Here is a 504,096-nt window from a genome sequence, read left to right on the forward strand (position 1 = left end):
AAATATGAAGAAAAAAACACTGTTCCTCAACAAGAGGGACAAGGGCTGTAAACAATCATTGAATCGATAAATCTTAAAAAAAAATCATTGAATCTCAAAATGTCAGTTTTACTCCTATACACTACATTTTAGGTACTCTGTTATCACAGATCAAGGAAAACATACAGTATTTGTCTTTTTGGGACTGACTTATTTCACTAAGTATAATGGTTTCCATTTGCATCCATTTTGTTGTAAAAGACATGATTTCATTTTTTTAAACGACTGAGTAGTATTCCATAATGTATGTATACCATAATTTATCTAGTCCTCAGATGATGGGACATCTGGGTTGCTTCCATATCTTAGCTATTGTGAATTGAGCTGCAATAAACATGGGGGTACAGATGACTCTTTCATTTGGTGATTTCATTTGAGTAAATTCCTGGGAGTGGGATAGCTGTATCATACAGTAGGTCTATAGTCAGATTTTTGAGGTATTTCTTTACTGTCATCTACAGTGGCTTCACCAGTTAAAATTGCCACCAACAATGGATTAGGGTACCTCCCGTCCTTGTCAGCATTTATTGTTTGTTGATTTCTATATGAGAACCATAATAACTGGGGTGAGGTGAAACCTCATTGCGGTTTTGATTTGCATTTCCCTGATGGCTAGTGATCCTGAGCATTTTTTCATGTGTCTTTTTGCCATTTGGATTTCCTCTTTTTTTTTTTTTTGACAAGCAGAGAGGACAGTGAGAGAGACAGAGAGAAAGGTCTTCCTTTACCACTGGTTCATCCTCCAATGGCCGCTGCAGCCCGCACACTGCACTGATCTGAAGCCAGGAGCCAGGTGCTTCTCCTGGTCTCCCATATGGGTGCAGGGCCCAAGCACTTGGGCCATCCTCCACTGCACTCCCGGGACAGAGCAGAGAGCTGGACTGGAAGAGGGGCAACCGGGACAGAATCTGGCACCCCTAGTGGGACTAGAACCCAGTATGCTGGCGCCATAGGCGGAGGATTAGCCTATTGAGCCACGGCACCAGATGAATTTCCTCTTTTGAGAAAAGCCTGTTCAAGTCCTTTACCCATTTTGAAACTGGATTCTTTTGTTGAATTTCTTGAGCTCTTTGTACACTATGGATATTAATCCTATATCAGTTGCATAGTTTACAAATAATTTCTCCCATTTTGTCGGTTGCCTCTTCCCTCTCCTGAGTGCTTCTTTTACAGTGCAGAAGCTTCTCAATTTGATGTAATCCCATTTTTCAATTTTGGCTTTGATTGACTATGCTTCTGGGGTCTTTTCTAAGAACTCTTTGCCAATACCGATGTCTTGCAGGGTTTCCTCAATGTTCTCTATGATTTGATAGTATTGGGTCAGTTGTAAATTTAGGTCTTTGATCCATTTTGAGTGGATTTTTGTGTAAGGTGTAAGGTAGGGGTCTTGCTTCATACTTCTGCATGCAGAGATCAAGTTTTCACAGTGCCATTTTTTGAAGAAACTGTCCTTGCTTCAGGGATTGATTCTAACTCCTTTGTCAAAGATAAGTTGGTTGTTGATGCATGCGTTGATTTCTGGAGTTTCTATTCTGTTCCATTGATCTATCTATGTGGTATTGTACCAGTACCAGGCTGTTTTGATTATAAATGACCTGCAGTATGTCTTGAAATCTGGTGTTATGATGCCTGATGATGTTTTTGTTGTATAAGATTGTTTTAGCTATTCAGTGTCTCCTGCATTTCCATATGAATTTCAGCATCATTTTTCTATATCTGAGAAGAATGCCTTTGGTATTTTGATAGCTATCACATTGAATTTGTAAATTGCTTTTGGTAGTATGGATATTTTGATTATATTGATTCTTCCAATCCATGAACATGGAAGATTTTTCCATTTTTTTGTATCTTCCATTTCTTTAATGTTTTCTAATTCTCCTTGTAGAAATCATTGACATCTTTGGTTAAATTTATTTCAAGGTATTTGATTTTTTTTTGTAGTGTTGTAAGTGTCGTTGATCTTAGAAGTTCATTCTCAGGCACAGCATTGCCTGAGTATACAAAGGCTGTTGATTTTTTTGTGTTAATTTTATATCCTGTCACTTTACCAAACTCTTCCATGAGTTCAGTAATCTCCCAGTGGTTTCTTTTGGATGCCCTATGTATAGAATCATGTTATATGCAAATAGGGATAGTTTGACTTCCTCATTCCCAATTTGCATTGCTTTTTCTTGCCTAATGACTCTGCTGAAACTTCCAGGACTATAATGAATATCAGTGGTAAGAGGGGGCATTCTTGTCTGGTTTCAGTTCTCAGTGGAAATGCTTTGAACTTTTCCCCTTCAATAGGATGCTGGCTGTAGGTTTGCCATAAATTGCCTTGATTGTTTTGAGGAATGTTCCTTCTTTATGCAATTTGCTTAGAGTTTTCAAAATGAAATGCGTTGTATTTTATCAAATGCTTTCTCTGCATCTATTGAGATAATCATATGGTTTTGTTCTTCAATTTGTTAATGTGATATATCACTTTGATTTGCTAATGTTGAACCTTCCCTGCTTAACAGGGATGAATCCCACTTGGTCCAGGTGACTAATCTTGCTGATGTGTTGTTGGATATGTTTGGCTAGTATTTTGTTGAAGATTTTTGTGTCTATGTTCATCAGGGAACTTGGTCTGTAGTTCTTTCTCTTTTGTTTCTGTTTTAGGTTTAGGAATTAAGGTGATGCAGGCTTTATAGAAGAAGTTTCAATTGTTTTGAACAGCTTGAGAAGAATTGTAGTTATTTTTTTTGAACTTGTATTTTTGAAGTTTATATTAATTAAATAAAACTTTTGGATTATAGTGTATTTTACCCCCATAAACACTCTCCCACCCACAAACCATCCCATCTCCTATTCCCTCTCCCATCCCATTCTTCATTAAGATTCATTTTTAATTATATACAGAAGATCAATTTAGTATATACTAAAGATTTCAAGTTTGTACCCACACAGATACACAAAGTATAAAGTACTGTTTGAATACTAGTTTTACCATTAATTTGCATAGTACAACACATTAAGGACAGAGATGCTATATGGGGAGTAAGTGCACAATGACTCCTGTTGTTGATTTAACAATTGACACTCTTATTTATGATGTCAGTAATCACCCGAGTCTCTTGTCCTGAGCTTCCAAGGCTATGGAAGCCTCTTGAGTCCACAAACTCTGATATTATTTACACAAGGCCATAATCAAAGTGGAAGTTCTCTCCACCCTTCAGAGAAAGGTACCACCTTCTTTGATGGCTGGTTCTTTCCACTGGGATCTCACTCACAGAGATCTTTCATTTCGGTCACTTTTTTGCCACAGTGTCTTGGCTTTCCATGCCTGGGAAACTCTCATAGGCTTTTAAACCAGATATGAATGCCTAAGGGCTGATTCTGAGGCCAGAGTGCTGTTTAGGGCATCTGCCATTCTATGAGTCTGCTGTGTGTCCCACTTCCCGTCTTGGATCGTTCTCTCCTTTTTATTTCTATCAGTTAGTATTAGCAGACACTGGTCTTGTTTATGTGATCCCTTTGACACTTAATCCTGTCTTTATGATCTATTATGAACTTAAACTGATCACTTTAACTAGTAAGATGGTATTGATACATGCCACCTTAATGGGATTTGGAATCCCATGGTACGTTTCTAGTTCTACCATAAGGGGTAAGTCCGAGGGAGTGTGTGCCGAACTGTACATCTCCTCCCTCTCTTATTCCCACTCTTATTTTTAACAGGGATCAATTTTCATTTAAATTTAAACACATAAGAATAATTGTGTGTTAAAGAGTTCAACCAATGGTATTATGTAAAACAAGAAAATACTAAAAAGAATAAAATAGTAAGCTGTTCCTCAATAGGACAAGCACTGATAAAGTCATTGTTTCTCATAGCGTCAGTTTCACTTCTACAGGTTTCCTATTAGTAGTTCTTTAAATGTTTGGTAGAATTCAACAGTGAAGCCATCCAGTCCTGGGTTTTTCCTTGTTGGGAGGATCTTTATGACTAATTCAATTTCTATCTTGGTTAATGGTCTGTTTAGGTTTTGTATGTCTTTATGGCTCAATTTAGGTAGGTTGTATGTGTACAGGAATCTATCCATCTCTTCTAGGTTTCCTGGTTTGTTGGCATACAGCTCTTTGTAGTAATTTCTGGTGATTCTTTTTGTCATGTCTGTTGTTACATTTCCTTGTTCATATTTAATTTTATTGATTTGGGTCTTCTCTCATTTTTTGGTTAGTTGGGCCAATCTGTGTCAATTTTAGTTTTTCAAACTCCAGCTCTTTGTTTTGCTGGTATTTTATATTGTTTTTGTGGTTTCAATTTTGTTTATTCTTTAATTTTGTTTTCTCCAACTAATTTTGGGTTTGGTTTGTTGTTTTTCTAGGTCCTTGAGATGCATTGATAATTCATTTATTTGGTGCCAAATCTGTCTTCTAGATTGGATATTCTTTGCTTTGCCTCACTAAGTCTGTTAAGACTTCCCATCATATTTCTGACACACTAAAGTCTTCATTTTTAGTGTTTCATTTTTATTTCTCTTAATAATCAATTTCATGAGAGAATTTTTCATTTATGTCTCATGGATTTCTTTAATTCATAAATTTGCTTCTCATTGTTTATGAGTAATCCTATGATTATTCTTTTGAATTCCATTTCAGGCATTTTGTTAATCACTATCATTTTTACATTCTTATAATGAAGTATAATGTGTTCCTTTGGTGGGGTAGTCATGTTATCTTATTGTTTCTTGAAATTCTGCATTTATTTTTAGGCATTTGTGGAGATACTTGTCAGTTTTTCCCTCTGATGGTTTTTATCCTCAAACTATGCATCTGTGGCTTAGTGTGGTGTCTGCTCTTTCAGTGAATACTCAGAGGCGTGTTCTGGGTGTGGCCAGGGAGCTCTTGTCAGTTATCTATGGTGGGATAGTTCTCTTTGTCGGTAGAAAAGAGAGCATAATTACCTCTGTTGGTGTAATCACATGCTGGTTCCTCTCTTCCAAGGTGATCAATGCCTGGGTGTTATCCCACAGTGGGTCTAATACTCAGCAGTGCTGGCTTAGAACCACACAAAGGATCTGTGCAGTTCTGAGTGTGAGCACGGATCCCACTGCAAATGACCCAGTTCAGGCAATCAGGGAGCTTTGAGCTCGTGAAGCCATGCAGATTGATTGCTTGAAGCCCCATTTATACCCTGCACCCTCTCTTGCAGTCACAGAATTCCTACTGTCTCCACACGCAAGGCTCTCACAGTCATGGGGTACACAGGATGCACTCCATCCCACTAGTATGTCCTGACCGCAGAGAGGCAGAGGTATTCCCAGAGCAAGATGCCTGTGGGTGCTCTGCCTAGGCAATTTGAGACCTGGAGCCTGTGCTATGTTGAGAGGCTGGGGGCACCTCACAGTCTTACGTGGGTCTCTGCCCCTGTCATTCCTCCCAGACTGAAAGTCAGTAGGGAACATGGATTTTTCCTTGTGCTACAATCTCTGGATTACACACATGCACAAGAGCTGCCGGCCAAATGAGGCCTTCTTCCTGCCGGTTGCTGAATATGTGCACCTGTACTGCTGCCGCCAGTACTGCTGATGGCGTCTTGTCCCAGCCAGTTGTGGGCACATGCATGAGATTCCACAGCTGCTGCTTATGCCAAAAATGGTACCTGCTCTCTGTCTGTTGCTGATTGCCTTCGTTGGAGAGGAGATGGGGAGACAGAAATGTGCCCTCCCCCCCTTTTTCACTGGGTCAGCTGGAACCCTATCCCACTTAGGGCTCCTTAGGCCATGCCAGTGGCACAGGGTACTGCAGTCTGATCTCACCCCACTCTCCAGAGATGGTGCTTTCTCCAGCTCTTGGCTGCTGGGCTCATGTGTTGTCTGTGTTTTTGCCTTACATCCACACCTCCCTCACCAATCCATGGCATTCCTCTTCCTTCCATAGAAATTCCACTGTTTTTTTTTTTAGTGGTTCTTTTTCTTTTTTTTAAGGTTGATATATTTATTTGAAAGAGTTACAGAGAGAGAAGAGGCAGAGAGAGAGAGAGAGAGAGAGAGAGAGAGAGAGGTCTTCCATCCAATGGTTCACTCCCCAATTGGCTGCAATGGCCGGAGTTGTTCAAATCTGAAGCCAGGAACCAGGAGCTTCTTCCGGGTCTCCCACATGGGTGCAGAGGCCCAAGGACTTGGACCATCTTCTACTGCCTTCCCAGGCCATAGCAGAGAGCTGGATGCGAAGTGGAGCAGCTGGGTCTTGAACTGGCACCCATATGGGATGCCAGTGCTTCAGTCCAGGGCATTAACCTGCTGCGCCACAGCTCCGGCCCCTCCACTGTAGTTTTCTAACTCTCTCGAGAATGTACTTCCTACACTTTTACACATTATTTCTTTCAATATTTACCCCTAGCCTAGAGCAGAATGCTCTTCTCTGTTCTGCCATTTTGGAATATCCCCCTCGTCAGTCTCAAGATGGATTAATGCTGTCTGATGGGAGTGGGTCCTGTGAGAATGGGTTGTTGTGAGTGTGGCACACATCCTCTCTCTCCCTCTTGCAAATGCACCACTTGCTATTGTGATGTATATTGAAGTTCTCACCAAAAATGTACAGATGCTCCATACTTTTGAACCTCCAGAACTGTGAGTTAAGTAAACCTCTTTTATTTATAATATATAATACATAATTATGACTAATGAATAATTATGCCAGGAGCTGTGACACATAATCAAATAATTGCAATGACATCATCTTTGACCAAAGTGCTTTTATTTGCACTGGAGTGACATAATAAAACAAAAGAAAAATCAGATAATGAAACATGTCTCTCAGTTCTATAATTCATAAGAAAATTAAAAAAATAAAATTTCAAAGAATAGTTAACTGTTTTACAAACCTGATATATATATATATGTATGACAATGAGCTCCATGAATACAGTAAGCAATATTGAAACTACCACTTACAAATAGATTATGTAAAACTAGCACTTTCCAAATGGTGGGAACAATCAATTATACATTTAATTATGTGAAATAGTTTACAGAAACAAACACTTGAGAAATTGCAAAGAAAATTGGCCAATAAATCCACTCCATTAAAGACAATTGATAAATACTGAATTAGATCAACCATATATTTCTACTAGCACAATTTCCAGATTCTGAGATATTTTAAGAAGTTGATGAAGTGACAACTCAAGCACTCTCCAAGAGAGAAGCATATAAATAGTTAGTTAGAATTTGGCATGTTAATCAAGGGCAAATGATTTTTGATTTATTTCTAGTCAGTGCTTCCATGGCAGTATCATATGACTTTCACCCCAGATGTCAGGTTGGTAAAGAACTATGGAAATCACTTCCCAGTCTGAGCACATAAATTCCCTGGCATAGTTTGGGGTAATTGACTTCTATCTAGTGGAAGAGTATGAATACAAGTACTACTACCAAGTTTAATGACTGATTTAATTATTTATGGGTCCTTTATATTTTCAAGCTAATAATATAAGTGTATATATAAAAGTATATATAATAATAGTGTAACTATTCTTAAACATCATTAATAAAAGCTGATTCATTTGTAACCTGAAATGAGCTCTGTACAAATTTCTCATTTAGAAAGTTGACCTCTGATTTTATTAATGTTGAGCTATAATGGTTTGTTTAAAGTACAAAAATCTGTTTAAAAATAAACTAACACATGTGAAAATTTTACTAGCGATACATAAAATCACTCCAAATATGAAAATTACTTTAAAATATTTTCTGGTAGCCCTGGAAAGAATAAAAAAAAAATCTCAAAAACACATAGCACTGGCAAACTAGTATTCTTGTTGACAAATGGATGATGACTGTATGTGATATATTTTTAAGAAACATAGCTTGTCTTTTTTTTCAAATAGTAAAATATTTTTCACTTGTATTCTTACTCTTTCTTAGTGAATGTGTGATCTTGAACATTACAGTTATAGTACATATGGCTCAGTAAAAATTGATTCAAACTGGCTAAGTGTAAACTACCTGTGAATAAATGACATGCTTAAATGCTCTTTAATCAATCAACTGGAGGAAGCATCGCGTATTTGATCTGGTATCAGCAAGAAGATGATGACTGATAAATGGCAATTCATTCGAACATTCTGCTTGTCAGCCTTTGCACCTTGCTGTGCACTCCAAGTTTCCTATGAATAACTGCAGAGAACAAATGAAGAAAACCTGCTACCAGGTTTTTAGTTTCTTTTTCAGATTTATTTGAATGTCTTTGGCTTAAATTTGTATATGAAAAACAACATTCCTTGGAGAGCACCCAGTTACTTCATCATAAGGGGACCTGAAGAGAATAGTTGAGAGTTGAGTCATTACCCGGTCTCAATAGACACATAAGTCCCCTGGCATGTTTTGACGTAATTAACTTCTGTTAAGAAAATGTGCTTATGTATTTAACTATTTATTGCCTATTTTCTTATCACTAGTGATTTAAGAGCTTATATTTTTAAGAAAAGTTAAGTGTGATATTTATTATCTCAGGGACTTCTGCAATAATGAATCTCAAATATTTTTAGTGAGGCCATCACTTTGGGAGGACAAAAGTCACAAAGGACTTGCTTCTTTTTGATCTTTGTTTGTGCTTATAATTCTTATCTACAATCATTAGATGAGATTCGTTATGAGCTGCCAAGGAGATGGGTAAAAATTTTATTGCAAGGTGAGCAATGATTCATGTTGCAGGCAAAATCATAACTACCATGGATCCTCAACTAGAGGAATTCTAGGTTCACTGGACACCTGTGGGACTTCTCTCTTGCGTGAGAGCACTCTGGGGGCACTGCTGTGGTTGAGACCTAACACAATGGAACTGACAGGTGGCGCTTCAGCCACAAGAAGTGGTGAAGAGCAGACAGAGCATGAATGACTGCCCCCTAGAATTCCCTGATTGAAGGTCAAATCCTTTATTGCTGAGATAGGCGACAAGCTCATTATGCATGATGAACATAGAGGAATCAAGGCCTCAAAGCATTATATCCACATGGCATTCTGAATAAAACTAGTCCATTGCATTTAACATTGAATATATTGAATTATTCTAAATAGTTTGAGGTCCAATAGAAAATACATACCCTTTAAAAATAAAGTCACAAAATATGCCATAATGCAATCTGAATTTAAATACATTAATACACTGAAAAATCATTATACTTTAAATAAGTCAGCAAAATAAAATGGTATAAAATAGCTAGAATCTTGACACTCATAATCTTATTATGGTTCAGCAACACACTTTAATCTTAAATCTTATTTAACTACTCCCTCAGTTTAGTGGAAACCTCCCATTAGTATTTACTTTTGACAAATTCATGAATTAAGTAGCTAACTCCTTCAGTTGTACCGTGAATCACTCAGTATTGAATCTGAGCTTGAAATTTTCTTCTAGTTCAATTTTTTTTGTAGACTTAGTTTTGGTGTTATAAGCCTGTCTGAGCTTTCAGGTAAATTTTTACTGTGCTGGGTCTAGTTGTCTGAATGACTTTTTTATGTCTTTATCTAGTGCTTCACTCAATTTAAGCAAACTGATCACTTACTCTGGCTACACCACAGAATATAGAAATGAACACAACTGTTTGTTCTGTTTCCTGAGAGTCCTAGTAGTTAAATAAATTTAATCAATGCAACTTCTATCAGCCAAGTAATAAACAAACACAATTCAATGGGAAAAGTCACTTTGAAGTACATAGGCATGAAAATACAAATTGAATTCTTTCCTGCATTTTCTCCCCTTTGGAGCATAATCTTTATGAGTAGAGAAAATCCAAAGGGGGAGTGCATGCCTCAATGCTATTTAATACCCTAAAGTATTGAATAACAACACTGGGACACCATGAAAGTAAACACTTGTGTCTTAACAAGGTGGCTACAAACAAGTGAAAAAAAAAAACTTAAGGAAAAAAAGCAATGAACAAATCTGCGAAAACTATTCTGAAGATTCATTAAAAGAACCTCAGTATAAGACTTAATGTAGAATTCTCAGTTTCAGGATACTATTGTTCCTGTTAGTAAAATGATATTTTGAAAAACTGTTCCCAATCTTTAGTTTGTAAGTACATATTTCTAGAAAAATACACAATCACACAAATCTAACTGTAAAATTTGAAGTACCTTGAACCATGTGGAATTTGGTGTATAATTTTATAAATTGTCACATCTTGTGATAAGCTAAACTCTCTTTTCCTCATCTGTCAAAAGAGTATATCATGTCTAAAAGGTAGAATGATTACTCAGGTTTCACCAAAATAGGAGGGTGTTATACAGTTACAAGTAGTATATGCATACATTAACTAGGTAATAAATTATGTGTCTACTGAAGAGAAAAAAATGAAACTGTCATTCGAAGGCTATTGTGCCTGCTTCAAATATACTTAAAGTTAGGAAGAAAACACCATAAACTAATAAAAACTTATAAAAGTAAAAGTGCAAGGGCCTGATTGAGCTGTCCACTAAACTGTTCCTATGTTTGTATTTCTGCCATTCTGTTCAGTTTCCAAACAAAATTGTTTTAGACACCATCTTGTGGACAAAAGGAGGTATATCATAGGTTCCCAACAGATGAGACTGCAGAAAAGCTACACCTTATTTAATGCCTAAAACATTCAAAAATTACCTTAAATCAAACAATAATTTTTATAGACAATATCTTAATATAAATTCTGTAATTGACCAAAATTTTAAGGTTTCAACAATGTCATGAAATACAGAAATAAACATGAGATTATTCTGAGGTTATTAATTAACTTATGTTAATCACAAGGTGAAAATATTCAAAAGGTTAAGACTGGCTATGTTTCCTTTATGTTTGGAGTAGTGGTTAAAGTCTTCATTTAGAAAAAAAAAAAATGAGGGCCGACGCCGCGGCTCACTAGGCTAATCCTCCGCCTTGCGGCGCCGGCACACCGGGTTCTAGTCCCGGTCGGGGCGCCGGATTCTGTCCCGGTTGCCCCTCTTCCAGGCCAGCTCTCTGCTGTGGCCAGGGAGTGCAGTGGAGGATGGCCCAGGTGCTTGGGCCCTGCACCCCATGGGAGACCAGGAAAAGCACCTGGCTCCTGGCTCCTGCCATCGGATCAGCGCGGTGCGCCGGCCGCAGCGCGCCGGCCGCGGCGGCCATTGGAGGGTGAACCAACGGCAAAGGAAGACCTTTCTCTCTGTCTCTCTCTCTCACTGTCCACTCTGCCTGTCAAAAAATAAAAAAAAAAAAGAGCAAAAAAAAAAAAATAAAAAAATAAAAAAGAAAAAAAAAAAAGAAAAGAAAAAAAAAATGAGAAAACTGAAAAAACTCCCTTTTTCTTTAGATTCCAAAGGCCATAAACACTAATTGAAGCCATACTTTTTTCTTTGCATAGAAAAACTTCTATCTGAAAGTGTTAATTGATCTTGGCACAAAACATGAGGCTGGAATTTAAACTACTTTTACATGAACAAGTTTTTATATAAATTGTCGTCATGGCCATGATTTTGTATTTAAACACATGTTGTCTGTAGTACAAATGAGGTACTTTGGGAAATTTGATAGTTATTCTCCCCTGGTGTGGACATCACTGATATCTATGTGGAAGTAAACAACTGTTTTGGAATGGAACACAACGGTACAAGAGATTTGGCAACCACTAAGTTATCTGGAAGAAAATTTCCCACCCTACTTAGGGACCCAGATTATCCCCCTCTCTATTAAAGGAACTGGACAACTGCCAAATCTCCACTTCATTTGATGCTTTATCGTTTGGACCCAGTGTTTCTTGCTGCTCTTTGTTGCATATCATGTGTAGAAAACTCGGGCAGAAAATAGTGGAAGGTAAATAATACAGTAGGGTGAGAGAAGCTTGTTCCATACACACATAGCCCTATTTCTCTCGTTATTTCAGATTTATGTATATGTTCCAATTATAAAAAGAGCTTAAATCATTGTAATAGTCCTTTGTAATATGTGTCACACAACCTAATGTTCCTGCTTTCCTCCTTAGCTCACCTGAATAAGCCAGTCAAGCATTTGTGGAATTAAAAAAGAATTCTAAATATACAATTTGTAAGAAAGGGTGGATGACATAATCTGTAAAAAATGTACAGAATTTATAAAACAAAATGTTATGTATGTGCACCAACTCAAAAAATACATTGATCACTGTCAGAAAAACAGTTCAAGAAAATATTAAAATGGTAAGATATTTTTGAATCAGCAGAGTTAAAATGATAAACAATCTATGAAAAAATAACCTTTGAAAACATAATGTTTATATGATAAATTCAAGTAAATAAGAGTAGCAAATTCTAAGCTTTCAGAAAATTTGGCAAATTATAAGCTCAAGATATACATATAGCACCAAATTTTAGATCTATGTACATTTTTTAGGGATAAATTATTTTTACTAAGAAAACATGTATATTCCAATTGTGTAATTTTAAAATACAGCACCATTGTAGGTATTGCACAGGAAAGAAAATGAATAAAATCAATTTAAAACACTTAAATAAAATAACCGTGGAAAATAAATAAACTCAGAATTGAAATATACAACAAAATTCAATATGAAATAACCAAAAGGTTGTTTGTACACACAACCATGTAGACAGTACCTGACCAGCAGTTAGTTCATTTATCTATAATGAAAACCAGTTCAGAGCATGGGTGCATTTGAATAAACCCTTTCTTCATTTAGGCATGCTCCCTTAGACACAAATTTGTGTTCATAGTTATGTCCACTTTCAGTGGGCTTGCTTTTTTGAACTCACTCTTTAATTAACAGACCAAAGTGAAGATCCTACCCTGCACTTGGCAAATTGGAATCTGCACTGCTCCTTGGAGAGCTGTGAACCGATTTCTACAACAGGATGGCTCCGTTGTCTTGCTCTCAACGTGGCAGGAACCCACAGCTGGATTTTAACAACATTCTCATTTGTTTTCAGCCAACACTTTACCTAAATAACGTACAGACAGGCAATGAACATTCCCTTTAGTAATTTGGTTGATGACTTTGCATTTTTGCTTCCTTGGAAGATGTAGTTTTAAAATGAGTGTTAACTCTTTGGTCTGTGTGCAGGCTGCAGGTTCAGTCCTATGGTTTTCCTTTGTCGTGCTCCTGCTGCAGCCTTGCAAGAAAGACCATTTCTCCTTGAGAGCTTTTGGGTTTCACCTTGTCAGTGCATGTTTGCTAACATCACCCTTTCATCTTCTAGGGATTGTAAATCCCATTCTTGGTTTTGATGGTCGTTTCTTGTTTTAGAGTCCGAGGGTGATGAGGTCAGAAGGAGGCTGGATAAGAGGTGTCCAAAGTTCCTGCCAGGCCAGTTAAGCTTCAAGAGTACCAAAGACAGCCTGGTGCCTTCACTATCCAACACTGCTTAGGGGAAATAGTTTCCTGTTTTTACCAAATGGGAAACACAGTGATGGGACCACAGGACGTTAAGTTTTGCTTGTGGAACTTCTATACAATCGGAATTTGTTTCTTTTCATGCAGTATGTGTTTAGGTCAGTGCCAATAGCTTTGAATACAGCTCATGATAAAGAATTAAATCATTTCAGTAGTTTGTTATCGTGTTTTTGGAGGCTTCCTGATAAAATAGTCTCCTGTATTTTTTCCAAAGAATGAAGTTCTTATTGCCTATCTACTTTTTGGCTGAAGTAGGATGGTATAAGAATTCTCAAGTTGTAAAAAACAGAAAACATTTAACAGGAGCAATGCACTATAGCAAAAAGGGTAACAAAATTTTTAGCAATGATAATAAATTTAAACACAAGAGTCTGAAACTTTAAAATTCGGAAATCAAAGGCCAAACACATGTTGATGAGTCTATGAAATGTACATCATTGTAAGTCTACCAAATCATAAGACGGAACTTCTTTCTGAAGAAGAGCTGATAAGATTTGTTTGTGTATTTCATATAATACTTTGAACAAAAATCACAGTAATGGTGAAGCAAAACCTATGGAATGAATTTGGAAAAAACCTAAAAATGCTCATCTGAAATTAGTATAGGATTTAAACTGCTGTTTTTAATGTCTGGCCTACACCAAAAAGAAAAAATGAAAAAAAAAAGCAACCCACATATCATGAGTGAAGGTTTGCCAGTATCAAGATAGCTTCAATAGCAAGAAGGTGTCACTAGGAGCCAAATCTTCCACAGGTGTTTGTTCATTTCCCACCTGTCTGCTGATGGGCAGGAGACACAGGATATAGGCAATCTTCTGGGTTGCATCTTCCACTGGGTCCTGGGGGGCCTTGGGGTCCTGGGACACCTGGTGATCCTGGCAAACCCAGAGCTAACAAAATAAAAGACTCCATTAGAATGCAGACCACACATGGATTACCCACTTTGACATAGAAATCCCATAGGGTAGAAGCCATGATTCCCATTCTTAGAGGCTTGGGCTGTGAAGATATGAGCCTTGTTACCTGCAGTTCCAGGAAGCCCCGGACTCCCTGGTAGCCCAATTCCAGGTTCACCTCTTTCTCCCTTCTGTCCTCGGTAGCCTAAGAGAAACATTAAAAAAGGATACAAAAAGTAAGTGTTCTACAGAAAATACACACATACAAGAACCATTTTCTGACTGATGTTTATGTGATTCATTCACTTAAATAGTATACTAGCTATTGTTTTGATGTTAAACATATACGTTAAACAGGATAGGTACACTAAAGAAATCGAAGATTTTAAAAATACGTAACTACTATAAGAAGTTCCAGGTAGCCACACTCTTGAGGGTGAAATTTTTGGCACTGAAAATGATGTCTGTATAAATCAATCCTTCAGGTCTACATTCGCTTGGTTGTGACAAGGTGCATGAGGAGTCCTCTTCAGTAGGAATTCTGACTGGAAGCTAGGCGCAGACTAAAATATACTAAAAAGGGTTCTGCTTCCCATAAGGACAAGATAATATGACAAGAATCGACACTGTAGTCCAAGAGTTAGAGAATGAAGGCAAAAATTCATGATTTTGATCAAGCAAGAATATAAATGTATGTGAGTCAATTCACCCCACGTCAAATCTTTATTTAAATTACTGATTGTAATAGCATGATATCCTTTTTAAGAAAAAACTGCAGTCCCATGGCTTAACACATCACTTTGTAAGTCTGATGGGCTGGGGGCTTCCATAATGCCAAAAAATAAGAGGAAATTGTGGGGTCCTCCCACATATATTTCAGCAACTTAGGTTTTTAACAAAAATGAATTGGTTTTGAGACCTGTGTAGACATTAAGATAAATCACTGATTCTTGAATATGGTTGTCGTTGCATGGGCTAGGATAATAGAGAAATTGGTGCCTCTAGGAGCCCTTAGCTTTGCCTTAAAAAGAAGCATAAAGCACATTGTTCTGTGCTTCACATACTGGCATTCACGTCATACTTTGAAGAAAAGGTTCTGTGTTCTAAGAGATTCAGGGATGGGAAGCAGAGTTTTAATTTCCACCTTTTTCATACTTACAACAGTGGCTTAAAAATTTCTCCTAGACCCAAATGTACAAAGTAATCAAGTAGAATCTGCAAGGATGTTAAGGAGGAGAGCTTCCCAGCAGGAAATAGTGGTCTCAACTCAGTTGTACCTTTTCATAAAAGTGTTATTACAGCAGAACATGGCATGAGGGAGAAATACAATGCTCCCTAGAAGGAGTACCTATGTTAAGCTATTTGCCTTTATTGCCGAGAATTAGACATCAATTTTGGGATCAATCTCAGTTTTGACAATATCTAAATAATAATATTAGTATTACCTGAATAACATTAGCAATGTAATTACCCCACAGTTAGTTATTTCCTTTGGAGATGTGACCTAAACATGAATATGGAAGTAGTGGGAAAAGAAGTATGGTAAGGAAATGTCTGGCTTATCAAAAGTAATTTATTTGTGTATGTATTTTTATTTGGAAGGGAGAGAGCAAGTGAGGGAGCGTGCTCATCCACTGATTTACTCGCCAAATTCCTACAATAGTTGAGGCTGGGCCAGGCTGGGTCAGGCTGAAGCCAGGAGCATAGAACTCCATTTGTGTCTTCCATGTGGGTTGCAGGGACTCAGGTACTTGAGTAATCACCTGCTGCTTCCAGGATATGCATTAGCAGGAACCTGGAGCGGAAGCACAGTAGCCTGAACTTAAACCAGGCACTGTGATGGGGGATGCAGGTGTCTCAAGCAGTGGTTTAACCCATGGTACCCATAATACCTACCCCAGTAAGGAAGTATTTGAAGTATATTAAGGAAATACATGAAAGACTTCACACATATACACTGGAAAATACGTTAAGTGGATACACATTCAGATTTAAAATATTTCCAGGATTTCTTTGTTGTAAGTGTCCTTCATTTAACATAAGTGAACAATAAGGAAAAGTGTACTGGAATCATTTGAAAGCATGTTCCAAACTGATTATTTAAACATTTCTAGAATAAAGTAGCATTATCTCAAGTTTGATAATCTACCCAGAATTCACTTACATACAGATTGTAAAAGCTGACTGTTAGGATATCTCAGTAAGTTAAGATCACAGACTAAAAAAACGAGGAATCAATATACATTAATTTATTATTAACAAGATTGTAATACAATTACAAATGAATACACCTGCTAAAACTATCCAGTTTAAATTTAGTTCTTATTTTGATGCAAAAATATATTATTTCACATTAATTTCAGCATATAAAATCACAAAACAATGATCATTTGTATATATTTGTATAAGGCAATATTTACCTTTTTCCTGTCAAATATATTAATTTCTGTGAACAAATTTAGTTTCTGTGTTCAGTAGTTTAATAATATCCTGTTATTAACAGATAAAGCAATTGAATTACACAAATACAGGAAATACTTCCACCCTTGAATTTTCTAATAAGGTCTTAAACTCATTCATTATGAAGGCTGCCATGAAGCACTGGGGTCTTGTTTTATAATTGCTTTATAACACAGCTTCAGTTAGGAATGCTAACACAGTAACAGTTTTACCTTTTTCTAAAATTAAATGATTCATTTCTTCAGGGCAGATCTCTTTTGAAATTGAGAAGAGACTGACCTATTTGCAAACAAATGTATTTCCACAGACTTTAAGTGTACAGGTACAGAATGTTATCACTGTGCTGATGTAGGACAAGAAATCAAACAGCAGCAATGAACTCATCTGAAGCACACATGGGTACTAGTCATTGAGCAAGTCAGTGCTTGATGATAGACCGTATTTAACTCTAGCAGGGAGATTTTAGATTTGATGGCAGGGATTTATTTCTAAGGCAGGCAAGTCCGTGGCCCACAAAGAGGTTCTGTTGGCCTTTGGGGAGGAATGTTTTCATCTGTGGTGCCCACTGTCTCATGACTTACAAATTGTTAGGCCTCCCTAGCTCCACTCCACTAATTGACAGGTGCACCCTTCAGTATTCTGATGCACTCCCACATCTGCCCATTACCAAAGGCCGCTACTGCTGACTCATTTGAAAGGTTGAATCTATACCCTTCACATAAACTACCCTGTGGGTCACCAGTTTACAAATAACAAAAAGTTTTTCATTGTTCATAAACCATCAAAGGATAAACTTTAGAAGTTTAAAAATTAGAACAACTACTCTCAATATCACTCTTTTAATAAAACTGACGGTGGGCACATGGAGTGCTTGCATCTGTGTTTTATTTATTTATTTATTTATTTTTTAATTTTTTTGACAGGCAGAGTGGACAGTGAGAGAAAGAGACAGAGAGAAAGGTCTTCCTTTGCTGTTGGTTCACCCTCCAATGGCCGCCGCAGCCGGCGCACCACACTGATCCGATGGCAGGAGCCACGAGCCAGGTGCTTTTCCTGGTCTCCCATGGGGTGCAGGGCCCAAGCACCTGGGCCATCCTCCACTGCACTCCCTGGCCACAGCAGAGAGCTGGCCTGGAAGAGGGGCAACCGGGATAGAATCCGGCGCCGCGACCGGGACTAGAACCTGGTGTGCCGGCGCCGCTAGGCGGAGGATTAGCCTAGTGAGCCGCAGCACCGGCCTGCATCTGTGTTTTCTAATAATTCCACTTGTGGGGCTCTTTCTGAAATTACCAAGGCTTTCAAATTAGGTGTCTATTCTTCAGTGTCCCCCCCCATCAATTGAGTTTATTTTTAAATTTTTCATTAACATGGAATATCTGTATAATTTTATGGGGTATAATATTTCAATAGGTATGCACAGCACAAACCAATCTGATTAAGCAATTAGCTCTTCTGTTTCCTTCATTGTGAGCTGTTGTTACCCTACGCTTTGGCACCAGATGCATTATCTTCTTGTGACTGCATTTTGGTTTTCATTTTAAAGGTAAAAATGTTCTTGGAGCATTCATCCAAGAAAATAGGATGCTGGGAAAATTCATCTCGCAGTTTATACAGGACAACTCAGAGGATCATGCATCACAGGACTTTTTTCTTTTTAAAAGTTTCACTCTTAATTGATACACAATAATTATGTATGAAGCACAGAGTGGTATTTTGCTTCTTGTACACTTTATGTAATAATGATGTTTAGCAAGTCCATCACCTCAAACATCAATTTCATTGTGCTGAGAATGTTCAAAATTCTAATTTTGGTTGTTCTGAAATACATAGCAGAATTTTGTTAAGTCTAGTAACTGTACTGCACAATATCACACCAGAATTTATTTTTCCTAATGAACTATACTTTTTTACCCACGGCCATACTTTCTGAATTCCCCCTCCCCCCCACTGACAGGCAGAGTTAGACAGTAAGAGAGAGAGACAGAGAGAAAAGTCTTCCTTCCATTGGCTTACCCCACAAATGGCCACTACGGCCCCGCACGCTACGGCCAATCCAAAGCCAGGAGCCAGGCGCTTCCTCCTGGTCTCCCATGCGGGTGCAGGGTCTAAGCACTTGGGCCATCCTCCACTGCACTCCCGGGCCGCAGAAGAGAGCTGGACTGGAAGAGGAGCAACCAGGACAGAATCCAGCGCCGCAACTGGGACTAGAACCCAGGGTGCCAGCGCCGCAGGCGGAGGATTAGCCTAGTGAGCAGCGGCGCTGGCCCAAATTCCCCCCATTTTTAACCTCCCCAACTTCTATAAACCATAAGGGTGATATATACACATACACTTATCTATGTATATGTTAGAAAAAATTACATATAAGAAGGAAGACACTAGGATCCTCACAAAGATTCCCGACAAGGGCTGCATTAAATACTAATATCTATAGATGATGTCTCTATATAGGTATATACATCTCCTTATCCACAGCAGAGCTCTTCTCTGCAGTCTTGGGCTTCTCTGGTCCCAGTGTGGCACATTCTTGCTCACCCCCATTCCCTAGGCACCTTAGCAATCAGGTCCTATGCTGCAGACCTGAGAAAAGAATGAAGAACACCCAGGAAAGCTCTCTGCTCAAAGCCTAGTGGGCAATAAAATTAGAACTCTACAGGATGGTTATAACTTTCTTGAAATGCTTTTGAATGAAATTATGTATCTATCAGGGTTGGCACTTGCAGTTAAAATGTCTTTAGGGAAACCTGCATCCAGCAGGCCTGGGTTTGAGTCTGAATTTACTCCTGATTCGAGTTTTCTACTCATGCAGACTCAGGAGGTAGCAGGTAGAAGCTCAAGTACTTGGGTCCCTGCCACTCATGTGGGAGACATGAATTGAGTTCCCAGCTCCTTTCTGGCTTTGGTTTGGCCCAAAGGAGTGAACCAGTGAATGGGCACTTTCTCTGTCTCTCTGCCTCTGAAATGAATTTATTTAAAAAGATATCAACTTGTATGTATGTCTGTATGTGAATTTAGGAAAAATGCAAACAAGACAACTCAGAACCATAATGGTATCTATTCTTTTTTAAATTTACTTATTTATTTGACGTAGAGTTACAGAGAGAGGGAGAAACAGAAAAGTCTTCCATCTGCTGGTTCATTCTCCAACTGGCCACAATGACTGGAGCTGGGCCTATCTGGAGCCAGGAGCCAGAAGCTTCCTCGGTCTCTCATGTGGCTGCGGGGCCCCAAGCACCTGGGCAATCTTTTACTGCTGTCCCAGACCATAGCAGAGAGCTGAACTGAAAGAGGAACAACATGTGGGATGCCGGCACCACAGGCAGAGGCTTAGCCCACTACACTACAGCGCCACGCCCAACAGTCTTCAAAAAAAAAAAATCAGTGTGCTCAAAGAGTATCCACAGAGGCCAGCATTAGGCACAGTGGGTAAAGCCACTGTCTCTGATGACAGCATCCTATATGGGAGCCAGTCACTGTCCTGGCTGCTCCACTTCTGATCCAGCTCCCTGCTAATGGCCTGGGTAAAGCACCCTACCACCACATGGGAGACCCAGATTCAGCTCCTGGCTTCAGTCTGGACCAGTGTTGGCCATTGCAACCATCTGGGGAATGAACCGGCAGATGGACAATATCTCTGTCTCTTCCTCTTTCTCTGTAACTCTAACTTCCAAATAAATAAATCTTAAACAAGCAAAACAAACAAACAAACAAACAAAAAAAAACACAAAGAGCATCCCCACCTCCCTTTTCCAACTTGAATCAGGTTCTTCTAGAGGTCTCATGTCAATTTCCTCATGGCAGTCTATATGTCTCCTGCCTCAGAGTAGGTACTTCATGAGACCTCTTCATGTTTTGTCCTTCTCTAATGATAAGAAGGTATTACAGGACTCATTCCATAGTGTGCATTTCAAAACAAAAAACCAAATTTTACTTGAAATGGATTTCTTTCCTGGTAAACATTGAAAATAAAAAAACATGTCTCTGTCAGGAATTGCAGAAGAGCCACTGTCAAACAACATTCATGACTGGGCAGAACATCTGGCAGCTGCATCTCCTTCCCCTTTGTGTGCTGCACTTCTCAAACTCTCAGGTCAGCCCTTCTCAGACTCTTCCTGCCACGTGGGGACTGCCTCAGTCAACGGCCTTTGAGGTTTGCATAGTCGCCAAGACAGCAGGTTTATATACGTTTCTCTTTCCTTTTCAAGAAAACATTTCCATCGAGCAGAGAAAAGCTTTGAAGTAACTTTATCTTCTGAGCACTTCACACTATTTATCCATCAGAGAAAAACCCTTCATCCATTATGCACTCCTGGAAGAGGCACTGAAATAGCAGGGTTTTTTTTTTTTTTTTTTTTTTTTTTTGTAAACTTTCATTCAATGAGGTTTCTCTGTGTCATTAGAATTACCAGCACAGTACAACCATAGACAAGGATTCCTTAAAAAAATGCAGCCTACTTTTTGCAGATTTTATGCTATGTTGCTGAAAAAAATTTAACAAATACTTAGAAGACTGAGGAGGCGAATATTTAGAGTGAAGATATGTCTAATGTCAAAAATCCTATGGTGGGGCAAAACAAAAGTTTGTCAATTTTAGTAAACTTTGATTTAAAAACATCAGAAAATCATATGGGGAAATCTTTCAAATTCAGGCGCTGCATCCAGAAGCTGTATCAGGATATCTACAATGTCTTCTTGGCAGAGCAGCAGATAAAACCCATAGAAATCCTTTTGAAAAGGAAAGGCAAGTCAAGTGGTGAAAGATGTCTCTTTTTCCAAAAGTTTCACTCATACCAATAACTCGGAATTGCCTCTGACCAAAAGTTTCCCAACTGTGCCCTCCCAACACTGATGAGGGTGCCGGTGAGAGCTGTTCGGATGGAACAGGTGACTCCAGTTCCAAAGCCATTTTCCCTGAACATCCCAACTTTGCACTATTCTTACTTTCTCAGAGTGCCACATTTTGAAGAATCTCTAATTTTTCTCCTGTTGGCGTTACCAATTTATTTTTCATGTGATCTGAGGCATCATACATCTTCATATGGGCTTTTGAAATCTTTGTTCCAGGCTTACATTCTCTGACTTCAGACAAACCAAACTAGTGAAAGACAGTCATCACCCATTCTTGACCCAGGAGTATACACACAGAAGGCTCCATAGACTCTACACTTCCCTCTTTCCTGCAAACTAGCTGCCAAACTTACTTATATTCTAAGAGAAGGGTAGAAAATATGTTTAGTTTTAAAAAAAATCAGAGTTACTTTTAATATTGTGCTACCTAAACCAAACAACTTGTCAGTCATGACTGTAAGTTAGGAACCTAACAGAAGCTGTTATTGTTGACTGAAGACCCATTTTTCTTTTAGATGAGAGAGGACATATTAACCACCTTGGGACACTATCTACAGCAAACAATGCTTAATATAACAGACAAGCAGTAGAAAGGAATGAACCAATGAAAGAAAAATAATTCACTGCACATACAGATTTGGACTATATTCCTATGTGATTTTTGTGTTAACTTCCTTTTTTTTTCTCCTTCATACAATTTACTTTTGGTTATTTCAAGCAAAATACTTGAGTTCTTCCATGGTAACACGTGATCTTATCTTCTATGATACACACTCCCTGGTTTTAATATTTCATTGTCAGATAGCAAATCTTCTAAACTAGGCTTATTTGGCCACTTTGATGATTGTTTCTTAACTATATTTCTTCGAAATAGAAATAACTTGGAGTCAAGTTATATGTAAGATCATCTCTCTTATCAAGTTGTCATAAGTGAAACAAAATGTTTTGCCAGTCTAAGTGAAGTTTGGCTTTAAAAACTTTAGAAATCAAATTAAGAATTCTTTAAAGCTCAAAAGTTATCATCTCCAAGTTTTGTTGGAGTGATTCTAAAAATTCCTAAAAACATATTTTGGGGGCCTTGATGTGGTGTAGCGGGTAAGGCCGCCGCCTGCAGTTCTGGCATCCCATATGGGCACTGGTTTGAGACCCAGCCGCTCCACTTCTGATCCAATTCTCTGCTATAACCTGGGAAATCAGTAGAAGATGGCCCAAGTCTTTGGGCCCCTGCATCCATGTGGGAGATCTGGAAGAGGCTCCTGGCTTTGGATTGGCCCAGCTCTGGCAGCTGTAGACATCTGGGGAGTGAACCAGCAGTAACAGTAACAGCCATAATGTTATTCATATATTGTTATTATCTAGGAATTTTAGAGTTGTTTGTGCTTCACTTTTGGTGTTAGACAATATGATTCACCATCTTAGTGTCTTAAACTGAGGAAAGACCCTTATAAGACTATACTAGTCACTTGTCCAAAACATGTTTTTATTTAAAAAAAAAAATCTTTTATTTATTTGAAAGGGAAAGTTACAGAGAGCCAGAGAGAGAGAGAGAGAGGTCTTCCACCTGCTGGTTCAGCTACCAACACCGGCATCCTTGATTGAGGAAGAATTCCACAGTCCCCACTGGCTTTGACTCTAATTTGGAGAGGTGGCAGGGGCCTCGGTGACTACTCTCCTCCATCAAGGGAGGCCACGTTGCTTCCTTTCCTCCCCCCCCCCCCCCAAAATCTCAGGCTGTGATGGAGCTACAGCCAAACCTGTCCTGAATTGGGGACAGCAGGTAGTCCTGCTGCTGCTGGAGGTGGTTGGGTCTAAGGATGGGGAAGCTTGCAGAGTGGAGAGTGAACCCTGTGACTGGGAATTCTGAGCATAGGCACAGAGCTGAGAGGGTTGTGGTTTGCAGCTGAGTACCCATGCACCTGCATGGTTGGACAGTGGAGATTCAGAGTTCCCTGCATGCTGGAGATGGATCTCACAGAAGGGTGGGGGACACATTGTGGGGTGGGTTGGTGCTGTGGATGGTGCATGTACCTGGGTGGGTGAGGTGTACTTGGCACTGTGAGCTCACTCCATGCTGTGAATCAGCTGGGTCACCCTGGAACAGTCAGGACGAAGGCTATTTAAGCCACTGTTTCTAAAAGTGTCAACTCTTGAAATCTGTACTTAACATAGAGTTGGTTCTCTGTATATAAAATTAAACTAAAAATGAACCACAATGAAAAAGGGGATTGGAGAGGGAGCAGGAGGTGGGGCGGGAGTCTGGGTGGGAGGGTGGTTATGGGGGAAAGAACCACTATATTCCTGAAGTTGTACCTATGAAAAATGCATTCATTAAATAAAAGCTTTAAAAAATAAAAACACAAAAACATCCTCCAGAATAGATGGTAACAAGAGATTCCCTAGATGCAGAAAAATCAATGTAGAAACAGAAGAAACATAAACAAGGAATTCATTTCGACTCCCCAAAAGGAACACAATAATACATTACTTCTTTGCAAGAAGAGGAGACTAACAAAATGCCAGCCAAAATAATTCAAGGGAATGATTGTAAAGTTATACAAAAACAAAGAAAAACAGTTAAATGAAATAAGGAAATATGTACATGACATGGATGAGAAATTCTGCAGAGAGGGTATCCAATCTACAGCCAACTTATATTTGATCAAGGATCTAAAACCAATTCCTGGAGCAAGGACAGTCTATTCTACAGAATATTTCATCCCACAGCTACAGAATACACACTGTTTTCAACAGTGCATGGAACATTCTCTAGGATAGATCATATACTAGCCCTTAAAACAAATCTCAAAAAACTTTCTAAAAATGGTATCATAGACCACAATTGAATAAGGTTGGAAATTAATAACAAAAGAAATTCTAGAAAAGATACAAATCCATAGAGCCTGAACAACACACTCCAGAATGAACAGTGGTTCATAGAAGAAATCAAAAGGGAAATAAGAAAATTCCTAGATATGAATGAAAATGAAAACTCAACATATCAAAACTTATGGGATTCAGCATAAGCAGTATGAAGAGTAAAGTTTATGGTAAAAATTACCTACATCAAAAATTTGCAAAGTTCAAATAAATGATCTACCAATGCATCTCACAGATCTAGAAAAAGAACAAGGCGAGGGAGTCCGGGGGCGGAGCCAAGATGGCGGAATAGTGAGGGCGCGCACCGATAGTCTGGGAAAATTTAGTTTAATAAAAGGGGAGTTACGGTAGCCGCAGAAAAAAGAACCAGGAAAATATTGCAGGGGAAACCCTTCTGGATGGAGTAGCCGTGAATCGGAGGACCTACTGGCAGAACAAGGTCGCCCACCGCACGGAAGCCAAGTCACGGGACCGAGCCGTGGAAGCCCCAGGGTCTGCGCGCCAGTGCTCAAAGGGGAGTGCATGCCACACAGACAACAGTGGGGAGACTTGCGACGTCCAGGGCTCCGAGTCCACACATCAGCGCTGGAAGGGGAGGTGAGCTCAATAACCCGAGACATTGGTGGGGAAACGGGGGTCAGAATCTAGAGGGGGGCCGGAAAGTGCAGCAAACTCACTACCGGAAAGAAGGGAAAAAAAAAAGCTTCGGGGTTTCTCTTCCCCCTAACCTTGCAAAGGCTTGAAGAATTCCCAAGAGACAAAGAGCAGGCCTCCTCTCTGGATTTACATATCAATGGGGGAGAGCTAAGGAACTGAGTCACTACAATTCAGTAGCCTAGGCAACCCAGTGGGAGTCCAGAGGAGCCAAAGACTGGAAGCGAAATACCATCAATTCTGCACAGCCATGCCCTGCGGTGTTACTTACCCCCTGAATAAATAAAATAAATAAATAAATAAAAAGAGAGAGATTTACCACACATAACCTGAGGGTGTCACCTTTGCACACCCTTAACCAGGAAGAACCAGGCAGAGCTCTCAGGCCGCACCCATCTCAAGCCTCCAAGGCTCCTCCAACAGCAGGCAGTCCACTTAACACGGACACAGTATAAAACAAACAAACAAACAAACAAACAAACAAAAAAAACGCACAGTGACGCAAGAAGAATTAACTATGCCGAGTAACAAACACAGAAATAGAGGGAGCAAGGTCAAGGATGACAGTATGATGCCTCCAAATAAGCAAAACACCCCAAGCCAAGAGTATGAAGATGATGAGATAGAAGAAATGCAAGATACGGATTTCAAAAAATTTATGATAAGAACATTTAGAAGTTTTCAAAAGCAAATCCTTGAACTACAGAAATCCTTAATGGACAAGATTGAAAATCTCTCTCGTGAAAATGAAATTTTAAGGAAGAGTCAAAATGAAACTCAGAAACTAGTAGAACAGGAAAGTGTTATAGTGAAGAGAAATCAAAATGAAATGAAGAGCTCAATAGATCAAATGACAAACACATTAGAAAGCCTTAAAAACAGAATGGGTGAAGCAGAAGAGAGAATATCAGACTTAGAAGATAGAGCACAGGAAAACATACAGTCAAACCAAAGAAAAGAAGAGGAAATTAGAAATCTAAAAAATATTGTTGGAAATCTACAGGATACTATTAAAAAAACCAACATTCGAGTTCTAGGAGTTCCTGAAGGCATGGAGAGAGAGAAAGGAATGGAAGGCCTTTTTAGTGAGATACTAGCAGAGAACTTTCCAGGTTTGGAGAAGGACAGAGATATCCTAGTACAGGAAGCTCATAGAACCCCCAATAAACATGACCAAAAGAGATCCTCACCACGACACGTGGTAATTAAACTTACCACAATGAAACATAAAGAAAAGATCCTAAAATGTGCAAGAGAGAAACGTCAGATTACTCTCAGAGGATCTCCAATCAGACTCACAGCAGACTTCTCATCAGAAACACTACAGGCTAGGAGGGAATGGCGAGACATAGCACAGGTGCTAAGAGAGACAAATTGCCAGCCCAGAATATTATATCCTGCCAAGCTCTCATTTGTGAATGAAGGTGAAATAAAGACCTTTCATAGCAAACAGAAATTGAAAGACTTTGTGGCCACTCGTCCGGCCCTGCAAAAGATACTTAAAGATGTGCTACACTCAGAAACACAGAAACACGGCCATCAATATGAAAGAAGGGAAAGGAAGAACACCTACTAGTAAAAGAGCATGGGAAGCTCAAAGCATATACTAGAAAATATCTCCGGGAAAATGGCAGGGCAAAGTCACTGCGTATCAATAGTCACATTGAACATTAATGGTCTGAATTCTTCAGTTAAAAGACACCGTTTGGCTGACTGGCTCACAGAACACAACCCAACTATTTGTTGCCTACAAGAAACACATCTCTCTAACAAAGAGGCATGCAGACTGAAAGTGAAAGGTTGGAAAAAGATATTCCATGCCAACAGAAACCAAAAAAAAGCAGGTGTAGCCATATTAATATCAGACAAAATAAACTTTAATACAAAAACTGTTAAGAGAGACAAAGAGGGACACTATATAATGATTAAGGGTTCAATTCAACAGGAAGATGTAACTATTATAAATGTATATGCACCTAATTACAGGGCACCGGTCTATTTAAAAGATATGTTAAGGGACTTAAAGGGAGATTTAGATTCCAATACAATAGTACTGGGGGACTTCAATACTCCACTCTCAGAAATAGACAGATCATCCGGACAGAAGATCAACAAGGAAACAGCAGATTTAATTGACACTATTGCCCAAATGGATCTAACAGATATCTACAGAACTTTCAACCCTACATCTACAGACTTCACATTCTTCTCAGCAGTGCATGGAACCTTCTCTAGGATTGATCACATACTAGGCCATAAAGCAAGTCTCAGCAAATTTAAAAGAATTAGAATCATACCATGCAGCTTCTCAGACCACAGTGGAATGAAGCTGGAAATTAGCAACTCAGGAAACCCCAGAAAGTATGCAAACACATGGAGACTGAACAACATGCTCCTGAATGAACACTGGGTCATTCAAGAAATCAAAAGAGAAATCAAAAACTTTCTGGAAGTAAATGAAGACAACAACACAACAAATCAAAACTTATGGGATACAGCAAAAGCAGTATTGAGAGGCAAATTTATAGCAATAGGTGCCTATATCAAGAAATTGGAAAGGTACCAAATAAATGAGCTTTCAGCGCACCTCAAGGACCTAGAAAAACTGCAGCAAACCAAACCCAAATCTAGTAGGAGAAGAGAAATAATTAAAACCAGAGAAGAAATTAACAGGATTGAATCCAAAAAAACATTACAAAAAATCAGTCAAGTGAGAAGCTGGTTTTTTGAAAAAATAAACAAAATTGACACCCCATTGGCCCAACTAACTAAAAAAAGAAAAGACCCAAATCAATAAAATCAGAGATGAAAAAGGAAACGTAACAACAGACACCACAGAAATAAAAAGAATCATCAGAAATTACTACAAGGACCTGTATGCCAGCAAACAGGAAAATCTATCAGAAATGGATAGATTCCTGGACACATGCAATCTACCAAAATTGAACCATGAAGACATAGAAAACCTAAATAGACCCATAACTGAAACAGAAATTGAAACAGTAATAAAGGCCCTCCCAACAAAGAAAAGCCAGGACCAGATGGATTCACTGCTGAATTCTACCAGACATTTAAAGAAGAACTAATCCCATTTCTTCTCAAACTATTCAGAACAATCGAAAAAGAGGGAATCCTCCCCAATTCTTTCTATGAAGCCAGCATCACCTTAATCCCTAAGCCAGAGAAAGATGCAGCACTGAAAGAAAATTACAGACCAATATCCCTGATGAACATAGATGCAAAAATCCTCAATAAAATTCTGGCCAATAGAGTACAACAACACATCAGGAAAATCATCCACCCAGACCAAGTGGGATTCATCCCTGGTATGCAGGGATGGTTCAACATTTGCAAATCAATCAATGTGATTCACCACATTAACAGACTGCAGAAGAAAAACCATATGATTATCTCAATTGATGCAGAGAAAGCATTTGATAAAATTCAACACCCTTTCATGATGAAAACTCTAAGCAAATTGGGTATAGAAGGAACATTCCTCAATATAATCAAAGCAATTTATAAAAAACCCACAGCCAGCATCCTATTGAATGGGGAAAAGTTGGAAGCATTTCCACTGAAATCTGGCACCAGGCAGGGATGCCCACTCTCACCACTGCTATTTAACATAGTTCTGGAAGTTTTAGCCAGAGCCATCAGACAAGAAAAAGAAATCAAAGGAATACAAATCAAGAAGGAAGAAGTCAAACTATCCCTCTTTGCAGACGATATGATTCTGTACTTAGAGGATCCAAAGAACTCTACTAAGAGACTATTGGAACTCAATAGAGGAGTTTGGCAAAGTGGCAGGATATAAAATCAATGCACAAAAATCAACAGCCTTTGTATACACAAGCAATGCCATGACTGAGAAAGAGCTGCTAAGATCAATCCCATTCACAATAGCTACAAAAACAATCAAATACCTTGGAATAAACTTAACCAAGGACGTTAAAGATCTCTACGATGAGAATTACAAAACCTTAAAGAAAGAAATAGAAGAGGATACCAAAAAATGGAAAAATCTTCCATGCTCATGGATTGGAAGAATCAACATCATCAAAATGTCCATTCTCCCAAAAGCAATTTATAGATTCAATGCAATCCCAATCAAGATACCAAAGACATTCTTCGCAGATCTAGAAAAAATGATGCTGAAATTCATATGGAGGCACAAGAGACCTCGAATAGCTAAAGCAATCTTGTACAACCAAAACAAAGCCGGAGGCATCACAATACCAGATTTCAGGACATACTACAGGGCAGTTATAATCAAAACAACCTGGTACTGGTACAGAAACAGATGGATAGACCAATGGAACAGAATAGAAACACCAGAAATCAATCCAAACATCTACAGCCAACTTATATTTGATCAAGGATCTAAAACCAATTCCTGGAGCAAGGACAGTCTATTCAATATTAATGGTGCTGGGAAAATTGGATTTCCACGTGCAGAAGCATGAAGCAAGACCCCTACCTTACACCTTACACAAAAATCCACTCAACGTGGATTAAAGACCTAAATCTATGTCCTGACACCATTAAGTTATTAGAGAACATTGGAGAAACCCTTCAAGATATTGGCACAGGCAAAGAATTTCTGGAAAAGACCCGGGAGGCACAGACAGTCAAAGCCAAAATCAACTATTGGGATTGCATCAAATTGAGAAGTTTCTGTACTGCAAAAGAAACAGTCAGGAGAGTGAAGAGACAACCGACAGAATGGGAAAAAATATTTGCAAACTATGCAACAGATAAAGGGTTAATAACCAGAATCTACAAAGAGATCAAGAAACTCCACAAAAACAAAACCAACAACCCACTTAAGAGATGGGCCAAGGACTTCAATAGACATTTTTCAAAAGAGGAAATCCAAATGGCCAACAGGCACATGAAAAAATGTTCAAGGTCAGTAGCAATCAGGGAAATGCAAATCAAAACCACAATGAGGTTTCACCTCACCCCTGTTAGAATGGCTCACATACAGAAATCTACCAACAACAGATGCTGGCGAGGATGTGGGGAAAAAGGGACACTAACCCACTGTTGGTGGGATTGCAAATTGGTCAAGCCACTATGGAAATCAGTCTGGAGATTCCTCAGAAACCTGAATATAACCCTACCGTTCGACCCAGCCATCCCACTCCTTGGAATTTACCCAAAGGAGTTTAAATTGACAAACAAAAAAGCGGTCTGCACCATAATGTTTATTGCAGCTCAATTCACAATAGCCAAGACCTGGAACCAACCTAAATGCCCATCAACGGTAGACTGGATAAAGAAATTATGGGATATGTACTCTTTAGAATACTATACCACAGTAAGAAACAACGAAATCCAGTCATTTGCAACAAAATGGAGGAATCTGGAACACATCATGCTGAGTGAAGTAAGCCAGTCCCAAAGGGACACATACCATATGTTCTCCCTGATCGGTGACAACTGACTGAACACCAAAAAGGAAACCTCCTGAAGTGAAATGGACACTATGAGAAATGGTGACTTGATCAGCATAGCCCTGACTGCTAATGGACAACTTAATACATTATCCCTCTTAGTATTTTTATTTGTCTGTTCTACTTAATATGACTGGTTTAATTCTGTAATTATCACACAGTTATTCTTAAGTGTTGAAAATTAACTGAAATGTGATCCCTGTTAAACATAAGAGTGGGAATAAGAGAGGGAAGAGATGTATAATTTGGGGCATGCTCGGGCTGACTTGCCCCAATTGGTAGAGTTGGAAACATACCAGGGGATTCCAGTTCAATCCCATCAAGGTGGCATGTGCCAATGCCATCTCACTAGTCCAAGTGATCAATTTCAGTTCACAATTGATCATAATGAAAGGACTAAGAGTCAAAGGGAGCACATAAACAAGTCTAGTACCTGCTAACACTAACCGATAGAATAAATAAAGGGGAGAGTGATCCAACATGGGAAGTGAGATACTCAGCAGACTCATAGAATGGCAGATGTCCTAAATAGCACTCTGGCCTCAGAATCAGCCCTAAAGGCATTCAGATCTGGCTGAAAAGCCCATGAGAGTATTTCAGGCATGGAAAGCCAAGACACTCTGGCAAAAGATCTCTGTGAGTGAGATCCCAGTGGAAAGAACAGGTCTTCAAAGAGGGAGGTGCCTTTCTCTGAAGGGAGGAGAGAACCTCCACTTTGACTATGACCTTGTCTAAACAAGATAAGAGTCGGAGAACTCAGAGGGCTTCCATAGCCTTGGAAACTCATGACTGGTGCATAGGGAGATTACTGATGCCATAAACAGGAGTGTCAATTTGTAAAGTCAACAACAGGAGTCACTGTGCACTTGCTCCTCATGTAGAATCTCTGTCCTTAATGTGCTGTACATTGAGGCTTAATGCTATAACGAGTACTCAAACAGTATATTTCACTTTGTGTTTCTATGGGGGTGCAAACAATTGAAATCTTTACTTAATGTACACTAAACTGATCTTCTGTAAAAAAAAAAAAAAGAAGAAGAAGAAATTGTCAATTCCCAACTTGACTCTCACTGGGATTAAACATGACAATAGGTCTGATCTGATTTCATCATCATTTAAAAAAAATCATCTATTATTTTTCACTTTATGTTTCTGTGTGGGAGCAAACTGTTGAAATCCTTACTTAAGGTATACTAAGCTGATCTTCTGTATATTAAGATAATCGAAAATGAATCTTGATGTGAATGGAAGGGGAGAGGGAGTGGGAAAGGGGAGGGTTGTGGGTGGGAGGGACGGTATGGGGGGGAAGCCATTGTAACCCATGAGTCGTACTTTGGAAATTTATATTCATTAAATAAAAGATAAAAAAAAAAGAAAGAAAAAAGAAAAAGAACAAGGCTTGCACCGTGGCTCAATAGGCTAATCCTCCGCCTAGCAGCACTGGCACACCAGGTTCTAGCCCTGGTCGGGGCGCCGGTTGCCCCTCTTCCAGGCCAGCTCTCTGCTGTGGCCAGGGAGTGCAGTGGAGGATGGCCCAGGTCCTTGGGCCCTGCACCCCATGGGAGACCAGGAGAAGCACCTGCCTCCTGGCTTCGGATCAGTGCGATGTGCTGGCTGCAGCGCGCCAGCTGTGGCGGCCATTGGAGGGTGAACCAACGGCAAAGGAAGACCTTTCTCTCTGTCTCTCTCTCTCACTGTCCACTCTGCCTATCAAAAAAAAAATAAATAAATAAAATAAAATAAAGAACAAACCAAACCCCAAAACTGTTGGCAGGAAATAAAGAATAAAAATCAGAGAGGAAATAAACAAAATAGAAATAAAAAAAAAACTACACAGAAGCTCAGTGAAATAAAGAGCTAGCTTTTTGAAAAAATAAGCAAAATTGATAAGCCATTGGTGCAACTAATCAAAAAAAATGACCTAAATTAGTAAAATCCGAGATGAAAAAGGAAATTTTACAACTGAAACCACAGAAATACCAAGTAGTAGAAATTCAAATAGCTATAGGCCAATAATTTGGAAAGTCTAGAAGAAATGGATAAATTTCTGGATACTTATAATTTCCAAAATTGAAGTACAAAGACATATAAAACCTGAATAAACCAATGACAAGAACTGAGATTGAGTCAGTAATAGAGTCAACAAAGAAAAGCCCAGGACCAGATGGCTTCACTGCTGGATTCTATTAGACTTTTAAAGAAGAACTAATACCAATTCTCCTTAACCTATTCAAAACAATTAAAAGAGAGGGACCCCTTTCAAACTTAATCTCTGAATCTGGCATTACTTTAACTCTAAAACCTGAGAAAGATACAACAATAAAACAATAGACCAATATCTTTGATGAACATAGTGTGGGGAGCAACTCGGACTAGACTGAGTTACTGGAATTAAGACTTATTCTATGCATCTGCTCTCCCACAATATGGCGCTGAGAAGGGAGAAACAGCTTCTACACAGCTGCCTCCAGTTCAACCAATAAACTATAGGACCTGCTCCTGATTGGAGGAGAGAAGCGTACTCGGCGTGTGGGTAGCAGAGTTGGGATTGGTGGAAGAGGACTATAAAGGAGGAGAGAGACAACATGCACCAGGAACATCTATCTGAAGGAACATCTAAGGGGAACATCTAAGAGGAACACCTGTGCAGCCCCCGAGAGAGCCGGCCGGCGGTGTGCCGCTCCCCCGCGGAAGTGGGGAATGTGGCAGGGGGAACCGCCCTTCCACGGAGGTGGAAGGGACGGTAGCCAACCCGGGAAGGACCAGTAGCCAACCCAGGAAGAACCAGCAGCAAACCCGGGAAGGGCCGAGCAGACGAAAGAACAGCGCAGGGTCCTGTGTCGTTCCTCCATGAAGACGGGGAGCGACACATAGATGCAAAAATCCTCAACAAAATACTAGAAAATAGAATACAGCAACACATAAAAAAAGATCATCCACCAAGACCAAGTGGGATTTATCCCAAGGATGCAGGGATGGTACAATATATGCAACTCAATAAGCATGATAAATCACAACAAAATGAAGTATTAAAACACATGATTATCACATTAGATGCAGAGAAAGCATTTGATAAGATACACAATCTTTTCTTGATAAAAGCCATAAGCAAATTGGGTATAGAAGGAACATACCTCAACATAGTTAAGAGAATGTCTGACAAACACTCAGCCAGCATCATATTGAATGGCAAAAAGCTGGAAGCATTTCCACTAGGATCTGAAACCAGACAGGGATGCCTACTCTTACCACTATTATTCAATGTAGTTCTGTATATAGGGGAACCAAAAAACTCCACTAAGACGATACTAGAACTCATGACAATTTGGCAAAGGTGTAGGATATAAGATCAGCACACAAAAATCAATAGTACTCTTACATGCCAACAACACTGTGGTTGAGAAAGCATTTATAAGATCAGTCCCATTCACAGCACCTACAAAAATTTTAAACATCTTGTGATAAATTAAACGAAGGATGTTAAAAATCTCTACAATGAAAATTACAAAACATTAGTGGAAGACATAGAAGACACAAAGAAGTGGAAAAACCTTCCATGTTCATGGATTAGAAGAACTAATGTCATCAAAATATTTACATTATCCAAAGTAGTTTTCAGATTCAATGCAATTTCAATCTAAGTACCAAGGACATTCTTCACAAATCTAGGAAAAGTAATCCTAAAATTAATACTGAAAAACAAAAGACCCCATATGCCAAAGAATCTTAAATAATAAAAACAAAGCTGGGGGCATCATAATACTAGATTTCAAGAAATCCTGCAAGGCTGCTATAATCAAAACAGCCTGGTACTAACAGAAAAATTGATATGCAGATCAATGGAACAGAATAGAAACCGAGAAAGTAACCCATGTATCTACAACCAACTATCTTTGAAAAATGAGCCAAAATTATTCCCTGAAGAAAGGATAGTATCTTCAATAGCTGGTGTTGGGAAAATTGGATTTCTACATGCAGAAGTTTGGAACAAGACTTGTACTCTACACCCTATACAGAAACCAACTCGATTTAAACCTAAGACCTGAAGCCATCAAATTACTAGAAGAAAACATAGGTAAAATGGTGTAAGCCATTGTCCTTAGCAAAGACTTCTTAAATAAGACCCCAGAAGCACAGGCAATAAACACAAAATAGACAAATGGGATCACATCAATCTAAGAAGCTTCTGCACAGTAAAGAAAGTTATTAAAGTGTAGAGACAACAGAAGGAATGGGAGAAAATATTTGCAAATTACATATCCAATAAAGGATTAATATCCAGAAAATATAAGGAGCTCAAAAAGTCAACAACAGCAAACCAAACAATGCAATTAAGAAATGACTAAAGGCCATATGAAGGAGTGCTCAGGATCATTAACTATCAGGGAAATACAAGTAAAAAGCACAAATGAAGTATTACCTCATCCCCCTTAGAATGACTACCATCCAAAAATAAAAAAACAAAAATGAAAACAAAACAAACAAACAAACAAAAAAACAAATTGCTGCCCAGAATGTAGAGAAAAAAGTACCCTAATACACTGTTAGGGGGAATGCAAATTCATATAATCATTGTGGAAAATACTATGGCAAGTTCTCAGAAAACTAAAAGTTTACCTGTCATATGACCCAGCTAGCCCACTCCTGGGAATATATCCAGAGGAAATGAAATTGGCATAGGAAAGAGATGTCTGCACTCCTATGTTTATACTAGTTCAATTCACAACAGCTAAGATACGGAATCAACCTAGATGCTCACCAACTGATGATTGGATAAAGTAAATGTGGTGTATATATACACAAAGGAATGTTAGTCAAAAATGAAGGAAATCCTGACTTATGCAACAAAATGAATGTAACTGGACATCACTATGCTATGTGAAATAAACCAGACCAAAAAGGACAAATATCACATATTTTTATTATTTGTGGTAGTTAATATATACAGAGCATAAAAATTGTGTGGATACCATATCATTTGGTATGCAGTTATTAATACTGCTTCACTGAATCATACCATATACTCTTTTGCACGTTAGAAAGAAAGAAATGGTAAGGGGGAGAATAGTGAGGACTCTTTGGGTACTAGTAAAGTTTTGGTCTTAATTTTGGTGTTGCTTATAAGTGTGATCAGAGGACAAAAAGATTCATTTATCTGTATATTTATGTTAATTTCTTGGTATGTATACTGTATTTCAATTAAATGCTCCAAAAATAAGACATTTTATATGAATTCCTTTTATGCATTTTACATATATTTATGTATCTATGATTAATACTGAGGGTTAAAATATTGGCAAACAAATAATATACTTGAAGACTTACCTTGCGGGCCAGGATCTCCTGGTGGCCCAGGTAACCCATCCTTCCCTGGTGGGCCAGGTCTCCCGTGGGCTTGAGCAGCTAGCATTGCAGCAGGCAACTTGAGCTGAGATAGGAACACAGCCATCCTCTCTTCATTTATGAAAGAAAAAAATAATATATCACATTAGAAATATTGCTATGTCAAAAATTTTTCAAAAATGATTTGATGTAGTTAAAAAATTCAGTGTTTAATGTATGCACATTCGTTTATCAACTTGTTTGCTGAGTTGTTACAATGAAATACATAAAATTGACTGCACAAAGTTGTTTGACTATAGATGCAGACTTGCTTGTTTCTCACAGGATCTGAGAATTTTCAGTGGTTCTGAGAGGAGTGAACTTGCAACTGACTATTCAGTTCCAGTTGAGCCTTCAGATGATTGCAGCCCTGACCTACATCCTGGGTGCAACTTCATTATGGAGCCTGAGCTAGAATCACACCACCAAACAACCCTTCAAGTCCTTGGCCTATAGAAACTGTAAGCTAAAAAATTTTTGTTGTTTTAAGGCACTAAAGTTTACAGATATCGTTGCTATGTGGCAGTAGATAATTCATATAGCACATAACAGTTGCTATTCTTTAACAGCATTTCTTTATTAATAAAAAGATTATTTATTGAAAGGATTATCGCCGGCGCCGTGGCTCAATAGGCTAATCCTCCACCTTGCGGCGCCGGCACACCGGGTTCTAGTCCCGGTTGGGGCGCCGGATTCTGTCCCGGTTGCCCCTCTTCCAGGCCAGCTCTCTGCTATGGCCAGGGAGTGCAGTGGAGGATGGCCCAGGTGCTTGGGCCCTGCACCCCATGGGAGACCAGGAAAAGCACCTGGCTCCTGGCTCCTGCCAGGATCAGCGCGGTGCGCCGGCTGCAGCGGCGGCCATTGGAGGGTGAACCAACGGCAAAAGGAAGACCTTTCTCTCTCTGTCTCTCTCTCTCACTGTCCACTCTGCCTGTCAAAAAAAAAAAAAAAAAAAAAAAAAAAGAAAGGATTATCATTGGTTCCATATTTTACATGATTTTGCTGTTTAATCACTACAGTGGGCAAATATTTTGCTTTATCAATAGCTAATTTTTACTTTTTGAAGACAACATATCATAAGCCCTCATTGTTATTCATGTTTTTCTTGCTGGATTTCCAATTACTGAGTCTGTTATTCAGTCAAGATTTCCAATAGAAAGGATGTCTAATTTGACCAAAGGAAAAAAAAATCAGCACTGGTACAGATGAACATCTTCTCTGAACTGCAATTTTAGAAACCATGAAAACAACAAAAATCCTTCTACAAATTTATGTGAACCTGCAGAAAACATCGAAACTAAGAACACACCAATAATGAGGAACTGACAAATTAACCAGCACATTTACAATTCAATAAATACTACAAAATCTTCTGTAAGCTTTGAGTGGTGTAATATTTATGAACTTAATATTTCCTAAATAAACAATGATGTTTTCTCAAGGAATATATCATTGTCATTTGCCCCTTTTTGTTCCTCTAGAGCCTGAAATATTTCATTTGGGTTCTGAAGAAAATGCCCAGGAGTTAAGAAAGCATTAATTAAAGGTAGTTAAGGTCAGCTCCATCTTTGGGTCATGAGTAGTTGACATAGTGGCATGCAACTAACAATACTTAGAGAGTTATTACTAAGTCACAATGCTTTTATATGAAAGTGATATACATCTTAAAATAAACTCAAATGAGATATTAATTAAACATTCTTTGTGAGCAGAACTTTGAATTAGGGATTTTGTAGTTTCTGTGTTAAATGCTCTTATTTAGGAATCATGGAGAGACTTGCATTTAAATAAGAATTATTATCTATATTTGATATGTCCCATATACTATAAGGATTATCTGATAAGGTTTAGCAGTCCAGTAACAGTATGATATAACAGACTTCAAATCTATCATATAATTACAAAATACTACTTCTCAGAAGTACTTTTTTGACTAATCACTGTACAATTATACTTATTATTAAATTCTTGGCTTTTAAACCCATATAGGACATTGTTCAGTTATATTTTACCTCAAAAGCATAGCATATCCAATATTTCACTACTACATGGAATTAATGTTTGTTTAAATCATTGAGTCATTGAAGTTTCATTATAAATGCAATCTATTATTTGATTCTTTATTTAAATTTTCTTTGTTTATATTTTATAAACACTACATTTAAAAATCTAACATATGGATAGCTAGGTTTAAAACAGAAAATCACAGCAGGTTGTATACTTGACACTGAAAACTAGTTACACTGTTTTCGTTTCACATAACTTCTTCAAAAAGCAAATTCTCTTAGAAATTCAAATTATTTCATTTGCAAAACTTAGACATAATTCTTCAAGTGTACATGTTAGGTTTTACAAGAATCTTTCACGTAAAAAAATCCGTTCTGGGATTGTACAAATCTTCCAGAAAAGTTTCTTATTGATATATGTGGTGTTTATTTTGTAGTTGAAGACCAAATGACAGCAACATACTAGAGATGACAGGTGTTAGTTAAAACAAAAAAGGCCAAATCATATAGACTTCTAAAGAGGCACTTTGATTTTTTTCAGTCTTTTCACTCAGTTCAGTTCATTTAGTTGAACTGCAAAGCCTATTTCACTTAAATAGACTTATATTTCTTATAACTTTTTTGATAAACAGTAAATTACTTGTGAGTAAAACCGGTTTTCCTATGGGGTTTCAATTTTTAAAAATCACTTAAAAACAATATAGACCCTTCTGAAGAGAGTAAAACATACTTTTTTTGACACAGAATTATGAAGGGAAGAACATTAGCTGTAGTTACCCTAAGAGTAGTCACCCCACACTGCCACTCTAAAGTCACAAACTCAGTGGAACAGAAATATTACATTTATAATACATATAATAATATAATACATATAATACATTTATAATAAACATAAAAGTGAGTGATCAATTTGAAGCTTTTCATGTTGACTGTCTTTCACTTAAAAGATAATATATTTCACTAAAATTTTCTTAATTTGAGACATAACTCTTGGAAGTCATTCAATGTCAAAACAGAAATTCACAGTGCTAATTTTTTCTCTTTAGGGTATGACTTGGATTTACAAGTGCTTTCCTTCATGTTATTTGTAGCATTTTTAGCAAAAAAGAAAACTATTTTAAATAATTACTTCTAGCTGTAAGTGATCTAGCTTTAAGATGCTTTCAGAAGTACTCGTTTAGCATAAAGGTAATTACCTCTTCCAAACCCTAACCTAATGTTCTATAATTTAAAATAATATGCTTTTGAGCATTTAAATGAACTATAAAGGCTCATATTCTTAACTGCTTTTCCTCTGTTTTCAGGAATCTTTAGTCAATTAAACTGTTTTTGGCTATGCTTTCTAATGAGGCAAGAAATTAAAGAATTTAGATAGAAGCAGCTGTAAAACAAATATACATATCCATCTGCCAAGGCAAACCACAGCAGTCATTCTACATGAAACCAATGGCTTAGCTTCCTTGGAGAATGGGTTCATTCATATAACAGACATTAATATTAATGTGATGATAAATTGTATTATACTAAGGAGGAAGAGATATTAGTATGTCACCAGGCCCATGTCTACTTTCTGTTTAATGGATAGAATTTTAAAATATTTTCAAAGAGAGAAATTCATCTTTTTCTCCTATTGTCCATTCAAATGTTTAATTGCCTATTTTCTTGATGCAACTTCAACTTATTTTCCTTTGTTACCCCATTATGGAAACAGTATTCAATGAGTATTTCCCTTGTGAAGTCATTCATATATTTGAAGATATTGTTATCTGTTAGTCTTCAGATTAAATAGCTTTTACTTATAGACTGGTAATATATTTTCTTAATCACTTTTTGGTTCCATCATTACAGTACTTTTGCATATGTCTCTTAAATGTGGAAACCAAAATTAGATATGGTTTTACCTCAAGGAGTAAAAAAATCAGAAGAGTAATTTCTTGTGTTGCCTTAATTTTATTTTTTAGTCTCATTTAACTGTTTACTAAACAGGATCACTTGGCAGATTCATATTTATTTTGTGGTTTGTCATGACCCAAAAGTTATTAATAATGTATTTATCTCTGGCCCAATTCTTTGCCATCTTTGTAAGCATGGTACTTTGAAAATGATGGAATGGGTGAAGATGGTGGATTGAAATATATCTTCTTTAACTACCTCCTGAATCCCTACAAAAAATAGTGAGATATTTTTAAAGGTATAAAACCACAAGAATATGGAGGATATGAAAGGAGACAATAGAAACAGAATTTTGAAAGATGAATTTGATTGAGTACTAGGTTATAATTAAATAGGATTAAGAAGTTCTGGAGTTCTATCATGTAGTATGGTAACAACAATAAGGTTAATATACTATACATTTCTCTCTTTAAAAAATATTTATTTGAAAGAATTACAGAGTGAAAGACACACAGAGAGAAACATAGAGAGAAAGGCGAGAGAGAGAGATTGAGAGAGATTGAGATCTTCCACTCACTTCCCAATCGGCCATAATGGCAAGGGCTGGCACAGGCCAAAGCCAAGAGCCAGGAACTTCTTCCAGGTTTCCTACATGGGTGCAAGGGGCCCAAGCTCTTGGTTCATATTCTACTGCTTTCTTAGGCACATTAGCAGGGAGCTGGAGCAGAAGTTGAGCATCTGAGACACAAATATTGCCCATATGGGATGGCAGCCTTGCAGGCAGCAACTTCAACTGCTATGCCACAACACCAGCCCCAGAATATTTCTTTATCAAAAAACCAGAAGATAGGATTTTGGATGTCTTTACCTTAAAGAAATTAGAAATGCTTGAAGAGATAAAGATATTTGTCTTGATTGGACATTGTCAAGTATATGAATGTAATGGGTGCATAGGGCCCCATAAGTTTGTACAATTTTTTATTTATTAAAATTTTGAACATAAAAACATTTTAAATTTAAAAATATAACAAATAATCTTAGAAATCCTGTTCTCTGAACAGTGTCCCCTCCCCAACCCTAGCACAAGGCTTAAGGTTTGTAATCTGGACAGGATAGGAAAATAGATTGTACGGGAAACTCAGACTCCCTTGAGACTTGGGCTTCGATGCTGAAAAAAGGACAACAAATGAATACTTTCGTGCTCAGTGCTGAGCTGGGAGCCAGGCAGGAGACACTGAGGCATCTGATCAGATGAAGAGGAGAGACTTAATGGCACTGAAATGGAGAATCCCTAACTTACAAAACCCAGCTAGTAACCCTGCAGTGAAGCTCGTGGCTGGCAAGCCCCACCATCCACTAACAACTTACAATCAAATTTTGGAACCTGCTCTTGTGATGACCAAACAAACAAGGATTACTGGACAATGCTGAAATCCTAGAAATTTTTTATTTATTTATTTTTTTTTTATTTATTTATTTTTTTTGACAGGCAGAGTGGACAGTGAGAGAGAGACAGAGAGAAAGGTCTTCCTTTGCCGTTGGTTCACCCTCCAATGGCCGCCGCGGCCGGCGCGCTGCGGCCGGCGCACCGCGCTGATCCGATGGCAGGAGCCAGGAGCCAGGTGCTTTTCCTGGTCTCCCATGGGGTGCAGGGCCCAAGCACCTGGGCCATCCTCCACTGCACTCCCTGGCCACAGCAGAGGGCTGGCCTGGAAGAGGGGCAACCGGGACAGAATCCGGTGCCCCGACCGGGACTAGAACCCGGTGTGCCGGCGCCGCTAGGCGGAGGATTAGCCTAGTGAGCCGCGGCGCCGGCCCTGAAATCCTAGAAATTTAACAAAAGAATATCAAACACAGAAACAGGAAGAAACAAACTATGTTGGGGAAAATATTTCTAAAAGCTATGCTTCTCCAATGATGCCTATCTATCAGATGATGTGCACACACGTGGATATGTGTATATATACATATAAAATTTAGCCTTAAATATAGGGAGGCAAGAGAAAGTGCTACAACCTTAAAACAAGAGAAGAAAGGAGATCATGGATATTCATGCATTCATATGTACTCATGTGTATAATATGGCATCAATCCTTGCTCTATGCAGTTACCTTCCTTGAAAAGGACTTGGTCGATTGGTAAATGAAACTGTGAATTTAATGTAACTTTGGAATGCATGTATGCCTGTGCGTTGTGATTCTCCTGGAACCCAATCTTGAGACTGCTAGAGAGACACCTGCCCCCACGGAATGCTGAAGGAGGGCTTAGTGGCCTAAGGAACGGCTCAAAGTGTGAACTCTGTGGGGTGTTGTGTCAGTGGGGTCACTTGAGAAGCCTCAAGACTGCTCAAGTTTTGGGTCTTGGTCTTTGGTTTCATTGGGTCCTCTGAACACCTGGCACGATGCAGGGGGTTGACAGCAGGATCTCCTGACGACTCCCTTGAGCTGCCACTGACAGTCTGACATGCTGAGCAGAGAGAACGGCGCCTGTGGCTGTAGAAGCGCAGGGGTGCGTGGAGGCAAGGTAAGCCTTAGCTTCCATTGACAGAGTTTCTTCTCAAACTGCTAAGGGACAAGGGAGGCGGATGGGTGCTATTTTCCACATGACAAAGTTAATCTTTGCTTTTAGAGAGAAAGCTTTCTGAAAAGGGGAACTGTGACCTTGGAGCCCTGTGATTTGTGTAAATGGAATCTTTCTTTTTTTTCTTTCTTGCTAATGGTGTTCAGAAGCCATGGAAAAGGTGACTTCTAAGTGGAAAATTAAATTGCCTGAATTGAAATGATCTTGGGACAAATTAACTTAAGTGCTAAATAACTAAATTCTGGGTTTCAGGTACAATTTTGTTTGGAGGGAAGACAGTTTCGGTTGCCTGGTGTCAACAGAGATAAAAGGAGAGGGATATCACATGGGGAGTCTTGGAGTCTAGAAGCTTCAGGAAAACAATTTCCTTTCGGGTTATGTTAGAACCTTGCCTTGAGGCTCAAACATCCGGGAGGGAGGGAGGTACCGGGGAGAGTGGTGTCCAGCCACTCACCTGGATCTAGCCAGGCTGGAAGAGAGACAGGGGGAAGGACAGAAGCCCGGGAAAGACTGCACCTGTCAGAGGGTGACTCTGAGGAAACAGGTGGCGCAGAACACAGCAGGGGAGGATGCAGACTTAGAAGAGGAGCTGCTCAGAAAGTGCAAGCCAGGTGAGCCTGGCCCAGGACAGGTAGAGAGTGGCCCCACCCCCTGGCCTCCCTCCTGAGGAGACGGGCAGCTTTCATGGCAGGAGCCACAGAACGGTCTGGGAGTAGCCACGTAGAGCCTTCCTCAGTGGGCAGCAGTGGTGTCTCCTCTGTTGAATATACAGGACAGATTGCCAGGGGCCAAACCTTCATCCAGTGTCCCTGGGACTTGGAGAGTGAACATCTTGCTTAACACCTCATTTTTCCTCTGACAATGCTTAATCAGACATTTTCTGATTCTTTTATTTTCTGACATTCTCAATCAGCTTTCAAAAATTTGGACTGATGAAATCCTGAACTGTTAAATCTACACTTTCATCTAAAACTTTTTAAGAAATTGAAGCCGGCGCCGCAGCTCACTAGGCTCATCCTCCACCTAGTGGCGCCGGCACACCGGGTTCTAGTCCAGGTCGGGGCGCCGGATTCTGTCCCGGTTGCCCCTCTTCCAGGCCAGCTCTCTGCTGTGGCCAGGGAGTGCATTGGAGGATGGCCCAAGTCCTTGGGCCCTGCACCCCATGGGAGACCAAGATAAGTACCTGGCTCCTGCCATTGGATTAGCGTGGTGCGCCGGCCGCAGCGCTCCAGCAGTGGCGGCCATTGGAGGGTGAACCAACGGCAAAAAGGAAGACCTTTCTCTCTTTCTCTCTCTCTCACTATCCACTCTGCCTGTCAAAAAAAAAAAAAAAAAAAAAAAAAAAAAAAGAAAGAAATTGAAATTCATCATTAAAGCTGGCCTAGACAAAAGCCAACTAATGACACCAGAGCCCATGGAAATTAAGAGTTAAGGAGAACTTTAGATTTCAATTCCAAAACATGCATTTTCTGGTGTTTCCCCTCTCATGCCCGGGTCTACTAAAGGCATGGGTGCTATGTGAGATCCTGGGGGTCCTGTGCCCAGAACTATCTTCAAGGACATGCTACCTGTGCTGTCCCACAGGGCCCCATGCCCAGATGGGTCTCGTGCTGGGTTTAATGCCCTACTCTTCTATTTTAAAACTCTTAATCATTTTTAGACAAGGGCATTTGCTTTTTCCTTTCACACTGAGCCCTACTACAAAATTTGCAGCCACCTTGCTATTCTTCAGTGTTTCCCTGGAGAGTTTGAAACATCTTTTTCTCTCAGTTGATGCTGAGAGATCCATGTTGAGAGGGAATAAATGTTTGCATTGCAAAGATTAGAGCCTATCCTATGAAGCTTGATTTAAAGGTCGAAAAAAAAAAAAAAAGAAAAATTAGAGGAGATTTCTAGATTTAAGGGTAATATTAAAATTGCAAAGAGAAAAACTGAGCTTAAGGAAAAAAGCAGACAACTACATTAATAAATTATCATTCAGAACAAAGTAGATATTTGGTAGATATCAAGGTAAATTGAAATCAGTAGCATGGATTCAAGATCTTTAAAAAATTTCTTTGTTCTCACTGAAACAGCCGAAAGTCCTTGTGTTACTCTGCTGCATTTCCAGTGCTCATGTGAAATAGGATGATGATCACCCAATCACGGAGATTTTGGCCTCTACTAGTTATTATTTTAAATGATCAGAATGCATTCCTTACTGAGTGTGGAGTATTGGACTCCCAAAGACCCAAGATGGACTTTAGGCATCTTGTAATCTTATTAAAAAAATTAACAACCTATTTTTGGCTTATGGGTGCTTAGCAGTAGAGGTAGGTGCTTAGTAATGGAGGTAGGAACAATGACAGCCAAAGTGGATTTATTTGCTAAACACAAAAAGTTCCCATTTTATTAATCTTAGAATTGAGGGAGTGACATTGATTTTAGAAAATCACTTGACAGAATCAAGTGATATCTTTGTGAACAGCAAAAAATATATGGTAGATTTTAGGATAGCTATATAGATTCAGAGTTTACTAAACAATAGATTAATAGATGATTCGCAAGTGGGCTGAAGGGCTTCTCTTCTTCTTTGCCCTGGCCTCTTGCCAGGAGTGGGGCTTTCTGTAGCCCTGTGCCTCCAGGGTGCATGGCCTTCGGGCCACCAGCCCTAGGCTTCCTGGCCTACATGTTCCTCCACGTGGCTGGTTTCTGGTGTTCGGTATGAACCCAGATTTCCCTCTCTCTTTTAGATAAAGCTCTCACTCTCCTATGCATCTTTTGCACTAAATAAAAGCCTAAAATGTACCATGCTGCTGGTATTTAGAATTCTCTAAATATAAGGCAAGAAACCTCTCGGGCTTATTACTATCGGGGATTTATTAATAAGCATATGGTGATATTGTATGGCACCCCAAATTCCAATAACGTATGTGGCACCCCAGATGGCACTTCTGGGGAACTTTAAGGGGTCACATTTTCATATAATTTTTAGGGATCGATTTTCTGATATCATATGGCAACCACAAAGGGACATAAAAATGTGAAATTTTTACGAAGGGATTTAAAATTTTTACAAAGGGATTTATAACATGTAAAATTTAAGAAGGGACTTCTAAAGTGGATTTTTAAGAAATTTTAAAACTAGGCAGCATGGTGGGAGCGGGCTTCCTGTGGCTTCTGACCCTATCTCTCTGCCTGCACCCTCTCTCTCCTCCATTTGGGTTGGTGCTTTCCCTGTGTGCCTGTCCATAGGAACGCAGCGCTCCAAAGCACCCGTCCTGGTGGGTTGCACTCATGGACTTCACTGGGGAAGGGTGTGTCTTTTTCTTCAGCCCTGGTGATGGCTGCAAGGCAGGGATAGAATGGTCAGACTTGTGGTACGAAGTGGCCCCAGATCTGGGCACCACCGGTGCCTTGGATCTGGCCTCCCAGTTTTGGGTCCACTTTTAGGGTGACTCACAGGGAGGCGCACTTCCACCTGTGGCTTGAGCTAGCCCCCACTGGCTTGGAGTGTTAAGGTGACAACTATAACACGTTCAAAATGGGCTGAGATCAGTGCAGGAAGAGGATCCTAGTGGACCACATGTAGTGAGGCCAGAGCCGCCCTGCCCTGGGGCAGAAGAGCAGCCCGCTCAGGCTAAAGACAAGGGAGATTTTTTTCTTTTTTTCTCTTTCGTTTTGCTGGTAGTTTTCAAAAGGAAGGCATTGATTGGCTTTCTTTCGTGGTTTCTGGCTTTAAGGACTTTGGTGTTGCTGCTAGTGAAATATAATAAAAGAGATGAAACAGATTTCCACGGAGGAAAAACTCCTAAGGATTCTAGATTGGCTGTAGCGTGTTTCAAAGACAATTTACATGCTTTTCTAAGGTTAAGTTTTTAACTAGTATCAGCAGCTAAAAAAGTTCTAAAACATTTCTCCTTGTCTCTGGGCCTTATCATATAAACTTTCAATTGCTAATTTCGAGTTGCTGAACCAGTCTGGTTGCTTAGAAACGTGTTAGTGTCAGGGAGGAGGAGCTTTAAACATGGAGGACCCCCTACTTCTGTTGTGGAGGGTGGAACTTCCGCCCCACAGGAAGATGGGCAACAGACTCCGCCCCAAAATGATGGCCCCCATGGCCCACCACATGCTACATGCCTGAGAAGCAATATATATTAAATCATGTTTTTATCATTTTAATTGGTTTATTTTCATGTCTGTGCAGGATTTTAACAGTCTGGAATGGTATTTTTCAGTTTGGGTGGCTTATTTTCACATCTGAAGTGGGATTTTAACAGTCTGGAATGGTGTTTCTCAGATTGGTTTCTATTTCCTTGGTATGATATATATATATACATTAAGCTCTATAATAGGCATAGTAGCTCCAGGATTTTAGATTACCGGTTAGGGTAGATGATCAGAGGTATAACTGGGCCAAAGCTTAGCCCTATTTACCTCCTATCTCACCAGGTTACAAGGTTTCACCTGCTCCTTTGGAGACTCCCTGAAAGATCTACACTTAATAATTGGGAGACCCTTAAACTAGATGAGATTAAGAAATTATAGCTAATACAACGTATCCATGTAAAATGCTTAAGAATAATTAATCTCGTGAAGAGCTGCATCTGTTTTTATTTTCTCAGGTCCTACAGAGAGACTGTAAAGCTATATAGCTCTACGTGCATTCTTACGGACTTACTTCTAAGGGTACAGTTTAAAATTTGCTATGGGATCACAAATCCCCTTGGCCTAGATGGTAATGGTGACATCTTAAGTTTTAAAGTGATCATAAAGGCATTCTGGTCTGGCTAGAAAGCCCACAAGAGCATTTCAGGCGTGGGAAGTCAGGACACTTGTGGAGAAAGTGTCCCCAGGTGGAGAACCTCTGTGGGTGAGACCTCAGTGGAGAAGAGTGGCCATCAAAGAAAGACGTGAGAACTTCCACTTTGCGTATGGCCTTGTCTAAATACTGATGGAATTTGTGGAACTCAAAAGGTTTTCATGGCCTAGGCAGCTCATGTCAAATGCCTCGGGTGATAACTGACGTCACACGAGTCACTGTGTACTAACTTCCCATGTGGGATCTCTATTCTCAAAAGAGCAACAGTATTAACACTGATGGTAAAATTTAATTCCAAAGATTTACTTCGTTCTATTTTTGTGTGATACTATGCATAAGTTCTAGTTATGTCTAGATGTCAAACTCCATTGCCTGTGTTTTTAGGTATTTATTTAAGGTTTAGAAAGTGCCTCAAACGTAAAATCTTGGATACATGTCTCTCTGTGAAATTCCTATCTCATATGTTTTAACATAGGGTCAGATATTTAAAGGCAGCTGATGAGATTTCTGAGAATGGCAAAATTCTGTGGACTTTGGTCCAAAATTTGGATTGCAAGCTTTTGTGTATAGCTTTAAAGACACCCTGATACAGACCCCATACTGAAAAGGGTAGCAGTAAAAGTTGTTCGAGAACTGAGGAGCTTCTAAATAAAAGCTCCGGTATTGGGAATTGCTGATGATAGGATTCTATGGAATTTGAATTCCAAAATTCGGATTCTAAGCTTTTGTATATAGCTTTAAAGAGGCCCTGATGCCTCTTTACTGAAAAGGGTAGCTACAAAAGTTGTTATGGATTCCAGGATTTGGATTCTAAGCCTTGTGTTTGCTTAAAAGCCTCTGAAACAGACACTGTGCTGGGCAGGGGAGCTGCAAAGGTGTTCCAAGGAATCAAGGAGTTTTTAACAAAAACTCCAACATTAGGAATTCCTGAGCAAGCCATTCGTAAGAAGATCCTCTTCAGATCAGCTTCAGCGTAAATGAAAGGGGCCTTACCAGGTGCTATTGAGCACGGCTACTTCTGTGAAATTAGCATTAAACTTCTACCTCTTAAGTCTTCACAGGTGAATGAGAAAGACAAGCCTGACTGTTCCTATAAGCCAATCAGAAACCTTAAGTACTTCAAAGCAAAAAGGATAAGTAAAGCTTTTGCCTTTGTCTCCTTAACGCAAACATGCTGTACCTGCCTTTCTTAATTATCTCTGGGAACTGTTATTGATGATAAAGCTACCTAATGATTTCTTCTATTATTCTCTATACTCGAGCTAAATGGGTTTATAATCTTCATAAGGGTGGCCTATCACTACCCACTATCTGGGAATCTCTAAGATATTTTGTTTCATCTAAAGGGGCATCCCACCTAAAATTGGTTTTGTTCCAGTTTTACTTATACTCATTAACAAACTTTTATATAAGTTTCAGAACTTCTGGGAGTAACTGACCATACAGGGGACACAGACATTGGTAATGATCAAGACTGCTCCAGCTCACAAAGCAAATTTGTTAGATAGGATAAACAGAGATTTCCAGACCCTGGATAGGCAGGGCCTGCACTACGCCCCTCATATACAGGAAGCAGTTACAGAAGAGATGATTCAACGTCCATCAGCTCCCCTTAGGATTAAGGGATGGAGTTTCTGAGGGGGGAATGAAGTGGGCAGGCATACAGGTTAAAATCGATTAGGTTTGTGAGCTGGAAGACCATGCCTTCACCAAGCCCCTGTGTGACCTCAAGCCCTACCTGATACCTTCACCAAGCCCATGTGTGACCTCATGCCTCTACCTGGCCACACCTGAGTGCCCACCGGCCAATCAGGTTAATTAACCATTCCCCTTTGGAAGTGGTTTAAAAGCCTGGCCTTCTCTTCTTTACCCTGGCCTCTTGCCAGGAGGGGGGCTTGCTGTAGCCATGTGCCTCCAGGGCACATGGCCTTCAGGCCACCCGCCCTAGGCTTCCTGGCCTAGATGCTCCTCCACATGGCTGGTTTCTGGTGCTCGGTATGAACCCAGATTTCCCTCTCTCTCTTAGATAAAGCTCTCACTCTCCTATGATTTCTCTCATTGAATAAAATCCTAAAATGTAAAAAAAAAAAAAAAAAAAAGGGCTGAAGGAATCCAATGTCATTTAGAAAGGCAGAGTCCTGACTCTTGACTTTTTAATTCAACATTTCTATCAAAAACTAGAATGATGACATGCTTAGAAAATTTGGACATGACACAAAGTTAGGAGGGCCAGCAAACCTGCTCTCCCAGAGACAGTATTAGAAAACATGTTTCCAAACTGAAACAATGCATGGACACAGATCAGTTGACATTTAATAAGAATATAAGACACACGCTTAGATTTTAAAAATAAACACACTGTCCACACATAATGAGAAACAATTTTAAAAAACAGGTGTAAAGAATATCAGGGTGGCTAGTTATTTGAAAATTTGAAATTAATTAACAGTATGATATGGTTACTTAAAAAAAAGCAATGCTATCTTAACTTGAATTATTGAAGTGCCTAGGGCAGAGGTCAGAAAACTTTTTTCTGTAAAGGGCCAGATGATAAATATTTCAATCTTCATGGGCTATTGTGGCCTCTGTTCCAGTTACTGAATTCTGCTCCTGTAGCATGAAAGCAGCCAAAGAAAATACATAAAGGAACAGGCTGGTTGTGCTCCAGTAATACTTTATTTACGAAGACACATTTGAATTTCAGATCATCTTCACACAACATGAAATATTTTTCTTTTGATTTTTAAAAATCATTTGAAAGTGTGAAGCCTTCCCCCTGCCATAAAAATGTCAAAACCACTCTCAGCCAGAAATAAATAAATAAATGGCAGGAATATTTGGCTGACAGGTCTAGATCAAAAGATGTTGTAATTACCCTTGATATAAATATGTCTGGGTGAATGAGGGTCATGTATAAATTAATCATTTCCCAAGGGTGGCAATGGTGGAGGAGCTAGACATGTTGACTCCACAGAGCAGGGAAATAAGGAGTAGTATAATGGATATTAAAAAATACTCAAAGGGCTATCATGTGCATAGAGGGTACATTGCTCATATTGTTTTCCATTTCAGGAATGATGACAGGAAGTTACAAGGAGGCAGATTTAACAGTGCAAGGAAGAGCTTTCTATTGAACACTGCATTCCCATCATAAAATGGATTGCCTCTCAATGCTGTTGTTGCCTAGCCCCCTTTCGAGAGTGCAATTGAAGGGATTCCCCACAGTGGCCAGGCAATGGGAACTACTGAGAAATTCAGAAATGTTATTAAGCAAACCTAACCTTCAAAAATTCTTAGGACCTCTTGATTAATATACTTCTTTATTTCTTCAAATGAAACTGCATCAGCCTAAAGAAGGGAAAAATATTCCATTAAAATAAAGTATAGCACAAATGAATAAAGAATAGAAACAGACTTCTATAGACACATTAAGCAACAAGCATTTGGAAGTTGACTATATAGGGCAATAAATATCTTGTTTTGATTAAATTCTGTGAATAAGTTGAAGTGCATTATTGCTTTATAAGTTGTGGACTGGCATTATAACCAGACATCTACATATTTACTATTACATGGAGAGACATGGATTCACATTTCCTGTCACATAATTTTACTGAGTTAAAGAACTTGAACCAAAGTATCATGATGTTAGTATCTCAGCTACAATTTAATTTTTAACCAATCATTGAACATTGGCAAAATCAATACCTAACTGATATTACATATCTTCAAAGGAAGTGAACCTAGCAGATAACTTCAAGTATGTTGGATTGTTCCTTAAAATGTTTTTAACTAAGGTTTGCCCATTTCAGGGTACATTTTATTCTGTAATTTACACTTTCCAAGTATACATGTAGTAAGCAATTTTATTTTCTTAAGAGAAAATGTTCAAGAGACCAGGTAAAAAGTAGGTAAATGAAGTCAGTTGAATTTTTAACCCCTTAATAAACAAATCTGCATGTATTTCACAATCTAACATTTATAATAGTAATTCTCTACTCTTGTATTTTCACATTTTTCAAAAGGGAGCTGTTATTTCTCATGATGCTCAGGATTCCAAGCTATTTTGTTACTGTTCCTTGCATCTGATGGTTATTATCTGGAGGTATATGTTTGGTAATAACAAGAATGCAATGAAGATTAGAGGTTATTACAAAGGGAATTGCCCCCATTACAAACATCCCCTTTGAGATGTATACATGAACAAAGACTATAATGAGATATGGTTAGATATGAGACTCTGAAAGTCTACAGAAAATCACATCGCATGTGATTGGAATGTGACCTGAACTCTTTTCTATAATTAGATGGTGCAACTTCATCTATAAAAGTTTCTGTCTTGGTACACTGCCCATCATTCTTCACTGCAAATTCCTCTATCCCCATTCTGGGCCTTCGTACGTAATAATAACATTGTGTGTTTTCAGAACACAAGGGTGCTAATTCGGTTTTAACAATAAACTCATTTGGAACTCAAACAAAACAAAACAGAACAAAACAAAAACAAATTGGATCATGTGAAAGGATCATAAAGTGACAATTTCGTTTGGACAGAGCAGTTTCAAGAATGCTCTATTTCATTATCTCATTTTCACCATAGAAGGGACAATGAACTTGAATGAATGCACCTACTATCAATTACTCACACAGCACAGAGTGCAAGGTACACAGTTTGATTCAAGTAGAGTTTAGGGAGAGTGGATAAAAATAAAGGAGTGTGAAAATTGTAGGAATGCTCAGGTTTGCTTCGGATCTAGTATAGGCCTATTATGTGAGGAAAGTATGGTTTTAACGCCCCCAGTTCATTCCAGGACACTTCTTTCTTCCTGACATGGATATTTTAATATTAAATCTCTGTTGAATGGACACTCATTATTCCTTCATGAAGACGTTAATACATATATGGGTTTCCTTAACTAAACAATGTTTCTTGCCCTGAAACCTGAATGGTTTCCATTTCAAAGCGCTGCTTGGGCCTGATTTGTTTTTCTGACATTCAGTAAAATAAGAGTCCTAATACAAAACAGACAAATGTGATTCCTGCATAGTATCAGGAGACATTATAGATAGCATTTTAAAAGCATGAATCGGGAGCAGTCATTTGGCCTAGCACTTAAGCTATTGGCCGTGATGCCCACATCCCATATCAGAGTGCCTGGGTTTGCATTCAGCTCTGCTCTGATTCTAGTTTCCTGTTAATGCCCATCTTGGGAGGCAGCAGTGATGGTTCAAGTAATTGGAGCTTGCCACCCATGTGGTCAGTCTGGATTGAGTTCCCAGCTATAAGCTTCAATCCAGCTTATTCTTGGCTTCTGTGGGTATGAGAACAAACCAATAGACAGGACCTCTCCTTGTCTCTCAATCTCTTTGTTTTCATCTCAAATAATAAATGAGTAAGTAAGTAAATATATTTTAAAATAGCTGAATTTTTTTAAAAAGCCATGGTTTTGAAGTCGGCCACATCTGAGTCTGACCCACATAACAACTCTGTGACCTTGGGCAAGTCAATTCTCAGGTTTCTGAGTTTGTAAAAGTGGAATGGGAAGAACACCTTTCTTTCCAGTTTGATTGTGAGGAGCAAATAAGGTAATGCGTACTAAATGGTTAGCAGAGGATCTGGCAAACACTTGACAGCTATCTCCACCCTCAGAGACTAGTTTAGGTTTGTCTTATGTATTTAAAACATTATCATTGCTTTTTAAAATGTAAAATTTAAAACTTCTTATCATTGCTTTCAAAATGTAAAATGGTCTTTACTACACAACCCCTGAAGTTCCCAGAACCACTTACCGGAGTGCCAGGTACACCTGGTGAGCCTGGAGGGCCTTGTTGGCCAGGGGAGCCCATGGAACCCTTGCTTCCAGGTGGTCCCACAGGACCTACGGCCCCCTTCATGCCTGTAAGGCCTGGTTTCCCCCGTTCACCTTGTGGGCCTCTGTCTCCTGGAATTCCCTGATCACCCTATTGAGGGGAAAAATGATCTTTACTAGAATGACACCAGTTGTGGTTAAGAGCAAAGGTTCCATATTTATACTAGATTTATTAGCTGTGGCTTCTTGGATAAGGGACTTAAACTATCTGTGGCCTAGTTTCCTTAGCTATGAAATAGGTATATTAATAGTACCTACTAAGCAGGGTGTTGTTGAGAAATAAATGACTTAAGCCTAGTAAAGTGCTTGAACAACATCTAGCACCTTGGGAGCATTCAACATATAAATGTTAGTGACAATGCTAGTTGTACTCTGTCTATGATGGTGGCCCTTTTGAAAGTTGACACCAGCTGTTACTTCAGGTCTGGATCTCTTTGTAGTAATAAAGGAAGATTGCCAAGAGGATCTCACCACAGAGTTTTCACTTAGAAAAACTCAAGGACACTCAGAACCTCTCCTCTAAATCATGTGCTTCCCTCCTCTTCTTTCTACTGTTTGTATGGTCTTTAGTAGACTCTTTTGGTTTGTGCTTATGTTTATGTGTGTGCTCACGTTGTACATGTGTGTGAGGTATTTGCTCACTGTATCTTAAATTTAAGCAACTTATGATGGTGAGAAAGGAGAGTCTTTGAAAAGTTCAAAGTAGGTAGCTAAGGAGGAGGGTTCCCACTCAACAGCAGAGGTGATGTATAAGAATTTGTTGAATAAGATGTCATAACAAAATAGGAATAAGACTATATTAGCTATGTCTAAATCTGGTATGTGGTTTCTTTGTGTTATCTTTTATCCTTCCATGTATCTCATACTGTATGTTTGTGCAAGAAATGATGGGGAGGGGAGAAAGAAATAGAGGATGGGGGTGGTGCCGTGGTGCAGGTTAATCCTCCACCTGCTTTGCTGGCATCCCATATGGGTGCTGGTTCTAGTCCCGGCTACTCCTCTTCCGATCCAGCTCTCTGCTCTGGCCTGGGAAAGCAGTGGAAGCTGGCCCAAGGGCTTGGGCCCCTGCACCCGCATGAGAGACCCGGAAGAAGCTCCTGGCTCCTGGCTTCGGATCGGCACAGCTCTGGCCGTTGAGGCCATATGGGGAGTGAACCAGCGGAAGGAAGACCTTTCTCTCTGTCTCTCCCTCTCACTGTCTGTAACTATGCCTCTCAAATAAATAAATAAAAGCTTTAAAAAAAATAGAGGACAGGCCTTGCATGGTAGGTGTTTCAGACAGATTTTCAAACATTCAGTTACAGAACCCAGGAGGTGATGCTCACATCAAATACAATAGAATTGTGCTTAAGGCTGCCCTACATTTCACTATTATTCTTTCACTTGTGACTGTTCTGAAAAAAAAAAAAAAAAAAGAAACAAAAATCAAATTCTTTTTCTCTTGCTTTAGAAAATAATGAAAATAAGTGAACAACTGCCGAAATCTATGTGATCATGGAGTGCAAAGATATATAGAAAGAAGCCATGTAGAAAGAAAAAAAAAAAGTAGATGAATCTAACATTAACACTACTCTCTTAGCTACAAAAATGCATCTGCACACAGGCCTATCAACCAAGTGCACATTTGGAGAGATTTCTGAGAGAACTGAAAAAAAAAAAAATAGTAGGACACTTTAGTCAGTGATTGATACTCTGCAATCTCTAACATGTTAAAATTCTTTCATAAGTTAGGTACAGAGATGTTAACTTTTATGATGCTTATTAATATGGAAATTGGGAGAAGATTAATGTCTCAGAAAAAGGGGGCTAGGTAAGTGAAATAAGGCATATCCCTAGAGCACAATAACATGTAGCCATTAAAAAGCAGATGAAGATCTGTATCTACTGACAAAGGAAAGGTAGTTATTATGTTTTGTTAGGGGAAACTCACTTACATAGCAGTGTGAATCCATTTTTTTAGAACAGCATATATATTTACTTACATTGATACATATAAGTAGAGGTGTATAACATGTACAAGAGTAAGAGAGGTGGAAATGTGTCTGATATCAATGGTGTTTATGTAAGGGGACAAAGTAAATTTTTTCTTTCTTTTATATTATTTGTATTTCCTTTAGCTATCATGGATCACTTGTATAGTAACAAATAAAAACTAGTAAGCTAGATACCAGTATGCAAATGTACATGTGCCTACCATCACACACAACAGCAACCCTAAATAGAATTATAGTAAGCATTGATGCTTGAGTAACCTTTGCTATGGAGTGACATTAGTTCTACTAGAAAAAAGATATTAAAGCAAACAGGAAGTAACAATATCAGCAACCCAATTTACATAAAAGTATACCACCTAATTGGCATTACTAGTAACTTCACTGCATATGATGGAATTTTGTAAACCAGATCAGCAGGGTAGACTTAGCTGTGTGCAAATGCAACCATGTAGGTGTACCTGCCAGAAGATCTGCTTCTGCATTCTTTAATTGTCACATTTTCTGCCTAGTAAGAGATCTTGGGTCACATACAAGCTAGTCTTCTTTTTACATATTGAGAAATTTTCAGGAACCTACATACATAATTGTATAGCCCAAATGAAGAGACAGATGTAATAGACAGACTTGAATAGCAATCATAATAGTAATATACATACACGTTCTCCTTTGGGGCCTCTATCTCCAGGCTTACCCATGATGCCCTGAAAAACAGATGTCATGCTAAAAATCACTGTCTGCCAAAGATTTTTCATCAATCTGGTTGATATAAATGTTGGTAGGTATTCTGGATGCAATACAATTTTTATTTTAAATGGTATTTTCCATACCTGAGCACCTGGTAATCCATCTTTTCCATTTATTCCCTATAAAGATAAAAATTGATTAATATTTCTAAATCTGCATTAACTGATACAATTAAACACAATGAAAGAATAAGGTTTCAAGGACAGTCCCTTAGTCATACTTTTAAAAACTAGATTTACTTATTTATTTGAAAGTCAGAATGATGGGTGGTGGTGGTGGGTAGGGAGAGAGCTTCCATCTATTGGTTTACTTTCCAAGTGGCTGCAGCAGCTAAGGCTGGGTCAGGTTGAAGCCAGGAGCTAGGACCTCCATCTGGGTCTCTCACATGAATGGCAGAGACTCAAGTACTTGGTCCATCATCTTTGCTTCCCAGGTGCATTAGCTAGGAACTGGATTGGAAACTGACTAGTTGGAACTTAAAAACCGGCACTCCAATATGAGATGTGGGTATTCCAAGTGGCAGCTTAACCTACTATGTCACAACACCTGCCCCTCCTTAATCAAATTTCTATTGAGATCTTGGTGAGATAATTTGGTAATAGACAACACAATCAGTAGAATCAGCACTGAATTCAAATTCTGACTCTGGGGGCACAGTGGTTCAGATGCTGCTTGGAATGCCTGCATCCTATATCAGAGTGCCAAGGTTCAAGTCTAGGCTGTGCTCCCGATTCCAGCTTCCTGCTAATGTGTCTCCTGAGAGGCAGCAGGGAGGGCTCAAGTAGTTGCATCCCTGTTACCCATGCAGGAGATCTGTATTGAGTTCATGGCTCCTGGATTTTATCTGGTCTTGCCCTGGCTGAACCAATGGATGAGAGATCTCCTTGTCTGTCTCTGGTTTAAAAAAAAAAAAAAAAAAAACTTCTGTCATTTAGTGGCTTCATTAACTTGCTTGGGCAATTTCCTTAACCACTATTAATATCAACTTAAGGTAAGGATTAAATAAAATAACATGGAAAACATACAGCACATTTTGAATAGGCAACAAAATTTATTTTATTTACTTATTTTCCTCTTAGGTATATCCCAAGGAAATAGAAGGTATCCCACGACACTAGCTTGCTGGGGTATGAAATTTTTGTTACCTTCTAATAAGAAATTTTCCAGCACAAAAAGTCATTCTCAGTAAATGATCTCAGTTATAGCTGGGAAAATTTGATAACATGGCCAGAGCATGAACCTACTATGAAATAAACTGTCAGCTGGAGAACAATTGTTATATTTTGGTTGAAAACAGGAAAGGAAAGCAAGAAATCTGTAATCATGGCTTTTGAGAGTATTAAATAGGGAGTTTTTATTAAAAAACTAGAAGCTTCTTGAACTTTAAAAGGCAGTTATGGAATTGGTAATAAAGCTGAGTCCTGTCTGGAGATTTATAAGACGGGGAGAACTACTGGCTAGAAGATATAAGAAGGAAAAGGACTTGGGGTCAAACAAATACCTAGGGCCCAAAGCAGATGTGTTTTTGAGATGTGATTTGAAGAGGGAGATCAAGGTGAGGAATATGATTTCTTAGCTAGCAGGCAATTGCATGGACTTGCTCCTCTGAAAAGCCGCCGAGAGTTTTATTGTGCTGGAATGGATTCTGTGAGAATGGAACTGCAGACAACTGCATGTTTTCATTGCTGTAAATTACAGTGAAACCTGTCACAACTGATAACCCAACCTTAGTCCCCCAACCTCTCTGGAGCATCCTGGGAATTATTTAGAATACTTTAAGAACGTGTGATCTGAAGTGTACAGTTCAATGTATTTATTACATCCAGGAACACAAGCAACAGAGACAAAGCTGATTAAGGACAGGATGTGAAAGAAGCAACTGTGTTCCTGGAATAAAAAATCAGTCCAGTATAAAAATGTAATTCACATTTTTAGAAACAATGTAAGGAAAGGAATAACCCTATAATCCATTTTTTTTCTTTTTGTTCTCTAGTAATATATCAAAGACTTTTATGAGTGTCTGTATATGAGGGAATTACTTCCTACCCAGGTGGGAGGAGTTTTGCTTTCTAAAATTTTTTAATTTTAAAAAAGGTTTTATCTTATTTATTTGAAAGGCAGAGTGACAGACAAAGGAGGGGGAGAGAGACAAGGAAGAGGGAGAGGGAGGGATAGGGAGAAGGAGAGGGGGAAGGAGAGACAGAGGGAGGGAGGGGGGAGAGAGGGAGAGAGATCTTTCATCTGATGATTCATTCCCCAATTGGCTGAAATGTATCATTAAAAGGTCATCCTACCGTATTTCCTCAATTGATTGTTTTTTCTTCTCTCTAAAAGTATACTTTCACACCTTTCCCTGTCTTCAGACATACAGTATCACCTTCCTGCTCTCCATGCTTAGCTGACCTCGATTCTTCTTTAACTGATAAAATAAACAGGAGGCAACCCCTACTGTCCCTTCAGCAGATTTAATGACCTACGTGTGTTGGTACCCCAACTTACACACCCCCTTGCATTTAAGAAGAATGACTTGCTCCTATTCTTCTTGAGAACCAATTTCCACTGATGAATAGAATACCAGTCCTCATCATCTGCTTAATCTTCATTTCCTTGTATCACCAAATTTTCCTTTTGCAATGGGGTTATTCTAATCAGGAAACTACAGTGTTATAATTTTTGCCATGAATAACCTCCATAGTGTAAATACAGTGGAGAATTACCAGTTCATGCTACTCATGTGTGGTTGATCCCTCCTTTCTCTTAAACTCTTAGTTCACTTGTTGTCTAGGAAATCTCACCTACCTGGTTTTCTTCAATTATCTCATTAGCTGTAGTTTCTAGTCTTCTCTGCTAGATCCTCTTCCTAACATGTGAAGTAGTCTCCTCCCTTTCTCTCATACTGACTTCATTTCATCCAGATTCAGGTTTAAATACCAAATTCAATCTCTCTAAATCTGGCCTCTCTATTAATCCTGGGCAAGTATACCCACCACATACTTTGTACTTCCACTCGGATGGCTACTAGTGCTTCAATCTCATAGAGAACTCTTGGGTTTCCCTCCCAAGCCCACCTATATTCAGTCTTCACCATTCCATCCGGCAGCACCTCTCTCTTGTGCTTGCTCAGACTCCAAGCCACAACTGTGAGTTGCCTCTTTGGCTGATACTTCCATCTAGCCTATCCACACGTCTTCTTGGTGCTTGCTTCAATGTCCATGCTAAATCACCATCCTTGTGACCTCCATATTCTCACCACTGTTCTCATGGAGTTTATGGCAATGCTTCCTCACTGTTCCACCTGCTTCTATCCTGCTTCTTAAAGCCAACTCGCTACTAAATAGTCAAAGGGAACCTTAAAATGTAGTCTGATAATTTTTATTCCCTGCCACAAAAGCTCTAGTTTCTATTATATTTCAAATGAAGCCCAAACTCCATTCCCTTAGGAGCTCCTTGTGGTCCAGACTCTGCCTGCTTCTCCCTTAGTGTCTTCCCTTCTGTTCTTTTGCTTAGTTCATTCTTGATTTCATTCCTTTTTCTGCTCCTTGATCACACTGCGCTCATTGCTGTACTTGCTATTTCTTTTTCCAGATATTGTATTCTCCTCAACCTTCCCATGGCTTGATGTTTTTACTTCATAGAGATTTCTGCTCAAGTATCGGGTATTCTCTGACCATCTAGATTAGATGATACTGTACTTAGACCTACCTAGATCTTCTACCTGAAATTGTGTGTGTATCTATTTGTTTGGCATCTGTGTTCCTATATGACAATACAAACCTCATGAATTGTTAGCAACTAGAATAGTGCTTAGCATTTATTAGGTACTCAGGAAAGGTTTGTTGAGTGAACAAATTGGTTTTTGCACAATCCCCTGGGCACTCAACAGCAAACTTCTACAAAATGGCTTATAGGGGTTGGATGGGAAGTTGGTAAGGGGAGCCGAAAAGGGGATAGGGAATGAAACTACTATTTATTAAGTAATCCCCATGACCAGGCAATGGAAATGTTTTCTGTATGTCACGTCAGTTGAATGACTTATAAAAGCCTCTGCATCCTAGTGCAGACCTAGATCTCCCTGACTCTAAGGTGCATATACCTTCAGTTTTTTCCCCATGTTGCCTTCTCTGAGGAGATGGTGGCCCAAGAATGCACCAGCCCTGAAGGCTCACAATGCATTGAGGCATCTCATGAGCTCTGTGCTGCTTGTTCATCTTCAGTCTTTGCCTCTCCCTAAACATTCCACAGCAAATAAATAAGTAAAGGGAGCAGTCGCCTTCCTGAAAAAATAAATCTGAGTGTGGACAATGTCTTATTCATCTTCATACCCCCTTCCCCAAGGGCCCAGAATGTCCTCAGCCAGCAGCAGAGACTGCATGAATAAATGTGGAATTGAATTAGGGGTGATAGTTACAATGTCACATCAATACTATATATCAGTAGCCAAGAGTTCCTTTAGGACACAAGGGAATGATACAGGCAGTAGCGGTGAGTTATGAACATGTAAGAACAAGGCCCATTTATAAAGGGGGGGAGTTTGAGCAAATAGCTTTTACTTCAGCTTAACATATAGGTATTATATCTGTAAGCTTTGGTTTCTTTTATATTTTAGGATATGACCAGTCATGTAATGTCTTAACTCTGCTGAGAACATTAGACATAGGCAAAGTGATCAGTTTCAGTTCACAATTGATCATAATGATAGGATTAAGAGTCAAAGGGATCACATAAACAAGACTAGTGTCTGCTAATACTGATAGAATTAAAAAGGAGAGAACGATCCAACATGAGAAGCAGGATACATAGCAGACTCATAGAATGGCAGATGTCTCAAACAGCACTCTGGCCTCAGCCCTTAAAGCATTCAGATCTGGCTGAAGAGCCCATGAGAGTATTTTAGGCATGGAAAGCCAAGACATTCTGGCAAAACAAAACAAAACAAATAACCTAAATGAAAGATCTCTGCGAGCGAGATCCCAATGGAAAGAACAGGCCAAAGAAGGAGGTACCTTTCTCTGAAGGGAGGAGAGAACTTCTACTTTGACTATGACTTTGTCTAAATAAGATCAGAGTTGGTGAACTCAAAAGGCTTCCATACCTTGGCAACTCATGACAAGAGCCTAGCGTGATTACTGATACCATAAACAAGAGTGTCAATTGTTAAGTCAACAACAGGAGTCACTGTGCATTTACTCCCATGTATGACCTCTGTCCTTAATGTATTGTACAATGTGAATTAATGCTATAACTAGTACTCAAACAGTATTTTACACTTTGTGTTTCTGTGTGGGTGCAAACTGTTGAAATCTTTACTTAATATATTCTAAATTGATCTTCTGTATATAAAGATAGTTGAAAATGAATCTTGATGTGAATGGAATGGGAGAGGGACCGGGAGAGGGGAGGGTTGCGGGTGGAAGTTATGGGGGGGGGGGAAATTCACTGTAATCCACAAGCTGTACTTTGGAAATTTATATTTATTAAATAAAAGTTTAAAAAAAGAACATTAGACATAGGAGTTTTCTAGCCCTTGAAACAAAAATCTCATCTTCTTCACCATTGTTTAAGATATAAAGATACTGCGGAGATCTGGGAAACATGGAGAGAACACCCCCTACCTACATCCCCAATTGTATTTCTGAACCCTGCTCTTACTTCCCTGAAGCCGCTGATTCAAATCAGACTTTGAATAAGGGTGAAGAGGGTAATGCTCAGACCATTTCTCAAAGTGGCAAATTTTAAATAGTAAATGGTTCTTACTGGCTTTCCTGAGGGTCCTTCTGGTCCAGGGAAACCTATATCTCCAACAGGTCCTCTTTCACCCTATAAACAAATTCATAGGAAAAAAAATTCCATGAAATTCTTTAAAACTGTAGCCAAATAAATCACATGTGCAACTGTTATAAAAGAAAGTAGCCACTCACCGGTTCCCCTGGAACTCCTGGAGGCCCTGGGACACCAGGTTTTCCCTGTGGGTCAAGCAGAAATGTTAGGAACCCAATTCCTGAATGATGGCATTTGTATGCCTTGACACATACCTAACTCTGCAGGTGGTAAGGTACAGATGGAGTGCAAGTTAGTGTGGATAATGGAAGGGTGGGAGGGGAGAATATTTTTGAAAGTATTAAACCAACAGATCTTCATTTTGGGGACCCACTTTTTCTCTTTTTATTTTAGCAGGAGGAAGAACATACAGGGTAAAAGAAGTCTTTCTTAGGCTTTGAGTTGTACAAGAGGGGTAGGATGGCATGAAGAAAAACACCTCTGACTTGAGATGCTGAGTTCTGTTGAAAGGGAGAGGAGAAGACGGGTTTGTTCCAACACTCCAAGGCCTGGTGTTGAGAGCCCACAGGAAGGCTGGTGGGGATGATCCAGCAGAGGTCTGAAGGGGTCCAGACTGAGTGAACAGCTTAGCTTTGGAGAAGGAGCCACCTGCTCGCATTCAAGAAGGACACACTACAATGTGTGGACGTAGGAGTGGGGCTGACTCCAGAGAATTGCCAGTAGGTTTTGGGAGAATATGAAAATGAACAGCTATTTCCCTACTTGCTGTTTGGAATTTTGGGAGGACTCCCTCTGGCGGGAACAGCTATGGCTCAGTGGTGCAGCTGGGTAGACACAGGATCTGAAAGGGCAACCCTGGGTCTCCACGGTCAGTGTGGACAAGAAGGAGCCTCTGTGGGTCTGAGTGGAAGGTTATGCTGGCTCTGAGATAGCCAACACCCTCAAGATTCCTGGGGTGTAACAGGGGTAATGAAGTACCTGGCCTTGTGGCCTGAGAGAAGGCCCCAGGATGCCGATGGAAGCATCAGATGGGACCAGCAGAGAGCTCAGAGAACAGAAGGGAGAACATGCTGACTGAAGGCCCTACCCACTGCCAACACTTTGAGATACTTCTCCTTTATGCCCACACATGACCTGAGATAAAAGCAGCTCCAGAGAAATCCCTGGTAGCTCTGTACCTACTCCCAGAGGTCAGACAGGTCTGTTCCAGGAAGGGCATGATTGGGTCCCCCTGGTACTCAATCAAGTGACCATAATGTATCTGCATGAGCAGGCCCTGCCCACCTTCAAGTAGAAGAATAATCTTAACACTTTTTTACTGTGGTAAAATATCCATAACCTTTGTACTGTTTAACCATCTCTAAGGATGCAATTCAGTAGCACTAATCACATTTATACTTGTCATGTAACCATCAGCACTATATGTCATTTCTGAGCCAGAGGAAGTAACAGGACTAAAAAGTGAGGGTGTATTTTTAAGTGCGCAGTTGCATGGTTGCAGTATGTAAAACGTTTACCCATTCTTATTTCTGTAATGGTCAGTTATGTGGAAACTGCTTTTTGAGTGAATGTCAGGAAGTGGCAGGCTAGCCCCTTATTTCAATTATGTTGCATCCTTTAGAGATATCTGTGGAATTCCTCTTTGGATTGCCTTTCTTGAGTCTGGTGCATATCGTTAAAAGACTTTCAATGGGGACCAATATTTTTTCTTTGAAGAAAACTTTATTTAGTGTAAAAAGCAAAAAGTAATTTGTAGTCACAGTTGGGGGAAATTAAACTTCTATTATATGACATAGAAACAAGAACTGGATGTGCAAATAAGTGGGACATTCTGAAGGCAATTCCAGAAACAAAGTTCCATACAGGTGCTAGGACTGGTGGATGGTAGATGGAGTGGGGAGAAAATGGGATTCAGGGTGTGGTGAAACTTCATGTAATAAAAAAATAATTATGGAGTGATTTCTAAGGAAAATATATCCATGTTAGTTTTTAAATTGTTTTTTATTTTGACAGAGTTATAGACAGTGAGAGAGAGAGAGAGAGAGAGACAGAGAGAAAGGTCCTCCTTCCATTGGTTCAGTCCCCAAATGCCAGGAACCAGGTGCTTCTTCCTGGTCTCCCATGCGGGTGCAGGAGCCCAAGCACTTGGGCCATCCTCCACTGCCCTCCTGGGCCATAGCAGAGAGCTGGACTGGAAGAGAAGCAACCGGGACTAGAACCTGGCACCCATATGGGAAGCCAGAGCCACAGGCGGAGGATTTACCAAGTGAGCCACAGCGCCGGCCCCCATGTTACTTTTTTTTAAAAAGATTTATTTATGTATTTGAAAGGCAGAGTTACAGAGCGAGAGCAAGAGAGTGAGTAAATGAGAGAGAGAGATATCCTTCATCTGGTGGTTCACTCCCCAGACAGCCACTGCTGGAGCTGGGCTGATCTGAAACTAGGAGCCAGAGTCCTCCTCTGGGTCTCCCATGTGGGTGCAGGGGCCCAAACACTTGGGCCATCCTCTGCCGCCTCCCCAGATCCATTAGCAGGGAGTCGGATCAAAAGTGGAGCAGCCGGGACTCAAACTGGCACCCATATGTATGCCAGCACCAGAGGCGAAGGCTTAACCTACTTACTGTGCCACAGTGCTGCCCCCCCCATGTTTCTTTTATGATCATACAAATATTTAACTTGACTATAATAGCCAAATAAGGGAATGTTGTCTAAAAATTACAGATTATGGATGGTGTTTAATTTTTTGTTCAGACTTAGCAGTGAAATGGAGTAAGGCACTTTAAGGGATGGGGTAATGGCTGGGGCTTTGGGTGTATTGTGTGGCCCTGGGTGGGTAGGGTTCCAATAAGTGTCAATGGTTGGTGGGTGGTGATTACAATGCCCTTTCCTATCTTTCTCAGTTCCTATGATTCAAGCACATGGTTTCCATTGACTTTCTTATAATGTTTCCTGGACCTGTCCTGCAGAGGCACCTAGCAAGAGGATAAATGGCCCCTTATTCATAAAGCGTGACCACAAAATTTTAATTAGAGCATCATGAATGAAGACCAGAATGATCCCTGGGGCTCAGAGAAATGATTTCAACCTTTCCTGGAGCACTTGCTATTCATTTGAAAAGACCTTGATGAAATTAAAACATTTGACACCAGAGAGCAACAAAAATGATTGAGAGGATTGAAGGGCTAGTTTACGAGGAAACATTAGTGGCAATAAAGCTCCGCTAATAACAGCAGGCTAAGGGATAACTCAGGCAGGCTGCAGCTTCATCTAAGAAACGTGAAGTAGTTGCCTGAGGAGAACTTTTCTTTTTTCACAACTGAAGAATGTTGAAATATGACAAGAACTAAGAAACATAAAAGCTCTTCAAAGCTGTGGTCATACATTAATGCACAGTCACAGGTAGTAGGGGTTCCCCTTATCCCCATGAAAGTGACTTGGGAAGAAAAAAGTTAAATAATGGAAATAAGCCAATCCCCAAAAGAGAAATATCATGTTTTTACTGATTTGTGCTAATATAGAGTGCAAAAAAATTTAATGCATGTTAGAAAAATTGACATTTTGAGATTTAATTATTGTTTACAGCCCTAGTCTATACTCTTGAAGAACAGTGGTTTTTCTTTTTTTAAATTTTTTAATAAATGTGAATTTACAAAGTGCAACTTTTGTATTGTTGTGGCTCCTCCCTCCCCCAACCTCCCTCCCTCCCTCGGCCCTCCCCTCTCCCACTCCCTCTCCCATCCCACCCTTTGTCGAGTTTCATTTTCAGTTACCTTCATATACAGAAGATCAACTTAGTATATACTAAGCAAGGGTTTCAACAGGCTTCCCTCACACAACCGCACAAGGTATAGGGTATTGTTTGACTAGTAGTGTTGTTTTTAAGTTTCATAGTAAACCACATTAAGGACAGAAGTCCTACATGGGGAGCCTGTACCCAGTGACTGCCGTTGTAGATTTAACAATTGGCACTCTTATTTATGGCGTCAGCAATCACCCGAGGCTCTTGCCATGAGCTGTCTAGGCTATGGAAGCCCCTTGAGTTCACCAACTCTGAACTTGTTTAGTTAAGGCTGTATCACAGTGGAGGTTCCTTCCTCCCTTCGGAGAAAGGCGCCTCCCTCCTTGATGGCCTGTTCCTTCTGCTGGGGTCTTGTTCACCAGGATCTTTCATTTAGATTGGAACAGTGGTTTTTCTATTTCCTACTTGTTGAATTTTTTATTTAGTGGAAGGTTAAACTTTGGTTATCTTATTAGAACTGTACCTATGAAATAAATGAAATCTATTCTCTTTATATTAATACACAATTTTTAAAAAGACTAAAAATAAAAAATATGCCATTGTAAAAATTAGGAGAAAAAAGGAAAGAAGAATGGAGAGAGGGAGGGAAGAAGAATAGGATGGGAAGTATCATTAAACTCTTAAAACTGCATATATGAAATAGATGAAATTTGTTTCCTCTATAAGTAAGAAAAAAATTTAAAGAGAAAAATAAAAAACAAAATGAAATCTGTTAAAATATTTGAAAAAGAGGACTGGCATTGTGGCATAGCAGGTAAAGCTGCCACCTACAATGCTGACATCCCATATGGGCACTGGTTGAAGACTCAGCTGCCTCATTTCCAATCCAGCTCCATGGTGGTGTGCCCTGGGAAGGCAGTGGAAGACGGCCCAAGTACTTGAGCACCTGCACCCACGTCAGTGTCCGAAAGAAGCTCCTGGCTTCAGACTGGCCCAGCACAGGCCATGGTGATTATTTGGAAAATGAACCAGCAGATGAAAGATCTGTCTCTCCCTGTCTCTTTCTCTTTCTGTAATTCTGCCTTTCAAATAAATAAATAAATTTTTAAATAAAATAAAATGTAAATAAGAAATTAAAAAATGGAATACTCTTGAGGTAGGAGACAGGCAGCTTTATTTTTTAAATTGGGGATTTTAGGAATATGCTGCCCTAGAAATTATGATGCACTCCCAGTCATTCTTATTACTTGGACATAGGTTGATGGACTTAGGAATGTTATCTGTGATGGGCCAAGGACCAAAATAGATGTTTTTCAAAAGATGAAATCCAAATGGCCAACAGACACATGAAAAAATGTTCAGGATCACTACCCATCAGGGAAATGCAAATCAAAACCACAATGAGGTTTCACCTCACCCCAGTTAGAATGGCTTTCATAAAGAAATCGACAAACAACAGATGCTGGAGAAGATGTGGGGAAAAAGGGACACTAACCCACTGTTGGTGGGAATGCAAACTGGTAAAGCCACTATGGAAGTCAGTTTGGAGATTCCTCAGAAACCTGAACATAACCCTACCACATGACCCAGCCATCCCATTCCTCGGAATTTATACAAGGGAAATAAAATTGGCAAATAAAAGAGCTATCTGCACCTCAATGTTTATTGCAGCTCAATTCACAATAGCTAAGACTTGGAATCAACCCAAATGCCCATCAATGGAAGACTGATAAAGAAATTATGGGATATGTACTCTGGAATACTACGCAGCAGTAAAAAAATGAAATCCAGTCATTCATAACAAAATAGAGGAATCTGGAAAACATCATGCTGAGTGAAATAAGCCAGTCCCAAAAGGACAAGTATCACATGTTCTCCCTGATCAGTGACAACTGAGCACCTAAAAGGAAACCTGTAGAAGTGAAACTGACACTATGAGAAGCAATGACTTGATCAGCCCTTGTCCTGACTGTTGAGGAACAGCTTACCATTTGATTTTTAGTATTTTCTTTTTCTATTTAATACCATTGGTTGAAACCCTTACTTAACACATAATTATTCTTAGGTGTTTAAATCCAATTGAAAATTGATCCCTGTTAAAAATAAGAGTGGGAATAAGAGAGGGAGAAGAATTACAGTTCGGCATACATTCCCTCAGATTTACCCTTAAGGGTAAAGCTAAAAACTTGCCATGGGACTCCAAATCCCATTAAGTTGGCAGGTACCAATGCCACCTTACTAGTTAAAGTGATCAGTTTAAGCTCATAACTGATCATAAAGGTAGGATTTAGTGTCAAAGGGATCACATAAATAAGACCAAGTGTCTGCTAATAATAATTGATAGAATTAAAAAGGAGAGAAAAATTCAACATGGGAAGCAGGACACACAGCAGACTCATAGAATGACAAGTGACCTAAATAGCATTCTGGCCTCAGAATCAGCCCTTAAGGCATTCAGATCTGGCTAAAAAGCCCATGAGAGCATTTCAGGCATGGAAAACCAAGACACTGGGGGCAAAAAATAACCTACATGAAAGATCTTTGTGAGTGAGATTCTGGTGGAAAGAAGGGGCCATCAAAGAAGGAGGTACCTTTCTCTGAAGGGAAGAAAGGACTTCCAATTTGATTATGGCCTTGTCTAAATAATATCGGAGTTTGTGGACTCAAGAGGCTTCCATAGCCTTGGCAGCTCATGACAAGGGCCTTGGGTGATCACTGATGTCATAAATAAGAGTGTCAATTGTTAAATCAACAACAGGAGTCACTGGGCACTTGCTCCCCATGTAGGACCTCTGTCCTTAATGTGTTGTGTTATGAGAATTAATGGTAAAACTAGTTTTCAAACAGTACTTTATACTTCGTGTATCTATGTGGGTGCAAACTGTTGAAATCTTTACTTAGTACAGAGTTGATCTTCTGTATATAAAGATAATTAAAAGTGAATCTTAATGAAAATGGGATGTTAGAGGGAGTAGGAGGTAGGATGGCTTGGGGTTGGGAGGGTGGGTATGGGGGGAAAACCACTATAATCCAAAAATTGTACTTATGAAATTTATATTTATTAAATAAAAGCTTTCTATAAAAAAAGTAATGTTATCTGTGAGAATAATAAAAGGTAATCTGAACTCACCGATATACCAGCTATTCCTGGGGGACCTGCAGGGCCTCTATCTCCCTGTGGGGATTAAAAATAAATTATTACATTTAATATTTCTAAAACATTTATGATATAAAATTAATGCTCAAATATAATTTTGATTTTATAACTGTTAATCAATATTAGCTGACGTAAAGCTAGAGAGTAGATGGGAAAACAACAAGATGAATAACCAATTGAACCTGTTAACAACTTTCATTTTCACAAAACCAATATTAATAAAGTATTAAAACAAGAATTCATATAACTTTACAATATTTTTTTAAAAATATTAATTTGAAAAGAAAGAGCTAAAAAGAGAAAGACAGAGAGACAGAGAACCCACTGGTTCACTTCCCAAATGCCAGGAATGTCAGAGGCTGGGCTTAGGCCAAAGCTGGGAGCTAGGAACTTAATTCAGGTCTCCCACGTGGGTGGCAGGAAGCCAATTACTTGGTTCATCATTGCTGCCTCTCAGGGTCTGCCTCAGCAGGAAACTGGAGTCAGGAGCCAGAGCTGGGAATTGAACCTAGGTACTCTGATGTGGGACATGTGGATCATAACCACTAGGCTAAAAGCCTGTTTGATAATGGTATTCCATATATACTTATAGCTAAAATTAATATTTTTCCCAACACATTGAGTATCTTCTGATGAGCTTTTCCTATACTTGACTCAATGTATATAAGATTAGAATAAAAAGGTAGAGAACTAAGAATCTGTAGTTCTTGTCATTTGACCCATCAAAAAATCTTTTGAATTTCTCTGAACAACACAGTGAATTCTTTCTCAAGAGGCAGTGTGGTGTTTTAGATAAAACTGATAGTGCTGAAAATAGTAGTGATTATATATGGGGTAATAAAATGGCAATTTGTTGGGCAGAACCTATATTAAAAAAACATCATAACTTCGCTTGGGGATATAAAAGAAGACTTGATTAAAAGAAGAGATATACTTTGTTCTTGGTGGGCAAGACAATGTTGTAAAGGTGTCATTGTTGCCCACACTGATTTATAAATTTAATGCAATTTGTACAAAATTGTAGTTTGATCAAATGATATTAAAGTTCACCTGGAATAATAAATGAATGAGATAAGAGAAAAAAGAATAATAAAGAGATACCAGCACCATCAATATTTAAACATGTAATAAAGCTGTGATAATTGGAGTAATGGCATAAAATTAGCAGTGTAACAATAAAAAATAATGTATCAGATATAGATAAGAAATCATAATAGGACTTTAGTAAAGTTTGCATTATTCAACAAATAGTGCAAATAAATAATTACCTTGCAAAAAGTTTGATTCCTCTCTTTATATTAAATCCCACATAAATTTCATATAGATTAACATAAAAAATAATGTGACCATAAAATAGTAAGAAGACTACACTAGCTGATCTTTGTTGAAATGAATGTAAGTCATTTTGTTCATAAAAACAAGAAATCATAAAGAAAATTTGTGTTAGATATGACTATGTTAAAGTTACATTTTTAATAATATTAAACAGAAATGAAAGGCAAAGGCCAACTAGAATAAAAAATCCAACATCCAAAATGGAAGTAATATCTTTTGGGACCAGCATTGTGGCATAGGGGGTAAAGTTGCCATCCCTAAGGGAGCTTGTTTAAGTCCTGGCTGCTCCACTTCTGATCCAGTTTCCTACTAGTTGCCTAGGAAAAGCAGTGGAAGATGGAACAAGTGCCTGGGGCCCTGCACCCATGTGCGAGACCCTGAGGAAGTTTCTGGCTCCTGGCTTTTGCCTGGCCCACCCCTGGCCATTGCAGCTATCAGGGAGTGAACCAGTGAATGGAAGATCTCTCCCCATCTCTCTCTCTTTCTCTAACTCTTTCAAATAAATAAATCTTAAAAAATTAGTTATCTTTCACATATGAAGCATAGACACTGTCAAAAAGAAAAATGTAATGGAAAATTTGGCAAAGAATGTAACAGGTAATTTTCATCAGTTTCACTTTATTCCTTTTTAAATAATTTTTTTTCACTCTTGAAATGAATATACTAGAGCTTTCTATTTAATATTTGCATACCTGATAGATTAATATTGACTATTTTTTATTTATTTTTATTTTTTATTTTTTTGACAGGCAGAGTGGACAGTGAGAGAGAGAGACAGAGAGAAAGGTCTTCCTTCTCCGTTGGTTCACCCTCCCATGGCTGCTGTGGCTGGCGCACTGCGGCTGGCACGCTGATCCGAAGCCAGGAGCCAGGTGCTTCTCCTGGTCTCCCATGTGAGTGCAGGGCCCAAGCATTTGGGCCATCCTCCACTGCATTCCCGGGCCACAGCAGAGAGCTGGACTAGAAGAGGGGCAACCGGGACAGAATCCGGCGACCAGGACTAGAACCCGGTGTGCCGGCGCCACAGGTGGAGGATTAGCCTAGTGAGCCTCGGTGCTGGCCAATATTGACTACTTTCAACATTCAAGTCTCTCATTTCCTAATCATTCACCTATAATGATTTTGATTCTTATTCTCATAGTTACACCTGAAACCTTATCAACAAAAATATACACCCCTTCCCTAATCTTAATTTTATGCATTTCAACTTTGGACCACAACTTCCCATCATTCTAACTCACTCCTTTTATTTCCTTGAATCCCAAGACCTTTAATCTATTTATGGCACAATGTTCTTATTATTCCTCACTCCCTGGATGGCTGTCTCCCTTCTTTGCCAACTTTAAAGTCCATGGTGGTTGTTACAATTGCTCCTTTGTGCATACCACTAACCCTGTCACCACATACTTGCACTTAGCACATCACTTGTCAAAAACAGAACATTGTTTAAATCCAACACCCCTCCTGTTCTGAGCCTTTACTTGAATGTTTATAGATGACACAAGTATCTCACCAGCTGGTCTCCCTTCAGTTCATGATTGTAAACTGGAAGGGACCCTTAAGGCTACTAAACCATCATGTTTCTGAAGTCCCTGAGCTAACAAACCCTTCCTGCCAGAAGATTTTCCCCTGACATCCCCAACCTCTTCTCCTTACCTCACTGTCATGTGATTACTTGGCTTTCTCCATCTCAGAAAAAACTTAAGTGATCAGAAAGAAAAAGCTGTTATAAGTTCCAACAATACATCTTTCTCCATATCAGTACCTGTCCCCCATCCTCGCTTTCCAACTGTTACTCTAGGTAAGATATCCCTGTTCTTCTCGGAAATCAACCCCCACATTCATTCACTAGGCTCCTTTCTCTTGTAGCTGTTTAAAGATATTATTCTAGCCGTTCTCTCTTCTCTTTCTCCCTGCCCCCATATCACCACACCAATTCTCTTTTCTACTGGATCATTCTTCAGCACATAAGCATTCTGGAATTTGTATGGTCTTAAAGAATTCATCTTATAAAATCATGACTCTACTTCCTCCAGCAGCCTCTGGATCATCTTTGCTTTTCTTTGCAAGAAAACTCATTGAGCATTATTTGTACTGTACCTGCTGTCTCTAATCAGAGTTTCTCATTATTTCTTAAATACATTCAAGTCCAGAAGTTGCTCTTGTCAATACAGTCAAATGCTAATAATATCTCTGGTCAAGGTCACCCATGATTTCTGTTGTTAAATAAATTGTCAATATTTGGATGTTCTACTTGACCCCATCCCCATGCTACTTTGACCTATTTGCAGTATTTGGGACAGGTGATCAATCCCTTTTCCTGAACTATCTTCACTTGACTTCCAGGGAACCAAAATTTCCTCCTACCTCCCTGGTCATATCTCCATCTCCTTTCAAAATTTCATTTTCTTTCTAATCTCTTAATGTTGGAGGTTCTCAGGACTCGGTCTTTGAAACTCTTCTCTCTTTAAAAAAAAATACATTGTCGTTCCCTTGATCATTTTTTCTAGTCTCCTTGCTTTAAGAGAGCATGCATATGCTTAGGACAGCCCACTTTCTATCTCCACTTAGATTTCTTTCCAAAAGAAATCTGCCAACTCAATACATCTACTTTGCTGTCCAGCAGGTATCTCCCAATTTGGCCTCATGTCCAAAATTAAACTCTTGATCATCCTTGCCCCTAACAATGGGCTCTGTGCACAGCACTCCTTATTTCAGATGATGACAGGTTTATCAGTTGCTCATGCCCTAAAATTTGAAGACATCTTCTCCTCTTTATGCTCTCATATCTACATATAATCAATCAGAAAATCCTACCGGGTCCATCTTCAAAATATATCCAGGACCCAGCCACTTTTCACTACCTCCAATGTTTTCACTCTGATCTGAGACCATCTCCACTTCCACTCAGATTACTACATAGTTTTTCTAACTGGTTTTCCTGCTTCTGTTATTGCTTCCAATAGCGGGTTGTATCATTTTTTTTCAGAAACCACCAATGGCTCTGCATTTCACTAAGAGCAAAAGATAAAGTCATTACAATGTCTGATAATCTTCTTTATTAGTACTTCTCAAACCACCTGGGGTAAAGGAACAGTTTCTTAGTAATTTTCCAATATTCACAAACTAAAGTAAGTCTACTGATTACATGTTTGTGAGGCAATTTGAGACAAATTACTGGGCATACTTTTAGATGCTTATTCTCAACTACTGTACTGACCTTGGTGTAGAACCTACAACAAAGTTTGCAGACTGGCAATGGTCCTCTGCTGGTCACACTTTGAGCAACATGGCTCCTCTGATGGGGCCACTCCTTCCCTCACCTCTCTGACCACTCCTACAACTCTCTCCTCCCTCACTCAGCTCGCCTTCTTGGATGTAACAGAACACCCCATGTCCCAGAGTCTTTAGACCTATTGTTTCCTCTTCTGGGAATATACTTCATTCAGACGAGAAGGGACTTGGCTGCCTCCTGTAACCTCCTTCAAGTCTTGGTTCAGATCTTGCCTTTGGAGAGCACCCTATTTAAAAACACAACCCTTCTCTCCACCCCAGTACTCTAATTCCCCTCAATGTGTTCTATAATTTCTTTCTTTCTATAGCATTTACCAACAATATTATTTACATTTTATTATGTGTATCCTTTTAGTTTAGGTACTTTTGTTAGAATATATGTTCCCTGACCATGGAGAGTTTTGTCTGTTTTGTTCCTTTATGTATGCCCCCTATCTAAAACAGGTACACAGTAAATATTTTTAAAAGAGATTTTGCATCTGCTTTCTAAAAATCATTTTTATTATTGTTCATTTTATTGGAAAGGCAGAGAAACATAGAAAGACTGAGATAGAGAGACAGAGAGAGATCTTCCATCTACCTGCAACATCTGGGGTTCAAACAGGCTTTAACTATAGAGCCTAGAACTTTATCTAGGTATCCCATGTGGGTAGCAGGAACTCAAGTCCTTGAGCCATTGTCTGCTGCTCCTCAGGATTCCCATCAGCGGGAAGTTGAATGAGAAGTGGAAAGGCCAGACTAGAACCAGGCATCTTAACATGAGTTATGGGTGTCCCAGGCAGCATCTTAACCACTATGCCAAATGCCCACCTCAGTAACCATTTTTAATGCTTAATGAATCAGCAGTTTTCTAACCCCTGTGCTTACCTTCACGCCTGGAAATCCTTCTAGTCCCGGCAATCCCATTGCACCAGGCTCTCCCTATTAGATATGAACATAAATGCAAGAGCAATGATCAAACAGCTATTAAGTATAGGTTTCAAAAGCAAAGATGTTTTGGTCTATATTTTTTACCCCAAACATGGCTTTGTAATTTAGTAAGTAAATTATACACTCTATTTTCAAGCAATGCATTATTGTATTTGATGTTCAAAAATAGTTTGAGAATGCAACCTATTCTCCAGAGAGGTATATTTTCTAATTAATCATTTTTATTCTGATTAAGAATCTAATTAGAATGAATCCCTCTAGTCAGTGATAACTCCAATTTCAATAAGAATTAGAAAGAAAAGCTGAGCTTTAATAAAATTTGCTAATTTGTGAGATATCTGGGCCTGCTAGTTCATCAGAGAATAGGATTAAACTCTGTAAGAGTATATGAACAGGAGGATCTCAAAGCATAGTTTGTCATCTTTAAGTACTCTCTGTAGCTGGACATGAGTTGCAAACACTTAAGAGGATAAACCCAGAGAAGCATCTTCAGGGATTCCTTAAGTCATTGCTCAAGCTGATAGGTCACTGAAATGGGACAGGGAAGTGTTTTCCATTAAAAAACAAACAAAAATCCTTTTACAGGTTCCCGGGCTGACTGGACCCTATAGTCCTCATGAACACATATAGAAAATTGATGGTGAAAAAGGCTGCTAACTCTGAACAAAACAACATTAGGGTTTTATTGTTATCTTATTATATTTATGTTTTTGTATTTAATAATTGTTAACATTTTGCCATAGTCACTTCATATGCAGATATTTTATACACACACATACTGTTTTACTTGAAAGCAGGGATATTACTATCACATAATGTGGGTTTCAAGACAGTGATCATAAAATGACAAAGTGTATATTATTATGTTGATGATACGATTCGGTGATGACAACATTTGCAAATATCTATATATCAAATGATATGACATCCACATATTTTTACACAGTGTTTTTTAAATCAGGAAGGATTGAAAGTGGGTAGTTGTTTGATACTTTATTGTTAATGAATAACTGTTGACTATAAACATTTCCTTAGGACTTTGGATATTTTAAACATAATCACATAGAAAAGACAGCTTCCAAACTTTATTCTCTGTAAATGTATTTTTACACATTTTACATAATTTCAGTCTGCTTAAAAATATTATCCATGTTCTAACTTCTAATATCATTTATTATATTGCCCTTACTACAAAATACTTAGTGAATAGGCATATGACTTGATACTTTTTTATGTTCCAGAAATCTTTTTAAATGACCACTAATATGCAACCAGTCCATGAGAAAAAAAAAAAAAGAGTTTCAGATTCTATGCTGCACACAGCTCTGTAAAAGGGACCCTGGCTTATCAACAAAGGAAATCCATTCTTTGATTCTCTGTTTACATTTTCAACAGTCCTTAGCACAAAGCAGGTACTCAATCAATATTTGAAAGTTGTTACTAATTAAATATTTAATTGAAAATTACTTACAAATTGAATACCAAATGAATGAAATGGTTTGTCTTAGAAGATAATAAATTCAATTAAAGGTAATTTTCCTCTATGGGAGTTTACTGAATAGATTAGAAAATGTGGTATAGATCTCTCATCACTGGGATTTGAAGGGTACTGAAAGAGGAAACGTCCCCCTACCTGCCACAAAAAACCTTTCAGTCTTCTTCTCTGCGACTCCCAGTCTACCATTCCTGGCTTATTTCTACAGCAGGAGGTATTGTTTTACATACAGGGCAACACAGTGGATGGTGAGGGTTGCCCATGGTGTTGATGCAAACCACCAAAGAGTAATTCTACAGTTTTGTTCTAGAATAATCATGAATATTTATACAATCTTTATTCAATTTCCATTTTTGTGCTTCACTCACTCAACCTCACGTCTCTAAAAGCAGGGAACATCCTACATTAACTTTTTATTTTTTATTCTTGGTTGCCACTAAGAAATCTGAAGCCCCATCATTTCCAGTTCTACCAAAACATGTCTATATTTTTGTTTCCAGTCACTTTCCAATGTGGGTGAATTATAATTTAAAATTTATTTTGAAACTTTAAAAAAAACTCTCATCTAAATCTAAATTACTAATGTAAGAACTTGACTTGGGCCCTGCACCTGCATGGGAGACCAGGAGGAAGCACCTGGCTCCTGGCTTCGGATCGGCACAGAGCGCCAGCCGTCGCGGCCATCTGGGGGGTGAACCAACGGAAGGAAGACCTTTCTCTCTGTCTAACTCTGCCTGTCAAAAAAAAAAAAAAAAAAAAAGAACTTGGAAAAATATTGCAGAAAAGTCAATGAGAAGTCTAGCTTTATCTAGATGATTCAGATGGGTTGTTTTGTGTGTATGTGAGTAGGAGAGGAAAAGATCAGCAGAAAATTTCACCAAAAAGATGAATGAAAATTAAAATTAGAGTGAAGGATATAGTTGATGAAAACATGAAATGTCCTAAATAAAGAAAGGGTGGCGGGAAGAGCAAAACAAAGGAAACTTAAATTACATATTTGGGGTTCAGAATATGACAGTGAGTAGCTGAAATACTACCTTCCAGGGAAAACAAATTGACTTCTAATGTATATTGCCCAGCCACAACAACAAGCTCTTTATTACATCTCCTTTGGAAATACACTTAGATGTAAAAAGATTACTTTTTATTGGCTTGTTTCTTCTCTGGTTTAAAACGTATTCATTGAGCTTTATCAACCTGTGCTATCATGAAGGAGCTTTACATTCTTTAACATGGCTATGGCAAATGGTTTGAAAGTTCATTTCAGTTTTAGATATATTTGAGTTTCAAGCATATATCCAAAGGCTACAACATGGGTGCAACTGGAAACCATTATGCTTAGTGAAATAAGCCAGTCTCAAAAAGAGAAATATTATATGTTTTCTCTGATATGTAGCCTGTGATTATAGAGTAGATTAAAATTATGTCTTTGCAAAAATTAAAGAAAAATGAATGAAAAAGGAGAGGGATTGAGTGAGGAAGAAAAGGAGGGAAGAAAGTATGGTTATCTTCTTAGAACTGTATCTATGAAGCATATGAAATCTGTTCTGTTTATATTAATAAGTTTTTTCAAAAAAGATACTCATATGGAACACAAAGGGAGGGGCAAATGCTTGAAAGGGACATGACAGGAAAAAATGCCAAGCAGTCAAAGGAATCTAATTGAATTTGGCAGAACTTTTACAGTGAGGCTCTGTGCTGAGAAAGATGCTGAGGACAATTATCATCCTTTGAGAAGCTGGAGGACACACTCTCCTTCCGTGCAGAGTGCTAACCTCCTGATACATTCCTTCTAATAGCAGGTTTATGACAGCACACATCTCCTGCAGAATAAATTCCTCAGACAGTCAAAGCAAATCAACAGCCCCTTCCTTCTTCTGTTGGGGAAGATGTGAAACATGGTAAGGAATTCCTTTCTAGTAAGTATTTTTCTTCTACAATCTACTTAAAACCCAATCAATCATCAGAAGAGGGCTATTAGAAGAAAGTGTCCCATTTATCAGGAGTTTTATATGTGCCTTCCTCCATCACAGGATGATTTTAAAACAAACTGATGGAAGTAGATGAACCTTAGGGCAGTGACAACATCAGGACTAATGCATTTCAAAAATAAAGAACACACTCCTGGCCTATTTGTTGCCTCCAAAACATTAATTGATGAACGCCTAAGACGGCAGACATCTTTGCCCGATGCTCTGCTTTCAAACGTTAACAGAGACCCTTTGCTAAATGACAGAAGATGTGGAAACAGACATACCGCTGGCCCAGGATCTCCTTTAGGGCCCTATATTAAAAAACAAGCAAACAAAAATCAAGTTACTTTTAAAATAATGACCAAAGCAAGATTACAGAATACATAACATTTTTGTCCAATTTTCTTTAATACACATAAGAATATTTGCAAGTTCTGTTTTTGTTCCAGTTTGGGCATGAAGAATCAAGTTAAAAAACATAACTTATGGGATTCCCAGGAAAGCGGTTTCTTGGGCATTATTTCAGTTCTTGGATTTGCAATTAAAATGGTGACAGGATTATGGAAGATGCTTTATTAACTTCCTTGGGTCCATTTTCTCCATTGTATTAGAATTTTATCTTGTAAAATTTGGTTATAGTTGTAGCATGCATTTTTCAGGGACTAGGGTTTTTTTTTTTTTTTTTTTTTTTTTTTTTTTTTTTTTTTTATACTGTGGCTGTTGAACTCGAGTGTGCTTGAAGAAGAGCAAGTATACTCACAGGGGGACCAGGTGGCCCTGGGTAACTGGGCACATTCACACCTCCCTTGAAAGGAAAAGCAAACAAGAAAGGAAAAGATGAGAAGAATTTGTAACAACCTCTATCTGCAAAACAATTTTGCACTCTTATAACTGTGCATACCTGGATTTTATATAAACTGCTCATGCCGTTTCCTTCATTGAATGGTACACCCTTAGGAAACAAATGAGATACAGAATTATCCTTTCAAGTTAATTCTTTACCTTTCATCATTTTACCAAAAGATAGTGCACCTATGCTACTTTTTAATTTTGCAATTTTTGAAGTGTTTCCTGTCTCATTTTAGACAGTGACTTTAATAAAGTAAAATAATACAAAGTTTTCATTTTTAGCTTTTTCATAGAAAATATAGGGAAGGACATGACAAGACAGTGAGCTACACCTGGAGCTCACACACTCTCTGTTGGGGTTTGATTAATGCTCAGGTTTGACAGAAGAGACGCTAATGTATTTGCAGGAAAATATTATTTGCTCATTAAAATTCAGTTTCTGAATTGCCAATTTACGCTAACTGTTCACAGCCTGCTGACCTGCCGGGTATAATGTGGTTGCGCTGATGAAGATGTGAATAGGGAACAATCTGCTCCTGAAAAGTAATTTTTTTCCCACAGTCTCTTCATAGAAAACAGAAAATGAAGGCAAATGGGATGATGCCATTACCTAAAGCCTGTGTGGATGTTTTTATAAAAAATGTATTCTTTAGAACAAAGCAGAACAAGAAGTTCCTATAAAAAGTTGACATTGGAGTTGGTGCTGGGACATATAGGTGAAGCCACCGCTTGCAGTGCCAGCATCTCTTATCGGTGCCAGTTTGAGTCCCAGCTGCTCCACTTCCAATCCAGCTCTCAGGTATGGCCTGGGAAAGCAGTGGAAGATGGCCCAAGTCTTTGGGCCCCTGCACCCGTGTGGGAGACCTGGAGGAAGCGCCTGGCTCCTCGCTTTAGATGGACACAGCTCTGGCATTTGCAGCCAACTGGGGAGTGAGCCAGTGGATCGAAGACTCTCTCTCTCTCTGCCTCTCTGTAACTCTGCCTTTCAAATAAATAAATAAATCTCTTCTTAAAAGAAGTTGACATATAAAGTCACTGTGTAACCAACACTTATGAAGAACTTGGAGCCAGTATTGTGGTATGGCAGGTTAAGTCACCGCCTGCAGCGCCTGACATCCCCCGTGGGTGCTGGTTAGGCCCGGCTACTCCACTTCTGATCCAGCTCTCTGCTGATACACTTGGGAATGCAGCAGGGGCGAGGGGTGGTAGAGATAAAGGCCCAGGTTTTGGGGCCTCTGAACCCATATAGGAGACCCAGAGAAGGCTCCTGACTCCTGGCTTTGAACTGGCTCAGCTCCAGCTATTGGCATCATCTGGGGAGTGAACCAATGGATAAGACTTTTTCATGTGATTTTTTTTTTATTTTTTATTTTTTGACAGGCAGAGTGGACAGTGAGAGATAGAGACAAAGAGAAAGGTCTTCCTTTGCTGTTGGCTCACCCTCCAATGGCCGCCGCGGCCGGCGCGCTGCGGTCGGTGCACCGCACTGATCCGATGGCAGGAGCCAGGTACTTCTCCTGGTCTCCCATGGGGTGCAGGGCCCAAGTACTTGGGCCATCCTCCACTGCACTGCCTGGCCACAGCAGAGAGCTGGCCTGGAAGAGGGGCAACCAGGACAGAATCCGGTGTCCCCTGACCGGGACTAGAACCTGGTATGCCGGTGCTGCAAAGTGGAGGATTAGCCTAGTGAGCCGCGGCGCCGGCCAGAAGACTTTTTCTGTCTCTCTTTCTTTCAGTAATTCTGACTTTCAAATAAATAAATCTTTGAAAAAGAGAAATTGTTCCATAGTTTGAAGAAATCATATTCTACTATTTCATAAAAAATGCACATGAAAATTTTAGTTAGAATCTTTTAGCTTTAAGTTTCCATAGAATCGACAATCTGAGTTGCATTTTCCTTTTTGCAATTCTTTTCACATTTCAGTTGCAAAACTGAACAAGCCATTAATTCATTGTTTTTAGATAATGGTAGCCAGTGCTATGGGAACACAATTCACATGCATCATCAAAATACTAGTTATGGAAGAAAAATGCTTCTTCTATCCACTCTTTTATTAGTTCACTCGTTCACTTGACAGTTACTGAATGCATACTATATTTGTGTGTGTTATGTGCAGAGAGAGTCAATGGATACGTCTATATGATATTTCTAGAAGGAGTTTCCTGAGAATATATTTTGTCTGTGTCTTGAAGGATGAGTGGTTTTGGAGATTCAGAGGGAAGGGGGAGATTTCTTCAGTGCATTTTAAAACCAGAGGCTCCTTTCACGAGCTCATGCTGTATTTGCTATTCCGTCCACTGCGGAGGGAGTACACTTTAAGAATCACTATGTTCCTAAAGTTGTACCTCCAGTGTCTCCAAAGTCCCAGATGAATTCTATACTTTCTCTTTTGAGTTTGGCTTCTTAAACCGTCCTGTGAGGTGGGATGGAAAAGACAGCTTGTCTTGCATCTCAGCTCTGTTGCGATGTGAGCATGGCCCCACATGAGGGCAGACTTGCCACAGACAGAGGCACCTCTCCAATTCATAGCCTCCCTGACAGAGAGCGCATCTATCTCAATCACCAGCATAAAAATCATCCATGGCTCTTGTATATTTTGTTCACTAGGTGCTATAAAAATAGAATTTCCTTGCGTCTCAGACATCATGGATGGGAATGAACACATTTAAGATATGACTAAATTTTCTCCTAGCTTGAATTGCCAGAAGGGCTCTCTCCTTACAGCCCCTCTCTCCCATGAATGAGGTTCATTGAGGTTCAATCACTTTCCCAGGGTCCCCAGGGCATGAAATGTGGAGCCAGGAAGCACACAACCAGCTCTCCTGAGTCTGGGGAGTCTACAGTCTGCAATTTTGCAGGACTGAGCTAAAGGGGGAAGAAACTCAGTCTCCCCAAACATGCACTGGCCATCATTTATATTTAAACAGTAAAACTCAGGATGCTTTTATCTTGAAGAATATCTGTTTTTTAAAAAAGATTTACTTATTTATTTGAAAGTCAGAGTTAGAGAGAGAGAAAAGGAGGGACAGACAGGGATCTTCTATCTGCCGGCCCACTTCCCAAATGGCTACAGCGATTGGACAGGGCCAAGCCAAAATCAGGAGTCAGAGGCTTCTTCTGGGTCTCCCATGTGGGTGTCGTGGCCCAGGCACTTGGGCCATCCTCCGCTGCTTTCTCAGGCCATTAACAGGGAGCTGGATCAGAAGTGGAGCAGCTGGGACTCAAACTAGTACCCATATAGGCTGCCGGTGCTGTAGGCTGTGGCTTTATTTGCTACACCACAACATCGGCCCCTTGGATAATATCTGATATGATCTCTGAGTTATAATCATGTTAAGTAAATACATGAATGTTCAATTTCAAACTTGAAACAACTCACAGGTGGTCCAGGTGGTCCGGGTTTCCCAGGGGGGCCTTCACTGCCCTACGAAGGACAGAGAGACCAAAATCAATGGTTTAGACATCTCTAGCCCAGAGTTATAAACAAGACTGTGCTTGTTCAGAGAGCTAGCTTCTGAAATCAATTTTGTTTCAGCCCTGCCAAGTCTTATTCAGCTTGGTTTTTTCCTTGACCCAGGAAAGTGCATTTCTAGACCACAGGAGAAGCAAATGACTTCTCCCAGATCACACAGACTCTCATTGTGGGAGCTCCAGGCTTACTTTAAATGGAGGCAGACAACCCAGGTGATCACGTCCTGGACTTGAAACGCTGTCAGGAGATCTTTCCCAACATCAGGGTGCAGAGTGGAGTTCCCACAAGATGGGGCTGGGCTCTGGGACAGAAGCCCTTGGGGTCAGCCATCACTTTTAGTCTTACCTCCACCACCTTCATCTTTTGGGAACCTCAAAGGCCACGCACATAATTTGACCAAAGTAGAAAACCACAGCCTGTGTTGTGTTTGAAGGAGGAGAAACTTTTTCCATTTCCCAGGTTAATATCAGACTTTATATCTAACTCAGATATGTCCCACTGAACAGAAGTGGCTGTGGTGTAACACTGGTTAAGGGAAATGGTCTATAAATTTAAACAGCCTTGGAAACTCTGCTTATAGGAGCAGCAGATGGAAAATGGAATTTAAGAAAAATGAATTCAAGTTGGAACTTGAAAAAATACACTTGTTTTACTTTTACAAAACGTGGAAAACTTTTCAGTCCACAATAAGCAGAGTTATTGTCGTCCCTCTGGTATCTTTCATTCTTCCTATAATTGTGCTCTTCTTTTAAAATAACACCCTCATAAATCTTTTAAGTTCCTATATATTAGGAGAAATGGCAACACATGAGTCCAGGGAGAGCAAAATTCCTACTCCCAGTGCCCAAGAACTTTGAGGAATTTCAGTTCCTTTTCATAAATATGATGGAGGATTTCATTCTAATATCTCTCCATTTCTAATAACAAAATACAGGTCAGACATTTTTTATTTGCATGTTTATCAATAAACTGTAAAGTTTTGTTTGCAATGTATTTGCCTGAAAATGTGTGACAAAAAATGAGTTCATTCTATCTTTCCCCACACTGCTTTGATGGTGGCTATCTCTCTAAGACACATCATTTTCTGCTGGCTACTGTCAGAATCCTTCAGAGAATTAAGTTCTCTGGAGTCAACAGACAAGGAAAAACATATGCCTATTGAGCAGACATTTTTCCCCCTGGCACAATTAAAAGTCATCCTTTTCCCTCTGATTTGTGCCCCCAAGCTCATCTCAGTGTGGAATTCCCATTAACTTCAAAGGCAAGGCTATGACTGAAGAATTTCCATAAAGAACAGAGAAAAAAGGCTGGTGGGGTTGGGCAAGCTCTTTAGGATATTGCCAGAAAAAAAAAATGAGCTGAGATGATCTGGAATAAGCATATTGTTTCCTTTAAAATTTCCTGGGATTCTTTTGCTCCTGATGCTATTATGCACCATTTTGGTCAGGGATCTTGAACCCTGACGAGAGGTAAAAGTTACTTGAGTGGCTCATATACACATGTGATTCTTATTTCCTTAATCTGAATAGCTAGGCTTATTTCATTCATCTGTTCTCTTTTGCCTGGACTCACACTTTGGGACCAGTTTAAACCCCACATGGGGTAACCCCTTGAAGCCCTGTGGTCTTCCTGAGACTTTTCTATTGCTGGTCCTCCTCATGCCCACAACAACCCATATGTCTGACAACTGTTCTTCTTAGAGAGTAAGTTGTCCTGGTTCCTTAGTGAATTTCCTCCATAACCATCAATGGACAAAACTTGTAGATTACCTCAGCAAGCCCTTTGTTATTGGGATCCTGGTCCTAATAGCCAGCATGCTATCTGGAGCCTTGGCACCTGCTATGTTCTAAATGTTTGTGTCCCTTGCAAATTCATACAATGAATCCTAAACCTCTTGGTGATATTAGGAGGTGGAATTTTGGTGAGGTGATTAGGTAATGAGGTGGAAGCTTCATGAATGGGATTAGTATCCTCATAAGAGAGACTTGTGGAGCTTGGTTGTCCTTCCACTATGTGGGGACATAACTTAGCAGATGCTACCTAGAATAAGACAGCAAGTCCCAGATCATTAAATTTGCCAGCATCTAGATTTTGGAGTTCCCAGCCTCTAGAACTGTAAGAAATAAGTGTTTGTTTATAACCACCCAGACTAAGACAGCACCTGTGGCTGGCACTGCCTGATGCTAACCACTTGACCTGCACTCCCTCGGGAGGCTTCCCTCACCCCACTCTACATACAGACAGATGCCCAGGACCCTGAGTCCAGTTTGCATCTTTGCTATGTGGCACCAGTATTCTCCTCATCCTTTCCCCTAGGGATAATATCTGTTTTCAGGCAAACTTTGGCATCCATGTCATTCTTAGTCCACCACAACGTGAACTACTCCCTGCCATCATCTGTATTTTCAGACTTTGCTCGATTCCATGGATCTCTTTGTAACAGGTCTCACACTGCCCCTCCTCTACCCCAATCCCAGATTCAGATAGTGGGTGAGGCTTTTCTTCTTACCTTGTCACCCTTTGCTCCCATTGGACCAGGGTGTCCAGTTCTTCCCAATAAGCCCTGCAAAACACAAAGCCAAGTTTGTTACAGAAACAACACTAAATGGCCGAAGGGTCTGGGAAGTTGGTTGCTAAAACTTACACATTCTGAAGGTCATTCAATCCTAATTAAATCAGTCTTATAAGCTCAGTTTTCTTTAGGCTGATATAGCAGCTGTATCCTGCTGATAAGCGCTCAGAAGGGTAAAATTTGTATTTTTGGTCACTTTTTCACCTTGACCAACCACATTTAATGACCTTAATTGGAACCTTTTGATACATTTAAGAATGTAGCTTTGCTGTTTAAATGGCAATTTACATAACATTATGCCTTTCTAAATGAGCTATAATTTTGGAGTGATCAACATTTTAGATACACCAAGACAGCAAAATTAACAATGTGCATATTGACTAAGGTGATCTGCATTTTATGAATCAGAAGTAAAATTTAATTTTAATTCTTCTTTAGGAAGAGAGTTAGATATAATTTTCAGGATTCCTTTCACAACGTTTTTCATAACTTTTAAATTCAGTGTGCAATTTAAAGTCACCTTTGTTCTACATACAATTGCGAAAGCATAAATGATAGAACTTTTATTATTATCACAAATTCATGATTTAAAATATTAAGTAATTAAGGCTCATTTCTACTTGTGTAGTAAAGACTCTATAGAAATTTCAAGAAGGGAAGAGATGGAGAAGTTGATATGTGAATTGAGATGCTAGATTTAACAAATAAAAATATAATATGCTGGATAAACTTTTACTAAGAACTTATTTATTTGAGATTAAAATTTAGTTGTGTGTCCTGTATTTTATTTGGTGACTCTAGAATGAATTCTGCCTGGAAAAGAGATTGTGCTTTGGAGGTGGGAAAGGAAAAGAGAGTCTATCCTTGGAAAACAGAATGGCTGTTTTCCACAAAGTCGCAGTGGCTATGGTGGTGTGTTTGAGGGGCAGTGCAAGCTTTCAGTAAAACTGAAGGTATTTCAGTTCACATGTAGGAATAAAAATGAATTAAATCTGATCATTCTTGGCCCATTTTTTTCCCTTCTAGAAACTAAATTCTCAGTTTATAGTGCTATCTGAATATCTCATTCAAAGATTGGAGCTAAAAAAATATAATCAACAAATTGAATGCTCTTTTATATCCAATTCCTATTTCAAATAGAATAGCTTAAATCACAGATTTCTTTCTGGCCTAGTGAAATTCTGATTACAAGTCTCCAGGATGATGAGAAGCCTTAAGTAATCCTAAATGGAAATCTGAGTTGCTGGATAAGGCTTGTTTTCTAGGCAATAGCTGAACCATCTATATAGAGGCACAGCCAACTCAAAACAATGAGAAATATTAATTCATCTTGGGTCATCCCAGTAAATATGAGCTGTGAGCACAATCATTTCAACAAATACTTACAGGGGGTCCACTTGGGCCTGGAGCACCTGGAAGGCCTGGAATTCCTTGAAGACCCTAGAACAGATAGTTGCTATCATAAAATCTGTTATATCATTGGAAATAAGATATTTATTTTAGTTAACCATATATCTTGATCATTGAAAATTGGCATGTATTCTAATTGAGAATCATGATTTATGGCATATACCTATAACCATTTTCAAAGTGTAAGGATGGAACACCAAATGCCATTTCATGGGCTCTATCACAAACATGACTTAATCTGCATGATGATTCATGGAGCATTTCTGTTCCTATAGAGCCCCCCGCCCCATCAGCAGCAGCACCACTGAGAACCCCATATGGCTGAAGCATGGAGATACACATGTCAGACTGGCAGAAGGCCATTGCAGAAATATACAGTTATACTGCAGCTTCACTCAGGTAGTGGAAAAATGGAAAATGCTTTACAATATAATATTTAGCTTAGTTGTTCAGGCTCATTCATGAATTTAAATTTAGAACCCTTTAGTGGCTTGACCATAAAAACAGATTTCCTCTACCTTCCTCCTCTTAGATTTACCGAATAATGCTAATTTTATGGGATAGGATTTAAGAAGTTGATATGTTTATATGTCAAGGAAGAACTGGCAAGATTAACTAGTAACTGGTGTAATTAATTTTTTCCCTTTACCAAGTGTACCAAGAATATAGTATTAAATAGATTACATAAAACTCAAAACATGAAACATTTTTCAAGTATTAAAATAATGTTTTAGGAAACTATTGGGTAGCATGGACAAATAAATGTCAAATATTATATAATGTAGGGTTTAAATTTTAAACAATTATAAATATATTTCCTAAAAGACAGGAATGGCAGATTTTTATTATTTTATTATGACAAACAGATAAATGTTTTATTTGGAAACTTTAGTGTCATGGGTGTTTCAGCATTCTGGATTTTTTTTAAACAAAGGTAACACATTCTGTAACACTCCTGGTGGTGCCTGAGGCAGCACCTTCCAACAAGCACACAAATATTTCGGTAGCAGAACATGATATTCTGATAGAGTGGAATAAATAAGCCAGCTCTACATGAGGTAGGGTAATATTTTACTGCCAAATGAATTTGCTGCAAATGGGAATATTTCCAGTGTTTTAGGGCTTTTGGATTTTGGAATTGTGGATAAGAGATTATGAATCAGAATATTAACATTCTCAACAGTCTTTCCAGGGCAGTGGGAATAAGGATAGCTTTGATCTTTTTCGTACTTTTGTGTGATTCCCAATTTTTCTATGATGAGCTTCTATCACTTCAGTAATCAGAAAAAAGTATTATAAAATACCCTTTTGTTATTTCAGATAACCATGTTATACACAAAGTTCTAGATTGAATAGCTTCATTCTTTCAGAATTTAATTCTCTGTATAAAGTATTTCTGATATTGCCAAACCATTTGCTCTTACAACAAAATTCCTTTCCTCTTTACTTTCTTGAGTTGTGAGTTTATTATATATTAAAATATTAGAAGAAGTGATTATATTAAAATTCTGTGTATCTATGAGAGGTCTGTAGAACCAAGAGCTGGATCATGGTTTTTCGCATCAATGGGCTCAAGAACCACACTCTGCCAGGCCCGTACATCCAATGCCAAACAGGATTACCTATGACTTCAGGTTTTTTCATGTTATATAATATGAATAAACACTGAAAAGAATTATCTTGCACATGGTGGAACACTTCATGTAATGTTTTGGGCAAAATCTTGTGGTAAAGAATGTGGGCATATTTTTTATTCAAGATTCTCTGAATCTCATTGGTGATGCTGTGTGTACAGGCTTGAGTACTCATTGCGAACTATATACCTCAGCAAGTTATCCTGGTTCTTGTTAATCTCCTACCATTAACTTGTTTGTAACTTTATAAATGGAAAGGAAAAACATTTCCTTTGAGGATGGAAATTTTAAATGGCTGGACATTACACGTTATACCATAAATCACTTTATTTCAAAATATATACATTTCCATAAAATTACCTCTATATGTATATGTATAAGAAATATATACATATATATTCCCTTTTTTTTGCTACGTTAGGTCTCAACTCTGAATTAGGCTAGAGATGCTGAGTTGTAGGTAGTCAAATTTATAAGCTTGGGACTCATTAACCTTTGATGACCACATTACACTTTAAAATAAACCTCAGTCTATAAATTAAAAAAACCTTCTCAGCAGTCTTTCTATGAATAAGCTGAAATTTTGTAGTAAGGGTAAAAGTTACTACGGGTGCATAAAGGGCAATAAGATAATTTCCGACGACAAGATGGTCATTAAAGAAGACAAATATATATTAAACTGGACAGTCAATTTAGCATAGAATGCCAAACTAAAATGCAAATGAAAACTTATTGCATACTTATTCAGGGGTCACTAGAGCCAAGTTTTTCTCTGCTCTGATATTTTAAGTTCTAACTAAGTTGCTACTAAGAATATTTACATTCCTGTTGCTATAATTTATGGCTAGTAACATTTTGCATATCCTATTTATCATCTATTATTCTGAAGTATTGCAGGAAGATCTGTTCTCCAATTCACTCTTTCTATGAGAAGTGAGTTTGTGATCTAGCAGCATCTTACGAGTTGCTATCTTGAATTGTGTAACAAAATTTGGGAAAAATACCCTGTGGAGGATGTCACTTTTCTATGAGCAACAAACAGGGACTTCCTCTCTCTCATTATCAAACCAATTCAACTGAAGACTTAACAATTAGAAGCCTTCAAAGAGATGGGCTGTCCTTCTGTATCTTTCCAGCAAGAGCAGAATAGATATTTGAGAGTTTGTTAAGATTAGCTGCTACACAGATACATTAAAAAGAAATTTATTGGGTAGTTGGAAATGCATATATTCTTGGTGAAAACTTTGTTCATTTAAACAAATCACTAAATTTTTTTTTTTTATTTTATCTTTGACAGGCAGAGTGGACAGTGAGAGAGAGAGACAGAGAGAAAGGTCTTCCTTTTGCTGTCGGTTCACCCTCCAATGGCCACCGCGGCCGGCGCATTGAGCTGATCCAAAGGCAGGAGCCAGGTGCTTCTCCTGGTCTCCCATGGGGTACAGGGCCTAAGTACTTGGACCATCCTCCACTGCCTTCCCGGGCCACAGCAGAGAGCTGGCCTGGAAGAGGGGCAACCGGGACAGAATCCGGCACCCCGACCGGGACTAGAACCCCGTGTGCCGGCGCTGCAAGGTGGAGGATTAGCCTATTGAGCCACGGCGCCGGCAACAAATCACTAAATTTTTATTTCAGGTAGTATCTGAGTCCAAGTGGAAAACAGATTATATTTACAATTTTTTAATTTATCTGAGAGATGAAAGATACAATACCCTATTCCTCTCAAAAAGCATAAGTGAGTCAAGCCATTACTTCAGGATTATTCATATTACTCATGCGATGTGAAGACGTAACAGAAACAATCTCTTGAACATGTTAGAATATTCTCATGTAATAAGTTCTGAGAAAAATTTTGTCTAGTCGCTGTCAAAGAATCCATCAGGTGTACCTAAGAGTGAACACACTAAAACAGTGGGGAGTGTTAATGGATTTCAGTTCCCCAAGAGAGCAAAGTACCAGCAAAAATCAATAGAAATTAACTTCTAGTGAATTTAACTTCAAGTCATTTATAAAAAAACCCTGAATTCCAATTATTTCCTGGTCTTTCTGTTATTACTTTCTCAACTGCCTCTAAAACCTGCATCTTGAATCTAGGCAGTTAAAAGCTGTTGCACTATGAAAATCACTTATTGTGCTGGTACTTTAGTGAAACCTGTGGAACTTGAGAAAGCAATAGCTCATTAATTCTTACTTATTTTGAAAATAAAGTGCCTTTACTGTTTTATTTATGGATGCAATGAAATGTTACTTTTCTTTGTAAAAGAAATGGAATGAAATCTCAGAGTTTTCCAGAACAGAATTAATATTAACTAGAAACAATAATATGTGATGATCATTTGTAAGGTGAAATTTAACTCCCACTAGAGAAATATATTTTATATCATCATGCTTTTCTGCATTACATGAAGGTTAATATAGGCCAGATGGCTTACTTAACTTTCATTAAGAACTGTTAGGATCAAAGCTGTTTAAACTAACAACAATTCATCATTCTAATTGGTTTTTCTAAAAGTTAATGTGAATTATGCAGGAAAAGAATGATATCCTGAACATCACATGGCTTTAAGTCAGAAAATTATACCATTAGTTCAAAAGCACATTTGACTCAGGGCCCTAATCTTGGGTGTTAGTAGCTAATCTAAACTAGTTCAATTAGATTCTTCTGATTGTTTATTTCTCCCAAGAGTTTGGAAGTTGAGCAGAGATGCAGACAAACCAAGGTCACTGGATTTGAACCATGTTAGAGCATCGTCCCAGACAAGACCTGCTGACTTCTGGAGCTGCCTCACTCCTGGGCTGGTTGTTCAACTACTCCATCAATTCTTTTTGTCTCCCTGGAATTGATTTCAGCAAATTTCCCCTTCCTGCTTCCCCTTACTTTTTTATCTTGATATAATAAATTCGTGCCTTTTTTGTCTCAAAAATCTGGACCACTAGTAATAGATATGAATATATATATTATTATTATTATTAAAAGTGTACTAATGTTTAAAAAGGCCTATCTCATTTTTTCAAAAAAAATTATTGGTCTTAGTATTAAGTGTGAGCTATTGGAAAACTGTCTTTGCCTTATGGAGTCAAGTAAAGAGAACCAATAATAATAGGGATGTATCATCAGAGAAGAACCTTACCTCATCACCTTTCTCCCCAGGTATTCCAGGGTAGCCCCGCTCTCCTTTGCTTCCCTAAAAACATAATAAATTCAGCCAGTACACTCAGTCATGTTGTTACCCTTTAGAACAATGAAAATAAAATCTTGGACATTTGGGATATTTAATTTGGACAGGGTCAGGGAACAAATTAATGACAACGTGTAGTTATCCCTTACTCCCGTATACAAATATATGCAAATATTTTAGAAAGTACATTTTAAGATGAGTTTTTCCTTTTTTCCCCTCCATGAGGGTCTCACATAGGAGAGGAGGACAGACTGCCCTTACCTTTGGTCCCTCTCTGCCTGGGATTCCTGGAGGACCCCGGGGTCCTATATCACCCTGGAGGACAGGGGAGTAAGAGAATTGAGAGATCGCACTGTGTGAACTATGGAGTCTGCACACATGCAACTAAGCTTCTTACCTTCCGGGTCACGGAATCGTACTTTCCAGGTTCACCAGCTCCTCCATCCTCCCCTTTGTTACTTTTCAGCCCAGGGACATTGGCTTGGCAGTTGCCACAGAAGTTCTGAGGAATGAAAGAAAAAAGTTATTGACAGATTTATAAAAGCATCTGTAGAAGTGAGGTTGGATCTGGTTTAAAGCTGTGCTTGAGCCTTTGCCAGAGAAGAGTTATATAGCAATTGTCAATTTACTGTTTCCAGGGATGAATGCAATTTGAAAAGATTAGTTTTTGTGAAGTTAAAAATTATTTACAAAACTAACCAACAACATCTGCCTATGATAAGGGTGAGCTTTATTTGAAAAAGTCTGATGATACTTAAATGAAAATTACAAATATACACGTAGGTATACAGATTTAATTGCTTAGCCACATATTTAAAATGGGAGAAAGGAATAAAATGTGGAATAGCTAGCAAGATTAAAGAACTCATACAACCAATAGTGTAAGTTATGAAAAGACAAAGAAAGGAAAAACAAATATAAATAAAAGATTTCTCCTTTTGGGAGCAAAAAATCAGCAAGGTAACTATCACACAATTCACTAACATTTTACGAGTCAGTGTAAGAAATAATTACATGAGTGACTTGGACTTCACTCCTCTGCCTAGTCTAAGTGGAGACAGGATATCTAAGTGGAATTTCAGTTCCCTAGCTTTCTCTATAATGTTTATCTAATTTAGAATGACTTGAATTGAAGTGAGCTCATAAGATAAACATGTCTTATCACTGAGCTAAAGAAAAGTATCTGTTAAAAGCTCTATAAAGGATCTTTTTAATTTTTTTTAAAGATTCTATTTATTTGAGAAGCAGAGTTACAGACAGAGGGAAAGACAAAGAGAAAAGTCTTCCATCTACTGGTTCACTCCCCATATGGCTGTAACTGCCAATCTGAAGTGATGAACCAGGAGCTTCTTCCAGATTTCCCATGTGGGTGCAGGGTCCCAAGCACTTGGGCTGTCTTCCAGCTTTCCCAGGCCATAAGCACAGAACTGGATCAAAATTGAGCAGCTGGTACATGAGTTGGTGACCATATGGGATGCCAGTGCTGCAGGTGGAGGCTTAGCCTATGCCACAGCTCCTGCCCCATAAAGGTTCATTTTTTTAAAGATTTATTTATTTATTTGAAAGTCAGAGAGAGAGAGAGGAGAGAAGCAGAGAGAGAGGTCTTCCATCCAAGGGATCACTCCCCATTGGCTGCAATAGCTGGAGCTGCACCAATCTGAAGCCAAGAGCCAGGAGCTTTTTCCGGGTCTCCCGCATGGGTGCAGGGGCCCAAGGATTTGGGCCATCTTCTACTACTTTCCCAGGCCACAGCAGAGAGCTGGATGGGAAGTGTAGCAGCCAAGTCTTGAACCTGCACCCATATGGTATGCTGGCACCTCAGGCCAGGGCGTTAACCCACCGCACCACAATACCAGCCCCTAAAGTTTAATTTTTTAAAAAGTTTTTTTTTTTAAATTTATTTGCAAGGCAGAGTTACAGAGGGAGAGGAGGAGAGAGAGTCAGGGGGTAGGAAGAGACAGAAAGAGAGAAGATCTTCCATTTTCTAGTTCACTTCCCAAATGGCCACAATAGTAAGGGCTGGGCCAGGTGGAAGCCTGGAGCCAGGAACTTCATCTGGTTCTCCCACGTGGGTGCAGAGGCCCAAGCACTTGGGCCATCTTCTGCTGCTTTCCCAGATACATCAGCAGGGAGTTGGATAGGAAGTGGAATAGCTGGGACTCAACTCAGTACCCATATGGGATGCCAACTTTGAAGGCAGTGGCTTAATCCATTATGTCACAATGCAGGACCCTAAAGGTTCATTTTAAAATATATTGTTGAAATAAAGATATGACCAGGGGCCAGCGCTGTGACTTAGTGGGTAAAGCTACTGCCTGCAGTGCCGGCATCCTATATGGGCACTGGTTCTAGTCCCAGCTGCTCCTATTCCATTCCAGCTCTCTGTTATGGCCTGGGAAAGCAGTAGAGGATGGCTCAAGTGCTTGGGCCCCTGCATCCACATGGGAGATCCAGAAGAAGCTTCTGGCTCATGGCTCCTGGCTTTGGATAGACCCAGCTCCAGTCATTGCAGTCATCTGGGGAGTGAACCAATGGATGGAAGACCTCTCCTTCTCTCTACATCTGCCTCTGCCCCTGGCCCTCTAACTTGGCCTTTCAAATAAATAAATCTTTAAAAAAATATGACCAGAAAGTCACAGAATAAGGACCACAGATGGGGGAGATATTTTAACCACTGAAGAGAGCAAGAAAATAGAAGCCTCTATCTTTCATCCTTTTCAACAGAAAGATGTTTAAACATGAAAAGGGAACCCCTGTAGATGCCTATGAAGAGAAGTTGGCCAGAAAGTCCATGGGTATTCAATAGTGAATATACATGCAAGTCTGATTTCTAAAAATACGCTTCTTGGAAGACAATTTTTTGTATTGAAAAGGTTCTGAAACCAGTTGTCTCAAAAATGCTGGTTTAAACAGTTCTCTTCATGGTGACCTTACTTAGAGCCGGAATACATAAAATGGAACTGGATGACAAGTGCTATTTCCCAAACTAACCTTACCACCTGGAACATTTTGCAGGGCTAATGTGTTGGTAGGGGAGTTAAAATGCATATATAATTTTATAACCATCACTGATAATATCTGAAAAACTATGAATTCAGAGAAGTGTCTGAAAACTTAACACAATTAACAGGATTTCCAGGATCCAGTGCTGTGGTGTAGCAGGTAAAGCCACTGCCTTTAGTGCTGGCATCCCATATGGATGCCGATGTGAGTCCTGGCTGTTCCACTTCCAATCCAGCTCTCTGTTTGTGGCCTGGGACAGCAGTAGAAGCCAGCCCAAGTTCTTGGTCCCTACACCCATGTGGGAGATCTGGAAGAAGCTCTTGGCTCCTGGCTTCAGATTGGCCCTGCGTGGGAAGTTAGTGCATAGTGAATCTTATTTATTTAACAATTAACACTCTTATGTATGACATCAGTGATGACCCAAGACTCTTGACATGAGCTGCTTAGGCTGTGGAAGCCTTTTGGATCCACTAATTTGATAAGGCCACAAGCAAAGTAGAAGTTCTCTTCTCCTTTCAGAGAAAAGTATATCCTTCTGTGATGGCCACTTCTTTCCACTGGGGTCTCACTTACAGAGTTCCTTCACGTAGAACATTTTTGCCAGTGTCTTGGCTTTCCATGCCTGAAATGCTCCCCTGGGCTTTTCCACCAGATCATTATGCCTTAAGGGCTGATTCTGAGGTCAGAGTGCTACTTAAAGCGATTGTCATTCTATGAGTCTGCTGTATGGATAGCTTCCCACGTTGGAGCATTCACTCCTTTTTAACTCTTCCCATTATTATTACCAAACACTTAGTCCTATTTATATGATCACTTTAACACTTGATCCTATCCATATGGTCACTTTACCACTTAATCCTATCCATATGATCTCTATAATACTTAAGCTGCTATCTTTACCAGCCAGCTTAAGGAAATTTGGGGTCTCGTGGCAAATTTTTTTTGACAGGCAGAGTTAGACAGAGAGAAAGACAGAGAGAAAGGTCCTCCTTTTCCATTGGTTCACCCTCCAAATGGCCGCTATGGCCGGCACACTGCACCAATCCAAAGCCAGGAGCCAGGTGCTTCCTCCTGGTCTCCCACACGGGTGTAGGGCCCAAGCACTTGGGCCATCCTCCACTGCCTTCCCTGGCCACAGCAGAGAGCTTGACTGGAAGAGAAGCAACCAGGACAGAATCCGATGCCCCAACTGGGACTAGAACCCGGAGTGCTGGCACCACAGGTGGAGGATTAGCCAAGTGAGCCGCAGCGCCAGCCATGGCAAATTTTTAAACTGTACCCTTAGAAGTAAGTCTATAGGAACGTATGCAAAACTATACTGCTTTGAAGTTGAAAACTTCATACATTTCATGGTTACAACTTTAGAATCTTCCACCGTACTCACCCTGCCACCCACACTCCCACCTCCCTTCCTCTTCCCTTTCTTATTCTCACTCTTATTTTTTACTAAGATCTATTTTCAATTAACTTTATACACATATGGTTAACTGTAACACATTCCTTTTTCTATTTTAAAGATATTCTGCCATTCAAATATCAAGCTGTAGTTCAACTAAAGCAATGAACTCAATTTCTGGTAAAGATTTTCTTTATTATTTTTGTCCTGGAAATTAACACATAATTTCTTACAGACAACAAAGTACCTTGAGCAAGGCACCGATGTCTCCCAAGAGAGGAAGTGCAATCTGCAGTTAAGGAGAAAAAAAACCACACAAATGTATGGATTTATACATATAGATGCATATAAAACAATACAATGAAAACTTACAGTAGGATGTTGATATTTTTCCTGAAAATGCCATGCCATTGAAATTTGGTGCAAGGTGCTTCTAAGGTCTGACTGTCAGAATCATTGTTATATCAAAATCAATACATGACACTGTCAGAATTCAGAATTGCTTTCTAGAAATACTCAGTATTCTTCTGAATTAGTTCATATATTCATATTCTTCTGTGAATATGTAAATGCACACAGACCTTTGGATTCTGCACCTTTCTATTTTCATGGCAATCTTTATTCCATCCCTAGTATATTATTGGATTTAAATAATAAAGATCAAACATTTACTGAAAAGAAACCACTCTTTGGCCAAGAACATTATCAGACTGTTGAAGAATATGAAACGTACAGGGGTAAGTTTACCTTAAGGTTATTTATCTCGGAAATTCAGAAGAGGTTAAAGCTAGCTTAAGTGATGGAGACAACACAGACACTGAGACAACCTGTGCCATTTTGTCCAAGTGTCTTAAAAAATTGTCCCTTCAGAGAAACAGTCTATAAACCCAAGTACCATTTTATGAGATTCCCAGATGATACACACATGATTCATTCAGTGAGGGAGTGACGGTAAGGCCAAAATATGCTTCTGTATGCAGCTTATAAAGACACATAAGGCCCAAACAGTGGAGCAGTAGAATGGATTTGTGAGGCTTAGAACCGAGAGGCGATTTGGCTTTTATTTTACAAAACTCTTAATACAATGTCATGTACCATATGTTCTCTGAAACTATAATCGCCAAGTCTGAAGCTATGTAAATGGACTTCAGTGTTGCTCAAAGCAAGGTTTAACTTAAAATAAAACTTTGGAGCATGGATTAATGCCTAAATGCATTTTTAAAAAGCCCACTTGAGCCAGCTTCCATAATTTAATCATCCCAGCATTTTAAAGATGCAGAATCAATTAATATGTGCCATATTGTAGGTAACTTACCTGTAGACTTCCATTTTAAAAAATGAAATTCCTTTAGTCACCAGCATTAGACAGAATGGAAATTGTGGCAATATATTTTAGCTCAATTTTCCATGGGATTGAGACATTATATGCTAAGGCTCAGTTTGGGGCAGAATTGTACAGTTGAATTATACCCTTAGGAAATAAGTATTCATCACACGCACAAAAATGCTGACCCAGCTTGAGTTTTTTCCTCTACAAAATACTAGGGATAAACAAAACCACCAAGCAGTCACTGAGCATTCTAATTAGTTTGGACAGCAAAACCTGCTTGGTAGGCTGTTTGGCTCATGGGTGCATTAAAGCTATATAAATCAGAAAAAGTCTGTTTACGTACTGGGTCACCTGGGGGGCCTGGCAGGCCTGGCTTTCCATCCCTCCCTGGAGCTCCCTGAAAACAGAGGCATCAGGTTCAAATTTTTGCAAACTGATACAGGTGCAGATTAAATGGGAGTGGGGACAGGAGTAGGTAAACAAGGTCCTTACATCATTCCCTGGGGTCCCTGGCAGCCCGGGGAGACCTCGAGGACCCTAGAAAATGAGGAAAATAAAAAGAGCTATTTATAGGACAGTCTTTCAGTATATAATTTCCCTCAAGTCAGCAAGCTAAATTTGCTGCACTAGGTAACTTAATTCAGTAGCTTACCTGGATACCCGGTTCTCCAGCTGGTCCTTGGGAGCCCTGAGTAAAATGAGATTCAATAATCAGAATTCCACCACAAATGCCCATAAGTTATTCAAACAAAATAAAAAACTAAGTATTGTAATTTACTTAGAAGCAAAACAGGGTTTGCCGCCATACATACTCTCTGCAAAGTCAGCCAAGACTTTTGAGTGGTAGATAAGAATTCACCTATTGCTGGAAACATTAAGGTAATTTTGATCAGATACCTGGAACATCTCTCTCATTACCATCATCTGATGCTGCATAGTCACATGTGCACAAAGAGTGCACTCAGATGCTACCTGTTCAGAAACTCAATGACCACATAGCTACCTAGCTGGCTGAGGGCTTCCTCTCTTTTCTTCTGTCCAGTTCGAGTCATTTCTCTCTTTGAAGAAATAAGCAGAACCAGTATTCAGTAACAGGAAGAGGAATTAAAACTTCAATAAGTTGTTATTTTCTACTTTGAGAAAATAGGAATTTGGGGTAATTAAAATGAAGCTAGGAGATGAACTTTCTCTATTATACAACCATGAGCCCCTGAAAGAGGAATTTACAACCTAACCAAGCGAAGATCTAATTTCTTAGCAGTTGACATAAGTAGTTTTTATGTTATTATCAGGTTTTTTTTTGCTCCCTTTGTATTTATGTTGTGTCATTAAGTGATACTTTCCCATTCAACCTTATCATCTCCTTATTAAAGATTTTATTTATTAATTTGAGAGGTAGAATTACAGAGAGAGGGAGAGACAGAGAGAAAGGTCTTGCATCTGCTGATTCACACCCCAAATAGCCCCAGTAGCCAGAGATGGGTCAGGCTGAAGCCTGGAGCTTCTTCCCGGTCCCCCACATGGGTGCAGGGGCCCAAGTACTTGAGCCATCTTCCACTACTTAGCAGAGAGCTGGATTGGAAGAGAAGAGCTGGGACAGGAACTGGCACCCATATGGGATGCCGGCACTGCAGGTGAAGGCTTAGCCTGCTGTGCCACAGTGCCGGACCCACTGATATAGTTTTTTTTTTTTTTAATATGAAAGACAGAGTTATAGAGAGAGGTAGAGACAGAGAGAAAGGTCTTCCATCCACTGATTCACTCCCCAGATGGCCACAATGGCCGGAGCCGCGCCTATCCGAAGCTAGGAGCCAGGAGCTTCCTCTGGGTCCCCGACATGGGTGCAGGGGCCCAAGGACTTGGGCCATCTTGTACTGCTATCCCAGGCCATAGCAGAGAACTGAATCAGAAGAGGAACAGCCGGGACTAGAACCAGTGCCTATATGGGATGCGGGCGCTCCAGGCCAGGGCTTTAACCCGCTGTGCCACAGCACTGGCCCAGCTGATATAGTTTTCAAAACTTGGTTTAATCATCCATCTCAGCAGCCTTTTATGCTGATATGGTTTGGATGTTCATGTATTGGAAACTTAATTCCCAAAGCCATATGTTTATGGTATTTGGAAGTGTGGGCCCATGGAAGGTAATCAGGATTACCTGAGGTCAGGAGTGAAGGGTTGGTGCTCAGGATGCAATTAGTGACTTTATCTGAAGAGGAAGGGAGACCCCCTTGGGCACACTTTCTCTCTCACCATGAGATGCCATCCCCCATGAGATGGTGCAGCAGGAGGGTCCTCACCAGGTGCCAGAGCCCTGCTCATGGACTTCCCAAGCTCTAGAACTATGAGCTCAATAAATGTTTATTCCTTATAAATTACCCAGCAACAGCAACAGACTCACATCCTTGCCCTGGACAAGCAAACACCAGTCCTATACAACATCACCATTTGCTATTTATACTTGCTTTAAATTTTCCTGACAATTTCAATCCAAGGCTGTAGTACTGTGATATAAAAAGACACACACAAGCACACTTGGCCTCTGCCCCGGTACCTGGCACAGAGCTCCTAAAACTCATGCAATTTCCTTAGCAATAAGAGTATTGGGAGAAACTTCTGTTCTAATATTTGGTTTTTGACCCTGGCTCCTGACACAGAATTCCTAATATCTTGAAGTTTCCTATGATAGGAGTGTCTTTTGTTCTAATGAGGTGACCCTTGGTGGGTTCTTGGGTGCGGGCCACTTACCAGCAAGATCAATACATATTAGAAGCCTGAAACTTTTGGTCTCTCTATTTCTCTAAAGACAGGAATAGAGCTGAAAATGGAGTTAATAATTGACAATACCTACATAAATGAAGCCTCCATAAGAATCACAAAAATGTACGAGGTTCAAGGAGCTTTTAGGTTAGTGAGCTCATCCGTATGCTGGGAAAGGGGTGCACCCCAATTCCCGGGAGACTCAAGCTCTGGTGCTGGAGACCCTTCCAGATCTCAGCCCCTCTACCTCTTCTAACCATTTGTCTGTGATCCTTTATTGTATATTCTCCTATTAATGACAAACTAGTCAATAAAAGACAGCACCTTCCTGAGTTCTAAGAGCAAATGAACAGAGCATGAAGCAGTTGTGACAGAAACCCGCAATCTAAGCCTGTTGGTCAGAATTCTGGAGGCCTGGAGTTGTGACTCACATCTGAGATAGGGTTAAGTCTCTGGGACTGAGTCCTTCATCTGGGAGGCCTGACACTACCTCCAGGTGGACAGGGTCAGAACTGAATTGACACCTAGTTGGTATCTGCTAGAGAACTGATGTGTGGAGAAAACGGGAGTCGCACATTTGGTGTCAGAAGTGAAGTTTTGTGAGGAGAGAAAAATCATTGGTTTGTTTTTCCAGTACCACAGGCTAATTTCCTAAATTAATGTCATTAGAATCACTTTATTTTTCCATTGCTCTTGTTTCAAAATCTGTTGTTTTTTCACAGGAAAAAGGTTCATCTCTTATCATCATTTAATCAATGAGCATGTATGCACTACATTATCATCAGAAACTTTTTAGACTATGTCCTTGTAGTTAAAATATATTAAAAAGCTGTCTTATTTGCTTCAATTATTAAAAATACTTGTTCTTCATAGATGCAAAAATACTCAACAAAATTCTGGCAAACCGAATCCAACTGCACATCAGAAAGATCATTCACCCAGACCAAGTGGGATTTATCCCTGGTATGCAGGGATGGTTCAATATTCGAAAGTCAATCAATGTAATACATCACATTAATAAATTGAGAAACAAAAATCATATGATTATCTCAATAGATGCAGAGAAAGCATTTGACAAAATACAACACGCTTTCATGATGAAAACCCTAAGCAAATTGGGGTTAGAAGGAACATTCCGCAACACAATTAAGGCAGTCTATGATAAACCAATGGCCAGCATCATATTGAATGGGGAAAAGTTGGAGGCATTTCCATTGAATACTGGCACCAGACAGGGATGCCCAGTCTCACCACTGCTATTCAATATAGTCCTAGAAGTGTTATCCAGGGCCATCAGGCAAGAAAAAGAAATTACAGGGATACAAATGGGAAAGGAGGAAGTTAAACTATCCCTATTTGCAGATGTCATGATACTATATATAGGGGACCCGATAAACTCCTATAAGAGACTATTGGAACTCATAGAAGAGTTTGGTAAAGTAGCAGGATACAAAGTCAATGCTCAGAAATCAACAACCTTTGTATACACAGATAATGCCACGGCTGAGGAAGAACTTCTAAGATCAGTTCCATTCACGATAGCCACAAAAACAATAAAGTACCTTGGAATAAATTTAACCAAGGAGGTCAAAGACCTCTATGATGAAAATTAGAAAACACTAAAGAAAGAAATAGAAGACGACACACACAAAAAATGGAAAAAACCTGCCATGCTCATGGATTGGAAGAATCAATATTATCAAAATGTCCATTTTCCCAAAAGCAATTTACAAGTTCAATGCAATACCAATCAAAATACCAAATTCATTCTTCAAAGACCTAGAAAAAACGATGCTGAAATTCATATGGGGAAACAGAAGACCAAGAATAGCTAAAGCAATCCTTTACAATAAAAACAAGGCCGGAGGCATCACAATTCCAGACTTCAAGGCATACTACAGGGCAGTTATAATCAAAACAGCCTGGTACTGGTACAAAAACAGATGGATAGACCAATGGAACAGAATAGAAACACCAGAGATCAATCCAAACATCTATAACCAACTCATATTCGACAAAGGACCTAAAACCAACCCCTGGAACAAGGACAGCCTCTTCAACAAATGGTGCTGGGAAAACTGGATGTCCACATGTCAAAGTATGAAGCAAGACCCCTACCTTACACCTTATACAAAAATCCACTCAACATGGATCAAAGAATTAGAGATGCGCCACGACACCGTGAAACTAATTGAGAGCATAGGGGAAACCCTTCAAGATATTGGAACAGGCGAAGAATTCCTGGAGAAGACCCCACAGGCACGGGTAATCAAAGATAAAATAAACAAATGGGATTACCTCAAATTGAAGAGTTTCTTTACAGCAAAGGAAACAGGAAAGTGAAGAGGCAACCAACAGAATGGGAGACGTTATTCGCAAACTACACAACAGATAAAGGATTAACAACTAGAATCTATAAAATGATCAAAAAACACCACAGAATCAAAACAAACAACCCAATAAAAAAATGGGCCAAGGAACTTAACAGACATTTTTCAAAAGAGGAAATCCAAATGGCCAACAGACACATAAAAAAATGCTCAGGATCCCTAGCCATCAGGGAAATGCAGATCAAAACCACAATGAGGTTTCACCTCACTCCAGTTAGACTGGCTTACATACAGAAATCAACCAACAACAGATGCTGGCGAGGATGTGGGGAAAAAGGGACACTAACCCACTGTTGGTGGGAATGCAAACTGGTAAAGCCACTATGGAAGAGAGTTTGGAGAGTCCTCAGAAACCTGAATATAGCACTACCACAGGACCCAGCCATCCCACTCCTTGGAATTTACCCAAAAGGAATTAAAGGGGAGAAAAAAGAACCATTTGCACCTCAATATTTGTTGCAGCTCAATTCACAATAGCTAAGACATGGAATCAACCTAAATGTCCATCAATGGATGACTGGATAAAGAAACTATGGGATATGTACTCTATGGAACACTATACAGCAATAAAAAACAATGAAATCCGGGCATTTACAACAAAATGGAGGAATCTGGAAAACATCATGCTGAGTGAAATAAGCCAGTCCCAAAGGGACAAATATCATATATTCTCCCTGATCGATGGCAACTAAACGAGCATCTAAAATGATACCCATTGAAGTGAAATGGACACTATGAGAGACAATGACATGATCAGCCCTTGTCTAGCCTGTTGAGGAACAACTTACTATTTTATTCCTTTTAGTATTTTTGTTGTTGTTGTTGCTCTGTTTGTTCTACATAAGACCACTGGTTGAACTCTGTAATCAATGCACAATCATTCTTAGGCATTTCAAAATTAACAGAAAAGTGATCTCTGTTAAACATAGGAGTGGGGATAAGAGAGGGAGGAAATATATAGGTTGGCACATGCTACTCGGACTTGCCTCCAATGGTGGAACTAGAAATGTGCCAGGGGATTTCGACTCAATCTTACCAAGGAGGCAGGTACCAATGCCAGCGCACTTGGTAAAGTGATAAGTATAAATATACAACCGATCAAAAAGATAGGGTATGTGTCGATGAGATTTCACAAATAAGACCAGTGTAAGCAAGTAATGAAGGATAGAATTAAAAGGGAGAGAATGATCCTGCAGGGAAAACAGGACACACAGCAGACTCATAGAATGGCAGCACTCCTGCCTCAGAATCAACCCTTGGGACATTCGGATCTGGCTAAAAGGTCCATGAGAGTCTCACAGGCATGGAAAGCCATGACACGGTGGCAAAAAACAATCTAAATGAAAGATCCTGGCGAACAAGACCCCAGCAGAAGGAACAGGCCATCAAGGAGAGAGGCGCCTTTCTCTGAAGGGAGGAAGGAACCTCCACTGTGATATGGCCTTGACTAAACAAGTTCAGAGTTGGTGAACTCAAGGGGCTTCCATAGCCTAGACAGCTCATAGCAAGAGTCTCGGGTGATTGCCGACGTCATAAATAAGAGTGCCAATTATTAATCAACAAAGGGAGTCACTGGGTACATGCTCCCCACGTAGGATCTCTGTCCTTGATGTGTTTTACTATGAAACTTAAAAACAACACTACTAGTCGAACAATACCCTATACTTTGTGCGGTTGTGTGAGTGCAGCCTGTTGAAATCCTTGCTTAGTATATACTAAGTTGATCTTCAGTATATGAAGGTAACTGAAAATGAAACTCGATGAAGGGCAGGATGGGAGAGGGAGTAGGAGAGGGGAGGGCCACGGGAGGGAGGGAGGTTTGGGGAGGGGGGAGCCACAACAATACACAAGTTGCACTTTGTAAATTCACATTTATTAAATAAAAAAAATAACTACATAACAAACAAACAAAAAGAACGTAATACTTTACCCCTTTGGTATTTTTTATGTTCTACTTAAAACTATTGGTTGAACTCTGTAATTAATACACAATTACTCTTAGGTGTTTAATTAATGCTATAACTAGTACTCAAATAGAATTTTACACTTTGTGTTTCTGTGTGGGTGTAAACTGTGGAAATCTTTACTTAATATATGCTAAATTGATCTTCTGTATATAAAGATAATTGTAAATTAATCTTGATGTGAATGGAAGGGGAGAGGGAGTGGGAGAGGGGAGTGTTGTGGGTGGGAGGGAAGTTATGGGGGGGGGAAAGCTATTATAACCCATAAGCTGTTCTTTGGAAATTTATGTTCATTAAATAAAATAAAATATATATAAAAAAATACCTGTTCTTCCAAAAGATACGATATACAGGTTTTTGGCATCATTTCATTTATACATACTCCAACCACTTTATTTTTTAAATATTTGTTTTGAAATTATTCATATTTATGGGGTACAGTGTGATACTACAATAAATGTATATTATATATACTGATCCAATCAATGTAATCAGTTTTCTCATCTACTTATCTTTATATTTGGGGATAGCCACTTTAAAAATTATTTTTTTACTTTCTTTTCATTAAAAATAAGCAGTAATATATAACTACCTGATATTATAATTAGGTATTCTTATCATCTTGCAAACATGCACTCATAGTTATCAATATATAGACCTGGAAGGATTAAATTGATTGCTTTTAATCTAAAATGAGTGCATCTGTGATCAGCCCATGTAAGTCAAACAAGAGTACTCTCTCTGTGCTTAGCTGTGTAATCGCAACGCTGATCAATCCTCTCTGGATAGGGTTGATTTATACATCTTCCTCTGACCTTTCTTTTCTTTTCTTCCTATTAAAATTTGCCACAGGATTTTGTCTCATAATATTAAAGTCAACAAGGTTACAAGAACTCAACTGAATTTCACTTACAGCTCGGCCAGGAATTCCTATTCCTGGTGGGCCTATGTCTCCTGGGGAGCCATGGACACCTGGCAGTCCCCTTTCACCCTGTGAAATGAGATGTTTCAATTAGGGCAAGGTTCACGTGAGAAGAATATTTCTGCTGTGTTTAATTAATTATTAGTTCTTTTTAAATTAAGTATGATATTTTTCTACCTTTGGCCCTCGTGGACCGGGTGCTCCAGGATTTCCATCTAAACCCTAAAGGAAACAGAAAAGGAGGTAAATGAATTTCTTTTTCTAAAAAGGTTAAAAACATCTGAGAAGTCATTACTGAAAAATATTTTATTCCTTTATCTTACTTGAATAAAAGCTTTTTTATAATAGGAAAAGGAACCAGGAACACATTTAAATAGGGTTTACATTCTGTATAGTTACTTTAAATAGAAGAGGTGCTTTTTCCTATAAAACAAGGCATCCAATATTGAGAACTATTATTATAATTTATTAATGCAAAGAATTTAAAGAGGATGAGGCAAAAAGACAATACATAGAAGAACACTGGTTATTTAAACTTTCCCAGCAATGCAGTTTTCTATATCTTGGGAATAGTCTGGATTACAAAGTCATTCTCTGCAAATGACAACCTACGGTGCTATGTGCAAAGCTTTTTTTTTTTTTTATAAAGATTTACTTATTTATTTGAAAGGCAGAGTTATAGAGAGACAAGGAGAAATTCAGAGAGAGAGAGAGATGGATACAGACAGACAGACAGACCGATCTTCGCTCTCTTGGTTCACTCCCCAAATGGCTCCAACAGCAGAGACTAGGACAAGCTAAAGCCAGGAGCCTGGCCCCTGTCTAGTCTCCCATGTCAGTAGCAGAGGTCCAAGCACTTGGACCATCTTCCCCTGATTTTCCAGGCACATTAGCAGGGAGCTGCATCAGAAATGGAGCAGCCAAGACTCGAATCAGCACCCACATAGGATGCTGGTGCTACAGGTGACAGCTTAATCCACTGAGCCACCATAGTGATCCAAGTTCTTCTGTTTTAAGATAGTGTTCTAGGAAGAGTTACGGTTTAAAATTAGGGCTCATTCAACAGAGTTCAAGGGACCTATGCATTTTCCAAAGTCATATGCAAAATGTGTGCATATGTATTTTCTTGAGAGACCTTGCAACAAACTTTCAAAACGGCTATATCTCTGATCTAAAGAACAAAATGGACAATTCTTTTTTTGTAGCCCTAAACTTATTTCTATACCTGTGCTTTAAAACTAGGGGCTCATAAGTGTAATTAATAAGTTAAAGTTACAGTAAAAGTCTGGTACTTACTGGCTCCCCTGGCAGGCTTTCCCCTGGAGGACCAGCCTCACCTTTTGGACCTGGAAGTCCAGGAGGGCCTATAATCCCACCAGGATCTCCCTGAAAAACAAAAGCAAAACAAAAAAACAATGTGAGATTCTTACTTCTTTGCTCAGGTTTACAATGGGAATTAGTTTCCATCATTTTAAGCTCTCATCATAGCTAAAGTTCATTCATTAATTTTTTCCTTCATCAATTATATTTACTGAGTGTTCAATCATGTTAGACACTGTTTTATTAAAAATTATTTATTTAACTGGGGGGAGAGAGAGTGGGACAGAGAACACACGAGCACAAGCCAGCTTTCATCTGCTGGTTTGTCCCCCAAATGCCCGCAATGGCCAGGCCAAAGTGGGGAGCAAAGGAACTCAATCCAGGCCCCCCATGTGAGTGTTAGGAACCCAACTGCTTGAGTTTTTATTATTTCCTCACAGTGTTAGCATTAGCAGGAAGCTGGAGCCACGAGCCAGAGCAGAGCCAGGTACTCCAATGTGGATATTAGATATGGGCATCCTAACAAACATCCTAACCACTAATGGTTAGGATGCCTGCTCCTAGGCATTATTATAACTTTCATAAATTAATTATTTTAGTGAGTTATATTATAGTAAGTCTAGCAGTATCACAAAATATTCATGTATATAAGTATATGCACAAAAGACATTTCTATTCATAAAGTTGTTTCAGTGATCTGTATGGGCCTCTTTTTTATTCTCCAATTATTCAGCAATGTTATTTTAATGTAGATATCAAGAAATAGGTTATGAAAGATTAAGGTATTTCTTCAGTCTGTCGTAAATTGAGAGTTGAGCCTACAACAGACTCTCTGAGTCAGTTCATTTTTTCATTTAGTGATTCATTGTCAGAATTAGTGCTGTGTTGTTACAGTGCACAATTCCAGGGGACGCTGTTCACATCATAGGTGACTATCTATCTTCTGTACAACCCCTGAAGCCCTGTGCTAGCCTTTCACTTCCCCAATGCCATTATGATCTTCTCTTTCTCCTAATTACTTAGTATACAAAATGAGTAAAATACAAACAATACCTTTTCTCCTTTAATTCCTTGTTTTCCTGGGATACCATGTTCTCCTGGCAAGCCCTGGAAAAATTCAAAATAAAGACAAAGAGTAGTTATAACATCTCTTTTTATAACATTTCTATCTATGAATATTTATTAAGAAAACAGAATCTCAACATATAATCTTTAAGGGGATGGATTGATATTGGCCTGTTAGGTAGAGAGAAACACTGGTGAAAATATGTTGCTTCTCGTTTCAGGTGAAGTCATTTGGATGTAAAGGGCAAGGAACTAAATAAAGGAGAATTGAACCAAATGTCCCACCCACAGCATTGCAAGGAGTGGAAGGATGATGGTTGGTAGCACCATATCATGATTCAGGACAAAGGAGTAAATAGGAGAATATGGTTCTATTATATTTTGTCAACAACGTCTTTGTCCCTTTTGATCTCATTCTCCTTTTAGCTCCAGCCCTTACCACTTAATCTCAATTCATGGGAGTCTTGAGGTTCTGCCAATGCCATCAGCATTTTCTCTTTCCATAAGATCTCTCCACTAGGTATACAAGTAGTAGTAGTCTATTAATTGGTTTGAGAGTGCAATAAAATGCTTTGCTCTGTGAACTTTTTGTTCAAACTACCAAGAAGAATATATATGCTGACCAATAGATCCCTGGAGGCTCAGGTAGTGATCAGTCTCTAAGAAGTTACAGTCCTAAATAGCACTCTGGCCTCAGAATCAGCCCTAAAGGCATTCGGAGCTGGCTGAAAAGCCCATGAGAGTATTTCAGGCATGGAAAGCCAAGACACTCTGGCAAAAGATCTCTGTGAGTGAGATCCCAGTGGAAAGAACAGGTCTTCAAAGAAGGAGGTACCTTTATCTGAAGGGAGGAGAGAACCTCCACTTTGACTATGACCTTGTCTAAACAAGATAAGAGTCGGAGAACTCAGAGGGCTTCCATAGCCTTGGAAACTCATGACTGGAGCATAGGGAGATTACTGATGCCATAGACAGGAGTGTCAATTGGTAAAGTCAACAACAGGAGTCACTGTGCACTTACTCCTCATGTAGGATCTCTGTCCTTAACGTGCTGTACACTGAGGCTTAATGCTATAACGAGTACTCAAACAGTATATTTCACTTTGTGTTTCTATGGGGGTGCAAACGACTGAAATCTTTACTTAATGTACACTAAACTGATCTTCTGTAAAAAAAAAAAAAAAAAGAAAGAAAGAAATTATCAATTCCCAACTTGACTCTCACTGGGATTAAACATGACAATAGGTCTGACCTGATTTCATCATCATTTAAAAAAAATCATCTATTATTTTTCACTTTATGTTTCTGTGTGGGAGCAAACTGTTGAAATCCTTACTTAATGTATACTAAGCTGATCTTCTGTATATTAAGATAATCGAAAATGAATCTTGATGTGAATGGAAGGGGAGAGGGAGTGGGAAAGGGGAGGGTTGTGGGTGGGAGGGACGGTATTGGGGGGAAGCCATTGTAATCCATTTTATATTCATTAAGTAAAAGTTAAAGAAAAGAAGTTACAGTCAAGTATTTTTCTTATTTTTGCTAACATGTGGATGATGGTGAGCTCCTAGCACCCAGTTTTCAGGAATGTAGGAAGGTTGTATGCAGGACAGAAAACTGCTCTGGAAGCATGGGTGGAAAAGCACATTTAAAGAGTGTGTGTACGTTGGGGGTGGGTGGTGGGTGTGAGTCCACTAAAGCTAGGTTATAATGCAACCTGAAGCTCTTCCTCCAACTGTACTATAGAAATACTCTCAACCAAGATCTGCTTTTTGGGATGGTGCTTACTAGAAGACAACAGACACTCTCAAAGTGTCTTCCCTAGATGAAGACTTGAACAAAAAGTCATGCATATTGGAAATTGTTGCTTTTTTCTCTAGTTTTCTTTAATTTCTTTTGATTTTTCCAGTCTCCTCTACTGCTGGTGCACCACTGACAAGCATGTCCAGGATGATAACTTAGTTCACTTGAGTTCCAAAGACAAATGTATTAGAACAATGATACTCAAAAGGACTTCACATGAATACATGAAGGGACTATTCTTCCCGATAGCTCTGACATTCGATGTGATCAGTTTATGTGGTGGAAATGAGCCATGCCTTTGGGAAGTGGTGCATAACTGAGTCACAATGAGCAGATGCTGACATTGTTTAAAACAAATCTTAGTTTCCATTTCATTTCAAAACATCAAAGACACTATACATACAACATCTCCAGGTGGTCCTCTGGGCCCCATGATGCCTGCAGGTCCTTGCTGACCCTAAGATAGAAAGTGATATGAACCGTTACTTTGTTATTAAAAAAAGACACTATGCCCGACTGTGTGTAAAACATGATGTGGCCTTTATCAATAGAAAGTGAACTTCCCAGCTTTCCACCTACTCTGTATAGTGCTGAAATGTAAATATACTTTGGCTTACCAAGATAGTTTCTAGATGTTATCATTTAATGGGTCTGTGTTCACCAGCAGGTGATGATAACTGAATAACTTGCCTTACCCACGGGCTGGGAGCACACCACATTAATCTCTGCTGCATCTCTCCAAAGCTGCTCTCTTTCTTGGGTCACTCCCAAAGAATCCCACAAGGGAAACCCAGTATCCAGGACTGCATAATTTTGGCTTAGAAATTGAATACTGAGCTCTATCCCTTTTAGGAGTACAGTTCAGTGACATCGATTTAACTCACATTGTTTACTCTTAAAGCTTTTAGGGATGCTATTGTGAATATGCTCTGAAAGAGAGTTTAAAAATAGTATTGTGAGCAAAAATGGCAAGTCAGTATGTGTATAATAAATGTAGCAAAAGGGGGGTGGAATCACTATGGAAACGGGAAAAAAGCTCTGAGCGCACTTGTGAAGCAAATGAGAGGCACATCAAAGTATCTTGTTTTACACAGAATGGCTATGATTCCCAAATTATTTCTGATGTATCTTAGTTGTGTCTTCCGTACCTTTAGTCCTGGGCTGCCTATTAAACCTGGCGGACCAGGATCTCCAGGTTCTCCCTAAACATATAGGTGGGAAGGAAAGTTAAATGTCACTGTAATTTTCCCAACCTCATGAAGGTTAGAGATAAAAGTGAAGAATACCAGGACATTACCTTTACTCCTTGTAAACCTACTGTCCCAGGTTCTCCCTGTAAATCAAATGAACACCATTTGTGTACTCCTTAAATTCAGATGGAGATTAATATTTTTGATACTTTAATTGAATTTCTACTAATTAACATACAATAAAGGGGGTAATTCTATAGGACATGATGAAATCAAGAGAGGGTCCATTCTAAAACATGATTCATTGCTGATAAATAACACTACTTCCCTTTTTAAAAATAATATTTTCTTCTCCCAAAGCCACTTTGACACCATGTTTCATTAGTAACCACTGAATTTTCTACTTAACTGACAATGTTATGATTTTTTTTTTAAAGATTTACTTATTTATTTGAAAGTCAGAGTTACACAGAGGAGAGGTGGAGAGAGAGAGAGAGGTCTTCCATCCACTGGTTCACTCCACAACTGACTGCAATGGCCGAAGCTGCACCGATCTGATGCCAGGAGCTAGGAGCTTCTTCCAGGTCTCCCACGCGGATGCAGGGGCCCAAGGACTTGGGCCATCTTCTTCTGCTTTCCCAGGCCATAGCAGAGAGCAGGATTGGAAGTGGAACAGCTGGGACTTGAACTGGCACCTATATGGAATGCCGGTACTGCAGGTGGCAGCTTTACTCCCTACACCACAGCACCAGCCCCTGTGATTATCTACCAGTTATTTTCATATCCCGGAGAATTAAAACTAGAGGGCAGTTGAAGGGCCAACATTGTGGTGCAGTGAGTGAAGTTGCTGCCTGTGATACCTGCATCCCATATGGGCACCGGTTCATGTCCCCATTGCTCCACTTCCAATCCAGCTCTCTGCCAATGCACCTGAGAAAGCAGTGGGAGATGGTCCAAGTGCTTGGGACCCTGAACCCAGATGAAGTTCCAGGCTCCTAGTTTCTATCAGGCCTAACCTTGGTCATTGCAGCCGTTTGGAGAATGAACCATTGGACAGAAGATCTCTTTCTCCCTCTCTGTAACTGCCTTTCAAATAAATAAATGGTCTAAAAAATCTATCAGTTGAAGGGTGAGGGGTAGTAGAATATAAGGGGATATGTGTTATTGATTCTACTATCAGGTATATTTACTTAATGAAAAAAGAAAGATAACTAAGACTATACAGAAGACAATATTAGATATCATGATATCCTTTTCTATGACTTATTTGTGTTTGATAAATCAAATTTGGGTCATTCATAGAATTCTTGAGAAAAGCTGTATCTTCTATTTTAGTTTTTTATTTCAGCTATCCCAGGTAAATGTCTTTTATGACTTTTATTCCCAATCATCAATAGAAGCGAGTTAAAGAAAACAAATGTTAAAATATCATCACATGATAGCATTTAACAAGGTTTAACATTTCTCATGTATCAAAAGAGTCAAAAGTCCCCAAAGACAAAGTAAAATGCTCAGGCAGCTTATTTTATCAAATCTATTAGATCTAAAGTAAACATAACAGAGATCGGGGGAAAGAAATCAATGAAGTAGAAAATCCAAGATAGTGAGAAAATATCTACTTACTCTGTCTCCTTTTTCACCTTTTGTAAAAGGTTCCCCCTAGGAAAATGGGGAGAAAATAGAATCAATTATGAACACTTTTAGGAAAGAAGTCTCCAAAGCTAGAAATGGATAAATCCTGCTGGCCAAACTCAGGCCTCCATTATAAATGATTCAGAGTTGTCACAGAATCTTGCAGCTTAAAAGGAGCTCAAGAGAACTAATTTACAAATTATTCAAATTATTTCATATTCCCAAAGAATCAATGAAAAAATCATCCTAATACCAACTAGAGAATACTGAGAGGCTGACACACTGGAATGATTCCCAGGGCCAAAGCTTCCTATGGCCTTGTTCTAGAAGATGTCACACACATCCATTTGGAGGCAGAACAGGAGTGATGGCATCAAAGGGTTGAATGGAAAAGCATTCATCTCAATTCTTCTAGTTGAATCATTTTAATAAGTAAAATTAATTTTAAAATTAGTTTTCTAATTTTCATTTTTAGTTTAATGAAAATTACTTAAAAAGGTTAATTACTGGGTGAATAAGAGTTCAAATGTGTGAAACTGATAATGGTTCTTGTTGGGTTTATGAAGCTCCAAGGGGATAACTATTATTAACCAACACTCTCCCCGTCACTGATCTACTATCACCCCAAGGTAGCCTCAACATATAGCCACATACATACATACACAAGCCAGCCTTCTCTTACTACCTTCTGTTCTTGAAGTTATATGTACATGGTCCCAACATCACAGCAATACTGTCTAAAACACAGTATTGTTACTTTAAGAATGAAGGAAGAGAATCAGGTTGTCACTCTTGTCATAATTCCCTCTACTTCTCTAAAACAGCATTCATCACATGTCATGCTTCCTTTTTCCACTTGGCTGTACACTCCGTGAGTCTTGGTTGTAATTCACCCTGTCTGTCATGGCATCTCTAGTGTGTCACACACACCTTCACACTGTTGGTGTCAAAGGTTCATTAGATAATTTATAGTCATGCAAATACAAAAATAATAGCTAGCATTTATTAAATTCTTACAATGTACTAACCACTGTTCTAATCACTTTATATCTAAACATAGTGAATCCTTACGTGTCAGTGGGGTAGGTGCTGTCAGCCTACCCATTTACAGGTGAGGACACTAAGGCACATGGAAGCAAGATAATTTTTCCAACATCACAACACCAGTAAGAGGTGATCCAGGATTTAAATTCAGGCAGTCTTATTTCCTTTCTAGTTCCAGCTGGTTTAGTCTGTTTGATTTGATTTTATAATTTGATTTATTATTTGCATTGAGTTGTAAAATGGAAACTATAAATTAAAAAAATTCATACAAAAGTCAAGAGAAAATGTAAAAATCATTACGGTAGATTTTGCAACCATGGGTTTTCTTAGGGACTGCTATAGTCAAATACAGCACTCATGACAGATCAGTGAGCACTAAGTGGGCCTCTGCTTTCACCACATGTCACATGTGTTAGGGACCATAGGGCTCACTTTCTTCTCTCCCCTTAGTCCTAGTTGCCATGCAGTTCCACAGGGCCATGCAGCTGGTTCTGACAACGGAATGTGAACAGAGGTGACCAAGGCAATGAGAAACCCCCTCCAAATCATCCAGTCACTTTCCAGTCATTTTCCTGTGGTGGTCGCTAAGAGGGTTGTGTGTACCTGAGAGCATAATTACATGACGGTCATCAGTGGGCCATGTGTAGTGTGGAGAAACTGCCCACCTCTCTCAACTGAACCACACCAGACATATAATCTGTGTAAGAGATAACCTTTCTTAAGCTATGCCATGGAAATTTCAGGGTTCATTTGTTACTTAATATAAGCTGACTATTATACTCCATGACTGTTCAACATGATCAAATCTTTGATCATTGGTTAATTTCTACACATTAGATTGGGATTTTATTTATATTCTTGCTTTTCAGGATTCATTACAAAAACTGTTTATTTTTCAAGATAGGAAATGGTATCAATTAGATATAAGCCTCTTTTGCTTATATTACATTGCTCATATCATTGCTTCCTTAGAGTTGCTGTCAAACTCAAAAGCCAAATTGACGAAAGTAAATGGTTGTAAAAGAAAACAAACATAAAACAAAACCAGGGGCCTGGATATCTAGACATGTGACATTCAGACATTGAAACTTGGTGCCAATGGCTACTCTGCAGACCAAGTCACTTAAACCTTTTATAGTCTCCTTTTCCTAATCTATAAAATCAAGGAGTTCAACCAGATGATTTCCTGAGAATATTTCAACTCTCATGTATTACACATCTAGCCATATTTTAAATGTCCAGTAGTTGGGGACAAAGTGCCTCCTGAAGAGTTGCCACTCAGGACTGGAGATTCAGGATCAATTTTGGATGAAGATTTCCCATCGTTTGGGCCTCTGGTTACTATGCAAAATCAAGTTTAGATTGTGTTCCGGAATAGGGAGGTTGAGAACACAAAGAGTTAAACCACTCTGTATGATAATGTAATTTTTTATGTGGGGTAGGGGAAGAAAGTAGGCAATGATGTATGGAGAAGTTGGAATAATTTAGGATTAGGAGGGAGCTGGCAAAGAGAAGAGTTAGTAGGAAAGGCAGCCTGTTTGTCTTGAACAAAGAATACAGTGCTAAAGGCAGTCTCAGTGGGATGGGGGCTGACCTTGAATGCTGATAGTAAGAAAGCTAGAGGGGATCTCTTAAGGGGAGAAAAGACCTATCACACCTGGCAACTGTGAAATCCTCCAACCCTTGCTACTCAAAGTGTTGGTTCCCAGTCCAATAGCACCAGCATCATCTGGGAGCCGGCAAGCCTCAGGCCCCATCCTAGATCTACAAAATTAGAATCAGCAGGATTCAAGTGGATGCTTGTATTTAAGAAGCACTGTTATAACTCAATGAAAGTTTCTCTTTTCTGCTCTGTAATTTCCTGATTTTCCAGCAGAAGCTTAGTAAAGCTTACTGTCAGGTCCTCCAAGTATTACATGGAAATTAGAAAAGGTGGGTGTCAGAGCTCAGGCTTGGCAGGGAGACAGTGAAGACCAAAAGGAGCCCCTACAGCCTGCTGGTAAGAACCCCCAAATGGGGGACATCAGGAGGGAGTGGGCAGGTGGCAGGGGCAACTGGAGGCTGAATTGGTGAGAAAGATAAGATTTCCCAGACCTTGGAAATCCTCAGTTGGGGAATCCTGTTAAAGACTGTTACTGTCTACAGTTGCACAGAGGCTTGGATTAGATACTAAGGGCAGGTACCAGTCCTCAAGGTACCCAGGTTATGGTGCTGATGGTAAAGCTGCCTGAGAAAACTGTCCTGACTAAAGATGCTTACTTTCAAAAGCTGAAGCAAGAAGGAAAATTTGGCTTTGCAACATTAAGTACTTATTGTTCCTGTTTGTTATGCTGGCATTTTAGTGACCACTCCCTTCTATATTTCCCGGTAAACCAATATTCCTTATTCACTCCGGCAAGGAAAGATAAAAGAGATTTAAAAATACATATTAAATTTAAAAACCTCACAAAGATAAAACATTTGTTAAGCCTGATTCTTGCTGATTCTTGGGGGCTACTTTTTGGGGCCAGTATTTTTCTGGTAACTAGGATCATTATTATCTCTTTAGGTGGTCCTATTTTACTATAAATCATATTATAGTTTTTTTCTTTTTTATGCTACCCAAAGAACTAAATTTTAAAAGAAACTAGCCATAGTAATATTAGAAGGTGACTTCGGGGGGTTGGAGCATGAGGTTAATCCTCCGCCTGTGGCGCCGGCATCCCATATGGGCGCCAGGTTCTAGTCCCGGTTGCTCCTCTTCCAGTCCAGCTCTCTGCTGTGGCCCGAGAGGGCAGTGGAGGATGACCCAAGTGCTTGGGCCCCTGCACCCACATGGGAGACCAGGAAGAAACACCTGGCTCCTGGCTTCGGATCGGCGCAGCTCCGGCCTTTGCAGCCATTTGGAGAGTGAACCAACGGAAGGAAGACCTTTCTCTCTGTCTCTTTCTCTCACTGTCTGTAACTCTACCTGTCAAATAAATAAATAAAATCTTAAAAAAAAAGTGACTTGGGAATCCACTTTTATCTTAGGAAAACCAAGAAAGAAAAATAACTTCAGAAGATATGCTGAGAACAGTTGCCTGATCAAATGGATAAATGCTCCTGATTTTTTGATACATTGTTATTTATTATTCATGTTGCTATAATGTTTGACTGTAACAGGACAGCAGGGTGATTTTAAACCCTAGGTTCTAGAATCAGTCCACCAAGATGTGACTCATGGCTCCAATATGTATTAGCTGTGTGACCTGGGGATGTTGCTATCTTCTATGCTTCACTTTCCGCATCAGAAGAATGGAGGTGCTAAACTCTACCTCAGGACATTTTTAAGCAGATTGAGTGAGTTAATACATGTGTGGACATAGTACCTGCTAAAGCATATACCTGCTTCTGGATCTTATCTATTTTTCATTCACCATGACAGAGAAAACCAAGGTATATGGAATTGGGAATGCTTTGGAAAAATATTTTTCATTATATTATATATATGAAATATATATATTTTATTTCATTCACTTCATTATTTCATATATACTTTGTTTTAATAATTATGCACCTATAATGTTAAATATATATTTAAATATTTTATTTTATAAATTATATTTAATATATTCATGTGTATTTAATATAATTATACATTAAAATTTTAAATTAGTTCATTATTTCATATACATATTTCATTCTCTCTATATTATATATTTCTATATATTATAAAATTATATATATATATATACATATATATATATCCTTCATTCGCGCTTAACACTTTATGACTTACAGGTTCTCCTTTTTGCCCTTTAGGGCCAACAGATCCTGGAAATCCTGGTAGTCCAGTTTCACCCTTTCAGGACAAAGCAGAGGAGAGATTTTGCATGAAGTTAGATGAACAACGCTGCTTCAACTGACAGATCCAACCACAGACTTTATCGAACAGTGAACAAGAGACATGGAAGTTCTGAATCTTGGGCTATTTGCTTAATAATGTGTTTGTCAACACCTTACATTGCCTTTAGGACTTTTAGAAATTCACAATATTTCATTATGGTATTTGAAATTAATGTGAAACAGAAGTTAAGTGTTTTCAAGGCCAGAACACCTACAGGAGAAAAAGTTACAAATTTGATCTAGTGTACTACAAAAATTATGGATTTTTGTGATCTCAAACAAGTGAGATTGTCTAGCTGACAATTTCAGACATTCTTTCTTTTTTTTTTTTTAGGTGGGAGGAGTTGGTAGTTATAGGCAGAAAAAATTCTCTCTCAGCTGTTCCCAGCCTTTGTGTTACTGCTTAGATCCTGTGGACAAAGAAAGCGTTCTTGTCAATGTGGTGACAGCAGCCGCTTCGAAATGTCAATGGCGCTCTGGTCAAGAATCTTGAAGAGGGATTCCTACATGACATAGAAGCTGTTCTCAGAAGACACAATCTGAGAGATAATACTCGTAGGAGGGAACTATAACACTAATCATGTATCAGAGGAGTCCAGCATTGAGTTTCCTTTTAGCATTTACCAAAATCCCTGAGTAACCACATCTTAGACAGCCACTAGGACATGAAGAATGCTGATTTTTCCGACATCCAAAGCACTTTTGCAAAATAATATTCACATTACATTTCTGCACATACATCTTTCTTGTTTATTTTTTAAATCTGACAAAAATACAGAAAACACAAAGTAGGATACATGAAATCTTGATGTATCAGGCACTTGAAATGAAATAAAAAAAATTCTCATCAAAGAAGAAACCTCATATGTCTCCCACTTGACTGTCATCCTTGAGGGAGCCACACTCATGATACTCATGGGATACTCAGGGAGCCACAGATACTCATGATCTGAGTATCTTTTCAGTCTATAGTTTTGTACCTTTACTGCCTATGTGGTATTTTAACATTATTTTGAATCTTTTAAAAAATTCATAAATAGCTTTATCTTGCATATAATACTTGGGTGGCTTTTTCAATGTTGTTTTTAATATCCATCTGCACTGATGTATGTAATCTAGCTCCTTCATTGTGTCTGCTGGATAGCACTCAAATATGCTAATGTATGAAGGCATATCTCAACCCCAGACAGGCACTTGTGTTGTCTCTAGTTTTATTTGCTATAAACAAAGTTGCAGTGAACACCCTAATTCTGATCCTTTGTGTGGACAAGCCTGTTTACAGTGTAGCCTTAAGCAAGAATCTAAAAGTTCTTCAAGTACAGATTCATTATAGTCCTAAAATCTTTGGCTTATTTCCACATTTCTATCCTAATGTATATTTTGTGATTTTGTGTAATAGACATGATTTTTTTAAAGATTTTATTTATTTGTTTGAGAGTTAGAGTTACAGACAGTGAGAGGGAGAGACAAAGAGAAAGGTCTTCCATCCGCTGGTTCACTCCCCAATGGGCCGCAATGGCTGGAGCTGCACCCATCCGAAGCCAGGAGCTTCTTTTGGGTCTCCCGTGATGGTGCAGGGGCCAAGCACTTGGGCCACCTTCCACTGTCATCTAAGGCTATGGCAGAGAGCTGGATAGGATGAGGAGCAACAGAGACTAGAGCCAGCGCCCATATGGGATGTCGGTGCTGCAGGCAGAGGATTAAACTACTGTGCCATAGTGCCAGCCCCAGCATGATATTTTTTATCAATTTGTCTCGAATTACATATTTGTATATGTTAGGAAAATGGCACAGTTTTATCTATGGCACGATCTACACCCTGATTTACATCCTAGGCTCTAGTCCCCGCTGCCATTGCTGAAAGCCAGGTAGTCACATGGCCTGACCACCAGTGTCAGCCCCACCCCCCTCCTAATGGGATTCACTGCTCTTGCTTCCCTGCCCACCCTCCAGCAAAGTTTTCAAAGGACTTGTTCCTTAACCCGTGGCTCTCTAGCCTCCTCCTCGCCTCTCTCCTCTTTCTCTCTTACTCTCCTTTTCCCTCTTCGCCCTTTCCCTCTGGTCTGCTGGGTTTTCCCCAATAAACCCTTTCCCTTACTCTGGTGTTTGGTGTGTTTTGTGATGGCCTAACAGTATGTGTAATCTTGATTTTATTATTCTTTTAGATCTCAGTATTAACTTTTCTTCCTATCAAGCTTTTAGCAGGTAATATTGAAACTGTGAAAGGCAAGGAAGCACATGGATAAGAAAGCAAAACTTCTCTCTGCTGTGGCCCGGGAAGGCAGTGGAGGATGGTCCAAGTGCGTGGGCCCTGCACCGGCATGGGAGACCAGGAGGGGGCACCTGGCTCCTGGCTTCGGATCAGTGCAGCTCCGTCTGTAGCGGCCATTTGGGGAGTGAACCATCAGAAGGAAGACCTTTCTCTCTGTCTCCCTCTCTCTGTCTATGACTCTACATGTCAAAACAAACAAACAAGAACAAGACAAAAAAAAACTTCTGGGGTCCACACTGTGGCTTAGCAGGTTAAACTGCCACCCATAGTGCCTCTATCCTATATGGGTGCTGGTTCAAGTCCCAGCTGCTCACTTTGGATCCAGCTCCCTGCTAATGTGCCTGGGAAAGCAGCAGTCAAGATGGCAAAAGTTCTTGGGCCCCTGCACCCATGTGGGAGACCTGGAAGAAGCTCCTGGCTCCTGGTTTTGGATTGGCCCAGCTCTGGCCATTGCGGCCATTTGGGGATGATCTCTCTCTCTCTTTCTCCCCTTGTAACTCTGCCTTTCATGTAAATAAAGAAATCTTTAAAATAAAGCAAAACAGCAGACTTAATATGCATATTCGAGGTCCGTGTTTCCTGAAGTCCTGTAATCTGCATACCAACTCCAGATTTTTGCTATGCTCACAAGCCACCTATATATTTTCAACTTCTTTTTTCTCTAAATTAACTCACATTTTAAATGTAAATACACCCTACATTCTTTGACATAATAACCAGGAAATTTATAGTATGCTGAATATACATTTTTTGTCCTAAAGCAAAGCAAAATACAAAACTATTTTTCCCTCTAACATCTAAACCCCTAGTGTATCATCTGTCTTATACTTATCACACTGTAGGAGAAGCCTTTTTCCCCAGACGTAACACATTGTATCCAATGTCAGAAGAAGGAGAAGCTGGGAAACACTTTAAGGGACCAGTAGTTGTTTGTCCCCAACAGGAAATAAACAAGTTGCTGGTATAAGTGCACTAGGGCACATAGCATGACCTCCGTGTTACTTGTCTGGTAGAGCTAAAATACATTGTGTGAAGGTGTGAAGGAAAAATGTACCTACTAATTGCACTTGCCTAATAAAATAAAAGTATAAAGTGAGGAAAGGGTCTAGAAATTACTTATAACAATGACATCTGCAGTATATCAAAGGGAGAAGGTCAGAGAATATATATGGATGAATATGAGTAATTACCTCCATAGCTACTAAATATTTGGACTGATAGAAATGCGAGATGGGACTTCAGCGCACTAAACAGGAAGGACCCAAAGGACACTGGTACATCTCTCCTTGTGCTCCTTGGGTGAGGCTGGGCTTGGAGGAAATATTTTTTTAAGATTTATTTATTTGAAAGTCAGAGTCATACAGAGAGAGGAGAGCCAGAGAGAGAGAGAGAGAGAGGGAGAGAGCTTCCATCTGATGGTTCACTCTCCAATTGGCTGCAACGGCTGGAGCTGTGCCGATCCGAAGCCAGGAGCCAGGAGCTTCCTCTGGGTCTCCCACGTAGGTGCAAGGGCCCAAGCACTTGGGCCATCCTCTACTGCTTTCCCAGGCCAAAGCAGAGAGCTAGATCGGAAGTGGAGCAGCTGGGTCTCGAACCAGCGTCCATATGGCCAAGGTGTTAACCCGCTGCGACACAGCACAGGCCCCAAGGAGGAAATATTCAGGCCTTGTTACTTCATTTAAAATTCTGCAGCAAAAGCATCTTTTACCTGAATCTTGGGCGTATATAGGATCTTTTTTTTTTTTTAAGATTTATTTATTTATATGAAAGAGCCACACAGAGAGAGAAGGAGAGGTAGAGAGAGGTCTTCCCTCCCCATCTGCTGGTTCACCCCCCAGCTGGCCACAATGGCTGGAGTTGCGCTGATCCGATGCCAGGAGCTTCTTCTGGGTCTCTCGCGTGGACACAGGGTCCCAAAGACTTGGGCCATCTTCTACTGCTTTCCCAGGCCATAGCAGAGAGCTGTATCAGAAGCGGAGCAGCCGGGTCTCGAACCGGCGCCCATAGGGATGCCAGCACTGCAGGCGACAGCCTAACCTGCTACGTCACAGCACCAGCCCTGGGATCATTTTTAAAACATGTTTAAGATGGATGGATGCTCAGTGATTTATCACTGTGGCTGTGAGCTGAAAGACAAGGGCTGAATTTGCCCACCATTATTTAGTCACTTCTGATGTTATTTGAAAGGTCTGATGTTGAGACCATCTTTCTCCCCTGAAAGTCTGCCCTAAAATATATCTGTTATTTTCTCAGGAATCCATAGAACCTCTGCCACCTTATCCCACCGTCTCTACAAGGCCAGCAGTTCTCCTCGAGCATCTTGCGAATTCACTATCCTTTCATCACAACCTGTCAGTCCCAGCCACACTGCAGAAGAGCAATCAGTATTTCAATACTGATTAGCTGGTCACGCAGGACGTGGGAGCTCCACTCTCATTTACCATTAATAACAGCTGTGTTCCATAGTGGTTCTCACTGTATCTCAGTGTTCTTGAAGCAGGATGTGGTTGCTAACCCAGGAACAATCTGTGTATATCCCAGGGCTTGTTCCCATGCTTCATTGTAATGCTGGGTTCCAAACAGCAGGCTGATTTGGTTATTCTCTTTTGCTGGTCTGTGCACTGCACTGAGAAGTGGCATTTACATAGCAATGATGGGTCACTTATTGTTGAGGAGATGAACTTGGGAAGGTGAAGTTACAGTTCCCACACCTTTTGTCCCTTTATCACTTTGTATGGTAACTGGTGTCATGGCAACCGACTGCTGTGCTGGCTGCCCACAAGTCTGTTATGTAAGAGTTTGGCTCTGAGCCACATTTGTCTGTAAAACCATACAAGCAGTTGGGGGACATGGCTAGACACGGCAGGTGCTTGTGGATGGATATGGACACATATATGCAGCTATTGTATGTATGTAAGTGGCTGTGTGGCTGTGATTGTAGATGTCTGTGTGTGTTCAAATCCCACCACGGACACAAAGGCAGGGGCAAGTTGCCATTCCTTGCACATCTCTCACCAGCACTCTGAGTATAGGAGAGAGAAATCCACACTCTGAGTGACTCTGAGTTCTCTGACCCATCAGAATCTGAATCTGCTTGTCGTGGGTCCGAGGCCCCTGGCATACACTTATGTGTTTAAATTCTGCATCAAGTTAAATATTTTATTTACAACAGAAATTGGGCTCCTGCTCTGTTGAAATTATGGCAAGAGATGCCAAGAGGGACAAAGCCAGGTGCTAAGGATGGTAATGATGATGAATTCCAAAAAGAGCTAAATGAAACCTCACAAAAATAGACAAGAACAAACTTTTCCTAAAGACTGAATATGTGTCAGGTGTTGTGCTTTCGGATAAGTTGATCTTATCTGATTTTAATCCTCTCATCAACTCTGTGTGTATATGAATATGCCCATTTTACAAATGAAGAGACTGATACTTAGGGAAATGAATGGGATTCCCGAGGGGACCCAGCTGTTAATGCCACATCAACTTCTGATCACAAAGCTAATGCTCTTGGTGCCACACCGTGGTTCTCACTCCTGGCTGCGTATTAGAATCATTAGAATTACAGTTAAATAATGATCTAGGGGCTGGTGCTCTGGCATAGTGGGTTAAGCCTCTGCCTGCAGTGTTGGTATCCCATATGGGTGCCAGCTCAAGTCCCAGCTGCTCCACTTCTGATCCAGCTCCCTGCTAATGTACCAGTGAAAGCAGTGGAACATGGCCCAAGTCCTTGAACCCCTGTCATCCAAGTGGGAGACCCAGATGAAGCTTCTGGCTCCTGGCTTTGGCCTGGCACATTTGGTGAATGAATCAGTGGATAGAAGCGCCCCCCCCCCCCCCTCCACATCTCTGCCTTTCAAATCAATCAATCAATCTTTTAAAAAGTAATGGAGCTGAGCACTCCATCCTGGATCAGTCTGTGTAGTTTAGGGCCTAGCACAGGTATTGTCTCCAAGCTGTCCCCGTAATTCTAACGTGAAGCCAGAGTTGAGCACCACTGGGGTCCACTACAGGCATGATCAAGACCTGTGAGAACAGCTTGAAGGAACTTTAAATCTTCACTATGGTAACTCACACACAACATTATAAATTTGAAAATGAATACTTTGACTCACAATAGATACCAGGTGGATGTGTATAGTTAGGGTTGTTTTCATTCTCCTAGTAACAACTTTCATTCTTTTATGCATTATTTATTAGCAGAATCTTTCCCCTGTTAACTATAATCATAAAAATCATTTTATATGTACATTTATATCAGGTACTGCATCAGATTCCCTGTGGACTCTTCCAGGTTATTTATTTGTGTGGGAAGACACCACAGTTATGCCACTGGCTTCTTCTAATCCCATTTAAGATTCTGAAGCAATTAGAGAGGATTTTGAGCAATAGAAAAGGTCCTTAGAGTTTCAAATACACCTGTTTTACAGAATCAAATTTCTCATCAGCGAGGTCTTAAGAATTCCTAAGCAACATATGTTTTCTAATGAACATAGCAAAACCGAAGCCAGCTGTTTTGTCTCAAGAAATGAATCATCATTTAAATACTTTGAAAGTGTCACAACTCTCTTCGTTGCTCAGCTGTCCTGTGTGACAAGCTTTGGGGCTTTCATTTGCTTCCCTTCCCCCAGCCTCATGTGTCCAGTAGTTGTTTAAAATGTAATGCGTTTGTTATGGTGGGACATGGTTTCTGTAAGTGATTGGCTTACAGGAAATGATACTAATGTGTTAGCAGTAAAATCCAAGACACATAAATGGCTTATCATTGCTGGATAATCAATTATTTTTGGATGTCTTTTTCAGAATGTCAAGGTTTTATTTCTTTAGTTATTTTGCAGAAAATTTAATTTTCAATGGTCAATAGCTCCTAGTTTCTGTAGGGACTATATTTTAGCAGTATTTTCTGATCTTTTGAATAGGTGTGTTGCATTGATTTATAAGGCACAGAAGTCCTATCTTCTTGGTCTGATGTTGAAAAACCCTGCCCTCAATCAAGGGAATTTTTACTGGATGAATGAATCGAGGTAGCATTCACAGGCCACGTTCCCTCAAGAGTATTTTCCATCCTACACACCTCTGTCTGTAGATTTAATGTGTACTTTTTTTTTTTTTTCTGACAATGGCTCATTCACACTGAATCCAAGGTCATCACAATTTCAGAATCAAATAGGAGTGACACCTCTTTTGGAGTGGGCAAGTGAATCTGTCATCTTCACAGTTACCATACACAGCTAATATAATTAAACCAGTGAAAGATGACGATGAGAAAGCAATGGAAATTCATCAGTGTTTTAATTTTAAACTGTTTTGAAATAATTATTTGCTTAAACTGCAGCTGCACATTATAAAACACCTCCAGAAAACCCTCCCATAATGTCTTCTGTTTGGCTACTTAAAAAGACACAAAGCAGTGAGTTTGAGACTGAGGCGCTTTTGCCAAAGGGGTCTTCAGATAACTTTTGCCACCAACATGGATTTAGGAAACATCTCATTTGAACCAAACTTGGGACTGAATTTCTTTTATGTTAACAGCTATTTCCCCTTGGTGCGTTCCCTCCCTTGTAGCCAATTGCCACTCATCAGTTCTCACCAAGAAGCCCCCTCTGCCGCAGATGGCAGTCCTGCACGTGGAGGCTGCTGCCTGCTGCAGGCTGCACAGCCTCTCAGGGACTGAACCTACTGCTGCAGCTGCTCTACCTCTGACCTGTGAATGTGCAAGTTGCTATTCAACACGTGACCTTTTCCTTCACCTTGAAAATCGTATTACCTTTTCTCCTTTGGGGTTGCCAACTCCATGTTCACCATTTCCCTAGGTAAAAATACAACAAATTAAAGCACCACTCAAAAAAGTCCACTTATTTTTACTGCATCCAGTCTTTACTTTAAAAACATATGTAGTCAGACGATTGAAGTGTAATCACTTTTTTTTTTTTTAAGAATACTGTGACTTTTGCAGACATTTTTGTCTCTCACCATTTGCTGAATATTCCTGTGAAATAAAGTCTGTGAAATAACTCCAACTTTTAGGACCCCATCTGTCTTCTCTGTGACTTCCCAGGGAGACGCTTCTGGAGAAGTAGTGCACCCCTGGGGACAAATCGTCCAGACTCTAAATTCACACCTTGCAACCTCAGTGGGCAACCCTATGGCTGAGCTTCTTTGGCCTCCTGTTTGCACCATTGTCAGATCTTTACTATCTTCAGACCACTAGCTGGGGGTCCACTTTCCCTGGGCAGATGAGCTTACCATACTGAGAAAATGCAATTTCTCAGGGACCACTTGAAATTCCTGCCCCTAGATCTACAAACCAATGTGCATGCAACATTTGGCTCCAGCTGTCCCTCCTCTGACCAGTGGCCATTTCTTCCATAAATTCTCTGAATCCCATGCTCTCTGCCTTCTTAGGAGATTTTTCTTATTAATGTTACCCATACCATTCAGTGAAATTGGCCAATTTGGTAAAACTAAGTAAAATATAGCTGAAATTGGCCAATTTCTTTCTCATTTCTCTTTCTGTCTGCCTACCTATTTTGCCTTCTTTCAACTTAACCCAAACAAAACACACAGTTCCCTGGGCACTCATTTCATTTGAGCTCCTCTCCTCTTCCATTCGTGGACAATTTTCTCAAAAGGGCAGCTAATGCTTCTGTGTTCACTGACCAAGGTGGCCTTAATGTTCCCCTCAGCTGGAGTCAACTTCTGAAAGGCTTCTTACTGATCCAGTCTCTGCCCTTCCTTTTCTTAGAGCATTTACTTTAGGAAACCACTACTTGTGAATTCCTTCTGCTTCCCTTTGAAATGTAAATCTTTTAAACAGCCTTGTGTTAGTTTTCCAATCCAGGAAAGTCTTTCTCAAGAACCCTGGAGCCCTCCCTTTGAAAGGGAATCACTAGGCTAATCCTCCGCCTTGGGGTGCCAGCACACCAGGTTCTAGTCCCGGTTGCCCCTCTTCCAGTCCAGCTCTCTGCTGTGGCCAGGGAGTGCAGTGGAGGATGGCCCAAGTACTTGGGCCCTGCACCCTATGGGAGACCAGGAGAAGCACCTGGCTCCTGCCATCGGATCAGCGTGGTGCGCTGGCCGCAGCGCACTGGCCGCGGCGGCCATTGGAGGGTGAACCAACGGCAAAGGAAGACCTTTCTCTCTGTCTCTCTCACTGTCCACTCTGCCTGTCAAAAAAAAAAAAAAAAAAAAAAGAAAAGAAAGAAAGAAAGGGAATCATCAAGGAAGATAGAGCCCCTATCTCTGAACCTTTGTGGGAGCATGAGTATAGGAGCCTAACTTAAGCCTTGCTCCAAGTTCTACACCTTCTTTGGTTTACAGAGATGTGAGAACATTTGCTTTTCTGTTGAGTAAAACCAATTAAAAAATACAAATAGTCATTCCTTGGTATCCATGGGGGACTGGTTCCAGGGATCCCTCATGGACACCAAAATCTGTGCACTCTCAAGTCCCTTATATAAAATGGTATAGTATTTGCACATAACTCACTCACATCCTTCCATATATTTTTAAGTTCTAAGATGACCTATATAAAGGTCCTCAAAAAGGTTGTGGAAAATTTGAATACAGGGATACGTTTATTTTGGTGCAAAAAATGAAATCCATGTATAGTTTCTTTCTTTCTTTTTTTTTTTATAATTTTTTCTCTTTTCTTTTTTTTTTCTTTTCTTTTTTTTGACAGGCAGAGTGGACAGTGAGAGAGAGAGACAGAGAGAAAGGTCTTCCTTTTGCTGTTGGTTCACCCTCCAATGGCCGCCGCGGCCGGCGTGTTTTTTTTTTTTTTTTTTTTTTTTGACAGGCAGAGTGGACAGTGAGAGAGAGAGACAGAGAGAAAGGTCTTCCTTTTGCTGTTGGTTCACCCTCCAATGGCTGCCGCGGCCGGCGTGTTGCGGCTGGCGCACCGCACTGATCCGATGGCAGAGCCAGGTGCTTTTCCTGGTCTCCCATGGGGTGCAGGACCCAAGCACTTGGGCCATCCTCCACTGCACTCCCGGGCCACAGCAGAGAGCTGGCCTGGAAGAGGGGCAACAGGGACAGAATCCGGTGCCCCGACTGGGACTAGAACCCGGTGTGCCGGTGCCACAAGGCGGAGGATTAGCCTTGTGAGCCGCGGTGCCGGCCAGAAGACTTTTTCTGTCTCTCTTTCTTTCTGTATAGTTTCTTTTACAATATTCATTTTTTATGAACTTTGAAGACCCTTTGTTATATCCTAATACAATGTTATATAGAGTTGTCAAACTGTATTATTTAAGGAATAATGGCAAGAAAAAAGTGTGCACGTTCAGTACAGACACATGTTTTAGAAAAAATATTTTTGATCCATGGTTGGTTGAATCCATGGACACAAGAGCCTACTCTATCTTGTGGCCTCTTTCTCACTTCAGCACTTAAAAATCCTCCAGCTTTCATTTCATTGGAGTTGCGTTTAGAGTCTGGCTTCTCTCCCTTATTGCAATGGTCTTGAATAACCTCCTCCTTGACTGTTTAACTTCCTGAGGTACAATTTTTGCTTCCACATCACTTTTTCATTTCCCATTTACTCCTGTGCTCAGAGCAATTTGGCTTTTGCCCCAACCACTCTACTTCAATGGCTCTCTAATGTTATTAATGATCTCTTTGTTGCACATCTAATAGATTCTTCATTAATTGACCTCTTGGCTGCACTTGCCTCTCTTGGCTTATATGATATCTCTCTCTACAGTTTTCTTCCTATCTCAATGGCCACTATTATTCCTCCTTCATCTATCAAATTTTGGGCTTCCTCAGAATCTCTGTCTAGGTTCTCCTCTCTTGTGACTCGATGCTTTTTCCCAGCACTCTTATCTTATTCCCATGGCTTAGGCATCATTTAGACAAAAGCAAATTTGTTTACTCAGTGAATACTTCACTTCTGAGTTTTAAACCCATATGTATAATTTTCTGCTTGATGTATTCAGTTGTTAACTTCTAGAATCAATTCATATTCAACAAGTTCAAATCTAAACCTAGAATATACAACATACTCATGTATGAGAGAAAAAGAGAATCACATCACACTATTAACATTGGCTCGTCTAGAAGCAGAGGAATGATAATAACTTCTTAACATATCTGTGCTATTTATCATATTAGGATGATCAGTAATTTTACTTTACAATTGAAAAAAAAATCAAGGAAAGAAAAAATCTGGACTCATCCTCTCCCTTACATAGAGCTCTTTTCCTTTACTCTGGGTGTCATTCTTAACACCTTCATCTTTGTTTCTTCGTGCAGAATCAAGGTTGACTCTGTCTCCTCAAATCTCTTCCATTTCTATGACTTGCCTTCAACGCCTGACAGGCTACCATTCTTCCTTCAAAACCTTAAAGGCATGACCTTGGCTCCTTTTCCCATTCTATCAATATACCTTATTGTTAATTTTCTGGTGGCTTTCATACCCAGAGTCTTCTGGGCCACCGTGCTTTGACAGATATTCCAGCATTAACAATCTTCTGTCTGATCCTCAAATGGGCCAATATCCTTCCTGTCTTTGTCATTAGATTACCACTTGTGGTCCCCACCTTTTAGTCTGGCCAGCAACTAGTCACCCTCCAGGCCACATGTATAAACAGTCACTCATGGGAGCTTCTTCTGGGTCTCCCGTATAGGTTTCCCTGTCGCATCTTCTCGTTACACATTGCATTTTTCCCTTCTTTATTCCTAGAGTTTTCTTTTTTTTTTTTTGTGATTGTTTCCATGTTTTTCATCTCTTGCACTAGAATTTTAGCTCCATAATAACCTGGAATTGAATTTCCCATGCCTAGCACAGTACCTAACATATAGGAAGCATTCAGTAAATATTTGTTGAGTAAATAAGCCAATAATTATAATGCATATGGTTTTATTCACTAAAGTTTGTTCAGATTAAAAATACACATTAGTAGAAATCTTTAAAGTACAGAGATTTTTAAACAACCAAAATACATAGAACACATTCTGATCACCATTGCCATAGTTTGATATTTTAAGTGTTATCATGTTATCTGTGTTACTCAAATAAAAACAAGTAATTGATAATTGACATTATTATTGATGTTGTGACAAATAGTATCATGTCTCCTTCTTTGTTTTGAGATCTCTAAATTGAAGATAAAAATTTCAAAATCCTAAGTTATAAATTATCACCACACATTTAAATCTCTAACAGACATACACACATACATAAACAGTCATCAGTTGCTTGAATGCAAACTCCACAGAAACAAAAATTTTAGACATTTCCTGAAAATACCAGTCATTCGGTCATGGTATCAGTCAATAAGCACAAAACATCAACATCTCTCCTCAGCTGTATTCATGTTAGGGCATTTTTGCAGAAACTTGAACATACCTTTGTCTAAGATATGAACTGCACAGAGATGGTCTTTGGCTTGGAAGGCCCCTACCAGTTCATTGCACAGCAGAAAAGTATGCAAAATGCTTCCAGTAAGTGCATACCCCAGTGCAGCCCACCTTACCCCCAACCACCTAGAGGGCATCAGAGATGTTGCAGTTAGGATGAAGAAATGCCTCTGCAACACTGAACCATACTTTTCTATCAATGTACCTAATTGTTGATTTTCTGGTAGCTCTCACACCCAGAAAAGCAACAGGGCCCTATACTGCCTATTAGAACACCTGTGTTTGCTTCACTTGCTGGTTCTGCCAGGAAATCTATCTAATTAAGGCCCTCAGGGGCCTCTGGTGATGTCTGCACTCCTGAGTTATCAATACTTGAGGCAGATTCAAAGTTGAACTTTAGTAGCATTTGTTCACTGACACATGAGATTCCCTCCTCCAGTTTCCCCAAGCTAATGGCACTAGATAACTACTGGCTTTGCAGAAATAATAAGAGACATAGTATGCGATTCTGGAATTATGACTTCGCTTCAGATGCTTTTCTATTTGTACTTGTTTAATTTATATCCTGTTGCCATGTTAAGAATTCTTGTAATTCTTCTAAATAAATAAATTGTACAGTTTTGATTAAAAATTATTGTGGTGAAGTGGTGAGGGTCATGGCATGTATGTTTCGGGGAGGGGGCACTAATCTTCCCGCTCATCTTAAGCAGTCTGGGATGTCAGCATTTTTCTTTTGTTTCTTCTGGGAAATGCTGAATGGAAGTTTGGAACCTGTGGTCAGGCTAGTGGGAAGACTCAGGCTACTCTAACTGTCTAAATATGTGTGCGTTCAACTCTAAGAGATGGCCATTTCTGGAACCCTCCCACCCCACGAGTGAAATATCAGCAATCTCCTATGGCTTAATGAATAAAAGAAAACCAAGAACTTGAACTCCTTCCCAGGATGTGAGGTCAATGAAAACCCTCCAGTTCAGCCCTTGGAGAACTTGCCATGATATTCAAGGTATGGGGGAACATAAAGTTAAAACAACCTAGGTATGGGTTGAACTCTGTCTTCCCCAACCCTTAATGTTGAAGTCTAACTGCTAGTACTTCGGAATGTAGACTTACTCGGGAATAGAATCATTGCATATATAATGAATTAAGATGAGACCATAGAGGAAGTAGGGTAGGCTCCTAATCCAAATGCACAAAAGGATAACGCCCTGTGTTCATGACCAGGGAACTCCCAGCAGCTAGAAGAGAGGCTGGAATCCATCCCTCTCTAGAACTTTCAGAGAGACCATGGTCCTGCTGTCTTCCAACCTTCAGAATTATGAGACAACAGATACTTGTTTTTAGGCCACTCAGTGTGTGATATTTTGTTCTGGTAGCCCTAGAAAGTTAAAACGTGTTATATGGCTGAGAAGGCTGTGCTCAGTTGAAAAAAGATCCAAGGCTGATTCAAAGTCCAACCTCACAGTTGCCAGCAGAACATTTTATAACTCCCAAGTATGGTGGGTCATAAAAGGGAGGAGGGCATAGATGAATGTTGGAGCTCTCAATAATCAAAGCAGGACCCAAAGTTCTTGTGTCTGTGCCTAATTCCACAATGTTTCCCCCAAACCAGTAGATCCTGGGCACGGGGAGAGAGAGGGAAAGAGAGAGGGGGAGGGGGGGAGAGGGGTGGAAAGGGAGAGAGATGGGGATGTGGGAAGAAAGATATTGGGAGAGAGAGAAGGGGAGAGAGAAAGAGAGTATTGAAAGAGAGAATTGAGGAGACAGTGGCGGGGGGAGAGGGAGAAAGGGAGAGAGGGAGAGAGAGACAGACAGCAAGTTAAGACCTAAGGTGTATTTCTAAATCTTCTGGGTCTGGAAGAGTTGCCTATGGTGTCGGCAAGGAAGGCCTCTTAGCTGCTTTATATACTGTCTTTGGGCTTAACTCACTGCTTGCAAAGACATTGATTATTTGATTGGGATAAAGATTTTGTCCTTTCTAGTCTGTGGATATTAAAATGAAGTTATGATTTGACACACGAGAGAAAAAATAGATTATTTTGCTAGCAAATTGGGTTTCTTGGATCAACAATTTGGAGAAGTGAACACTAGAATTGGTTGCTGGCAGGCACAGCATCAATCACCAGCTGAGACCTTGTGGTGATGTAAGATAACACAACTATGCATTTTCAATGTAAATCTTTAACACAATATCAAATGTAAAATCTACCAGTACTTGGCCTCCACAGATAACACTGTTCTTGCCACATGGGGTGTTGTAAGGACCTCTGGAGCTAATGGCTTTAGTTGACAGACCCTATCAAATTTTTATTAAAATCCCTAGGGCTGAAGACAATGAATACCAGTTGGCTGGATCACGGGCTGATTTTTCTTATGAGAAAGAATCTGCTCAGCACTGTTGCTTCTTTGCAAACAATTTTGCAGAATGGGAGCAGCTGTTTTGCACGCTGTGCTGTGGTGGAGAGAGAAATCTTCCACCTTTATTCCTTGCAGCCCTAAGTGGCCATGCAAAGCACACATAAACATATTTATGCACGTGTAATCTTCCCAACCTCTCTCCTTGGTCTGTCTCTCCATATCTCACTTCCTTTTTGGCTTTCCTTTTCCCTTTTTCATGTGTGCTAGGAGGGAAGGGGGTGTCTTATGTCGAATTCCATCCCAATGGCACAGGAACATTGTAGGGGAAAAGATCAACAGGCAATTGAGGATTCTGGGGATGAGACATTGAACTACAGCTCTTTTAGCTTTAGAACGGGAAGCGGCTGCATGAGTGTCGTGCTGCTCACCCTCTCCTGGGAAGCTGCTGCAGCAGAATCTGGGCTGTGACCGCTGGAGCTGCTGCCAGCTGAGGCGCTGAGGCCCCGGGGCTCCAGTGCAGATATTACATAAATCAATGCCAATTTAAAAGGGAAGATTATTTTAACCTTGGAGTGTCACTTTATAGGTCTCAATACATGGTTGGTTATTTAACCTCCAGGAAAGTTTCACCCACTGCTCCCTCCTCCACCCACTCCTTCCAATCTCTGTGTTCGCTTGCTACAGCCAGCTGAATAGGCTTGCAATAAGTTGCAAAATGAAACAACATAGAAATCCAAAAACAGAAGGGTAGTGGGGACACTGCCAAGTGACAGCATGCATTGTGCTCATCTTGGCAAATTTAGGGCCCTCTGTGAAGTTGAGGGTGAGAGGAGGTGGTCTAAGTTCTTTAGATGCCAATGGTTCTAGTGCATTGCTTATAAAAAAATCTATAGTTTCTCTTCTTATCCAGTTATGCTTCATCTCTTAAGTCACCGTGGGGGGTACATGTGTACTAAATAGTGTGAACTTCAATTCTGTAATGGCAATAATGGTATTGGGAGCTATTTTTTGGTAAGTTAGTAGCTAGGTTCAAAGTACTGGTTTGTTAGTACCAAGACTCTCCACTTGGCTGCTCCAGTCAGCTTTCATTTTTGCTAAATGCTAAAGTTTAAGAATGTACATTCTCGGCTGGCGCCGTGGCTCAACAGGCTAATCCTCCGCCTTGCGGCGCCGGCACACCGGGTTCTAGTCCCAGTCGGGGCACCGGATTCTGTCCCGGTTGCCCCTCTTCCAGGCCAGCTCTCTGCTGTGGCCAGGGAGTGCAGTGGAGGATGGCCCAAGTGCTTGGGTCCTGCACCCCATGGGAGACCAGGAGAAGCACCTGGCTCTTGGCTTCGGATCAGCACGACGTGCCAGCCGCGGCGGCCATTGGAGGGTGAACCAACGGCAAAAAGGAAGACTTTTCTCTCTGTCTCTCTCTGTCAAAAAAAAAAAAAAAAAAAAGAATGTACATTCTCACTTCAGACTCTAAAATATAAATGCTCCGTACATTTTCATTTAAGGGAAAACTGACTCATCGGTAAAATAAACTATACACAGAAGTGCCTTGTGAGACCTGTAAAGATATGAGCTTTAAAAGTTTTGCTAGGGATAGCAAATATTTAAGTAGCTGAGTAGCAACTTAGTAAATTTTATACCAAGGGTGATAGTAATATAGTGTTCTTTAAGTTTTTCTAGCTGACACTGTGGCATTAGAGCCAACTTATTCTCATTATTTTAAAGCATTTATGATAAATCCTATTTTCTGACAGTAAATGTTATCATATTGATTAAATTTAGACATGCTTCAGTGTTCTTTTTACTTGTGCCAAGTCCCAAGTTTCTAAAAGCTGATGTAGAGCTATTAAATTGTTTAATAAAGAATTAGAAAAATATACATTCTTCATAGTATAATATTCCATGGAAGATCTAAATAAGGGAGAAAATTTAAGATAGGATTGCTATTTTAAATTAAAAAGTATAACACTTCATCTATAAATTTTATTTTGATTTATCAATGACTAGTTATTTAGGTATTTATGTCAACCTTAATCTGATGAAGAAAGGATTGGGATTTTGAATTAGTTAGCTCATCATTTAACAAACTTTTTTTTTTTTTGACAGGCAGAGTGGACAGTGAGAGAGAGAGACAGAGAGAAAGGTCTTCCTTTGCCGTTGGTTCACCCTCCAATGGCCGCCGCTGCAGCCGGCGCACCGCGCTGATCCGATGGCAGGAACCAGGATCCAGGTGCTTTTCCTGGTCTCCCATGGGGTGCAGGGCCCAAGCACCTGGGCCATCCTCCACTGCACTCCCTGGCCATAGCAGAGAGCTGGCCTGGAAGAGGGGCAACCGGGACAGAATCCGGCGCCCCAACCGGGACTAGAACCCGGTGTGCCGGCGCCGCAAGGTGGAGGATTAGCCTATTGAGCCATGGCGCCGGCCTTCCCCAAAAATATTATCACATAAAATCTCTAGTATATAAGTTTTTTTTTTTTATAAGCCATACCTTGTTATAATGTTCATCAAAAGCCTGTTGTATTCCTTGCAATCCTGGAGGTCCCTGTATGAGAAACAAACCAAACATGTAAGTATTTATCAAAATAATAGGTATTTAAATAATATATCTTACAACTCCTTGGTCAAATATCTTAATTAAGCTAGAGTTACAAGTGCATGGACATTAACTTATCATCAGGTTCCTAAAGGTGTTTCTAGGTTAAGTCCTGCATGAATGCAGAGAACTCCTAAGTGGGACAAGTAATGGTGTATCAGAAGGTCAACCATCATCGTGTTCTTTATTAACAGCAATTGCACCCCTAGGACTCTCTCAGGGAAGATGTTATAGCTTTGGTTTATTTTTGGCACTTCTCACACAGCTTCATTAATGTATTATAGAAATGTGTGCCTCCACATGTTATTAACTTGGGAAATATTTTTTCTATTGCCTTCCTCTTTTGAATTGTATGAAAATGGGCTGCACATGGGTTTTGGGATCAGAAAAAGATGTTTGCTATAAAACCTCAGACTTAAGACATTTAAGTAGATAGACATGTAAGTAGATTTTTTTTTTTAGTTAGGCTGGAACTATTCAATAAACACTGTGCCGAGCATGGGGTAGTTAGAAGACATGTTTGTCTCTAAAGATTCTATGAAGAGAGGAAGAAAAGAGTTTTTCAACTTTTTTAGGGATTAAATTTTGGGAAGAGAGCCATGGACAAATATGAAGCTTAGCATTATTTTAGATCAAGTAGTTCAGGCCAAAATGGATTCAGCTATCTCATAAAAGAGATCACGTATTTCATTCAGACCTTGAAAGCTAGGAGGAGAGAAAATATTAGAGTGGCAACGTCCTTAACCTTTCCCCTGGGAAGACAAGACACAGGAAGAAGAAAACTGAGCAGATCAAACTGCGCCATTATACAAAGATTATTTTTTAAAAACAGAATGAAAGCTTTGAACAGTGAACAAAATTTGAATGAAAAATTTCTGGCTGCATTCACTAATACAGGTAAAACCTTGGACATACAGAAAAAAATTAACATTGGTTAACATTTGTGCTGGGTGTTTGTTATGAACAGCTTGCAACTAAAGCTTTCTTTTAACAGGAAATCTTTGCATTGTGCTACTGAACATAAAGGACACAAGGATATGGTGATGGATGCTTGGAAGCAGGTTGGTATAGCTCTTGAAGATAACGAGCCTCACGAGTAATGGAGCTGACTATGATTGGAAAGACAAACGAGGCTGTTACCTTGTTGAAATCAAAAGAGAGGTAAAGTCAGAAAAGAATTCTAGCGGCATCATATATTTTTCATGTTATTGTTCCATCAGCCAGCTTTGTGTAAAGTATTCTAGGTCAGTTAGATGAATCAATGAGCAAATTAATCACTGATTTGGGGACTGTTGTAAAAAGTTTCTTGCCAAGAAGATGCAAGTTAAGATCTCATTCATAAAACTCAGGAGACATGAGGTTCCATACATACTGATACTTCTGCAAACAAATCATGAGGAATTTTGGATACCATACGAAGTAGCATCATCAGGAATGCATATGGATATATGCACATATATGAATGATAAGGCCAATTGTATCTAAGAGTAATGATGAGGTGGGGAAATTTACCTTCACACACTCATTTTAGTTAATAAAGTATTAATTATTAGGGATCACAAATTAATAACACAGTGTCTATAATAAAGCAGAGGAATCAAATAATAGCAGCAAACATTTATACAGTGTTTACTGTTTGCCATGCAATCTAACAGGGGTTTTATATGAATTAAATCATTTAATCCCTACAACACCGTGAGGAAAGCAGAATCATCACTTCTATTTCAAAGAGAAAGAGTTTGAAATGTTAACGGGTTCAAGATGTACCACTGGTATGTGGCAAGGCCAATATTTAAGATCAGCATTGAGCCCAAAATAGGTTCTCATCTACTGCTTAATTTGATCATGAATGTTTATGAGAAAATTTTCTTTCTTACTGTTTTAGTAACTGGGATACTTTGAGTACATAAATTTTGAGCTTAATGTAACAGATTTACAATCTACCCTGTAAACAAAACTTTACACAAGTTCGTGCAGCAGACTGAAGGAACCTTGTAGAGGCTGAAAGGAGTTATTAGATTAGAGTCTTTGGAAAGTCTACTGCTATACTGATGGCAATCAGTGTAGCAATGACCCACTTTGTGGGTTTTTTTTTAAGGTTTTTATTTAATGAATATAAATTTCATATGCACAGCTTTTGCTTTTAGGAGTATAGTGACTCTTCTCCCCATTCCTGCCCTCCCACCCTGACTCCCATCCCACCTCCTACTCCCTCTCCCATCCCATTCTTCATTAAGGTTCGTTTTTAATTGACCTTATGTACAGAAGATCAACTCTATACTAAGTAAAGATTTCAGCAGTTTGTACCCATAGAGACACACAAAGTATAAAGTACGGTTTGAAGACACGTTTTATAGAACTGTCAGAGAGAAACAACCTCCATCAACACAGGAACCAGTGGCCATAGAGAAACTGCATATAAATGCCAAGAGAAACTCTTTGTTTACAGTTAGAAAAACAATGCAGATCTGGGATTTGGAATTGGTGGCTCTATGACAGTCACAGTATCAAGAAATTTGCTATTTTTCTATCTTCTGTTCTGATATGTAACATAGCTGTAGAAGATCTAAGGAGTCATTTATTTCCAAGTTTAGTAAGAGCCATCAGTCTTGAGGGCTGTCAATTAACTCTGAGGAACTTAAGCACTTGTGGAGAGTGACAGGTCTCCAGACATCACAATATGTTAGTAGATGTTCTGGGGCACTTGAGAGGTTACTTTCCCTAAGGTTTCTGCTTATAAGGACCTATCAAGGAGACATTTAGATCACCCAAGTCTAGTGAATAAAAAACAAACAACAAAAAAAGTTTAGCTACAGAGGCCATTTCAGTCTTGGCTTATGCTCTTAGGAGCTTTATTAGGAAAACCAGTTAAAGGTTTACAGAAAGGAAAATTGTCCAAATACCTTGCTCAGAACAATGACTCACAACATAACTACAGAAATCATGGCTACACAATGCCTATCTTTTATGGCACTCTTTTTCACTCCACTTAGATTGGAAGACACAGGATATTCAGGTTAATGTGATGAGTACACAATTATAGAACTGCTTTAAAATGATAATGAACTCCAGGGAGACACACCTGTTCAGAACCCAACTGCACTGATGTAAAATACTCTAAGAGGTCTATAAACCTAGCCTGTAGAGCTCCTGATGATGTTTCCTATTCCAAGAAAACATTCTTGCTTTGGTGAATGAATAAAGTGATTTTCAAGTTGGGAAGTACATACTTTCATAAATAGTTCCAGTAGCATTTAAGAAATTTTTGGTTAAAATCTTGCTATGGGGGAGAGAACAGAGAAATACCATGATGTCTGCCACCTTAGTTATGAGACGTATAGTGCAAAAATGTTGAGTGTTTGCATTATCATTTCCTGAATAGATTTGGGTTTTGGCTGCATATTCCCAAGTCTAAAACACAGAAAGAGTTCTTCCTATTAAACAACCGAGCTTCCTTTGTGCTGATCTTAGCTGCACTCTCACTTTTCAGTCAATTCACCTTGCTCAAAGAAACATTTTTGCACAATCCCATTGTTTACCATTGTTTATCATAAACTCTATGTGCAAATCATGGCTTGAGCCTTCTGTTTGAGGTTTAACAAACCCTAGGCACTGTGAGTTGAGCTCTCCATGGCTGCTCAGTCAACTCCTTTGCACACTCTCTCATCCTCACTCCTGGACTTTTTTTTTTTCTTCATTCTACCCTTTTCTCTAAAAGCACCTTTAGATTTTTGTAACTCCGCTGGCAGAGCCTCCTTGAGCCATCTGGATGCCACTTATCTCCATGAACCACAGCACTTCAGTCCCCTCCCAGGATTCTCAAACACATATTTTCAGGTTACACACAACTGCCTTTGGCCCTGTGGGTTTCTAATTAACTTCAGTAACAACCTTTGAAATATCAAAAACCTCTGTGAAAGAAGCTTTACTAATCAACTCCCTCCAAATCATGCAAAAAAAAAAAAAAAAAAAAAAAGAGAGAGAGAGAGCTTTGTTTAAGAATAGACAGACAATTTGTTTCTGGAAAGTCATTTGGATTAATTTTCAGGGAACATTTCCAATATGCTAATGGCTAGTAGAAAAGGCAGATATCAGTCATTATTTTTTCTTTGGTGTTTTAAATAAAGCACTAGGAAGTCTAAACTCAGACATTGGAATTAAGAGATGAAGCAATGATAATGGTTGGAAAAACTAATGTTGAAATGAGATTTTTCTCTCATACATGTTTTCATTTATAACATATCATACATATCTTCAGAAAAGCACATTTATACTGGTTATAGTGGCTTGTATTAGGATCTATATTCTCAGTTAGAATGAAAACTCCTTGAGGCCAAGAAGGTTCAATCCTTTCAAATTCATCTTTACATAGATCTTGGTACAAGGCAGTTTCCCAATTTATGCCCTACCCTCTCTGCCCCGCCCCCCCTTCCCCCCAGGCCCTGCCAGGCTCCACCAAACGTTTGCTGAATGCAATGGACTCATTGCTTCTACAAGAAAAATTCCCTGGGGAAAGCCAATTTCTTGCTTGCTGTTTTTGGTTTCAGTTATAAATAATAGCAAACAGAGCAAAGGGCTTGCTGCTTCCAAATACACAGAGGACAGGGCCAACAGGTTTAGATTAATCTAAGAATTTGACTTCTTAATTGAATGCAAAGCTGTAGGGAGCTCCAGATCAGTAGGAAAGAGTTCATGGATGGATTCTGGACCAGAATTATAGTACATAAACTTGTACTGTAACTCAGAAAAAAGAATCAATAATGTTCTTTAGACAGAAAATATTTGAGAAATCATTTTATTTCCTTAAAAAAAACCACAGATACTTTATTTGTCTTAATATTTGACATAAATGAATTTTTAGTGTCTCTGGGATTTAATTATATAAGTTAAACAGCCATAATTTTATAACATTATTTTTCTTGGAACCATTCTGCTATAACATTTTAGTGTCTGAGGAGATGCCAATACTTCCTCTTCCCAGTTCAAATTCCTAGAAACTCTAAAAACTGTAAAACATGTGTCTGGAATCCAGGAGATGATTCAGTGAGTGTCTACATTACTTTCGAATTTCAATACAGAAACCTCAAGCTCTCATGTTTGGGATTACAAGCTACCAGAACAGTGAACATGGGCCAGATAGTACATACCGAGTGAAATTTTAGCTTCCTGGAAGGAGCTCATTTTCCTCAAAAATATCTCTCACAGGCTCTATTTTATGTCCAAAACTTTTTAAAGAAAGACTTATTTATTTATTTGATGGCTTTTTTTTTTTAACTAGGCCAAATGCACACTCTCTTGAAAGATGTAATATGAATGCTTCATATTTACACAGTTCAAGAAATTCTAGAATTATTTTCAGAGACGGCAGGGTAATGTGATTGCAAAACACATTATCTTATTTGAATGAGATGGGTACTATTAAAGTTTTCACCTGATAGATGCAAATAACCAAGAGATTTGCCCCAAAATCATATAATGAACAATGTGTAGAACCAAGTCCCAAAGTCATTCCTATCTAATGTATTAGATTGTTCATCCATAATTTCCTGAGAAGTTGAATGGGACAGAAAAAGAGAGTAAAAGAAGTGGCACGTTGGAAGTAGCGATGGGAGAAGACAGCCCCAAAACAGGAGAAGGGTTCAGGAAATGGGATAGAAGACTCCAAACCTTCTCTCCCTACATCACCATCAGGGTAAGGGTGCTTGCTTTTCTGGCATGAGGCTCTGAGAAATGCAGTTACTTCTTTTTAGTCAAGCCTTAAAGTTAACTTCAATTTTAAGAGGTGGGGACTAAAATGGAAAAATGCTCATGGAGAACTCAGGTCTCCATGCTAATTAGAAGACACAGTCATAAAATCTGAAGTACTGTCATTTTTTTTTTTTTTAAGATTTATTTACTTAAAAAGGGAGAGTTAGAGAGAAGGGTGAGGGAGGGAGAGAAAGAGAGAGAGAGAGAGAAATTGAGAGAGAGATCTCTTCCATTTGCTGGTTTACTCCCCAAATGGCCACAATGGCTGGGGCTGGGCCAGGCTGAAGTCAGGAGCCTGGAACTCCATCTGGATTTCCCACACCAGAGGCAGGAACCCAGACACTTGTGTTACCTTCCGCTGCCATCTTAGGCACATTATCAGGCAGCTGGATCAGAAATGGAGCAGCTGTGATTTGAAACAGTACTGATATGGGATGCCAATGTTGTAGGCAAGCAGCTCAATCCGCTACACCACAATGCCAGCCCCAATGTTCTTAAACAGTTATTTTTTATTTTATTTATTTATTTGACAGATAGAGTTAGACAGTGAGAGAGAGAGACAGAGAGAAAGCTCTTCCCTCCATTGGTTCACTCCACCAAATGGCTGCTAAGGTAGGAACTAGGCTGAGCTGAAGCCAGGAGCCAGGTGCTTCCTTTTGGTCTCCCATGTGGGTACAGGGGCCCAAGCACTTGGGCCATCCTCCACTGCCTTCCCGGGCCACAGCAGAGAGCTGGACTGGAAGAGGAGCAATCAGGACTAGAACCAGGGGTGCCGGCGCCACAGGCGGAGGATTAGCCAAGTGAGCCTAGGCGCCGGCCCCTAAACAAATATTTTCATTTACATTGACTATTGAGTCTGATGAGTTTTTCTGAGTGATTATAGCATCAATGTGGATGTTTAAAGGCCACCATTCTTAGATGGCTGACATTTCTTTATAAAGACTTGACTAGAGGAAAATAGAAAGGAGGGGAGAAAAGCAGATAGAAGAAGTTACATGCACATGATAATGAAAGAATTAAGAAAAGTTTGAACACTTTTGCCTTGGAAATGGTAATCCCTGGGCTAAATATTTGGAAAGACATACAAAGCAATGAGAAGATGGCAAGGAATGCTAAAATGTAGTAATAATAATATTAATAACAATAATTACCTTTTGAAAGTAACCATTGGGTGGCAAATTGTTTTAGTCCATTCATGCTGCTATAACTGCACACCCCAGTCTGGGTAATTTATTACAAAAGTAGAAACTTATTTTGTCATTCATCTCACTGTCTGGGAGGTCCAAGATCAAGATTCTGGCATTTGTTTTGGTTAGGATCTGCTTGCTGTGTCTTCACATGGCAGATGGCAGAAGAGCAAGCTAGAAAGTTAGCTAAACTTTGGGAAGCCCCTTTTATAAGGGCATTAATTCCTTTATTACAGGAGCAGCCCTTGTGGCTTAATAACCTCTTAATACTGTTAATACTCTCGCCTTGGCAGTACCTGAATTTTAGGAACAGAAATATACTTGAACCATGGCACAGGTATAAATATTGGTGCGCTTACCTCTTATAACAATCCAGCAAAGAGCAGTTTTCCTTATTTTACATATAACAAAACACAAAATATCTTACTCAAGGTCATACACCTAGTAGACAAGAGGTAGGTTTCAACCAGGCCTACCAGACTCCGTGGCCTTGATCTTTTAATTCTGCTTTCAACAGTCTCACAGTGAGAGAGATGACAGTAAAATAAAATATCAGTCATCTTAACGTTATTTAAAATAATCAGGAAGAGCATACTGTGGTAAAAGATCACAGGATCCCTTAATGAAGTACACAATCAATATAGGCCATGAGAGGGAACTCGGAGACATTGTGCAGGTGTGTACTTTCAAAGACTCGGGTGATACGAAAGATCAAGAGCCAAGTGACCAGAATGGGAGGATGGTGAGCATCAGGAAAGGAACTACTGGAGATGCAGAGAAATAATAAAATCACAGGGACTTGGATTAGAGAGAAAAGGAGAGAAACAAGTGAACAGACTGAGAAGGAAAAGGAAGTCAGCAAACTCAATTAGCATCTTCAGTAACTGTTGAGGATCCAGTAACACCAAATAAATGAGGGATAAAGAAAAACAAAAGGAAAAATAAAAATGCTCAAGGAAGGAGAATAAAAGAGTAGCTAACCTAGAGAATATTGCCCGTAAGCGATAAATGATTTTGGTGAGCTGCAACTCCTATGAGCACGCAATCGCAGTGAACAGTTGTGAGAAAGTGGTCACACACAAAGGAATTGAAGTATCCTAATAAAACCAGAACAGCGCCATTGTACTCCGTTGTGAAGAAGAGATGTGTATATCAGCTTTGTGGGAATCTGAAGGATGCAAGTGGCACAACAATATGCTGGCTTACACAGTCAGCAAGGACACCTTTTGGGAACTTCCCTTCAAAAGCAAATAGAAATTTGGTTGGAAGCCAGCAGCCATGTGCTCCTTCTGGGGGAATCATCGGAAATTCCGAGCAGCACTGTGATCCATGATCTTCTCTTGTCTTAGCCAGTTTCTTCCCCATAGCCATACTTAAAAAGATCTATAGCTCCTAGGTGTCTCAGTCTAGGCGATCACCAGCATTCCTGGTTCAGAAGTTCAGAAGCAGTGTGATTAACAGGTGAAGGATTGCAGTGAAGGCAGATTCCGGATCTTGAATGAGAATTTTTCACATCTGCCACTTTGGACATTTTTCAAACTCATTCCTCTGTGTATTCCAGGAAAGTGCTCGCTTGCGCTGGGTTTGTCTGCTTCTGGCCTGCATACTGAGCTGTGTAATTGAGGGAACTCAAGCACAGGCAGTTTATGGTTGTATGAATAAGCAAAATACTCAATATGTGACCCGATTGTTTTCCAAAATTGCACAGTCCCTGGTTTCACTTGTCATTTTGCAACAAGAGTAGGAGGACAAGACTGTGACAGTGCATGCATTCAATGGGTATAATTAACCCATTTCATAAAAACAGATTTTCTAAATTATGCTATGAAGCTCATTGGTTTTTTAACACTTTATTTTCCAAGCAGAGAAACATCATTTTTCAAGATTCTTATTTCCTCAGATAAAAATCCACTGCATTATTGAAAGAGTGGGACTCTGATTTCCATGGCATGATGGTTAGAAAAAATATCACTCCCTCCTAATGCTGCCCTTCTGCTTATCCATCCATGAAATGTTTCATACTCGTCTCTCCCCAGTATGTCTGCTAAAGGAAAAATATTATTTGTCAGCTTCCTGCAGTATAAGGAACAGCAGGAATCTTTAGAGTGCCTCGCCACCCACAGAAGCAACATCAATGACCCAGCGCAAGGTGATAAAAGCCACAGGGGCACAAAAACTAGGAAGGATGAGGATGTGTGAAACAAGTTATTTGTATCCAGGGGTGTCCTCAAAAGATCACCACCAAGAAAAACCATACCCTGGGAACAGCTTTGCCTCCACCTCCTTGTCTGACCTTAGGATTCTCCGCATGTACTACCCAAACCAGGAGGAAAGTCAGCTTATGCACACCTCAGAGGCGCACAGGCAGCCAGCACCTAGCAATGCTTTGAGACTCCCTTTACTGTAATTAAGAGATCATGTTCACTGTCTTTAAAAGTGCAGGGGAAAATGTGCTTTCTAAGGCACACGGCTGGGACTTAAGATAAATGGGCTGATGTCACTGGCTTATATGATAACAAGTTACATACAAGCTAAGAGCATGTACAAAATTTGAGTAGGTGGGGAGATTCTGTATGTTTTATTTCAGGGTGATGGTTGTCTCTACTTTCAACTTGAATGTGTGGTTTCAATGCTTCTCTCTGTTCTGTAGGCCATTCTAGTGAGCAATTCTTTACTCAACTGAACCTCATGTTTACTAGAAGTAAACTCAGGGAAATTCTAGGAAAAAATACTTAATAAGTTTAGTTCTAAAACACATAACCCCATTATAAAAGGAATTTCAGGCAGAGGAAAAAACACTGGTGATCATGGCCAGGAAAGAAGTCATCATTGACATTAACCTCTACTAATCCCATAGGATGCTCTTCTTGTTTCTTAAAGTTAATTTGAACTATTTCAAGTATGCTATAGAAGAATATGGTAAATTCCCATGAATCCACAATGCGCCATTGTTGAATATTAACTATTTTCAACATTTGCCTCAAATTATTTTACTATTTAACAAAATCATTCCAGATATTCCTGAAGCCTTGCTGGATCTTACTTTCTACTAGATTTCTTTGTTTTTAAAAACTTGCTGCATCTCTAGTCAATAACTTCTTTCAGTCTTTCCCTTTATTCTAGATATCACTGGGCAAACAAAAATGACCATAAGGATTTAGTTGAATTTCTATATGCCAGGCCCCAGAGCTTTCTTACTGTTAAAACGAAGACAATCTTTTTTGCCTACCTCACAAAGTTATACAACAGTAAAATTAAATATTGTGTCAAGATCCTTTTAGATATCATCATATGCAAACTATAGGATTATTTAGGAAACAAGTCTGCCTTTCTAAATATTAAAGTTCTAATACATCTGATCAGTCTTTGATTTCTCAAACCTTAATGTTTACCTCATATGAGGAAATGAGGATGAATCTGCACATGGGCCCAACCATTATAAGTTTGGTGACCACAAATTAAAGATTTAAAATATTATGTCTCATCATAGCCATAAATAATAAATCAGTCTAGAAGTCTCAGTAGTTGGTTTCAAGAATATGATCCTAGATGGATAAAGTAGTCAGTGTCCAAAGACAAAATCCTTTTCCAAGACAATGTAACCAAAATTAGTAAAAAGATTTAGGCACCCAGAAAGTGACTAATTATATTCCATTACTACTATTCATAACGAGAGAAAAAGAATTAGGAAATCAAATCCAAGGGCTAGTTTTTGGAATCTCAACCTGATACCCTCAGCTGCTTCAAATGCACGTCTATGTATTTTGTGGTCACATAAGGTGACACTAGAATTTTAGCAATGTTGGCAACAGCTGCTTTGTCTGGGACTACAACCCTAGTGGGGGACAAGTGGTAATAAAAATGATTAACAAGCCACATCTCCACTTTGTACATCTTTTGTCTCTACATTTTTAAATCTAGGAATGTCATCTTGTCTTTATTAAAAATGAAATTACTATTCCCATTGACTCAAATAAATGGTTTGGCTTATTTCACCTAAAGATACTATCATTACAGAACATGGCCTTTAGTCATTAATAGATGAGACTGAGGTTCTTCACTGAAAGGAAAACCTAGAAACATGACAAAGTCCTGATTAACTGAAGGCTTCTAGAAGGGATAGTGAGACTATGAATTGGTTTTCCGTTGAGATACGGTGTGCCTTCAACTGAGTATAGTCACTTGCAGGGTGTTTTAAGAAATCCATGGTTTCAATCAGATATTTTTTGTCATCTGCTTTATTCAGCAGCCCAAAATGTGTTCGGGGATACCAACTTGTTTGAGAGGCAGACCTTACTATATGCAGGAAAATTGACTTTGCATCTTAGGGTCTCAGGGCACAACATAAAGTTGGAGATGGGAGCTAGGCAAGCTCAGGATGGTACAAGTGCAAGAAGGCATTAGTTCTATGGTATTTTGAGGGCACATATTTTCATTGCTGTAACTGTTCACCTGATTCAATGTGTAGCTGGCCTCTCAGTAGATTCAGTCAAGACCAATTTAGGCAACAATTATAACTACCAGTTTTCTTTCAGCAAGCAAGTCTACTGAAGCACCAAGAATGTGGGCTAGACATTTTAGAACAATTTAGTTGAATTAATAGAAATAATAATTCATCAAAAAATAATCTAACTGCCTCAAATGAAAACACACACACTCTAAGAGGAAGATGTGACAGCTGATTGCTTTCATGGCCACTTTTACTCCTATTTCCACTCTTGGATGACGCTATGTGAGAAAGCCACTAGCTCTCCACTAGCTCTTCCTGGCACTATTCGTCTCCTAGCTCCTTTAGATTTATTGAGTATATCAAGTTTCTTCTCATCACTTGCCCTTTGTGTGTCTTGATTTTGCTGATTGGAATGTTTCTGCTCTGTCTCTCCCATGGCCAGCTTCTTCTCAAGACAGATCATCTTTCCAGGGACACCTGCTTGGACCACCTTAACCAGAGTAACACCTCTTGTTCTAAATCATTATCACATGACCTCATTTTTCCCCTACAGCAACTTATACTAAACTGTTTTGTCTATTTATTTAATAGCTTATTAGCCATTGCTAACTCCTCATATTATAGTGTAGGTTATTAAAGGTAGGGACCTTGTCTGTAGTTTGTTGTTTTGTCACTGTATATCCTATGCTTGTAATTCTGATTTAAATATAGATGATGAATAAATATTTGTTAATTATAGTAATTTCCCCCCTATTTGTGGGGGATATCTTTTAAGACTCCCAGTGGATGCCTGAAACCAGAGAGAGTGCTGAGTCCTTTAATTCAATGCCTTCTCCACTTAATTAAGCAGTTACCATGCATCATGGTTGTAACTTTCACAGTTTCAGGTGAGACAGCAAAACCTGTTAGAATTATTTTTTCACAAATGGAGGATTTGGTTTTACCATAGACCTTAGGTACTTCAACATATGATTTCTTTTTTCATTAAGTTGAGAAGTTCAATCTTTTAGCTTTAAGGGAAGCACTTTACGGTTTCTGTTTAGCATGTGCTTTGGAGCTATTATTATGTAAAATAAGGGTTACTTAAATGTAAGCCCTAGTGCTATCCTGGGACAGTAGCACAGAGTACAGATATGCTGTATAAAGAGATGACTCATGTCCAGGTGGGATGCTGGGGGATGGTGTGAGAGTTCATTGTGCCACTCAGGATGGTGTGCAATTTTAAGCTTCACAAATTGCTTATCTGGACTTTTCCATTCTGTATTTTTGAACCTCAGTTGACCACAGGTAACAGAAACAGAAGAAAGCAAGAATCTGCAAATGTGGAGTGGGACAGGGACTACTGTAAAGGCACTTAATTTTATACCTTTAATCTTTTAAAGGTATAAATGGCTATACAATTATAACTTTTAGGACTGTACAATGATTGACATGTTAAAGGTAAAAGAAATTCTGCTATAATGAAAATAACATTACATAGTAAAAACCATGATATTATGTATTTTAGATCCGATTGCTGTTTCAGAAAAGAAGCACAAATTTTATTGGAGTAAGCTCCTATGAAATTAATGCTTTAGCTTCTATTAGTATTTTATAATATATGGGTATTTTAAAATATACTTTTAAAATTGTATTTATTGGAGAGGGAAGGAGGGAGGGAGGGAGGGAGTGTGAGAGAAAGAGAGAGACAGAGGTAGGGAGGGGAAGAGAGAGGAGAGGGAGGGAGAGGGAGAGAGAGGGAGGGAGAGGGAGGGAGAGGGAGGGAGAGGGAGGGAGAGGGAGAGAGAGGGAGAGAGACGGAGAGAGGGAGGGGGGAAGGGAAGCTCCCACCCATTGGTTTATTTGCCAGATGCCCATGATGGTCAGGGTGGCATGGGCCCAATTCCTTGAACCATCATCAATACCTTCCCAGGATCTTTAATAGCAAGAATCTGGCATCAGGAACCAAGAATCTGGCATCATGGATGCAGCTCCAGGGACTATGATATGGGACACAAGTGACTAACCAGTGTCTTAACCACCAGGCCAAACACCCACCCTAAATGGGTATTTTATTTTGAAGATTTATTTATTTGAAAAGTAGAGTTATGGGGGATGTGTGTATGGGGGGAGATCTTCCATCCACTGGTTCATTTCTCAAATGGCTGCAATGGCCAGGGGTGGGCCAGGCTGAAGTTAAGAGCCAGGAGCTTCATCTGGTTTCCCAGATGGATGCAGAAGCCCAAGGATTTGGGTCATCCTCCACTGCTTTCCCAGGTGCATTAGCAGGGAGCTTGATTGGAAGTGGAACAGCTGGCACTCGAATTGGTGCCCATATGAGATACAGGCATCGCAGGTAGCAGCTTAATCTGCTACCTCAAAACACAGGCCCCCTAAATAGGTATTTTAGAGATCTACAGGCTAAGTAAGAACTTTCATAAAGTTGACACTGAAAACAACTGTTGCTGAAATAGTATTTGTATTTAAACTACAAGATAAACAGAAAATGCAACAAAATTAAAAAATAAATTTTATTATCATTTTGATACGCAATTAAGTCTCAAACACTGGACAATTGCCATGCCTACAACTTCTAAGAGGGCAGTTATTCTTTGCATGAAGCTTTTCCAGCAGTAACAGTAGAGGGAGCTGCTGCTCCATGCTACGAATTCATTGAATTTCTGTTTTCAACATAAATTGCTATGCACTGAAATGTGACACAGTTAAACCCACTGCTCACTTCTCATACTGCAATAACAATGCACAAAAACAATACGAGAAAAAAATGAAAGAAAACCAAAAGCCCTGCCTGTGAAAGACATAATACACTTTAAAATTAATGTGGTTTTAATAAACACTTTTTACGGTAATGATGAATGAGAAGTAAAGTTAATGTCAAATGGGTGGGCTAATACACGCTTCCTTTAATGGCTCATTAGTTAAATTCTCCTGCTTTCCTTCTGCTCTGCCTCATTTACAGCTGCTTTCCTCTTTTCTAAAGAAACTACAACACAGAATACTCTGAAATAAACTAAGGCATTCCAAGTCTTGAGGCTTTCCAGGTCTCATTATATAAAACACAAGGCCACCATTTTCCATTGCTTATGCTACTCAGATAACCGGAAGGCTTTTTTGAACAAAGAAATTTTATTAGCGTGTGAGGGATAGTAGTTGAGACTTAGAACATCACAACTAATAAAATGCAATAGCACAGATCATGGATGAACAAGCCCCTGATCCTTAACAAGGAAGAAAGAGGGGAAAAAAAATCCTTAGACCCAGTCATTTTTATTACCTAATTGGGACTCATTTTTATATCTCTTCAAGAGTGGATATACACATCTAGAAGAAGTATTCCATCTATACAGTGATCTTTCAACAATTCATTGATTGACATTCAAATTTTGATTAACTGAGTTTTAGGAAATTTATAGAGAGTACTAAAATATGTTGGTTTGATTATAGATTCAAGATCATCTTTTCTATCTGCCATGTGAATGGAAGGTTGAAAGAGTAATAATGGATCTAAATTACATTAGAAAAAGCTTTATATTTAGAATAAAATTCATTCGCATACTAGGCAAGTGACCTTTCCAATGAAATGGATGGAGAAGGTGTTATCATTTACAATTACAGAGAAGGAAATAGAGAAGCAGAAATGCCAGTGACTTGTCCCAGGCTGGGCTACTGAGGAAGTGGCTTAGTTGCCTCACTGTTATCCTACACTATCCCAGTGTCCTGAGGCAGAACAGTGATATGCATTATCATGGAAAAATCTAATAATGTTTTGTGTAGGATGTTTAAGTATGGCTGATCCAAGCCAAACTGTAAACTAGAAGCTCGTCTTTCATACTCGTAGTCTCAGTTCCTGCGATTCAATTCTAGCACCCTTTCTCGTCGGATTTTAGCAAGTTACTTGATGCTTCTAAACGTCACTGACCCAGTTATAAAATAATTAAAAAAATATTTTTATTTGAATGCAGATTGATAGACAGATCTTACATACAGTGGTTCACTCCTCCAAAAGCCTGCAATAGCCAGGCTGAAACCAGGAGACTAGAACTCCACCCAAGTCTTCCTCATGGGTGGCAGGGACCCAAGTAATAACCCATCATTTGCTGCCTCCAAGGATGCATAGTAGCAGGAACCTGCATTGGAAATGGAGTAGTTGGTACCCAGGCACTCTGATAAGGCATGCAGGTGCACCACGCACTCAGTTGGCCACTGAGCCAAACACGCACTCCAGAATAATTTCTCATTCTCAAGACAGCTGTGAGGATCTCAGGAGACACTGTAAGCATAGTATTAAATAGAAAGCTACTACAGTGACAAACTCCCCCAGGGCGGTGCACTTCTGTCTCTTCTGAACCTGTTTCCTCGGGGGCTAGTATTATTTCCTCCCACAAGAATTTGCCTAATGCTCCCATGCTTCATCTTCCTGAAAAAGTCTCAATCAGAATCTCTGTGTATTTGAAGGTATCAATCCTGCCATCCGCATGTGATGTTTTTCCATCTGCTACGGCTTGAATATGGCTCCCAAATATCATGTATTGGAAACTTAATCCCCAAAGTCATATATGAATTGTATTCGGGACTGGGGATTGTAGGAGGTAATCAGGAATTGATGAGGTCCTGCAAGTGAGGCTCCCATGACACAACGGTGGGTTTATAAGAAGAGGAAGAGAAACCCAAGCCAGAAAGCTTGTTCTGTCTCACTGTGTGATGCCCTCAGCCAGATGCCTGTCTTATACTGTGCACCTTCCAGAATCAAGAGGTAAATTACCCAGCCTCTGGTATTCACTTACAGCAACAAAATGGATTAAGACACCTTTTAGTAAAGAGTACTCATTTGAGAAAAGATGGCAGAAATTCTTTGGAAGAATTCGGAGATTTTTCTTCTTCATAGTTAAGATTAGTTTTACCCTTTCACAGAAAAATGAGCAAACACTTTATAAATAATATGTTCAAGCAAGGGGTTATAATACACACACACACACACACACACACACACAATTAGCTAAATAGAAAGTTGTGGGGGGCCAGCGCTTTGGTGCAGTGGGTTAATGCCCTGGCCCAAAGTGCCAGCATCCCATATGGGCACCGGTTTGAGACCTGGCTGCTCCACTTCTTGTCCAGCTCTCTGATATGGCCTGAGAAAGCAGTAGAAGATGGCCCAAGGGCTTGGGCCCCTGCACCCACATGGGAGACCAGGAAGAAGCTCCTGGCTTTGGGTCAGCTCAGCTCCGCTCCTGCTGTTGCGGCCATCTGGGGAGTGAACCAGGATGGAGGACCTTCCTCCCTCCCTCCCTCCCTCCCTCTCTCCCTTCCTCTCTCCCTCCCTCTCTCCCTCCCTTTCCCTCTCCCTCTGTAACTCTTTCACATAAATAAATAAATAAATCTTAAAAAAAAGAAAGCTGCGGGGGATTAGTTTTGATAAACTACTTGTGTTTCTCATACAAACATTTTTAAATTGTGCAAAAGGGGCCAGCATCGTGGCATAGTTGGTTAAGCTGCCGCCTGTGATATCAGCATCCCAAAGGGGCACTGGTCTGAGTCCTGGCTGTTCTACTTCTGATTTTGCTCCCTGCTTATGTGCCTGGGAAGATAATCTAAGTCTGTGGGCCTCTGCACTCATGTGGGAGACCCGGAGGAAGTTCCTGGCTCTTGGCTGAAGCCTGGCCCAGCCCTGGCTGTTGTGGCCATTTGGGGAGTAAACCAGCAGATGGAAGATTTGCCCCCTCCTCTCTGTCTGTCTCCCCTTTGCTCTACTTGTAACTCTGCATTTCAAATAAATAAAAATAAATCTTTAAAAATAAATAAGTAAACTGTAAAAATAACCCACACATTTGACTTCAGAATTAAGAGTCTTGGGCAGAAGAATTGACTAAAATGTTTTAATTATTTGAGAAGCTTCAGATCATTTCTTTTAATCTTCATAGACACTCCCCTAACAAATAACACTAGCTTTGACTTTGGGAACACCTCTAAATCCCCAAAGGGCAGAGCATTTTCTTGAGGAAACTGAACAAAGAATGCTGCTATCAAAGCATTCTTTTATTCTTTTCAGAGAATGACACTGACTAGAATAAAATTTTTCTTCCATAGATTTTGTGAAAATGAATTGTATCCTATATGGGCACTGGTTCAAGTCCTGGCTGTTCCTTTTCCAATCCAGCTCTCTGCTGTGGTCTGGGAAAACAGTAGCAGATGGCCCAAGTGCTTGGGCCCCTTACACCCAAGTGGGAGACCCGGAAGAAGCTCCTGACTCCTGGCTTTGGATCGGCTCAGCTCCAGCCATTGTGGCCATTTAGGGAGTGAACCAGTGGAAAGAAGACCTTTCTGTCTGTCTCTCTCTCTCTGTGTCTGTAACTCTACCTCTCAAATAACTAAGATATTTTTAAAATGTTGTAAAATACTCATTTGAGGGATAGTGCATATTATGTAATTACTATTTGGTAAGAGAGATAAAATTAAAAATTAAAAAAAATATTTCATGTTATAAGAAATTCTAACACATGCTTTATGAAGCTCACATGCTGGCCACTAGGGTGAGTCACACACTATCTCCAATCCCAATTAGTAGAATTTTAGCTGCTCCAAACCCTTTTCTTGCTCTCTTAATTGTATTCCCTCCTGAGGTGAAGTACATGAAGTCACATAGGGTACAATAAATGAAAACAAAATAAATGAAAAACAACAACACTTTGATCTAAAAATATCCACAAATAAACTTGGATGTCTCTTAAGCTAAATAGTAACAAAAAACAAACAGACCCATGGTACAGTTCACAGAGATAACAAATACTCTTCAGATAAACTTAAAAAAATTTGTAGAAAAATAGAATAATAAGGTGTTTATTTTGGTACAAAAACTTTTGAAATCCATGCATACTTTTTCCCATGAACTTTTTGAAGATCCCTCATATGCATGGATTTCAAAGATTTTGCATCAAATAAACATCTTTTCATGCCATTGTCAATGAACTTTTACCTTTATACTATGATAGCTACAATGAATCTTGCTTATTATATCCATAATCTAGCTTTAATCTAACACTTGAGTGACCTCCCAGTGAAATCTGGTCATGAGACTCCAGCTTAGAACTCTACCTGCATTCTCATAGCTTCCATAGCTTATGAGCCCTCACACAAATTCTGCCAGGATTCCTCTCCGGCTTGATTTCATCGCCGCTGGCTGAGTGCTGTATATCTCACCTGCCTGAGGCTGCCTACCTGTCCTGTCTCCAATCTCCAGAGATTCCATACTCTATATTTTTGCGGCGACTGATTCATTCCACCAGCAATACCTGGCTCATTTACCCCTTCTTTTCCATCTGCTTCTCTGGAGAAACTTCTTCAATTCGCTATGTTTCTGCTCTAAGTTCCTGAGGGAAACCACCTTTAACCATTCTCCTCCTCCATTCACACTTCTGCAAATTAGATTTGAATCTCCCAGAAGACAAGGATCATATCATATTCAGTTTTTGCAAGCCAGCTCCTAACAGAGTGTTAGGCACATAGTAGGACCCTAAATAAATATTTGTGAAAATCTTGAACAATGTGAATTAGAAACACTTAGACTTTTTTATGAGTTTCTTAAAATGTTCATTATTATGACCTTGAAAAGACTGCTTTTGCAAAAGCTCTCTTTGCTTCTAATCATTTGGGAAATAACAGTTCTCTTTTGAAAGTACATTATGTTTAGAAAAATTAAACATGAAGGTGGCACAGAGAAATGTAGGGAGCCAATTATTTCCCCTTTCTTTTCAATGCTGTCCTCAACTAAGCTTTGTAAGTACGGATAGGTGCTCCATAGGATTTTTTGCAGCAAACTCAAATGCACATCATCTATTTAACCTATGATGTGAACAACTTCAAAAAACAGAATGGCTGATGAACATTGTACCCCAAGGTGAAGTTTTGATGATACTTATAGAAAAGATATTTCAATCAATTAGAGGAGTCCCAGAGTCAGAAAGATAGTTTTCAGAAACTATAATTCCTAAATAGAAAATGAGCTGATGATTAGCCCAATACTTTCATTTTACAAAAGAGCTGATCCATGTATAAATGATTTTCTTTTCTTTTCTTTTTTTTGACAGGCAGAGTTAGACAGTGAGAGAGAGAGAGACAGAGGGAAAGGTCTTCCTTTTTCCATTGGTTCACCCCCCAAGTGGCCGCTATGGCAGGCGTGTTGCGGTCCGTGGGCTGTGCCGATCTGAAGCCAGGAACCAGGTACTTCCTCCTGGACTCCATGAGGGCGCAGGGTCCAAGCACTTGGGCCTTCCTCCACTGCACTCCCGGGCCACAGCAGAGAACTGGACCCGAAAACGAGCAACTTGGACAGAATCTGGTAAATGATTTTATTTTCAATATAGATTGTCCCTCATTTCTTCAGTCTAATGAATTGGGTATTTTACTATGTTAAAATGTTAGTAGGAGCTGGTGTTGTAACACTGCCATTCCATATGGAATTCTGGCTCCTCCATTTCTGATACAACTCTCTGCTAATGACTGGGAACGCATCAGAGGATGGTCCAAGTGCTTGGGACCCTGCACCCATATGAGAGACCTAGATGAAGCTCCTGGCTCCCTGTTTTGGCCTGGCTCAGCTCTGGTCATTGCTGCCATTTGAGGAGTGAACCAGTAGATGAAAAGTCTCTCTCTCTCTCTGTCACTCCTTCTCTCTATGTATGTAATTCAGCCTTTCAAATATTTATAAATATTTAAAATATATATAATTTATAATATAAATTATTTATATGTTTAAATTATATATTTACATATAAATATATTTAAATGTAAATATATATAATTTATAATATAAGTATTTATAAATATTTTATAAAAGTTAATAAACCACTTTTCTCTCAAATACTATATACTCAGGATTTAATTAAGGACTATGGATCAAACCCATAGCTGATTTTACCACTGAAATTTAAACTTTGAAATAAGTAAACACTTCTCACTTTTAAATACTCTGGCAATAAACTAAAACTTGTGGAATTGAATGTTACAGATCCTTTCAGATAGTTATGTTTTTCTTAAGATTCTAAATCCTTTAGTAAACTCATTTGATCAATAGTTGAGAACTTATTTCAGAATTCAGTGTAATTCTCTTATTTTTTTCAGTGTAATTCTTTCCTAGACATCTGGAAAATTTGTCATAAAGACTTTCTATATTCAAATTCATCCTGTGAGACAACAATCACCCAGGTTTAAAAGCAGCATCATTTTTCTAGAAAACTACATGAAGGTCTAATCTTGCCTGTTAGCATTCACCAGCTTTCTTCCTTAAAGCATAAAATAATTGTTGAAAAAAAATTTTTTTTTTTGACAGGCAGAGTGGATAGTGAGAGAGAGAGACAGAAAGGTCTTCCTTTTGCCGTTGGTTCACCCTCCAATGGCCGCCGCGGCCGGCACGCTGTGGCCGGCGCACGGCACTGATCCTAAGGCAGGAGCCAGGTGCTTCTCCTGGTCTCCCATGGGGTGCAGGGCCCAAGCACCTGGGCCATCCTCCACTGCACTCCCGGGCCACAGCAGAGAGCTGGCCTGGAAGAGGGGCAACTGGGAAAGAATCCGGCGCCCCGACCAGGACTAGAACCCGGTGTGCCGGCGCTGCTAGGTGGAGGATTAGCCTATTGAGCTGTGGCGCCGGCCTTGTTGAAAATCTTACAATATGTTTTCTGTTTTGCAAAAAAGGGAATAAACATCAACAAAGCTGATTTTTTTAAAGACTAGATGCCAAGATACCCAATTTCATCTCCCTTCCCTCTTGATTTTATACTCAATGTTAATTAACACCAATGACTTGTCAATAGGCAATCTACTTGAATGGCTAAAGTGAAATGAAATCAATGACACGGACAGTAATCTTGCTCATTTTTAGCATATGACCACATTCTAAGAAACTCCCAAGGTATTGGGTCCAGAGCTCTTCAGTGGTAGTGCAGGATTCTGTTCTTTAAAATGTCACTTATTTGGTCTTCATTTTCTTATCTATAAGCTATATTCATTTGCTTACTCACTTGTTAAACATTCAATAACCACATGCCACAGTCCAGAAATCATGCAAGGGAAGGGCAGGGAAGATTATGTTACAGATTACAAAATAAAGAAGGCCACAGAGGAGAACAGGCAAAGGCAGAAAAGGCAAACCATGAAGAGCCTAGAATGGCATATGGCATCCATCTTTCTTGAGGCTCTAGATATAAAGCCTTAAGTTACATGGTCAGAGTTATGCTTTTAGGTATTATTCCACTTGGAGAAGATATAGGAAGGAGAACAACTTTTAGATGGCTTTAAACATATAGACATAACTTCACTAAGGCACTGGTGAGAAGGATGGAGAGGAAGAGAGGGATTCATGAGCTGTTTGGATGTAACATTGACATATTCTAGGTTGATAAGGAGGATGAAGGAGAGAAAAAATATCTAGTGTTATTTTTAGAACTTAGTTTTGGGCCTGCTAATTTTTTAGTACATAGGAGACCTCCAAGTAGAGACTGACAAGAAATGGGATGTATAACCCAGCAGGAATGAAAAAGACTGGGATTCTTCAGTCCATCCAAAATACAAATGCAGATGGACGGGAAGTTGTTGATGAAGGGGATAAAAAGAATGCTCCTAGAGTTAGGAAAAAAATCCATGTCAGAATACTAAGAACACAGAGAATTTCAAGGTGAGACCATTCAATTGTGCAAATTTCTGTGTTGTAGTAAAGTAAGATGAAACCTGGAAAGTGCCTAGGGAATTTGGTGATTAAGACACTATTGGTGACATAGAGAGTGTAGTGTCAGTGCAGTAGCTTGAATGCAAACAAGATTCTGGTGGGTTAAGGATTTAACAGAAGCACAAACAAATGGAATTTTTTTTTTCTAGAAACTTGGAATAATGTAGTAAGATAACTGGTTAGAAGATCTTGTCAACAACATAGTGTGAAATTCTACTAACAAAACCATTTGAATCAAGAAAGTAAATGCGCATCTCCAGATATCTGTCTTACTACTAGCCTTCATGTTAAGAAATCAAGGAAATGTTGTGGCATAGCAGGTTAAGCTGTCACCTGTGATGTCAGCATCCCATATAGGCACCAGTTAAAGACCCAGCTGCTCCACTTCCAGTCCAGCTCCCTGTTAATGTGCCTGGTAAAGCAGCAGAAGATGGCCCAAGTGCTTGGGCCCCTGCACTCATGTGGGAGGATCAGAAGCAGATCTGGGCCCCTGGCTTCAGCCTGGCACAACCCTGGCCATTGCAGCCATTTGGGGAGTAAACAAGCAGGAGAGAGATCTATTTCTGTAACTCTGCCTTTCAAATAAATAAAAAATCAATCTTAAAAAAAAAGTAATCAGGAAATGGAGGTCATATAGATTCAAAACAGGACTCATCTATTTGGACACCTGGTTTAGGGATATCCAGGGAGGCAGTGCACTTATTCCTAACCATGTAATAAAGAAGTGGGTAAACTGTATGGACAGCTACTGGCCTCCCTTCTCACTTGGTTTGCAGTAGTGAGGGTATGGTTTATGAAAAACAAATTACTCACCCAGGTACTGAAATCCTCATTTAAACAGTAGAAAGAATAAAGTGATTATTCACAGGGGAGTAAAGTAAACCTTGAGTAAACACATAGAAATAAAGAGGGTCACTCCAAAGGGACAGTCATCCTATGGTTTACTCACAGGAGGTCCTGGGGGTCCCGGTTTTCCTGGAGGTCCTGGTTTTCCTCGTCTTCCCTTCAAACAAAAGAAAAAATGCATAAAAGCTGTGATTCTATTTTAATATAACATTAAGTGGCAACATCAAAGATAGTAAAAATGAACAAAATACTAAAAACATTTCCAAGTCCACATTATTTTTAAGCATTAATGAATTCTTTTTTTTTTAACTTTTATTTAATGAATATAAATCTCCAAAGTACAGCTTATGGATTACAATGGCTTCCCCCCCATAACGAACCTCCCACCTGCAACCCTCCCCTTTCCCACTCCCTCTCCCCTTCCATTCACATCAAGATTCATTTTCGTTTCTCTTTATATACAGAAGATCAATTTAGCATACATTAAGTAAAGATTTCAACAGTTTGCTCCCACACAGAAACATAAAGTGAAAAATACTGTTTGAGTGCTAGTTATAGCATTAAATCTCAATGTACAGCACACTAAGGACAAAGATCCAACATGAGGAGTAAGTGCACAGTGACTCCTGTTGTTGACTTAACAAATTGACACTCTTGTTTATGGCATCAGTAATCAACCTAGGCTCTTGTCATGAGCTGCCAAGGCTATGGAAGTCCCCTGAGTTCACTGACTCTGATAATTTTTAGACAAGGCCATGGTCTAAGTGGAAGTTCTTTCCTCCCTTCAGAGAAAGGTACCTCCTTCTTTGATGACCCGTTCTTTCCACTGGGATCTCACTCGCGGAGATCTTTCATTTAGGGTTTGTTTTTTTTTTTTTTTTTTTTTTTTTTTTTTTTTTTTTTTTTTGCCAGAGTGTCTTGGCTTTCCATGCCTGAAATACTCTCATGGGCTTTTCAGCTGGATCCGCATGCCTTAAGGGCTGATTCTGAGGCCAGAGTGCTGTTTAGGACATTTGCCATTCTATGGGTCTGCTGTGTATCTCACTTCCCATGTTGGATCATTCTCTCCCTTTTTTATTCTATCAGCTAGTATTTGTAGACACTATTCTTGTTTATGTGATCCCTTTGGTTCTTAGTCCTATCATTATGATCAATTGTGAACAGAAATTGATCACAGCTCTTGTCCTGACGGTTGATGCACAATGTAATACTTTATCCATTTTAGTATTTTTTTTGTTCTAATACCATTGGTTGAACTCTGCAATTAACACACAATTATTCTTAGGTGTTTATATTTTAACTGAAAAGTGATCCCTGTTGGAAAACATTATGTTGAGTGAAATAAGCCCATCCCAAAGGGACAAATACCACTTGTTCTCCTTGATAGGTGACAACTAACTGAGCACCAAAAAGGAAACCTGTTAAAGTGAAATGAACACTATGAGAAACGGTGACTTGATCAGCCCTCACCCTGACTGTTGATGAGCAACTTGATATGTTACCCTCTTAGTATTTTGTTTGTTTGTTCTACTTAATACTTTTGGTTGAATACTGTAATCAATACAGAATTCTTTTTAAGTGCTGAAACTTAGCTGAAAAGTGATCGCTGTTAAATATGAGACTGGGAATAAGAGAGGGAAGAGATGTGCAATTCGGGACACGCTCAAGCTGACTTACCTCAAACGGTAGAGTTAGAAACATACCAGGGGATTCCAATTCAATCCCATCAAGGTGGCATGTACCAATGCCATCTCACTAAGCATTAATGAATTCTAAAAGTTGTGCACCAATTGCTAATGAGCACAATGTAGACATGGTACCTGAAAAAATAAATCTTAACTTTTATCAGTAGACCTTCAAGAGCTATCTACTTATTTTGATACTCTAGCAAAGCAATAAAATGTATCTGAAAGATGATCTAAGATTGGCATTTTATCTGATGATTCTGTGGTTTCAGATACAATTATAAAGGCATCTGTTATCTTGAGTTGATGTTTATCAAAGAGGGTTTACACTGATGATGGGATTGGGTTTTAACTTGAATATTTTTGCACATCCTTTTAGACTTAACAGTTTAGAATCTCTGGGGATGGGAGTCTTGATCTGAACTTTTAAAACCACTCCAGTTAATTATTATGCTTGCTAAAATTTGAAAAGCACTTCCCTAAGTCTTATTCTTAGTATATATTTTATATGAGCACATGTATGCACTAGTTCTTTTCTTGCCTTTGGATGGTTAAGTTGCTTTGTAGGTGAACTAATGTGTAATTCTTTCACATAAATCCTCATTATTGCAACCAAATAGGAACTCCCAAGTTTACAAATAGCTAAATTTCAGTGGCGGGAGTGAGAAAGATAGTTTTGTGCTAACATCTCTAAGTAACTGGGTGGTGAATATCATTTAAAAGCATTTATCTATTTATTACAAAATTATTTTCTTAAACTTTTTTCCAAAAAAGGACAGCACAAGTACTGAAAACATTCATTTTGAATGATAAGTATTTCTAAGCATATATTTTTCAATTTCATCATTACTAACAATTATTTGATCACTATATGGATAGAATATTAACACAAGTACATATTAAAGTTTATTGATATTTGAAAACTAAAAGTATTAGGTTGATCTTTTCAATGATTATTTTTTTGAGAAGTGTAAGCTTAAACATACAAAGGGCCCTTTCATTCACTAATTTTCTTAGTCTGAAAGTGTCAGGCAAAGTTACTCAATCTCTGTTTTTCACCTAGGCTTGGAGTAGAGTAGAAGTCTAAGGCCAGGGTAATTTTTGGGAGGTAAGCAAAAAATATGGTAAGAATGGGTGAGAAATATATCCACAGTTTCTGAAGGCAAACTAAGGTAATACCACAAAGGGCTTCATATAAACAGAGCAGCCTTTTCCATAAATAACCCTAGTTAACATCTACAAAATAGATTTGTAAAAAATTTACTAAGAACAGAATTATTTTTAGTGTATTTATTTACTGTCTGTCTTAGAGACCTAAACCTTGAAGTTCTTTTATGGAACTGTAAGATGGGAATGAATACATAATTTAATATTCTGTGTACTTAATACATATATACCATTTTTTAGTGTTGAGTTTACATTTTCTGGAAATCAATGTATTCCATCTTTTAGTAAATATACATCAATTAGCCTGTCAGGAGTAATCAATGATACAGTGATTACTTAGACAAAGCACTGTCATTTATTAATTCACAGGTGCACAATAAAACTGAATCAATGGTATCTAAGCAATTGGCTCTTTCTTTCAGCATGCCATAGGTTGAGGTAAGTTAAACCACAGGACCAACTTTGCTTATGTTCCCTTTTCTCCAAAGGGATCATATAAATTGATTTGGGCAGTAAGTGGGGAAATTGAGACCGGTTATTGATCAAACTCTGTCAGAGTGCATGTTTAAGAGTAACCAGGTGAGATATAAGAACATAATACTGACAGTGTAAAATGAGGAGTCAAAAGCTTCCAACATTGGGTATTGTAAGGGCATGCATCTAAATTCTTGTATCTGCATCTCTGCCAATTTCCATGATCATATGAGTCAGTTGCCTCTCAGAGTCTTCTGAATGTGTACAGCAGAGGAGTGTAGAGAGGAAGCTGATTTTGTATATGTGTCCTTGCCCGGGTGTGCATATGCAGGTAAAATACTTTTGAAGGTCATTTAGTTAATGAGACACATTGTATGCAGATCACTTGAACTAGCACAAATTTTCAGCTTAAGCCTGGTTTTTAGACTTGAATTTCTAGTAATACCCTGAAGCCTATTTGAACAGTTTTAAAAGATGTCCTTCACAAAGCAACACAGTCACATTTTTCTTAGCCTGACACCAAGTATATTCTCAGAAAAGGGTTTACTTTAAAGTCCACTAAGTGCTAAGTCTCAGTGACCTGTAGAGGGGGCCCTGACAGGACAGTAGAGGGAAGGATGGATGAGAAATAAAAGTGGGAACTGCAGGGGTATGAGAGGGCTGTTGAGGACTGCAATTTCTATCAATATAAAGCTCCTAGCCTACTCTCAGACACCATTTTTCTTCTGCTCTGGAATTAACCCACTTGTCCATTTCCCTCCTTCGAGGGCCCCAAATGCTCAGAACATTTGCCCAGTGGCACCACCTCCTATTCCCCTCTAAAGATTTTTTCTCTTTTCACTTATAAAAAGGCTTAAGGATAGGCAAACATGTATTTAAGAGTTATGGTAGATTTTTGGTAGTTTGACTCTTTTATTATTTAATCTAAGACAATCTTTTTGTCTTATTATTAGTAATTATGTCAGGACATGAGGCACAAACTATTATCCTTGGACTAAAATCAGATTCCTTAACTTTCAAGGGAAAGTGTAATCTGCGAATCTTTGCTCTTTTCCACTCGGGGCTCTGGGGAACTGGACGAGGACACCTCGGGTCAGGGCCTGGGTTTAGGAGCTGCTGATGGCAGGCCTGTGGAGAGCATTGCAGTGCTCATTTGAGGAATGGCTATTGTGCATTTGTTTCCATTTCTGCCCCCTGCTATTTCAATCCTTATATTACAAGGCTCACTTTAGAGCCATTCTAAAATGAGGCAAAAAATGAGGACTCGGATGTGACTGGAGATGAAAATCCTGGCAGATAATTCAGAAAACTGTTAAACTGGGAGAAGTCCTTTTGGTTAGGGTGGCTGGTTTTTCTACTTTTTACTAGTTGAATGCTGTGGTTAGTGGTGAATTAAACCTGATTATAGAGTAGATTAAAATTATCTCTGCAAAAAAATAAAAAGCAACTGTGACAAATTAGAGTCTGGGTAAATCTCCAAATGTAGTGAAATCTATTGTTCGAGCATTAGTACAATCAGGCTAATCTTACACTTGCCTGACAATTGGGTAATAAGGCACAACATACAGATTTACTCTATCAGGTTGCCCTGGAAACATCAAGGGGCTCAACATGTCAACTTCCTAATTGGCAACAAAGATTATTGGACAATAACTTAGATGCCTGCCTACTGATCTATACTCAATAGTATTCTGACCAGGCTATGCATGAGTATCACCGTAGGGGCTGGTTTAGCAGACTGTTAAAAAGTGCTGAGTTTTTGGATTGTGGGGCTTGGGTGAAATCTGAGAACTTGTATGTCTATCAAGCTCGTGGGCTGGGGACCACATTTTGAGAATCACTGCTCTAAAGCTAATTTATTTAATATATATAAAGTCAAGCAATTATATTGAGCCCCTTATAGCCTGTAAAAAATTGTAGCTCAGAACAAAAAGAACTTTGTGAAATTTTGAGAATAAAGTGTTTATTGTAAAGATCAGAAGAACCTGGACTCCATGGAATTCCTGCCTACCATAAAATTTTACTTCTACTTTGCAACAGGATTGTGGAGGATTACAAAGGAGATCAGGATGGGTGTTTGGCCTGTTGGTTAGGATGGTTGGAATACCTGCATCCTTTATTGGAGTGCCTGAGTTTACTTCCCAGTTCTCCTTCTGATTCTAGTTTCCTGGTAATGCAGGCTCTGTGAGACAGCCGGTGATGAGTATCTGTGACCCCCCCACCCATGTGGGAGACCTGCAATGACCTTCAGCTCCTAACTCTGGCCTGGCCCAGCCTCAGCTGATACAGGCATTTAGAGGTGAACCAGCAGGTAGGGAGCTCCCTTGTTGGTTCTCATGTCTTCATCTGTCTCTTTGGCTCTAAGTAAAATTAACTTTTAAAAAAGGAAATTCATAAAATTTCTACTGCATATACCCATGAGTATGGCTACTACAAAGATTTAGAAAATAAGTATTGGGAAGGATTCGGAAAGGCTGGAATACTTGTGCATGTTAGCGGGACTGTGTAAAAATGAAGCCACTATTGAAAACAGCATGGAGTTAGAATTAGAAATTAGAATTAGAGATAGAATTACCCTGATTCAGAAATTCCACTTCTGGGTACAGACCCAGAAGAATTGAAAGCAGGACCAGGAAGAGACATTTGGGTTGGTATGTCCATAATAGCACAGCACTATTCTCAACAGCCAAGAAGTAGAACAAATGGACGAATGCATAAACAAAAAATGGGGTAAAATATACAATGGAATTTTTATTCAGTATTAAAAAAAGGAAGGAAATCCTGTCACATGCTACAAAATAGAGGAGACTTGAGGACATTATACTAAGTGAAAGAAAACAGCCATGATAGGAAAAATACTGTGTGATTTATATAAGAGACCAAAAATAGTCAAATTCACAGTGACAGAAAGTAGAAAGGTGGTTCTGAGGCACTGAAGGAAGGGGGAAAACAAAGTTATTTTAAAGGAATTGTTTCAATGTTTTAAGAGGAAAAAGTTCTGGAGACCTTTTCAAAACATGTGGATAGACAATATTACTGGACTTATATATTGGTAATGTTGTTAAATTTGATGCTAATCTATCTTTTACTACAATTGCAAAAAAATTCCTACCACAAAGTCTGGTAATATGGTGGTAATAATACTAATAAATGTTAGAACCTTTCCTCCATGCCCGTCTATAATCTTCTATCCAATTTTTTAATTTCTTCATATAAAATGTTTGATAATATTTCAAGGAAATCTTCTAAAATATATAGTTTACAGCTTTTAAAAAGGTGTGGTCAACACTTAACTGTGGATATACATTTTTAAAAAATTAACTTATTTATTTATGAGAGAGATGGAGAGGCAAAAGTAAGGGAGACAGGCAGACTGATTCCCATTTGCAGGAATGCCCAAATGCCCACAATGGCAGAGGCTAGCTTGAACCAGGCCAAAGCTGGGATCTAGGAGTTCAATTTAGGTCTCACATGTGGGTGTTGGTGACCCAATTACTTGATCCATCACTGCTGCTTTTTAAGGTCTGCATTAGTAAGAAGCTAAGAACCACAAGAACCACAACCAGATATGAACCCAGATATTAACTCAGATGTGGTAGAGTTTACTAACTGGCACCCCAACTAGATGAGGGCAAACATCAGCCCCAATGCATTTGGATTCAAAAAGAAATTTAAAATAACAATCATGATGGCCATTAAAAGTAGAAATAAAAATAACAAATTATACTTTACTCATATAATGAAATAGTATAACAGCAATGGAAATGAATACAAGTGTTTGATGTATAACAATATAGATGTTTCCTATGAACATGATGTTGATCAATTTGTATGCAGAACAAAACCAAACTGATCTATGCTGTTAGAAGTTGTAACGAGTTACCCACATTGGTGTGGGGAGTAACAGAAAGAAAGAATAAAAGAGGGTATGGAAGATGGTCGGTGATGTTCTGTTTCTTGAACTGTGTGCTACTTAAATGAGTGTATTTATTTTGTGAAAAAGTTTCAAATTGTATCTTTATTATATATAATTTTTTCTGAATGCATGCCACATTTCAATAAAAATTTAAAAAATGATAAGGGGTTTCCATGACAACACAATTTTATTTGAATGATATAATGACTTCATGTATGGTGTACAAGGCCACTATTGTCAGAAAAAAAGTGACTTAAATAGATAACATCTACAAATTTTCAACAGTAAAGGTAATGTTCCCAGGATAACTTGCAGTATGAGAGCACATGTATCTTAAATTAGACACTTGACTTATACACACTTGGCCCCTTCAGGGGCTTTAAGAAGAGAAGAATGCAAATTATGGCCTATTGCTACTTATCTGACAGATGGTTTTTGCTGTTGACAATGTTGATGATGAAGACGAAGTTACAGTGAAAACAGACTTAAATAAAGGACAGTATGCAGACCTCAAACCCACAAGACGAAACACATGTCTAAGTAGTCTTTATAAGTTGCCAGGTATTGCTAACACACAGCTGGCTCCTCCCAAATAGTTCCCTGTTTCCATGTGTATAGTTCACACACTCTCAGGCATCAGCTCAGCCTGAACAAGGCTCAAGGAAATGTCAAGGAAGAGGAGACAGAGCCTTGACTGGCACACACAACTGTGAATGAGGTGTTAATTACACAGGAAAACATTACAGACTATCTGGGAAGCTTGGTTTTCTTTTTTTATATTATGAACGGAAATAAGATTTATGACTGATGTTGTAAAGAATCACCACATTTAGAAATCAATGATATGTGCAAAAATGGGAATGGGATACTTATGTGAGGAATGCATAATAACCCAAGTGCACTTTATTTCTTAATAGATATTTAAAAATACATCTATGACAGCAACAATGCTAGTCATAAAGGTCTCATTACTTCAGGGATCAGACAAGTGGCTCTTGTAAGGACAGGGGAAGAGGCTGTAATTCAGTATCAACAAACAATTTAAAACAATTTTAGAGCTAAAGAAAGATGAATCCGTGCTATTGCTTTGCTCAGCAAGATTGGGCTCAGGGCACAGTTTCCACATCTCTCTGCCCCTTTCTTTCCATATCCTTGGATGGAACCTACCAGGAATTGCTGTGACTTTCTAAAACAAGTTAGAAATTGTTGTGACATTATTGTCTAATCCCCCCTGAGCCACAATGGAATAAATAGTAATTTGAATAAATGATTACATTTCACTAAAATGGGTATCCTGATTATTCACAATTTAGGTTATTTTGATGCTATAATTCTTGACATTTGACATTCTCTTGTTTTCTTATAATCAAGGCATACTTTTAAGTGTCACATTTGCTTAGAATTTGGACTTTTAAAAAATCTGCCACTCGGCCTGATTTCTGCTTGCCCTCACCTCACACCCTCCCATGACTCTGTAGGCCAAATGAAACTTCGCATTAGATCTGCCTGGACCCTGAACCATCTCGCCAAGCCACCATGTCTCAGTCCTGATTTCTGGATCTGTTTCCTAGGCTTGTCATCGCTAGTCTTTGCCAAAGCACACGATTCATCTTGGTATCACTGGTTGGGCAGCAGTAGGGTATGGCTAAACAATTTCTTGAACATGTCACAGTATGTTTTAACATCTCTGTGTGCCACATTAAGAGGATCAAAGCTGGACTAGTGAAAGTGTTCTTTCTTCCACATTTGGAAGTTCACAGGAGGCATGCTTCCAGACTGCAGAAGGGGAACCCCACGATATACACTGCTTTCCTGTTGACAGTCATGACACTGGGCTTCCTCGTCTCCAAACTCAAGCACTTTCAAAATGTGTCTTGAGTGTAGATGTTTAGTTCTAACATTTTTACATTTAGGGTAGATATACAATGGTAGTGTCTTATTTACTAGAAATATTAAAAAGAAAACAGGTTCATCTCAGACAAGTCAGAATCTAGGCCAGGTAAAAGGACAAAGCTCAGTATTACCAGCCAGCATTTTAATAAACAAACTGTTAATGACTTCTTATGTCAATATTTCAACTAATGTGAGGACACAGAGCATATTTTCAGGATTTGAGCTGCACACTTTAGAAGATATATTCTCACAGGATATATTGTATTTTCATTGTGAAGGATTGAATGGACAAGTGCCAAATAAATCCATAAACATATTTTGCAGTTATTCAATAACTTCCTGAAACATGAAGAGAATTCCAGAGGATCCATAAAATTAACTATAAAGGCCAGTTAATCTTGAAATTGAAAAAATTTCATCATGTAACTCTCAATTACTTGAAGTGAATTTAATGAGTTAAATTCATTTGGATATTTAAATGCCAGAAAGAAACCATGTCAAAAAGATATGAGTACATTTTATTCAGCAAAAATTTACTGTCACTGTTTTACATACTATGCTAGAGGAAAATGTATTAAGATAACTGAGAGAGCTGGATCTTGTCTTCATGGCACAGATTTCTGGATAGATTTATTCAAATGGTTATAGGTGAGCTTAGGAAATCCAGGGAGAGGAAGTTAGAATTAATTTCCTTCCCAAAAGTGCCAGCTTTAATAACTCTTTTTGGGCATCCCTTCAGGGAGGAGGAATCACAATGATGGGCAGGAAATATGGACAGAAAAAGTCCATACATTCGCATCAACAAGATAGGACTCTCTATCATAAAACAGCCCCGCCCTCCAAAACAGGGATGGCTTTCAATGGACACTTCTGCACTAACATGTTTTAGACACGTGTGTCCTCTTTGATCCTTTTGAGCCTTGGATAATCCTCATTAGCCTTTAGATTAAATGTGTTCAGAAAGCATTTTTCAGCCTACTAATGCTTTTCATTGCACAATTGATTGAAATATTGGGAAAATGTCTTGATGATCTTCAAAAATGGAACAGTTAAGGATATACTGCTAAGTAAACACTGGTAATATTTTTTCTTCATTTCCTTAAACTTAATAGCCAATGTCACTTGAAATAGTAATTGAATAAAAGTAATTTGAACTCTTTTCTTATCAGTCTACCTTCCCTTAGCTCCCATCAGTGTCAACATTTCCCACAATAAAGTTAGGGTTTCCTGGGAAAGGTACTGCATTTAGTCCAGCAAGCCCTGACTGTGGCTCTCTTGCCAATTCTCTTTGTTTTCTTCTTTTTCTCTATTCCCTTCTAGAGAAGAACCTCTTGGGCAGAAACTCCAAATGCTTATTGTTCCTGGCACCTTTAAATATCTACTACATAAATATATACATACATAAAGCTCTAGTAACCAACTGAGCTTTCTCAATCATAGAGAACTCATGCTATGACTTAATTTGTAGCTTTTCATTTGTTCAGTTGCCAACTTTCCATTGTATTTTACACTTGATCTTAGCCAAAAGGCTCAGAAGAAATTCCACTGTATTTTTATAGGACATTCACTCCCAATTTTGGCAGGCAGGTAGACAGAATCATTCATTAATTAAGAAACATTTGTCATCGTGAAGCTTATATTTCAGTATGAACAATACCAATAGATAACACAAGGCTCTTACTATAGGCCAGAAATCATTCAAAGCAATTTATACATATTTCTTCACTTAATCTTCAAAATATCTTTGAAGTAGTCCTATTTTCAGGTGAGACAAATGAGTGAGAATTAGTAATTTAATCTAGGCAGCTTGGTTGTACCTCCTCTTATCATCTTCATTCTGTTATCCTCATTACATATCTCATAAGTAAATGCATGACCTATGAATAGTGATTGGAATTATGAAACATAAAGAAGTACAAGGAGATAATATAGAAAGGTGTACAGTTTTAGACAGAAATATCAGGAGAAGCCTCAGCACAAACCTGAACCAAGTGAGTCCATGGGCCACACAAAATCTGAGGAAGAACTTTCTGCAGAGGGGAGAGCAATAACAAAGCTGAATAGGGTTTGCTGAGGGAAGAGTAAGAAATCCAGATGCTGACAAAAGAGCAAGTAAGTTTGTTGATTGGTAGGCAGGCCAAAACGTGCTTGGCCTTGTAGATTATAGTGAGAGTGCTGAGTTTAATTATTTTGACTATCATGAAAATCTGTGGGGAGTTTTGCCTTAAAGAAGTCATATAATGTAGGTTATATATGCCCCTTCCTACATAGTTAATAGCCTAGAAAACGAAACTGCTACAGATTCATATTTCAATACAGAGGCTCAGTAAAAATAATTTTAGGTTACCTGATTTAGATTGCTTATAACAATTTTTCATTATGTTTGTGCAGATAATCTGGAGTGAATTATATGTACAACATTTCCACTTGTGTAAAATATGTATGTCTTTATGTTACTGAATATAGTATCAACTTGTTTCTGATATTTATCTAGCTATTTTTTACTAAAAATATGGTACATAAAGAAGTGAGCTTTATTTCACTCTTCACTATAAACTATGGTTTTTAAAAGAGAGAAAGATGCAATGTGTAAGTAATCCTATAAGACTTATACAAGGATATTAATGAACTCACACTCAAGGGGAAAAATGTTCTTGAAACATGTCAGGATGAATTTTCAAGGGATAGACCTAATTAGCAGTGTCTGAAGCATACGCCATCACATTAGAAAACAAGAACTAGTCTCTGTGGACAGAATAGTAAGTTGGATTTTAAAACATTAACTACTCCAGTTAATATGTATGATTAATGAGCAATATGTCAGTTGGCTGGCCTAACTCAAGCAAAAGACCTTGCAAGGAAAAGGAAACAAAAGGATGTTTAATCTCACGCACAGAAACATGCTAATATAATTTATAATCCCATTTATATTATTATCAACCAATAACAGAATCCTTTGAGAAATAATCGCATAGTTTAGACATCTTTCAAGATATAAAATCAAAGATATAAAGATGCCTTAAACTATTAGATGACAGAAAGTGCCAATGATTTTGCACTCAGAGGCGCTAATGAAAGAAAAATCCCTCAATCATGGCTCATGACTGAGAAACCAACAACTAAAAGGAAACTATAAATTTGACTATTTTTATTTTTCTCCATATGTCAAAGTGCTTTTACTAGATGATTATTTGGAGAAGTCATATTGAAGATTTCTTTTGATCCAGTCACAGTGAAAACACATGCAGGTGAAATCTATTTGAAGTCAAGCTCTCCGGAGGCATGAGAAAAATTCAATCACTTGCGTATGAAACTCTAAACATGCAATAACCTGGTAATATTCACATCTATTTTGGGTATCTTGGTTCCTGAAGAGGGAACTTTAAATTGAATCTTTGAGAATCATTAATAACTAAGAGTACAGGAGCCAACATTGGAAACATTCAAAAAGATAGATTTGGTTACTGCTTTAATGAGTTATCACCTGCCAATGATGAACATAAATAAGTGGGGAAAAAAGAAAACAGATATCTTGTTTCGATCATAAGCATTTATTCACTTATTAAGACATTATTATTTCCTAGATCTTGCCAATTAAAGAGAAAATTAAATACAGATCCTGCACTTGAGGGACTTATAGTCAGGTATCAAAATATTTCTCATTTTCCCACTGCATCAGTTTTGTTACCCACAAAAATCAACATTATTTAAAGAGACCCACAAAAACAGCAGAGTAGTTAACAATTACTCCCAAGAGTTCCACCTTGTTTTAAACTAGGGCACTGTATCACAGTGGGACATGAGTGGCTCTGGATGTTTAGAATAGCAATATTCTTATTTGGCCATACTTTAAATATGTGATGTATATATTTTATATTCTATAAAAGTATATATTAAGTTGACATGAATAAAGATTTTTAATTCATGTAGATCTATGATCAAAATAATTGATCATTGTTTTAACAATAAAAAACAGCATGGAAAAGAATGTCCAATGTATTGAGGTACCAGGCAACTGTCCATGGGTATTTTCTTTTTTGTTTATTAACTAAGCAAACCTGACCAAGTCACCTAATCTCTCAGTTTGAGATATTTCCTCCTCAGGAATAGAAAAAGGAATAAAAATACACTTGCCTAAAGATAGCAGGCAGGACTATGTAAACACACACCTGAGAATTATTTACTTTGTGGGAGATATCCAAATTTGAAAATAACTTTCTGTAATTTTTTTCTCCATTATTAGACTGTAAATTTCTTGAGGGAATGAGGGCATGGAGAGGGTAGTCAAATACATTGAGATATAGACCTAGTGTATCAATTATATTCCCAGCAATTACATAAGAAAAACATACCCAATTGCTCAATTGGAAATTTAGTATTATTGACTTGAAGCTAAACCTTTATATAGAATATGCTGGCACTAGTATGTCATCACAGATAACTTACAGGAAAGGGATATCACAGAGATACTTTTCAATCAGCAGAAACACGTAATTAGTAGCTATCTTGTTCTCTTTTAGCAATGGCAAGGGTTGACAGGATGAGTGGCAGAGGTTATGTTTGGAGACTTCTGAGGCATTTTACTCAAGGAGGTGGTGTCCATAGGTTTGACCCATTCTCTGAATGAAATGACTATTCTAGATTTCATACAGGACCAATTAGAGCCAGTGGTCAGGAAAAGCCCCATGAAGTTTCTTACAGTGATTCTCAGGGATAAATGCAACATCCCCATGGACCTCCTCACCTGTCTTTCCTTTTCTCACACCATGCCAGCCACACTGGATTCCTCAAGTTTCTTGAAATTTCTACCTCACATCGTTGCACTTGCAGCTTCCTTACCTTCTAGATTCCCACAGGACCTGCTCCCCTACCTCTTTTCCATCTTTGCTCAAATGTCATATTTGCAACATGGCTTTCTCTGACTTTCTTACAACAGTCCCTATCCCCTTCCCCTGGTTTATTGGTTGCATGTTTCACCACTGACCACACTCAAATTTGGCTGTTTCGCTACTGTCTGTCTCTGTACTTGAATTTGAATTTCACAAAGGCACAGCTTCTGTCTGTTGCAGGGATTCACAAACTTTTCCTGTAAATCTTTTAGACTTTATGAGCCATGTAGTTTTTTTCTTTTTTCTTTTTTTGACAGGCAGAGTTAGAGAGAGAGAGAGAGAGAGAGAGAGAGAGAGAGAGAGAAAGGTGTTCCTTCTGTTGGTTCACCCCCAAAATGGCCGCTACGGCCAGCGCTGTGCTGATCCAAAGCCAGGAGCCAGGCATTTCCTCCTGGTGTCCCATGCAGGTATAGGGCCCAGGCACTTGGGCCATCCTCCACTGCACTCCCAGGCCACAGCAGAGAGCTGGCCTGGAAGAGGAGCAACCAGACAGACCCCGGCTTTCCAACTGGGACTAGAACCTGGAGTGCTGGTGCCACAGGCAGATGATTAGCCTAGTGAGCTGTGGCGCCAGCCCTGTAGTTTTTGTCCTAACTATTCAGCTCTGCTGCTGAAAAGCAGCCATAGAGAATAGGTAAATAAAAAGGACATGAACATGTTCCAATAAAACTTTATTTACACAAACAAATGATGAGCCAAATTTGGCCTAAAGGCCTTAGTTTGATGGTTCTGGATCTGTGCATTTCCATAAACTTTTGGAAGATTCTTTGTGTGGATGTGGGTCTGTGTATAAAAATGTATGTTTGGTATGCAATCTTCTATTTATAGCATATATCCTTTGGGTATATATGCTTGTGGGGCTCACTAATTTTATCTGTTAATGTTAAATTCTACTATGGGTAGAGAAAATTACAAATGAAAATATTTCCAAAGTGGTAAAAAATGAACAGATATATATAAAAAGTTGAAGGCCATTTATTACATTGTAGACCAAAGTTTCAATTATTTTTTGAGGTTGTTCATTTGGGGGTCTTGTGTTGCTCAAGTATTTTGTGCAATAAAAGAACTAACATCCCAAGGAATCCAAATATTTAGTATTCTTTTTTCTCTACAGAAAAATAGCCTGTAAGATTTCAATTATTAGCATATGGTAGTTTTTGCAGTATCATAACCCGTTATCAATATTTTAATCTATCCAGCTGAGTTTTAAAACATAGAACTAAGTTTCATATGCAACTTCTGATAGCACAATGGCAAATATTTTCCAATAGAGTTTAAAAGGTAAACTGAAATTAAATCTGGGTCTACTGATCTAACGCATCAGATTCTTAGAGCTTTGAAGTATATGTTTTCAAGATGCTAGATATATGGTGACCTTCAAATAGCCTTCTGACATATTTTACAACATCAAGGGATGGAAGAAAAGAGAACGAAGAATCTTTATGAAGCATTTGTAGTCCATAAAACATTTCAAAGGGTACTGTGGTACTGTGTCAACCTATGTTATAAATAGTTTTGTCCTGATGTGTTGCTGGATTTACAAGTGTCTATATAATGCGCAAGAAAAGAAACTCTCAAAATTGTTTTTAGATTATCATTAGAAGTACAAATACTTCTTTGGGCGGCCAATTATAGTAAAAGCTTACTTTATAACATTCTCTTGAACAGAAAAATCCACCAAATAGCACTTCTAAACTTTTACAGGACAGTCCTTGCTAATTTTAGTGGCCCAGGACACAGGGTCACCAGTAGCAGATATGGTGTTTCTGGACTAATGAGAAAAGGCATCTTCCTACATAGCTGCAGCCCTGCAGTCATGGATGCGGTCCTACATCGAGGCATAGTGTTGAGTAGGGCATAGGCTAGATTTTATCTTCTAAACACCCGCTAGTCGGTCATGATTCTTCAGAATACCATCTAGACAACTATGCTAGATAACATGATAACAAATCCAGGAAAGCCTCTGGAATTCTAACGAAACACAAAAGCTTTTGCACAATTTCAGTGCTAGAGGATTTTTATTGTGTCCAAATTCTTAGAAATTATTATTCTAGATATAACAATTAGCAGCTATTAAATGCATAGCTTGTGATGGGCACTGTACTGGCTACTTTACACATCATGTATTTTTACATGTATGGATTTAGGCTGGGTATCATTAATATTATCAGTTGCATAACCGAGGAACTCAGAGAGGTTAGGTAGCCTTCCCTAGGTAAGGACCTAGGGCTCACTCAGAGTCTTCAAGACTCCAGAATCCATAATCTTTGAGCACTGGTGAAACCACACAGAGGTTAACATTTTATTAATAAAAACTTCAAAGAACCAAATTCCATATAATACTCCAACAGCTAAGCGATGAGTGGCCCTCCTTCAAGCATTAACAACCCACAGGTTGCTGTGGCTCCATGAAGACCACCGCAGGTGAGGAAGCACCTTCACCCTCCAGCATTCCTGTTCTCCAGCTGTAGGTCGAGGAAGACGAAGAAAAGTCAGAGGTTTGAAGGGAAATGAATGAAGGCAGCCTCCAGAGGGGGAGGGGATTGGACAGAGGTGACTACTTCTACACCAACATTAGTGCAGAAACTTCAAGAAACTTCTGCTCCAACATTAGATGCGGTCTCTGACAACATTCATTCCCCTCTGCACTGGTTAAACTCTTTTGTATCTTCTATTGTATTGTACGCATGCTTTACTTTAATTCACCAAGGAGATTGCAGACCTGAGAATGAATCATGGCCTGCAGTTTGAAAGGCGTGGCTACCATGAGAACAGAACTTGGCAGTAGACTTGCATTAGAACCTCACTCTACTGATTTCTTGCTCAGTGATCCCGAACAGGTCCCTTTAACGTCATGTTTCAGTGTCTATATGAAAAGCAGAGATAATAATCTTTAGTAATACGGGTGTTGTGAGTAACCAGGACAACACAGAACTTCCATATGTGTTGTTTTTTGTCACTGAATTATTGCAAGCATTATTATTATCACTATAATATAGTACTCACAACTGAGGAGGAAATTTGACATTCTGCTGCTTTGATTTCAAGTCAGCTTTCGCCAAGCCAGAAACTGGCTATGTTTATCTTACAAAACCAACCACGCAACCCAGTCAACCTGATCCTAAACTGAGTCGCCAATTGGTTATCTTTACAAACTGTTCCCTGGATACCTTCAGCTGTGTCTTCCGTGTGCCTTTCTCTACCTCTCAGTCCATCACATAACTGCCCTTTGAGCTCAGTTTTAGGGTGTTTTAGCTCTGAGTGCTCATATGACAATCATCTGCTTAAATCCATGTACAGTGGATCCTCAGATCTTAACAATGTAATTCAGGCTCTTCTTCAAACTTTGTCCACTCACTTTCATCTTCCATGGAGGAAAAAAGCGAGGGAGAAAACAGCTCTTAGTTTTCCAGAAATTCCATTTACAAAATTGCTTTTAGCCTCCCCGTGTCTTGCCCTTGCTGTGGATTCCTAGAGAATTAATCTAGGTAGCCAGAAACAAAGCCACACTGTGCGACAGGTGCTCTGCACTTTATGTAGAATGTGGGTGCCTGCACTCCAAGCCTGGCAGCATGTATTGCACAGCTGAGAACTCACTGTGTCTTTTACTGGTTGACTGTGATAATTCATCTGGCTTAGTGCACCTTTCCCCTAATTACTACATGGTTAAATGATTTTTAAAAGCTAAACCAGTAATACATCCGTAAGAGGAATTCCTTCTGGTGGTTTTGTTATCATTTCAGCCTACTTACAATCAGTGCAGCTCACTGTATCAGCGTTTCTGTAACTCTGCGGGGAAGAACTAGTTTTTAAAATTTCCTGTTGTGACCAGTACTTTCAGAAAATTAAATTACTAGAAAAAATTAAATAAGACATACAAAGTTTATAATTCCCAAAGCTTAGTACTGGAAGTAAATTATGTTTAATCAATATAATAAGCATAATATAAAAGGGAAAACACAAAATCATACACATTGTGGAAAGTATGATAATAACTCCACATGAACACAAACATTTTTAGCATTTTGCATAATTCTCCTTATTAAGTGCCTATATGTTTTCTCTCAACCAATAAACATTACGGTATCGGTGTAACATATTTAAGGTAAAAAATGAGCTTGTTCCTTACTTGTTACATATCTAACCCAAGTTGAATTGACAACATTTCTTGTGGGGATAACTTTTACCTACAGTGCCTCATTGTTTCTTTTGATGACATGCAATATAGGAATCAGTTTGACAGAGATAAGTTAAGGGGATGGAAGAAGAGATCTCAAACTGATTTCAGAAAGAATAGTATTCTTTGTAATTCTTACTTTAAAATGTAATAAAAGATGTTGTATTTTCAAAATTCCTCTTCAGTCTTCCTTTTGCAGCCAGTTGTAGCATTCTACTCTACCAATATTTTGTTAAGTTTAAATTGTGTCCCACTGAGGGAATAAGAGAGGGAAGAGATGTATAATTTGGGGCATGCTCGGGCTGACTTGCCCCAATTGGTAGAGTTGGAAACATACCAGGGGATTCCAATTCAATCCCATCAAGCTGGCATGTGCCAATGCCATCTCACTATTCCAAGTGATCAATTTCAGTTCACAATTGATCATAATGAAAGGACTAAGAGTCAAAGGGAGCACATAAACAAGTCTAGTACCTGCTAACACTAACCGATAGAATAAATAAAGGGGAGAGTGATCCAACATGGGAAGTGAGATACTCAGCAGACTCATAGAATGGCGGATGTCCTAAATAGCACTCTGGCCTCAGAATCAGCCCTAAAGGCACTCGGATCTGGCTGAAAAGCCCATGAGAGTATTTCAGGCATGGAAAGCCAAGGCATTCAGGCAAAAAGATCTCTGTGAGTGAGATCCCAGTGGAAAGAACAGGTCTTCAAAGAGGGAGGTGCCTTTCTCTGAAGGGAGGAGAGAACCTCCACTTTGACTATGACCTTGTCTAAACAAGATAAGAGTCGGAGAACTCAAGGGGCTTCCATAGCCTTGGAAACTCATGACTGGTGCATAGGGAGATTATTGATGCCATAAACAGGAGTGTCAATTTGTAAAGTCAACAACAGGAGTCACTGTGCACTTACTCCTCATGTAGGATCTCTGTCCTTAATGTGCTGTACACTGAGGCTTAATGCTATAACGAGTACTCAAACAGTATATTTCACTTTGTGTTTCTATGGGGGTGCAAACGATTGAAATCTTTACTTAATGTACACTAAACTGATCTTCTGTAAAAAAAAAAAAAAGAAAGAAAGAAATTATCAATTCCCAACTTCACTCTCACTGGGATTAAACATGACAATAGGTCTGATCTGATTTCATCATGATTTAAAAAAAAATCATCTATTATTTTTCACTTTATGTTTCTGTGTGGGAACAAACTGTTGAAATCCTTACTTAAGGTATACTAAGCTGATCTTCTGTATACTAAGATAATCGAAAATGAATCTTGATGTGAATGGAAGGGGAGAGGGAGTGGGAAAGGGGAGGGTTGTGGGTGGGAGGGACGGTATGGGGGGGAAAGCCATTGTAATCCATAAGTCGTACTTTGGAAATTTATATTCATTAAATAAAAGATAAAAAAAAAAAAAAGAAGTATGATGGGAGAGGGAGTAAAAGTGGAGACAGGAGTCAGCGTGGGAGGGCGAGTATGGGGGGAAGAACTGCTATTTTCCAAAAGCAGTACCTATACAATTTATAATTATTAAATAAAAGCTCTCTAAAACAAGAAAAAAAAATAAATGTGTCCCACTGAAATAAATGAATTTGGCTCCCTGGACTTCCCATGGATTTCATTTTTTAAAAATAAAATTCAAAATATCCTATAAAATTTAAAAAACCATTTGCTGATAACTTTTCACTGATATAGAATATTTTATAATTATTGTAAAACTATAGGAATATATGACAATTTCTGAAAACATCAGTTCTTGCCCTTTTTCTGTCATTGAAAAACATTATGTTCTTTCTTTGCATGAATTATTGATGTTACTAAAAATACTGCAGATACACAAATAGGCAAGACTGTCTATCAAATTGTCCAAATTTTTTAAAAGGTAAGACCAAATCATATTTTTTCTCCTGCAGAAACAAGGAGTTCATTTTTTAACTAGTATTCTTTTTAAAAAAGTATTTGTTTATTTATTTGAAAGGCAGAGTAACTGAGGTGTGTGGGTTGGTGGGGGGGGGGGGAGAGTGAGTGAGTTTGATTTTGAAAATGAGAATATCTTGTTTCTGTTGGTTCCCTCCCTAAATGGCCACAACTGCCCAGGCTGGGCCAGGAAAAAGACAGGTACCCAGAACGCCAATCGAGTCTCCCACATGGGTAGAAGGTATCCAGGTTTTTGGGCCATCATCTGTTGCTTTTGTAGGCACATTAGCAGGGAATTGGATAGGAAGTAGATAAGGCGAATAGGAAATAGAGCAGCTGGAACTCAAACCAGCATTTCGATATGGGATATCTATGCTGAAAGCGGCAGCTTAAGCCACTGTGCCATAATACTGGTCTCAATTCTAACATTCTTAGCAAAATTTTTCTATTTTATAACCATTATACATTGGCATAATAGCTGTAACCATTTTCCATATTTTCTCATATACAAAGATCTCAAATTTAACATATGAATGTATGAAAATTCACAATGTCCATGAAGGCATTAAGCCTATTACTTAGTTTAGCTGACAGTTCTTTATTAACAAGACTTTCTCAGTGGCATGGATTGAATAGGACTTGGCTCCTCCAATTCATGCAGATGTTTAAAGCCCAGTATCTTAATAGTTAATGGATTAAGGCTAATTGTTGGCAGATTAGGGAGACTGGATCTAATGAAGGCATATGAGAGGTGAGTCTGCTGGGAGATCTTTAGGTTACTGGGGGCTTGCCATTAGAAGGTAGTTCTCACAAGAGGGTTGGTTATATGAGCAGAACTTGCTCCCTGTATCTCTCTGATTCCTGGCTCACCACAGGATCATTCCTCTGCACACGCTCTGCCAATGCCAGCCTCCACCAACTGCCAGAATAACAGGGCCTCCTGCCATTGAGCTGTGAACCTCCCCACTGCAAGCCAGAATAAACCTCTTTCTTCTCAGAAGGAAGCCCTCTCAGGTATTCTAGTTGAAATAATGAAAATCTGACTACAGGAAACAAGTGAGATGATTTACATTCTGTTGCAAACTTTTTAATTAGGACAACTGTTTCAGAAGATTTTTGTTATCATTTCAGCTGAAGCATAAAAAACATTCTCACACAAGAACTGAACTTCAAACCATACTTGTGGACAATGTAATCTGTCAGTTTCCTGTAGTTCAGAGCTGGTTATGTTTTAAGCAAAGAAGCTAAAGAACAAAAAAAAAAAAAAAAAACTCTTAATATCAACATCATCTGCAATTGCATGTATACCAAAAACATTGCAAAATCGGCCGGCGCACTGTGCCGATCTGAAGCCAGGAGCTTCCTCCTGGTCTCCCCTGTGGGTGCAGGGCCCAAGGACTTGGGCCATCCTCCACTGCCTTCCCGAGCCACAGCAGAGAGCTGGACTGGAAGAGGAGCAACCAGGACAGAATCCAGCACCCCAATCGGGACTAGAACCTGGGGTGCTGGCACCGCAGGCGGAGGATTAGCCTAGTGAGCCACAGTGCCGGCCAAAGATATCTTTGATACTATCATTTACCATATTAGTGTTTCAGCAATTTCATGTTTGTGTTTGTCTCAGCAATCTAAGTAAACCTTTTATAAGATATATCCATATCACTAATATTTAAATATAAAGTATTGAGCATTTGCTTCCATTGGATTGCTAGAGATTCATTTATTTATTCATTTATTCTAAGAGAGGGCAAGGGCGAGAGAGGAAGGAAGACACAGGGAAATTTCCCATGTGTTGGTTTCTTCAGGGCTTGGGCAGGCCACAGCCAGCGGTCCAGAACCTCAGTGCAGGTCTTCCATGTGACTGGCAGGTCTTCAAGTACTTGAGCCATTACCTGCTGCTTCCTAGTGTGTGCACCAAGAAAAAACTAGAATTGAGAGCAGAGTTGGGACTTGAACCCAGGTACTCTGATATAGACCACAAGCATCCCAACTGGCAGCTTAACTTCTAGGCCAAATGCCTGCTGCTCAATTCACTTTTTAAATTGATGTTCATTCTATCAAAAAATTGTTTTGGCTTTAAACATACTTATGTTTAAATACTGCAACCTTTTTGTAGTTTCATTGCTTCAATTGCCAGCACATTGCTGCCAATATCATGCCATGATTTAGTGCTTTAACATCAATTAACTGAATTCAGTATATGAGTGATCATACTTCCTAACAAAACTAGTATCAATTACTTTAATCTTACTTTCTTTTAATGAGGCTGCTGCTGTGGTAAGGAGGGTAAAGCCCCTGCCTGCAGCACCAGCATCCCATATGGGTGCTGCTTCAAGTCATTGTTGCTCCACTTCCAATCCAGCTCTCTGCTATGGCCTGGGAATGCAGCAGAGGATGGCCCAAGTCCTTGGGCCCCTGCACCCACATGGGAGACCCAGAAGCAGCTCCTGGCTTCAGTTTGGCCCAGCCCTGGCTGTTGCGGACATTTGGGGAGTGAACCAGCGGGTGGAAGATCTGTCTCTCCTCCTCTCTCTGTAACTCTGCCTTTCAAATAAATAAATAAATCTTAAAAAATTTCTTTGACTCACTCCCAAAGCTATAATTCAGTTTATTTCTACTGTATGATTGTGTCAGTAAAATTTACTGACATGGTTTTTGTCATTAGCTATGGTTTAAAATACATTTTACTTTTCTACCCTTATTAAAAGGTAAAGTAATTAATATTTATAAAAATAAATGATTACATTTCTCAGCTATTTGCAGATTACATTTTACAGGCTCACCTTACAATAGCACATGTTATGTGGTCCAGCTCTTCATGACTCAGAGGCAGTTAGCAGCAGCTGTCACTCTCCTTGTGAGTCCAGCAATTCAATGAGTCACCTTTGACCAGTTCAGCTAGGTGACTCCAACAGTCACACACTAAATTACACAGTGTTTTTATAAGAGTATTGAAACATGTATTTTCAATTTCCATACTTAGCACGGTCTCATGACAGCTTTCCCAGACACCACACTTGAGTAGTACTGCACTAATACTTCACTGTTGTGAAAGTTTATTAACTTCAATCTTATTTAGGGGTACAATCTTAATTGCTCTACTTCCTTTCAAATCCTTGTAATTAGGTAAACAAGAGTTTGTCTTAAAAGAAAACAAATGTGGGTGAGGGTTTGGTGAGCAGTTAAGTTGCCACTTGGGATGCGCACAGCTCATATCAGAGTGCCTGGATTTTAGTCCTGGCTCTGCTGTGTTCCACTTCCTGCTAGTGCACACTTTGGGAGCAGCAGGTTGTGGTTCAACTATATGGAGCCCTGCCACTCACATGGGAAACCTGGATTGTTTTCTGGGTTCCTGATTTTTGACTTGGCACAATCCTGGCTGTTGTGGGCATTTGGAGTGTGAACTAGCAGATGGAAGAGGTCTCTATCTTACCCTGCCTTCCAAATAAAATGAGAGTAATAAAGAAAAAAAATCACCAAAATAAAGATAAAGAAAAAAATGCCATGATAGTTATGAGGAAGATCCACTTTCATCCATCCTCGTCCTCTTTTCGTTTTTCCCTTACCTAGTTCTCACAGAGATTTGGAGGCACAGTGACGTAACGGGCTAACGTAACGGTGCCATGGGCTGCCTCTTCCCAAACTCATTAATCATCAGCCTTACTGATGGTTTAGCTTATTCCAAAGTGAGGATGCTGACATTTTTGTGATAGAATCAAATTGAAGTTGATTAGTAAAATAATTCTAAGTCATAGAATATTTTACAAGAATGTCCTAATTTGATTTGTTAGGAAAGTCTGCAAGACTTTCAAAACATGAGCATGAACAGTAATGAGCTCTGAGAACATTCTGTAGATGTGTTCATTTTTCTAATTTTGTTCATGCTGGAAAACGTGCCTAACTGTTGGAAATGATGTGGCAAAGCAGATAAATTATTTGTTTTTAGGAAACTCTATTATAGGTAATTAGATTTGAAATTGAATAGCAATATATAAAGGAGTAAGAATCTGAATCATGGGTGGAAGATGATCAGGAATATTTTAAGTCTTAAGAATGAAAGATTAAAAGTGAAAGCTCTATACTATGAAATGCTCTGGGGAATTCACCTTTTCCATTTTTTGCTTTAGTTTTTCTTATGCTAGAAATCACCCAATTGAAGTATATTAGACACACTCAAGTCATGCTTCTTTGACAAAAGAGAATGGTGTGCCATTTTAATATTAAATTAGAAGCATAACTTCTTTTGAATTAGTAATTTTTATGCCATCCTACTTTCCTTTGAAAAGGTTTTATCTCTATGGCAACAACTGCAAAGAAATACACCATATTCATTTCCATCATATCTCAAAGAAAGAGAATTTTAAGCCCACAGTAAGTTACCAGTAAAGAATACAAACATTTATAGCTATAACCAGGGCAGGCAGGACTATTTACATGATAAACCAGTTCCTTGACATTTCCTAGCTGGTGAATGATACTTAATTAGCATGCTTCAACATTTTTATATCATTCGAGAAAAAAATGACAGTTTACAGAATGTGTGCAAAGATATAAAAAGTGAAAATTGCCAGAAGCAATAAAGATAAGGACAATTTAATCTCGACAATATTTTACCCTGACATCATTATGCTGTACCAACAAAAGAGTTATCCAAGAAGTTAGAGTTGTATCATAGCAAAATGGATTTGTAAAACAAAATAAATGAATTCAAACAGCTGATAACAGAAATGTTCTTCTAAGATATTACTGGTGATCTACAAAGGAAAGGAGGTGTAGATGGAAAAGCTGAAAACTAAATGCCCAGATTTTTAGTATTGCTAGATGAATCTAGAAAATTCAAGATGTGGTACATTAGCTTTTTCTTCTCCCAATGCCTCATTTCCTCCATTTTCTTTTTAGCATGGTGTCTTATACTTTTATATTATTTTCTCTTTTACCTGACTGACTTGGGCTTGCCATTCATGAAGGAAAAAGTAGTAGCTGTACATTTTTTCAGTCTGAACATATTGAACAATCTTGAGATCAATGACTGTTATGATTAACAAGTTTTATTAAGTAATATCTACGCTGATAAATTCTTCCTGTGTGAGATGAAATGCATATGAAATATGAATATACAATGCACCTTTATTACAAGTTTGCCCACAACATGAATGCTCCTGCCCCCTCGGCCCCTTCTCTTGTGCCTTTCAGGTACCAACGCATGTTTACAATTGAGCCTTCTTTTTCAAATTCCTCTGGTTTGGAGGTCAGATTATTTATTTTGGTTTCCCACTGCAATCCTCAGTTTCTTCCTACACATTGTTTTCTTGCTTCCATTGGTAAAATACATTCAAGTACTAAAAAGAGTCTTTTCCTTGACTTCTCCAAGTATAGTCTTAGGCCATCTCCTTTCATACCTCAACTTGTGAAAACAGTAGTTTACAATCCCCTTTCTCAATACTTGTTACATTCCAAACACCTGTGGAATGTCACTTCTGCCTCTGCACAGCACAGCTACTCTTAGAAACTGGATTCTTTCAAGATCACTGACAGCTTTTCCTCAGATTTCATCCTTTCTGGAATCTTTGAAATACTTCCAATCGACCGGCCATTCCCTCTCTTTCCAAGCTTTCTCCATATTCTCTTATTTCTCCATACTATAACTTTCTTGTTCACCTCCCCACTGCTCCTGCAGGTCTACCCCGTTTTCAAGGTTCTGCACTCAGGTCTTTTTTTCTAGAGTCTCCCTTGCTCATTCTACCCATTCTAGCTGCCTTCATTATCACCTGTAAATGGATGACTTCCTAAGAGTAAACTCAAGATTTCAACCCATGTTGAGTTGCACCTCAAATGTACTTCAAATTGTAGGTCCCTTCACCAGCTCTAACCATGTGAGCTTCAAACTTCAAAAACCCAATCTTCCTCAAGAGAACATTTTCCTCTAGTGTTTTGGGTAAATGTTCTACCATCATTTCAGATATGATACAATAGCAATCGTTTTTGATATTAAGTCCATTGTGTATCTTTCTGCTTATTTACTTTCCTTAATGTGTATTCTATCTGGCCATTTCACTTGTTTTTAAAGTATGCCCTGAGTTTGCCCATTGTCTCTTCTTAATTAGACTAAAAGAACGGTTCTGTTATTTTCTTTACTATTAAGTCTTTCCTTCTCTCTCTCCCTCTTCCTCTTCCTCCACCTCCTTCTCCTCCCTCCTCACTCCCCATGATGAGATGAATATTATTAAAGTTTTATTTTTATCATGTCTTCACTTTTTCTTGAGGACTTTACACTGCTAATACAAAGGATTATGTTTTACTCCATCTCTGGTACAGATGTAGGGGGGGCAGGCATGGCTGGTCCTCATTTGCCAAGGATGTTGGCTGCTCCTGGCTTCTGCCTGTACTTTTTCCAGGTTACCTTAGTCTATAAAAACTGCCTTGCTTGGCGGTAGCTAGGAAGGTACTGCCCTTCTCTCCACCCAGTTGGGGCATCACATCCCCTTGCCTTATGGTAGGACAAATTCTGTGATGCTCCTGGGTTGCCTTGTGGGGTCATTATGAGAAGATATGTCTCCTGAATATTTTAACCTTCATTTTATCTTCCTTTTCCTGCATTCCTCAATCTGTTACAGGTTTCTCCCATGAATCATTTACATAGGAATTTCATCTTGCACTTTGCTTTTAGGGAAATTTAACACAAGTCAATATCCATAGCAACTTACTTTTTTTTTTTTTTTAAAGATTTGTTTATCTGAAACACAGAGTTACAGAGAGAGGTGGAGACAGGGAGAGAGGTGTTTCATCTGCTGGTTCACTCCCCAAATGGCCTCAATGGCCAGAGCTGAACTAATCCCAAGCCAGGAGCCAGGAGCTTCTTCTGGGTCTCCCACATGGGTGCAGGGGCCCAAGGGCTTGGGCCATCCTCTGCTGCTTTCTTGGGCACATCAGTGGGGAGCTGGATTGGAAGTGGAGCAGCCTGGATTTGAACCAGTGCCCATATGGGATGCCAGCCCTGCAGGCTGGGGCTGTGCCACAGCACCAGCTCCCATAGCACCTTGCATAAAATAGGCACTCAAATGCTTCTTGAGTAAATAAATGGGCTTTCAGATCTCTTGGAGAGGTTTTTTGTTCTACTGTAAACAACATTATTGAATAAATACACTCACTGGCCATTGAAATGTTCTGGAAAAGATGTGGAACATGGCATAAAACACATGGCCAATGAAGACTACGAAATGACAGCCTTAGTGTAGCAGAATGAAAAGTGTAGATTTTTTCTTCAATGATATCTTGCTTTTTTCATTACATTATCAATGGTTAATTTTCTTAATGTGGAATCACTATTTAACATATATAAATTATGTGTTTACATTATTGAATTTTAAGTGTATTCAAGGTATTAAATATATTTTGGATATTCTTTAGTCAGCCTTTGTCATGGCCATGTAGAAGTATTATTAATATCTTTTACTTCAGCTATACAAATATCAATGTTTCCTAGTGTTCAAGAAATATATTAATTAGTGATTTTAAAACCACAAATGACAAATGAAAAAATGTAGTGATAACATCATGTGATACATGTTGCTACAAATTTTAAAAGGATAATGGAGGGGTTAGCGCTGTGGCATAGTAGGCTAAGCCTCCACCTGTAGCACCAGCATCCCGTATGGGTGCTGGTTCATGTCCTGGCTACTCTTCTTCCAATTCAGGTCTCTACAAATGGCCTGGGAAAGCAGTGGAAGATGGCCCAAGTGCTTGGGCCACTACACCCATGTTGGAGAGCCAGAAGAAGCTCCTGGCTCCGACTGGCCCAGCTCCAGACATTGTGGCCATTTGGGGAGTGAACCAGTGGATGGAAGACCTTTCTGTCTATCCCTCTCTGTGTCTATAACTCTAACTCTCAAATAAATAAAATCTTTTTTTTATTCAAAAAGAAAGCAAGGATAACACACTCATCTATTTATCTATCTATTTATGTGGAACATACTAAAAATCTCAAAAGAATGCTTAGTATATTGATAACTGTCACACAAATGGAAAATGAAGAAAAATAGATTCTAAACTGTTTCTATAAAATTCATGGTCTAAAATGACCATTATGCTTAGAAGCATAGAAATGAGTGTACTGTATAGTCCATTTTTCATAAACAGAAATTTCCAACCTTTCTTAAAAGTGTTGCATTACATTTGCTTATAATATTCTCCCCTGAAAACTGAAACATAACATACTATAAAAAGCACTGAAGAGCTATAAAATTTAATCTGCTTTGAAAATTCTGTGCTATTAGTGAAAGTAACTCAAAACACTTTGGAGTTTTACAAAGTCAAGGCTTTAATTATTTATTGGAAAAATAATTTTGTGACTTTCACAGTCAGTAGGTCATAAAATGTTTCATGTTCCAAACATTTTGCATTTCTGAAAAACTTATATGTCTATATTTCCCACACTGATTAATAACTATTAAGTATGGGTTTTGGCAGCCACGTATGGTCATTGTGTCCCAAATGGATAAGTAACTTTCTATTTGACATTTCCAATGGTAAATGTAGTGAATAGCTACCAATATGTTCAATGTGATGTTCTGAATAAAGATATTGATACAAAAGTCCCAGCACAGTGCCACTTTGGCAGAAAGTGTCTTTTTTTTCCATCTGCTTTAAGGAATTCTGTGGCTAAGTCGCTAATATTTATAAGACTCCTTCATAGAATACCTGTCACCAGAGTTCATCCAAAGTGCTTTTGGCTTAATCCCATAATATACCTGAGGGCTAAGCTGTGATAAAACAAATCAATTTAGATTAGAATCTTGAGTGGTTTGCCTGAATTCACAAATCAATCCAATCCCACGGCTGTAAAAAGAGTAATGGTGATTCCCACCCCTGTTCCTCACTGATCAGGCAATTCCGCTTTGTTAGCAAAGAACAGGTAGAGCATGATAACTGAATGTGCATGCCTCAAGACATGCAGAGGCCACAGAAGGACCAACTCGGGGATGGTGCTATGGTGTGGAAGGTTAGGCCTCTGCCTGCAGTGTTGGCATCCCATACGGGCACCAGTTCGAGTCCCAGATGTTCCACTTCTGATCCAGCTCCCTGCTAATGTGCCTGGGAAAGCAGTGGAAGATGGATCAAGTACTTGGGCCCCGATACCCACATGGGAGACCCATAAAAAGCACCTAGCTGCTAGCTTCAGCCTGGTCCTTTAGGGATTGAAGCAGCAGGTGGATGATCTCTCTTTCTCTCCCTCTTTCTTTCTATTTCTACCTTTCAAATAAAATAATATATATATATATATTTTTTTAAAAATGACCAACTGCTTGTTTTGGTTTAGATTGGACTTGTCCCTTCACAAGTTCATGTGGTGGAAGCTTGGTCCCAGTGTGATGGTGTTGAGGTGGTGACATCTTCAAGAGGTGGGTTATTTTTTAATTTTTTTTTTTTTAATTTTTGACAGGCAGAGTGGACAGTGAGAGAGAGAGAGAGACAGAGAGAAAGGTCTTCCTTTGCCGTTGGTTCACCCTCCAATGGCCGCCGCGGCCGGTGCGCTGTGGCCGGCGCACCATGCTGATCCGATGGCAGGAGCCAGGTGCTTTTCCTGGTCTCCCATGGGGTGCAGGGCCCAAGGATTCGGGCCATCCTCCACTGCACTCCCTGGCCACAGCAGAGAGCTGGCCTGGAAGAGGGGCAACCGGGACAGAATCCAGCGCCCAGACCGGGACTAGTACCCCGTGTGCCGGCACCGCAAGGTGGAGGATTAGCCTAGTGAGCCATGGCGCTGGAAAGAGGTGGGTTTTTATGGAAAGTCAGGGCCAGTGATGTGGCTCAGTAGGTTAATCCTACGCCTGAGGCACTGGCATCCTATATGGGCACCAGTTCTAGTCCTGGCTGTTCCTCTTCTGATCCCATGCTTTGCCTATGGCCTGGGAGAGCAGTGGAAGATGGCCCACGTGCTTGGGCCCCTGCACCTGCATGGGAGACCCAGAAGAAGCTCCTGGCTCCTGACTTCAGATCAGCTCATCTCCAGCACTGCAGCCATTTGGGGATTGAAACAGCAGATGGAAGACCTTTCTATCTCTCCCTCTCACTGTCTCTATCTTTCAAATAAATAAATAAAATATTTAAAAAAGTTATTAAAAATAAAGAAATAAGGTCTACTTGAAATACACACACATATGAAGAAAGAAAGAAACTCGGCCATGTGGGCTCCATGCTCATGAATGGATTAATGATTAATGCTATCTCAGGAGAATGGATGAAGTCTCATGGCCCTCAATTAGTTTCTGGGAGAATGACTTGTAGCAAGGGAGCCTGGCATCTTCTTGGAACCCCTCTTTCACTTGTGCTGCTCACAATTCTTGCACATGCTTCTGCCATTGTGATGGGCATCTGTCATAAGGTCCTCATCAGGGCCAACCAGATGCCAGTGTCATGCTCTTGAACCTCCATAATATGATCTAAATTCACTTTTTTCTTTATAAAGTACTCTTCGTTATTCTGTTATAGGGACACAAAACAGACTAAAGGAGTGTCATTAGTATTTGTCCCTTATAATGTATGGCCTTAATTAGAAAAATAAAATGGGTTTCAAAGTAGTGCTTTGGTGAACTCCTCAATATTCTCTTTTTTCAAGTCATGCAAACTTGGATTTTGGTAAGAGGCCACAAAAGCAAGGGCAGATGTTTCTTAGTATCCAGAAGAGTGAAAAAGAATAAATAGCCCTTGGGCCAGTGCCGCGGCTCACTAGGCTAATCCTCCACCTAGTGGCGCCGGCACACCAGGTTCTAGTCCCGGTCGGGGCGCTGGATTCTGTCCCGGTTGCCCCTCTTCCAGGCCAGCTCTCTGCTGTGGCCAGGGAGTGCAGTGGAGGATGGCCCAAGTACTTGGGCCCTGCACCCCATGGGAGACCAGGAGAAGCACCTGGCTCCTGCCTTCGGATCAGCACAGTGCGCCGGCTGCAGCGCGCCAGCCGCGGGGGCCATTGGAGGGTGAACCAATGGCAAAAGGAAGACCTTTCTCTCTGTCTCTCTCTCACTGTCCACTCTGCCTGAAAAAAAAAAAAAAATAGCCCTGCGGTGTTAGAGAATAGCCAGATGCTTCTGGACCCAGTTTTCTTAGTGGTAGACTAGAATGACACTAAGTTCCCCTTGCCATTTAGCAGTAAATTGTGTTAATCTGATGTTCCTAGGTCCCTCCCTCCAGAAGTCTCAGGGCCTCTGGGCCTCAGGCACTGGGTGTGTCCAGGGAAGGGTGTGCTTCTTTCATAGCAGAGAACAGCTCTGGGGTCAATTCAGATTAATAAGCCTTTCAGAGTCAGAATTCTCTTGGAAAAAACACGAAACATTTCTTCTTTCCTAAACCAAACAACAGAAAACTTGTTTTGTTTCTATACAAATAGCATCATTTGATCCTTCACTTATACGAATATAAGAATTTTTTAAAAAACCTCAGCTCATTGTAGTTTTACTACCTATATGAGTATTGGAACAAAATAATTTGTCATAATGTTATTTTTCCCTCGTTGACAGCCTTCTCAGGGTATTTTGTTTCTTCTGCTTAAAGTGCACTGCAGAGACCGCTAATTAGAGTGAAGTTTCCCACAGTGGACCACAGGCACACTGTCATTAACTAGTTGTGATATTTAACTTTAAGGGATGGCCTGTTAGCACAAAGTCTGTGCTACATCTTGTACTGTATCTGTTTTTCACTTGACTTTAATTAGACTGAGCTAGGCATTATCTCCTAGTATCTTGTTCCTTTGATTTATCTTTTCCCCCGGTAATAGAATGTGAGCATATTTGAGGATTTTTATCCTTGCAACACAACCATACTCCTGCAGATATTTGTTTGATGCAAACATATATGAACTCCTTTCACTTCTTCTTGTCTTACTTCTTTACTTCAGCAACTGTGTTCAATCCAGATTTGGGAGACACCAAATATCTAATGTCTACTGTACAGCTCTGCAAACAGGCATGCATTTATAAATGTAGACTTGATCACTTTTGGCCTCTTAGTTGGTTACAGCACTCCTGCTTGAGATCTGAACAGGATACACAATGCCTCATTTATCCATCTAGAAATGTCAGATAGCATCTCAAGGTGATCCTCATAGAGACATCCTGAGGTAATTTCACAGGAAGTGAATGTAAAAGTAAAAAGATGTTGACTGTATGCCAGTAAGTTTTAACAAATGCAATAAATATCAACCACTAGTTATAAAATCCAGAACCTCTGCTGTTATTTATAACATGTGCATTTACATGGTCATGTATAGATACAAGAAAAAAGAGGGTCCTTTAGATATTTTTGTCTTACCTAAGACCAGAGTTAAAACTATCATTTTAAATATATATATATATATATATATTTTTTTTTTTTTGACAGGCAGAGTGGACAGTGAGAGAGAGAGACAGAGAGAAAGGTCTTCCTTTGCCGTTGGTTCACCCTCCAATGGCCGCCGCTGCAGCCGGCGCACCGCGCTGATCCGATGGCAGGAGCCAGGAGCCAGGTGCTTTTCCTGGTCTCCCATGGGGTGCAGGGCCCAAGCACCTGGGCCATCCTCCACTGCACTCCCTGGCCATAGCAGAGAGCTGGCCTGGAAGAGGGGCAACCGGGACAGAATCCGGCGCCCTGACCGGGACTAGAACCCGGTGTGCCGGCGCCGTAAGGTGGAGGATTAGCCTATTGAGCCACGGCGCCGGCCAAATATATATTTTAACATTTATTGTTAGTAATAGAATTTCTTGGTACAAGAACACCAATCATTGTTCTAGTGAGTAAGCAGAATTGTGGATGCATTCACATACATTTATAGGTAAATGTCAGTTTTGACCCATAAAGATGAGATGACAAATTTTACCTCCCCCCTCATTTTATGTGAAACTAATCAAATTACTTCCAGAGGCTGAAACCCGATCCGTATACATAATCTTCTCTGTAAGAACCTCTCTCCCCACGCAGATACAAGCCCATGTCACGATATGAATCAACGGTTAGTGGTTTCTACTGGCCCCGAAGTCTCTTCATTGGGACCTTAAGGTCATTCTCATAATTGTGAAGTTAGCCCTCTGGAATAAACTAAAAGCAAGGAGAAATATTACTTTGTTTTTATTTTTTACTGCACTGAGAGGTAGGTCTGATCTGCCTCATTGGCTTGCTGTGTTCTGTAAAGCTGTCGTTGAACACAGCTAGGCCATAGAAGCATAATTTCACTTGAAAAATATATCCAGCCCCATAAAAACAAATCAGCTTAAGGAACATTTTGCTTAGCTGAGACTCGTAGTATGTGCTGGGTTTCCTGAAGCAATGACTTTGACGTCTTTTTTCCTAATGGGAACAATATAATCCAGAAATCATTAGAATATAATTTGTTACTTCTGTCATCTGAGGAAAAGCACATAAACCAGTTCTGAAACAAACAAGCCTAAAGAAAAACAAAGTGTGTTACCACGCAAGTCCTGGTAAATTTGGGCAAGATCAGCGCCATTAATTCCTAAGACAAACAGATCTGAGCAACTGTACAATGACAGCATCAATCTCATCTCTGCTTTTTTAAGAAAGAGAAACCAATCTTCTCCATGTCTGGAAAATTTTTACTTACTGAATTTTATTATCAAGCTGGATAAGTACAGGACATCATGAAGCAGCGGGGGTATCAGAGCAAGGGGACAGATGTCCAGATAAAGGAAGAACTCTGATCCAAGTTAAATAACAGGTTCAATGAAGTAGCAGTGAAAAGGGTCATTTTACCTGAGATTTTCTTGATCAAATACATGTTCTCCTTAGTTAACAAGTTAATGATTTGTCTAAAATTAAATACTACATTTACTAAAGACACTATGCCTAGGAGTAAAGTGCCTAAGGCTTGCCTGGTCAAACATATGTAATCAAAATATAGGAGTACACCTTACCACATACAGACATAACCATACAACTGCTTTTTTTTTTTTTAAGATTTATTTATTTACTTGAAAGAGTTACACAGAGAAGGAGAGGCAGAGAGAAAGAGAGGGAGGTCCTCCATCCTCTGGTTCACTGCCCAATTGGTTGGAGCCGCGCCAATCTGAAGTTAGGAGCTACTTCTGGGTCTCCCACAAGGGGGCAGGAGCTCAAGGACTTGGGCCATCTTCCACTGCTTTCTCAGGCCACAGCAGAGAGCTGGATCAGTAGTGGAGTAGCCGGGACTCCAAATGGCGCCCATTATGGGATTCCAGGACTGCAGGCGACAGCCCTGCAACTGCTTTTATATGTCCAAAAGCTGAGCTGTGGGGCTCGTACTGTGGCACAGTACGCTAAGCCTCTGTCTGTGACACCAGTATCCCACATGTGCACGAGTTCATGTCCCAGCTGCTCCTTTTCCAATCCAGCTCTCTGCCTATGGCCTGGGAAAGCAGTGGAAGATGGCCCAAGTGCTTGGGCCCCTGCACCCATGTGGGAGACCTGGAAGAAGCTCCTAGCTTCTAATACCTTCTCTGCCTAGGCTTTAATAAATATGGTATTTGTCAAAGAGCAGTAGCAATAAATACAAACTATGTCTATAAAATTCTATTATATTTTTTAGGATCTGAGATGACATTACTCTTTTTGTAGAAGATAAAAACAAAAATAATATAAATTATCTGGACTATATAAATTTTTAAATGGGGGTAAATTTACGTAAAATAGTGATTGAATTTTAAAATCTGAATAATTTACTCCATAATTATGAAAAAATACATAAGATTTATTCTTTAACCTACATTTTCTGATAGGTACAATTTCAACTTGAAGCATTATTATTTTTAAAAAACCTCATTTGAATATTTTTTCATTTTCAGCTAGTATTTGACAAGTCTCTCACAATTATCTTCCACATCAAATTAAGAAATGTGGGTGGGGAGGAGTTAGAGTTCAAATGCAGATGTATGTGACTGGATTATCGTGCCACAAGAACATCCATTGTAGAAAAGATGGCCCACTCTGCCAGTGTTACATAGCATTTTCAGGCCTGTTCTGCTCTGGATTTATTAATGATTTGAAGAAAGGTGGAGGCTACCTTTTAAGGTGACATAAAGCTGGGAGCTATTCCACTGAAAAAACAGCATTCAAGTTCTTTGAAAGAAATATTGCCCTATAATGAAATGCTACTAGGGACTAAAGTCTAGAAGATGGAATTTAAGAAGGATTTAAATTATTATTGTGTGATTTAACAAGGCCAACACGATTTTTCTTTAATGAGAATACGACTTGATAGAAATTTTCATGAAAATAAAAGACGGGAGTCTTTACTTGAGCACAGGTCAGTAAAAGTCAATAGTGGGACACTAGACAAAGGATCACAGACTCAACCTGAAGCTGCAATACAAGGACACTGTCCCTGGCACAGGACACACTTGCTACATATTACCCTGCTCTAAATGAGACCACACATGTCCAGTTCCATTCCTGACATCTCCAGAAGATCAATGTGTCCTTTCTGAGAAGGACCATTAGCAGGTTGGGGTTGGGGTTGGGGTTGGGGTGGGTGGAAGTGTGAGGAATCCATATTATAAGCAAGTTAAGAGAATTCAGATTTTGTTAACCCAGTAAAGTAAACCTTGGTAAAATATACAATATGACCTCAAATATTTGGGGAACTCAGATGCCTTTTTTTTTTAATTTTTTTATTTTATCTTTTTGACAGGCAGAGTGGACAGTGAGAGACAGAGAGAAAGGTCTTCCTTTTGCTGTTGGTTCACCCTCCAATGGCCGCCATGGCTGGCGCATCGCGCTGATCCGAAGGCAGGAGCCAGGTGCTTCTCCTGGTCTCCCATGGGGTGCAGGGCCCAAGCACTTGGGCCATCCTCCACTGCACTCCCTGGCCACAGCAGAGAGCTGGCCTGGAAGAGGGGCAACCGGGACAGAATCCGGCGCCCCGACCGGGCCTAGAACCTGGTGTGCCAGCGCCGCAAGGCAGAGGATTAGCCTATTGAGCCATGGCGCCGGCCCTCAGATGCATTTTAACAAACAGACTTATTTGCTAGCAGGACAAATTGCGAATAACTACTGGAAATGACTAAAAATCAGATATGGGGTTAATAAACGGGCACAGTAGAGAGGACATGGGGACCAGAGTCAGAAGCCCAACTTCAGCAGTCACTTGAACACTCTAACTCACATAATCCTCCTTTGTAAGTAACAGAAATTGATCAGACCTGTTCTATTTAACCCAAAGACTTCATGAATAATCATACAGGAAAGCACACATACATAAGTTCTGAGACTTTAGAATGATCTGGACATAGCGATAGTGGTGAGCCATAAGAATGAAATCCTCAGTGTTCAGGTGAAGACAAACCGTCATCACTACACAGCAAGAATTCCTCTTAGCAGGTGATGAGGAGACTCGACTGGACCAGAGACACATGGTCATTACTGTAACCTCAGCTGAAATTGCAATCTATTCACTTACTGTATATTTTATCTCAATGATGAAAGGGGAGTTAAGGAAGAGTCACTGATGTTAATGATTTAATTTGCTAAAAAATGCATTTAATGTTCACAATCTTCATAGAATTGTTGAATGGGTTGAACCTCCACAAAGATACTCATCAGCTTATCACAAGAACTAAAAACATGACCAAAGTACTCTAGATCAAATTAGGGTTAATTCATTTAGCCCAAACAATACCTCTGCACTTGTGCTGCCAGTTGTAAAAACATATAGACTATTCTGAATTGTAAAACTCCATTGAAATCTCAAATCTGAAATTTCAGCCTTTGGATACTCGATACTGTCCTTATGTCCATTTACTTGCTATATTTTGATTTCATTTTTATCAGTGTTCAGAAATAAGTAACCCCTGGGTTAGTAATGCCCACCAGTTGTTCCAAGTTTACTTACCCTCTGACCTTCTTTTCCAGGTGGACCTTGGGGGCCTTGCATGCCCAGGGAATCCTGCGATGAAAATGAGACACATGTCAGTAGGCAGTTTCAAGTACATCTGCCTCACCAAGAATGTTGTGAAAATAATACTTGTTTCATTTATTAAACCAAACTTTTAAAGTAACTTGAGCTCTGCCAAGGTTAAGCTACATAATACATTAATAATGATGAATTGCTCTTCTATGATTATCTTTGTAGCTAACTCCAGAAAAGGACCAAAAGAGTAATTCCAAACCAGCTGTGAGATTTAATGTTCACTCCCAGTGAAAAGCACCATTTGACTGGAACCACACTTCATGAAACTACCACAAATAAATGGCAACAGTATTTCCAACAACAACAAAAAAAAAACCTGTCTGTATATTTAAACTCTATAAAGAACACTACATTTTTGGTGGAGAGTAGATCTGTAAGTATCTTCTAAGAAAACATATTGATTTAGAGCATTTAACTTTCGGCATCACGGGCATCATTTAAAGCTTTCTCATAGTGTTGTCAAGTGTTACAGAAAACAGTCATTTTTTTCAGTGCTAAAACTGTCTAGGAAACCCTAGGTGTTGTTAACTTGGAAGTCCTCTGATTTTTACTGTTACACAGGAATCCCTAGTCAAAACATGAAATTCAAAATGATGATGTTACTATATTTTTAAAATCGTATCAGTTACTGTGGCTTCTTCTGTTTTTCTAGCTGCTTCCTCCTTCCATTTTCAACAGCTCAATGTGGGGGATTTCAAGTTCATTTTCTTCTCAGTTCACATTTGCTCTCCATTACCTCATATACTTGAGGGTCTTGGGCTCTTGAAGCCAGTGATCCTGGGATCTGCAATCCCAGTTTATCTTCGAGTTGCATGCTAGGCAGACCCTCAGCTATCTCACAGGAATCCATCAAACTCTGATCTCAGCACCATCTCTCCCAACTGGGTCCTCTTCCAGCATTTCCCAACTCAATAAACTCATACAATACCCTCCTAGTGCTCTTGCCAGAAATCTAGAATTCATTCTTCATCCACCCCTCTCTCAAATGTATCCCTCACACCTGGATACCATCTCTGACTGATCTGAGCTCTAAAAAGTGTTTGGATCCATTATTTCTCTGTATTACATCTCTTTCAATAATCACTTCTGCTCATCTGAGTTTCCTGGTTGACTCTACACATTTTCCCTAAATTGTCCACATCACAGCAAAACTGATCTTCAGAAAATCTGGCTTACTTTTCCTGATTCTCTCCACAAATGCCTTGTTTCAGTCTCACAGTCACCATATTTTACTTTTCTTTTCTTTTTCTCTCTCTTTTTTTTTTTTTTTTGGTGACAGAGTTAGACAGTGAGAGAGAGAGACACAGAGAAAGGTCTTCCTTCCTCTGGTTCACTCCCCAAATGGCCGCTAAGGCCAGAACTACACGGATCTGAAGCCAGGAGCCAGGTGCTTCCTCCTGGTCTCCCAGGTGGGTGCAGGGTCCCAAGACCTGGGCCATCCTCCACTGCCTTTCCGGGCCACAGCAGAGAGCCGGACTGGAAGAGGAGCAACCGGGGCTAGAACCCGGTGCCCACATGGGATGCTGGCACCGCAGGCGGAGGATTAACCAAGTGAGCCATGGTGTGGGCCCCCATACTTTAAAGTACTTAACATATTGAGGCTGGCGCTGTGGTGTAGTGGTTAAAGCCACCACCTGCAGTGCCAGCATCCAATATGGGCACTGGTTTGAGTCCTGGCTGCTCTACTTCTGATCCAGCTCTCTGCTATGGCCTGGGAAAGCAGTGGAAGACTGCCCAAGTTCTTGGGCCCCTGAACCCCATGTGGGAGACCTAGAAGAAGCTCCTGGCTTCGGATTGGCTAAGCTCAGGCCATTGTGGCCAATTGGGGAGTGAATCAGCGGATGGAAGACCTCTCTCTCTGCCTTTCCTTCTCCTTCTGTGTAACTCTGACTTTCAAATAAATGAATAAACCTTTAAAAAAAAGTATCTTACACAAATTAATTTCTATATCACTCACATGTTATTAACCTGTTAGTGAAAGCAATTCACAGTTGGAAGTCAATACACTCTAATAAAATTACTGGGTAAAGGCTTACAAGGGTTTTTAAATATTTATAATTAATATATCATATGATAAGTGACTCTAATGGTTTGGAATAACTGAAAAGTCTAATGATACATATTCAAATAAGTCAGAATTAATCTTCATTTCAGAAGAAATATTTTTGTCTTTCAATTTAAAGATAATTAGTACTCATTTTTATAATATGACCTTTATCTTTAAAAGTCACAGCTAGCCTTTAAATTAAAATACCAGATGTGCTTATGATGACCCTTTGTCATCACACATACATCCATTCATTTTTAATTTTTCATAAAAACAGTGTCATATTTATATAAATTGCCAAATACTTTTATTTCATTTACAATTGTTTATTTTTCATCTACTTGAAAGGGGGAGGGAGAGAGAGAAGGGAGAGGGGAGGAGGAGGGGAGAGGGAGAGATTTTCCATCTATTGGTTCACTTTCCAAATGCCTACAAGGGCTGGACCAGGATGAAGCCAGGAGCCTCAAATTCCATCTGGGTCTCCCACGAGTGGCAGAGGCCCATGCATTTGAGCCATCATCTGCTGCCTCCCAGGCTGCATTATTAGAAAGCTGGATTAGAAATGGAACAGCTGAGCACTCTGATATGGGATACAAGTAACCCACGTGGCAGCACAACCCACTGTGTGGCAAGGTCTTCTCATATATTTTAACTTTGAATAAAAGATAGATATTTTAGCTTTCATTCAGATACTTTTAACTTCATAAAACTCAAAATTCAATATAAATTATTGTAACTAACTTTCAAAAACATTAGCACCAAAAAATCCTGCATTTGTCATCAGTTCGGAGTTCCCCTTAATCTTTGTATCCTCCATAAAAGATGAATAAAAATATCTTTATCACTTTCACTTTTTAATCTACTTTTGGAACAATTTAACATTTCAGCAGATATATGGAGGCTATGCTTTATTGATTAAGGCAGGAATACCACCAAGGGGTGAAAAAGTAATCAATTTTATTTGTAGTTTTTAAGACAACTGCCAAATGATAAATAACCAAGAGAAGCTGGCTAATGATATGAATTTTAGGGTGGTAAATTCCTAATGTACTAAGAAGAACAAGTCAAAATCCAAATATATCAAAGTATTTATTATAATAAAGTTATAGAAAGTTGTAACTTTTTTTTTTTTTATAAAACTGACACAACCTTGGCTCCAGATGAAAATTTCCCCTTTTACTTTTAGGAAAACTATTATCATTTCATGAATAGTCAAACTAACATGTAATATTTTTGATATTCATCAAAATGCTGATAGCTCTTTGAGTATTTTTAAACATGAAATACCAAAACATTTATACACCAAGCATCTTCAAGGGAGTATGCTTAATTCTGAATACATAGGATCAAAAAACCCACTCCTAGTTGGAGTTATAATGTAGCAAAAGCCAACATAATACAAGAATATTAAATTTGATTTAGAATGTATTCAACAGATGGAAAATATTTATGAGAAGCTTTTGTGTGCAAGGTCAAAATAATAAGCTAAGGCACCAACTGCCCTCCATAAACCCACTAGCATGCTTTCTGAATGTTTTGCCAAGTCTGAGACCCAGTTAAGAATCTGATGGACAATTTGGAAATTATTTTTTTTTTAATTATTGATTTGAAAGGCAGAGTTACAGAGACAGACAGGCAGAAGCAGATAGATATAGACATACAGAGAGTGAGAACAAGAGATCTTCCATCTGTTAGTTCACTCCCCAAATGGCTGCAACAGCCAGGGCTGGGCCGGGTTGAAGGCAGGAGCTAGGAGCTTCATCTGGGTCTTCCAGGTGGGTACAAGGGCCTAATTACTTGGTCCATCGTCCACTGCTTTCTCAGGCACATTAGAAGGGAGCTGGATCTTAAGTGGAGTAGCCAGGACTCAAACCAGGGCCCATGTGGGATACAAGTATTGCAGGAGACAGCTTAACCCACTGTGCCACAGCACCGGCTCCTAGAAATTCTTTTTAATCTGTATAGAAGAATATTTTTCAAGAACTAAGAGATTAAATTTTGGGGATAACTGTTCACTGTTATCCAGGTCATTACCCCCACTTAGTAAAGTCAAATAATGGATTTATTTATCACTTACTATATGCATTAGATTATACCTAAGCTCCAGTTAATCAGATTTAAACTTGGACAGAGCTCAGCAGTTGTATCAGAACTCTTTCCATATGTCTTTTATATTGTGGCTTTGAAAAGGTCGTTGTGCATCATTTATCCTCCACTGACTGCAAGTCCTAGAGGAAGGAGGCTCTTTTCTGCTATGCCCTATCCCACTTCCTGACGGAACGCAATGCACATTTGTAACAATACTGAGTGTTGGCCTCAAGACACAGGTTTTTGCTCTCCATATATTCACTTTAATATTTAAAATTTTGTCTTCTATACAACATTGGAGAGTTTTTAGTGTTGTCTGCTTTCTTCTATATGAAATGGTCATTACATTCTCTGATGTCTAAGAGTATGCCTTATGGTTCATTTACGAATCAATTTTTCATCTGTAATATCATCAGTGTTATAGACATTATTCAAGTTTTTAACTACTGCTTTGCATTTAAAGATTTATATAATTTTTTCTAGTTAGAATAATCTTTAAATGTCTGTGTACACATGGTACATTTGTATAATCTGTACAATTTAAAATTTAACTTCTAAAAATGCCTATCCATTTTTGCTAATTTTCCCACTGATTTTGACCACTATAAAAATAGCAGTAAATCAGACTATTTCTAGAAAATTCACAAATGTACAGATTTATCACTTTTCTGAAAGAGAAGCTTGAGAACATATTTAGGATATTCACAATGTGAACATCTGCCTGTGTCTATATAGACACTCTTTCTGTTTTTAAAAGTGGAATTCTGGATATTAAAAATGTTGACAAAGAAAGGAATTCATAAGGCTGTTACTTCTTTTGACTGGGATAAAAATATGCAAAAGATACTCTAAGCCAGCTAAACCATTTCAAGTTGCAGTGGATAGCTATTACAATGTGCTACTTTTCACTTAGCTCTCTCTGGACAATCTGCTGATTATATAAGACAAACCAAGGCTTATCATCGTGGAAGCCCATGTAAATATTTAACTGAGAAATTACTTAGAATTAACTGGTTCGGAACGGGATTTTGAAGTGTTTAACAAACACAGCAGATGTTTAGTACAGTTAATATGGTAGATTAATTGTATTTCAACACATTTGCATTTGTGAAAAGAGGCAAGATACATTCATAACTTCTCAATAAAGGAAAGGAGCTGGAGTAAAAAAAGAAGCTTCATTTTAAAGCATTATTTGTACTCTCTTGCTAGGGATGCTGAGGTACATATGATACCTAATACCCACTTCAATAAAATTGTTGTGTGAGTAAATGTATTTTAAATGTTATGATTATGGATTTGGAGTACGCTTCATAGACTTGAAATGTAAGATTAAGAAGAATATGAATAAATTCTTAAAATACTACTAGAAGATTTTCTATGTTTCAAATAGAATGTACAAAATTAAAACGGAAAACAGTTTATCTGTTTCATGTCTTTAACATGAAATGGTGGGAACAACTTTTCTAATCTGGGACATCAGAGTGAAATCTCATTTTGTATTTATATTTGGTTCTTCTGAAAATGAATTGTTCTATGACAGGAAATAAGTTTTATAACAGCTTAAGCAAAGTAAGTAAAAATATAATAGACATCTAGTCTAGTCATGGGAAGTACTTTTCATATTATTTGTAAGTGGAATTTAAGAATGTGCTAACAAATTAAAGGAAGACTAGTTATATGTTACTTCACAGAATTATTCTGATACTCAAAAGAATTTTCTTTAGAGTGCTAAATATTCAGTAAAGGAATTCTATGTTTATCTAAAAAGTCAATCATATCATAAGCAGCTGTCAATGTCTAATAGAAATTAGATATATTTGAAGTACAGAATATTAGACTCTCTTCTGCATACTTTTAAAAAGCCCTTACAAACCATCTCTGTAACACTGATAAGAGAGTAACAGGAAGAGCCATCACCAAAGAAAATCTCAGGAAATATTAGCGTGGATGGGAGTGATTCAATCATTACCAGCTGCAGTCAACAATTTCTGAAATTGGATGGATAACTTTTTCCTGACTTCAACAATTTAAAAAGTAGAGGGTAGACATAGCCCTTCTAAAACTTAACCATTTTCTTTGAAAGCCCTGGAAGCATTTCAGGCATGGAACACAATGAATTATGATTGTTCCTTGTGGTTGCACGCATATATATTTTCATAATCACCTTTTTCCCATATTTTCTGGAGTCAGAAAATACATCTCTTATTATTCTAAAGATTACAAATAGATTGTTCTCAATGACTATGGATTCTACCAGTAAAACTGAAAATACTATAAATGAAATACTAGGTATATAAAATGTGGATCTAGAAGTCGTGGAACATCTGTACTTCCCACGAACTTTCCTCTAACAATGAACTTTGTTCCAGTTATGAAACTTTCTATTTTGCAAGCTGTATATACCATGTTCCTTTCCACTGTGCATATTACCTAGCAGTGTGCATTGCTTGCATTTAGTAGGTATTGAATGGGTTGCTCAGACTTTGATTTTTTACATTGCTCTTGATAATGAAGTAGCGACAATATTAATTTCAATAGCTACAAAAAATCTAATTTAGATAATTATATTCTTTGTCTACAAATTCCACTTGATACCACAATAATCCAAATTATTTTTACATCTTTATGGGGTAGCATTGAAAAATGAATCCTATACATCTATTTAGAGGAGTTTGCTCTTCATAAGAGGAAGAAATATAACTGCATTCTTTAATTTTTCTTACCCTGATGAGGATTAACTACCATTTTTTAAAAAAACAACATGAATTTAAGAGATCAAAGTGCCTATATAAACCATTAGTTAATAAGAAATAAACAGTTATTTTAAATGTGTCTGTCATTTTAAATCATAGTTTCATATTTGATAATTATTCTTGATTCATTTTCATTTATCATAAGCACTTCCATATATTAGTAATTTCATATTTGTAATTATTCTTGACTATGAAAAACTTTATGTAGATTTGTTTTTGTCTGGCCTTAACTTAATAAATGAAATGGTTTGATTTAACTCAAGGCTCGGTTGACAAGTAAAAAATGGGTAGGTCATGGTCTGTCAAATCCATTTGTATCACCTATTTTGATGATTTATCCAAGGGAATATGATAGATTCAGTTTGAATGGTTAGTCTGATATGATAATAGTCTGAAATTTTGGACTTTGACATAGATCAGTTGCTACATAGAGACTTGGTTTTACTGCAGACAGAAAGAAAATTCAATATGTATGTTGTTTTAAAATGCTTTTCATCATCTTCTGAAGAATGGAAAACATGTACAAATATAATAGCAAATTTAATGTCATCAATGACTTTTTGTATTTGGGGTTCACAATATGAGGGGCCAAACTGCAAGAAATTTAATCTACTAGTTTTAGAATTAAAAAATAAATCAGTAAAGAGATGATTACACACAACATGAAAGGCTTAAATTTTTAATGCAGACAACTATGAAGATGGTTTATACAGTAAAAATCAGATAAAGTAATTGCAATTAAGTAGTGAAAACTATAATTTTATGAGAGAAAAGTACTTCATACTATAATAAAGAAATTTGAAAGGTACTAAATCACATACTAATGTACTTTTATTTTTAAAAATTCTTTCACCTGTCTTCCTTCTTTGTTCTGGAGGTATCTGTTTTCTCTAGGAGTGTTAATATTGGAATAACAAATTTAAATACAGTGGGAGCACCAATGTTCAACTTTTGATATCCAACAAAGTACTGTTGAGTTCACATAAGATAATAGCCTGGAAGGTAGAACCCAGGAAGTGAAGAGTATCTCTAAATGGCAAATACTTGCTCACCACATATCAAGATATCCATTAATGACATTTTAATAAATAAAACTTATAAATAAAAAAAGATATCTTCACATCTAAAGTTTAACCATGACTCACAGGGCACAGAGAAGGAGATCTCAATGTAACTCTACCCAAGAAGAAATGGAAAGTAGAAAATGTGCTTCTCTTCTGTTTTCTTGAATGAATAGTTTTAGAAGAATGATGAATATTAGATACCAGTATTATTGTTTTCTGTCTTCTTGGAAAACCAAGAACAAATATCCAGAAGGTATTAGACTTCTCAGCAACAACACTGATGTTTAAAGACAATGGAGTGAAACCTTTATAATTCTGAGGGAAGTAATATTCAACTTAGAATTCTAAGCCATGTTATCAATTAAATGTCAAAGTAGGATAAAAACCTTTTAAGACAAATCTAAGAAATTTATCTTCTTTTTACATTTTTTTTCGAGATTGTTTAAAGATGTGTTCACACAAATGAAGGAATAAAGCCAAAAAGGGAGAGGACAAGCAAAGGAGGAAGCAATGAAATCAACCAAGAGTAAAAAACAGATGGAGTCAGGGCTAGTGCTGTGATGCAGTGGATTAAAATGCTACTTGCGATGTTGGCATGGCATCCCATATTGGTTTGCTTGTTCAAGTCCTAGCTGCTCCACTATCAATCCAGATCTCTGCCTATGCACCTGGGAAAGCAGAAGATGGTCCAAGCAGTGGGATGGTCCATGCCACCCACATGGGAGAACCAGATGGAGTTCTAGGCTCCTGCTTCAGTGTGGTGCAGCCCCTCCAGTTTTGGCCATTTGGGGAGTGAACCAGCATATGGAAGATTTCTCTCTAACTCTTTCAAATAATAAGTAAATCTTTAAAAAATAAATTGAGTCATAGACTGAAAATTTTGCAGTTGCACTAGAAAGTTACTGAGAATGGATTTAAAGCTTTGACTAGAACTCCTAGAACACAATGAGAAAATCTGAATATTTATAAGATAATCACAGGGGAGAACAGACAATTGGAGAAACAAAAAACAGAACAAATAACAAACTACTCGAGAAGCAATGTAAACTACTTGGGTCAACAAATAATATTTAAAGTCATGAAAATGTGAATATTTTATATTTGTTTAAATAAAAATAGTAGTATAACTTAACTACTAACTTGGAGCTGGAAAGCTGGGTTGTTTCTGTTAATACATAACTGCATAAACAAGTGACATTGTTTATAGCAATAGCTTCTGGTTTGAAGCAAAAGGTTTGGAAATTTTGACAAAGTGTCAAATTGCCCTCCAAGGAGATTATATGCACACACACTTACTCCAGAATGTATAAATGTTTTTCCACATTCTTACTGACACATAGCACCAACAAACTTTTTAACAATCTCCAGTCTTATGAGTGAAAACTAATATCTCAGAAGTTTTAATTTATATTTTTCTTATTATGAGTGAACTTGGGTATCCTTTACATGATTAACAGCCAACTTATTCTTCTTTTCTATAAACCCTATTCATATTCTTGTCCATATTTCGAAAAAACTGGGTTGCTGATCTTTTTCATTGACTCCTAGGAGCCGTTCTATAGATTAGGAAATCCAGTCCCTCTTTTAAAAATTTATCTTATTTATTTGAAAGGTAGAGTTACAGAGAAAGAAGGAGAGAGAGAGAGACAGAAAGAGAGACCTTCCATCTGCTGGTTCACTCCCTAAATATCCCCAAAGGCCAGAGCCAGGCCTATTCGAAGCCAGGAGATTCCTCTGGGACTCCCACATGGGTGGCAGGGGCTCAAGCACTTGGGCCATCTCCCACTGCTTTCCCAGGCCCACTAGCAAGAAGCTGGATCAGATGTGGAGCAGCTGGGACTTGAACAAGTGCCCTTACAGGATGTTGGCATTACAGGCAGTGGCTTAACCTGATATGCTACACTGCTGGCCCAGGAAATCCCGTCTTTTATTATGATGCAAATCATAAGTATTTTTTCCATTTTGTCCCTTGACTGATTTGATGATTTTTTCTTTGCCATATAGGCGTTTATGTGGTTAAATATACTATTTTTAGCTTATGCTTGTTTTTAATATTTAAAAAGTTATTCTCTATTAATTATTTTAAAAATGCCTATATTTTCTATAGGTCTTGTCTTAGTTTATCTTCTTCAAAATCTTGATCCATTCAATATTTTTATTGGTACAGTAATCATGAAGGGATCCAAACTTGAGTTTTCCAAATGCTAGGTATTTCAATCGAATTATTAAAATTATATTTTTACTGTGACTTTCATAATACTGTTTGATATTCATGAATAAATGTTAAATGAATGAAAGGATAAATATATTCAACCTGATTGGACATTCCACAATGTGTACACACAATGAAACATCACATAATATTCCATAAATAGGTATAATTTTTATATTCCTATTAAATTTTTAAATCAAATTTTTTAAGTTTTAAATTTTATTTGAAACACTAAGTTAAGCCAAACAAAATGATACTTATCTTTCATTTATTGCATGCAGCTTCAAATTTAGCTCTTGAAATTGTAAGGATTTGCCCTCATTTTCATATCTGGCTAAAGTATACAGAAAATGAGTTGGCCATAATTGTTAACAGAAGCTGTTCTCTAATTGCAATGATTTGCTACTAATTTGGATAACACAGAGTGGCTATTAATATTATATAAATTTTTTTTGACAGGCAGAGTGGACAGTGAGAGAGAGACAGAGAGAAAGGTCTTCCTTTTCCGTTGGTTCACCCCCCAATGGCAGCTGCAGCCGGTGTGCTGTGGCCGGTGCACCGCGCTGATCTGAAGCCAAGAGCCAGGTGCTTTCTCCTGGTCTCCCATGCGGGTGCAGGGTCCAAGCACTTGGGCCATCCTCCACTGCACTCCCGGACCACAGCAGAGAGCTGGACAGGAAGAGGAGCAACCAGGACAGAATCCTGTGCCCTGACCGGGACTAGAACCCAGGGTGCCGGCGCTGCAGGCGGAGGATTAGCCTAGTGAGCCTAGGTGCCGGTCAAATAGTTAATTCTTAATTCACAAAATTAGTGAGAACTCTATGAATTAAGAGGAACTATAAGGTGAATTTTGTTAATTTATGTCTAACTAATGTGAAACATAGTTGCATTGATTATTTAGATTTTTGTGGTTGTTATGTGGGAAAAAGTGTGCTAGCACTTTTTTAAAGATTTATTTTATAGAAAGGCAGAGTTACAGAGTGAGGGAAGAAAGAGAGAGAATGAGAATGAGAATCTTTTATCTGCTGGTTCACTCCCCTGATGGCTGGGCCAGGCTAAAGCCAGGAGTCTCTTCTGGGTCTCCCATGTGGGTGCAGGAGCTCAAGCACCCACATCTTGGCCATCTTCCTATGTTTTTCCACGTGCATTAGCAGGGAGCTGGTTGGATATGCAGCTACTGGGACTGGATACCGGTGTCACAGGCAGCGGCTTTACTTGCTACTCCACAATACTGGCATGGCTAGCAATTGTTTTCCTGACAAAAAAGACTTATCTTTAAAAATAATAGGATTCTGAGAGTTAACTAAATACATCTGAATCCTAACTAATATCTGGTAAAAACTATATGGCAGGTGAGTGGAAAAGTAGTCTACATAAAAACATTTCTTTAAATATAAGCTTTTAGAAATAGGATTAAACTGTCCAGTTACATGGCTGCATCTATTTTACAGACTGAATAGGTTAAGACTATGTCAGTGTAGCTCCAGTTCTGTGCAAGGAGCATTAATGACATCAGTCATGATACACCACAGAGACCTCCAGGATGTTCCTGTGTTACTTTTCAGTTTATTGGGTTGGTAAAATGGCTTGGAAGTTTTCTCCAAATATTTAGATTATGAAGATATCAAAGCCTGGAACAAACCCCCTAATTTTCAATTTACCAATCAAAGACTAGAATGTTGGCATGAGAGTAAATTACAATTAGTGTTTTCTTAACATTTTGATTGGAACAGAACAATCAGTTATTTTCAAGCTTGTGAAAAAGATTATCTCATGTACTTAATGAATGAATCAAGATAACTTGAGGGTCCAGGTACCGTATTCTTAAGTATGCAGAATACATTACAGAGCTATAGCAAGTAGACAGCAACAGTGAGGAAAGGGTTAATGCAAAAAATATATAGAGACTCACATTAGTGCAGAATCAAGAATACTTAGGCACGACATTTCATCATCATCTCGATAATTTTTTGATAACCTCCATAAATTAACATAATAAATTAGGAAGGAGATGGAGAACTGACATTTATTGAATACCAACTTGTGGGCCAGGGATTACAGTAGTCCTTTCATACATTTGATCTAATTTCCTTTTAACAACTCCAAGAGATAGAAGTTTTCCCTTTATAGACAGGAGATGAGTTCTCTAGAGATAACACTGAAAATGGTGAGGTGAAGCTCTGAACTTAAGCAGGTCTGATCTTAAAACTCTATTTTACATCTTATAAGTCTACTGCCACTTCCAAAGAAATTTTTGGAGCATAACATATATTTGGATATGCTTCATTTTAATCCATGAATAGGTATTTAGCTCAATTATTAAATTTAAGATATAAACTGACCCACAATAGTATATTTAAAAATTATTTCTATAAAGGGAACAAAGTTCAAGTATTTAATACAGAGTTTTGAGAACATGATACTTCCCTACCCCACATTCCCTCCCACTCTCCCTCCTCCTACCTTTCTTATTTTTCTTTTAATTTTTATAATGACATACTTTCAATTTACTTTATAATCACAAGCTTAACCCTCCACTAGATAAAGAATTCAACGAGTAAATACAAAAACCACTGTTTCTCATGTGTATAGACAGGGCTATAAACAATAATCAAATCTCAAAATACAAACACATGGAGACTGAATAGTATGCTCTTGAATTAACAGTGGGTTATAAAATAAATTGAAAGCGAAATGAAAAAATCCCTACAAATGAATGAAGATGATACTATAACATATCAAAACTTATGGGATACAGAAAAAACAATGTTATGAGGAAAGTTTAATCAATTAGTGCTTACATCAAGAAATTGGAAAGACATCAAATAAATGATCTAACAATGCATGTCAAGGATTTAGATCCAACAATTTCACTCCTGGGGATTAACCCAAACAAAATGAAATCAGCTTATAAAAGAGTTATCTGTACCCCCATGTTCATTGTAGCTCAATGCACAATAGCTAAGATATGGAATCAACCCAGTTGTCCATCAATTGGCGACTGGATAAAGAAATTATGGTATATGTATACCATATGTAGTACCCATGAGTTAAAAAAAAAAAAAAGACTAGATGGTTTCACTGCTGAATTCTACCAGACTTTATTTAACTTTTCTTTTGTTGCAACAAAATAGATGCAACTGGAAACCATTATACTTAGTGAAATAAGCCAGTCCCCAAAAGACAGATACCATGTTTTCTCTAATCTGTGGTAACTAATAGAGTACCTAAAATGTATTGTACTGGAGTGAAATTGACATTTTGAAATTCAATGATTGTTTATGACTTTGTTTCTACTATTTTTTCTTCATACTATTTGTCGAATTGTTTACTTAGAGTAGGGTTAATATTACAAGTATAAAGTAAACTGAAAATAGACCTCTGTAAAAGTTGAGAGGGAATAGGAGAGGGAGGAGAAGGAAGGGTGGGACCCTGAGTGGGAGGGAGTGGAAGGAGGGAAGTATCACTATGTTTCTAAGTCTGTATATATGTAATACATGAAACTTGTATAACTTAAATAAAATTTGAAAAAAGGATAAACCAAACACAAAGTAAGCAGGAGAAAATAAATAATAAAATTATTAATAAAAATTAGAGAATAAAACAGAAACCAAAATTATAAAAATGATAAAAACAAAGATCAGTGAAATGGGGAGTTTATTTTTGTTAAAATATTGGCCCAACTAACCAAAAAAAAAGAGGAGGAGGGAGAAGACTAATAAAATCAGAGATGAAAAAGATGTAACAACAGATACCACAGAAATAAAAAGAATCAGGAATTACTACAAACAACTTTATACCAATAAGCTGGAAAATCTAGAAGAAATGCATAGGTTTCTGGACACATATAATTTACCAAAATTGAGTCATGAAGACATGGAAAACCTAAACATACCAATAACCAAGACAGAGATTGAATCAAGCTGACTTGCCCCAAATGGTAGAGTTAGAAACATGCCTTGGGACTCCAATTCAATCCCATCAAGGTGGCATGTACTAATGCCATCTGGCCAGTCAAAGTGATCAATTTCAGTTCACAATTGATCATAATGATAGGTCTAAGAGTCAAAGGGATCACACAAACAAGACTAGTGCCTGCTAATACTAACTGATAGAATCAAAAAGGGAGAGAACGATCCAACATAGGAAGCAAGATACACAGCAGACTCATAGAGGGCAGATGTCCTAAACAGCACTCTGGCTTCAGAATCAGCCCTTAAGGCATTCGGATATGGCTGAAGAACCATGAAAGTATTTTAGGCATGGAAAGCCAAGACACTCTGGAAAAAAAAAAAAAAAAAAAAAAAAGAAGCCTAAATGAAAGATCTCAGCGAGTGAGATCCCAGTGGAAAGAACGGGCCATCAAAAAAGGAGGTACCTTTCTCTGAAGGGAGGAGAGAACTTCCACTTTGATTACTTTGACTATGACCCTGTCAGAATAAGTTCGAAGTCAGCGAACTCAAGAGGCTTCCATAGCCTTGGCAACTCATGACTAGAGCCTAGGGTTATGACTGATGCCATAAACAAGAGTGTCAAATTGTTAAGTCAACAACAAGAGTCACTGTGTACTTACTTCTCATGTGGGATCTGTCCTTAATGTGTTGTCCAATGTGAAGTAATGCTATAACTAATACTCAAACAGTATTTTACACTTTGTGTTTCTGTGTGGGTGCAAACTGATGAAATCTTTACTTAATATATACTGAATCGATCTTCTGTATATAAAGAGAATCGAAAGTGAATCTTGATGTGAATGGAATGGGAGAGGGACCGGGAGATGGGAGGGGTGCGAATGGGAGGGAAATTATGGGGGGGGAGCCATTGTAATCCATAAACTGTACTTTGGAAATTTATATTTACTAAATAAAAGTAAACAAAAAAGAAAAATATTTTAAAGGATTATTAAATGGTATGCAGTTAATGGATTACAATTCTTTAGCACAGTGAAGAAGGAAATAGAATTTTTGAGTTGGAAATGACGTTAACAACCTTCTGTTTGATTCCCAGATGTCAAAAATTGACATGCCAATATAAAAATAAGCAAATAAACAAAAATATTTGCACATTTAAGTGGAGAATCAAGACTTTCTGATCTCATACCCAGTGTTAAAGATGACCTATTGATGAATTAAACTTTATAAAGCTTCTGTTATATCTGTAGAATATTGAACAGAAGATTATTCAGTCCAAGAGATAATTCCCATTGTCTATAAACAATGTGACTTCCCCACTTCTGTGTGGGAGCAAACTGTTGAAATCTTTACTTAATGTATGCTAAACTGATCTTCTGTATATAAAGAGAATCGAAAATGAATCCTGATGTGAATGGAAGGGGAGAGGGAGTGGGAAAGGCGAGGGTTGCGGGTGGGAGGGACGTTATGAGGGGGAAGCCATTGTAATCCATAAGCTGTACTTTGGAAATTTATATTCATTAAATAAAAGTTAATAAAAAAATAAAAAAAAGAAATTAAGGCTTAGAAAGGTTAAAAGAGGCCAGCGCCGTGGCCTGCAGTGCCGGCACTCCTGGTTCTAGTTCCAATTGGGGCGCTGGGTCTGTCCTGGTTGCTCCTCTTCCAGTCTAGCTCTCTGCTGTGGCCCGGGAAGGCAGTGGAGGATGGCCCAAGTGCTTGGGCCCTGCACCCGCATGGGAGACCTGGAGAAGCTCCTGTCTCCTGGGTTCGGATTGGCTCAGCGCGCTGGCCGCAAAGCCGTAGCAGCCACTTGGGGGGTGAACCAACGGAAAAAAAAAAGGAAGACCTTTCTCTCTATCTCTCTCACTGTCTAATTCTGCCTGTCAAAAATAATTTTAAAAAATTAAAAAAAAAAAGGTTAAAAGAAATGGTCAGGTATCAAACCCAGGCATCTAGTTTCAGGATCTGTATAACTCCTAAGCCATACTTCATGGGTTTTTGGTTTGTTAAAATCAGTGGAACAGTTAATTGGAATGACTATAATTCAAAACCTTTTAGAGAGAAATTGTTTGTGAGTTCCACTTTTATAGATCAATATAAAGCTCTACAACAAAGATTTTTAAAATGCTTAAATAGAATGGAATTTAATTAGACTAATTTTAATGTAGATCTATGACTTAAATAAATACTTGTACATACTTTACTGCATATGAGTTTTAAAAGGATCCTGACTGTAATGGATTTGAAATATGTTACAATTTATTTTCCTAGATTACTTATTTTAACATGAAATAAAATAATTCTTTCATAAAAGTCCCAAATTGCCAATGCATAACACTTTCAGGATAGAAAGTTTTACTGTTGAAGTTTAAAATGCATAATTTAGACTTTTGATGCAAACAATTTGAAACTTCTTTTGAAGCAGAAGTAAACTGTAAACAGAATGGTAGGAGAAGCTATTCTTGCTTCATTCATCTAATGAAAGATATGTAAACTGTTTCTATGTCAAGTGTTCTGACTGTAAGTTCTTCAGAAAACATAAATCTGAGGCTGCACCAGCAATCTTTCCAGGGCCTTAAGCATTCAACTCACTTGTATTTCTGTACAGAGAAGATAAAAATAGCTTTGTATTACAAAAACAGCATCTATTTTAATCAACTAATTCACTTATTTGTCTTTTCCCTCCATATTTTTTAAATAAAAAGTCTGATTTTAAAAAATATTTCAACTGAAATACTCTCATGGGCTTTTCAGCCAGATCCGAAAACCCATGAGAGTATTTGAGGCATGGAAAGCCAAGACACTATGGAAAAAAAAATGACCTAAATGAAAGATCTCTGTGAGTGAGATCCCAGTGGAAAGAACGGGCCATCAAAGAAGGAGGTACCTTTCTCTGAAGGGAGGAGAGAACTTCCACTTTGACTACGACCTTGTCTAAATAAGATAAGAGTCGGTGAACTCAAAAGGCTTCCATAGCCTTGGAAACTCATGACTGGAGCATAGGGAGATTACTGATGCCATAAACAGGAGTGTCAATTTGTAAAGTCAACAACAGGAGTCACTGTGCACTTACTCCTCATGTAGGATCTCTGTCCTTAATGTGCTGTACATTGTGATTTAATGCTATAACGAGTACTCGAACAGTATATTTCACTTTGTGTTTCTACGTGGGTGCAAACCTTTGAAATCTTTACTTAATGTATACTAAACTGATCTTCTGTATATAAAGAAAATTGAAAATGAATCTTGATATGAATGGAAGGGGAGAGAGAGCGGGAAAGGGGAGTTGCGGGTGGGAGGGAAGTCATTGGGAGGGGGAAGCCATTGTAATCCATAAGCTGTACTTTGGAAATTTATATTCATTAAATAAAAGTTAAAAAAAATATTTCAGGGCCGGCACCACGGCTCACTAGGCTAATCCTCTGCCTAGCGGTGCCGGCACACCGGGTTCTAGTCCCGGTCGGGGCGCTGGATTCTGTCCCGGTTGCTCCTCTTCCAGGCCAGCTCTCTGCTGTGGCCTGGGAGTGCAGTGGAGGATGGCCCAAGTGCTTGGGCCCTGCACCCCATGGGAGACCAGGAAAAGCACCTGGCTCCTGGCTCCTGCCATCGGATCAGCGTGGTGCGCTGGCCGCAGCGCGCTGGCCGTGGCGGCCATTTGGAGGGTGAACCAACGGCAAAGGAAGACCTTTCTCTCTGTCTCTCTCTCTCACTGTCCACTCTGCCTGTCCAAAAAAAAAAAAAAAAAAAAAAAAAAAAAAAAAAAAAAAAAAAAAAAAAAAAAGAAAAAAAAGAGAAAAAAGTATTTCAACTGATTTGATTTCTTTCTCCTGGTCCAATAGTACCCTAAAAGTTCCAATATTGTGTTGGATCACCAGTTTTAAATAATTAGAAGTGAATTAAATATGACTTACACAACTTCTAAAGACTAATGCTACTGGTTCAAATTTAGGTAACTCATAGAAAGAGTATATAAATTCTCCGATTTTGATATGTGAAGAATTTAAAATAATCTTAAACTGAATCACTTGTTAATTACTATGCTGTCATACATATATATATATATATACACACAAACATGTATAATACATGCATGGCATAGAATATTTTTCCTATTCAGAACAGAAAGAGGAATTATGTTCTTTGGGTAAATCACAAGAACTTTCCCATATTATTCACTTAAAAATTGATGGTTATAGTTCCTTAGGAATTTTAACAGGAAATAATTATTTACTTATTGAGTCAATTCAACTATACTTAAAATAACTGTTTAAATTATAACTCAAAATTGTACTAAAAACTATTTTCTCTGAAATAACTAGATGTTTGTATGTACCATCAGTATAACCACTGTTGTACGAATACTTGCTGACTATTTATATACTAATTACAATGGTCATTTTAAAAATGATCAGCTTTAACCACCAAATGGTTGCTTACACCAAAGAAGTTTGATGAAGTCAGCAACAATTAGTATTGTTTATATGTGTGCCCCCATTACTTACTTAGCGCTTAGCACAGTTTCTAACATCTAGTAAGTCTTCAACTAAGTGAATGAGTGACAGGGAGGAGCAAGGCATGGAAAGGGTCCATACCTTTTATTTAACAATTATTTTTATGTCCTCTACATACCAATTTAGGAAAAAAGATTTCAAATCTTCCCCTGTGTGAATACTCCAGGATTTCTTATGCGTTAGAGCCATCTGTTAGTCGAATGTCTTTTGGTTTATAAATGATCAGCAGAGATTTTCTCTCAGTTGTTTATAGTACTTAAGGTAGTTTTCATCAAGTGAAAGCTATGTTCCTTCTCTGTGCCTAATTTTCATTTAAGCTGGGTTTATGTGACCCCAACAAACTGACATTTAAGTATCATATAGTAAGCGTGTTTAAGGCACTTCTGCTGTTGACTGACTTAACCTTTGGCTTCTGTGCAAACCTTTGGTGCCATCTGGATGAGTATTTAATAACTCCAAAGAGACAGGGCCAGAGCAACACAGTCATTTTCCTGAAAACTAACAGAAGCGGATATGTTACATGAAATAAGCACTGTTCAACCTTCCTTCACCTGTTTCTCTTTTGACATGACAAGCAGAGGCCAGAGGGAAAGAGGAAGGAGGCAGAAATGTCAGGCAACTGCCTCATTTCACTCAGGATCTCTGCCTTGCTTCTGAGTATTTCACTAAATTTATTTAATTGAGGGGAATCTGGGAACAATAGAAAGGATCTGGGAACAGTAGAAAGGATATGAAGCATACACAGTTGCAAGAAGATCCACTGCATTTATATCAAATTGAGATTTTAGCAAGTCATGACAAATAACCAAAGAATTTAAATTTATATTTGTATTTTTAAATGTTAGGGAAAACAGCTAATATAGATACCATAATTCAAATAACTTAAATAAACCAACTAATATTTACTTTTAAGTATTTTTATTCAAAATCATTATGATCTAAGAATAATTTATCAGAATCTACCTTTAACATGGATTTGCATTATGATCTTTAGATAAATTACAGTTGAATCAAAGTATGTATGTAGTATGATACATGAGTTTTTCTTATTCACTGTTGCTTTTAGCTCACATAAATCTTGTCAGTTATAAACACTGACAGAAAAGATACTTTAAATTCATTGGTAACTCACTAGCTAAGTGCCTTCCTGACATTAAATCCTTTAGTTTTCCCACAATCAGCTAATAATATCTTAGGAAAAAAATACTGATTCTGAATACAGTTTTATTAATTTATTTAAGTTAGAAAATAAATTTCTACTAGTTAAAAGGTTATTTAGAAATGGCTTTTATAATCAGTTATTGAGACGCAATACAAGACAATGAAAATAGCAGTTTGACCATTCCACTCATGGTGGCAGCCAAAGATCTTTTGGAAAAATGTGATTGGTGGCATTTCCTAAAGTAAGAATGTTTACATATCATGTATGCAAAGGATATTCATGAGAAATTACCCTTTGTCGTTCATAAGGCAGTTGCTTAGAGAATTTGGTAGAATCATGGTGCTATTTGACTTTTTCATTTGTGCTATTCAAAGCAAAATTCCTATATACAGAAATTTATTTCATATTTTTATGGGCCAGAAGGCTAAATTTTATCATCTGAGAGTTAAACAAAGTGCTGAGAATGGATAAATGAACAAGGAAAAATATGGTAAAATCTACAACTTTTACCATATCCTTTATATAATAAATGTTAGGCAAATCACAGGCAATTATAGCTTAACATATGCTCACTCTTGACTGCAGACCTGAAAATGTAAGCAGAGCCAATGGCTGAATCAGACAACAGATTTATTCTATCTGGACTCTTAAAAAAAAAAAACTGAACAATTTCATAGGAAACTGAAATCCAATAAAAAAGTGACCTTGAAACACTAAAAAATGAATTTGGTGGCACAAAAAACAACCTTGTGCTAAGAGATATATGACCAAATGATTTTACCCAAATTATTGGTAAAAACTAATTTGTGTCTTATACAAACTATTTAAGAGTAGAGAAAGGAAGTTAATAAACTAATTAGTGAGTCTAATACAACAAAGATTTAAAAAAAAAAAACTAAGAAAAAATATTTCTTAAACATCAATTATTCCTTGAGGGCATACTATGTATCAAGCACCCTTCTATATCCCTGAATTTAACTGTAAATAAAACTCACAAAGACCCTTGCCAGTTTCATGGGATTAATGTTCAAATGAGGAGGGAAAGTTACAACAAACAATACACACACTACATAGGCATTTTTAATGATACCATAGAAAATCATAAGAACAATGAAAAAAGAAAATACAAGCATGTAATGAGGATTAAAAATGCCAGTTGTGGGGTGCTGCCATGGCATAGCAGGTAAAGCTGCTGCCTGTGATACTGGCATTCCATATGGGCACCGGTTCGAGACCTGGCTGCCCCATTTCTGATCCAGCTCTCTGTTAATGGCCTGGAAAAAGCAGTGTGAGATGGCCTGAGTGCTGGAGCCCCTGCTACCCACTCGGGAAACCTGGAGAAGCTCCTGGCTCCTGGTTTCAGCCAGGCCCAACGGTGGCCATTGCAGCCATCTGGGGAGTGAACCAGTGGATGGAGAATCTCTTTCTCTCTCTCTGCTTTTCCGTCTCTAACGCTGACTTTCAAATTAATAAAGAAATTTAAAAAGAAGTCAATTCTGTATGTATGTAATTTTACATAGGATAGGCATAGATGATCACCATTGAGAAGCTGAAGTAAATATTACAAGTTATTAACAAGTATTTTGAATAAATATAAAACCTCTAAGTAGGTTTAAATTTGAGTTTATACTTTGAGATAGACATATTATTATGGTCATATTATCATTCACCCAACACGCTCTTTTATCTTACACTGAGCCTCATGCATTTATTTTACCTCACCATCTCTAGTTGGTACTTTTTTAAAAAAAGATTTATTTTATGTATTTGAAAGACAGAGTTACACATTTTCTTTATCCATTCATCTGATGATTGATACTTTGGTTGTTTATATATTTTGGCTATTGTGAACAGTGGTGTTACAAACATGGCAGATCAGGTATCTCTTTGATACAACGAGTTTATGTCTTTTGGGTATATGCCCAGCACTGGGATTGCTGATCACATGGCAATTCTATTTCTAGTTGTCTTTTTTTTTTTTTTTAAGAGTTATGGGGAGGGGGGCAGTGGAGGGAGGGAGAGGGAGGGAGGGAGAGAAAGAGAGGGAGGAAGAGAGAGGGGGAGATGCCTTCCATCTTAAACAATGCTGATCGCTATTTCTAGTTTTTAAAGAAATCTCCACACAGTTTTCCACAGCAGCTGTACTAATTTACATTTCTACCCACATTTTATAAGATGCCCCCTCTCCCTTTTCTTAAAGATTTACTTATCTGAGGCAGAGTTACAGTCAGAGAGAGGGAGAGACAGAGAGAGAAGTCTTCCATCCACTGGCCCACACCCTAAATGGCTACCAGCAGCCAGAGCTAAATGGCTCCAAAGCCAGAAGCCATGAGTTTCTTACATGTCTCCCACGTAAGCACAGGAGCCCAAGCATTTGGACCAGCCTCTGCTGCTTTCCCAGGCCATTAGCAGGGAAGTGGATTGGAAGTGGAGCAGCTGGGACTAGAACCAGAGCAAATATGGGATGCTGGCACTACAGGTGGAGGATTAAACTATGATGCCACAGCACTGGCCCCCAGTAAGAGTTCCCCTTTTGAGGTCTGTGTCTTGGTGCAGATTAAGCCACCACCTATGACATCAGCATCCCACAATTGGAGTGTGGGATGAGTACTGGTTTGTTCACTTCTGATCCAGTTCTCTGCTAATGTGCCTCAAAAGATGGCAGAAGATGGTCCAAGAAGTTAGGCCCTCATGTAGGAGACCTGGATGGAATTCCAGGCTCTTGGCTTCATTCTGGTCCAGCCCCAGTCATTGCAGGCATTTAAGGACTTAACCAGGGGGTGGAGAACTCGCTCTCTCCATCTTCCTCCACCTACAACTGTCTTTCAAATAAATAAATAAAATGAATCTTTTGAAAACATTGAAACAAAGAGAGTTCCCCTTGCACCATGTCTTTGCCAGAATTTGTTGCTGTCTTTTGAATGACAGCCATTGTGTTAGAGTGATATCTTCTTGTGGTTTCAATTTGCTAATGATACTGAGCATTTTTTTTTTTTTTGTATATTTGTTGGCCACTTGTAGCTTTTCTTTCGAGAACAGTCTATACAGGTCCTTTGCCCATTTTTAAACTGGATTTTTTTTTTGTGGCTATTGTTGCTGAGTTGAGCTGTTAATATATTCTGTATATTAATTCTCTGTCAGCTAAATAGCTTGCAAATATTTTCTCCCATTCTGTTGGATGTCTCTTCATTCTACTGATTGTTTCCCTGGATGTTCAGAAGCTTATGAGTTTGATATAATCCCATTTGTCTAATTTTTGTTTTTGTTACCTGTGCTTTAGTGGTTTTATACAAGAAGTCATCACTTATACCAATGTCTTAAAGTGTTTCTCCTACATTTCTTTCTGGCAATTTCATTATCTCAGTTCTTAAATTTAGTTCTTTGATCATATGTTGAGTTTTTTTTTATATGGTGAGAGGTGGGGATATAATTTCATTCTTCTACATATGTAATGTCCAGTTTTGCCAGCACCATTTATTGAAGGGATTATTTCTCCAATGTATGGTTTGGGACTTCTGTCAAAAATCAGCTGGCTTTATGGGTTTAATTTCTGGGCTGTCTATTCTGTTCCATTGAGCTATGTGTTTGGTTTTACATTAATACCATGCTGTTTTACTTATGATAGCTTCATAGTATATCTTGAAATCAGGTATTGTGATTCTCCAGCTTGGTTTTTGCTCAAGATTGCTTTGGTTATTCTGGGTCTTTTGTGATTACACATGAATTTTAGAATTTTTTTCTAATTTTGTCAAGAATATCATTGATATTTTGATAGGGATTGCATTGAATCTATAGATTGCTTTAGGCAGTACAGACATCTTAACATTATTAATTCTTCCAATCCAGGAGGGACACCAAGCTAACCTCAACATTTACAATGTTCTTGAACATTCTGCATCAAAAAGGAATTGTCCCTACATCAGTAATCTCAATGTTGCCTTGTACTCAACTACCACTTCCCTCATTTTTCATTAGACAAAATATGAATAAAAGTAAAGCAAATATAAAATATATGACCCAGAGAGGAGCAGGGTATTTTCTCAGGGCAGCTCAGCAGCATATGCTTGGCCAGCTTCTAGAGTTCCATACCCGGGAGCTGCCAGTGCTGGTGGTCCTGCTCAGGAAAGGGTCATTGCGGATTTGCTCATAGATTCTAAATATGCAGGTGGAATTTAGGCCTCTAGAAGAAAGTCATCAGAAACCAAATCTTAGCCTCTAAAGGGAGTCAGATTGGGTATTTCTGATACAATTGCTGATGTAAGGAGTAATTTTAAACTGCACAAGAGGTAAAAGGAGAAGCTGTAGAAGAAAGTATTAGACAAGCTTTGAGAACATTAGTTCTCAAACTTGTCTCCACAGTAGAATCACTTAAAACAAAACAAAACAAAACTTACAGCAACTGTTGCCTGAGTCCTTCCCTAGAGATTCTGACTATATTGGTAAATGGTAAAGCCTGGGAATTAGATTTTTTAAAGCACTTTGGGTGACTACAATGTGCAGTCAAGATGGAGAACCGCTGACCTATGGGACAAAGCCAGGAACTGGGAAGAGGGTTCTAAGCCCTTGTGACACAGTTTGACTGGAGGAGCAGCAGTTTCTGCATCTCCTAGGGTCTTGCTAGAAGTGTAGAATCTCAGGCCTCAGTTCAGACTCTCGAAGAGGGAAAACATACAATTGAACAAGACCCCTGAATGGCTTCGATGCCTAATAAGCTTTTAGAGGCATAAAGGCACCTGAACCACCGAAGTGCTTGAATGGCTGGATTAAGGCTGTAATTAAAATTGTCTTCCTAGCTTCAGTCCCTTACAGTTCATCAAGCTACAGGTCTTCTATGTTAACTTAGTTTTAGTCCCTAATGGAAAGATAAATTTTTTATTACTACACATAAAGTTGAATTTCAAATAAAAGCTAGACATATCAAAAACGCTAAAATAATTAGGTAGAAAGTTTGATCCATTATACTATCCATAAATAATGGTTAACTGTAGCTGCATATATAGATCTTCCTTAGGGAGCTTTTGAAATTTATCTTACATCACATCTATTGAATCAGAATTTCTAGAGGTGGAACACTTGACATTGGTAAATCTCTCCAGTGGATTTTAGTGTGCAGCTGGTTTTGGGGATGAACTCTAGTTTACTATATATCAGTGCCTCATTCAATCCAAATATACTGCAGTCAGTCATTTGGTTTTCTGGAAGACTATTATCAATTACTTCATTTAATAATGTAACACTTATCTTATAAGATCAATTAAATATTTAGAACATGTTAAATTGGATTCATTTCAGTTCATCCCTATTTCATAGGTAACAGCTGATCACCTACATTAATAAAGGAAGTAATGGCAAGCATATGAAATAGTAAAATCTAAATCATATTAATATTTTACTTAATGAAATGAAACATTTTATTTCGTAGTGCTTGTGGTTTTAGGCAAGTATAAAAATTAGCTTGTACTCCCCAAGTGCCTGCCAGCTGAATGGTGCAGAGACATCTACAAGGTGTTCCTTGGCAGAAAGAAAGCTGCTATGGAAAATCTACCAAGTAGATATAGTCCAATATAATTTTCAGGGAGGATCCAAAATTACATTTGAGAAAAAAATGATACATGCAGACTGCATATTGGTCCTCAAGCATGAATGGAAAATAGGAAATCAAATCACTAAAACTAAAGTGGTTGAGCATATCACTTAGCTGAAGCGAAACAGGCATGTATCCTAAATAAAATGAGTAGGTTTAACTCTAAATTACTGCCCCAAACTTTTAAACTCCAAAAAAGTAGAAAAATATTAAATATACAGTTTTCATTTCATATTGAGAGTATAAACCAAAGCTTAAACACAGAATTTCACTGATAATAGAATCCAGTTATTTCCAGGTAAGTCACCTGATTGGCTCCTATCAAGAAACATTTGTTTTTCACTAAGAGATGCAAAGATTATTTAAGATAGTATTAGCATATTGTTCATAATGGGATTTTTCAAGTACAACGATAAATACAAATATTATAAAATTCACACAGCCTTCGAGATTCTGGTGCTCTTCCTGACCATAAAACCCCATCCAGCTCATTAGAAGACTCCTTTGAGACAGGCTTTGGATTACTGAGAATTTAAATGCTTAATTTATTTCGCTAGCAATATCAATTATAAAATCAAGAGATGATATAATCTTTAGTTTATTTTAGTAATATATAACTTCTAAAATTTTTTTTTTATTTTTTATTTATGTAAGGTGAACAAATTTCTAACTATCCTCTTTTCTGAGGTTTAGACTCTTTCTTAGACCCACTGAGAACCTTTAAAAACCCATGAAGAAAATCTGTGATAGTAAGTTGTATCTAAATATAAAAATATTTTTAATTATATATAATTAAATGTTTAATAAATGATGGATCATTTGAGAACACTCCTATAACACACATACTAAAAACTTTTCTTTTCACATTCGTTACACAAATATCACCTGCAAAAATTTGAGATCCAAATTACACAGGAAATCTACAATGGTGTTGGACAGGTTTGGGGAAATATGATAATAAATTAGCATAGACAGCTATCAGCCATTGTGTGATTATGGTTTCATTTATTAGCTTTTAGAGTAAGTAGAAACTATCACTGTTTCCACTTACTTTAAATATGATGTTAAGAATGTATAATCAAACACTGAAGGAGAAGATGATGAGCCTTTCTGAGGACAGAGAAAATTGCTCATGGTAGGTACTGAATCCAGACTTGTATAGTAACTCCCTTATGACCCCTGGTCAAGTGCTTCACTGTTGTGGGCAGATGTGCCATTTTTAAAATATAAAGTCAAATTAAATGTACTTGAAGATCATTCTTAATCTGATTTAAATTTTGGTTTGGTCATGATGTAGTATGACTAATAAGTAGGATAACAGATTTAATTGTTGAGTTTTTGATTTCAAGAATACTTACTGTTAAGGCTGGTAGTCCTGGAGGTCCCATGTCTCCCTAAAATAGATTAAAGAAAAGCTGCAGTTTCCAATAAATTTCTGAGTGGATAGAAGCAATATTCATAGATAAATCTTGAAGGACAGAAATAAAACTTAATCTTCATAGTAGTCTCTGCATAACAAACTATCATGTGCCCATTACCTCTCACTATATAAAAATCATCTGGTGCATCCCTGTGCTTTTTTTTTTTTTTTTTTTTTTTTTTTTTTTTTTACAGCAGCAGAACTTGTTCTGAAATGCTAGAATAATCTGATTTTCTATTCTTTTATTAATCCAAAATTAGAATATCTTTTAAAGTATGGTTACATGCTAATGGAGCAGCTGGAACGCATCAGAGGTAGAAAACTTTTCTGACAAAGTTAGCATGAGGATCAGCAGAAATAATAAGTGGATCTCCCACTTCATGCCTCCCAGCTGCCATAAGCAGTTCCCATGACCTCCTCTAAAGCTCTGCTGAATTGGCACTGCTGTTGCCATCAACAGTAAGAGGCTTTGCCTGTTTATTTTTAATTATTAATTTTCTTTTCTGACCTACATGAATACAAACTTTAGGTAGAAATATTGATAAATTATTTAAAAGTCTTTACAAATCGTTCAACTGAAAGTTCACTATTTTCCAATTTGAATGTAATTTGCACACTTTATTGTCTCAGGAACTCTATTTCATAAGAACCCTCGTTCATTAAGACCAAGCATAGTTGCTGTGTCTCTCATTTAGATGAACACTGTGGAGAACACACACTGTGTGGTGTGTGGTGCCGTGATGCTGGATTCCTATATTCAGAGTTTCCTCAGCACTTGCTCTTTCTCAACAAATATTTTCAAATGTTAAGTTTTAGCATTATGTCATCATTAATTTTTAGAATTGAATTAAAATAACCGATAGTTGTTAAGGAACAACTGAAAACCAATTTGTAAGGTCACTTGTAACACAGAGATAAAATATTGCAAAGAGGGATTTCTAAATGTGCTGAGAATGAAGGAAAAACTAGAGTGCAATACACAATTTGCACTCAATGACCTTATTCAAAATAATTCCTCCTATATTATTTGTTAATTTTCTGTTTAAGGTCACTGCCAATATGCCATTAGGAAATTGCATATGAGAAAAAGTGACAAGAAATGGGACATTTAGACTAAGACTGAGATACAAAATTAGCTTCCTTTCCGGAAAAGCCACCTGCTTCACCATGATGGTAGCAGCTCAGTGTTGTTGGCTGAATGCCCTGACGCAGGACACATTTGCTAACTTGGTGACTGAATACGCAATGCTGCTAAGCACGGGTGAGAAAAGGGAAGTCTTATAACCACAAGTGAATGTCAATTAGCAATTGTGCATTTAGTCTCTTCAAACTAATTAAATGAACCAAAAGGTTTTTCTTGTTCAGATGCTTTTAAAATAACAGCCTTCGGTTAATTTTAAAATGTTTCTGGCAATTAGTATCAACAAGAAATCACTGCATAGATTTTCAGAGCATTCTTAAAAAAGGAAAAAGCTGACACTTTTTGGGTCAATACCTTTTCTCCTTTTGGGCCAGGTGGACCACGAGGACCCAAGTCACCTTTCAGACCCTGTACAAAGAATATAACCAATATGATTTCTATACACATTTCACAGAAAGCTTCAATTTATAACAAGTTTATTAGTAACAGAATAAATCATAATTTACTGAATTCCCAAATCCCATTCTTCCCTTTGTAATATAAAAAGAAAGAGAGACAACTGGCACTAAAATGATAAGCAACATCTGTGCTTTGGTGGGTACAGATACATTAAATCAGCACGAGTCCTCAATACTGCATATTTGTGCAACTTTGCTTCCTGCTAAAATTACATTAATTCACCATCTGGGAGAACATCATTTAGATCTATATGGGCTTTTAAGTATCCACTTTGGATTAAATTTGTGGATGTTGTAAATACCTCTGATTTAGCATTAATTTGGCCTTTATCAAGCTTGCCAAAAAAAATTCAAGAGCTATCAAAAACATTTCCATGTCTCTATCAAGATATCTAATTGTGTGTGTGTTGGGGGGAAGTGAAGGAATGAAGGATGCATTCCTTTTTTTCTTTTTAAATCACTCACAAAGCTAGAGTTGTAGTATCTTTCTTACTTTAAAGTATACTTTATTTCTTGAATTTCTCTATTTTAACCTGGATTTATAAAGATATCAGATGAAAGTATAAAAGGTGTAGACAGACTATCTGAAATATTTTCATGAATCCTCAAAGACTCTTAGATGTTTTAATGGATATTTTAGTTGATCCGACTCAAAACTGACAGCTTTCAGGAATACAATAGAGGAGTCAGTTCTATAGCTGAACATATCCACAGTGTAAACAGAAGAAAAGTTAGATAGACACATCCTCACTGTGTGGTACACAGGAAAAACATCTTCCTTCATCTTTAATTTGACACATTAGATGAGGAAAGAACAATGATGAAAATGGAGAGGGAGAGGGAGAGGGGGAGAGAGAGGGAGGTCTTCCATCCACTGATTCATCCCCAAGTGGCTGCAATGGCGAGAACTGTGTCAATCCGAAGCCAAGGGCTTCTTCCCAGTGTCCCATGTGGGTGCAAGGGCCAGAGGACTTGGGCCATGCTCTACTGCTTTCCCAGGCCATAGCAGAGAGCGGAATTGGAAGTGGAGCAGCAAGGACTTGAACCAGCAGCCACATGGGATGCCAGCACCACAGGCTGCAGCTTCAACCACTACACCACAGTGCCAGCCCCACTTTTAAATTCTTGAAATGTGATTAGTCTGAATTGAGATGTGCTACTGGACTTCTAATATCTGGTATACAAAGAAAATATAAAATATCTAATTAATACTTTTTATATTGATTATATGTTGAAATTATAATATTTGGTATATTGTATTAAATATTAAAAGTATTTTCACTCATTTATTTTTGCTTTTCTTAATATGGCTATAAGAATGTATACCATGCTCACATTTGTCTTAAATTTGTGGCTCTCATTATATTTCTATTGGATTTTACTGCTTGAGAGATCCCAAAACAAGAAGTTGATGTGTCCTTTTCTCAATTAGGCCTGGACCTTGGCCTCCAGCCTGTCTATGACCTGCCCAGCTTGGTTACAGCAATAATCACGCTAAGCTAGTTTAGAGAGAATTCCTAACCCTTGATATATTTTCTTTCTTCCCTCCCTTTGAAGAGATCAAATTATTTATGCCTAAGCCCCTGGCCCACCTTTGGCAAGATTCATCTTGGATCAGTTTAGCAAGATTCACTTTACACTTGACGCCTCCTCTTTAACGTTCCACCCACTGATCCCCCTCACCCTGCTCTTTGTATATAAATCCCCACTTCCCTGACTGCAGTCCCCTTCTTGCAATAGTCTTGAATAAAAGGTCTTTCTTACCACTTAGAACTAAAACTGCAAGAATAATTTTTTCTTTAATGCAGCAAGGTTCTTTCCTCCATGGAACTTAGAAGAGTAACTGACAATAAAAGGGTCATACAGTTGAATATGATGAATAAACATGGAAAGAGCTACTAAGTCAGGTGAGTAGTCAGAGTGACTTGTGTGTGAAAGTGACATGCATTGTTTCAGAAGGATACAAACACATAATGATTGTGGGGAAAAGTGTATGATGCCCCAAATTTCCCAAGGAGAAAAGATTATCATGAGCATGCAGGTAAGTAGGAGAGGATTAAGTCAAGGTTAGCCAGAAGTTATGGTACATGAAGGATTGCAAGGCACTTTGAGGAAGATGGATTTTGTTCTAAGTGCAAGTAGAAAGCCTCTTAAATATTTTAGGTGGACAAATAGCATGATAGGGCTGCTTACCCGCCCCCTCCCCCATGACTACAATGTGATGTGAAACAGATTGTAGACAGCAGGAGTGAAAGCCGAAAAGTGTCTATAACAGCTTTCTTATATATGTGTGTGTGTGTGTGTATATATATATATATATTTAATATAACAGCTTTCTAGACAAAAAGCAGAATGGCAGGATTAGGGTAGCCACAGTGGATATGGAGCTGGGGAGGCGAGCCAGGCAGATGTGGTGAAGGCAAGGGGGGGAAACAAAAGTTCCAAGACTGGCTGGTACTTGATATAGATAATTGGATGAGAGGTTATGACACTTTGAGAAATGTTTTAAAAGATTATCTCACTTCTTGCTCAGGTAAAACTGTACAGTGTGTACAAACATGGAAAAAGAAATGGCTAATAATGATTCCATGTAATTATTGAACATCTACAGGCATGTAAGACTAAGCTATATACTCCTTATAAATAAGTGAATATGAAGGGGTAACTTCTAAAAATGAAAGGGACCATTAGCCATGCCCCTCATGAGAATGGTTAACTCTGGAGTAGAGTGTAGAATAGGAAAGCAGCTTACACCAAGTTCTTGGTTCACTGGTTCCAATTAAGACTATAATTCATAACAAACATATATATTAGATATATTATTTTGTAGGAATAAATTAAAATTTTTAAAGATTCCTTCTTGACAAATTAAATGTAACATCTAGAGAATAACTTATTGGTGGTTTTATCAACTAACTGTTCAACTATGGTCAGGAAGGAGGAGAGGGTAAAATATAATCAATTACAAGTTGATGTGACTATTAAACATTATCATTGAAGAATATGGCGGAAGTGAAGGAATTAGTTTCCAGGGATGCCTATGTCTACGAAGCACTCAACACTTCAGATATGTGTAGTTTGGGAGCCACAGGAGAAGAATGGCATTGCATACAGCGCTTGGGGTAATTTATTTAGGCATCCAAATAGAATAGGTGTAAGTAATAGCTATTTTGAAGGGTTATTCGATGAATCATAGTTGTAAAACCATTTAGCACATGGCATGAACTCAATAAATGTTGCTTTTACTTTTCAAGTCTAGGTTTATGGATAATTAATAGTTGTTTCTGCTCAGTTTTATACTTCATTTGATGGATATGAACAACTGTGCTTTTGCTCACATAGGATCGAATGGAATTGAGAAGTACTATATTCATCAACCTTCTACTTTTATGGCCAGTAAAGTGGACCCATGTAACTCATGTCCTCCTGTGACAAAGTACAATGTTGTTAAAGCCATGACATTGTAATAGGCTCTGAGGAACAGATCAGTAATGCTTTTTTGAAGTGCAATTTTTCTGCTCATGTCATACCAGTGCTATCAATGGTTATTGAGTTCTAGGCAGAAAAGGCACAGCATTTACCATCAAGCATCACATGGAGCAAACTTTGAATCCAATACTGAATAAGATGACTACCTATTATTAAGGGTTCCAATATAACTCATGGATATAAATGATTTCCAAAACACAGTGGTTGACTGCATATAATGTGCAGAGAGGCACTTTTATCTAAGGACAAGATGGAAGCAACTAGAGTCATAAAAGCAGGTAGACTATGAAATTAATTATTATTGGAAATCCTACTACTTCTGGGATGTAGCATCTTTAAAACTCAGATTATTAAAACAATGCTATTTGTTAAAATTTTTAACCCACTAAAATTAATCTTTTGCCCCAGCTTCCACTGACTGCATCTTTTCCCCCTAACAATGGCAACAGCTGTGCCAGTTACTAGCTCTACTTTTGTGATTTCAATAGTTTTGTACTTAGTAATGCAGACTGCATTTGTATAAGGAGATTATAACATGATTATTTTAGAAACATCAGATGTTGTCATTCTAATAAAGGATGTTTTAAAGACCATAATGAAGATGCAGAAGTGAAGACTAAACTCAAAGACTGAAATCTATTTTTTCAGGGTTATATAACCCAAAAAAAACCACAGTAAATGCAGACAAATCTGTTGGAGTTAAATGTGCCTTGCTAAATCTCATTTCTATTAATACTAGATATTTATCTAACTCTTACTATATGCTAGACACTGTTCTAAATGCTGTATGTCTGATAACCCTTTCAACCCTCACCAAAAAAGAACTATAAGGCAAGTAATATTAGAATTATTATCCCATTATTAAAATAAAGGCATGAAGCACAAAAAAAGATTAGTATAGTTTGCCAACAGAGCTGGGATTTGAACCCAGGTAGTCTGGCCTCAAAGGTCAAAATAAAACACTTATGATACTCTTTCATGTCTGTTCTAGGATACCATTGTGGAATGTAACTTATCTTAGATCACACTCAAAATCATGTAATTACACACTAGAATGTGTATAAAACGGAGGTCTCATATTCTGAGGGTTGAATTCTATCTCTGACAATTTTAATACATGTTTGGTATGCATTAAACTATGAGTACGCATGTGTTTAGTAACGCTATGGAGATCTACCAAAATTTTAGACATAAACAATCTGTCAAGGATGCAATTAGAGAGATATCAGAACATTTTGTTGTTGTTGTTCAGTGGCTAGGGGCTGGTGCTGGCATAAGTTTTAAGTTTGTGTGTCTCAAGGACGGTAAACATTCTGCTCTTGCAAGACAGTCCCACATGGCAAGGAATTGTCTTGCCGAAAATGTCAGTAGTGCCCATGGAAAAAATCTGAACTATAGTATTCTTCCCTTTAATTTAAGGCTTACACTTTCTAAAGTGAGTTGCTCATTTCATGGGAAAGTTGGCACAGAAGACATCACTATAATATACATTAACATCAAAATGTATGTAATGTATAGCAATAAAGACTATTAAATAAAAGAAGGTTGGATCCATTTAGTAGAAATATTAAATCATTTCAATTTATTCTGACTTGGAAAGTGGCCTGAGTGAGCTGGTTCATTGAGTTTGTTCACCATGCATTCTAAGGGAATATTTCTGAAGTTACAATCCCATCATGGCTTGACTTTAATTCAAATTAAATAGCCTTTATAGCACCTTTCACTTCCTGAGAATGTATACCTGTGCTTATTGAAAGTCAGAGTGAACTGTCATAGATACCAAATTATTTTAGCTCCCAAAGTCAGTTTTTTTAAGCATTGAAAAGTAGGCAATGACATATGGCATGATTTAGTGAGAAAAATGAGATTCTTCAGCCATTCAGGGTCAAAGGCTGATTTTAGTGTTTTCTAAAATAAACTTGTTTAATTTTCTAAGCCTCTATTTCTTGCCTCTGAAAACAGGGATGCTATTCTGCCTGCTCTAGCTAGCTCATAAAGCTGAAGGAGGGATGAGTTTCTCCTCCTGAAAACAGTTTATAAATTATAACTCAATATTAACCACACTACCACCACCAATAGTGTAATAAAAGAGCATTTGATTCTTTACTTCCAAGGATAGCAGAGGGGAAAGAGGAGAACGTTCATTACTTTTTATTTCTCTTTAGTCATGACTCCTGAATATCTCTGGCAAAATTGAGGAAAGGAAAACAACATCATCTACATATTAATTAAGGAACCAAGTGAGAAAAGTTAATGTACTTTGTCATGCTTTATGGTGCACTTAATGAACTACATTAGACAATTATGGTGCTAAGGAAATGGTACCTCTGTGACTGGGACACGTGAGGAGAAAGGGTCACACATGCAGGCTGTGAACTTGCTCAGCAAGCTGGTGGGTCTTACTCGGATTTGGAACTCATACAGTGGCTGCCAGAACCTCTGACTTAAATACGTGTGTACCAATTGATTAACTCTAAAAAGCTACATTTATTTTCAGGCAACATAAAAAATGTTTCCAAGTCTCTAAATTAATGTGAATATATTTTAGGGTCCAACCCCTCAAATAACCTTGCTTTTATTCAGAGAACTTCCACTTTGACCATGGCCTTGTCTAAAAATTATCAGAGTCAGTGAACTCAGGGCGCTTCCATCGCCTTGGCACCTCATGACAAGAGCCTAGTGTGGGGAGCAGCCCGGACTGGACTGTTACTGGAATTAAGACTTATTCTATGCATCTGCTCTCCCACAATATGGCGCTGGGAGAGAAGTAAACAGCTTCCGCACAGCTGCCTCCAGTTCAACTAATAAACTGTAGGACTTGCTCCTGATTGGAGGAGAGCAGCGTACTCGGCGTGTGGGCAGCCGAGTTGGGATTGGCGGAGGAGGACTATAAAGGAGGAGAGAGACGGCATGCACCGGGAACATCTATGGGGAACATCTAAGGGAACCCGTGCAGCCCCCGAGAAAGCCGGCCGGCGGTGTGCCGCTCCCCTGCGGAAGTGGGGAATGCGGCCAGGGGGAACTGCCCTTCCACGGAGGTGGAAGGGATAGTAGCCAACCCGGGAAGAACCAGCAGCAAACCCGGGGAGGGCCAAGCAGACAGAAAGAACAGCGCAGGGTTTAGTGTCGCTCCTCCATGAAGAGGGGGAGCGACACCTAGGGTGATTACTGATGCCACAAACAAGAGTGTCAATTTGTTAAGTCAACAACAGGAGTCACGGTGCACTTACTCCTCATGTAGGATCTTTGTCCTTAGTGTGCTGTACATTGAGATTTAATGCTATAACTAGTACTCAAACAGTATTTTTCACTTTATGTTTCTGTGTGGGAGCAAACTGTTGAAATCTTTACTTAATGTATGCTAAACTGATCTTCTGTATATAAAGAGAATTGAAAATGAATCTTGATGTGAATGGAAGGGGAGAGGGAGTGGGAAAGGGGAGGGTTGTGGGTGGGAGGGACGTTATGGTGGGGGGGGGGGCCATTATAATCCATAAGCTGTACTTTGGAAATTTATATTCATTAAATAAAAGTTAAAAAAAATTATTTGAAAAAATTCTTTATTTCAATCCTAACACTATCTCTGTGAACTTCTGAGAAAAATCTTTGTTTTGCCCCCTCTGTCTCAGAGAGCCTACATGGGTTGTCTTTTACAACACTGTAGTTAACTTCTTTTGTTGAGTCTACCTCTCTCACAAGTTACCACCTTCCAGATGGTTGAAATGTTGGGCTACTTGTGAGTTTTCACTCTAGTCAAGGGCTAAATCATATGTATTTTATTTGAAATATCATCCCCTGTATCTTTCTTTCCACTGTTATCCTTGTTTAGGCCATAATTACTTACATTTTAAACTATCATAGTAATTGCTCAAATGAAAATTCAGGAGGTAGTTCATTGAAAACCTACTCCAAATAGTTACTAAGTACTAGGGATTCCAAGCCAGTGTCTTTGCTGTCATACAGAGTACAACAGAAAGAATCGAAAATACAAAGTTCTATCCATTTGAGCACTCATTGTGGAATGAATATTTATTTAAATACTTTATTTAAATAAATCTCTGGTCAGAAGAGGCAGTGTTATGGGACAAATAATCAGGCCCTTGCAGCTCTCTGCCTGGATAGATAGCCAATTCAGCAGAGGCGAGTGTTGATAAGAAGAACGAGTTTATTTAAAGAACCCAGCACCTTGGGGAAAGAGATCTCTTGATCCAAATGTGCTCTTTCTACAGAACAAACCACAAAAGGGGTTTTAAAAGACAAGGCTAGCTTCTAAGGGAGGTTAGAAATACTCGGCTGGGTTCCTGTTTTGTTTTCCCACAATGCCTTCCATGTAGCAGAGATTCTAAAAACATGAATGGAGCTGGCTCAGTGGGTTAAACCACCAACTGCAGCACCAACATTCAATATGGGAGCCATTTTGAGTTCTAGCTGCCCCACTTCTGATCCAGCTTCCTGCTAATTCACTTGAGAAAGTAGTGGAAAATTGTTCAAGTCCTTGAGTCCTGGACCCACATGGGAAACCTAGATGAAGCTCTTAGCTCTTGTAGCCAGGTGGGGAGTCAACCAGCTATCAGAAGATCTCTCTCTCCTCTGTCTCTCCCTCTCTGTAATTCTGCTTTCAAATAAATAAATAAATCTTTTTTAAAAATCTGAATGAATGCTCAAATCTCATGCCTTTAAAATCTGTAATCTTAATAATCTCATTTTATTAAGTCACAGGACATTACAGGGACTTTAGAATCTATTCTAAGCCTATCACTTTATAGATTCTGAGAACTAATTTGCTCAGTTAGTGACAGACCTGGGACACAAACTGAGCCCCAATTTTCTACTCTAGAACTTTTATTACCATCCCTGGTTCCTCTAGTGACAAGTAGAGAGGGGAATCAAATGCTGTGTTTACGTGCATGGGCCATTCACTGTTCTGATGTTTGAGGTACTTTAACAGTTCATGGACATTGGAATTAAGGTACAAGTTTAGTCTTATTTTTCTTTTAAAGATTTATTTGTTTATTTGAAAGGCAGAGACATAGAGGCAGAGGCAGAGAGAGAGGTCCTCTATCTGCTGGTTCTCTCCTCAAATGGCCACAACAGCTGGAGGTAGGCCAATCCAAAGCCTAGAGCTTCTTCTGTGTCTCCTAAGGGGGTGTAGGGGACCAAGGACTTGAGCCATCCTCTAGTGCTTTCCCAGGCCATCCAGAGAGCTGGATCAGAAGTGGAGCAGCAGGGACTTGAACCAGCGCCCACATGGGATGCCAGCACTGCAAGTGGTGGCTCCATCTACCAGTTACAGTGCCAGCCCACCAGTTTACTTTGAGGCAAAACAATTAAAATCTATGTAGATTTTTCCCCATAATCTGTGTTTTCTATAACTTTTTGAGGACTGCTTATAAGCATGGATTTCAAAACGTTTTTTTGCCAAAATCATCTTATTTTTTATTTCATTTTCCATGAACTGTTTGATGAGCCCTTCTATAGATTTCAAGAAGATGCAGCACTCCTCTAGCCACCAGCCACTGGTGGTAGCGCCCATTCTCTAGTGTGGGAACATAATTTCAAAGGGGGAGAGGACATAAAGGTTGTGTTCAGGATGTGAGTGATGCTTCTTAGAAGACGGTAATGCTGTTGGGGGAGGTGACAATTGATGTTAATTTCTGGGGTATTTCTCTTTTGGGGGTAAGCCGACTCAGACTCAGGTATTCCCTTACTTTGTGCACAAGCGATTGGTCTTTAGCCTCCTTTTGTACTCCAATGATCTGTCACCTACAAGTCAGTTTCATAAATCTTCTAGAGTCCTAAGGAATTGAATATAGCCTCCTATGGTGTTCCTGTATCCTTTATCCTCAGAGTAAGTAGTGGGGCCATTAGGTTCATTTAAAAATATTTAAATGAGAAAAGGAAACTGAGGAAAACAATAACTCTCATTATGCATATTTTCTCCAGTAAAGTTAGCATATCTGCAATATAATAAACAGTGAGCTTCAAGGGAAGACTCACTTTTGGTCCATCCTTCAAATTTCACCCTAAGAACTGGAATGAAGTTCTGTTGGGACAGTTGTCGTAAGTAGAGGGAGGGAGCTGACTGGGGTGCAATATGTCACAGGCAACGGGATCCCTGCTCTTGAGGAGCTGGCACAGCGGGAAAAGCAACACATATACACAGTTTCCCTTTTCTTCTCATCACTGCAAAGCTATCAACACAGACTTTCTGATTGTACAGAGATATGGGGTGAGGTAAAAGGTGCATTCTGGGTGACAACACAGGCACAGTAAGAAGAAAATCTGTAATAATATAAGAAAATGGAAAACTGAAGCCTCAAAAAAAAAAAAAACCCACAAATCAGAAATAGCAAAGAAGGAAGGGCTGGTAAGAATAAACCCACATGTGAAATATGCATGTATAAAACAAAGAACTACCTGTAACGAAACTAAAGACCTTGGGCCCCTAATGAGCCATGAAGAAAAACAATCTCGATTCTTAATTTTGTGTCATCATGGCTAGTTGTGCCAAGGATACTGAAATCTTAATAGCATTCAATAGTACAGTATATGGGCAAAATGTAAAAAGAATATTAGAAACAGAGTTAGGCTTACATCTTGTCCATTAAGGCCAGCCAGACCTGGGTCTCCTTTTGATCCTTTTTCACCCTAGGAAAAAACAGTTGTGCAATGAAAAATGTTATATCTGAAAACCTTCATGAGGAAAAAAATGGAAGTCTTACCTCGTTTGGATATTCCTAACCATTTGATTACTCTGCTAATCCCTTGAAAGAAACATTATTAAAGAACAATTCTGAGTCCTAAAACCAAATATAAGTTTAAAGGCTAAAAAAAGAGAAAGCTATACTTATAAAAATGTTTAAAAGGTAGAAATGGAACAAGGATCGTTTATTTTTTATAAGCAAGAAAGAACTTTCTAGAGGACAATTTGATGACAGGTGTCAAGGATCCTACTTGGCAATATATATCAAGGATTTGTTCATTTCATTAGGCCTAGTGATTTTGCATCTAAAATTAAGTACTAAAGAAATAATCAGAAATGAAAAATTTTAGTATCAACATGTTGAGTACAATGATATTTATAGAAGTGAGAAAGAAACATCTAAATGCCAAGAAACAGAGAACTGATTAAATAACTTATGGTATATAGGCATGAATGGACTATCATCCAACTGTGAAAATGTTTATGAATTTTATTATATACTATGTAAAAATTCTGACTTGTAAGACACAATGGATTGACAAATACAGTGAATGAACGTTAACCAATGTCTATTTTTATTACCTTCAAGTTAAAATATAAAACAGTGCCCTATATGATGCCTTTGACATAGATATTCTCAGGCTCTGTTCTCTCAGACTCTATCCCTCAGCATAGTCTTTGCCTTGCTTTGATGATTACAAATTAACCTTGTACTAAAGACTAATTCATTGAAATGAGGGAGTTTTGTATCAGGTCCAGTCTTTGCATAGGCTCTCAAATCACAAGATTCATGAGATCATTTATCTCCTTCACAGATAACATCCTGGATTTAGATTCTGTGTTGGTGCTGGTGGTGTTGTTTTAAACAGGAATCCCTGGGCCTTGAGCAAGCGAGGTGTTAGGCATCTGCATGTTTTCCTCAGATTGGCTGGAACCCAATATGCCATCCCCAAATTCCTGAAAGAATAGAACAGCCATCCTACTGCTGACCAAGCAAAGGAGTAACACAAATACTACAGACCAACCAGAACCTGCACGTGGGCTGATCAGATACCTTTTGATTCCAACTTCAATCTCTAAGATTGCTTCCTGTTTACCCCTCCTTGGAGTCCAGGAATTAATCCACTGCTGCCCTACTCCTTGTTCTGTGATTTGCAAAGTTAAATACCTACTTTGTTCTACCACCCCAGTGTCACTAATTAGCTTGTCTTGCAATAGTTGAACAGAGCCGGGTTTGGGGTTTCCGCCAAAAAAAAAGGTTCAAGATGGACACAAATACAATTGTCTGACACTACCCAAAGTGACATAACACTGTGGATTAATTACATTAGAAAAGGTGTGGCCAGCGCCGCGGCTCACTAGGCTAATCCTCCGCCTTGCTGTGCAGGCACACCAGGTTCTAGTCCCGGTCGGGGCGCCGGATTCTGTCCCGGTTGCCCCTCTTCTAGGCCAGCTCTCTGCTGTGGCCAGGGAGTGCAGTGGAGGATGACCCAAGTACTTAGGCCCTGCACCCCATGGGGGACCAGGATAAGTACCTGGCTCCTGGCTTTGGATCAGCGCAGTGCGCCGGCTGCGGCGGCCATTGGAGGGTGAACCAACTGCAAAGGAAGACCTTTCTCTCTTTCTGTCTCTCTCTCTTTCACTGTCTCACTGTCCACTCTGCCTATCAAAAAACAAAAAAGAAAAGAAAAAAAAGAAAAGGTGTAAACTTTCATTGGCACATCCTGGTGATCTATATTTGTAGTCATGATCTCTATTTTTTTTTAGGTATATTTTTATTTATTTGAAAGACACAGCTACAGGCCAGTGCCATGGCTCACTAGGCTAATCCTCCGCCTGCGGCGCCGGTACTCCGGGTTCTTGTCCCAGTCGGGGTGCCGGATTCTGTCCTGGTTGTTCCTCTTCCAGTCCAGCTCTCTGCTGTGGCCCAGGAAGGTAGTAGAGGATGGCCCAAGTGCTTGGGCCCTGCACCCACATGGGAAACCAGAAGGAAGCACCTGGCTCCTGGCTTTGAATCGGCGTTGTGTGCTGGCTGTAGTGGCCATTTGGGGGATGAACCAACGGAAGGAAGACCTTTCTGTCTTTCTCACTCTTTCTCACTGTCTAACTCTGCCTGTCAAAAAAAAAAAAAAAAAAAAAAAAGCTACAGAGAGAGGTAGAGGCAGAGAGAAGGAGAGGTCTTCCAACCCTGGTTCAATTCCCAGATGGCCACAAAGGCTGGAGTTGAGCCAATCCAAAGTCAGGAGCCAAGAGCCTCTTCTGGGTCTCCCATGTGAATGCCAGGGCCATCTTCTGCTGCTTTTCCAGGCCATAGCAGTGAGCTGGATAGGAATTGGAGCAGCCAGGACTTGAACTGGCGCCCACATGGGATGCCGGCACTTCAGGGTGGGCTTTAACCTGCTGTGCCACAGCACTGGCTCCTCATGATTTCTATTTTGTGCCACTATAGTGACTGTTATTCTTGTCTTTCTATTTTCTATTTTTCTTCCTTCATATTTTTCTATAATGAATATTTCCACTTTAAAAAATATTAGTGACCAGAAAACACCCAATTTTAACAGATGATATATTAGATACTCTATAAAAAAGCATGAATACAGTCCTGATCATCTAAGACTATATATTATTATCATATTAGAAAAACAGGGACCAACACCATGGTGCAGTAGGTTAATCCTCCGCCTTTGGCACTGGCATCCCATTTAGGTGTCAGTTCTAGTCCTAGCTGCTCCTTTTCTTTTTTCTTTTCTTTTCTTTTTTTTTTTTTTTTTTTTTTTTTTTTTGACAGGCAGAGTTAGACAGTGGGAGAGAGACAGAGAGAAAGGTCTTCCTTCCGCTGGTTCACTCCCCAAATGGCTGCTATGGCTGGAACTATGCCAATCCGAAGCCAGGAGCCAGGTGCTTCCTCCTGGTCTCCCATGCGGGTGCAGGGCCCAAGCACTTGGGCCATCCTCCACTGCACTACTGGGCCACAGCAGAGAGCTGGACTGGAAGAGGAGCAACTGGGATTAGAACCCGATGCCCAAATGGGATGCCAGCGCCTCAGGCAGAGGATTAACTGTGAGCCACGGCGCTGGCCCCACTGGCTGCTGCTTTTCCAATCCAGCTCTCTACTATGGCTTGAGAAGGCAGTGGAAAATGGCCCAAGTGCTTGGGCCCCTGTACACACATGGGGGGTTTGGAAGAAGCACCTGGCTCCTGGCTTTAAACCAGCAAAGCTCTGGCCATTGTGGCCATTTGGGGAGTGAACCAATGGAAGGAAGACCTTTCTCTCTGTCTCCCCTCTCACTGTCTTTAATTCTCTCTCTCAAATAAATAAATAAAATCTTTAAAAAAAAAAAAAAAGAAAAACAGGAACTAGTTAAAAATAACTTGATCACTATGTGTTTGTGTGTGTTCTCCTTATAAACAAAGGTGCATAAAACACATTCAGTGAAATACATGTAAGTTTAAATGAAGCTGGGTATTTTAAACTGAAAATGGAAGGGTGAGGAGTTACTCTATATGTATGCTGTCCATTGTAGTATTCACTAGTTTGGGGCTGGTGCTGTGATGTAGCTGGTTAAGCTGCCCCCTGTAGCACTGGCATCCCATATGAGAGGCAGTTTGAGTCCCACTTCCGATCCAGCTCCCTGATAATGCACCATGGAAAGCAGCAGAAGATGATCCAAATACTTGGGCCCCTGAACCCATGGGGGAGACCTGGAAGAAGCTTCTGGTTCCTGGCTTCAGCCTGGCCTAGCTCCAACTAATACTGCCATTTTGGAACTGAACCAGCACATGAAAGACCTCTCTCCCTGCCTCTCTGTAACTCTGCCTTTCACATAAATTAAAAAAAAAAAAAAGTATTCACTAGCCATAGTGCCTATTTAAATTAATTAAATACACTTTGAAATGCAGTTCCTCAGGTGCCCTTAGATACATTTTAAGTGTTCAATAAAACCTACTATATTGGACTGTGCTGATTAGAATATTTCTATCATCACAGGCAATTTAATTGTACAGTACTGATGTAGAGGATGCTATATATGATAGAAAGTAAAATATTAATTCAAATGACCAGGGAAGGAACTTGGCACAGTAGTTAACTTGCACTCGGAATGCTCACATTTATCAGAGTGCTTGGGTTCGAGTCCCATCTCTACTTCCAATTCCAGTTTCCTGCTAATGTGCATTTTAGGAGGCAGCAAGGGGTAGCTCTAATAGTTGGGTCCCTGTGACCTATGTGCAAGACCTACATTGAGTGTCAGGCTACAAAAAAGTATTCTGCAGCCACACAATGCACAGCAAATCTAGACATCTTACTGTTGCTACTTAGGGATCCAGATATTACTGTTCTACATTTTGTAGTGAATAAATCAGGCCAAATGCCATCACCTGTAAGTACTCAATTTATTTGAATTCAATGATAAATTGAAAAAAAAAGGAAATTAGATACTGGAAATAATCTTGCTACAGAGAGTATGTGAAAATACTAGTCTTATAAGAAAAAAATTTTAATGAGTGATAACAACAACTGACAAAAAATTTGTGGATGCATAAATGTCTTTGTGAATAAAACTTACAACTACTTTTTGTTTTCCTTCTTTACCTTGGAATATTTATAGCAAAAGACAGTGAAAAATTAAATAATACTTGAGATATGGTATTCTCTTATTTGAAATATTTATTACTTTTGCTGGCACCGCGGCTCACTAGGCTAATCTTCTGCCTGTGGCACCGGCAACCCGGGTTCTAATCCTGGTCGGGGCACCGGATTCTGTCCCGGTTGCCCCTCTTGCAGGCCAGCTCTCTGCTATGGCCCGGGAGTGCAGTGGAGGATGGCCCAGGTGCTTGGACCCTGCACCCGCATGGGAGATCAGGAGAAGCACCTGGCTCCTGGCTTCGGATCTGTGCAATGCGCCAGCCGCAGCACGCCGGCTGCAGCGGCCATTGGAGGGTGAACCAACGGCAAAAGGAAGACCTTTCTCTCTGTCTCTCTCTGTCCACTCTGTCAAAAAATAAAAAAAAAATAATAAAAAATAGAAAAATAAATATTTATTACTTTTCAAATCAAGAACTACTCTATCAGTTCTTCCAGAATAAAACTTGGCAGCACATTCTAAACTCATGGGGAAAGGAAGCTGCCATTTATGTGAATATTTTTATTATTTCACTCACGCATTCAAAGAAATAAATACTAAAAACAAAGTCAGAGGATCAGAAACACAGAAGAAAATATCTGTTTAGTTGGGGATCAGAAGCAATGTGGTGTTTCAATGTTGGCATAAAATGTATTCAAGTTAATAAAATCAAGTGAAACTTCTGACAGTGGAAGATAAATGATGCTATTGATATCACCAGTAATTTATGTATTTTAACCACAAATGAATACAGTCATTACTTAAAATAATAGTTTCCATATATGGAAAATATTTATTAAAGAGGTATGTGCCTATGAGGAAATTTGCAAGCTTGACTGTCTAAAAATGTTAAATAATGATAATATGGAGAATAGTTTATTTTATGTGGGATTTATGCTGTGTGCAGGAAGATGAGAAATGTTGGAAAAGCTTAAAACAGAAACATTCATATTGCTTTAAACAAATCCTTAGCATATATCTGCAATGGCTTTTTTAAATTATAATTTTTAATAAAAATTAAATATGAGGCATTGTGATGAAATAACATTCATAAAACAAGGTATTTATTATTTTTATGATACTTCTATAATGTTTACTATGTGCCTTGCACTGGTTTAATCATCTTGAAATTCTATGACAACTTCTGATAAAAGCAGGCCTAGTTATTTCATTTTCTGGGTGAGGGAACTAAAGACATAGGGGTTAAGTCAAGTGCCAAAGGTCCTTAGTTCAACCTGGATGGTATGGCACAGAGTCTGTGCTCTGAAACTGTTAAGTTCATTGTTTTTAAAACAGATCAGGGATAACTGAATATTGAGTATATTCATAATTCTTCAAAGGAGGCACAGTCTCTCAAGTTATCCTCCAGCATAGGGAATAAAAATGTAAGCTGGGTACTGCTACTATCACTGGTGAGTATATAACTGGCAGAGGAATGGTACCCAAAGTCTGACATTTATGTAACTATCTATGTTTAACAATCAGAGGCAAGTGGCCAATCTCTCCTTCAACCCCTTCACCCTCAGTCCCGCCAAATACAAATGTCTCCAGGCATTGTGAAACATTCCCTAGAGGGCCATTTCACCTCCAGTTAAGAACTTCCAATATAATAGATATAATATGCTGCAATAAACATCAAATTTATTAGGAATAAAATGTGCCATCTTGTGTTCAAGTGAATTCTGCATGGATTAGAGAATCAACTTAAAAAATTATTAAAGCACAAGAGACAGCAGAGGTGAAGATAGTTCAGAGCTCATAGTAGGGAAGTGATCTCTAGGCATGGAACTAAAAATATAAATTCACATGAGAGAAAAAAATTAATACACTTGACAAATTTTAACATCAATTTTTAAAGCAAAGATTCTGTAAAGTAAACAAAAGGTAAAATGATAAATTGGAGAAAACATCATATGGTAGCCTAATATTCAATATAATTAAAATGCAAAGAATTTTTATCATTCATAACTAAAAGCATAATATTCCCACTGGTATCTGGCAAAGGATACAATAGCCAATTTATGACCAGAAATGCAATTCAAATGCTAGATGACAATTGGCAACATTTTAACTGGTATTAATCAGGTTATTCATTGGGTCCAGGTGATTGCTAAAACGTCTCCTTATTAAATTCTAACACTCTTTGAAAAAAAGGAGTGGGGATTCTGTACCCAGATAGGAGAAAAAAGTATATGTTCAAGTGATGCATAGCCAATAAATTCCAAACAAAAGAAAGTTAACAATAGTAAACATCTGTTCCTTTCTTCTCCACTGAAAAGAAAATGAGTAAAAACAAAACCACAACATTAAAGATTTAAGCTAGAATTAAAACTTATTTGACATCAGATGTTAGAATGAAGAGTGAATTTAGATTGTTTCATGGTGTCTGACATAACTTCAAAAAGAAGAAAGATTCAAAAACAAAACCACACAACATCTCCAGAGACTTCTCTGAAAATACAGTAAATTATTCAAGTCTGGAGGAAACTTAAATGCAATTCTAACCAAAGAAAAGAGGGTACAGGGGATCTAGATTATATTTAAGATTTTTCCAGTATTTATCCTTGTTCAAACCAAATTCAAAAGTAAATCAAAATTTAATAACCATGCACACAATATTTCAATGCCTTGGCCTACAAAATACTACCCTTGGGTATTTTAGTAAATCTACAGATTTACAGAGTTCAATTTTTATTATGCATAATGCTGATAGTTATTAATATTGATAAGTGTTTTATTTATATACCTGCAATAATGTGATAGCTTTTGTCTCATCAGCCTAACTATTCCAAACTCTGTTAAGTGTTTTATATACTAAGGGTTCCTTTCAATTTTAGAAGGAACCTTACAGGAGCTTTCGTACCTGTTTATTGATGATAAACCAATAGCTCAGAAGACATAAATAATTTCAAACACAGAGGATATAAGCAACTTTCATGGTCAAAGAACTCTTATTATTCCAAATATTTTACTCAATTACTATGACCCCAGAGGAACTTTTATTCAATAGGTTTAACTTTGTACCACATCCCTGTGGCCCACTTCAATTTTCAGCTGAAGCTGTGGCGGACAGTTCCTACAGAGTCTCAGATGCTTGGCAACATTTCACCTTAAGCTCACCCCTCCCTACTAACTTTGGATTGCTACCTCTGGGATTTTTCTGAAGTCAGGGACTTTGCTTTTCCTGGAAAAGTAGCCTAGAATGGTTGGGGGGTTAGTGATCCTAGAAGTAGTCCTCCATCAAAGGGGCACAGGGGCTAGTGGATTAATGTATCAGTTTTCTGTCCTGAAGAGGGACAGTTCCAGTGTGTACTCTATGGGCTTTTTTAGGTCACCAATAGGCCTCAGTCCCAGTTGCCCACAATGGTAAGCAGCTCAAATATGCACATTCTAATTAGCTTTCCCTTGGATCCTGACTTTTTCTTTCCCATTCTCTCACTCTTGAATCTTGAGAGCCCTCCTAAGTAAATTGTCATTAAATTATGGCCTCAGGGGTTAGAGTTGGGGCATAGCAGGTTAAGCCACCATCTGAAACAGGCATCCCACAAGTGCCCAGGTTTGTGTCCTGGCTGCTCCATTTCTCATCCAGCTCCTTGTTAATGCATCTGTGAAAGCAGCGGAAGATGGCCCAATTGTTTGGCCCCTGCACATACGTGGGATAACTGGAAGAAGCTCCTGGCATCAGCTTTGCCCTATCCTGGCCATTGCAAATATTTGGGGAGTGAACCACCAGACAGAAGCTCTTTCTCTGTAACTCTGCCTTTCAGACAAATAAACAAATCTTTCAAAAAGGAGATACTTTAAAAATCATAGTCCCAGATTTTGTTTATGGGGAACCTAAGTGAAGAAAGTATCCATTTTCACTAATATCTTTTTTTCTTAAAGATTTATTTATTTGTAAGTCATAGTTACAGAGATACAGGTATTCCACCCCTTAGTTCATTCTCCAAGTGGCCACAACAATCAGAGCTGAACCAAGCAGAAGCTAGGAGCTTCATCAGGGTCTCCCACAAGCATGGCTGCGGCCTAAGCACTTGGGCCATCTTCTGCTGCTTTCCCATGCAATTAGCAGGGAGCTGGATTGGAAGCCGAGCAGCCAGGACATGAAGCAGCACCCATATGAAATACCAGTGTTACAGGAAGCAGCTTTTCTGCTATACCACAACACGGGTCCCAGTCCCAAATGGCTTCATTTTTGTCCATATCCCTGTACCGTCAGATGGACTGCTCTTCAACCATTCCTCTCAACATTCTCCCTCCAGATCTTTATAATGTAGCCAAATTAATTGAAGCTAATTACCCATATTTGCTCTTGTTCTAGACTGCTAACTATGCCCAAAGAAAAACTATACAGTTGGGCAGACTGGTCCAGGTATAAATTCGTGACTTCTACCTTCATCCTAGGCTCTTAAACTCTACTATTCCCTTCAAAGTTCTGGTATTATGATTTATGCTCTTACTCTCAGATAATCTTGCTTCCTTCAGAGAAAATAGAAACTGTCACAGAAGCCTTCCCTTACTGCCATAAAACTTACATATTCACTTTTATGAATACGGTCCTTTTCCTTGTTTTATGCGTTGGTCCATATTATTCAATGTTAATCCCTTACCCCATCCCTTAATCCTATCCTATTCGGTCTTTTCACAGAATTGATGGTTAAAATTATATACCCTTTTCTGAATCATCAACTTCCTTTTCCTAATCACTTCTTTCTAACCACAGCGAAATATGGAACAGTGGAACAGAAATCTCACACTTTCATCTCCTATCATTTCCTGCTTCTTCTGCCAGCTCCCATTTCAGATGCACTAAAAACAGCCTCCCCACACTTCCTTTATGCATTATATTGTCTCCTACTTTGCAGTGCACTTCACACTGACTTGTTCCCTCACTGTTCCTCAGACACTGTTCACATCAAGGTATAGATGGCCTCTATCAGACACCTTTCAGTCTTTTTCTTTCTTCACCTATCAGGAGCATTTGGTGTGTGTTTTTTTTTTTTTTTTTTTTTTTTTTTTTTTTTTTTTTTTTTACCAGAAATACTTGGCTGCTGAGACAATGTGTTCCTTTGTTTTTTATTTTGCTCCTATAGCCATGTTTTCTTATTTTCATTTTTGTCCTATCCTTTAAACATTGCTGTTTCCCAAGGATCACTCCCAGCTTCTTATGTTTTCTCTCTTTTTTAAAAGATTTATTTGGGACAGAACCCTCCCAAACTCCTTCTAAGAGGCCAACATCACCTTAATTCTAAGACCAGAAAAAGATACAACAAAGAACTATAGACCAATATCCATGAAGAACACTGATACAAAGCTCCTCAACAAGGTACTTGCAAACTGAATCCAACAACCATGAAAAAGACCATCTACCCTGACCAAGTGGAATTTATCCCAGGAATGCATGGATGGTTCAACATATGCAAATCAATAAATGTGATACCTTACATTAATAAACTGACAAATACAAACCACAGGATCTTCTCAATAGATGAAATCTTTTCTCAATAGATGAAATCTTTTGATAAATACCTAAGGCAAAATGGGTATGGAAGGAACAGTCTTCAACACAATCAAAACAATACATGACAAACCCACAGCCATTCTTATTCAATTGGGTAAAGCTGAAACATTTCCACTGAGATCTGGAACCAGACAAGGATGTTCACTTTCACCATTGCTATTCAATATAGTACTAGACATTTTAGCCAGAGCCATTAGGCAAGAAAAAGAAATCAAAGGGATAGAAATTGGAAAGAAGGCAATAAATTATTCCTGTTTTCAGATGACATGATCTTATCTATAGATGAACCAAAAGATATCACTAAGAGATTATTGGAACTCATAAAAGAATTTGGCAAAGTTGTAGGTTATAAAATCGACACACAAAAATCAGTAGTATTTGTATACAAAAACAACTCCATGGCTGAGAAAGATCTTGTAAGATCAGTCCCATTTATAATAACTATAAAAATTTAAGTACTTTGAAATAAATTTAACCAAGATGTGAAAGATCTCTACAGTGAAAATGACAAACCATGAGGAAATAAATAAAGATACAAAAAAAAAAATGGAAAAAATCTTCCACGTTTGTGGATTGGAAGAATTGATATCATCAAAATGTCCACACTACTAAAAGCAGATTCTATCAAAATACCAAGGACAGTCTTCTCAAATCTAAAAAACAGATTGTAAAATTCATATGAAAACACAAGAGCCTCTGGAGAGCTAAAGCAATCTTAAAGACAACATAAACAAAGCTGGAGGCAAAACATTACCAAATGTCAAGACATACTACAGGGCAATTATAATCCCATGGTACTAGTACAAAAATAGACATGTTGACTAATGGAACAGGATAGAAACACCAGAAATGAATCCACGTACCTACAACCAACTAGTCTTTGACAAATGAGCTAAAGTCACTCCCTGTAGAAAGGACAGTTTCTTCAACAAATGGCACTGGGGAAATTGAATGTTCATATGCAGAAGTATGAAATAAGAACCCACCTTTAACCTTATAAAAATCAACTCACAATGGATCAAGGATCTAAATCTATGACCTGATACCATCAGCTACTAGAGGAAAACATTAGGGAAACTCTGTGACATTGGCACAGGCAAAGACTTCTTAGAAAAGACCCCAGAAGCGCAGTCACTGAAAGGAAAAATAGACAAATTGGATTACATTAAGGTAAGTAGCTTCTTCACAGCAAAGGTAACACTCCAAAAAGTGAACAGGCTACCAACAGAATGGGAGAAAATATTTGCTAACTGAGCATCTAATACAGGACTAATATCCAGATATATAAAGAGCTCGAGAAACTGAGTAACAAAAAAGCTAAATAATCCAGTTAAGAAATGGGTAAAGGACATGAACAGGCTGAAATACAAATGTCCAACACACATGAAAAAATGGTCAGGATCAATATTCTAAAGGGAAATACAAGTGAAAACTACAGTGAAGTTTTACTTCATCACAGTTAGAATGGCCATCATCCAAAAATAAAAAAAAATGATAAATGCTGCTGAGGATCTGTAACACATTGTTGGTAGGAATGTAAACTAGTATACCCATTATGGAAGACAGTGTGGAGATTCTCCAGAAATCTGAAAATGTACCATATGACCCAACCATCTCACTTCTGAGGCAGTGGCGCTGTGGTGTAAGCAGGTAAAGCCGCCGCCTGAAGCATAAGCATTCCACATGGGCACCTTTTCCACTCCCAGATGTACCACTTCTGATCCAGCTCTCTACTAATATGTCTGGGAAAACAGTGGAAGATGGCCCAAGTCCTTGGAACCCTGCCCCCATGTGGGAGACCCAGGTGGAGTTATTGGCGCTCTCTCTTGCTCTCTCTCTCCCCCTAACTCTGGTTTTCAAATAAATAAATATATCCTTTAAAAAATTTATAGAAAAGGGAACTCTAGCATGCTGTTAGTATGAATGTAAATTAATACAGCCATTGTGGGAAAACTGTGTGGCAGTTTTCAAAAATTCAAAAATAGAACTACTATATGATCTAGCAATTCCACTTCTGGGTGTACATACAAAGAATATGAAATCAGACTGACAAAGAGATATTTGTACTTCCATATTAACAATATTCACTACACTCCAGACATGGAAACAATCCAACTGTCCATCAGTAGACAAAATGAATAAATGAGTGGATAAAAATGTGGTAATACAAACAATGGAATACAACAGTCATAAAATATGAAATCCTGTCATTTGAAATGATATGGATAAAACCGAAGATCATTATAGTGAGTGAAGCACTGAAAGATAAGTACTACATGATCTGACTCATTTGCAATCTAAAAAGGCTGATCTCATCACAGAAGTTGAATGGTGGCTACCAAAAAAGACTGGAGAGAGTAGGAGGGAGGAAGAAATGGGGAAAGATTACTTAATAGGTACTAAGTTATTGTTAGATGTGATCTCAGAGAAGTTGAATGGTAGTTAGCAAAAGCTGGGGGGAAATGGAGTGAGGAAGGGCATGGGGAAAGATACTTTAACAGGTATCAAATTATAGTTAGATGAGAAAGAAGCCTGGTGTCCCATTGCACAGTAGGGTGACTTCTAATGTCCTATGTCTTTTTCTAACTGAAATGCTCAGAAAAAAAATTATGAATGCTTTTAAAATCATAAATATTGGAGAAAATATGTTTATCCCAAATGCAACTTTATACAACACACACAAGTATTTAAACATTTCACAGTACATCATTAATATGTGTAATTTTATGTATCTGTTAAAAATAAAAAATTACATTGTAAATAAATGGTGAAAAAATCATTTATCATATTCATATAAGTAATCTATATTATCTCCTAGTAAGTATGTGGCTCATCATTCCATTAGCACTTTTTTTTTAAAAAAAGATTTATTTATTTATTTGAAAGGCAGAATCAAAGAGAGGTATTGACAGAGAGAGAGAGAGAGAGAGAGAGAGAGGGAGAGGTCTTCCATCCACTGAGGTTCTCTCCCCAGATGGCCATAATGGCTGGAGCTGGTCAATCAAAGGCCAGGAGCTTTTCCAGGTCTCCCATATGGGTGCAGGGGGCCAAGGACTTGGGCCATCTTCTTCTGCTTTCCCAGGCCATAGCAGAGAGCTGGTTAGGAAGTGGAGCAGCCGGAACTTGAACTGGCACCCATATGGGATGCCAGCACTGCAGGCAGCTACTTGACCCACTATGCCACAGCACCGGCCCCTAACACTGTCTTGCAATTGAGACACATTTGATTATCCTTTTAGTGTCATACCTAACAAACTTTTGCCTAACCCAAAGTGACAAAGAATTTATTCTATTTTTTCTTCTAGGAATTTTATAGCTTTTGTTCTAACAATTATTTATATTATCTACTTTAATTGAAAATAGACTGTGTTTTTTTAAAGATTCATTTATTTATTTATTTGAAAGGTAAAGTTACAGAGACAGGGAGAAAGAGGGAGGGAGGGAGGGAAGGAGGGAGGGGGAGAGAGAGAGAGAGAGAGAGAGAGAGAGAGAGAGAGAGAGATCTTCCATTTGCTGGTTCATTCCTCAAGTGGCCACAATAGCCAGAGCTGAGCTTGGTCAAAGCCAGGAGCCAGGAGCTTCATCCAGGTCTCCCACATTGGTGGTAGGGGCCCAAGCCCTTGTGACATCTTCTGCTTCTTTTCCCAGATCATTAATTGGGAGCTTTTTCCAGATCATTAATTGGGTCAGAAGTGGAGCTGCCAGGATGCAAGCCAGCGCCCAGATGGGATACCAACATTGCAGGCAGCAGCTTTACATGCTACACCACAATTCCACTCTATTCTTTTTTATTGATCTACTTGTCTATATGTTAATATCATACTTTCTTGATTATTTTATCTTTACGATAAATATTAAAACCAGGCAGCATTAGTTCTTCAGAGGTTTGTTTTGTTTTGCTAATTGCTTTCTCTCCCGAGAGGCCCATTGCGCATATGTGGGTATAACTGTTGTTACCTCAAACTAAGCTCTTTGTGGCTCTGTTCATTGTTTTTTCAATTTTTTGGTTTGTTTTCTGTGGGGAGCAGCTCGGACTAGACTAAGTTACTGGAATTAAGACTTATTCTGTGCATCTGCTCTCCCACAATATGGCGCTGGGAGAGGAGAAAACAGCTTCTACGCAGCTGCCTCCAGTTCAACCAATAAACTGTGGGACCTGCTCCTGATTGGAGGAGAGCAGCGTACTCGGCGTGTGGGTAGCAGAGTTGGGATTGGTAAGAGGACTATAAAGGAGGAGAGAGACGGCATGCACCAGGAACATCTATGGGGAACATCTAGCTGAAGGAACACCTGTGCAGCCCCCGAGAAGAGCCGGCCGGCGGTGTGCCGCTCCCCTGCGGAAGTGGGGAATGTGGCCAGGGGGAACTGCCCTTCCACGGAGGTGGAAGGGATAGTAGCCAACCCGGGAAGAACCAGCAGCAAACCCGGGGAGGGCCGAGCAGACAAAAGAACAGCGCAGGGTCCTGTGTCGTTCCTCCACGAAGAGGGGGAGCGACATAATGGTGCCGTGACTCGGATAGGAAACCTGACTCGGATAGGAAACCTAACTCGGATAGGAAACCTAGGATGGATATGAAACTTAGGAGGGAAGAAATGACTCGGATTAGGAAACCTAGGACGGATAGGAAACTTAGGAGGGAAGAAACGGGAAGAAATGGGAAAATACCGGAGAGAGAGACTAGCAAAGAGCCTAGGTGCCGGAAGAAGCTATTGAAAGCCTAGGCATAGACTCGGATATGGACTGTGGGAAAGAAGTTAGGATTGACAGCGAAAGTGAAAGCTTTCATAGACTCGGATGCGGACTATGGCGGGGAAGCTAGGAGATTGAAAGCGAAAGTGAAACCTGGAGGAGGCTTGGACTCGGATACGGACTGTGGGGAGTAGCCAGGAGAAATGAGAGGAATATTGTTGGAAGAAAACTTAAGGAAACATACCGGGTAGAGAGAAATGTTAGGGAGGATGAAGCCGCGAGTGCAGGCCAAGCCATCTTGGAATTCTTCAAGTCACCCCGGGGAGCAAGAGGCGAAGATCTGGAACCAGAGGCAGAGACGTGGGCCGCCAGGATTCGCCAGGTTAGTCCGGGGAACTTGGACTGAATGCCGGTGGTGGCGGAAACATTCGCGGAAGCCGCCGCGTGCAGAGAGAGCACGGGGCGTTGGCGCGAGGCCGTGGTGCGGGCGCGAAGTGCGTGGAGACCGCGGAGCGTGCGCGCAGAGCTGGGAACCCGCCGGCGGGGCGAGGCGCCGGGAAGCCTCGCAGAGCCGTGAAGCTGCCGCGGGGCGAGGTGCCGAGAAGCAGCCTCAGGGCGAGCGCCACCGGGAAGCCACAGGGATAAGAGAAACAGAAGTTTAGAAGTAAAAGTGAGAGAAATAGGAATGCTGGAAGATAGAAGTAAAATGGGAGAAATAGGAATGCCCGGAGATAGAGAAATAGAGAAATAGAAAGGCCTCCCTACAACACTGCACTGTGAGAGCTTGGATTCGGTCTGCCTGATTAAGTGAGGCGATGAGCACGATGAGCACCTGCGGCGGCTAGCAGCTTATGTGCCGCAGGTCACCGAAGACAGGCACGAATTAACATCAGTAAGGCTTCCCCACAATACAATATTAAGCTTGGATTCGGTCTGCCTGATTTAAGGCGGTAAGCGCCAGCAAGCAGCTCGACCAGAGTATGAGCTGCAGGTCACCGAAGATAGGCACGAACCAACACTAATAAGTCTCCCCCACAATACGGCAATGAGAAGGCTTGGATTCGGTTTGCCTGATAGAGCTTGTAAGTCCCCTGCAGGCAGAGCAGAGCATGCGCTGCAGGGCACCGAACACAGGCACGCATCAGCGCCTAAAAACCTCCTCACAACATGGCGAAGAGAGGACCCGGATTCGGTTTTCCTGATTGATAGGACTTGTAAGAACCTGTGGCAACTCTAGCAAGTAGAGCAGAGTGTGTGCTGCGGGACACCGAAGACAGGCGCGTATCAACGCCAAAAAAATAAAAAGAAAGGGGGATCTGTGGGGAGCAGCTCGGACTAGACTAAGTTACTGGAATTAAGACTTATTCTGTGCATCTGCTCTCCCACAATATGGCGCTGGGAGAGGAGAAAACAGCTTCTACGCAGCTGCCTCCAGTTCAACCAATAAACTGTGGGACCTGCTCCTGATTGGAGGAGAGCAGCGTACTCGGCGTGTGGGTAGCAGAGTTGGGATTGGTAAGAGGACTATAAAGGAGGAGAGAGACGGCATGCACCAGGAACATCTATGGGGAACATCTAAGGGAACCCGTGCAGCCCCCGAGAGAGCCGGCCGGCGGTGTGCCGCTCCCCTGCGGAAGTGGGGAATGCGGCCAGGGGGAACTGCCCTTCCACGGAGGTGGAAGGGATAGTAGCCAACCCGGGAAGAACCAGCAGCAAACCCGGGGAGGGCCGAGCAGACGAAAAGAACAGCGCAGGGTCCTGTGTTGCTCCTCCACGAAGACGGGGAGCGACAGTTTTCTGTGCTTTGGATTTGAGATTTGATAAATTTGACTGTTCTATATACAAGTTCTCTTAGTTTTTTCTTCTGCCCCTTTGGGTCTTCTATTGCCTTCTAATTTTTTAACTTGGGTTATTGTACTCTACATCTCTAGACTATCCATAGCATCTATGTCTCCATTGATATTCTCTATTTGTTAATCATTATAATTTTTAAATTATTTATTTGAACAGAGCATTCTCTAATTCTTAGAATATATTCATAATATTTCGGTAAACTTTCTGCTAAATGTAATATATGGGACTCTGGCACACTTAGTTTTTACTGAATGCTTTTAACTCCAAGAGTATCAGTCACATTTTCCCATTTCCTTTATATGTCTATTAACATTTGAGTTTACTTGTCTGGACATAAACTGTTGAATTTGTCTCAGATATGGTGAGAAATCATTAATCTCTCTAATTTACCATTTATTGTTTTTCAACTGATATCCTTGGGATCACTGTGTATACAAATATCTTAGTCATTATCACATAGCTCGGACAAGTCCTTAGCGTCCACCTTCTTCTAATCAATATGGGTATGTTGAAGAATAAATTCAATGGTGCAGCCCTTTCTCGAGTCTTCTTTAGCTTTTTCTTTATTGGGCTAATTTTGTCTCCCCTACTTTTGTATAAACTTTTCTAGTCACGCTTCTACTCTTTCCATTTTTAGGTTCTCTCTCTCTCTCTCCCCATATATATTAACTTTAAACAATATAGACAATGTTGTAAGCTATGTTTCATGTTCTTCTCGTCTATTTAGATGGAAGTAAATCTACTAGATAAAGGACATCAGAAACACATTTCTGGCAAAAAATGACCTAAATGAAAGATCTCTGTGAGTGAGATCCCAGCGGAAAGAACAGGCTATCAAAGAAGCAGGTACCTTTCTCTGAAGGGAGGAAAGAACTTCCACTCTGACTATGGCCTTGTCTAAATAAGATCGGAGTTGGCGAACTCAAGAGGCTTCCATAGCCTTGGCAGCTCATGACAAGAGCCTCGGCTGATCACTGACATCATAAATAAGAGTGCCAATTGTTAAATTAACAACAGGAGTCACTGTGCACTTGCTTCCCATGTAGGATCTCTGTCTTTAATGTGTTGTACTATGGGATTAATGGTAAAAATAGTCTTCAAACAGTACTTTATACTTTGTGTGTCTGTTGAAATCTTTACTTAGTATATACCAAGTTGATCTTCTGTATATAAAGATAATTGAAAATGAATCTTGCTGAGTCTTGGGAGAGGGAGTAACAGATGGATGGTTTGCAGGTGGGAGTCTAAAAGTTGTACTTTTAGATTTTATATTTAGTAAATAAAAGTTTTATTTAAAAAAACATTTCTTGTGAGAATGAGGTTTAATTGTTTCAAGTAAACAGGTTCTAGTTAACTGTTTAACAATTTAACATCTAAAAATACTTTTTAGTTTACATTATTAAGAATAAGTTATAAAAATATTATTTTAAGCAAACCTACTTCATCTAAATGTTGTAAAATTTGAAAATGCTATCTATATACTTATGCATAAAGCACTAATTTGCATAAAGGAATTTGTTGAACAAAGAAAGCTTTAAGGTAGATTTTTCCAAATAAATTGTTTCTAACTTACAGATATTTATAAGCTTAGCACCTTATACAGCTTTAATTTGAAACTAATTCAGTGCTTTGCTATTACTGATGATAATAATAAAAATGATGAAACAGAAGTGACTGATTATGTCTCTGGCAGACAAATATGCACTAAGATAGATCACAGGAGTTAAAAAAACTGCCCACCCAGGGCAAAGGCTCCACCTGGGATCTATTAAACTGAGTCTAGTGCTCAGAAACAGAGAGTCTGATTCTCATTCTGTATCTGCTCCAGTTGCTGTCTGAATTTTCAAAAGCTTTTTGCACTGTTAGCCTTTGGGATTTTTAACAGATAAAAGCAAGTAAATACTAAGCCTTCCTCAACAATAATGTTAAAATACTAAGATAAAATAGAATTTATACTCATATTATGGGGCTATTCTATGAATTACATTCACTTAGGTTCATTGAAAATGATGACATCATTGTACCACCGGATGAATTGAGATAAAATTTAAGATAAATTTGTGTTGAGAGTTCCACTGCTTTTTGAATAGCTGATCTCAAAGAGACTTTGTCTTGATAAAAAACCTATTTGGTTATGTAATGAAGTATTTATAATTCTTTTAACACAATGGATGAGTGCTAATTACATTTATGACATGGACCTAATTGAATATTTTAAAGAACTTTAATTTGACAAAACAAGTTCTATAAAATCAGCTTATATAAATTTCCTTTAGCAATTACAAATATAGGTATCTTTATAATTATAGATGGCAAATATAATTTGGTTCATATTTTGTGTATGGAGAACAAATCTTTCATTGATGTATCACACATTATTTCTGTTTCTTCAAATTATTCTTAACACAAGAATATCAGTATAATTATTTTAGCTGGTCCTTGGAGTTGAAAATGCAGACACTTTTTTTGTTTTGATATGCTAACTTATCCACAGCATAGTCTGGTTAAACAACATATTGTTTGACTTAAACCATCTATTACCAAATTTTCCTAGTCTTGGCTATTCATGGTTGATTTGGCTAATTATTGTGACAGAAAAGCTACCGACTGACATTTACGTGAACTGTTTAGAATTCTCAAGTCTTTTAAAAAGTAGCCTTTGAGAACTAATTGTTTCACATCTGTTAATGTAGACTCAGAATTTCAAGGTTTCTTAACTGATTTTGTGGTACAGAGCAACTTACTGTTGCTATAATTTCTGTGGATACTAATACATGGTGGTAAATTAGTGCATCTGTAGATGGTCCCCACAAACATGTTGGCAAGATGGTACATCACAGTCCACCCTTTCATTTTACTTAGAATTGTAGTTAAGTACATCAAGACTGGCAAATAATAAGAAGCAAGTTATTTGTAGATTAGCTAGAGGGGAAGAAGGGGGGAGGGGGAGAGAGGGGAGAGGGAGAGAGAGAGGGAGGGAGGGAGGGAGGAGAGAGGGAGAGAGATTTGAATTTAAGGAGGGAGGCATCAAAACAGTAAGTCCTAAGTAGTGAACTATTGACAACAGGGTACTTTGAGGAAGCCAGACCAAAGAGGTGACAGACCATGAGGAGGTGGACAGACCATGGACAGAGCATAGCAGAATCTCAGATGTGCTAATACAGGCCCATTCCTAGAAATTATTAGGCTCGTCTGTCTCTTCTCAGATGTTCATAAGCAGATACACGGTAGGCTGTTCACAAATGTCTCCTGAATGAAATATCAAGATAATCTTGAGGAAAATAATGTCACGTTAAATGCCGACTCTCAGGCTAATTTGGAACAAGCACCACATCTAGAATACATTCTCAAAACTGCCAGTTCATCTATGTGCCAGTGCTATAATTTCCAAATTACAGCAATGTCTGCAATAATATTTCAGGCCCTTTCCAAAATTCTCTATTTCATTTCATTTTTGCTGATGAGGAAAGGAGATGAAAATTTATATTCATCTGGGAGTGGCAATTCAGGCTGCAGCAGCTGTTGCCTGGGAATCTGGTGGGAATGACAGCTCTAGAAGGAAATTCTCCACAATCATCACAAGCAGTCTCAGTGGGGTGCAAAATCATTGCTCTTCTTGTTGGCTCTAACTTGTTCTTGTTGGACCAGCACACATGTTTTAGGGCTCTCTCCTTTACTTGTTTGGGCATTAAAACTTCTGTAACTTTTCTGTAAATTACACTCAATGTGAATTAATATGTAGAAAGGAAAGAATTTAACACCAGTAAATCCACAATTTTCTGAGCTTTGGTTTCCTTATCAATAACTTGATCCAATACTATCATCAATCTCCTGCATATATCATATGTTCTCCCTGATTGGTGACAACTAACTGAGCACCAAAAAGGAAACCTCCTGAAGTGAAATGGACACTATGAGAAACGGTGACTTGATCAGCCCTTGCCCTGACTGTTGATGAACAACTTAATATGTTATCCTTCTTAGTATTTTTTTTTTGTTTGTTCTACTTAATATTTTTGGTTGAATTCTATAATCAATACACAGTTATTCTTAAGTGTTGAAACTTAATGGAAAAGTGATTGCTGTTAAATATAAGAGTGAGAATAAGAGAGGGAAGAGATGTGCAATTCGGGACATGCTCAAGCTGACTTACCCCAAACGGTAGAGTTAGAAACATACCAGGGGATTCCAATTCAATCCCATCAAGGTGGCATGTACCAATGCCATCTCACTAGTCTCAGTGATCAATTTCTGTTCACAATTGATCATAATGATAGGGCTAAGAGCCAAAGGGAGCACATAAACAAGACTAGTGTCTGCAAATACTAGCTGACAGAATGAAAAAGGGAGAGAACGATCCAACATGGGAAGCGAGATACACAGCAGACCCATAGAATGGCAGATGTCCTAAACAGCACTCTGGCCTCAGAATCAGCCCTTAAGGCATGCTAAACTGATCTTCTGTATATAAAGAGAATTGAAAATGAATCTTGATGTGAATGGAAGGGGAGAGGGAGTGGGAAAGGGGAGGGTTGCGGGTGGGAGGGAAGTTATGTGGGGGAAGCCATTGTAACCCATAAGATGTACTTTGGAAATTTATATTCAGTAAATAAAAGTTAAGAAAAAAGAATTCCATTGAAATTATTTATGTAAATTTATGAAGTTGACAACTGTTCTGTGGTTTAAAAGAGAATGTACATATTCGTAGAAAATATGCACTGAAGTACTTAGTTGTAAAGGTCCATGATCTAAGGAGCTTAATGTTAAATCATCTAGAAGACACACACAACACACACACATACACAAACAAGAGGACTTCAGAAAGTACATGGAAAATGAAGTTAAAAGATAAGTTTATTTTGGTGCTAAACATTTTTGAAATCTCTGAATAGCTTTTTCATAATATATATTTTCCATAAAATTTTTGATGGCCACACACACACAGAAGGGAGCAATATACTAAATATATATATACACAATAAATACAAATATATGAGAAATAACACAATGATTCACTATATGAGATAAAGGAATTATAGGCATTTTCTGTACTATTTTTGTAAAACTTCTGTAAATTTGAAATTATAATATAAATTATTATAAAGTTTTAAAATATTACTTTGTCAGAATTATTATAAAATTTGTGGATCAATTTTTCTTATTGAATCTGACTGAGGAAACTCATCCAATTTTATGTGCGGAACCAGAAAATACATTAAATTACTTTAGATTTTCAAACTCCATACTAGGCAAATTATTCTCATTAAATTCTTAAAAGGTTTATCTAATTATAAATCAGCTTACTATTGCAGTATTAAATTATTAAACAAAATGGATTGCATGACAACTTCATGTAAGGCACTATGCCAAGCACTGGGGATATAAAGACCTAGTGTTGCTGTTGGAGAAGACCGATATCCAATAATTGCCAAGGAATCCACAATGTTGAGAGTTAACAGGGATGAGGGAAGTACTACAGGTATATGTAGTCAGGAGCCTTTATGTTGCAGGCAAAATAAAAAAATTTTATTCCTTGAAGTGTGGTTAGATCATAAATAATATGCAGGTGCCTGAACACTCCTTACAGAGAAGCTGTCAAAGATGCCTGTTCCACTGAGTTGTGAGCTGAAATCTCAGGCAGTCCACTCTGACCCTCTTGGGATATAAAGCATCCCTTTGTCCCAAGTATCCATGCTGCATAACCTTTCCACGCATTGTTCACTTAGTTATTACTAGATCAGCTGTGGTGGTATCACAATGATTGGGTTTAAGTAACCTATATTTTATTTAACCATATCCTCAAAGCACAAGAGGAGTAATGATACTCATAATTTTATTATGATGTCTTTTTTATAATTGTTCCACTTTATTACTGATGTTAATATCTTATTATTTATAAATTAAGCTTTATCATAAGTATGTACATATGTGAACAAATACATTATATACAGAGCTCAGTACTATCCACAATTTCAGGTACCCACTAGGGGCCTTGGAAAGTATCCCCTTGAAAAGAAAACTATTGCAACTACTCTGTCTTATGGGATAGTGCTATTTATGGTGAGAGTGATTTTATCAGATACTGGAAAGAGAATCAACAGATATGTAGTAGGGGTCCCTTTATTATATATTTATAAGTGTTCTTTAATTGAGCTGAACTTGAGATGGTGAACTTTTAAACAAAATTGTTTAAGATATTGCAGAAAAAGAGAGATGTATGGTTCATGTTTAAGGTATTCAAAGGCTAACAGGAAAAGCTCCTACTGACCAAAAACGGAACAATTTGAGATCAATGAGCCCACCTGAAAAAAATTAAAATAGGGTGGCACTACTAATGAACAAACAAAATGAAATATAATTGGTGATCATTTGAAAATGCTAGAGAACCAACTCATTACACTGAAAATGATATATAAATGGGAATAATCAAGCATTAATCAAAACTTTTTTCTTTGACCCACACCTTTGAGTAATCAGAGAATACATGAGGGGGAGTTCCTCCTTACAGAACTATCCTAGGTAATAAAAGTAGAGGGAAGAATAATATTCAAATATCACCATTTTGCAACCCTAACTGAATAAATTAATACTGGTAGCTACTAATTATCACGAAATCCTTAGCAGGCTAATTGTTAAGCTGATAATTTTGTGTGGCCCCTGAATGATGTTATGAATATCCAGTGGCCCTTGGCAGGAACAAAGGTTTCCCACCCTTGCAAGAGAAACACAGAGGAGAGAATAACACATTAAATTACATCATAGAGATGCAATGAACAAATCCAGACTGTGCTAAATTCTTCAAAGCAAATCACTGATTATACAACAAATAATGTAATAAAAACAAACAACAAAATGACAGAAATAGAGAGAAAATTGCAGATTAATAGACACTTAAAAGCACAGCAACCAGCTGTAATGTAGACCATACTTGGATCCTGACTACAGCAAAAATGTTAAAATATTTATGGTTTTATAATACTTCTAGAAATATGAACACAAAATGACTACATAATGATGTTAAATTATTTGTTAAAAATTTTAAGTGCTGACACTATAATATGTTAAGTAACAGAAATTGTTACCATCTAGAGATGTATGCTGAACTGTTCATAGATGAAGTCTGTGTTATCTGGGATTTCCTCAAAATAATGCAAGATGAGCTCTGCTGAAACAAGATTGGCCGAGAATTGAATCCAGCTAATTTACATAGGGGTTTACTGTCCCATTCTGTACACTTCTGCATGTATTTGAAATTGTCCATAGTAACTTACTATTGCAAAATACAGGTCCATCATTTACATAAATATAAGTGAAGTGTGTTTCACATGCCCACAAATATACATAGACCATTGATACACATTCATTATTTTGTTACCTAATAATTTGTTTAATAGGATAAAACTGTAGAAATTATGGTAAAAAAATGTGTTGGGACTTTGGTACAACAGTTAAGCTGCTGCTTAGGATGCTCATATCCCATAACAGGTGACCTGGTTCACGTCTTAACTTTGCCTCCAATTGCAGTTTCCTTCTAGTGCACCCAGGGAGGCAGTGGGTGATGACTCAAGTACTTGGGTTCCTGCCACCCATAGAGGAAACCTGGACTGAGTTCTGGGCTCCTGGATTCAGCCTTTCCCAACCTAGTGGTTGCAGACATTTAGGGAGTTAACCAGAAAATGAAAGATCTCTTCTCTTCCCACTTCAAATACATAAAAATAAGTAGATAAAAATACTTAAATCCTCATTCACAACTGATGCCTAGCATTTATGTAAGATCCTTTATGACTAAGACACTATTTAAAGAGCTTTAACTCATTTATATCATTACAGTACTGTGGGTTAGATACTATTTTTCTCATTTATAGATGAGGAAACTAAACTCATGACTGGAGCATAGGGAGATTACTGATGCCATAGACAGGAGTGTCAATTGGTAAAGTCAACAACAGGAGTCACTGTGCACTTACTCCTCATGTAGGATCCCTATCCTTAATGTGCTGTACATGGAGATTTAATGCTATAACGAGTACTCAAACAATATATTTCACTTTGTGTTTCTATGGGGGTGCAAACTGTTGAAATCCTTACTTAATGCATACTAAACTGATCCTCTGTAAAAAAAAAAAAAAAAAAAAAAGAAATGATCAATTCCCAACTTGACTCTCACTGGGATTAAACATGACAATAGGTCTGCTCTGATTTCATCATCATTTAAAAAAAATCATCTATTATTTTTCACTTTATGTTTCTGTGTGGGAGCAAACTGTTGAAATGCATACTTAATGTATACTAAGCTGATCTTCTGTATATTAAGATAATCGAAAATGAATCTTGATGTGAATGGAAGGGGAGAGGGAGTGGGAAAGGGGAGGGTTGTGGGTGGGAGGGACGGTATGGGGGGGAAGCCATTGTAATCCATAAGTCGTACTTTGGAAATTTATATGCATTAAATAAAAGTTTAAAAAAAAAAAGAGAAAGGTAAAATATTTTAAAATAGTTTAGAAATGGCAGTACCAGGGTCTGAACCTAGGCAGTCCTTTTCTAGGGGCTGGTTCTTTTCATTTGTTGAAATTTACTTTATATTTGAAAGGCAGAGATAGAGATGATGAGAGATGATGAGAGAGAGATCCTACACCTGTTGGTTCACTCCCCAAATGGCCACAATGACCGGGGCCTGGGCCTGTCTAAAGCCAGGAACCAGGAACTTCCTCTGGATCTCCCATGTGTGTGTAGGGGCCCAAGGGCTCAGGCTATCCTCCGCCACTTTCCCACATGCAGCAGCAGGGAGCTGGATTCCAAGTGGAGCAGTCAGGACTTAAAACTAGTACCCACATGGGATGCCAGCACAGCAGGTGGAGGCTTAGCCATCTACAACACAGAGCTGGCTCCAGGATTGGTCCCAAACCTTCATATCTAATTCTTTAGCTAATTATTGAGCAAGTTCCCCTGGTTTAGGCAGGATCTACATGCAAAGAAATGAGGAAGGATATTCCTTGAGCAGAAGGAAGGAAGAAGTAAAAGCACAGATATGAAGACCAGCATGTAGGATCTTTGTCCTTAGTGTGCTGTACATTGAGATTTAATGCTACGACTAGTACTCAAACAGTATTTTTCACTTTATGTTTCTGTGTGGGAGCAAACTGTTGAAATCTTTACTTAATGTATGCTAAACTGATCTTCTGTATATAAAGAGAATCGAAAATGAATCTTGATGTGAATGGAAGGGGAGAGGGAGTGGGAAAGGGGAGGGTTGCGGGTGGGAGGGCCGTTATGGGGGGTGGGGGGAGCCATTGTAATCCATAAGCTGTACTTTGGAAATTTATATTCATTAAATAAAAGTTAAAAAGTTAAAAAAAAAAGACCAGCAAGTTACTAGGTTTGGGTAAAGTACAGCTTCTGAACAAGACAAATTCTATGAAATGAAACTGGAGAGGCAGGCAGGCAGGATTAGGTCGTGGAAGACCATGAAGGTGGCTGGACATTTTGTAGCCACTGGGGAGGCACTGATTCTTTTTGAGCAGATTCCTGCCATTCTCTCTTTTTTGGAAAATAATGGAGTGAAGTGTATAGGAAAAACTACTGGGATGAAAAGTTTAAACATATGTAAGAGGCTTCTCCAACCATCCAGGCAAAGACAAGGAATGTATTGTATAGGGATGAAAAAGAGAAAAGGAAGAGTAGTTGTAAGAAATATGATACAGAAAGAGAGGAGTAACAAGAGTTAACAAAATTACACATTTTAGGCCTGGAAAAAGCCTGGCAGGGTGGTGATAACACCAAAAACAAGGGTAAATGCAGGCAGAGATGCAGGTGCAGGAGGGAAGAGGATGGTTTGTTTTGGACATACCAAACCAAAGGAATGAATTAGATGGCCAGGAAGGTATGCATGGTAGGTAGTTGGGTACAGTGGACCAAATTCCAGGAAAGAACTCAGGTTTAGGATATAGATTTTGGAAGCATCCTCTTGAGAGATGATGGTTGAACTAAGACAAATCAAGACTGTGAAGAAGAAAGGGGAGAGGTTTTGCTGAGAATCTCCAACAGGATTGTCAGTACCTTTATGCATGGACATTGTCTTCTAGTTCCCTTTTATTCACCCACAGCATATAGCACAGAGCTCACCTCCTCCTGACTCAGAGATGTAAGAGGTGCTGGGAATCTTTTCTTAAGCACTGTGCTAATCCCCCAATTGATCCCAGTGCAGCCTCTGTTTGTCAGTAGTGAGGATGGATTGTTTTTCTTATTTCATCATCTGGGAGCTAACTCACAGACAAAGGCCAAATCTCCAAAGCAAATTCATAGTGGCAGATGACAGAGCCTCTTCAGATAATTCATTCAAAGACTTCTACTTTAGACTGAGTCATCCCTATCATTTGGCGTTATATTACTCCAATAGACGTGGTGTCACAATTCACCATTGAATCTTTAGTCAAGTCTAGCCAACACAAGAAGTAAGGAAATGACATGTAAGTTATTTTCCTGCCTTTGGTGTACTAAACCACTGAAAATCCTGAAGTTGAGAACAAACCTACAGGAATGGTAAAAGAAATGACAATAACACTGTACTTCTCATATTTGAATACTTCCTATTTGTAATATTCCTTTAAAAACTAAAATAAAGACCTACTTCTCAGAGCAGGGCCAATAGCAAATCATCTTGGGGCTTTTTTCAGAACTACGTAAGGCAGATTACTTAGTTTAAAGCTTTACGGCTCCAAATAATTGTCTTTTATATGTACTCATTTTATTCCTCCCATGTTAGAACTGGATGTGCACACTTAATTTCAAACTTCACACATTTTCCATTTACTGCAACCCTGGGCAGAGAAAGCCCACTACTTGAGTAGATTTTATAGGGCATTTTTATGGTATTAACAACTGTATTGCAGTAGGGGTTCTCTCCAGGAGAAGGAAGAATGCTAGTCAGAGGGCTCCTAAGTAAGCACAGTTGGGGTTCCTTAGCAACAATCAAAAACCAGCCCCACAAGGCAGTTAGGCACAGCTGGGAGGCATTGGGTTAGATTCATCTCTAAGAAGCCAGTGAACAGAAGAGCTGGGTGGGATACAAATGCTTAGGTCTTTAACTTTTGGAAAACTTCACAGGCTCATAGGACCTCTACATGATTCTTTGTGTTACAAACACTGTGCTGATTGTGAAACCAGCAACCAGATCATCCCCCGAAGATCTCTAGTCATTCTAAATTTATTTCAGCCACTAGAGTTGAGGCTTCTCCGTAGCAAATGAAGAATTTCCTTCAGTGTAGCATTATGTCTGGGCCACAGATAAGTGTAATTTGTACTGAGTCAAGGACTAGTGTTTGTGCTTCAAAAAAAAGGGAAAACTGGAAAAGAGCTGTAGAGATAGGGTTATTAGTTAATAATTCTATTACCTTAATCCAGTTTTAAGGAATACTATAAAATGAAAGCACATGAGATAATATTTTTTTGTTTGTAGCTAATGGTATATTGTAAATAAGAGGCTATTATATAGGATCTGAACATCCACAGACCTCATGTGGACACTTCTGGGGTAGTCCTTTTCAACTGTGAACCTTTGGAAAGACTTTCTTAAAATACAAAAGTCTTTAAAGTGGAAGGAATTTCTAATAGACAAATCCACACAAATATCCACTTCATAAATTTCCCGGCAGCTTCTAGAAAATAATGAAAGCCACAAAGCTCAATGACTTCCTATATAAGTCCAGAGCAGTGGAGACCAGGTCTGGTTTAAAAACAGGCATCCTTAAGGAGACTTGAAGCTGTAGCATACTCTGTAGAACATCCAGAGAGAAGAACTCATTCTAGGTAGGACTTCAGGTGGTTATATCTTTATGGGTATAGAGTTCTAGATCAAAATGACCACTGCTCTCAAACTTTTGTTGTTCCAGGATCTCTGATGGAGGTTATAAAAATGAAAATTTCTAAGGCACTAGATTGATGATACAGAAACCGTGGGAAGGGCTCAGAAAAAAAAAAAAAAAACATTTAAAGCAATCAGGAAATTTCTGATGTAGGGTGTGTCGAACATGTATGAAAACACTAGGTCTGATTTATATCTGGAGCTTCTTATTAAAGTGTAGCCATCAATAATTAACAATAACTTCAATTTAATGTTGGAAACGCACACATCTTACATTTCTGACACATGAAAGGAGGATTTTTAAATACATAGTAATGTGTAAGTCACTTCTATTGGCATTATTTTAATTAAAATTTTTCCACTTTATGTTATTTGAAAAAGAAACAATGCATTTAAGTGTAAAATTTGTTTTCTTTCTGACTTAGGAAACTGTCTTAATGAAAAAAATTTACTTTTCTCTTAGTTTCTTATAGCCAAGGAAAAACAAACATACCTAAACTTTAGGTAACCAGAGAGATCTCTCTACATAGACTATGACGTGAAGAGGATATGTGTTTTAACAAGCCCCTGAACTATGTTTTGAAAAACCCTAATGAGCCCACTGAAGTTGTTGTGTGTCTGTTAAATTCAGTTTATGTAAGTGAAAAGCCTTTAGGCATGCACTTTCTGATAATATGCATTTTAAGATGTCCCATGGTATATATTATACAATACTAGAATACAACAGCTATTAATGCAATAAAATTAATAATGTGCATTTTTAAATGGCCTCAACTTCCAAAGACTCTCAGGACAGACATTATTGAGTGAAGTTTGTGAAATAAGGGGAATTTTAACAATTTTGTGGACAAAGACATACAAGTTTAAGGGATTCTCAAAAATGTTCAGTAAAAGAAACTTAATTCCAGATCCTGGCTATTTGCATTTATACTCAGCTATGTCTTAGAATTCATATTTTAATCTTAGCACCATGCCTCTACTTTCTACTCTCAATATATTCATTTCCAGTGGTCTTAATTTTTCAAAATATGCTATGTCTTCAAGATACCTAATGAAAATTCTCCTCTCAGCCTCTTTTTTTTTTTTTAAAGATTTTATTTATTTATTTTAAAGAGTTACAGAGAGGGAGCAAGAAAAGAGGTAGAGAGAGAGAGAGAGAGAGAGAGAGAGAGATCTTCCACCCTCTTGTTCACTCCCCAAATGGCTGCAACAACCAAAGCTGAGCTAATCTGAAGCACATGGGTGCAGGGGCCCAAGGACTTAGGCCATCCTCTGCTGCTTTCCCAGGCACATTAGCAGGGAGCTGGATCAGAAGTGGAGCAGCCAGGACTTGAACTGGTGCCCATATGGGATCCCAGCACTGCAGGCTCGGGCTTAAACCCACTGCACCACAGCACTGGCCCTTTCATCTCCTTTTCTAATGGTGACGAACCTGCCACTGGACCACAGGCCCTTTGACAGCAGAAAGGGAGTGGTGTTTATTCAAAGGAATGAGTAAAAATAATGATTACATTGCCTCTATGTTTGGCAGTAGTCAATTCCTATTGATTGCCTTAAGTTATCTTTTTCTGAAAGTGAGAACCTGACTAACCAAGGAAAATCATTTGATTAAATATTGTAAACCAATTTCACACAACAAAACATTTAACCGTGTGCTACCAACATTTTAATAGTAAAGAATTCATTTTCAAGTCTTGTAATTAAGACTAGGAATTGGGCCGGCGCTGCAGCTCAATAAGCTAATCCTCTGCTTAGCAGCACCGGCACCTCGGGTTCTAGTCCTGGTCAGGGCACCGGATTCTGTCCCGGTTGCCCCTCTTCCAGTCCAGCTCTCTGCTGTGGCCAGGGAGTGCAGTGGAGGATGCCTGCACCCGCATGGGAGACCAGGAGAAGCACCTGGCTCCTGGCTTCAGATCAGCATGGTGCGCAGGCCACAGCACGCTGGCCACAGGCCACAGCACGCTGGCCGCAGCAGCCATTGGAGGGTGAACCAACGGTAAAGGAAGACCTTTCTCTCTGTCTTTCTCTCTCTCTCACTGTCCATTCTGCCTGTCAAAAAAAAAAAAAAAAAAGACTAGGAATTAATGCATCCCCTAAAAGACATGTTTAGAGGTATACTTTATAGTTTGACCTCAACTACAAGTAGATAGGGAAACTTTTAATACTTAGCTAAATTAAACTTAAAAAAAAAACACTAATTCTCTAAGCTCTTAACATGCATACCTTAAATTAAATTTAATACATTTGCATTAATTATTTTTTAAAGGGGACAAAATTAGCAGTCTACCATGGATAAAGTTTAGACTGGTTGCTTTCAGGCCAATCCACAGCAACATTCAACACTCAGTGATTCTAGACTAAGGGTTAAAACAGCCCCCAAAGAAATAAGGACTGTCCCAAGGCCTATAAACATAACATATTATCATTAAAGTATAAAGTGAAATCAAACATTAGTAATCTTCCATATATTCCACAAATATATTTTCAATGAACGTTTTGTGAGGAAATTATAAGACAAACATGAACTAACAAGTAGAATACAGAAATTGCAAGTAAAGAATTGACATGAACATAGAATCCGTATCACTGTAGGGTTAAAATTAGAAGAAATATTAGGAATTGTGACCAAAGACCAAAATGCAGACATTATAAATAGTGAAAAATGTTGAAATTATGTATCTAAGAAGAGGAAGGGATAGGAGAAGAGAATGCAATAACTGTGAAACAAGTACTTCACCATTTGCAATTAGATGCTACAGTATTGTGTTTAAAGCCCAATTAAGTTGATTTTAAAACCAAATTAAGGGGCTAGTTTTATGGCACAGTAGATTAAGCTGCTACCTACAAAGCTGGTATCCTGCATAAAAGCAGTTCAAGTCCCAGCTACTCCACTTCCACTCAAGCTTCCTGCTAATGAATCTGGGAAAGCAGCGGAATGTGGCACAAGTGCTTGGGCCTCCTGCCACACGTATGGGAGACCAGGATGGAGTTCCATGCTCCTGGCTTCAGCCTGGCCTAACGTAAGTGGTTACAGCCATTTGGAAAGGCAACCAGTGGACAGAAGATTGCTCTCTCTCTCTCCTTCTCTCTAGCTCTTTCACATAAATAATCTTTAGTAAACCAAATTAAGTAACAACAATAAGGATAATAGTAGCATGAAGGTAAAAACTAAGAAAAAGTATTCATTGGAGTCAGAGTAGGGATGAAGTATATGGAAATTTATTAAATCTGCTATTTTAAAAATAGAAATCAATGGATACTGAATAGTGAAGCAGAGAACATTGTGTATTTTATCAAATTCTTGTTATAAAATAAATACCAGAATAAAAATTTTTGGAAGAACACAAAACAAAGCACTTAAACAAAACAAAGTAATTGCAGGTATGATTTAAATATTTTCACAATGAAAGCTTGATGCCCTGTTGACTTTTCTGGTAGATTCTTTAAAAACACTGAAGGAAGAATGAAATATTACACATACTTCTTCAGAGAGCAGAAGAGGTAACGGTTCTTAACTCATTTTATGAGCTCAGCATAATAATTTATAATTTAAAATTGTTCAAAATAGCATTGAAAACATCAATTACTTGATAATAAATCTAACAAATTATGCATGAACGCAATGTCAAAATTATAATACATTATTAACAGGCAATAAAGAAAATCTAATTAAACAGGTATGCCACAGATTGGATGATTCTATACTACTACACCATAAATTCCTGCCAAACAATCTATAGACTGAAAGAAAAGTCATTCAAATCTTAGCAGGTTATATGTGTATGAGTGTGGAAGCTGCACAACATGCTCCTCAATGAACAGTGGGTCACAGAAGAAATCAAAAAGAAAATTAAAAAATTCCTAGAAAAAATGAAGATGAAAATACAATGTATTATAAATTACAGGATATTGCAAAAGCAGTGTTAAAGTTTACAGCAATTAGTGCCTTCATCAAGAAATTGGAAAGTCATCAAAGGTATGATCTAACAATGCATCTCAAAGTCTAAAAAACAAGGAACAAACCAAACCCGAAATTAGAAGGAAAGAAATAAAAATTAGAGAACAAAATTGTCCAAAATGATTTAATAAAAGATCAGTAAAATGAAGAGCTGCTTTTTAAAAAAATAATTAAAATTGAAAAACCATATGCACAAATCTAAATAAAAAAACAAGACTCAATAAAATCAGAGATGAAAAATGAGATGTTAGAATACCACAGAAATAAAAGGAATCATCAGGAATTACCACAAACAACTTTATGTTAACAAATTGGATAATATCCAAAGAATGGACAGATTTCTGGACACATAAAATTTACCAAAACTGAGTCATGAAGATGTAGAAAGCTCAAACAGACAAACAACCAATATAGATATTTAACCAGTAATAAAGACTCTCCCAAAATAGAGAAGTCCAGGAAAAGATAGCCCCATTGCTGAATATCCCCAAACTTTTAAAGAAGACCTAATTCCAAGTCTTCTTAAACTATACAAAGCAATTGAAAGGGAGGGAATCCCCCAAACTACTTCTATGAGGCCAACATCCCCTTCATTCCAAAACCAGAAAAAGATACAACAGAGAAAGAGATATATAGACAAATATCCCTGATGAACACAGATGCAAAAATTCAACAAAATACTAGGTAACTGGATCTAACAACACATCAGAAAAATCATTCACCTGGACCAAGTGGGATTTGTCTTTGTTATGCAAGGATGGTTCAACATACATATATCAATAAATGTGATACATCACATTAACAAATTGAGGAATAAAAAGCGCATGATTATCTCAGTAGCTGTAGTGTCAGTACTTGCTAAAATACAACATCCTTTCATGTTAAAAACCTTAAGTAAATTGGGTATAGATGGATCATACCTAATACAATCAAGGCAACATATGATGAACCCACAGCCAACATCATATTGAATGGAAAAAAGCTGGAAATAATTCCACTCAGACCCGGAACCAGACAAGGATGCACAGTCTCACCATTACTATTAAATATAGTTTTGGAAGTTTTAAGCCAGAGCCATGAGACAAAGAAACAAAATCAAACAGATACAAATGGGAAAGGAGGAAGACAAATTACCCCTTTTTGCAGGTGACAAGATTCTACAGAAAACAAAACCAAAGGATTCCACTAAGAGATTATTGGAACTCGTAAGAGTTTGGCAAAGTTGCAAGTTATAAATCAAAACACAAAAATCAATAACATTTGTATACACAAACAATGCCATGGCTGAGAAAGAACTTATAAGATCAGTACCATTCACAGTATCTACAAAGAAATTTAAATACCTTGTAATAAATTTAACCAAGGAGTTGAAAGATCTCTACCAGGAAAATGACAAAATATTTAAAAATGAATTAGAAGAAGATGCACAAAAAAGGAAAAATCTTCCACGTTCATGGATTGCAAGAATTCATATCATCAAAATTTCCATACTACCCAAAGCTATTTACAGATTCAATGTGATCCCAATCAAAATACCAAAGGTATTCTCAGATCTGGAGAATACGACCACAAAATTCATATAGAATCACAAAACACACTGGATAGCTAAAGCAATCCTAAATAATAAAAATAAAGCTGGAGACATCACAATATCAGACTTCAAGAAATTTTACAGGTCAATTATAATCAAAAAGCCTGGCACTGGCAGAATAATTGGCTTATGGACCAATGGAACAGAGACCCCAGAAATCAATCCATGCTTCTACAACAAACTAATCATTGACGAACAAGCTAAAATCACTCCCTGGATAAAGGACAGTCTTTTCAACAAATGGTGTTTGAAAAATCGGATCTCTGCATGCAGAAATATGAAACAATACCTCTACTTAATACCCTATACAAAAGTCAACTCACAATAGATCAAGGATCTAAATTTAAGACCTGAAACCATCAAAGTTCTGGAGGAAAACAGGTGAAACACTGCAAGACACTGGCACAGGCAAAGACTTCTTAGATAAGACCCCAGCAGCATAGGCAATAAAGGCAAAAATAGACTAATAAGATTGCATCAAGCTAAGATCCTTCTGTAAGCAAAAGAAACACTCAACAAAGAGGCAACCAACAGAAAGAGAAAATTTTGTAAATTATACATCTAATAAAGGATTAATATCTAGGATATTTAATGATCTCAAGAAACTCAATAATAAAAAGCAACCCACTTAAGCAAGGGGCTAAGGTTACGAATAGGTGTTTTTCAAAGGATGAAATGCAAAAGGCCAATAAAACACATGAAAAGATGCCCAGGGCCACTAGGCATCAGAGAAGTGCAAATAAAACCCACAATGAAGTTTCACTTCATTGCCAGTTAAAATGCGTATCATCCAAAAATTAAAAAAAAAAAATGCTGCCAAACATATGGGGAAAAAGATATCCCAATAAATTGTAGGTGGGAATTAAACTAATAGAACCATTATGGAAGAGTATGGAAATTCCTCGGAAATCTGAAAATAGGTCTACCATATGACCCGATCATTCCAATCTTGGGAATTTACCTAAAGGAAATAAAAATCATCATATGAAAGAGATATTTTGCCCTTTCATTAATAGCAGCTCAACTCACAATAGCTAGGATATGGAATCAGCCCATATGATCAACCCAGATCAGTTCATCAACTGATGACCGGATAAAGAAATTGTGGTTGTAGGTACACAATAGAACACTATTCAAACACTGAAAGGAATGCAATACTGTCCTTTACAACAAAATGGATACAATTAGAGACCACTATGGTTAGTAAATAACTCAGTCCTAAAAGGAAAATATCATGTTTTACCTGATTTGTGGCAACAAATATACAGAGTACAAAAAATGTATAAAAGTGAAATAGAAATTTTGAGATTTGATAATTGTTTATAGCCTTTATGTACACTCTTGAGCAACAGTGGTTTTCTACTTACTACTTGTTGAATTCTTTATTTAGTGGAGGGTTAAGTTGTGATTATGAGATAAATTAAAAGTATGTCATTGTAAAAAGTAAAAGAAAAATAAGAAAGGGGGAGATTCCAAGATGGCTAAACAGGGAAAAGGCATGCTATTTTTGAACAGGGGAAACCAGCAGTAGAAAAACAAAGTGCATTCCCAGGGAAGAGTTGGAGAGATGTTTGCAGTGGAAATTCTATAGAAAGAAGAGGGGCACCGTGGAGCAGTGTGGAAGTTGTGCACATGCAGCAGTGAGCTTGGACATCACACATGACCCCTGCAGCTGGGAGCTGGAGGAGATGCCAGCTTGAGAGGACGAGATGAAAGCAGGTGTGGCAGCCCATGGCTGGTTCTAATGCCTGAAGGAGGGTTTAAGGGACTACACTGTTTGAGTTAAGCCTGGAGCCCTTCAGGAGGGGCAGGATACTTGCCTAATCCCATGAAAGAAAAGCATTTTCTTTCTCCCCATCCCCCACAAAGGCACTCAGCAATTGGTGGGGAGAAAGTGCCATTTTGCTGCTAGTAGAGGCTGTGGCAGCTCTTGTGCATGCCTGTGAGCAGAGAATTTTACCAGAGGGGAAAAAGGTCACATTCCCCACTGACTTTGAGTCTGGCTGGCAGTGTTGACAGGGGGATGGGGACCCACATAGGACTCTGAGACATTTGCATCCTCTCAATATATCGTAAGATCTGGGGCTCAGACTGCCAAGGTGGAGCACTGAGAGGCAGCTGGCTCTGAGGACATCTCTGCTCTCTACATGGACAAGGCAGGTACGCAGGACCAAGCAGATCTTCTGAACCCCATGACTATGGGAGCCTTTAATGCTGTGACTGTGTGAATGGTGTGACTGCATGATATGGCACAGGGTATAGCTGGCTCTCTTGGCATCACTGTGTCTGGCATCAGTGGCTCAGAGTTCTCTAAAATCCTGGGTAGGGAGGAGGGCAATCATTGCAGGGGATTCCTTGTTCACACTGAGGACTACACAGATTCTTTGTATGATTCATGTTCCAGGGTAAATAGGGGTTGTACCACTGTGGGCTAACTCTGGTCATTGAACACCTTGGAAGACAGGAGATGAGCTTGTGAGTATGCCAACAGGCATGATCATACCATCTCCCTTGCTGAAAACAGAAATCTACCATGCCCAACATGGGTGTCACTCTAATACTTGTGCCATCCTGGAGCACTGACCAGAGCTCCTGGGCCCCAACCAGCACATGACTTAGGGTATTCCCTGAAACAGCAGAGACTCCACTAAGCCACAGATACATAGTTCAAAGACAAAATCCATCAGAGGAGCAAACCAACATGTATTTCCACAAGTGCCTAAAAGTAAGCATATAAATTTAAAAAACAACAATAAAGAAGACAATATGATTCCCCCAAAGGAATATAACAATACTGCAATATTAGAATGTGAGGACGAAGAGATTGATGAAATGTCTGAAAAAGAATTCAAAAGAATGATCATAGGATTACTCAGAAGCAATGAGAAGCAAATTCATCAGTTAAAGGAATCTATACATTACATAGGTGAAAAATTTCCCCGTGAGATTGAGAAGTGAAAACAAACTGAAATATTAAAAATGAACAATTCAATATGTCAAATAAAAATACAATGAAAAGCCTTAACAAGAGACATGGTGAAGCAGAAGAAAGAATATCCAAGCTGGAAGACAAATCTTTGAAAATATCTCAGACCAAACAAACAAACAAACAAAAGACATTAGAAAACTCAAAAACAGTGCTGGATATTATGAGATACTATCAAATAACCCAAAATACTGGTAATAGGAGTTCCTGAAGGTGTGAAAAGAGAGAATGGACTAGAATGTCTATTTAGTGAAATAATTACAGAAAACATTCCCAAATTGGAGAAAGAAAGGGACGTCCAAGTACAAGAATCACAAAGAACTACTAACAGACATGACCAGAAAAAATCTTCACCACGACAAATTGTAGTCAAACTTTACACAGTAAAACAAAAAGAAAATATTCTGAAATGTGCATTAGAAAAATGCCAGATTACTTTCAGAGAATCTCCAATTAGAGTCTCAGCTGACTTCTCAACAAAAACCCTAAAGGCTAGAAGAGAATGGGGAGATATAGTCCAAGTGTTAAGAGAAAAAAACCTGTCAATCTAGAATATTGTACCCTGCAAAGCTCTCACTTAAGAGTGAATGTGAAATAATAGACCTTCTATAACAAACAGAAAGCATTTGTCACCACCCATCCAGCCTTACAAATGAAGCTTAAGGATGTCCTGCACACAGAAACACAAAAAGATAGTCATCATTATGAAAGAATGTGAAGGCAGAAAATCTTGTAGTAAAATTACAAAAGAAATTCAAAGCAAACAATAAGAATGTTTTGAGAAAAATGGCAGGACCAGGTCATTATTATCAATAGTAAACTTGAGAGCCTGAATTATCCAATTAAAAGATAAACCGTCTGAATGGATTAAAAAACACCACCCAGCTATTTGCTGCCTACACAAAGGAGACAAGAAGAGCATTATGTAATGAGTAAGGAATCAATTCAACAGGAAGAGGTGACTATAATAAATGTATATGCATCCAATGCCAGGGCACCTGGCTATTTAAAATAAGAAACATTAATGAACCTGAATGGAGACATTAACTCCAATAATACAGTAACAGGGGACTTTAACACCCACTTTCATCAATGGACAGATCAATCAGACAGAATATTAACAAAGAAACAACAGAGCTGACCTACACTATGGACCAAAGGGACCGGATATTGACAGGCCATTTCATCTCACATATGCATAATATGCATTCTTTCATCAGTGCATGGAACTTTCTCTAGGATAGACCATATAATAAACCATAAAGCACATGTCAGCAAATTAAAAAAATTAAAATCATTCAATTTATCTTTTCAGACCACAGTGGAATGAAGGTGGAAATAAACAACTCAGGAATCTCTAGAGAATTTGCAAACACATGGAGACTGAAAAACACTTTCCAAAATGAAAGTCATAGAAAAAATAAAAATGGAAATAAGAAATTTCTTGTAAATGAATAAAGATGACAACATGACATATCAAATATTATGGGATACAGAAAAGCAGTATGAAGAGGGAAGTTTATAGCAATTAGTGCCTACATCAAGATATAGGAAAGGCATCAAATAAATGAACTATCAGTGCATCAAAGACCTATAAAAAGAACAATAATTAAAATCCAAAATTAGTAGGAGGAAATAAATACTTAAAATTAGAGAATAAACAAAATTGAAACCAAAAAAGCAATACAAAAGATTACTGAAATGAAGAGTTGGATTTTGTAAGAAAAAATATACCATTGGCCTGAATAACAAAAAAGAGGGAAAAGACCCAAACTAATAAAATCAGAGATGAAGGAGGAGATGAAATCATGGATACTACAAAAATAAAAAAAGATTCACTGAGAATTACTACAAACAGCTATATGCCAACAAATTTTAAAATCTACAAGAAATAGATTCCTATGCACATATAATCTATCAAAAATTAGTCATGAAGATACAGAAAACCTAAAAAGACCAATAACCGAGGTGGATATTGATTAGTAATGACTCACCCAAGAAAGAAAACCCCAGGACCAGATGGCTTCACTGCTGAATTCTATCAGACTTTAAAGAAGAACTAGTGCAAATTCTTCTCAAGCTATTCAAACCAATTGAAAGGGAGGGAATCATCCCGAACTTTTTCTATGAGGCCAGCATCACCTTCATTCCAATACCAGATGAAGAAGTTCAAAGAAAGAGAAGTATAGACCAATATCCCTGATGACCATATATGGAAAAAATCCTCAAAATACTAGCTAATTGAATCTAACAGGACATCAGAAAGATCATTTGCCCAGACCAAGTGGGATTTATTCCTGATATGTAGGGGTGGTTCAACATAGAAAAATCAATAAATGTGATATATCACATTAACAATTTAAGGAATAAGAACCATATGATTAACTCAATGGATTCAGAGTAAGCATTTGATAAAATACAACAACCTTCCATGATTAAAACTTTAAACAAGTTTTATATAGAAGGAACACTCCAACACAATCAAGGCAACTTATGACAAACCCACTGCCAGCATCACATTGGATGTGAAAAGTTTGAAGCGTTTCCACTAAGATACAATACCAGACAAGGATGCCAACTCTCACCATTGCTATTCAACAAAGTCCTGGAAGTTTTAGCCAGAGCCATTAGGCAAGAAAAAGAAATCAAATAGATACAAATGGGAAAGGAGGAAATCAAATTATCCCTGTTTGCAGATGACATGATTCTATATATAGAAGGACCAAAAGATTCTACTAAGGGGTAATTGGAAATCATAAGAGAGTTTGGTAACATGGCAGGATATAAAATTAATACACAAAAATCAACAGCCTTTGTATACACAGACAATGCCATGGCTCAGAAAGAACTTGTATGATCAGTACCATTCATATTAGCCACAAAAATTTTTAAATACCTTGAGATAAATTTAACCAAGGAGGTGAAAGATTTCTACAAGGAATCTTACAAAGAATTAAGAAAGAAATAGAAGACACACAAAAAAAGGAAAAATTTTCCGTGTTTGTGGATTGGGAGAATTATATCAGTAAAACGTCCATACTAGCAAAATCAATTTACAGATTCTAGATGACCCCAAACAAACTACCAATGACATTCTTCTCATATCTAGAAAAAAGATGATAAAATTCATATGTGAATATAAGAGCCTGAAAAGCTAGCGATCCCGAACAACAAAACAAAGTGGAAGCATCACAATGACAGATATCCAGATATAGTTTAGGGAAGTTATAATCAAAACTACCAGGTACTGGCACAAAAACAGACATGTAGACCAATGGGGCAGAAGAAAAACTCCAGAAATAAATCCAGACAGCTACAATCAACTAATATTTGACAAAGGAGCTAAAACCAATCCCTGCAGAAAGAACAGTCTCTTCAACAAATAGTGCTGGGATAATTGGATCTCCACATGGAACAGGACCCTTTCATTACACCTTATAAAAATAAATCCTAAATAGATCTATGATCTAAATCAATGACCTGATACCATCAAATTACTATAGGAGAGCTTTGGGGAAACTCCGCAAGACATGGCATAGGCAAAGACTTCTTGGAAAGAGCCAAGAAGCACAATCAGAACCAAAATTGACAAATGGGATTATGTCAGGCTGAGAAGCTTCTGCACAGTAAAGGAAATACCCAGCAAACTGAGGAGGCAACTGACAGAATGGCAGAAAATATTTGCAAACTATGCATCTGATACACACTATATTCCTAAATATATATTCCTATATATCTGATACACATTATATTCTTAAAGTTGTGCCTATGAAATTTGCATTCATTAAATAAAAGCTTTTAAAAAAGGAAATGAGCAAAGGAGTTGAACAGGCATTTTTTTTTTCAAAAGAAGAAATTCAAATGGCCAACAGACACATGAAAAAATACTCAAGATCACTAGCCATCAGGGAAATGCAAATCAAAATCACAATGAGGTTTCACCTCACCCCAGTTAAAATGGCTCTTCTATAGAAATCAACAAACAATAAATGCTGGTAGGATACTGGGAAAAATGTACCCTAATCCACTATTGGTAGGAATGTAAGCTAGTACAGCCATTGTGGAAGACAGTATGGAGATTCCTCAGAAAGTTGAAAATAGCTATGACATATGACCCAGCCTTCCCACTCCTGGGAATTTATCCAAACAAAATGAAATCAGCATATGAAAGAGTTATCTTTACTCCTATATTTATTGCAGCTTAATCCATAATAGCTAAGATATGGAATCAACCCAGATGTCCAGATGACTAGATAAAGAAATTGTTATAATTTTTAATTGAGGATATATATGTTCTCTCTCTCTCTCTCTCTATATATATATGTATATATATAAACATACAGTATGAAATACTGCTCAGTTGTAAATAAGAATGAAATCTTGTCTTTTGCAACAATATGGATGCAACTGGAAACTATTATGCTTAGTGAAATAAGCCAGTCCCAAAAAGTCAAATACCATATTTTTCCCCGATTTGTAGTTGCTAATAAATTATCAAAAAATGTAATGTACATGAGTGAAATTTACATTTTGAGATTCAATGATTGTTTACAGTCCTTGTCGGTACTATTAAGAAATAACCCACATAGGAAGTGGGATACACAGCAGACTCATAGAACGGCAGATGTCCTAAACAGCACTCTGGCCTCAGAATCAGCCCTTAAGGCACTCAGATCTGGCTAAAAAGCCCATGAGAGTATTTCAGGCATGGAAAACCAAGATACTCTGGAAAAAAAAAAAAAGACCTAAATGAAAGATCTCTGTGAGTGAGATCCCAGTGGAAAGAACGGGCCATCAAAGAAGGAGGTACCTTTCTCTTAAGGGAGGAGAGAACTTCCATTTTGACTACATCCTTGCCTAAACAAGATCAGAGTTGGCAAACTCAAAGGCTTGTAAAACACACATTTTAGGATAGAGCATAACATGCATTCTTATGAAATATTTGCTACATGTATAAGAATGTTATATATATCTGAATGTATAGATGTATACAATGTAATATAATTGCAAATATATTTATATATTTATGGATATAAATTTATAAATATAAACATTGCATTATACTTTTCAAATATAAAGTATACATGAGTTTTGAATTATAAATCAGACTTCACACTCTTAATTTTTTAATCCCTTCTCTAAATATCAGGCTTTAGTTATTAACTTTGTAGGTATCCATCCAAACTTCTCTCTCCAAACATGTAATCATAGCTGGGTACACACACAAGATAGTCTTTCGTGTTTTAAAAATTGATTATATGTTTTTATGTACTTTTATTTTCTCCCTCAACATTACTTTCTATAAATCAATTTAGATTACCCAGTGCACTCCAAAGTTATTCTTCAATAGTCTCATAATAGTCTGTGACAGAGTTATATCACAATTTATTCAAGTTTTTTCATGGTAATGCATTCATTCTGTTTCCAATTTTCTGCCCCTACAAATCATGCTACAACAAGCACCATCACATTCCACATCAGTAAGAACTCTGTATGGTCTTTGTGTCTCTAACAACTAATATTTACATTTTCATATTTGTGTGCAAGAACTCCATAAATGTTTGAATTTAATTTAATTTGTGTTTGGAATCAAACTGTAGTATTATACCATTTTAAAAAAACTACACACTATCACATGCATATGATACGCTTTATATAGACCTTAGTCTCAAAAAGGTGATTGCTAGATAACAGGATTACAAAGTTTTCATTGTTGAATAGATGCTGCTAAACTGCTTTCCAAAAGAGATTGCAGTGCAAGCATATCACCAACAATGTATGGGAATGCCTTTGTGCTGAGTCATATGCAGCAACAGGTGCCAGGGTGATGGGTGTGAAGTCCTGTCTCCTAATTGCTTTATATTACACATCAGTGACTGCTAGTGAATATCAGCCTTGTTTGTGTTTAACAGTTGAGTTTACTCTGTAGTGAACTGCTTGTTCATATTTTTTGTCCATTAAAAAAAATGAGTTCTTTTCTCATCGAATTTTAAAAACTCTCTGAAAAGAACAAAGGTTAATTGGTTGCCTATTAATTACTTTATAAATTTACCAGAACTATCATTTTCAAACTGATTTTATTATGGTCCTTGACCATTGAAATGTATAATTTTTATCAGCCTAATGCATCTTTTACTTTATATTCCCTAGGTTTCAATCTTAAATTTACTCTTGTCACTAAATTTTAAAAATTCAAAACATTCATTGTTGTTTTGACTTGTATAGAAGCCCTTCATCTATTAGAAAATAATTTTGCTATAGGAAGTAAGATTTTCTACATGAATGGAGTCAGTCACACCAGCACATCTATGGAATGAGTCATCTTTCCCACTGAGTTGAAATACAAAATGTATTAAATTCACATAAATTCTGAGGTCAATGTCTCAGTTTTATTTCACTTATTTTTATCCTGTCAATTCAGTACGCACATTAAGACTCTTGTAATGTTTGGTGAAACAAATACATCCTTTTTTTTTTCCTCCAAAACTTTTTGGCTATTTTCATGTCCACACAACTATTAACAGACTTTTTCCAATTTCAAAAAATTTTAAATAATGTAGAAATACTGTTCAGCATTGCCTTTACATGTTGAATTTGAAATATTGAACTTTTTAAAGTGTCAATTTTAGAAAATTATCTTGATATATACATACACATTTAGATCTTGTTTCATATCTTTATTTTGTTCCTACATAGCCTGTCCCTTTGTGATTCAAATTTTTTTGAAAATTCTTACACTTAAAACTTACAACAAAGTATTTCCCACTATTCCCAGGTGTTTTTGTGGCTAGAAAATTTATTATTTTTTCAGTATATGCCTGGTATACAACAATTTACATTGTATGATTAATCTTTTCCTTCCAATATCTCTTAACTTTTCTGCTCATACATTAAAATCATTACTAAGATGGGATAGGCTTATCTTTATTTCCCCCCTCAAAGCTTTAAACATTTTTTCAATGAACAGTGATGACAATCTTATCCTCTTTGGTCTTAATTTTGCTTGTTTATTTTCTTTTTTTTTTTTTTTTTTAAACTTTTATTTAATGCATATAAATTTCCAAAGTACGACTTATGGATTACAATGGCTTTCCCCCCATACCGTCCCTCCCACCCACAACCCTCCCCTTTCCCACTCCCTCTCCCCTTCCATTCACATCAAGATTCATTTTCGATTATCTTAATATACAGAAGATCAGCTTAGTATACATTAAGTATGCATTTCAACAGTTTGCTCCCACACAGAAACATAAAGTGAAAAATAATAGATGATTTTTTAAAATGATGATGAAATCAGAGCAGACCTATTGTCATGTTTAATCCCAGTGAGAGTCAAGTTGGGAATTGATAATTTCTTTTTTTTTTTTTTTTTTTTTTTTTTTTTTTTTTTTTACAGAGGATCCGTTTAGTATGCATTAAGTAAGGATTTCAACAGTTTGCACCCCCATAGAAACACAAAGTGAAATATATTGTTTGAGTACTCGTTATAGCATTAAATCTCAATGTACAGCACATTAAGGATAGAGATCCTAGCTTACCCCTTTTTGAAGAGTAATATTTACCACTGGGTTATAATAAAATATTCTATTCATTTCTGTTTTACTTTGAGATTTTCCTGGGAATGATTCCTATATGTTATCAAGAGCTTTTATTTGTTGATACTTTAATCGGTTGCTATAATTAGTTTGTTGATGTAATTCCTTAACTTGTATCCTCCTTGACTTCCTAGTATTACCTAAGTTGATGTTTCTCTTGCTGAATGAATTTGTCTAGCCAAAATTTTAAAATATTTGTGTCCGTACTCTATTTCAATTAGATTTAGTATGAAAATTATGCTGATATCTTAGAAACTGCCTATCTTTTCTTTGGCCTAGAACAGTTTAATTAACATTGGTTGGATAAATCCTACGGAAAAACCCAATTAGTCATGGTGCTTTATTGAATGGTAAATTTTGGATTACCTCTCTGGTTTCTTTCACAATAATTAATCAGTCATATTTTCTAATTTTCTTGGTCAATTTTTACATTTTACATTTTTTGGATGAAATCATCCATTTTCTCTAGGCTATCACATTGTACAATGTAATACTTTATCCATTTTAGTATTTTCTCTTTGTTTTGTTCTAGTACTATTGGTTGAACTCTGTGATTAACACACGATTATTCTTAGGTGTTTAAATTTTAACTGAAAAGGGATCCCTGTTAAATATAAGAGTGGGAATAAGAGAGGGAGAAGATGTACAATTTGGGACATGCTCAATCAGACTTGCCCCAAATGGTGGAGTTAGAATCATGCAGGGGATCACAATACAATCCATCAAGGTGGCATGTACCAATGCCATCTCACTAGTCCAAGTGATCAATTTCAGTTCGCAATTGATCACACTGATAGGTCTAAGAGTCAAAGGGATCACACAAACAAGTCTAGTGTCTGCTAATACTAGCTGATAGAATCAAAAAGGGAGAGAACTATCCATCATGGGAAGCGGGATACACAGTAGACTCATAGAAAGGCAGATGTCCTAAATAGCACTCTGGCCTCAGAATCAGCCTTTAAGGCATGCGGATATGGCTGAAGAGCCCATGAGAGTATTTTAGGCATGGAAAGCCAAGACACCCTGGGAAAAAAAAAAAAAAAAAAAAAAGGAAGACCTAAATGGAAGATCTCTGCAAGTGAGAACCCAGTGGAAAAAATGGAGCCATCAAAGAAGCAAAGAAGGAGGTACCTAGGCCAGCACTGCGGCTCACTAGGCTAATCCTCCACCTTGCAGCGCCAGCACGCCAGGTTCTAGTCCCGGTCGGGGCGCTGGATTCTGTCCCGGTTGCCCCTCTTCCAGGCCAGCTCTCTGCTGTGGCCAGGAGTGCAGTGGAGGATGGCCCAAGTCCTTGGGCCCTGCACCCCATGGGAGACCAGGATAAGTACCTGGCTCCTGCCATCGGATCAGCGTGGTGCCCCGGCCGCAGCACGCCAGCCGCGGCGGCCATTGGAGGGTGAACCAACTGCAAAGGAAGACCTTTCTCTCTGTCTCTCTCTCTCACTGTCCACTCTGCCTGTCAAAAATAAATAAATAAATAAATAAAAAGAAGGAGGTACCTTTCTCTGAAGGGAGGAGAAAACTTCCACTTTGACTATGACCCTGTCGGAATAAGATCGAAGTCGGCAAACTCAAAAGGCTTCCATAGCCTTGGCAACTCATGACTAGAGCCTAGGGAGATTACTGACGCCATAAACAGGAGTGTGAAATTGTTAAGTCAACAACAGGAGTCACTGTGTACTTACTTCTCATGTGGGATCTGTCCTTAGTGTGTTGTCCAATGTGAAGTTACACTTTGTGTTTCTGTGTGGGTGCAAACTGATGAAATCTTTACTTAATATATACTGAATTGATCTTCTGTATATAAAGATAATTGAAAATGAAAAAAAAAAAGAATTACACCTTCTCAGATTCTCAAAATTCTTTTAGTCCATCTACTATATGTGATCATATCTTCTTTATCATTCCTTGTCTTATTTCTGTTTTATTAACTGAATATTTATTTCATTCATCATTTATTAAATTGGCTGTTTGATTTATCCTTTCTATAATTTTAAAAGTTTTAATTTTAGGATTATATTTATTCCTTTCTATTTTATTTTGAGGCTATTTTTATTATTTGTATAAATTCTTATATAGCAATAATGTGTAGGATAAAACTTATTTCCTTTACTTTTGTATTTTTTCCTTCATAACAAACAAGTTTTTTGCTATGAATTTCCATTTTCAGTATGATTTATGATATAATCATGTTTTGATATTAAGTATTTTCTTTCATGTTTATGTATGTGTTTTTCATTTAATCTTTAGCTGAAGAATTATTTAGAAATTTGTTTTTTCTTCAACTTACAGTTTAGTTATTACCGTTTATTTCCAGGAATATGTATTTCAAAATGTATACATTTTGAATATGTTTTTTCCCATGGGACCATAGACTTTTCTAAATGTTCCATGAACATTCAAAAAGTATTTATTGAATGGAATGAAAATATTTACTATGTATCTCTTCATCTATTTGCCTATCTCAACAGCAGTGTTGAAATATATATTTCAATCTATATTTCAATCTCACTGGAGAGAGAACAAAAACCTCAGATGCCAGCTCAAATTCTATCTGAATGTTTTTCTCAGAAACCAAGAGAATGACAGCAAGGTCTTCAGTGGACATAAACAACTCTCCTCTCATCTGGAGGTGGGGGGTGAGGAGAGGAGTGTGATGTGTGTTCTGAGGATGCTGGAAGTGCAGGCAGACCCATATCCTATATATGGGTATATGTATGCTTTCCTATAGACACATATTTGCTATAAAGTTTAATTTATAAATTAGGCAGTAAGAGGTTAACTACAATAACCAACAATAAATAGAACATTTATAACAATATGGAAGATAGAAGCTATTTAAACCTTGTGATTTATTTATTTCTGGGATTCTCATTTATATTCCTTCACCTTGGTTGCCTATGGGTAATTGAAACTGCTAAAAGGGAAACCTCAGATAAAAGCAGACTAACATACTGATCAGTTCACAGAGGTAACACACAGAATCCCTGAGGATTCTTTTGATAATTGAGAAGCAACATCGCAGGGAAAGACTCAACATCTGGTTAGTGAATTATTCAGTTCTTTTATAAATATGACCATGGATTATTTATTACAGGTTAAGCCAGGAACTCATCCATTACACTTGATGATCAAATGCTAAATAATAAAAGACTTGGCTATATTTCATGTGTTTTCTTTCTTAAATCAAAGAGAGAATTGTAGGTGTGTGGTGCAGTGGGTTAAGACACCCCATATGATGCACACATTCCATATCAGAGTGCTTGAATCTGAGTCTTGCCTCCACTTCCCATTCAGATTTATTGTAATGTGCACCTGGGAGACAAATGATGACTCAAGTACTTGAGTCCCTGCCACCCACATGGGAGTCCTGGATGCAATTCCTGGCTCCTGGCTTTGGCTTGGTTCAGCCCTGGCTGTTGCAGGCATTTGGGGTATAAACCAGCGGATAGATTTCTGTCTCTTGCTCTCATTCTTTCCCTCTCTGCCTTTCAAATAAATAAACAAGTAAAAATAAATAAGCTTTAAAAAAAGAGAATAAAAGATTTTGCATTAAAGTGATTTAGAACCTTAACTAGTAGAATAAGCCTAGACTAGAGGCCACATTTATTTTGCCTTTTATGGAAATATTCAGTTTCTATAAATTGCTAGAATAAAGGAAATAGAGAGCTTCAGAAATTCCCAGGCAATGCCAAGTGAAAAGCGTAACTAGACTCCACATTAAGCCATCCTGAACATTTCAAAGGGATGGCAGCCTCTCATCTTTTATCTGCAGGTTTCAGGTGGGTGTTCAGTGACATTCTCTCAGAAGCATCAATATTCCCCACTGTACTCCTAGCATGGGGGGTTAGGCGGTACCAGTTTTAGGAGAGAGAGCGCCAAGCACGTGGTCAACTGAATGCTCAGAAAGACCCTCTTGATGTTATCTTTCCTGGCAATTCTCCCCCTTGGTCATTCTGCCAGAAACTAAGCCTCAGTCAGTGTTTTTAAGTCTTCTGTTTCTCACTGGGGCTAACTGCTTTCATTTCATCATACAGTACTCTCCATCTGGGTCCCTAAACATCTCATATTTTGTCCCCCCTATACTTTTGAATGAACTATTTTAATGTTCTCTTTCTTGTTCTAAGAACGCTGACTTATTTTTTAAGACTCGCTAATGAATCTCCCCCAAACTCTCCTCTCTCTCCCAGGCAGAGTTAGGCACTCCTTTTTCCTTCCTATGGTGCCCTGTACAAACCACCATTAAGCACTTCACACACCTTTTGAAAGGATGTTTTGTCTCTTTCATCCATGTTATCCTAGGGCTGAGCACAGTATCCGGTACAGAGTAGGTATTAAATGATCAAATAGATGGATAACTGAGCAAACAAATGTGTTCTAAAACCCAGCATGTGTTGAGTTCCACTTGGCATCAAAATGCTTTGAAACTACATTGAAGAACTTTTAATTAACTGGTTGCAGCTAACCACCCTTGAGATCAAGATAAACACAAAGACAGGAGAGGACAGATTAAGGACTGATAACTAAGACCTCACAGAAATTAGTCTTCGAAATATATCCGAGACTCTTGGAGAATGAAAGACTTGGATATAACAATGTTTCCTTATTTAAAGGAATACACATGAACAATGAGTTTAATATTGATCCTTTGCAAAATTCTAGATTTAATTAATAACAATTTGGTCTTGAGCTATCAGTAAAGAAAGAATAACAAGAGGAAATGCCATGTCAAAAAATAAATGGGGCTGACACTGTGGTGTAGCAGGTTGTGGTGCTGCATCCCATGTGGGTGCTGGTTCAATTCCTGGTTGTTCTAGTTTCTATCCACCTACCTAACAATGCGGGTAATGAAAAGCAGCAGAAGATAGCCCAAGTGCTTGGGCCAATGCCACCCACACATGGGGGCCTAGATGAAGCTCCTGACTCCTGAGTTCAGTCTGGCCCAGCTTTAGCCATTGGGGCCACTTGGGGAGTGACCGAGCAGATGGAAGATCTCCCTCTGTCTCTCCCTCTCTAACTCTGCTATTCAAATAAAATAAGTAAATCTTTAAAAATAATCATGAATTGTGAGCTTGTTTTTTTTTAATTCAATGAGATTTAACAAAAGAGTATTAGGCAACAGCAGGTTAAATTTCGGTAAGTGGTTAATTTAAGATATTTATTTTATTATGCTGCGACAGGGATATATGCAGCTCCCCACCCAGGAGAAAGTAGCTTGAGACATCGCCCTGTGCCAGTGAAGAGTACCTCGTCACCCAGTGACAGCAGGAAGTAGCTCTATAGATAGATTGTAGTCCCTCTACCCCTCCTGGACTTTTGGGGCTAATGTAATTCCACACAACTACTGCTTTATAAAAAACAAAAAGGGGGAATGCTAATAAAATGGCGCAGTCTTATCTAAGGCACGATCTACACCCTAACACCATCCTAGACTCCAGCCCCCACCACCATTGCTGGAAGCCAGGTGGCCACATGGCCCAACCACTGATGTCAGCTCTGCCCCCATTCTAATGGGATTCGCTGCTCCTTCTTCCCTGCCCACCCCCTGGCAGTTTTAAGAGGACCTGTTCCTAAACGTGTGTCTGTCTTTCTCTCTCTTCCTCTCTGTCTCCTGGTCTCTGTCTGTCTGTCTCTCTCTCTTTTATACTCTCCTTCTCTTTTCCTTCTTCACCCCTTCCCTCTGGTCTGTCAGGTTTCCTCCAATAAACTCTTTCCATTAAAAAAAAAGTTACTTAATTTTGAGTCATGTCTGTCACCTAGAAAGAGTACTCCAAAGGAGGGCCCACAGCCCTGCACCTGTGGCCTCACCTTATTCAATATTTATCTTAGTCAAAGATCCAGGATTCATGTTTTCAAAATTCATTAGTGTCACAAAGCTAGAAAAGGGTGACTACTGAACTAAATGCCGGAATCAAGAGTTTAAAGTTGATAAGTACGAACTCCAGGTTTAATACCTCAAAGCAAAAGTTAGTATTTATAAATGTAAATTACTACAATTGCTTTGTTTTTTTTTTTTAAAGAAACATTTTAGAATAAAAATAGTAGTGCAGACTCTATTTGAGATTCATTCTAACTTGTTCCAACTCTGTACATTTGTAATTATAGAGGTTATTTAACTTGCCTTGTGTTTTAGAAATGAAGACTTTGAGACAGCCTGGCAGTCAGCTGGAGTTAAGGCAAGGTTTAGGACTCCGTTCTCCTAATTCAAAGTTCCTTGATTCTATTGTAATGCCTAGATTGTTCACTGCTCAAAACACACAACTAATTGCTTTCACTTCTGAATATTACACTAACAGTACACTGAGACATCACAGAACCATGAGATGAAGGCCACAAAGAATCTGATCTGTAAACTGTGACCCACAAAGCACAGTAAGATACCAGCTGAAATCTGATATACTAGCATGGTAATATTCAGGAGAAAAATATCAGCTGTCCTAAACTTTCTAAAAGGTTGTCAGTGTAATGGAAGAAAGAATAATCTGAGAATGCAGTATTCTAATTGGTTAGTTCTGGGAGAGATTGGTCAAACAACAGAGTGGATTTTGGCATAAACAAACAACTTAGAATTGTAAAGATTAGCATTAATGAGAAAAGCCTGGTGGACCTTTTGCAAAAATCTGAATAAAAGATGAGAATAAAAATGAGTGACCCCCTAAATAATAAATGTGGATTACCAACACCCCTGCCCCCTGCCAAAACACATACAAACTGCCCCTTGATTTGGTAATTATTGGTACTATCACGTGGTTTTCACCAATATCAAATTCATGATTCATCTCTACACACAAGTAAAACTTAAGTGGGAGGCAGGATTACCATCAGTGAGCCCTTGGAATCTAGCCAGTGCCATCTGCATTGCCACGCTCCTCCCAGGGCTGGACAAGTGCAGGTACTTAAAGTAACATTCCACAAAATGTTTGCATGAAGACATTAATAATCCAGCATTTTGTCTTTGTTTTTTGATCACATGGTATGACTGTCAGTAGACATGAGAAACATTAAAGAGAAATGTAGAAAAGACAAAGCCAGTGTTAATTGCCCTCTGATTCTTGTCTCATGCAACCTCTACTGCTGTGAGAGCTGACCAGTGACTGGGAGTTACTTATGTGGCTTAAAGGGGATTGTAAGGATTAGCAAGGAAAAATAAAAATCAAGGATAATTTCTCTAATATATTAGACTGAGAAGCAATTGGAAATCATAAGCCTAGAATGATAACAACATCCACTTGGAACAGCAGCTGAACTAACACCTCTGCTCTCTGTGCAGTGGAATCTGCTATTTGAGTCTAGCGGGACACACTTGTTCAGTGGTTCCTATACAGTGAATTGCTTTTACATCGATTGTGAATGAAGTCCACATGCCACTGGCTTCTAAATAAAAATAATGCACCTGTTCCCTAATATTTGGTGGTATTGAATTAATTATCTTGTTACCATCTGGAATATAGTTCCAACAAAGAGATTTGGTTAAGTAAGTATTTTTATTAACTGAGGTTTACTAAAAACAGAAACTGTATTTGATGAACATATTAAGCAGAAACAATTGCTGTATTAATTTAAAAATTGATTCTATTTTTAATACTTAAAAAAACTAATAGAATGATTTAACAACTGAACATGCGTATTTATGGGGTTCAATGTGATGTTTCACTTCACAAACACATTGTGCAATAATCAATGCACGGTAATTAATTTTTTGTCATTTCTTTATGGTATGTTCAAAATCCTCTCCTAGCTGTTTTGAATAGGCAATGAATTATTATAATTATTCATCTTAGCATGCAGTAGAATACCAGAACTTATTCCTATTATCTGTTATTGAGAGAGGTTGGTCAATAACACTTTTTATGTACAAAAACTGGCACTAAATGTGAGAGTTGCTTTTAATTCAAAGCTCAGTCTCATTCAGAAATATTCAGGGTTGTGTGTGGGATGGGAGAATTACATAATAGGTCTTCTCATTTTGAATTAAAAAAATACGCCCAGATCACCTGCTCATGAATTCAAATATTTATATTAAAATTTCTCTTCTCTTTTAGAGTTGTCTGAAATGAATAATGAAAGGAAGTAACCTGAAGAGGAAATCGTACATGAATGAGATGAAAGTAGAACAAGAGGGAAAGAAAGCAGTGGGGGTAGCCAGATGGATGTGAAGCTGACAAAGGGGGCACAGCAGAGAGCAAGGGGTACTGAATCTGTGGAACAGGGAGGTCCTGAGAAAGCAGGAATCAAAACCCAATGAAGTTCCAAATCCTGGAGTGAAAGACTGGATAATTGGAGTAAAGTTTAAAAAAATTAAAAAAAAAAAAACACAAAATTTAGACAAATTGTAAAACCACTCTTGTACTCAGCATTGATTAAGGAGAAACTACCAAGTCAAGTTGCTGTGATCAGGACATAAATGAGGATCATGATTTTCTACTTATCCCTTATTATTTGCCCCATTTCTACATGCCTTTGTTCTTAAATTACATAGAACAGTCAAAAAAAAAGAACAAATTTCCTTAACAAAGCCAGTCTGAAGTCGCAACAATCAACAACCTCCAATTCCACCATAATTGCAACTGAAAACTATGTGAAGGACTCAGGGGATGACTTTCAACAGTACTGCTAAGTTCAAAAGCCATTTAATGTCTGGTACAAAGGGAACTGTATTATTCTACTTTATAGAATAAGAGCTAAATAGTGCCTGTCAAAGGCAATGTGATTCACAAATAGCAAAACAAGTGGAAATACGTTAACTAATTTATTCTATACAAATTTTTATATACTAATAAATGTTGATTCATCTATTATCTTTTCTGAAACACAATTGCAAATTTTATCCAGAAAAATCATTTGATAGATTAAATATATATATATATATATATGAAATACTTGTACTTTACCTCATAAATCTAGTAACAGGAATCTGAAACAATTGGGCAGGTATTAAATTGAATGTGTCAAAATAATTATTAAATATTTCAGGAAGCTGAAAAGATACACTGCTTAGTTTTGTGTATACTACTCCCCGACAGTAATGAAGTAATTGAATTCTTTTAAATGCTAGGCATTGCATTGGGTGTTGAAGATAAAAAACACACAGAGACAGATGGTTCCTGTTCTCATGGAGTTTCTACTCTACAGGGAAAACAGAAAAACAAACAAAAACATCATGAGTAATTTGTGAAAAATACCTTAAATGTGTAGTGTTAAAAGTATAATGAGAAATTAAAACAGAAAGAACAAATTTTGATGGGAGAATCAAGTAAGTATTGAAGAAAATGACTTTAAGAAATAATAACATTTAACAGGTAAGCCAACTGAAGGACAGAAGTAAGCCAAATGCTGTTGATAGGGACACCAACGGAGAGCTCTAAGGCAGGGGAGAGCTTGGTGAATTCAAAGAACAGAAAGAAGGGTTATGTGGCTGGTGCAGAGACAGAAAAGGAGAATATGAGGAGAGATGGGTTTAGAGAGAGAAGGCTAGGCCAAACTGCTCAGCATTTTGTTGGCTATATCAAAGATTTTGGATTTTTAACTTAATGGGGAACAAGTAAAAGGTTTTAAAAACAGGATCCACATGATTGATTTGGTAAATAACCACCTGGCTATGATTTGGACATTAGATAAAAGACTAAGAATAAAAAACAGAGTGGTTAGGAGGAGACAAATGATTATGTGATTTGGTGGCAGATGGAGAAAAATGGACTAATTCAAACTATATCATAATTTAGAAGAAATATTGACACTGGACAGAAATTGCAGAATATTGCTGGCACCATTGTTGGAATGGTGATCTGCTTATTTTAAAATTTATTTATTTTATCTGAGAGGCAGAGAAATACAGAGAGAGAAGCAGAGAGAGAGAGAGAGAGAGAGCACACTCCCATCTACTAGTTAATCCCTCCAAAATGTCAGCAACAGTTGGGGCTGAGCCAAACAGGAGCCAGGAGCCTGGAATTCAATCCACATCTCCCATGTAGGTAACACGGACCCAATTACTTGAGCCGTCACCTGCTGCCATCTGACATCTGCATTAGCAAGAAGTTAGAACTCGGAACAGAATTAGGACTAGAATCTGAACCTGAAGTGGGATGTGGGCTGAAGTGGGATGTGGGAGTCAAAAAGGAGTCCTAACTGCCAGATCAACTACCTTCCTTTCTTATTCTTGATTTAATGAGAATTTCTTAAATACAATATTATTACTGGCCTAACTATGACATTCTTCAGAAAGTATAAGAAATCTTCAATTCTCTACTTAATTGATCTTACTCTATATTTTGGGTCCTATCTCGTTAAAGAATATTTCTTGGGGTCAGCATTGTGGAGTGGCCAGTTAAGCCACCCCCTGGCCTGCTACCATGCATAATTTAAAGTTGGCATGGTTACTGCCACAGCAATTGTCACTGGCCACAGATAAATTGCTCTGATTTTTGAAATTATAGTTATTTTTCTACTCCATCTGTTCTATTCATTTTTCAAGTCAGCTGTCAAATCAAACCAGTGACTCCTTACTAAAAGTTGTAGAAGTTTATATATTACTGGGTAAATGAAACAATTGCATAACAGGCTGATGTTCAGTAGAATTCTACAAGGTGAGCCAAGAGAGAATTCACAGTAAGTAAGGTGACATGTTGACAGTTGCTTTAGAGTGATGATTGGAAAGTGCTGTATTTATAATACCATTATTTAACACTCTTGCATTAGTTTTGAATATGAAGCATAATTGCCAAGAAGGTTTAAAAGTGAAATCCTAAACCTACATTTCAATGCTGACCTTCTTTTTCCATGTATTCTAGTCTCAGTTCTCTTTTAGCTTAAACTAATAAGGATAATATGTAAAAGTGCAAAATCATTTCTTGGCTTAATTGATATATTGTTTATATTAACATTCTAATGAAGAATTTCATTTTTCTGTTTCTACACTTTCAAGTTTGGAAAATATGTTTTGACACAGTTTTCAAATCCCCCTGTCTAAATATAACTTTAAGAACTGCAGGTCATAGGAGATTGAAAAGAATGATATAAAGTTGATAAATCTGTTCAATATTTTTATTGTAATATATAATTTAATTTCTTAAAAATATTTATTTTATCGGAGAGGGAGGGAGGGGGCGGGAGGAGGGAAGGAGGGAAAGAGAGAGAGACTGACTGACTCCCATTCACTGGTTCACTCAACATTCAAATCTGCGCCAGGCCAAAGCAAGGAGCCAGGAACTCAATTCAAGTCTCCCATGTGAGTGGCAGGGACCCAAGTCCTTCATGTATTACCTACTGCCTCTCAGACACACAACAATGAGAAGCTGACACACTAGGAGTACAGCCAGGACATGAATCCAGGCTGGGATGCTGGGGTCACAAGCAGCATCCTAACCCTAAGGCCAAATGCCCACCTCTAATTGATAATCCAAAATAAGAAAGTTTCATCTCATTGTGTTGGAAACACAGAAACCAGAACCTAGGTCTCAGAAATGGACAGGGTCTTTCCATCTTTATTCATGAGCTCTGCTATCAAAGAGTACCAGGGTCCTCTGGTAAAGCACATCTAACTTCGCAGGCAAGGGATAAGAAGTGGCACAAGGTTGTTCTTATGCGTCCACATTATTAAAAAAGAGCACAGAAAACCTGAAATTAGCTGTCTTCTGGGATAGGGGTCAGAGAAGTAATTTTTGAGAAAACTGATTATTCCTGCAAATAGCTTTTCACTTCTAAACTGACTTAGCTGAACTGCAGTCGCACATAAGATAGGAGATTCCATTCTCTTGCTGCCAGCATTACAGATTCAGGTGTATACTTTCAAATGAAGTTCTCTGTAAATTGCTCAAGTTCTGTAAATTATTCCCTGGATTATGGACAGCAGGCTAAACATTTTAGGAATCACTTCATCTAGTGAGACGTTTTCTAGCCGCAATGAAGAACAGCAGGTATCTAAACTTTATTATAGAAATATAACCTAAAATAATCACATGGTATTCTTTTTCATAGATAACTAATTTTTATTTTTTTTAAACTAGTAAGAATGGTCTTTGAAAAATAAGACATTTCTCACAAAGAATAAATCCGTGAATTAGCTTATTTTGCAGCTCGTCAGTTGTATCACTCAAAACAGTCAAATTTTAAACAGAGTGAAAGCCATAAGGTGGTTATAAAGAAAAAAAGATTAGTCTGTTTATATTTATATACTGTTTACCGCAAAGAATTGAAATTGAAATTACTGACTTCATTCAGAAAACAAGTATGTTAAGAATAACTCAAGAATCTCATGCTATGTCACACCAAAGGGAGTGCGCTTCCCACAATTTTTTTTAATTTAGAAATTAGCTCTCAGATGACCTGAATTATTGATCTTATAGAAAATATGTGTGGTTATAGGTCAGAGTACAAAGCACATAAAACTAAAAAAGTGTCAAGCATTTAGCACATAGTAAATAATAAAGCAGAATGCATTTTTTAAACAGGGTTATTTTGGAAATCTTAAATCTGACTTGTTATTGTAATTCAACATATTGTCCTTCCTGTTTGGCACTTCATCTCCATTAGTATTTTCTCCTTATGGTTAAATAGACAGACTGCAACAGTTAATGGATATAAGGACCTACATGGAAAATCACTGAAGGCAAATAAAGCAAATATTTTTTCTATACCTCATAGCTCCTGAGAATCAATTTATTACTGAGCAGTACCAACTATGTACACATATATATACTGTCCTTGCTTAGTCTCACTCATACAGATAAAATTCCAGTCTTAACCAGGAATATACCAGGAATATATATAAGGAAAGTATTTATTTGAATGCTTGGCATCACAATGTCTATTATTCTAAAACAAAAGTGTTCAAGGGATTGCTAAGAAATAAGACCTATTGTAAAAAACTTATAATTTGATGAAATTCACACCAACTTTATGGTTATTATCTGGCCATCCTTTTTTCTTCCTCACAGTTCAGTGAGGAAAAGTAATTACCATGAAGCTTACAATATGTGTAATTTGTCTTACAATTATAGTAGATGTTCATTATCCCCATAAACACTTATTAAAGAAGCAAATTACTGATCACTGCCAAGAAAGCTAAACATAGGCAATATTGTCTAATTTGAGATTATCCATTCCTCTTTCTAGTTCTTCTGGTCATCCAATTACACGACACTGAATGCATACGTGAGTTATGAAGCAAAGGAATGGTATTGTTCGAGCTTTATTTGGAAACTAAGCTAGATTTTTGAAATGCAGAAGGATTCAAGCATCAACCGTCTGAAGGGAAATCGTGGACACTCAGGCACTTGTATTCTCCACACTTTTGGTGGAAATCTGTGAAATAATGGTTGCTTAAACATTTTGCCGTAACAACCTAGCAAATGACTTTGGCAGTTATTTGTTAAAATAAAATCTCTAAAAAATGAAAAATTACCAACCTAAAATTTAGTTTTGTGAGATGGCAATTTAAGATGATAGCACTTAGGTTAATGGTGTGGCTTCTGCTCTTAGCTCCTTAAGATCCACCAGTCACCCTTTTTATTCATCCTGCTCTGACGCTGGGAGGATGCTCTGTGGGGGCTCATCCACCCTACTGGCTCTCAATTTGATTTGGCCAGTGGAAGTTGCCAGCTTGAGAGCTGAGGGCTGGAGGAGAGAGATACAGAGGTATTCATAGCCCTGGCTTCGTGTGCTATCCTGGGTGGATTGCTTCCCTCAGCTACTGTCTGTAGCCTTCTCCAAACAGTTTTCTCCTCCTTTGGGACTCTCAATCATTGGAGGTTTATGATGCCTGCTGAAACCTGACCTGAGATACTCCACAATCCTTGTGGTTTTCTTATGCCTTGCCCATACGTTCTCTATCATTCCTTTACCAAACTCTTTGAAATCATTCTAATATTAGCATGCCATTTCTTTTCTGTATTACCCTGTTACAGTTAATTACTTTTATTTATACCTCAGCGAAAATTCCACCAGTAAACTAAATTTTTATTTAAAGATTTGGACACTTAGTGGATCAGCAATGTAATAAAATAACTGTTTAATACTTAATAAAAGTTTAAATCATTCATGTATCCACAAATTTAATTAAAATGTCTATGTCCAAATAAGTTTAATTTTTTGTCTACTTTAATCAAATCTCAAATATATTTTAGTTATTTTTATAAAGTTATTGAATTGCTTACACAGAATGCACAAGTCAGATATTCCATTTCCAAATATTTTCAAGAACACAGTTTATTTTTATAGATGCATATGAAAATAGAGATATTACCTTTTCACCAATTTCTCCTTTGTTGCCCTCAGAACCTTGCTCTCCCTATAGAAGAGAAATATGATGTGTATAGTAATAAGAACACACATAACACATACTTTTATGTTTCTAGCAATGATATGTCTAACATATAAGTTCTAACCCAATGTTAAGTTACATATTTAAATATTTCTAAATATAAAAGGAACAATTTACTAGTAGTTTTATTACTTCCAAGGCATTTAATTTTCTCCATAAATAAAAAAGCATGATAATAATATCTTCATTGATTTAAGAATCAAATGTATCAACATAAAGCCTGGTACAGGCTAACTCAGCCCTTCCTGCTATTATTGCCATTTATTTCACTAAATCCAGTAGAGACAGCCTTCTTAGAAAGCTGACTCCTATGCAGTACTGTTCTAGTAAGAGCCCCATGATGAATAAATTCAGGTTTGAACTCTGGCTCTCGTTCCAGCACCAGCTCCATGCCCTTCCCTGGAACTGGTGGCTGTAGGGCTGTCTATTCTCAATCGCTCTTTATTTTCAATAGTGTAAGACTCCTTTTCTTCAGCTAAAATCTCTCTGATCTGACAAATTTATTTTTCACTTCATTCTGCATGGATTTAGCGTACTGATGTGCCATTCACAATTCTACAAGCAATCACTGAAGAACTCATAACAACACCGCCAGGACCTGAGTGCTAGCCTGTTCCTGTGTACTTGTCCTCTCACAGTGGGCTTGAGCATAAAAAGCATTCTGCAAGCACTAGCTCAGTGCATAGAGGCAAAGGATGAAGGGGTTGTTATCTGCAGTTTTTACAGCAATGCTTCAACAAGATAATGCTTGGTATAATTAAAATTCCTATTAATTATATGGCAAACAATGCCAGCTGTTTAATAAACATATTTTCATATATAGATATATCATTGATGAATACATATATACACACATACACGTCATATGCACGTATTTGAGTATTGTGTGCATATATACACACAGACATATCTCTGAGAAATTATTTTTGCTTTATCTATGTTAAAAAAGTTAATAGGAAAGAAAACAGGCTGGCTTGAAAATATACCTTTTTTCTACCACTTCTCCTAAAATACATACTTCAACTTGATCTGTTAATTCCAGCTGACATCGAAGCTGCTAAACGCCTCCAGGACATCAGCCACAATGTCAGCAGGATGCAGCCACCACAAACAGCTGCTGGAAAGTCCAAAACCATTTCCCAGCAGATAAATCTGAACATCCCTTGGCTTGCAGCTCAGCTCACAGACGTAGCACATGCTGGATCACTGGGTTCTGTCTAGTACTGCTGTGCAGAAATTCAGAAGCTGGCCGTTTCATTGCTGCCAGTTCAGTCTTACTACAGTGATGGAGCCAAGTTAAGGAAGATTTTTTTTCTTTCAAAAGCTGTTACTATAAATAAGTGTCCATCTTTTAAATGGTATTTTCTGAAAGCAGGGAGAAAACCTGGATACATAGTAACTTCAGATGTCTTGTTGCTTAAAACCTGTGAAACTTTTCCAGAGCATAGAAATTATATGGTTGGACCTAGTGGACAGCTAATACTGCACCAGTAATGCTCTCCCCTGTGGTGGGATTATCTGGGTTGTATCTTGACAGCTGGCCCCACCTGAAGGGGCTTCCCATCTCTCCAGGAAATTAGAATATACCATTTTTGTGTTTCCAATGGATCTGGCCACATAGAATCACGCTCCTTCCCAGAAGGAGAAAGTAGCCTATAGACAATAAATGAGTGCAAAGTTCACCTTGATAAACAGAAAGATTCTAGGCACAGAGAGTTTGCCAAATGTCTTATTTATGATGAATTTATCTTTCTAAAAATATTTTTGAAGATAGTAGTTGTCTGCAGCATCTTTTTAAATATTTAATATCTATATCTTCTAACTACTATTAGGCTCAATTTGGGATACACAAAAGGGAAGAAAAGCAAGAAGTAACCAAATCCATCCAAAGGCAATAAAAATGGTTCTATTCCACATGTTAGACTCTGGCTAATAACAACGAAAACATCTCCAGAGCTACATACACCCCCATGACAGATGACTTCTTTGATGATGTTGCACACACTCTGATAAAGACTGCTCCCAGAGTGGTCCCTTTGAGACCACTTGGAGAGGGGACTGCTTGAGGAGTCCTCTGTGGAAAGCTAGGAGTCTCTGAGGGAATTCAGTTTTATGCAAGAAAATTTCTGAGTCTTTAGTATATCATGTACCAATTCAGTTTTAAAGATGTGAAAAGTCTTAAACCATATGAACATTTAAGAAAACTCTTTACCTTTTGACCAGGTAAGCCTGGAACACCATGTAAACCATTTTCACCCTAAAAGAAGGATACAAGATACATTTAATTAGCCATAAAAACAATCAACCAAAGACTTGATTATTTTTTATCAACTAGTTCTAGTGTTGGGGGGAAAGGGACCCTAACACTGAATATTTATCATTTGCACGGAATTGGCACTTATCCCTTGTCCGCTAACTAATTCCACAACTATCACTTCAATTTTTAAAATAAAGAAACGGGGACTCTGAGGAGTTTGGTGACATATTCAAGGTCATTTCACCAGTAGCATTATCTGAGATTTTAATAGAGGTCTCACTCATTCCACAGACCCTCTTTTCCCATATGATATTTAGTATCACTAATTCATTTTCTTTCTTTCAAATCTGGGCATTATATTAAAGACTAACAGTACTTTTCCTGGACTAGCCACTGTTCTCACAACAAGCTTGTCAGGTAGATATCACTATGACCGTCTTACAGACAACTGTACAACAGGTAGTCGGAGGAACTAGAATTTGAATGCACACACTTCTGAGACGGTATCTAGCCGCCTTCATTCATCCTCTCTGGGAAAAGACTTAATACTGCTCTGGAAGTGACTTCTTGTCTAAAATACGAATCACACATACATGAACATGTTTACCTTCTTACTCATCTGCTAATCATCTTTAGAATGATTATAAAGACATACTCAAGGCCGTTTTCATGAGACAATTATTGAAAGAATTTTTAGTTTTTTCCATTCATCTTGACCCTGCCCTGCCTTAGTTACAAAGGTTTTCAGGGAGGCTTATCAGTTTCCTTCACTGGAATTCATGGGCCATCTCTTCTACAAATCTGGTTTGTAACTAACACACCAGCTCAAATGAGATATTCCTGGGAGGATGTGCACATTCACCATGGAGCCTTAGGAATTTGGCTGCTTATAAGAGTTTCTTTTGACTCCTGAGTTTCCAGATTCTGAGAGCCAAAAATAAACAATTCTATTAACCTGCTCTATTTACTATTAAACATCTATAATTTTTAAGATATCAGTTTTTAAGCATTATCTAGAATGTAGTGAGATGTCATTTCCAATAATTAAACAAAATTCAAATATATAGAGGAAAAAAATCACTCTTCATATTTAAAATAGCAATGATATTTCCTGTCTAAATGTAAAGAGATCTCCTTTAATTAATGAATACATTTTGGACAGTTTTAGTCATCTTTAGTAGGTGTATATTGCTACACACATATACATATTTAAGGACTTAGTTTTTTTAGATTGTTTCAAAGTATTCTATAGCATAATTGCTTTTATCACAGTATATATTAAACACTCAAGGCAAAACTGTGCTGCTAAATATAATTATTATATAGATAAAATATGACACTTACCTATGGATAAAATATGATGCTTATGTAAGGTTTTCTAGATTTAAATTATTATTATAGTTTTGGATTTCAGGCATCACTGAAGTCTATCAGACACTCCTATTTGGTAAAATGATAGTAAAAGCACATTGAGTATTTAACACCAGGGGACATTCTATGGAAATGGAGATTCTGTTACTCATCACAGAAGTATGCCCACTTGTCCCTAAGAATCAGATTAATTTCATCAGTTGATCCAAAATGTTTTATATCATATTACAAGTTACACATAACAAAATTTGGCATATCCAGTGAAGTACACTGATATAGAATACATTGCCAAATATACATTTTTTTAAAAAAATATAGTGGCAGTATCTTCTCTCTTTTCTCGCAGCCTACTCAAAGTACCATGTATTCTGGCACCCACAGTCCTATCTTGGCCATGTGTCAGATTACGGTTAAACCCAGATACACAGTTATTGGATACCAAATGTCTCTAAAGCTGTGCTATTGTGAATGTGTCTTTACTGGACACAGGGTTTTATGATTATTATACATAAGATGTTGTGTTTTCTTGTGGCTACTGTTAATTGATCTCTGCTCTAATTAAAAACGTCACTGTTAACTTCTCTCTGCTCTGGCTGGGAATTTGTTTTGTGAACGTTTTTCCAGAACCAATGAAACATCACTGATTATCTCATGGGAAATGAATCATCCTCACATGACATACCAACATGTGGAAGTTTTTTGAAATGTTGTGACAATGTGAGGCTCAAATTCGCACCTTTGGAATTCAGAAACCTAATTTCTTCTTGTGTCTTTTCTTGATATTCCTGGAGGCACCCTCAGAAACTTACAATTTAAACAATTTGTTTAAAGGAATTTGTCATTATTCTAATCCCCAAGGGATGAGTTAGCATTTTTATCTCTTTCTCAAAAGACATTATTTAGTACAAAATTAATTAGTATAAAAAATAAAGAAAAAATACTCCTGCAAGAAAACTTTTGTTTCAATAGATTAATGGCTGATGATATTTCTGTTGGGACATTAATGAAAGCCTAACTTATGACAGCAGTAGAAATACCTTTCTCTACTCTGACTCAAAAATGAAGGCTCAAAGCCCTGAGTGCTACAGGTAGTTTGTGATCAATTCTACCTATAAAATCAATACCTGCCTAAAATAACTAGAAGTATACCCATTGGCTGCTTTCTCTGAACTCATGCTGTTTCTCTTTTCTTTGACTCTCAGCTCAAAAGAAAAGATGTATCTTCTTTGGTTTCCAGTCAATATTTTGGCTTGTTATTGAAAAAAAAGTACAATCAATGGTTCCCATAGCAACCACAACTTTCAAAACTTATTTCTGGAGCTTATATTTTATACTATAGATTTTTATGGTGAAGGGCTTATATCCTTTTCCAGTTACAAATTACATGGTGGCAAATGAAATATGTGTAACATAATGCAGGGCAAAAGCTAATGATGCTGCTGCTGTTAGTGTAGCCTATACTACTACTGTAATGCAAGGATGCTTCCAAACATTTATGGAAAGTGTAATTAAAAGCTATGTTTAATGTGGTAGAAAAAAATCCAAAATCCATGCACAGTTTTTTTATAAAATATGTTTCCATGAATATTTTGAGGATCTCTTGTACACAACATGTACTCATCTTCCCAGAAAAATCAAAAACTGCCACTTCCAGAATCCAAAGGAAATTTTGAGAAGTTTTTGGAAAAATTTAGGTGATGTTTAAGGCTAGGTGGTGGCTTTCTGGAAAACTGATCCGAGGATTTCATTTTACCTCCTTTTATCACTTCATATTTCCCCAGTAAGCACAGCTACATGTAAAATACATATTATTGTTTTTTCTGATTTGACGTTAGAATCAATCTTTCTTATTATGCAAAAAATACATGTTTTCTAAAGGACATTTGATAAGGAATCAAACTCTGTAGGATATAGTTTGCAAACCTATATCAGGGAGACCAAGCAAAGAAAGGTAGAGTTTGCAATTCAGCACAAAATTTGAAAATAACTAGAATCAGGCCAACAGAGTGGAAACTATGCTATAGTGGTTATTTCTTTAAAAAGTTAAGCAATCGTTTCTATAACTCATAAAAAAAACTGGACCTCTCATTTTACTTAATGGTGTATTTCCCAGGAACATAATTTTCTGTGTGAATTTAGTAAAAAACAGGAAATATATCACTATTTCTTCAGTAATTAATTCATATTCATTAAAAGAAAATTTACTTAAATTGAATGTTGAATGAAATAGTTGGAAAAGATATCTGAAGTGCAATGCCAGTATTCAAACACAAAAGCTAATAAAACAGGCAACAAAAAAGTAAATCTGGCTTTGATTCGTCACTTCTGACTCATCCTGCTTTACTCAGCAAATTCTTCAAAATTTTAGTTTTTACATGGTTCTTAAGTTGTTAGCAATCTGCTGCATATTTCAGGGAATTAAAAAAAGACACCTATTTTTGTTCAGCTATATTTTCCTTATTTTTGAATGTGAGCCATTATAATTTAGGAAAGATGATTTTTCCCCCATATTTGGGAAGTAATGTTAGGTTAAAAATATTACATTGCAGAACAAAAAATATTGTGCTTTGATATTGTTTTTGTAATAAAGATGTCTTAACTGGGGACTGGCACTGTGGCATGGCAGGCTAAGCCTACACCTGTAGTGCCAGCATCCCACATGGATGCCGGTTTGTGTCCCAACTGCTCCTCTTCTGATCCAACTCTTCTTGCCTGGAAAGCAGAAGATGTCTCAAGTTCATGAGCCCCTGCACCCGCATGGGAGACCTGAAAGAAGCTCCTGGCTTCAGACTTGCTCAGCTCAGCCCATTGCAGCCATTTGGGGGTTGAACCAGCAGATGGAAGACCTTTCTGTCTATCCGTCTCTGACTCTGCATCTCAAATAAAATCTTTTAAAAAAATTCCTACCCTTATCTATTGTATATTTGAATATGTAGCTCTGTGTGTTCGACATATATGTATACACACATGCATAAGTAACTAGGATACATACCATACACACAGATAGAAAAATATCTAAAATAGCAGGTATTAACAGTAATTGCTTCTGGTGAGTAAGATGTTCATTTTCTTTGCATACCTATGTATTGTAACAATTTATTATAATGAGCAATTAAATTATTCTGTAAAAAAATTACTGCATAGGGTTTAAAACTTCAATCTTTTAAAATCTATTGTGTATTTGTTGGGTCTTTAATACTGGTAACACATGGGCATGTTTGATGTATCTTCAAAAACTTATGGAAATGTGTTTTGTCTTTAATTCTATTTTTCCATGAATTTCTGAAGTTCTTTTGTATGATAACATTAATTTTAAGATTAAGGTCAATTTAAAACCTCATAAAATGAATGAGATATTATTGCTTATTCTTATGTACCATTTCAAAAAAGGGAAACCCAGTCATCAAAGAAATATATATTGAGGCCGGCGCCGCGGCTCAATAGGCTAATCCTCCGCCTAGCGGCGCCGGCACACCGGGTTCTAGTCCCGGTCGGGGTGCCGGATTCTGTCCCGGTTGCCCTTCTTCCAGGCCAGCCCTCTGCTGTGGCCAGGGAGTGCAGTGGAGGATGGCCCAGGTGCTTGGGCCCTGCACCCCATGGGAGACCAGGAAAAGCACCTGGCTCCTGGCTCCTGCCATCGGATCAGCGCGGTGCGCCGGCCGCAGCGCGCCGGCCGCGGCGGCCATTGGAGGGTGAACCAACGGCAAAAGGAAGACCTTTCTCTCTGTCTCTCTCTCTCTCACTGTCCACTCTGCCTGTCAAAAAAAAAAAAAAAAGAAATATATATTGAAACATGTTATTCATATTAATATAAATACAAGGGTATGGGTAGCTAGTAGCAGCTGAACTCAATGTCTCCTCTCTCAAAACTTGCTATTCTAAATGTACATATTTGTACACAAGGATATATATGCTCATGTACCTAGAGGACAAGCAGGGTAAATAGCCTTATACATACAAACAAGTGTAGATGCATACATTTATATCCACCACACCTCTACCAAGTAATCTGATGAGATACTAAAATCTTTAAGTCAGGTACTTTTACTATTTAATTTGTGCTATGGAGAACAAAGGGAAACAATCCTATGTGTGATATCTGAACCCAAATTAACCTTCCCCACATTTCTACCCCTTATTCTTAATTCTCCTGTCACATACAGGGGAAAAAATCTTATACATATGATACATGACAGCTTCTGTGCACCTAAAAAGTCTTCTGTTTAATATAATTATTTTCAAATAATAGCAAATAACCTCTTAAGAGTACATCCCTTGTTCACACAAACTGGTCAGTAAATTATCTTTGAAGATGTAACACTCGGGCTTTCTGATCTATCACAGGCAGGGGGAGAGCCTCCAAGATGCAGATTTTGATAAAATCCCTGATGGAGAAGACCATCACACTTGAGGATGAACCTCAGATACAACAGAAAATGTGAAGGCCAAGATCCAGAATAAGGAAGGCATTCCTCCCGATCAACAAGGACTGATCTTTGTTGGCAAACAACTGGGGGATGGATGAACTTCATCTGGCTACGACATTCAAAAGGCATCTACTCTTCATCTTGTGCTGAGAATTAACGGTTGTGCTACGAAACTAAAGTCCCGATAAGAATAATTATAAGTTAGAGAAGGAAAAAGATAAGATCCATGTAGAACCCCACGGGGGATCAGTACAGTTGGGAGAAATAAGAGCTATAGTCAAGGTTCTACTCATTAGCCAAGATGGAGCGGTAAATATATTTTTGGACAGCAAATACTCGGTACAGGTAGCAAAGATGATCCCTTTTGCAGTCTTTAACCCGACCAATAAGCCAATTGACCAGATGTTTACAACACTTGAAGAGCTAACTGAGAACAGAAAATACCCATGGTATATCTCACACGCAAGATCACATACTGGGTTACCTGGCTTTATTTTCCAAGGCAACAGAAAGGTTGATCGTCTTATCACCTGCAACACGGCTTCCATTGGACACTTAGAACAAGCCCGTATTTTACACCAAAAATTTCAAATGTCAGCAAGCAACATAAAATTGCTTTTCCCACAGCTAACAATGAGCCAATGCAAACACCTAGTGCACTCTTGCAAGAATTGTGCACCCCTCGCCCCGTTAGGCCCACTGCAACAAGTAGGAGTGAACCCGCGAGGCCTTACTCCTAATAAGCTATGGCAAGTGGACATCACTCACATTAACTCCTTTGGTAAACTTAAGTTTGTCCATGTGGTGGTAGATACTTATTCAAAGGCTGTATTTGCAACAGCCCAATCCAGAGAAAAGGCCAGTAATGTGATAAAGGCAGTTAAATCAGCCATTCTGGTCCTTGGTGTCCCCTGGACCATAAAGACTGATAACAGGCCAGCGTATACATCACAGGAATTTAATTCCTTCCTGAAATCCTGGAACACACAGTCTGCCACAGGTATCCCATACAAACTAAAGGGACAGGCAATCATTGAAAGAACTTATAGGATGATTAAAGATCTCTTACAAAGACAAAAAACAATCATATGCCCTTAGACCACAGCTTGCTTTGACTGGGGTCCTTTTCACTATCAATTTTCTTACTTTTGATTCCCAAGGGATCAGTCCAGCTTATAAACACTGGGGATCCTTTCCATCCCAGACTCCAGCCCCTATGGTTAGATGGAAAGACCTCCTGACAGGAGAATGGAAAGGACCACATCCTCTGCTAACCAAAGGTCAAGGATATGCTTGTGTCTTTCCAGAGAATGCGGAACAGCCATTTGGGTACCAGCAAGAAACATCAAGCTTGCAACTGACAGCCAATCAGAATCAGCTGAACAAGACTGAGAAGTCCACCTTGTTAGCAGACGCACCTGCCCTATCACCCTACCCTGAGAAACTGCCCATAGCCACATCTGTTACTGTTTTGTACCCCACTAACTCTGGTCAGCCACTCAAACGGCCCAACCTATGTGTGGTCATGCCATTCCTGATAACCATTATTCCTCATTCCTACCCCTATCTGAGCAAGCAATCCTGTGGTCTCTCGATTTGAACACTGGTTAGTCAATGACAGGTAAGATCCCCTGGGGAACAGGCACAGCTGCATACGGAGACCACATGGAAACGGGGTCAACAATGGTATGGCCAAGAATCATGCCTCCCATTGCTCAAAAATAAACGAAAAGGGGGAAATGTGGTGGAATGAGGTGAAAAGGTCATATCAAGATGGCCGCTGACAACAGAAACTGCCTGGCAACAGGCCGTGATTGGATGGCTTCGGAAACCACATGCCAACAGAGCCTGACTGACATCAGGCCGTGATTGGATGGTTTCAGAAACTGCCTGGCAACAAGAGCCTGACTGGCAACAGGCTGTGATTTGTTGGGACATAGACCGCCCCTTGACCGGATTGGCTGGTCTTGACTATATAAGCTGTTGTACTAACTGAAATAAACGAGTCTGCAGGCTGCTTGCCTCAAGTCCGCTTTCTCCCGACTCCCGGGGTCTGTGTTGTGACTCCGCGCCTCTTGCCCCCACCACGCTCCTCCTCTCAGAAACAAATCCACTGCAACATTGTTGAGAAATCAACTGCAACAGGTTAAGCTGGCTATATGAGGTGCATGTGAACAGCAGAGCAGTCGCCTTCGATGGGAGTGCCCTTTGGACGAATGTGGGCCTTGAGTGTTTATGGCTAGCCACTTCTACAGGCACTACATGGCAAATGTTGTCTGACTTACTGCTCTAGCAAGCTAGAAGACAAATAATTGTATATGAGGAGTTAATAAGAGACATGAACAATAAAATGTAGCACTCGGAATTCAGCATATCACCCAGTAACTAGTCTTACACAGAAAAGAGGGCCATCTCTCTCTCTCTCTCTATCTCACAGACAAACACACACATACACACATACACTCCCCTCCTTGTTCTAGCTACTATACTTCAATATAACTTGTTTGCTTTAAATTACTGATAAATAGCATATATGTGCTACTCTTGTAGTCAACTATAACCACTAAGTTTTCCTTTAAAAGGCATTTTGCTTTACAGTTTTTTTGAATATTAAATACAAATTATGTAGTTATTCAAATAAAAAATAAATAATATTGAAATAATCTGGAAAGGCAAAAGTTTCTCTCCAAAAATAACAAAGATGCAGAATTGAGCCATAGACAATGTTTACAACTCATTACAAATCTGGTCTCCTGTATAACAGAGATGATTTTCTCAAAGTAGATCTGTCAGAAACAAATGCTTGAACATTTTACTTTGTTGTGAAACTAACTATAGATAGTCTTTAAACGAACCTGAAACATAATGAGACTAACAGGCAAATAGAAGACATTTAATGTAAATGATCTGCTGAATTATCTAAAGTGTAGTAAATGGCATCTAGATCAACTATTCTATCAGGAGAGAAGCGAGTTAAGGTATAAGGAGGACAGGGTGATCAGTCAGCTCCTAATTGAGGACAGTATGACACCAGTAACTGCAAAGTACTTCCTGCCCAAAGCAGTCCTCGTGATGAGTAATTTATAGTTCCACTCCATATCAGTTACTTCTACTGGAACTTAAATGCACTAAAGCCATTCGTTACTTATCTTTAGCTCTGAGAAAGATGGTTATGCAGATACACAGAGGAACATGCCCCAGCAGTGCTGTAGGAAAGCCAAAAGGTTTTCAAACCAAATATGGTCAAAAGAACAAGGTAACTTGAAGACCGATGCTTGAGAGAAAAAAGGAGAGCGTATTTTTTTCTCCAAGAGACAATGGAAAGTAGATTTTGAAGATGTTCACACTTCTTGCTATTAACGTTTCGTTCTGGGAAGCAACACTTAGCAGCTTGGCCAGGTAGAGAAGTCTGTTTCCCTCCTATTTTCCTGAAGCATGGCTCCGCAGAGCCTGGAGGATTTGGATTGAAGCATTATGGCCATGGAGGGGGGACAGATTTCCCAGTTCCACTCAGCATAGTTTTCTAGCAGTTGTCTCTTATTTCTCTTCTCTATTTCTGGCCTGGGGCTAATTACTCTTGAGTTCTGAACAACTTAGAAGACATTTATCCAGAATCAATCAGGAGCCCTCTGCTGAGCCAGTTGCTTGGTTGCTCTCCTCCAGAAGCTCACATTTTAGCAGGCGATACAGACACACACTACATCGGTACTGTAAACCAAGTGCTAAATGAACAGAGTGTTGGAGCTGTTAATTCTGCCTAGAGGCCAGGGAGACTTCATGAAAAGTTTCAGAAGCTTCAAATTTCTGTGAAAAATTCAGTGACAGTGAAAGGGAAGAAAAGATACCAGTTGTCTGTGATCATCCATTCCAATATTCTACTCTTCCCTGACAGATTTATCCAGTACCATATACCTGTTATGGCTGTCCCTAGGTTGGCTACTAAAAGCTCCTTTAGACAGAGTCCCTCTAAGAAAACTCTAATATCAAAAATCATAGATGTCTTCATAAAACAGCAGTTACATCTTCAAACCCAGTGTTGCAAACTTCAGCAGTCTACACCAAGAAAAAAATAATTAGCTACTAAACTATGCAGAGAAACAGAGCATGTGTGATCTTTTTTATGGCAATATTTTAATATTTATGTGCTAGTTGCTGGTGGTGCACTAAACCCAATAGGAATGTTAGCAGACTAGGTTCTTGAAATCTGGCTGTTTAGCAAATAAAAATCAAGTGCCAGGGAGCCAGATACATGGCATGTGTTGAGCTTGCCATCCATCTGTTGTGTTCTCTGCCAACTGTTCTACTTGGGGTGCGAGTGCAAGGCATTAGAGGGAATAAGAAACCATTAAGAAATAAAATCAGCTGCAGAGTAAGTTACTTTTTCTTTTTCCTGCCCTTTTATCACCTGTGTCCTGATTATATTTCTGCATATTTTAGTGCTACATTGTATCAATACATGTCTACAGGTGAGACAATTAACACTCCATGTAAAATTAAATTCTAATTCAAATCTCATTCTTGTAGCATGGATAAGTCAACAAGTGGGTTGGCAAAATTGTTTTCTTTGTGGCATTTTTTTTTCCTGTGAACATGGGGCCTGATAAGAAAGTTAAATTCTATATCTGAATCTGAGTGTATCTTCATTCATTACAGAATTTTATGAAATACAAGTATACAGATGATTATCTTTTTAAGAAGTATTTTTTTTCTAATGTAAAGCTCAGATTTGTTTTATAGATCTTGATAAATTCATCAGAAGGGAAGCTATCTCATCATTAGAATGAAGTTGGTTGTCCTTTTTTTTCTTCCCATTTAAATTTCAACCATAAAGTTTGTCATAAACAAGTAGATACTTCAACTTTTTAACTTGGGAGGAACTCCAGAATTAATCTTAATTCTCATTGTCCATTGAAACATTTCATGAATCTGGAAATGCAGAGGAAGCAGATGACTTAAACAGAAATTCTTTTCACTAAACGCCTATAAGTTTCAGAGTCTCTGAGGCATTAGTGCTACATCTGGACCAGGGCTGTGGCCGCATTCATTGTAATTCACAACAGCTACCAGCCTTGTCTGTGCCGAAATAAACTATAACAGCATCTGCCTTTATTCCTGAGGCTGCAGTCTTGTCCAATAAAATGTATTTTTAGGGAAAATCAAGACTCAAAGTTCAGTCATTTCATTTTACAACAGAAAAGAAATACAAAGAATGTTAGCGAACAGTGGATCTGCCTCTTTCAGTCTCATCTCAATGACTGAGGGCTTCAGAGTTTATGGTGAAAAAGACTGATAGTACAAAACTCCTCACAATGAGGAGAGTTAGTCTGGCTATTTTTAAGCCAGGCAGCTTGGCAAGTCTCTCATCACATGCTCAGGTGCACTGCTCCAGTGCCTTGGTGCCTGTGGCTCTCCATCTCAAGAAGCTCTGTTCCTTCCTTTTTGTATAAAACAGACATAGTACTAAGACCAACACCTTTGTTTTTTGTTAAAATGGACAGATTGCATTATACATAAATATATGTGTATAAATATATCAAAAGCATTTATGGTGAAGAATGTAAAAGGAGAATTTTCTAGGTTCAGTGTCAAGGTTAATTTGGAGTTGCCAGGAAGAGTAAGCATTTCCACAGAATAAGGCATGGAGCTTGAAAACATATTTCAAACATGATTTTCAATCTGGAAAACAAATGAAATAAACGTGCTTCGTTTTCATGCTAGTTAGTTCCAGAGGTAAAGCTACATAGAATCTTCTCATTTGTTGAGGAAAAAACACACATGTGGTGATTCTTAAAAGGTAGACATGATCTACAGGAGGAGGAGTCAGCATCTCAAAAGTTAGGCAGAGTCTAAAAGGGGTCTGTGAGTTTAAAGACAATGTTTCTTAATCAGTGAAATAGTGACAATAAACCTTGGCTCTCCCAGGTGTTATAAGGATTGGTAAACTAATGTAAAAAATTCTCTTGATAATGTGTGGCACATAATAGTTACCAAGCAACAGCTATTGTTACTGCGAAAAGTTCAAACCCTGACTGATACTTCTTTAAAGTAAGGAATTAAGTAGTTTCCTAAACACCCAGTTTAAGAGGTGACTTAACATATATGACTTCTGACTTTTTTTTTCACTGAATATAGTTTGACTAAATAATATAAATTTCCTCAAATGATATTATCTCATAATAAGAAATCAAGGTTTAGAATAGAATCAAACTATTTTTAAAATTATATATATATTGTTTACCAAATATTTACATATTATTAAGTTGCACTTTCATAAATAACCTCATTAAATCTTGAAACAAAGCTAGAAGTAGGTACAAAATAATCCACAATTTATAAAGGAGAAAATGGCATAGAGAGATCAAGTGTCGTGGTCTAAATTAGAGTAAGATTTTGAGCTGCGGTTCAAACCCAGGCAGTATAGACTGGTGTTTTTGCCCCAGAGTTACATGTATTGCAAGGACCAATAATGAAGACTACCACTGGCTGCATACCTACTCCAAAAAATTAGCTTGCTAAAAGTTTTTCCACTAAGTGCACTTTTTTTTTTCCAAGGTTTGTTTATTTGAGAGGTAGAGTTACAGAGAGGCAGAGGCAGAGGCAAAGAGAGGTCTTCCATTCGCTGGATCACTCCCCAATAGCTACAATGGAATGAGTTGGGCCCATCCAAAGCCAGGAGCCAGGAGCTTCCTGCAGGTCTCCCACGTGGGTGCTTGGGCCATCTTCTACTGCTTTCCCAGGCCATAACAGAGAACCGTATCTGTAGTGGAGCAGCCCGGACTTGGGCCGGCATCTACATGGGATGCCAGCACTGCAGAGGGTGCCGTTATTTGCTCTGCCACAACACTGGCCCCTAAGTGCACATTTGAAAACAAATTCTTTTCTAAATATTATTTATTTTCATTTGAAAGGCAGAGAGATAGATTCCTAAGCATTAAGTAATTCAGCAGATGGAATATTTAGCATAAATTAGTCTCTGTATGCATTTAATTTTGATGATCACATTAGGATTACAATTACTGGAAACAATTGTTCATTTTAAAAAAATCATAATTTAGCAAGAATTTATCTGTTACACTGACGAACCTAAGTGAAATAAGCAATGGGACAACTTTTCAGTTTAAATATTAGGTTTATAGCAAGCATGATTTGAGTGTTATGTTGGGGGGTTAGGTGGCAGCATTTGCTCCCACTGCCCAAATCCTCATCTCATTTTCCCACTTCATACCAAGTTGTGATTGTAATTGTGTGTGTGTGTGTGTGTAATCTTATACATTAAGTCTTTCACTTCTCGGAAACTGAACCAGCCAATTTACTCACTTTGATTGACAGTGGCTTCTGTCCATCCAAGCTTACTGAAGTCACCAGTTAATGACACTTGCTACATAGAATAGATTTTTCTTATATGAACCCATAATAGAAAATTTACCAAGTCTGTCAGGCAAAAATCATAGCTGTGTTGAATGAATGCCTACTGCTAGTCTGTAGTGGGTGATAATTATTATAATTACAAAAGAGCATAACTAAATGTTATACTTTATGCTAAAAGTCCCCATGACTCCACTCCATAAGTAGATTTCACAAAATATTGTTGTTTAGTGTATTACTTTTTCTCCTGAATCTCAAAAGAAAAATGTCACCTTATACCAATACTCTGTTCACAATGTTGATTTAATATATATATCTCATGTAGGCAAACTTCAATGTGTAGGTTTGTTTAGAATAATGGGATTTACATGCACATCACTTCATTTTATTAATCACTTTGGAAATACTTATAAAGTGATCCTAGTATACTAATTTGAATTTATACTGCTCAAAATGCTTTGTTCTCTTAATAGAAGTCAGTTATAAGGTTTAAATACCAAACTTTCAACAATTAAGAAAAAAAACCCTTCACTTCGAGAATATTATACCTAAGATGTATGTTCTATGGCACTTTGAATATGTTCTTGCTAAGTGAGACATTTAAACATTTCTATTTTTAAAAACTACTTTTAAGTACTTGTAATTCTAAGGGGAAAAATATAAAAATCACAACTGCTAAGAGGAAGAGTGGAGGTTAGTAACTATGGAAGATGTGCATATCACATTAAGGCAAATGTGGAAGCCAGAGCCTGAGCCTGAAGGTACATATGTTTTCAGAACAAATAAGGGGTACTTTTTGGCCATTTACCTCAAAAAATCAAATAAGGTATTTTCATCATAAAGCAATCGAAGTATTTTATTGAAAACATAACTTTACATGTGGAATTTTAAAATTCTGAAATTTAAAAAAATGATTTACTTTCTTGGGGTCAAATATTTTACAATTTACCACAACAATAGATAAATGCTATTCTCATTTTACATATATTAAGCATTTTAAATGTGGATTATGGAAGTGGGAAAACATCCTTGAGGTATCAGTTTTCCAATGAGTGCCATATCTCTTCCTCAGCTAAATGAAGTTACATGTTAGAAACAGAGCTGGCATTACCAGATACTGGGACCTAGGGGAGAGAATTTTGTCAAAGGCTCAGTGTTTCCATAGATATTGAGAGGATTTTAGTCGCTAAGTGAGAGTCTCCAAAAAGGCATGAAACTGGGAACCAGGGCCTAAGTGTAACGTGATGCTACATTTAGCACAATCAGAAGTTGCAAGAATTTTCTAAATGCTTATGAGACTGTTTAAGAGCCACTCAAGTAAATTAGACCCAGAAGAAAACAGCTTGAGGAAACATGGGAGAGTCTTTGACAGGACAACTTTGCCATGGTTTTAGAATACCTTAAATAGAACTGCTTCTCTATCACATTCACCTTCTCTCGAGGGCATCTTCACACGGACACTGATGATCATTAACCGAGTGCAAGACTCAGTCAGGCACATTTTGATGGGCCCTAACGTTTGCTGCTTCCAGGCCTCAAAATGACTTGTCCCAGCCAGATTATCAGTAGCTGATATATTCCTTTATATTCTTTGACTTTTACTGTATGTAGAATATAGAATGAATGACTGCACAGGATTCTTCTCACAAAATGGGGCTTCTAGAAAAAGAACTACAGTCCTGAGTTCTCAGTACCGTTCGACTCTGCAGTATGATGTCTGTGCCAGTTCTTTCACAGTGCCTCAAATGTCCTCTCTCCCAAGAAATTCATGTTTTTCCTAGTGAATTTCTTGGCCTGAACACCTAGTTTTCTAAACTGTTATTATTACCACAACCCTTGATTGCAACTGAATTGATTGACCTTGGCCTGGGTTGAGTCTGTTGGCTACTTTATCAAGTCCTTGCATTGAACCCTGTCTGTTGCTATCACCTTTTTCAAGAGTTGAGAAGCTGATCCATACCCAATCATAGCAGCATGCAACTGTTTTTCACACATTAAGGTCCATGATCTGTTGCTTTGGAGTGTTAAAAGTAATGGATTTTTATATAAATCTGAACAAATTTTGTTTTCAAATATTCCAGGGGGATTTATCCTGCTTTCCATAACTTATTATGTAAACATATATAAGTTTGACTTTAATTCCACATTAAAGAAGTCCTAGCATTTGTTTCATGGTCCCAAATCTTTAGTCATTCTGCTTTTGCTTAAAAAAATAGAAGTGAAAGATTCTCATATTCAAAACAATTTGAAAAATTCCAATGATTTAAAATTTAAACAGTCAGATTTGTACGATGCATTGTAGGAACAGAATGGTGGAATAAGTATGTAAGCAAAGTTGTACTGGAACTTTTCTTTAGGAGTTGGGGTATTCTTTAAGAAAAAAATATTTAGAATGAATTACTTTTCAGCAAGAATTTGAAGGAATTTTTACTTGTGATAAAAAGTCTTCAATTAATGCCAAACAAACTTAAGCCTGAGGATTTGCAAGAAAAACAAACATTAACTTGTAGCAGAATGTCATTCAATAAAATTTGCTACATTTTACTAAGCCCAACAGTTATATTTTAATAGGAGTAAAGAATTTTTATATTGGACTAATTTTTTAAAGAAAAGCAGCATTATCAGTAAAGCAGTCAGCTATCGAAGACACACTTAAAAATATCTGACAAGGTTTCAACCTACCACTTCAGCTTCAGTTATTCCTGTGCCAATGTTAAAGGGAAAGAACCCACAAGGGTCATGGCCTTATAGATATGAGCCACAAAGAACCCTGTGACAATTAGTACAGCTAGAACAGCTATTAAAACCTACGCTGAATTTATTTTACCTAAGAAGATCATTTTCTTAGCATCAGCACATAAAACCTTAAATGATTCCTAGATGCGGTCTGGCCTAACTGTGATGTTGTGACTGGGTATATCAGTACCCAGTGAGTGGTACTGGGCCAAAAGTGTCTGGGGCCAAGCCCTGGCTCCACTCCTGATTCCAGATTCCTGCCAATGTGCACACTGGAATGCAGCAAAGGACAGTTCAAGTGCTTGAACCCTTGTCTCCCAGAGGGGAGACCTGGATTGAGTTCCTAACTCCCCAAAATTTGACCTTGCCCATCTCTGGCTGTTGAGGGCACTTTGAGAGTGAATCAGGGAATGGGTGCCATTTATCTCTTGCTCTACATCTCAAATAAAAGTAAGTAAGTAAACGTAAGCTTTAGAAATAAGTAATCAGCAAAGTTATTAATGTTACTTTGCACAGAGGCTACAAAATGTTCATGGAAAATGGATGTAAAGTATAATATACATTTCCATGGAACTTTTTGAATTCCCTCTGTGTGTGAAAAATAAGAAGTAATTGCAGTTAAATATACAAATGTAATAATTTTAAATATTCTATGGAAATAAGATGTCGAACTGTAATGCTAACCACTTGTGAAAGAGCTCACTATTTAAAATGATTTTCATGACATCAGAGATGAAAACACAAAAGTCAGATATTTTAGGAGCTAGAAACTATATTATAGCATGGTATGGAAGAATTAAAACATATTTCTTGCGTTTCTAACTATGGAACCTCATATAGTACCATATTATATAGTGTTTGGGTTACTTAATTTTTCTCTGCAGTGAAATATGTGTTTAGATATTGTATCCATACACAACATAGTGAATTTGAGAAGCCTTAGGGCTGTTAGCAGAATAGTGATCAATGTTCTGGACTGCGGACAAGCAAGCTTTTTCTCTACATGACCAGACAGTAAATATTTTACCCATTTTGAGCCACGCTGTCTCTGCCACAATTATTTAACCCTGCAGATAGCACAAAAGCAGACTTAGAGAATACAAAAACAAATGAATGTGACTGTCACCAATAAAAGTTCATTTACAGAATCATACATTGAGGGGTCTTTTGCAGCCCTACTGTAGGACGACAGTTTGTTGACCTCTAAACTATAAGAGTTATTCTTTATATTTTTTATTCTGATAGAATATGACAAAACATCCACAAAGTTTAATCAAATAGCAAAACAATGTACCTTTTCTCCAGGAATTCCAGGAACACCAAATTCACCTTTACTGCCAACTGAACCCTAAAATATAGAAATACTCATTAGGATTTTTAGGAAAGATATATTTACTGCTAATTTTGTCAGAGAATGTACCATTTCATAGATAAATAGCTTTAGCTTTCCTTGTGTCTCAGCTCATCCACAAGTCATTAAAGTATATTTTTTACAATTAATTGTGAAACAAGTCATCAGTGGATTTCTAAATACCAATCAGAACTAAAACTATACACTATCCACACATTAAAATGTATTTCTATTTACTAAAGATAAAGAATGACTCTACTGCTGTTAACTCAATTATTACCAAGAAAGAGTTTGAGTTAAAAACTATTTCCTACATGATGCTTGTAATTCAAATATGTCTTGACTGGTAGTCTCTAACATGCCCATATTTGTTTTGTTTAGTGTGCCTGACTTATATTCTCCAGCAAAACCCCTGCAGCAATGTCAATCCAATTGCCAGCTGCCCTACTCTTCCAACTACCAAATAGAGCTGGAGAAGAATCTGCCCAATTAAGCCTACCACCTCTGGCTGCTTTAACAACTCTATCACAAATTTGATATAATAAACTTATCTTTGGAACAGTGGAAAACAATATAAACTTCCTTTTTATTTTTTATTTTTTGACAGGCAGAGTGGACAGTGAGAGAGAGAGACAGAGAGAAAGGTCTTCCTTTGCCGATGGTTCACCCTCCAATGGCCACAGCGGCTGGCACGCTGCAGCCAGTGCACCGCGCGGATCCGATGGCAGGAGCCAGGCACTTCTCCTGGTCTCCCATGGGGTGCAGGGCCCAAGGACTTGGGCCATCCTCCACTGCACTCCCTGGCCACAGCAAAGAGCTGGCCTGGAAGAGGGGCAACCAGGACAGAATCCGGCGCCCCGACCGGGACTAGAACCCGGTGTGCCGGTGCTGCAAGGAGGAGGATTAGCCTAGTGAGCCGCGGCGCCGGCTTATAAACTTTTAAAAGGAGTTTTTCTGACCACCACTAATTCTTGGTAGAAATTAACAAATATAAGTTTGTGAGTATAAGATGTCATTATTACACTGACTTGTTAAAAGAATTTCAGATGCTAGATACACAAAGAAACTTCACCTTCAAATTCTTAGATTAAATTATATTACATTGGGTAAAATCAATACCAGAAAAAGACTTTGCGATTTGTCCAATATATTCAATATGGTATTAGAAAGCATAAAGAAATATTTCTTGTTCTTGACATAAACAAAGAAGTTAAAAGCATAGTATTTGACCTAATTTTAGAGAGGTTAATTACTATGGGGAGATATTCCTTCTATTAAAAATTATGAAAACATTGTGATCAATTCATTTTCATTGGTGTGGGATGGCTTACAGAATGGGCAGATGAGTAATGTAAGATTGGGAAGACAACAAGCCATTACTTGTAATGGCTGAATTAGAATGGAATTTTCCACAGTGGGAATGGAAGGCAGGGGAAGATAAGAGGAATACATACCAGTTTCTGACTAAGGAATCAAGTAAGTTAACCCTTTCAATTTTAATTTTTTGGTTTTTGTTTTTTTTTTTTTTTTCTCAAAATACATCAGCAACGCAATCACTTCCTAAAACTGACACAAATCAACTGGAGGTATGGAAAATAATAATGCCATAATAAACTGAAACATTATGAACTGAAAAATACAGCTCAAACTGCCCTATAGCTTCAGAAACATTGAAATTGAGCTATTTTATAAATCTCCAGAATTTTAATTCTGAAGTGGGTGAGGGTATGAACAAGGGTCTTAATGAACAGAGAAACTAATGTGGTTGCTAAGTAATTAGATTGCTAACTACATTTCTAAGAAAAAGAAATTAAAAGATTCAGAAAATTACAATAATTGAGTATAAATGAAAGAAGCATGTTAATTATTATTTCAAATCATGTCAGAAAGAGTTTATAATGGGCAGAGAGCATGGTTAGAATAGTCTGATTAGGTGTCCTGGTGTCTAAACAATTATGTGTTTAGAATACAAATAGTAATGTTTCAAATTATATTACTGCATGAGAGGGGGCCATCAACTTTGTGAAAACCAAAATCAATATAACTGTAAAGAGGCATCACAGTATGGATGAGAAAATAGACAAAGGTAAACATTAAATCATGCCAAAACCTGTGGCTTTTTTCAAACTATGTCTGATTATTAATTGACTGGCAATATCAAACTAAAAGTGACGATCAGTACATTGAAAAGAATTTGCACTCTTTAAAGGAAAAATGGTAGAACAATAGTGAATAACAGGTTTCTTCTATGGTTATCATATCTAATCTTTCCTTGCAAATTGATTCTTTGCTTTTTTCATAGCAGAGTCCCCTGGGCAACTAAGGAACAGAACTTATAGATTCTAGAAAAAGCTAAGTTGATAATTTAGATTTTTCCTGAGGTACAGTTTTAATTCATTCACTCAACAAAGCTTACAGAGAAAAACAGATATATAATTATAACATATCAAGTGGCAATAAAAATGACATGTAAGAAGATACAAGTGGAATGGAAGATGATTTTTATAAAGAAATGTCAGGATAGACCTCTTTATTTTAAAACGATTTTTAAGCAAGGGACTAGAAGAGATGAAACAGAGTACAGCTGGTTCCTTGAAGAACATTACAAGCGTATGTAATGTGATGAGAAGAGTTTGGAGCTGAAGTAAATTAGGGGATACATTCTAGGGAGCAGTGAGTTGAGGATGCAGAGTTTGACACATATGAAGATTTGTGGCCCGTGATTAGAGATACCAGATTTATCTTAAGGGAGATAGAAAGTCACTAGTGGAACAAAGAAATGTTGAATATATTAAGTGATTAATCCTAACTTGATCATTAAAATGTATGCATGTATCAAAATATTACACTGTACTCTATAAATATGTATAATTATTATGTGTCAATAGAAACAAATAATCTTAAAAAAAGGAAAGTCTTTAGTAGAGACTGCCACAGGTGGGACAGGATTTACTTACATAATTATTTGGAATAACTAATAATGTACTTGTACAAATAAAAGTATAATTTGTTCTATATAAAGTTGTTTCATTGAAACTGATACAAGTACATACAGTCAACTCATTTTTGACAAAAGTGCTCAGACCATACATTGGAGAATGGATAACCCCTTCAACAAATGGTGCTAGAAAAACTAAACTACATATGTAGGAGAATTAAATTAGGTCCCCGCCTTTCCCTATATACAAAAATCAACTCAAGAAGGATCAAAGAACAAAAGTTAAGATCTGAAACTATCAAGCTGCTAGAGAAGAAAAAATAATGGAAACACTTCAATATATTGATATAGATGATGACTTCTAGGATAAGACCCCCAAAGCACAGACAACAAAAGCAAAACTAGACAAATGGGATTATATCAAACTCAGAATCCTCTGCACAGCCAAGGAAATGATCAAAAGAGTGAAGAGACAAGCTATTTATCCAACAAAGAATTAATATCCATGATATATCTGCAATTCAAAAAGCAAGCAATACAATTAAGAAATGGGCAAAGGACCTCAATAAGCAGCTTTTAAAAGACAAAATACAAATGGCAAGTGAATATATGAAAAATGTTCAACATTACTAGCAATAAGGGAAATGCAAATCAAAGCACCAATAAGATATCACCTCACCACGGTCAGAATGGCTACTATCCAAAACACAGAAACTAAAACACACCGAGAAGGATGTGGAGAAAGAGACGCTCTCATATACTGTTGATGGAAATGCAAATTAGTGTAGCTCCTGTGGAAAACAGTGTGACGATTTCTTAAAAAACTGAAAACAGGCTTGCCATACGACTCAGGAATGCTACTACTGGATGTTTGTTCCAGAGACATAAACACATTGTATCAAAGAGGTACCTACACCAACATGCTTATAGTTGCACTATTCACAATAGTAAAAGAAAAAATGAAAATGTTGCATGTGTGTATGTATGTAGGTATGTATGAATGCATATGTGTGTGTGTGTATTCCACACAATGGAATATTATTCAGCTAAAGTGAAATTCTACCATTTTCATCAAAATGAATGCAACTGGCCGGTGCCGCGGCTCACTAGGCTAATCCTCCGCCTTGCGGCGCCAGCACACCGGGTTCTAGTCCCAGTCGGGGCGCCGGATTCTGTCCTGGTTGCCCCTCTTCCAGGCCAGCCCTCTGCTGTGGCCAGGAAGTGCAGTGGAGGATGGCCCAGGTGCTTGGGCCCTGCACCCCATGGGAGACCAGGAGAAGCACCTGGCTCTGCCTTCAACTCAGCGCGATGCGCTGGCCGCAGCACACCAGCCGCAGCGGCCATTGGAGGGTGAACCAGCGGCAAAGGAAGACCTTTCTCTCTGTCTCTCTCTCTCACTGTCCACTCTGCCTGTCAAAAAAAAAAAAAATGAATGCAACTGGTGGACATCAGGTTGAATGAAACAAAGCATACACAGGAAGAAAAACATAAAACAAAAAATACCTGTATATATCAATATTACTGCAAATTTGTTTTGTCAAACCTTGTTTTATATCTTTGTCAAACCTAAAACCAATGGTTAAAAATGACGTACTACTATACTTTTAACCATCTGTATTTAAAGTTTACTGCATATGAGTGAAATGGACATCTTTTTATTTGATTAATGTTTATAGCTCTTGCGTATATTCTTGCTGAACTAGGTTCTTTTTACTTTTTCTTTGTTAAATTCTTTATTTAGTGGAGCAGTTAGCCTTGACTATAATGTAAATTAAAAACATGTTATCTTAAATTTAAAAAAGAAAGGAAAGATGTTGATTAGGATGGAGATAAAGGAAGGGAAGTATCATTATATTCCTAGAACTGTACATATGAACCATATGGCATCTGTTCTGTTTGTATTAATATCACATTTACTTGAGAATCGATAAAAATAGTATTTTAATAATTACAGTTCATTTGCTGTGACCCACCCTGGGAATTTAATGTATTAATAAATTCTCTAAAATTAAAAAAAGTAGTTGCTGCATTACATTTGATTCTTAAAATTCAACACCTCTAGAAATAGTAATACAATTGAAAAAAGATCTGGAAATTATATTCTAAACTTTTTTCATCGGACCAAACGCAAAACAGATCAAAAGCCTGGGTAAGGTATCTCTCACAGGTAAAGAGAAAATCATCTCCTGGAAAGATCTTTTCCGGAGATCCAAGGTAGCTGCATAGGGTAGAGCCACATTAACTTATGCTGCTCTGGATATGAAAAGAACAAAGGAAGGACTATGCTTCCAGGGGTCTGACTGCCAGAAATTTTCAGCAAAGACGTGAAGAAAAAACAAAAACAAAGACTCCATGGGACACGATCAGAGAAGACAGAGACACCACTGTAGCCAGCAGCATAGCATAGCCAGCTTCTAGCTGTGAGTTATTGTCTTACCAGGTCAAGGCAGGAAACAATTGCTGTGCACCCCATCATTTGCAGTTTTAGCTGAAGGGGAATTCCACAGCCACCCACTCACTGACTTTTAATTCAGCCTGGGGCCTGAGCAATTGCCGAGCTTGACTTAGGGAAGCCACCTCGCTCTTCCCTTCCTCTATACCTGCAGAATGCCCTACTTGGCAGCACAAAGTTGTGCAACGCACCACTATTCTCTACTAGCATCCTAGAGTCAGGGCAACTTGTGGGGCACAGGACGGATCCTCTGCAACCTGCTACCGTGGGAGTTCCAGGGCACTAACACCAGAACTACATTACACACTCTACATGAGCAAGGGGGACTCACCTTAGCTTCTGGGAGGTAACACCAGAAGCAACGAATAAAAAAATCTACTCCCACTATAGAAGATGTAGTAATGACCCCACTATACCCTGTAACACCAGAGCTCTAACAAATCATTCTAAATTTCTCAGTGTCACTGGAATCTACTTGGTAGACATAGGGAAGAACCTACCTCCATTCCACTTCTCTGGACTCATACCCTCTAGGATAAAATTGCCTGTATATCTTGTAGTCAACCTGTAGTACTGGAACAGGCTCAGTTCACATTCCCTAACCCTAAGACTATAGCTGTTGATATTATAAACCACAGCACCTCTTGAAACTCCTCTAGCAGGACTTCGAGAAGGGCACATCCATATCACACAGCCTTAGAGCCACAGCAACTGGTGCCACAAGCCAGTGCAGCATCACTCAGACTTGCCTGTAAGACAAACAGGCAGCCACTCTTGTCTCCCTTGGCAAGAGGACAAGGCCCTGGGGCTGACATTATCACATCATGTGTAAAGCTGCTGCCTGTAACTCCAGAATCCCATGTGGTTGCCAGTTCAAGTCCCTACTGCTCCACTTCTGAATCACTCCCTGATAATGAGCCTGGGAAAGCAGCAGAATATGCCCAAATTTGGGGGGCCCTGCACCCATGTGAGAGACCTAGAAGAAGCTACTGGCTCCTAGCTTCGGATTTGCCCTGCTACAGCCATTGCAGCCATGTGGGGGAGTGAATCAGTGGATGGAAGACACCTGCCCCCCTCCCTCTCCAAATTTGTCTTTCAAATAAATAAATAGATCTTAAAAAAGTACTGGATATCACAGTCACAGTCACCGGGGAGACGGACACTAAACTCTCTGTGGACCAAAGATACACACCCAAAGAAACACTTCTGCATCTCAAAGCCATACTCCTATTCCTAGCGGACTAGCAGGCTAGTGCACTGTGTCACTTAAAGATACAGCTAAGACTGATGAGGACAAAAGAAATCACTGAGAGACTATACTCCTGGGCTCACCTAGAACCAAAATCAAAGCAACAAGCCAGGTGATACCTTGCATTCCAACTAAACCATAAACTTTTACAGCAAAACCTACTCCATAAAGAAGAAGGGAGGAATACACCAGTGGGCCAATATTAACACAGGGACACAGGAAACATGAAGAAACAGGGTAGCATAATGCCTCCAAAAGAACATAATAATCATCCAGAATTAGATCCTGAACTGAAGGAAATCTATGAAGTGATATACAATTGAGAATAATAATTGCAAATATGAAATAAAATACATATGGACAGACTAAGGAAATGAGAAAATGTGTGACATGAAAGAAAATATTACTAGGGAGTTAGAATTCCTTAACAACAACCAAGTAGAAATTTTAGAGATTAATCTTTAATCAGTGAAATAAAAAAATATGATTGACAGCTTTAACAGCAGAATAGACCAAGTGCAGGAAAGAATTTCTAACTCTGAGGACAAGAATTTTGAAATAACCCAATCAGACAAAAAATAAAGAGCACAGAATAAAAAAGAATACAGTTTGCACAGAATATAGGATACCATTAAACTACCAAATATTAATATTACAGGTACTCCTGAAGGAGAATAAAAGGAAAAAAGTATTGAGAACCTACTAAATGAAATAATAGTTGAAAATTCTCCAGGTCTTGAAAGAGACATGGACATCCAGATACAAGAAACTCAAACAACTCCAAGCAGACTCAAGCACAAAAAAGGTCTTCTCTGAGGCATATTGTCACTAAACTGCTGAATGTTAAAGACAGACTTGGGTGGAGATTGCAAAACTCACAACATGACTTCAGGCCTCCTGATCATTAAAAATATTAAAGCTGCTTTATCAATACACACACACACACACACACAAGTTAAGGACAGAGAATCCTAAAGACAGTAACATAAAAGTATAAAGTTACACATAAAGGAAAACCAATTAGATTAACATCAGTGGACACCCTATAGGTTGGAAGAAAATAGGAGGAAATAGTCAACGCTTTAAAAGAAAAAAAAAAACCTTCCAACCAAGAATATTATATTTAGGGAAGCTATTCTTTAGAAGTGAAGAAGAAATAAAATATTTTCCAGATAAGCGAAAGCAGAGAATTCACTACCACCAGACAAGTCTTACAAAAAATTCTGAAGAGGTGATTCCAAGATGGTGAAATACAGAACAAGATACAATGCTAGGCTAAATAGTTTTTTTTTTTTTTAAAAAAAAAGCATAGGCAGTGCATTCTCAGGGGAGAATTAGAGCAAAAACCACAGTGGAAACTCTACTGAAAGAAGAGGAACATCGTGGACCTGTGTGGAAGGTGCAGATGCGCAGCACAAACATGGACAAAACACACAACTGCATCAGCCAAGGGTGGAGCCAGCGCCAGCTTGGCGAGGGTGGTCAGATCACTCTGCAGCAACCCATGGTGATAACCCAGAGGGCAATTTTGGCGTGATCCTGGCCTAGAACCCTAAGGTATGGAGCTAGTAATAAAGGTGGGGGGGCACTTTTCTCTCACCCTATCCCCTCTACATCAGCACCCGACAACTGGTTGAGACAAGGCAGGCACCATTTTGGGCATAAGCAGCAGTTGTGGAAGCCCTTGCGTGTGCACACAGCAACTGGCTGGGCCAAGACGAGATCTCAGCGATACCAGCAGGAGCAGTGCCGATGCAACTGGTGGGGGAAAACACAGCATTCAGCCAGTGGCTCTTGGGTATGCATCTGAGCCAGAGATTCTAACAGAGGGAAAGATCTGTATTCCCCACTGACTTTGAGACTGGCTAGGAGGACTGACAGGGGGCTGGGCACAGATGTAAGACTGTGAGATCTCCCCAGCCTCCCAACATGCCACAGGCTCAGGGGCCCAAGCTACTGAGGTGGAGCACCAATAAGCAGCTGGCTCTGGGAATGTCTGCCTCTCTGTGGAAGAGATAGGTTGGTGGGGCAGAGCAGATACTCTACACCCAGCGACTGTGGGACCCTTGTCTGCTGAGACTGTGGGTACCCTGTGGTTGCACAAGAGGGTACTGGGAGGAGCTGGGTCTCTGGGTAATCACTGTGGGCAGTTCCACATTCTCAGAGCTCCGTGGTTGCCTGAGGCAATCATTGCAGCAGGATCCATGCTTAGTGTGAGGATGCACAAATGATCATTTGTGTGGTTCATATTGTGGCGCGTATGAGTATTGTACCCACTGGGGGCTAACTCCAGGGCATTGATAAAATTGGAGAAGAGGAGGTGAGGGGGTGATCACACCAACAAAGGTGACCGTTCCCTGCCTTCTATTAACAAGAGGAGATCTACCATGCCCAACTTGGGTGTTACCATGAATATTTGCCCAAACCTGGGGCACAGACCAGAGCTCCCTGACCACACCCAACACACACCTCTGGATAGTCACTGAAAGTGCAGACATTTCACTAAGCCACAGAGGCATAGTTCAAAGATAAGAGGAAAAACAAACAAGTATCTCTACAAATGCCTAAAAATAAATGCAGAAATATAAAATATAAGAATAAGGAAGACAACATGACCCCCCAAAGGAACAGAAAATTTCAATATTAATGTGAAGATGAAGAGATTGAGGAAATACTGGGAATGCAATTTTAAAAATTAATCAAAGATTTACTCAAATGTAATCAAAACCAAATCCATGAGTTAAAGAAATCCATACAGGACATGAATGAAATTTTTTCCCATGAAATTGAGATTTTTAAAAACAAATCAAAATGAAATATAAGACATGAAAAATTTAATAGATCAAATAAAAATGTAGTGGAAAGCCTTAATAACTCTCTAGTTAAAAGACACAGATTGGCTGATTGGATTAAAATACCCATCTATTTGCTACGTAAAACAGACACATCTCATCAACAAAGACACCTGTACATTGAAAGTGAAATGATAGGGAAAGATTTCCCAAGCTGACAGAAAGCAAAAAAGAGCTCGTAATCCTAATATCAGACAAATATCATCCTAATATCAGAAAAAATAGACTTTAACACAAAAACTGTTAAAGGAGACAAAGAAGTGCACTATGCAATGATTAAGAGATTAATTCAACAGAAAGATGTGACTATAATAAAAGTATATGCACCCAATTACAAGGCACTTGGCTATTTAAAAGAAATGTTAATGGACATAAAGGGGGACATAAACTCCAATAAAATAATAATGGGTGACTTCAATACATCACTTTCAGCAATGGGCAGATCAACGAGACAGAACATCAGCAAAGAAACAACAGTTAATCGACACTATAGACCAAATAGCCATAATGAATATCTACAAAACTTTTTATCCTACAGTTGCAGAATACATATTCACCTCATCAGTACATGGAACTTTCTCTATCATAACTCACATGTTAACCAATAAAACAAGTCTCAGCAAATTCAAACAAATCATGCATCTTTTCTGACCACAATGGAATGAAGCTGGATATCAACAATTCAAGAATCTCTAGAACATATGCAAACACATGGAGACTGGATAACATGTTCCTGAATGAACAATGGGTAATAGAAGAAATAAAGAGAAATCAAAAAATTTCTGGAAACAAATAGATATCAAAACCTATTGGATACAGAGAAAAGCAATGTTAAAAGGAAAGTTTATAGCAACTGATTCATACATCAAGAAATTGGAAAGGCACCAAATAAATGAGCTATTAATGCATCTCAAGTACAACAAACCAATAACAACAAACCAAACCCCAAATTAGTAACAGTTAAGAAATAATTAAAATTAGAGAACAAAATTAAAACAATGACAACAATATAATGATCAGCAAGTCAAGGAGATAGTTTTCCAAAAAAATAAACAAAACAGATACACCATTGGCCCACTAATCAAAAAAAGAGAGAGAAGGCTCAAATACCACATGTTCTCCCTGACAGGTGACAACTAACTGAGCACCAAAAAGGAAACCTGTTAAAGTGAAATGAACACTATGAGAAACGGTGACTAGATCAGCCCTCACCCTGACTGTTGATGAACAGCTTAATATGTTATCCCTGTTAGTATTTTTTTTGTTTGTTCTACTTAATACTTTTGGTTGAATACTGTAATTCAATACACAATTCTTCTTAAGTGCTGAAACTTAACTGAAAAGTGATCACTGTTAAATATAAGAGTTGAAATAAGAGAGGGAAGAGATGTGCAATTTGGGACATGCTCAAGCTGACTTACCTCAAACGGTAGAGTTAGAAACATACCAGTGGATTCCAATTCAATCCCATCAGGGTGGCATGTACCAATGCCATCTCACTAGCCCCAGTGATCAATTTCTGTTCACAATTGATCATAATGATAGTACTAAGAACCAAAGGGATCACATAAACAAGAATAGTGCCTGCAAATACTAGCTGAGAGAATGAAAAAGGGAGAGAACGATCCAACATGGGAAGTGAGATACACAGCAGACCCATAGAATGGCAGATGTCCTAAACAGCACTCTGGCCTCAGAATCAGCCCTTAAGGCATGCGGATCCGGCTGAAAAGCCCATGAGAGTATTTCAGGCATGGAAAGCCAAGACACTCTGGCAAAACAAACAAACAAAAAACAAAACAAAACAACAACAACAAAAAAAAACCCACCTAAATGAAAGATCTCTGTGAGTGAGATTGCAGTGGAAAGAACGGGTCATCAAAGACGGAGGTACCTTTCTCTGAAGGGAGGAGAAAACTTCCACTTTGACCATGGCCTTGTCTAAATATGATCAGAGTCGGTGAACTCAGGGGGCTTCCATAGCCTTGGCAGCCCATGACAAGAGCCTAGGGTGATTACTGAGGCCATAAACAAGAGTGTCAATTTGTTAAGTCAACAACAGGAGTCACTGTGCACTTACTCCTCATGTAGGATCTCTGTCCTTAGTGTGCTGTACATTGAGATTTAATGCTATAACTAGTACTCAAACAGTATTTTTCACTTTATGTTTCTGTGTGGGAGCAAACTGTTGAAATCTTTACTTAATGTATGCTAAATCGATCTTCTGTATATAAAAAGAATCGAAAATGAATCTTGATGTGAATGGAATGTGAGAGGGAGTGGGAAAGGGGAGGGGTGCGGTTGGGAGGGATGTTATGGGGGGGAAGCCATTGTAATCCATAAGCTGTACTTTGAAAATTTATATTCATTAAATAAAAGTTAAAAAAAGAAAAGCAAGAAAAAATAAAAGTTAAAAAAATCAAAGATGAAAAAGAAAATAAAACAACAGATACCACAGAAATGAAAAGAATCTTCAGGAGTTACTACAAAGAGCCATATGACAACAAATTAGGAAACCTATAAGAAATGGAGAGATTCCTTAACACATAAAACCTACCAAAATTGAGCTATGAAGACAGAAAACTTAACAGACCAATAACCAAGATGGACATTGAATCAGTAATTAAGACCCTCCCAACAACAACAAAAAAAGCCCTGGACTGGAGGGCTTCACTGCAGAATTCTACCAAAAATGTAAAGAACTAAGTCCAATTCTTCTCAAGCTCAAATTCTCAATTCAAAACAATTGACGGGGAGGAAATTCTCCCAAACTTTTCTATAAGGCCAGCATCAGCGTAATTCCTAAACCAGAAGAAGATGACACAGAAAGAGAACTATAGATCAACTTCCCTGTTGAACCTAGAAACAAAAATCCTCAATAAAACTAGGCAATGAAATTCAACAACACATCAGAAATATCATTCATTAAGAACAAGTGGGATTTATTCCTGGTATGCAGGGATGGTTCAACATTCACAATTCAATGACAAACTGAAGAACAAAAACCTTATGATTATCTCAATAGATGCAGAGAAAGCATGTGATGAAATGCAACACCCTTTCATGATGAAAACCTTAAACAAATTGGGTGTGGAAGGAACATTCCTCAACACAATCAAGACAATTTATGACAAACCTTGGGCCAGCAACTTACTGGATGAGGAAAAGCTGAAAGCATTCCCACTGAGATCAAGAACCAGACAAGGATGCCCACTCTCACCACCACTATTCAATATAGTCCTGGAAGTTTTAGCCAGAGCCATTAGGCAAGAAAAATAAATCAAAGGTATACAAATTGGGAAGGAGGACGTCAAATTATCCCTATTTGCAGATGACATGTTTCTATAGATAGGGCATCCAAAAGACTCCACTGGGAGATTATTGGAAGTCATAAAAGATTTTGGTAAAGTGGCAGGATATATAAAATTAATACAAAAAATCAGCAGCCTTTGTATACACAGACAATAGCGTGGCTGAAAAAAAATTTCTAAGATCAATCCTGTTCACAATAGCTACAAAAAAATCAAATACCTTGGAATAAGTTTAACCACAGATATCAAAGATCTCTATGATGAGAATTACAAAACATTAAAGAAATAAAAGACTCCCAAAAAAAGTGGAAAAATCTTTCATGTTGGATTAGAAGAAAAAACATAAAAATGTCCATATTGCCAAAAATGTGACCCCAATCAAAATACCAATTACATTTTGTTCAGATATAGAAAAAATGATGCTAAAAATAATATGGAAACACAAGAGACCCTAAATAGCTAAGGCAATCTTATACAACAAAAACAAAACCAGAGGCATCATAATACCAGATTTCAAGACATGGTACAGGGCAGTTATATTCAAAATAACCTAGTACACTGGCAAAAAAACAGATGGGCAGACCAATGGAATACAACAGAAACTGCAAATATCAATCCACACATCTATAACCTTATCTTTGACAAAGGAGTGAAAATCAATTCCCAGAACAAGAACATTCTCTTCAGCAAATGGTGCTGGGAAACTAGATCTCTGCATGCAGAAGTATGATGCAAGACTCCTACCTCACACAAAAATCTACTCAAAATGGATCAGATACCTACATCTATGACCTGATACCATCAAATTAAGCCAGTCCCACAATATAGATATGTTTTCCCTGATCTATCTCTAAAATATAATGTGTTGGAATGAAATGGAAATCTTGTGATTTGATGACTTTTTTTTGCTTTTTAAAAATTTTACTATTGAAATAGCATTTAAACAGAAAAGCCAGTAAGTCACAAATTTCCCACTCAGTAAGTTTTACAGAGTGAAGGGTGCCCACCAGATTCAGCCCCATAGCTATTTCCATATGTGCCTTTACAGGGACATACCCCTTCATGTTTCCCTAAGTGTAGCCACTCTCCTGCACCTTCTTCCATGGTAATATTATTTCACCTTTCCTAGAATATTATATATGTGGAATTATGTAGTATGCACTATTTTGAGACTCCTTTTTTTCAACAAACATTACACTTCTGATTGATGGTTGTTTATAGCCCTTATCTCTTCTGTTGAGGAACAGTGCATTTTCCTTCATACTATTTATTAAACACTTTCCTTAGCATAGGGTTAACACTACTCCTGTTAAGTACACTGAAAATAGATCTTTGTAAAAATTAAGAGTGGGAATAGGAGTGGGAGGAGGGAGGAGGAAGAAGGTTTGGAGCGTGGGTGGGAGGGAAAGTGGAGTGGAAAGTATCACTATGTTCCTAAATCTGTATATATGAAATACATGAAACTTCTATAACTTACATAACAATTTAAAACAAGAAATTTTGAAGGGCATCCTGCATTAGAAGTAATTATCATGAAAACATAGAACCACCAAATTTACAGACAATCATTATTCAATCAACAAAATGACAGGTCTTAGTTCTTAACAATCAATACTAACATTGAATGTAAAAAAATTAAATTCACCAACCAAGAGATTTAGGTTAGCTGAGTGGATTAAAAAAAAAAAACCACGACCCCACTATATGCTGCCTACAAGAAACTCACTTCACAAAGATACACTTAGACTGAAAGTGAAGGGTTGGAAAATGATATACCAGGCAAATGGAAGCCAAAAGCGAGCAGGTATGACTATCTTGATACATGATAAAACAGTCTTTGAATGGAAAACTGTATAGAGATAAAGGACATTATATTTTGATAAAATGTTCAATTCAGCAAGAAGACAATAATCATAAATATATATGCATCCAACACAAGACCATCCAGATATATACAGAAAGTACTATTAGATCTAAAGTAACAAATAGACTCCAATATAGTAATTGTGGTGACTTCAACACCCCACTTCATCAGTGAACAAATCATCCAGATCAAAAACTCAATAAAGATATCTCAGAGTTTGAAACATACTATCAAGCAAACGGACCTAGCAGATATTTACAGGACATTTCACCCAACAGCTACAGAATACACATTCTTTTCATTGGCACATGGAACATTTCCTAGGATAGACCACATATTAGGCAACAATTCAAGTCTCAGCAAATTTAAAAGATTGAAATTATATCAAGTATCTTCTCAGACCATAAAGAAATAAAACTAGAAATCAACAAGAATAGAACACCCGCAAAATACTTGGAAATTAAACAACATGCTACTGAATGATCAATGGGTGATTGAAGAAACTAAAAATGAAATAAACTTTTTGAAATAAATGAAAATGGAACAATAACATATCAAAACATGTGGATACAGTAAAAGCAGTATTAAGAGGGAAGTTTATGGCTTTAAGCGCTTATATTAAAGAATGAGAAATGTCTCCAATTAAAGATCTAATGATACATATTGAAGACTTAGAAAAACAAGAACAAACCAAGCCCAAAATCCACAGGAGGCAAGAAATAATAAGGACCAGAGTAGAAATAAATGAAATTAGAACTAAACAAAATAAAATACAAAAGATCATCAAAACAAAATGTTGGTCTTTTTTAGAAAATAAACTAAATAGGTAAACCTCCAGACTAACAAAAAAAGAGAAAAACTCAAATAAAATTAGAGATGAAAAAGACACTACAACTGATACCACTGAAATATAAGGATCATAAGAAGCCATTAAGAAGAACTATACTAATAAACTGGAAAACCTCGAAGAAATGGATAGGATTCATGTAACCTAACAAGATTAATCAAAAGACACAGACAATTTGAGCAGATCCATAACAAGTAGTGAGATTGAAGCAGTAATCAAAAGTTTTCCTTTAAGGTAAAGTCCGGGACGTAATGGTTTTACTACTGAATTCTACAAAACAGAAGGTAATTCCAATACTCTTCAAACTATTCCTAAATACTGAACAGGATGGAACTCTGCCAAACTCTTTTTCTGAGGCCAGCATTACTTTGACACCAAAACCAAAAACATGACATGAAAAGAAAACTACAGACCCATATCCTTAATAAACATAAATGCAAAGACTCTCAATAATACATTAGCAAACTGAATCCAAAAACACATCAAAATGTCATATATCACAATCAAGTGGGATTTATACCAGCAATGCCAGGATGGTTCAACAATTGCAGGTCTATAAATGCCATAAATTACATTAGTAGAATGAAGATCAAAACCCATATGGTCATCTCAATAGATGCAGAGAGAACGTTTGATATGATTCAACACTCCTTCTTGATAAAACCCCTCCACAAATTAGGAATAGAAGAAACATTTGTCAAAATTATACAGGCTATATATCACAAACCAACAGCCAATATGCTGAGTGGGAAAAAGCTGAAAGCATTTCCCCTCAAATCTGGAACAAGACAAGGATGTCCACTTTTGCTAGTCTTATTCTATTTAGTACTGGAAATTTTAGCAAGAGCAATTAGGGTAGAGAAAGAAATAAAAGGAATAAAGATTGGAAAAGAGGAAGTCAAATTGTCCATATTTGGAGATGACATGATGTTGTACATGGAAAAACTTAAACATTCCACCAAAAAGCTGTTAGAATTGAAAAACCAATTCAGTAAAGTTACAGGGTACAAAATAATATAAAAAACAGTAGATACTTTGTATGCTAATGATGAGCTCACAGAAAAACAGATTTAGAAAGAAATCTTATTCACCACAACCATAAAAAAAATCAAATAATTAGGAATAAGTTTAACCAAAGAACTGAAAGAGCTCTACAGTGAAAGTTATAAAACACTGATGAAAATAATCATCAAGGACACACACACAAAAAAATGGAGATATTCCTTCTCATCATTAACAATCAATATCATTAAAATGTCTATACTGGGGCAGCACTGTGGCACAGTGGGTTAATCATCTGCCTGTGGTGCTGGCATCCCATATAGGTGCTGGTTCTAGTCCTGGCTGCTCTTCTTCCGATCATAGCAGCTCTCTGCTATGGCCTAAGAAAGCAGAGGAAGATGGCCCAAGCGCTTGGGCCCCTGCACCCGCAAGGGAGACCCAGAAGAAGCTCCTGGCTTCAGATCGGCATAGCTCCAGCCATTACAGCCATTCGGGGAGTGAACAAGCAAATGGAAGACCTTCCTCTGACTCTCCCTTTCACTGTCTGCAACTCTCTCTCTCAAAAAAATAAATAAAATCTTTTTTTAAAAAAATATAAACCATCTATACTACTTTAAACAATCTATAGATTTAATGCAAACCTTAACAAAATACTAATGACATTATTTACAGAATAAGAAAAAGCAAACCTTAAATTCATATGGAATCACAAAAGATCCAGAATAATCAAAGTCATCCTGAACAAGAAAAGTCAACCTGGAGGCATCACAATACTTGATATCAAAGCATTCTACAGAGCTATAATAATTAAAACAGCATTGTATTGGTGTAAAAATCAATATACAGATCAATGGAACAGAATAGAAAGCCCAGAAATTAATCCACATACTCACAATTTATTTTTGACAAAAATGTACCGATCTTACAGTGGAGTGAGGCTAATCTATTCAACAAATGGTGCTGGCAAAACTGGATGTATATTTATAGAAGAATGAAATTAGATACAAACTTCTCACCATATACAGAAGTCAGATCAAAACCAAATTTAAGACCTGAGACGATAAGGTTGCTGGAACAAAATGTTGGGAAAACACTCCAGAACACTGGTGTAGGGGATGATGTCTTGTACAAGATGCCAAAGCACAGGCAACAAAAGCAAAACTAAATAAATGGGCCTATATCAAATTCAGAAGCACAGCAAAGGAAATGGTCAGTAGAATGAAGAAATATCCAACAGAATGGGAAAAATATTTGCATACCATCTATTTGACAAAGGATTAACATCCTAACGATATCAGCAACTTTAAAAAATAAACAACAAAGATGGCAGAATAACAACAGAGAGGTCTGCTCTAGTCTTTACAACTTAGCAGAACAAAAACAAAAACAGAGAAGGTACACTCTCAGGGAAAAGTTGCAGGGAAAATTGCAGTGGGAACTGGATCTAAGGCAAAGGCAGCAATAAACACAACAAAAGAACCAGCAGCCTGCTCTGGATAGCAAGGTGAGGTCAGACTGCATGGGCCACACCACTGTTGATACAGCTGGAGGGAGAGCCTAGCAGAATGCACCATGTCTGAGTCCAGAGGAGGGGACAGTGCCCTGCAGTTAGCTAACTGGGATAAGGCTGGCACTATTTATTTATTTATTTTTGCCAGGCAGAGTTACAGTGAGGGAGAGACAGAGAGAGAATTATAGACAGTGAGAGAGAGACAGAGAGAAAGGTCTTGCTTCCATTGGTTCACTCCTCAAATGGCCACTATGGCCAGCACTGCACAGATCCAAAGCCAGGAGCCTGGTACTTCCTCCCGGTCTCCTGTGTGGGTGCAGGGGCCCAAGCACTTGGGCCATCCTCCACTGCCTTCCCGGGCCACAGCAGAGAGGTGGACTGGAAGAGGAGCAACCGGGACTAGTACCCGGCGCCCCAACTGGGACTAAACCCAGGGTGCCAGTGCTGTAGGCGGAGGATTAGGCAAGTGAGCCACGACACCGGCCAGGCTGGCACCATTTTAGGCATAAATAAATTCTCCTTGCAGCTAGTGTAGACTGTCAGTAGGGGTAACCATTGTAACCATAGCAGTCAACTGGCAAGGTCTATCCCGCCCTCTCATCTGGGCAATAACACCAGCTCTGCTGTGCCCACCCAGCAATGGGCGGGGAGGGGGAGCCATCCCCATCGAAGGAAAGTGCTGCCTGAGGGGACCCATAGAGTACCTCTCCAGCAAAAATGTGAAAGGAGTAGGGCTGCGGATGGCAGTACTGTACTTGCTCGTGACCCAGCTTGTGACCCAGGGATTTTACCGGAGGGAAAAATCTGAGTTCCCCGCGGACTTTGAGTCTGGCAGAGGGGATCAGACTGGACCTGCCTGAGGTGAAACACACAGAGACAACAGCTCTAGGAATGCCTGAGTCTCTCTGTGAACAGGGCAGGCTAGTGGGGTGGAGTGGACTCCCTTGCATCCCTTGATTGTGGGAGCCCTGGGTGCTGAGACTGTGAAAATACTGTGACTTTAGGGTATAGCTAGGGTTCTGGGCAAGCTCTGTGTGCAGAGCCATACTCTTGGAACTCTTCAGTTGCTGGGGGCAGCTAGAACCATGTGCACAGAAAGGTCTGCACAGATCATTTGCACGAATGAGTACTGAACACACCAGGGACTTACACCCAGGCATTGCTCAGCTTGAAGGAGAGGAAGTGAGGGAGTGATCACACCAGCAGATGTGATCATCCCCCCTTCTTCTGTTAATAAGAGGAGAGCTACCACTCCCAACTTGGGTGTTACCTGGACATCCGCTCCACCCTGGAGCACTGATCAGAGCTACCCAGCCACAACCACCACACACCTCTCAGTATTCACTGAAAGCACAGATGTTCCACTAAGCCACAGAGGCACCAGCTCAAAGATAAAGGCCATCAGAGGGAAAAATAACAAAATAACTACACAAATGCCTAAAAATGAGTGCAGAAATTCAAGAAACAAGATTAAGGAAGACAACATGACCCCGCAGGGGAAAACAACATTTCAATATTAGAATGTGAAGATGAAGAGATTGATGAAATGCTGGAAATGGAATTCAAAAAATTAATCATAGGATTACACAAAAGCAATCAAAAGCAAATCCACAAGCTGAAAAAAACATACATAACATGAAAATTGTTCCCATGAAATTGAGATTTTTAAAGAGAAATCAAAATATTAAAAATGAAGAACTCAATAGATCACATTTTAAAAAGTGGTGGAAAGCCTTAACAACAGACTTGGTAATGCAGAAGAAAGAATAATGAGAAGATAAATCTTTGCAAATTTTTCATTCAGAGCAGGAAAAAAAAAAAACTTAAAATCAGTGTTGGACTCTGGCCTCAGAATCAGCCCTTAAGGCATTCAATCTGGCTAAAAAGCCCATGAGATCATTTCAGGCATGGAAAGCCAAGACACTGTGGAAAAAAATGACCTACATGAAGAATTTCCAAATGAGATCCCAGTGGGAAGAAGGGGCCATCAAAGAAGAAGGTACCTTTCTCTGAAGGGAGGAGAGAATTTACACTTTGACTATGGCCTTGTCTAAACAAGATCGGAGGTAGGGAACTCAAGAGGCTTCCATAGTCTTGGCAGCTCATGACAAGAGCCTCGGCTGATCACGGACATAAATAAGAATGTCAATTGTTAAATCAACAACAGGATTCACTGTGCACTTGCTCTTCATGTAGGACCTCTGTACATAATGAGTTGTACTATGAGAATTAATGGTAAAACTAGTCTTCAAACAGTACTTTATACTTTGTGTGTCTGTGTGGGTGCAAACTATTGAAATCTTTACTTAGTATATAGTTGATCTACTATATATAATTAAAAATGAATCTTGATGAAGTATGGAATGAGAGAGAGAGTAGGAGATGGGATGGTTTGCGGGTAAGAGGGTGGTTATGGGGGGAAGAACCACTATACTCCAAAAGTTGCACTTTTGAAATTTATAATTATTAAATAAAAGTTTTCTATAAAAAAAGAAACCCTACAAGCTAGAAGGGACTGGAAAGATATACTCCAAGTCTTGGGAAAAAAAAAAAAAAACTGTCAACCTAGAATACTGCACCGTACAAAGCTCTCATTTACTAATGATGGTGAAATAAAGACTTTCCATAACAAACAGGAATTGAAATAATTTGTAACCACTCATGTAGCCTTACAAAAGTTGCTAACAGATGAGCTACACACAGAAAAATAGCCATCATTATGAAAGAATGAGAAGGCAGACAATCCCACAGTAGAAGTACAAAAGATATCCAAAGTAAACAATAGGAATAATTATACAAAAATGGTAGGGCCAAGTGGCTACTTCTCAATAGTCACTTTGAGTGTAAATGGCCTCAACTCTCCAGTTAAAAGATATAGACTGGCTGAATGGATTAAAAAACAAGACCCATCTATTTTTTATCTATAAGAAACACAACTCACCAACAAAGACACATGCAAACTGAAAGAGAAAGAATGGGAAAAGATATTCCATGCTAATAGAAACCAAGAAAGAGCTGGAGTTGTCATCCCAATATCAGACAAAATAGACTTTAACATAAAAACTGTTAAAAGAGACAAAGAAGAGCACTATGTAATGATTAAGGGATCAATTCAACAGGAAGATATGACTATAATAAAAGTATATGCACACAATTACAGAGCACCTGGGTATTTAAAAGAAATGTTAATAGATCTAGAGGGAGACATGGACTCCAATACAATAGTAATAGGGGAGTTCAATACCCCGCTTTCAGCAATGGACAGATCAGATGGAAAATCAGCAAGGAAACAACAGAGTTAATCAACATTATATTCCAAATGGACCTAATGGATATCTATAGAACCTTTAACTCCACAGTGGCTGAATATACATTATTCTCATTGGTGCCTGGAACTTTTTCTAAGATAGACCATGTACTAGGCCATAAAGCAAGTCTCAGCAAATTCAAAATTTGAAACCATACCATGCATCTTCTCAGACCACAATGGAATAAAGCTGGAATTCAACAACTCAAGAGCCTCTAGATCATGTGCAAATACATGGAGAGTGAACAACATGCTTCTGAATGAACAGTGGGTCATAGAAGAAATTAAAATAGTAATGAAAAAATTTCTGCAAACAAATGAATATGACAATACATCATATCAAAACTTAGGGGAGGGCTTGGCGTGGTGGTACAGTGAGCAAAGCTGCTGCCTGCAGTGCCTGCATGCCATATGGGTGCTGGTTCAGGTCTTGGCTTCTCCACTTTCAATCCAGCTCTCTGTTATGGCCTGGGAAAGAAGTGGAAGATGGCCCAAGTCCTTGGGCCCCAACCTGTGTGGAGACCCAGAAGAAGCTCCAGGCTTCTGGCTTCAGATTGGCCCAGCTCTGGCCAATATGGCCTATGGAGGAGTGAACCACTGGACAGACAACATTTCTCTCTCTCTCTCTGCCTCTTTGTAGCTCTGACTTTCAAATAAATAAATCTTTAAAAAATATGAGATACAGCAATAGCAGTGTTAAGAGGGAAGGTTATAGCAATCAGTGCCTACATGAAGAAATTGAAATGCAGCAAATAAATGAGCTATCAATGCATCAATGCATATCAAGGACCTAGAAAAACAAAAACAAATGAAACTCAAAATTAATAGGAAGAAATAAATTATTAAAATTAGTGAATAAATAAAATTGAAACAAAAATACAAAAGAAATCAATGAATTAAAGAACTGGTTTTCAGAAAAAATAAAGTTGATATACCATTGGAACAACAAAAAAAAGAAGAAGACTGAAACCCATAAAATCAGGATGAAAAAGGAAAAGTAACAACAGATACCTAAAAATAAATACAATCATCAAGATTTACTATAAAGAGCTGTATGCCAACAAAATGGGAAACCTAGAAGAAATGGACAGATTTCTAGGCACATAGCATCCCTCAAAATTGAGTCATGAAGAAAACCTAAACAGATCAATAACCAAGATAGAAATTGAGTCAGTAAGAAAAGCCCAGGACCAGTTGGTTTCTCCATTGACAATCTATAAGACAATGAAAGAACGAATTCTAATCCTTCTGAAGCTATTCAAAACCAATAAAAGGGATGGAAATCTCCCAAACTCCTTCTATGAAACCAGAATTACTTTAATTCCTAAGCCAGAAAAAGATACAACAAAGAACAGGAGCAATATAACAGTATCAGTGATGAACACAGATGCAAAAATCCTCAACAAAATATTAGCCAATTGAATCCAAGAACACATCAAAAAGATCATTCACCCAGACCAAGTGGGATTTACCCTGGAATGCAGGTATAGTTGCAAGTCAATGTGATGCATCACATTAACAAACTGAAGAATAAAAACATATGGTTATTTAAATAGATGTATATAAAGCATTTGATAAAACACAAATCCTTTCATGATGAAAATCTTAAGCAAATTTGGTATAGTAGGAAAATTACTCAACACAATCAAGGCAATCTATAACAAACCCACAGACAGCATACTACTGAATAGGGAAAATCTAGAAACATTCACATAAGATCCAGAACCAGACAACAATGCCCACTCTCACCATTGCTAGTTAGTATAGTACTAGATGTTTTTGCCAGAGCCATTAGGCGAGAAAAAGAAATTAAAGGAATACAAATTGGAAAGGAAGAAATCAAACTATCCCTATTTGCAATGACATGATACTTTATTAGGGGATCCCAAAAACTCCAATGAAACACTATTGGAACTCATAGAAGAGTATGGTAAAGTGCAGAATATAAAATTAGCACACAAAAATCAATAGTCTTTGTATACACACATAGGTCATGGCTAAGAAAGAACTTTTAAGATCAGTCTCATTCACAATAGCTCCAAAAAGAATCAAATACCTTGGAATAAATTTAACCAAGAATTTCAATGATCTCTAAGATGGAAATAACAAAACACCAAAGAAATAGAAGACACTAAAAAAAATGGAAAAAGAATCAACATCATCAAAATGTCCATACTACCAAAAGTAATTTACAGATTCAATATAACACCAATCAAAATACCAGCAACATTCTTTGCAGATCTAGAAAAATGATGCTAGAATTTATATGGAAACACAAGAGACCTCAAATAGGTAAAGCAATCTTATACAACAAAACAATGCCAGAGGCATCACAATAACCTGATTTCAAGACATACTAGAGGGCAGTTATATCAAAACAGCCTGGTATTGGCACAAAAACAGACTTTTAGACCAATGGAACAGAATAAAAATCCAGAAATCAATCCATGCATCCACAACCAACTAATCTGAAAAATGAGCTAGAATAAATTCCTGGAGTGAGGACAGTCTAACTAATGGTGCTGGGAAAACTGGATCTCCATGTGTAGGAGTATGAAACTAGACCGCTTACACAAAAAATCCACTGAAACTGGATCAAATACTTCAATCTATGACCCAATACCATCAAATTACTATAGAACATTGGGGTAACTATGCAAGACATTGGCATAGGAAAAGACTTCTTGGAAAAGACCCCAGAAGCACAGGCAATAAAAGCCAAAATTGACAAATGGGATTACATCAAGCTGAGAAACTTCTGCAAAGCAAATGGAACACTCAGCAAAGAGGTAACCAACAGAATGTGAGAATATATTTGCAAACTCTGCAACTGATAAACAGCTAATATCCAGAATCTATAAAGTGCTCAAGAAATCGAACAACAAATACTCTAGTTAATAAATGGGCAAAGGACTTGAACAGGCATTTTTCAAGAGAGGAAATTCAAATGGCCAATAGACACTTGAGAAAATGCTCAAAAGAACTAGCCATCAGGGAATTGCAAATCAAAACCATAATGAGGTTTCACCTCACTCCAGTTAGAATGTTTCACATACAGAAATCAACCAATGACAAATGCTGCTGGCAATGACGTGGGAAAAAAAATTACCCTGGTACACTGTTGGTAGGAATGTAAACTGGTGCAACCACTGTGGAAGATAGTATGGAGACACCTCAGAAACCCGAATATACACCTACCATATGATCCAGCCATTCCACTCCCAGGAATTTACCCAAACCAAAAGAAATCAGTATATGGAAGAGTTATCTGTACCCCCATGTTCACTGCAGCACAATTCACTAAATCAATCCAGATGTCCATCAACTGATGACAGGATAAAGGAATTATGGTATATATACACTACAGAATACTACTCAGCTATAAAAAAATGAAATCCTGTATTTAGCAACAAGATAGTTGCAACTGGAAACCATAATATTTAGTGAAATAAGCCAGTACCAAAAAGTCAGATATGTTTTCCTGGATCAGTGGTAATAAATCGAGAACCCAAAATATAATGTAATGAAGTGAAATAGACATTCTGAGAATCAAAGATGGTTTATAGCCCTTGTCTCTTTTGTTGAAGAACAGTTTTTTTTTAATTTTCTCTTTATATTATTTGTTGAAGTGTTTTACTTTTGCTAGCATTAACTATATGATCATTAAGAGTACTAAAAAAGAGCACTGTAAAAATTAAGAGTAGGAATCAGAGGGAGAGGGAGAAAGATTTGGAGTGTGGGTTGGAGGGAGGTTGAGGGGGGGAAGTGCAACTATGTTCTATAGTGGTATAAATATATAAAACTTGCATAACTTAAGTAAAATAAAAAATTAAAAAAAAACTAAATAACCAATCCAGCTGAGAAATGGGCCAAGAACTTCAATAGACAGTTCTCAAAAGAAGAAACACAAATGGCCAACAAATATATTAAAAAAATCTTCAGCATAACTAGCCATCAGGGAAATGTAAATCAAAACCACAATGAGGTATTCCCTTACCCCTGTAATAATGGCTAAAATCTAAAACACAGAGAATAGCAAATGCTGTCAAGGATGTGGACCACTGCTGGTGGTAATGTAAATTGGTGCAGCTACTATGGAAAACAGTGTGGAGATATCTTGCTAAACTTATTTGGTGAAGTATTAAGTCTTTTTACTGTAATGTAAATTTTAAAAATGTCTCAAACTAACAAAAAAGAATGAAAGGGAGAAGGAAGGATTGTTGGAGGGAGGAAGAAGGAAGGAGGGAAGAAGTGAATATTATTATGTTCTTAGATTTGTATCTACAAATCACATTTTAGTTTTAATTAGTTTTAACAGCATTAATAAGAAAATTAAAATTTAAAAAATAAGGGAAAAGATGATGTACAGAGGGAAAAAAAAAATCTATGCGGTGCAGGGAGGGAGCGAAAGGAGTATAAATAGCTCTGTTTCAGCAATCCATTACTGTCCAAATATATACACCAAAATGTAAGTCAATAAAGAAAGGTAATTTCCAAAACAAATAAAAGGTAGACAGGGATTCATTCTAAATGATTTAGGCTCCCAGGTGGTACTCTTTCCAATATACTGTCCTACCTCCCCTAAATATTCCTTTTGGGCTTACAGATCAAAAAGAAAACCTTCAGAACAACATCTGGTGTTATTAGTAACAACTCACTTTTAACATTTCACAAAATAAACTAGTCAATATGCCTTAGAGCTAAATGACTTTTAATCTTCAAGTTTATACAGTCATTGTTTTGTAGACCTGCCTCAATAATGAAAATTATGTCAGAATCAAAGCATTAAGATCCCCCCTTTTTAAAAAAATATTTTATTTATTTTATTTGAGAGTTAGAGTTACAGACAGCAAGTGAGAGAGACAGAGAGAAAGGTCTTCCTTCTGTTCGTTCACTCCCCAAATGGCCGCAAAGGCCAGAGCTGCGCTGATCTGAAGCCAGGAGCTCCTTCCTGGTATCCCACTTGGGTGCAGGGGCCCAAGGTATTCGGCCATCCTCTACTGCTTTCCCAGGCCATAGCAGAGAGCTGGACTGGAAGTGGAGCAGCTGGGACTAGAACTGGCTCCATCTGGATGCCAGCACTGCAGATGGAGGATTAACCTACTGCACCACAGCGCCAACTCCAAGACCCCCTTTTTCATATTAAAGTTGCAGGTTCACATAGGACAATAGGAAGTCAACATAAACTCCTTACAAATAAAGCACCATATCCATGTTTATTACAAGTAGCAGGAAAAGTGAAAGGATTCATGGATAATCATCTGAAGTCTTTTCTATAAAACAAGGGTTGTGCTGGCATAATTAAATGCTGGTTCATGTGTTGAAAAGGTAAAAAACATACTTTTCTTTAACAAAGGTTTATTTTTTCATTCATTCATTCAAAAGGTAGAGTAGAATAACAGAGAGACAGGGAGAGAGACAGATATCTGTTGTGTTACTTTCCATATGGTCATAACACTTGGGGTTGAACCAGGCCAAAGCCAAGAGCCAGGAACTCCTTCTGGGTTTCCCATATGGGTAGCAGGAAACCAAGTACTCAAGTCATCATCTGCTGCCTTCCCAAGAACGTTAACAGGGAGCTGGTTTGGAAGCAGAGCAGCCAGGATTTGAACTGGTGCTCTAATACGGGATGCTGATGTCCCAAGCTGTGGCTTAACCCACTATGCCACAACACCAGCCCCTTGATTATTTTCTTTATCTGAAAATTTCAATTTGTTTTTTCCCTCCCACTAAAGTTTTTTGCCATCATAAGTTTTTTTGTCTATCCTTGAACTTAAAGCAAATGTCAGTATTTTAAAAACATCATATGTAGGAAGTCATCTAATGCATTATGACTTTAAGATACATTTTTGTGTGATAGATTTTAGAGAGTTGTCTTGCAATAAATTTGCTAATATAATTTTTATTACTTCCCTCCTAGATCTTCACTAAAATATTTATTTACATATTCATTTACTTATTTATTTTGAAAGGCAGAGTAACAATGGTTAGATGTAGAGACAGTGGGAGAGACCTTCTGTCTGCTGGTTCATTCTCCAAATAGTCACAAAGGCAGGGTCTCTCACAAAAGTGGCAGGGGCACAAGAACTTGGGTCATCATCTACTACCTTCCCAAGTGCATAAGCAGGGAGCTGGATTGGAAGCATAAGAGATAGGAATCAAACTGGAATGCATCAATATGAGATGACATAGTTGCTTTAACCCTGTGTCACGATGCCAAACCCCTTCTTGTTCCTTTCTATTGTTTTTCATCTCTATAAAAATAAAGGAATGCTCCCTAAACAAATTCTCTCAAGATCATAAACTCAGGACAAGCTGTGTGCTTTTGGATACTGCAGTAGTTCCAATTCTAGTATGAGTTCTTTATAGTCTAACTTAGTAGGAACTCAATAAATAGTTGCTGACAAATAAAGATAATAAAATGAATATTCAGATATTAAAGTAGGATACACCTCTTTATGATTAAAGTGAATAGAGGGGAAATTTGTGTTTAAAGGGTAAAGGCTCCAACAAGAGTGGTTCAGTATTTAATCTTTTGAAATATTTAAAGCTGATACAATGATTCTTAATGATTATACAAATAAAATCATTCTTCTGACACAAAGACTTTTTTTAAGGGATAAATGTCTTTGGAAGTATTTTATCATTCTAAAACCACCACGTAAAATTTCTCCCTTTGCCAGTGACCCTGAATATGGAATTAGCAAACCAAAGAACTGGAAATTCAAGTTAAGAAATCTGTGTCTGCAGGTATATCATATTACAATCTCTGATATTTAAGTCACGTATGCCTTTCCAAGCACTTTGGTGTCACCTTCTGATGTAGGCAGAACAGACAGATGATATATCTCACATACAGATAACCTGGGGACACTGGTGGCTCGGCCAAGTTCACACTACTAACCAGAAAAGAGTCAAAATTAATCTGGAGATCTACTCCATAAGTCTTCTTAATTATGCTGCCTTGGGAACATTGTCTTATGTACATGGTATTCTCTCAGCTATAAAATGAGGATAAAAACAGTGACATTTTTCATGAGGTCTTTAGGATAAAATAATACAAACACAAAAAATGTTGAAGTGCTTTTATAATATAGAGGAGACTTCAAAATTGGCACTACGTAAAAAATGAATACTAAGGAGGACTGGCCTACATTCAGAACCCAACTTGGCCACAAGCTACCTGGCCTTGGGCAATGATTTCACCCCCTAAATCACAAATTCCCCATCTGTAAACTGATACCAACAACATGCAGAGCTACCACAATGATCAGATCAAATACCCAGATCACCCTTCTTAGTGTCCAACATGTGGTAAGCCTTAAATAAACACTCATTATTTCTATATTGATTTATATGTGCAGTTTCATTCAAGTAATCTCTAGGACTATACATTTTTCAATTATTTCAAATATTATAATGATACCGAAAACAAAGTTACCCCCAAGGATTGTTCCATAAATGGCAACAACAGACACTTTATCCCTTCTCAAAAATCTCTTTTCAAGCACCTGCTGGGGTGCCAGAGATACACCAGGGAACAATGGGCAGACACATTCCTTTGGGAGTCAGATGATTGTAGCCTTGTAGAAGTTTTAAGGAATCAGTCATCTCTCAAACGTTAGTCTCCCATTCTTCAAAAAAGTCCAAATAGATGACATAAACACTTCAGAATGACAAAGTTCCAAATTAAGGCATGAGTTAAAATCTGTTTCACCTCAGAAAAGATAGTAGCAACACCACCTACAACAAAAATCAACAACTCCTAGCCCTATTACAAATTTATTACTTCAGGCTGGCGCCGTGGCTCACTTGGCTAATCCTCCACCTGCGGCACTGGCACCCTGGGGTTCTAGTCCCGGCTGGGGCACCGGGTACTGGTCCCAGTTGCTCCTCTTCCAGTCCAGCTCTCTGGTATGGCCTGGAAGAGCAGTGGAGGATGGTCCAAGTGCTTGGGCCCCTGCACCCACATGGGAGACTGGGAGGAAGTACTGGGCTCTTGGCTTCAGATCCATGCAGTGCCGGCTGTAGCAGCCATTAGGGGAGTGAACCAACGGAAGGAAGACCTTTCTCTCTCTCTCTCTCTCACTGTCTATAACTCTCTCTCTGTCTCGCTCTCACTGTCTAACTCTGCCTGGCAAAAAATAAAAATTTATTACCTCATTGGCTACCAAAGAAATAAATACAAAGTGGGTAACAGGGGCTGTTTTGTGGCACAGGATGTTAAGCTGATACCTGTGATACCTGCATGCCATCTAAGCAGTGGTTCAAGTTCTGGCTGTTCCACTTCTGATCCAACTCCCTGAAAATGTGCCTGGAAATGCAATGGAAGATGTCCCGCGTTCTTGGACTCCTGGCACCTTCATGGGAGACTTGGATAGAATTTCTGGCTCCTGGCTTTGGCCTGGACCAAACCTGGCCATTGTGGCCATTTCGGAAGTGAACCAGCAGGTGGAGGATCTTCCCTTTCCCTCGCTTCTCCTCCTCCTCCCTCTCCCTTCTTATCTCCATATGCCTTCCAAATAAATAAAAGATTTTTTTAAATGAACACATTATAGGTGAGTTTGAAGCAGGAAGAAGGGAAAAGACAAATCTTTATGCATGGAATTCTGCCTAGAATTACAGTCCACTTGCAGTCTACTCCATTAACTCTTAGAGGAGGACATCTCTCAAGACAGATCCAACTACTACCTAGCACCTAACATGTACCACCTTATAACATCTCTCTATCTCACTGTATATGTAAAATTCTTGAGAACAGAAATGCATCCTCTTCTTGATATTCCCTACAGTATCCAGTAACACACCTGAAAGAAGATATACAACAAAGGTTGGCTATCTACATAAAGGGTACCGAGATCCAATATGGTTGAATATGGAAAGGATGTGCTGACTTTAACAACAGGAATTAAAAGAAGAAAAGGAGAGGAACTGCATTCTTGGGGAACAGTTGGAAGTTCTAAAAAAAGAAGAGAGACATCATGAAGCAGTAGTGGAAGGTACAATCACATTGTAGCAAACAGGATACCACCAACAACTCCCACAACCAGTGGCTAGAGGGGACAACATTTTATTGAGGCAATGCACCCAGCAACCAGCTAGGAAGAAACATTATCTTAATAAGGTGGGTAGAGGTTGTTGCAACCATGTGTGATGGGGGGAGTATTTTATTAAAGGGATAAATATGTGGTCCCCACTGAATCTGATTCTGCCCTGGAGGGTTGGCAGGACAGGATACCCACTTAAGGCCAGTGAAGCACTACCCCCCTCACTCAATCAAGGTACCTGGACCCAACTTGCCAAAGCAGAACACCAACCAATCTATCAGTTAGGCAGCAGGCTCTTTTCAGGGACCAGGGAGGCTTGCAGGGCTAAGTGGATCCCCTACTCCCTCTGATTGTGAGAGATCTGCTCCCTCTGACAGTGGAAATTCTGTGACTGTGCAATACTGTGTGATGGGGTGTGTCTGGGTATTTGGGCAAGCACTGCATCTGGCCTCAGAGGCTAAGGGTTCCACACTTACTCCAAGTAGCACACAGATCCTCTGTGTGGTTCATGAGCCAGTGTGGGTGAGGTGCCTCGGCACTGTGGGGTCAATCTGGGTAGCCAGTTCACTTTGGCAGGTAAGGGCTGATGCTGTGATCACATCAGCTGATAAAATCATATCCTCCCCCTGCTGATCATAGAGATCTACCATACCCAATTTGGGTGTCACCCTGGACACATGCCACATCCTTGAACACTGACCAGAGTTCCTTGGCCCAACCCAGCACATCCCTCTGATATACACTGAAGGATCAGATATTCCACTAAGCCACAGGGGCATATTTCAAAGATAAAAGCCCTCAGAGGAGAAATCCAACAATTATGTCCACAAATGCCTAAAAATAAATGCAGAAAAACAAAGAGCATGAACAGGAAGACAATATGACTCTCCACAAGGGGCTCAACACTTCAATATTAGAATTTGAAGATGAACAGATTGATGAAATGCCCAAAAAAGAATTCAAAATAATGACTCAAAAACACTGAGAAGCAAATATATGAATTAAATAAATTCATGCATGACATGGGTGAAAATTCTGCTGGGAGACAGAGATACTGAAATTCAACTGAAATATTAGAAATGAAGAATTCAATCTGTTAAATGAAAAATACAGGGGAAAGCTTTAACAGTAGGCTTGGTGATGCAGAAGAACGAACATCCAAACTATAAGACAAAACTTTGGAAACATACAAAAAAAGAAATTAGAAAAGAAAACAAAAAATAGTGTTTGAGATTTAGGAGATTCTTTCAAATGACCAAACATACCGTATCTTATCCTGAAGTTGTAGAAAGATGGAATGGATTAGAAGAACTATTCAGTGAAATAATAGCAGAAAACTTCCATAATTTGGAGAAAGACATTCAAGTACAGGGAGCACATAGAACTCCTAAAGACATGATCAGAAAAGATCTTGAATATTACAGATTATAGTCAAACTTTCAATAGTGTAACATACAGATTCTCAAATGTGCATGAGAGAAATGTTAGATTAACTTCAAAGAATCTCCAATTAGACTGAAAGCTGATCAGAAACCCTATAGCAGAGGAGAGAAAGGAGAGATATAACCCAAGCCCTCAAAGAACAAAAAAATGTCCAGACATAATATTATACCCAGAAAAGCTCTAATTTATAAAGGGAGATGAAATAAAGGCCTTCCAAAGAAAATAGAAATTGAAAGAATTTGTCACCACTCGTCCAGCCTTACAAATAATACTTTAGAATGTGCTACACCAAGTCCAATCTTTGGCCTTGATAAAGGCACTTGGGCTGCAAAAGACCAACAAGGCCACCTCACCAAGGATGGGTGTTTCCTTCTCGGTTCCTGCTGCTTTCTGATACCATGTGTGGGGCTGGTGCTGTGGCTTAGCAGGTAAAGCCTCCAACTCCAGTACCTGCATCCCATATGGGTGCTGGTTTGAGCCTCACCTGCTCCACTTCTGATCCAGCTCTCTACTACAGCTTGGGAAAGCACTGGAAGATGGCCCAAATGCTTGGGCCCCTGAACCCGTCTGGGGGACCCGGATAAAGCTCCTGGCTCCTGGCTTTGGATCAGCCCAGCTCCAGCCATTTTGGTCATTTGGGGAGTGAACCAGCAGCTGGAAGCACGTGCGCTCTCTCGCTCTCTCACTTTCTCTCTCCATCTGTAACTCTGCCTCTCAAATAAATAATACAACCTTTTTTAAAAAAAGAATGTGCTAGACACAGAAACAGAGAATGAAAGTCATAATTATGAAGAATGTGAAAGCTGAACATCCCTTAGTAAAGTACAAAGGAAATCCAAAGCAAACAATAGGAATATTTATGGAAAAATGGCAGGACCAAATTGTTACTTATCAATAATATCCATGAATGTAAATGGCCTAAATTCTCCCATTAAAGTTACATACTAAACACACTAAAAAAATAAGACCTATGCCAGCAAGAAACTCATGCCTACAAGAAACACACCTCACCAACAAAGATATACACACAGACCGAAAGTGAAGGTATTGGAAAAAGATATCCCAAACGGATGGAAAGAGAAAGGAGCAGGAGTAGCCAAACTAATATAAGGCAAAATAGACTTCAATACAAAAACTGTTAACAGAGACAAAGAAGGGTATTACTTAATGACCAAGGGTGCGATTCAACAGAAAGATAAAACTATAATAAATGTTTACATAGCAATGCCAGGGCTACTGGCTATGTAAAACAAATGCTAATGGATTGAAAGGAAGACATAGGCTCCAATACAGTAAGAATGAGGGGACTTCAATATCCCACTTTAATCAACCAGACCAAAAAGCAACAAAGAAACAACAGATTGGGAGAAGTTGGGAGAAAAAGGCAAGCATGGTTATCTTTTTAGAGCTGTACATATAAAATGCATGAAATCTGTCCTATGTTAATAAAAATTAAAAAATAAAAATAAACAACAGAGATAATCCACATGATGGACCAAATGGACCTAACTGAAATCTATAGAACATTTCATACCACAGCTGTAGAATATATTCTTTTCATCAATGCATGAAACTTTCTCTAGGATAGACCATATGCTAGACCACAAAGCAAGCCTCAACAAATTCAAACAAACTGAAATCATTCCATGTACATTTCCTGGCCACAATGAAATGAAGCTGGAAATTAAAACATGAAAAACTCCAGAAAATATGCAAACACATGGACACTAAACAACATGTCTTTGAATGAATGATAGAAGAAATCAAAAGGGAAATAAAAAACTCTTAGAAATGAATGAAGATGCCTACCCAACATATAAAAACTTATGATACAGCAAAACAGTGTAAAAGGAAACTTTATAGCAATTAGCACCTACATCAAGATATTGGAGAGGCATCAAATAATTGGTCTAAGAATATATCTCAAGGAATTCAGAAAACAAGAACAAACTAAACCCAAAATTAGAGGAGGAAGGAAATAATTAAAGAATAAACAAATTTGAAACAAAGAGATACAAAATATCAGTGCAAAGAAGACCTGGTTTTTTGAAAAAATAAACAAAATTGATAGATCACTGGCCCAACAGACCAAAAGAGTGGGGAGGTGGAGGGAATATCCAAATTAACAGCATCAGAGATGAAAAAGGAAATACTACAACAGAGGCCACAGAAATAAAAAGAATCATCAGGAATTACTACAAACAGCTATATGCCTACAAATTTGAAAATCTCAGAGAATTGGATAGATTTCTGGATACATAAAATCCACCAAAACTGAGTCATAAAGCCATGGAGAACCTAAATAGACTAATAACTAAAAGGGAGACTGAATCAATAATAAAGACCCTCCCAAAAAAGAAAAGCCCAGGACCAGATTGCTTTATTGCTGAATTCTACTAAGTTTTTAAAGAATTAGCTTCAATTCTTTTCAAACTATGAGGCCAGCATCAGCTTAATTCCAAAACCAGACAAAGATAAAACAAAAAAAAAAAAAGAACTATAGATCAATATCCCTAATGAACAGCAAAAATCCTCAACAAAATACTAGCTAATCTAATCCAATCACACATCAACTCATTCACCTGGACCAGGAAGAATAAATCTGTGGTATGCAGGGATGGTTTAACATATGAAAATCAGTAAATTGATACATCACATTAAATTGAAGAATAAGATCTCATGATTATCTCAAGAGACACAGAGAAGGTATAAAGGACTAATATAAACTGATAAAGGACTAATATACAGGATTTACAAAGAACTCAAATTCAACAACAAAACAAGTATCCAATTATGAAATAGGCAAAGGACATGAACAGGCATTTTTCAAAGGATGAAATCCAAATGACCAAACATAAAGAAATGCTCAGGATCACTAGATATCAGGGAAATGCAAAGAAAAACCACAATGAGGTTTCACTTCTTCCCATTTAGAATGCCTATCATCACAAATCAACAAACAACAAATGCCAGCAAGGATGTGGGGAAAAGGGAACCCCAATACACTATTTTTGGTAATATAAAATACTGCAACCACTTTGGAATACAGTAGGGGATTCCTCAGAAAACTGAAAATAGATCTACCATATGATTCAGCCACACAACTCTTAGGGATTAACCCATATGAAATGAAATCAGCATATTGTCTATACTCACATGTTTATTGCAGCTCAATTTACAATATCTAAGATATGGAATCAACCCAGATTTCCACCAAATGATGACTGCATAGAGAATGTGGTATATATACACTATGGACTACTACTCAGCTGTAAAAAAGAATGAAAGCCTATCTTGCAACGTAATGGATGCAACTGAAAACCATTATGCTTAGTGAAATAAGCTAGTCCCCCAAACACAGATATCATCTGTTTTCCCAGATATGTGGTAGTTAATATAGAACAAAAAATTATATAGGAATGAAATGGATATGTTGTGATTTGATTGTTGTTTTTAGTCATTGTTTATAATCCTATGGAACCATCTTTCTAGTTTTTACTTGTTGAATATTCGGGTTAGTGTTACATTAAGGCTGTGATTATTGATGGGATTGAAATTATATTTTTGCAAAAAATTAAAAAGGATGGAAGGAAAGGGATTGAGAGAGGGAGAAGAGGAGGGAGGGAAGCATGTTTATCTTCTTAGAATTGTACCTATGAAATATATGAAATGTATTTTCCTTATATTAATAAAAATTTAAAAATAAGTAAACAAATAAAGGGTAGTGAGCTAAAGAAAACTCATGGGTTACATTCTGGCAGCAAGAGAAACAAGAGTTCATCAGCATTTATTAGTACTTCTAGGTATGAAGAGCAGCATTTCCAGATCTTTTCAAATTTCATGTCAATCTTCTAAAATGATTTCAGAAGCAGCACTGAATATTAATGTAGTATTCCTTATTTCAGTTTTCAGCATTTCAATATTGTCCTTGACATCCTTTCACAAAAATGTGCATTTGCATGGAACATAGGAAGCCAGATGGACACAGTTTTAAAGTCACTTTTGAATAAACCCCTCTCATCCCAACAGTATTTGGTGGTCTTACCGGCTCGCCTTTGTTCCCTTTCTGTCCAGGTGAGCCTGGAACTCCAGGTAATCCTGCTTCTCCCTGAGCAAAAAAAAAAAATGAATTTCTATATGAGAAAACATTCTGTTGCACTAATACAAAGCACTAACATAAATATGAAGCTGGAAATAGTAAAGCTAAAGTTTGGCTCTTCTTTGAACTGATGCTCATCTCCATCTGAATGCCTTTTTCCCATTGTTCCTGAGGCTCCAACACCATTTGGAATCATCTCCTTCAGGTACTTAACATGAAATGATGGCCACCAGAATATATGAGAATTTCCTCTAAACTTTCACCCACTCAGATCTCCATGATCCAGGAAGGAAGGAAGTAAAAGTGGATGGGTCAAGGCTAAGGGCACATTAAGTCACAGAGTGCTAGAGAGTACTCTGTTGTAGGAACTAGGGAAAGCTCTCCTTTCCTCAACCATGAGGCCACTCAGCCTACTTTCAGCACAGTCCTTATGATTGCCATTATCATCTATAAGAAGTTGATGTGGGTCCATGGGCCCAGACAGTGACCAGGGGGCAATACTGGCACAGGTCAAACAAATTATTTGGAGTAGTCTCCCTAACAACCTACTGAGAGGAGAGACAGCTGGTTGAAAATACTATGGAAAGTATTTTTGTATGTTTTTTCAACTGATTTCCAAGAACTGCAGCCTATTCTTGACACATGTTAAGTACTCGATATTTGCCTGTTGTACAGGTGGTTCCTCCCTTCATCTTTTTATTCATTCTAATTTATTTGGGCTTAGAGCCATCCACATAAAAATGCAGGAAATCCTACCTCCCATCTCTTTCTTTAACCTTCAGAAATGGAGTGGCTTAGGCAGTGAATTCAACAATCACCGAAGGGCAAGACACATTCTGTGTACCAGCCAAGAAGCCTGGTTGTCTGGAGTGGCTTTAGTGGGCACATACCTTGTTTGGAATGCACTGGCACAAGTCTTGAAGTTCTTGCTTTGCTGGAAGATATGCAGACATTTTACCGGCATAAGTTGTTACTGATGATGATGCAGTACTTCCAAAGTCATCCTGCTCGGAGCACTAAAGTCCAAGATGAAAATTCAGGAAATGAAGTCAATTCCAAACATTGGCTACTACCAAACTAGGTATGGGGCTGTCTGCAAGAACTGCCTTCTTACTAACTCAAAGTTGACACCAGTGTGTGAGCCTGTCACTAAGACTCCTCTGTTGACAACACAATAAATGTATTATAAATACTGCCGTCTTAGTGAGGAATTCTAACACTATATTAGGTGACATTATGATATCTATAGCAAGACCATACACTTATAAAAATTATATTCTTACAGTAATTTATACAAATAAAAGTGTATATTTGGGGAATAAAAATGAAATCAAACCATGTCATGAACCCATAAAACACAGTTTACTTCTGTAAAATGATTGCAAAAAATTGTAAAGTAAAAATTTCAGTTTATACTCAATGTTTAATCAAAATATACTTTGTTCTAGTCTATTATCCTTTAAAAATATTGAAAAGTTCTTCACTGAAATAGACAAGTGATGGATTTTGTACCTAGTGGGTTTAGAACATGCTGGACATGGATTACAAAGCAATGAATGTTTTTCACTCAAAAAATTAATCCTCACAGAATGTGAAGTGGAAAATGCATCTTTACTTCACAGCACCTCTACCCAGGGCCTCACATGTTTTAGGACTCTAAATTTGCAGTTTCAGAGAGGGTGAAGATATTAAGGGAAGAGTTCACGTTATTTTGTATATAATAAATTGTTTATGCAGACAAAAGTATTTTTAGGGCACAAAACTAAAATATTGCCAGTGGTTATGCTCTGTTTGGGAGCATGGTTTTTATTTATTTCATGTTTTGAATTTGGCTACATTTTCCAGGTTTTCTATAATAAATATGCATAATTTGGTACAAAAATTATTTTGAAAATAAGTAGTATTCTAATCCTGTATGCTATCAAGGCAAACCATAATAAAACCAGCACCAAGAAATAAAACAAATTAGCTTCCTATCCTTACCATTAGTTCTTTCATATCCATTTTCTCCAGATTTAATGATTATTTAGTTATCTCAATGTTTCCAAGTCTAAAAATCCAAAAATCATATCCAAAAGAAAGAAGATCATCACTAAAACAGTCAATTCATCTCGTATGACTTGATTTTCCAGGCAGTTATAGCCCCATGGGTCCCAAGTCAGATAACCCTCTTAGAAATTCACAGTTTTGCTCTGCATAAACGAGCCATTAAATTAGAGACTTGGGCTTTTAAAGAATGTCTCAGGATTTGCTATAAAATTAGTCAGACTCTCCAAAGAAAGTATGCAAACTTTTAATTTGGCACATATTCAGTTAATTAGCCCTTAAAATTTTAATTTCATATATAACTTATTTTCAACAAATGTGAGTTTCTTTTTTCCTATTTGTTTGCCATTCCCTCTATGTCTGTACTCATGAACCTCGACTGCTTCAGAAACTGAAGTTCTAACAGCTCTAATTGGAGTAGAGAGGCGTGTTTACAGAGCCACTTGAATAAGTCACCTCTGAAATGCTTCAAGCAGCAACACCCAAGAAACATGTATGATTTAAAATTTCAGGAAAAATTGTATTTTTATAACACATACATTAATACTTTCTGAATGAAAGACATTTTGCAAAGAGTTGAATATAAGAATAGAAGATAAATTTAGATGACTTCTATAAAATTATTTGTCTTCCAAATTGTTTACTCCTACTGGTAATATGCAGCATGTTTTAATTTAAGTTAATTATAAAATGAATGGTGATTTCTACCCCATCTCCCAACAATAATTACCAGCAGGGAAACATACACTTTTATTTTTACATGGTTGGAAATAAATTCCTCCCTTATTTTAAAACTAAGTGCCAAATAATTTTTTAAAATGTGATTTTTTGCAAGTTTTGTTCTTAAGTATATGATTTGTCACTACTTTCAATAATAAACTACTACCTATAATTCATCAGTAACTTAATTTTTTTCATAATTCAGGTTGAAGAAAATGTCCATTTCATAATGACACAAGGAAGCAATTGTTGGTCTGGATATACCACTTAGATATATCAGGATATCATCATTACTTTTTGATCAAAGAAAATTACTATTTTAAGGGCTTTTACATTAAAAAGCATAATTTTAAAATGTTTTAGAAATTAGTGTCTTCAAGATTTCAATGTGTGGCTCCAGGAAGTATAGGTATTTCAAGTCTGTAGACTGGCATCCTAAATTATCTTTTTAGATATTTATAGAAAGTTATTTGGCTGCCTTTCACTTTACTTGGAATGACAGCCATAAGCTAGGTTGCAGAAATGCATTAGAAAGCCAAGTTATATAAGTGAATGAACCTATAACATTTGAAAGACAAAGCTAAACTTTCAGACACTTGGTCACATTTCTTGTTTCACCATCCAAAGTATACTACAGAAATTAAAAATATATTTTTTAAAAGATGTATTTTTACTTTAATTGAAAGACAAAGTTACCGAGATAAAGGGAGAAGCAGAGAGAGAGAGAGAGAGAGAGAGAGAGAGAGAGATCCTTCACCCACTAGTTCACTCCCCAAATGGCTACAGTGGTTGGAGATGGGCCAGGCTGAAGGCAGGAGCTTCCTCCTGGTCTTCCAGGTGGTGCAGGGCCTCAAGAACTTTGGCCATCCTCCGACGCCCTCCCAGGCACACCAGCAGAGAGCTGGATCGAAAGTTGAATAGCTTGGACTTGACTAGGCGTCCACAATGGATGCTGACACTGCAGGCAGGCAGCAGCTTTACCTGCTACAACATAGCACTGGCCCCTAAAAATATTTTAATCACAAATGCTTAAAAAACTTTTCCCATAATTTTCTATGGCAATTATGGGATTTCTGGAAAAATCTAAGACCCAAAGAATCACTTTTTCACCTTTTACTAATTGTAAGTTATTTTAGTAAGTTGACTGCATTTATTTTATTTTGGGAAGTTAACTACATTTTTTATTGACACATAATATATGTATGTATTTATAATGTACAATGTTGATGTTTTAATTCACCTAAATACTGGGTAATAATCAATTCAGGTTAATTAGCATATCTATTACCATAAAAATATATCATGTCTTTATGGTCATCACAAAGTCTTCTCTTTTAGCTATACTGAGACATATTGCATTACAGTTAAATTATATTCACCTTGTTGCACCGCAGAACACCAGAACTTATTCCTCCTACCAGGTTTGTTTTTAGAATTAATCCCTTTCAAAAACCTGTGTGTCCCATCTACCTCCTTTAGTGGTTGATAAGTCAACACATCAAGAAAAAATGCTATAGTCATGAACAAAATGCAAGGCACAAAAACAAAACATAGAAGTGGAACTCTCCTTAGTGAGTCTAAATTGTACTTGAATAAATTAAAGACACATTCAGTCACAACTAATCACATAAAATGGCACACGTGACCACGACAATGAGAGAGAGAGAAAGTATCACACTCATCAATTTCTTGGAATGGGAGACTGGTAAAAGAAAACAATTAGGTTCAGAATCTGTAGGAGTGATTAAGGAGCTGTATTTACATCCATCACCATGGAGTCACTTGAACTTTGAGAAGAGATCAATAGGGAGCAGGGAAGGAGCTTTATTCATATTTGTTAGGGCAACATCTTAAGGAGCAGTGTTTTTGAGTGATAGATATTTGTTGTGGAAAAAAAGTGAATGAACAGATTAAGCCATGTTTCACAGATGTTTACCACTGATGTTACAAAGATAAAGGACTAGATATGAGGAAAGCAGTTGACATGGAAAAGCCCAAGTATGAGGTAAAAGTGGACTTTGGCAGTTACAGGGAAAAGGTAGTGCACTTTGTAATAACAGAACAATGGAAGATGAGAATGAAAAAATCGACCACAAAAGAAAACTAGCCAGGATGGATGACAGGCTAGAAAAAGCAGCTGAATGGTATCAGGTGTGATCATTGATGAAAGCTCACGTAACTACTAAGTGATGATGCCACTGTCAGAACACAGTTTACACAGAAAGGCATACATTCTCTTTTAGGTATATAGAGGCCAAAGTGAGGGCACGTCAGGCCTGAAATTCAGAGAGCAATGTTGGGATTTAAACTGTGAAAAGGCACTATGGGAGAGCATAAGGAGGCTTCTATCCTTGAAATGAACTACTCATTCAGCATCAGCAGAAGGCAGCCAGTGCCTTTGGACTCCACAGTTCATGTAGCCAAAGGTAACTGGCATTGTGCATGGTCACATCCCAAGAGAATTAGCTTACCTTGGTATCTGATATTTCACAGCATGATTCTTGAGCTATGAAGTTTGCATTACAGTAGATTTTAAGTTGGTGAAGTTCAATCTATCAAAAAATTAGTAAAAAGTATCATCAGGTTTTTTTTTTGAGAAACATGTTAAGACAGTTAAGAACTCTGATAATGTAGCTGGAAAGAAAAAGAAAGCTAGTAAAAATAGCTAGTAGGTATTTTCAATGTTTTTTGTTTAATTTAGGATTCACTACTTTTTGGACCAGTTTTAGAAAGAGACAGTCACATATAGCAAAAGATCTAGACAAAGAAAATCAGGTAGTAAAATTACTATAAATCTTGGCTAATTATTTAAGAATTTAAAAGTATTTAATTAATGAGAGGTATTATTATACACTACAATGATGTTCACACAATAACAACAAGTATAAAATTCTGGATAAATCCAAGTATAAAATTCTGGAGAAAAAGTCAGTGGTTCAAGATCATGATGGAGGAGGTGTCTGTTATCTGCCATTCCAGACCTCCTTCCTGTATGAGGCACTGAAATTAATGCACAATTCACAGTAAGAAAAATAAAGGTAATTATTTCATGAATTCTGTCTAAAACCTATGGATTATGTATTATACTGGTACAAACCTGAGCAAGAATCTACAATCTTTAAAGAAAAACAGATTTCCTTATATTTGCTAAACAGTTTGATGGAGTTTTTTGACATTTGAATATGAAATTAAGGAAAATAAAGGAAAGTATAATTGTGCCTTTAAGTGGAAGAACCACCACCTAAGTAAATAGTGCGAATTATTGAAAATATGTCAACCTGATAGATGCTCAGAAAGACTGAATTTCTTAGGAACTGATATTGCTTAATATGCTGTATTGAATAACACTTTATATTAGTAGCTATTGATGGGAGATTTGAAATTAGCTTGTAGTTGAAAATTTAATAATTTAATAATTCATTATATGATGATTCGACATAAACTATGTCAGAAAACAATCCTCTCCACCTTCCTCCTCCAACTCCTTTCTGTGCTTCTGTGCTTCTCTTTCCCTCTCCCTCCCTCCTTCCAATCCTTAATACATCTTTCGCTGTCTCTCATTATAAGAGAATTAGAGTTTACATGACTTTAAAGTCAAGGAGTAAGTATATAGAAAACAGACATCTGTGTTTAACTGTGACTCTCTACCCCAAAACCAAAAGGCAAAAGACGAACAAAGTTAATTTAACTCATGGAAAGCATTTGCCAACTCCAGGAGCAGATTAGCCTAGCAATTAAAATGCCCATGTCCCACACTGAAGTGTGGTGCCTGGATTTGATTCCTAACTCTGGCTCTTGATTCCAACTTCCCCATAAAGGAGACTCTGGGAGGTAGCCATGATGTTCAAATAATTGGGTTCCTGCTACTCATGTGGGAGATCTGTAATATGTTCCTGATCTAGTTCCAGCCGTTATGGGCATTTGGGGAGTGAGTCAGTGGATAGGAACAAGCTCTTTGTCGGGTTCATGTTCTCTCAATCTCCAATAAAATAATTTTTTAAAAAGAACTACAGACATCTTATGGATTCATAAGCAGCCCAAGATTTGCAGCAATGCAAAATTCTCTGACTCAATTAATTTTAATTATTTCTTTTCTGTGACATCTTGAAAGGCTTTTTAGGTTAACTCTTACTTATACAGTTTTTAAAAAATTATTCTTTTTAAAATGTTTATTTATTTGAAAGGCAGAGTGTCGCTCCCCCTCTTCGTGGAGGAACGACACAGGACCCTGCGCTGTTCTTTCGTCTGCTCGGCCCTCCCCGGGTTTGCTGCTGGTTCTTCCCAGGTTGGCTACTATCCCTTCCACCTCCGTGGAAGGGCAGTTCCCCCTGGCCACATTCCCCACTTCCGCAGGGGAGCGGCACACCGCCGGCCGGCTCTTCTCGGGGGCTGCACAGGTGTTCCTTCAGCTAGATGTTCCCCTTAGATGTTCCTGGTGCATGCCGTCTCTCTCCTCCTTTATAGTCCTCCTCCGCCAATCCTAACTCGGCTGCCCACACGCCGAGTACACTGCTCTCCTCCAATCAGGAGCAAGTCCTACAGTTTATTAGCTGAACTGGAGGCAGCTGTGTGGAAGCTGTTTACTTCTCTCCCAGTGCCATATTGTGGGAGAGCAGATGCATAGAATAAGTCTTAATTCCAGTAACTCAGTCCAGTCCGGGCTGCTCCCCACAGATCCCCCTTTCTTTTTATTTTTGGCGTTGATACGCGCCTGTCTTCGGTGTCCCGCGGCACACACTCTGCTCTACTTGCTAGAGTTGCCACAGGCTCTTACAAGTCCTATCAATCAGGCAAACCGAATCCAGGTCCTCTCTTCGCCATGTTGTGAGGAGGTTTTTAGGCGCTGATGCGTGCCTGTGTTCGGTGCCCTGCAGCGCATGCTCTGCTCTGCCTGCAGGGGCTTACAAGCCCTAACAATCAGGCAAATCGAATCCAAGCCTTCTCATTGCCGTATTGTGGGGGAGACTTATTAGTGTTGGTTCGTGCCTATCTTCGGTGACCTGCAGCTCATACTCTGGTCGAGCTGCTTGCTGGTGCTTACCGCCTTAATCAGGCAGACCGAATCCAAGCTCTCACATAGCAGTGTTGTGGGGAGGCCTTATTGATGTTAATTCGTGCCTGTCTTCGGTGACCTGCGGCGCATAAGCTGCTAGCCGCCACAGGTTCTCATCGCCTCACTAATTGGGCAGACCGAATCCAAGCTTTCTCATTGCCATGTTGAGGGGAGGCCTTTCTATTTCTCTATTTCTCTATCTCCGGGCATTCCTATTTCTCCCATTCCACTTCTATCTTCCAGCATTCCTATTTCTCTCACTTTACTTCTAAAACTTCTGTTTCTCTTATCCCCGCAGCTTCCCGGCGCCTCGCCCTGCCGGCAGGCTCCGCCCCGAGGCTATTTCTCAGCGGCTTTCCGGCTGAGCCGCTTCAGCCCGCTTTGCGCGCACACTCCGCAGTCTCGCACTTAACCCTTTCGCGTCTGAACCACGGCCTCGCGCCAGCCCCGTTCCCTATCTATTCACGCCCCGTGCTCTCTGCACGCGGCGGCTTCCGCGAGTCACACAGCGTAGCTTACGTGTCCGCCACTAGCATTCAATCTAAGTTCCCCGGGCTAGCCTGGCGAATTCAACCCAGCTTACGTCTCCGCCCCACGGTTTGGCTTCCCGTCCTTTGCTCCCCGGGCTAATCAGACGGATCCCAATCTGGCTTACGTTTCAGCTTCTGGTTTCAACTTTTCGCCCCCTATTCCCGGGCTAACTTGAGAATCCCAAAGTGGCTTTCGTGTCCGCCTTGGCCTGCCCCCCACGGCTTCAATTTCCCTAACATTTTTCTCTACCCGGTATGTTTCCCCAAGCTTTCCTCCAACAATATTCCTCCTTCATTTCTCCTGGCCTCTCCCCACAGTCCGTATCCGAGTCTGTTTGTTCTAGCTTTCACTTTCGCTTTCGACCTTAGAGATTTCTCCCAGCTTCCCCCCGTAGTCCGTATCTGAGTCTATGCCTAGGCTTTCAATAGCTTCTTCCAGCACCCTTTTTCGTCCGGCTTTTCCCTAGGCTGTTTGCTAGTCTCTCTCTCCGATATTTTCCCAGTTCTTCCCGTTTCTTCCCTCCTAAGTTTGCTATCCGTCCTAGGTTTCCTATCCGAGTCATTTCTTCCCTCCTAAGTTTCCTAATCCGAGTCACGGCACCATTATGTCGCTCCCCCTCTTCGTGGAGGAACGACACAGGACCCTGCGCTGTTCTTTCGTCTGCTCGGCCCTCCCCGGGTTTGCTGCTGGTTCTTCCCGGGTTGGCTACTATCCCTTCCACCTCCGTGGAAGGGCAGTTCCCCCTGGCCACATTCCCCACTTCCGCAGGGGAGCGGCACACCGCCGGCCGGCTCTTCTCGGGGGCTGCACAGGTGTTCCTTCAGCTAGATGTTCCCCTTAGATGTTCCTGGTGCATGCCGTCTCTCTCCTCCTTTATAGTCCTCCTCCGCCAATCCTAACTCGGCTGCCCACACGCCGAGTACGCTGCTCTCCTCCAATCAGGAGCAAGTCCTACAGTTTATTAGCTGAACTGGAGGCAGCTGTGTGGAAGCTGTTTACTTCTCTCCCAGCGCCATATTGTGGGAGAGCAGATGCATAGAATAAGTCTTAATTCCAGTAACTCAGTCCAGTCCGGGCTGCTCCCCACAGCAGAGAGAGGAGAGAATGCACACACAAGCTTGCCCACTAGCTTCCTTTCATAGGTTCACTTCCTAAATGCCTGCCACAGCCAGGACTAGGCCAAGCCAAAGCCAGAAGCCAGGAACTCCATCTGAGTTTCCTATGAGGGTAGCTGGAACCTAAGGCACTTGAGCTATATCATCTGCTGCCTACCAGGGTACGCATTAGCAGGACCTGGATCAGAAGCGTAATACAGCTGGTACTTGAACCAGGTATTCCAACATGAGATGCAGGCCTTCCAAGCAGCAGTCTAACAGGCTATGCTTACAATGCCCATTCCTGTTTATTTGCCCTGATCCACTGTATCACAATGGCCATCCTTAAAGTTTAAATGTCGTATCTCACATAGTCTAATGGAACACTGACAGTAATAAACCAGTTATGTAGAAGAATGGAGGCACCAATTAATACTATTCTTAACTAAAACTTACCATCATTATCAAAATAACCATTAAATATTGAAGTCTTATTATGTATCACCACCTGCATGTGAATTATGTTACTTTAGTAAAAACAGATTTTCAATTATTTAAAGGATTAGAAATTAGGTACCCATGATATTGCAACTATAATCAGCCTAGTTCAACCATGTTTTCTTTATTCATTAGTTAATTTAGAATTTAGAATGACAATGCTTTAGAAAATCCAGTTAGGGCTAAATCTATATTGATGCTTGTCAACCTGAAGGCTTATTTTTTAAAAAGTTCCTTCATATCAGTCTTATTGCCTTTCTCTCACACAAAAGCCAATCATTAGAATGTGTTTTCAATAGCATGCAGCCTGAAAAACTAAAACACTCTCACACGACAGCTGATCTCATGGATCGCAGAGCTTAAAGGGAGATGATGAGAATTTAGTTCACTTGAAATTTTAGAACCAAGAATTATTTAAAATGATATCTTTTGTTTGTGTAACAGTGACTGTGTCCTTTAAAAGCTGCATGATGACATGCCTTCAATTTTATCCTCAAATGAATCAGAATTTGCCTTAAATGATGAAACCACTATAATATTGTACTATAATTTTCATACTGTGTCCTTTTAACAAGGACACACCTGATATTCTTCATTTGTACGTTCTGGATCAGTTCTTTCCTTGGTTAAAAAGTCAATGAGGGCCGGCGCCACGGCTCACTAGGCTAATCCTCTGCCTTGCGGCGGCTGCACACCAGGTTCCAGTCCCGGTCGGGGCACTGGTTCTGTCCCGGATGCCCCTCTTCCAGGCCAGCTCTCTGCTGTGGCCAGGGAGTGCAGTGGAGGATGGCCCAAGTGCTTGGGCCCTGCACCCCATGGGAGACCAGGATAAGTACCTGGCTCCTGCCATCGGATCAGTGCAGTGTGCCGGCCACAGCAGGCCGGCCGCGGGGGCCACTGGAGGGTGAACCAACGGCAAAGGAAGACCTTTCTCTCTGTCTCTCTCTCACTGTCCACTCTGCCTGTCAATGAGACAAAGGACATAGATCACCCAACTTTCAGAGGCTGAGCAACAAGACTGGATTCTAGTCTTGCAACCCATTCTTCTCTTGCAGCTTATCTCAGTGTGTTCTTGCGTTCTTCTAGTTCCTCTGGATCCAGAGCCCACTATGATCTTACTAGTCCTGTGAGAATAGATTTGAATTTCAAGCTCTTGTACTTAAGGCAGGTCCTAACACCACTCCCCCACTTCTGGCATTAGAATTCTCTGAATGACTTCCTACCTACCTATGATCCACCTATTGCTACAAGTCACATCCCTGATGTTCTAGGTACTGGTCCTCACTTGCTCCTTTTGCCTTTGGATACACCTTCTGCAAGTTCTCATACTGATGTTTTTGTGATTAATATTGTTATCATTAGCAGCCACATGTACTGCTACAGATTTTAATCCTTCTATTAGCCTTCGAGATCTCTGAAAGGAAGTTTGGTAGTTTAGTTTTGTTTGTACCTTCTTATAACAGAGTTGAATATTATGTGTCTGATCCTGAATAGACAAATAATTCTTCAGAGAACTGACCACATTATAAGGTATTATCCACCTACTCTATCACTGAGAATACTGAGGTTCAGATAAATTAATAATTAACAGAATAAATGAACAGATGACAACAATTAAGCAGCTTGGCTAGGATTTAAAACCTCATCTGTGTGACTCCCAAGCAGCCTGCTGTCCATGATGGGATGTCACCAGGATGGGTGGACTGCTGCTACTCTGGTATAGTTTGCTGGTCATCACTGAGCCCTAGTTATGAAATTCTCACTGATTTTAAAATAATATTTATTATTTTACCTATATCTGTCCGTGGGGGCATTTAGAAATAAGCTGGCTAAATGTGTATTTGTACATATCAAAAGTTGTACTTATGATAGAAAATTAAGCTATTTATTGCTTTGTGTGTTCAGATCATTATTTTCTATGCGTGATCTGTATTGATTATTTTTGTGGCTTTTTCTATCACTCTATTCACACGAAAATGTACAGATATCAAATTAATATATATCTTTCACTTTTTTAAGATTAAAGGCCTTGTTCTCTAGGAAAAATCTATATCATCTTACTTCAAATGTAATTTTAAAGAATATTTTCATCTGGAAGGGATTTGCTAGCCAATTTTTCTCATCCACATGACCTACTGATACTTAGTGATTGTATTTTCCTCCTATAGAACTCTGGAAAGTCATTATAAGCTTATGAAAAGTAGTCCACAACACAAAGCAATTACTATTGTGAGGATGAATAAATAGCTTATTGTTCTTGAATGAAAACACTAGATAATCTGGAACCATTTAATTTAAACTTCATCTTTTCTCAGTCCTCTCTATTCAAAACATATGAGCTTAGATCAAGCTTACATTTTATATTGTATTTCCAATTCTTACGAAAATTTACCTTACCTAATATTATTTTAAAGGCATGACCCAGTTCTTTTAAATTCACTGGCTCGAGAAAATAGGTGAAAATAGAAAGAAGATAATAAATGTGAAAATACTGTCAGAAATACATAGCTACCCTTCATGCATGTGACAGCAAATTAAACAGTGAGAGAAGGGAAGCTATTTCCTAGTAATTAAAGAGGTTTTTAATACGATGTTTTGTGTAACATAGAATGCTACTATTCTCTTTTACAACCAACAACACAACTTACGTCCACAGGCTTGCCATCTGACGCTCGCGCAGCAATGACTGTCCTTCCCTGAAGATCCATGGTGTCCTTTTCGTCAGTCTGCCGGCTCACAATTAAATTACAATCCATATAGAGCGAAATGACCCTGGGTTGTACACTGATGCCAAGTTTATGCCACTGACGATCAAACAAAGAACGCAGTTCTCGGTTTTTAAAAATGTAGTTCAACATATCTCCCTCTGTAGCTTGGAACATAAATTCCACCACCTTCTTTCCACCATCAACTACGATAGAAATCTGCAAAATTAAAAATGTTTTAAAAAGCGATGTTTGAAATTATTAAAACACAATAGAAAGCTCAAAATACATGTTAGTAAAATGGAAGCACTCAGTAAAGTATTTTAAACACTTGAGTACAACAGGTTTGTTAACAAAAAAGAACAGTAAACAACCAGCTACAAAAATTGCTTAGATATTGAGTATTTTGGTGAATACATTTGTTCTTGAGAGATCTAAGAATGCATGTGTTGTATATATTTTATTTTGTAATTGTATTAAAATTCTATAATTATATTTGTAGATATGATACAAATTTATAATTTTAAAATTTTGGATGTTTCATGTAATTTATATATATTATTTATATTCTATGTGAGCAATTCAAGGTTATTCATTTAAGAGTAATATAATTTTGCTTAGCATAGAAACTGAGATCAACTTTTTTAACCTTTGAAGATTTGCTTGGTGCAGAGAAATTCCTTTATAGAGGACATACTTTTTCCATTTAATTCATCTTCCCATCATAACATTGCGACTATGTTAATCGGTTAAAAGACCAGGGGAAATTCAAAACATTTCAGTGGATATACATATAAACACAAATGTATGGCTCCATTAAGTAATTTTGAGTTTAATCTCCCCTCCCTAGAGTGCCTGCACCCCCCTTTCCAACCCAAAGGTTATTTCTTCTACAGACTTTCTTGGGTTCTTATTGTCTTCATGCCTTTATAGGCCCTACTCAATGCCAAGTTTGTCTCTACTACTGCACTTATTCCACTGTATAATTATGTTGTATTACATTGTTATCATAGATGTTATTCTCTTTAGACATATGTTAATGAGAAGTAAGAATTCTGCTTTATAAATCTTTACACTTTTCACACCTAAAATATAGTCTACCATAATTTTTTTTATTGATGGGACAAATATTTAAATCTCAATTCACCAAGGATTGTTAAACGAAGCTGTCGCTCCCCCATTCACGGAGGAACGACACAGGACCCTGCGCTGTTCTTTTGTCTGCTCAGCCCTTCCCGGGTTTGCTGCTGGTCCTTCCTGGGTTGGCTGCCGACCCCTCCACTTCCGTGGAGGGGCAGCTCCCCCTGCCACTTTCCCCACTTCCACGGAGGAGCAGCACACCGCCAGCCGGCTCTCTCGGGGGCTGCTCAGATGTTACCCGGATGTTCCTGGTGCATGTTGTCTCTCTCCTCCTTTATAGTCCTCTTCCACCAATCCCAACTCTGCTACCCACACACCGAGCACGCTGATCTCCAATCAGGAGCAAGATCAGCTCCTGCAGCTCATCAGTCAAACTGGCGAGAGGCAGCTGTGTAGAAGTTGTTTACTCCCTTTCAGTGCCATATTGTGGGAGAGCAGATGCATAGAGTAAGTCTTAATTCCAGTAACTTAGCCTAGTCCGAGTTGCTCCCCACACGAAGCAATGAACCATGTTAAAAAATAATATATAACAACAGACATGGTGGGAGGTAAAGAAGTCATTACCTGGGGCCAGAGTTGTGACACAGTGGGTTAAGCCACCACCTGTAATGTTGGCATCCCATACTGGATGCCAGTTCAAGTCCCAACTGCTTGTGTTTTCGATCTAGCTTTCTGCTAATGTGGCTGGGAAGGCAGTGGAAGATGGGAAACAGTGCTTGGTTCCCTGCCATCCACATGAGACCTGAACGGAATTGCTAGCTCCTGGATTCAGCTTGGTCAGCCCTGGATGCTACTCCATTTGGGGAGTGAACAGGCAAATGGAAAAGTCTCTCTGTGTGTCTGTCTGTCTGTCTCTCTCTCTGCCTTTCAAATAAATACATCTTCTTTTAAAGAATGGGTTAAGAAGTTATTGGTGAGCTAATTAATGAAGCTGTTGTGAAGGAAAATCAGTGCAAGCATAATTAGATGAAATCTGGAAGTAAAAAAACACTAACCCTGTCTTGCCAACTAGCTTCTCATATTACAGCCTCAGCACGACCTCCCTAACGATGATGATTCTTGCATTTCCCTATAGAGGACGCCTCCAAAAGAATATCTGGATGCTAGTTCGGCTTCCAAATTTGAGATAACTGTTCAAAGACTCACCTGACCAAATCACACAACTCTTGTGATTCCTTACCTGTGGCATATTGTGCTGGTTTAAAACCTGCCATAGAAACCAACGTTCCTTTTTGGTGCTTCTGCGTACACGAAATGTGGCTGCTACAGAGAACTCCTCAGGAAGGCCTGTGGGAAATATTGTACTGTGGGAGGAAAACAAAGGACTTTTGTGGGAAACTGAAGATGGCAAGGAAAGAAAACATAGGTATGAAGTTCTATATAGTAAAGTATCTCAATGTTTCTCTTGATAAATGTACAGTTGTAGTAACCTAATGGAAATGTGGAAGCAGTCATGCTATCTATATGATAGTAATAGTCATATTACCTATGTAATTTTCATTCTCATTCTTTTTAATTTTTAAATAATTACTTAATTAGAGGGGAAGAGAGACAGATAGTTAAAAACAGAGCTCCCATCTGTTGGTTCAATCCCCAAATGCCCAGAACAGCTGGACTTGACCAAGGCTGAAAACAGCAGCCAGGAGCTCAATCATACATGACGGGAGGTTCCCAATTACTGGAGCCATTCCTGCTGTCTCCCAGAGTTTTCATGAGCAAGAAGCTGGAATCAGGCCCTGGAGCTGGAATCAGGCGTTGGAGCAGGTATCAGAGTCGGGCATGAAACCCAGGTACTCCGATGTAAGACAGGGGCTTCTTAATCTGAACCTTACCTGCTAGGCAATGCCCTCACTCTTTTTTAAATCACTGTTTTGGTATTTCTAAACCTTAGGGCATGTAAAACTGAGTTTTTAGGCCACAGTGCTATGTTGTGATATCCCTTATTAAATAAGATATTCCAACAGAGGAAAATCTCAGAATTCACCGCAGTCTGACAATAGTAGAGATTTTAAAGGAAATAAGCAGTGTTTTTGATTTTGTTGATAGAAGTGTGTAGAATTTCAAAGAACACTGACAAAAGGTAAATATGTACTTTCCAAAGATGTTTTATTCTATTAAACTCTTGCAGATTAGTTCCCAATACTGATCACCTAGTACCAATTTAAGACTGATACTACTCTCTCTCTGTCTATAACTCTACCTGTCAAATAAATAAAAAAAAGACTGGTACTAAATGTAGCAAGGAACTAGTAGCTTATTTTTCATTACCACAGAAAAAATTAATTTTTATATAAATTGAATAAATTTCATGTATTTCATATATACAGATTTAGGAGCATGATACTTCCCATCCCATCCTCCGTCCCATACTCCCATTCTCCCTCTTCCATCCTTATTCTTTCAATTTTTACAATAACATACTTTGTTATTTTATAATCATAAGCTTAACCCTTCATTAAGTGAAGAATTCAACAAATAGAAAAAAAGAACTTCCTCAACAGTGGAGGGCAAGGGCTCCAAACAAGAATCAAATCTCAAAATATCAATTTTGTTCATATAGGTTACATTTTTGTACTCTATTAATTACCACACAAATGTTTGTCTTTGGGGAGTGGTTTCTTTTTTTTAACTTTTATTTAATAAATATAAATTTCCAAAGTACAGCTTTTGGATTACAGTGGCTTTTTCCCCCCATAACCTCCCTCCCACCTGCAACCATCCCATTCACATCAAGATTCATTTTCAATTCTCTTTATATACAGATCAATTTAGTATATACTAAGTAAAGATTTCAACAGAAACACAGAAACACAAAATGAAAAATATTGTTTGAGTATTAGTTATACCGTTAATTCACATAGTACAACACATTAAGAACAGAGATCCTATATGAGGAGTAAGTGGACAGTGACTCCTGTTGTTGACTTAACAATTGACACTCTTGTTTATAGCATCAGTAATCACCCAAGGCTCTTGTCATGAGTTGCCAAGGCTATGGAAGCCTTTTGAGTTCGCCAACTCTGATCTTATTTAGACAAGGTCATAGTCAAAGTGGAAGTTCTCTCCTCCCTCAGAGAAAGGTACCTCCTTTTTTTTTTTTTTTTTTTTTTTTTTTTTTTTTTTTTTTTGACAGGCAGAGTTAGTGAGAGAGAGAGACAGAGAAAAGTCTTCTTTCTGTTGGTTCACCCCCCCAAATGGCCACTACAGCCGGCCTGCTGCGCCGATCCAAAGCCAGGAGCCAGGTGCTTCCTCCTGATCTCCCATGTGGGTGCAGGGCCTAAGCACTTGGGCCATCCTCCTTTGCTTTCCCGGGCCAAGCAGAGCTGGACTGGAACAGGAGCAACTGGGACAGAATCTGACGCCCCAACCCGGACTAGAACCCGGTGTGCCAGCGCCACAGGTGGAGTATTAGCCAAGTGAGTCACTTCGCCAGTCCATACCTCCTTCTTTGATGGCCAGTTCTTTCCACTAGGATCTCACTCACAGAGATTTATTTATTTATTTATTTATTCATTTATTTATTTTTTTGCCAGAGTGTCTTGGCTTTCCATGCCTGAAATACTCTCATGGGCTCTTCAGCCATATCTGAATGCCTTAAGGGCTGATTCTGAGGCCAGAGTGCTTTTTAGGACATCTGCCATTCTATGAGTCTGCTGTGTATCCCACTTCCCGTGTTGGATCGTCCTCTCCTTTTTAATTCTATCAGTTATTATTAGCAGACATTTGTCTTGTTTACGTGATCCCTTTTACTCTTAATCCACTTTGATTTGCATTGGGGACTGGTTTATTTCAATAAGTGTAATGGTTTCCAGTAGCATTCATTTTGTTTCAAAAGAGGGATTTCTTTCGGAAAATTTTTAAAAATTATTTCTAGGTAGCAGAGAGAAGCCACAGTCCAAATATCTTTCTACCTTGATCTTACTTCAAATTTCTGGCTTTATTGGACCATGAAGAAACTCAGGGGGAAATATCACAAAACATCTCTCTAATTCAACATTCATTGAAAACCAAAGAGAAATATGTTCCTCTAAGCTGACTTTTAACATTACTCACACTGTATGGGAAAACCATGCAAGGCAATAATCTTGCTTTAAAAAAATGATGGATAACAGGTTAAAATGCTCTTATGTTCAAACTTAGTAAAAAGTTTCTATTCACAAATTAAAATTCAGTACATTGAGATGGTAACTATTAACTTCAAATATGGCACTCAGCTATACTGAAACTGACAACCAACTACTGAAACCAACAATCAAACTGTCAACAAGAAAACTGAAATTCAGTTTTTATCCTTTGTGTTAGAGACAAACTCAGATATGGCAGGGAAATACACACACACACACACATACACACACACACAGTGCTTGCCTAAAGTTCTTATTTACTTACTTACTTACTTGATTATGCAGAATACACACATAAATATACTTTTATATATTTCCATCTCCTTCTACTTTGGAAGATTTCTCCTTGATTTATTTCCTAGTCTTGTGTCTCACATCAAATTTTGTTTTGTATTTTTATTTCTGACATCACCTTTGGGTATTTCTTTCAAAATATCCTGAATGCAGTTTTTAATCTTTTTGATTTTAACAATCAGCTGGTTTTAATTTTAATGTTTTTTTGGGGCCAGCGTTGTGGCGCAACAGGTTAGGCTGCCACCTGCGACACTGCCATCCCATATGGGTTCCAGTTTGAGTCATGGATGCTCCACTTTCCTTGCAGCTCCCTGCTAATATAATATGTCTGGGAGAACAGTAGAAGACGGCCCACGTGCTTGAGCCCCTGCATCCATGTGGGAGATCTGGACAGAGTTATGGTTTCTGCCTGGCCCAGCCTCTGCCATTGGAGCGATTTTAGGAATGAAGTAACAGATGGAAGATCGATCTCTCTCTCTCTCTGTTTCTCTCTCCCTCACCCCTTAACTCTGCCTTTTAAATACAATAAATCTTAAATATTTTTAATCTTTTTCTCTGCATATCCAAATACTTCTACTTCATCCAAGTTAGCCTTTCCTATTTGACCATTCAGCCTCTTCCATGTTGGAAGCTGTATTCTAATTTCTAGTAATTTTTGGTAATCCATTCATGTTTAAGAATGAAGTACTGTAACTGGGACTGCCAATTACATACACTGTGGTAGTATGCCAATGAGCAAGCCTCACTTGGAGCATGATCAGCTGCTGGGTGTCACTAAGGGCCTTTCAGATGTTAATACAGGGTGATTCATTCTCTGGAGATACTCAGTTTAGCCAAAGAATCTTCCTGTTTTGATTGGTAAATGATGTTCAGTTGGCTGCGAGTATTCTGGAAGCAGAGCAATTTGTGGGAATCTTATAGTTTGCTCTGTTAGCCTTTTTTAGTGCCACAGCTCATTACTGCCCTTGCTCCTCTGCTTGCTCCCAGTCTAGGGATGCTTTGTCATTAGACATTCCTCCACCTCCTATCTGGTTAGATGAGAAGGGAAAATGGAAATGGTTACCTGGGGCCTACACACACACACACACACACCCCTCCATCACTGGCTTCTGCAGACCCTGCTTCTTCCTGAAAATAACGAGTATCTCAGGGGTTTCGTCAGGTTAACTGGTCCACTTCCATGCCCTGACACACTTTCTTATCTGTTAAGTCAGATACCATTTTTCCAGCTGCTTTCTGTCTTCCAGAATGTATTGTAATCTTCTTTGTTGTTTCATACCTTATTCTATAGTGATGTTTCCATTTTAGTTAAGCCTCCTTCTAAATCTTCAATATTTACAATGATACCTCTATGTTAGTTTACACACACACACACTTCTTTGCTATAAAACAGGTAAAACTTCCCTCAACCTTGTTACACCTACCAAGTATTTTAAATGAATTCTCTGAATAGTGACATCATCAACATCTATTCACTCCTTAACTTACCTTAAAGAAATCCCAATCACAAAATTCCCAGGTCCAAATGGGCTGTACCCAACTCTCATCCTCCTCACTCCTTCTGTAGGTTTTAACAATGCTGACATCTTTTCTTCATTCAGAAAACCCAAGAGTGAAAGTCAGGAGTGAAAGCATTCTGAGCTCCTTTGCCTAACCTGCTTACCTTTTTGTTCCCAGTTTCTAGGAACAGTGAGTGCACAATATAGGTATCTAATAAATATTAATAAATGCCCTGAGAATCAATATAAACATTTTTAAAATAAAAACTCATGAGGCTGGTATTGTGGCATAGCAGGTAAAGCCACCACCTCCAATATGGGCATCCCATACACCACTGGTTTAAGTCCCAGCTGCTCCATTTCCTACCCAGTTCCCTGCATGCACCTGGAAAAGCAGTGGAAGATGGCCCAAGTGTTTGGGCCCCTGCACCCACATGGGAGACCCAGAAGAAGCTCCTGGCTTCAGCCTGGTCCAGCCCCAGCCATTGCTGCCAGTTGGGGAGTGAACCAGTGAATGCAAAAATCTCTCCCTCTCCCTCTGCCTCCCTCCCTCTTCCAAATAAAAAAGTAAATCTTAAAAAAATAAAAAATAAAAAAACACATGGTTCTCTCAATATAGCACTGGTTTTTCAATATTTATTTTCTTTTTAATTCTTTCATAAGGAAAATAAAAAGAGTAAGACTTAATAATATCAACTGCCATTTTGTCATTATGTAGAGGACACATGTGTGAACTGTGAGAAGCCAAGAATCCAGCCCATATACGGGGTGGGGGTGGGGGGGGCAGCTGCTGCTTAGTTTCAGCCAACTGTCACCATATGTAAATGTGGTTCTACATTGTCAGATCATCCTAGTTGTCAAGAGAAGACAAAACCCCAGATTTTTATCAGAAAAGTTCAGTGTTTAAATTTTGGCAATTAGTTGAAATTTTCCATAAACTCTCTCCAGATCAATACAATGCAAGCCAAACAAAACCCATGACTGCTTGCTGACCAGACTGGATTTACACAAACATCTGCTGAATACCCACCATGTGGAGAGCACACTGAGGTTCACAAAGATAGAAGAATTAAGGAGCTTGCCCTAATTTTTTCTTAAAATTGATTTTAAGGGAAAACATTCATGAGAAATATAAAGAATTGATTTAAATTGGAAGGGAGTAGGGAAATTTTGAGCATGACCAAAATTAGACTCAAGCTTGTGAATGGAAAACCCTAGTGTTAGGAATGGGATTGATTTAAAAATACCATAATAGTAGAAAGATAGATGTTACAGAATCCTGTACCAGTCAGAGAAAAGGAGAGCAGCCACACAAAAAGGGGTGGAGATGCTGGGGGGAGGGGGGAGCTCACTTCAAAGTCATTGGTCCTTGGGGATAGCACTGTAGCACAGTGAATTAAGCCACTGACTGTGATGCCAACATCCTACATGGGTGCCAATTTGAGTCCTGGCTGCTGTACTTCCAATCCAACTCCCTGATAATGCGCCTGCCAAGCCCTTGCCCAACTCTCCTGCATGGGAGACCTGGATAGAGTTTCAAGCTCCTGGATTTGGCCTTTCCCAGCCCCAGCTGTTGTGGCTATTTGGTGAGTGAACTAGCAGATGCTATCACTCCTTCACGGAGGATACCCAAGTCGGTAGCTCCAGGTATAGCACATGCATCAAACCCCAGACCCACATTTAAATACAGAGTCATGATGCACTTCTTACATGGAATGTACTATAAACACCTCAAATACATGTGATGAAAGAGCCCTCAGCATTTGCTCCTCCATTTTCCCCAATATCTGCTAGTAACACCATTTTCCCCACTCACAGTCATTCTTGACTGTTTCATTCACTCAGGATCTCACATTTAATCATTTATCAAAATATGTAAATTTTGTTTTTATGTTCTTGTCCTACACAGCATATCTCTTTGGTTCTCCCATGACTACTATTTTAGCTCTGCCTACCTTTAATTCTCACCAGAAAAGCTGCATTCACATTTCAACTCACCCTCTCACCTCTACTCTCTCAACTCCATTCTAAACTACTGTTAAAGAAATATTTTCCTTTTTTTTATCTGAAAGGCAGAGAGAGAGAGGGAGTGAGCTTCCATGTTCAATTTCAGTCCCCAAATGCTTGCAATAGTCATGGTTGGGCCACGCTGAAGGCAGGAGCTTGGAACTCAATTCAGGTCTCCCATAAGAGTGGGAGGGATCAACTACTTGAGCCATCATTGCTTCCTCCCAGGGTGTGCATTAGCAAGAAGCCAGAATGAGAACTGTGGCTGGGACTTAACTAGGCACATATGGGATGTGGGCATCCCACATGGCATCATAGCCCCTGTGCCAAATGTCAGCTGCTGGATGCAAGCTTTCAATCAAAGTTCTTATGACACAAACTCTTTGCACCAGTTGTTCCTACTATTCACCTCCTCATCCTGGTGTTGTGGGTTGGATATAAGTTGAATGTGTCCATATGAGTTCACATGTTAAAAGCTTAGTCTTTAGTGTGGCAGTATCAGAAGATCGTATGGATCTCTAAAAGACAGGGCCTAGTGAAAGGTCCTTGGATCACTGAGTGCATTCATCTTAAATGATCCTTTGGTTTCTTGTCTGACAGTGTACCTGATTCCCAAACATGTATCCACCATAATACAGTCACCATTATGCACTCAGTAAATGCTAGATCAATGAGGGCTGCCCAATCTGTACCTGCAGCCTCCAAAAATGTGTGCTAAATGAACCCCTTTACTTAATAATCTGCCTGAATCATTTCATTATAGTAATGATAAACTGACAACACATCTGACATTCAAGATATAGACAATTCAAACCTTGTACTCCCTGGCTGGCTTTAGTTCCACATCTTCCCTAACAAATATTAAATACCTAGTATCAAAACAACAAAAACTTATTTTAATTCCTCCTGTGCTCTGTACACTTCTCTTCCTCTTTGCCCTTGTTCATACCGTTTTCTCCTCTCAACTGCTCTTTAATCCAACTCCATCCATAAATTCAATCTTACCCACCATCCAAGGTCTCAACATAAAGTTAGTTATACACTGTATAACTCTTTTCCAACAGAGATAACCTTCTGATGTGTCTCAGTTTTAGTAAACCAAGGCTATGAGAGAGCGATTATGGTATGTACTTCTTAGAAGCATAAGATCTGATGAACACAAGACACTGCTGCCACCTTTTGTAGTATTTTTGAAAAAAATCTACATCCCACATGACTTTTGCAAAGAGACTTTGCCACTTCTTTCATCAAGAGATGGAGTCTATGCCTTCACCTGCCTTGGCTCTATGATAACTCTGACTGCCTTTGACCAACAGAATGTGTCAGAAATGGTGTTCTAGAGTTTCTAAAATCAAGTCTTCCTGAGGCTAGTGGCTTCTTGCTTTTACTTGTAGACCAGTCACCATGTATAATGTGTCACTACCCTGAGACCACTACATTATGGAGAAGACAGAAACATGGAGAAAGAGCACTGATAATTCAAACACAGCAATGATGCCTACTTTAACAAGATCATTGAGACATAATTCTTGTATCAGGAAATTTACATTTTAAAACAGTACAATGAATGGTTTTGGTATATTCACAAATGTGGGCAACTATAAACACTACCTAATTCTATAATTTTTTAAATCACTCAAAAAAAAAATAAACCCACACCCATGATCAGGCCACTCCCCATTTTCATCTCTCCTCCAACTTCTTGGATATCACTAATCTACTTTCTATCTTCATGGATTTACCAACTCTGAACACATCACATTAATAGAATTACATGATATGTAGCCTTTGGTGTCTATCTTTTTCATTTTTCATAATGGTTCCAAGATTCATCCAAATTGCAGAATATAGCAGAATTTTGTGTGATAATGTGTTTTCAATTCTCTTGAGTATATACTTGACCTATTGTATGACAGATTTAGAGTTGCTAGGTTAAAACTAGGTTTAAACTTTTGAAGAAATGTAAAATTGTTACCTAAAGTGCTGCATAACTTTTTTAAAAAAATATTTATTTGAAATAGTTAGAGAGTTAGAGAGAGAGAGGAGGTCTTCCATCTGCTGGTTCACTCCTCAGAAGGCTGCAATGGCCGGAGCTGCGCCGTTCCAAAGCCAGGAGCTTCTTCTTGGTCTCCAACATGCGTGCAGGGGCCTAAGGACTTGGGCCATCTTCTACTGCTTTCCCAGGCCATAGCAGAGAGCTGGATGGGAAGAGGAGCGGCCAGGACTAGAACCTGCGCCCATAAGGGATGCTGGCGCTTCAGGCCAGGGCTTTGACCCGCTGAGCCACAGCACTGGCCCCAATGTGCTGCATAGCTTTCAACTCTCCGCCAGCAATATTTGAAGCTTCTAATTTGTCTACATCATTAATGCATTTATTATGGTACATTTTATTGATTATAGTCATTGTAGTAGGGGTGAAATGGTATCTCACTATTGTTTTCATTTGCATTTCTCTAATGACTAGTTTCGAGCATATTTACATATGACTATTTGTTATTCGTGTATCTTCTTTGGAGAAAAGTCTATTCATATTTTTCCCATTTTAAAATCAGGTTATTTGGTTATTGCTGAGCTACAAGAATTTTTATTCATTCTAAATATTAGTCCGTTATCAGATACACGATTTGCAAATAATTTTATCAATTATATGGTTGACTTCACTCCTTTATGGCGTTAAAGTACAAAAGCTTCAATCTTGATGAAACCCAGTTTATTTTTTCTTTTGTTGTATGTATTTTAGTGTCAAATCTCAGAACTTATAGTTATTTAAGATCAAGAAGATTTAAATCTGCATTTTATTCCATATATTATACTTTTAGCTCTTAAAACTAGGTCTTTAATCCCTTTTTAATTTTTTTATATGATGTGGAGTTCCAATATCACTCTTTTGCAATATCCAATTATCTTCCTATCATTTGTTGAAAAGATTAATTTTAGGCATCCATTAATGAATGAGTGTATAAAGTAAATTTGGTAAATATACATGATAGAATACATTAATCTTTTTTTAAAATGGAAACTGACCATTGCAGCAAAATGGATGAAACTCAAGATGATTATGTTTAATTATACAAGCCCAACATAAAGACAAATATCACATATTATTTCATATGTGTGGCAGTTTATAAAGCAATATGAACTTAAAATAGTGATTACTAGAGGCTAGGAAAAGATAATGGGGTCAAAAACTCAGCTTGATGGAGACAACAGGTTCTGGTGTTCCACACGAAGTGGAGTGACTGAGTCTGCAATAATGTATTACACACTGAATTTTTATTTGTTATGATCTATGTAATCTATGCTGGACAATGCTCTGTGTGTACTTGAGAAGAATTTATATTCTGCTATTCTTATGTTCTACCTTGGTGTAAGATTTAGTTTCTTATAGATTTGTTCAAATCTTCTATTTCCTTGTTGATTTTCTCTCTAGCATACTATCAGCTTTGACATTTGTTATTATGTCTTCAGCTATTACTATTGAAGTGTCTATTTCTTTCTTCAATTTTTTTCACTTTCATTTCATGTATTTTGTGGCCTTGTTGGCAGGTATGTACATAACTCAAATCTTCTTGATGAATGGGTACTTTATTATGAGAATGTATTTTCATTTCTCTTTTAATACCTTTTCTTAAATTCTATTTTTCTTTTTCTTTTTTTTTTTTTTTTTTTGAGAGGCAGAGTGGACAGTGAGAGAGAGAGACAGAGAGAAAGGTCTTCCTTTTGCAGTTGGTTCACCCTCCAATGGCCGCCGCGGCTGGTGCACTGCAGCCGGCACATCGCGCTGATCTGAAGCCAGGAGCCAGGTGCTTCTCCTGGTCTCCCATGGGGTGCAGGGCCCAAGGACTTGGCCATCCTCCACTGCACTCCCGGGCCGTAGTAGAGAGCTGGCCTGGAAGAGGGGCAACCGGGACAGAATCCGGTGCCCCGACCGGGACTAGAACCCGGTGTGCTGGCGCTGCAAGCCAGAGGATTAGCCTAGTGAGCCACGGCACTGGCCTAAGGTCTATTTTTCAGCTATTAGCATTATCACTCCAGCTCTCTCAATTTTTATTTACATGACATGTCATGTTTTATGTTGATCAATCTTTTTACTTTGACTTTGAACCTGAAATGTCTTTTAGACATCATAGAGTGGAATCATTTTCTTTTTTAGTCCATTCTACAAATATTTGCCTTTTTTAAGTGTGTAAAGTATACATTTAATAAAATTACTGATAAGGTAGTATTTTTAAATACTTAAAATTATTTCAATTTATTTCATTTTTATTTGAGTAGCAGAGAGAGAGAGAGAGAGAGAGAGAGCGAGCGCAAGGACTCCTATCTGCAGGCTCACTCCCTACATGCTTGCATAGGTCCCAGGCTGGGTGCAGAGAATTCAAACCAGGTTGAGCCATCACAACTGCCTCACAGAGTCTGCATTAAAAGGAAGCTGGAATCATGAACCAGGTATTAAATCCAGGTGTCTGGGGTTGGTCCTGTGGCGTAGTGGGTAAAGCCACTGCCTGCAGTACCAGCATCCTATATGGTCACTGGTTCAAGTCCCGACTGCTCCACTTCCAATTCAGCTCTCTGCTATGGCCTGGGAAAGCAGTAGAAGATGGCCCAACTCCTTGGGCTCTGCACCCACCTGTGAGATCCAGAGGAAGCTCCTGGCTCTTGCATTTGGATCGGTGCAGCTCCAGCCATTGCAGCCTTCTGAGGAGTGAACCAGTGGATGGAAGACCTCTCCTCTCTCGCTGACTCTCCTTCTCTGTGTAACTCTTTCAAATAAATAAAACTTTAAAAAAAATTCAGGTTTCTGATATGATACATGGACATCCTAAGTGGCATCTTAGCTGCTAGGTCACATGTCTACCTCCGAGGGTAGGATTTGTCATTTTGTAATTTGCTTTGTAAATATATTTTGTCCTTTTTTGGTTTTTCTATTCCATGATAACTATTTTCTTTTGTGGTAAATAGATATTTCATAGTGTGTTATTTTAAATTCTTTTTTAAACTATTTTTAAAGTTATTTACTTAATTGCCCTGGAATTTACAATTAACACATTAAATTTACAAAAATATAATTAGATTAATACCAATTCAATTTCAATTTATAAAAAAACTCTACTCCCATATAGTAATCTCCCCCAATTTGTACTACTACTCACACAAATCACACCTTTATATGCCTATCAACATAGAATTGTAATTATGCATGTAGGCATGCATGGTATATTTATAGTCTGGTAAGAGAATAGAAGAGTTATAAAATGTATTTATATTTATCTATGTAATTAAGTTTACTGATGCTCTGTATTTGTGGGGATTTGAGTTCCAGCCTAGTTCTCTTTCATTAAGTTCAACAGAATTCCTTTAGTGTCTTTGGTAGAGCAGATGTGCTACTGACAATTTCTTCACTCCTCTATTTCACTTTTATTTCTGAAGGATAGTTTTGCTGGTTACAGGATTCTTATTTCACGATATTTCTTTCAGAACTTGGAATCTGTTACCCCACTACCTTCTGGGCTCCATGGTTTCCAATTACAGATCAGCTCATAACACTGAGAATACCTTTGTATATTATGAACCAACTCTTGGTGCGATCAGGATTCTGTGTTTGTCACTTGGAAGTTTATTATAGAACCACTTGTGAATCTTTGTGTTTAATTTTTCAGAGTTTGTTGGGCATCTTGAATATATAAATAATTTTCACCAAATTTGGGAACTTTCAGTAATTTTTAAGATTTATTTATTTTGAAAATCAGAGTTATATAGGAGGGAGAGGGGTAGAGAGAGACAGCTGGGGGAGAGGAGGAGGGGGAGGAAAGGGGAGGAGAAGAGAAGGGGGGAGAGGGAGGGAGAGAGAGAGAGAGAGAGAGAGAGAGAGAGAGAGAGAGATCTTCTATCTGTTGGTTCATTTCCCAGATGGCTGCAGGGGCTGGGGATGAGCCAGGCAGAAGCCAGTGGTGCCCTCCTGTTCTCCCAGGTGCTTGGCAGAGACCCAAACAGCATCCATCTTCTGCTTTTCCAGGGGCATTAGTAGGGAGCTGGCTAGGAAGTGGAGCAGCCATGACACAAATCTGTGCAGTTGTGTCATTCCTGTGTCACAAGTGGTGGCTTTTACCACCTGTGCCACAGTGCTGGCCCCATCATTTTTTTCCAAACATTCTTTTGTTCTCTTTCTCATTTCTGTAATTCCTATTATGCCTATGTCGATCCTGATGTTCTACAGGTCTTGAACTTTTGTTAAAATTTATTTCCTTATTCTTTTTCCTGTTTCTCAGGATGAATAATCTCAATTGATCTACCTTCAAGTTCTGATTTTCTTTCCCACCTCAAATGTATTTCTGATATCCTCCAGTATAACTTTGTTTTGAACTTTTAATGCCAATGTTTTAATTTTATTACAATAATTTATATTTATTGATAGTCTATATTTGGTGAAACAATGTTCCTATATCTTGTTAGTTCATTTGAGTCCCATTAATTACTTGAAGACTTTTTAAATAGCCGATTTAAAGTCTTTGTCAAGTAAGCCCAAATGTCTTGGCTTTCAGAAATAGCTTCTTTATGTATACCTTTAGATATTTTGTTTCTTTGTGCATCTTGAAATTTTGTTTCATTGTGTATCTTGTGTCTTTTTAATTGAAAATTAGTTACTTTAAATAGTCCAATATGGCAACTCTGAGAACCAGACTCTCCACTAGTCAATGCTTAGCTGTTGGTGATATTTTGTTTCTGTTGTCACAGTTGTTGCTGCCATTTGTCTGCTTAGTCACTTTCCTGAACCAGTTCTGTGAATTCTTTGTCATGTGTGGCCACTGGCATTTCTGCTCCGTATCCAAGTTATGATCACGCAGTTATGCACCTTTTACCTATAAGCATCCCAGTCTCTCCTGAGGGGCTATATGTGCCTGCTGGACAGCACTGAAATGTTTCAGCATTTGAAACAGTTTCCAGCTATCCATAGCCTTCACGTTCTGCTTGTTCAGAAGGTCAAGCTTGGCCAGTAACTGGATTCCCACAAAAATCGGAGCTTTCTGATGTCCTCTGTGGCTATCTCCTTCCTCAGTTTTTCCTTTTTAGTTTTTTAGGATAGTGTCTTGCTTCCTCTACCTGTATTTGCTGCCGTAGGCAGATGCAATACTAAATAAATGGCACGAAAGACTTCAGCTGATGCCCAGAGGAAAAGGCTGTTCCTACTAAGCAAGTTCTTATCAGGTGAAATAAAGACAAACTGTAAGCAAGGGTTCCAATGAACCACCAGTATAAATTAACAGAAAATCTCTGGGGAAGAGGCTTCTAAGACTGCAAAACCATTCTTCCCCACCCAGGGTTTGCTGGGCAGCAAATTTTCATTGATTCTGGAGCTGCCCATTTTCAAGCCTACTGTTGTGGTGGGGAGACAGGATATGAATAGGACATATTAAAATGCCCCCCATCCTGCCAGCCTGAGATGCAATGTTTTTTTTTTTTTCTAGAATAAACACTCAGACTGTGTAAAGCCTTTATTAGCAGACTTATAAAAATATTGATTTTGACTATTTTGGACTGTGTTCTCACTGCTTTCATGAGAGATCAGATCTGAAATCCTTAGGAAAGAACAAGTTGTTGCTTTAAGCTACCATACATTTTACAGTGGTTTATGACAATGCAAAAAATGAAAAATTTTCCCTTATTTTCCATTTAATATTGTGGTTATGCAGGCACCTTTCACATCTGTTATTGAGAAAGCTCTTTGAAGGCAAGAACATTATACACATTTGTATCACCCAAAAAGCTTAAGTACAGTGTACGTTTTAATCATATTTCAATGAATAATTCAACAAATGAAATGCATTAAGACATCAATTTTGAGGTGATATTATAATACTTCATAAATGAAAACTAAGTATATTTTCAATAACTAATTTAAAAAATTAAAATATTTTAGTTCCTTCTGTGTCAAAAATACCAAAGCAGAATGTTATCAGTATTAATAATTATACTCTAAAAGTTTGCATTGAAATAAATTTAGTTTTAAAGAAATATAATTTTTCTAAGTTCTTAATCTTTGAAAATCCTTATGAGTGCTCTTTCATTTTCAGAAACATATTCTGTTTTCACAATTAAAAATATTTGCCTTGATTATAATTTAAGAAAAATCACTATTTCAAAAAATGTTACAATATTACTCTTGTAAACTATGCCTCCTGTTTATACCACAGAAGCTCAAACACTCAGGGTGACACAGAAAATTTCCTTAGGACTTGCCAAAGTTTCTATTATAAAAGAGGCCATATTGGATTACTGATCTGTTACCAGAGAGATACAGTGACAGCTCGCTATGTCCAAGATATCCATGCTTGAATATTTCTGAATGGAGTGTAATTTCCTATAAGAAATCCTATCTGTTCAGTGATAGCCCCATTAAGAAAAATATCATTGATCCAGTACTTGCCCAATTCATTCATAAATGTGATAGTACTACAGAAAGTTTATGGAAAATGGAATTAAACTATAAGTTCATTATTGGTGCAAAAAATTTAAAATCCATACATTTAAGGAGTCTTGAAAGGTTTCATGGAATATGCTTATCATGAAAAAAATCTACATAGGGATTTCAAAAATTCTTTCCACCAAAACAAATTTATATTACAGTTCCTTTTTTTCAAGAATTCTTTGAAGGACACTCATATTTGGATTAGAAATTCTCAAGGAGGGAGCCAGCATTGTGGCACAATGGGCTAAGCAGACACAGTTCTTGTTCAAATCCCAGCTGCTTAGCTTTGGAACCAGCTTCTTGCTAGTAAGTCTCAGGAGAAGGTGGAAGATGGCATAAGTGCTTGGGCCCCTGCCACCCATGTGGAAGACCTGGATGGAATTCCTGGCTCCTGGCTTCAGCTTATTCCAGGTGTAGTTGTTGTGGCCATTTGGAATGTGAACCAGTGGAGGGAAGATCTGGCTAGCTAGTGCTTCCCTCCTCTCCCTCCCCCCGCCTGTCATCCCTCCCCCTCTTTTTCATTTCTACTTTTCAAATAAATAAATTTTTAAAAACAAATTCTCGGGGCCAGTGCTGTGGCTCACTTTGCTAATCCTCCACCTGCAGCACCGGCATCCCATGTGGGAGCTGGGTTCTAGTCCCGGTTGCTCCTCTTCCAGTCCAACTCTCTGCTGTGGCCCAGGAGGGCAATGGAGGGTGGCCCAAGTGCTTGGACTCCTGCACACCCATGGGAGACCGGGTGGAAGCACCTGGCTCCTTGCTGCGGATTGGCAAAGCTCCAGCTGTGGCGGCCATTTGGAGGCGTGAACCAATGGAAGGAAGACCTTTCTCTCTCTCTCTCTCTGTCTATAACTCTACTTGTCAAATAAAAAATAATTAAATGGGATTGTTTTCTGCCTTCCCTATGTTTTATATGTTAATATGTTTATTGTATCTAGCTTAATGTCATAAATGGAAAATATATCCAAATAAAGTAATAGTAACTCACATTTGAGGTGCCTAGATTTGGTGGCATTTATTTTCTACTGTCTACATTTTTACACATAAATGAAAGCCACCTACATTTTCATGGACAAGTGCATCACAAGTATAGAAAACAAAATGTTCAACATGAAATCAATATTTTAAGAATATGCCTAAATGTCATGGAAAGCAAAACTAAAGTTGTTCCAAATTATCCACAGGTTTCCAGAGAAACCTGTGGCCTGTTTCACACTGGCCACTGAGAGCTGAGGCCAGTCCCAGATACAGTTTGGAGTGTCTCAGAAGCCTTTTAATTTGCACATCTGAGATTCCTTCAAATTTGTAATTTACATCAATGTTGCAAAAATCTAAAATGCAGTTTGCATTTGCTCTCTGAGTACAGCAGTCCTCTGTTTAGTCATAAAGCAGTAGGAATTGGCATCAAAATGTACAAGTGGCAGAGTATCAAAAATGAAGCTCCCTAGAAGTGACCACTTCCAGCGGAAGACATACCAGATCTACAAACAGTGGCAATGAGGCTCCTACTCCAATACAAAAATTGACTTCATACAATCTTAACATTCCATTGTTTCCTTCTAGATGTTAAATTGACAGATTTTAAAAGTTTATATTTCCTTTCCTAATTTTTATAATGAGCATTAAATATATTAATGATAATTTAAAAAGAACTACAATTATTTGTATTTGAAAAAAAAAAAAAATCCCGACCTCCAAAGTGATCTGTAATTCAATCCTGTGTTCTTGAAGGACAGATAGGAGGGAAAATTAATACAGACTGACCCCAAACCCCAGGGGAAAGGCCATATGCTTCAACACTATGGTGAGACACATTCTTTAAAAATTGATAAGGGGACTAACAGATGATACTGCTTTCCATTATGGGAAATAAGAAAAAAGTTCAAATGAAAACACCTTTGCTAACATTTTCTCCATAAACTTAGATCATTGTAAAATAATAGTACCTATTGATATGGAATTGGGTAAAAATTAACATTTTGTTAGCCTTGAAGGACTTTGCTGTCTTAAATTTGAAGGAGGGTTTATAGTTGTACAAACTCCACATGAAATGCTTTCTCTAGATTTTGTTTCCCATCTGATTAATGAAAAACCTTTTCTTTGCCAGAAGTTATTTAAAACTATTAGGAAATACAAATAAAATGTTCAAGTCTAAAATATGTATGTATTACAGGAAAGAATTTGGCATGAAATTAAGTATTTTAATCACTACATATATGTATAATTTTTATTAAACAGAATTGCACATCCAAAGAGTTTTCTACACTTGGTACAAACTCAGAAAGTGTTAGAAGATGCCAACATTCATATAACTATGAAATACTTTCATTAAGAAGACAAAATACCTAATAGTCCAGTACTAGAACTTTCTTCCTCTGGAAAATGCTTGTGTTTATACAACACAAAATCTGTTAACATTAAGAGTCCCAAAATTCCAGTCACACATTACTGACAATTTATCAGAAAGTTTGTTCTCACTTTGGAAAGCACAGAGCAATGATCTGTGGGAACTGTTACAATGTAAGGGAATTTTAATGAGGAAGACAGAGTTGGAAGAGTAAATTGAGAGCAGGAGACATCCTGAGTTAGGCAGACTAGGTGAGATGCCATGGCTGTGACCCTGGGCAGCAAAAATCATCAGCTGAAGGCTCTGGGAGTTTGAGGAGAGTTCCAGAAAGGAAGAAGGCCAGAGAGTAGATGAAAACCCAATGAAACTCATCTATTTTCTTTTACATGCTGTGCTCTGCTCTCACTGGGTATCTCCTTGTGGAGGTTGAAGACATCTCTAATTAAATAACTGAAATTGAACTTAGATTTCCCCACTAAAATACATCCCTTGACAAGGACTCCATATTTCGATAGAAGGCATATCCATGCATATCATCGTCCAGGTGCGCCAGTCAAATCCCTACAGTCACCTTGACCATTGCCTTTCCTTTACTATCCAACCTGTATACAAGTCATATTCCTTTTACCACCGGAATAGACCTGGGCTCTGTCCATCTCTCCCCATTCCTACTATCAACACTCCAATCCAAGTTCTACCATTTCTCTCCAGGACTCCTGTTATGGTGTCCCGATTGTCCCCTTTTGTCCTCTCCATTACAGTACAGCCTGCACACAGCAACTAGAATGATCCTTTAAAAATCAGACCAGGTCCTTTTCTTAATTACAATCTTCTGTAAGCATCCAGTGGTTCCTGGAATACAATACATATCCCAGATCATGGCTCATAAGACCCAATACGATCTAACATCTGCTTCCGACACATCTATTACAGTCTGTGGGTGACCAGTCCCAATCAATTGAATTTTGTTCCTTGAACACACCAGGGTCACTGAGACCTCTTTGTCTCTCCAGTTCATTGTCTCTGGGACTTTCTTTCCTGAGGTCTTCATGGAGAGGCCTTCTCCCCACCATGCAGGTCTCTGCTTCAATGTCATTTCTTCTGAAAAGACTAAAGCTGCCTTCACCCCACTCACACACTACGTGCTCTTTTCTTGGCTTCTAACTACCTGAACTTTAAAAATCTTCATTGGCTTAAACATCTATTGCCCATATCCCACCTTTGAAATGTAATTTTAAAGAAAACAAAGGGCACTTCCAAGGGTGTTGCTGTAAATCAAGCATCTAGACCAGTGCTTGGCATTTAAGAAGCACTCATGAAAAGTTGTTCCATACATGGAAAATCCACAGCATAACCTTGGAGCGCTTGTAGGTGCCAAACACTAGTATTGCACTTGAAATCTTCATCTATTTGCCTATGCCTCAAAACTGAGGCCTTGTGAGACCATGCTGCATCACCCTCAGCAGGAATAAAGCAGAAAGAAGAATCAATTCCTATGTGATTGTAAATCAGGTCAATCAAAAGCTTTGAAACAAAAAGAATCCAAGAACCAATACAATCTGTCTCTTAATTTAAAAAACAAGTTTCCTATTCTACAGGGGACTGTGAAATAAAATAGCTGCTCCAAAAAAACTTCACCTAAAGTGTCTTTCAGCAGATGTCTTTCAAGTGCTTGGAAATGTTTCTATAGTGGGAAACCCCACTGAAGTTTTCAGTAGTTCTATGCACCTAAATGTGGAAGGAACCATGATTGTAACTTAGATGAACCATCATACTTCATGAATGAGAAACTGAAGCCACAGAATTCAAACAACTATCACTCTGCCAGACAGAAATCAGGATGGGACTTGAACTCATGACTTAATTACAAGGTCAGTTTTTTCCGATATCAAGTTGCTTACATCCTCCGTGTTAAGAATAAAATTCCCCTCATCATCACCGACTTGACTTAAAAGTAATCTTTTGGGAATATGATGGAGAAAATGATATTTTACTATGGTGGAGGATGAAAATAAATATGAATCATTAATTTTGATAAATAACTAGTGTGGTTACAATGGTTATGATAGTAACAGCAACAATAAATCATATTTTGGTCTTCAAGTATTATGACATTTGTACATCCTAGGTGACCAGGAGCCCTGAGAGGTAGAATATTACAGTTCCTTCCCCTAATGATATTTTGAGCACAGATCAGGAAGTATCGCAAAACACACAGTAATATCTAAAATAGGGATTACTTTCTGTTGGGTTTTAGGAAAGACATACATGCTAAAGAAAGTGAAAACCAATTGGGAATACTTACTCTCTATTCCTGAAAGATCATAGGAAAATTAAGAGTTTTCACCAAATATTTCTTTAAAACAAGTGTAATTTAAGGAAGCAATGAAAATTATGTGAACAGTATATGAGCATACGCTAAGTACTATGTAATGTGAAGAAAGGTATGAAATATTCTTATGTAATTGCTTTCCTGGCATTCAGATCAGTGCACATTTCCATTCCATTCATTTCCTGAGTTGGGAAATCATTGCCTGACACTGCTATACACAGAGCTAAGTTAACGAAACTGAAGTGTCTGGCCTCCCAGCAGCAGAGGGTGTCAGCTGAACAAATAATGGGCACTTCTGGCTGCCTAGTTAATGAGCAGCCAATAAGAACAACCTGAAGAGAATATGTTCGCCTTACACGTGGTGAGCACTGTAAGCATGGAAAAACAAGACAAAACCAGAAATTTAAAAATCCCGCAAACAAACATGCAAATAATTATGGAGACACTGGCTTTACGAAGAGCTGGAAGTAGAAAATAGATTGCATTTATTCTTTATGAGTGGACCCTGGTAGTTTCTTATCAAGAAAAAGACCACAACAAAGCTCATAAATGTATTTACTTCTTATGTTAAGTATTAGTAATTCCATTGTACAGAAAGGCTAAGTTGGTGTGTGTGTTCAGCATTCCTAAAAGAATCATGGTTTGTCATGTGACAAATAGCTCCTCTGTCTCACACTTACAAAATGTAAAGGAAAAAGACAAAATACTGGGGCCAGTGTTTTGGTATAGCCAGTAAAGCCACTGCCAGCAACACTGGCATCCCACCTGGGAGCCAGATTGAGTTCCAGCTGTTCCACTTCAGGAAAACCAACCAACCAAAATACAGAGGTAGACATTGTGATGCAGCTAGTTAAATTCCCTCCCGATAGCCCCACATCCTATATGGAGTGCTGCTTTGAGTTCTGGCTACCCTGATAGAGCTCCCTGTGAATGTGCTTGGGAAGCAGCAGATGATGGCCCAAGTATTTCAGCACTCAGGTGGAGTTCCAGGCTCCTGACTTAAGGTTTGCCCAGTCTCAGTTGTTATAGCCATTTGAGGAGTGAACAGGAGATGGGAAATCTCTCTCCTCTTTCTCTGCCTTGCAGATAAATAAATATTTTATCTACATATATATGCATATACATAACATATATATTGAAAGGATTGGTAAGTTGATTTCATGACTTCAAGTCTTTTTCCTTTTGCTTAAAAATAAGGACTGTGAGTCAAGAAGTAAAATAAAAGGCCAGCACACTTTCACAATTTCAGTACTCCTAAACTGAAAACCAAGAGGGCATTATTATTCAAAGGAAATTCCATTTTGCAAATCACATTCCAAAAATTGAGTGCAATACATATTCAGAGTGTTCAAAAAGTTTAATTACAGTGGTTCCAGAGGTAATTCTTCTACTAATTCACAGTACAAGCCTTGAAGCCAAGTTCTTTTTTTTTTCTAAGTGCTATTTTGGTGGAGCTACAGTGAGTTTTCCAGATCGTATTTAATAAGACCAACCTTTACTTATTTTGTGCTTTTAAAATGAAATGGCTAAGTGGAAAAAATATCTATTTTTAAATATCAAGAACTTGCTTCCAAATTAATTCTTCCACTCTGAATAAGCATGAGGCAGGGTTTATGAAGAACTTCCGTATTTACAAGTATCAGTGGGGCCTCTGACTCGCTGAATGTCTTCCAGGAAGAGAAATAGGATACAAGTTACATTTCCTGAGAGTGAAGTGAGAGATGCTTGGCGTTTATAGTAAGTCATTTCTCTCCCAGCTGACATTCACCATCACCTGTCACATTACAAGCAATTTGGCTAACTGGGCCTGGAGGGTTTGTTGAAATGCCATCCTCCCAGGCTGGGTGGTGATGTTTGAGTTCAACTGAGACGCTGAAATCTTAGCCTTTTCGTGTTTGTTGAGGGGATTCAGACAGATAGGTTGTTAATGGGAAAACAAAGCTTGGATGACTCTCTACTAATCTCACTATGGTTCTTGGTGAGCATTTATTCATTGTGGCACTGTAAATGACTTCTATTGAAAGCCCTCTGACTGGATGACATTAGGTGGCCAAAGCTGAGATCAATTAGGGAAGTTACTCTTCAAAAAATGGGGACCCTTTGAAGGTGAGAGTCTTCAGAGTCTTCCACCTAAGAAAGATAAGCCAAATTGCAGTCCACAGAAATCCTCAGAACTTTCAAGTGTCCTCACCCACTTCTGCATTGGTCTGGGAGGTCCCAGACTTAACTGACAGCTGTGATTTCCTCAATAGCATAGACTCGGCTATTTTTTTCTAGAACGTAATTCTATTGCTCCCATACCTTCATTTTTTACATAAATAAAGTTTTAACCCATCAGGCCAGTACTACTGCTTTCCGAAGCCCACATTCTCCAGTTTTTCCAACTCCAGACCCCCTCCCCATGTGTGTTTATCAGCCATAGAGAATTTCTCTTTCTCATCTGCCTTGACCTTTAAAACCACCATGATACGCTAATGACCATAACACACAGGCTCTCAGGCTCACCTGGAAAATTCTTATTTTGAGTCTCAACTTTATACTTCCTCTGTGAAGCTTTTTCTGGCTTCACTGGTTCTCAGACGTTATCATACATCTGAGAGCATTTCACAAAGTTCATGGAAGATGGGATTAAAAGATATATTTGGGTTCAAAATAATTCAAGATCAATGCATTTGAAGGGTCTTCAAAAAGTTCACGAGAACACATTATAAAAAAATTTGGCATGGATTTCAAAAGTTTTGCACCAAAGTAAACTTACCTTTTAATTTCAATTTTCCATGAACTTGTTGAAGTTCTTCACATAGCTTAAAAATTGCTACTGCATTCCATAATAGCTAACTGTTGATCTCTCTTCTCAAACAGAAATAACTCTATGGCAGGGCCCACGGCTTTCTCCCTTAAATTCTCACTGAAATTCATTATCATTTGGAAACTGAAAAAAAAAATACCTTTTTGCAATTTCTTCTCCTACCATCCTCAAAGCTGAATTTAAAATTAATAATGACAAAATATCATAAAATGTTTTTATATAGCCCCCTTAGGCAAAAGGTATGGTATGTTCTTATTACAGGCAGATCAGGCGAGAAACATACAATCTAAGACAACAGAGAGGGATGTCTGGAAACCATAGCTACTAGGCTTTGAGCTTCCCAGGGAAATGAAAGGCATAAAAGTGTACTTGATAAAACCAACTGTTAAACACAGATTCAGCAGAAGCAGTGTTGCCTCAGGGCCCAGGGGATAGTTACAGTGACATTACACCCCAGACACCACCCTCCGAAGCACACAAACACATGGAAAGCACAGAGTTATAAGTCACAAGGCACCTGAAGGCTGAGGATAAGCAGCTGTGAGTCAAGGCTCCTGGGCCTTGTGGAGCAGCATGTCCGTGGAGGGGACTACCGCCAGCGGCAAGGGTGACATGACTGACAAGCAGACGAGGAAACAAAATGCTTTCAAACATCAACACATGATTGACACCCTCAGAGCTCCCAGAAATAACAAAAGTAGTCTTTATGAGGGAGCAGAGTTCCTACAATTGTGTGGGTAGACAGTAAGAATAACAATTTAGGCACTGACTTTCATACGTTATCACTTGAATCCACATACTAACAAAGCCTAGGGACACTTAGATTATACAGAACAAGATCAGAATTGTGTTAAAATTATAGAGAACATTTTTTGAACCACTTGAAGTCCTCACTGAAGATGCTGTATTTGGTGGGATGTATATGAAACTCACTAGGATACAGAGGATTCCCGTGGGCAGAGAAGGTGGACAAGGTATGACAGATAAAGGGAAATGGGTTCACAAAGGCAGTTTAGTGCAATACTAATGCCAGTGGCACTGGAGACAGAACAATGGTCATCAGCAATTTTTTTGACAGGCAGAGTTAGACAGTGAGAGAGATAGAGAGACAGAGAGAAAGGTCTTCCTTTTCCGTTGGTTCAACTCCCAAATGGCCGCTATGGCTGGCACTGCACCGATCCGAAGCCAGGAACCAGGTGCAGGGCCCAAGCACTTGGGCCATCCTCCACTGCCTTCCTGGGCCACAGCAGAGAGCTAGACTGGAAAAGGAGCAGCCGGGACAGAATCTGAGGCCCTGACTGGGACTAGAACCGAGGGTGCTGGCGCCGCAGGTGGAGGGTTAGCCAAGTGAGCCGCGGCGCCGGCCCTGTCATCTGCAATTTAAGATGTGCATTGATTGACAAGGGGAGACTTAAAAAAAAAAAAAAAAAAAAGATGTATTTGAGTTACAGTGACAGACGGAGAGGAAGGGGGGGGAGGGGGAGAGGGACAGAGGGAGATATTCTATTCATTGGTTTACTCCCCAGTTGGCTACAATGGCCAGGGTTGGCCAGGCCATAGCCAGGAGCTTTGTCTGAATCTCCCACATGGGTAGGAGGGGCCCAAACACATGGGCCATCCACTGCTGCTTTTCCCAGGCCATTTGCACAGAGCTGGATCAGAAGTGGAGCAGTTGGGACACAAACCAGTGCCCATATGGATGCCAGCATCCCAGGCAGCAGCTTTACCCATTATGCCACAATGCCAGCCTTGACAGAGATCTTCTATCTTCAGGCTTACTCTACAAATGCCCACAACAGCCAGGGTTGGATGAGGCTGAAGCCAAGAGTCAAACTCCACCTGAGGCTCCCACATGGGTGGCAGGGTCCTAAGCACTTGGACCATCATCTGGTGCCTCCCAGGATACATCAGCAGAAATTTGGATAGGAAGCAGAGGAGCCAGGACTCCATCCAGCACACCAATATGATATGTGGACATCCTCAGGGGTTTCTTAACTGCTGGGCCACAACATCGCCAAACTTTTTTTTTTGAGAAACAGAGTGAAAGAGAGGAAGCCTGCATTCCCATCTGCTGATTCACTCTCCAAATGACTGTGAAGCCAGGGCTGGGGGGAAGCCAAAGTTGGGGGCCAAGAACTCAATCCATGTCTCCCTTGTTATTGGCAAAGATCCAGTCACTGGAACCATCATTGCTATCTCCTATGGTCTGCATTAACAGGAAGCTGGAATTGGGAGCAGACCTGACCGCGAACCCAGGTACTTTTATATGGGGTGTGGCCTTCTAACCAGCATCTTAGCCCCCAAGGCCAAATTGGCTGCCTTCACCAGCAACACTGAAGGAGAAATTTTCAGTGTTCAAGAAGTCCTAGTCAAATTTGAACGGGTTAAGGGATGTGTGAGAAGGAAAAGTGGCTGAGAACATTATTTCTTTGAAAGTCAGCAAGTTAGGGGAATGGTCAAGGGAAAATATTTCTAGAACAGAAAGATTAAGTATATTTGTAGACTAAGAGGCCAGTATACTGTGGAGAAAAGTATTGAAGACACAAGAGCAAGGGGATCATGGGGGATCAAGGTCTTAGAGGAGGCTGGCTAGGAGGGGATTAAGAGCACAAGTGAAGGGTTAACCTTTGAGAGCAGGAGGATTGCCTCTAGAGAAGACAGCTGAAGCAGAGAAATTCTGAGAGAGAGGAAGTTGAGATGGCTCAAATAAGAGGAATAACTTGGGCACAAAACATCTGGTCAACTCAATCTCATTCAGCCAGCCAGATGTTAATTCTACACACCACCACCTGTGTCCACATTAATTAAATTTTCCACTGAACTGTGATCACTTCCAAGTTGCATAATTGTCACCAAATCCATTATAAAAAGACTTAATCAACTGAGTATTTTTATTCTTTTAAACTTATTAAAATGTCACCTTAACTGGAGTAAGCATATTTTAGAAAATGTAAATGCTGACTAAAATGGCATAAACTATATCAAACTTGCATCAGTTGTGTGAAGTAACACAAGCAGTTTTTATTCTATATCATCTTCTTTTAAAAGAATTGAAATGATATTAAATTAACCATTTCTTTCAACCTGGCACAATTTCTATTCCTAATTTAACATATGTCAGTTGGTCACCAAAATAATAATTATACCCTACTATCCATGTATGAGAGCGAGGCTTATACTATTCAGTGTTGTTTCATGAAATAGTCCTATCAACCTAGAAAAAAGTCTCCAGAGTTGTCAGAATTATTCTTAAGCACTAGTGTATAACAAAACATCATGCATTACCATAATCAAGTCTCCAGCTAAGTCATAAATTTAAAGTCATGCTTATCTGTTCAAAGGTTTACAATCATTATGAAAGCAATACATTTACAACCATCCTAAGTTTATAAGTAATTAACCTTCACAGCATTTTTATGGACGAGATGAAATTAAAGATTACTTAAATATTCACTTATCTGCCTGTTTTCTTTTGTATACTATGAGAACTACAGTGTATACTTCATAGATACATTCAGACATCACCAAGCAAAAATTTGGTTATTTTTTGCATGACTTGATTCATTTGATAAAAAGATTATGAATGAGAAAAGAAAATCTGATAATCAAAGCCCATTAGATTGGTCCAATTACCAAAACAGAATTGATTTTATTACTTATGATGGCATTTGCCTTATTATGATTCCTGAGTTGGACATTCAGTTTTATGTCATTATTCTCAGGGTAAACAGTATACAGATACTTAGTATAAGATAACTTAAATATAATAAGTCATAATAAAAACAATAAGTTATTCTGAATTTGGAGATAGAAGACCTGAGTTCTAGACCCAAATGCCCATTTACCATTTCTGAAATTTTAGGGTAATTATTTCAATTAACTCCAGTTTTTACATCTATACATTGGTGATTCAATTCCCTACATCATAGCACCAAATAACATGAGGAAACGAAGCATTTCACAAATGTAAAGTCGTACTCTAAGGATTATTTTAATTATTCATACTGCATATTTATATGTCTTATCCTGAAGTTCTCTATGGTGAAAAGATCTAGTAATAGAGATAGAAATAAAGTACCTTATTTTTTGATGTACTGGTGAAAAGAAATTCTTATTTATCTAAAATATGCAAATAACTATATGGTCTACCAATGAAATATAAAAATTCCTTAAAATGATTAAATCTCAGATCACGTCAATACAATTAGTACGTACTAGGGGCTACTATATATTAGGAACCATGATGGGAACAAATATGAAACAGTTGGATTTAATTCTTAATTATTCAGATTTATAAGCTTAATAACATATCTACCTCACCCAAAGAATGGGAGTTGTGATGTGGGCAATGTACTCTAAAGAAAATAATGATCATATAATATTGTATGAGAAGCCTATAACCCTATATGAATGGCCACAAATTTTCTAAGAACTTAACTTGCTGGGTGTTTGGCATAATGGTTAAGATGCTATTTGGGACACCTGCATCCCATATCAGAGTGTCTGGGTTCAAGTGCTCATTCATCTTCAGACTCTAGCATCCTGCTAAAGCACACTCTAGGAGGCAGCAGTAATGGCTGAAGAAGTTGGGTCTCTGGTACCCATGTAGGAAAAACCCAGATCAAGTTCAGGTCTTCTGGCTTTAACCGAGTCTAGCCCCAGCTTTTGTAGACATTTGGGGAATAAACCAGCAGATGGAAGATATCTTACTGTTTACCTGTATCTGTCTCCTCCCTCCCTCCCTCCGTCTCCTCTATTCTCTCTCCGTCTCCTCTCTCACATATTATATATAAAATTCCTTTTAAGTAAATAACTTTGAAAAGAATTGAAGTCATCTGAGTGTTATGAGGAAAACTGCAGCAGCTTAAGCGATGTCCATGAGCATTAGACAAAAATCAAGCTGTCTGCCATCTTTGATATGGCTAACTTGTAGTTTGTGAACACTTTTAGTAATTATCTCACAGAATGTTTATTAAACTTATCTATGTCTTCACCTTATGGACCCCCGTGGTGTGGTTTATGGCGTTCTCACTGCAATGTCTTCCTTCTCCCTAGAACCTGATCTACCTTTGACTCTGAATATTCCTTTCCGACTTCAAATTCTCGTTCAAATCCCATAGTCTAAGTTTTTTCTCATCATCCCAATTATGGGGGATTTTGTTCTCCCCTGAACATTTAAACATTAACTGTGTGCTTTGAACAGTAAGTTTGTTTTCACCTTTCCCCTAAAAGACGACAACGCACACTCTTTATGGGCAAGAACCATCTTAAATTTCCTTCTATCAACTCTTTACTGCTAGTGAGAGTGAGCCAATGCTCACTTGTTGGAGTTCCAACAAGACAAATGTGAAGCTATGTTTTTATCTTCAGAAATGAAACTCTTTTCCCTTTTCCTTAGAAAGTTATATACATTTGAGGCTAGGAAATGGTTAGCTTAAAAGTAAATTGCAGCTTCTCACTTTAATTTTATGTGAGCTGTTTTTGGCAACTTAATTATTTAGAATACATTATTTGAAGGCATTAATGAATGCACAATTGTTTCTTATAATAAGAACTTTAGGCTTTTATACAAATATAAATGATGGCTTCCCATCTACAACCTATGTGAATCACAAAAATATTTTAACTTTAAGATCTTGTCTATTAGCCCTCATAAGTATATATTAGAGATTTCTGCACCTTTTACATAAAATTCGCTCAAGGTAACAGAACAAGTATTCAAGCCCAAGAAAAAAGCTTTTTAACTAAAGTGATATGTTATCAAATCTATATACATATGATCAAATACTGATACATCAACCTTCTTAAAACAGATTACATGCAATTTGTAAGAGGAAAATCATATTCTAAAAAAATTTTATGACAATACAAAACATTTCAAAATTGGTAAATTAAAATACTGAACTGATAGTACTTCATATTATTAAATTACATTTTAGTCATGTTTATATAAAGAAATATATTATTGGTACATATTCATATCCTTAAACTTTCTAGGAGAAAAAAAAAAGCATAGGTTCTGTGACTACCAAGAAGTAATTCTAAGCCAGCATTGTGGCATGGCAGGTGAAATCACTGCATACCATGTCGGGATTTCAAATGAGTGATGGCTGGAATCCCAGCTGTTCCACTTCTGATCCAAATTCCTGCAAATGTGCCTGAGAAAACAGAATATGGTCCAGTCCCAGGCCCCTGCAACCCATGAGGGACACCTGGATAGAATTCCAGGCTCCTGGCTTTGGCCTGCCCAGCTCTGGTTATTGCAGCCATTTGGATAGTTCACCAGTGGATGAAAGATCTTTTTCTCTGTCTCTCCTTCTCTTTAACTCTTTCAAACAAATAAATAAGTCTTTAAAAAAAATGGGAGATGGAATAAATCTTCCCATACATTCTTAAAATCTATGTAATGATAACCTTAAAACTGTTTTAATTAATACATACAGTTTTGCTAAATTGTATCAAGGAATTCAGTAATTATAACAGGCTTTTCTTTTCACCCTAAGAATGTATGACCTAGTGATTCACTCTATGTTCCTGGTATGCCAAACTATAATTAAGGAAATACAGTGATGACATAAAGAATTATGTGTAACAGTCAATCTCATAAAAACAGCTGGGCAAGTTTTTAACTAAATTACATGTCCTTATATAGAAAACTTCCTGTCCACAAAAAGAAAGAATGCCCCAAATGAAAACCCAAGGGATGTATAAATAGTCATTCTCTGTAGCTTAGTGGAATTGTAAAATAATCCTGCTAAACTGCCCAGCAATTAGGAGCTTCAGTATTGGAGTTCAGAATTTAGTTTTGAGCCTCAGAGTTTAACTGGTTTTGAGGACTTGGAGAAGACCCAAGAAGAGAAATAAAAAATGAAACATGAGTTAGAATTTAGGACCTTATGAATGAAGGAACAGAAATACTGAAAATCAGTCCTGATAATGCATAAGGAAGGTCTGTCTTTAATAAAAGATGAGATTTGAGTCATGAGTCTAAGCTAGCACGATAAAAGGCAGCAGGTCTCACTTTCTTCAAGTCAAGAAAAGAGGGAAGTATAGTTTTTCCTTCCACTCTAGAAGGTCCCAGGAAGACAGACTGGAACAATATTCTTTCCTCTGTGTTAAGTTCAGGGCATAGCAAAATTCCTGTTCCATTGCAATACCCAACAAATGCTTGTTGAATAAAAGGATAAGTTCTAGACACATTGCATGCACTTAAGTGACACACTTTAGGAACTTTTGAAACATATTGTAAACTAAAGATTCTATTTGAAACAGCATGAATTTTAAGTTAAAAATCAAAACACAAAATTTTAAAATGATTATAACAAATGATTCTGAAGACATTTGAAAACATTCAGAATAGATGGACAAGACCATGATGGAATATATAATTAAAATATATTATAAATGTCCCTAAAATTAAGTAGTAATTCCATTTCTAAAAGTCAGTCTTATGGAAGTAATCCTAAAGAGAAAAAATTTCCCTATGTTAGTGTTATTTATAAAAGTTGTTTATAATAATAAAGTTACATGAAGGCCCATATAGAAAAACATGCCCAAGAGATAAATCATTCAACAGCAGCAAAAGCAAGGCACAAATTATGCTACAATATTCATAATAGCATTGCCCATACTTAGGATTATTTCCAAAGGAATTATTAAAGTCCAGGAAATTTGAAAGACTTAAACATTTTACACATCTTCCAAATCTTTAATTTGGGTTTTCCTATTTCCCAAGGACTATTATGCATATAAAATGTAAAATGCAAATTAGAATAGCTCCTAACATCCTACTCTTTTTTATGTAAACCTATGAAACTAAATAGCTTTTGCTTCTATAAAGCAACCAGTAATTTAATCAGGGGCAGAGAGAGAGCATGAGCGAGCATGAGCAAGTGAGTAAATGCAGACTTCTTCACTGGATATTTGTCACAAAAGGTAAGTGATTCTTTCACTTATGTCACTGTGTCTAGCTACATTATCCAATCTCACAAAATCTCATGAAGTTTAATTGGTGTTGATTATTTTTCCACATAAGCCTCATTTCCTCCCATTTTCACAAACTGCATCAATTTCAAAAGCCCTAGGTTTATAGGGCTCATCCTACATTAGAAAGGCTATAGACTTGAAGCCTTTAAGAGCACACTTCCCTTGCTCATTTTCCCTCATCAGTTATGGCACTTTAACATGCTAAACACAAAATAGCCTCAATCTTTCTCAATGCTGTATTCTAGTCAGTCACTAGCTATCAAGACCCTGAGAAATATGACTTTACCATACTTGAATTCATTCATCAATAAGCAAATTTACTTCCTTGGTATCTTTGAAATTGATTTCCTAATTGGCCAGTTGAACTAAGGACACATGGTTCATCATGAATCAACAGTGTGTGGAAATTCAACCTTCATAATTTTCTAAAATGTTCATTACTAAGATATTTTTATTTGAAATGAGTTTCTATAAAATCAACCTATAACGGGCTGGCATTGTGACATGGTGGGTAAAGCTACCCCCTGCAATGCCAGCATCCCTTATGGGCTCCAGTTCATAACCCAGCTGCTCCACTTCTGATCCAGCTCCCTGCTAGTCACCTGGGATAAATCAGAAGACAGCCCAAGTGCTTAGGCTGCTGTTAACCACTTGGGAGACCTCGAAGAAGCTCCTGGCTCTAACCTGGCCCAACTGTGGCTGATGTGGTCATCTGTGGAATGAAACAGGGGATTGAAGGTCTCACTCCTTCTCTGTCTCTCCCTCTAATTCAGATTTTCAAATACATAAATAAATCAAGTAATAAAAGATAGATAGGGACTATACATGCAGAGAAAATAAGATGCTCCATAGTTGTGTATGTATGGTTGTGTGTGTTATTTTTCCAAATTTCACCAATTTGTACTGATCAGTGCCAAAGCACAATTAAAATTAATCAGAGGATACGATTCTGGAATGTACCTCTCCATAAGTATAAAAATAATGATTTCTTTCACTTAACTAAGAATACTTGTAGACAGAAGCAGTCAAGAAATTTTCTTAGAACATCATTATAGAGAAGTAGATGGCCCCTGAACCTGTGCCACTTCTACATATACAATGATGTTCATCTTAAGGGCCCCTAAAAAAAAAAAAAAAAAAAAAAAAAAAAAAAAAAAAAGCCTTCGGGAGTTCCATGTTAGGCCAAGCTCACATCATTGAATGTACTCAACAGGTATCTGACAACACATTCATTAGGGCTCCCCCTTCCAGAATCTCACCTGGAATATGCCAGAACAGTACAAACGAGCTCATTTTCCACATAAAATAGCATCTGTTTTTTCCCATGCTTACTCTGCAAGGCAGCTTATTTACAAATATATAAATAGCTGCAACTTTACTCCAGTCTCATTGAAAAATCAAAATGGCATCATGCAAGAGACGCATCCTAGCATACTTGGCTCACTGAGAGAAATGTAAGAGGAGATGTGCCAAGCTACTTGACACTCGCCAGTCAGCTTAACCAGATACCCTCCAGTTTCCTGTAGTGGAGCTACCAGGGTTCTGCTCTGAGGAGCCAGAGAATTCACTTACATTGATTGTCCAGGGATTGAACAGTGATTTAGAGCCAAAGGTCAGAAAAATATATTTTAAGTCATGCCTAACATTTACAATCACATGGATTCAATGGGGAATAGTGTTGCCTAAATGTGCCAGCATGTTTTCCAGTGTGGCTGCTTAAAATCAGCTAAGTCTTCTTACATACAGACCCAATGAACTTTCAAAGTTTTGATTCCATTCCTTTTGTCTTTTGGCCAGAATTATAGGGGTTTTAATTGGTAGGAAGGGAGGGGGAGAGAAAGATCAAAATTGTTGGAACAGAATTTGTCTTTCTTAAATTCATTATTTAAAATTATCTACTATAGTTAATAGTATAGCATTTTTGGTATTTCTTTACTAATATGCAATCCCAAACATGGAACTGTTATGTCCTGGGGACTTTAAGATTTATTTGAAAGTTAGAGACAGGAAGACAGACAGAGATTCCATCTGCTGGTTCACTCCCCAGAGGTCCATAATGGCTAGGCTGGGTTGAAGCCAGGACCAAGAGCATCATCTGGGTCTCCTACATGGGTGGCAGGGGCTCAAACACTTAGGAAATCCTCTGCTGCCTTCCCAGGCCATTAGCAGGGAGCTGGATGGAAGTGGAACAGCCAGGACACAAACTAGCACCCATATGGGATGCTGGTGTCAGAGGTGGTAGCTTTACCCACTATGCCACAATGTCAGCCCCACGTCCTGGGGATTTAATGTTGGCTCATGAAGGCACATAAATAGCTGCCCACTAAAGCACATGTACATACAGTTAGATCTGAAGTGTCCCACATGATAATCACCCATTTCTTCACCCAATGTCAAATTACTCTCTAACATTCTTCACTTCTTACCAGTTAATGAGCACTTTACATTTGAGAAGCCATGTCATTAAGCTAAAAGTATGTGATGTATCACAAAATCAGGAGTTTAAGAAGAAAATTTCTCAAAGAAAAAGTGAGTTACTAACTAGTTTATCTGATGCTAGGCAATGAGAGGATATATGCTATTTCTCTCTGAGAATTCCAATGCTGAAATTTTCAACAACCTTGTCTGCAACTTAAATGAATATTTTCACTTCCTTTTGTATATAGTAGCATTAGTCTATCCATTAGGATGTGAAATTTTTGTTACATATTAAATCAAATAGTATTGCAATGCTTTTTTTCATTTCAGTGTGTTCATACACGAGAATGTTCACTTGGGACTCAGGGAATAGATGTCTTGACCATATATGCTACCTGCCTTGCAGTGACCCAACTTTCTGAATGACAATTCATTTTTTAATTACTGCCAACCGTATGGAGAATTACTATTGCTCTGTATAGTAGCTGACCAATTATCACTATTTAAATGGCAAGTGATTCCTTTTTTAATCGTTGCAGTATCAGGAGAAAAAAAAATGGTAAAATAACAAAGCAGAAACTTGGTAAACACCATTTCAAGCGAGTTTCAAGTTTAAAATTTCAGGGTTTTTTTAACTACATATTTTATGCAACATACAAGATGAACATCTGAGGGCTGTTTTTTAATTTATCATGAAACAGAGTAAATAAATATAATAAAAGTTTCTTAGTCCACATTGTGTTTTATGCTTTAAAGTTTCACATTTTAAAAACCAATGTTGTTTATGTCTACTTTAAACAAATTTCTTCCAAAAATGTATTTAATTACCATTCTCTACAGATTATACTTTAATTTGTACATGTAAATAGTATTGACACTATAGAACAAAGATCAGATTGCAAAAGATTTGCATGCGACAAATACAGAAAGAGCACGTTTACCTTAGCATTCAGGCGAGAATGACACGATCATGATCTTTTTAATTCTAAGCAAGCTATTTGGACTCCCCATAGCAGTTTACATATTAAGTGGAAGAAAGATCATCTTACTTACGTAGTATCTCTAATAAGAAGTGAACTTCCCAACTTGAAACAGGTTTTATCACCTTCACAAAATGCACGTCTCAGAGAAAATCTCTCTCCTAGATCAAAACCTGTAAAATGGACAAATGATGTAATCCAGTAGTTTTAGTATTTAGTAAACTTTTGGAAATTTAATGTTCTTAACGTTCTTTTTGATGTTCTTAACTAAAGACTGATATATTTCTAACAAAATCATATTGTTTGGGATAAGTAGAATTTCTGGATTTCATTTTGCTCCTTTTAAGATACAGGAGGAAGAGGTTCACACTGAAGGTAAAATGTCATGTTTTCTGGAGAAAACATGACAAATATATTTCAAAATATTCACATGTTAATTTCCTTTGCGTTATGAATTATCTTAAATAATTAGTATAGACTATTGTAATAATTCCAAAGTCTGAAGATAGAAATTAGATTTAAAAAGAATAGTCATTCAGTTGAAATCTAAGGAGCTTTTTTCTTTTTCTTTTTTTTTAACTTTTATTTAATGAAAATAAATTTCCAAAGTACAGCTTATGGATTACAATGGCTTCCCCCCATAACGTCACTCCCACCCGCAACCCTCCCCTTTCCCACTCCCTCTCCCCTTCCATTCACATCAAGATTCATTTTCGATTCTTTTTATATACAGAAGATCGATTTAGCATACATTAAGTAAAGATTTCAACAGTTTGCTCCCACACAGAAACATAAAGTGAAAAATACTGTTTGAGTACTAGTTATAGCATTAAATCTCAATGTACAGCACACTAAGGACAGAGATCCTACATGAGGAGTAAGTGCACAGTGACTCCTGTTGTTGACTTAACAAATTGACACTCTTGTTTATGGCCTCAGTAATCACCCTAGGCTCTTGTCATGAGCTGCCAAGGCTATGGAAGCCCACTGAGTTCATCAACTCTGATCATATTTAGACAAGGCCATAGTCAAAGTGGAAGTTCTCTCCTCCCTTCAGAGAAAGGTACCTCCTTCTTTGATGACCCGTTCTTTCCACTGGGATCTCACTTGCGGAAATCTTTCATTTAGGTGTCCCCCCCCCCCCCCCGAGAGTCTTGGCTTTCCATGCCTGAAATACTCTCATGGGCTTTTCAGCCGGATCCGCATGCCTTAAGGGCTGATTCTGAGGCCAGAGTGCTGTTTAGGACATCTGCTATTCTATGGGTCTGCTGTGTATCTCACTTTCCATGTTGGATCATTCTCTCCCTTTTTTATTCTATCAGCTAGTATTTGTAGACACTATTCTTGTTTATGTGATCCCTTTGGTTCTTAGTCCTATCATTATGATCAATTGTGAACAGAAATTGATCACTGGGACTAGTGAGATAGCACATGCCACCTTGATGGGATTGAATTGGAATCCCCTGGTATATTTCTAACTCTACCGTTTGGGGTAAGTCAGCTTGAGCATGTCCCGAAAGTAGCTTTTTTCTTAAAAAAATCACGCTTTAGGAAAATCTACATTGATAAAGGAACATGTTTGGATGTATTTACAGAGTTACACAGAGATTAACTGAAAAGCAGATGACAGAAAGAGTTCTTCTACACATTGGCTCATTCCCCAAATGGTCACAACTGCTGTGGCTGGACCAGGCTGCAGGCAGGAGTCTGGAGCGCCATCTGAGTCTCCTATATGGGTGCAGGGACCCAAGCACTTGAGCCATCTTCTGCTGCTTTACCAGGCAAAATAGCAGTGAACTGGATTGGAAGTGGAGCAGCCAGAACTCGAAACAGTGCTCATATAGGATGCTAAGGTTGCAGGTGTTGGTTTGACCTGTTGTACCCCAATGCCAGCCCTGAGAGAGCTATCTTATACCTACTAGTTCACTCCCCAGATGCCTGCAGCAGCTAGGGCTGGGGCTCGGATTTTAAATGCACTGTAAGTCTTAACAATTATGTGTGAGAGAAAGAGAAGGGAGAAGGGGAGAAGATGGGAGGGAACAGGAAGGAGAAGGAGGGAGTGAGGGGGAGAAGAGAGGGAAAGAGGATGGAGAGGAGGAGGGGCAGGAAGAGCAGAGAGGGATAAATGAGAAGCTGAGACAGCAAAGGACAAAGAGATAGGAATGTTACATGAAAATAATAATCATGACTACCTGGCTGGTGAGATCTTATAATTTTTTTCTTTTTTCAAGGTGTCTACTATGGAAACAGCTTTTAAAATTTTAAACAAATTTTTGTCACAAAATAAGTTAGGCGTTGTTGATTAAGCAATACTGAACTCTGCTCTCAGCATTTTGTCTACATCATCTACTTTCAATTTTTATGTTGATGCTATGATCTTAAATTATTGTAATAACCAAGAATCAGCTACATTATATTTCTTTGGATAATTTTACGTAAAATTCTATTTTGCAAAAACTATAATGATTACCTGAGGCTTCAAGTTTATTCCTGCTGTCTTGTATAAACTGATGTCCCTCTGTTCTTAGTATAGGACATGATTTTTCTATGTAAAAAGACAAAGGATAGATGATATTAAATACATTTTCTATCAAATTTGAATCACACAATACTATTAGAAGGTTAAAATAAAAATAAATTAAGTCATTTTATGAAGTTTCTATGAAATGGAGATGACAATATCATAGACGTCCTGGTGAGGAATACATGGGGTTATTTATGTAAGGTGCTTAGAACGTTGCCCAGTGAGTAATTTGTGTTAGATATTATAATTATTAAACATCATTAAACTTTCATATATAAAGTATAGTCTAATAGATAACATGTGAGTTACTACTATACTTTAATACAGCTTTGACTCAGGTTTTGTTTTCAGGTGACACTCTACATTTAAAATGGATCAAAGTGACTAAGATAAAAAGAAGCAAAAGAACTTTGTCAAAAAAAGTGGCTTATAATGAAAAAAGATAAAACAATTGAGAAAGTACTAATTATGTTTTAAAGCCTTTAATGATGAAGAAATAAAAGATACAGTCAGTCCCGATTTACAGTGAGTTTACATGTTCAATACTGCAACACAATCATTTAGTAAGTGAAATTACTACACTGAATAATGTTGGCAGTTCCTGAGCTACTCTGGAAATTCTTATTTCAGAGGCAGGATTTCAGGTCCCAAGATATTTTGTAAGCAATGCCAAGTGTTAATCTTAATTCATAGCCAATTTCACAAACACCAAGTATCTCATCTAAGACTTCTGCACTAAAAACTAGAGACTATTGCTGAGAAAAATTGAAGACCTAAATAACGTAAGGTAAACCAATTACTTTTATTGGAAGACTCAATATGGTTAAAATATCAATCTCAATTTTATCTCAAGATTAGGTGCAATGTGTATGTGTGTATAAAAACAAATGGATTCTCAAAGTTTTACAGAACTATAACAAAAAACTAAAATAGCTAAAAGAATTAAATAAAAACAAGATAAACTAAAAGATATCAGGAACTTTTATAACAGTGTTGGTGCACATATAGATAAACAAATCAATGGAACAGAGTATTTTATGATCTTATTTACACTAAGAGCCACTGCAATTCAGTGGAAAAAATGATGGTCTTTTCAATAAGTAATGCTGAATTAACTAGATAGCTACATAAAAAAAAATCACTGAACTTTGGCCCCTACTTCACATGCACAGAAATTTTAAATGATCACAGACCTAAATATGAAAATAAAAAATAAACCTTCCACAAATTGTTTTCAGAAACTTAGGGTAGTAAGATTTCTTGAAAAACCTCTGAAATCAATAATCAAAGGAAAAAGATTGCTCTGTTGGATTTCATTAAAAACTTTGTTAATCAGAAGACAATATTAAAGGAATAAAAAAGCAGGCCACAGATTAGGAGACAGTATTTTTAATACACGTGTGTTGCAGAAGAGACAATGAGCTCTCACAAACCAATAAGTTTAAAAGCCTTAATCTGACAGCATGCAAAAAAGACATCATGAATAAATATGCAAAATATGCAAATACAAATTGCTAACCAACATATGGAAAGATGCTCATTAGTAATCAGGAAAATGCAAAATAAAAACACAAGAAGACGCTACTAAACAATGAAAATTAAAGAAATTACAGCACCAAATGTTGATGAAGTTGTAGAGAAAAAACTCTTTATTGCTTGTGGAAGTGGAAATGAGCACCATTGCTTCAAAAAACTGAATGGCATTATTTAGTAAAGCTAAATACATAGGACCTCTAGGACTTATAAATTAAGTGACCCTAGTGCAAAAAATAATAAATGAGTATAAAGACATTCATAGCAGTCTAAAACTGGAAATAACATGAATGTTTATCAACATGAGAATACATGAATAAATTCTGGTAGATTGAAAACTGTAGGGGCAGCAGTTTGGCCTAGTGGTTAAGAAACTTGGTTGAGATGCCGGTATCTCCTATCAGAGTGCCTGGATTGGAGTCCTGGCCCTTTTTCCAATTCTGGCTTCCTATTAATGCATATCCTGGAAGGCAGATGATGGCTCAAGTAATTGGGTTCCTGCCATCCCTGGTAAAGACCTTGATTGAGTTCTAAGCTCCTAGTTTTTGCTTGGCCAAGCCTCAGCTATTGCAGGCGTTTGGAAATGAACCAATGAATGGGACCTCTCTGCATTTTAAATAAATGAATTATAAAATAACTTTTAGAAATCCATTGCTATAAAAAACAATGAACTGATATGTAACACCTGAGTAAATCTGAGATTTAATATTAAATGGAAAAATGTCATTCCCAAGAGAATAAATAGTACATAATTCTATTTATATGAAGCTCAAGAGATTGTACGACTAACCAATGTCAGAGTAGTAGTTACTTTGCTGGTTGTCAACTGAGTGTAGAGAAGTTTCTGGGGTGCTAGAAATGTCTTATATTTTGATATGAGCAGTATTTACATGGGTAAAAAAATGCATAAAAATCATTGCATTGTACACTTAAGATTTACTGAACTGAGTAAAAAGAAATGAGTGTCTGAGAAAATATTTTAAGATAAAAATAATTCTTGCAAAACTTTTTAAAAAATCTAAATTCTGATCAAATTTTGTAATAAACATGAGTAATGGTACGTAATAATAAATAAGATTGATTTATTCACAACATAGGGAATTTCCCAGTAAATGACTAGCAAAACAAATCAACACAGCAGAAAGGGACTTTTCTCTATGATACTTTGGTAATGACGGGAAGGTATGCTGGCCTACTGCCAAATTGGAAACAGTATATATCTTATTTAAATTCTTCTGAGCACTTAATGAATATATGATGATGTCTGTCACTTTTAAATGAATGGAATTTAATATGTCCAGCAATATTTAAGGCAGTATTTCTCTATCAAATGTCTTTAAGAGAATCAAATGCATTTTTAATTTGTGGATCATATGTTTTTTGTGAAAAGTAGAGCAATTTTTATGCATTAAAAGGAACCAAAGTAAACAAAAAAGAAGGCAGCTAGTTTATATTTGATTATATTATGATTTTACCTAGATTGCATACACAGAAAATATTTTTCTTTCAATTTTTACTCATCTCTTCCCCCAAAAATTAGAATTTTGAGCATCTAAGAACAAGTCATCCGAAAAACACTAAGACCGAATAAACCCTCAATGGCAGAGTTGAAATAAAGCCCATGTTTCCTATAAGACAGCTTTTTTTGCCTTCTGTATTGAAGATTGCTGCTAAAATAATTTAAACAATATCATACCTAATAAACTCTTCCTTAGTAGAAACATATTTTGTACTCATCCTTAGTTCTAAACATGTGCTTAGAATGGAAATCCCCTCCCTCACACACACAGTCATGTTTACCCTGAATCTCTAATTCCTTGTACTGTGTTTTTACCAGCTGCCTTGGCTTCCTATTATATTGCTGAGCATTCTAATCTTGAGATTAGATAACTTTTGATACAAATTTTTCCTACAATTGTTAATTTTTATACTTATATACATGTAAATGTTTGGTTTAATATAGTATTCAGTGGAGACATGTCAAAAATCCCTTTTTCATTTTTCTTAATCACCAAAAGCACATTGAATTCTCCCTTTCTGCTCTCAAATAGCTAAGAAGTCCAGACTAATTCAAACCTATCCTTTTAATTTTTGGCTTTTTAACTGATGTAATATTTAATAGATTAGTGTATGTTGTTGATGCTCATATTAAATGGAGACTAGCAGCACAGAAGCCTCCAGCCTTAGGAAAAATAAGAGGTGAGGCAATTCCTTGTACATAATAAAAAACAAAAGGGGTAAGCAACATTGTAAGTATCATGGAAAATAAATGTGAATGTGTTCTGTTACACGTGTTACCACTTGTTGAGCCATATTAAGTTGGTTTCATACTAAGTTATAGCATACATCTATATCAGTTATACTATATATTTTTTTTGACTGGAAGGGAAGAAAGCATAGAATTTGGTGAAGAAACAATTTATATTTCTACTCACTTGTACCTAAATAACAGCGTGTGTGAGTAATACAGTATCACAGTCTCCCCTTATCTACCGTTTGTCCTTCCATGGTTTCTATTACTTGAGGCCACTCATGGTCTGAAAATATTAAAAAAATACAAGGGATGAACAGCTCAAAAGTTTAACTGTTTTATTTATTGTTAATCTTTTACTGTTCCTAATTGGTAAGCTAAACTTTATCATAGGCAAAACATAGTACATTTAGTGTTTGGTACTGTCTATGGTTTCGGACTTCCACTGGGTGGTTTGGAACACATTTCCAAGAATAACGGGGCACTATTGTCTTACAATATTCAATTAACTGTGAATTAAATCTTGCTGAGATAAGCTAGAAGATAAAAATTCAGAAACCTATTTTTTTCAAATTCTACATAGTTGAAAGGCAGAGCAACACAGAGAGAAGGAAAGAGAAAGCTCTTCTCCTAAATGGCTGTAACAGCCAACATGGAGCTAAGCTAAATCCAGGAACCAGAAACTCCATCTGAGTCTCCCACATGGACGGCAGGGGCCCAAGCACTTGGGCAATGTTCCACTGCCTTCCAGGCACATTAGCAGGAAACTGGATCAGAAGAGGAAGCCAGGACTCAAACCAGCACTCAGCTTCACAAATGGTGGCATCACTCACATTGCAACACCAGCTCGATACCTGCCTTATTCACATGATACCTAGAAATACTTGCACGGAGCAAGGGTTGACCCTTTCCCAAAAAAAAGGATTCATAGAGCAGTGTTTGTTTTTGGTGAATTCACAACAGTCCAAGGTCTAGTCTTTGACCTTGAAGGCTTAGAAATCAGACTCAGACAACACACAAAGCACAGATACACTGCTCAGAAGCAAATTCCTCCTGCTTCCCTTTCATGCACTTCACTGGTCTCCTGGCCTTTCTCAATACTCCTCCCGTACGTTGAACATGCCTTTGCCTCAGGGCCTTGATGCCGACTGTTCTCCAGGTGCTCGCAAGCCTCCCTCTCTCACTACCTTTTGTGTCTCTGCTTAAACATTCCCACATGAGAGCAGCCTTCCTGACCCCTCTAAGATTGCTGAGTTTAGCAAACAATATAGCATTCCTCATTAAATTTAAATATCAAATAACAAATTTTATCATACCTATCTCATGTGATATTTGGCACATGCTTTTACTAAAAAGTTACTCATTGTTTATCTATACGTCAAATTTTACTGGGCATCCTGTATTGTGTCTGGCAATCCCACTTGCATGCCTTCAGTCTATTGGGCCAGCCGTGATAGGAGTTCAGACTGATGATGACAATAAGGATGGAAGAAAGGAAAAAGAATTGAGACACAAGAATAAGCAGGACATGATTAAACACTTGATTGCAGTTAGGAGGAAGAGTTGGACTGCTTAGCTAGATGAACATTTAGTTTACTGAAAAGACTCTCCCAAGAGAAATGAAGGGAGATTCGCCAGTATAAATGAATCTGTGGTAGAAGAGAAGTGTTAGAAATGCTAAGTTTGAGGTGCCATTAAAAAGTTCAAACAGTAAAGTTGTCAAATAGGCAGCTAGAAATAGAGATATGGCACTCAAAAGAAGTTTGGAGTGTGAAATTTGGGAGTGATTGCTATATGAATCACATTTAAAGCCACAGGAACAGATGTGATCATACAGAGTGTGAAACAAGGAGAGAAAAGGGGCAGGGACTATCCCCTGAGAATCTGCAAATTCCTTTTGTCCATTTTTTCATTTTTGGTTTTCCTATTTCTTCCTATCCTCAGGAGTACATATAATAAGTACACGATTATTACCTGTAAAATCACAATTCAACTCTGCCCAGTTAAGTAGAGGTCCTATTTACCAACCCTCACTAACATGCATTAGAGAAGAGCGTTTTCTTTACCCACAGGTACAGAACTGGTGACACAGCACTTTCCTGAGGACTAGAGCTGAGGAAGACAAAGAGGAAAGATGTACTGCAGATATGGAACTAGTTTGCTTTCACTTTGTAAAGGGAGCAAAACAAGAGCTGTCAGAGGTCTTGGATTTTTTAAAAGGCTAGAGCAACCTTCTCAGGGTATGGAGAGGAAGCAGGCCTCTTCATTTCCTTGATCCTAGTTGCCCTCCCACCTCTCTATACTTCATACTTTGCAATTCCTCTGGTAAAGGAATATTGAGTAGCTAAGCTTGGGAGAAAAACATTGATTAACACAAATAGATAAAGTGTGCCAGACCAGAATATAACAGAGACAATATGAAATGGTGACTAAACAAGAGTAAAATGGGGGGGACAGGGAGTCCCTGGCATTGTAGCACAGCGGGTGAAGCCTTTACCTGCAACACTTACATCCCATATGGGTAACGCTTCGAGTCTCGACTGCTCCCCTTTCAATCCAGCTCCCTGCTAATGCGCTTGGGAAGGCCAGCAAAGAAGGCCTCATGCTTGGGTCCCTGACACCCACATGAGAGACCTGGATGGAGTTCCAGGCTCCTGGTTTCAGCCTGGCCCAGCTCCAGGCTATTTGGGGAGTGAAACAGGGATGCAGGGATGACAAATTCTCCAACTCTGCCTTTCAAATCAATAAAATAAGTCTTAAGAAAAAAAAGTATGGGAACACAGCTATCTTAATGGAGAGGTTACAAAAGGTCATAGCACCTTTACTGCTCATCTCTAGTACAAAACTACTCCACAAAAATAGGTATTATGAGGCTTTCCTCCACTTTCAAATTACAGGAGTTACCAAGTATTTGTCAACTAGGGTTTTGAACAAATTCTAGACATACACACACACACACACGGTAAAATTCCCTGTATGGCCACACTCTGAGAGTGAGGTGTTTAGGAGCCAGTGTTGTGGTGTAGCAGATTAATCTGCTGCTTGTGATGCTGGCATAACGTATGGGGGCCAGTTTGTGTCCCAGCCACCCCACTTCCCATCAAGCTCCCCGATAATGGCCTAGGGAAAGCAGTGCAAGATGGCCTAAGTACTGGGGCCCCTGCCACCCCTGTGGGAGACACAAATAGGGTTCCTGGCTCGTGGCATTGGCTTGGGCCAGCCCTGGCCATTGTGGTCATCTGGGGAGTGAACCATTGAATGGGAAGCTCGCTCTCACTTGCTGTTTCTCTCCTTCTCTTTGTAACTCTTTCAAATAATAAATCTCCACACACACACACACACACACACACACACACACAAAAAGAAGAAAAAGGAGGTGTTTGCCAACTAGAAGAGATTGTATTTCAGCATAATAGTTTTCCCTTGCAATTATCAGAAAACTAAGGAGGGTTTCTTTGAATACTTTTGGACCTAAATGTGTAATTAACTCCATCTAGATACTTAACCTGAGGCTTTACCAGCTTTACCATACAAAAGAAATTTGTAATTTATGTGGCCTTCTGTCATCTGTTTACTTAGCCTTTTACTTTTTTTTTTTATAATTTAGAACTTTTGCCTTAGAACAGATTTTAAGAAGAAGAAACTTTAATTATTTGACACATTGGCTTGTATAATGGAGAAAAAAGTGCCAAGCAACAGATTAAGGCAAATTTTGAGTTTATCTAGTGTAGCATATGTTTTAATACAATTCTGTCTCATTTCTTGACAACCAACTCAGCTGAAACTGTCACATTGGGATTGAAGTTCATCTGTAGTACGGAAATACACAACTTGCTTTACCACGAAATCTCAACATAACAAGTCCAAAATACCTTCAAGACTGTAAAGATCAAGTTGCTATTGAATCTTTCCAAATTACTCTTGAATTCTATCCCAACTGGGATGATATTCCAAGTACTCATTAAACAAACCATAGAGTTGAAGTAAAATGATTAGAAGACTTAACTCATCCTTCATATATTTAGGTTTAACAGTAAACTGTTGACAACTTCACAGTCCTGAGAGCTGCAACTCTAGCCTCTGCTTCAATTTGTTGTATTTTATTTTTAGATGCAATCACTTCCCTCCGGTAAATGGTTAGTGACCACACACGCAGGTCTGCACATGAGGACACTAAAAAGGGAAGCTGGTGCTGTGAATCAGACACACAAGACACTAGAAGAGCACCCTGCCAGGCTATGCCCCGCATATCACATACTCCAGTAATCCCTCGGCTAGTGCTTTGCTGACGTTTCCAATTAATGCAAGTGACACGTGACGTTAAGCCATTTCCATTCATGTTCACATGTGTTTTTTTGTGAGCACCTTCTACCAAATGACATAATAAAAATCAACTCTTAAGTTTTTTTCTTTATGATTTCCTTTAGTGCTTTGTGATATATCAATCTTGTGAGAGTTCAGATTAATTTCGAAGTCTTGCTCTTAGGAAAATTTTTCAAAAAGATTAATTTGGTTAAATAAATTGGAATAGAATATATGCATTTTGGTAGACATATATACAAACTAATTAAAGAATTAAGACACTAAAGATACAAAAGCAAAATATTTAGAAAATCCTAAAATGAGGAAATCTCAGTTATGCAAGATGATTAAATGGTACTCAACAACACTGTGCTGACAGTTAACACAAGTGTGTTGCATACTGAAAATATTTAATAGGGTAGATCTCACACTGTGTTCTTAAACCATAATTTTTTAAAGAGTTACTGAAGGCAAAAATAAAAGAGAAAAGGAACTTGGTGGCATAACATGCCAGATAATCTACAGAGGAAGAGGGTAGGAAATGAAATGTTAATTATCCCAAAGGTGAGTATTTCTCCAAGTATTTTCCCCAGACATCCTGCATTCTATTCACCTAGGGACCTTATTATTACTGGAGAGGCCGGCGCTGCAGCACAGTGGGTTAACACCCTGGCCTGAAGCACCTGCATCCCACACAGGCGCTGGTTCTAGTCCTGGCTGCTCCACTTCCCATCTAGCTCTCTGCTATGGCCTGGGATAGCAGTAGAAGATGGCCCAAGTCCTTGGGCCCCTGCACCCACATGGGAGACCGGGAATAAGCTCCTGGCTTCAGTTTGGCCCAGCCTTGGCCGTTGCGGCCAATTGGGGAGTGAACCATCAGATGGAAGACCTCCCCCTCTCTCTCTGCCTCTCCTCTGAGTAACCCTGACTTTCAAGTAAAATAAATAAATCTTCTGGGGCTGGTGCTGTGGTGTAGTGGGTAAAGCTGCCACCTGCAGTGCCAGTATCCCATATGTGCGCTGGTTTGAGTCCCAGCTGCTCCACTTCCAATCCAGCTCTCTGCTGTGGCCTAGGAAAGCAGTGGAAAATGGTTCAAGTCCTTGGGCTCCTGCACCTGCGTGGGAGACCCAGAGAAAGCTCCTAGTTCGGATCAGCACAGCTCTGGATGTTGTGGCCATCTAGGGAGTGAATCATTGGATGGAAGACCTCGCTCTCTACCTCTACCTCTCTGTAACTCTGCCTTTCGAATAAAGTCTTTAAAAAAAAAAAAAAAAAGATGTAGTTACTGAATCCTACTCTACTTTGACCTGTATTGTGGTTATCGCTGAGAATAGATGGCAGGTGATTCTTGTTCAAACTGATACCAGAGAACCTTTTATGTAGATACTTCAGGTCATTGTTTTCATCAGGAACAATTGCAACAATTATACCCCAGCTTGTGCCTATGTCCTAGTCAACCAAAGATTCATTCTCCTTTTTAACTTAAACAAACCAAAAAGGAAACAAAATAAACCTATCTTCTCTGAATAAATTGCAAAGCACATTACCTTCCAGGTTTCCCGAGCAGTCATGAATGTGCAAGAACGGCAACATTATCACAATAAAATCCTCTCTCGTGCTCAGCAGATATGTAATTCATAAGTCACTGCAGATGTATTTCTCAAAGTGTATGCCCCTAAAGCTGTATGACAGCCACACGAAGCTATTTATCCAGTAAAATGTTTAAACCTTCCTGTGGATTATTCTAGGAAACATACCTCCTACTAAATGAGCAAACACTGTAAAGACCATTAAGTCTTATACACCATGAAGACCAAGATTGGTTATGCCTTTATAAGTGATTTTATTTTATGTTTCAAACTCAAAAGTCTCTACTTAATTAGTGAGATTATTCATGCTATTCAAAAATTAAAGAAGATTTCAAACAAATAAGCACAATAAGACCTAGTCTTAGACTATGTCCTGTATAATCATCATCAGAATATACTATATATAATCCTTTTCATGGAAGGGAGCTGGAGTTTTATCTTAGCAAATGGTTTCTCCAATGTGTCTCATTCAAATTGTAACATGGAACAAACCAATGCCAATAATTTACACATACTCAATGTTCAAGAATATCCTCCAAATCGAGCACATTACCCATTTTAAAAACCAAATATGGAAATAGATATTTCAAATTGCTGTAAATCCATTTAGCAAGATGTATTAGATGATTAATTTAGCAGCTGCAAGTAAATATGTTTAGCTCAAAACATGCTCTAAAAATCTGTCAATTTTGTGTTTGCCTCATAAGATACAAAACTAACATAAAATTAAAATATATTCCCTTTATTGCTATTTTCATTTTTCCCTTATTAAGATTAGATGTGTCCTCATTAATCTTAATTGGTGATGAGCTTCCTTTTAACTTGAATGCAGTAGTTAGAAGGGAAATGATATATATATATATAAATTTACATACACACATTTATATTTTTAAATATCAATGACAGAAAGGACAGGGGTAGTTACACTAATATAATACTTGAGAAAAATCAGGTAATTTTAAAATTAATGAGTATGATGTGAAGAGCAGTGGTATAAATGAATTATTTACTCTGTACTAATATATTTATAATCTATGGTTTCTGAAGTCTTAAAAAGATTTGTATTAATATTTTCTTAAAGATCTAAAGGCTATAAATAACATCTGGAGTTTGGGTAAGGAGGTGGCATAGATACCTGGCTTGTCCCTGACTGACACGGAAGTGGAAGCAGGAAGCAGGAACATTGCCATCCAAAGCCAGAGTTTCCAAGAGCCAGTGCGCCTCATTGTGCCTTGAAACCATGTGAACAAGTGGACACAAATCTGCAGCAGGGAGAAAAATGTTCCAATAAGCTTAATCACATGTAGTTCCTCTCATTGTCTCCAGAAAAACTTAAAGATAAAACAGATCTTTACCTTATATATAAATACATAATAGGGTATATGATTACATATACATATTAATATATACCTTAATCTGTATGAAAGAATTCCAAGAATATTTTTGGATTAGTTTCTAGTTAGTTATCAGGGTTGATACAGTCTCTTAGAACTTAAATTCTCTCAATTTTATATTTTTTTAAATTGTGGTAAACTATACATAATATGTTCTTAGCCATTTTTTAGTTACAGTTCAGTGGAATGAATGTGCTCACATTCTTGTGCAATCACCACCATCATTCATCTCTAGAACCCTTTCGTCTTACAAAACTAAAACTCTAGAGTCATTAAACTATAGCTTCCCCTCTCCCTCAGCCTCGGAAGCCATCATTCTATTTGATGCATTTATGATTTTTGAATACTGTAGGTACCTCATATAAAAGGAACCATTTTTTAATCTTCTGTGACTTCAGTTAATAAACTAAAAATTTATGCATGTTGTGGCAATGTGTCAGAATTCCCTTCCCTTTTAATGCTGAATAATACTCCATTGTATGAATAGACCACATTTTATCAATTCATCCACTGGTGGACCTTTAGGTTGCTCCCATCTTTTACTACTGTGAACAATGCAGTTATGAACATGGTTGTACAAATAATAATTTGAGTCTTTTCTTTCAAATTCTTTGCACTTATATCCAGGAATAGAATTGATAGAAAATGAAAAACAGAACTACTGTATACTCATATACTCTAAAGAACTACTATACTGCTTTCCATGGCAGTTGCATCACTTCATATTCCAACAACGCTCAAAAGTTCCAACTTTTCTGTATCCCTAGTAACATTTGTTATTTCCTTTCTTTTTAATAGTTGCCACACAACTATTAAATGAATTGGAGATGGTGTCTCATGGTAGTTTGGGTTTACAGGTCCCTAATTATTAACAATGTTGGACATCATTTCACATGCTTATTGGCCATCTGTATAATTTATTTGGATTATCTAATTATTTGTATTAATATATGCAAACAAGTTTGTTGTTGTTGAACTACAGGAGTTCTTTATATATTCTGGATATTAACTCCTTATAAGATTTCTGATTTGCAAATATTCTCTTCCATTCTGTAGGTTTAGTTTTCATTCTGTTGTTTGTGTCTTTTGATACTGTTTTTGTTTTTGCTTGTTTTTTAAAGACTCATTTTAGTTATCCGAAAGGCAGAGTTACTGAGAGAGAGAGAGAGAGAGAGAGAGAGAGGACAGGAATAGGGAGGGGAGAGGGAGACAGGAAAGAGGAAAGGTGCAGGAAGGGAGGGGGAGAGAGACAGACAGAAATACAGATCCTCCATTCACTGGTTCAGTTCTCAAATGGCCACTACGGTATGGACTTGGCCCAAGAACCAGGAACTCCATTTGGGTCTCCCACAAGAATGGCAGGGGCCCAAGCAGTTAAGCCATCTTCTGCTGCTTTCCCAGTTGCATTAGTAAGAACATTGGAAGTAGAGCAGCTAGGACCTGAATGGGTGCCCACATGGGATCATCACAGGCATCTATTTTTTGTTGCTTATGCTATTGGTATCACATGTAATGATTCATAATTTTAAAATTTGATTTTACTACCCACAGTTCAGTTTTCTATTAGTTCTGCATCTTTTGGCTTAATTAATGTCAGAATATTTTCTATAAATTTAAGTATGTTATTAGAATTAAATCATCAATGCTATAAAAAGTCATTACGGCACATGTGAAAAGCAATCTTGTATTTAAAAAGAAAAAAATGGATGTATGTAACACCTACTTCCTCTGATAGCTGTCTTTCTGAATGCATACCTCTTGTCTATGGGTATTACAATAAGACTTGCTAAATAGAATCTCATAATGAAAAACAACTTTTTTATAGTGAACTAGCATGGAAGTAAATTACAAGTAAAAATATAATAGCTCAGTGTATTTGACAATCACAATACTATTAGAATAGCTATCCTAAGAGGTCTAAGTATGAAAAAAATGTTATATCACTTTATAATCTTTCAAAGTTTAATCAAGTCTACTATAAATTAATTCATATCAGGGTTTCAGTTACATTGATAGATTCTCTTTAGAATAAGAAAGTCACCATTTGTCTGCCTTGCTCTCTACCTTTCAAGTTAAATGAAAATAAGTAAAACTTTTGAAAAGTTTTACTTTTGGTCAAACCAGAAACTCAAATATCACTTTGATTCTTCTGTCTTCTTCATCCCTTTTCCCTACATCCAAACCATCCACCAGTCATGTTACCCTAAACACATCGCGAAGCCATCCACTTCTATTCCTGTCATTGTCCTACATCAAATCACCCTGGTCTTGACTTCTCAACAGCATCCTAACTAGTTTCTCCCCTCCATTACTGACTCCTCATCAAATTCGTCCTTTGTATAGCACTAGAGATCCTTATTTAAAATGAAATTTGGATCATATAACTTCTGATCTTTAATGGTTTTCCATTGTACTTCAAATATAATCCAAGAGCCTTTCACGGCTGAACAATCTTTTGCTCTCTTCACAGATGTCCTACTTCTCAAGTTCCCAGAGTCTTTCCAACCTCACGGTTTTTGGGTATACTATTTCCTCATCCTGAAACATTTTGGGTCCTGTTCATCCTTCATCTTTCATCAGTGTTCCTGTGTGGGAGAGCTCTTATCTGACCAAGAAGTGTTGTTGCTCCATAATTCTGTATCTCAGACTTTATTTTGCTGTGTACACACATTTATTGTACAATTGTAAGATCTATGAGTACAGCAACTGTGTCTTGTCCTTCACTGTATAGTGGATACCTAGCATAGTTTCTGGAACAGCAGAGACTCAATAACTTTGTCGAATTTTTAAATGTTAATAAGTTAATGAAATACAATGATTGGGAGACAGTGAAATACATGTATAATTCTTAAGGTATTTCAAGATCTCATAATATTTCCAAGGTTATTTATGTGCATTCTTCCTCTTTGTGTTTCCTAAAGTGTGTTTACTAATTGAGGTTTCTGTTGTTTAGATAATGATTAAATATGTACTCCATTCAGCTAAAAACATTTTTTAAACCTTTTATCAAAGTTTCTAAATAAATCCTTGTATAAACACGTTTTTTTTAAGAACTGGAACCTCTGCTGGAGGCATTTACAGGGTTGGAGCCAACACAACTGTCAAAGGCAAGAAACTTCCTTTGACCTTGGTACCTCTCTAAACTTCTGCTTTTCCCAATCTTTCTCATCATTCCCATACACTTACTGTTCTCAGGCTGCTTCTTGCTGCCCTGGACACTCACCTGGAGCCCTTTTAGGATTTCTTAATCCTGGGCTTTATTCACAGTCTCCTTCCTCATCAAACCTGGGTAGGTTTCTATTCTGTCTCCTTAGGTCCTAACTAGCTGCTTATCAAGGTAATTTTACAAATGAATCCAAGTCAGTGTTATGACAATTATGTATTGCTCTTTCCAGATAAAAGAGTCAACATAGAACTTCAATTCTTAAAGTAACTAATGAAGACCCTCAGAATAAAATATGAATTCCAAGGTTTCTTAATGCCCTCAAATAATTTTTTCTAAAGATGGCTCATGATACATTTTAAGCAGAATATGGAGAATATGGGTCACATTTCTGAAGGAATTTTTTACATGTGGATTTTAGTATTCATAACTTGAAGGACAGGCATTAACATAGCATGAGGATAGAGATTTAAATACCATGTGTCAAAATATTTGAAAATCAAAAATAAAGCCAATAATACTGATACAGACATGTTTTACCTCAGCACATAGCTTCCAAAAGACCTAAAAGGTCCAGGTCAAGTTTAGAATTAAACAGATCAGGCTTTCTGGGATGTGCTGCCTTCTGATCTGAACCAGACATAAATCCTCCATCTTTTTCTATTTCTGGATCCATCTGCAGAATGAAGAGTCTCACTCACACAAATGTGAACCTTCCACTAAGTTTACACTCTGTCCACAGCACCTGGAAACAGCCACCTCTTAGTCTGCCTTTAAATTTCCTAACACCATCCTTGAAATTTATAAGGCAAAACTATCAAAACTAAGAATATTTTAATTAGGGCACAGATTTTTAAACACATTCTTTCTTACTCTAAATTTGTATACAGAATACATAGAAATATTATAAAACATTAATATTTCATTCCATTAGTAGGATGAAGTCCCTACTATGAACCAGTGACAGTAAACAGCGAGTCAAGCAGAAGTCCCTGCATCACTCTGGTCAGGGAGATCAAAGGTAAACACACACATAACCCTTCAGACAGATTCTAGGAAGTAAAAGAAAGGAAAATATGTAGACAGAATGATGGAATGGTGGGTTTGCCAAAATGGCAAGGGCCCTCTCGGAGCAAGCTTTTGAGTAAAAACAAATCAAATCTGCCATTGGAGCTCAAATAATTTTACTGTTATGTCATGTACAGTTTTATCATGCTAAGTATCTTGGAAACTTAGTTTTAGGTAAAGGGTAAAGACAACATCAAAACAGAAAATAACATAAAAGAACAAGTGTAAGAAAATAGAATTACTATTTTAAGAAGATTGTTAAATGAGCACAATGCAACACTTCTACTTTCAAAAAGGTAGGTCTGATTTGTTAAATTACAAAACATTTGTCAAAAATAGAAATGCTGTGTGACTCGGTAGGAGTCCATCTTTAATGCACACCTTCTTGACTACTCTCCAATATGCCTATACGTAACGCCACCAGGAAAATCTGGCCATACTGTTATTAAATGACACATCATGTAAATGAGCAAAAACAACAGGTGTGTCATACATCTGTTCTTTTACCAATCTTGAGAATCTATCTTTAGTAAAGCTATAGTAGAGTCTATAAACCATTAGGGAGAAAAAAAAAAAGATCAAAAGCTAAACCTTTAGAGTTAAAAATCCAAGTAAATAATCAAACAAATATCCCTATTTAGAACTAGGTAGAATACAATTTCACAGTTGTATCATTGCCTGGAGTAATGAAATTGAAATAAGGTTACAGAGTTGGTTTTTTGTTTGTTTTTTGTTTGTTTGTTTGTTTTTTTCTTTTTTTTTTGGCAACTCGGGAAAAGTTCCTTGCCTTACTGTGTTCAACAGAAACCTCTTGACCTTCAAATTTTAATTACATGCATCATCATTAATTTAGGAACCCAAGTTAGACATTTCAAAATCATCTTCAATTCTTTATTCATCCCCTTCCCATATCAAATACCTAGCAAGGTTTGTCAAATCCCTAGGTCTATCAAACTCATCTTTCTCAGCCTCATGTCTTGTTATCTCCTCCAAAACACTGCTCCATCAAAGTGTTCACAATTCTCACAATTTGTCAGACTTCTGTGAATGTGTTTTTGATGGCTGAAAGGTCCCCAAATCCTTTCTCCATTTGAAGAGCACTTATCCTAACTTCGCCATGCAGTGTGAATGTCACATCCTCTGTGAAGTCCCATAGAACCATCCCAGGCAGGGTTCATTAATCACTGCCTTTTGATCCACCTGAATGTGGCACCAACTTTGCTTCAGGTCAGACTATAGAGGTTGAATATTGCTAAATTGAAGTGTCTGACATCCAAAATGCTCCAACATGGCACCACAAATGGAAAGTTTGACACCTGACTTCATATGAGATGTTGTAGTCAAAACACAGGGGCATTAAAAATAATAGCTGAAAATGCAACATATCATTGCAACATCATGTTTAGACTTGGTCCCCATCCCCAGGGTAACTAATATATATGTGAAAATATTCTAAAATCTGAAAACATCCCAAATCCCAAATACTTCTGGTCCCAAGCATCTCAGATAACAGATGCTAAACCTGTACTGCACTGTAATAATTGATTTGAAATCTGCCTTTTTTCTCCAAGATGTTCCATATAGACTATTTTATTCACACATCTTCTTTAAACAGGACATGTAGTAGGTGCTTGTGTTCAATTCATAGGTTGACTATGGTCTAAGGCAATATATTTGGACTGAAATTAAATCAAAATTTTGAGAACTGTTAAGTAATACATCTATGTAAGGAACATTTATAGAAGTATATTTTGAATTAAGGAATTATATTTATAAAGAAAGCTCATTGAACATCATTGAGACAAAATACTGTTAAAATTAATTCTCTGCTTCCTTAGAAAACATACTCCAATTCCTAGTGTTTGTACTACTCTTAAACTATCACATTTATTCAAAGTTCTATATTACTTCTCCTGTTAAACTAGTACTTACTTCCTATAGGGTCTAAACCTCAAGTTCCTTCTAAGCATGCATCCCTAATTACCTTCATTCTCCCAATCTTGTCTGTTTTATTGACTCACTTCTCTGAACTATAATTACCTCCATCAACTTTTCTGATGACTCTCAATTTAAACCACCACATCCAGCCTGCATTGTTTCTGACTACGATTATCTACATTATTTCCCACAGCTATATTAGTGATTCAGTGTCACAAAACACTATTCTAATTCATCAAGTTTTCCTACTCTTTTTGAAGACTTTTTTTATCTAGTCATTTCCACAACATCAGAATTTTCTATCTCTCAAAAAGAAGGGTCAGCAGCTCTGCTCTTCACATCCATGCATAGATAAATCAGGTCTATTGGTTAACTGTTGCATTCCCCAACTTTTAAGTTGAACATGCAACTTCCTCATCTGTTATTATTGGCCTACAAACAAAGCACCCAGAAGAGCCTGCTGCCTCTTAGCTTCTCCTTTCCAGTCTCTTGCTGGCAGGTCCTCCTTCAGGTTTCCCTCCAGCTTGGACTCTATTAGTAGGCACAGGACTGCTCACTCCCACCTCTCAGGCTTCATCCATGCCATTCCTTCCTGCTGGAATGTTCTCCCTGCTCTCTTCTGTTAAACCTCAGTTATTCTCTGCCCATTTACAATGAATGTGTTCAATGTGGCCTCAGATATCACAACTCTGACACCACTCATTTCGTCTTTTCCCAGCTTCCTTTCAGGGTTATATATAGTCATCTGTATTGCTCCATTTCTTCATCTTCCTGTTTATTTTCCATTCTTCACTTGAATTTGCACTTAACGATGCCAATTAGCCACACTACCATGATTGCTATCTCCATATCATTTTCCTCTAGAACAACCCACTCTCTGCACCCACTGGTCATTTCTCATGCATCCACTGGAGAAAATGAACTAAAATTGCATCAGGAGAAACTGGAGGACCAAAAAAAAAAAAAAAAGGAAATTCTCCATTTCTGAGAATATAGCATGGGCTTCCATCTGCTTTGGATAGTTTTCTTGGGCGGCAAGGATTCAGAGCCAGACAAACTGTCCCCATTGCAGTAATAATCGTAGGTCATTTGCATATGTCATTTACTTTCTTTTTGCTCTTTCTCTGAGCTGTCTATGCAAGTTCAGGCTCGCTCTGCTCTACTGCCACACCTTCCCCTTTCTCTCCCAGGAAGCCCCACTTAGATGCCTTACCATTTTAAGAGATTAGCATGGAAATACAGGCCAAGTACTTTCCTTTGTGATCCCTAGGGAGAGAATTTTCTACTCGCTGTCATCTTTTCCACTCTGAAGAGTTATTCCTACCCAAAGGACCCCATGTCCCCTTCAGAGGGGACATTTGTGTACGCTTTAACCACTTGTATGCCTGAACATCTCAGCCACTCCTTCGCAGGGACCCATCAAAGATCTCTCAGCTTCTACAGGGTTCTCCTGGTTTCACTCCACCCACAGCAAGGAGACCCTGAAAACCACATATGTGATTAGGGTGTCTCTCCTTCTCTAAGAACAATAGTGCTTGATTTGGGCAAGAGAGACGATGATGGCGGAATGGTAGGAATCCTCCCCTCCCAAGTTAAGCAGGTGTGAAATCTTCTGGAGCGCCCTGATCACTCCATCTTGTTCCTCCTCAGACTTCCCCAAGCAGAAAACAGTCGGAAGCCTTGTTGGGAGGTGGCGTGGGGGGAGGCAGTACAGTTTATTTCCTGCTATATGCATTTTCAGCATTCTGCCCCCCAAGTGCTTCTTTCCCAGAGACTGGCGATGCCTCCCGGGGTCCTTCTTCCTCTCCCCACCCTCTCATCAGCCGGGAGGCTCGTGTTTAACCTGGCCTGTCCACCAGCTCACCCGCCCAGGCGTCGCCCCCGCTCAGTTAGCCTGCACCGGGCAGGTCTCGATCCCACGGATCCCACGCCTGCCTGCTCCACCAGAGCGGGCGTGCCCGGCGGCGAGCTTGGTTCCGGGCCAACAAACTTCGTCGGGACCCCGCAGCGCCCGAGCCGGCTGCGCGCGCCGCCTGCTTCCCACGGCCGCTGTGGCAGTGGCGGCGCCAGCGCGCTGAAGGCGGGGGCGGCCGGGTTCCCGCGGCCGAGGAGGGGGCCGTGTCGGGCGAGCGCCCGGCGCGGGACGTTCCCGCGGAGACGGCGAGGACGGCTGGGACGGCGGCGGCGCTCTGTCGGGCCGCGCTGCGCATGCTGCAGGGTAATTAGGAAGCAGGGTGGCACGCTCCGGGGCTCGGCTGGGCTGGGGTGGCCGGAGCCCCGGGATCCGCGCCCGCGCCGCCCCCTCTGGTGCTGCCATTGGGAGAAAACGCCCGCAGGTCGGAATAGGTAGCCCCTGGCCGGGGAGCTGGGCACAGGAACCTCGCTGCTCCCCGTTTACGGCCCCAAAACTGGGTAACATCTCTAGGACAGGCTCCCCACCCTCCTCCCCCACTTCCCCCCAAAAGCCCTAACGGCGTGAACTGATCTTGAGCTTACTTGATTTGTGCATTTAACCCCACGGGTATTTTCTTCTTAGGTATTTGATGTCGGGTTTCACCTGCGTCAGCATTGCTCCCTAGTTGTGCCTTACCAGTGCACAGAGCCCGAGAACCCACCTGGGACGGAAGTGGAACGCAGAAAGCCTGCATTATGCGAGCATGCGAACGCGAAGTCCAGTGTAGGTAGCCTGGAAAAGCGGCCGTGTCTGCCAGTCGTTTTCTGGCCCCGTCTCTGAGCTACCTACGGGCATGCGGAATTGCAGGTGTGCGTTATCCAACCCGCCGAAACCAACAGACATGTGTGGCACGGTTTTTTTTTTTTTTCTTTTTTTTTCTTTTTTGAAATATGTTCTTGAAAAGCAGATGCACGCCAAGTGAGCAGACTCGCGAGCAGATGACCCAGACCGGGCATGTGTGCGGGCTGGCGAGCGAGTGAAAGGGCCGGTGGCCAAGCTGCGCAGCTTACCTTGAATTGGTGGGAGAGCCCTTCGGAGGCGCCGTGGAGTCCGGGCAGGGCCGCCGCACCGCCGAGGAGTGGCCCGAGTGGGGACGGGGGACGCATCTCTGCCCTTATTAGTCTCTCCCAGTGTGGCCCTCCCACTCCGCCAGGACGAGACTCCGCATTTCAGCACGCCGCCAACTCGTGCATAGGTTTTTGTGATGGACAACAAGGTCTCGCTTTCCAGCTGGGAATAATGCCTTGCAGGTTGAGGTTTTCTTCGCAGTTTCACGGAGACGATGCTGCCCAGATGCAGATGCGTAGGGCTTCCCACTCCTGACTAGAAACAAGTGTTGCCAAAGTCGTGTGTGTGGCGTGTTATTCACCCTTCACAGGTAGATAATTGGCTTTTCAACAGCTGAGCTAAAAAAAGGTATCAGCTAGGTTTCATTTTTCACTTTTCTGTCGGCAGTGTGTGTCCTCCAGCTATGCTTGTGTGTGCAGGTTTTTTGTGGCTTAGTTTGTCTCAGAGTCCACAAAAGTGTTTTGTGATTTTAAATATCCTACCTTTCCGTGGATTGGTGCTACCGATCTTGGCTTTTGAACTCTTTGGGATCGTTTCTGATACGTAAGGCTATCGTTTTTCTCTGCGGATCTGTGTAGGTGTAGGGTGTGTGTGTATGTGTGTGTGTAGACAGAATATTACATATGCAGGTATATGGATACATAGATAGCAGGTATATGCGTATTTGTAGGCATATTTATGTGTGGATGAGATGCATGTGTATATACATAACATGTGAAAAAGCCAGTGTGGAAGTCAGAAAAGTATGCCAGGTGTTAGAAAACAGATGAATTGGTTCAATACTTTCATTATTTGTTTTTGCTCCACTTGAGGGAATAGAATAAATTGTATTGTTGAAAACCATTAAACTTAAAAGTTACCTAGGACCATAGAAATAAGCTTCACAAATCAGGACTCACAGATGAGGAAGTAGGTGAAATCAGGCTGACAAAACTAAAAATGAGAAGAACAATTTATCAAGATAGTTCAGTTCCATGTCATTGGGGTAAAAGTACTGATGTATCAACTCGTGGTTTTTAAACCTATTTTCTTCCTAATCACAGTGGTGCAGTGTTGGAGTCTTGGCCTCCATAGTGATGCAAACCATGTTGGTATATCAGGATTTGAAGCCGCGTGGTGTGTTTCCTTCAGTTTTCATCACAAATTTCTGGTGAACTGTGGACAGAGGCCAAGGAGGGAGAACATGCCATGCATGAGTCAGCCTGCTTAAGTGGTCATTTGAGAAACACGATTCACAAACTTTCATTAGACTTTTGGTGATCATTCTCAATTTTTTGAAAGAATTTTATCCCTATTTGATTTATTTCCCTAAGCCATTATACTTTAAATACCTTTAGAATTGAATTGACACCATCCAGGCTTGATTTCTTATAGACTAAGTTTACCTTATTAGCATTTAATTGATACTATTTAAAATAAAGCTTTAGAACTTACCTAAAAGGAAAGCCACAATGTTGCTTTTGTGTTTTAATAAAAGTCGATCAGTTTCATATTAGCATTATTTTGTTAAGTACTTTAATAATTTTAGATACAGGTATTTATGAAAGAGCCAAACACTTATATTTTTGTTTCTGTCTCAAAATGCTCATTTCTCTAACTATGGCATTGAGCCAAACAAGATCTTGGAAAAGAGCAAGAAATGAATAAATGATACAAAATTATTATTATCTGTTGCTTGCTGTGTTCCTAGATTCACCCGCATTGCTAAATAAACAGAGATTTCCTTATTTTTTTTTTCTTTGCGTCTAGGCTGGTTTCATGATTACAAACTATTGTATCCCTAGATTTTGGTCCTTTAGCCAATTCTTTCATTGAATGTTAAGCTGACTTCAAGTAGAAAGAGCGTTTACCCAAACACCTTTGATTTATCTAAGCCAACTACAATTATAAATGATCAGCTTTCCTCCTGCTTCTGAAACTTGCTGGTGAACAAACGTGAAAATCATGGGGAAATCTGACAGGACTCTAAATTCCAACAAACAGCTTGCAGCGCTGCTGGCTCCCAGTTTAGCTGTGTGCTCTGTGTACTGAAAAAGAATATAAGAAATTGAAAAAAAAAAATGCTTTCAACATTTATGCTCCATGGAAGGCAGAGTTAACTATTTTTATGTCATAGGAGGAATAAATTCATTTAAAGTGTTTAAAAAAAAAAAAACCCAGTTCCATATTTGTAATGCTCCACTTACAGAAACTGAGTCATTTAAAATGAACACTGCACCATATTTTGATAACTCGGGTATAATAAATTCAAAAAATGTGTTTCTTCTCAGCCTCACTTCTCAAGCTCTGCTGTTTAATGTGTATTTCTTATTTCCTTTTTTCCCCCTGTACTTCTGTACTCCCAGCTATGTTGGTTTTCTTTTTGTCTTTCGTAATTATTTTTCCACATTTCTTCCCCTTCATAGTTTCTATTTTCCAAGAAGAAAGAATTTCATCATTGCCCCCAGCCAACTTCATAGTTACCAAGCCATAAAAGTGTTCATTCTTTATTGAATTTGTGGGGCACAGCCATATATGCCTCCCATACATATCCCATGGAAATACTTCAAGGCATCAATAGTGGATGAACAGACGTTACTGTTGACTGTAAATACCAAATCTGACTTGTCATTGCTAGCATGCGCTGCCCATTCTGTTCCTTTTGAGATCACTACTATGAATGATATTCTTAAGGGTAAAAGGAAAGTAGTTCTGTTGGTTTGGAAACTGTCAAAAGTAAGGGCATCTTTTAAACTTAAATGCCATTTTTACCATGTGTCAGAAAATACTTCTCCTCCTAGAGAAAATAACATTCCACTGGTTGTTTTCATATTTGCTTCCATTCCTGGAAGAAATTCTAGCTCGTGACATTGACTCAGTTTAGAAGTGAGAGGAGAAGTGATCATAGATATGCCTTTCACTTAGTTTATTAGTCCCTCTTCCCAGGGATCAGTGACTCTGAAAGGAAATATGGGAAAAGACAAATGCCTGACTGGGGAAATGTTTATTAATGTATATCTAGTTCTTAAAAATCATGAGAGAGAGAGTCAAAAAATAGAGAGGCAATTTCACAAGGGAAATATAAAAGGACAATAAATTCATGAGAAATACTCTTTAATTAGTATGCAAAAAATGCATGTTTATAAAGGAACCAATTTCTCCTGCCCGTTTTGCCAGGATTAATCTTCGTGATTATGCATGGTGTTGGCTAAGTAAAGAGCATTCTCAGCACCTCTTGAGTAAGTATAAATAGTGTAGTCTTTCTAAAGGGCAAATTAGACATGAGTATTAAAAGTAAAAAAACCAAAATGCATGAATCCTGCATCATGAACTCCTCTAATACAGTAACTGTGGTTATTTCTGTGTCAGGATTTTGATTGCTTTCCTCTGCTTATCTGTAACTTAAGAAGTTTCTACAGGAACATGTATTAGAGTTGTAATAAAAGTACAACAGACAAGAGAAAGTGATGTTTTATCTCCAGAAAATTAATAAAACAAGAGTCAAGAAAATGATTTTTCAAGTAGTGGTATTAATAATTTCCAACAAGAATTTTCCAGGTAAACATTAATATATGACTTATACCATGTAAACTGAGTCTGGTAATCTCACTAGGAAGCAGATATTAAGCAGTGAATTCATTCAATACATACTTTCGAATTCCTCTTAAGGGGAGAACTACAAGAGTATACAAAGAGAGGTTGAATGTGGGCCCCACTTCCTGGAGTTTAACATTTGGCAAGAAAAAGAAGACATGCATACTTATGTAATAATATGAAATGGAAATGCAAAGTGCAATTAAACATTATACAAAACCCTAAGAATCCAAATGCAGAGAAGCTATGTTTGCATGTAGAAGTGTTGGGGTCAAAAAATTTCAGTAGAAAGAGACATCCATTTTTTGTCAATCTAAATAAACTTATTGTCATGGAATCATGGTGCTGGAGAGAACTTGCGACTACATAATTATTTATGAAATTATGGGATTATTATTTCTTTAACAAATTTTGAAATAATCAAAACAGAACAAGCGTACTTGTTTTCTTTTTCACAAGAGGAATATGAGATCTATTTCCTGTTGAATTAAATCCTTTCTCTGGAATTCAACAGTGTCACCCAATCTAATCTTATCAGTTCCTGTAAGTGTACCTTATATGACAACAGGACTTAAGATGTTTAACCACGGAGGGAGCGTGGCTCATGCTTGCTCACGTTGCCACCTCCAGCTGAATTGCAAAGAGGCAGTTGAAATGCTGCCGCTCATTCAGAGGTTTAGTTCAGGTATTCTCTGTAACATGCTTCCCTTCCTGCCCTCTGGCCACCACACAAACCCTCCCCTTCCTCCACACAGCTCAGAACAGGATTTGTGCTGCTTTCATGGCAATCCACATTCCTCTGCCACATTTGACAAACATTCCTGTACTTGGCCTTCTGACTTGATTCTAAGCTCCTTGAGGGCTGGGCTAGTGTCCTCTCATATTTGATAATGCCCAGAGGGCCTAGTTTAATAAATTATTTTTTAAGTGTAAGCTTCAAATATTTGTTGAAATTAGATCTGTAGAGGTTAAGTAACCAAGAATGTCCAATTTTTAAATGACAAGGTACAGCCTGAGTCTCAGAACTTGCGTGGAAAAAATGATAGCTTCATTTTTATGTTATATTTAAGGGGGTTAAGTTATTCTATGGATTAAATAATAACAGGAAAAATGATTCTCAATTATAAAAGACTCCCAGAGCCAGGGCTGTGGGGATGGCAACACAGCAAGGCAAGGCTGTCATTAGCTGAAAATGTCCTCATCATATGTCCTCTTCACATCATTTCCAAACTGAAGGTAAAGTTACATGATCCCTGTTTAATCTTTTATTCTCAGCACATAAAAAAAACTAATTAAACTGTTCTAACTCCTGAGTAGTTTTAAACAACAAATTATCAACAAAAAGAATATTTAAAAGAATTCAATGTTGGTACATCATAAATGATTAGTTAGATAATAGGCTATATCAAGTTTATGTTTATAAAATTGTGATTCTTTTCACTACAACCTCTGACATCTTAATTTAGAACTTAGATTATTCCATTATTCTCATAGATTTATCTTTTAAAATCACTGTGTCTCAGGCACAGTGCTAAGTGCTTTACAGATTTTTCTTTTAAATCCTTCAACAGCCTTATTGTCCTATTTTTACAGTTTAGGATTACAGGCTGTGACAGAGCTGTGAGTTGCACCCAGGTCTGTCTCATTCCAAAATCCGGGTGTTATTCACTAGGCTTTAGTACCTTACATTCAATCACTTTTTCAATAAGCATACCTCAAGCAGCTGTTTGCAACCCAGTACTACAACTGCCAAAATGGCTCAGCAGGTGCTCAGGCAAAGCAAAGTCCTCAAAGATACCTGTCAAAGCTACATCATTTCCTTTGTCGGATATTATGAGAAAGGAAAATATAAAACTGTGTTTCTGTTTAAGACAGGAAATAATTTTAGTGAAGAGAAAGCCTTGACATGAATTCATTGGACCTCAAATCATTTTATTTAGTCACATGTAATACTGCGACAGCAACAGTCTGTGCTGACTTAAGAAAAGTTGCAAGCTAGCAAACTAGGCAAAGAGCTTTGCTTGGTTGAGTACTCAGCTAAGACAAATTTGACCAGACTCTGTTCTCTATCAAAGGTGACAGATTCACCTGTGTTTCTGAAAGTCAAGGACATTCTCACTGTCAAATTATTTTACCATAAGCCCATTTTTGCCTATCTGAAATATAAACTTCTATGTTTATAAAACCCCTTTCCAGTAATTATGAGAAGTCATAAAACATAGCTAGTGAAAGAAATAATGGTAGTTCATAAATCTATACTTATTTTAAATTACTTAAAATGTTAGATGAACTACAGAACCTCTTTTTCCATATAGATATATACTATTTTTAGCAGAAAACTCATAATAACTTTGTGTTTCAGGTGGCCACATTAAAATCCCGTATGTGCAATCCTTTTTATGGATGGACTTGCTTGCCCTGCACCGATGCTCCAATCCTGATCCCATCACTAACTGTGGTCACTGCTCAGCTGGTTCTGCTACAGCATCATTGCCCAGTTTTTGGCCCCAGCCCTCAAATGACTACATCAGGAACCACCTGCCATGGAAGCAGAGTGCCATGGTCTGAATGTATGTGTCCTTCCAAAGTTCAGTGGTGCAATTCCATCCCAAGGTCATGGTGGTAGGAGGTGGGGACTTAGGAACGTGAATAGGTGATGAAGACAGTACCTCATGAATGGGATTAGTGCCTGAACAAAAGAGGCCCAGGAGATACCCTCACCCCTTCCACCATTTGAGGGCACCACAAGCAGACGTCAGGGGAGATAGATCAAGCACTCCAATACGGCGATGAGAGACTCCCCAGCGTATCTTCAATCATTTTTCTCCCAGAAGTCAGCTATTATTTTCCAGCTCCCTTGCTTTATTGGTGACAGACTATCAAGACAGTTTCAGCTTTGTTCAGATCATGAGGGGCACGGGAGAGTAAGGCACCAGAAACTTTTGCACTTAGCCTTTGAAAATAAGTATCCTTTTAAAAAACTAATTTCCCTGTCTATAATAAGGTGGAGGTAATAAACGTTTCTAAGGGATCACAGCAGTTAATCCACTGTTTGGGGTGCATACAACCCACATCAGAGTCCTGGTTCAAGTTCTGGCTCTACTTCTGAGTCCAGACTCCAGCTAATACACACCCTGAAAGGTTACAGATGATGCCTCAAATATTTTGGTTCCTACTATCCACATGGGTGAAGAAAATTGAGTTCCAGGTTCCTGGCTTTAGCTTGGCCCAGCTGTAGCTCTTGTGGGCATTTGGACTGGCATATAGAAATTGGTAAACTGGCATATAGAAGAAATGTGTCTGCCTCTCCACCTTTCAAACATAATGAAAACAATTTTTTAAGAAAAGTTTCTAGGGGAGGGTGCAAGAGACAAATTTAGGAGATATCCATGGAAGGCATGTCTAAGGTGGTGATACAGAGCTGAGCTCTCAACACCAAGAAGGGCCAGCTCTGCAAGGATCCGAGGAAGGCAGCAGCTGCTGCAGAGGCTCTGAGTGGAAAGAGCTGGGCCTGTTCAATGAACATAGAAGGGCCTTCATGCCTGGAATGGGATACAGTAAGAGGGCCTACTAAGAGATCTGTGGTCTGGCCCAGATCCTACAGGGCCTGTTAGGTCCCAGTAAATTTATATTGCACACTACAAAAGTAGGGATGTGTTGGAGGTTTGAGAAGTGGAATGATACGGATTCATTTTCATTATTAAAAGAGCTCTGACTTCTCTGTGTAAAATGAATGGTAACAAGGCAAGAGTATATAAGGAAACCATTTCTGAAATCGTTTAAGTGAGAGATGATGGGCACTACAATGAGGATGGTAGTTGAAGAAGAAGCGAAGAAATTCAAGACATTTTAGAGGTACACTGACTCTCTGAAAGGCCAGATGTAAGGGCTGAAGGAAACAGACGCACAGAACAAACCTATGGCTCAGGGAATTCAACAAACCTTAAAAATTGTTTGGGGCCGGCGCCGCGGCTCACTAGGCTAATCCTCCACCTAGCGGCACCGGCACACGGGGTTCTAGTCCCGGTCGGGGCTCCGGATTCTGTCCCGGTTGCCCCTCTTCCAGGCCAGCTCTCTGCTGTGGCCAGGGAGTGCAGTGGAGGATGGCCCAAGTCCTTGGGCCCTGCACCCCGTGGGATAAGCACCTGGCTCCTGCCTTCGGATCAGCATGGTGCGCTGGCTGCAGCGCGCCAGCCGTGGTGGCCATTGGAGGGTGAACCAACAGCAAAAGGAAGACCTTTCTCTCTGTCTCTCTCTCTCTCACTATCCACTCTGCCTGTCCAAAAAAAAAAAAAATTGTTTGGATCTGGGACCACTGCTGTAGTGCAGCAGGTTAAACTGCTGCCTGCAGTGCCAGCATCCCATTTGGGCTCCGGTTCCAGTCCCTGCTGCTCCATTTCCAATCCAGCTCCCTGCTAATGGCCTGGGAAAGCAGCAGAAGATGGTTCAAGTGTTTGGGCCCCTGCACCCACGGGGGAGACTGAGATGAAGTTCCTGGCTCCTGGTTTCAGCCTGGCCCAGCCCCAGCAAATGTGGCCATTTGTGGAGTGAACCAGTGAATGGAAGATTTCTGACTCTTGTTCTCTCTGTACCTCTGCCTTTCAAATAAATAAATAAATCTTTTTTTAAAAAATTGTGTGGATCAATTTTGTTCTTATTAAATGTAGTATTTGAAGTGTTAGCAAGAACAATTAAGGAGAAGAAAGAAATAAAGGTCATCAAAATTGGAAAGGAGGAAGTCAAAACATCCTTATTTATAGATGATATGATGTTGTACATAGAAAAACCTAAACACACCACTAAAAATCTGTTAGAACTGATAAACCAATTTACTAAAGTTGCAGGTTACAAACTAAAGATATGAGAAACAGTAGCTTGTAAACATATTTTACATGATTATGAACTCATCAAAAGAAAAATCAAGAAAGAAATCCCATTAACAATAGTAACACAATAAAATATTTAGGAATAAATTTAAACAAAGTGGAAGATCTCTACAATGAAACTATAAAACATTAATCCAAGAAATCATCAAGGACAAAAAAAAATGGAAAGATATTCCTTGCTCATTGATTGAAAGAATTGCTATAATTAAAACGTCTATACTCATTTTATTATTTTTTGACAGGCAGAGTTAGTGAGAGAGAGAGAGAGAGAGACAGAGAGAAAGGTCTTCCTTTTTCCATTGGTTCACTCCCCAAGTGGCTGCTCTGGCCAGTGCGCTGTGGCTGGTGCACTACACCGATCCAAAGCCAGGAGCCACGTGCTTCCTCCTGGTCTCCCATGCAGGTGCAGGGCCCAAGCACTTGGGCCATCCTCCACTGCCTTCCTGAGCCACAGCAGAGAGCTGGACTGGAAGAGGAGCAACCAGGACAGAACTGGTGCCCCAACCGGGACTAGAACCCCGAGGTGCTGGTGCCGTAGGCGAAGGATTAGCCTAGTGAGCCACAGCGCCGGCCAGTATATTCATTTTAATAGACAAAAATTAAATCACATGTTATTCTCAAATGTTCATCAGGTAGGGAAGAAGGGAAAGAGGAATAACTTCCTATACAAATGATAGACAAGTCCATGTGTTACAGTTTGTGTTTGAGTACCAATGAGAGATACAAGCCCTCCCAAATGATTCCCGATCTCATTGTGGAAGAAAGGGGTACCAGAGATAAAAGGAATGACCAAGAAGCACATGTGTTTCTCCATCATTAAACAGACTGAAGCAGAAAGTTCTGTGAATAAAACCATATTTTTCCCATGAAAGGTAGGACATTAATAACTCTTCTTGTTCCCTGAACTTGACCTAGAGTTGCTATGCCCTGGATGACTCCCATACACTGTTTAGGTTTCTTTACCACTAAAATTGCTTGCATAAGACTTGGCAATCTACTAGTTTAATAATCCAGCAATTTGAATCTTGAATCAGTTTTTTGAGTTGTGCAAATCACAATTTATACTTACATAATTCCCTGATACAGCAAGAAGTGAACCAGGTGAGTGGCTGAGGTAGGAGTCGCTTCTCAACTGAGCACCTTCAGTCCTCTTGGAGAGTTCTGATGCTCTCTAATGAACCAGGTCTACTATGGTGTTAGTTTGCAGTCAGTAGGAAAAAGATTTTATCTCCTAGCATTACTTCCTTTATTTAATAACCCTCCCATGTTTTCAGTGGGTTTAGTTTTGTTAAAAGAGAAGGGAATAATAACCCACTCATGAGAAACATAACTGGTACAATATGTTTTTTTTTTTTTTTTTTTTTTTTTTAAACTTTTATTTAATGCATATAAATTTCCAAAGTACGACTTATGGATTACAATGGCTTTCCCCCCATACCGTCCCTCCCACCCACAACCCTCCCCTTTCCCACTCCCTCTCCCCTTCCATTCACATCAAGATTCATTTTCGATTATCTTAATATACAGAAGATCAGCTTAGTATACATTAAGTATGGATTTCAACAGTTTGCTCCCACACAGAAACATAAAGTGAAAAATAATAGATGATTTTTTAAAATGATGATGAAATCAGAGCAGACCTATTGTCATGTTTAATCCCAGTGAGAGTCAAGTTGGGAATTGATAATTTTTTTTTTTTTTTTTTTTTTTACAGAGGATCAGTTTAGTATGCATTAAGTAAGGATTTCAACAGTTTGCACCCCCATAGAAACACAAAGTGAAATATATTGTTTGAGTACTCGTTATAGCATTAAATCTCAATGTACAGCACATTAAGGATAGAGATCCTACATGAGGAGTAAGTGCACAGTGACTCCTGTTGTTGACTTTACCAATTGACACTCCTGTCTATGGCATCAGTAATCTCCCTATGCTCCGGTCATGAGTTTCCAAGGCTATGGAAGCCCTCTGAGTTCTCCGACTCTTATCTTGTTTAGACACGGTCATAGTCAAAGTGGAGGTTCTCTCCTCCCTTCAGAGAAAGGTACCTCCTTCTTTGATGGCCTGTTCTTTCCACTGGGATCTCACTCGCAGAGATCTTTTGCCAGAGTGTCTTGGCTTTCCATGCCTGAAATACTCTCATGAGCTTTTCAGCCAGCTCCGAATGCCTTTAGGGCTGATTCTGAGGCCAGAGTGCTATTTAGGACATCTGCCATTCTATGAGTCTGCTGAGTATCTCACTTCCCATGTTGGATCACTCTCCCCTTTATTTACTCCATCAGTTAGCGTTAGCAGGTACTAGACATGTCTATGTGCTCCCTTTGACTCCCAGTCCCTTCACCATGACCAACTGTGAACTGAAACTGATCACCTGGAACAGTGAGATGGCATTGGTACATGCCACCTCGATGGGATTGAATTGGAATCCCCTGGTATGCTTCCAACTCCACCACTTGGGGCAAGTCAGCCTGAGCATGTCCCAAATTATACATCTCTTCCCTCTCCCATTCCCACCACCATGTTCAACAGGGATCACATTTCAGTTAATTTTCAACACTTAAGAATAACTGTGCATCAATTACAGATCTAAACCAGTCATATTAAGTAGAACATATAAAAAAAACTACTAAGAGGGATAATGTATTTAGTTGTTCATTAACAGTCAGGGCTATGCTGATCAAGCCACCATTTCCCATAGTGTCCACCTCACTCCAACAGGTTTCCCTCTTGGTGTTCAGTCAGTCGTCACCGATCAGGGAGAACATATGGTATTTGTCCCTTTGGGACTGGCTTATTTCACTCAGCATGATGTGTTCCAGATTCCTCCATTTTGTTGCAAATGACTGGATTTCGTTGTTTCTTACTGCGGTATAGTACTCTAAAGAATACATATCCCATAATTTCTTTATCCAGTCTATCGTTGATGGGCATTTAGGTTGGTTCCAGGTCTTAGCTATTGTGAATTGAGCTGCAATAAACATTAGGGTGCAGACCTCTTTTTTGTTTGCCAATTTAAATTCCTTTGGGTAAATTCCAAGGAGTGGGATGGCTGGGTCGGACGGTAGGGTTATCTTCAGGTTTCTGAGGAATCTCCAGACTGACTTCTATAGTGGCTTGACCAGTTTGCATTAAATATCAACATCCCTGTGATGTTCATATGAACAAGACTGAATTTAAAATTTTTAAATTTTCATATCTTCAAATCAGTTATGTACACAAAGTAAAACATAATTTTGAAGCTGTTTACAAAGAACAGGATTTATTATTGAAATCATCAAAAGTAAATCAATTCTTAGACGTTTTTGTATCTTTCTTCTTTAATGAGTGTCTCCAAGGGTGTGGCCTATAAAGAGAAAGATCTGGGATGACTCCTGACAAGATTTTCACTTAGTTGTCTAGAGGGGAGTTTCAGTAGAGTGGCCAGATAATTTATTTTCAAACAGGAACACTTTAAGAATAAAAGTATGTTTTATGAATATAATAACCAAATATTAAACATAAATGCCTTTATGGTGGCCAAGTACTGAAAGCATACATTGGACCAACAAAATGTCAAAAGATAGAAGAACCTGCTATTGATACCTATGTATTTAGAATTTATCTCCAAGAATCAGATTTGAAACTGGAGTGCTACGTGTCAACTAAAGTCCCTAATCACTGTTCTGGTATCTTAAGTGCAAGCTTTTTTAACAAGTGTTATTATTCTGCAACCCTATCTCCGGTGCCTAACACTCCCTTAGTGCCTGTGTTACTGTACTGTGTATCTTAACTGTTTTAAAATAACTCCCAGGATGCCTGCAATAGTTAAGTGCTTCTCTAAGCAATTTCTACCAAAATGTAACTTGTGCTCTAAGCAAAATTGAAGACTCCTGTTCTGACATCTGTTTGTTGCATATTTAAAGCAATACTGTTGCTTAATTTCTTCATGGTTTTATATTGGAGCCTATAGAAATGACTTAATTAGTATCACTGGTACTTTTTTGTATAGAAAGTAGAAAGTTCAGCCCTATGTTATGTTGCCACATGCTTTGTAAAACCAAGGGAGTTTAAAAATGAATGTGTGCATATTTTCTTCAGACAATGTTGAATACATTGTTGGGCTTAAGGAATCCTCATAAACACAGATTGTGTACTATAAAAAAAATTGGAAGGCATGAACAAGAGAGATCAAATGCTATGTAATACCATGGAAAACAAATGCCCAAGTTGACTTCTTATAAAAGGGGGAGCATTTATAAGTTGCAGCTGGCTTTGGTTAATACCTTGGTAGTTTACAAGGTTGGAGCATTGGGCTTTGTGTTTGAATTGGAAGCACAAGAGAAAGTAGAATCTTTGTCAGATAATAAGTAAGGTTCTAATGTCGTACAGTTTTGTAAAAGTGGGATAAATTCCTACCATATGTATGTAAACATATATGTATTCTAAATCAACAAATATAGGTCTGTACACTGTTTTTACTTTTTTGGAAACAGCCATCAACAGTCCAGACAAGCTTTCATATTCCTGACATGAATTGTGATGGAAAAGTTCTTTGAAATGAAAATAGTTCCAAATCTTTGGTTTAATGAGTTATGAGTAATAATAACTTCCTATCTGAAATGAGTGCATGGCAGTCATTTCACATGCCAATGCTCTCTTCTAATTTGAAGATTTAATTTATACTTGTGAATAATTATGTCCTAATGGTTTAGAAGAATTAAAACTCCTGAAAATACATCATTATTTTGCATTCAACATCCGTTTATTTGCCAAATATTTACTGAGTACAACTAGTGCCTGGCACTGTAGTTTGCTTAAAACCTTAGGATCTAGAAACAAACCCATGTAAGGGTGATTTACGTCAAAAAAATGGCAGACAGAAAAGTAGAGGAAGGAGAGGCTATCAAAACAAGTTTTCTGTAAACAATGAAGTGGTGACTGCCACATGATACCACATTTTTAAAAATATCAAATCCAACTGTACTATGGATCTAAACATGAAACAAAAGAAAGCTTTGAGAAAACGATATAGCAAAAATATATTCACTTTTACCTAGTGATAATGAAGTATTTTTAAATATGCAACAGACTTTCCTTTCCCCAGTATGTGTTTTGTCTGTAGATTCATGGGTTCATTTCTTTTTTTAAAAAAAATTATTTATTTATTTGAAAGGCAGATTTACAGAAAAGTAGAGGCAGAGGCAGACCCAGAAAGAGAGGTCTTTCATCCTCTGGTTCACTCCCCAATGGCCGCAATGGCTGGAGCTTAGTGGATTTGAAGCCAGGAGCCTGGAGCTTCCTCTGGGTCCCCTACGTGAGTGCAGGGGCCCAAGGACTTGGACTATCTTCTGCTGCTTTCGAGACACAATAGCAGGGAGCCAAGATCAGCTGGAACTTGAAGTGGTGCCCATATGGGATGTCAGCACTACAGGCAGTGGCTTCACCTGCTACACCACAGCACTCTCCCCATGGATTGATTTCTGAGCTCTTCACTCTGTTCCATTGGTCTATGTGTCTTGTTATGCATATGTTATGTTGTTTTGGTTATAATCACTCTGACAGAATGGGAGAAAATAATTTTAAACAATTAATCTGACAAATGACTAATATATAAAACATATATGGAACTCAAAAGACCCAAAAACAATGACAGCTAAACAAATCAACAAATAAAAAATTCCTGGAAACAAATAAATATGACAGCACAACATATCAAAATTTTTGGGATATAGCAAAAGCAATGTTAAGACAGAAGTTTATAGACATAGTGAATACATCAAGAAATTAGAAAGGCATAAATAAATGAGCTGTCAATTCATCTCAAGGACATAGAAAAACAATAAAACAAAAATTAGTAGGAGAAAAGAAATAGTTAATATTAGAGAAGAAATAAAAAAATTGAAACAAAAAATACTAAAGCACAGTGAAGAACTGTTTTTTATAAAATAAACAAAATTGATACAACATTGACACAACCAACCAAAAGAAAAGAGAGAGAGAAGACCCAAATCAATAAAATTAGAGATGAAAAAGAAAATGTAATAATGATTACCACAGAAATAAAAGAATCATCAGGAATTACTACAAACATCTATATGCCAACAAACTGGAAAATCTAGAGGAAATGGATAGATTCTTGGACACATACAATCCACTAAAATTGTAATGAAGACACAAAAAATGTAAACAGATCAATAACCCAGTTGGAGATTGATTCAGTAATAAAGACCTTCCCAACAAAGATGCTCAGGACTGGATGGCTTCACTGCTGAATTTTATCAGACATTTAAAGAACTAATGCCAATTCTTCTCAAACTGTTCAAAATAAGTGAAAGAGAGGAAACTATGAGGTCCTTAATTCCAAAATTAGAAAAAAATGCAGCAAAAAGAACTATAAACCAATATCATTGATGAACATTGGTGCATATATCCACAACAAAATCTAAGCTCATTGAATCCAACAGCACATCAGAAGGATCATTCACCCAGACCAATTGCAATTTTTGTCCCTGGTATGTATGGTTGGTTCAACACTTGCAAATCAATAAATGTGATACATCACATTAACAAATTGAAGAATAAAAAGCATTTTATTATCTCAATAGATGCAGAGAAAGCATTTGATAAAATGTAACATCCTTTCATAATAATAACCTTAAGAAAATTGGGTATAGAAGGAACATTCCTCAATACAATCAAGGCAATTTATGACAAATCCATAGCTAGCATCATATGGGATGGGGAAAAGTTGGAAGCATTTCCACTAAGATCTAGAACCAGACAAAGGATGCCCATTTACTATTCAATATAGTCCTGGAAATTTTATCCAGAACCATTAGAAAGAAAAAGAAATCAAAGGGATACAAATGAGAAAATGAGGAAGTCAAATTATTCCTGTTTGCAAATGACATGATACTATATAAAGGGGAACCAAAAGACTCCACTAAGAGACTACTAGAATGCATAAGAGAGTTTAGTAAAGTGGCAGGATATAAAATCAACTCACAAAATCAATAGACTTTATATACACAGACAATGCCATGGCTGAGAAAGAAATTTTAAGATACATCCCATTCATAATAGCTACAAAAAATATAAATACCTTGGAATAAACTTAATCAAGGATGTCAAAGATATCTACAATGAAAATTATAAAACATTATAGAAAGAAATAGAAGACACAAAAATAGAAAAACCTTCCATGTTCATGGAAGAATTAATATCATCAAAATGTACATACTACCAAAAGTGATTTACAGATTCAATATGATCCCAATCAAATTACCAATGATATTCTTCTCAAATCTTGTAAAAACAATGCTAAATTCATATGGAAACACAAGAGACTCCACATACCTAAAGCAATCAAACAATAAAAACAAAGCCAGAAGCATCACAATACCAGATTTCAAGACAAACTACAGGGCAGTTATAATCAATACAGCCTGGTAATAGTATAAAAATACACATGTAGCCCAATGGAACAGAATAGAAACCCCAGAAATCAATCCATGCACCTATAACCAACTAATCTTTGACAAAGCAGCTAAAATCAAACCCCAGAGAAAGAATACTCTGGGAGAATTGGATCTCTGTGTGCCGAAATATGAGAAGATTCCACCTTACACCTTATATAAAAATCAACTCAAAATGAATCAAGGAACTTAATCTTTGATCTGATACCATAAAATTACTAGAGGAGAACATCAGGGAAATTCTTCAAGAAATAGGCATGGGAAAAGACCCCAGAAGCACAGACACTAAAAGAAAAAATAGACAATGGAATTACATCAAGCTGAGAAGCTTCTGCACTGCAAAGGAAACACTCAACAAAGTGAAGATCAACTTACAGATAGGTGAAAATATCCAGAATCTAAAAAGAGCTCAAGAAACTCAATAATAACAAAATAAACAATCCAGTTAAGAAACGGGCAAGGGACTTGAATAGGCATTTTTCAAAAGAGGAAATCCAAATGGCCAACAGACACATGAAAAAATGCTGAGAATCACTAGCTATCAGGGAAATAAAAATCAAAACCAAAATGAGGTTTCACCTTACCCCAGTTTGAATGGCTCTCATACGGAAATCAACAAACAATAAATTCTGGCAAGGATGTGGAGAAAACAGGTACCCTAATCCACTGTTGGTGGGAGTGTAAACTAGTGCAGCCATTATGGTATACAGACTGGATATTCCTCAGAAATCTGCAAATGGATTTACCATATGACCCAGCCATCCCACTTCTGAGAATATACCAAAAAATGAAATCAGTATATGAAAAAGTTGTCTGTACCAAATGTTTATTGCAGCTCAATTCACAGTAGCTAAGATATGGAATCAGCCCAGATGTCTATCAATGTATGCCTGGATAAGGAAATTGTGATATACACACACACAGTGGAATCCTACTCAACTATAAAAAAGAATGAAATCCTGTGTTTTGCAACAAAATGGATGCAACTAGAATCCATTATACTTAGTGAAATAAGCCAGTCTCAACAAGACAAATAATTTATGTTTTCCTTGTTCTGTGGTAACTAATAGAGTACAAAAAAGTAATGTATATGAACAAAATCGCCATATTGAGAACTGATAGTTGTTTGTGGCCCTTGTCTCTACTGTTGAGGAACAGTATTTTTTTCTTATTATTTGTTGAATTCTTTACTTAGTGAAGGGTCAAACTTATTATTTAAGAATTAAATGAAAGAATAAGAAAGCAAGGTAGAGGGATGGTGGGAGTGTGGGCAGAAGAGGGGGTGGAGTGGGAAGTATTACTTTGCTCCTAAATCTGTATATATGAAATTTGTCCAACTTATAGAAATTTTAAAGATTGAAAAAAGAGAAACAATTCAAATTTCTCTCATAAGTGTATGAGGTTGCCCAGGCTATACATCCTTGTATTACTCTCTGCTATCACTCTTATTTATATTAATAATGGGCTAAGCTTCTTTAAAAAAGAAACTACTATAAGAAAATGCTAGAAGACAATGCATCATGACATTCATACTGGAAAGGATTTCTTGGATAAGACCTCAAAAAGACAGGAAACAAAAGCAAAAAATACAAATTAAATCTCATCAAACTAAAGAAATTCTGATAACCAAAGAAATCAACAGAGTGAAGATACAACCAATAAAGTGGAGAAAATATTTGCAAGTTATTATTGAAATATCACATGGAACCCTATAAATATGTGTAATTTTTATGTGCTTGTTAACAATGTTTGAAGAGTGGATCAAAAGGTGAGTTATTTTGAAGGTAAAATTTTTGAAATTCATGCATTAGTTTTTCCAAAATATGCATTTTTTGAACTTTTATTTAGTAAATATAAATTTACAAAGTACAGTTTATGGATTACAATGGCTTCCCCCCCAATAACTTCCCTCCCACTCTCACCCCTCCCATCTCCCACTATCTCTCCCATTCCATTAACATCAAGATTCATTTTCAATTATCTTTATATACAGAAGATTGATTTAGTATATATTGAGTAAATATTTCATCAGTTTGCACCCACACAGAAACACAAAGTGTAAAATATTGTTTCAGTACTAGTTATAGCATTACTTCACACTGGACAACACATTAAGGACAGATCCCACATGAGGAGTAAGTACACAATGACTCCTGTTGTTGACATAACAATTTGACACTCTTGTTTGTGGTGTTAGTAATCTCCCTAGGCTGTAGTCATGAGTTGCCAGGGCTATGGAAGCCTTTTGAGTTTGCCGATTTTGATCTTATTTAGACAAGGCCATGGACAAAGTGGAAGTTCTCTCCTCCCTTCAGAGAAAGGTACCTCCTTCTTTGATGGCCCTGTTCTTTCCACTGGGATCTCACTCGCAGAGATCTTTCAATTAGGTCTTCTTTTTTTTTCTTTTGCCAGAGTGTCTTGACTTTCCATGCCTAAAATATGCTCATGGGCTCCTCAGCCATATCTGAATTCCTTAAGGACTGATTCTGAGGCCAGAGTGCTGTTTAGGACATCTGCCATTCTATGAGTCTGCTGTGTATCCCTGGATCATTCTCTCCTTTTTTATTCTATCAGTTAGTATTAGCAGACACTAGTCTTGTTTGTGTGATCCCTTTGACTCTTAGACCGATCGGTATGATCAATTGTGAACGGAAATTGATCACTTGGACTAGTGAGATGGCATTGGTACATGTAACCTTGATGGGATTGTATTGGAATCCCCTGGCACAATTCTAACTCCACCATTTGGGGCAAGTCTGATTGAGCACGTCCCAAATTGTACATCCCATCCCTCTCTTATTCCCACTCTTATATTTAACAGGGATCACTTTTCAGTTAAATTTAAACACCTAAGAATAATTATGTGTTAATTACAGAGTTCAACCAATAGTACTAGAACAAAAAAATACTAAAAGGGATAAAGTATTACATTGTATATCAACAATCAGGACAAGAGCTGATCAAGTCACTGTTTCTCATAGTGTCCATTTCACTTCAACAGGTTTCCCCTTTGGTGCTCAGTTAGTTGTCGCCGATCAAGGAGAACATATGATATTTGTCACTTTGGGACTGGCTTAATTCACACAGCATGATGTGTTCCAGATTCCTCCATCTTGTTGCAAATGACCGGGTTTCATTGTTTTGACTGCTGTATAGTATTCTATAGAGTACATGTCCCATAATTTCTTTATCCAGTCTACTGTTGATGGGCATTTGGGTTGGTTCCAGGTCTTAGCTATTGTGAACTGAGCTGCAATAAACATTAATGTGCACACCACTTTTTTGTTTGCCAATTTCATTTCCTTTGGGTAAATTCCAAGGAGTGGTATGGATGGGTTGAATGGTAGGGTTATATTCAGGTTTCTGAGGAATCTCCAGGCTGACTTCCATAGTGGCTTAACCAGTTTGCATTCCCACTAACAGTGGGTTAGTGTCCCTTTTTCCCCACATCCTCTCCAGCATCTATTGTTGGTACATTTCTGAATGTGAGCCATTCTAACCGGGGTGAGGTGAAACCTCATTGTGGTTTTGATTTGCATTTCCCTGATTGCCAGTGATCTTGAACATTTTTTCATGTGTCTGTTGGCCATTTGGATTTCCTCTTTTAAAAAATGTCTATTGAAGTCCTTGGCCCATCTCTTAAGTGGGTTGTTTGTTTTGATGTTGTGGAGTTTCTTGATTTCTTTGTAGATTCTGGTTATCAACCCTTTTTCTGTTGCATAGTTTGCAAATATTTTTTCCCATTCTGTCGGTTGTCTCTTCACTCTCCTGACTGTTTCTTTTGCAGTACAGAAACTTCTCAATTTGATGCAATCCCAAATGTTAATTTTGGCTTTGACTGCCTGTGCTTCTGGGGTATTTTCCAAGAAGTCTTTGCCAGTACCTATATCTTGGTAGGTTTTTCCAATGCTCTCTAATAATTTGATGGTGTCGGTCGAAGTCTTTAATCCATGTTGACTGAATTTTTGTGTAAGGTGAAAGGGAGGGGTCTTGCTTCATCATACTGCACGTGGAAATCCAATTTTCCCAGCACCATTTATTGAATAGACTGTCCTTACTCCAGGGATTGGTTTTGAATCCTTGATCAAATATAAGTTGGCTGTAGATGTTTGGATTGATTTCTGGTGTTTCTATTCTGTTCCATTGGTCTATCCATCTGTTTCTGTACCAGTACCATGCTGTTTTGATAACAACTGCCCTGTAGTATGTCCTGAAATCTGGTATTGTGATGCCTCCGGCTTTGTTTTTGTTGTACAAGATTGCTTTAGCTATTCGAGGTCTCCTGTGTCTCCATATGAATTTTAGCATCATTTTTTCCAGATCTGAGAAGAAGGTCTTCGGTATCTTGATTGGTATTGCATTGAATATATGAATTGCTTTTGGGAGAATGGACATTTTGATGATATTGATTCTCCCAATCCATGAGCATGGAAGTTTTTTCTATTTCTTGGTATCCTCTTCTATTTCTTTCTTTAAGGTTTTGTAATTTTCATCGTAGAGATCTTCAACATTCTTGGTTAAGTTTATTCCAAGGTATTTGATTGTTTTTGTGGCTATTGTGAATGGGATTGATCTTGGAAGTTCTTCCTCAGCTGTGGCATTGCTGTGCATACAAAGGCTGTTGATTTTTGTGCATTGATTTTATATCCTGCTACAAGAATTTGGGAGGATTTCCTCATTTTCAATTGTTCTGAATAGTTTGAGAAGAATTGGAGTTAGTTCTTCTTTAAATGTATGATAGAATTCAGCAGTGAATCCATCTGGTCCTGGGCTTCTCTTTGTTGGGAGGGCCTTTATTAGTGTTTCAATTTCTGTTTCAGTTATGGGTCTGTTTAGGTTTTTATGTCTTCATGGTTCAACTTAGGTAGGTTGCATTTGTCCAGAAATCTATCCATTTCTGATAGATTTCCCTGTTTGTTGGCATACAAGTCCTTGTAGTAATTTCTGATGATTCTTATTTCTGTGGTGTCTGTTGTTACATTTCCTTTTTCATCTCTGATTTTATTGATTTGGGTCTTTTCTCTTCTTTTTATAGTTAGTTGGGCCAATGGGGTGTCAATTTTGTTTATTTTTTCAAAAAACCAGCTTCTCGTTTGGCTGATTTTTTGTAATGTTTTTTTGGATTCAATCCTGTTGATTTCTTCTCTGATTTTTGATTATGTCTCTTCTCCTACTAGATTTGGGTCTGGTTTGCTGCAGATTTTCTAGATCCTTGAGATGAATTGAAAGCTCATCTATTTGGTGCCTTTCCAATTTCTTGATGTAGGCACCTATTGTTATAAACTTTCCTCTTAACACTGCTTTTGCTGTATCCCATAAGTTTTGGTATGTTGTGCTGTTATCCTCATTTACTTCCAGAAAAATTTTGATTTCTCTTTTGATTTCTTCTATGACCCAGTGTTCATTCAGGAGTATGGTGTTCAATCTCCATGTGTTTGCGTATGCTCTAGGGATTCCTGAGTTGCTAATTTCCAACTTCATTCCTCTATGGTCTGAGAAGCTGCATTGTATTATTCTAATTCTTTTGAATTTGTTGAGACTTGCTTTATGGCTTAGTATGTGGTCAATCCTGGAGTAGTTTCCATGTACTGCCGAGAAGAATGTAAATTCTTTATGTGTAGGATGAAAAGTTCTGTAGATATCTGTTAGATCCATTTGCGCTATAGTGTTGCTTAAATCTACTGTTTCCTTGTTGATCTTCTGTCCTGTTGATCTGTCTATTTCTGAGAGTGGGGTATTGAAGTCCCCCAGTACTATTGTATTGGAGTCTAAGTCTCCCTTTAAGGCCCCTAACAAATCTTTTAAATAAACCGGTGCCCTGTAATTAGGTGCATATACATTGATAATCATTATATCTTCCTGTTGAATTGATCCCTTACTCATTATATAGTGCCCCTCTTTGTCTCTCTTAACAGTTTTTGTGTTAAAGTTTATGTTGTCTGATATTAAGATGGCTACGCCCACTCTTTTTTCATCTCTGTTGGCATGGTATATCTTTTTCCAGCCTTTCACTTTCAGTCTATATGGATCTTTGTTGGAAAGATGTGTTTCTTGTAGCAGCAAATAGATGGGTTTTGTTCCTTAACCCAATCAGCCAATCTGTGTCTTTTATCTGGACAGTTCAGGCCATTAACGTTCAATGTGACTACTGATAAGTAGTAGCTTTGCCCTGCCATTTGCCAAAGATATTTTCTAATATATGCTTTGAACTTCCTGTGATCTTTTGCTGTGAGGTTTCCTTCCTTTACCTTCTTTCATATTGATGACCGTACTTCTGTGTTTCTTTGTGTAACACATCTTTAAGCATCTTTTGCAGGGCTGGACGAGTGGCGACAAATTCTTTCAATTTCTGTTTGCTATGAAAGGTCTTTATTTCACCTTCATTCACAAATGAGAGCTTGGTAGGATATAATATTCTGGGCTAGCAGTTTTTCTCTCTTAGTACCTGGGCTATGTCTCACCATTCTCTTCTAGCCTGAAGGGTTTCTGATGAGAAGTCTGCTGTGAGTATAATTGGTGATCCTCTGAGAGTAATCTGACGTTTCTGTCTTGCACATTTTAGAATCTTTTCTTTATGTTTCACTGTGGTGAGCATGATTACAACGTGTCGTGGTGAGGATCTCTTTTGGTTATGTTTACTAGGGGTTCTATGAGCTTCTTGTACTAGGATGTCTCTGTCCTTCTCCAAACCCGGGAAGTTCTCTGCAAGTATCTCGCTAAAAAGGCCTTCTAATCCTTTCTCTCTCTCCATGCCTTCAGGAACTCCTAGAACCCGAATGCTTGTTTTTTTAATAGTATCCTGTATATTCCCAACAATATTTTTTAGATTTCTAATTTTCTCTTCTTTTCTTTGGTTTGACTGTATACTTTAATGTGCTCTATCTTCTAAGTCTGATATTCTCTCTTCTGTTTCACTGACTCTGTTTTTAAGGCTCTCTAATGTGTTTGTTATTTGATCTATTGAGTTCTTCATTTCATTTTGATTTCTCTTCACTATCACACTTTCCTGTTCTACTGGTTTCTGCGTTTCAATTTGTTTCCTCCTTAAGATTTCATTTCCTCAAAGGAGATTTTCTATCCTGTCCAGAAAGGATTTCCATAGCTAAAGCATTTGTTTTTGAAAACTTCTAATTGTTCTTATTATAAATTTTTTGAAATCCATATTTTGCATTTCTTCCACCTCATCATCTTCATAATCCTGGCTTGGGGTGTCTTGTTCATTTGGGGGTGTCATAATGTCTTCCTTGTCTTGTTTCCTTGGTTTCTGTGTTTGTTGCTTGGCATTGTGGAGATATTCTTTGGATTCTTCTTCCATCACTGTGGTGTTTTTTTCTTGTTATACTATGACTGTATTAAGTGGACTGTGTGCTTTGGATTGAGCCTTAGAGGCTTGAGATGTGTGTGGCCTGAGAGCTCTGTTTGGTTCCTTAGGGTTAAGGGTGTGCCTGTGACACTCCCAGGTTAGGTGTGGTAAATCTCTCTTTCTTTCTTTTCTTTTTCTTTTTCTTTTCTTTATTTTATTTTATTTTATTTTTTTGATTCAGAAGGGAAGTAATTCTGCACAGCTGAGTGGAATTGAAGGTAGTTAGCAGGTGAATAATATACCCACAGTAGCCACAGATCGGAAGCTCTTTCCCAAGGACCACACAGGGAATCTGTTCTGCCCTCAGTGTGGGCTCAAATTCTCCTGCAGTCTCCCACTGGGTTGCCAAGGTTTCCAAATTGTAGCATCTCTGGAGAGTACTCACGTGAATTCTGTGAGTTCTCTCCCCCACCATCTCTTTTATTCACAGTCTCAGTTCATTAGCACCATACATTCACTAGGTCCTAATCTCCTGTTATTTCACCCCACCCCACCCCAGAGTCAGGTTTTTCTGCTTGGCTGAGTGAAGGTGCAGCCCTGAGGTCACGCCGCTTATGACGCATGTCCAAAATGGTACCTGCTCTTTGTCTTGCTCGCCTTTGAGAGGTGAGCAGAGAGAGAGAAACTCGTGTCCATCCTGGTCACTTTTTTTTTCTCTCTCTCTCTCTTCTAGTTAGCCTGGTGAACTTTTCCCCATGGGATTTCAAGCCTCGTTCCCTCCAGTCTCCTCTTTCCACTTGCCCACTGGTGTCTTGGGCTATTGAGGTTTGGCTCACCTCGAGTTTCAGCGCTGGTGCATTGATTCTGCAGCTGGTGTCCCAAACTGTGGGCTCCTACGCCCTCCACACAGGTCCACTGTGAATCACTAGTTCCGGAAGTGTTTCCTTTGCTGTTTCTTCCCCTACTCTTCCTTAAACCTGCATTATCTCCACTTTTATTAAACTGTCTCTTCCCGGACTATCAGTGTGCTCCCTTCCTATTCCACCATCTTGCCCACAAATGTCCAAAATATGCATTTTCATGGAATTTTGAAAATCCTTCATATGTACAGATTTGAAAAAACTGCACCTTAAGAAACATATTTTAAATCTATTTTCCATGAGCTTTTTGAGGTATCTTCATATTTTTAAAAATCATATTGAATATTTAATCTTTTGCTTTTGCTTAATAACCTTTCTCCTTAATATAGTTTTTCTGTATTTTATGAAATATTTGTGCATCTGAAAACCTTTAAAATGCATTGTTTGTTTTCTTATTTATAAGCTCTCCTACCAGATGTTAATAATCCATTTCCAAACAATTTTGGTAACAATAATTGGAGAAAATCTAAAACTAAATCTATCCTTATGCTCATTGTAAATAAAAAGTAGATCACAGAACTTTAGAGTCTGAAAGAGTTGTACTGAGTCACATCTGTATTGAAGAAAACAGGTTCAGAGATGTTCACTTCTCTCTCCATAGTCACTGAGATGGTTAATGTCATGCCCAAGTGAGTAGCCACTGTTCATTATACTAGATGGCGCTCTTTAGTTCTTTATACATTTTAGCCATTTTAAAAAATATCTTGACTGTTGTGAATGTTTAGGAAATAGAAGATTAATGGCTCTACTATTCTGACATAACTTGTAGAATATTCACTCTATATCTGATACATTTTTAAAAAGTCTTCACTCTTTTCTTTAGATGCTATTACTATTTCCATTATATGGTGATCCAATTTTTTAAATTATAATCTTACTTAATGTACCTAGAAGAAAATGCAACTAATCACCTTTAGTGTTAATAAATTTTCCTTCTTTTTCTTATGTTGGATAAGTACCCAAAGGCATTGGATTGTGTTCCATTTTAAAGAGATCAGTCTTCAGTCACTTCATAATAGAATTTAGGAGGTACCAGTTCATTCTTATATGACAATAATATCATAGTGGAGTCCAGACACATGTCTTTGAGTAAATTAATTGATCCCATACTAGAGGCCTGTAAAATGAATTTATATTTAAAACTATTTCATGTACATCAGAATTGAAAATCCCCCTAGACTACAACTTGAGTGTGCATTTAAGGTGACTTCTTAATTTCTCTTTATTTGGTCTAATCTTCATGGCCATACTTCATGTATGCACTAGGAAGTGGTGTTGAAATATCTAGTTTAATCCCCTTGTATTAGTCCAATCCACCTACCTGAAAGCACATCTCACACTATTTTATCTAAAAAAAGAGAGAGACAAAAACACAGTCTAGGTTTCTCACATGCATGGCAAGAGTCCAGTCACTTAAGCCATCACTACTGCCTCCCAGAATCTGCATTAGCAGGAAGCTGGAGTCCAGAACCATAGCTGGGTGTAGAACCCAGCACTGTAATATGGGACACAGATGCCCCAGCAAGCATCTTAATCACTAGGCTAAATGCCCACCCCCAAATTTTTATTCTAGAGCATTTTTATATTCCTAGATTATGTGCCAATTAATTAACTGTTAGTAGCAGCAACAGCTCTTAACTGCTATAAAATTTTCTCTAGATTATAGTTTCTATAAATTCTGCAAAACTAAAGATTTCCATTTTTAATAATTCAACTATAATAATGTGTGTGGCATCCTGATCATAGACTTAGATACCAGCAAAATTTTAGGGTATAGAGTAACTCATAATACTTTTCTTAAAGGTAGACCATTCATTACACCTTCAGGGTGCTGGAGGATGGGAAAAGAGAGTCTAATTATATCATTATCATTTTCCAAATTTTTTTGACAGGCTAAACACATTTGCCATGGAATTGTAGCATTCACATTATGTATAGAGCCCTGTATATACTCTGTTATGAAAATTAGATATGCTAGACCTGTTTTCAAGTCAGCTTAATGCATAATGACTCTGTGTAGTCTCATTAAGAAAGTATACACTTTTCATGAATTTTTATTGCTAGTTGTATTTTTAAAAGATAAAAAATCAATGTTTTAATAAAAAAGAGATTGTGTAAACTATCATAAAAATTCTGATATAAGAAAGCATCATAAACATAAATCAAATTTGTTTACAAACTAACATTATAAAATTAAGCCAATTTTGAAACATGGTCTTTTTTATTTCAAGAAGCATATGATAGTACTTCAAAAAACTCATGCAAAATGTAATTAAAAGATAATTTTTATTTTGGTGCAAAAATATTGAAATTCATGCCTATGAGAAATTTTCAAAAAATTCATGAAAATACATATTGAAAAAACTCGGTATGGATTTCAAAATTTTTGCACCAAAATAAACTTATTTTTAATTTCATTTTTCTGTGAATTTTTTGAAGTACCCTCATAAGTGTGTGTGGGGGAGAGAGAAGGTCATATATTCACTGTAATTGTAAACTGACTTGGACTCAACACTGTGTCTGAAGTCACTAATAAACCTATATGCTGCTTTCTTTTTACTCCATGTAATTAAGTTAGAAATGTATGATAAACAATAACCTTATATCTTGTTTAGTAGAAACTGACTACCAGAGTTGGAACTTTTTTCATGAATATTTGGTATAAGTAAAACATGAGCTTTCATAAGATAATTTACAAATTATGCTCATTTAAAGCAGCAAAAATAGTACCACCTCAAATTCTAAGTGTTTCATAAAGGAAAAATAGTAATATATTATGTACTAAAATGAACTGTTTTTATGAGCCATTTTCCTGATGTTTTAATAAAAATAAATCAATTATATAATATACTGTAAATTGTTTTTTAAAAATTAGATGACAGTGACTGTTGTTGTGGTATAGTGTGTAAAGATGCTGCCTAGGACTCTAGCATCCCATATGGGCACAGGTTCATGTCCCAGCTGCTCCACTTCTGAACTAGCTCCCTGCTAATGTGCCTGGGGAAAGCAGTGGAAAATGGCCCAAGAATTTGGGCCCCTGCTACTCATGTGGAAGATTCAGAAGAAGTTCCTGGATCCTGGCTTTGGTCTGGTCCAGCAGTGGCGATTATGACCATCTGGGAGTGAATCAGTGGATGGAAGATCTCTTTCTCTTGTCTCCCTCTCTCTCTCTAACTCTGATTTCCAAATAAGTAAAAAATATTTTTAAAAATAGATGATAGGATTTTGAATAATTTTTTACCATAAAGAAATGTTAAATGTTTGAAGACATAAGTATATTTACCATGATTAGACATTACACAATGTATACATGTATCAAAACATCACATTATCACACACAATTTTTATATGTAGGTTAATGTGTTTGAAAATTAAAAAATAATAAATCCACCCTTGTATTCATGCCAAAATGGTAATGAAACAAAACATTTCCAGTAAAACTTTTTTCTTCTTCCACATTTTTAGTAACAAAAACATAAAATAAAAATCTCTATGTGCTATCTAAAATGTTGTTGGCAGCTTTAAATATAAACTGTTAGAATTGTTGTATATGATCCAAACCTCTTATTCAAAACACAGGAGGCACCGCATGCAGCGCCGGCACCCAGGGCTCTAGTTCCAGTTGGGGTGCCCAATTCTGCCCCAGTTGCTCCTCTTCCAGTCCAGCTCTCTGCTGTGGCCTGGGAAGGCAGTGGAGGATGGCCCAGGTTCTTGGGCCCTGCACCCACATGGGAAACCAAGAGGAAGCACCTGGCTCCTGGCTTCAGATCAGCGTAGCGCGCCGGCCGTAGAGGCCACTTAGGGGGTGAACCAATGGAAAAAGGAAGACCTTTCTCTCTGTCCCTCTCACTGTCTAACTCTGCCTGTCAAAAAAAAAGAAAAACAAAAACAAACAAAAAAAAAAACAGGAGGCGGACAATGCACAGCAATGTGGATCTGGGAACCCCCTCCCCCATTCCACAAATGTAATTTCTCTTTTTCCTATACCTTAATGTCTTTATTTTGTTAGCCTGTCAATTTTAGTTTGTTGTACAAGAACTATTTTGAAAACAAATGGTAATTTATTTTGCATTCTTAATGCTTTGTATACCCAGTCCTACTCAAAGTCCTGTTAAAGGAATGAATAAATAGATGGAAAAGTGAACAAAAAAACTGAAGCACCAAAGTTTGCATTCTTGGTCTGTCACTTAGATGACGCGACACTTGGTAAATACCTAAACCCTCTGGGTTTCAGCGTTCTAATTTCTAAGAGACCTAGTTGGATGACTCTAAAATTTTCCAGTCTTAAAGTTCTGTGGATTCCTGAGATGGCTACAAACAATCAGATACCTTTGAGGAAAACACCCTTAAAACATGTGTCCTCGTCTAGCTGTTGGTGGACACAAGGGATCTGCCTGCCTGAGGTTTTGCTGAATGATCAGCCACTGGAAGAAGGCATTACTCAAAGGAAAGCTTTCTTTACTTGTGACAAGTAAATGAGATGGGGGAAACATATAGTTGCAGAAGTAAACTGTCTCCCTGATAAGCAGTCTGCCAATGTTTTTATAGCAGGGTTAGGACAGTGTTGGAGATGCAGGAAGGGAGGAGCAGGAGGAACTTTGCCATTCAACCATCTCACATCTTCATACATCCTGTTTGAAAATTCTAGCTCAGACTGGTTTTTTGGAGTTGTCCTTGTTTGTGGTGGTCTGGCCTAAGTAGAGTCGTAATTATAAGCTTTCTTAGAACACCCTCTGAAAACAAGCTCGGGAGTAAATTATTTCAGAGTCTCTGGTCCTGTCTTTGTGTCCCACTCCTGCCTAAATCCTACATTCTTACATAATGTTTCATAACTTTATGAAAATAAAATTCCCTGACTTGATACCTATCTTTTATGTACATAAAATCTTCCATAATGTCTTTTATCCACATCTATGTGATACCAACAGTAAAAATAAATTTAAAATGATAGTGAGCTCTGGGAAGACAGATACTATTCAGAATTCTATTTCCTTAACAGCTCCTTTAGTGATTGCAGATGCTTCTGATTGAACATCTGTTGATCTTTAGGCTTTTTTCTTAACTATTTTATAATGCCTTATATTCCTTCTGTTTTTCAATCAAAATTGCCAATTTTAACTGTACGAGAGTTCTACATGCTAAATCTCTCTCTCTCTCTCTGGCATAAATTTAAAAATTTCAAATGCAGATAAATACTGACCCATGAGTCTTGCAAACAATCAGCTATGTGTTTTCCTAAAGCAAGTATAAAAACATGGGGTGAATAATTATATTTCACTGCCTAATTTTTGCTTTGGCACAACTGAGCCTACACACATCTGCTACTCACTGATTAAAATAGAGAAAATGATTAAAAATAAGAGTAAGAAAATAAAGAAAAACCACTCTAAGAATAAATTCAAACATGAGAATTAAGATGTCAATAACTTTCTTTTAAGATTGAAGTTATTTAAGACTTGTGTACTGGGGCCAACTGTGGCATAGGAGGCTAAGCCTCTGCCTGGGGCACCAGCATCCGAAATGGACTCTGGTTTGTGTCCCAATTGCTCCTCTTCCAACCCAACTCTGCTTTGGCCAGAGAAAGCAGTAGAAGATGGCCCAAGTGGTTGGGCCCCTGCACACCCACATGGAAAACCCAGAAGCTCCTGGTTCCTGGCTTCAGATAGGCCCAGCTCCAGCTGTTGTGGCCATCTGGGGAGTGAACCAGCAGATGGAAAATCTCCCTCTTCATCTCTCCCTCTGTCTATAACTCTACCTCTCAAATAAAAAAAATCTTAAAAAAAAAGACTTGTGTATTGTTAAAAGTAGCACATACAATAGAAAAAAATCAACTATCTGGAAAACAATATGAAAATATCTACAAATCCAAACCTATCTTAGCTATGAACATCTTAGACCTAACTCTTCTTGCCATGTTTATTTTCATATATCAAAGTAATGCAATAAAAGGAAGTGATTTTTTTTGAATTATTAGTAAAACTGTGATTTTGCAATGCTCTTAAACATTATGACTTAGCTGGAATGAAAAAAAAGTATTAAGATGCCCCACTATGGAACCACCTGAGAATAACGGAGCTAGAAGACTGAGAAAGTTAAACTTGTAGTGCATATGGAGAAATTTAAGACACATGGCCTCATCAAAGTCAAGGGTGTGGAAGAACGATAACGATTTGGACATATTCAAAACTGAGATAGAGAGGAGGCAGTTCTGTGGATAACAGGTTGAGATGTTAGCAATTTAGAACCTCGATAGTGCTAGGAAGAAGAGAGGGAGAGGGTAATGCAGAGAGGAAGAGAGAGAGAGAGAGAGGAAATGGCACCCAGATTGAATGTGGGTGCCTGATTATATAGAAATAGATACCAACAAAGGAAATGGGACAGAGTTCATCCTAGTATAATAAAGAATTGTAGAGTGTAAGTGTTACCAAAATGATCTTGTGGAATGACCTTACATCTGATGGGAATGTGGAGGACCTGGTTGTGAGAGTCTCAGCCCAAAAACAGATGTCTGAGTGACTACAGACAAGTTATTTACTGTCTAAAGGCATTCAGTAATATACACATCCAGTTGCATTTTCCCAGCTCTGAGGCAACACCAGCAGAATTGGGAGGGAAGAGAAAGCTGCAGAGAGGAGTGTGGTCTTACATTGGCCTCCCAGAGCTTAGATTCCGATGGAGTAGACAGATATGTGACAAGGGCTTTCTGGTTTAGAGTAGGAAGATATGAATAATAAATAGCACACTGAATCTAGCATACAGAACTAATTTATTCTTTCTTATGTAAGAAGAGAAAGGTTTAAAACTGAGTTAAAAATACAGCAAAAGCAAAAGCTTAGAAGTAACAGAGTACATCATCATTTCGGAGGCTACCTGGTAGATTGATGGTAACCGAGATTTGGGGAGGGTGCAGATAAGTTTGGAAAGTTATTAAGGGCTTGGCCATAAAAGAAATGCCAAGCTTTATTCTTTGAGCAACCGATTGCAGTGACAACATATTCTGCAATGCATGTAATCTGATATAACCATGAATCACAAAAGTATTTTCATATTTGACTACTTCAACAGCTGAAAGTGCATTCTTACCTATTCCAAATGCCATTCGAATAATTGCCATGACATTGGGAGATGGAAAGGTATTAAATTATATTGTTTAAGGACAAAGGCTAGAGTTAGGTTAACTTGGTTCAAATCCTATGTCTGCCACTTACTGCTTGCATAACTTGGACATGCTATTTAACCTCTTAGTTCCTCAGTATCTTCATCTGTAAATATGCATGTAAAATGCATGCATGACATATGGCAGTAGTTCCATAAGGGTAGGCTCTTTGAAAGAAAAGATGATGACCATTGCAATGATCACATGAGAGAGAGAGAGAAGAAAGTTAAAAATGTGTTAATTGCTTTTCATTATTTTTAACATCTTGATTTGTAAAATTTCACTTTTCTGTCAAGATAAGAAAATAACATGAGGAACATAAATATACAATAATCAGTAATAGACACAAGGATGCCTCAAAAGTTTGTGTAAAATACATCTTTATCATAGATACACATGTCATGAAAGAGTACAAAACCGTGAGAATAAGAATATATTATTACAAAAGAATTTGCACATGTTGTAAATAAACAAGATCTATCTCTTTTTTATTATTATTTATTTATTTGACAGATAGAGTTAGACAGTAAGGGATAGAGACAGAGAAAAAAGTCTTCCTTCTGTTGGTTCACCCCTCAACAGCTGCCATGGCTGGAGCTACGTGGATCCGAAGCCAGGAGCCAGGTGCTTCTTCCTGGTCTCCCACGCAGGTGCAGGCTTCCAAGCACTTGGGCCATCTTCTGCTTTCCCAGGCCATAGCAGAGACCTGGATTGGAAGAGGAGCAATGGGGACTAGAACCTGGTACCCATATGGGATGCTGGTGCCGCAGGCAGAGGATTAACCAAGTGAGCCACAGCACTGGCCCCGATCTATCTCTTTTGTCTCTAGAAATGTTTATGGAAAATGAATCACTCTCCCCTTTATTTACTCCATCGGTTAGCGTTAGCAGGTACTAGACTTGTCTATGTGCTCCCTTTGACTCCCAGTCCCTCCACCATGACCAACTGTGAACTGAAATTGATCACCTGGAACAGTGAGATGGCATTGGTACATGCCACCTCGATGGGATTGAATTGGAATCCCCTGGTATGCTTCCAACTCCACCACTTGGGGCAAGTCAGCCTGAGCATGTCCCAAATTATACATCTCTTCCCTCTCGCATTCACACTCCCATGTTCAACAGGGATCACATTTCAGTTAATTTTCAACACTTAAGAATAACTGTGCATCAATTACAGAATTAAACCAGTCATATTAAGTAGAACAGATAAAAAAACTACTAAGAGGGATAAAATTAAATTAAAATATTATTTTGGTGCAAAAAATGAATCATCCACATAAGGAGTCTTCAAAGAAAGGTTCATGAAATACATATATTACTGGCCAGCGCCGCAGCTCACTTGGCTAATCCTCCGCCTGTGGCACCGGCACCAAGGGTTCTAGTCCCTGTTGGGGCGCCGGATTCTGTCCCGGTTGCTCCTCTTCCAGGCCAGCTCTCTGCTGTGGCCTGGGAAGGCAGTGGAGGATGGCCCAAGTGCTTGGGCCCTGCACCTGCATGGGAGACCAGGAGGAAGAAACTGGCTCCTGGCTTTGGATCGGTGCAGCACGCCGGCTGTGGCAGCCATTTTGGGGGTGAACCAACAGAAAAGGAAGAGCTTTCTCTCTGTCTCTCTGTCTCTCTGTCTCTCTCACTGTCTAACTCTGCCTGCCAAAAAAAAAAAAAAAAGAAAGAAAGAAAGAAAGACATTAGTAAAAACTGTATGGATTTCATTTTTTGCACCAAAATAAGCTTATTTTTTTTAATTTCACTTTACCATGAACATTTTGAAGTACCCTCATATGCATTTTTATCAAGAACAAGAAAAATAATAATAAATAAATAGCTTTATTTTCATGAATAATAGTAGTAGTTTAAAGTGTAGTCCCCAGAGCAGTAGCAACAATGTTACCTGGGCCTTCCTCAAAATGAAAATTCTCTTGTCCCACTTACTGGATTCACATGCTGTTGCAGAAAACCTGGGAGTGATTCCAACACTAGGTCATTCAAAAAGCTCCTGAGGTGTTTCTGACCCTAATTTCTAAAAATAAATGTATTAGAATTAAAGCTTTGCCTCAACTTATGAGGACTATATCTGAAGATACTCAGGGAGAGTAAGTCTTTCCCTTTTATTATGAAAGGTTATGTAATCTAATGTGTATGGAGTATATAGGATTTTTTAATTTGATAATATAGCTTGTGTTCCAATGAGAATACCCCATGCCAGTTATGTCAAATATATTTACATATCACCTTCCCAAGAGACGCATTTTTATGTGAATGTATTTATAATTATCTATATTCTTTGTTAAGTTCTTTCTTAGGTAATTTCATTATAGTGCCAAATACAACTTGATATCTGTGCTGTAAATAAGAAAAAATTTAACAAGAATAAATAATAAGAATCAATCTACACCCTTACTAAAAGAAACAAAAGGAGGAAAGTTCCTTTGATATTGGTATTAACAATGATTTATTTTTGGTATCACACCAAAACTTTGAGAAACACATACAAAAATAAGCAAGTAAGCTTCATCAAACTAAAAAGTTTTGTATAACAAAAGAAGTGATCAATAAAATGAAATGATAACCTATAGATTGGGAGAAAATGTTTGTAAACTGTGCATCTGGTAAGAGGTTAATATACAAAATATTATTGATTTCAAAATTTATTAAGTCCAAAAATAGATTTCCTCAACTTAAAAATGACACAACAAATCTAATGTAACAAGAGGCCAAGGAACTGATCATACAAGTGACCAACATGTATATTAAAAGTTGCTCCAGATTCCTAATCATGGGAAAGTGCAAACAAAACTACAATGAGATATCAACTCACACCTGTGAGGATGACAATCATCAACATGGCAAGAGATAGTAAGAACTGACAAAGGTGTGAAGAAAAGGAAACAATTTTACACCCTTGGTAATAATGTAGATTGATGCAGCCATCATGGAAAATGTATATGTAGGATCCTCAAAAATTAAAAAAAGAGCCAGAAATCCCTCTGCTGGGTGTACACCAAAAGGAGATGAACTCAGCACCTCATGAAAATATTTGAACTCCTATATTAATTGCAATCTTATTTTCAGTACCTCAGATATGGAAACTGCCTAAATACCCAATGACAGATGAATGAATAAAAATTGTTTTGTATCTGTAATGAAATAGTCTTTAAAACAGAAATACTGTAACAATATGGGTGAACCTAGAGGAAATTATTCTAAATAAAATAAGCCAGATGCAGAAAGAAATATAACATATGATTCCAGTTATGTGTGGAATCTTAAAAAAAAAAAAACCTGAAAATAGAAACAACAGTGGTTACCAGAAGCAGGGAGTGAGGAGAAATAAGGAGAATTAGGTGTAAAGGAACAAATTTGCAATTAGATAGGATGAATTAGTCTGGCGATCTAATGTACAACATGACTACAGTTAACATATTGTATACTGAAATGTGCTAAGAGAATATATTTTTAGGGACTCTTCACACACAGAGACATATACACACAAACACACCTAACTGTAGAAGGTGATGTATATGTGAATTTATTTGACTGTAGTAATCATTTCACTGTGTCTAATTTATCAAAGCATCATGTTGTACGCAACAAATAGACACAATAAAAATTTTAAAAGAAACGATAAAAATAAGTGTTAAAAGGTGATGCTTTTAAAAGCATCTATAATCCAGCAAAAGCAACCAACATTAAAATTCTGTTTCAGCTCTTAAATCTTAAAACACAAATGGAATTCACTGGCTAGAAGATACTGAAGCAACTGGTTTTGTAAGAGTGAAAAAATGATAACACGTTTATATTGCTAAGAATAGAACTAGCAGTTATAGTACCTAAGATAAAATTACAAGGACCATAAATCTTTATCCTTTAAGGTATACTGCTGGGAGTAGGGGAAAAAAATCTACTTATGATTTATGCTTTTAGTAGTTATGGGATGTCTAAGCTTTTTTTTTCTTTTTCATTCCAACCTTACTATGGCACCTGGAGGATTCATTCTATAGTAGACATATACCATAGGAGTACCACCTATGCTCAGTGTCTCAGTGACAAACACCCTATTAATACATATTATCAAAATAAAGCTTCTTGTGAAAAAAGTGAGTCCAAATCTTAAGTATTTTAGAATATGCAGCAGCAGGAAGTGGAAGAAAATGCAGTTAGCTATAAATGTGAATTGAGGTGTCTGTCAGCCAGATGAGAGTCACCATGCTCATAGAACACAGTAGCCAACGAACATCTATGTAGGTAGGTTATATACAGACAAAGCACAGTGCAGCAGGATTACAAGAATACGTAAGAGAAAGGAGTTGTTTCTTTAACGTCACTGATGAGCCCTTAAGTTCTATCCACACAGAAAATAAAGTACTACAGAGAGACAATGACTTGGTTAGACTGGGTAATAAATGCTTAGTTTTTAAAAATAATTTCAGCCTTTATCATCTATTTTAGTTGTTTATATTGACCAGATTCACTGAATAATCACCCAATTCCCTAGGCAGCTTTGATTAATAAATGGACATAAGCTGTTTATCCAGACGAAAACAAATGAGTTTTCCACTGGAAGATAAATCTAGTGATTCAGAATAGGAGTTGGCAAGCACTAAGTATCAAAAAAAAGCTTGATGTAAAAATTTGGTCAAAATTGCAGTGACACACAAGTGGAAATAATATAAAATACTTCTAAAATAGAAAGAAAACTGAATCTTGTATTGAAATTTTAAGAATTATAGAATCTGAATGCAAAAGGTACTTTTTAAACATTTCATTATAAGTCTCTTGAATTTCCAAGTAGGAACTCATCAACCGAGTCTTGATGAGAAGGTGATAATTTAAAAAGCAAAACCAGGAGCAGTAGAATATATTAACAGCAATATGGAATAGATCCGCAACCTGCAGTTATTTACTTTCCTGACTTAGTTTTCTCATCTGTATTCCTTAATTACCTAGAGTAAGTTCTGAAGAGGAGATGTTAAATGAAGGGAAAGCTGCTCTCAGCACATGGGCTCTGATTCTGTCTGTCGATGACAGGTTTTTTCCCAGAAACTTTTTATTTAAGGTTTACAAACTTCATGCTTTTCATAAATACAACTTTAGGAACATAGTTATTCTTCCCGCCGTACCCACCCTCCCACATGCATTCCCATCCTTCTTCCTCCTCCCTCTCCTATTCCCATTCTTATTTTTTACTAAGATCTATTTTCAATTAACTTTATACACTTGAGATTAACTCTGTACTAAGTAAGGAGGTCAACAAATAGTATTAAAAAAAAAAAAAAAAAACCCTCTTCCTCAACAGTTGAGACAAGGGCTATTCAAAGTCATCGCATCTCAAAGTGTTAATTTCACTTCTATAGATGATCTTTTTGGTGCTCTATTAATTACCATATGCCAGGGAGAACATATGGTTTTCTCCTTTTGGGTTTGGCTTATTTCACTAAGTATTATTTTTGCCAGTTTCATTCTTTTTTTGCAAAAGACAGGATTTTGTTATTTTGACCGCTGAGTAGAAATCCATGGTGTACATATCCCATAATTTCTTTATCCAGTTTTCAGTTGACTGACATTTGGGTTGATTCTATGTCTTAACTATTGTGAATTGAGGTGTAATAAAAATGGAGGTACAGATAACTCTTTCATATGCTGATTTTATTTCCCTTGGGTAAATTCCCAGGAGTGGATTGGCTGGGTCATATGGTAAGTCTATCTATATTCAGATTTCTGAGATATCTCCATACTGTCTTCCACAATGGCTATACTAGTTTACATTCCCACCAAGAGTGGATTAAGGTAACTTTCCCCCACATCCTCATCAGCATTTATTGTTTGTTGATTTCTGTATGAAAGCCATTCTAACAGGGGTGAGGAGAAACCTCCTTGTGGTTTTGATTTGCATTTCCCTAATGGCTAGTGATCCTTTTTTTCATGTGTCTGTTGGCCATTTGGATTTCCTCTTTTGAAAAATGCTAGTTTAAGTCCTTTGCCCATTTCTTAACTGGGTTGTTTGTTTTGTTATTGAGTTTCTTGGGCTCTTTATAGATTCTGGATGTGAACCCTTTATTAGTTGCATAGTTTGAAAATAACTTCTCCCATTCTGTTTGTTGTCTCTTCACTTTCCTGAGTGTTTCTTTTGCAGTGCAGGAGTGTCTCAATTTGAAAAAATCCCATTTATCAATTTTGACTTCGATTGCCTATGTCTCAAGGATCTTTTCAAATAACTCTTTGCCTATGCCAATGTCTTGCAGAGTTTCCCCAATGTTCTTTATCAATTTGATGGTATCAGGTCATAGATTAAGTCTTTGATACATTTTGAGTAGATTTTTGTGTAAGGTGTAAGGTAGTGGTCTTGCTTAATACTTATGCATGTGTGATTCAGTGTTCCCAGCAACGTCTGTTAAAGAGACTGTCCTTGTTCCAGGGATTGATTTTAGCTCCTTTGTCAAAGATAAATTGGTTGTAGATTGGTGGGTTGCTTTCTGACAATTCTATTCTGTTCCATTTGTCTTTCCATCTGTTCTTTTATCAGTACCAGGTTGTTCTGATTATAACTGCCCCATAATATGTCTTGGAATCTGGTATTGTGATGCCTCCAGCTTTGTTCACAGACAATGCCAGGGCTGAGAAAGGACTTTTAAGAACAGTCCTATTAACAATAGCTCCACAAAAAATTAAATATCTTGGAATAAATTCAACCAAGGATGTCAACAATCTCTATGATTAAAATTACAAAAAGGAAAGAGATAGAAAAAGAAATTTAAAAATGGAAAAGTCTTCCATGTTCATGGATTGTGTGGGGAGCAACCCGGACTGGACTGAGTTACTGGAATTAAGACTTATTCTATGCATCTGCTCTCCCACAATATGGCACTGGGAGAGGAGAAAACAGCTTCTACGCAGCTGCCTCCAGTTCAACCAATAAACTGTAGGACCTACTCCTGATTGGAGGAGAGCAGCGTACTCGGCGTGTGGGCAGCCGAATTACGATTGGCGGAGGAGGACTATAAAGGAGGAGAGAGACGGCATGCACCAGGAACATCTAAGGGGAACACCTGTGCAGCCCCCGAGAGAGCCGGCCGGCGGTGTGCCGCTCCCCTGCGGAAGTGGGGAATGTGGCAGGGGGAACCGCCCTTCCACGGAGGTGGAAGGGTCGGTAGCCAACCCGGGAAGAACCAGCAGCAAACCCGGGGAGGGCCGAGCAGACGAAAGAACAGCGCAGGTTCAAGACCTGGCTGCTCCACTTCTGATCCAGCTCTCTGCTGTTGCCTGGGAAAGCAGTAGAAGATGGCCCAAGTCTTTGTGCCCCTGCACCAGAGTGGGAGACCCAGAAGAAGCTCCTGGCTCCTGACTTCGGATTGGCGCAGCTCCGGCCGTTGCAATCAATTGGAGAGTGAACCATCTGATGGAAGACCCCTCTCTGTCTCTCTCTGCCTCTCCTCTCTCTGTGTAACTCTGACTTTCAAATAAATAAATCAATCTTTAAAAAATTCATATGGAAATACAGGAAACCCAGAATAGCTAAAGCAATCTGATGACAGTCTTTTTTTTTTTTTTAAAGATTGATTTATTTTATTTGAAAGGCAGAGTTACAGAGAGGCAGAGGGAGATAGAGAGAACTCTTCCATCCACTGGTTCACTCCCCAAATGGCTACAATGGCCAAAGCTGAGCCAAGAGCCTTTTCCAGGTCTCTCGCACAGATGCAGAGGCACAATGAGTTGGGTCGTCTTCTGCTGCTTTCCAACACCTTAGCAGAGCACTGAATCGAAAGTGCAATAGCCAGGACTCAAACTGGCGCCCAAATGGGGTGCCAGTACTCCAGGCAGTGGCTTTACCTACTACGCCACAGTCCCAGCCCCTGATGACTGTCTTCTATTTGATTCTTTACCTGGCTGGGATGTGCTCACCAAAAAATATATTTTGTGCATTTTATCTGTGACCTCAGTATCACACCAGATATCCTGGTAAACTTCAATTCCTTGGAGATTAAAAAGAATCGTGATACATTTTATGCCATTAAATTCTCATGACATCTCTGTAAGATGTCAAGGTAGCCATCAAAACTTTCATGAACTACATAGACAATTAGCAGAACAGAGTTAAGCTTGGGTTTGAACAAAGGTTCTACCACTTACTAGCTTGGGTTTTTGAGATGTCACATAAATTTTGGCACCTCCCTCAAAGAGTTGCTGCAAAGTTTGAGTTAGTTAATGCTCATCAAGTCCTAGAGTTATGCATAGCACTTAGTAGTTACTAAATAAATAAGACCTATTCATTCTTGACTTAGAGTTAAACTTAGTTTTGAATCCTAGTTCCATGGAACTTTCCAACTGTCTGTCTTTGGAAACACCCTTATTTTATCTTCCTTTACCTATTGAGTAATTTTGGAGATGTTTTAAAGAAAAAATCAAAAGGAAATCCGACTTGTCATGAATATTTAATAGAATGAAATGTATCATGGCTATTTATAACCTACAAAGAACAAATGTTGCTTATGATGGCTAAGAATTTTGATTTCACAAATTAAATGTACATATGATGCCAACCTACCTAGATACCAATGTTCACTGACTTTCTGTGTATATTCCAGATTAGTATTGTACTAAATGAAAGTAAAATTGGTCCTTAACCCATCAGGTTAACCTGCACCTACCATGAAAAATGGCACTATTAAAAATTGTGCCTGTAACAAAAGTTACATGTTTACAACAGCTTCGTATGAGCAGCATTCCCAGTTATGTGATAATAGTGCAATCAAATGTGAGAAAAGCTAATGAAATATTATAAAATGTCAACTGTAAAATTGATTTTAGTGGAACAAATTCAAGAAGTGGAAAAGCAAAGTTGGTAGGGAGTAAAACCATCCTAATAATTAAGCATCAGAAAATGTCTCAGTGAGCATAACTGATGTCTCCTAAAGGCCAGCTGTTATGATTTTGAATTATTATGAATCAAAAGGTGGTTGCTATTCAGAAATCAGTCGAGGAACTAAAGGCTTTAAATTATGCCGTATGATCAATAATGACTTATATTTTAAATACAAATGCATTCTTCAAGTGTCCAAAATGTATGGCAATCATAACAAGCTAGACAGAAACAAAAGAATGGGGAGGGAAGAAACATAGCATTACATACGCTTGAGGGGTAGTTATAAGGCTCCCTGTGCAGACAGAGGTTGTTACATAGCAGGGAGGAAATAAAGATCTTATCTTGAAGTCAATGGCATTTCTCCCAAATGGCAAGTGTTTTCTCCAGAATTATGCGCAGACCAAAAGCACCATGAATGGGTGCAGCATAACCTGGACAAGTCCTTGTTCCTCAGTCCTTTTGGTTAGGAGAGCTGACTTAGTATTCTTTATATCTCTTACTGTATCTAGAAAAGATTTGCATATAATTGTCAGTAAATCAATGCTTAATGAATAAATCTTTTACACATGTCTAAACCACTTATCAAAAACCTGAAGGAAGAAATCATGTATTCTATTTCTTTGTGTTCTCCACAGTGTATATATTACAATAAACATAAATGCACAGTTTGGCACATGCTCAATCGGACTTGCCCTGAACGGTAGAGTTAGAAACATGCCTGGGGATTACAAATCAATCCCATCAAGGTTGCATGTACCAATGCCATCTCACTAGTCCAAGTGATCAATTTCAGTTCACAATTGATCATACCGATCGGTCTAAGAGTCAAAGGGATCACATAAACAAGACTAGTGTCTGTTAATACTAACTAATAGAATTATAAAGGAGAGAACGATCCAACATGGGAAGTGGGATACACAGCAGACTCATAGAATGGCAGATGTCCTCAACAGCACTCTGGCCTTAGAATCAGCCCTTAAGGCATTCAGATCCGGCTAAAAAGCCCATGAGAGTATTTCAGGCATGGAAAGCCAAGACACTCTGGCAAAACACACACACACACACACACACACACACACACACAAGACCTAAATCAAAGATCTCTGCGAGTGAGATCCCAGCGGAAAGAACAGGCCATCAAAGAAGGAGGTACCTTTCTCTAAAAGGAGGAGAGAACTTCCACTTTGACTATGGCCTTGTCTAAATAAGATTAGAGTTGGCAAACTCAAAAGGCTTCCATAGCCTTGGCAACTCATGACAAGAGCCTAGGGTGATTACTGATGCCATAAACAAGAGTGTCAATTTGTTAAATCAACAACAGGAGTCACTGTGCACTTACTCCCCATGTAGGATCTCTGTCCTTAATCTGTTGTACTATGTGAATTAACTGTATAACTAGTACTCAAACAGTACTTTACACTTTATTTTTTTTTGTGGGTGCAAACTGTTGAAATCTTTACTTAGTATATACTAAATTGATCTTGTGTATATAAAGAGAATTGAAAATGAATCTTGATGTGAATGGGATGGGAGAGGGAGCGGGAGATGGGAGGGTTGCGGGTGGGAGGGAAGTTATGGGAGGGGGAAGCCACTGTAATCCAAAAGCTGTACTTTGGAAAATTATATTTATTAAATAAAAGTTTAAAAAAACATAAATGCAGACAAGAGTTTAAATTTAATTAGAAAATATTTTGTTTATATTTTTGAGAAGTTGCTTTATGTTCATAACATATTATTGATAAATAACTGAATAGAAAAATTGTGAATTAAGAGAGTTTGTAAAAATCGTAATAAATAAAGAAAACAACAAAGATTTACAAATTGACCATTTTCTTATTTTGAAGTTCTACCTTAAAACAACTTATCAAGAGACTTAGGCATTTTCTAGGCACTGCCACTGATTGGTGATTTGAACTTTGAAATTTCACTTTCAATTCATAACACAATAAACGGCTAATTAGATCAAGTGCTATATACTATATACGGCAATACACTGAATGGTATAAACCTATAATTAGGGCATGCTCATCGCAGACAGGAACAAGAAAGTAAATTGTGATTAATGTACTTGGATGTCCCAGCAGCAGTTGTAGTACCCCATCGGTTATGCAATTAGAGTTGTGGCCACATCCTTAATCAGCCACTTAACGACTTTGAAGAGTCATTCACTTGAGTGGCAGAGTCTTTACATGAAAAACAGAGGTCATTCATTGATACTTACTTTGATTGCTTCAAAACATCAACTAAGAAAATATCTACAGTACTTAAATCAGCACTTGGTGCATGCAATATGCTTTCCTGTTGTCTTCATGTTCTTTCTGTTCTTCTATCAGCAGATCCTTGGAGAGGTGGACAGGGGACCAGGAGGATATTCAGCGATGGCAATGGACAAAAGCTTCTAAGATGATAGGAGGAACAGGAACAACCAGGTTTCATTTCTGGATCTTTTAGCTCTCTCCCATCAATGAACTTAGTTTTACTATACCTGTACTCACATGAATGCATGAATGGAGTTCACTTTTTTTTTGCACAAAAATAAATGTATCTTCTAATTTTGTTTTTCCATGACCCTTTTGAAGTATGCTTGTACTTTCCTGCCTTGCTAGATATGACAGCTATATCCAATAGGTCAGAGGCTTGAACATTGATTCTGGCAAAGTATTTTGCTGGTTCTGTAACACTATTACTTTAGGATTCAAGTTCTTCTTTAAAAAAATATATTTCAGAATAATTTTAAATTTACATGGCAAGAGTTTCCTTATACCTCAACTCAGATTTCCCTGTTGGTCTCATCATTTTTTAGTATGATATATTTGTCACATTCTATAAACCCAGCCCAGATTCTCCTCTTATTAACATCTCATATTAATAGACTATATTTGTTACAATTAATGAATCATATCCAGCTTCCTTTATATTTTTTATGCAAACTCCCCCCATTGTTCCCACCCCTCTCATCCTCTAGTAATCAACAGTCTACATTCAGATTGAGGTGTTTTAGTTTTTGCTTTTTCTATTCTCACAAATGAAGGAGAACATGCAGTATTTTTTAAAAAAGATTTATTTATTTATTTGAAAGTCAGAGTTACACAGAGTGAGAAGGCGAGGCAGAGAGAGAAATAGGTCTTCTGTCCACAGGTTCACTCCCCCAATTGGCCACAACAGCTGGAGCTTTGCGAATCTGAAGTCAGGAGCCAGGAGCTTCCTCCAGGTCTTTCCATGCTGGTGCAAGGGCCCAAGAACTGGGCAATCTTCTACTGCTTTCCCAGGCCATCGCAGATAGCTGGATTGGAAGTGGAGTAGCCAGGACTTGAACTGGCACCCAAATGGGATGCCGGCACTGCAGGCGAAGGCTGAGCCTACTATGCCACAGTGCCAGCCAAGAGAACATGCAGTATTTATCTTTCTGTGTCTAACTTATTTCAGTTAACCTCTAGTTCCATCCATTTTGTTGCAAATGACAGTATTTCATTCTTTTTATGGCTGAGTAGTATTCCATTGTGTGTGTGTTTGTGTGTGTGTGCTTCACATTATCTTTATCCATTCATCTGATAATGGACTCCTTGATTGATTCCATATTTTGGTTATTGCAAATAGTGCTGTGATAAACATTGTGGAGCAGGTATCTCTTTGATGTAATAAATTCATGTATTTTGGAAAAATACCTAGTAGTGGAATTACTGGATCATATGGATATTCTATTCTAGCTTCTAAAGAAATTTCTATAGTGTTTTCCATAGTTCTGTACTACTTTACATTGCCACCAAGGGTGTCTAAGAGTTCCCATTTCTCCACATCCTAGCCACCACTGGTTATTTTCTGTCTTATTTTAATAGCCATTTTGACAAGAACAAACTGATATCTCATTATGGTTTTAATCTGCATTTCCCTGATGGCTAGCGATATTGAACACTTTACATATTTTTGGATCATTTGCATTTCTTTTGCTGAGAATTGTCTGTTCAGGTTCTTTGCCTATTTATCAACTGGTTTGGTAGTTTTTTGTTGTTGAATTTTTTTGATCTCCTTATATATTCTTAATATTAATCCTTTGTCAGATAAGTAGTTTTAAATAATTTCTTCCATTATTTTGGAGGTCCCTTCACTCTAGTAATTGTTTCCTTTGATGTTCGGAAGCTGCTGTGTTTGATGTAATCCCATTTGTCCAGTTTGCTTTTGTTCTCCATGCTTTGGGACACTTAGTTAAGAAATCATCAAGCACACTAATGTCTTCAAGTGTGACACCTATGCTTCTAGTACTTTCATAGTTTTGGGTCTTACATTTAGGTCTTGGCTCCATCTTGAACTGATTTTTCTATATGACAAGAAATTGGTATCCAATGTCATTCTTCTACATATATGTGCTTGTTTTGCCAGTACCAGTATGGTCTTGCCACCTTTGTCAAAAATCAGTTAGCTTTTTGTGTGTGCATTAATTTCTTGATTCACTATTCTGTTTCAGTGATCTATGTGTCAGTTTTCATGCCAGCACCATGCTGTTCTAATTATTATCCAGTGTAGTATGCTTTGAAGTCAGGCATTGTTGTGCCCCAGCTTACTCACGATTGTTTTGGCTTTTATGGATATTTTGTAGTTCCATATGAATTTCAGAATTTTTTTCTAATTCTGTAAAGAATACCATTCACATTTTGATGGGGATTGTGTTGAATCTGTATATTGCTTTAAGTAATATGGACATTTTAATGATAAAAATTCTCCCAATCCATAAATAGGTAATATATTCACTTTTTAATTTTTAGTGTGTATATTATTGATGATTTCTTTCATTGGTGCTTTGTGATTTTCATTGTAGAGATCTTTCAATTCTTTGATTAAATTTATTCTTAAATATTTACATCTTATAGTATTGTCAATGGGATTTCTTTATCTTTCAGCAAAATAATTATTGATTTATAAAAATGCTACCATTTTTGTGTGTTGATTTTGTATCCTTTGACTTTATTGAATTGGTTTATTTTTTGTAACAGATTTTTGATCGAGTGTTTGGGTTTTCTGTGTACAAAATGATCCATAAGTATGGATAGTTTGATTTCCTCCTTTCCAATTTTGATGTCCTTTATTTCTTTCTCTTCCCTAATTGCTAATATTTCCAATACTATATTGAATAAGAGTGGTGAAACTGGACATTCTTGTTTAAATCTGAAGGGAAATTCTTTCAGTTTTCCCCCATTCAGCATGTTATTTACTATTGTTTTGTCACATTTAACCTTTATAATTTTGAGGTATGTTCTTTTTAATACAAGTACTTCTGAGAATTTTACAGGTAGTAAATCAGGATTGAGAAGTGGGGCAAGAAATAAGGAAGACAATAAACAGGGGAAACATGTCTCATCCCCTAAAATGTTTGTGGAAGAAGAAGGAGTGAGGGATTGAATCTGAAACTCTTGAACTATTTCTTTGTCCTTAGTGTGCTGTACATTGAGATTTAATGCTATAACTAGTACTCAAACAGTATTTTTCACTTTATGTTTCTGTGTGGGAGCAAACTGTTGAAATCTTTACTTAATGTATGCTAAACCGATCTTCTGTATATAAAGAGAATTGAAAATGAATCTTGATGTGAATGGAAGGGGAGAGGGAGCGGGAAAGGGGAGGGTTGCAGGTGGGAGGGACGTTATGGGGAGGAAGCCATTGTAATCCATAAGCTGTACTTTGGAAATTTATATTCATTAAATAAAAGTTAAAAAAATAAAAAATAAATAAAAAAAGAAGACTAAAATCAACTGCTCTAGAGGTCTGGAAATTGGGAGTACTGACAACTGTATAGCACCATCTAGTATTTGTCTCTAGAACTGCAACTGAGTAATTCCCAGAGGTATATAAAGTAAATTCTCTAGAGGTGGAGAAATGTACTTTTTAGTGTTTTGAGTCCTTTAATTATTAAAATTCTAAATTTCAGCTACTGTTTCCCTCTCTGAGAAAAATAAGCATGCTTTGCAACAGCTGTTCTTCATTTCATATTTTAGAGTGTCATGAAATATAAATGATCCATAGGTAAAATGACATATAAAATAGATCATAATAGCAAAGGGTCATGTATATTTAAGATGATGTTAATGTTTTCATCATAAGCTGATTTTCTCAGAGCTTGTGAATCAATTGCATACATTTATCGTAAATTCAGCCTTGAATGTAACAAACTCAAATATATTTTAGAAAAAGGTCTAGTTCTTAATAAAACTGGCATTTCATACAAAGAACAAGGTTTCATTTAGCTCAACAGTGTTAATTGCAAAAGCACCTTTTATTTTTGAATGAAAAATCAAGTTGTACTTCTCTGAAAACAGTCTAAAGAATGTTCATTATGTCTTCATTTTTCTTTGATTTAGAAATAATATTTAGCTAATATGTACACTGTCCTGTATGGCCAATTTCAGTACAGCTTCAGTTAAGTCTACTATACATATGTGATTATTTAGAAATAATTAGAAATAATGGAATAAACTTTTACAAGAAGGATTTTCAAAGAATGAGAATACAGATTGATTCAGTTAATGTGAATTTTGCTTATAAAACGACACCCTCCATGCTTGGCAACTCACCCTAATATTCATGCTGTATTTCTGCATAAACTTCTAAAATACTCATTACCTATAGTGAGGATAATTGCCTAAATGTTAACAATAATCTTTCAAAAAGTTTATGTTAAAAGAAAAATAATATACAAGACATCAATCCTTCAAAATCTCAATACTCTGACTTTATATAGTAGTGTGGGAATTCAGAACAGTATTTAATAATCACTCATTTAAAGAGGAAGGATCATTTCTCTGACAGATCAATTGCTTTATGGGAGAGACCATTTCAACCACTTTATCTTTTCTGTCTTCCAGTTGTTCTATCTACAATCAATTAAACTTCCAGGACATAATTTTTTCGCTATTGTAATTTAAAATGTGTTTTTCCAGGAAATTAGTTAACTACCAGAGGTGGTTAAAGTTTGGTAGTTTGAGGCCAGAGTTTGGTAGTCACTGGGAGTAGTGAAGTGCGGTACTCAGGTATCATAGCTGTAAAGCTTCTCAGGAGCAGAAATGCAATGAGAGCAAATTGAATCTGATGAAGGGCAAAACAAAGCACCTTGCAGTAAAATCACTTCCATAGAACCCTAATGAGTTGATTCCATCCCACCTGACCCAACCTTATGCTGCTGTGAAGAAGATGTGACACGTTTGTCAGTTATTCTTTAATTATCACCATTGTTCCAGTTTCAACCCTTAATGATTGTATTCTTTATTAGTTCCTATAGAAACTACATTTCTAATATTCTCCAAAGTAAAACTTAACACTATAATCCAAAGCAAGAATTACTGAGTCAGCTTTGGGTAAAAAGTACGCCTACCAGACAATCAGCAAGTAAATGCAGGAGGACAGTAAAGACAAAATGATCAGATCATTGACTTTCCAGATCACACAAAACTCAGTTGCGACAACCTGCAAAATGATCAGCTCTGTCAAAATTAAACTAGAATGTTTTCAAATTCTAAATGAAATTCACAGGTATATTGCATTATTCAAAGCAAACATTTGAAATATCAAGAACTTTATTTAAATAATTTACAAATGTAGATATATATCTTACTCCACAGTTACCTCCTATATTCTTTTCAAAAATATAATTAATTTGTAAATATTCATTTCCCCAAAAGATAGTTACTTTCATTTTGTGGTCTTCAACTATTCAAGTACTATCTTTGGAAACATAATATTTTAATCTTTATTCATCTATATAGAAAATTTAAAGATAATATATTTTTATACCATAATACCTCTATGCAATGAAGGCTCAAAAAAAAAGCATATTTCTTAGAATTAGTGGAAAAACAAAAATTAAAGAAGAAATCTTCTAAGGGATATGAAAAAAATTCTAATCATATTGTACATCTGTCTTTTGCAAATAAGACAATTAAGGTGCATGAATAGAGAACTAAATGCAAAAGCACACAGAAATTTGAAAAATTATCTATAATTGTTTCTGTTAAGACAACGATGAATAAATTTGCAATATCTATCAGAAAGGATACTAAAACAAGTTTTAGGAACTTCTATTTTTTGTTTCCTATTTCTTTTTTTAAGATTTTATTATTTATTTGAGAAGTAGAGTTACAGACAGTGAGAGGGAGAGGCAGAGAGAAAGGTCTTCCCTCTGTTGGTTCACTCCCCAGATGGCTGCAACAGCTGGAGCTGCACCAAACTGAAGCCAAGAGCCACGTGCCTCCTCCTAGTCTCCCACGCAGGTGCAGGGGCCCAAGCACTTGGGCCATCTTCTACTGCTTTCCCAGGCCATAGCAGAGAGCTGGATTGGAAGAGAGGCAGCTGGGACTCAAACCAGCGCCCATATGGGATGCCGGCGCAACAGGCAGAGGATTAACCTACTGCACCGCAGGATGGGCCCCTGTTTCATATTTCTGAAGATGAAACTTGTTCCTGGTTATTACTAGAAAGAATTTCTCTCACCCTAAAATTACCCTGGGATAGCAACTTTATTAATAAATAAATTTAAAAAATTGTAAATGCTAGTTGCCAGTGATATCTTGAAACTAAAGTTGTGTCCTGATAAATGTGTATATTTTATAAAAATACAAGCACTCAATCTTGAGTTACATGGAATCTTTTTTTTTTTTTTTTTTTTTTTTTTGACAGGCAGAGTGGATAGTGAGAGAGAGACAGAGAGAAAGGTCTTCCTTTTGCCATTGGTTCACCCTTCAGTGGCCACCATGGCTGGCGCGCTGCTGCTGGCGCAGGCACTCCACGCTGATCCGAAGGCAGGAGCCAGGTGCTTCTCCTGATCTCCCATGGGGTTCAGGGCCCAAGCACTTGGGCCATCCTCCACTGCCTTCCCTGGCCACAGCAGAGAGCTGGCCTGGAAGAGGGGCAACTGGGACAGAATCCGGCGCCCCCGACCGGGACTAGAACCCAGTGTGCCGGCACCGGTAGGTGGAGGATTAGCCTATTGAGCCGCGGCGCCAGCCAAGTTACATGGAATCTTGTCTACCAGTGATTTGGCATTGGGAGGTGACCAGACAGTGACAAGAGGAAAAGATGAAAAGCAGGAAAGAAGAATGAGCAAAAATGCAGAATTCTAAGAGGTGCAGAGGCCAACATAAGCAGCAAATCATAGCTGACAGAATGCAGAGAGCCTACCTAACAAGATGAGATACATCATTTCATATCTCTTAAGAAACATGACAGGGCCGGCGCCGCGGCTCACTAGGCTAATCCTCCGCCTAGCGGCGCCGGCACACCAGGTTCTAGGCCTGGTCGGGGCGCCGGATTCTGTCCCGGTTGCCCCTCTTCCAGGCCAGCTCTCTGCTGTGGCCAGGGAGTGCAGTGGAGGATGGCCCAAGTGCATGGGTCCTGCACCCCATGGGAGACCAGGAGAAGTACCTGGCTCCTGCCATCGGATCAGCGTGGAGTGCCTGCGCCGGCCGCAGCGCGCCGGCCGCGGCGGCCATTGGAGGGTGAACCGACGGCTAAGGAAGACCTTTCTCTCTGTCTCTCTCTCTCACTGTCCACTCTGCCTGTCAAAAAAAAAAAAAAAAAAAAAAAAAAAGGAAACATGACAGTATGACAGTTCCATAGATACACAATTTCCCATTGATTTCTAATTTTCCCCATCATCAAGAATAGGCAGCACAACCCAGAGCTGTAGTATTGTATCCTAACATTTTTTCCATTATATTTACATTTGTCATTAAAAAATAAATTCAATGAAACATGAAAACTAAAGAAAACACTGAGGTTAATGGAGAAAGTCAAATCTATCTAGCGAAATTTAATTTCTCCTTGGTTTGTATTCTTCTTGTATCTATTGGAATGTTTAGGAGTTCCAGAATGTAGGCTCATCCATCAGTGACAAAAAGATTAATCAAAATTCTACTTCATCTCTCTGGAACTTTTGTTCCATCCCTTTATCATAAAACTAAAGACCATGTTTTCCCACTTTGTTGTTATAAATTTATGTATAACATATGGAGGTAATTATTGTATAGTATGTAAGTTGTTCAAAACTGACATATGTGCTAATATAAACTATTAAAGAATATAAGCCAAATTACAATGTCTTTTGTCTGCCACAGTATTAACTGAAGATAGTATAGTGGACCTTATGGCTGTCCCACACATATGCTACATTTCCATATTTGGAGAATTCCAACCACACAAAGCAAAAACTGCTTTCCACTGTAAAAGTTGAAAATATGAGATATTCTGTTCCCCAGCTGAGGCATAATATGCATGACAGTATTATCTCCACTTTTATGGTGTTAGCTAGTCATTGTTCTTTGCTGAATAGCGTTGAAAAAGTTGCATATGTTATGCAGTATCTAACAAATCTGTTTTTTGCTTAAATCAGGCAGAATTAGATTCCTTTGCTGAGTGAGAAAGAGAGCAAATGAAGAGGCACGCTTGTAAACCATAATCTGTCGTGGGAAAGGAGGAGAGCTAAGGATGTAGTATCTCTCCTTGTCAGAACTGAGAGCAGTAAAAATCCCGTTTGCATGAGTTGATGGAATTCCAGATCTCATAGCATTAAACTATTGACTGGATGACCTGGGATGAAAAATCTATTGAAGATAAGGCAATAAATAGGGAATCAAGTAGCCAACCCTCTGGATTTGTATGGAGGGCTTGAAGAATTAAAGGATTTAATTCTTGGGAAGGGATGGGATTTCAAATAGTACCACACAGCTTATACATAAAGAGAATGGCAAGGTCAAAGTGGCAGGCCAAGAATCTCTATGTTCTACATTTATGGAGCAGATTCTGCTTGACTTCCTTCTCTGACCATCTATTTTCCTCAAGAACACTCACAGTGGAATGGGTGCTTGGTAGAGCACTAATAAAGGAAATGTCACTCCTTTCATAAAATGTTCAACTCGAATTTTGCATTACCTTTCCCCATGTTGGAAAGAGACTGACATCATGAAATTATAATTAAGTTCAAGATCAGTAACAGAATATCTAATCATTAAATGTGACCACATTTCCAGGTCCAGGTAAGTGGACAGATGACATTCTGTCATTAGTTAGGAAAGTTAATATATAAGACATGCTTTAGCTCATGAAAAAGCAATCACAGTGATTGATACAAGAAATGAGTAGAGAATTGACTTCAAATAAACATCATGTGAGGAAACTAACCTGCCTGTAAAGATTCACCTCACTAATGCTAGCAGTGCTCAAAGGAGACCCAAACAAGACTCAAGAAAGCACCAACTTAATCTCAAATGTAAGGTTTAGTAGCAAGGGAATCTGGTTGGTTGTCAAGTTCAAAAGTTAACAGAATCCCCAATCGTGGACACTTCCTAAAGAAAGAGTTCTTAATAATGAGGCCTCGACTACTGGCTTGGGCTCAAGTTGATGTCTCCAAGAGAGTTATTTAGTTAAAACAGCAAAAGAACTAAAATAATTAAGTACAAATATATAGATATGAAAGTGGGAACTCAACCTGTTAACTCTGATACAGAAACCGAATAGAGAATACTAGGATTTAGCATTGCTACAGGTACTCAGGTATCTGTGTATTGCAACCAGATTCTTAAAGTAGGAAATGAGGTTACTGTTAAAGTCCCTAATAACAGAATGTCCTGTCCCAACTGTGTAAGTAGAGTCTTCCTGACCTACATAGACATGGATTTTGAAAATTATATGGCAACCATTTGTATGGCTCCATGATGACTTAAGAAAGCAATGCAAGGCAAAGACTGAAAAATCACCTCAAAGGTAACCTTAAAGATTTTGGTTGCCACATTTTAGAGATCAGAGACAAAGAGAACATTGCCAAAGACCAGAGGTGAGTATATTTAACAACTACTTTCAAAAAGAATGATTCAAAAAATGATTTTAAGGTTTTAAAAAATAGACAATGAAATGGAGATATAGCTTGCTTCCTGGAAAAATTCCATTTGGATCCATCAGTAGAGGAATGTTAAACCTTGAAAAATAACATAGTTAACACTAAATCAACTGATGAGTCACGTGGATAAGATACACTAATATGTCATCATTCCCTTTAAAAAGAAGAAGTTTCCTTAAACTAGTAGTAGATAAAGTAAAAACTCCTTGGGTAGTGCATCTTTAAAAGAAGGTATTTGATTCAAATCCTTCTTGATAGTGCCATGAAAAAGAAGGTGAAGTGTTAACTGGGTAATACCGTGGATATTAACAATGTAAATTGTTTGGAAACATGTTACACACAAGGTATGAAGTTGAAACTTCTGCCTACAAATGTCCTCAAATATTAAGTACATTTTGTACAGAAACAATTTAACCAGGCAGTCTGAGATGGAGTTAATACAAGTAGTTTATATAATCATTAAGAAACTTAAGATTTCTCACTTCTACAAAATTTTGACATCATTGAATAATTTCATGTTTTTATATTTCTTCATAATTTTCAGATCTTTATGACACTCTTGTTAAGCAGTTTTTGATGGAGGAGAATCAGGTGGAACTGGGATTTTTATCTTGCTTCAGCCTGCATTTCATGGCACCCTTGGGGTTTTGTTAGATGTCTTACAACGGATAGCATTTTTTCCAGTATCCTGAAATTTCTCTTCTACAGACAGGACCACCTGGAGGACATTCTGCTTGCTCTCTCTCTCTCTTTCTCTCTCTCTAATTTTAAACAGGTTCTGACAAGAGTGAACTTTGAAGGCAATCTCTCTACTTTTGAGAATGTTTTTCGTGACCCTGTTGCTCCTCTTTCTCTGTTAAGTGGGTATTCATCCCGAGTAGAACACTTGGAATGCAGAATCTTCAGTGCCTGGGAGATTCTGAAACTTTTACCAGACTAATAATATAGTTCAAGCAGACAAGTAGAAGTCACAAATATTAAATGGCATCCCACTCACTTCATCATCTGGGAATTGAAATGGAGCTGGAGAAGATACTGTATCACAGTTCAAGATTTCTCTTTTGGGGCTGGCGCCGTGGTGCACTGGGTTAATCCTCTGCCTGCAGCACCAGTATCCCATGTGGGTGCCAGTTCTAGTCCCAGTTGCTCCTCTTCCATTCCAGCTCTCTGCTATGGTCTGGGATAGCAGTAGAGGATGGCCCAAGTGCTTGGGCCCCTGCACCCACATGGGAGATCAGGAAGAAGCACCTGGCTCCTGGCTTCAGATTGACACAGCTCCAGCCATTGCGGCCATTTGGAGAGTGAAGCAACGGAAGAAAGACCTTTCTCTCTGTCTCTCTCTCTCTCACACTGTCTATAACTCTACCTGTCAAATGAATAAATAAAAATCTTTTTTAAAAAATTATTTCTCTTTGTAAGTTTATGTCCTAGGCTTGTGCCCGCAGATGGGCATCCCACAGCCTTTACATTTCACAAGTACTGAGATTTTAAAATGTAACTCTGCTCTTGATTTTCCATTTTTCTCTTTTCCTCATATAACTATTTCTCTATTTATTCAATTGTTTACTCTTGTTTGCCAAGGGTGGACTTTCACAGTAAGGAATTGTCTTTTATTATTTTTTATTGCTACTGACCAGCACCTTGTTTGATGATTTTATCTAATTTCATGTCTCCTACTTCTTCTTTTTGAGAATGACTCCCAACTCCCATTTCTGGTTCTGCCCTCTTTCCCTAATCTCCAAGTTTACAGTTTCAACTGCCTGTATGGCTCACAGAGCATTCAGCATTTCCATGACTTATTCGTTATTCTCTTACCCTCGGTTCTCAGAAATAAAAGAGAAAGAAAGAAGTGTTTGTTTTCCAATTAAAAGAAAACCCTAATAAGTGTTATCATCAGCATTTCATTTTCTTTCACTAGACATAAAAGCTCAGGTTTTTGTTTTAACTCCTTTGTCAGAGACTATGTTACTTACTCTAATTTATTTTATTTTTGAATTATATATCAATATAACCTTATAATTATATATATATACCCTGATATATACGATTTTTAAATGGCATTTATGTATAGAGAGAGCCCCTCCTGTTCATTTGAAAGACATTATCTATGTCAGGCCCATTTCTACTGGATCCCCTACTTCCAAACATGCTATATGTTGTTGCAACATTTATTTTTAAGGTCTAGGAGGAGTCGTGTCATTTTCCTGCTTGTAATTCTGAATAGCTCCTTGTGGCCCATCAAATTCAACACAAAATCCTCACCTGATATGTTCACAGCACTTTTTTATCCTCCGCTTTGACTTCATCCTCTGCTGGTCAATAGAGATATGAATGTGGTTTTTGCACCACTTATACTCAAATATTTGGGTGTTGGGTATCAGTTAGAGGTTAAAATTTGTATTTTTCTTTAAAGATTCACTTATTTATTTGAACTACAGGTTTACAGAGAGAGAGAGAAAGAAAGTCAGAGAGAGAGAGGATGAGAGAGGGAGAGAGAGAGGTCTTCCATCTGCTGATTCACTCCCAAAATGGCTTCAACGTCCAGGGTTGAGCCAGGCTGAAGCCAGGAGCCAGGAGGGTCTCCAACATGGGTTCAAGGTCCCAGGGGTTTGGGCCATCTTCTGCTGCTTTCCAGGCACGTTATTATGGAGCTGAATTGGAAGTGGAGCAACCGGGGCTCGAACTGGCACCCATATGGAATGTTGACATTGCAGAAGGCAGCTTAACCTGCAATACCCCAGTGCAGGCCTCTAAAATTTGTATTTGTAAGGCCTAGTATTTACATAGAAGTGGAGACTTGGAGTTTTTAGATTTTATAGCTTCTTAAACACTGTAAAGCTTTAGAACCACTATCCAAAATTCAAGCAAAGAGTCAAATTTGTCCTAAGCATTCTTACCTTTTACCTTTTGTTCATGCATCTCTGCCTTTTTGGAGTGTACTCTTCCTTCCAATGTCTTTATTTTTTATTTTTTATTTTTGACAGGCAGAGTGGAAGTGAGAGAGAGAGACAGAGAGAAAGGTCTTCCTTTGCCGTTGGTTCACCCTCCAATGGCCGCCGCGGTCGGCGCACTGCGGCCGGCGCACTGCGCTGATCCGATGGCAGGAGCCAGGTGCTTCTCCTGGTCTCCCATGGGGTGCAGGGCCCAAGCACTTGGGCCATCCTCCACTGCACTCCCTGGCCACAGCAGAGAGCTGGCCTGGAAGACGGGCAACCAGGACAGAATCCGGCGCCCCGACCGGGACTAGAACCCGGTGTGCCGGTGCCGCTAGGTGGAGGATTAGCCTAGTGAGCCGCGGCGCCGGCTCTTCCAATGACTTTCTTATTTAAATCCTACCCATTCATCAAAAATGCTGCAGGCCCACTGTAGTGGTTCCCAGTAAATAAATGACTTGTTTACTTGGTAAGTTCTTCAGCCTCTCTAAGTCATAATTTCTTCAACATCAAAAAGATTAGTTTGAACTAAATGGTCTGTAAATTAATGTTTATCTTCTAAACCATGATTCTCACTTTTATGTCCCTGTTGATGATGATCATAGTCTAATATTATGTATTTATATATTGTCTTTTTACTTTTATATTACAAGAACCTGAAGAATACAAACTGCCTGTTCCTATCTGTGTCCTGCAGTATTTTGAAATTCATCTGTCACATAATTGGTATTCAGTAAATGACTATTTCACTGAACTAATTGAAAGGACATAGATATTTAGGTTTATGCTAGACTTTCCCAGTCTTGACCATAATTTAGGCACAGGAACTTAATTTATATGGAGAATGAATCTGAGGTTCATTCTACAAAATAAAATGAGTTACTGCTTATTAATTAGCTACTACTGTCTTTGTGATATTTACTGTGATATTAGCATTAAAGAATGTGAAGTACAAGACATGGAAACCAAAATTCCATTGGAACAAGTGATTTTTTAGTTCCCTTTAGATATATTTTGATAGTTTAATATGTTTGTGATGCTAGTGAAGACTTATTATGCCTAATAGGATCAATTGTGATACAATATCATTAAAGAAAAAGGTTCATGTGAAAGAAATTGACACACACAAGTTAATTACATTGAATTCTGAAATGTAAAATTATTAAGAGATTGTGCTTTATATTTAAGTATTTTAAGAAATGTGTCTGAAACAGCCAGCAATATTACCAGGCTGTCAAGGGATTTGAAACTTCCTGAGTATATTCAGATATATTTTCTATTTTTTTAAAAATGTTATTTCTTTATCTGAGAGGTAGAATTACAGACAGTGAGAGGGAGAGATAGAGAGAAAGGTCTTCTATCCGCTGGTTAACTCCCCAAATGGTTGCAATGGCTAGAGCTGAGCCAATCAGAAGCCATGAGCCAGGGGCTTCTTCCAGGTCTCCCATGCGGGTGCGGGGGCTCAAGCACTCGGGCCATCTTCCACTGCTTTCCCAGACCACAGAAGAGAACTGGATTGGAAGAGGAGCAGCCGGGACTCGAACCTGTGCCCATATAGGATGTTGGTGCCTCAGGCAGAGAACTAACCTACTGAACCACAGCGCCAGCCCCCAGATATATTTTTCTGATAATGAATAAAGATTTCCACTTTGGTATTCAAAAAAAATTAAACAAGTAAGCTGTTATAAGAATGATGGCTGGATATCAGGAGGAACTTGCTAACACTATAAAGTCATTTAAATAATATTAGAGAAAGGATGAATGCAGATTCTCATAGAACATGAAATTATTGTTATTTTTTCAGAGAGGGGGTCACAGATGTGACATGTGCACAGATGAAAAATAAGATTTTTATGGAGAAACTTAGAAAAAGACATGGCAAAGGGCACACAAACCCCTCAATTCTCATTATCCTATTGCATAGGCCACGCAAAGACAGTTTTCATGTAGCATGCCTGATGGTCAGATGAGACTCTCCTCAAAGTTCTTCTGAGTTACAGGGTAGAGGGTCCAGAAGCATCTATGTGACCACCTAACAGTGGAAGGGCCTGTTGAGCAAGTGGCTTTGTAAGAAAGGGGTAACCCGGGGGGCTAAGGCCATGGCGCAGTAGGTTAATCCTCCCCTGTGGTGCCGGCATCCCATATGGGTGCCAGTTCTAGTCCTGGCTGCTCCTCTTCCAGTCCAGCTCTCTGCTGTGGCCTGGGAAGGTAGTGGAGGATGGCCCAAGTGCTTGGGCCCCTGCACCCGCATGAGAGACCAGGAAGAAGCACCTGGCTCCTGGCTTCAGATCAGCGTAGCTCCAGCTGTTGCGGCCACTTGGGGAATGAACCAATGGAAGGAAGACCTTTCTCTCCTTTCTCTCTCTCCCTCTCTCTCTCTCACTGTCTGTAACTCTACCTCTCAAATAAATAAAAGTCTTCAAGGAAAAAAAAGAAAGGTGTAACCTGGGAACCAGAATCCGGTATCAGCCAGTCCTTCAGTTCACTTACTGAGCTCTGGAATCTGCTCTTGTACAAACCACTGATGGACGAGGAAATGAGCCTCAGAGAGCATTCCATTTCATCTCTCACAGTTCATCCCCTGGCTGTTGGAGATTCCTTAAACCTAAATATCCCCATGAGATTCAAATGAGTTCTGGTGGTGATATTTGTCACCGTGTTCTTGGGAGTGCAGTAGCTCTGCAGCATTGTCTGGGAGAGAGGCATCATCTCAGATCCTGTGGCAGATTCCCAGCATCCTACACACAGCTGTCTTACAAGTCGAAACCAGAAATTTGGACAAGATGTAAAAGAAAGTACTTGAGAATTCTGAAAAATGGCAAATTGAAGAGAAGCAAAACTTGACAAAATGGCGAGTACTACAACTAGAGTGGAAGAGAGTTTCCTTTCTTCCTTTCTCCCTTCCTTCCTTCCTTCCTTCCTTCCTTCCTTCCTTCCTTCCTTCCTTCCTTCCTCCTTCACCCCAGTTTTGATCCAGGGATGGGCTGAGTTAAATGGCAGTAGACACAAACAACTCTTTAAAGACACCATCTGAGGGCCAGAAAAATAGTCCCCTGCAAGCCAGAGAGCTTCCTGGTGGTGTTGGTTATAGCGGTGGTGGTGATCCTTATTGTTTTCTTTTACTTTTTAATCCAGTCCCCCTGAGAACAGCACTAGTTGCAGAACTGAACTGCAGTAACTATGAAATTTATAACCAAGAATTTCATACCACAGTGAAGGGGTATGCCTGTGGTGATGATACAGGCACCTAAAACCCAGAGAATTTGGATAGAGGAATTTGAAAGGGGCAAAAAACAAGCAAACAAACAAACATTAAGGTGTAGAGATCTGTGTTACTTTGCTTGCTTTTTTTTTTTTTAATTTGTACTGAGATTACCCCAGTCACACAGAATTGCACAACAGTATGGGGAGCAAAAATTCTGAGAATCCAAACTTTTGGGCTAGAAGAGCCAGTGGTATCTCAGAGTCAGAGAATGTAGGATAAAATCCAAATATTAAAAGCCTAAATTGACATGAGTCTCGTTCTCACTCCCTAGCAGAATGTGCAGAACATAGCCAAAAAGCATAACAAAGGCTGAGAACTAAATTGTGAGACAAACCACTTTCAGACTAACGTCTGAGTGGCTCAGACACAAGAGCAAAGCAAAAGCTCTGCTACTAAACCAATATTTCATATAAAAGATAAATCAGTACTTCCCCTGTTTGTGGGGGGACTCAACAAAGCAGATACAATGCAGAATTACTCAACATACAAAAATAAGATAAATATTCAAGGGAGAAGACTATCAACAAATGGAAACTCAGATGTTGGAATTATCACACAAAACTTTGCAGAAACAATTAAAACCATCCTTGATGTAAAGCAGAGCACTTTTTTTTTTTTTAAAGAGATTTATTTATTTGGAAGACAGAGTTAGAGGCAGAGAGAGAGAGAGAGAGATCTTCCATCTGCTGGTTCACTCCCCTAGATGGCTGCAACAGCCAAGGCTGGGCCAGACCCAAGCTGGGAGCGTGGAGCTCCATCTGGGTTTCCCACATAGTGCAGTGGCCCAAGTACTTAGGTAATCTTCTGCTGCTTTCCCAGGTACATTAGCAGGAAGCTGGATTGGAAGTGGAGCAGCTGGTACTTAAACCAGTGCTCATATGGCTGCTGTGCCACAAAGCTGGCTTCCTACTCAGAAGAGATAATTCTGTGAATATTTTCTATGTATTTAGAAGGAAGGTATACTCCATGTTTGTTGACATGTTCTGCATGTGCCCATTGTAATGCTCAAGTATCTTTTTTAAAAAGATTTATTTTATTTATTTATATTATTTATTTTATTTATTTATTTGTTATAGAGTTATAGAGAGAGGTGGACAAAGAGAGGTCTTCCATCCACTGGTTCACTCCCCAAATGGCTGCAATGGCTGGAGTTGAGCCGAGCCAAAGCCAGGAGCCAGGAGCTCTTCCAGGTCCCCACATGGGTGCAGGGGCCCAAGGACTTGGGCCATCCTCCATTGCTTTCCGAGGCATATCAGCAAGGAGCTGTATCAGAAGTGGAGCAGCTGAGATTTGAACCAGTGCCTGTATTGGGAGGGCAGCATTACAGGCCAGGGGTTTAACTCACTGTGTCACAGTGCCAGCCCTAATGCTCAAGTATCTTAACTGCATTTTTAAGATTTATTTATTTGAAAGGCAGAGATACAGAGAGAGAGAGGAAAGAGAGAGGGAGATCTTCCATCTGCTGGTTTACTTCCCAAATGGCTGCAATGGCCAGGGCTGGGCCAGGCCAAAGCCAGGAGCTAGCAGCTTTCTCTTGGTCTCCCACACAGGTGCAGGGGCCCAAGGCATTGAGCCATCTTCCACTGCCTTCCCACACACATTAGTGGGGAGCTGGACAGGAAATGAAGCAGCCAGAACGCAAACCTGCACCCATATGGATGCCAGCACTGCAGGCAGTGGCTTAAACTTCTACACCACAGCACTGGTCCCTTCAACCACATTCTTAAAACCTTCTGTATTCTGGGCTGGCACCGTGGCTCACTAGGTTAATCCTCTGCCTGCATCCCATATGGGCGCTGGGTTCTAGTCCCGGTTGCTCCTTATCAAGTCCAGCTCTCTGCTGTAGCCCGGGAAGGCAGTGGAGGATGGCCCAAGTGCTTGGGCCCCTGCACCTGGAAGACCAGGAGGAAGCACCTGGCTCCTGGCTTCGGATCAGCATAGCTCCGACTGTAGTGGCCATTTGGTGGGTGAACCAATGGAAGGAAAACCTTTCTCTCTGTCTCTCTTTCTCTCTCACTGTCTATCTGTCAAATAAAAAACAAAAAACAAAAAACTTCTGTATCCTGATTATTTTGGCTTCATTTATTTTGTAACAATTTTCTGAGAAAAATTCTGCAATTGTAGTTATTGTTTATATAGCCTTGTGGCTCTGCCAATTTTGATTTATAAATTTCAAATTCTATTAGAAAGTACATGAAATTTCATATTTTATATCTTGTTTAGAAATTGAGATTTATTATTATAAAGTTACTCTTTTTATCCTTTGTAAGTACAGATGTCTTCATATCATTCATGGTAAATATATACTATGAAAGATGTTTGCATAGATTTCAAAAGTTTTTGCAGCTAAATAAACTCACACTAACTTATTATAACAGGATTTAGTTTGATGCCTAAAGAATGATAGGTTATCAGTTTGAAAAGAGCCCTTACCAGAGCAACACGGATTCTGCTAAAATTGAAGCAAGAACAAATATCAAATTTATGGTTGAAGCTTGGATAGAAGGATGGTGAAATCATTGAAGCTTTATGTAAATTTATGGGGACAATGCCACAAAGATATTAGCAGTTCACACATCAATAATTCATTTTAAGAACAAGATGATGTTGAAGATGAAGCTTGTGGTGTCAGACCAACCACATAAATTTGGAAGGGAAAAAAAAATCTTGTTTGTGCCCTAGTTGTAGAGGACCAATGATTAACAGAAGAAATAATAGTCAATGCCAAGGACATCTCAGTTGGTTCTGCTCAAATGGCACTTTAAAAATTTTTTATTTTTATATTTGAAAGGCAGAGAGAGAGAGTGACAGAGACAGAGAGAGTCAGATGTAGGAAGAGGAAGAGACAGATATTCCATCTGCCAATTCACTCTGCAAATCCCCACAGTGGGCAGGCTACCCAACCTGAAGCCAAAGCTAAAACTCAATCAGCATCTCCCACATGGGTGACAGGGGCCCTAGTATTGGGCCAATAGCTGCTGCCCCCTAGTGCACACATTAGCAGGAAGTCTGAATCAGTAGAGACAAAACTCAAACTGGTATACCAGAAGTCCAGCTTGCGAATTATACAATTCTGGCAAATTAAAATTAAGTGAATTTTTCACAGTTGTGTATCAGAACTGTTTTGCCCATATCAGGTACAGACAGAGCAGAACTTTCAATGGAAATTTTAAAAAGATCAGGATTGTGATGGATTTCTTCAAGGAATTATGATAAGAAATGATATATGGCTTTACCAGTATGATCCTGAAAACACAACACAATCAAAATAATGACTACCAAGAGGTAGTCTAGTCAAAAGCAAAAGCGGTCTAGTCAAAAAGAGGTCTAGTCAAAGCAAAAGCGAACCAGGCATGGAAACAGCTTTGGGGGATGCTGAAAGCATTTTGCTTGCTGATTTTCTGGAGGGCAAAATATAATAATATTTGCTAATTAGGAGAGTATTTTAAGAAACTTAGTTAAAGCTTTAGCTTTTAGAAAAATCCCTCAGAAAACTTCATAAGAGAGATCTCCACTAAGACAATACTCCTGCTAATTCTTTTCATCAAACAAGGGCAGTTTTGTGTCTCTGTGGGAAATCATTGAGTTTTCCCTTTACAGTCCTTATTTGACTCCTTCCAACTTCTTTTTGTATTGCAATATCAAAACATCTTTAAAGGGCACCCATTTTTCTTCACTTAGTCGTATAAAAAGACTAGCATTGACATGGTTAGATTCTTAATTCTTTTGGGGTGGATTAAACAGCCAGCGTCATGACTTACAAAAGTGTCTTGAACTTTGTGGAGTTTATACTGAGGAATAAAGTTTGTATTTTTTAGAACTTCCTCCAGGAACTTTTTTTTCCAAGAACTTTTTGAAGTCCCCTCATAATTTGAGGTTAAAGTTTATCTTTCATATTAATATGTAATACCAATTATGTTAAATACTTGCATACAGTCATGCAAAGTTTAATGGTGGGGATACACTTGAAGAATGAGCCATTTTAACAATTTTGATGTAGGAACATGATAGAATGTAGTTCTACAAGTGAAAATAGCAATAGTATCACTAAGTGATGCTATTTTCTGGAAACACTGTCATATAAATGATCCTTCACTGACCAAAACATTTTGTGGTTCATGGCTATACATAAGTATCTATTATATATTACACGTATTAAATATATTGGCCAGTGCTGCGGCTCACTAGGCTAATCCTCCGCCTGTGGCACCGGCATCCCGGGTTCTAGTCCAATTTGGGGAGCCAGTTCTGTCCCAGTTGCTCCTCTTCCAGTCCAGCTCTCTGCTGTGGCCTGGGAAAGCAGTGGAGGACGGCCCAAGTGCTTGGGCCCTGCACCCACATGGGAGACCAGGAGGAAGCAGCTGGCTCCTGGCTTTGGATCGGCGCAGCACGCCGGCTGTAGTGGCCATTTGGGGGGTGAACCAACGGAAGTAAGACCATTCTTTCTGTCTCTCTCTCTGTCAAACTCTGCCTGTCAAATATATATATATATATATATACACACACATATATAAAAGTAACTCTCTTTCATCAAGAATCTGTCAATTTAAGTTTTATTGCTTTATTTTCTACTTTAAAGTTGTTTCTTTAGTTTATATATGTCTGTTATAAAGAGCATGCAATTGGAATTTTTAAAATCCACCCTGACATTTGTCCATTATAGAGGCACTTTACCCATGAACATATAATGTAAGAATTATTTTCTGTTTTTTACTTGTAGCCTATTCTGTATTTTTTCTCTTGTCCCTTTGAATTGATTGTTTTTAGCATTTCATTTTTTTCCAGTTCTAGTTTGGAAATTATTGTGGTTTTATTTTGAGATCATTCTAGATATTACAGTACGCATCACCTCTTTAAGTCTAATGTTAATAAATATTTCTATTCTTTGTCAATAATTAAGGTGCTTCAAAAATTTCATGGAAAATAGAATGAGAAGATAAGCTTAAGGGCATTTAGTCTAGTAGTTAAGACACTGACATCCTATATCACAGTGCCTACTTTCAATACTCACCTCTGGATCCTTACTCTAGCCATGGTGATGGCTCATGTGATTCATTCCTGACACCCACATGGCAACCTGCTTTGAATTCCTGGCTCCCAGTGTCACGCAACCCAGCTCTGTCTACTGCAGGCATGTGGGGAGTGAACCAGCAAGTGGGAGTTCTTTGTTTCTGTCTCCTTCTCTCCCTGTATCATTGCCTCTCAAATAAATCATTTTTTCTTTAAGGAAAAGGAAAAAATGATGTGTATTTTGGTGCAAATATGTTGGAATCCATGTATAGTTTTTCGTGATGTACATTCCATGAACTTTTTTGAACACCAATAGGCCCAGGATAGCCAAGCGAACAAATTAGAAAAAAACAGTAAACTCCAAAATTATTTTATAAAGCAGATATAAAATTAACGTAGTCTTTTTTTTTTTTTTTTTGGACAGGCAGAGTTAGACAGTGAGAGAGAGAGAGATAGAGAGAAAGGTCTTCCTTCCATTGGTTCACCCCCCAAATGGCTGCCACAGCTGGCGCGCTGCGCTGATCCGAAGCCAGGAGCCAGGTGCTTCCTCCTGGTCTCCCATGAGGGTGCAGGTGCCCAAGCACTTGGACCATCCTCCACTGCCTTCGCTGGCTACAGCAGAGAGCTGGACTGGAAGAGGAGCACCCGGGACCGAACTGGCGCCCCAACTGGGACTAGAACCCGGGGTGCCGGCACCACAGGCAGAGGATTAGCCTAGTGAGCCGTGGCGCCAGCCTAACATAGTCTTAAACTGAATAAAAAGTGACTGCTTCTAAATTATTCTATGAAAGACATATAAAATAAACTCATAGTCTTGACATGCATAAAAAAATCAGAACATATAATGTAAGAGAAAATTCTATTTACAATCAAAACAAAAAATGAAATTATTTAGTAAAAAACTTAACTATAAATATGCCAACCGTAAGCCTTAGCCTATCTGGGCTGCTATAACAAGTGCCACAAAGTGGGTAGCTTATAAACAAGGTACATTTATTTCTCACAGTTTGGAATGTTGTGACAGCAGATTCTGTGTCTGATGAGTGCCAATTCCTCATAGGCAGCAACTTCTCAATGTACCCATATCCAGTGGAAGGGTGGAGCAGACCCTCAGCACTCTGTGATAAAGGAGGGCTATACCACCTCCACAGCTCCCACCTTTGCATACCATCACCTTGTTGGTTAGGATTTCAACATATGAATTAAGGGCGGGCACATAAGCATTCATAGTATAGTGCTCTATATGAGTCAAGCTTTAAACATTCAAAATATGCATATATAAGAGTAAACTTGAAACTTTAGCACACAGTAACATCATGTCTAAATGATGGCCAGTAGACTTTATTTTGCAGTCAGTTTTAAGTGAAATCAATTTCAAAGTGCGTATAAAAGCAAGAATATCTAGATTAATCTTGCAAAGGAAGAGCAATAAGGGATATATTAGTATGCTAGAATTGTCATAATAAAGTATCATAAACATGTGGCTCAAACGACAGAAATTTATTGTTTCACAGTTCTGGGGGCTGTAAGTTGAAAATCAAGTTGTGAGCAGGGTTAGTTATTTCTGATAGCTGTGAGGGAAGGATTTGTTCCAGGCCTCACTCCTTGACAATCTTTTCCCTGTATCTCTTCACATCATCTCCCTTTTATACATGTCTCTGTTCCAATTCTTTTTTTTAACTATGTGTTTTATTGATGAAGCAGAGAGACAAGGGAGTTGGGGGAGAGGGAAAGAGAGAAAGACTTATCCTGTGATTCACTCCCTGGTGTCTGCCATAGCACCTGGGTGAGGACAAAGCTGGGAGTTGGGATTGCAGGTCTCTCATCTGGGCAACAGGGAACCAACCACTTGAGCCATCACTCACTAACTCCCAGGGTGCATATAAGCAGGAAGCTAGGATTGGGAGGGGAGTCAGGACTGAAACTCAGGTAGTCCAATATGGGACACAGGCATCTCAGTTGATGGCTTAACCATAGACCAAATGCCTATCCCCAATTTCCTGCTTTTCTGAGAATACCATCATACTGGATTATAGTCCATGCTGATGACTTCATTTTAGTGATACCTCTGTAAAGACACTATCTCCAGGGGCCAGTGCTGTGGTTAATGCCCTTGCCTGCAGCACTGGCATCCCACATGGGCACCGGTTCAAGTCCTGGCTGCTCCACTTTCTATCTAGCTCTCTGCTATGGCTTGGGAAAGCAGTGGAAGATGGTCCAAGTCTTTGAGCCCCTGCATCAGCAAGGGAGACCTTCAGGAAGCTCCTAGCTCCTGGCTTTGGATCAGCTGAGCTCTGGCCGTTGCGGTCATTTGGGGAGTGAACCAGTGGATGGAAGACCTCTCTCTCTGGCTCTACCTCTCTTTGTAACTTTGTCTTTCAAATAAATTTTAAAAAAATCTTTATTTTAAAAAAGACACTATCTCCAAGTAAGGTCACACTCTGAGATACTGGGGGTTAGGACTTCAAGATATGAATATTGAGGGAACATAATTCAACTCGTAACTTGATAGAGCTAGCATTGTCAAATATTGAAATATACCTTAAAGCCAGTATAACACTGGTATGAATAGACAGAACAGGTACTTTTGAACACAATAGTGAGTACAGAAACAGACCCAAGTACATAAGCAACTTTGGTGTCTGATAAGGATGGCACCTCAAATCACAAAAGGATCAATGTTCTTTTAAACATAACATTGGATCAAGTGATAGCTATTTGAAAAAAGATAAACTTGGATTTATATCTCAAACTATATACCAGAACTATACTTTCATTAAGTAAACCTAAAATAGATCTTTGTAAAAATTAAGAGTGGGAATGTGAGAGGGAGGAGGAAAAAGGGTTGGAGTGTGGGCAGGAGGGAAGGTAGGGGGCAGGTGTCACTATGTTCCTAAATCTGTATATATCAAATATATGAAACTTATATAACTTAAATAAAATTTTAAATGCCATATATATGTTTTTTATATAAACACCATATACTAGAATAAACAACATATATGTCTGAGGTCTACATGTAAAAACCCAAATCATACAATCACCGGAGGAAATTATGGGTGAATTATTTTATAACCAGGATGTAAAATAAAACAAAAAATATTAATTACATAAAATCTTGCAAAATTTATTTGGTTGAAAAAAAGAGCACAAAAAGCAGCATCACTGCACTTACGCTACTGTTGGGCTAATTTCCTGAATATCTGAAGGAAGGACCTTTAAAAATCAGCAGAAAACAGACTCAAATCAATAGATAATGAGTTTCAACAAAACTCAAATACATATGAAGAAAAAACTAAAATGGTTCTAAATGTATGGAAAGAAAACTCAATCACAGTCATATTAATCATATTAAGAAAAATGCTTAAGAAAACTCTATTGAGATATCAGTCTTAACTCCCAGATTAGTAGATATTCAGATGCTTGGCTACTAATCATGAAGTGCTATTTGTAAATAGTTAAGGACAAATACATATGAATTTTTCATACCAAAAATCCACTTTTGGGAATTTAGCATAAGATTCATTTCCACTGAAACAATATCTATTATACCATACATACAAGGTTACTCATTGCAGTTTTTTTTTATTGTTGTAAATTTGTAAATAAATGAATAGTAATGCCATTAACTCCTGGAGAATAAGAAGCATTTTGTGAGAGCAGATGGTGAGTTGATATCTAAATATGTAACCCCCAAGGCACTCCAAATAGAATATCCATGGTATGTGTCTCAAAGGCTATGGAAACTCCTGAGGAGATTGGCACTGCTATGATTTCGATATGATCTTTGTGTCTTCCAGTGGTTCATGTATTGGATGCTTGGTTTCTGGGGTGGCAGTTCTGGGAGGTGATGTGGACTTCTGGGAGGGATGGCCCAGCAGGAAGTCCTAACACCCAAGTATGGGCATGCCTCAAAAGTTATTAAGGTGTTACCCTTGGCTAATTCTTCTGAGAGAATTATTATAAAAACCAGAGACTGGCTTCTTTCTCTCTCTCTCTGTCTGTCTCTCTGTCTTTCTCTGGCTTCCCATTTGAGATATGATGTTTTGTTATCACGTGTACTCACACCATTGCCATCTGCTGAGAAGGCCTCACCAGAACTGAACTAATCAAAATTGAGTTCTTTGTAAGTAGCTTTCACCCATGTAATTTATCATAGAAACAAAAAATGATAAATGGAATAGATGCTTGAAGCCTGTGTTAAAACTTAGAGCAATAGATAGGAGTCAATAGTAAGAAGACCATGATATCATGAAGTAGTGTCATAAATTTAACAAAAAATGGGTTTGTGGACAGTATTGGAGTACAGAATAATACATTGCAAACAACATATACCTGTGATGTATTAATAAAGAAAACCAATATCTCTGAGATGAAGCACTAAACTTCAGAGAGTATAATCAGGGCACATCACTTGTGCCATGTTCTGAGACAGAATAATGGGGGAGATGGACTCATAGCTCCCAAGAGAAGCCAACGATTGAAGTGCTGGGAAATTTGGAATTTGGAGACTTCCAACCTATCCTTTATGGCCACTGGCTAGAGCAGGAAGGTCAAGAAAGCATGACTAGAAGCCCACATATGGCATAGAGAATTTTAAAACCTGGCATCTGTGGAACCTCACAGCAAAGGCAAATAGAGCAGATGGGGCTAGTGATAGTGGGAGGAGGGTGCATTGGGAAAGACTGCAGGCTGGCCCATGCCCAGGATGTGTGGGCGTAACAAGCTGGATAGCACAACACAAACAAGACAGATAACATTCTCTTTTAGAAACAGGTTCAGAAAAGCAGTAGACAAATATTTTCATAAAGGGAATAAATTATATGAAGAAGTATGTCTAACCTACTCCATAAAACTGAGGTAAATTATAATCATGTCTTTTGTTGTTGTTGTTAAATGACTAAATCACCAATGTGTCTATTATCAATAAGATTAATATCACCCTTCAGGCATTTCCCATCCACCTGATACATCAATCCTCTAATAACTCCAAAGGCATACTCAATCTGAAAGTGTTATATTAGTCCATTTTCAATTACTATAGCCAAATACCTGATACTGGGTAACTTCATAAAGAAAACAGGTTTTTTTTTTTTTTTTATGTAATGAACACACATTGCTCACAGTTCAGGAAGCTGGGAAGTTTAAGACTGAGGGCTGGCATCTGCAAAGACCTTCATGCTTCTTCATTCCACTGCAGTAGGCAGAATGGCAAAGGGGGCAGGGGGTGCTGAATTCGCCTTGCTGCCATGGCAACAATCCCACCCATAATGGTGGAGCCCTGGAGGCCTGAGCACCTCTTAAAAGCCCAATCTTGTAACACTATTACAATGGCAATGAAGTTTCAGCATGAGTCTTGGAGGGGACAAGCATTCAAACTATAGCAGACCTCAAATATCAGTTCTGAATGTTAGGCTCACTTCTGCTTGGGATCTTAACCTTAAGTTTTAGCTGCCTTGGAGGTAGTTCCACTTGTATCTATCTCATGAGCTTGTTTTTAAGCGCATTTTCAGAATTTCTGCCTCTTAACAGCTCCCTCTGCCCCACTTTTTAGCTTTTTGCTTTATACTAACAAACAACAAATGCCCACAGGTGAAAGCAGTGTGCAGAGTTGGGTTCACCTCAACAGACTTCTCTTCTACAGGATCTATCCCCTTACGTCTTAGTTGTTTGACACATTTCCAGTGCTTTCAAACAAAAAAAAAATTATATTCTCCTGGCATTTTGTCTCATGGTTCTGGGAGTTGAAGACTGAGGGGCTGAATGACCTTTCACTGGCAGAGTCCCAAGGCAGCACAGAGCATCACGTGTCAAGAGACAAGGGGGCCTTCTGCTCTCTTTCATATCTCACAAAGCTGCAATATTTAATCATGCAGCCTCCACCTGGTGACCTTCTCCAGTCCCACCACCTCCCAAAGGCTCCACTTCTAATCACCATTGTCAGATTAACTTCCCATTCCCTTTTCAAAAACTTTACTTACGAGAGAGAGAGAGAGAGAGAGAGAGGCCCAAAACATCTGGGCTGAGCCAGGCTGAAGCCAGGAGCCAAGAACTCCACCCAGGTCTCCATGTAGGTGGTGGGGTGGTGGTGAGTCAAATACTTGAGTCATCATCTGCTGTCTCCCAAGGTATACATTAGCAGGAAGCTGAGCTGGAAGAGGAGGCAGGACTAATTCCCAGACTCCTCGGTGTGGGATGCAGGCAGCCTAAGCAGCAGCCTAACCCACCGCTAGCCTGTTTCCACTCTTAAAATCTCCCACTGGGGATCAAATTTCTATGTGTGCTTCAGAAGGGCAAGCTACATACAAACCATAACAGAGTGCATCTAATGTATCTGCCGTATCAGGCATTCAATTTTGTACAAATGAAGCACTACAGCTAGAAATGATTAAAGACGTGTGTGTGTGTGTGTGTGTGTGTGTTGAGCAGCTTTCATTCACTTATCTGACAAGAACTTACAGATAACTTCCTATGTGTCACCTCTGAATATGTAGCTAACAGACCTAGCCCCAGACCAAGAGGCTCAAGTGGAGCTTATTGATAAGTAAATAGGCAATTTGCATGTTAACATATGTTATATAGTAATTGCATATGCTAGCAAAGGAGTATAGTGTTGTGCAATTATAAAAGGGTTGCATTAATTAGGCCTTTTTTGTTGTTGACAGAGGTTCCGTGAGACTGTCTTACGTCATGTGGTATTTATTAAGAGGCTCCATGTGGAAATAAGTAAAACAGAAATCATGATCATCCTTGACCTCCTGGAAATGGCTCCAAGTGAGACCCCACAAGAAGAACTGGCATTTTCTTCAGTAGGGCTGGGTTTCATGAACCTCAAGAAGGGAGTGTCATTCAAGATTTAATCAATTCTACTCTGTAATTTTCTTATCCCCTTCTCCTATTTAAAGATTCAAGTACTGCCTTCCTTCTGCTTCATATCTTGTGTTGCTGCTCCTTTTCTCCTGATTTCTGGCAACTCAGTACTTTTCCTTTGTTTCTTCATTTGCAGATGGCTGTCATTGTCTTCTTTCTGTATATCTTTCTTCTCCCCTGTTTACTAAGTTGACCATTCATTCATTCACTTTCTCTCTCTCTCTCTTCTCCTCTCTCTCTTTCTCCTGAATTCAAAGCTTCTCGAGTTTACATTCAGTTTAACTTCATGTCATTTTTGGGCAAATCTCTTGGGTGTGCCCCCTTCATTTCCTACCTATGCGCTCAGTTCCTGTCCTACCTATGGCTCAGCTCCTGTCCTCTTCTTGGGCTTCATCATACTCTGACCAAGGTATCAGATTCATACAGGGCTCAACACATCCTCTACTTTGTTTTACTATTGCCCGAAACAAAAGGTTATGGGCAGATTGGAAGGGGTTTGTGGACATGAGAAGCACCTGGACACTAGGTCTGACCAAAATAAAGATAAATGTCAATAATAGTAATTATGCAACATTCAAATTACCAATTACAAAATTTGTTGGAAATATAGTACTGGTAGAAAGTCAAGATATTTTTATAAGGAGATGTCTAAAAGAGTTAAGGCAGGCAAGGCTTCAGCAGAAGTCAGCTTTTGAAGAGCCCTGGCAGTTCTGCTAGCCAGGAGTTAGGTCACCAGAAATGAAGCTGCCCTGGAGTTGAAGGACACCCAGGTCAGAGGCACAGATCTTGTTGGCACTAAGCTGGAAAGCCTTTCACTCGGCCCAGCTCCCAAAGTAATCACCACTGCTAAGGGTACGGTCAAGTAGGGTCAGTAACATTGCAGGTAGAAAATTCCACCTGCCTTTACCTGGACAGCTCTCCTCCCAGGCCAGCTAGGAAATAGAAGTCAGTACAGTGCCTTCCCCAAGGAGGTTCACACCTCCCTTAGAATGTACCCCATGTGAAGAGATAGATAGGTCTGGGCCTTATAACTGACAAGGCCTTAAAGCCCATCTGATTTTTTATTATCAGGCCCCTTCTTGTCAGTTTATTTTTGCCTCTCAATTGGGTGTGGCTTAGCACCTTTCTTAGGTCCTCTAATATTGACTCTGTCCTTTGTTCTAGACCCTGTCTAGCCCACCTGGGTCTCATTCCTTTGCAATCATAGCCTCTACTCAAACATCAATGGCTCTACTCCTGACCTGTGTGTGTTGATGGTCCTCTCCCCCACTTAATGTTGTATGATTGTCCAGAATTTCTCTACAAACTCCTCTACCCACAAAAGATGAATGGCTCTTCTCTCAGTCTTGGTTGGGATAATCTTTAAACCACATCCATCAAACAGTCTTCACAAGGGTGCAGAGACCCCCCCCCCCCCATTTCCTCTCCTCTTTGAAATCCTTTCTTTACCTGGTTAATGCCACTCTTAGGATCATTGGTTGCTATTCTCACCCTGTCTTTTATACTACAGTGTCTGTTTAAGTGTTTACAGGAGGTGATAATGGAATGAACCAAGGCCTTCACCAGCCAGGCAGTCAACCAAATGCTGCTACATGGATATACTCGGCTCCCCACCCAGGAGACAGCAGCTTGAGACATCGCCCCATGCCAGCAGGAAGTAGCTCTAAAGACAGATCATCGTCCCTGTACCTCTCCTGGACATTTTGGGCTAATGTAATCCCATACAACTCCTGCTTTATAAAAAACAAAAGTGGTAATGCTAGTAAAATATTACAGTCTTATCTATAAGCACATTTCCTGTCCTATTTGTACAGAATAAAGGTTAGTTGACAAACTGAATGTATGAAAGTGGTTCCTTGGTTGAAACAGAAAAAATGTGATGGTATAATTGACAGACCTTGTGAAACCTGAAATTCAAGCATAACAAACTCACAAAAACCTCTTTGGTTAATCAGTGTTATATTCACATTGTGAACAAATGGTTTTAAGAATCCTCTTGGGTATATCCCATTTTGTAACACTTCATTAGCAGAAAAATACAATGACAAAATAGTTTTATTTCCAATTCCAAGCAATAATGGGATTACATATCCATTTAATGCATATTTCAGTAATGCCAATACTCACATTATCTGCAAGTGAAGAAGAAAATTCATGCAATTATCAAGTGACTCCACTTTAAAACTGGCACACAAGGGTTGCTCACTAGCAGAGATTTAGTAAAGCATAAAGTCTGATTATACCTAATTAGCAAACAAAGACTAAGTTATTAATACCATTTGTACCACATACTTATGGGAATAGACATTTTCTAGATTTGCATTATTGAAATCAAAATCCCAAAACAGATTAATTATAAAACCAGACATGAGTCTGCATCTTTTTACTGTTAAGGACTGAATGATTTTTTATTTCAGCAAAATAGCATCATGAATCACATTTAAATAATGAAATAATATTATTAACATGGATTTTACATTTTCAATTTTTTTCTTGAATTTATTTTAAAGTTGTATAAGAGCTACAAACCCATGGTGCTTACACACAATTTTTGCTTTTAATTATTTAAATAGCATCATAAAACCAAGTTGGCACTGGATTTTCCCAAGATGCTTCACCCTTTAGAAGGGATCCATTCATATGTACTCAAGTTCAAGAAACATTGGCTAACTATTTATGTTGTGGAAGATTTTTTTTTAATTAATTAATTTATTTTAATTCCAAAACAGAGAGCTATTTATCAAAAAGAAGAGGAGAAGAAAAGAAGAAACAGAATAATAATGATAATAAAGGAAACCAGGATAGGTAGCAGGATGTTTGAGAGTAGGAGCAGTATACATGAAAATTCAATAGAGCGATTGAAGAGTTGAGCAGACAGTGAGTTTCAGAGTGAAAGGACATGCTGTTTGAATATTAGAAAAGTTTTTTTGGAAGGAGCCAGGGACAGGAAGGTGAGATTATTTTTTTTTGCCTGCAAGACAAATAAATGAAACTGACTTTTAACTTTAATCAAGGGTATCTTCCTTAAGAAAGAGGATAGAAAACTTTGAATACAAAGACTCAAAAATAAATTTTTATTAGAATGAAGAAAAAGCAGTCAAAAAACTTTAACAACTGACAAATACTACAGATATCTATCACACAATTCAGGAATAAAGCCCAGACTTGATTCTGGCCCCACACTTTCAAAACCCAGGTTACGTAAGAGTAACTACGAACCACATGACTATACTCCACTAAACCTGAACTAAATGGATTCCTAGCCCAACTTAACCTGAGCTGGATCTTCAGAATGCCTGTGGCCACTCAAATGACACTCAAATGAGGGGGAAGTGTGATGGAGGGACAGTCAAATAGAAAGAGTTGTCTCAACAGATTGGAGTGAAAATATATCATGTACAAATAAACAAGGGATCACGAGAACACATTGCTAGAACCTCTTTCCAAGCCATGGAAAGCTCCTAGGCAAGTGGGTCATGTAAGTTTTCAGCTTCATTAGCATCATGGTAAATCTCTCCATGTGAGAGTAAATGAGAGTAAGGTCTAAAGAGGACTTTAAAGAAGCTTAATTATTCTAATTACCCTTTGGTAATTTCTCAAGAGACTGAATAAAAATTTCACTTTTTTTCTAATTATATTTTTATGCCCAACTTGTGTTTCTTCAAATGTGAGTTCATGAGACTGGATTATGAGTAGTCTCAGAATCACACAGGTTACAAGGCAATTAGATGATAGCTTAACTTGGTTGACTTCGGTAGATGGTAAATGTACAAATGAAAGCTTGTCAAAAAAGATGTGAAACCCTGTGTTTGCATGTGGTTATTAGAAAACCAATCTGGCCTAAGGAAAATGAGTTGTAATTGTCAGAAATGGGACTCTAACTTTTCTTTGATATCTATTTGGCAAATTCTAGTGATGGTCAGACATTAATTTGTATAAAGGTTTAGCAAAGAAAAAGTAGGTTTTTTTTTTTTTTTTAGATTTATTTGAAAATCAGAGTTACACACAGAGAGAAGGAGAGGCAGAGAGAGAGAGGTCTTCCATCTGGTGGCTCACTCCCCAATTGGCTGAATGGTCGGAGCTGGGTCAATCGAAGAAAGGAGCCAGGAGCTTCTTCGGGGTCTTCACATGAGTGCAGGGGCTCAAGGACTTGGGCCATCTTCTACTGCTTTCCCAGGTCGTAGCAGAGAGCTGGATTGAAAGTGGAGCAGCCGGGACTCAAACCAGCACCCATATGGGATGCCAGTACTGCAGTGGCAGCCCCAAAAGTAGTGTTTTTTGTAAGTTTGTTTAAAAGATATGAAAGAAAATTTACTGTGGGACTTCTATCATTTTTAACCACCAAAGCTACTTCCACGTCAATATAAGGGTTTCTCTGCAACGACCATCAGTATAGAAAGTATGCATGTTGACATATGTTTGTGTATTGATGAAAGTAATTTTTAAAATCTAAAGTTGATATCCTATTTGTCCTAGATCCTTTTTTCCTAAGGTTTCATTTGTAGAAATAGCCTTTGCTTTTTATTGGTACAATGCTTAAATTGTCTACTAGCTAAAGGCTATGAATAATTGGTGCTAAACATGAAATAGTTATAGAATCAATAATGCCAAGTCACTTTTTCTAGCAAGATTTGATTATATACCACGGAGCCTAAAAGAAAAAAAAAGGACTCAATTTAAATGAATAAACATTTCATTTCAAGTTTAAATGGAAGTATTAAATATCTACAGAAAGTTTTAACACTTTTTTTTTAATCAGGGCTAAACCTAACTAGTAGTAGTTATTTTATTTTTTTAAATATTTATTTACTTATTTGAAAGAGTTACACAGAGAGAGGAGAGGCAAAGAAAGAGAGAGAAAGGTCTTCCACCTGATGGTTTACTCCTCAATTGGGCTCAACGGCTGTAGCTGCGCTAATCCGAAGCCAGGAGCCAGGAAATTCGTCTGGGTCTCCCACGCAGGTGCGGGGGCCCAAGGACTTAGACCATCTTCTACTGCTTCCCAGGCCATAGCAGAAAGCTGGATCGGAATTGGAGCAGCCGGGTCTCGAACCGGTGTCTATACAGGATGTCAGCGCTTCAGGCCAGGGCTTTAACCCACTGTGCCACAGCGCCGGCCCCAAGTTATTTTTTTTTAAACACCAATTTATTCATATTTTTGAAATGTGAAACATCCTTTTAATATGAAATCTGTATCTGTATTTTAATATAAAGATGAAACTTTACATGAATAGTTTAATTATTCTGTAGAGAATTAAAATTTTTTCTAAACCATAAATGTCACTGGCTGTCTTCAATATGAACAGTACAACATGGACAACAGACTTTAATTAAAAGAGCAATATTGGGCTTCTCTTATTTAGAAATATCAGTTTCTCATGAATGACACAAAATTAAAACCACTTTTTTCTGCTACTGTCAGAACAGGTATAGAATCTTTATCTTCTTTGTCTTTCTCAGAAGTCTTTTTTATCTGGGTGTTACTGCTGTTTTGACAAGTTTTTCCTCTTCTGCTGAGTATGTTCCATTTGCTCCTCCAGATGCATTCCCCACCCTCTCCAATCCACTCTGTGCCTCGGGGATCCATCAATATGCTTTGCTTCAAACTGGATGAAAGGAGAGAGAGGTCCCAATGTTTATTCCCTGGTGCTCTCCTTGGGATACTGCAGGTTAACAATGACTGCTAGCTCTTTTCAAAGCTTATATTCTTGCCAGATTCCAGTAGCTTTTACTCCTGGGAAAACAAGGGGCCATTCAGGGGTGATAGTGATTTCCTGCTGTTGACAACCCTACTGTTAGCTTCCTTTTATCCTGCTTACATCTTGGTAAACAGACCAGTCATTAAATGCGTTTGGATCCCTGCTTTGGATGTACTCTTTTTTTTTTTTTTTTTTTTTTTTGCTAGAATCTTGCCTGCCTGACTCATATCACTATGACCTAATTTATTTCTTCAGCATTCAAGTTGTCAAAAAGACTAATCAAACAGGTCGATGGGCCAAGGGTTGCACATTTCTATTTATCTTAGACACTGGCTCAAGTCTGAGTCACTTCTAACAAAATCACTGTGTCCCTTCTTTGTTGTTTTCGTTGTCCCATGTCTTTGGTCAAGCTTCCTGAAAGTAGTTTACATTTGTGACTTCTGCTGTCTTAATTTTTCACTCCTCAATCCAATCCTTCCTAATTACTCCACTGAAGTCATTCTGAAAGTCATCAATGACCCCTTGGTATCCCCCCACACACCTATATCCTACATTTGGTGGGAATTTTACTGCATTTGACATTGGCAATTACTCTTAAGTTTTTAAAATTATCTTTTCCCTTTGCCTCTATGACATATTATGAATTTTTTTCTAATTAGTCCTTTCTGTTCCCTGCTTAGAGTCTGCTGTATCCAAGGTGCTTCAAAAAGTTCATGGAAATGTTATTAAAACATAAGAATATTCTGATACAAAAATGTTTAAAGCCCATGCATAATTTTTCCATAATATGTATTTTCCATGACCTTTTTGAAAAGACTCTCTATCTGACTGTCACTCTCATTTTTAGTTGTTTTCCTTGGGAATTTCATCCATTTTAATTGTTTCAACTTTTGTTTGAATATAGATTAATGCAAAAGTCTTTTGTCTCTGAAGCAGGGCTCTTGACTGAGTTTCTAGCTATAAAATCTATCAACAATTAACTTTAAATCCAAGATGCTAAACCCACTAGCTCACCACATCCTTTTATCTGAGGAGTCACTGGTTGTAAAATGCATCATTTCATAAACTAAGAAAAAAATGATGCCCATTGGAGTGATAAAGTCCCATCAACTTTAAGATACATCTTAATATCTGTGGGGAGCAACTCGGACTAGACTAAGTTACTGGAATTAAGACTTATTCTATGCATCTGTTCTCCCACAATATGGCACTGGGAGAGGAGTAAAAACAACTTTTACACAGCTGCCTCCAGTTCGACCAGTAACCTGCAGGAGCTGATCCTGCTCCTGATTGGAGGAGAGCAGCGTACTCGGCGTGTGGGTAGCAGAGTTGGGATTGGTGGAAGAGGACTATAAAGGAGGAGAGAGACAACATGCACCAGGAACATCTAAGGGGAACACCTGAGGAACATCTGAGCAGCCCCCGAGAGAGCCGGCTGGCGGTGTGCCGCTCCCCCGCAGAAGTGGGGAAAGTGGCAGGGGGGCCAGCCCCTCCACGGAGGTGGAAGGGACAGTAGCCAACCCGGGAAGAACCAGCAGCAAACCCGGGGAGGGCCGAGCAGACAGAAGAACAGCGCAGGGTCCTGTGTCGTTCCTCCGCGAAGAGGGGGAGCGACAATATCAAATATGTTAAAGTGTAGAAGAACAAAGTACCTATTAGCATCTACAAAGTATAGTATATGCATTTCTCATTCCTTCCTCACTTTCAATCTTGGTACATTCTTCTTTGCGTATTCTCTATCTTGATTAGTGGCCCTGTCTTTCTGCTGCTTTCTTGGCTCAGAATCTACTGAGGCATCTCTACTGGTCACTTTTATGTGCCACCTTTGCTGTGCTATAGTTTGATTATTCAAACTCTAGGTTTGGCTGTTGTGGGGAGCAACTGGGAGCAACTCGGACTAGACTAAGTTACTCGAATTAAGACTTATTCTATGCATCTGCTCTCCCACAATATGGCGATGGGAGAGGAGTAAATTTTACACAGCTGCCTCCAGTTCAACCAGTAACCTGCAGGAGCTGATCCCGCTCCTGATTGGAGGAGAGCAGCGTACTCGGCGTGTGGGTAGCAGAGTTGGGATTGGTGGAAGAGGACTATAAAGGAGGAGAGAGACAACATGCACCAGGAACATCTAAGGGGAACACCTGAGGAACATCTGAGCAGCCCCCGAGAGAGCCGGCTGGCGGTGTGCCGCTCCCCCGCGTAAGTGGGGAAAGTGGCTAGGGGGAACCGCCCTTCCACGGAGGTGGAAGGGACGGTAGCCAACCCGGGAAGAACCAGCAGCAAACCCGGGAAGGGCCAAGCAGACCAAAGAACAGCGCAGGGTCCTGTGTCATTCCTCCGCGAAGAGGGGGAGCGACATAATGGTGCCGTGACTCGGATATGAAGCCTAGGCAGGGTTTAGTGTCGTTCCTCCACGAACAGGGGGAGCGACAGGCTGTGAAGGTATTTTGTAGATACTATAGCATGTACAACCATTTAACTAAGTAAAGGAAATTATTGTCAATGAGCTGGAAGGGTCTGATCAGTAGAAAGGCCTTTGAGCCGAAGCAAGGCTTCTCTCAGAAAGAAGAGATTGTATCCATCGACATTCAGTGTCAGTTCCTGCCTGAGAATTTCTAGCCTGCTCTTCTTGATGGCTTGCCTGCCTGCCTGCCTGCTCAAGGGATTTCAGACTTGTTCAGCCTGTCCCCTACCAATTGCATAAGCCAACTTCTTGCACTAGATCAATCTCTCACCCACAACTGGTAGAATCCTAATACTACATTCTACCTCCTATCATTCCTTCCTTCCACACTCCATACTTGGAGAGCATGTCTACAAAGTTAGTATTTAGTACTATTTTGTACATTTGTCTTCTTCCATATGACAGTCTCAGTTTAGCTTTCATCATCTCTTGAGTATAACAACAGCATCTTAATTAAAATAGCCCCCTGCTTTAATATCTTCCTACTGCCAACCAAGTATTCAGAATAGCCAAATTGGCCAGCACTGTGGCTCACTAAGCTAATCCTCCAACTGCGGTGCCGGCACCCCAGGTTCTAGTCCCAGTTGGGGCGCCGGGTACTAATCCCAGTTGCTCCTCTTCCAGTCCAGCTCTCTTGCTGTGGCCCGGGAAGGCAGTGGAGGATGGCCCAAGTGCTTGGGCCCCTGCACCCACATGGGAGACCAGGAGGAAGCACCTGGCTCCTGGCTTCAGATTTGCGCAGTGCCGGCTGTGGCGGCCATTAGGGGAGTGAACCAACGGAAGGAAGATCTTTGTCTCTCTCTCACTGTCTATAACTCAATCTCTGTCTCTCTCTCTATCACTGTCTAACTCTGCCTGGCAAAAACAAAAACAAAAACAAAAACAAAAACAACAGAATAGCCAAATGGGGCCTTCCTAAAATGCAATTGCGATTGTATCTCTCCCCTGTTTAAAACACTTCACTGGTCCTTATCACCTACAGGATGCCCAAGTTTTCTAGCAGGTCATTTGCTTCCAGTTATTATCTAGTCTCTATGCATCTAATTCTGCCACTCTCCCACTGATTGCTGAGAAACAATACTAAATATGGTTTCTTAGGCTTTTCTGCCTTTGTACATGCTATTCCAACAGTTTGTTCACTCTCATAGTCTGGTTAACTCCTTCCCATCTTTTAACACCTGGTCAAATGGTACCTCCTCCTAAAAGTTTCCTAATCTCAGTGAAAGTATTTCATAGTTTTAATTAAGAATAGTTTTAAAACAGGATTCAGATGTAAGGATTGAAATGCTCTAGTTTGTATATTTATTTCTTTAAAAATTACAGAATTTGACAAGTGAAAATGTAAGAATGTGGGCTGGCGTTGTGGTGTAGCAGGTAAAGAAAATGTAAGAATAAAACTCTTTTGTCTACCAACTGTTTAAAAACTTGAAGATCAACTTTAAATTATTTGACATTGTGCTACAGATATGGTTATCATCAGCTACTTTGTCTCTATAAATTCTAACAAGATCAATGATTTTTATTAAAATTTTCTGACCCATAAATCATTAAGATGTGGGAATTGGATACTATATGTTATGCTTGGAACTATAATGTCAGGTTAGAAACTGCCCCAAAATGAAACAAACAGAATTACACTATAACAAAGAATGGATGCATGAGTAGAGAGGAACCCCATTGTAGGGATAAAGAGCAACATGCACTACAAAGCAAAGAGAAAAGCATACTTTGTTAAAACTATTGAGTGTGCTATATATCATTTTTAAATGTCATAAATTTAAAAGCAGTTTTTATTATAATTTCTACTCATATTAAAAACTGACTTTGACATTATCTTATGTTTGAGTTGTATATGCAAGTTTGTTTTTTACATCTTAAAGTACATACACATCAGGTATAAGAATTGACACAATGGAAAACACTAGGAGGTATTAAATGACATTTTAACAACTCTAAGCAACCAATAAGTCATTTTCCTCATAGCCAGAGGAAAAATCTTGAGAAGAAAACTAACACATTTTACCAGTTCATGTGAGAATGCTTTTTCCATTAGGAGAAAGGAAGTTTATAAACAATATCCATCAACAGTTTATAATTATGGAAATATGGAAATGAGAATTTCACAATTCACATTATCACACTGTGTGCAAACTAATTTTAGGATGACAAATTGGAAAGTTGTCTCTGTGTCCATAAATCAAAAACACTGAAATTTTAACATTTAAGTGGTCTTCTTTTCTTGAAATTTTTTTTCTGATTCAATGAAACACATGTACTAGGTTTTTTGAATCTTCCTTGTATATTTGTGCTAAGAAAAATTGTACACCATTAATATCTAAATATTTAATTCTAGTTTTTAATGGATTGGCTCTTGTGCAAAACACCTCTGGTTCCCCACTGGGTTATATATAAATGAGAAAATGTTCTATCAGAACCAAATATGCTTCTCAACATAAGCACTAATTACCTTATAAATATAGTTTAAACCCTTTTTCTAAGAAGGTAAGAAACTTCTTGGGACTATAATGATTGGCTGACAGCAGAAAGACTGGGTAAGAGAGGGAAGGTGATAAATTAGTACTGAGAAAAGCAGGCAGACATACTTAAATGTCCTCACTGCTACATTAATGTTCACCTGGATCATTGTTTAATTCTTTTGATGGAAGATCAAGTATGTCGCTCCCCCTCTGCGTGGAGGAGCAACACAGGACCCTGCGCTGTTCTTCTGTCTGCTCGGCCCTCCCCGGGTTTGCTGCTGGTTCTTCCCGGGTTGGCTACTGTCCCTTCCACCTCCGTGGAGGGGCGGTTCCCCCTGGCCACTTTCCCCACTTCCGCAGGGGAGCGGCACACCGCCGGCCGGCTCTCTCGGGGGCTGCACAGGTGTTCCCTTAGATGTTCCCCTTAGATGTTCCTGGTGCATGTTGTCTCTCCTCCTTTATAGTCCTCCTCCGCCAATCCCAACTCGGCTGCCCACACGCCGAGTACGCTGCTCTCCTCCAATCAGGAGCAGGATCAGCTCCTGGAGGTCATCACTCAAGTTGGCAAGAGGCAGCTGCGTAGAAGCTGTTTTCTCCTCTCCCAGCGCCACATTGTGGGAGAGCAGATGCATAGAATAAGTCTTAATTCCAGTAACTCAGTCCAGTCCGGGTTGCTCCCAGTTGCTCCCCACAAAGTAGAGGTGGTACATGGAGTACTACAGAGTTAAAAACTGAAAACTGTGGATTTGAACAGACATGTGCAAAGTCACCAGGACCTGCGACCAGAAAGGCTTAACTGTAACATGAATAAAGAAATCAAAATAGCTAAAGAAAAGATTTGTCAATTGTAAGGTGGGTTATTTGTTAGCAATAGAAACACAGACAACATGACAGTGGGAAAGACAACAAATTTTAAGGTTAAGTATTTTATGTGAACTTGGATAGCCCAATGTTTTCAGTTTTAGTGAAAGGAATACATTTTAAAATTTTTAGATATAGTATGCATTTTTAAAAATGAATGTGTTAACATACAGTGGTGTAATATACACAATTAATTTGGATGTCTAAGTAAGCTGCAGCTAAATAGAATTTCATAGTCCAAACCATATCACTGGTTTAGTTTCCACTAGGGTTACATTAATGAGGCTACATTCTGAAGTACTTGTTTGGGAATCTTTTAGACTCCTCCAGGAGACCTGAATTGCCCACCTTTCTACTCCCCAGTTCTAGGTCTATTTTAGCATCTTTGTTCTACATCTTGATTTTCGAGACAAACCACTTTCTTTTTTCTCTTTACCTCCTTTGTGCTCCATGGATAATTTAAAAAATTATTTAGTTATATGTATTTCACGTATTTCACATACACAGATTCAGGAACACAGTAATATCTGCCCTCCTTAGCCTCCCTCCCGCCCATGCTCCAACCCTTCTTCCACCTCCCTCTCCCATTCCTACTTCTATTCCTTACAAAGATCTATTTTCACTTTAGGTTTTATTTTTTTCTTTTCTTCCTTCTCTCACATTTTTTTAAACATAGAAACCTTTTATTTAAGTATACAAACTTCATGCATTTCATATGTACAAATTTAGGTGAGGGAAACTATTCAAAAGCTGAGGGAGGGAGAAATGAAGGGAAGAAGAGTTGTTCTTTTACAAACTTTGCTTTTCTCTAAGGCCTCAGTTTTCTTAACAAAGGAGTCTAGGTCTTGTTAGGTTTTCTGGAATGTATCCTCTTATTAAACCCCTAGAATTGACTGGATTTTATGGATATGTCTTTGAATTTAAAATGAACAGAGTTCATAGGAATCTCGGTACCTTGTCTTGAGTTGTTGGTTTTGGAATAAAGTAAATACATTCTACAGTAACTCTGGAGGAGCAGGAAAAGATGATTTATTGATTTTCAACATCTTCATCAAACATATTTGAAAGCACATGCAAAACCTTTCGAAGTTCCTAAAAGGAAGTATCATAGAGTAAGAAGGATTGGTTGAATTAATAAATACTTTTTCAGTTTTTAAATTATTCATGTTTGGAAATGGCATAGATCATCATACATTCCCTTTGTAATTATAAACAATCAATAAAGATTATATTTTTAAGGAACTCTGGTCTGATTGAGGCTTTTAGATTTAAATACATAATTCAGGAAACCAGTCCAGTCCTTGCTTGTCAGGTCTATATGTTAAAAGAATAGCACGGCTGGTGCCATGGCTCACTAGGCTAATCCTCCACCTGAGGCACCAGCACCCCGGGTTCTAGTCCCAGTTGGGGCGCCGGATTCTGTTGCGGTTGCCCCTCTTCCAGTCCAGCTCTCTGCTATGGCCTGGGAGTGCAGTGGAGGATGGCCCGGGTTCTTGGGCCCTGCGCCCGCGTGGGAGACCAGGAGGGGGCACCTGGCTCCTGGCTTCAGATCGGCGAGCACGTTAGCTGTAGCAGCCATTTGGGGGGTAAAAAAAAAATATATATATATATATATATGTATATGTATATATGTATATATATATAAAATGAATAGCACTCCTGATTAGACTGCAGAATGGAGAGAAGATTGATGTGGATGTATTTGTCACTATCTGTCCATGTGTCTCACTTTCTCTTCTGTCTCCCAGTTTTCATGATGCAAACTGTTACTCTCCATGAAACTAACTAATCACTGTGGCCAGCAACAAGATTTTGAGGCTTTTGCAACCTGAAAAATCAAGTAACTGCCTAATACTACCCCAATACTCACACGATCAGCAGCAGCAAAAGGGCCAAACCTGCTTATCAAATGGGCTTAATTTGATGAACAGAAAGAATACCAGATACTAAAACAGTCAGTAAAAGTTGTTATTTCACATACAATTTAAAGCAGTGAGGGAAGATTATGGCCCTTAATTCTTAATTTTGTTTTAGATTTTATTTATTTGAGAGGTAGAGTTACAGACAGTGAGAGGGAGAGACAGAGAGAAAAGTCTTCCTTCTGTTAGTTCACTCCCCAAATGGCCATAACAGCTGGAGCTGCACTGATCCAATGCTGGGAGCTAAGAGCTTCTTCCAAGTCTCTCATGCAGGTGCAGGGGCCCAAGCATTTGGGCCATCCTCCACTGCTTTCCCAGGCCACAGCAGAGAACTGGACTGGAAGAGGGGCAGCCTGGGCTAGAACCTGGCGCCCATATGGCATGCCGGCGCCACAAGCGGAGGATTAACTACTGTGCTATAGCGCTGGCCCTAGTCTTTAATTCTTTCTCTCCATCCTAACCACATCCTCCTCTTAATATGCAGTACTGAAAAAGAGAATCAGGGGACATATTCCATAACCCTCAGACCCCTTGGCCAAATAAAATGTTAATAAATGTATTAGAGAGGAGAGAAGAGACAGCACTGAAGAGATATATTTAATGTGAACTATTGCCAATCTTGGAACCCACCTTTGGCCTCAAAGAGTGGTGTGTGTGGGGAGGAGAGCCCTGGTGGCTCCCTCTAATCGCCAGCCCAGGAAGGAGGACTCACCGGGGCTATCTGCAGAACTTGAAATATGGCTGCTGAAACTGAGACATGCACAAGACTGCTGACTCACACCTAGGTATCAAGGTGCAGTGGCTAATTCCCCTGGGATAGCCAAGAAGGGCTGATTTCTTTGATGGTACAACTAAGAGAATTGTAGCCACATTAAGACTGGCCTGTACTCTCAAAGCTGATAGTGCGAAATGTGCATGGTCATTTCCTATGGAGGACGTTGAAGTCATGCGGGAGTACAGGAACCGGCCTGGGGTTGTCTTAGATCTCTCCTCCAAGTCAAGCAGGCTTGTAGCAGAGGACTAAAAGATCTTAGCCTCTAAAGCTGAATATAAATGTACCCAAGCGTGCCCTGGGGCAGGTGCCAGAAATGTCTTTACAAAGTTTAAGAATAACAGAGGCAGAGGTCTCCAGAGAGGAGAAATGTACTACAGGAGAAAGTCAAGTTCAAACACTTGCCGATCAGTCTAGAGATCTTAAAGCCATCTTACAATGGCATATTTAAAACTGTATTCTCTTCTCTTCTTTCTTTTTATTCTGTCCTGGCAGGGTAGATCACGCTATCCCTTCTCTACTGTAGGTTTCTAGGCTCAAGCAGGCCCTAAGTAGGGGATCATTTATGACCACATAATAAAGAGATGGTGGTATTCCTTCAGATTTTTTTTTTTTTTTTGGACAGGCAGAGTGGACAGTGAGAGAGAGAGAGACAGAGAGAAAGGTCTTCCTTTGCCGTTGGCTCACCCTCCAATGGCCTCCGCGGCCGGCGCACTGCGGCCGGTGTACCGTGCTGATCCGAAGGCAGGAGCCAGGTGCTTCTCCTGGTCTCCCATGGGGTGCAGGGCCCAAGGACTTGGGCCATCCTCCACTGCACTCCCGGGCCACAGCAGAGAGCTGGCCTGGAAGAGGGGCAACCGGGACAGAATCCGGCGCCCCAACCGGGACTAGAACCCGGTGTGCTGGCACCGCAAGGCGGAGGATTAGCCTAGTGAGCCGCGGCGCCGGCCTTCCTTCAGAAAATTGTGTTGATTATATCGCAAGCCTTGTCTGTTCACTACAGAGGTGAAACACGCACCACACCCCGTGAATCCAGGCAAGCCATTCCAGGAATTCTCCCCTCAGCCTCAC

General features: G+C 38.4%; 1 protein-coding gene and 1 pseudogene across 1 annotated transcript; one reads left to right on the top strand and one right to left on the bottom strand.

The window, feature by feature from the left end:
- Nucleotides 1-12,254: 12,254 nt before the first annotated feature.
- Nucleotides 12,255-419,219, bottom strand: COL19A1 (collagen type XIX alpha 1 chain). The gene is made up of 52 exons (XM_051855528.3): nucleotides 418,672-419,219; nucleotides 409,280-409,406; nucleotides 398,416-398,490; nucleotides 396,019-396,118; nucleotides 361,866-361,989; nucleotides 359,489-359,764; nucleotides 352,136-352,216; nucleotides 347,789-347,914; nucleotides 346,845-346,907; nucleotides 310,921-310,974; nucleotides 293,683-293,727; nucleotides 291,393-291,437; nucleotides 232,368-232,421; nucleotides 222,181-222,234; nucleotides 220,624-220,659; nucleotides 193,856-193,909; nucleotides 156,996-157,049; nucleotides 133,843-133,896; nucleotides 124,410-124,451; nucleotides 116,264-116,326; nucleotides 111,451-111,486; nucleotides 109,935-109,970; nucleotides 109,786-109,839; nucleotides 109,041-109,094; nucleotides 106,826-106,879; nucleotides 105,749-105,838; nucleotides 104,630-104,674; nucleotides 104,444-104,521; nucleotides 97,072-97,107; nucleotides 96,912-96,956; nucleotides 96,763-96,816; nucleotides 95,337-95,378; nucleotides 91,088-91,192; nucleotides 90,952-91,005; nucleotides 90,643-90,696; nucleotides 85,857-85,910; nucleotides 84,408-84,461; nucleotides 81,806-81,850; nucleotides 78,478-78,528; nucleotides 78,337-78,381; nucleotides 77,861-77,887; nucleotides 74,046-74,099; nucleotides 68,523-68,567; nucleotides 61,794-61,838; nucleotides 61,630-61,692; nucleotides 55,959-55,994; nucleotides 55,788-55,832; nucleotides 53,058-53,228; nucleotides 50,549-50,615; nucleotides 35,931-36,059; nucleotides 14,435-14,512; nucleotides 12,255-14,301 (listed from the first exon to the last, which is right to left on the bottom strand). The coding sequence occupies exons 1-52, from the start codon at nucleotides 418,765-418,767 to the stop codon at nucleotides 14,174-14,176; spliced, it is 3,597 nt and encodes a 1,198-aa protein (XP_051711488.2). The 5' UTR covers nucleotides 418,768-419,219; the 3' UTR covers nucleotides 12,255-14,173.
- LOC149126601 (ubiquitin-ribosomal protein eS31 fusion protein-like) lies at nucleotides 299,463-301,837 on the top strand (annotated as a pseudogene).
- Nucleotides 419,220-504,096: the final 84,877 nt, after the last annotated feature.

Source organism: Oryctolagus cuniculus, chromosome 5 (genome assembly GCF_051225735.1).
Source record: "Oryctolagus cuniculus isolate XC-2025 breed Fujian yellow rabbit chromosome 5, ASM5122573v1, whole genome shotgun sequence".
Classification (NCBI taxonomy): domain Eukaryota; kingdom Metazoa; phylum Chordata; class Mammalia; order Lagomorpha; family Leporidae; genus Oryctolagus; species Oryctolagus cuniculus.

Bases quoted from the DNA above. Each gene is read 5' to 3' on its own strand.
- COL19A1 (XM_051855528.3), bottom strand. From the start codon at position 418,767: ATGCGTCCCCCGTCCCCACTCGGGCCACTCCTCGGCGGTGCGGCGGCC. The intron at 310,975-346,844 runs GTAAGACCACCA...TCTATATTTTAG, and splicing joins AAGGGAACAAAGGCGAGCCG to GGTTCAGTTGGCAGTAAAGG. The intron at 50,616-53,057 runs GTAAGTGGTTCT...TCCCTTCTTTAG, and splicing joins CAGGTGTACCTGGCACTCCG to GCTGATGCAGTTTCATTTGA.